Source organism: Heloderma suspectum, chromosome 3 (genome assembly GCF_057233095.1).
Source record: "Heloderma suspectum isolate Gila_16-S chromosome 3, 16-S_ref, whole genome shotgun sequence".
NCBI classification, from domain to species: Eukaryota; Metazoa; Chordata; class Lepidosauria; order Squamata; family Helodermatidae; genus Heloderma; species Heloderma suspectum.
Window position 1 is genome coordinate 38,958,270 of NC_139460.1, and position 482,702 is coordinate 39,440,971.

Consider the following 482,702-nt stretch of genomic DNA (forward strand, 5'->3'; position numbering starts at 1 on the left):
TCCATAGTTCCTCAGGCACTCTGTCTATCAGGTCTAATCCCTGCAATCTATTCCTCACCTCCACTGTATATTCATAAGGGATATGATTTAGGTCATACCTGAATGGTTTGGTGGTTTTCCCTACGTTCTTCAATTTAAGCCGAAATTTTGCAACAAGAAGCTCACGATCTGAGCCACAGTCAGCTCCAGGTCTTGTTTTGACTGACTGTATAGAGCTTCTCCATCTTTGGCTGCAAAGGACATAATCAATCTGATTTCAATAGTGACCATCTGGTGATTTCCATGTGTAGAGTCGCCTCTTGTGCTGTTGGAAAAGAGTGTTTGCTATGATCAGCGTGTTCTCCTGGCAAAACTCTATTAGCTTTTGTCCTGCTTCATTTTGTGCACCAAGGCCATGCCTGCCTGTTATCCCGGTGATTTCTTGACTTCCTACTTTAGCATTCCAATCCCCTATGATGAAGAGGACATCTTTTTTTGGTGTTAGTTCTAGAAGGTGTTGTAGGTCTTCATAGAACCGATCAACCTCAGCTTCTTCGGCCTCAGTAGTTGGGGCATAGACTTGAATTACTGTGATGTTGAATGGTTTGCCTTGGATTCGTACTGAGATCATTCTATCATTTTTGAGATTGTACCCCAGTACTGCTTTTCCCACCCTTTTGTTGACTATGAGTGCTACTCCATTTCTTCTACGGGATTCTTGCCCACAGTAGTAGATATGATGGTCACCTGAATTAAATTCGCCCATGCCTGTCCATTTTAGTTTGCTGATAAAGGACTACTAAAGGAGGATAAAGCAAGCTGAATTAATTATGTGTATCTGTCTTCACTTCGGAAGATGTAGGGCAGATACCCATATTTGAACTGCCATTTTCAGGAAGAGAGTCTGAGGAACTGAGGCAAAAGTGGCAAAAAGAGAGTTCTAGACCCATGGTCCTAAACCGGTTGGACACAGAAGAAATCTAGGCAGGATACAGGGTTTTTATAACAATGATTAAGAATCCACTTTCCCTCAATCTCCATGTTTACCTGCAAGTGTGACGTGCCATCTCCTGCCGACATTACCTGCCTTGGATTATCTATCTGTCTACTATCTTTCTTTTGGCATGCTAGTAGTAACCTTAAAAACTACTAATGGAATTATTATTTTTGTTTATGTTTAGTCATAGCAATACAATTTATTCCCAATAATGCAACAGCAATTTTTTATTTTTTTATCTTTGTGTTTTACAGTTATCATAGCAGTCAAATTTATATTCAACAGTTTTATCACAATTTTCAACTATTAGTGGAATTATTTTGTGTGTTTTAAAACCATAGCAATAAAATGTACTCTCAGCAATACTACTGCAAATTTTTATGTCCTTATTACTCACCATAAATGATCTGTAGAATAACAGAATGCCTGTAAACATATAAATGTCCTTCTTGGAAAGAGTGGGCTTTTTGTTTCTATCATGATGAAACCCAGCTTCTTTGACCGAGTGATTGGTGGGACACAAGATACCAAAGATTGAGAATCGCTGTTCTAAACCTTATTGACAATTTGCAAACAAACAAATGACAAGGTCTAGATGATATCCATCTAAGAGTTCTTAAGCAACTCAAATGTGAAATTGCTGATCTTCTAACAAAAATATGTAACATGTCCCTAAGATCAGCCTCTGTATGAGAGGACTGGAAAGTGGCCAATGTAATGCCGGTTTCTAAAAAGGGATCCAGGGGAGTCAGGAAATTATAGGCTAATCAGCTTAATGTCTGTTTTGGATGAAAATAAAACTGCCAATATGAACTTGAGCACACTCCGGGAGAGAGGGGAGGACAGGAAGGCCTGGCATGCTATGATCCTTGGGGACGAAGAGTCGGACACGACTTAACGACTGAACAACAAACAACAAAAACGGCCAATATAAAGACTTTATACAACTCTATGGTGCAACCACATTTGGCATACTGTAGACTACAGTATATAGGCCTTTGGATTGATCCACAGGCCTTTTCTTATGTTCAGTGTACAAAGCCATAAGTGTTTTGCCCAAACGTTACCAATGTTGCATAGTGAAACATGATGATGTGGGAAGTCACCATGAAAAGTTATTGGATGTATGGGAATCATTTTAAGATCTCCCACTGCAAAATTCCTGTGGGCCAGGTGTTTCAGAGCAGGGTGCAGATTGAGCAAGGTCAAGTGGCAAAGATAACATTTTTTGATCTATCTATACCATTGTTGTTGTTCAGCCGTTAAGTCATATCCGACTCTTTGTGACCCCATGGACCATAGCACGCCAGGCCTTCCTGTCCTCCGCTCTCTCCCGGAGTGTGCTCAAGTCCATATTCATTGCATCGGTGATGCTATCTAGCCATCTCATCCTCTGCCATCCCCTTCTTTTGCCTTCAATCTTTCCCAGCATCAGGGTCTTTTCCAGGGAGTTTTCTCTTCACATTAGGTGGCCAAAATATTTGAGCTTCAGCTTCAGGATCTGTCCTTCCAATGAGCAGTCAGGGTTGATTTCCTTTAGGATGGACTGATTTTGACCTCCTTGCAGTCCAGGGGACTCGTAAGCGTCTTCTCCAGCACCACAGTTCAAAAGCATTAATTCTTTGGCTCTCAGCCTTCCCTATAGCCCAGCTCTCACAGCCATACATTACTACTGGGAAAACCATAGCTTTGATGAGACGGACCTTGAATCTTTCCTTGCATATAAGTTAAATAAGCAGGGCGATAATATGCAGCCTTGTCATACTCCTTTCCCAAAATTGGTATAATTAAGAGGAAAGTTTCTCTTAACATATTTAGCAACTATTTGGTATAATGCATAGGGAAATAAACACGGGGGGGGGATTAGTTTATAAACCTTAAAAATGCAGCCCTGTTACTTTTCGAACCTTTTCAGGAAAGCTCAGATAGCACTTGGATTCTATCATCCGATCATTTTTATGCTGCTTTTCCATGGTAGACCATGCTCAAAGCAGCATACAACAACATAGGAAAAGTTTACAAAATATAGCAACATTTCGAGATAATTCACTAACAAATACAAGACATAACAAAATTATAAATTAGCCGTAAACGGCTTGGGGATGGGTTACCTGAAGGATAGTCTCCTCCCATATATACCTACCCAGACCCTAAGATTGTCTTCAGTGGTTTTTCTCTGGGAGCCCCTGCCAAAGAAAGTGGGTAGTTACTGAGAAGAGGGTGTTTCCTGTTGTGGCATCCTGGTTGTGGAATGAGTTCCCTGGCACCTACATTGTGCTTTTTTTGGTGTCAGGTGAACATTTTAAGAAAACCCCATGGAACGTAACACAAGGCTAAAAGAGATGACACCGGAAGATGAGCCCCTCAGGTTGGAAGGTGTCCAATATACTACTGGGGAAGAACAGAGGGTATTTCCAAGTAGCGCCAGAAAGAGTGAAGCGGCTGGGCCAAAGCCGAAAGGACACTCAGCTGTGGATGTGTCTGGTGGTGAAAAGAAAATCCGATGCTGTAAAGAACAATATTGTTTAGGAACCTGGAATGTCAGATCAATGAATCAAGGTAAGTTGGAGGTGGTCAAACATGAGATGGCAAGATTGAACATCGACATCTTGGGAATCAGCGAACTAAAATGGACAGGCATGGGCGAATTTAATTCAGGTGACCATCATATCTACTATTGTGGGCAAGAATCCCTTAGAAGAAATGGAGTAGCACTCATAGTCAACAAAAGGGTGGGAAAAGCAGTACTGGGGTACAATCTTAAAAACGATAGAATGATCTCAGTACGAATCCAAGGCAAACCATTCAACATTACAGTAATTCAAGTCTATGCCCCAACCACTGAGGCCGAAGAAGCTGAGGTTGATCGGTTCTATGAAGACCTACAACACCTTCTAGAACTAACACCAAAAAAAGATGTCCTCTTCATCATAGGGGATTGGAATGCTAAAGTAGGAAGTCAAGAAATCACCGGGATAACAGGCAGGCATGGCCTTGGTGCACAAAATGAAGCAGGACAAAAGCTAATAGAGTTTTGCCAGGAGAACACGCTGATCATAGCAAACACTCTTTTCCAACAGCACAAGAGGCGACTCTACACATGGAAATCACCAGATGGTCACTATTGAAATCAGATTGATTATGTCCTTTGCAGCCAAAGATGGAGAAGCTCTATACAGTCAGTCAAAACAAGACCTGGAGCTGACTGTGGCTCAGATCGTGAGCTTCTTGTTGCAAAATTTCGGCTTAAATTGAAGAACGTAGGGAAAACCACCAAACCATTCAGGTATGACCTAAATCATATCCCTTATGAATATACAGTGGAGGTGAGGAATAGATTGCAGGGATTAGACCTGATAGACAGAGTGCCTGAGGAACTATGGACAGAGGTCCATAACATTGTTCAGGAGGCAGCAACTCAATGCATCCCAAAGAAAAAGAAATGCAAGAAAGCCAAGTGGCTGTCTGATGAGGCTTTACAAGTAGCTGAAGAAAGAAGGGAAGTGAAAAGCAAGGGAGAAAGGGGAAGATATATCCAACTGAATGCAGAGTTCCAAAGAATAGCAAGGAGAGACAAGAAGGCCTTCTTAAATGAACAATGCAAAGAAATCGAGGAAAACAACAGAATGGGAAAGACTAGAGATCTCTTCAAGAAAATTGGAGATCTCAAGGGAACGTTTTGTGCAAAGAAGGGCATGATCAAGGACAAAGAAGGCAGGGACCTAACAGAAGCAGATGAGATTAAGAAGAGGTGGCAAGAATACACAGACGAACTATACAGGAAAGATCTGAATGTCCCTGATAGCCATGATAGTGCAGTCACCTGAACTTGAGCCCGACATCCTCGAGAGTGAAGTCAAGTGGGCCTTAGGAAGCATTAGTAACAACAAAGCTAGCGGAGATGACAGTATTCCAGCTGAGCTATTTAAAATCCTAAAAGATGATGCTGTTAAAGTGCTGCATTCAATATGCCAACAAATTTGGAACACTCAACAATGGCCGCAAGACTGGAAAAGGTCAGTTTACATTCCAATCCCAAAGAAGGGCAATGCCAAAGAGTGTTCAAACTACCGCACAATTGCGCTCATTTCACATGCCAGCAAGGTGATGCTCAAAATCCTACAAGCTAGGCTTCAGCAGTATGCGAACCGAGAACTACCGGAAGTACAAGCTGGGTTTCGAAGAGGCAGAGGAACTAGAGATCAAATCGCCAACGTTCACTGCATCATGGAGAAAGCAAGAGAATTCCAGAAAAATGTCTATTTCTGCTTCATTGACTACACTAAAGCCTTTGATTGTGTGGATCACAACAAACTGTGGCTAATTCTTAAAGTGATGGGAGTACCAGACCACCTTACCTGTCTCCTGAGAAACCTGTACGAGGGTCAAGAAGCAACAGTAAGAACCAGACATGGAACAACCGAGTGGTTCAAAATTGGGAAAGGAGTACAACAAGGCTGCATATTGTCACCCTGCTTATTTAACTTATATGCAGAGTACATCATGAGAAATGCCGGGTTGGATGAATCACAGGTCGGAATTAAGATTGCCGGGAGAATTATCAACAACCTCCGATATGCAGACGATACCACCTTAATGGCAGAAAGCGAAGAGGATCTCAAGAGCCTCTTGTTGAGGGTGAAAGAGGAGAGTGCAAAAGCTGGTTTGAAACTCAACATTAAAAAAACTAAGATCATGGCATGTAGCCCCATCACTTCCTGGCATATAGAAGGGGAAGAAATGAAAGCAGGGACAGATTTTACTTTCTTGGGCTCCAAGATCACCGCAGATGGTGACTGTAGCCATGAAATTAAAAGACGCTTGCTCCTTGGGAGGAAAGCTATGGCCAACCTAGACAGCATAGGAAGAAGCAGAGACATCACCTTGCTGACAAAGGTCCGTCTAATCAAAGCTATGGTTTTCCCAGTAGTAATGTATGGCTGTGAGAGCTGGACTATAAGGAAGGCTGAGTGCTGAAGAATTGATGCTTTTGAACTGTGGTGCTGGAGAAGACTCTTACGAGTCCCCTGGACTGCAAGGACGTCAAATCAGTCCATCCTAAAGGAAATCAACCCTGAGTGCTCATTGGAAGGACAGAGACTGAAGCTGAAGCTCAAATATTTTGGCCACCTAATGCGAAGAGAAAACTCCCTGGAAAAGACCCTGATGCTGGGAAAGACTGAAGGCAAAAAGAGAAGGGGACAGCAGAGGATGAGATGGCTAGATAGCATCACCGATGCAATGAATATGAACTTGAGCACGCTCCGGGAGAGAGTGCAGGACAGGAAGGACTGGCGTGCTATGGTCCATGGGGTCACGAAGAGTCGGACACGACGGAACGACTGAACAACAACGAACATTTTATTTCCCCAGGCATTTTAGTCTTTCAGTTTCTGTTGTTTTAATTCTGTATTTTAAATCTTTGCACTGCTGCTAGATTTGATTTTGATTTTATACTGCACTTTTAAACTTTTATATTGTATTTTATCCTGTTGTATGTTTTGGTTTTAATTGTTGTTCACCACCCAGAGAGTTTTGGCTATTGGGCAGTATTATTATTATTATTATTTACATTTCTATACCGCCCAGTAGCCAAAGCTCTCTGGGCTTGGATTCCTGCATTGAGCAGGGGGTTGGACTCGATGGCCTTGTAGGCCCCTTCCAACCCTACTGTTCTATGATTCTATGGCTTTGTTTACAAAGATTAAAAACATTAAAAATACAGTATACAGAGATTAAAAGCCATTTACAAAAAAACACACACCAACAGACAATATACACAAGAGAACGTATATCTTAAAACAACTTCAAACAAGCAATCTCAAGCAAGCAACCATAACCATAAGACAATCCAGGATCAATTAAAACTTATCATATGCTGCCTGGGAGAAGAGAGAGGTCTTAACCTGGCACTGAAAAGATAACAGTGTTGATCCCTTTGGAGGGCTTTGGATAGGGGCGAATTCTCCTTCCTTGTTCTCGACCTTTCAGCGGCTTTTGATACCATTGAACACGGTATCCTCCTGGACCACCTGGAGGGGTTGGGCATTGGAGACACCATATTATGGTGGCTCTGGTCCTTCGGTAGGTACAAAGGGTAGCACTGGGAGAGGATGTTTCAGACCCGTGGCCGCTCACTTGTGGGGTGCCACAGCGTTCCATCCTCTCCCCAGTGCTATTTAACATCTATGTGAAGCCGCTGGGGACTATCATCAGGAGGTTTGGGGTGCGGTGTCATCAATATGTAGATGACACGCAGCTCTACCTCTTGTTTAAATCTTCACCAAGGTTGGCCATAGAATCCCTGTCCAAATGTCTGGAGACGGTGAATGGCTGTATGGGGAGGAATAAGCTGAAGGTGAACCCTGATAAGACTGAGGTACTTTTGGTGGGAGACAAGAGGAGGTTGGGGGATTTTGACCTGGTGTTGAATGGGGTACAGTTACCCTTGAAAGACCAGATCTGCAGCCTGGGGGACACTTTATACTCCCAGCTGTCCATGGAGGCTCAGGTGTCAGCTGTGAGCCGGACAGCGCTGTACCAACTCCATCTGATACGGCAGCTGCAGCTCTACCTTCCCAACCATCTGCTCCCATCAGTATTACATGCCCTGGTCTCCTCTCGTCTAGACGACTGTAATGCACTATACGTGGGGTTACCCTTGAAGATGTTCGGAAGCTGCAGCTGGTACAGAATGCGGTGGCTCGCCTGATTAAAGGCAGCTGCTAGCATGATCACATCACTCTGGTGCTGAAGGAGTTGCACTGGTTAGCAGTTGTTTTCCGGGCCAAATTCAAGGTGTTGGTTTTGACCTTTAAAACCCTATATGGTTCCGGCCCAGCCTATCTTAAGGAGTGCCTCCAGCAACACTAGACAGGCTGCTTAACAGGATTAGCCTCAGATGGCCTTCTCCCTGTCCCATCAGCCAGGACAGCTAGGCTGGTGAGGACGAGGGAGAGGGCCTTCTCTGTGGTGGCCCCCACTCTGTGGAACTCCCTCCCTAGGGAACTCCACCATGCCCCCTCTTCAATGAGCTTCCACTACGCATTAAAAACATGGTTGTTCAGGCAGGCATTTGGGGTGGGTTAGGGTATTTTTAGAAATATGATGTTTTAAAGTAGAATTTTATTGTTTTAAAATTGTATTGCTGTACATCACCCAGAGAGGGCGGGTGACTGGCCAGATGGGCGATTAAGAAATTCAATAAATAAATAAATAAATGCCAGGCAGGCCTCATTGGGGAGATGATTCCATAATTGGGGGGCCATCACCAAGGAGGCCCTCTGCCTTGTTGCTGTCTTCCAAGCTTCCCTCAGAGTAGGCAGCCAGAGGAGGACCTTAGATGTTGAGCATAGTGTATGGGTAAATTTGTGTCAGGAGAGGTACTCCGTCAGGTATTGTGATCCCAAGCCCTGTAAGGCTTTATAGATTAAAACCAGCTCCTTGAATCAGGCTCAGAAACATACAGGCAGCCAGTGCAAGTGGGCCAGAGTTGGTCTTATATGTTCAGACCTTCTGGTCCCCATTATCAATCTGGCTGCCACATTTTGCGTGAACTGCAGTTTCTGAACCCCACGTAGACTGCATTGCAGCAATCTAACTTGGAGATTACCAGAGCATAGACAACTGAAGCTGGGTTATCCCTGTCCAGATAGGGGCGTAGCTGGGCCACAAGCCAAAGTTGGTAGAAGGTACTCTGTGCCACTGAAGCCATCTGAGCCTCAAGTGACAAAGGTAGCTCAAGGAGAACCCCCAAGCTACAAACCTACTCCTTCAGGGGGAGTGCAACCCCATCCAGAACAGGTTGAGCACTCTCCATCCGATCAGAAGAACCACCCACCAACAGCATCTCAGTCATGTCTGGATTGAGTTTCAGTTTATTAGCTCTCATCCTGCCCATTGTTGCAGCCAGGCACCAGTTTAGCACATCCCACCCAGAGCCTCACCTGAAGAAGATGAAAAGGAGAAATAGAGCTGTGTGTCATCAGTGTACTGATGACAACACACTCCAAAACTCCAGATGACCGAACTCAATGGTTTCATATAGATATTAAATAGCATGGGAGACAAAACCAACCCCTGTGGAACCCCATACTGGTGAATCCATGGGGCCAATCAATATTCCCCAAGCACCACCTTCTAGAGTTGACCAAGTAGGAGCGAAACCACTGCAATGCAGTGCCTTCCACTCCGAGCTCAGACAGCCATCCCCAAAGGATACCATGGCCAATGATATCGAAAGCCACTGAGATATCAAGGAGAATCAATAGGGTCACACTCCCCCTGTCTCTCTCCCAACATAGGTCATCATACAGGGAGACCAAGGCTGTTTCCATGACAAAACCTGGCCTGGGTTTTTTCCCCCCACTCTTCAGCTTCAGCCAGGGGACTGGCTTCTCTCTGGCAGTAACACTGTCCCAGACAGGGCCAATAAGATGGTAAATTGGCCCACCTGCCCTTGTATGATGTCCTGGTTGCCTTCCCCTGCCTGGTTCAGGCTCTGAACGGTATAGAAATGTAATAAGTAAAATCATACAAATATTAATATTAATAAATATACATCAAGATTAAACAATCCATAATAATTTATTGTTTTTCAGTCGTTAAGTCGTGTCCGACTCTTCGTGACCCCATGGACCATAGCACGCCAGGCCTTCCTGTCCTGCGCTCTCTCCTGGAGTGTGTTCAAGTTCATATTCATTGCATCGGTGATGCTACCTAGCCATCTCATCCTCTGCCATCCCCTTCTCCTTTTGCCTTCAATCTTTCCCAGCATCAGAGTCTTTTCCAGGGAGTTTTCTCTTCGCATCAGGTGGCCAAAATATTTGAGCTTCAGCTTCAGGATCTGTCCTTCCATTGAGCAGTCAGGGTTGATTTCCTTTAGGATGGACTGATTTGACCTCCTTGCAGTCCAGGGGACTTGTAAGCGTCTTCTCCAGCACCACAGTTCGAAGGCATCAATTCTTCGGCGCTCAGCCTTCCGTATAGTCCAGCTCATACTAAGGCCTAATAATAGAAATTTAAAAAAAAATTTCAAAGAGCAGCAAAAATTCATTTTATCTAAAAGTAAATGTTGTCCCATCAACAACAACTAAAGAAGTCCCCACTGTGATGGTATCCAGCCACCTTGAGCAGCTGGAGCAACCTTTCTAGCTGGAGTCGAGCCAGGACCTCATCCTCCCTGGCCAAGTAAAAATGAGCAAGACAGAGAGTAGAGACAATGTCTTTCAGGTCTCGCAGATAGATGGGATTTATCTTTTTTTTTTTGCTGCTAAATGCTGTACTAAAACCACTCAAGTCCCCACGGCATGGTCTGAAGGCACATGAGGCTGCCACCTTACTGAAACTAAGCAGGTCTGGGTCTGGTCAATACTTGAAGGGGAGGATACCTGGAAATCCCATGTAGCCACCTTGAGTTCCACAGTGGAAGAAAGGTGGGATATAAATGCAGTAATAATTTTTTTAAAGTCTTTTTCCTTCTCGTGACCACTCTTCCTGAACAGAGTTTGTAAATTAATGCACAATAGTTATCTATTGAAATTGACGAAGACAGTAGTGTTGTTTGACAGGAAATATAAAGTAGATTTTTTTCTATACCTCTCTTTCTGTATTGACTTCACAAGGTATCCATGGATCAGATGTAAGGTTCTTGTCTGAGAGAGAAGTTGCTGAAATGTTTCTTTTCTTTTTGGTACAGCTGAATTTTGTACCAAGAAGATGGAACGTCTCCTTACACTAACAATTTAGAAACTGGCTTCATTGTACTTTCTCTCTGCCTCTTGCATAGTTAATTTTATTATTGCTACAGAGAGAGTATAAATTGATATTGCTTCAAGGAAATGGAAAACATATGTACACTTGTACCTGGTCCATTTTTTAATTTTTTAATTACATTTATATCCCATCTTTTTTCCTCTTCCAAGGAACCCAAAGTGGCTTAGATGGGCCTCCTCCTCTCTGTTTTATCCTCACAACAACCCAGTGAGGTAGGAAGGTAAGGCTGACAGTCATAAACTGGCCCAAAGTCACCCAGTGAGCTTCATGGCTGAGTGGAGACTAAAACTCAGATCTCCCAAGTCCCAGTCCAGCACTCTAACCACTGCACTACATTGGCTCTCACTGGAATTTCCAATTAAAATTCAAAGAGCTGGTTTTAACCTTTAACCTTTAAAGCCTTTGGGATCCAAGTACCTTAAGGACTGTCTCCTCCTGCCTGAACCTGCCTGAGTATCATAATCGTTGGAGGCTCCTACCATCAGAGGTGAATTGCATGGTGATAGGAGACAGGTCCTTTTCAGTTGTGATGCACCATCTCTGGAACTCACTCATCAGAGAGGATGGCCTGGTAGCAACTCTGTTTTCTCTTCAGTGCCAGGTGAAAATGGTTTTATTTGTTCAGGCCTTTTAGACCAGGGGTGGCCAAACAGTTCAATGGTGACTCTTTAGCCAACAAAGCCTACTGTTCATTTTGTGGCTCTCAGCCTCCTCCTCAAGATTGTGACAGACTCAGCAGTCACTGCCCTCTGTTGCCATTTGCACTGTAGGTTCCGCTTGAGGGAAAAGGGGAAGCAGCTGGCATGCAGGGAGAAAAGAATTAATTAAAGAGGGATAGACAGCAGAGAGAAAAGAGAAAGATAACTGCCAAAGAAGCGTGGAGAGAGAAGAGACAGAAGAAGCTGCCTAAGAAGTGTGGCTGGCGTGGAAAGGGAGAGGGAGTCACTAGCTGCCAAAGACTGCTGGTGGGTGTGAACTGCATGGAGAGGAGAGAGAGCAGGCTCAGCCAAAAAGGAACAAACACAAGCCCAGGACAGAGAGAAAGAGAAGCAGCTATGAAGGCCTGGAGAAGGCCAGAGGTCAGTTACTGTTGCCCCTTTTGGGGAAACCCAGGGGTGTTGTTAGAGAGAGGCCCACCTGGACACGGGCCCTGGATCTTTTTTGAGCTGTGCCCTGGATCTTTTGAGCTGTCCTAATTGCCATTTTTTTTTTTACATTTTCCCATTGATTTGCATTAGAAAACAGAAACGGCCATAACATTTTTATTTTGTATGATACATACATGAAATTTGGAGTCCTGGTAGCCCCCATGGAGCTAATAGAACCTGCCCACTTTCAGGCAGTTGGGTTTAGTGGCTTTTGTGCTAGTCACAGGTAAAATTTTCTATTTTCAAGAAAATCTGAAAAGCAAAGAGCTAAATTTTTTGTGTGCTTCCACATAAGTGCATAGAGTTTGGGGACCTGGCAGCCCCTGTATAGATTATTGAATCTGCCAAATTTCAGACAGTCCTAGTGGCTTTTGTGCTAGCCACAGGTAAAATTTGCTATTTTCAAGAAAATCTGTCAAAGCACAGAGCTATTTTTTTGTGCTCCCACAGACATGCATGGAATTTGGGGACCTGGCAGCCCCTATGGAGCTGACTGAACTTGCCAAATTTCAGACAGTTAAGTCCAGTGGCTTTTGTGCTAGCCATGTGTAAAGTTTCCTTTTCTCAATGACTAAAACAAACAGTAAAAACCGCCAACCCACACAGGGGATTAGAGACCCTAATCAAAAGGTATTTAAGGTGACTATTAGGAGGTCACTATCCCTAATCACCCCTTCATGGATCACTGCCTTGTTGTGGCGAAGGGGCTTGCGTAACTCAGTGAAGCCATAAGCTATGCCGTGCAGGGCCACCCAAGACGGACAGGTCATGGCAGAGAGTTCTGACAGAATGTGGTCCACTGGAGAAGGAAATGGCAACCCACTCCAGTATTCTTGCCAAGAAAACCCCATGGAACCTATCACAAGGCTAAAAGATATGACGCCGGAAGATGAGCCCCTCAGGTCGGAAGTTGTCCAATATGCTACTGGGGAAGAGCAGAGGGTATTTCCAAGTAGCGCCAGAAAGAGTGAAGCGGCTGGGCCAAAGCCGAAAGGACACTCAGCTGTGGATGTGTCTGGTGGTGAAAAGAAAATCCGATGCTGTAAAGAACAATATTGTTTAGGAACCTGGAATGTCAGATCAATGAATCAAGGTAAGCTGGAGGTGGTCAAACATGAGATGGCAAGACTGAACATCGACATCTTGGGAATCAGCGAACTAAAATGGACAGGCATGGGCGAATTTAATTCAGGTGACCATCATATCTACTATTGTGGGCAAGAATCCCTTAGAAGAAATGGAGTAGCACTCATAGTCAACAAAAGGGTGGGAAAAGCAGTACTGGGGTACAATCTTAAAAATGATAGAATGATCTCAGTATGAATCCAAGGCAAACCATTCAACATCACAGTAATTCAAGTCTATGCCCCAACCACTGAGGCCGAAGAAGCTGAGGTTGATCGGTTCTATGAAGACCTACAACACCTTCTAGAACTAACACCAAAAAAAGATGTCCTCTTCATCATAGGGGATTGGAATGCTAAAGTAGGAAGTCAAGAAATCACCGGGATAACAGGCAGGCATGGCCTTGGTGTACAAAATGAAGCAGGACAAAAGCTAATAGAGTTTTGCCAAGAGAACACGCTGATCATAGCAAACACTCTTTTCCAACAGCACAAGAGGCGACTCTACACATGGACGTCACCAGATGGTCAATATCGAAATCAGATTGATTATGTCCTTTGCAGCCAAAGATGGAGAAGCTCCATACAGTCAGTAAAAACAAGACCTGGAGCTGACTGTGGCTCAGATCATGAGCTGCTTCTTCCAAATTTCGGCTTAAATGGAAGAACGTAGGGAAAACCACTAAACCATTCAGGTATGACCTAAATCATATCCCTGATGAATATACAGTGGAGGTGAGGAATAGATTTCAGGGATTAGACCTGATAGACAGAGTGCCTGAGGAACTATGGACGGAGGTCCGTAACATTGTTCAGGAGGCAGCAACTCAATGCATCCCAAAGAAAAAGAAATGCAAGAAAGCCAAGTGGCTGTCTGATGAGGCTTTACAAGTAGCTCACGAAAGAAGGGAAGCGAAAAGCAAGGGAGAAAGGGGAAGATATACCCAACTGAATGCAGAGTTCCAGAGAATAGCAAGGAGAGACAAGAAGGCCTTCTTAAATGAACAATGCAAAGAAATCGAGGAAAACAACAGAATGGGAAAGACTAGAGATCTCTTCAAGAAAATTGGAGATCTCAAGGGAACGTTTTGTGCAAAGACGGGCATGATCAAGGACAAAGAAGGCAGGGACCTAACATAAGCAGATGAGATTAAGAAGAGGTGGCAAGAATACACAGAAGAACTATACAGGAAAGATCTGAATGTCCCTGATAGCCATGATAGTGCGGTCACTGAACTTGAGCCGGACATCGTAGAGAGTGAAGTCAAGTGGGCCTTAGGAAGCATTAGTAACAACAAAGCTAGCGGAGATGACAGTATTCCAGCCGAGCTATTTAAAATCCTAAAAGATGATGCTGTTAAAGTGCTGCATTCAATATGCCAACAAATCTGGAACACTCAACAGTGGCCACAAGACTGGAAAAGGTCAGTTTACATTCCAATTCCAAAGAAGGGCAACGCCAAAGAGTGTTCAAACTACCGCACAATTGCGCTCATTTCACATGCCAGCAAGGTGATGCTCAAAATCCTACAAGCTAGGCTTCAGCAGTATGCAAACCGAGAACTACCGGAAGTACAAGCTGGGTTTCGAAGAGGCAGAGGAACTAGAGATCAAATCGCCAACATTCGCTGCATCATGGAGAAAGCAAGAGAATTCCAGAAAAATGTCTATTTCTGCTTCATTGACTACGCTAAAGCCTTTGATTGTGTGGATCACAACAAACTGTGGCTAATTCTTAAAGTGATGGGAGTACCAGACCACCTTACCTGTCTCCTGAGAAACCTGTACGAGGGTCAAGAAGCAACAGTAAGAACCAGACATGGAACAACCGATTGGTTCAAAATTGGGAAAGGAGTACGACAAGGCTGCATATTGTCACCCTGCTTATTTAACTTCTATGCAGAGTACATCATGAGAAATGCTGGGTTGGATGAATCAGAGGTCGGAATTAAGATTGCCGAGAGAATTATCAACAACCTCCGATATGCAGACGATACCACCCTAATGGCAGAAAGCGAAGAGGATCTAAAGAGCCTCTTGTTGAGGGTGAAAGAGGAGAGTGCAAAAGCTGGTTTGAAACTCAACATTAAAAAAACGAAGATCATGGCATCTGGCCCCATCACTTCCTGGCATATAGAAGGGGAAGAAATGGAAGCAGTGACAGATTTTACTTTCTTGGGCTCCAAGATCACCGCAGACGGTGACTGTAGCCATGAAATTAAAAGACGCTTGCTCCTTGGGAGGAAAGCTATGGCCAACCTAGACAGCATAGTAAGAAGCAGAGACATCACCTTGCTGACAAAGGTCCGTCTAATCAAAGCTATGGTTTTCCCAGTAGTAATGTATGGCTGTGAGAGCTGGACTATAAGGAAGGCTGAGCGCCGAAGAATTGATGCTTTCGAACTGTGGTGCTGGAGAAGACTCTTACGAGTCCCCTGGACTGCAAGGAGGTCAAATCAGTCCATCCTAAAGGAAATCAACCCAGAGTGCTCATTGGAAGGACAGATAATGAAGCTGAAGCTCCAATATTTTGGCCACCTAATGCGAAGAGAAAACTCCCTGGAAAAGACCCTGATGCTGGGAAAGACTGAAGGCAAAAGGAGAAGGGGACGGCAGAGGATGAGATGGCTAGATAGCATCACGGATGCAATGAATATGAACTTGAGCACGCTCCGGGAGAGAGCGCAGGACAGGAAGGCCTGGCGTGCTATGGTCCATGGGGTCACGAAGAGTCGGACACGACTGAACGACTGAACAACAACAACAACAACAATCCCTAATCTCTGGTGTAGGTTTTTTTTTGAGGTGCAAAAAACCTCTCTCCCCCTACTTTTCTGCTCATACATGCCCACTGTTGGGAGCTTGCTTGCAATGACATTTTGAAGAGAGAGAAGGAAGGGAAGAAAGAGCTTCATGTGAAATATTAGTATTTCACACCACCTGATTTTACTGCCCCAAAGTGGAACCTTTGGTTTCTGCTTCTGCCAAGTTTAATAGCTTCAGTACAGCAAAGGATCCAATCAGCCTCCACAAATGACTTTCTCCCGCTCCACTTTAATTTCTCTGAAATAGCTGTAGGACTCAAATTATTTCAAAAGGAGGGTTAGGGCTATGTGGCGTCATGATCGAGGAACTGCTAAGGCTTTCAGACAGGTTCTACAGTTTAAAAGAAGCTAGAAAAAGCCCTCAGCCACCTCACCTCATAAAGTTCATTTAAGTATGTGCAATCCTTACAAACCCTCCACAGCCTCCTAAATTCCTCTGAAGTGCTACTTCTCTGAAAGGAGCCACGTGGCTTAGGGAATTCTCTCTACACCCCACCCTGCATTTCCAGTCACCATTATTCTTCTTCCCTCCTCTATCCTGTTCTTTCTTTCTCTTCCTTATTCCAGCCAGAGCATATCTTGAAGAATTCTTAAAATGTGGGCAAGAGAAGTTCTGAACTGTATTTGACTTTATACAAACAGACAAGCAGGCTCGTTTTTCTCCTTCTCACTCAAGTCTTTGAGAAAAGTGGGTTCACGTGGTTGCAGAGAAACAAATCTGGGGCTGTTTTGTTTGTCAGTTGCCATTATCCAGCAATAGGAAGGGCTGTAGCTCAGTGGCAGCACACGCTTGGCATGCAGAAGGTCCCAGGTTCAATCCCCAGCATCTCCAGGTAGGGCCAGGAAAGAATCCAGCCTGAAACCCTGGAGAGCCGCTGCTGCCAGTCAGTGTCAACAGTACTGCGCTAGATGGACCCAGGGTCTGACTCAGTATACGGCAGCTTCCTACGTTCCTCTGAACAGAAAGCTTTAATAAAAATAGAAGTTTGGGGTTTGTTTGTTTTAAGTGGAGAGGAGATAAATACTGCTCATTTATACAGTCCTATGTATGCCTACTGAGAAGTCCCATGATGTTTAATGAGGCTTACCTTTGGGAAAGTGTGCATAGAATTCCAGCATGAGTTACTTTTGCAGGGAGTGTTCTGCATGTTTACTCAGAAATAAGTCCTGAGTTGTGAGCACGATATTGCAGGCTTAATACAGTGCCTACCCAATTCCATCTAATGAATTGACTACCCTTTCAGCTCGGTCATTTGTGCATTTGTGTTTTTTTCATTTTACATGAACTCTAGCTTCAGTGGTGAAGGAAAGGCACTTAGTACATGCTCAGAGTTTCTCCATAAATGAGCCCTAGTTTTGAAAACAGATTCATTGGCTGAAACCTGGTGAAGTCTTGGCACAAATTAAATTACGAGGAGGAAGATACAATGACAGCTTGTGCATAACAAGGAGGAGGTAGAGGAGAGTTGCACAAAACAAGACATCTGTTTTTATGAAGAGTTGCTGGAGGATGGTAGGATGAGGAGGGAAGGTTGCACAGAGAGGAATAGAATTGGTAGGGGGAGAATGTAAGCACTCAGTGGTGAAAGAAAAGCATTCTGCATATGCTCAGAGGCACTCTATAGTTAAGAACATAAGAAGAGCCATGCTGCATCAGACCAAGGTCCATCTAGCCCAGCATTCTGTTCACACAGTGGCCACCCAGATGCCCACAGGAAACCCACAAATAGGACATGAGTGCAATAGCACCTTCCCACCCATGTTCCTTCTGCTGCTAACACTGGTAAAATGTAAATAAATTCTAGTCATTCTAAATTTGCATGCATGTATATCCTTCAGAAACTTTGCAGGTTTCTTGCCTGGGAGACATCTCTAATGACCTGTGCATTTTCATACAAATTTACCCAAAAAACTATTGGAGAAGGGGTGAAGGGAAAGCAACTTACTCCCTACCCTGTATCTACTTTTCTGACATTGGGCAGGTATAATCCCCTTCTAGGGGGCTACTATGCCTGAAATGATCATCCAGTTCTGACCAAGAGAAAAAGTTACAGTTTTTAAAAGAATTTCCCATGGAAGTCAACAGGAAGCATAAAGACTCATTTTTCCAAACCTTGACTCAGGTTTGGTGCTGAGCTGAAATGGTACTACTACAAATTGGCCTGAGCAGAAGCAGAATGTTTTCCAAAATGCTGAATTGGGGTCTGAGTTGAAGTGGGGTGGGGTGGTCAGTGCACACTTCTTATGTATGTATGTATGTAATCTATACACACATGCAAGCAAACCACATGCACACACCACACCTACACACATATATATTAGAGGTGCGCTTAGACTCGTATATATGCAAATTTGTGTTATGGGCCTGTGCCCTGGATCTGTTAAGAACCTAGCAACACCCCTGGGGAAACCCATGGCCACCATGCAGGAGTTAGACCCAGGCTGTGGGGCTTTCCCCTCCCACCATGCTCCACAGGCCTCGCCTTGAAAGGCAGGGATTAATCTGCCCTTTCCAAGTGAGAAATTGTCTGGCAGTGCTTGTTGGTGGTCTTCACAAAGGATCTTGTGCGATAAATCTGTGCAGGACATCTCACCACCTTGCAGTGCACCTTATCTAATTTGATGCTAGCAGTTTGCTATGGCATCTAATCCTACGTGTAATTCTATCTTCTGTTCATGGAAGGGCCCTGCAAAAGTGCAACATCAAGTAATAACAAACCCAAACATGAAGAATAAAACTAAAATTTTAAGCCAGAATGAGAAAGATATTTTGCATTAACTGTTAGAAGGATGAAAACCCCGTACCTTATATGTAAAGCATCACTCAGTCACTACAAAGCAACTTGAAACACCACTATAAAACAAATGACAAAAACTTTTAATGTTAATTGACTGTTGGATCAGAATTAAGGAAAATAAGGTACCTGCATTAAAACCATGCTTAAACAGTCAAAAATTAAAAATCTATTAAGGGAGCAATCCTATCCAGATAGGTGGCCGCCTCCAAACTTGGAGGCGACTGCCTATCCGAAACAGGGCAGGAGAAGCATGGAGGGGATCGTCCCTCCGTGCTTCTCCTGCCCTGCTTTTTCAGCTAGACAGCTGATTGTGGCTGTCTAGCCGTAGGAGGACAGAGTGGGAAAGGAGGCTGCTGTAAGGATGTATCAGCCATTTCTGCCCTCCCCACCCTGGAACCCCCCCAGCCACGCCCCTTTTCGGCCGCTCCGTGCTCCTCTTGTGAGCGCGGAGGACGGGGCTGTTCTGCACTGCCTCTAAGGCAGCATGGAAGTGGGGGGAGGTTGGTTCTCCGGGAACTGACCTCAGAGCACGGGCTCTGAGGTCGGTTCCCGGATAACAACATATCCTATGGCTGTCTAGCCACTGTCTAGCGGCCATAGGATTGCTCCCCCCATAAATAAACAATGTAAACACAACTGAAGCCCATTTATGTTAATGCTATTTTATATTAATAAAAATAATGAAGGTTGTGCATGTCTTGTAGCTCTCGAACATTTGAAGGCTATGGACTGTGGATCGGAAGGTCTGAAACTGGCTAATGTTTTTTAGACGTTGGTTTGAATTGTCTATTTTTTATCTGATGTGCTTTTAAATTGTTTTCACCTGTATTGTTTTTTTATTTTATTGTAAGCCACTCCTGTAGCCTTTTTGTCATGAAGAGTAAAAAGTATCGAAATAAATAAAATATTCAATCTTTATTCACCAGCCCTTAGAAAAGTTATTTTGTCTGATTACTATTCCATACAATGCAATAACTGGGGTTCTCTATGAACATCTATTGTATTGGAGGAGAGATGGGAATTGGAATGGATAATTTAACCTAGGGTTATGAACCTAGTCAATACATGTAATTTATAAAATTATATGAACAAAGTCTCACAAGCGTTAACAGTTTTAAAAATCCTTCCTCCTTATCTAGTAATGGTTCCAGGTACAACTATACATGCGCTCTGTACTGCAACCGTCTTCATTAGGTCTGCACATAATCAAAAGGTTGTGTTTTCTGGACATCATTACCCTTTGTTCTTGGATATACTCCGAAAGGACTTTTGGGCTCAGTCTGCCCTTCCTGATGCACCAACTGGATCAATATTAGTTGCTGAACAAGTGTTACTAGAAGCCCCGACTCCTATTTATTTATTTATTTATTTATTTAAAGTGTTTTTAGCCCTCCCTTCATCCTGGGATATTGGGGTGGTATATAAGAGGCAAAAAAACAAAAGCAGTAGAGAAATCCAGCATAAGCCATAGCCCTAGATGTGTGAGGGCTTTCTGTGTGGATGGTCAGTGTGACAGAAACACACTTTGCACATGGTCAGTGTTGTCTTTTTTATTGCTAATTCACATATTCCAGAGCTGAGCTGGGGCATAGCAAGAGCATCAGCCACGACAGCAGGAAACTTCCCAAGAGTTCTCTGACAAAAGCTCTGTTCAAAATCATAGTAAACTGTTTGATCAGGGCTGTGTTTCCACCAGTGAGTTACTCCAAACTGGCTGCACGGTGAGGTCTCTGTGTTTCCTGACGATGTGGCCATTCAGCACCAGCCCTGCATTTTAACACAGAAAAACCGCTTCTTCTGAGACCGGTTATAGTCCAACTTTTCCAGCTTACTTCAGCTCCATTACTGACCTGTTTCCACAACTGCACCAGGTTCGGTATCATAGTCCTGCCCATGGGGTGTGTAGCCTGGCCCTTGTGGGTGTGTCGCCCTGAACTCCCTTTCCCTCCCTGTTTTCTGGAAGGTTCATCGCCGTTTTGGAGCAGGATGCTGAAGGACCAACTTTTAAAACATCATTGAAAATAAGCAGTAGAACACAGCCCATGACCCCAGTTTTCTCCCATTGTGCTGAATGAGGCTTGCCCTCTTAATGACCACAGAAATAACAGAGAAGCCCCTCAATTGACACAGCACATATCAAAGCCCAATTCCTTAAATGAAATTAAGTCTGAACTCGAGGCTTCGGTCCATTGCCTTAGGACGTAACTCCTTCACAGCTTCCTTATAGAGATCCTGTGCATTAAAATAGGGGGTGGTTTTGGTCTCTTTCCCACAACAAACACATTAGCGTCTCCTCAGAAGCAACTCCCATCGTGGTAGATGAGGCTTGCCAAGATTCTTCCCCGATTGAAATGGCACAATTTAAAGCCCAATTCCTTAAGTGGAATTAGAATCCACCAGGTGGATCCTGAGCCTGCTTCTGCCCCCGCCAAACAGGTATTTAAGGCGGGGCTGCCAGAGGCAGTGCCTTGGTGTCACGCCAAGTGCGACACTAAGTGCACACTTAGCGTTGCACTTGGAGTAACATGGAACAGCACCTGCAGACCCACCCACCTGCCTCTCCAAAGACACCAGCAGCCACAGCTACCAGCAGCAAATAGCAGCAGCAGAGGGCAGCAGCTTTAAAGACCAGGAAGAAAGGGGCAAATGTAGATTTTATCTGCTCCTTCTTAGCTGCTGTTCTCTTTTATCTCTTTTATCTTTTATATTCTTTTACACTGTTGTATATTTTATATCCTAACATTTTAATATGTGCCTGGGAGGACTATTAAGCAACTCAGGGGGTCGGGGAGGTGCCACTATAACTGTGGTCACAGGCAGGGGGAGGTATGGCGTTGGGGGATTAACAGGCCAGCTGAGGAGAAGAGGGGCTAGACACCTTACAGCTGTCCCTTCTTCTGGTTCTTCCCCCAACCTGATGGTTCCTGGCAGCCTTACCAGTCCGCCCTCGGGCCTGGTGGTGCTGCTGCAGAATGCCAGGTCGGCCCAAAATAAAATTTCCCTCATCCATGATTTGATTGTGGATGAGGGGGCTGACCTGGTATGTATTACTGAGACCTGGGTGGGGGAACTGGGAGGGGTCACTCTCTCCCAGTTATGCCCTCCTGGGTACTCAGTGCAGCACCAACACCGACTCGAGGGTCGGGGAGGGGGGTTGCCGTGGTCTATAGGAATTCAATCTCCCTCTCTAGGCTTCCTGCTTATTTGAGTGCAGATCTCGAGTGTTTGTACCTTATGTTGGGTACCCGGGACAGATTAGGGATTCTGTTGGTGTACTGCTCACCCTGCTGCCCATCAGACTCCCTGCCTGAGCAGACAGAGGTGGTCTTGCACTTGGTGTTGAGGACCCCTAGGATGATGGTCCTGGGGAATCTCAACTTCCATGCTGAGGCCACTGTATCTGGGACGGCTCAGGACTTCATGGCCGCCATGACAACCATGGGGCTGTCCCAACATGTCATCGGCCCAATGCATATAAAAGGACACACGCTTGATCTGGTTTTCTTGACTGGGCAGGTGGATGGTGATCTGAAAGTGGAGGAATTAACATCTGTCCCTTTGTCATGGTCAGATCACTTCCTGCTGAGGTTTAGACTCCTGGCGGCCTTTCCCCTCTGCAAGGGTGGGGGACCTATTAAAATGGTTCGCCCCCAGAGGCTAATGGATTCCGATGGATTCCAGAGGGCTCTGGGGGATTTTCCTGCTGGTATGGCTGGTGCTCCTGTCGAAGCCCAGGTCTCTCTGTGGAATGCAGAGATGACTCGGGCAGTTGACAAGATTGTGCCCAAGCGCCCTTTCCGTCTGAGCAGAGCCCGGCCAGCTCCTTGGTATACACCTGAGCTGAGGGCAATGAAGCAAGAGGGGAGACGGCTAGAACGCAGGTGGAGGAAAACTCATGCTGAGTCTGACCGAACACAGGTAAGAGCCCACTATCAAGCCTACTCTGAGGCGGTGAGGGTGGCAAAGAGACCGTTCTTTTCCACCAGCATTGCATCTTCTCAGTGTCGTCCAGTGGAGATTTTCCGAGTAGTTTGTGGCCTGTTACATTCTGGGCCAGGGAGAGAGACAGTGCAACCCTCAGCATACTGTGATAAATTTGCAAGGCACTTTGAAGATAAAGTCTCTCAGATTCGTCATGAACTGGACACCACGATTAATGCAGTTCCATTGGTAGAGGTGTTCAGAGCACCGCGTGATCTAGTTTTATTGGATGAGTTTCAGTTACTGAGGCCTGAGGATGCGGACAAGGTGCTTGGCCAAGTCCAATCGACCACTTGTGTACTTGACCCTTGCCCTTCATGGCTTATTAAATCAAACAAGGCGGGGATGTCCAGCTGGGTCCAGGAGCTTGTAAATTCCTCCTTGAGAGAGGGAGTGGTGCCTGCCGCTTTAAGAGAGGCAGTAACTAGACCACTCCTGAAAAAGCCTAACCTGGACCCAGAGGATGTTAACAATTATAGGCCAGTGGCCAACATCCCCTTCCTGGACAAGGTGTTTGAGCGGGTGGTTGTAGGACAGCTCCAGCACTGTTGAATGAAACGGATTATCTAGATCCATTTCAATCGGGCTTCAGGCCTGGTTTTGGAACGGAAACTGCCTTGGTCGCCCTGTGGGATGACCTCTGCTGGGAGAGGGACAGGGGGAGTGCGACCCTATTGATTCTCCTGGACCTCTCAGCGGCTTTCGATACCATCGACCATGGTATCCTTCTGGATAGGTTGTCTGGGTTGGGAGTTGGAGGCACTGCATTGCAGTGGTTCCGCTCCTACTTGGAGGGCCGATTCCAGAAGGTGGTGCTGAGGGATTATTGCTCTGTGCCATGGCAATTGTGCCATGGGTTCCACAGGGCTCTATTTTATCCCCCATGCTGTTTAACATCTACATGAAACCGCTGGGGGAGGTTATCCAGAGGTGTGGGCTGAGGTGCCATCAATATGCGGATGACACCCAGCTCTACCTCTCTTTCTCATCAAACCCAGGTGAGGCAAAGCTGTTCTGAATCAGGGCCTGGGCACGGTAATGGACTGGATGACGGCCAATAAACTGAAACTCAATCCAGACAAGACGGAGGTACTGTTAGTGGGTGGTTCGTCTGCCTGGCTAGGTGATAGTCAACCTGTTCTGGAGGGGGTTGCACTCCCCCTAAAGGATCAGGTTCGTAGTTTGGGGGTGCTCTTGGATCCAGAACTGTCACTTGAGGCACAGGTGAACTCAGTGGCACGGAGCACTTTTTATCATCTTAGGCTGGTATACCAACTACGCCCTTATCTGGACAGAGATAGCCTAGCTACAGTTATCCATGCTCTGATAACTTCTCATCTGGATTACTGCAATGCGTTATATGTGGGGCTGCCTTTGAAAACGGTCCGGAAACTTCAGCTGCTGCTAGGTTTTATTGTAGTTGTATTGTTATATTGTGGTTTTAATGCTCTGTAATAATAAATAAATAATTGTTTTATTGTGTGCTGTTTGGTTTTAATTTTTGTGAACCGCTCAGAGAGCTTCGGCTATTGGGAGGTATAGAAATGAATGAATGAATGAATGAATAAATAAATAAATAAGTGCAATTAAGCGACCAAGCAGGATCGCGACCAAGCGCGATCTCGACCCTCCGATGAATTGCATTAGGAAGAAAGTACTTCACAGCTTCATTATAGATATCCTGTGGGTTACAATGGGGGCTGGTTTCTGTCTTTGTGTTTACTGCTGTCTTTTCTACAACCAACCCATTACTGTCTTGTCAGAAGTAACTCCGATTGTGGACAATGAGGTCCTCTGGGTTAAAATGAGGGTTGGTTTCCCTCTTTGTGTTCTCCCCGCCCCCCTTTCCCAGCACACGCATATGTGTGTCTACTTGGAAGTAACTCCCATTGTGCTCAATGAGGCTTGCTCCTGAAATGCAGGTGCATCTGGACTTTCAGGGGAAAGGAGAAGTGGGGGGGGGAGCCTCTCTTCACAGCAAAGCAGATTCCTTTTTAAAAATCCGGTACTCCTCCATTAGCTTCTCCTTCCATTGTCCTGGAAACACGGTCAAGGGGGTGGGAACACGGATGAGGTAATCAGACCCAACCCAGACTCCACTCAGACTCCACCCAGCCATCAAGAAAATAATTCGATTAGAGCTCAGTAGAAACAGCACAGAGCTCCAGGCTACAGCAGTGATAAGCCTGGTCTTTAAGGACTGTGGAAACAGGAAAAGAAGAAGATGCGAGTGAGGAAACTTTGCAACAAAGTGCAAACAAAGTGAAGCCAATAGCATGGATACACGCCCCTGGTTAAAAAGATTCTATCATGCCATGTCCCCTATCTGGGAGGATGTAAATGATTGTAAGATATCTATAAATGGTCTGTTGTCTGGACACAGTTTTGCCCCATGAACTTAACTTTTTCCCTTGAAAAAAACAGAGATGGAGCTGTCTTATGGTTGTTGATAATTAGTTGCTGATAGACACACCCTGCTTTTAGAATCATAGAATCATAAAATAGTAGGGTTGGAAGGTGCCATTGAGTCCAACCCCCTGCTCAATGCAGGAATGCAAGTCAGAGCATCCCTGACAGATGGCTGTCCAGCCTCATCTTGAATGCCTCCAGTGTGGGAGAGCCACACTGATTTTGATCTATTCAAGATTATTTTGATTGCTATGTTTCTGTAATTTAAGACAGGGACTGTTGTTCTTGTTTATCAAATTGGGAATTAGAGTAATAGCTTTTTAGCATACTATTTTATATTTCTTTTAATATGCCTGAAATAGTTTTCCAAAATAAATCTCTTGTTTAAATATTCTCTTGGTTTAGCCTGTAGATTGTTCAGATTTCTTGCTGCCCACAAGACTATGCCTTACAATGGGAGCATGCTGTATTTTTGGATACCTGAGAACCACTTCTTCTGGGGTGTAAAGAAAGTGATGGCATTCAGAGTAAAATTTAGGATGCAATCCTATACATGTTTAGACAGAAAAAAGTCTTACAACTCCCAGCATGCCCCAGCCAGCTTAATTTGTTAATCAGACTTGTAACTAAGCCCACAAAAGTTACTAGCTTGCAAAAAAAATGTGAGTAGACTGTTGTGGGAAGCAGAGGAGGGACTAAGGCCTCTGTCCATCACCAGCATCCCACTGTATTTTTATGCAGAGGAGGGGGCTTCTCTTTTCTGGCAGCCTGTTTAGGTTCTGTGCTAGGCCCAGAAGTGGAATGGACCACAGCCAGCCCACTCAATCACCTGAATGGAATTCCTTGTTGCCTATGACGACTAGGCAAGTGCCTAAATGCAAGGCTCGATTTATGGCTTATCCCCATATGCACTTAAATAGACCTGTATTCTTGTTGTTGTTCAGTCGTTCAGTCGTGTCCGACTCTTCGTGACCCCATGGAACATAGCACGCCAGGCCTTCCCGTCCTACGCTCTCTCCCGGAGCATGCTCAAGTCCATATTCATTGCATCAGTGATGCTATCTAGCCATCTCATCCTCTGCCATCCCCTTCTCCTTTTGCCTTCAGTCTTTCCCAGCATCAGGGTCTTTTCCAGGGAGTTTTCTCTTCGCATTAGGTGGCCAAAATATTTGAGCTTCAGCTTCAGGATCTGTCCTTCCAATGAGCACTCAGGGCTGATTTCCTTTAGGATTGACTGATTTGTCCTCCTTGCAGTCCAGGGGACTCGTAAGAGTCTTCTCCAGCGCCACAGTTCGAAAGCATCAATTCTTCGGCGCTCAGCCTTCTTATAGTCCAGCTCTCACAGCCATACATTACTACTGGGAAAACCATAGCTTTGATTAGATGGACCTTTGTCAGCAAGGTGATGTCTCTGCTTCTTACTATGCTGCCTAGGTTTGCCATAGCTTTCCTCCCAAGGAGCAAGCGTCTTTTAATTTCATGGCTACAGTCACCGTCTGCGGTGATCTTGGAGCCCAAGAGAATGAAATCTGTCACTGCTTCCATTTCTTCCCCTTCTATATGGCAGGAAGTGATGGGGCCAGATGCCATGATCTTCGTTTTTTTAATGTTGAGTTTCAGACCAGCTTTTGCACTCTCCTCTTTCACCCTCAACAAGAGGCTCATTAGATCCTCTTCGCTTTGCCATTAGGGTGGTATCATCTGCGTATCTGAGGTTGTTGATAATTCTCCCGGCAATCTTAATTCCGACCTGTGATTCATCCACCTCAGCGTTTCTCATGATGTATTCTGCATATAAATTAAATAAGCAGGGTGACAATATGCAGCCTTCTCGTTCTCCTTTCCCAATTTTGAACCAATCGGTTGTTCCATGTCTGGTTCTTACTGTTGCTTCTTGACCCTCGTACAGGTTTCTCAGGAGACAGGTAAGGTGGTCTGGTACTCCCATCTCTTTAAGAATTTGCCAGAGTTTGTTGTGATCCACACAATCAAAGGCTTTAGCGTAGTCAATGAAGCAGAAATAGACGTTTTTCTGGAATTCTCTTGCTTTCTCCATGATCCAGCGAAAGTTGGCGATTTGATCTCTTGTTCCTCTGCCTCTTCGAAACCCAGCTTGTACTTCCGGTAGTTCTCAGTTCGCATACTGCTGGAGCCTAGCTTGTAGGATTGTGAGCATCACCTTGCTGGCATGTGAAATGAGCGCAATTGTGCGGTAGTTTGAACACTCTTTGGCGTTGCCCTTTTTTGGAATTGGAATGTAAACTGACCTTTTCCAGTCTTGTGGCCACTGTTGAGTGTTCCAAATTTGTGGGCATATTGAGTGCAGCACCTTAACAGCATCATCTTTTGGGATTTTAAATAGCTCAGCTGGAATACTGTCATCTCCGCTAGCTTTGTTGTTAGTAATGCTTCCTAAAGCCCACTAGAGAACCTAAAAAATGAAACTGCATTCAAATACTGAGATGTGTCGAGTGATTATGTGGCAATACAGTGTCATATGAAGTAATACAACTGTTGAAGGTAATATTGGTTTGCACAGTTCACTTATTTAAGATTAGGAAGTGAAGTGTGATGTTGTCATGGTGACCCACTTATAAGAGAGCACAAGAGAAACTAAGCTTTTGAATAATTGATAGTTTCCTAAGATTTATATGCTGTTCTCTTTTGATGTTCATGCATGCTTCAAACATTTAAAAATAATCAGGCGGCAACAAGCAAATATAGTGACTAGTTCACCAAAGCCATTTGGATTGATCTGTGTATGATGTATTTATGAATGCAGATATAATGAACATTAATGCAGCTGCTCCCAGGTTTTGGAACTCCTTGTTGAGGAACGCTAGGTTGGCCTCCTCTCTGCTGTTCTTCTGCAGGCCTTCAAGCAGGCCTTTGGCATGTAATCTGGCCCATTGGTTTATATTCTTTTATTGTTGCATTTTAATGTATTTATTTTATGATTTTTTACCAAAGTTTTGGTAAAAGTCAGTTTTTTTATTATTATCAGCAAACTTGAGCACCATTTCCTTGGCAGAAAGGTGGGATGTAAATCAAATCAATTAACAGGAAACTCCTGACTCCACCCAGATATAACTAAGCCCAGTGCCACCTAGTGACTAATCTAAGCTAGCTTTGTTGTTACTAATGCTTCCTAAGGCCCACTTGACTTCACTCTCTACGATGTCCGGCTCAAGTTCAGTGACCGCACTATCATGGCTATCAAGGACATTCAGATCTTTCCTGTATAGTTCTTCTGTGTATTCTTTCCACCCCTTCTTAATCTCATCTGCTTCTGTTAGGTCCCTGCCTTCTTTGTCCTTTATCATGCCCATCTTTGCACAAAACGTTCCCTTGAGATCTCCAATTTTCTTGAAGAGATCTCTAGTCTTTCCCATTCTGTTGTTTTCCTCGATTTCTTTGCATTGTTCATTTAAGAAGGCCTTCTTGTCTCTCCTTGCTGTTCTCTGGAACTCTGCATTCAGTTGGATATATCTTCCCCTTTCTCCCTTGCTTTTTGCTTCCCTTCTTTCCTCAGCGACTTGTAAAGCCTCCTCAGACAGCCACTTGGCTTTCTTGCATTTCTTTTTCTTTGGGATGGATTGAGTTGCTGCCTCCTGAACAATGTTACGGACCTCCGTCCATAATTCCTCAGGCACTCTGTCTATCAGGTCTAATCCCTGCAATCTATTCCTCACCTCCACTGTATATTCATCAGGGATATGATTTAGGTCATACCTGAATGGTTTAGTGGTTTTCCCTACGTTCTTCAATTTAAGCCGAAATTTTGCAAGAAGCAGCTCATGATCTGAGCCACAGTCAGCTCCAGGTCTTGTTTTTACTGACTGTATAGAGCTTCTCCATCTTTGGCTGCAAAGGACATAATCAATCTGATTTCGATATTGACCATCTGGTGATGTCCATGTGTAGAGTCGCCTCTTGTGCTGTTGGAAAAGAGTGTTTGCTATGATCAGCATGTTCTCTTGGCAAAACTCTATTAGCTTTTCTCCTGCTTCATTTTGTACACCAAGGCCATGCTTGCCTGTTATCCCGGTGATTTCTTGACTTCCTACTTTAGCATTCCAATCCCCTATGATTAAGAGGACATCTTTTTTTGGTGTTAGTTCTAGAAGGTGTTGTAGGTCTTCATAGAACCAATCAACCTCATCTTCTTCGGCCTCAGTGGTTGGGGCACAGACTTGAATTACTGTGATGTTGAATGGTTTGCCTTGGATTCGTACTGAGATCATTCTATCGTTTTTGAGATTGTACCCCAGTACTGCTTTTCCCACCCTTTTGTTGACTATGAGTGCTACTCCATTTCTTCTAAGGGATTCTTGCCTACAGTAGTAGATACAATGGTCACCTGAATTAAATTCGCCCATGCCTGTCCATTTGAGTTCACTGATTCCCAAGATGTCGATGTTCAATCTTGCCATCTCATGTTTGACCACCTCCAGCTTACCTTGATTCATTGATCTGACATTCCAGGTTCCTAAACAATATTGTTCTTTACAGCATCGGATTTTCTTTTCACCACCAGACACATCCACAGCTGAGTGTCCTTTCGGCTTTGGCCCAGCCACTTCACTCTTTCTGGCGCTACTTGGAAATACCCTCTGCTCTTCCCCAGTAGTATATTGGACACCTTCCGACCTGAGGGGCTCATCATCCGGCGTCATCTCTTTTAGCCTTGTGATACCTTCCATGGGGTTTTCTTGGCAAGAATACTGGAGTGGGTTGCCATTTCCTTCTCCAGTGGACCACATTTTGTCAGAACTCTCCGCCATGACCTGTCCGTCTTGGGTAGCCCTGCACGGCGTAGCTTATGGCTTCAGTGAGTTACGCAAGCCCCTTCGCCACAACAAGGCAGTGATCCATGAAGGGGTCATGCAGGTACAATCATGATGCGTACAATCATGCAGGGGGCAATGAGCTATGGTGGCTTACCTCCCCCTGTGTGTGCTGGTTGCATGCTGGGGGGATTTGCATGATTACCCTTGGCAGCGCAGCTTGTCATGTTGTATGAATTGGACCAGGGGGCTTGTTGCCATGGGTAACAAGCCACCCAGAATCCATGGGCTGTTGCAGGGTTCCAGGTGGCTTATTCCCCATTATAACAAGTCACCCTGGCCGGGTTCGCATGACACAACAAACTGCTCTGCTGAGGGTAATTATGCAAATCTCCCTGGCATGCAACCAGCATGCACAGGGTATGGGGGTGGGGAAAATAAGCCAAGGTGGCTTATTTCCCCTCCATGATCATGTGAACCAGGCCATTATGTTAAAGTCCATAACTTTGCACATGTTTATTTGTATGTAGATTGCATCGACAGAAGCCACATCGGTTATTGGTAGCAGTGAATATTAAGTGAAATGCCAAGCGGCTCTTGGGAGAGAACTGTAATTTGTTCTTCTCTGTGTAACATGTTCATTAGCTGCATGTGATGTTAGTTAAATACTACCATTTGGTGTGTTCTCAATATGTTCTACATGCATATGCATACTTAATGAAGTTCTACAGCTTAAAATGTGTTGAAGTTCTACAGCTTAAAATGAAACTTAAAATGTTGTGGGGGAAGGCAGGGAGACAGAGGGAGTTTCTGGTTAAATCCATACATTTGAGAATCTTCAAACATTTTAGAGTCTGGTTTTAAGCATTGGGTAGTTACTTCCTGTTGAAGCTTGTAAACCAGGGGTCCCCAACCCCCAGGCAGCAGACTGGTACCGGTCTGTGGCCTGTTAGGAACTGGGCCGTACAGCAGGAGGTGAGTAGTGGGCGAGCGTCCCTGTTCTTCAAGTAATAGGCTACGTAAATCTTTACGTAGCCTATTACTGCAAAGAACAGGGAAGCAAATGGCATAGCGGGTGGCGGCTGTCTCCTCCCTTCCGCAGGAGGATTTTGCTCCTAGCAAGGGGGGGGGGGGTAATACAAAGGGAGGTGAGCTTGCAGCAGCGCTTCTGAGAGAACACTTTTAATTAGGAGTGGGGCTCTTTTTTTTCTTGCCTGCTTTCTTTATACTTGGCCAAGGAGTAGAGCAGGAAACTCCCTTGGCCCCAACCCTGCCCTGGCACTGGGTAGAGCAGAGATGCGCTCCTGGGGAATCTACGCCCTTCCCAGCTGCCTTGCCATGAACGGGGGGGGGGGCGGGCGAGCAAGGTTCACACGGGCAGGGCGAAGGTGGAAGGCGCGGCCTTGGCGTGATTGCCTCAGCCTTTCAGGTTTCCCCTTGACGGCCAGGGCTGACTCTTCGGGTAAGCCCTGGCTGCTTTCAGCAACGTCGGTCTGGCTCCCCTCCTGCGCCCAAGCAGTTTAGTTTGGAATTGTTTATTAAATCACTCCTATATTCTGAGGGAAGTCCCTACCTATCTAGCCTAGTTTTGATTTTACAGACCAAAGTTAAATTGATTGATTTATCTTGTTCTCTGCGCCTCCAACTGTACCTCTTTTTTATCGGATACACACTTATGGTTAAGTGTGCGCTGTATCTAATACAACTGGATTATCAATAATAATAATAATAATAATAATAATAATACCTGAGCAGTAACAATTCTAAACTGGATTATCAATGATATTTATAACTCATTAGTAACAGTAGTTCTAAACTGGATTATAAGTGTTGTTGATAAATAATGAAGAATTTAAAATGTTAGTAAGTAAAGTAGTAGCGGGCGCCATTTGCGTCCCTGTTCTTTGCAGTAATAGGCTACGTAAATATTTATGTAGGCTATTACTTGAAGAACAGGGATGCAAATGGCGTTGGCTATGCCGGATGCCATTTGCGTCCGCAGTCCGGGCGCAGTGGGTGGACAGCAGCGGACAGACCCGGACTAGCTGCCGCCAGGTAGGTTCCATCCTGGGGGGATTCTGGGGGGTGGGGGGTAGTAATAATAATAGAAATAAAGTACAGAATAAATGTAATGCGCTTACATTTAACCATCCCCCCCGGTCCGTGGAAAAATTGTCTTCCACGAAACTGGCCCCTGGTGCCAAAAAGGTTGGAGACCGCTGCTATAGCATATTTGTTTTGTACATAAAAAGGAATGATTGGATTACTTGATGTTAACATTCGGAAAAAAGTGTTTAAGTATCTCTTCAGCTTGAATAACCGCTGTTGAAACAATTTGGGAAGTGGTGATTGTCAAATGTGTGCTACATTTGAATAAAATCACAGGACTAATATAGTATTCTTTTTGCTTGTTATATTCCCAAGTAAAAACTATTTATAGCAGATTTTCTGGAGAAACATAATGGTCTTTAATTTAGAAGTCTGACTTGTTTTACATTGCTCTTTGTTATTTTAGAACATGCCTTACTAAAAAGAGGCTTGAAACAAAATGTACTCGAAAGAAGTAATACACTTCATAAGCTCACACAAGAGCCATTTGTAGGCATTGTAACTGCAAAAGGGTTTGGTGATATTTACAAAGCTTGATATCTATGGAAGAAAGGTGGAGTGCAAAGCATAATCTTTGTGGTGGCTGCTATACCACTAAAAAGTGTTTTCTATATTCAAAAGGCACTGATAAAATGATATAAACCATAGAAAAATACATACATGCCCGGATACGCTAGGATACACATGCCTGTCATTCCCTTAGATTGGGGCACATGGTGAAGCAATCGGTTCATTGCAGGCTGAACTACACTCTGAAGTGAGTCAACCCACATCTCACTATGCTAAAAGGGCTGTGAAGTGTTCAGTGAAGTTAGCATAGGATCACTTAAAGAGAGCTCTTAAATTGTCTGTATGTTGCTTTACATACACAAAACATGCACATTTGTGATTTTAAAATAGCTTCTAGCTTTTATTGTGCTACAATAGCGGAACATGAGAAACTCTTCTTTCCTTTTTAAGGTAATTTATTATTTTTGTCAGCTTCTGCCTCTTATTTTAATTTCACACATATTTCATCTTCTCTGGTTTATTCCCCACCCTTTCTATTGCTAAGCAGATGAGCTATGTTGCTTAAGATGCTGTCAGACTACCATAGCCATAACCAAATCCCGCCAAATAGTGGAAGAATGACTTCTCACACAACTGAAAAGGAGCATATTATTTATGTGGATAGAGGAGATCCATGTTCAGGATCTCCTTTATTGGTTTTACTTCAACGCAGCTGTATGTGGCTTCTAGTTTGATCAAATGGTGCCTCAGGAGCACAGGTATTCTTGTTTTCACCCCACACTATTTTTCCAGTTAAAAGCACCTTTCCTTTGAATAGCTCAGTGGAGGAAAATAAACAGGTACAGATGATGTACCTGTCTCTCCCCCACCCCCCATAGCACCAGCTGGGAAATGGCATAAGGTGAAAAGGTTTAACCCACTGCACCAGTGCCCCTTCCCTAACCAAATTTACAGTCTTCTGCAGCTGCTTGGAACTAGATAAAAAGACCTTGGGGGATCCATGTATGAACTGGGTCCTGAGGATGCATAGTAGATGTTTCCAAATATCAGTGCAGGCTGGTGGCTCCTGTGTCAGTAGGGCAGTGAATGTTCTCTGAGTTTCAGTCAGAACCAGTCAGAACTCTAAAGGATCTATCCAAAGTACTGACCCCTATCCCCAAAATGGGTTCAGCACCTTATATAGCTCCTTTGGAGTTCTGACTGAAACCCAGAGTGTATCCTCTGCCCCGCTGACATAGGAGCCACCAGTCTCCATTGCCAAATATCCATTCCAAGATATGTATTCTCTTGTCAAGGGCTCCTTGGAGGCCTCTCTCAGTCTAATCCAGTAGCCAAGTCCAGACACAGACAAAGGGATTCCTTTCAAAGCTTTATTCTTCTTTTACAACTTAACAACTATACTGTTTGCAACTAGATCTGAGCAGCACAGTACCTATGCCCTAAGTTGGAACAGTTGGTCCCCGTTTGAAAGGGAATTACTGGCAGACCCCTGAACTTAAGGACTAGGGAGAGTCCCTCCCCTTTTCCCTTGGATCCTCGGGGCGCAGCCGTTGTTTGCGCGCCAACCGGGCACTGCGCCTCCTTTCCGCACCCTCCATCTGGCACCGCTCTCTGCGTCTGCGTCGCGCATCCACCAAGCCTGCTATCTGCGCTCGGTCACTCCCTGGACTGCTTTCTAAACTAGGAATGCTGGTGGGAGGAATCTCCGTCAGCTGTGGGCCCTGGGAAAGAGGCGCGCGCTCCTCTCCCAGGAGCGACTGCTCTTCCTCAGAATCAGAACTACTCTGGGACTCCATGGGCTCAGTGTCCACCCTGACATCTCTTTCTTGTGCTTAGATTTTTTTCCCCTACATGAGAGAGTATGCACTGCCCGTTCACTGCATTTTAAAATTTTACATTCTAGATTTTTTTTTTCTTGTGAATTCTAATGGATAATGTTGGACTTGAACCAGGAGAACTTGAGTTCAAATTCCCAGTCAGCCATGGTCACATAGGGAGCTCCCTTATGCTGAGTCAGGCCGTTGGTCCATCTAGTCCAGTACTGTCGACACTGACTGGTGGTGGCTCTCCAGGTTTTCAGGCAGATGGTTTTCCAGCCCTACCTGCAGACAGTGGTGATTGAACCTGGAATCAACGCTAGCTCTCAACCCTGTCTCAAAAGGTTGTCATGAAAATAAATTCCAAAGAAGTAGACTTGTCAGTTTGCACAAAAATAAAATGGTATTGCTGTATCTACCCTATCGTGATGTCCTTGGATAAAACTTAAGAACATAAGTAGAGCCATGCAGGATCAGACCAAGGATCCATCTAGTCCAGCATTCTGTTCACACAGTGGCCTTGGTAAATATTTGCAGGGGATGCCAATAAGGATGGAACTGGATTCTTTATGTTATATTAAAGGGACTGCTCTGTCTCTTCTTGTAAGAGAACTGAGTTCAACATGGAATAGATTAACATGGTTAAAAATGGAGGCCCCTGGTGATGATCTGAGGAGTACATGATCTATTAGTGCACATGCTCCGAGAGAATGTTCTGACATATTAAAACTGAATATACTCCAATAATCTCTGTGTGATTGCGCCAGATGGTAGTTTGAAGTCGAATCTAATGAAAGTGGTCTGGCTTTTGTAAGATGGCACGAGCTGTATTTAGCAATGAGCAATGGAAGAAGGTAGCAGGATTCTTGTGAAAATGGCCATCTGGTGTATTGTTTTGATGTACTGAGACTGAGAGAGAATAAAAAGAAACAGTGAAGTGGAGGTGAGTAAAAATGCTGAGTTCTAAGGAAAAGAAGAATCAAAATAGGATACTAAACGAGATTGTATATTTATTACTTTTAAAAGGATGAACATCAAGAGCTACTTGGTAAACATATCTTTTCTCCCTGTCCATTGCTCCATTCACACACCAGTTTCTGTTCTATATCTACACAAGAATTTCAAATGTAACCCAGGACATTGCAGACAGGATTTAATAATGTGAAAAATAAGACTATATGCACAGTATTTGATTACAGTTCCAAGGTCTTATGGCACTGAAGGAAAAGGTTGTGAATACGCAGGTGTCCTCAGCTCTTAGACACTTCATTGTTGTATATAATGAGTTGTTGGAAACTGTGTCAATTCAGCTATAGGTTGAAAAATAATTTCTACAGAGTTCAAAAGAAAATATATGAATATAACTGGCAAAATGTCTACAGCATTCAACATATTGCAGTCATGTGTAGCCAAGGGGTTGGCAACATGCAGTCCCTATGGCCCCCAGTGTGGCCCCTGCCACCACCCTAATTTTTTTAAGGTTTTCTTTTTTTTTTTTACAAACAAAATGGCATGCAGTATTCATACAGAGAGGCCAAACTGTCAGAATTAACCTGCAAATAAGCTAATTTTGACCAGATCGGTGCTCCACAGCAGCTCCGGGAATCATTTTCTTTTTCTTTTTTCGGCACCCACAAGGGTGTGTTAGTGACCCATGGGGGGGAGAGTCCTGGGGGTGAAAATGGCCCCTGGACCTCCCAAAGTTGCCCGCTCGGTGTAGTCTAATGGCATTTAGAGAGCAGTTAATGTATGAGAACATATGACTACATGTCATCCTGTATGGCTGAACATATAGTTCTTTGTGGTCACCATAAGCCACAACAGTACTGGTAATTAAACCATCACCAAACTGAAAGCAACAAAGAGATAAATGGCAAATCAATATCAGAACAAAAGTGATGGGAGCACAAATAGCCAAAATTTCAATAGGATGCACATTTGCACAAAACACAAGCAAATATTGTAGGGCACAACAATTGTCCAGAATGCCAGTCAATTAGCTAAAGATGGTGGAGGGCCATGACTGGATGCACATTTAGTAAGACCACTATATAACTCTAATTCACCCACCCTGAGAGTCCAGGGGCCTATCTACATCTGACTTGTTCTCCGGGGCGGGGGCGAGTCAAGGTCCCTTGTGATACATGACACAGTTGTGACTTCGCAGCCACCCGTGGTTTTCGCCCGGAAAATGCGGAGTTCCAAGGAGTTGTTTTGCTGCAATGTTTTTTGTTTGCTATGGGTTTCCCTGCACTTGTGAGCCATTTGGCCCTTCCCCAAACCGACTTCGCATTTTGCAGTGGGTGTGTTGTAGGTGTGGGTAGTGCCTGCGTCACTCTGTGATGCCCCTTTACTCCCTCCATCCCTTCGCAGCTGCTCAGTTACAGAGGCACCAAGGGGTGTTTTCATATTTAATCACACTTTCACATATATTTGCAGCTTTGTATCTTCACAACGGTTGCTTTTGGACTCAGTACCCAAGGGCTGGGGGGAGGGGTCTTAGGGGAGGAACAACATCACTCCAGCCACTGTTTTGGAGCAAAGGCTAGGCATGTAGTGTTCACACTTGTGAGTGCGAACCTTTGCGAGTCTCAGGCTGGGGAACTGACAAACTGATGGTGTGAAAATAAGGAGCACAAAACACCCAATTTTTACCTAAAAGGGGTCGGAAAGACAGCAGAACCCCTCAAATACAAAACAGCCACTGAATTGTCACACCCCCACACTCACGGGGCTGCGCGTTTCAGTATAATGGCAAAAAAAAGGGCACAGCGAGTCTGTAAGGGAAGCGCGCAACACATCATGAGTGTATCGCAGGGCATGGTGATTTGAAGCCTCATTGTTGCACAGTTGCAATGGGGTGGGGGGTCAAAGCGGTGCCATGTAGATGTGGCCCAGAAGTCACACATACCTAGACATACTAGTGCATACAATCCAGTCTCTGGCTAAGGAGTGGATGGGAATGAGGTTTGGGCAGCCTAATACCAAGTATTATCAGGGCCTCCAAATGCAAGACCATTTATTTCAATGGACATAGTTGCACAAACTGCACAGGATTTTAATCGTAATTGAAAAATGGGAAATACTTTACAGCAAACAGACCAAAAGGTGGTGCTATACCTTTGTTCAGTTCAATTGAGATCAACGACGCCTCTTTCTTTATTTAACAAAACTGAGCTGTTAACAAATGATTTAATTGTTACAATTGGAAGTAACCATGGGTATTGTACTGAAGAGCCATGCAAATTTCTTTCTTAATGAAACCTACCCCTTACCTATACACTTATTTTAAAAGGCTTCCCAGAGGAGAAGTCATGTTAATCTGTTGCAGCAAAAAAAACACCAAGAATCTTATGGCACTTTTAGGACTGACACATTTATTCTGGCATAAACTTTTGTGAACACTGACCGCTTCATCAGATGCATGACATTTTAGCCTTGAATTGGCAGATTTATATTCACATGCTATCACCCAAGGCCTGGGAGAGGGAAGTGTCATTGTCCAGATGGGTTGTAGATCACTGATGATAGATTTGAGTGGTCTTATTTGGGAACTATAGGTGACAACAGGTGGTGTTCTGTTGTTTTCTTTTCTGGGTCTGTCCTGTAGTAGATTATCCCTGGGTACCAGTTTGGCCCTGCTTATCTGTTTTCTCACTTTGTTGGGTGGGTATAGTAGTCTGAGAAATGCCTGATTTAGATCCTTAAACTTTGAGTCTGAACCCATAGACAGGAGGCCCTGATGAAGTTCCACCAGGACTTCAGTAATTTCCACCCCAGTATCAAACTGAGCTTATAACAGTCCATGCAACAGGTCCACTTTCTGGATATGACAGTGCAACGACATAATGGATATATAAGCATCACCCTATATCAGAAACATACAGACTGACACACATACCTGCATAGTCCCAGCTTTCACCCAGAACACACCACAAAAGCCACTGAACATTAGTTTCAAATTCCAGGCAATGTTCAGCCTCCGTACCTTTCAGCAGGGTAAGACCTTTTTATTTGTGCAGGCTTTTTATTATCAGAAATTCGTTGTAAGCTACTATGAACATTTTGAACTACAGGACCTGATATACATTTTAAAAGAAATATACAAAATAAATATATATATAAAATTAAATTTAGAGAGCAATGGGGGGGGGATAGGATTTTTCTGGGGGGCCTGCCGGTGGGTGTCTGGGGGGCCATAGGATTTTTTAGATTTCTTGATCTGAGGCCAGAGACAGCGGTCCATGGAGAGAACTGCACTAGCTGCCTCCACAAGATCACAAACACGAGCTCGGAGAGGTGGGAAAGGGGGGCGTGCCAGTGGGTGGGGAGGGGACTGGGAAAGCAGGGATACAAGCTATCTCCAGCCGTCCCCAGCCTCCCCCCACTCTCTCCGACACCACTGCTAGACAGGCAAAAATGCCTGTCTAGCTAAAATGCAGAGCGGGAGGCTTATGAGTACCCAGGGCATAAACAATAGGACTGCACCCTTAAAGTGTTAATCATGTCCTGCTTTCTAGCACATCCATAACACTCTGCTGCTGTTCTCACTGCCACCATTTAGCTCCCTGAAGCTTAGTACTTTATTCTTGTCTTCTGTTGCCCGTTATCTTCTTGTAGCACAATAAAGGCATTTGGGAAACCATCTCTATAATAAATTATGGGGAGGGGGAAGTTGCTGCAGTGTCTTCTTTTTCTGAGCATTCTTGCCTAATTTGTGGTATGAAAGCTTTGCACCAGGTCATGACGTCTGGTCAGTGGTGAAAGTTCCTCCCCCTCCCCACCCTTTACTCTAAGGAGAGAGATAAAACAGAAAGAACTAACGGGTATGGAAAAAGACAGCATATGCTGGGCAGTGAGCTACCTTTTCTCATCTGATCTATTAGTGTGTTCTGGGAGGAATGGATACTTCTTGACCCTTGGGATATAATTTTGGTATCTGATCAAACCAAACACAGACAGTCAAGTACCTTATCTATTATTTATATCAAATGGAAATGTGTGATGTTTGCTATTGCTAATGGCAATAGGGCTCCTGTAAAATGCCTTCATACAGCCTAATAAAACAATAATGCTACATTTGTGTCAGCTGATTTAACATCCTCCCCTTCCCTGGCCTAAAAAAAAAAAAAGAATGCCTCTGCCTTGTGATTTAGAAGGATGCTGAAGAAACATCTGGTCAACATTTTTGCATAGCACAAACTATGAAGTGTTATCAAACATCCAAACTATGTTAAGCAGCTCATGTGTAGTAATGTAACATAGGTTACCTTCTGTGTAATTATTTTTTTTTGTAACTCATGTCTTTGTTTAGAAAGGTCATAGATAAATATAGGACTGGTGAGGTGTGTGTTTGATAAAACCTAGATGAAGTTTAGCTTTGAGATGCAGCAGTTATATATTATACAATAGCGTGGATAACCTAAGTTCAAGTATACTGTTATTTTCCCTAGGTAGTACAGATGGTTCACAAATGCAAAACAATACCTTTCGTCTCCAGGAAGCAAGCAAGGTAGCATCCATATCACTGGCAATTAAGTTGTCTCTGGCTAATCTACAAAACTGTATCAACCATGTTTATGAAAAGCACATCCCACCATTAAGCTGACTAAAGAGACATTGAATTTGTTGCACAAGGCAAGGTAAGGCTTCGACCTCTTGTTATGGATCTGGCTATATTTGTCTTAAACTGGCATTGTATAATTACCTGTATTTCCATATTAAAATGCTTATTTTCACATCTGACATAGAGCAAGGTTTCTGGTTTAAACACACATACTTTATTACTCAGTATTCTTGGGATTTGTGTAAGTGTATATAAGCTTGTTATGTGCTTATAGGGACATATTCATGTGACCTGTAATTTTGCAAATGAACCTGAGGTGCTTTTAAAGGACATTATAGAGCATGATACAGCAGTCAGCTGTGCAGGGGAAGAGATGCATGTGTTACCACTCAAGTATTCATTCCACTACTACAATTAATAGACAAAGCATTGTCTGTAAAGCAAATAGCATTTGGTTTCTCATGCCTCTCTTGTGGGGCATCTCTCCCACCCCGTTCCCATTTAACATTCTGCGCTATTGAATGCTTTGTTTCTTGATGGGTCTGCTGCCCATCAGGTCACTAACAAGCTATTCTTTAAAGAGTCACTCTTGCCTCTGTACAGCTCATGGAGCTGGCAAGGGAAACCCAACTATGTAGTTTAAAACAACACAACTCATTAGTACTGTTTGGCTTCCACCATCCTGAAAGTGATGAGTTTTTCAGCCTTGCACATGTATTTGGAGCCTGTGAGGAGAAAGAGCAAGGTGAGAGACTACACACAAGTTGTTACTGCCATAGGAACAAAAGTGTTCAATGACTGGCTTCATGGAGGGAAACAGAACTGAACCCAGATCAGTAGCCATTTTGAGTAAGAGTTGCACAGTATTAAGTAAACCTGCAGTCTCGTCTGACACTGGCATTGTCAAAAGGCAATGTGGGTTTCTGTGTGTATGCCATTCCTGAATACCCATGTTCAAATGTAGTATGTTTCTGAGTGCCAGTTCCTGGGGAATGGCAGCAGGGCTTAACGGAGGATTTTGGTTGACTACTGTGGGAAAAAGGATGCTAGACTTAAGGCACAATCCTATGCATATTTAGACAGAAAAAAGGCCCACAACTCCCAGCATGCCTCAGCCAGTTGTAGGCCTTTTTTGTCTAAACTTGCGAAAGATTGCGCCCTTGATATACCTTTTGTCTAATCCAGCTCTTTTGTTCTTGTAAAGAGACTTGACATGTCAAATTTTATTTAATTGTTTATTTAAAATTATTTTTAGGCTGACTTCAAGGGTTAAACCCTCTAAAGGTGGTGTGCAAGATAAAAACCATAGAGAACAGATACCATAAAATTCAGTAACTACATATTCATTAAAAGCTCAGTAAAAACAAAGGTTACTGATAAAAAAAAGTCATCCCTCCTGAGGCAGCTTATAAAATTTATAAAACAAGGAATAGCTCTGCTGGATGACACATTGCAAATGCAATGATGGCAAAAGAGTAAAACTCCCTTGCTGCCAGCAATGCCAGAGTGAGCCTTCAAATCAGCTGCAAGCCATGTTTGGATGGATTCCCCCTGAGTGCTCTGCCACGTGTACTCTAACCATTATCCCAACCACTTTATCTCTGGGAGGTCCCCACAAAACTCCCTGCTGCTGAGGGGAAGGGCATCTAGGAACAATTTTGTCAACACATTGGGTCAGCTCCTTATTCCAGAAATCAGCTGGACTTCAACAAGGGAACCCATCATGGTGGCTGGCATGGCATCTCCCTGAGAGTGTCCTTGAAGTTCTTAGGCACTAGGAACCTCCAAGTATGGACTGCTTTAATTGGTCTCCCATTTTTCTGGAGGTCAGAGAGCTCTCTGAGAACTGCATTCACCAGGCAATGATCTGTCCATGATAAAGGAGGCCAAAAAAGAGAGGCTCCTATACAGAAATCCCCTCATTAAGCTCAGCAGAAAATGCCAAATTGAATGCATGACCAGCCTGATATACATTGAGGTAGTTCCATGCCTGTCATGGTAGCCATGAAATCCTGAACCTCACCAGACAAGGGAACTCTTTCATGAGTGTATAAATCCCTGAAGACCAAAAGAGGTGTGTATTTGGGGGGGACAGTCCCATCCAACACCAGGTCTGAGACCAGCTCTGTGAGCTTAGGCAGCAGAGTGACTGGTAAACCAAAGAATCTGCTTAACTATCCCTAGCACTCACCGCTATGTATATTCATTCTACAAAATTAGCTTGCTACCTGATGAGTGAGATGTGCATCAAATCAAGTTCTTCTCTACCACTTGAATAATTCTGCCTTGCAGCAGGAAAGTCCTTTCTAACATATTTCTATATCAGGCAAGAGTGAAAGAAATATAGGCCTATCTTCATGTCAAACTTTGTGGTTGCGCTGGCTTTTCATATATATAGTATTACATGAGAATAGTTCCTCACATGTTTATGGGATTTCTGCATGCTATGAGTTCACATCATGTGGGAACGGTCAATGAGCTGAGCACATATTTTCTGCATGCTTCAGGGCAATGAAATGTATTTACTCAGAAGAGAATCCATTATTGGTCTGGAGCCCTGGAGAAAATGGGTGTTTTAGGCAACTGCCCTTGATTCCTGTTTGTTCATTTATAGAGCAGTGTCTATATAAGGTGATTGATTGGCAGGAATGAAATAAAAGGGGGGGATCATTCGCTGAACTTGTTAATACATTTATACTATTTAAGTTTAATTGTGTATTTCTAAAGCAAGGTCACATAGCACAGAAGTTTAACATAGCTGGGGATTCTTCTATTCTTGTAGAGCTGAATGGAATTGGTTTTTAAAAATAAAATAACATAAAACATTCTTTCCATTCCTGAACAGGCTTCCTAAGAATGTAGGGATAGGAAGGATTCTTTTGTCTGCACCTGGGGAGTAAACTCTGAGACAGTTCAGAGACAGAAATATGCTGTATTTTTACTGTTAGGTTATTCAAGACTTTGTACCCAATTTTGGAACTATTAGAGTTGTAAATCTTACCCCTTGGAGTTAAATTTGGTACCATGTATACCAAATTGGTCCCCTTCATGTATCACTGCCTTGTTGTGGCGAAGGGGCTTGCGTAACTCAGTGAAGCCATAAGCTATGCCGTGCAGGGCCACCCAAGACGGACAGGTCATGGCAGAGAGTTCTGACAAAGTGTGGTCCACTGGAGAAGGAAATGGCAACCCATTCCAGTATTCTTGCCAAGAAAACCCCATGGAACATATCACAAGGCTAAAAGATATGACGCCGGAAGATAAGCCCCTCAGGTCAGAAGGTGTCCAATATATTACTGGGGAAGAGCAGAGCGAATTTCCAAGTAGCACCAGAAAGAGTGAAGCGGCTGGGCCAAAGCCAAAAGGACACTCAGCTGTGGATGTGTCTGGTGGTGAAAAGAAAATCCGATGCTGTAAAGAACAATATTGTTTAGGAACCTGGAATGTAAGATCAGTGAATCAAGGTAAGCTGGAGGTGGTCAAACGTGAGATGGCAAGATTGAACATCGACATCTTGGGAATCAGGGAACTAAAATGGACAAGCGTGGGCGAATTTAATTCAGGTGACCATCATATCTACTACTGTGGGCAAGAATCCCTTAGAAGAAATGGAGTAGCACTCATAGTCAACAAAAGGGTGGGAAAAGCAGTACTGGGGTACAGTCTTAAAAATGATAGAATGATCTCAGTACGAATCCAAGGCAAACCATTCAACATCACAGTAATTCAAGTCTATGCCCCAACCACTGATGCCGAATAAGTTTAGGTTGATCGGTTCTATGAAGACCTACAACACCTTCTAGAACTAACACCAAAAAAAGATGTCCTCTTCATCATAGGGGATTGGAATGCTAAAGTAGGACGTCAAGAAACCACCGGGATAACAGGCAAGCATGGCCTTGGTGTACAGAATGAAGCAGGACAAAGGCTAATAGAGTTTTGCCAAGAGAATACGCTGATCATAGCAAACACCCTTTTCCAACAGCACAAGAGGCGACTCTACACATGGACATCACCAGATGGTCACTATCGAAATCAGATTGATTATGTCCTTTGCAGCCAAAGATGGAGAAGCTCTATACAGTCAGTTAAAACAAGACCTGGAGCTGACTGTGGCTCAGATCATGAGCTGCTTCTTGCAAAATTTCAGCTTAAATTGAAGAACGTAGGGAAAACCACTAAACCATTCAGGTATGACCTAAATCATATCCCATATGAATATACAGTGGAGGTGAGGAATAGATTTCAGGGATTAGACCTGATAGACAGAGTGCCTGAGGAACTATGGACGGAGGTCCGTAACATTGTTCAGGAGGCAGCAACTTAATCCATCCCAAAGAAAAAGAAATGCAAGAAAGCCAAGTGGCTGTCTGATGAGGCTTTACAAGTAGCTCACGAAAGAAGGGAAGCGAAAAGCAAGGGAGAAAGGGGAAGTTATATCCAACTGAATGCAGAGTTCCAGAGAATAGCAAGGAGAGACAAGAAGGCCTTCTTAAATGAACAATGCAAAGAAATCGAGGAAAACAACAGAATGGGAAAGACTAGAGATCTCTTCAAGAAAATTGGAGATCTCAAGGGAACGTTTTGTGCAAAGACAGGCATGATAAAGGACAAAGAAGGCAGGGACCTAACAGAAGCAGATGAGATTAAGAAGAGGTGGCAAGAATACACAGAAGAACTATACAGGAAAGATCTGAATGTCCCTGATAGCCATGATAGTGCGGTCACTGAACTTGAGCTGGACATCCTCGAGAGTGAAGTCAAGTGGGCCTTAGGAAGCATTAGTAACAACAAAGCTAGCGGAGATGACAGTATTCCAGCTGAGCTATTTAAAATCCTAAAAGATGATGCTGTTAAACTGCTGCACTCAATATGCCAACAAATTTGGAACACTCAACAATGGCCACAAGACTGGAAAAGGTCAGTTTACATTCCAATTCCAAAGAAGGGCAACGCCAAAGAGTGTTCAAACTACCGTACAATTGCGCTCATTTCACAAGCCAGCAAGGTGATGCTCAAAATCCTACAAGCTAGGCTTGAGAAGTATGTGAACCGAGAACTACCGGAAGTACAAGCTGGGTTTCGAAGAGGCAGAGATCAAATCGCCAACTTTCGCTGGATCATGGAGAAAGCAAGAGAATTCCAGAAAAATGTCTATTTCTGCTTCATTGACTACGCTAAAGCCTTTGATTGTGTGGTTCACAACAAACTGTGGCAAATTCTGAAAGAGATGGGAGTACCAGACCACCTTACCTGTCCCCTGAGAAACCTGTACGAGGGTCAAGAAGCAACAGTAAGAACCAGACATGGAACAACCGAGTGGTTCAAAATTGGGAAAGGAGTACCAATATTTTGGCCACCTAATGCGAAGAGAAAACTCCCTGGAAAAGACCCTGATGCTGGGAAAGACTGAAGGCAAAAGGAGAAGGGGACGGCAGAGGATGAGATGGCTAGATAGCATCACGGATGCAATGAATATGAACTTGAGCACGCTCCGGGAGAGAGCGCAGGACAGGAAGGCCTGGCGTGCTATGGTCCATGGGGTCACGAAGAGTCGGACACGACTGAACGACTGAACAACAACAACAACGACAAGGCTGCATATTGTCACCCTGCTTATTTAACTTATATGCAGAGTACATCATGTTGGATGAATCACAGGTCGGAATTAAGATTACCAGGAGAATTATGAACAAACTCAGATACGCAGATGATACCACCCTAATGGCAGAAAGCGAAGAGGATCTAAAGAGCCTGTTGTTGAGAGTGAAAGAGGAGAGTGCAAAAGCTGGTCTGAAACTCAACATTAAAAAAACGAAGATCATGGCATCTGGCCCCATCACTTCCTGGCATATAGCAGGGGAAGAAATGGAAACAGTGACAGATTTTATTTTCTTGGGCTCCACGATCACCGCAGATGGTGACTGTAGCCATGAAATTAAAAGACGCTTGCTCCTTGGGAGGAAAGCTATGCCACACCTAGACAGCATAGGAAGAAGCAGAGACATCACCTTGCCAACAAAGGTCTGTCTAATCAAAGCTATGGTTTTCCCAGTAGTAACATATGGCTGTGGGAGCTGGACTATAAGGAAGGCTGAGTGCCGAAGAATTGATGCTTTCGAACTGTGGTGCTGGAGAAGACTCACCAGATGGTCACTATTGAAATCAGATTGATTATGTCCTTTGCAGCCAAAGATGGAGAAGCTCTATACAGTCAGTAGAAACAAGACCTGGAGCTGACTGTGGCTCAGATCATGAGCTTCTTATCGCAAAATTTCAGCTGAAATTGAAGAACGTAGGGAAAACCACTAAACCATTCAGGTATGACCTAAATCATATCCCTTATGAATATACAGTGGAGGTGACAAATAGATTTAAGGGATTAGACCTGATAGACAGAGTGCCTGGCAAATTCTGAAAGCGATGGGGGTACCACACCACCTTACCTGTCTCCTGAGAAACCTGTACGAAGGTCAAGAAGCAACAGTAAGAACTGGACATGGAACAACCAATTGGTTCAAAACTGGGAAAGGAGTACGACAAGGCTGCATATTGTCGCCCTGCTTATTTAACTTATATGCAGAGTACACCATGAGAAACGCCGGGTTGGATGAATCACAGGTCAGAACTAAGATTGCCGGGAGAATTATCAACACCCTCAGATACGCAGATGATACCACCCTAATGGCAGAAAGCAAAGAGGATCTCAAGAGCCTCTTGTTGAGGGTGAAAGAGGAGAGTGCAGAAGCTGGTTTGAAACTCAACATTAAAAAAATGAAGATCATGGCATCTGGCCCCATCACTTCCTGGCATATGGAAGGGGAAGAAATGGAAGCAGTGACAGATTTTATTTTCTTGGGCTCCAAGATCACCGCAGACGGTGACTGTAGCCATGAAATTAAAAGACGCTTGCTCCTTGGGAGGAAAGCTATGGCAAACCTAGACAGCATAGTAAGAAGCAGAGACATCACCTTGCCGACAAAGGTCCGTCTAATCAAAGCTATGGTTTTCCCAGTAGTAACGTATGGCTGTGAGAGCTGGACTATAAGGAAGGCTGAGCGCCGAAGAATTTATGCTTTCGAACTGTGGTGCTGGAGAAGACTCTTACGAGTCCCCTGGACTGCAAGGAGGTCAAATCAGTCCATCCTAAAGGAAATCAACCCTGAGTGCTCATTGGAAGGACAGATCCTGAAGCTGAAGCTCCAATATTTTGGCCACCTAATGCGAAGAGAAAACTCTCTGGAAAAGACCCTGATGCTGGGAAAGACTGAAGGCAAAAGGAGAAGGGGACGGCAGAGGATGAGATGGCTAGATAGCATCACTGATGCAATGAATATGGACTTGAGCACGCTCTGGGAGAGAGTGCAGGACAGGAAGGCCTGGCGTGCTATGGTCCATGGGGTCACGAAGAGTCGGACACGAGTGAACAACTGAACAACAACAATACCAAATTGGTACAATTATATATAAAATTATGAAAACAAATCTAAAATAAATATCATCTGACTTATGAAATATTTTTCTTGTGTTTTCACATTCAACATTTTATATCAAAGGTAACTAGGTAGCATTCAGAATGGATTTTATTAACTCTTGAAAATTGTAGTTCCACCCACTTTTAAAAGTTCACTGCCCTGGATCGGATGATACTTTCTCTCTGATCTTCTCCCTACACTTTGTAAGGCAGTGGGATTGTGCCTTCCTGCCACCTACATTAGACAGTTTGTCCTGCCATGGAGCCTATAATGTTTGAATATGGCATGCGTGTGATAAATCTCACATGCATGGGACCAAATCATGATTCCCAGATTGTACAAGATAACTCAATCATGCTTTTCAGGTCTACTTGCATATGCCCCTTTTAATCTCTCTATGTCATCTTGCTCCCCTATGAAAGGGGAGAAAGTATTATCCTATTGTGTCATACAACATGGAAAAGGCTTGCCAGGGAAAAGGTGGTTGATCTGGGTCTCCCCACCCATTGGAAGCAAGGCACAACTTCACTGCAGGACTTGATGCTGTTACTGCACTGTGGGCAGAGCAACAGGTGTGTTTTGCTTTCTCTTGAGATTTTGAACATATGAAGCTAATTTGTACTGAATCAGATCACTGGTCTATTTAGCCCAGTGTTGTCTACTGTACTGATTGGCAGTGATTCTCCAGGATCTCAGAAAGGGATCTTTCCCAGCTGAAATCGGAGGCTGGTGGCTCCGATTTCAGTGGGACTGTGAATCCTCTCTGGGTTTCAGTCAGAACTAGTCAGAACTCTAAATGAGCTGTCCAAGGTGCTGAACCCAATCTCCAAAATAAGATGTTGGGTCTTATGCCTGAAACCTGCATATAAAGTATGTGCTCTGCCACTGAGCTACAGCTCCTCCCCATTGGATACTCCCCAGCTCCGTGCTCCTTCACAACACCCCCCACTCTTAAGGTGCTTCTGACAAGTTGTTGAGCCGAACAAGCTCAAGGTCGGCTTTGTCAAGCTTGGCCTTTGTGCTGTCTGTGCTGGATCCATGGATTACCCCAGTTTCTGGGCATGTGTTGTTGTTGTCCAGCACCTGTTATCCAGGTATTATCCACCTATTCATCTGGTATCCTGTTTAAGAGGAGAAGGAAAGAGAACATGTTACAGATGCTAGATTACTATAAAAATACAATTCTTTATCACGTGCATTTTCCAGATATGGCAGAAATTATGACTATGTAGTAATGACCATATGTATCCTCACTTTGCAGAAAGGGTGGAGCTGGTAGCAACTGTGTCTTCTGCCTGCTCAAACCATTGAAGTTATTGTATAAATTACAGATCATGATAAAAACAGGCCACACCAAAGGAAAAAAATGCCATAACATAACATTTTCCATAATGTCTGTGATTTGAATATGATTTCGTGTCCCTCATATTAAGTTTGGTTTCATGTATGTACGTATGTAAAGCATTTTTATCTCACTCTTTAGCCAAAAAGATTACCATAGCAGCTTATATAGGATCAATAACAGACATTTGTACATTGCTGAAATACATATTTAAGAAAGAGTTCTTAAGAGAAAATTTTGCAAATGGTAACATATTTTTGTGGCAGTTGGGAACCTACAGTAAATTTCCTACAGGTTTGAAAACTGGCAACAAAATTGCTTTTATCTGTATTTTTGTTAGATAATCATCTATATGTGTGGCATTTTAAAGTTGGTTTGCCTTGTGAAGGTTCAAAAAATGTCTCCTTCAAACAGCCAAATTATACTTCAGTCTTGATCCTGGGAATGTAGCTTTTCTCTCCCTTTCTCCCCCTGCTTGTGTTAAGCAAATTCAGTGAGTTAACACAGACAACTGCTGTCTGTATCTGCTCTTTTTACCTGCACATTTTGGATCTGAATCTTGGCCAAACTGCTGAGCATAGAAAAGATTTGTATGTGTTATGGGCTTTTGTTAATTACACATTAGTTTTGGGGAGTATTTTTACATTACGTTTTTAAGCGATGGCCTGATCTAGAGATCCTCTTTTTGTGAATGAGCTTACACATGTATAATGGGATTTACTGTTTCTCCTCCTTGCTGTATTGCAGTTTTTAAAACACAGGCTATACTTTACAGATTACAGATTAATATCCCCATTAGTATTTCCCAACCAGGTACCCTCCAGATGTTTTAGACTTCAACTCCCATCAGCCTCAGCCAGCATGGCCAGTGGTCAGGGATGATGAGAGTTGCAGTCACAAACATCTGGAGGGTGCCAGGTTCCTGTGTAAGAGGAATGGTGGAAGTAGCATCTGTGCCAACAAGCAAGTTTTGCCCATCACAAGAATTTATCGTGGGGATCTTTGAGAAAAAACAACTGCTGACCAGAGATTTACTGTGTTTAGGAAGACTTAATGTTCATTGCATTTTTAAACATTAATAAGGAAAGGAAAATTATTTGAATAATGAAAATTAACAGCCACTTTTATATTGTATTAGTTATATTAGTTTTGCTTGCCTTGATAAACTTTCTTTTGATCTATGGAGTAACGTTACATTATTTGACCAAGTTTTATTTTCCTTTTTTTATTTACACTGCAGAGCTTTTCATAATGTTGCCATTCCAGTTTGGAGAATTATACTGCAGTATTAGGAATTTATAACTGGGTAAATCAGTAACTTACCTATCTCAATAAGATAGGTAATATTTCCACATTCTGTTTTCATAACACAGGACCCCTGCATCTAAATTGCTTTTAAAATATAACAGAAATAGTTAATATGTAATTTAGAAGAAGATCTGGCTATACAGAGGTTCTGTATGTGCTGCATATTATTTCTCTAGAATGTATTAGTTAGCAGGCAGGCTGTTGCACCAAGTAAAGCTTCTAGCCATGTGTGAGTACCAGCACTACCTTGTTAATGATGCTGTCCCCAATGTAAGAGAACAGCAGTAACTACTTTTGTCAAGGAAATTTAGGAGGGCATGGCCTATTTCTATATTCATTTTTTAAAAAAACATAAGAACATATCCCTGATTGTTCTCTCAGAAGAAGCTGAGTGAATTCCTGTTGGGATATCCTAGAGTTCTTTATGACTATGCTTCCTAAATGAATGTAGCCATATTCACTGATGTAAATAATATTATAATATAACCATGTTAGCCTTCTGTTTACAAATTCACAGGCTAAGTGTAGCACACATATAGACTAACTGTTTTAGGGCACAATCCTAAGGGGATAGGTGGCCGCCTCCGAACTTGGAGGCGACGGCCTATCCAATGCAGGGCAGGAGAAGCACAGAGGGGATCATTCCCCCTGCGCTTCTCCTGCCCTGCATTTGTGGCTAGATAGCTGATTTCGGCTGTCTAGCCATGGGAAGGCGGAGTAGGGGAGGAGGCTGCTGGACGACACATAGGATGTGTTGTACTGGCATTTCTGCCTTCCCCACCCTGGAACGCCCCCTGGAATGCCCAGTTTTGGCCACTCTGTGCTCCTCTTCCAAGCATGGAATGCGAGGCTGTTCCATGCTGCCTCGCAGGCAGCACAGGGGGGCGGGGTAAGGTCGGTTCTCCGGGAACCAAACTTGGAGCATGGGCTCTGAGGTTGGTTCCCGGAAAACCACATATCCTATGGCCATCTAGCCACTGACTAGCTGCTATAGGATTGCTCCCTTAGTTGTTCAGATATTTTAATAAATTAGCATGAGCTTTTGTGGGTTACAGCTCACTTCATCATATGCTATAAGTGGAACTGGAGGCTTTGAGTCTGAAAAGACAGTTAAACAGGTTGATCTGCAGCGAGCATTCTGTCCTTTTAAAGAGACAGTTACAAACCACAAAGTGCAGTAAGGGTGCAATCCTATGCATGTTTGGAAAGAAAAAAGTCCTACAACTCCCAGCATTGCCGAGCCAGCACCTTGTGTTTTGTAACTGTCACTTTAAAAGGATAGAGTTCTTGCTGCAGATCTACCCATTTAACTGTCTTTTCATTCTCAATGTTGTAGGACTTTTTTCTGTCTAAACATGCATAGGATTGTGGCTTGTTAACAGTCTTTATAATGTGCATAGAAACCATAGTCCCCATCGAGTCCCTGATTAACACAATCAAACCTCCTTATAATCTCTTGTTTTTCAGTCTCACATTCCAAGGGAGCCCCTGATTTCAGTTTCTTTAGAACTGTCACCCTGAGGTCCTTGATAGTACAGGGAGGTTAAAGTGTTCGCTGACAGGCTTATTGATGTTCTTATGTTTGATATCTGATTTATGCCCATTTAATCTTTGTCTTAGATATTCCTGTTTGGCCGATATAATATAAGTGGTTTTGGGGCACTTGATGCAGGAGATTAAATACATAATATTTGATGATGCACAGGTATATTTGACCTAGATGCTGTGGATAGCCCCACTGGATCGGTTTACATTATCACTGATGTTTATTAATGAGCATAGTTGGCATTGGAGATAATTTAGGAATAACACTAGAAGAGTCAGGGTAATGCATACCTTTAAAGAAGAATCCATTCTTCTGTTTCTTCATCAGTGTAGCTCATTCCCCACCCTCAACTCACTTCAGATAAAATAAAATTGAGCATGTGGAATTAACTTGGCATTGTGTGTGTGTGTGTGTGTGTTCATGACCAGATGTTTGCCACAGAAATTTTATGTAGTTTGTCTGTCTCAGTGCCACTGTGAAGATAAGTATAAATGCATGGTGACCACTGCATTTAAGCAGCTTATCATATGAAATTGCCCTTGAGTGGGTGCAATGTGAAGCCTTCTTGTGGAAGCTGTTACATGTGAAGTGGACCACAACATGAACAGTGCAAGACTTAAAGGACATTTGGGACAAGTGACATTTGTTAAACAAACTAAGTAATATGAACATGGTCCTCAGGTTCTTTATAAAGAAATAAAGCTATTTTCATATTATCTCAAAGAGCAGTTTCTTACATAATTTTCTTGAAAATTGCACATATAAATAACAGTGTATTGCTAAAATATCTGTCTCCAGTTGTTTCTCATTGCAGTAGCAGATTGTTCCAACTGCAATAGCTAGAGGTTTCTTAAGAGACGGAAAACATTTCAGTATTCTTGTATTTGATATTCAACTGAAAAAAGATGCAAACATAGGATAAAATCCAACGGAAGTCCTACTTAGACTAGACCCATTGAAATAAATATGACTTAGGTTAGTCATGACTTAAGTCCCATTCATATCAATGGCTCTACTCCAAGTAGGATTTATGTTGGATTTTACCCATAGTGTTTACAAAGATAATTGTCAGATCTGTTGAAAAAGAGCTACCAATTGAATGTTTTCTTCTCATAGTGTCCCATAGCATTCAAGATACATTATGAGAAGGGGGGGGGGGAACTATTTTCATCAAGGACTGAAATATAGTTGCTTTAGAACAAGATCTAGGCATGACTTTCTTCCTGTGGACCTTCGCTTTTGTAGGCCATGTCTGGTTCCTTTGAGCTATAGTATAGATTCTATACAGTGTCAATATTATTTATTATTATTACATTTCTATACCGCCCCATAGCTGAGGGTCTCTGGGCAGTTCAAAAAGGTTAAAAACATTAAAAATGCAATATGCAAAATTTAAAAATATAAACACACACACAGACAGTATACACAGAGACAACATATATCTAAAAACAACTTTGAGCAATAAGCCAAACCATAAAACAAATCCAGAATCAATTAAAACTCATCACATATGAAAGCATGTTTTGCTAGCTATTGATGTTCAGACTGTGCAGGTGTACCTTAATTTAATTATCCTACATCAGTTAACTAGGAATTGAATGCTTACTTGTATTCCCATTAATTGTGGGTTTTGTATTGTAACCCCTAACATTAAGGGCAGAACAACAACATTCCTCTATAAAAGTAAGCCCAGTTTTAGCACGTTAGTTTTAGGAAGTACATTTACAACGTTACCAGCTTTTCAAGCTGCAAGAAGAGGAAGGTGACTCTGAGTTATTAAATCTAGCTGCTAGCCATCAGGTGGTTGGCACCTTGCCTGACTCCTCATTTGGCCACCCAGGAGTGTCTCTAGCTCTCCTCTGATTCGCTCTTGAGACCAGGCTCAGCTGCAATCAGTTTTTTCTATAAAGATAGATGGAATGTTGCTTGACTGTATACTAGAAATGTTTGTCTGCATTCTCATGATTCAGCCCTGCTTTTTTGCTAAATGGACAGATGCTAGACTTAAAAATTTATATTGAGAATATGTGTGTGTATGTATTCAATACATATCAAATATAAAATATTAAATACAAATTATTAAATATCAGTTAAGTACACCATAACGTTATCACTTAATACATCATACAGATTAAATTTAAATAGTTCAAACCTATATTTTAAAGAGCAAATTTAGCCATATAAATGCAAACAGATTTCCAGTTGTCTAAAGCAGTTGTCCGAGATGGCCTTGTTCTTAATTTATTTGACAACGGTAGATCACTTTTTCTGGTAAGTTTTTTTCTGAAGAGAATAAGATTATCAAAAAGCCATTTCAGTTTATTAAATATTTTTCAGAGTTCTCATTTCTTAACGGAAAAAATGAATGAAAGCATACTAAACAGAGGCTGGTCCACTGACACCTGTCACTTATGGAAGAGATAGAATTGTACATTTTTTCAGCTGTGAGGATTTTGAAGCTGCTTTTTTGAATAGCAAAACGTCATTGGGATGTCAAGCACTCATCTGTAGAATTATCAAGTAGAGAAATCAACTTCAAGCACTTTAAGGGAATTATATAGGACTTTGCTATTCATTGGATAAAATTCAAGATAAGTCCTACTTAGAGTAGACTCATTGAAATGAATGGGACTTAAGTTAGTCATTAATTATGTTGGATTTTGCCAACCACAATGACAGATAATATTTGTACTTTTTATTGTATATTTTTTATTTGTATTGTTTAAACATAACATTTCAGTAAATGCTTCATGCTACTTCAGCCTTTATGGTGGTATGATAAGTTTGTAGGTAGACTTGTTGGATACTGGTGAAGCCTGATGAACAACATTACATGTTGTGAAAGTCTTTTTCCTCTTTAATTTGATGCATAACTTTCCTTAATTACTGGGATTAACACAAGCTTGTGAAACAATGCCAAGGATAACTTTAAAAGAATTGTCAGTCTCTTGTCCTGTGAGGGAGTATATCCGGAAATTAACTTCACTCCTCTGCCAATTGGAATGTAGCCAATATGGAAAATGTCAGTCAAATAATGGAATGCTTGCTAAAGAAGGATGCTACATGTGCTGACAGCTCCAAGGAACTTTGCAAGGAGTAGTTTCAGCAAGTTTAGCTTTAATCTGTTTAGATTTGTGCTACTATGTATACCAGATCCCCTGACTCCAGAGTTTGCATTGTGTTTTTTGTTGTTGTCATGGTCAGTTTATCAAATCAAGATGCACGGAATACTAAATCAAATGCTGTGCAATATTGCCAAGATGAATCAAAATAATAGCCACTTGATATAATCTGCGTACTGTTCCCCCTTCTTTTGAGGAAGAAATATTTAAATGTGTTCCAGACTTCTGAACTGATGAACAAAGCAATTATTCACATTTAGAAAGGCTGTTACCTGAAATTCTATGTTCAGAATTTTAATATTTCTCTTTAATATTGTGTCTTATTTATATATTGTTCTAAATAATAGCAAATTTACAAAACCAAAGAAAGGCGTGGGTCTCAATTCTTGAGCCAGTGAATTGTTGGGGTTAAGTATGGTAGACCAAATGTCAAACTTCTGCTCAGCTATGGGGCTTGCTAATTGGCCTTGGGAAAATCATTAAATCAAATTTAATGAAATCATGGAGGACGGGGAAAGTGCCAGATGACTGGAGGAGGGCAAATGTTGTCCCTATCTTCAAAAATGGCAAAAAGGAGGAACTTGGGAACTACAGACCAGTCAGCCTGACATCAATCCCTTGGAAAATTCTGGAGCAGATGATAAAGCAATCCATCTGTAAGCACCTTGAAAACAATGCAGTGATTACTCGAAGCCAACATGGATTTGTCAAGAACAAATCCTGCCAGACGAATCTCATTTTTTGATCAAGTAACCTCCCTTGTGGACTGTGGGAATGCTGTAGACATAATATACTTCCACTTCAGCAAAGCTTTTGACAAAGTGCCCCATGATATCCTGATGAGCAAACTAGCTAAAAGTGGGCTAGATGAAACTACTATCAGGTGGATCCACAGTTGATTACAGAATCGGACTCAAATAGAGCTTATCAATGGGATCTTCTCAAACTGGAGAGAGGTAATGAGCAGGGTACCGCAGGGCTCAGTCCTGGCTCATCAACGTGTTTATTAATAACTTGGATGAGGAGGTGCAGGGAATGCTGATCAAATTTGCAGATGACACAAAATGGGGCGGGATAGCTAATACCCTGGAAGAAAGAAACAAAATTCAAAGATATCTTGATAGGCTGGAGCGCTGGGCAGAAAACAACAGAATGAAATGTAATCAGGATAAATGCCAAGTTCTGCACCTAGGAAAAAGAAACCAAATGCACAGTTACAAGATGGGGAATACTTGGCTCATAAATACTACAAGTGAGAAGGAGCTTGGCATTGTTGTAGATCACAAGCTGAATATGAGCCAACAATGTGATGTGGCTGCAAAAAAGGCAAATGCTATTTTGGGCTGCATTAATAGAAGTATAGCTTCCAAATGACATGAAGTTCTAGTTCCCCTCTACTCAGCACTGCTTAGGCCTCATCTGGAGTACTGTGTACAGTTCTGGGTGTCACACTTTAAAAGGATGCAGGCAAACTGGAGAGGGTTCAGAGGAGAGCAACAAAGATGATCAGGGGACTGGAAACAAAGCCCTATGAAGAGAGACTGAAAGAACTGGCATGTTTAGCCTTGAGAAGAGAAGACTGAGGGGAGATATGATAGTGCTGTTCAAGTACTTGAAAGGTTGTCACAGAAAGGAAGGCCAGGATCTCTTCTTGATTATCCCAGAGTGCAGGACACGGAATAATGGGCTCAAGTTACAGGAAGCCAGATTCCAGCTGAACATCAGGAGAAACTTCCTGACTGTTAGAGTAATATGACAATGGAACCAGTTACCTGGGGAGGTAGTGGGCTCTCCCACACTGGAGGCCTTCAAGACGAGGCTGGACAGCCTTCTGTCAGGGATGCTCTGACTTGGATTCCTGCACTGAGCAGGGGGTTGGACTCGACGGTCTTATAGCCCCTTCCAACCCTACTATTCTATGATTCTATGAAATCTGAACCTTTCTCACAGGCTTATTGTGAAGATAAAATGAAGATACACAGTTTCCCCTAAATTGAGATATTATCAGGTGGATAAAATAAAATCTGTAAAACATGATTCAGTGGTTTACTTTCACTGTTAAAGCTACGGTACTATACAACGGACCTTTTTTCTTCCTCTTTTGACAGAGTTGTACTACTGTCAATAGAATTAACAGATCAATATCATGTGTGACTGAAATATAAATCAAAATGAAATCTAGACCTATCTCTGTACTCCTTGTAGCTGTAATGAACAAATCAATAGAATGGAAACACTGGGTGATATGGCCATCTGGGAAAGCCAAAGCTTGGTCTCATTTAAAGGTTTTATGGACAAGAACATGTTATTAAGTTGTGATTAGGTACTGACTAGATGCTTAATAATCATAAATAATAATAATAATAGGATTAGGCATTCTACTGTTATTTATTTATTTATTTATTAAATTTCTTAATCGCCCATCTGGCTGGTTACCAGGCCACTCTGCGCCATGTGCAACAGTACAATTTAAAACAGTAAAATTACACCTTAAACATTATTTGAAAATACCCTAACCCACCCCAAATGCCTGCCTGAATAACCAAGTTTTCAGTGCGTGGTGGAAGCTCATTAAAGAGGGGGCATGGCGGACTTCCCTAGGGAGGGAGTTCCCCAGAGTGGGGCCACCACAGAGAAGGCCCTCTCCCTCGTCCTCATCAGCCTAGCTGTCCTGGCTGATGGGACAGAGAGAACGCCATCCGAGGCTGATCTTGTTCAGTGGCCTGTCTGGTGTTGCTGGAGGTGCTCCTTGAGACTGTTGCTCTAATTAGGGATCTAACCAAACTGGAAGCTCTGTCCTGTTTCCCAGTTTGTACAGGATTAATTGGCAAATACACAGTTTTTCATAGCAGGATGGATGGTCCAGTATCTTATCAGAATAAAATAGGGAAAGAGGCCTGGGTATGGAAATACAAAGTAGAGTATGGTAAAAAGATCAGTAATAATGTTGATAAGAAATTGATAGCAAATAACCTAAAGGATTTTTAAAGAAAAGATGGGTCATCAGTGATAGCTCATTCCATGCAAAATAAGATGGATATATAACCTGACCCAGGTTAATTGTAAGACATGTGGAAAGCTATCTGCTGGCTATCTGTATGTGTATTGCGAAGCAATAAAAATCAGGAAATTCTGCTGTGTTTCTAATAACAATAGAATAAGATCCCTGAGGATCCCCTTCAAGTTCTTCTGAATTATTTATAAGTATGTGTTGAGCAGAGATGGAGAATAGTCATTAATGTATTGACAGCAACTAAGATTTCAGTTTCATCATCTTGGAAAAATTATGGTTTTATAGCATATAGGATGTGTAGTCTCAAGGGACATGTAAATCATTTTTAGAGAAGTAGAGATGGTAGATGTTTATCATGTTTTGGAATAGTAAGCTTTAAGATTATATTAGATTTTATTCACTGTTTACAAACATCTATCTATTTAACATGAATAAATACTTGGTAACTGTTACAGATCATTGATAAAATAGATTAAGGGTGCAATCCTATAGTATACATACTTACCTGGGAGTAAGTCCCATAATATAATGAGACTAAGTTCTCAGTAGACAGGCATAGGATTGCATTGTAAAATGGTGATATGTGGTTGTTGCTTCTCTGTTCTTCTTGGAAAATATTAACTTGATATGTGTTATGTATTTATCATTATGGAATGCATATTGGTTGTAAAGTTCTTTTTCAAGAATTGTTAATGTGGAAGATTTCAGCCAAACATCTAAAATGACTCCCAAAAACTGCCACAGTAGGGCATTAGGACGTGCATGGTGTTGTAAGTATATGCAGCGGTATCCAGGCACACTGGAAAGCATGGGAACTACACTTCTCATGGTTCCCAACATTTCTGAATGCTGCTGTGCATGCTTATTCCAAATCCAAGATCTGAAACCTGAAACCCTACCATGATGCTTCCTGGGAGCCCTCCCTGCCTTGATAAGATTGGCGAAGGTCCTAGGTGCAATCCAAAATGATTGGGGATGATGTCCCAGGAATTGGTTTACACCCCCTTCCCCCATTCTTATATTCTGTACCATCATTAATCCTAGGTTTTCACACTGTGGGGAAGGCCCTTCAATAGAGCTCCAGGGAGGGGGAGAATTCCCCCACCAGCCAAGGCTTGGCATTTCAGCCACCACTGCTTGAAGAAGAGGCCTTTTTTTGCCCTTACCTATGCCACAGTGCGTTGGCATTGCACACTAAGATTACTACTTCCTCTTTGGTTTGGAGAGATTCCCTGCCCCTATTTATAGGAGCTGTCAAAGCCTGCACATACACAGTTTTACTACAGACTACCTATATTCAACTATATGCACGCTCATCTGTGGTGCAGGTGCTTGGTTAGGAAAGGAAAATAAAATTTAAAAGCCACGCACCCTCAAGTTCAAATAGGTGGAAAAACATTGGGGTGGGGTGGGAAAGTCTTTGTATTATCAGTATAATTAATAATAGATAATGCTGGTGTGAATTTCTACTATAGAATAGATCCTTGTGAACTGATTTGCTGGAGAGGTTGTATGGTGCAGTTATTTGTTTTGGAAACCAAATTCTGTTCTCTTTGACAATATTGTAGCAATATTGTTGATGCAAATCTCTCCTCATGTGAGAAAGGTAATAGCACTGTTCATGACATTCATAAAACATATCCATCTATTAATTAATTAATTAATTAGATTTATATCCTGGCCTCCCACACATAGAGTCCAGGGTGGCTAAGATCATTGTGTGAAATATCTATCAGTCTCTGTGGAAATCAGTTGGCATCAGTTTTGTGCCAATAAAGACCAACGTGGACCATGAGAAATTTCAAATCGCTGTTTAAAAACAATACAGCCCAAGGCTTGACTAACTGTTTGTCCCCGAATTTAAAGCAGGGGGCATTATAATTTCACATAAATGATTATCTGGTGGTTTTTTTTTCTCCTAGATATGTATATCTAGATATGGCCAGTAGGAGATTGTCAAAGGTGCTGGTAGATTTAATGGTTGCATCATTTGGCAAGAAGCCAGTCACTGTCAAACTGAAGAATTTAGAGTGCAGCTCTAAGCATGTTTAGACAGAAAAAGTGCTACAACTCCTAGTATTCTGCAGCCAACATGGCTCACTGGGGAATGCTGGGAGTTGTAGGAAATTTTTCTGTCTAAACATGCATAGGTTTGCATCCTTAATTGCTTTGACCCTTGGCGGAAGCAATCCTATGGCTGCTAGACAGTGACTAGATGGCCATAGGAGATCTTGTTTTCTGGGAACTGACCTCGGAGCCCGCACTCCAAGGTTGGTTCCTGGAGAACTGACTTCCCCCCAGTTCTGCGCTACCTTGGAGGCAGCGTGGAAGAGCCTCATCCCCTGTGCTTGCAAGAGGAGTACAGAGCGGCTGAAAAGGGGCGTGTCTGGGGGGGTGTTCCAGGGCGGGGAGGGCGGACATGCCTGTATGACACATCCACTGTGTCATACAGCAGACTCCTTCCCCTCTCTATCCTCCTGCAGCTAGAAATAAAACAGTGGAAGGAAACGTGGAGGTTATGGAGGGTTTTCAACAAATTGTAGATTATCTGAAATCCCATTTTGTACAGCCAGTTGCTACTAATGCTTCGAAACCACATAATGCGAGTTGGTTTGGCAGGGAATGTAGGGATATGAAAAAGAACTAGTTAGGCTTACTCGAAATTGTCATACTCTTGTCTAGAGGATGCACAAACTGTTCTGGTCCATCAGGATAAACTTTTTATCAGAGATAGAATTTTTGAGGCAGAATTTTACAAAAACTTGTTCACCATCCAATGTCAAGCCTTCTCCCCATGGTTTAGCTATCTTAAGAGAGAACAATACTTATCACAGTATTTTCAAAAGCTGACCTTTTTTTGCCCTTAGAAAGGCCCTTACTGCCCTTTGGTTCCAAACAATGCTGACAGCCAACCTGGAGGGGAAGTATAAAGGGACCCCTTTAGTACAGAGGATATGTATCTGTGGTGCAGGGGAGGTGGAAGATGTGGTGCATTACTTGTTACATTGTTCCTTGTATAAAGGTATTAGGGAATATTTCTTGGGAGATCTTCTAAGAGCAAGAGCAGGTTGGCCTACTGCTGATATTACCTGTGATTTGTTGGTGGATTATCACAAAACGATGGCCGAAATTGGCTGTCTAGCTGCAAATGCAGGGCAGCTGAAGCAGGGAGGGGATGATCCCCTTCATGCTTCTCCTGCCCTGCATTGGATAGGTGGTCGCCTCCAAGTTCGGAGGTGGCTGCCTATCCCCATAGGATTGTGCCCTTAAAATACTAAATGTGTTTTAGAGCATCTTCTGTTTCTGCATTTTAGCTTCCTATTTTTATTTCTAGTCCTGGGGAAGAGAAATAGCTTAATGGTAAGAACACATGCTTTGCATGCAGAAGCTACTAGGTTCAGTCCCTGGCATCTCTAGGCCGGGCTGGGAAAGACCCCTGTCTAAAACCCTAGAGAACCTCTGTCAGTTGGTGTAAACAATATTGAGCTAACTAGACAATTTGAACTGGATTTTCAATTCTGCTTTAGAGAAAAAGTGTGGACTATAGCTTGCCAATTTGTATGTAAATTGCAAACTATGGTTTGGCCTAAATTAGAAGTCAAGGAAGAAATCTCTGCGCACAAGGGGAAGGGATGGAGGGTGGGGGAAAGGAAGGATGGAACATATATGCCTGAGACTCAAGGCCGATCTACATTGCGCCCACCATCGCAATGAATTCGGTGTCCCGTCGGGTTACACACTCTCGCATTAAAACGTGATTATTCACACTCACCCATTTTCCCCGTTGCAGTGCTTCATCGAATGCTCAAGCTCGGTTCACACTCAAGCGCTGTGCTGTTTTCCTGCTGTTTTCCTGTGCACGCTTGTCTGATCTTGGAGGCTAAGCAAGGTTGGCCCCGGTCAGTAGTTGGATGGGCGACCGCCTGGGAATCAGGCTTCATGCATTGAGCAGGGGGTTGTTGTATCCCCTCAAATGAGACTAAGTTTTACCCCCTCCTATCCCCCACTCCAGATTTTTTTTTTTTAAATTCAGGCGTTATCCTCGCAGAATCGGGGCTTCTCCGCAATTTTTTTTTTCTAATTGAGGCATGATCTTCGAAGCTTCGAAGTTGTGAAGCATGTCTTCTTGTCTTCTTCTGGCTACCAATCTCATAGCTTCCTCAGCAGCCCCTGTTTCCTCAGCAACAAGCAAAGGGCTGGATGTGCACGTGCTTGTCTGAAGCTTGTCTGAGCTTCACAACTTCGAAGCTTCGAAGATTATGCCTCAATTAGAAAAAAAAACATCACGGAGAGGATAATGCCTGAATTTTTTTTTTAAAAAAAATCCAGAGCGGGGGATAGGAGGGGGTAAAACTTAATCTCATTTGAAGGGATACAACAACCCCCTGCTCAGACCCAGGCAGTCTCCCATCCAAGCACTGACCGGGACCAACCCCGCTTAGCTTCCGAGATCAGACAAGCGCACGCACATCCAGCCCTTTGCTTGGTGCTGAGGAAATGGGGGCTGCTGAGGAACCTATGTGATCGGTAGCCGGAAGAAGACATGGGGCCGTCGAGAACTGTAATTGGACAGGAGGGAAATACAAACACCGCCGCATATGGACCGGTGGGGAGGGGACTACGACTGGATATCGTAGCAAAGGTGGAAAATCAGAGCACATTAAGGGGATATACCAGGATATTAGGGTATTGAAAGTGGGGGCACAGAAGTGGGAAATTCCGGTTCCAATTCGAGGCGGCTACTGCATAGTGTGAAAGGCGGGCGGTGAAACTTCATTGGAAGCGAAAAAAGGCGGTAAGCGTAGATCCAGCCTCAGACCCAAATACAAAAGAATAGATTGGCTGTTACATCCAAACCAGCCATGTATCTCCACTGCTGTATAGCCAAGATTTTAAGAAGTAACATTTTCTGAGGTTTTAGTTTTTTCATAATATGTTTTTTGTCATGTTCTGGTATATGATTCATGGCACATGTGTGTATTTTATCCCAGTTATGCCTACCTTGGTGGGGAACCGTGTCTAGGCTTTCTACTAGCCCATGGGAATATAGAAAAACTGTGTTTAAGCATATGCAGAGTGCCTTTCCTTTTCCAGTGAGCAAGTACACTTCCTGCTGCTTCTGCTGCTTTGCTAGCAGCCAGCTCTATGAATAATTAGGCACATCGAACTCTGTATGAATCAGGCTGTAAGTTTCACAGCACACAGTCATCTGGCCCCTGGACATTCTTAGGATGTCCAAGGTGAAAAACACAATTGCCCCGGGCGTGTTGGTGAATGGTTTGTAGAAGACTGGTAAACTTCAAACCCAAACATTCAGAAACTAGATTATTTTAAAAAATAATTTATATTCATTTAAATGATAGCCCATTCTGTCTTGACGGTCTGGGTCATGTAGCAGTATTTCAAAATCAATGTAAACAGATCAAATGAAAACTAAAAAAATATATAATCAACTCCATGGAATTTAATCCCAGACACTAATAACCAACCATGATGCTATAAAAACCCATGAAGATGTGTAAGCTGTCATTTTAGTGTGTAAAGTAATTTACATCTAAAAATTAAACATGTGAGGTGGGGAAGTGAATTTTGAGAGTGTGATATGTGTTTTTCCCCCCTCAATATTGCCTGTAAACAGGGCTGGAGATCCCTGCATGTTGAGAAATGTAGTCTGAGAGGACAGGAAGCTGGGTTGGAAGAACAGGACGTAGGAAGATAGGAGAATTGCTCAGGCAAAGCAGGGTGCCAGAGGTATGCAGCACTTGTCATACAAGTTTTAGCTGTGTAAATAAAGCTTCTTGAAACTTTGCCACCTGTGCTTCAGTTAACTGACACAGGAACTTACCTAAGGGCATCTAGAGAGTTTGTTGACTATGCAGGAAGGTCAACGAAGAAAAGACTAAAACAATGGTGAAACAGTATGGTCCTGTATGAGTTAATATGAGATTTCTGTCCATACACATTTTGTGAGCTTTTGAACAATCCAGTCTGTTAACATGAATTAAGTTTTATAATGTAGAGACTACGTGAATTCCTTGCCTTTTGCAGTACCTGCACATAAAATGCTTCTTACATTCACATGAAATTTGGTTTGAAGTATGGGAGCGGTGCAGATAAGCTTTTATATGCAAATATAAGATCTTAATTCTATTCACCATAGTGCTGTTGCAGATGAAGGAATTAAACCCCCAAATTGGAGACTAATCCAGTATTAGAAATGAGGTTTGTTGTTTTATTAGATCTATTGCCTTTTGTTTTATAAAATGTAATGTTCTCTTTTTCTGAGCTGTTATTGAAGATGCATTAACTGATGGAACCTTAATATCAACTGGCCTGTCATAGCTTAATTCTGCTGTTTCTTTATTTCTTACCGTATTTCAATACCACCTTTCTGATGCCAACTAAGGCAGTAGCTACACAGTAATTCCAACCTTAGTATTTATAGCTGTGGAAAGTGTGCAATGCAAATGGATATTAGAATAAAAACCATATAACAGCAAAAGGTGGGCATGTAATTCTAGTACACATAGGGTCTGCAGTCCTGCTCACAGTTAGGATTTAAGCAACATAACTTTGCAGCATTGTAGCCCTGGACTTCATGGATCACTAAGCTTTTTGTTTCAATGTACTTCCGTCCCAGTGTTACATGCTTGATTTCTGTTACAAACGTCTTATTCCTCTGTCTGTAAATTCACTTGTGTAGTTGTGTCAAAACAGTTAAGAGTTTTGAAGCAAACACTATTTTTCCATAGCCTCATTTCCAGCCAAACAATAGCACATAATAATTTGTAGTGTACCAAATTTACTCAGACATGCTTATTTTATAGAAAATTAGAATATTAATTTATTTAATAAAGTAGCAACATTTGCTTAGTTTGGTTTTCAGTGGATTTTTAGTGGACTGAAGCAAGAAGCACCAACAGTGAAACAGGAATTACAGTAGCCCATATAATCTATTCTTTTATTCTGTGCAATGGAAGTTGATGAGTAAACTCTCCAGTCATCCACAAGACTCTGCTAGCTTTAATGGTTTTGTTATACCTCCTCCTCTGAGCTGTTTGATGTTTGAAAGGAGGGACTTCATAGTAATTCTACACCTGTTTTGCCCACGCCTTTCCACGTACTAAACTTACCAAACAAGTGCTGGTCTAAGCATGAGAACATAAAAAATGGTTGGTGACTGTTTTCCATCGGTAGAAGAGATTTGATTGATTTGAAGCTCAGCTTCCTTCATTTTTGCACTGTCCTCTTTGTACCTTTTGTGTAGCCTTACTAACATATCTGCTACAATGGCAATTGATGACAATAATCTGCACTCTAGGACTAAGTGTAAACTGAATTCATACCGGAATGATTATAAATTGAGACGAAGTAGTCTACCATCAGAACTCCTCCTAGGAAATGACATTAAAGGAAAGTATCAAAGAAATATTAGGAATTTAGAACCTATCCACCCAAGACGCCCTAAGAAAAGACCTTCTCTCTTTCCAGGTAGGACATGTCAGCAAGTTACTGCTGCATATTCTTAACATTTTTGTTTGTGTTTGATAAAACTGTGGACTAAATTCAAGATCTTAAAAAATATCAGTCTCTTGCAAATCCAAAATTTTGTAACATAGCAGAGTATGTGGTAGTACAAATTGGGTCTGTCCCCTGTCCCTATGCAATTATTTTGAAAACGTGTACACAATTGAAAAATAATATTTTGGCTTCATATAGTATGTGTTTGGCATTTGAAGTTTTTAAAGAAAGTTGAGGCTGTTACAGTGTTTGTGGTTGAACAAGAACAGCAAGATTCTACTTTTAATTACTACAGTATATTATTTGAAATCTTACATAGGTAGGATGTGTAAGTTCTTTCTTTATCAAGTTGGTGCTTCTTACTTATCCACAAATTAACAGAAATACTTCTGAAATGCATACTTTAAATTCCTGTTCTGCACTGGAGCTAGAAAATGTTTGCTGTAAATGACTTAGTTTAACCTTCAAGTAGTTTGAATATCTTAACAAGAATTACAGTGGATTTCAATGGAAGACATAGTGAAATATGAAGTTAAATTAAAGTAATTTGGTGAAAGCAGTTTTTGATCAGTTGAACTTGTGAGATGCCTTGTTTCAGAGAGAGAGAGAGAGAGAGATTGAGAGAGACAGAGACAGAGAGGAGATGTTAATTGGGAAGTTCTACAAACATTGTGCCAAGAATCCTTTTTTTTTCCATTGTGGAGCTATTTTTTCCTGTTAATTAATCAAATATATTACTCGACCAAAAATTAAAATCAAATTAATGTACATTCCGGAATCCTATTTAAGTACATGGTTAAGTAGAATAGCTATGGCATCTTTAGTCATGATTATGAAAATAAAGCCACCATACCCAAATGTTTGAAATGGTGGCAGATGTGATCTTCACAGGACACTGAATCAGGGGCAAAAAATATTTTAAAATGCAAAATGCCTGATGAGAAACGTCAGTATTTCCTAGTAGTTTCACATTTCTGGCTCAGACTTCTGAGGCATATTCAGAGCTCATCTTCTATGTTTCCTGAAACACAGGCTCTTTTTAATACCAAGCTAAATGTATGTATGACGCACTGTTTTTAACCGTACCCTTTTCTTACCGTGCTTTAGGTCAAGTGACTTGGGTGTGACCTGTTTCTCCAAAACTTCATTACATCTGAATCAGCTTTTCTTCAGGACAGTGCTGCTGACTATATGTGATGTTATAAATGCATTTCTGCTAGGAATCATCTTATTTTGCCTGTCTGCCTTCCTTTCTTGTAGAATATATATTTATTTCCCTCCTTTTCCCCCAGCTTTATTCCTTTGTTTCCAGTATCCCTTTGATCTCTTCCTCACTGCCTATTTCTTTATCTCTATAGTCATGTTCAAGTTTTCATTTTGGGTAGGAACGTACAAGTGTGGGGCGGGGGATGTGGAATTGGGGATATGTCTGCTGGCCCAGTTCCCATATTTATGGGAACTTGTGCATAGAGCAGCCTTTCCCCAATGTGGTGCTCTCCAGCTGCTTCAGACTACAAGTCCCATCAGCCCCAGCCAACACAGGTAAGGGTTAGTGATTATGAGAATTGTAGTCCAAAATATATGGAGGGCATCAGGTTGGGAAAGCCTGGCATAGAGCCTACACATGAACACCTATAACTCCAATCTGTACCCTGAAAAAATGGAGCGCATGGTTAATGTGTATGGAAACCAACATGTGTTCAGCCCTACAAACATAGCTTGTGTGCATATAGAACTCTTGGAATGTAATATAACAAATAAATTAATAAATGTGTGGAGGTTTGTGCTGGGGCCAGCAGGCGTGACCCTGATTTGCCTCCCCATTCCTTCATTTCTACCCCAGTGAACAATTAGACAGGGTATATCAGTTTTCCAACATTTCCTGTTCACCAGGTTTTTCATTTGACATGACCAAGCCTATTAGCATTCTCTTAGCACCTGGACTGAAAACAACGGGGAGGGGGAGCAGAAATGACAATGTGAACTCCTTCCAAAATAAATGGTGTGTTTTTTTTCTTCTGTAGTCCCATAGACAGGGGGATTCACTCTTCTTCCTTCACAGAATTGCCTCCTCTGTTGGAAATATGTAACATTTGAACCATCCTTTAGCCCACCCGCCTGCCCCCAACGTAGATTATTATATAGAAGAGTTTTAGAGTAAACCTTGTGTTGCCTACAAGGAGCAACAGAAAGGATTCCACAATTTAAGGCGGCCTAGAAATAATTTTAGATAGAGCTGATTGCTGTCCTTCTTAGAATTAGGCGCACTTTCTGTAGCTTGTCCCTAATTCAAGTGGTAGCCCCAAGGTATTCTCTCAAAGCACTATGTGTGAAGCACTTCTGTTCTTCCAACCCAAGTACTATAGTATTCAGGAGGCTTATGATCTAAAATAAGCATGCTGGCTTTATGCAATATTTATTTGTGGATTAAAATGCACTAGTGTATAGCACAGAGGTACCAGATTAGACATTATTTATCATTCTCTACAACAGCCTTCCCCATCCTGGTGCCCTCCAAATGTTGGCACCAGGATATATTTCCCATCATCCTTGGCCATTTGCCATGCTTGTGGGGCTGATGGGAATTGTAGTCCAAACATCTGGATGGTTCCATGTTGGGGACAGCTGCTCTAGAACACTGCAGGTCAGTTAATTAGTGTTTTGTTTTCATACTTTATTTTAAAAGGATGTATATTTTCCTGTTGTGCCTTACAATCTGCTGTGCAGGTACTCAACTTAGGATAACTGACCTTCTCTGTTGTGGTGTGCCACCTTTGGAATTCCCAGGAAAGCTCTCCTGGCTGACTCACACCTGGCTTTTAAAGGGTTTATGAAAACCTTTCATGTTTAGGAAGTCTCTTGGCTCCCTGGTGGGTTATAGGATTTTGGCTGTTGCTGTTGGTTTGTTTGTTTCAGATAGTGACTACATTCTGTTATTTTATTGGTGATTTAATATTTTTCTCTGCATATTGTAATTATTCATTCTATATTGCAAACTTCTTCAGAAATCAATGGATTATAAATTTTAAAATAGACGAGTGACCGATCATTAAAACTTGGCCTATGTATATTTTCTTACAATGACTAGCCATCAATAGGCCCCAACATAATGTTTTTCTTGAACAGGTTCTTATAAATATGTTGAAATACCTGAGCACAAATACACATTTATTTCTAAAGCCTAGCTCTTTTTAAAGGTATTTTGGGTCAAAGGTCCAACCAGGAATTGTGTATCGGGGCCACAATTCAACACTGATCTAAGTTAGGCCAATTCTTAGGCATAGTTAGGCCAATTGAGATTGACAGCCTCAAGCACGCTTGATTTTGTGTTGGACTCTTGCCCTTCACTCTTTGCTACAGGATATGCATTCAGGTCTTATTCATTATTACTTGGAAAAGGATACATAAGATTGCAGGCCATGTTTAATATCTGCTTGGCCTTGAAATGGGTGAAAAGGATATAGAGGAGTATTCTTTATCTGTCACTATAGGTTAGGGGGTGGGCAACTTGTGGCCCTGCAGATGTTTTGGCTTACAACTCCCATCAGCCCTAGTCAACATAGACAATAGTAAGGAATGATGGGAGTTGGGCAAAACATCTGGAGGACCATAAGTTACCCACCTCTGCCATAGGTGAACAACTGTTCTAGGTGAGGTACACCAAGCCCCATCACTGCAGGCCTTTAAAGAGACCCTAAAGACCCATTTCTATACTATGACTTCCTCTTAAATAAGGATTTTATTGGGTTGCTGTATATATGATGTGGTTTTAGCCATAATTGTTTATTTGAACTTATTTTCCTATCTGGCTAACTGTTTCAGTGTTATTGCTGGTTATTATTAGTTATTAATTAAATATTATGGTGTTTTATGGTTTTAGCATGTTACAGTTGCTTATATATCGTAAATGTATATTCTGGAAGCTGCCTTGGGAAATTTCTACTCTAAAGGGCAGCTACAAATAAATATTAGCAGCTACAACCTGTAACATAAGAGCACGATAGTTGGTCTCATTTTCTCTTGATTTGAGATAACGGTTAAGGGCAGGATGCCATGTAAGGGCAGGCTGTAATATATTTCTTAACCATGGCAGCCTGCACATTGTGGGAAGTGGTGAAATATACCACTACTCTCCACAAAGTGCAGCATTCAAATAGGGGAACTTACAGCTAGGAGATGCATGTACCTCTCCTCATTGCCCAGAGATGTATAAGAGAGTATCAATTTTTCATATCTTTATGGGTGATCCTCAATAACATTTCCCCAATAATATTATGTCCACGCTTGAATATATTCCTGGAAATGGCAGGAATACACTTTTCCCTTCTGTTGGATACTACGTGTATATTAGTCCTCAGACTTTAAGCACATAGAATGAAAAATTAACCTCTGATTGATTACTGCTTCATTAGATTGGTGGGCAGTGGTGGCTGTTTTGACCTGACTGCTTTTGCCTGCATTATGAAGAGGTTTGGGCAGAGGTCACTCTGACCTCTTGAAGCCTAAAGGGTATAGCGTGGCCAAGTGCCCTGCAATGGAAACAGCTTGCATTCTATACCTGGAAACCCAACTATCAGAGGATGGCTATGAAAATAGGACAATTGTGGCTCAGTCATGCTTCAGCATGAACCCATTCATGGTGGCTGCAAAGGACAGCCTTTCATTTGATTTGAGAAGAGGTTCCAGTTCCAGGGAACTGAAGTTAGAAAGTTCAAGGTCAATCTGGAAGCAGGATCAAGCTGGAAGCAGTGTTGAAACTGAACCATATTCTCTTTTGGAAGTTCTCTTTTCCAAAGTATCAAATTTTCTTCTTTCCTATATTTTGAAGCTAGGAAATGGTGATAGGGTGTGAAAAGAGATGGCCCAAAGAGCATTCTTCATGGCTGACCCTAATAAAAACAGAGTCAGTTCTTCAAACATGAGTCACACTGCTGCCTGTTATGCAAATTATGCTCAAGGTCCAGTCATGCTTGTTGTAACTTTTTACAACCCTTATGATTCTTCACTCAGTAGGATGTTAACATGTCTCTCTCCTTGCCCATCAGTGGAGAGCCCTCTGCTAGAATTAAACTTTCTCACTCCCTTGGTGAGCCTTTGAGGTATTTGTTGTTGTTCAGTCGTTCAGTTGTGTCCGACTCTTCGTGACCCCATGGACCATAGCACGCCAGGCCTTCCTGTCCTGCGCTCTCTCCCGGAGCGTGCTCAAGTTCATATTCATTGCATCGGTGATGCTATCTAGCCATCTCATCCTCTGCCGTCCCCTTCTCCTTTTGCCTTCAGTCTTTTCCAGCATCAGGGTCTTTTCCAGAGAGTTTTCTCTTCGCATTAGGTGGCCAAAATATGGGCGGGTAAAGGTTAAATCTTAAAGATTTAGGCTTTGAGAGTCAGGGTAACAAACAGGAATGAATACAGCTTTTGTTTTGTTTTTTTTGCATTGCCCCCTACCATTATAAACCATTTAGAAGACATGAAACAACCCTAACAATTGTACAAGCATTTCCAGGCAGCTGTTTTGAAGGGGATGGATATAGTTCCTAACACATATGCATTTCCTCCAAGTAACCACATACTGGTGACTATCTCATACCTGCTTATCTTCATTGCAGTTCATACAATCAGGGCTGCATGATGAACCTACCAAAAAAGCACCTGCATTTTGAAAACGGATGTTTCCAGCACATCTATTTTAGTTCGCAATCAATTAACAGATGCACCCTAAATATTAGAAGGAAGCTATAGTAAGAAATACATTTCTAAAGCTGTATATAAGAGAGCAAAAAGAGCTTCAACTTCCCCAAAATGATTTATGCCGGCTTTGTTAATAAAAGTCCAGGAGAAGTTCACTCACATGCCAGAGCAAATGCCTGAGTGTCTTTTTTCTTATCATGCTGCTCCTTCCCCTCATGCTGCCCTATAAATGCCAGGTGTCTTTCCTATGCTCCTAAAATACAGAAAGGGAGCTTGGATAGCCAGCTGTAACTACCGCTACACCCCTTTAGCCACAGAACTAATGACAGCTTTAAGGTACAATCTATTGTCTAGGAAAATCATGAATACAGTCCTTATGGGATTTCACCACTTCAGCGAACAGGTGGGGAATTCCATGCTTGAACATTCCCTCTGATTGAAGAACCCTTGGCAGTACATGAATGCATGAGCTATCTCCAGCACGTTCAGAGGTGTGTTGCCTTTGAAGAAGGAGTTTTCATGGATAATAGTGGTTGATTGGCGTATTAGAAGTCTGATTTATCCATGTGCCTAACTTTCCTACACTTAAGAGTGGATAGTTTCTTCACCTAGTAGTTCAGGAGGTTGTTTTGGGGGAAAGCAACATGAAGACGTTGTGCCCTACAAAAACTAGGAAGATAGAAACTTGCTTCAAAGATTCTTATAGGCTTATCCATGTTCCAGCTAACCTGAGTTACTGAGATCTCAGTTGATGCAGTTCTACTGAAATCTGGGAGACTAAATGGTTTAAGTACACTCAAAGAATGTCAATTTGATTGAGGTATGAATTGGTCTGTAAGTCCCTAGACAAGATGGTTAGGCAGCACATTGATAAAATAGTTGTTCACACACAAGCTATACAATCAAATTAGAAAGGAGGGGAAGGAATTTAAAATATTCTGGTTTTGGTCCAATGTAATTTTAAAGATTACAAATATGAATAAAAAGTCTGTGCTTTTACATAAAATGCAGGCCAGGACAGGCGATGTTGTATAATGTTAGTAGGCTTTGTTGTTAACAATCTTACTTCCGGCTTAACAAGTGCTCAGTAATGTTCTTATGTAATATAATGTTGAGTAATAGTAGTATTATGTAATGGTGACCAATCTGCATTGTTGTGTTAGTCTTTGGCAAAGAAAATTTACATTAATACCTTGTGAAAATAAGTCAGTAGAGTTTAAATGATTAGCTATTTTTTCTTATCATCAATTCCTGTTTTTTTATTTTTTATTTTATTTATTTATTTATTTATTTATTTAATTAATCGCCCATCTGGCTGGTCATCCAGCCACTCTGGGCGATGTACAACAATAGAAACAGTTTAAAACAGTAAGATTCTACATTAAAAACATTAAAAACATTCTACATTAAAAACACTCACTGTCTCCAGACATTTGGACAGAGATTCTACAGCCAACCTTGGTGAACATTTGAACATATCATCCACATATTGATGACACCGCACCCCAAACCTCCTGATGATAGCCCCCAGCGGCTTCACATAGATGTTAAATAGCATCAGGGAGAGGATGGAACCCTGTGGCGCCCCAAAAGTGAGTGGCCACGGGTCCGAAACCGCCTCTCCCAGTGCTACCCTCTGGTACCTACTGGAGAGGAAGGACCAGAAACACCATAATACAGTGTCTCCAGTGCCCAAGCCCTCCAGGTGGTCCTGGAGGATACCGTGTTCAACAGTATCAAAAGCTGCTAAGAGGTCAAGGAGAACAAGGAAGGAGCATTCGCCCCTATCCAGAGTGTTCCTCATATCATCCACCAAAGCGACCAAAGCCTTTTCTGTCCCATGCCCAAGCCTGAAGCCCAACTGAAATGGATCTAGATAATTGGCTTCTTCCAAGTGTGCCTTCAACTGCATCGCCACCACCCACTCAATCGCCTTGCCCAAAAATGGCAGATTCGAGACTGGGCGAAAGTTGTTCAGAACATGGGGATCCAAGGAGGGCTTTTTAAAAAGTGGTCTTATCACTGCCTCCTTGAGAGCTGATGGCATCACTCCCTCCTCAAGGGAGGCATTTACCACCACCCTGATCCCCTCACCCAGTCTCTCTCTGCAGCTCATAATGAGCCAAGATGGGCAAGGGTCGGCCCATGGGCAATGGTCAGCCTTACAGATGAAAGCACCTCATCAGAAGGAAGAAGCTGGAACCTATCCCACAAAACTGGTTTGCCACAGACCACCTCTTGCTCACTAACTGTATCCACAGCGCATGGAATAACACTCCTAATCCGATCAATTTTATCCACAAAGTGCCTTGCCAAGGCCTCACAGGAGGCCTTAGAATGCTCCAGCAGTTCTGGAGCCACTGGACCAACCAGGCTCCGGACCACTTGGAACAGCCTCCTGGGACAGCACTCTGCAGTCGCGATAGAGGCAGCATAATATTCCTTTTTTGCTTCCTTCACCGCCACGTGATAGGCTGAAGATACAGCTCCAGCCTGTGTCTGATTGTCTTTGGAGCGAGACTTCCGCCACCAGTGCTCTAGCTGTCTCACCTCCTGTTTCAGAGCTCGCAACTGCGGATTGAACCATGGTGCGGTCTAAGTCCTGTTCAGGGGGAGAGGGCGTTTCCGAACCACCCGATCTAATGCCCCAGTGATTGCAGCATTCCAGCCACCCACCAGGGTCTTGACCGTTGGTGTGCTCCAGAGAATATGAAACACAGAAGGAACATGGAGTACAGGCAAAAGGCATTTACAATGGTGTTGCTTGAGGATACATAAACTGCGGACCACATGCATAAATGATAAGGCTGTCATTCAATTAACATAATTTCTTTGTTTTCAAATGATACACATTTATGAAGAGCCATTTTCCCTCTCATATGAAGGAAGGGATACCCCTTTTAAGATGGCACTTGCCATCCTCAGTTTTTTTAGTACTTGTATAAAAAATAATTTTATTAATGATAAAATAATTGAAATCAACTGCCCGGTTTTAATTGATTTAACTTTTCTTAGGGTGCAATACTGTGCATGTTTAGACCACCAGCATGGCTGGCTGGGGAATGCTGGAAGTTGTAGGACTTTTTTCTGTCTAAACAGGCATAGCAATTTCTGTATAAGAATAATAACATTTTTACTGCACAATTCTATAAATGTCTACTCAAAAGTAAGTTCCATTGAGTTCGGTGGGGCTTACTTCCTGGAAACTGGGTATAGGATTATAGCCTTAATTGACTAAAATAGCACCTCCAATTAAGATTAAGAACATTCTGATCAACTGAAGAGTCTCCAATTAATTGGGCAGCAGATTTTTAAGATTTTCAAATTATTTTTGATACGATACAGTTCTGGGATTTTTTTTTAATCTACTGGAAGAAAATCTGAGGGTGGAAATACATTCTGTTCTGCAGAGGTGTCTAGCATTCAGTGCTATTCCTTTGTTTTTGTTAGATAATCTTATTATGAGACGGTTGTTAGAAGTATATCTCTGATGCATTGATGCTCTGACTTGGATTGATGCTCTGACTTGGATTCCTGCATTGAGCAGGAGGTTGGACTCAATGGCCTTGTAGGCCCCTTCCATGATTCTAAGCTTTATATGTTTTATCTTATTTTTTTATTTTGTAATCAACTGCAGCTTTTCAAGAGTTATCTTTGTAGTATTATACGTTTATAAAATTTTTAAACATTCTTAATTGATTAATTGATTTACCCCTTGCAGCCCTAATAAATGAGTGATCCATGGCAGTTCAGGGAGGCTTTTGCAGTAGGTCAAAAGATCTGTAAAACATAAGAGCAGACTTATGGAGAATTTTTGAGTTGATTGCAGTTCTAATTAATTTGTAAGCAACTCTCTTAATGTAGGGTTGCACTGAATTAGAACTAGAGCTCTACCTCCTTGGAGTACACATGGTGAATTCGTACACCCTACATGGTCATGTTTGTTAGATGCAAAAGGAAAAAGAGCTTCAGATCCTGTCCTGAACGACAAATCTAGAAAACAGAAATGGAGACTCCAGTCTCCTTATTCTCAAACAAGGAAAATAGTGATATATGTTCTAGATAATACATTATAATAAGAGTGTGATTCTTTCAACTTAGGCTTTACATTTCCATTCTGAAATGTTGGATGTTGAACAAAGCACAGGGGGACAAGAGACTGCAACAATCATAGGGCCCACTATGAATGTAACTGTGCTCTCCCTTGTATTTTGATGATACAAAAAAGAAAGGTGTGTGAGCCAAATTTTTGTGCTTTTTTCCTTCTTAAACGGACATTTTTGAGTCAGCTCTGACAATTTAGTGGACAACAAGCAGAAATGCTTTCCTAGCTGCTAGCTATTGATTTCCACACTGCTACAAGAAACATCATTGGTGTACAGAATAAGAGACAGAGAGAGAAAAGCAGCATTTTCAGTGCCTTTCCCCAGTATTAATGTTGACACAGTTAGTGGCCTAGACAAGACATAGTCTGCTGTTATCATTCATCCCAATTCCACAACTTTTAGCTTCAGTTTTTAATGCCACTTGGGGGCAGCACACTAACGTGCTTCTTACAAAACAAAAGAAAAACAAAATGGTGCAACAAAACTACAGTGCCTGAATTTAAAACATTAAAAACAGGCAGGTGTGTGTGTGTGTTTTAACAAGTGTGCAGATTTTACATGATCTTTTGTTTTCTCATGTAGCTGTAGCAAGTAGTTCTGGATTATGACAGAAGTTGTGTTTCTTTTCACTGTGTCTATGGACAGGAAGTATTCTGTGCCTGTGTCAGCAAGCATTTCATTCTGTAAATTAATTCAGGTGACACTGCTGATACACATTTCAAGTGGCAATGACAGAGCACCGAGTGTTGAGGTCACATGGTTAATGCTTAGCTTGCCTTGCCTTTTTGTGTTGGGGTATTACACAAATGCTACATTTACTATATCCCAGTTGGATGCCATGAGAAGGTAACAACAACAACAATAACAGAGCTCTATTGTAAATATTTTTATGAGAGGACAGTAGAAAAAATTATGGTTCAGAGAATAAGTGGATGTACAGCTGAGGTGATATAAATTTCCCAGAAAAGTTGAAGACAAAACCCACTGCCAAATATTAAGTAGTTTACTTAAGGCTTTTTTCTTTTTTCTTTTTTTTAGCAAAAAGACACAATCCATTTTTTCATTATGCTTGCTAAGCTGCAATGGAATGAAATTTTGAAGTTTTAAACATGATAATGTATTTCACACAAAAAAATCTCATTAAAGGTAAGCAGCATTTTTATTAAAAGCATTATTCATTTTTGCAAAGAGGCATCAAGCAAGCCTCTTTTGGAGAACGTTCCATAAGCTGGGTGCCACAACTGAGAAGGCCCTTTGCCTGGTCACTACCTGCCTAACCTCAGAAGGCAGGGGCTCCCAGACAAACGCTTCTGAAGACAACCTTAACATTTGGGAAGCTTCATGTGGGAGCAGGCAGATATCGGAAGTCCCAAGCCATACAGGGCTTAAAGCACTTTGAATTGGACTCAGAAACAGCCTTGAAGTTGTTTAAAAATTGGCAGGATATGTTCAGTTTGTCAGTTCAGTCAGCAATCTAGCAGCTATGTTTGGACCAACTGAAGTTTCTTAGTAATATTCAAAGACAGCTGCACTTATAACAAACTTCAGTGATCCAGTTTAGATGTTGCCAGAGCACAATAACAGTGGCCAGGCTATCTTTGTTCAGGAGGGGTTGCAGCTGGTGCATCAGCTGTAGTTGTGAAAGTTGTTTTGGGCAGGATCCAGCGGTGGCCTTGCACGTGTGGCCAGCTCTGCTGATCCCGGTTCACAACCTGCCCCTTCCAAAACCTACTGTTTCTGCTTATTTCGGGGCTTGCCCCCTGAAGTGCTAGATCGCCACTGCAAGCGGTAGGGGCCACTTGCGGACTGGAAGTGGTGGGGCTGGCCGCGGACGGACAAGGAATGGTGGAAGTGGCCATGCATGCAAGGCCACCGTTCGATCCTGCCCTTTGTGCCACAGATACTCCTTGGGCATCCAAAGACAAGGCATGGAGCTAAAAGTACCCCCAGTTTTGGACCTGATCCTTTAGGGCAGGAGTGCTAAACCTCAGGCTATGGGTCAAATCCGGACCTTCCTCTAATGGCTCCAGCCCTTCCCCTACCCCCTCTCCTGACCACTGATCATTTAGTGGTTTCCCAGCTTTTGCCCTTTCCCCCCACATTATAAGACATCAGAATGCTTCTCCTAAAGCTTAGTTACTGGCAGTAGGAGTTTGGCCCCATCCTTTTTCCTTCAGCCCCACCTACCGCTGGAATGCAGCCCCCAAAAGCTCATCGAAAATTGAATTCAGCTCTTGGGCTGAAAGAGGTTTGACACCTGCTTTGCGGGGAGTCCAACCCCATCCAAGATAGGTTGAGAACCACCTCTAAGCTCAGATGAACGATCTACCAGCAGCAACCCCATCTTGTCTAAATGGACAAGTTTCAATTTGACACTGGAAATAGCACATTGGTGTAAACAGTACATGTAATATATTATAGATGTGCCCCATTACGTTTCTGAGATTAAGTAAGGCCATTTCACATGACTAGTTTACTGCAGCCTGGGAGCTTCCATGACCTGCAATTTAAAATGTGTAACACAAGTAATGCATCCTCCTTTGGATAAACTGAGATTTGTAAACTGCTTTTTTCAGTCAGTCTAGATTGGCTCGGTTGTCAAAATAAGACTGAATTTACAATACAGACATTTCTTGTCCCAGGATTCTCTTAGCTAATTATCTTGCAAGATACTGAACAAGATACCAAGACACTTCTCATGACGCTTGGGTAGTAGTAGTGGGTTTGACCTTAGGCAGGATGTTACACTGATATGTAAACAGAAAATTTAAATATGTGTTTTCATTTACAAATACAAATGCCAGGACTAAGAGTGGAAAACGAATCAGGCTTATATTTGAGCTGAAGGAGTAATGTTGTTAGGAATTAAGTTTTAGCTATCTGTTCCGACCACAAGAGGGAGATATGTATGCATTCCCATACAAAGATGTGTATGTGTAACATTCAAATACTTTGAGAACATGCTTAGGTTCTGTGCTCTTCTCTACAAATACTCCCAACAGCATTCTTTGGATCTTACCTACAATTGCCTATTCTGTGTGGTCACTCTTATAGCCTCAGTCCACAGCTCATTTAAACCTAAGCATTTTAAAAACAGTATCTTTAGATATGGTGAGCTGTCGGTGCAGTGAATAGCGTCAGGGTTAAACACTGCAGAGTGAAGACTCAGTGGTAGCTATAGATGCTGCTGCACAGGTAGCTATAATATATATATAAGGACCAAGCGTGGCATTGCTGGGAGCAGGCAGCCCAGCACCCTAAGACCTGGCAGTGGCTCCAGAACAAGCACTGGAGCAAACACATGGTTGTGTGATGCCTGGCTTAGCCCCATTTGATGTGCTTTTAGCTGCTGTGCTGCGAACTATTGTTTCTGCCATGCCAGCTAAAGCAGATTTATAAGATTCCAGTGTTTGGCTGTAACTCTAAACATGCTAGCCTTGGAAGTAAGTTTCATGGTCCTTATTTCCATGAATGCACACTTAAGATGCAATCGTATCCATGTTTGTTTGTTGGTTTATTACATTTCTTAATCGCCCATCTGGCCGGCCACCTGGCGATGTACAATGGTACAATCTAAAACAGTAAAATTATACATTAAAACATTATTTAAAAATACCCTAACCCACCCCAAATGCCTGCCTGAATAACCAAGTTTTCAGTGCGTGGCGGACGCTCATTAAAGAGGGGGCATGGCGGACTTCCCTAGGAAGGGAGTTCCACAGAGTGGGGCCACCACAGAGAAGGCCCTCTCTCTCGTCCTCACCAGCCTAGCTGTCCTGGCTGATGGGACAGAGAGAAGGCCATCCGAGGCTAATCTTGTTAAGTGGCCTGTCTGGTGTTGCTGTAGGCGCTCCTTAAGATAGGCTGGGCCGGAACCGCATAGGGTTTTAAAGTTCAAAACCAACACCTTGAATTTTGCCTGGACAACAACTGGTAACCAGTGCAACTCCTTCAGCACTGGAGTGATGTGATCACGCTGGCGGCTGCCTTTAATCACACGAGCTGCCGCGAGCTGCACCAGCTGCAGCTTTCGAACCGTCTTCAAGGGTAACCAAGGGTAGAGCGCATTACAGTCGTCTAGACATGAGGAGACCAGGGCATGTACTACTGATGGGAGCAGATGGTTGAGAAGGTAGGGGCGCAGCTGCCATATCAGATGGAGTTGGTACAACGCTGTCCGGTTCACGGCTGACAGCTGAGCCTCCATGGACAGCTGGGAGTCTAAAATGACCCCCAGGCTGCGGACCTGGTCTTTCAAGGGTAGCCGTACCCCATTCAACACCAGGTCAACATCCTCCAACCTACTCTTGTCTCCCACTAAAAGTACCTCGGTCTTGTTAGGGTTCAGTTTCAGCTTATTCTTCCCCATCCAGCCACTCACCGTCCCCAAACATGGCCAACAGTGGTGAAGATTTGAACGAGAGGTAGAGCTGTGTGTCATCAGCATATAGTGTCATCTGCAAAAGTTGGGAGTTGTAGGACTTTTTCTGCCTAAACATGCATAGGACTGCTCTCATTTGGGGTAAGTCCCATTGAACCCGGTGGTGGTAGGTCTGTTTCTTTCCAATCTCGGATGAAATTCTGAAGTTTTCTCTATAAATTTTTACTTTAGATGTATCCTTGATGATCAAAATCTCTTAATCTTCTGCAACATATTTCTCTGATATAAACCTGAAGGGTCATACTCACAACTGTAAAACATGTGCTATACTATGACATTTCCCTGAAAGAATTCCTTGGATATGATAACTGCATAAAAGGGCCCTTTATTATCAATAGTGAGTAAACATATAAACATAGTTTGCATGCTTGATTGTTATCTTCTCCTTATGAGGTCCTGTAAATGGTTTAAAGGTCTACCTTCATAGCTTTTACCATAATAAAACAATTTTGGCTTAGTATGAACCAGTCTATGCATAAAGAATGCTACCAGGATATAATTTCTAATGATACTGCAGTAAGCCTAGTGACATGACTAGCTAAATTCTACTAGAGCTGGAGTGTCAGGATTCCTTTTGCCCCTGCTGAACTTCAAATGCCAGATCAAACACAGACAAAAGACTTCAATCTACAACTTTTAATCAATTACTTCAATGGGTCATACAGATGCAAATTCTCAGTGACTCTGTCTACAAAGGAAATGCCTTCAGGGGGATCAAAAGATAGCTACAAAAAAAAGTTGCCCACCCTTTGAAGAAAGGCGGGCTCACTGTCCTAACTTAAGGTCGGGGGGGGGGAGATTTCCCTCTCTCTTGTGAGGCCTCTAAGCACAGCTGTTCACACTGGGCCAATCAGGCAGACCGTCTAAACTCCGCCCCGGCCATCTCTCTCGGCTCTGTGTCTGCACCTGGCGTCTAAGAATTCCGGCTCTCCAAACCCCGCCTCTCTCTGTTCGCTATCTCTCAGGGGGGAGGTGAAGAGGGGCCCTCTCCATCCAGCTGAGCCTTTGAAACCTAAGGAGTCTGCCTATCCCTGTCTGGACAAGCCTGAGAAACTTCCTCCCACATGTCTTGCGGTTCTTCTTCAGAATCTGAACTACTCTGCCACTCCCTGCGCTCAGAGGCAACCCTGACATGGAAAAAAATGCCTCTATGCTATCTCTCTGTGCTGATGCCACAATGAAGGAAAGCCCCAGAACAGCTCCAGCTTCTTTTCCAGCTGTTCTTCCCCTCCATCTGTAACCTCATGGGGGAAATGTAGCAGAAAAGTGACAGGGAGGGAAGGGGTCAAGCACACAGATCCCGTTGTTGTATTCTGAAAATTGCTCCATCCTAGAGCTGCTTTCTCTTAGAAACAGCTGTTGACATTTAAGTACCCGCATTTGCATGTAATGTGTAGTCTGGCACTTAAGCATTTACTTGGCAATATGTTCACATAGCATTTTCTTTCAGTGACTGGTGTACTTTGGGGCATTTTATAAATATATAATTAACGATGGTGGTGAACAATCTTTTTGAAATAACTTTGTTTCAGGTTAAGGCTATAATACTAATCACATTAACTTAAGAGTCCTTTCCTGATCTTCAGGTGTGAGAGGAAGGCATTACACTGTCCACGTGTGGGTGAATGAAAGGGACAGAAAGATGTGGTTGACATGATCTCCTCCATCCTGCCCACCTCCTAGAATCATAGAATTTTAGAGTAGAAAGGGATTCATCTAATCCAACCCTGTGGTCAATGCAGGATGCAACTATAGCATCCTTTCAATGCAGGATGCACCCTGACGGATGGCCATCCACCCTCTGGTTAAATACCTCCAGTGGAGAGCCCACCACCTCTGCTAGTTACTTCCCTGTTGCTTGCTACTCAGCCATGGTGACCATACGGTGGGAAGCACTGGCACTGAGTGGCTGGCAATGGAAGAGGACATGGAAAAGGGACAACCAGGCCAAGCCAAGCCACCAAGGTTCCACATCCTTTCCCTCATCCTGCTCATTGAGTTGCCAGCCTCTGCTGTTCCTCTTATGAGGTGCTTACCTCTGGCAGGTGCATCATGCGTATGCATGGACTGCAACAATGTACGCTTCAGTAGAAGGCCTGAAAGGCCTGAAGTTACTGTGCCATGGCCTAGTGCATTGCTGTGTATGCAGTGTGGTGGGAAGGAACCTCTGCACCTTGCCCTTCTCACACTGAGAATAGTCTTCTGTTCCGAGTGGTGTTACATTCCAGGAACAGTACTACAGGGTTTAGTTTCCTTTGAATGAGAGAGCACTGGAGGCTTATGGTGTCTTGGTAGTATTTTGTTTTATTTACAATATACAAGAAAAGGATGTGGAAGCAAAGAGGGCACTCCTTCAACCAGCAACAGATACCCAGAGAGCAACTCATGCAGCCTTTGCCCAGTGAAGGCTGGACTTCCAATTTAATCTAAGTACAACTAGAAACTCTCAGCTCCGTCTCAGTCCAAATTTCTGTTTCTCCAGCTGGCACACAATATCTTCCAGAGCACTGGTCTAAGACTCTTCCAGGTGGATTAGCCCTTTGGAAACATCCAAGTACATTGAAAGAACATTCCCGGGAGGGGCTGTAGCTCAGTTGTAGAGCACATGCTTTGCATGCAGAAGGTATCAGGTTCAAAACCTGGCATCTCCAGACAGAACTGGAAAAATTCCTGCCTGTAACCCAGGAGAGGTACTGCCTGTCAGTGTTGACAATACTGGGCTAGATGGACCAATGGTCTGACTCCGTATAAGGCAGGTTCCTATATGGGCAGCTGGTTGGCGGCCACTGTGTGAATGGGATGCTGTACCAGATGGACCTTTGGTCTGATCCAGCATGGCTCTTTTTATGTTCTTATGTTCTAATGTCATTGCACTGAAGTAAGTGGGACTTGAGAGATGGGGGTTAGGGATGGCAGAGAATTCCGCCATGGATCTCGGTGAGGCCGAATGCCAGTGCATTCGGCCCCCCGAAATCTGTGGCGGAACGGCCTGCCACTCCCCTGCCCCCCCGCGCATCCCCCCCGGGATGAGACTTACCTGGGGCGGATCTTCCATGCAGCGGCGGCTGCTGGTCTTCCGACCAGCTGCCGCTGCCGCCATTTGCAGACTTGTTTTTTTTTTTTTTCCAAGACGTGATAGGCTACGTAAAGATTTACATAGCCTATCATGGCTGGGTTAAAAAAAAAACGCATACGCAAATGGCGGCGGCTACGGCGGCCATTTGCGTTCCTTATTTTTGGTGTCTTAGTCTACGTAAATATTTACGTAGACTAAGATGGCGAAAATAAGGGGAACGCAAATAGCGTAGCGGGCGCTATTTGCGTCCCTTTTTGATATTTAAATATCAAAAATATTTATGTAGACTAAGATGGCCAAAAATAAGGAACGCAAATGGCTGTGGCCGTAGCCGCTGCCATTTGTGTACGCGGTTTTTTTTTTTACCCAGAGCCCTCCGCGGCCGGAAATCCGGCTGCGGACGGCTCTGGCCTGGGCCTGGCCAGCGGCTCTGTGGAGCCACCGCGGAGCACAGCCGGCCATCAAGGATTCCAGGGGGAAGGAACGGAGCGCCTCCCCCCCGTCGAGGATTCCGAGGGGAGGGATGGAACGCCTCCCCCCCCCACCATAAACATAATCCGCGGAAAGGTAAGTACATTTCGTACATCCCTAATGGGGGTACTAGACCACCTTGCCTGTTTCCTGAGAAACCTGTACGAGGGTCAAGAAGCAACAGTAAGAACCAGACATGGAACAACCGATTGGTTCAAAATTGGGAAAGGAGTACGACAAGGCTGCATATTGTCACCCTGCTTATTTAACTTATATGCAGAGTACATCATGAGAAACGCCGGGTTGGATGAATCACAGGTCGGAATTAAGATTGCCGGGAGAATTATCAACAACCACAGATACGCAGATGATACCACCCTAATGGCAGAAAGCGAAGGGGATCTAAAGAGCCTCTTGTTGAGGGTGAAAGAGGAGAGTGCAAAAGCTGGTTTGAAACGCAGCATTAAAAAAACGAAGATCATGGCATCTGGCCCCATCACTTCCTGGCATATGGAAGGGGAAGAAATGGAAGCAGTGACAGATTTTATTCTCTTGGGCTCCAAGGTCACCGCAGACGGCGACTGTAGCCATGAAATTAAAAGACGCTTGCTCCTTGGGAGGAAAGCTATGACAAACCTAGGCAGCATAGTAAGAAGCAGAGACATCACCTTGCTGACAAAGGTCCGTCTAATCAAAGCTATGGTTTTCCCAGTAGTAACGTATGGCTGTGAGAGCTGGACTATAAGGAAGGCTGAGCGCCGAAGAATTGATGCTTTCGAACTGTGGTGCTGGGGAAGACTCTTACGAGTCCCCTGGACTGCAAGGAGGTCAAATCAGTCCATCCTAAAGGAAATCAACCCTGACTGCTCATTGGAAGGATAGATCCTGAAGCTGAAGCTCAAATATTTTGGCCACCTAATGCGAAGAGAAAACTCTCTGGAAAAGACCCTGATGCTGGGAAAGACTGAAGGCAAAAAGAGAAGGGGATGGCAGAGGATGAGATGGCTAGATAGCATCACTGCTGCAATGAATATGGACTTGAGCACGCTCTGGGAGAGAGCGCAGGACAGGAAGGCCTGGCGTGCTATGGTCCATGGGGTCACGAAGAGTCGGACACGACTGAACGACTGAACAACAAGTGCGATTTTGTTGTTGTTGTTGTTCAGTCGTTAAGTCGTGTCCGACTCTTCGTGACCCCATGGACCATAGCACGCCAGGCCTTCCTGTTTTCCGCTCTCTCCCGGAGAGTGCTCAAGTTCATAAGTAGGATTTACTTCCAAGTAAATATGCTTAGAATTAGGTAGGTGTTGGTTTGCATGTTTACTACACTTTATCCCACCTTTCCTCCAAGAAGCTTAAAACAGCAAACGTGCTTCTTCTACCTTCACAACAACCCTATGAGGTATGTTAGGCTGAGAGATAGTGACTGGACCAAGGTCACCCGGTGAGCTTCATGGCTGAGTGGGGATTTGAACCTGGGTTTCCCCAGTCCTAATTTGATACTGCAACCACTGCACGTCATGCTGGCCATCCATCCATCACATTTCTATACTACCCATTAGCTGAAGCTCTCTGGGTGGTTTACAAGACAAAGCTCAAAACCATAAAATACTTTAATATAATAAAACACAACATAAAACCATAAGTTTAAAACAAATAAAACCAAAGTAGTAACCAAGATAAAAGACAGCACCAGTGCAAAGATTTAAAAATGTATTAACTTAATTTTTAAAACGAAAAGGGCTAAAAAGTCTGGGAAAATAAAAAGGTCTTCACCTAGTGCTGAAAAGACTACAGACGAGCCTCTCTGGGGACATCATTCCATGGGGTACAACCACTGAAAAGGCCCTCCCCTTAGTACCTACCTGCCTGACTCCATTCAGTGGAGGCACCCAGAGAAGGCCTCTGAGGATGATCTTAGGGTTCAGGCAGGTATATATGGAAGGAGACAATCCTTCAGGTAACCTGGCCCCAAGCTGTTTGTAAGCTAATACCAGCACTTTGAATTTGGCTCAGAAATGGACTGGCAGCCAGTGCAGATCATAAAGCACTGGAATAATATGATCATATTGGCCAGTCCCCTTGCTGCCCTATTTTGGGCCAGCTGAAGTTTCCAGAACTTTGCAAAGGCAATGCCATATATAACACATTGCAGTAGCCAAATGAGAGGTTACCAGAGCATGGAGAACTGTAGCTAGGCTATCTCTGTCCAGATAGGATCATAGTTGATGTATCAGCCTAAGCTAAAGTCACTCTTATCCAGCCATTCTTAGAGAAAGCATGCCTTACAGTACAATTCTATCTATGTTTCCTCAGAAGTAAGTCTCACTATGTTCAGTGGGTCTATTCCCAGATAAATGAACGTAGAAAGAATACTAAGCGTTCTGATGTGTACATGGAACTCTTCTCAGTATAAGGAGTGCGCCATTCATTTCAGTGGAGGAAACAAATTTCTGTGCAGTCTGTTTATGGATATGGATCTGGCCCTTCCAATGCAATTAATGGAGCAGTGTACACATGCAGAACTCTTTCTACACATGAGAACGTGCAAGGATCAGAGGTTTTATTCTTGCTTTAAACATAAAGTCATATGGTTTTTACTGCTGGTATGCTAATGTAGATATGCATGATATCATGACACTGGTTATCATGATTCTGTTTCTATAGCACTTTGTTTTTTAAAAAGTTGTTTTTACAACTAGAGAAGGGAGAGGAACAGTGAGAGAGCCACAGGTGACAATCAATGTGAGCTAATGCAGGGACATGTTCTTGTGTATGAAGGGCTTAAGTCAAAGGCTTCAAGAACAATGGGATTTTTTGAGGAGGGATTTGAAGGAAGAGAAGTGCCATCATATAGTGGTTCTTAACAATCTAGCGTAAGAGGCACCGAAGAAGAGTAAGTGAAGTGCAAATAATGGGCAGGGGTATACTGGGAAGGTGGGACAAGGTAGTTGTGCTGGATGCAGAACAGGATAGAAAAGCAGTGTAGGATTTGAGATCTTATGGTCTAAGCCAGCCTTCTCAAACCTGCTACCTTTCAGATGTGTTGAAATACAAATCCTTGGGATTGTGGGATTTCTAGTTCAACATATCTGAGGACATCAGGATGGGGAAGGCTGAAATATGGGAGAGATGAATTATTTTGGCTGAATAGTTGTCTTTCTTTTTCCCTCCCTCTGGTATCTCCAAATTGTTGAAATGTAGCTTGTCAGCTCCTTGACATAAAGGGCATCTTAATGTATTTATATGTTTACGTCTGCACAAAGCAGTACATATGCTGATGGTGCTGTATGTATAGTTTCTAATCATGGGTGCATTGATTAAATTCAATCAGTAGCAGTAAGGTATAAGTTTTTTTTGGGGGGGGGGTTGCATAACAACAGTCTAATAAATTCCAGACAGCTAGCCATGTTAATCTTGTGTTGTAGCAAAAGCAACAAAGAACCTTGTGGTACCTTAAAAACTAACACATTTATTTTGGCATAAGCTTTTATATAGTGACTGCTGGAAATCTTTCATTCATATATATATAATATATATCTTCTCTGCCTGTGGAGAACCAGTCGCATATAGGCTTACTGATCAGCCACTTCTGCATACCACTGCAAACTACCTGAAATACTGGTTAGCAGCAGTGTACCAAAAGTACAGTCCTTGCACATGGTGGCCTGTACACACCCAGCGTGCATGGACCCAACAAGCATTTAAAGGGGCCACTTCCATGCTCAAATGGTTGTGTACATTGAGCCTTACTTGTCAAAGCAAATGCCTTCAGGTACCAGGGTGCTAGTCCCCTTGATTTCAGTAGTATTTCCTGTTCTCCATCTGAAGCAGGTTGTAGATCGGGTTTTGATCAGCCAGTGAATGGAGAAGCTGCTTTAATAAGCTGCTGTTTCTCTGGCTGCTGTCTCTTTAAATCTGGTTCAAGACAAAATGGTATCAACTGCCACCGTGATTTGTCTGGGGTTGAGAGAGAAGAACCCAAACAACTAAGGCAGCTGTGAAGGGGGGGGGGGAGGGAGAGAGAGAGGAGGCTCCGTCACTGCACACCCAGCGAGCTGGATGGGTGCAGCTTTTGCTTTACCGCAGCATGATGCAGTTGTACCGAACTAGGCGTTGTTGTTGTTCTTGGGAGGAAAGCAGCTGACCAGGCAGCCGGTATAAACCAAAACACCCCCACCTTGGGGGGCGGGGGGGGGGCAAAAGCCGCTTTTGCTGGAAGAGAGGAAAGGAAAGCCCGGCTGAACCTGGGAGGGTCCCGGAGCTGCCCGCAGTGGCGGTTCGGCGGGGGTGGATCTGTTCCCTGGGCTGCTTCAGGGCGTTTTGCAGGAAGAGGTGTTTTCCTTCCGATCGCTCCTCGAGGCCGGCTCTCTGACACCCTGCAAGGAAGGAGACGGTGTTTATGCAGCCGCCGCAGCTCGAAGGAGAGCCCGGGCATCCGCCGGCGGCCGAGCAGCAGCTGCTCTGAAGCAACGCAAGACCCCAACGATGCTCTGCGGTGCAATTGGGAGAAATAATCCTCACTGAAGGATGAGCAGGGGACAAGCATCTCTTAGGGTGGCTCACTTGCTGGCGCTGAACGAGGAGGCAGCAGCCACCGCTCCGGAGCGGAAGGAGAGGCTCTGCAGAGACTTCATTTCCTCTCCTGACCCCCTCAGTTTACATCACTAACTGGTGACAGTCACATCTCGCCGGCAAAGTACCTGCCACTCGAGCTGCTCTCGGAGAAGCCTCTTCGTATGCCGCAGACATGGCCAGCCAGCAAGATTCCGGCTTCTTTGAAATCAGTATCAAATACTTACTGAAATCCTGGAGCAACAGTGAGTGAGCTTCGTTCCCTTTTTCTCTTTCTCCCTGGTATTGTACAGCGTTGATGGTAGCTAGGAGCAAATGCAACCTTGCATTTGGGCTCTGAGCTTTGTGGTTAGCAGTTGAACCAAGTGATAATCTTTTTGGGGCGGGGGTGACGTCCCATTCTGTACTGCTTTAGTAAATCAACACCTCAGGGGTTTAAATAGCATTTTTAGGTGAAAGGGCAGTAATGGGATCAGGCTTGGTTTTACTTGATTGGAATTTATAAACTAAGCTCCTTCCTGGATCAACCCCCACCCCCGCCCCCTGAATAGGAGAAGATAGTCTTCTCCAGTCTTCCCTCGTTAAATGCTTTTGCTTAATTTTGTTCAGCCTTACTTCATTTTATCATTTTTCAGGAGAACTGTTCTATAATAATGGATTAGCTGTGCCCTTAAATATTTTGTCTGTGCTGATTGGTGATACGTTGTAGGAAGAAATCGGACAAACCATGTTCTTACATTTATTTTGTTCAATAAATACAGGGAGGGAGAAATAGATAAAAGATGTATTGTCAATTCAGTACTCATTCCCCCCCCCTCCCTTTTATGGTTTTGTTGCCTCTGTCATATTTGCATAGAAGGACTCTCTGCCTTTCTTTCTAAACCAAATGAGAGAGCTTCAGAATGTAAACAAACAAGGTTGGAGCTATCCACTATTGCAGGGCTTGGTATTGTTGATGCACCATTGTCGTCTCTAGCATCTTATTCTAGTTTTTGATATGGGGGGAATTGTTATGTAATAAAGATCAGCAAATGTCAAGAATGTTCATTAATAGTGTCAAAGTTAATCAGGCCTCTAGGCTGTCAGCTCTGACTGTTAAGTAATGTGAAATTTCATTTAAGAAATCTGGCCAGCTCATGCCTCTCTTACGTCAGCAAACTCAAACATCATCAGATTCCACCAATTTCTAAAATGTACAGTCTCTCTGGAAAAATACAGCTAGGGTAGGTATGTAACACTGTACTTATTGCCCCTATGTCTCTAATTCACAGCTCTGGCATATGATGGATTAAGAGTGTACACTTAATGGTGCTAATGACCTGACTATAAATCTAAAAGCCAGCCTAGAAATATCAGTAAAGCACTCTAACATCTCGATATATCAAGGGCACATCTGTAAATACCTATAGGCATTGCACTTTGTACTCAATGTAGTCTATAAGTCTTGCCTGAAATTTTTTTTTTGTTATAAATGTTGTCAGCAATGAATAATATTACCTTAGCAGCAGTTTAGAAATTTTCCTTGATCCAAAATCACTCTTGTATTCCATACTTTTAGAATATATTAATGCACAGAATTAATAAATTAATTCCTGTTTGATTTTTGAGCTACTGTTAATTGATTTAAATGAATATACGATCCAGTATAACAGGAGAGGGAAATTAAATTGTAGGGGGATTTTGTCATGAAAAGATTGTATTTCTTTTAAAAAAACCACAATAATCTGAAGTCAAAATAGTTCTTGAACTGTTTCTAATTTTAATGAAAATTAACTGAATTTTATTGCTGTGTATTAAATTTTCAGTCATTTTTTTCATTAGAAAGATGTATACAAGTTACACAGGTTTCCTGAAAGTGAGATTATACAGAGGTATTTCTCTGTCCTATAAAAATGACCACACTGACTTGTGGTCTGTCGTCTGCTATATTACCAGATAATTTTTAATTGAGTGCATTTATGCTTATCAGAAAGACCCAGTGCAGGCAGTTTTATTTATTTAAGCTTGTTTTCTGATTTATCTGCTTGAAGTCTAAAAGGGTTGGTAGGCAAATCTCAAATCTGCTTGGTAGTTTAAAAGAAACAGAGAAGTTGCTGCAAATGTGCATAGGATTATAGATTTGTTTAAGGGTTTCATGTTGTGATCGTAGTAGGGGTGAAGTTTAATGTAATTCGTTTGACAATCTCTAAGTGAGCTTGCTTATGCTTGAGGAGCAACCTGTTTTAAAATAATGTCTACCTGAGTTTGGTGCATACCATTATTATGTTGATTGCAAAGTGAAAGGAACAAGATCAAGGTAGGCAAGTTGAAACTGACTTGGAGCAGCTTAGTGACTCCGCCCACTCACCCAAAATATCTTACTTGTGTTTACTTTGCATGCTTTTCTGTGCTTCTGGTGTGCTACAGAGAGCCCCCCATTAAATACTATAGAGATACAGGGCATGGGAAGGTCAGAGTGCAGAAGGACAAAGACTCCATGGATTTAGTCTGTGGCCTCTAGAGGGATAGCCGCAGTGTAGGTCCTTGGAAAAACATGTAAACAAAGCTTTGGCGTCCAACTTGTGATCTAAGATCCCCTCAAAATGTGATACTACTACTCAGCTGTCATTCTCACTGTCTCAGTATGGCTAGCATACAACTAATCAGTCACTTGGAACACACTGGGCAAGTCCAGATTCCGTGATAAACCCTCTTCTCTCTTCCAGGGTGGATACAAAGGGAAGACTGGAAGCTTTGATGTCTGTTTCTTAAAAAATTAACTACAGTTTAGGGTTGCATCCAAACTCTATACTATGGTTACTTTTAACAATGGCTTGTTTGAAACAAGCCAGTTTCATAAGACAAGGTGTGGTTATTCAAAAACAGAAGTGGAACTTTCTGATTTCCTCCTCATAGCCATGTCAGAGGAGAAGGGAGAATCATTGCTGCTCATTCCCAACATGATAAACCATGGTCTGAACCAGCCCATTCTAATATATGGTATGGGCTAATAATTATATTTTGTGTTAAATATCACAGTCTGCATGGATGTGCTCTCCATTAATTTCAGTGGGACTTCTACGGGAGAACTTCTGGTGCGTTGTGCATTAGAAGGGCCTGTGTCTTCTCTTGACTAATCTTTGTTAGCTAAATAGAGCTACCAGGTTCTCTTTAGAACCTGAGTGTAACGGAGCAACCGTTAGGGAGAGCTGTTGCCTTTACGACCTGCTTGTGGACTTCCTTGAACCCTTTGGCTAGCCAAAGAGACAGAACATTGAACTAGATAAACCTGTAGTCTGAGCTAGCAGGGATGTTTTTATGATCAACTATCCACAAATTAGCAATCTGTATGAAACACAATTAAAAAAGAAAACTTCTTCAGATACAGCCTTGTGTGTATATGTGTCTTTTATATAAAATGAGGTGCACTTGATTTACTTCTGCAATTTAACTAGATTATTTGGAATGCTTTGACTGTAGTGATAATACTGTTGCATAATCCTAAATAGACGATTGTGCCTTTTTTCTGTGTGTTAGGGAAATTATATTCTCCAAAGTTTATCTTTTGAAAGGGTAATGCAGGCCAGCTCTCCTGCTTTATAACATGTCAGGTTGGTATTTGCGTAAGTTTACGGCCGTGAGCTCTGGAATCTTCCACTTGATAGACATGACATATTATACTTAACTGTATCTTTCTTTGATAGATGTGTCTGAAAGTTTCCACTTTAATCTCATGTTTTTTATGGGTGGTTTGCTTGCTTGCTAGCTTGACTGGATATATGCTGTATGGGTTGTTGTTTTTTTTTAAGTAGGGATGTCTGGGCTGCAATCCTGTGTGCACTTGCCCGGGAGTTAGTCCTGTTGAACATAGTTGGACCTACTTCTAAGTAAACATGCATAGGGTTGTGCTGAAATTGCTTTCTTCCCTTATTTTCTCTTTTATGTGTAGGAGTAACTTAGCAAGTATCTAACCTGAGAAGCAGTGTTGCAGCGATCTTCACTACTTTGGGTGGAAAAAATGTCATAATAGTATGAGATGTTGGGGCCATATGGTATGAAACTATAGCCCTTCATTTAGCATTTGATGTTTTTCTAAAAGAATTGTTGATAATTTATTTATTAATTAAATTTATTAATCGCCCATCTGGCTGGTCACCCAGCCACTCTGGGCAATGTGCAATAATAGAAATAGTATAAAACAATAAAATTCTACATTTAAAACATCATATTTCTAAAAATACCCTCACCCACCCCAAATGCCTGCCTGAACAACCATGTTTTTAATGTGTGGTGGAAGCTCATTAAAGAGGGGGCATAGCGGAGCTCCCTAGGGAGGGAGTTCCACAGAGTGGGGGCCACCACAGAGAAGGCCCTCTCCCTCGTCGTCACCAGCCTAGCTGTCCTGGCTGATGGGACAGAGAGAAGGCCATCCAAGGCTGATCTTGTTAAGCGGCCTGTCTGGTGTTGCTGGACGCACTCCTTAAGATAGCCTGGGCTGGAACCATATAGGGTTGTAAAGGTCAAAACCAGCACCCTGAATTTGGCCCGGAAAACAACTGGTAACCAGTGCAACTCCTTCAGCACCGGAGTGATGTGATCTCGCTGGCGGCTGCCTTTAATCAGGCGAGCCACTGTGTTCTGTACCAGTTGCAGCTTCCAAACCGTCTTCAAGGGTAATCCCATGTAGAGTGCATTACAGTAGTCTAAACCAGAGGAGACCAGGGCATGTACTACCGATGGGAGCAGATGGTCGGGAAGGTAGGGGTACAGCCGCCATATCAGATGGAGTTGGTACAGTGCTGTCTGGCTCACAGCTGACACCTGAGCCTCCATGGACAGCTGGGAGTCTAAAATGACCCCCAGGCTGCGGACCTGGTCTTTCAAGGGTAGCCATACCCCATTCAACACTAGGTCAACATCTCCCAACCTTCTCTTGTCTCCCACCAAAAGTACCTCGGTCTTGTCAGGGTTCAGCTTCAGCTTATTCCTCCCCATACAGCCACTCAGCGTCTCCAGACATTTGGACAGGGATTCTACGGCCAACCTTGGTGAAGATTTGAATGAGAGGCAGAGCTGCGTGTCATCCGCATACTGATGACACCGCACCCCAAACCTCCTGATGATAGCCCCCAGCGGCTTCACATAGATGTTAAATAGCATTGGTGAGAGGATGGAACCCTGTGGCACCCCACACGTGAGCGGCCACAGGTCTGAAACCTCCTCTCCCAGTGCTACCCTCTGTTACCTGCCGGAAGGATTGGAACCACTGCAATATGGTGTCTCCAATGCCCAACCCCTCCAGGGGGATACCATGGTCAACGGTAGGAAAAGCCGCTGAGAGGTCGAGGAGAACAAGGAAGGAGCATTCGCCCCTATCCATAGTATTCATATACTCTGAGTATTCAATACTCAGAGTATTCAAGTGGCCACATTCACATATAATGATAAGCCTGAATTCTCTGCACTGCTGGCTTGTTGTTCCTGAGTAGGGTGCTGGTGCATACTACCTGACTACGTCCCCTTGGCTCCTCCTGCCAGTGTGAGTGGCTAAACTAACCAGAAACTAATGAGGAAGTAAAAATTTTAGCATTGAGTTGAACTAGGACTCCTGACTTGTTGCTTCTCTAAGAAGCCAGATTCTGAAGCCAGGGTTTGTTGCTGGCTTTCCATTCTTGTGTTTTTTGGGAGCAACATGCCAGGAGTCCTGGTTCTGACCTAATAGTAAGCTTTTGCTTTCTCATTAAGTGGTTATTTTAGCCACTCCTAGTGGTAGGAGGAGCAGAGTGAGAGTGATCAGGCTGTGTGTACCAGCACACTACTCATGAACAAGAAGCCAGAATTCTCTGCAATTCTGGAATATCATTATGTGTGAACATGGCAGTCTCCTCACTGAATTGCAGGCATAAAAGAACTTTTTAAAGATGTACCATCACGCTCAGCTGTCTGAAGGCCTTCTTCCTTAAATAACTCTCTTCCTTGCACCAGCAACTCACTCTCACCCCCCAAATACTGTGTGATGCTATCTGTCTCTCTTCCTTTAAGCCCCTCCTTGAAACAATTCTCTTCTGTGAAGCCTTTGACACAACAGACAAAGTCTTTCTTCCCTAGTGAAACTAAGCCTAAGTACATGTAATTAACTGCATACATATTCTTTACTTGTTTACTCTCACCTCCATTTTCCTTCGCTCCCTGTGCCATGCCCATTGATGTCACTTAATAATAAACACTGGAGAAGGAAATGGCAACCCACTCCAGTATTCTTGCCAAGAAAACCCCATGGAACGTATCACAAGGCTAAAAGATATGACGCCGGAAGATGAGCCCCTCAGGTCGGAAGGTGTCCAATATGCTACTGGGGAAGAGCAGAGGGTATTTCCAAGTAGCGCCAGAAAGAGTGAAGCGGCTGGGCCAAACCCGAAAGGATACTCAGCTGTGGATGTGTCTGGTGGTGAAAAGAAAATCGGATGCTGTAAAGAACAATATTGTTTAGGAACCTGGAATGTCAGATCAATGAATCAAGGTAAGCTGGAGGTGGTCAAACATGAGATGGCAAGATTGAACATCGACATCTTGGGAATCAGCGAACTAAAATGGACAGGCATGGGTGAATTTAATTCAGGTGACCATCGTATCTACTATTGTGGGCAAGAATCCCTTAGAAGAAATGGAGTAGCACTCATAGTCAACAAAAGGGTGGGAAAAGCAGTACTGGGGTACAATCTCAAAAACGATAGAATGATCTCAGTACGAATCCAAGGCAAACCATTCAACATCACAGTAATTCAAGTCTATGCCCCAACCACTGATGCCGAAGAAGCTGAGGTTGATCGGTTCTATGAAGACCTACAACACCTTCTAGAACGAACACCAAAAAAAGATGTCCTCTTCATCATAGGGGATTGGAATGCTAAAGTAGGAAGTCAAGAAATCACTGGGATAACAGGCAGGCATGGCCTTGGTGTACAAAACGAAGCAGGACAAAAGCTAATAGAGTTTTGCCAAGAGAACACGCTGATCATAGCAAACACTCTTTTGCAACAGCACAAGAGGCGACTCTACACATGGACATCACCAGATGGTCAATATCGAAATCAGATTGATTATGTCCTTTGCAGTCAAAGATGGAGAAGCTCCATACAGTCAGTCAAAACAAGACCTGGAGCTGACTGTGGCTCAGATCATGAGCTGCTTCTTGCAAAATTTTGGCTTAAATTGAAGAACGTAGGGAAAACCACTAAACCGTTCAGGTATGACCTAAATAATATCCCTGATGAATATACAGTGGAGGTGAGGAATAGATTTCAGGGATTAGACCTGATAGACAGAGTGCCTGAGGAACTATGGACGGAGGTCCGTAACATTGTTCAGGAGGCAGCAACTCAATGCATCCCAAAGAAAAAGAAATGCAAGAAAGCCAAGTGGCTGTCTGATGAGGCTTTACAAGTAGCTCACGAAAGAAGGGCAGCGAAAAGCAAGGGAGAAAGGGGAAGATATACCCAACTGAATGTAGAGTTCCAGAGAATAGCAAGGAGAGACAAGAAGGCCTTCTTAAATGAACAATGCAAAGAAATCGAGGAAAACAACAGAATGGGAAAGACTAGAGATCTCTTCAAGAAAATTGGAGATCTCAAGGGAACGTTTTGTGCAAAGACGGGCATGATAAAGGACAAAGAAGGCAGGGACCTAACAGAAGCAGGTGAGATTAAGAAGAGGTGGCAAGAATACACAGAAGAACTATACAGGAAAGATCTGAATGTCCCTGATAGCCATGATAGTGCGGTCATTGAACTTGAGCCGGACATCCTCGAGAGTGAAGTCAAGTGGGCCTTAGGAAGCATTAGTAACAACAAAGCTAGCGGAGATGACAGTATTCCAGCTGAGCTTTTTAAAATCCTAAAAGATGATGCTGTTAAAGTGCTGCATTCAATATGCCAACAAATCTGGAACACGCAACAGTGGCCACAAGACTGGAAAAGGTCAGTTTACATTCCAATTCCAAAGAAGGGCAACGCCAAAGAGTGTTCAAGCTACCGCACAATTGCGCTCATTTCACATGCCAGCAAGGTGATGCTCAAAATCCTACAAGCTAGGCTTCAGCAGTATGCGAACCGAGAACTACCGGAAGTACAAGCTGGGTTTAGAAGAGGCAGAGGAACTAGAGATCAAATCGCCAACATTCGCTGCATCATGGAGAAAGCAAGAGAATTCCAGAAAAACGTCTATTTCTGCTTCATTGACTACGCTAAAGCCTTTGATTATGTGGATCACAACAAACTGTGGCAAATTCTGAAAGTGATGGGAGTACCAGACCACTTTACCTTTCTCCTGAGAAACCTGTACGAGGGTCAAGAAGCAACAGTAAGAACCAGAGATGGAACAACCAATTGGTTCAAAATTGGGAAAGGAGTACGACAAGGCTGCATATTGTCACCCTGCTTATTTAACTTCTATGCAGAGTACATCATGAGAAATGCCGGGTTGGATGAATCAGAGGTCGGAATTAAGATTGCCGGGAGAATTATCAACAACCTCCGATATGCAGACGATACCACCCTAATGGCAGAAAGCGAAGAGGATCTCAAGAACCTCTTGTTGAGGGTGAAAGAGGAGAGTGCAAAAGCTGGTTTGAAACTCAACATTAAAAAAACTAAGATCATGGCATCTGGCCCTATCACTTCCTGGCATATAGAAGGGGAAGAAATGGAAGTAGTGACAGATTTTACTTTCTTAGGCTCCAAGATCACCACAGACGGTGACTGTAGCCATGAAATTAAAAGACGCTTGCTCCTTGGGAGGAAAGCTATGGCAAACCTAGACAGCATAGGAAGAAGCAGAGACATCACCTTGCCGACAAAGGTCCGTCTAATCAAAGCTATGGTTTTCCCATTAGTAATGTATGGCTGTGGGAGCTGGACTATAAGGAAGGCTGAGCGCCGAAGAATTGATTCTTTCGAACTGTGGTGCTGGAGAAGACTCTTACGAGTCCCCTGGACTGCAAGGAGGTCAAATCAGTCCATCCTAAAGGAAATCAACCCTGAGTGCTCATTGGAAGGACAGATACTGAAGCTGAAGCTCCAATATTTTGGCCACCTAATGCGAAGAGAAAACTCTCTGGAAAAGACCCTGATGCTGGGAAAGACTGAAGGCAAAAGGAGAAGGGGACGGCAGAGGATGAGATGGCTAGATAGCATCACTGATGCAATGAATATGAATTTGAGCACACTCCGGGAGAGAGCGGAGGACAGGAAGGCCTGGCGTGCTATGGTCCATGGGGTCACGAAGAGTCGGACACGACTGAACGACTGAACAACAACAACAATAATAAACAAACAACAATAATAACAAACAAGAATCTTCAATTTACAACAAACTCCATTCTCAGTAATTTGCTATTTGAAGTGTAAACTTGATAGGATAGTTAGGTGATTTGCTTAGTATTACTTACCGCTGGAGATGCCCATTAATTAAAGTGAACTGGCTTCTAAAACTACCTAACCTGATCACCTTTGGCCATAAATATAATTTAGCAGAAGGAAAGGGAGAGAGTGAGGCCCTTTCTGTTGTCCTATTTAGTCCTTTCTCCCTTGGACTTGGCATTAGTTAACCATTCTGCAGCTTTATTCCACCCTACAGTGAAGCCTGGAAGTGGGTTACAAAATATGTATATCAAATCATAAAATTAAACTAACATTCTAACATTAATTTTATACATGCAGTATAAAATACTGTAATAAACCTTTTTCAGCTTCCTCCTGACCACTAAAAACCATCCCAAACAGAAAAGTCTTGCAGAAATTCTGGAAATTTTTCAGGCCTAGCTGAATGTCCTTGGGGATTAAGCTCCAAAATTGGGCATCATTTGATGGAATAAATTAAGGACCGACTTGTAAATGCCTGCCAGGTACTTTCAGAATTATAATGCTATATGTCTTGCTTCCATTGCATCATAATACCAGGGCTGCTATATGTTGCATTAGTCATTGATCTGGTTTGCACATAAGGTGAAGGAGGACAGAAACAAACAACCCAGGAATTGAGAGAGCAAACCATTGTTCATTTGATCATCTTCCAGACAAACCATGGGTAGGGCAACAACCAATATGAGTTAACCATGGGTTAAATAATCCACGTGTTAACGTTATGTACAAACCAGGTCAATGTGTTCTTCACTGTCAAGTCCCTCAAAGTATCAACTAAACGTTGAGTATTACGGAAGAATTCAGTATCAATGAATTGAGGAGAGATTCATTGTTTTTGGCCGACATGCCAAGGGAAGTGTACAGTACTTGTACTGGTGTAACTTCCTGATTTTCTTAGCAGAAATATTAAAAAAACACACACCTTGATTCTGGAAAGTTTATTTGAATATCTGCATGAGAGGTTTGGATGGAATATGGGACACTGTAAGCTTTTATGAAACCATCATGCTTTTCATGGAGAATTACAAAATAATAACGACTCTTTTAAGGAAGGTCTTGTGTTCAGGATGGTCATCTTCTCCCAAATGGTAGGAATAGAAATCTGACAAAATAGTACTTCTAGAAAACTGACAAAATAACATTGATGATATATTAATCTTAATATATATTTTGACAGTATTCCTTGCAGTCATGAAGCTGTGATTGCTGTTGAACTGACTAATAATGGAAAGCATAAAGGAGTTTGATTATTTTTGCAATTATTTAGGGATTTGTCATGAAGCTACTAATGACTGAGGTTATTGAACTACAAAGCTACTGCAAAGTATGTTATATTGTAGAAACTCCATCTTATAATAATTAGTCTGCCAACATTACTCAAAGGAACAACCATATTTCCCTGTGAAACCCAGGTGTATGCAGCTGTCATTTTGAGCTCCTGAGAATCTATCCAGCTGTTGACAATTCCTTTGTTAAACTATTGAATAGACCCATGTATATTGAATTGACCTGTGTCTGTCTTCTTTTTCTCCACAGAGAAAAATGTAGTGTTAAGCATATTTGGTTTTAAGCTCACTTGTAGGCTGGAGATCTCTTAACAATTTTGTTCCTATGAACTTCCATTGTCATTCTTCAGCCTTAGCCTAGGATTCCAAATCTGGTCTTGCCCATATTGTAGAAATTTGGCTATGTTCACACACAATGCTAAGCCATGGTTTATGTTAACCATGGTTTGCTGCTTTAGCCATGAATTGTCTTGCAGATGGGCAAACAAATTGTGGCTGATTTTCCCTGTTTCTGGTTTGTTTCTCGTCCATGCATTTTGCTAGCATTTAGAACAGTTTCATATTCAGGCTGCTCTTGTTGGGTGTTTGCTTTAGGGTGGACAGCAGCACAAACAAAGCAGGGATGGGCCATAGTTTTGAGTTCAGCCATCATGACAAGCTGTGGTTTAAATAAGCCAGACTGCATAAGCCAACAACGAACCATGACTTCTATCTGTGGTTTGTGGCTGGTTAACAAACACTGGTTGCTTTTGAGGATGGGTTTGGATGCAACAAACTATACAATGTGCAAACCAGGTCACAGATTTCATCTCAACATTGCTACTTATAGGTTTAAAGGTATCCTTGATTAACCTTTGAAATGGGAATTTTTATTCTGATTTACTCTTGAGTGCTTTGCAAATGTGAATTAATTTGTAATATTTTTGAATTAAGGATGGCAACTTATTAAAGCTTATTTTCATTATTGCTGTGCTTTTAAGTTATGAATTGATTCTTAAATGAAATGTTACATTATTTCAGTGCAGGTGATCATTTTGAGGCTATTTAATGAAGATAGTTATATGTTAATTAAATGATGCAGAGAAATGATTTGTTCCTTTTTAATCTCATAAATCTAACACTGCAATTGTAAGTTGTTTGTAGATTGTTTTTAACAATAGCATTGACACTGTTTATCTCCTTGCTTGAGACAGTTCCATTAGAATATTCTAATATGTTTTGGTGTGTGTATTAAGAACCAATCATATGAACTAATTTTATTACAATCAGCAAAGGGTGCAATCCTAAGTGTATTTGGACAGAAAAAAAGTCCTACAACTAGGTAGCTGTGGAATGCTAGGAGTTGTAAGACTTTTTTTTATGTATAAACATGCATAGGAATGCACCACAAACTTTTCTTTCCTAATCTGGGTTAGTCGAAATACTAAAGTATCTCTGTGGCACAGTTGTGATTTATTGTTGGTGTTATTTAATAACAAGGGCGTCTAAAGCTGAGAGTCAATGCAAAAATGGTTTCTGCTAGGTATGTTATAAGATGGAATTCTCTCATGTAATATTTCTTTCACCAAACCTTCTCAAAGAAACAACCAAAAGAAATAGTTTTCAAGAAATAAAACATTTTTTTCAGTGTTTACCATCATCCAGCAGTTGATTAATCTTTCTTCAACTGCTTATTATTTGTAATGAGATTTGTAATTGGCACCAGTTAGCTTTTTTTTCCTTCTTCCTGGGACAACCCTGGAGCAATCTAACTTCCACAGAGTAGAGATTCTGTTGTAACTAATACCTTTGAAGGAGAGAAAATTACTAAACTGTAATTCATTGTCTCTGAATAATAGTTATAACAAATAATTCCACCAGTCTTTTTTTTACTACCTTTCACTCAGGTAGCAGTGGAAAGAACTGTAATTTGCTTTATATTTAGCACACTGAAAGGAAATTGGGTGTAGAGTAATGGTTGGTTGAAGGTCAGCAACTAGTCCAAGGAAAGGGAAGGTCTGTTGGTATTAGAGACCTACAGCTAAATATGTGGCTGATTGTTTCAAATTCGCATTTGAAATCTAGCAGCACATCTCCTAGGCGTTGCTGCCTGTTTGGTTGTATGATCCTCAGACTACCTGACTCCAGTGTCCTTTTTGCTGCTCTTCACAGCCTGGATCAATGCCTGAAGTAGAAGAAAAAAGAAAGTGGAATGGTTAGTCTAGTCTCAGTTATGTCCTGCCTGAATTGAAGTGGGATGGCATCCCGCCTTGCTTCAAGCACTGCCTGGATGGGAATCTACCGCTCCTTCCAACTTTAAGCTCTGTAGAAGGTTCTTCCTCAGGCTCTTTATCTTTTTGTTCCTTCCATACCTCAACTCTGCAGCCACTTCAACTCTCTTTCCCACGGTACTCCATCTATCCATCAGATCCCTACCATCTGCTGCAGTCACCCATCTAAACATGTATCACTTCTTAAGTTCTATCCCTTAGCTCCCCAGTTCTTGGCTCTTTTCCCATTCAGGTTCCCTGACCTCAGCTTTCCTGTCTCCCATATACAGGGAAATATGGCAGACTGTTTCCCTTCCTAGCAGCTGCACACAGCCTCTTCTGGCCCTGCATCCTATGTGAGATTTTCTTGAAGTCAAACTGACCTTTCATTGCAAACACACTTTCTGACTATTGCTGTATGGAAATTTATTGCACCGGTCCCAGTTGATAAACCTTTGCCCCAGGTAAAAGTGTTTTATGTAGGATGCTTACTGATGATCTAAAATATAGTGAAAGGTATACTGTATGTAATAACATTTTATATTAGGAAGAAGAACAAGATTTCATTCAAAAAGAGATGAACAATATGAGATTTCATTCAGAAGGAAATGGCCAACCATCATGGATCATTCCTTCACTATGTATAAATATAATTACAATCTGAGAACTCTTCTGCTGGCTAAAAAGCCAACAGTTATTTAAAGGCTCCTGTAGTCTATATTAACGCAGGTCCCACAGCTGCTGAGTTGACTTGAGGCCAGACCATTAACATGTTTAGAAAATGTCGTGTGGCACAATCCTATGCATGCATACTCATAAGTAAGCCCACTGAGTTCAGTTGAAGTTAGAGTTTTTCTAATGAGGCTTTTAACTCATCATTTTATGAGGCTTCTTCTTCCAGATTCTTTGTGAGATTAAGATTGGCTGTTTCACACGTGTATTTTTTTTTTCTGCCTTTCTTTATGTTTCATTACACAACCACTAGGTGGCACTGTGGTATAGTAGAATTGCGCAAATACACAAGGGTTTCATGCTGCCATTCACAGATATACCAGACATTCCTCGTTAGGAAAAAATGCTAAAATAGTTGCAAAGCATGGGAGAGGCCCTGGAGGATGACGACATTGTGTAAAGCATCTGCAAACTACCATAAGTGAGGAATCACAAGCACACAAGTAAATGCTTCAACTAGAAAGGCTCTTATTCTCAGGCAAGTATGTATAGGATTGCATCCTTATCATAAGAATAACGTTCCATAAGTGAGTTAGATGAGTCAGAAGGGCATTGGGAATATATAGGAGCTGCCTTATCAATGTTGTAAGAGCTTTGGTGTGGCCCTCATGTGAAGCCATTGTATAGTGTCAATTAAATAGAATCATAGAATAGTAGGGTTGGAAGGGGCCTATAAGACCATCGAGTCCAACCCCCTGCTCAATGCAGGAATCTAAGTCAAAGCATCTCTGACAAATGGCTGTCTAGCTTCATCTTGCATGCCTCCAGCGTGGGAGAGCCCACTACCTCCCTAAGTAGTGGTTCCATTGTTGTATTGCTCTAACCGTCAGGAAGTTTTTCCTGATGTTCAGCCGGAATCTGGCTTCCTCTCACTTGAGCCCATTATTCCGTGTCCTGCACTCTGGGATGATTGAGAAGAGATCCTGGCCTTCCTCTCTGTGCCAGCCTTTCAAGTACTTGAAGAGCACTATCTTATCTCCCCTCAGTCTTCTCTTCTCAAGGCTAAACATGCCCAGTTCTTTCAGTCTCTCCCCATAGGGGTTTGTTTCCAGCCCCCTGATCATCTTCGTTGCCCTCCTCTGAACACATCTTGTAACTGTGCATTTGTTTTTTTTTCCCTAGGTGCAGAACTTGGCATTTATCCCTATTAAATTTCATTCTGTTTTCTGCCCAGCGCTCCAGGCTATCAAGATCACTTTGAATTCAGGTTAATTAGTACTAATCTATCACAGATCAGCAAAAGGATAGAAAGTGAGAATGTGGATTTCAGAATCTATAACTGACTTAAGTTAGCTTGTAAAGATGAAAGGTCCCAAAATTCTGACAGGCAGATCAGCGCTCAGACTAACTTGAGCAACATTACTGAACTACGCTGAACTATTTCCCACCGCCCTGCTGCCTCTGCCAATTTTTATTCAACTTATATAAAAAAAAGGTTCAAAAAGGAAAAATGTATAAATACAAACATCAACCCCACCCAGTGCTTCTAAGCCTGCAGATGCCAAACATTCTCTGCACAGCTACCTCACCAGCACCACCCACTTAACCAAAAGGAGGAAAAAATAAAGGTTACTGCTGTAGCCCCAGATACTTAAAATAATATGACAATAACTACTGCCTAACAAACAAACTGATACCACAAAAAGATAAATTATGTAAAAACAAAAAACAAAAAAAGCGTAACAGCAATAAGCCTACATTGTAATTAACACATTTGTGGAATATATTTCAAGGGCACATTAATCTTCATAGGATCCAGGTGTCCAAGTAAAGAACAGAGATAAAGAATCTGCTGGCAGCATACTGAAACACTTCAAAATGTTGCTAGTGGAGAGTTCTTGAAGCATTCACTCCTCCACGGAAGACTCAGCAGTTGAGCCCAAGCCATATAATCTTCTGCAGCCACAGGAACTTGAGAACTTTTCAATCATTTCTGGTGCCGAATGCAGAAAGTTGCCAGAAAACGAATGAAATTTTGCAGATTCTTCTTCTCTCACCAGCTTTCTAGTTCTTGAAAATGCGCCAAGTTTGTCAGATGCCTCCTTAGTGTAATCTGGCAAGAGCATTATACCAGGTCTTCTTTAACTGTAAATAGAAGGAATTTTGTGATGAACAGTCGAGATCTATCAGCCACACAGGAGAAGATGGTGCCATGATACAATGAACTTCTTTGTATAAAATATTTCTATTGAGTTTTTCAAAATACAGATATTAACTTAATCAAATATATGACATCAGTGAAACCATGGTTTGCCATAAGAATGCTGCAATTAAAATCCTGATACAGTATAAGAATATGTCATCAAATTCACATTCTTACGTTTAGGGTGGAATCCTATGCAAGTTCAGGCAGAAAAAAGTCTTACAACTCCCATTTCCCAGCTAGGCATGCTGGCTAGGGAATGCTGGGAGTTGTAGGAGTTGGTTCTGTCTAAACATGCATAGGATTGCGCCTTAAGTTATTTACAAATGGGCCTTCTTCTATCCCAGAAGATCCCTCCGAAGTGACTTGTGTGTGGTAAGAGAATGAATAATATCTTTATTGCTATTTGCATAAACAGTAAATGCCTTACATATTTCATAAAAATTGTCCTCACAGTGCTCTGATCTGTTATGCTTAATCTGTTTCATTAGTTTTTTCCAGCAGCATTATATGTGCTCTTTCAATATTCAGCTGATGATCTGACAAGACTAATATTTCACATAGAAAGCTCGTTATGAAAACAATTGGGTGGCCTTGTTTACCATATTCCTGAATTCCCAGGATTTGCAAATTACGACAAGAATGGCTTTCCAAATCATTCTCTTTTGCCTGCAAAGTCTTACTAGCCTTTTGCAATTTTATTATAGCTATGTCAACATATGCACCTCCATCCTCTAGTTGAGAAATTCTTGTCTTGGCAGCTTCAATTCTGATAGAAATATTGTCAGCTGATTTTTGAAGTGTGGTGATAGACACTTTTACATCTCTAGCTGTAACCTTGAGGAGCGACATAATGTCTTCCTTAGAGTTTCACCACAGGAGGCTAAACTCCCACATCCTTACTGGGGCTTCTGCTTCTGGATTCTCTGCGGGATTAAGATCGGCTCCTTTACATGGGCAGACACATACTTTGAATTGAGGAATTTCTTTGAATAGGCAAGTTCTATATATTTCATTTTACAGCCACTAGATGGTGCTGTGGTTATAGCGGAACTGTGAAATTACACATAGCCGATATATCAGATTAATGTTCCTTATCCAATTATCTCTGATCTTTTAAAAAAGTGGGATAAAGGTTAGAAAGCACGGGAGACATTTTGGCAGTTGATGACATTGTGTAAAGAACCTGCAAACTCCTGTGAGTGATCAATCATGAGAGTGCAATAAAAACCTCATGTAGAAATGCTCTCTGCCTCCTCAGCAAATATTGCAGTGGGAGGGGAGGATGGTGGCTGAGTAGCTATAACATTTTTCTGTCTGCCCTGGGCAGCATCTGAATCAATTCAGCAACAAACTTCCCAACTAGCAAAAAAGAGAGGAGGTTACCTGTTTTCAGTTCTAATGAAAGACATTAAACAGTTATCAGGATAAAGAATAAAACAGGAGGTGCTGGAGTATTCTTCAATGCGTCTAGCTATGCTGCCATCTTGTCTAGAAGTCAAACTACACTGAATTATAATGGCAACTGCAAAGTACAAATTACAGGGTAGCTTTGCAAACATTTTGAAATGGGACCCACCTGTAAACTGTCTCAGCCTTTCTGGACCACTTATAAATAAACTCCATCTTCCAAACCCTACTTTCCACAACAGAAAATGTAAGAATATCATATCAGTAGTTAACACTGAACAAGTTTTATTCTCATTCTTTATGTTAATGTAGGTACATATAGGCAATATGCATTTGAACAAAACTGAAGTATGACAGGGAATCTGTCCCTTAAAGTGTCCACACAACAGTAATGGTGTGCTGTTCTCCATGTAAAACAAAGACATAGCCACTCAGTGTGTGATCCACCCAGGAACAGTCAGGACCCACAGTTTGAGAAACACTAGGTTACAGGTGCAGTATACATTTTTTAGCAGGTGTACTTAAATGTAGAATTATAATTATTTACTTTAGAAATAAATGCTAGCATGTTCTCATCCATTCCTGGTTTCTTTTCTCTCTTCTCCACCTCCCTTTTTTATGCAAGTGTGAGAGATCAGCAGTAAAGTGTGGCAAGCACCAAGGTTTCCTCCTAACTAAGGTTTGATAACCAGGTTGAAATCTTGGTTAAAAGGGAACCCTAATTAACCTTAAATGTGGTTGTCCATGCTGATGAAACATTTAACGGTGGTTCAAGCACACGGGGAAATTTGACCCTGAAAGGAGAGATGGGGATGGCTGGATCCCTTGGTCTACTTCACTTGAGAGAGATCATCTACCTGAAAACCCCATGTTTGCTTCTGTAAACCTCCAGGAAGGGGAGAGGTAAATAAAATAAATTGGTGTATTCTCAGTGTAAAATGAAGCATTCAGTTGCTTCACATTCCTGCCTCATATAGTTTCTTTTTCTATTTTTTGCCAAAGTACATGCAGAATGGATTGTTATCTTGTAGGAGCACCATAGAGCTGATCTCATGACACCAGGAATAATAATGCATTATGCCAACATAGCTTGTCATTGTGCCTGTTTCAAAGTGATGTTCCACTCCAAGTGTTTTCAAGTGACATGTGATGTTTATTGTTGATGAATTATACCAGTTTGTTGTTTTACTCACACAGTACTTCACATTGTCTTATCTATTTTATTTTCACGTTTATCTAGACATCACTTACAATGTACAATTTTTTAATTCTTCATTGAGATTCCTAATTGTTGAATTGCTGAAGGACACACATTTCTCTTGGAATGCTTTCCTATTTGTGGAATGAAGCTAATACTGCAGGACAGGACAAGGAAAGCCAGAAAAGTGGGGGGTGGGGGCTAGGGATGCAGACAAGTTGGGGAAGTTCCCCATCTGTCCCTAACATGCCTTGGAATGCCTCATTTTCCCCTTACCGCCAACAGAGCAGCCATGGTAGGGCAACCACAATGGCAGAGCCGCCAGTCAAGGGAAGCCCTCTGTAGTTGACCTTCCCCTCTATGAACGGAGCTCTCCCTCCACCTACAGAGAAGGGAGGTCCACAGTATCATATGACACCTGGGATACCCCCTCAGGGACCATAGGATTGCAGCCTAAGTTGATTGGCAGTTCATTCAAAATAGACAAAAGGAAATACTATTTTACACAATTCATAGCTAAATTATGGAATCCCTGACAAGGGATGTAATGATGACCATTAATTTAAGATGACATTTAAAAATATTTGGACAAATTCATAGAATTTGGCTAGATCTATCTATGTCTATGCCTCTTGTAAAACTATTTTAAATGAGTGATGCTGCTTTTAAATTTTTATATTTTTTATCATTGGTTTTATTGTATTTTTATTATGTGTGTCGCTTTGAGAGCTCTGGCTATAGGGTGACTCATAAATTGAACGAATGAATAAAAACAAAGGCACTGTGGGGATCTCCAGGTCAGAGGCAGTCCCCTCTGAATACCAGATACTGGGGGCAGACAACAATTGGGGTTAGGAGATTTAGCTGGGCAGTTTTTATGTTAAGTGCAATGTGGCATCAAAATCTTTATTCAGGTACAAAATATTTTCCTGATTTTTCTTGAATTAGAAAACGTGTCTGGTACTGATTGGCACTTACCATCAGTTCTCTAGATATGGAACCTTAATTACTTGTAATATGATTTTAAGGTGTTTTGGTTTTGAGACAGTTGATGAGATGTTGGATACGAAAAAGCTAGAAAGAATTGCTTACCTAAGAGTCAGCATTAAAAATGAAAACACGACTTTGTTGTCTAAAATCCAGAAGCAGAAAATCTCTATATTCAGTTCAAGTCATAGGAGTATTTCATTAAGTGAGAGGAAATATTCCATAATGATGTCATGTCCTAAATGTGATGAGCTCTTGCTGTCAACTATAAATAGCATATGTGATTACTTAAAGTATTACTTGTGCAAGGATTTAGAGTGCAAACATTACAGCAAAAATAAACCCAAGATTGCGTAAAACGTTTATTAATAACAATTCCTTAAGTGTTATAAATAGTAGGGTAAACTACTTGAGGTTTTCTAGTTAACACAACTTGAGCAATGAAATAGTGAAGCAGGTTTGCATTTTATAAACTCACTCGATAGGGATGAATTAACCATAAAGCTGTTGACTATAGTGTGGATTCCTACTCAAAGCTAGATTGAGGCCCTTGCTTTAGTATCTGACAGTGTGTGAAGAATATGCCACTCACCACTCAAGGGAGGATCCTTAACAATCCTGTTAAAGTTCTCTTACCCATTAAAAACAAGCAGTGGTCAAATTCTGTTGTGAATGTTTAAATGTTGGGAGTGATGAAGTATTTTGAATTATAGCATTAGCAATATACGGTAAGGAGGCCTATCTTAGAGGATGAAGTATTGTCACTGCATACTTTCCATAATTTGATGAAGGGAAAGTGTACCCCCCCTCCCCAAGTTAACAAGGTATAGTAGCTCTGTAAATGTCAGTCATTTCTGTGGGTTCATGAGATGTACTGCCAAAGAATCTGGGAAATTTTAACTTCAATGTATGCAGATCCTGATCTGTATTCTAGATGTCAGTTACACTTTCTTTTAAGTGTCACACAGCCTCTGAGAACCAGAATACTAAATCTTTTAGGATTTAAACACTCCGAGCAATATTGTAAGATCCATTTTCTGTATAGGTCAGCCATTAAGGAGATGAAAATTGGTACCAAAGTTCCAGTACTAGGTGGAAATTAAGCACACTTATGTATTTAGTGAGAAATCAGGTAGAGTAGGAGGGTATGATCCGGTCAGAAAGGTATAGGCTCCCAGAATGCATAGGGGCACTGTGTGTTCCGTGCTGCTACCAAGGCATGTAACTGGGCAAAAGCAAAGTAGTTTGTTGGCTCTGGTACAAGGACTGTGTTGGCTTCAGGTTTGTGGGGACCTTGGTCAAAATATCCTCGGAGGCCCCCTCCCAGAGTAGCCCCACCTCCTTCTCGTTGCTGTTGCTGCTGCCCACTTGCTTTCCCTGTTCCTCTGGGCCCAATCTTTACTACTGTTCAGTGTGAGAGGGTGAGGTGAGACTGCTGCTCCTTCTCCTTGCTCCTGCCACCGCTACCTTACTCTGAGAGGGCAGCTAAAAAGGAGAAGGCAGAAGATCAGGGGGCTCTGAAGACTGGCAGTGTGTTTTCTGTTGATGCCCAACAATGCTGAACCTTGATGCCAGCCCTGCAGGTCGATCAAATAGAAGAGTGAAGTGATGGTAAAAAGCAGTGCGCTCCATGCTGAATCAGATACTTTCAGACAGCAAGCCAAATTTCATATGCCCTTCCTATAGTAAATACCAAACTCTCTAGTATAGGAAAGGGTCTTGTACATCTATATGAAATAGCAACCTTTGATGTTACTAAGCAACCTTTGATGTTACTGGATGGGAGACAGCTTGCAAACCTTTTGCATACCACCTTGAGCTCAGTGGAGGCAAGGCAGTATGTAAATGTAATGAATGAATGAATGAATGAATGGTATCCAAAAGTACTTGTTTGCTTATGGGCAGACCTTCCACTTTCTTTATTGCTATTAAGGCTGAGCTGATAGCCATTTATAGGAGATGTAAAAAGGCAAAGAGTGTTCTGGTATTGAGCTGCACAAATGCATCTCAGGATTGTGTTCGATAGTTCTGAAGATAATTTATGAGAAGATATTCTTCTAATATACTTTATTTTATCAGGTTTGAAAGTATATTTTCATTCAACTTCTCCAAGTCTGAATACATGTATACAAAAATTGTTGGATTAAGCTGTGTGTGTTTTTGAAATTTTGCGTGCTATATTTATGTGTGTTATAAAGGTCCAGTAATTTCTGTAGATAACCATGTAAAGCTTTGATATAAATATTAAAAAGTAATGAAACAGCTATGTTACTACAATCACTTCTGTCAGGAGATTTCAGAATCTGGAGAGCTTATAGCAAGGGTGAGGATGCTATAGCAGATACGGACCTGATGGGAGACACTGGTCCGAGGGCGAGATTGTCACTTGGGAAACCTCCTGGGGTCTTCATACCAGCAGTGGGTATGGCCAGAGTCCATGTGCGTGTGGTCAACTCACTCTTTCTCACACCATGCATACACACACATACCATATAAGCACCGTACACAACACCCTTCCCAGTCCTCCCTTCTCAGCTGATCCATGATCTGAGAGTGGTGTCTGGCCTGGGGATGAAGCTGGTGGGCTAGATGGGATGGGCCGTATATGACAAACAGGCTGGATGTTCCCTATGCTTGGCTTATAAAGCAAGTTTTTTGGCTGAAAGACAACACCATGTTAAGTATTTTCTTAGCGTAGTTGGTTTGTTTATCTAGGAATCATTGAACTTTGATGGTTGTATGCTGAAGGCAACTAGTCCTTTCCAGAGTCAAAATTCTGTTTGTTTGATTGATCGGTCGCCAAGGCACTCAAGGCGGCTGATATTTTAAAATAGTAAAACACAAAATAAAAAAGACTAATAAAACATCAGAATTCTCTCAGGCCATTGGTGCTATCTTCAGGAGCTGATAGTATGAGCTCCCTGGCCTGGGCTTCTCCTCCTCCAGTAACAAAATAAACCATCAGGACCAGTGAATAGTTTGGAAGTGCCTGATGCTATTGTTGTTGTTTATTCGGTCAGTCGCTTCCGACTCTTGGTGACTTCATGGACCAGCCCACGCCAGAACTTCCTGTCGGCTGTCGCCACCCCTAGCTCCCCCAAGGTCGAGTTCAGCAATGCTATAGCACTGCTGAAACTTAGCAGATATAGACCTGATGGGAGACACTGGGAACCCAATGACAATAAACTCCAATAGGAGGGTTTGCAAGTCACAATAAACCAAGGTTCCACACTGGCCTTCCATCTGTGGTTAGGTTAGTTTAGTGTGATGTGTGAATCAGGACCTTTGGCTTGCCTTCAAGAACAAACCATGGGTTATTTCCCTGGCTTGCAGCGGGAGTGATGGGGCTTATCATAAATGATAAACCGAGGTTCCTCCAGAACTCTGTTTATCGTGACATGCAAACGGGGTCAACAGATCAAGTGGGACAATTTGAAAATTGAAGCCAGGGCCTTATAAGAATGAGAGCCAGTGTGGTTTAGTGTTTAGAGTGTTGGACTGGGACTTGGGAGGTCTGAGTTCTAGTCCCCACTTGACCATGAAGCTCACTGGATGACTTTGGGCCAGTCACTGACTCTTACTATGGGGAATATCATTGCTTTAACTATGCGGACCTTTGTTGTCAGTGTGATGTCTCTGCTCTTCACTATTTTATCAAGATTTGTTATTGCTCTCATCCCAAGAAGTAAACGTCTTCTGATTTCCTGGCTGCAGTCAGCGTCTGCAGTAATCTTTGCACCTAGAAATACAAAGTCTGTCACTGCCTCCACATTTTCTCCCTCTATTTGCCAGTTATCCATCAAGCTGGTTGTCATAATCTTGGTTTTTTTGAGGTTGAACTGCAACCCAGCTTTTGCACTTTCTTCTTTCACCTTCGTCAGAAGGTTCCTCAGCTCCTCCTCACTTTCAGCCATCAAAGTGGTATCATGTGTTAATGTTTCTTTCAGCGATTTTAACTCCAGCCTTGGCTTCATTAAGCCCAGCACATCGCATGATGTGTTCTGCGTACAGGTTGAATAGGTAGGGTGAGAGTATATAACCCTGCCGTACTCCTTTCCCAATCTTAAACCAGTCCGTTGTTCCGTGGTCTGTTCTTACCGTTGCTACTTGGTTGTTATGCAGATTCCTCAGGAGGCAGACAAGATGACTTGGTATCCCCATACCGCCAAGAACTTGCCGCAGTTTGTTATGATCCACACAGTCAAAGGCTTTAGAATAGTCAATAAAACAGAAAGAGACGTTTTTCTGAAACTCCCTGGCTTTCTCCATTATCCAGCGGATATTGGTGATTTGGTCTCTAGTTCCTCTGCCTTTTCTAAACCCAGCTTGTACATCTGGCAATTCTCGTTCCTCATAGAATCATAGAATAGTAGGGTTGGAAGGGGCCTACAAGGCCATCGAGTCCAACCCCCTGCTCAATGCAGGAATCCAAGTCAGAGCATTCCTGACGGATGGCTGTCCAGCCTCATCTTGAACGCCTCCAGTGTGGGAGACCTCCCTAGGTAATTGGTTCCATTGTCGTATTGCTCTAACAGTCAGGAAGTTTTTCCTGATGTTCAGCCGGAATCTGGCTTCCTGTCACTTGAGCCCATTATTCCATGTCTTGCACTCTAGGATGACCAAGAAGAGATCCTGGCCTTCCTCTCTGTGACAACCTTTCAAATACTTGAAGAGCACTATCACATCTCCCCTCAGTCTTCTTTTCTCAAAGCTAAACATGCCCAGTTCTTTCAGTCTCTCTTCATAGGGCTTTGTTTCCAGTCCCCTGATCGTCTTTGTTGCCCTCCTCTGAACCCTCTCCAGTTTGTCTGCATCCTTCTTAAAGTGTGGTGCCCAGAACTGGACACAGTACTCCAGATGAGGCCTAACCAGTGCTGAGTAGAGGGGAACTAGTACTTCCCAGGATTTGGAAGCTATACTTCTATTAATGCAGTCCAAAATAGCATTTGCCTTTTTTGCAGCCACATCACATTGTTGGCTCATATTCAGCTTGTGATTGACAACAATTCCAAGATCCTTCTCGCTTGTAGTGTTGTTGAGCCACGTATCCCCCATCTTGTAACTGTGCATTTGGTTTCTTTTTCCTAGGTGCAGAACTTGGCATTTATCTCTATTAAATGTCATTCTGTTGTTTTCTGCCCAGCGCTCCAATCTATCCTTTGAATTTTGTTTCTGTCTTCCAAAGTATTAGCTAAAAAGGTAAAGGTAAAGGTGCCCCCAACCAGTCGTGTCCGACTCTAGGGTGCGGTGCTCAGCCCCGTTTCTAAGCTGAAGAGCCAGCGATGTCCGAAGATGCTTCCGTGGTCATGTGGCCGGCATGACTGAACACCGAGGTGCACGGAATGCTGTTACCTTTCCCGCCGAGGCGGTACCTATTTATCTACTTGCAATTTCTTGCTTTCGACCTGCTAGGTTGGCAGAAGCTGGGACTGAAGACGGGAGCTCACTCCGTCACGCAGCACTCGGGTCTCGAACTGCTGACCTGCCGACCTTCCAGTCTGCAGTTCAGCGTCTTAACCACTAAGCCACCGCGGTCCCGCCCAATTTTGTGTCATCTGCAAATTTGATCAGCATTTCCTGCACCTCCTCCTCCAAGTTATTAATAAAAATATTATTAATTTTTATTAAATTCAGTTCCTGAATTCAGTTCCATGAATTGCTGGAGTCTACCTTGCAAGATCTTGAGCATTACCTTACTGGCATGTGAAATAAGTGCCACTGTTCGATAGTTTGAACATTCTTTGGTGCTTCCCTTGTTTGGTATGGGGATATAAGTTGATTTTTTCCACTCTGTTGGCCATTCTTGTGTTTTCCAAATTTGCTGGCATATGGTATGCATCACCTTGACAGCATCATCTTGCAAGATTTTAAACAGTTCAGCTGGGATACCGTCATCTCCTGCTGCCTTGTTATTAGCAATGCTTCTTAAGGCCCATTCAACCTCACTCTTCAGGATGTCTGGCTCTAGCTCACTGACCACACTGTCAAATCTATCCCTGATATTATTATCCTTCCTATACAGATCTTCCGTATATTCTTGCCACCTTTTCTTGATCTCTTCTGCTTCTGTTAGGTCCTTGCCATCTTTGTTTTTGATCATACCCATTTTTGCCTGGAATTTATCTCCGATGTTTCTAATTTTCTGGAAGACGTCTCTTGTCCTTCCAATTCTATTATCTTCTTCCGCTTCTGTGCATTGCTTGTTTAAAAATAATTCCTGATCTCTTCTGGCTAACCTCTGGAATTTTGCATTTAATTGGGCATATCTCCCCCTATCACTGTTGCCTTTTGCTTTCCTTCTTTCTTGGGCTGCTCCCAGTGTCTTAGCAGACAGCCATCTTGCCTTCTTGTTTTTCTTTTTCTTTGGGATGTTTTTTGTTACCTGAACAATGTTGCGAACTTCTGTCCATAGTTCTTCCGGGGCTCTGTCTACTAAATCTAGTCCCTTAAATCTATTCTTCACCTCCACTGCATATTCATGAGGAATATTAGTGAGCTCATATCTAACTGATCTGTGGGTTTTCCCTATTCTCTTTAGTCTGATTCTAAATTGTGCAATAAGAAGTTTGTGATCTGAACTACAGTCATCTCCAGGTCTTGTTTTTACCGACTGTATAGATGTCCGCCACCTTTGTCTACAAAGGATGCAGTCAATCTGATTTCGATGTCGGCCATCTGGTGAAGTCCATGTATAAAGTCGTCTCTTAGGTTGATGGAAGAGAGTGTTTGTTATGCACAGTGAGTTGTCCTGGCAAAATTCTATCAGCCTATGTCCCACTAAGTCCCACACAGGAAAGATCTTAATGTCCCTGATAGTCATGATAGTGCGGTCACTGAACTTGAGCCGGACATCCTCGAGAGTGAAGTCAAGTGGGCCTTAGGAAGCATTACTAACAACAAAGCTAGCGGAGATGACACTATTCCAGCTGAGCTATTTAAAATCCTAAAAGATGATGCTGTTAAAGTGCTGCACTCAATATGCCAACAAATTTGGAACACTCAACAGTGGCCACAAGACTGGAAAAGGTCAGTTTACATTCCAATTCCAAAGAAGGGCAATGCCAAAGAGTGTTCAAACTACCGCACAATTGCGCTCATTTCACATGCCAGCAAGGTGATGCTCAAAATCCTACAAGCTAGGCTTCAGCAGTATGCGAACCGAGAACTACCGGAAGTACAAGCTGGGTTTTGAAGAGGCAGAGGAACTAGAGATCAAATCGCCAACTTTCGCTGGATCATGGAGAAAGCAAGAGAATTCCAGAAAAACGTCTATTTCTGCTTCATTGACTACGCTAAAGCCTTTGATTGTGTGGATCACAACAAACTGTGGCAAATTCTGAAAGAGATGGGGGTACCAGTCCACCTTACCTGTCTCCTGAGAAACCTGTACGAGGGTCAAGAAGCAACAGTAAGAACCAGACATGGAACAACCGATTGGTTCAAAATTGGGAAAGGAGTACGACAAGGCTGCATATTGTCACCCTGCTTATTTAACTTATATGCAGAGTACATCATGAGAAACGCCGGGTTGGATGAATCACAGGTCGGAATTAAGATTGCCGGGAGAATTATCAACAACCTCAGATATGCAGATGATACCACCCTAATGGCAGAAAGCGAAGAGGATCTAAAGAGCCTCTTGTTGAGGGTGAAAGTGGAGAGTGCAAAAGCTGGTTTGAAACTCAACATTAAAAAAACGAAGATCATGGCATCTGGCCCCATCACTTCTTGGCATATGGAAGGGGAAGAAATGGAAGCAGTGACAGATTTTATTTTCTTGGGCTCCAAGATCACCGCAGACGGTGACTGTAGCCATGAAATTAAAAGACGCTTGCTCCTTGGGAGGAAAGCTATGGCAAACCTAGACAGCATAGTAAGAAGCAGAGACATCACCTTGCCGACAAAGGTCCGTCTAATCAAAGCTATGGTTTTCCCAGTAGTAACGTATGGCTGTGAGAGCTGGACTATAAGGAAGGCTGAGCGCCGAAGAATTGATGCCTTCGAACTGTGGTGCTGGAGAAGACTCTTACGAGTCCCCTGGACTGCAAGGAGGACAAATCAGTCAATCCTAAAGGAAATCAACCCTGAGTGCTCATTGGAAGGACAGATCCTGAAGCTGAAGCTCCAATATTTTGGCCACCTAATGCGAAGAGAAAACTCTCTGGAAAAGACCCTGATGCTGGGAAAGACTGAAGGCAAAAGGAGAAGGGAACGACAGAGGATGAGATGGCTAGATAGCATCACTGGTGCAATGAATATGGACTAGAGCACGCTCCGGGATAGAGCGGAGGACAGGAAGGCCTGGCGTGCTGTGGTCCATGGGGTCACGAAGAGTCGGACACGACTGAACAACAACAACATGTCCCACTTCATTTTGTTTTCCCAGACCATGCTTGCCTGTGATTCCAGGTGTTGTTCGACTACCCACCTTAGCATTCCAGTCTCCTGTAATGAAAATAACATCTCTTTTTGGCGTATTGTCCAGTAGGTGCTGCAGATCCTCATAGAACCGATCTACTTCTGCTTCTTCACCATCTGTGGTTGAGGCGTATATTTGGATCACTGTGATGTTAAATGGCTTACCCTGAATCCGAATTGAGATCATTCTGTCATTTTTTGGATTGTATCCAAGCACTGCTTTAGCCACTTTATTATTAATTATGAAGGCTACTCCATTTCTTCTGTGGTTCTCTTGTCCACAGTAGTAGAACTGGTGGTCATCTGATGTGAAGTGGCCCATTCCAGTCCATTTCAGTTCATTGACACCCAAAATGTCTATATTTAATCTTGACATCTCCCCAATAACCACATCCAATTTGCCCTGGCTCATAGATCTTACATTCCAGGTTCCTATGGTGTGTTGATCTTGAGAACGTCGGATTTGTCATTCACCACCAGCACCATCAGCCGCTAGCCGTCCTTTCGGCTTTGAGCTAGCTGCGTCGTCACATCTGGGGCTAGTTGAACTTATCCTCTGTCCCTCCCCAGTAGCATTTTGACCATCTTCCAACCTGGGAGTCCCATCTTCCGATGGTATACTAACATATCTCTGGTTGTACTGATCCATTTAGTTTTCACGGCAAGAATACTGGGTTGGGTTGCAGTTACCTTCCCCAGGGATCGTATTTAGTCTGATCCCTCTGCCATGACCTTCTCGTGTTGGGTGTCCCTTCACAGTTTAGCTCATGGCGTCATTGAGGTGTTCAAGCTCCAGCACCATGACATGGTAACGATCTCCTTTGCTGGAGCAGTAAACAATACAACCAGAATAAAACCAGAATAAAACCTAGCAGCAGTACAGGGATTTAAAATACAGATTTAAAACAGCAAAGCTAAAAGTCCAAAGAGCTAAAATGCTAAAATGCATGGGAAAATAAAAAAGGTCTTCACCTGGCACCAGAAAGAATACAATGTAGGTGCCAGGCGAACCTCACTAGGGAGCTCATTCCACAGCCAGGAAAAGGCCCTCCTCCTAATAGTCACCCGCCTCACTTCCTTTGGCAGGGGCTCACAGAGAACGGCCTCTGAAGATGATCTTAAGGTCCGGGCACATATGGGAGGAGACGATCCTTCAGATAACCTGGCCCCAAGCCATTAAGGGCTTTGAATGTTAACACCAGCACTTTGAATCGGGCCCGGAAATGGACTGGCAGCCAGTGCAGCTGGAAAAGTACTAGTGTAATATGAGCTCATTGGCCAGTCCCTGTTAACAATCTTGCTGCCTTATTTTGGACCAGCTGAAGTTTCTGGACTATTTTCAAAGGCAGCCCCACGTATAATGCATTGCAATAATCCAGATGAAAAGTTATCAGAGCATGGATAACTGTAGCTAGGCTATCTCTGTCCAGATAAGGGCGTAGTTGGTATACCAGCCTAAGCTGATAAAAAGTGCTCCGTGCCACTCAGTTCACCTGTGCCTCAAGTGACAGTTCTGGATCCAAGAGCACCCCCAAACTACGAACGTGATCCTTTAGGGGGAGTGCAGCCCCCTCCAGAACAGGTTGAATATCACCTAGCCGGGCAGACGAACCACCCACTAACAGTGCCTCCATCTTGTCTGGATTGAGTTTCAGTTTATTAGCCCTCATCCAGTCCATTACCGTGCCCAGGCCCTGATTCAGAACAGCCACTGCCTCACCTGGGTTTGATGAGAAAGAGAGGTAGAGCTGGGTGTCATCCGCATATTGATGGCACCTCAGCCCACACCTCCGGATAACCTCCCCCAGCGGTTTCATGTAGATGTTAAACAGCATAGGGGATAAAACAGATCCCTGTGGAACCCCATGTCACAATTGCCATGGCGCAGAGCAATAATCCCCCAGCATCACCTTCTGGAATCGGCCATCCAAGTAGGAGCGGAACCACTGCAGTGCAGTGCCTCCAACTCCTAACCCAGACAACCTATCCAGAAGGATACCATGGTAGATGGTATTGAAAGCCACTGAGAGGTCCAGGAGAATCAACAGGGTCGCACTCCCCATGTCCCTCTCCTGGCAGAGGTCATCCGACAGGGTGACCAAGGCAGTTTCTGTTCCAAAACCAGGCCTGAAGCCTGATTGAAATGGATCTAGATAATCCGTTTCATTCAAGAGTGCCTGGAGCTGTCCTGCAACCACCCGTTCAGGCACCTTGCCCAAGAAAGGGATGTTGGCCACTGATATTACAACATTAGTCAAATCAATAGGACAAGTTAGTTGTGACTGACTAAATCCCACTGATTTCAGCTGGATTTAATCACAACTACCTTTCTCTGGATAGAGTCCAGCAAGTTTTCATTATATGTGGATAATGATGTCATAGTTCAATGCATTTTGCCCTCCTATCCAATAAGCATGTAAGAACTGAAATATCAGATTGGGTAAATGGTTTTATCCAGCCGGGTTGGTTGTCTCTCTGGCCAGTTCTAGATCCAGAGAAGAAATAAGCAAGAAGATGCTGAGCACCTGGAATGATCCATTCTTTTCCATTGACTTTTCAGGACTCTGAGATTGAGAATACTCTGACAATAAGGTAGCATCCCCTGTCTAGTCAGTAGCGGCTATTGGTAATAATTTTTTATATAATTTTTCTAATCCTCTTAGTTTCATCATGTTGTGAATGGAATTATTAACACTGCTACTTGGTATAACGAATATACTATGCTGTAGCGCTGCAACATAAAAACAAACCCAATTAAGAGAGCAATACTGTGTCCTCTAGACAGTCTGGGAGAGATAGGATTTTTCATTTTCCCAGCTCCAAGCTTGTAGACAGCACTACAAGCTCGTAGCCAGGAAACTGTGCTCCCTCCGCTGCCCCCTTGTAGCTCACACAGAGCTATGGAGGGGTGAAAACGGTGTTCCTGGGAGCAGGGATGGGAGGAGACCATGGAAGCTGTTTTAGACAGCTTCCTATGTGGTTTCCAGGCCTGTTCCTGCCCCCTCCCCGAGGCCACACTTAGACATGCAAAAACATGCATCTAAGGCAAGTGCAGGGCAGCTGCATCACGGAGGGAATCCTCCCCTCCATGCTGCTTCTGCCCTGCATTGGATAGGCAGCCACTTCCGACTTCAGGGGAAGGTCGGAGGCACCCGTCTATCTCTATAGCATTGCGCCCTGTTAGTTACCGAAAAATGAATATTACTCTAAAACTAAACTTTCAGAAGGTGAATGTAATAATTGTTACAAAACAGTAGTGACTGAACGGGCTAAGCATACGTATATCTAGTTACTAGGAAGAATACTGTTTTCTTTCTGGGATAGGAAACACATTTTAAGCCTTCTGCCTATATGGTTGCATCATCCTCCCTTAAAAATAGATCCAGGTTCTTAACTGATATTAGTTGGCAAGATTTTCTTCACACCAGCTGTCTCCTAAGCTTCAGTTTGGTGCTTTTCTGCTATTTTTAGCCCTATAAATTTATATTTAATAAATCTAAAAGCCAATATGTTTGCTTTTCCCATAGCAATTTCTGATGTGCCCTCCCAGATTGCTAACATATCACTTGATTTTCCTTGGGATGCTGCATAGTACAGAGTGTTCTTGAATCTTCTTGCAAACTTCACTCAGAGTCACTTGTTGACTAGGATTTGTGCAAGGTATACTGAGTGTATATATAGCAATGTAAAGAATTCCATGTGTTTATACCCTGATGCCACTTGTTTGGGGGGAATGTTGCAGCTGATTAGAGTGTTGTATTTGACGTTGTTCAGTGGAACATGTTGTGATAAAGGCCACAATCCAGCAGACAGCTAGCCATGCTTAAGTCCCATTGATCTTAGACTTCAGTGCATTCATCTATGTACCTGATTGTAGCCAAACTCTGTGTTGTTTGTTAGTAAACATTTGTAATAGTGGTTCCAGGATGTTTGCTGGTCATCTGCAAAGAGCTAAGTAGATTAATTACAGTTACACTTATAAAAAGAATACCAAGAAGAAGAAAACCAGAAAAAAAGCATTGCTTTAAAAAGCTGGTATACTAAGGGTGGAGGAAAAGAACTATGAATGGAGGGAAAATAGCAACTAGCGCTATTCCACAAATGTTTGCACAGGAGGTTGAATAATATTTCACGCTGCTATGGCAGTAAGATTATTTTGCTTCTCTTTGTGCAAGAGGTTGTACAACCTCTTACGCAAGTGGAAGAACATCTTTAGATTTAGCTTGACTTTTCTTGTCCTAGCACAAGATGTAAAACAGCCCTTTTGTGAATGGAAGTTCTTCTGGATCCTTCCCCTGGCGTGTAACTACTACCTCTTTACTTTGCAACTATCCAAGGTAACACACACACACACACACACACTCTTTAAAAAAAATTGGGAGGGACAGAAGACTGTGTTGTGCACCAAGGTAGGTGTCCTTGGATGCATAGGTGCCCATAAGCACCAGGTTGAAAACTTCATAAAAGCATAAGAAGAGCAGTGCTGGATCAGGCCAAGGGTCCACCTAGTTCAGAATTGTGTTCACATAGTGGCTGACCAGCTGTCAACAGGAAACCCTCAAGCAGGACATGAGTGCAAGAGCACCCTCCTGCCCATGTTCCCCAGCAAGTGGTGTACATAGGCTTGCTGCCTTTAATACTGGAGGTAGCATATAGCCATCAGGACTAGTAGCCATCAGTAGCCTTCTCCAAGAATTTGTCTAACCGCCTTTTAAAGCCATCCAAATTGGTGGCCATCACCACGACTTGTGGTAGCGAATTCCATAGTTTGACTATGTGAGGTGTGAAGAAGTATTTTCTTTTATCTGTCCTGAATCTCCCACCAATCAGCTTCATGGGAAGACCCTGAATTCTAGTATAATGAGAGAGAGAGAAAAGTGTCTCCCTTTCAACGTTCTCTACACCATGCATAATTTGGTACTCCTCTATCATGTCTCCCCTTACTAGTCTTTTTTCTAAGCTAAACAATCCCAACTGTTGTGACCTTCCCTCATAGGAGAGTCGCACCAGCCCCTTGATTTTAGTTGCCCTTTTTTGCCCTTTTTCCAGCCCTACAATCTTTTTTTAGGTGCAGTGACCAGAACTGTACACAGTATTCTAAGTGTGGTCGCACCATAGATTTATATAAGGGTAGTATGATATTGGCAGTTTTATTCTCAATTCCTTCCCTAATTATGGCTTACACGGAGTTTGCCTTTTTTACATCAGCCAATCACTGGGTCTACATTTTCCTTGAGCTGTCCACCACAACCCCAAGATCTCTTTCTTGATTGGTCACTGCTAGCTCAGATCCCATGACGTTATACTTGAAGCTGGGATTTTTTGCCCCACGTGCATCACTTTAAACTAGCTTACATTGAACCACATTTGTCATTTAGATCCCCATTCTCCCAGTTTGGAGAGATCCTTTTTGTTTTAACCCCCCTAAATATTTTGGTGTCATTGGCAAACTTGGCCACTTCAGTGCTCACTCCTAATACCAGATCATTTATGAACAAGTTGAGAAGCATTGGTCCCACTACAGATCCTTGTGGGACCCCACTATTTACATCCCTCCATTGGAAGAATATACCATTTATTCCTGCTCTCTGCTTTCTGTTCTTTAACCAGTTACTGATCCATAAGAGGACCTGTCCTCTTATTCCAACTGTTGTGTCTGTTGGAATAACGGTTGTGTCTGTTGGAATAATAATTCCATGACTGTTAAGTTTGCTCAGGAGTCTTTGGTGAGCGACTTGGTCAAAAGCCTTTTGGAAGTCCAAGTAAACAATGTCTGCCGGATCACCCCTATCTGCATGTCTATTGACACTCTCAAAGAACTCTAAAAGGATAGTGAGACAGGACTTATCTCTGTGGAAGCCATGTTGATTCTTTTCCAGCAGGGCTTGTCCTTCTATATGCTTACTAATTTTATTTTTAATAATGCTTTCAGCAGTTTACCTGGAACAGACGTTAAGCTAACCAGCCTGTAATTTCCTGGATTCCCCTGGATCCGTTTTACAAATTTGGTGTTACATTGGCTATCTTCCAGTCCTCTGATCTTAGGGACATGCTGAGTATTTTGGATAGAAGATCAGCAATTTCATATTTGAGTTCTTTAAGAACTCTAGGATGGATACCATCCAGGCCTGGTGATTTATTTACTTTTAATTTGTCAATAAGGTTAAGAACTTCATCTTTTGACACCTCTAGGGATTTTGGAGAAATCCGCAACGGAACCAAATGAGTTCGGATTTTCATGAAAACGATCTGCGGATTCCGCAGAGGAGCAGTTTTCCCCCTCTCAGGCGGATTCCGCTGACTTGCGGACTAGTTTTCTAACTTTCCTGAATTTTGCATAGAAAAATATGCAAAATAAAAAAACCCTGCCCAAAATGTGCATTTCCCACATAGGCCAAAGCATGAAAATGTACATTTGGGGGAAATTTGTGTAAATGCGCATTTGTGCAAATTTGGAAACAGAAAAGATCCTATTCCATTGATGGGCAGACAGAAGAACAAAAGGCACCTGACAATCCATGAAAAACAGATGAAATGGGTTTTACACAATCTGTACATCCCTAGTCACCACTATTTGCCTCAGACTCCCTTCTTGAAAACATCCATTCAGGCACAGGTATCTGTCCTATTGTGGTGAAAACAGAGGAGAAGAATTCATTCAGGTTATCCTTCTTTAGTATTCCTTTAACTCCTTTGTCATCCAGTGGCCCAACTGCCTCCCTAGTTGGTTTCCTGCCTCTGAAATATTTAAAGGTTTTTTTATTGTTGGCCTTGATGTTGTTAGCAATATGTTCCACAAAATACTTTATACTCTGGTGGCTCATATGCATCTTGAATGGGCAATTTCGGCATTCTCAAGGAGCCATCTAATAATAAGGGACAACTATGGAACGTATGCATGCAGCCATATAACCGCCATCCCTGTAGCATTAAAACTACAACTTCTGAAAACTGTGGGATTTTGTTTGTTTACCACATTTTGATTAAAATTAATCACGGTGGTGCATGGTAGGCAGTTCAACCAATCCGTTACTGTTGAGATGTTGTTCTGATATATTATAAATATTTAATTACATATTATGATGTATTCTTGATCTTCTGAGAGGATGTAATGCAGATTTGTGTATTATTTTGAATACGTTAAATATTTAAAAACAGGCCAGGAGTTCAAATCTAGAAGGCTGAAATCCTTCCTCCATCCTTCAGATTGCTGTCAGGGAGGCCTTCAATCGTCTTGCTCTTTGACTCTAGCCTGCTGAGACTTGTTTGGGGAATTGTTGCTTTTGACATCTGTCTAGACAACATGGCGAGTAACCTTGTGGGAGAAGTGTGAACTCACCCTAAACTGAAGAGGAGGAAAATCTATAGAGGCTTGCATCTGCGTTGGCGTCTACCCAAGCCTCCTTATGTAGACCAACCTCACACAAAAACACCTGATGCTGAATTGCACCCAGTTAGCGAAAAACCAAACATTTGTGAATTAATCCTTTTTTCATTCATGAAATTAATGGGACCAGGAGATAATGAATCCCTTCTTTTAAAATATTTGTTTTTATTATTGCTGTTGTTTTGAATGATAGCTTGATAATTTTAGGAACATAGGAAGGTGCCTTATACTGATTCAGACCCTTGATCCATCTAGCCCAGTATGGTCAACACTGACTGGCAGCAGTTCTCCAGGGCTTCAGGCGGGATTCTTTCCTAGCCCTACCTGGAGAAGCCGGGGATCGAACCTGGGACCTTCTGCATTTTCTTTTTTTATGCCCTGCCCTTCTACTAGGAAATAGCACTCAAGGTGCTAACAACAACACAATACAACATTTAAAATAAAACATAATTAAAACTATCATAAAACAAATGGATTAAAAGCACAACAATAACAGAATAAAAACAACAGCCAACCCAACAGACCAGCTTACATTCCAAAGGCCTGCTTGAATAGAAATGCCTTTGCCTGCCAGTGGGAGGACAGCAGAGAGGGAGCCAAGCTAGCCTCCCTTGGCAGGGAGTTCCACAGCCTGGGAGTGGCTTGCCAAGTCCACTGGCACCCAGAAAAGGGCTTCCCCCAATGATCTTGAAACCGAGGCAAACTCCTATGGGAGAAGCCATATGGGGCTTTATAGGTCGTAATCAGTGCTTTGACTTGTGCCTAGAAACAGACTGGAAGCCAGTGAAGCTCTTATACCAAGGGAGCCTTTCTAATATGCTCTCTCTAACTGTCTGCCTTAAACCAGTTCTGGTCAAAAGTCTGGCCACAGCATTCTGGACTAGCTGAAGCTTCTGAGCAGTTTTCAAAGGCAGCCCCAGTGAAAATCCTGCCTCCTCTGACCAAACCATTTGACATTTTGATCAAGGCAGTTCGTAACATCTTACGCCTTTTGAAATGTTAGTAATTTTACATACGCTTTATCCCATAAACTCATGTTTATACTGTGTACTCAGAAGTAAGTCCTATGGAGTTTAATGGAACTTACTGTCAAGCAAGTGTGCAGCCTTGGAGTTATTTTAGCCCATGTACACTGTGTAATTTCCCTTGAGGATGTTTTTACACTTCTCCTGACATAGAAAAAAGGATACCATGCCAGTTTTTTCTCAAGGAATTCACACTGTTTATACTTGTGACCCAGAGTCCTAAGTTACAAAACAAAGGCTTTATCACACGTTCTGTGTTATCTCTTTATTTAGGAGAGAAATGCTGCCTTCAGCCAGGTCTGTGTGATAATGCATGTTGTTGGTATGCAAGTGTTGTTTATGCTGAACTATACAAGCAAGTCTCATGTTCTTGGAGTGCTTGAAGTAGTTTTGATAATCTGTCAGTATAGTATGTGCTTGTGGATAAATATAGACTGGCAGCCACTCCGCAAGTTGTAGGTCATCATCGTACACAGAAGCTAAAAATTACCCCTTTGGTTATGGGAAGTGTGTTCTGATCTGGAAACCTGCTCTAGCTCAATTACTGCAGGTTTTCAGCATTTAAAAACCTAAAGCCCTGGCTTTGAATCTGGGGGAAATGAAATCTCTATAGTGAAAAGACCAAACCAGGATCATGAAGCAAGCCATTTTTTCCTCAGTTTTAGAAACAAAACTATTTTAAAGATTGGAACTCTTCAGGTATTTTCAGTCTCATGGAGATTTCACTAGCTTGTTGGAGAAGATCCAGTGTGATCAGCTTAATAAAAGGACTTGGTAGGTAAAAAGAAACTCCACGTGTCTGTATTTTAGATTGTTGCACTAGCGTTTAATGCATTTCAGAACTTTAAGGACCACACTTTTATTTAATAAGAAAAAACAAACAAATCACAACCTGCTGTTGGCTGACATTTACTTTCTGGGCTGGAAAAATTGTGTGTGTAAGATTTTTGTCTTAGTTTATCTGGGTTTTGAGTTCAGGGGATATCTGTAGTTTATTATGTATCTGAAACACTGTGGAGGTGACATTATTTCTCTTTTCCATCTTTGTAATGCATGTGTAGTACATAAACTACTGTATTTCTACATTATCATAGAAAACAGCAGTATACTACAAGAGTTAAATGTATATTAGACTGGTTTCATTCCATGCCAAAGAATTTCAAGGGAGGAAACCTATTTATTAATACATCTTCCGTGTGTGTGTGGGGGGGGGATGTGTGTGTGTGTGTGGGGGGGGAATAGCTTACTGATGCAACTGCACATGAATAGGACATTTATGTTGCTATAATTCTTTTACATTTTAAATTATACTATTTTAACCTAGTTCAAGTTAATTATTTGGATGAAAGTGAAAGGCATTTGAGTCTGTCTCTTGTTATCTGCGGTGCATCTTTAGCAAAGACACACATTTAGATGATGGGAAATTGAGGGATGTGTGCCTTGAATATAAATATATTGAAATGGTGAGAGTAGTCTGCAATTTAGTAATGCCAGAGATATTTTAATATTTTTTGTCTACCTTTCAGAATGAAATTATAGGGGAATAAAATGTATTGTTACAGAATATCCGTTGAATTTTCAACAGGTTTTGTTGCCGTGACTTTAAAAAAAAAATCTTGTGGATCTAGGCAAATTTTTGAAGTTTGTAGGTCTGGAAACGTTCAAGAGAAGACAGGATGTGAATTCCTAAGATGTAATTACAGCAACAAAATAGGAATTAACACTGAAGCCTATTTTTAAATTTGTCTTGATTCTGCCTATATATATCATTCCCTCTCAGCCCTTTTTGTGCCATTTACAATGCAATCCTAAGGATTCTACTCAGAAGTAAGTCCCACTGAGTTCAGTGGGACTTACTTCCAGGTAAATGTGCATAGGATTGCAGCTTTGGTATCTGCATGAGCTCTGCTATGCCATTTCCAACAACAGTGGTTGTTAATAATAAAGTAGTTCTGACTCACCTGTCACATCCTGATGTTATCCTAGGTTGACTGAAATATGTCTGTATTCGAGAAATCTGCTTGATTTCTTTTTAATTAGGTAATAGCTGGACACCTTGGCTTTATGTTTTCATAGTGTCCTCAAGTTGCTTATGGAGCCTAGTTTGAGGTGTTCCGTGTGTGCAAATATTTCCTGGAAACAAGGTTTGACTAGGAAACTAGGTTCAACTAGCCTGTTTATCCTTTTGGTATGCTTATGCATATAAATAAAACTCCTTGTGCTGGGAAAATGTCTGATTGTCGGTGTCCCAGCTGATGTTGGAAAACATCCAGGGCTCCTAGACCGCTGTTACATAGAGTGAACTTTTTGAGAGATCTATCTGTTCTCTACAGTTGCAGGGGAGCATACTTTGTCTTTTAATGTTGGACAGCAATTATTTTTGCCAGTAGTGTGGGATAGCCTGCAGTACCCAGACGTCTTGATATCTGGAGAAATATCAGCCAGAAATATTCCATATTCAGTTGATATTGATTAGTGTGCTGATCTCAAAGAAAATCCATCAAAATGGGAAACCCCACAAAGGATGCCAAAAAGCAATGGGGTAAGCAAAAGAGATGTTTTATTCTACAAAAATGAGCAGTTCCAACAAGTGTTGGACCAAATGTAGGTCCTTCTTCAGGGAAATTCGGTGTGACCAAATTCGATACTGCTTGCTCTTCAAATTCCAGTCTTCTGTGCTATACCCTCCTATAGAGCACAGGAGAATGGAATTTGAAGAGCAAGCATTATCGAATCTGATCTCAAAGGGCATGAGATACGAATTAGGTAAAATTATATCTTTGGACCAGCAAGTTGGTTAAGGAATATGCAAGTTTTTAAATAATTTAATGGAACTTGGCTTTAAAGGAGAGATTGAACCTCTCACATTGGATAAAGAGTTTCTGCCTGGCAAGGAGCAGTCAATTTACTAGTGTTTGCTATGAAAACAATAGAACAATCTCAAAATAAATGTTGCTTAAAACATTTTTTCCTTCTATGTAATTTGCATTTGGTTTAAGGAAATAATTTTGGCACCTACCCCAGTCATCCCCTAATTAATATCAGCTATTATCAAAATCCAGTAATAAGCATATTTCAGTATGAGGGCTTTAAAAGAGAAGCAGGCATTGTTATGAGGGTTCTGTGTACTGTCCAGCATTTTCTGCTTAGATTGCATCCTAGAGTGCAGTGAGAGAATCATTCTACCCTTACATGTAAGATTGTATCTAGAGTTTCAGGCCTAGTGTGAGGTTTTCTGGACTCCTTAATCAGTAGCTTTCCCTTCCCATGAGAAATCTCATCTATGTGGGTGTTCTGAAATTACGTACTCCTTGTACCAGCCATGGTCTTCTGGGGTATGTGTGGGGGTGTCCTTCAAAATACAGCATGTGGAGAAGTTTAAGCCTCCCCTCCCCAGGTGAGAATCCTCCATCCCGCTCCTGATGTGGCAGTTATCCATGCAATTATCTGATCTGGCAACGGTTATGCATGCCTTGGTTATATCATGGTTAGACTACTGCGATACACTCTATGTCAGGCTACCTTTGAAGAGTGCCTGGAAGCTTCAGTTGGTGGAAAATGGAGCAACTAGGCAGCTAATTGGTACGTGGGATTATGATTGCATCACCCCAATACTGAAAGATCTTTACTGGTTGCCCGTTGTTTTCTGGGCTCAATTCTAGGTGTTGGTTTTAATTTTTAAAGCTCTAAACGGCTTAGGGCCTGCTTGTCTGACAGACTACCTATCTTGATATGACCCTGCTCAGTTGTTAGGATGAGCAGCAAAGGCCCTTTGGAAGACACGCAGCCTGCTTGTCAGACATGTGGAAAAGGGCCTGCTCCTGTGTTGCTCCCAAACTCTGTAACCACTCCCTTTGAAATTGTGGTTGGTCCCCACTCTCTCTGGGCAGAATCCAATGGGGCACTTATGGCTCCACTGATTTTCTTATGCCCCACCAATTCCCGTCCACAAGTGGCACTCACTACTTGCAGAACAGAGATGTAGTGCTTCCGAGGAAACTGGAAACAAGTGAAAATGCAAATTTCTGGAACAGGACAGGTTAGTGGAGCTCGCATAAGGGGGCTCCGCCGAGCTGTCCCAGCCGAGAATTGTTTCTGTTCGTTTCAGGGCTTCCTCTAGGAAGTGCTAAATCTCTGTTGTGCAAGTGGTGGGTCCTGCTCATGCGATGCAATTGGTGGGACCCACCACTTGCGCAACACAGTTTGTGGGGTGCAAGATAATCGGCAGGGGCATAAGTGCCTTGTTGGATTCTGCCATCTATACTCAAGAAGGGGGTCAAGACACATGTATTTATCTTGGCCTCTAAATTTTTAATGGCTTTTCAAGGTTGTTGGTTTTTTTTACTATGTAGTTATTTGATCATGGGTTTGTTTTTTTGAAATTTTTGTAAACCACCTTGACTGGTAGTATAGAAATATAATAAAAAGAAAAAAAAAGAAAAAATTAGCATTAGGAGAAAATCTAATCCTACATAGCCCAAGGCCTGTGGGTGAGATTATATTATATATATCAAAACAGTATATTGCATAATCTAAGTTATGTGATATTAAGGATATATTACTTCTTTATTTTTCAGCATCTCCAGTGGGTAACGGATATATCAAGCCACCAGTCCCATCAGTTTCTGGCACGCAAAGGGAAAAGGGTCCTCCAACCATGCTGCCCATCAATGTTGATCCAGACAGTAAACCTGGGGAATATGTCTTGAAAAGCTTATTTGTTAACTTTACCACCCAGGCCGAACGCAAGATCAGCATCATCATGGCAGAACCTCTGGTAAGTCAAAGAGAAATTAAAACTTCTGAATATTGACTAAAGCTAGTATAATTTATTTTTAATAGTTTTGCAAGATTTATTTCACTGCATCCAACAGAATAATGCCATCTTATAATAGTGATACCCTGGAATTCAGAATGTGGCCTGAATGCATGTAATGTATCAGCTTTGCTGAAACTAAGCAGTATCTGGTCACTGGCCAGAGGGGGACTGCCTGGGAAACCTACATACATTGCCTTGAGGTCCCCAGAGGTCAGGCGGAATATAAATATAATATATGAGAATGCAGTTCATCAAGAGGTTAATTGCATTATACTACATTATTTGACATGAGTAAAGTTGATTTAACCAACAGTTGATATTTTGCATAAATATTAGAAATATTTGGGAATTGAAGTACAGACCTCCTGAAATGCTACTTCTTTACACTGTATAAATGTGGATATATGTATGCATGTATTTAATCCTGCCTTTTGATCACAGTCCCCAAGGCAACTTATGGAATTATTTTTAAAAAAATATAATCATAATTGATCAGTAATACATCTCAGCAAAACAAAGGACACATGGATCAGTATCAACAGTAGCAGCAAAATTCAGTTAATCAAACCTGCTAAATACAATTAAGTGGGTGCCAGGATAATAGCTAAAGGGAGGAAGTTTGTCAAATTAGTCACTACTACAGAAAAGGACCTTTACCTGATAGCCACCCATCTTAACTTTAGAAAGTGGAGGCAACTAGAACAAGTCCTCCATAAGGGTCTTAAAAAGCAGGCAGGTTTATATGGGAGCAGGTGGGCAGAGAGGCATTTATATTTACTTAACCATTGTGGTTGCCATGTTAGGACTATTCTTATGTGCTTTCCTGCCTTTTCTTGCATGAGAAAAATAATGCTAACAGAAAAATATATGTAGGTGGTAGATAGTAAGGACAGATACTGAAGCTGAAGCTCCAATATTTTGGCCACCTAATGCGAAGAGAAAGCTCCCTGGAAAAGACCCTGATACTGGGAAAGATTGAAGGCAAAAGGAGAAGGGGACGACAGAGGATGAGATGGCTAGATAGCATTACCGATGCAATGAATATGGACTTGAGCACACTCCGGGAGAGAGCGGAGGACAGGAAGGCCTGGCGTGCTATGGTCCATGGGGTCACGAAGAGTCGGACACGACTGAACAACAAAAACAAACCTTCCACTGTGTAAATGTAATGTTAGTTATAACTCAGCAGCGGTTTTAAGGATATATGTGATGGAGATAAATTCAGTGGAACCTCTGTGAAGCAGCTGCATGCATGGATGAGCGAACCATGACCTGACGTGCAATTTAAAATTTCATTACTATTACAAGAAGAAAGTTTTATAACAGTGCACCATTGTAGCATTTTAGCTGTAATCGCTGCTCATGCATTCTTCACTCCTGAACCCACCTTCATGTGCCTGATTATATAGAATGAAACTTAGGTATCATCAACAAGGTATTTCATCAAGATATTTTGAGGGAGAAATGTGCAGTGAAGCCTATGCATGTTTACTTGGAAGTAAGTCCCACTAAATTCAATGGGGCCTTCTCCCTAGTAAGTGGGTTGATGGCTGGTGGAGCCTAAGGGCATAATCTTATACATGTTTAGACAGAAAAAACTCGTAGAACTCCCAGCAGTCCCCAGCCAGCATGGTTGGGGCATGCTGGGAGTTGTAGGACTTTGTTTTATATCTAAACATGCATAGGATTGCATCCTAAGAAAATAAAACTGCATGGAGAAGAGAGACCTGAAAGTTTTGTCTTCCCTGAAACACTCAAGGAAAAAGCCCCATAATTCCTTCCCAAGATTTTGCTCATCCCTTTTATTAATTTCCTCTGTTTCCAAAAGAAGGACTGTGGCTCCGTGGACAAAGAAACTCATCTATCTTGTACCGTGTATTTTTCTGTTCTTTTGAAGGCTGAAGTCCCATGGATTATTTCTGTGCCACAGCACCAGGCACAGTATGCATATGGTATAACAGAAGAGCCTGTGCCCTGTGGCATGTTCCTGAAAGAGTCCATGAACTCTGGACAAGATTTTTATGGGCCGTGGCCGATCACAAAATTCATAATGGTGTACAGCTTTTCCATTATGCCAGTGCCTTGCTGGCAGTCATGGGGTGGTCATGTGGAATGTCCAGTGTCTGCAACATGGGCATATGAGAATGCAGCCTTAGATACTAAGCTACTGAAGTGAAATACATAATTCTGTCATAATTTGTAGGCACGGTACCTGGCACAATGCAGGCTCTAACCTGACTGGGAGCCTGCAGGCACTTCTTCCATACATCCTGTTCCTTATTTAAAGAAGAGACCCTGTTTTGCTGCAACAAATACACACAAACACAGAGAGCAAGATATTTCTCAATCCTGAACATTTCATCATCTAATTTTCCCAGAGCAGTCCTATGGCTTCTGAACTGCTTATATTCAGCTGTATTTTTCCACAGAGATTTGGCTGGAGGTGTGAATGGGAAAGAAGATTCAAACTGAAGATACATAGATATGAAAGTTAGTTAATCCATCAGTGTGGATAACTGTATTTCATCCTCTATATCCCTTTCAATAAAATTATTGTAGTTTTCCTGCTATTAGATGCTATGAATAATAGTTTCTAGAGCTCAATAGTGCCTTGTGAAGAATGTAGAAAGTAGCACACTTATTACTGCTTTGGAAGTCTTTAGAAGTGTGCATGCACATTTTGCTATGATTTATAGCTGTGTACTTCTATTCCAGCTGTATTGATTCAAAACCATCGCATAAAATTTCCATTTACTTCAGTTGGAACCATAATCTTATAAACTCTGCTCAAACAATGCAGTTACGTCCAGGCACCTGATCATAAGAGGGAAGCCCCCCCATGAGACTGGGATTGCTGTTGCTGGTTGGGTTGGAAGGAACAGTCTGACTGTTCCTCAGAAGTGCCTGTATTTCTGGCCAAATGACTGGTTCTTTCACAGTGAGAAACTATTGGTATAAAAATTTAAATAGGGTTTTGTATTAGGTATGCATTTCTAAGGCACAAACTGCTTTGCTTTAAAAAGGATGATAGTTTGGACTGTGTTGATAACATTGCAATACGTATTATGAAACATAAAAAAGAAATTGCAACAAATGCTCTTAAAATACACACCTTTTAACACAACAGTCGTTTTTGAGAGAATAGGTTTTCCTGATCACTTAAATAAGTCTAGAGAAGCCTAGTGCAAGCAATTCCATCAGAAGGCATGAGTATAGGATTCCTGCAACTCTTAATTAATTGGTTTTTCCCCCACCTCTTTTTGACAATGCTAGCCATTTCAAAATTCTGTTAATTATCTAGTTCCTTGCATGAGTGAGTGTAATTGGAGCTGAGAAGGAATTTTGACTTTCATGCTGAATACCTCTGTTTAATTAATGTGTGTGTATGTATGTATGTAGGCATGTATGTATTTATTATATTTATATAGCTGCCCCACAAAACAAATTCTTTGGGCATCTCATAAAAATATTAAAATTTAAAATGCAATTAAAACATGTATTTAAGCAGAAAGGGCCAGGCTTTAAGTCATAAGTTATTTAAAAGGTCTGGGTAAATAAAAAGATCTTCATTTGGATCAGGCAAACGCTGCAAACCTCTTTGGAAAGGCTGTTGCATAACCGGGATGCCACTACCAAAAAGGCTCTCTTCCTTGTGATTACCCATCTCACTTCATTTGTTGGGGACACTTAGAGCAGAGCCTCTGAAAAAGATCTTGAGGTTCACTGAGAAGGTGGTCTTCCAGGTAACCTGGATCCCAAGCCATTTAGGGCAGCCTTCCCCAACTGGGTGCCTTCCAGATGTTTTGGAATTCAACTCCCATCAGCCCCAGCCAGCATAGCCAATAGTCAGGAATGCAGGGAATCACAGAATCATAGAATAGTAGGGTTGGAAGGGGCCAATAAGACCATCGAGTCCAACCCCCTGCTCAATGCAGAAATCTAAGTCAAAGCATCCCTGACAGATGGCTGTCCAGCCTCATCTTGAATGCCTCCAGCGTGGGAGAGCCCACTACCAGTTGTCATGCCAAATGTCTGGAGGGCACCAGATTGAGGAAGATTGGTTTAGGGCTTTAAAAGTTAAAACCAGCACTTTAAATTGGGCCTGGACATGGAATGGGAGCCAGTGCAGCTGACAAAGCACAGGCGTAATGTGGTCAAAACATCTAGTCCCAGTTAATAACCTTGTGGCCCTATTCTAGACCAACTGTGGTTTCTGAACTGTTTTTAAAGGCAGCTGCATGCACAGTGCATTGTAGTCGTCTAAAAAGGTAGGTTCTTCTTCGTGGCCTCTGTGCATCACACATATGGGCTCTGAGCCTGTGCGGAGCCTCTATTCGGGAAAATTCTATAGCTGAGGAATGCTGTTTTTGGCAGGAACCCTCCCACACCATCCCACTGCACATGTCTGAGCAGGTTCCCACCAATCTCTTCAGTTCCTTTTTGACCGCTGTTACAGCTGCCTTTTCAGGAACTTCGTCTGTCTTTGTTAGAGAGTATAGTGCTGAGGTTCTTTTTCTGTTTTTCTTGCTGTTCTCTTGTTACATGTATGTATGTATGTATATTTTTAAAAGTAGTTTGAATAATTAGTTTTTTTCTTATCAGGGTATGGCACTGAAGACCCCCTTCAGAAACTGTGTCCACTGTGACAGCAAATTGCCGCCTTCTGATGGTCATTCTTTATGCCTTATTTGCCTTGGAGAGGCTCATGTCATGGAGGCTTGCCACCATTGTCAATCATTCTCCAAACAAGCCGTAAGAATCATTCTGATAGATTAAAGGTGATTTTGTGGCAAAAGGCTCTTCAAGCAGTGGACACCCAGAAGCCTCAATCTCAATCGGGTGCTTCAGGATCTAAGGAGATGCCAATCTCTGAGTTAGCCTGTCCTCCCCAATCCTTGTCGGAGGTGGAGCAAACGGACCTGGCCGTTTGAAGCCACACCTGGCCATCACTGGCAGTGTCGGTGGCTTAAAAGATCTCCATAAAGGCCAAGTGTAGTAAGCCTGCACCGGAGACGGTACCTAAGAAAAATAGGAAAAATTAGGTTAAAAAGACTCCACCAAAAACGTCAGAGTCAGGGATCCCCCCTCCCCCCGCTCTTAAACTCACCGATTCCAACATTGCCCTCAGTACCATCTGCCCCTGTACCGTTGAACCCTCCATCTTCAGTCTCGAAAGGAGAGATTAGAGACTTCTCTCCTGTTCTGCACTGACCTGATTCCAGACCTCGGGACCAACCCTCTAAATCTCCAGAAGCACACTTTCGTGACTGAGGATTGCAGTCCTCTTGGTACGGACAAACACAATCTTCCTCCATTCCAAGGGACCTTACCTCTTGGCATTGGTCGCCCCTTCGTTATTATGAAGAGGACTACTGCAGTCGACTTTGCTCTCTCCAACGGGATTGGGATCGATGCTTCACTGGTCCATGCCTCCTCCGAGGTCCTGCAAATGCGATGACTGGAGACTCAGAAGAGATTATAATCTGTACTATGGCTGTGGGAGATACTTAGGAGCAACTTCTACATGGTACAGACCTTGTCCGTCTGCCTCAATTTCGTGTCTGCCAGATACTGATGTTTCTCAACCGCCACCTCCGGTGCCTCCATGTTCAGCTTCTTTACAAAGGGCTAGAAGCAATAAGGATCAGACTCTTGCTAGTTGCCCCTTGCCATCTCTGCCTGTACAGGAGCAAAGTGATCAAGTTAAGGCTGTCACTCAGATGGAATTATCTCATGATTCAGTGGAAGACTATCAGTCTGATTCTTCATCGTATTCCTCCATTCCACTGTCTCTTTTTGTCTCCCAATGATGTGGTAGGTGCTCGAGATAGAGCTTCCCCTTTGGAGGATATGGGCCATTTTTCAGAACAAGTTCTATGAATGGTGCAGTCCTTAGGAACAGAAGTACAACAGCCGACAGAAAAGGTTCAGGATCCAGTCTTTGATGCTGTGTACTCTGAGACATCAGTACCTGTAGTGATCCTGTTTCTGCCGACTCTTCTCCAGATGGTGAAGCAATCTGCCCCATCCTCTATGGCTCCTACTTCAAAAAGATTGGAGTCAATGGATAAGGTACAGGAAAAGGATGCTGCGTTCCTTTATTTGCATCCATGCCCCAACTCAGTAATAGTTGAATTAGTCAGGGATGGTCCCAGCGATCTCAAGCGTTGCTGGTGGATAAAGAGGGGCAGAGGCTTGACCTTATGGGATGAAGATTTTACTCATATGCAGCTTTGTTGCTAACTACCAAGCCATGATGTCCCATTATCAATTATTTTTGTGGCAGAAGATGGATGTGTACTTACCTGCTAGAGGACCAGAGGGAACTGGCCAGAGCATTTCAAGTGGAGGCAATTAGACTTCCTGCCAACAAATTAATACCACCCATCATCAAGCGGATTGCGAAGTCCATGGTGGATCAGATGCACTACAGCATCATGCATGGCTGTGGTCCACGGCTTAATGCCTGAGGTCTGTTCTAGAACTGAAGACTTACATTTTGATAGAGAAGGTTTATTTAGTTCTAAAATGGATAGCCAAATGGACTCCGTGCAGAAAGTGAGAACAACGTTCAAGAAGATGGGAATCGGACAGCCCCAAGAGCAGCAGCAATACAGGTCTTGGTGCTGGTTTAGACAACAGCCACCATATTATGAGGAAAAAACTGCAGACCGTACCTCTCGGTACCAACCACGCCAGCAACAGCAAAGAAAGCAGTACTCTGCTTCTAGGTTTCGTACACCCTGTACTAAGGCGGACATCTTCTCCAAGCGGCGTCTGTCTCTGTCTTCATTCATATCAGTTCTCATCTCCCCGTTCTACAGTTTCATGGCCATCTGTCCTTCTTCCTCCCAGCTTGGTGTGTGATAACTTCGGATCAATGGGTGTTGGCTATTGTCTGTTGCAGATACAAGATCGAATTTGACATTCTTCCCCCAATGGGACCTGTTCAGGTGACCCCACCATCAGCAGCGTTACATCTAGAAACAGAGTCTTTTCTTTGGAAAGGAGCCATCCAGTGTGTTTCTCCCAGACAAAAGAGCAGGTGTTTTTTCTCCCATTACTTCACAGTTCCAAAATGGGATGGCGGACTTCATCCCATCTTGGATCTGTGCAAGTTAAATGAGTTCATCACACCCAAGAGATTCTGTCAACAATTCTCCCCCTCCTTCGAAAGGGTGTCTGGTTCGCAGCGGTGGATCTCAAAGATGCTTATTTCCACATAGCTGTGGAGGAGACATTAGGAGGTTCCTTTGTTTCACCGTAGGACCAGATATGTTCCAGTTCCATGTGCTGCCTTTCAGCCTGGTGATGGCACTTGAGGGTGTTCACGAAATGCATGTCAGTAGTTGTGCATATCTCTGGCTCAAGGGCATCGAAGTTTACCCATTCTCGGATGACTGGCTTCTGGTCGACACTTCCAAGGAGGCATTGGATCATTCTATCATGTTTGTCTGGAATCTTCTTGACACTTCGGGACTCTGCCTCAATGAGGAAAAATTGAGCTTATCTCCTACTCTTACCATAAAATTCATAGGGGCACTCTTGGACGTCAAGACAGGTCGTGCTTAACTCCCTCGGGTCCGTGTGATCCAATTGGTAGATCTGGTGAGCACTCTGTACCAAGACAGATGTGCTTCCATGCATGTTATCCAATGTCTATTAGGGCATATGGCAGTGATGGTGTCAATAGTGGAGTGGGCACGCTTGAGAATGAGGCCCATGCAGAACTGGTTCATTTGTGTTTTCCACAACAACACCGATGCTCATCAAACCTGACTCATGATCCCAGATCACCTTGCTCAATTGCTTCACTGGTGGATGAATCCTCACAATCTCAACTGAAGCAACATTTTTCTGCAGCCCCCTCCATCTTGGGTTGTAACCACCGATGCCTCTCTTCTTGGGTGGGGAGCTCATTGTGGCCCCCTGCAAATTCAAGGTCTATGGTCGACAGTAGAGTGTCGGACTCACATAAATTTTCTGGAACTACTTACAGTGCGGAAGGTGCTACGAGCTTTCACAACTTGTCTGATAGACAGACACGTTCAAATTCTAACGGACAACACTTCCATTCTTTGGCACCCAAACAAGCAGGGAGGCACCGACTCATCCAAACTGGTGGGACTCACCCTCAAAATGTATGATTGGATTGTCCCCAGGGGTATATGCCTAACAGCGATTCACATCACAGGAACAGACAACGTTTTGGCAGATTCACTCAGTCATACATTTCGAACATCTCACGAATGGGAACTGTCTCCGGTCACCCTACACAAGCTTCTTCAAAGGTGGGGGCACCCATCAGTGGCTTTCTTTGCAAGCTCGTCGAATGTGGTATGCAAGATGTTCTGCTCAAGATCAGGGGTGGGCCGATTATCCCTGGAAGACACTTTTCTCCACTGGAGTGGGGCATTTTTCTGTCTCTTTCCCCTTTTTCCTCTCCTACTGAAGGTGATTGTGAAGATCAAAGTAGAGAGGACCAACTGATCGCACTGTGGTGGCCGAGACAGCCGTGGTTTGCGATCCTGTCAGACATGGCCAAGGGCAATTTCGTTCGTCTTCCACTCATAGGGAGTTTAATCTCAGGATTAGGGGAGGATCTGACACCTGGAGCTGACGGTGTGGAGGATTTATCAGTGGGAGTGAGAAGATCCTTACCCTCTCCACTTCAAGTATTGGATGCTGTGAGGAGGCTGGCTACCCATCATTCTTACAGTAGCAAATGGACAATTTTCCAGAAATTTGAGGAATAAGGGTTTCTCCCCGCTTTCTTGTTTGATTTCAAATGTTTTGTTATTTCTTCACCACTTATTTCAAAAGGGTCCTAAATACTCTTCGATTAGAGTTTATACGGCAGCTGTATCAGTAATGAGAGGACAGATACAGGGATTTTTGGTGTTTACATCCACTCACCAAACAATTTTTGCATGGCCTTCATGGATCACTGCCTCCCCTTCATGGATCACTGCCTTGTTGTGGCGAAGCAGCTTGTGTAACTCAGTGAAGCCATAAGCTATGCCGTGCAGGGCCATCCAAGACGGACAGGTCATGGCAGAGAGTTCTGACAAAATGTGGTCCACTGGAGAAGGAAATGGCAACCCACTCCAGTATTCTTGCCAAGAAAACCCCATGGAACGTATCACAAGGCTAAAAGAGATGACGCCGGAAGATGAGCCCCTCAGGTCAGAAGGTGTCCAATATACTACTGGGGAAGAGCAGGGGGAATTTCCAAGTAGCGCCAGAAAGAGTGAAGTGTCTGGGCCAAAGCCGAAAGGACACTCAGCTGTGGATGTGTCTGGTGGTGAAAAGAAAGTCTGATGCTGTAAAGAACAATATTGTTTAGGAACCTGGAATGTCAGATCAATGAATCAAGGTAAGCTGGAGGTGGTCAAACATGAGATGGCAAGATTGAACATCGACATCTTGGGAAGCAGCGAACTAAAATGGACAAGCATGGGCAAATTTAATTCAGGTGACCATCGTATCTACTACTGTGGGCAAGAATCCCTTAGAAGAAATGGAGTAGCACTCATAGTCAACAAAAGGGTGGGAAAAGCAGTACTGGGGTACAATCTTAAAAACGATAGAATGATCTCAGTATGAATCCAAGGCAAACCATTCAACATCACAGTAATTCAAGTCTGTGCCCCAACCGCTGATGCTGAAGAAGCTGAGGTTGATCGGTTCTATGAAGACCTACGACACCTTCTAGGACTAACACCAAAAAAAGATGTCCTCTTCATCATAGGGGATTGGAATGCTAAAGTAGGAAGTCAAGAAATCACTGGGATAACAGGCAAGCATGGTCTTGGTGTACAAAATGAAGCAGGACAAAGGCTAATAGAGTTTTGCCAAGAGAACACGCTGATCATAGCAGACACTCTTTTTCCAACAACACAAGAGGCGACTCTACACATGGACATCACCAGATGGTCACTATCGAAATCAGATTGATTATGTCCTTTGCAGCCAAAGATGGAGAAGCTCTATACAGTCAGTAGAAACAAGACCTGGAGCTGACTGTGGCTCAGATCATGAGCTTCTTATCGCAAAATTTCAGCTGAAATTGAAGAACGTAGGGAAAACCACTAAACCATTCTGGTATGACTTAAATCATATCCCTTATGAATATACAGTGGAGGTGACGAATAGATTTAAGGGATTAGACCTGATAGACAGAGTGCCTGGCAAATTCTGAAAGAGATGGGGGTACCACACCACCTTACCTGTCTCCTGAGAAACCTATACGAGGGTCAAGAAGCAACAGTAAGAACCGGACATGGAACAACCGATTGGTTCAAAACTGGGAAAGGAGTACGACAAGGCTGCATATTGTCGCCCTGCTTATTTAACTTATATGCAGAATACATCATGAGAAACGCTGAGTTGGATGAATCACAGGTCGGAATTAAGATTGCCGGGAGAATTATCAACAACCTCAGATACGCAGATGATACCACCCTAATGGCAGAAAGCGAAGAGGATCTAATGAGCCTCTTGTTGAGGGTGAAAGAGGAGAGTGCAAAAGCTGGTCTGAAACTCAACATTAAAAAAACGAAGATCATGGCATCTGGCCCCATCACTTCCTGGCATATGGAAGGGGAAGAAATGGAAGCAGTGACAGCTTTTATTTTCTTGGGCTCCAAGATCACCGCAGATGGTGACTGTAGCCATGAAATTAAAAGATGCTTGCTCCTTGGGAGGAAAGCTATGGCAAACCTAGACAGCATAGTAAGAAGCAGAGACATCACCTTGCCGACAAAGGTCCGTCTAATCAAAGCTATGGTTTTCCCAGTAGTAACGTATGGCTGTGAGAGCTGGACTATAAGGAAGGCTGAGCGCTGAAGAATTGATGCTTTCGAACTGTGGTGCTGGAGCAGACTCTTACGAGTCCCCTGGACTGCAAGGAGGTCAAATCAGTCCATCCTAAAGGAAATCAACCCTGAGTGCTCATTGGAAGGACAGATCCTGAAGCTGAAGCTCCAATATTTTGGCCACCTAATGTGAAGAGAAAACTCTCTGGAAAAGACCCTGATGCTGGGAAAGACTGAAGGCAAAAGGAGAAGGGGACAGCAGAGGATGAGATGGCTAGATAGCATCACTGATGCAATGAATATGGACTTGAGCACGCTCCAGGAGAGAGCGGAGGACAGGAAGGCCTGGCATGCTATGGTCCATGGGGTCACGAAGAGTCGGACATGACTGAACAACAACGGAATTTAGTTCCTCTTGTTAGAGGAATAGCTCCACAATGGGATCTCTCCTTGGTGCTGTGAACTTTGATGTCAAAGCCATTTGAACCCCTTGCTACTATTGACATCAATTTACTTTCCTGGAAAGTGGCTTTCCTAGTGGCCATTACTTCGTGTAGGAGAGCATGTGAATTGTGTGCCCTCTGTATTGACATTCCATTCATTGTATTTCATACCGACAAGGTTGTCCTTTGACCAGACATAACCGTTCTTGTTAAGGTGGTGTCAGACTTTCATATAAACCAATCTGTGGGCCTACCAACTTTCTTCTTTTCACCATCGTTGGAGTTGGAAAGACGCTTGCATAACCTCGATGTTCGCAGGGCTCTGGCTCTACAGAGCTCAAACTGAATATTTTCGTAAGTCACAGACATTATTCTTCTGCTATGGGGGCCCCAATAAGGGCTTATCTGCATCATCCCAAAGGCCTGCTGCTTGGATAGTTCAGACTATAAAACTGCCTTACAAGGTCAGGAGACTTTGCCTCGAATCCAGGCACATTTGTCGAGAGCCATGTCAACATCTACAGCCTTCGGCAGAGGGGTGCTGTTACAGGATCTATGCAAAGCTGCAATGTGGTATACCCCATCTACCTTTCTGAAGCATTACAAGTTAGATGTGCATGCACAATTGGACTGCACGTTTGGAAGAGCAGTATTGTCATTGGTATTATGATGACACACCTATCCACCACCGGTAAGTTGGCTTGTTAGTTGCCCATATGTGTGATGCACAGAGATCATGAAGAAGAAAGGCAGGTTGCTTACCTGTAACTGTGGTTCTTCGAGTGGTCATCTGTACACTTACACAACCCACCCACTGTCCCCTCTTCGGTGTCAGTATTGGGTGTTAGTATTGGTATTGATACTGAGGTTTTCCTCGGATCCGAGACTGTGTAGGCAGTCTCAAGGAACTGAGGATATTGGCGGGAACTCATATGTGTAAATGCACAGATGACCACTCGAAGAACCACAGTTACAGGTAAGTAGCCTGCCTTTACAAGAGCATGGTTAATTGTAGTCAAGCAATCTCCATCCAGTTATGGTCGCAACGGGCATATCAACTGAACCCTTTTTTTTTTCTAAATTATGCAGCCCAAAGGCCTTAAAAATACTATGGACATATCAAAATTGGGAATTAATGCTTTGCCTTACCTCTTTTTGTGTTAGCTACATGAGGCTAAGATTTTCATGACAGAAATTTAATAGTTTTATTAGGATATGTTTGTGCGTGAGGCTTCTAGTAAGATCCAAATCCTTGTTCCCAAAACATTTTCAGGAATTCTGATCTCATCCATTCCCTTTTCCTTCTGTCTCTTGCTGAGCCCCTTTTTTGTAGTCACTGCCATTTATAGTATTGCATAAGCATGGAAGATAGGGGTATGCTTTGCCCCCTCTGTGACTGGCATTTTGCATGACTTGTTACCCAGTTTATTTCTTGTAGCTGCCAACTGGCTGTTCTGGTTTCACTGGCTGGGATTGGGATAAGGAAGTTTCTGCTACCCTTAATTTCTAGAGAATTTTGTCGATGGACCTGCCCTAAAAGAGAGTGCCTGGCCTTTATGACTCGTAAGGGAAAAGGGTGTCCGGTTGTTTCTATATCTTAATTTTTTTTATCAGTGCTGGCAGATTCCTGTGGTTTGGGAGAGGCTGCCAAAAAGGCTTCTGAATATTGCTTTAGTCCAAAGATTCCCAGGCCAGGATGCTTGACTAGGTTTCTTTATTTATTCACAAAGCATGCACAGTACGCAGACAGTAGTTGCTGTCTACCTACACACTACCTACTAGTGTGCAGTTTCTTGAGAACACATTAATTTCTGTGGCCCAGTTATCCCATATGTGAGTGACCAAGGATTAGATGGAGATAACACTGCTTTAAATTGGTATTTTGGGGCACCTGGCCAGTGTAAATTGAACTTCATGTAAAATTTTAATCTGTGAACTTACTGTTTAAAATGGAACTTTCAATCATCTAGCTATCAATTTTAAATCAAATTATTTTTCTTTATTTTGATTAATAATACCTTATCCTAGGTATTCAAAGGCTGAATACCTTTGAATCACAGCTGTTTTCTAGCCTAACCCCAAATGTCAGCTTGCAAAACAAATCTTCTTGGTGTGGGTCATCCCCTGAGATTTAAGAACATAATGCTTAGTTATGTTTATTACCTTTATATCCTGTATTTTAATTCTTTAGTGAACATTTGAATTTAAAAGGGAATTTATATACACAAGAAGATAATACAGTACTTAATCTGACTACATTATACCACAGTACACATAGAAGAATGCTTATATACACCGTTCTGTTGAAAAGGAAATCAAATAGCTTAGGTGATGAATTTTAGATTGTTCAATTGGTGGTTTAGCATGAAGATCTTAGTTTCCACAGAACTATTTTTATGAGAAGACATGGCAGACAGAAAACTAAATACGTGCATGCTTAATTGGCATATGCAAAATCCCACTGCTAGGGCTGTTCACATGCAACAATATCCCATCAGTTTAGGAGGGACAAACTTAAACTTGCTCATGAAGAAAGGATTTATTCTTTGGTGTCATCCTCATTTACCCTGGCTAATTTCAATGAAATTGAATAACTACCCATGTGATAGAGTATGGTTGCTGAAAGGAATTTGTAATAGATAGCTCATATTCATATAATTGCTGGTGTCCTTGCTTTCTGCCATGTTTGATTCCTTTTCACTAGTTATCTCGTCCTTACAATTGGTTGCAGCTCTTACTCACCTGTGTAGCTGAAAGTTGGCTGTTGTTGGTAGCTTATTTGTATAGTGGTAATGAACTGCCATTAATCTTATGTTCAATAAGATTCATTGCAGAAACTGTCTTGTAAAATACTGATACATGGGGCTGGTTCAGACATAACCAGATCTCTTAGCGGCAATTAAAAAGATTGGGAGCTGGCACTGTCTCCTACTCCCTCCTGTGTGGATTCTCCCTTGCTTTTGGTGTTAACAGTGGTGTAGTTCAGCATGAAAGTCAGTGCAGATGTAACTGTGACTACCTTTTACCATGATCTGCAGATTAGCATGAAACCCTGATTAAGCGCTAACCATGGTTTGCATTAGTATTGGTGCTGAAAGATCCCTGCACACCATGGTTAATGCTATAAGGGGTAGGGAGGGGAGTTTATGTGGGAAAGGAAAGGACCTCATGAGCCCATAGCCCAGTTGATCTCATAACCATAGTTAAATAGTTCAGCGGGATCATACTCAAAATATTTGATTTCAAGCACAACATTACCCTGAAAATACACATGAATTTCCTTTTATACATATCCAGTGATGTCTCTACATTTAAAGGGCAGTTTTAAAAACTGTTAATGGTGGTGCTGCTAACTCTGGAGAAAACAAGTGTTCAGATGTAACACATTAAGAATTATTATCCACACAGAAGACACACAGAGAAAAACGACTATTACTTTCCTAATGATCTGCTGAATTACTGACAGAAGTGAGAAAGTGCATAACTTTTCGTTCTCATTCCATCTTTCATTTTCCGCTTAGCCTGCCAATTAGGTACTTTGGTTGTGACTACAACAAACAATTCAACATGTAACCACTCCACCTATTTTCTGGATTGCTATGTTGCTTTCTAAACCCACAGCTTAATATCCTTTTCATCTTTGTCCGGTTTTATAGCACCTAGTGTTACTTGGTTTTGCACAACAGTAATGAACACTCAAGAGACCCTGTCTGGAGGCTTACAGTCTTAAAATTCCATTTGCCGTCTTGTCCTTAAATGTACAGTGTCTTTTATGCATTCAAGCACAAAAAAATGCTTCACAGGGCTCTTTTTGGAACTATATATAAAAAAGAAGAATTTCCAGACCAGATGTAAGAAAGTGATTTGAAGATATGTTTTCATGTGTACAGGCAGTTGAAGCAAATGTTCTAGCTTATAGTTTTTCGTTGTGAGTGACATGGCAAAGGCGGGTCAGGATGAGCAGGACTGCCTTGCTATGCAGCTTTGTGTTCCCAAAGATCTGTAAGGGTGCAATCCTGTGCATGTTTAGACAGAGAAAAGGGCCTACAATTCCCCTTGCTAGCTGGGGAATGCTGGGAGTTGTAGGCCTTTTCTCTGTCTAAACATGCATAGGATTGTGTCTTAAGTATGTTTCTGCTCAGAAAGTCTTCTACTGAAAATGTGCTGGTTCATTGGGGGGTGCTTTTTTTCCTTATGGCACCCCCTTTATGGAATAGCCTCCCTTTTGCCCCCATAACTAGATTCTTCTTCCCACATAGCAAAAAAAAGTTTTAAATTCAAAGATGATTTACATTTGCACAGGTGTTTTTTTAATCATATTTTGCCATCCTTAATTTTGTATGTTTTTATTAAGTATGTTTAATTTGCATTTTTATCTGTTAATATTTTTACACCTTTTGCATGTTGCTTTGTGCAATTCTAGAAAAACGTATTTTAAGAAGGACAGTTATGCATAAAATAGCTATTCACAAAAGGAAGTTGTATTATCAGTAAATGAAAGACAAAACACAGTGACCGCATTCACTCAGATATCAGGTTAATTGCATGTCGTGAACATTCAGTTGTGGATGATCCTTCAGTGGCTCCTTTTGTGCAGAGTTCTGTATGTGCTTTAGAGCTTCCACACATACATCTAACCAGATATGTCATGGTAAAAGGGTTTATATGGCAATAACATACAGGCTGCATGTTAAAAGTTGGACAAACAAATGGGCAATGGAGTGCATTCCTAAAGACAACATTGTTTAATCTACTTCTTTAAGGAGCAAGAATCTTAATAAATATCTTCCAGGGATATATTTTATCCTTAGTAATTTCTGATATAATGTAAGTGATAATGACCATGAGAGCCTTTTCAACCCTAAAATTCTGTGTTTTAGCATTAAAAAAGAAATATACCATTGCAAATTAATTGAAAGTTATATTTTCTCCTACTTTTATGATCTTTATGTTCATGCTGATGAGAGTCTCATATACAGAAATGAGTTCAGAACATGCAAATGAGACTTTAATATAATATTTGGTTATAAAATGGGTATTGGGTATTCTTTGGTTCTTATGTAACTGTCCAGAAGGTGATGAAATACTTGAACTGAATAAGCCCCTTCTTTATTGAGTTCTGTGGCTGTAGCTCTGTATTCAGCCTACCGTTTTGTAAAACATTTGGATAACATTGCATAGAGTGCAAATCCCTGACTGAGAGAGCAAGGTTGAGTAAAACTTTATATCAGATTTTCTTCATGGTTTCTGAAAAACCTGGGCAAAAATGACCCTTTGTGGATGCCGCTTGGGTACTTTTTCTCTTAGAGCAGATGAGCCTCCCTGTAAGTGTGATCTCAATACATTTTCTGTCCCATTGATGTGGGAGGACAGAGCATGAATAACTACATTTGGAGTGGGGAAGCTGATGAAGAGGATCCTGTACACATTAAAATCAATGCAACTATAAATAAAATAATGTGTGCATTCTTTGCAAGTTCCTACAGCTGCTACCTCCAAAATCTGCCAGACATGTTAACTTTGCCCTGCACCAGGCTAGCCTGCATAGCTCCTCTTTGATTCTCTACCTCCTCCTCCTCTCGTTCCCTGTGCAGCCAGCATAGTAGTCCATCAGCCCACCTCCCAGCTCATTACCAGCCAGTTCTCTTTTGCCCAACAAGGCTTGTGCTAAGTTCCAGCCAGGCAACTCATATCATCCCCCTTCCCACTCACCACATGAAGCCAGAAAACATGCATAGGCAGGCAGGCTGCTCTTTTCTCTCTGGCCCAGTTGGGAGAATTTTTTTGCTTCGTTCCTCTGAGAGGGGGTGGGGAGGAGGGTAGAAGGACACTCTGTCATTCCCAGGAGGCCTTTTCTGCCATGACAGTTAACTGGCACAGGGATGTCTATTCAAGGAACTAGTGATGGATGGCATCCTTTTGTTTTTATCGTGGTGGACAGGCTGCCACTTGGCTAACAATTGTTTCGTTCATAGGTAATAATGAGTGATAACACTTTATCGCAGTACAATGTGACAACTGAATTGGAAAAACCATTTATGCTGTATATTTTGGGTGTGTTTTTGCACAGCATTGCACACAAAATTCACAGACTTATGCTAAGAGAACTTCCTTGGGCCATGACAATTTCACATTTTAATACTCTTGTAGAAATATCTGTCTGTGCATGTGCCACTTTGAAAGACCAAACACCAAAAGAACTGTGGACGTAAAAAGATGTGGTAGAAGGAATCCTTGATCTTTGCTCCCAGCTTCTTCTTTGAATGCATTCTCACTTTACATCCCCTACACTATCAAAAACCAAGATGAATCACCCACATTATAGATGAGTTTATTGGATTTATTGCCTGAAATGATGACTATAAAATCATCAAAAGTGAGCGTGAATGCATACATTTTTATGTAGCTTCACATAGGTAAAATGTTTCCTCAAAGAAAGTTATGCAACCTTTAGGAATTTGGATGGGTTTTTTTGCTTACCTCTGGAATGCGATTGAAATGTAAATTGGCAGTAAACTGGTAGGGATGATTTACTAGAAGAAGTCAGAAGAGGAAGGTGATAAAACCTACAAGGGCAGTATGCAACAGCTGTAATTCGTTTTCAGGCATCTGACACTTGCATTCCATTCTTTTAAAACAATTTCCCCGCTGTGTTACCACCACAGTTTCCCTGCAGCTGATGCTCAGCTTGGAGAAAGTCAGTGAGCACTTCAAGACTTCACATCAGAGACCTGAAATGTCATGGGCAGCCAGAATCTCTCCCCTTCATGACTACATTTGCAGTCAGTCTGCATTTTCAGGCATCTTCAAAACCTGGAAGCTATCTTTAGTTCTGCCCACCTGCACCTTGGCTGTGCTTCAAATTGAGTAATTGTTCCCAGTAGAAACAATTGTTCCCTGCTCTGATTAGTTCTAATTTCTGCAAAAAGCTGTTACACGCTTAGAGTTCATATATTCACCTGTGCTGGCTTGCCTGCCTACCTGCCTCTCATGTCTTAGACCAGCTTTGGCTTGGTTCTGCCCCTTCATAGAGTCAAACCTTGTTTACCTGCTTATGTCTGTGAGCCTTTTCCCATGACTTTCCCAGCATGTGGCAGCTGTGGTTTTCAGTCACATGCTGAGGCAGCTTTGTGCATGCCAAAGCCACGTGTAGAACTCAGCACAGCTTAGCTTTTTGTATCCCCCCAAAAATATAGGGTGGTGGTGTTGTGCAAAAAGCCGAGCGCACAGCAGAGCATCAGCATGTCTGCTCAGTATGTGGCAGCTACAGTATGGATTGTTTTGAAAACTGTGGCTGCCACATGTTAAGAGGGTCATGAGGACAGGCCTTCACATCTCCTCTAATGTGTTTTTGCTTGGTTGTTTACACCCTTCTGGATTTGGCTTGTGGATCCTGCCCATTTTTCTTGTATGCCAATCACTTAATTTTCAACATTTAACCCTGACTTTGATTCTGCTAATTAATTCTTTCCCTGGGCAGGTTATACAGATTTGGATTATATCCTAGCCTGTGACTCTGGTGGTCTTTGTTGCTAAGTGCTGAGTTGTTTCCTTGGCTGATGTCGGTGGCTTATCTGGACCTAGTCCTGCAAAAGGCTCTGGGTGAGCCTTTATAAATCCACGCATTACTTAGGCACACTGGCCTCACCATTAGCAGTTGTGAGCAATTTGAAATTGTCAAAGGGGCTGGCAGAAATAATTCAATGGATAGATAGCTTCCTTTTGTAAAGCAGTCTAGTAAAACAGAGCTAAGGAGTGATCAAGAGTTAAATAATTAACAGCCGTATAAGGTGAGAGAAATGAAACTGATGGGTAAGGGAGAACAAGGTATATTTAGAATAGGTTTGGAAAGATATGTAGAGTCACAGAGGTGAGCTAAAACAGGAAACCTGCCCCAGATAACAAGAGCTTCAAAGGAAAAAAAAAGTTGTGTAACAGTGCTGGGATATCAAGACACAGAGAAGGGTGATATGAGATAAACTAATCGGATAGGATTTTTTTTTAAAGTCTGTGAAACATAGTTTAAGCTGCATTCCTGTACACATTTTCCTAGGAGTAAGTCCCGTTGAACTAAATAGGACCTACTTCTGAACTGACATACATAGGAGTGTGCTGTTAAGGATTAAAAGTAGCACTAATTGTTGCTGGGAACATTTGTGTTTCTTTCCTATATTTTCAAGGTTTTTCCAATATTTGTACAAAGCTATATTTAAAAAGGAGCGGCTCAGTAGGGTTATGTTAATAAAGCAATTGTCCGTCCTTGAAAACAGATCATTTGTAATTGTTCCAACAGTGAGAGCCCGTTGTAGTATGCATATGTGCTACTAAAGCAAATGGTTTTCAGTCCTCTGGGTCTTTGTGATAAAGTCAAGTAGGTTCAGGACATCTAGCCTAGTATGGAAGATGCTGTTCTGAAGTGCCTTCTGGATACCGGGGATATTGTGAAGCGCTGTACAACAACAAAAGAGCCAGTGTAGTGTAGTGGCAAGAGTGTTGGAGTGGGAGCTGGGAGATCCAGGTTCTAGTACCCACTCGGCCATGGAAGCTCACTGGGTGACTTTGGGCCAGTCACACACTCTCAGCCCAACCTGCCTCACAGGGTTGTTGTTGTGAGGATAAAATGGAGAGGATGATGATAATGTAAGCCGCCTTGGGTTCCTTGCAAGAGGAAAAAAGGTGGGATATAAATGCAATACTAAATAAATAAACAAAAAAACTTACTCTGGAAAGGCAGGCCTTATGCCAACAACTCTATCTATGAGCAGCTCCTCTACCACAAGAAACAAATTAATGAGGCAGTTTCTCGTCATGTGGTCACCAGCCATAGTACACCCCTACTGAGTTATTTTTTAAAAATCCTGCAGACTTTTCCCTTTGCATTTACATATGAAGGAAAAGGGTGAAGTGCAAGTCTTACCTGAAAAAAATCAGAAAGAATTCCAGTGGTAAGTTGCATGGTGGTCCTCATACCTTTATTTGGGTTTTGTGAAGGAATCTGAGCACAGGCTTTCTGAATTAAGCTTACATTTTCACGATGGCACAGAGTCCTAGTCTGCAGATCAATCATTTGCAAGCTTTTGAGCTCTCTTGGACTGTTAGGATTCCAAAGGCAGAGTCCTCTACTTATTGTCAGGGTGGACACTGAGCCCATAGAACCTCAGAACAGTTCTGATTCTGAGGAGGAACAGCCATCCGTGGAGAGGAGCGCACTCATCCCTCCCAGGCCCTGCAGCTGGCAGAGATTCCTCCTGCTGGCATTCCAGACATAGATAGCGGTCCTGGGAGTGAAAGAGCGCAGGAGGAGGGCTGGCTGGATTTTCGATGCAGACGCAAAGAGCGACGAGCTATGGAGGGTGCAGAAAGGAGGCGTAGCGCCCGTCTGGCGCGCAAGCAACGGTCGCGTCCAGAGGACCCAAGGGAAAAGGGGAGGGATTCTCCCTAGCCCATAAGTTCAGGGTCTGCAAGTGATTCTCATTCAAGCAGGGACCAACTGTTTCCAACCCAGGGCATAGGTTACTCTGCTGTTCATAGGTTAGTCGCTGGTGATAGAGTTATTAAGTTGTAAAAGGAATAAAGCCTTGAAAATAATCCTTTGTCTGTGTCTGGACTTGGCTACTGGAGTAGACTGAAAGAGGCCGGCTAGGGCCCCCTGATACTTATATTTACAGAGAGGACACTGAGACACAGGTGTTAGATATTTTACGATAAACTAAATCCTTGTTAATTTAACATATATTTTTGAAATAACAACCATATATTTTGATTTGTTTACACATTGAACAAACAAATCCAAGATTCAAGCAAATAAACATAGAAGGGAACACGGACAATAAGTGGTTTCTTTCACCTGAGTTTTCACCTTCGGATAACCAGAAATCAGAGGAACATACACCTTACTGAATCCCCCCCCCCCCCAGCTTGGATCCTTCCATAGTTCCAGCAAGATGGAATGAGACCCATTACCTAGTTTGCATGTCATGCTAAACCATAATTTAGTGTTGTGTGTGTGAATTTTGGTCTCATTGCTGCCCACTGTCCCTTCCCATCTCTTCCTTTGGTTTCAGTTTTCAACTCACTGTGATTTCTCATTGACTCAGTATGCTACACCAAATTCCCAGCTTAATAGCCAGGATATGCACGAGCAACATGCACCTGGCTTTGCACCTTCCTTTGTGCAAGTGAGATAGCAAGCCAGGATTCAGCACTTAAACTGATTGGAGGTGAGAGCTTTTCCCTGTGGGGGAGGGAAGAGGAAGCTGTTGAGTGATTCAGTCCTGCTTATTTCTCCGCACTTCTGAGTCAACATGCTGCTTATGCTTACTTCTGAGTAAACATGCAGAGGCTTGGTATTTGGGATGCTCTTTGAAAGTGCTTCTAAGAGATTCAGACCTGCTTCCTTATGAATAGAAAAAAGTTCCCTACCCTGCTCGTAGCAATGGAGAAACTACATACCCTACTAGTGGTGGTGGTGGTGTGTGTGGGCACAAATGTGTGGCCCCCGAACCCCAGCAGACACTGAATGTGGCCCTCGGGGCTGGAAAGGTTGTGCACCTCTGGTTTAGTGTTAGATGCAAGTGCAGCCCTCTGGGTTGGCTGTGAGGAGATTGGAGGTTTTCTGTATGGCTCAGCATTAGATGCTAACAGAGTGAACGCAGCCCTTATCTACATATGAGAGCTGAATTGCTCAATGCTGTACTTAAGAAAAGGGATACTGCAAATTTATTTTATAAAGCTCAGGTTTGTTTGTAAGTTCATAAAAAATAATATGCACAAGCTCCATTATATCTCCACATTAATATGATGCCAAAATGCATTGTAATGGTCTGTGTCTCAGGAGTCTTAAGGAAAAATATTAGCTTTTTATTACTAAAATCACCGAGAAAGCATCCAGTAGATAAAGGCAGATGCCATTTGAGGAATGCTCCAAGTGCAAGCTGCTTTGAATAATTGTGCTTTTGTAGAACCCATTTATTTCAGTAGGGATGTTTCTAGAGGATGCTTCTCAATGAATGTTGGTTTCTTCCTGTGCTAGGCATTCAGAAGATCATGTATTGATTTAACAGATACCCAACCCCTCCTTTCTAGATTATGTTTCCGTTCAGTTATACTCTCACTTTTATAGAACTGAATTCTGCTATCCAGTTTAAGTGATAGTCTGAAGCACACATTAAACCTCATCAGATGTTGGGAGTTTTTCATCAGAATATGGAGCATATGTTATTGAGGAAACTATTAATATGTCCTGTTCTGAGCCTGTTTTCTCTTAATGAGGAATGATATAATCTAAGCCCAAAATGTAAACAACTCGCTGCATGCTGCTGTGAGAAGTAAAAGGAATGTTTTGTAAAAAAAAGGGGGGGGGGAATCTGTTGAGCAATAAATAGCAGCTTTTTGTTGTTATAAATTTTTTTTCTTGCCAAAATACTGTGGCAGAAAGAATTTTAAGAAATAATCATTGTTTAAGGACACTCTCACATTACTGTATAAGCATCCTAGGGTTTTTTTTTAAAAAAAGGCTTTTCCATTGTCTGAATTAAAAATGATTAACTAAAGCAGAAGAACATCTTACAACATTAAATAATATAATATATATATTTTATATGTTTTTGTAGGAAAAGCCGCTAAGCAAATCTCTGCAACGTGGAGAAGATCCCCAGTTTGATCAAGTAAGTTACATTTGAGACAAATGGCATTCTTTTTTGTAGCCCTTGTGTAGCCCCATAATTGGTGTTCTGCATTTGTGCAGAACACCTGTGAGCTATCGCCCGGTTGCTAATATTCCCTTTGGGGCAAGGTCTTGGAGTGGGTGGTTGTGGTTCAACTCTAGGCACTTTTCGATGAAACAGATTATCTGAATCCAATTCCATCTGGGTTCAGGCTTTGATTTGGTAATGAAAAGGCCTTTGTCACCTGGATGGATGACCTCTATCAGGACAGGGGTAGTAAAACCCTGTTGATTCTCCTTGATTTCTCATGGGCTTTTGATACCATTGAAAATGGTATCTTGCTGGACTGGCTCTGTGGTGTTGGGGGCAGGGTGATACAGTGGTTCCGTCCCTATGTGCAGGGTCAGTTTGAGAAAAGAGTAAGGATGGGGAGATTCTGCTTGGCTGTGCAGCATTTATGCTGTGGTGTCTTGAAAGGTTCCATCTTATCCTCCATGCTCTTTAACACTGATATGAAGCTGCTGGGGGAGGATATCAGATAATTTGGAGTGAAGTGTCATCGATGCATTGATAACACCCAGCTCTGCTTGTTTCTCTCATCCAAGTCACTTGAGGCTGTGTGGGCGTTGGGCTCGTATTTGGACTCAATAAAGGACTGGATGAGGGCCAATGGACAAAATTCCAAGAAGAGGGAGGCACTATGGGTGGGTGGTTCTTATGTCCATAAATAAGGTATGAAGCTGCAAGTTCTGAATAACTTTTGCCCAGTTTCGAATCTGCCATTTTGGGGCAAGGTGATTGAGCGGGTGGTGGCAATGCAGTTGAAGGCACACTTGGAAGAAGCCGATTATCTAGATCCATTTCAATCGGGCTTCAGGCCTGGGCATGGGACAGAAATGGCCTTGGTCGCCTTGGTGGATGATATGAGGAGGGCTTTGGATAGGGGCAAATGCTCCTTCCTTGTTCTCCTCAACCTCTCAGTGGCTTTTGATACCATTGACCACAGTAACCTCCTGGACCTCCTGGAGACACCGTATTACGGTGGTTCTAGTCCTTCCTCTCCAGCAGGTACCAGAGGGTAGCACTGGGAGAGGAGGTTTCAGACCCGTGGCCGCTCACTTGTGGGGTGCCACAGGGTTCCATCCTCTCCGCGATGCTATTTAACATCTATGTGAAGCCGCTGGGGGCTATCATCATGAGGTTTGGGGTGTGGTGTCATCAATATGCAGATGACACGCAACTCCACCTCTCGTTTAAATCTTCACCAAGTTTGGCTGTACGTAGAATCCCTGTCCAAATGTCTGGAGATGGTGAGTGGCTGTGTGGGGAGGAATAAGCTGAAGCTGAACCCTGACCAGACTGAGGTACTTTTGGTGGGAGACAAGAGGAGGTTGGGGGATGTTGACCTGGTGTTGAATGGGGTATGGCTACCCTTGAAAGACCAGGCCCTCAGCCTGGGGGTCATTTTAGACTCCCAGCTGTCCATGGAGGCTCAGCTGTCAGCCGTGAGCCAGGCAGCATTGTATCAACTCCATCTGATACGGCAGCTGCAGCCCTACCTTCCTGACCATCTGCTTCTATCGGTAGTACATGCCCTGGTCTCCTCTCGTCTAGACTACTGTAATGTGCTGTACATGGGGTTACCCTTGAAGATGGTTCGGAAGCTGCAGCTGGTGCAGAACGTGGTGGCTCACCTGATTAAAGGCAGCCGCCAGCGTGATCACATCACTCCAGTGCTGAAGGAGTTGCACTGGTTACCAGTTGTTTTCTGGCCAAATTCAAGGTGTTGGTTTTGAACTTTAAAACCCTATATGGTTCCAGCCCAGCCTATCTTAAGGAGCGTCTCCAGCAACACCAGACAGGCCGCTCAACAAGATCAGCCTCGGATGGCCTTCTCTCTGTCCCATCAGCCAGGACAGCTAGACTGGTGAGGACGAGGGAGAGGGCCTTCTCTGTGGTGGCCCCCACTCTGTGGAACTCCCTCCCTAGGGAACTCCGTCATGCCCCCCCTTTAATGAGCTTCTGCCACGCATTGAAAACGTGGTTGTTCAAGCAAGCATTTGGGGTGGGCTAGGGAAATTTTAGAAAATGATGTTTTAATGTGTAATTAAACATTAATTACAGTTTTAACAGTTTTTAAACTGTTTGTATTATTGTACATCGCCCAGAGTGGCCGGGTGACCAGCCAGATGGGTGATTAAGAAATTTAATAAATAAACAAACAAACAAAATGTTCTAGATGGGTTGGCACTCCTGCTGAAGGAGCAGGCATGTAATTTGGGATACTGCTTGATGCAGCTTTGTCACCGAAAACCCAGGTGGCCTTTTAGCATCCTTGGCTGATATACCAGCTGTGACTGTTCCTGGACAGGGATAGCTTGGCCATGGTAGTCCATGGTCTGGTAGCTTCCTGATGGGATTACTGTAATGTGCCATATGCGGGCTCCCCTTGAAGATAACCCTGAAGCTTCAGCTACTGCAAAATGTGGCTGCTAGGATTTTAACTGGTACAGCCAGCTGGAAACATTCTGAAGGAGCTGCACTGGCTGCCTATTCAGTTCCAAGCACCGTTCAAGGTGCTGATGCTTACCTTTAAAGGCAGTTTATAAATAATTGTAGATAGATTACCTTTAAAAGTCCTAAATGGCTTGGGACTCAAATTCCTGAAGGAGCACCTTGCCCTATATCTCAGCCTGTCCATGCCTTGAGATCATCAGGGGAAGTGCTTCTCCAAATACCCCTGGTGCATTTTGTAACAATAAGGGAGAGAAACCTCTCTGTTGTGGTGCCCCAGCGATGGAATTTCTTCCCTATAAGGTGGTGGCAGGTACTGATACTGCAGTTGTTTCATCACATGGTTCCAACTTCCCTGTTTGCACAGGCATTTTAAGCTGACTTACGTTGTTCTGATGGTTTTACTTATCTGCTGCTTCTCCTTTTTTGTGTTAGTTACATCTTACTGGTGTTATTGTATAATGTATTGTATGATTATTTATGGTCATGCTCACCATTCACCACCCTGGTATCCATGCAAATGAAGGGAGCTAGTATGGTGTAGTGGCTAGAGTGCTGGACTGGGAGCTGGGAGACCCGGGTTCTAGTCCCCACTCGGCCATGGAAGCTCACTGGGTGACTTTGGGCCAGTCACAGACTCTCAGCCCAACCCACCTCACAGGGTTGTTGTTGTGAGGATAAAATGGAGGAAGGAGGAGGATCATGTACGCTGCCTTGAGTTCCTTGCAAGAGAAAAAAAGGCGGGATATAAATGCAATAGATAAATAAATAAATAAATAAATAAGGGAAGTAGTTTTAATAAATACATTTTAATAATAAACTTTCTAGAGCTTTGGTCAAGGAGCTTGTGCTCCTGTCAAATAAAGGGATATATAAATGCCTTGAGGGCTGGGCAGTTCCTTCCATCTCATTTCTCTTCTGACCACCTTTCATTTGCTGGAGAAAGTAAGCAAGCTACCAAGTTCAGGTCCAACCCCTGTGCTGACCTTAGCCCCAGCATTTAACTCTACTTCCAAATTTGCTCATCTTTCTCCATCTGCATCAAGTCTCCAGCGCTGTACATATTTTGCCCCCTTCACCACAGGATGCTACTTATCCTGAACTTGTACCGCAACACCCAAAACCTGTTCTTTGTCTGCCAAGGACTCTATATGCATCATTCAGTACTGATTCATCTGCTGAGATTTTAGACTCCATATCAGAAGCCAAACAACAGTGTAAACTGGACACTTTCACTTTAAATGTATAGGTTTAATGATAGCCTTTTTCCAAACTGAATACAATTCTGCTTTCATTTCACCCATTATAATTTGTTCTACCAGAAATATCCCACTGTTAACAGGATGGCAGCTCTGAGAATCGCTGTACATCTCCAAAAAATCACTCCTTTACATTTGTAGGGGGATTGTTTCAGATGCACAGGCAGCACTTTAGTGCTTGCGCCAAACTGGCATTTATTAAATTCCCTCGACTCCTCTCTTTTTTTCTATTTTCCATTTTATGGTTTGAATTATTTTTAGTTCACTTCTATTTACCTCAGAGGCACAATGGCATTTAGACATAAATCTATCATTAAAGCAATGTATGAACGTAAGTTTTAGGGTCAAGCCCCAGAGGAAAGCAGATCCAGTACTAAACCTAAAATGTGTTTGGCAGCACAGAAAACTTTATCTAATTAAAAAAAAAGTTAGCATGCTGGATAGGAGGGTTCAAATTGCATAGGCAAGGCAAGATTTTTTTGAAAAAATAAAATCTATTTTTACATTGTTGAACAGTGTTAGGATTTTTTTTAATTTAAGGTTCAAATTTACTTTTAAGATGCACAGTAGTAATGATTTTTTTTTAAAAAAAACCTTGCTCAGAGCTGGGGAAAAACTGTCTCTGGTACGAGTGGAGTCAGTATTCTCACAGCAGACCTATGTTGAGTGGCCACCCCCTCTGAGGCTATGGCTTCATCTAACAACTGTGGTTCGTTTTGTCTAATGACAAATGTTTTGTCGTATAACTTATTCCTTTTTACATGGCAGACTTCCCTTAAAATCTAGAAAATAAGATGACCAATTTGACTCAGACACATAGACCTGGTTCGCACATAACAGCAGTAAATCTTGGGTTAATTAACCTATGATCGGGGGTTGCTACATGACATCCAAACCTGGACACTATAGGTTAATTATAGGTTAAGCAACCCAGTTAACCTACAGTTAGTAGTTAGGTTAATTGTGGGTTGTTTAACCTACTAATAACCTATAGTGTTCTAGTTTGGATGTCATGTAGCAATCTTTTTGAACGTTCAAAAAGGTTGTGGAATGCGCCTGGCACACAGTGCGGCAAATCGTGGCTTAACTAACTCACAATTTGCCACCATTACTTGTGAACAGCCCCATAAACTATACATTAATTTTTGTGAACTGCCCAGAGAACTTCAGCTATTGGGCAGTATAGAAAGTAAACAAACAAACAAACAAACAAATAAATAAATAAATACAAAAATGCATTTATGCATTTATGCTTGGATCCTGGGAAGTGACTTTCTCAGTGGAGGCTGCTGGTTCCAATGTCAGTGGGGGGGGGGGTAAACCCACTCTGGGTTTCAGTCTGAACCAGAACCAGTCAGAACTCTGAAGGAGCTATCTAAGGTGCTGAACCTATTTTAGTAGGATAGGTTTTAGCATCTTGGATAGCTCTTTTAGAGTTCTGGCTGGTTCTCACTGAAACCCAGAGTGGATGCACTGCCCCACTGACATTGGAGTCACCAGCCTCCACTGGACTTTCTCATCCTGTTGATTCTCCCAGCACACCCCTAAAAAACCTCTCCCAAGGGTCAGGAGATCCTCCTGAATGCTGTGGGCTGTAGTGTAAAAGCAAGAGGAAATTGTCAATAATTGAGCAGAGGCATCTTTTGTGAGTGTAGTCCTACCCTACCTTCCCATCTAGGTAGGTCTCCTGAAACTTGGGACAGGCTCTTTAGGGGGTTGCTGGGGAAGGGGGCAGGAAAACCACCTCCTTCCACAGCTCCTTCTTGGGATCCAAGTCATAGCATTTCCTTTCCTTTTAATAAGCAACCTTTCTTCCACCTGAGCACACTTCTTTTGAGAATGCTTTCACCATAGGCACCTCATCTTACAAACTAATAGTCACTTCAAGTTGAGGAAAAGGATCATCCAGTCTTATCAGTACCTGAGTAAATAGAACAAATGGCTATTTCCCTAATGAACTAAGGAACCTAACACCAGTCTAGGAAAAAGAAAACATTAGTTTTGCCTAAAGAACCATTAAAGCTCATGATGAACGGCAGAAATTAGTTCTTCTACTGTTTCTTCCTCAATTAAAAGAGAATGGAGTATCAAAATGCCACAAATGTCAGGGAACAGAGTGCTTTGTGTTCTAGAAACTTTTACAATTCTACCTAAAAATGTATAGCCCCCAAAGAACAATATTAAGGTACAAAAACAATATTAAAGGAAGTAATTCTATTTTTCTTCAATGAGCAAACATGGTTATGTCTAGATTGCAAATAAAGGATTTTGTTAGATCAAATGTCTTGGCTTTAAAAATGTAGATTTGATTATGCTAATTCCTGATTTCATATATTTACTATGAGGTATGTTCGATTAAACTCAGAGGGAATTACTTTCAACTAAGCATATTTATTATTGGACTTTCTTCATAAAGCTGCTTAGGGCACAATCCTATGCATGTTTAGGCAGAAAAAAAGTCCTACAACTCCTAGAATTCCCCAGCCAGCATGGCTGGCTGGAAAATGCTGAAAGTTGTAGGACTTTTTTTCTGTCTAAACATATATAGGATTGTGCCTTTAATAAAGCTAAATGTAATGCAACAAGCCACTCCAAAGAGAAAATAATGCAATACCATAATTTAAATTTGCACAGTAGAGTTTATTTTATTTATTTATTTTTAAATGTATATCCTTCCCTTTCTATGAAAACAATCAAACTTTTAAGCCAAAAGTGGTTTAAAAATAAAAATATAAACATAACAAATTAAAACAATAACAATAAAACTAAATAAACAACACGTGAAACAAAAGGAAAATTTAGTCCTAGGTTTACCAGCTGGGATAGTTATCTTAGTATTCTGGTACTTAAACTTTATGTACCAGTTTATATATGTTTCGGATGGAGAGTACCATCTGTTATGCCAACTCAGTATTGTAAACTACTGTTTAAACTTTTTTCCTCCATCTGCATTATGCTGTCAGATTGACTTGAATTGTGCCTTCTCAGATGTTAATCTTTTCAAGCTGTTTGGCATAAAACAAGGGTGGGCAAGTTGTGGTCCTCCAGATGCTGTTGGACTGCAACTCCCATCATCCCTAGCCACTATAGCCAATGGTGAGGGATGATGGGAGTTGAAGTCTAGTAACATCTGGAGGCTCTCAAATTCTCCACTCCTGGCATAGAATGTTTTCATTTTAGCAGAGTGTAGCAAAAATTATCAATGGGTAACATAAAATATACTTCTTCAAGAGCCAGGTTGGATATGACAGGGACAACCTTGGTGTCCTTCCCGCCGGCAGGCAAAGACTGCTTTATTTAAGAAGGCCTTTCGCCTGTAAGTGCTTGTGTTGGGTTGGGTTCTGTTTTTAATCATACATTTTCCGGTAATTGTTATGTTTTTATTGTATTTTAATATATTGTTTTAATCAATTTTAATTGATTCTGTAAGCTGCCTTGAGTGCCATTTTTTGGTAGAAAGTTGGGGTACCAATGAAATAAATAAACTATAGCTATTTATTCGTGTGTCTGTATAAAATGGTGTGTGTGTGTGTGTGTGTGTGATTTTACATCAAGGGGGGCATGTGGATGATGGGAGCTGAAAACTTCTACCCCGCTGCCTTTCATCCCTTCAGCAATTTTCTCCCAAGCAAGTTCACTTCCATGATTGGAGTAAGAGAAGGAGAAAAGTGTCTGTGATGAAAGATGGTAGAAGTGGGGATGGGCCTAGCTTCTTTTACCAATGTGCCTCTTTTACTGTGAAAATCAAATCCCCCACCTTTCATTTTATACATGAATATGGAAATACATGAACAAATAAAATGGCTGACCCTGTCATGTCTAGTTTGGACCTCATGCTACCATTGTTCACAAGATCAATCAGTTTATTGATCCAGTCAACAGACAGCACAGTATTTCACAAAGTCAAGAAAACCTGTCCATAGAGAACTCATTTCAGTAGCCATATTAAATATCTGCTGCAGTGCACACACAGAATACCCAGCTATCATGGACTTCCTTACCTTCTTAAATGTCAAGGGTTGTCCTGGAGGGACAGCAGGATGTGTGCAAAGAATGGGGAAGACCTTACACACCTGCAAGTACTATGTGCACGGGGACCCATGAGTCAAGGTGATTATATAGTTGCCTCTTATAACCACAATGATGTAACCTTTGAGGGCCAAACTAGGAGTGACAGGGGCAGCTAGGTTTATTAATTCATATTCCATTAACGTAAAGTGGGATGTGGAGTGGTTTAATTTTTACGTCAAAAGACTTTGGGTGGGCGAGGCTATCTCAACCCTCCCCTACCTTACCTTGCTACACTGTCACCTCTGACACTTTTCTCCCCACCCAGCTCTGATACCAGAAGGGAGCTGACCTGGGAGAAAAACACCTGAGTTGATGGAACACATGGAGATAAAGTGAAGGCCCTCCTCACTCTTGCACCCCTTTTCATGTGTGCAAGAGTGAGCACCATTCATTAGACCCCAGTGCCTCCCCCTGCCCAATATGAATGGTGCAAATGTGAAAGTAAACAATCATGGCTGCTGTTTTCATGTCTAGTTTGACCCCTAGGCATGCAGATGGACTTACTGATGATATTGGTGTGTAATTTAGTATGTATTGACTATTTAATAACCCACATTTTATACACACACACACACATATACATATATATATAGAGAGAGAGAGAGAGAGGGAAAGGCTGCAGGCATGCTTTAATTGATTTATTTTTACAAATTTTGCCAAAAGAAGTATAAAGAATGCATTTATATAGACTACTTTAAATCCCCTAGAGCAGAGTGTTTAAACAGCTCAGTACTTGTGCAGACCTGGTATCTTCAGGCTGTGCACTGTGCAGTTCATTTAGGATGGAAGAACATGATCATTTTGTGCAACAAGGACACATTTGTACATCTGCACACTCCCCTTCAGCAGTAACACAGAGCTAGAATTCATCTCACCACTGGCTTTGATTCCAATAAATAGAGGAGTTGACTAACCAGCTTGCTGACTAGACTTTCCTCCCTTCCTGTATTCTGAGAGCCAGTCTCTGCAAATTCCACCCTTCCTTCCTGCCTTATAAGACCCAACGACAGAAAGATTTAAAAAAAGTAAAGACACCCTGTGTAAATATACCAGAGGACATACAGCATATGTGTATTTAGTTTGCATTACTTTTGGCACACTGTTTAGTAATTCGGGAGTCAGTAGGTGGAGCGGCATGTGCTGGCCTCTTACCAGTGAATTACACATGCCATACTTAGCAACAGCCTGAGAGGCATGCAACTTCTCTGATAAAGAGTACTGCAGAAAGTCAAGAGTAAAGAAACCCATAACAGTATTTTACTGATAGAATACCACCAGAACTACACCCATAGTGACAAAGTTAGGAAAACACCTGCCACACTGATGAAAAAACATATCCTCTCTGATCCACGGTGTCACCATCGCTTCAAACCATACATGCACCTGCCATTCAATATCGTGTTCAGGTAGCATAGAACTTCACAAGAATAAATGTATGCGAAACAACTTGCTTGGCATATATGCTGTGCATCTGCAAGCTGGCAAAAGCAGCAGCAAATCAGAAACAGATGGCACATGGAGCAAGAGTCTGTAAGTGGGACACAGTCACATGGTAGGAATCAAAGCCCAGAATCCAGTGCACATGACTTGGGGGAGGGGGGCTTTTAGACTTGTATTTTTGAAACAGCAGCCAGCAGCCTTGCCTCAAATGCCCCAAGTGTGATCGGACTTTGAAAAGTAATTTGTGATATGGCATCAAGGTTTGCTTTTGAAATAACAACTCAGAACATCTCCTGGGCACGCAAAGAAGCTCTTGGTCACACCTAGGAAACTCTCAAGATTCCTGTCCAAGAAAGCCCCATTGCCAAAGAAACAGCAGATGCAAACACACAGGGAATAGAAAGAAAGCCCAAATATATTTGTGACAGGGAGAAAAACACACAGCAGGCCACACATTTCAATTGAGTTTAATTAAAGCTTTAGGTGATTGGTGGGGCCTGAGATTGAAGGAGACACTTATTTGTTTTTTGTTTTTAAAAAAGCTTCTGTATTAGTGTTTGGAAGTACATATGTTTATTTGAAATTACTCATTTGGCATTCAGTTGTTTAATCGACTAGAAAAAGCTTTATCTGATGGGCAATTCTAAAAATACATATTGCTTGCAGGTCATTCTAGTCAAGATGCAGGAAATCCATGATTTGATCTTCCCATGTTTTCTTTCCAAAGAAAAGTGGCAGAAATTAGAATTTGGGAGATTATTTAGATTGTGGATAATGGCATGGGGAAATAGTTTACACATACACACATACACACACACACACACACACACACTCCTGATCCAATTGGATGGGGGCTTGACTGCTTTGAAGGAAAAAGAAATCTCAAGAAATCTTATCACTTCTCTCCTATGTCCTATCTAGGTTGTCTCTAATTTTGCCCACAGGATAAAGTAGAAAACAATGAACAAAGAGAACATAAAATATCTGTTATTCCCCTCCATTTTTTAGACCAGGGGTCTGTTTCCACCAGTGATTTGCTCTGAGCCAGCTGCGTGTTGAGGTCGTTAGGGATAGATGATGTCGTGGCCATCCAGCAGCCACCCCAAAGCTTATCAGGGAAAAAACGGATTTCCTGAGACTGCTTAAAGTCAGATTCTTTTCCTTAAGTTGGGTTCTCCCCAGTATAATTGTTGTGTGCCCCAACCCCCACATTGACCTCGGGTATGCTAGCCCGGCCCATGGTGTGCCTTTCATTGTGAAAGGTCAAGGGGTGTTTCCTGTCTCCCGCCCCTGTGTTTCCCAGCAGAAACCAAGTAGTGTCTACTCAGAAGTAACACCCATTGTGCTCAGTGAGGCTGGTCTGCCAAATGCGCACATAGGAAGTAATTTCTTCCCCACTCTCTGTTGCAGCAATCAAGCACAGCAAGGCTTTAGGAAGCTTGGGGCTCCTTTTGAGGCTTGTCTGCCAGATTTGTTATAGAGATCCTATGGGCTGGTTTCTGTCTTTGTGTTCTCCTCCCCCCCTCTTTCCCAGCACAAGCATATGTGTGTCTACTTGGAAGTAACTCCCATTGTGCTCAGTGAAGCCTTCTCCTGAAATGCAGGTGTATCTGGACTTTCAGGGGAAAGAAGAAAGGGGGTGAGCGGGGGAAACTTCTCTTATTGGTTGAGCAGCCCCTGCCAGTCAGATGACATTCACTCCAAACCCCAACTCCATCAGGAAGTATGTTCTGTGAAGCGATTTTTACTGCTGTGGACAACCTGCTTGTGGAGCCCTGCTTGCAGCAAAGCTGATTCCTTAAAAAAAAAAAAAATCCAGTACTCCTCCATTAGCTTCTCCTTCCATTATTGTGGAAACATGGCCCTGGGGTTGGAAACTTGTGTTCTCCAGATGTTTTGGCCTACAGCTCCCTGATCCCTTACTTTTGACTATGCTGTCTAGGGCTGATGGTAGTTGTATGTCAGAACATCTGGAGTGCCACAAGTTGGCCACCTCTGGTGTAGACAAAGCCCACCTTTTCCACGAAACCTTTGAAAGAACACCTCAGTCCCCATTCCCCACTGTAACTAATGTGAAATACACAGTATGGAAATAAATTCATATTTTGCCCTTATTTATCCATCTCAGTTTCTTTCCCCTTCCTCTTTTGTCTTCCCTATATAATTTTTTGTTAGTTTTATAGACATTTCATTTCTGTCCTTCCATAAGCTCCTCGGGATAGGGACCTGCCCTTTTATACATCTGTAAAGTGCCTTGTATACTTTGTAAACATTGATGGTGCTACATTAATACAATTGATGGTGATAATAGGCACATGCTATGCTAGAAGACATTGTGTTTATTTCTTTCCATCTCAGCTCATTGCCCCTCTCAAAGAAATCACCAGGCAAGAACATAGCGAAGTGTCAGAATTAAGAGCAAATCGAACTATTGCCTAAAAGTTATGGTGGATTTTTTTTAGCTGACAGTACCTAAACCCGTTTTTATTTTTGTGCCTTTTTCCTGTAGGTAATAAGCTCAATGAGCTCCCTTTCAGAGTATTGTCTACCCTCCATCCTGCGCACTTTGTTTGACTGGTATAAAAGACAAAATGGCATAGAAGATGAATCTCATGAATACAGACCAAGAACAAGCACTAAATCCAAAAGGTATGTTCCTGGACATATTTTAATACTAGCAGCCAAGTGTTGTAGGTGCCTGTAGAAAGGAAGTTAAAGCACCTCCTCACTTTACATGTCAACAGGGCTCTGCCATGCAGCATGTAAAATGACCCACTTCAGGCAGCACTATGAGAGGAGGGTAGATGAATTGGTTTCTGAATGGCTGCAGCACTTTTTTAAAGCGTTGTCTGTCCCTCATGCACCATTTGGCCTCTTTAGTAAGCAAAATGCATTGGTCTGTCATATGTGGAATGAGGTCCCTAGAGAGGTTCACCTGGCACCTGTGTTGTACTCCTTCCGGTGCCAGGTGAAAACCTTTTTATTCTCCAAGTATTTTAGCATTTTAGCATCTTAAATCTTAGCTCTGGTGTTTTAAATCTGTATTTTAAATGTCTGCATTGCTGCTAGGTTTTATTCTGGTTGTACTGTTATATTGTGGCTTTAAGCTTTCATATTTTATATTGTTTGATGCTGTGCTTTGTGGTTTTAGTTTTTGTGAACTGCCCAGAGAGCTTTGGCTATTGGGAGATATAGAAAATAAATAAATAAATAAATAAAGTCTTTGCTGTGTTTCCTTGTGTAATAATGATGTTTCCTGAGGTTATCATGTAAAATTTAGATGTTGTGTATGCACGTCTAGAGAACATGGCCCAGTCATTTATTATCTTATGCTTTTCTTTTCCTCTTTTTGTCATCTGATGGGTTAAAGAAGCAGTGGAGAACCTCAGGCCACAGTTCCAATCTTGCCTGTCTGGAGTTCCCCAGATTGCCCCTTTCCTTGGCCCCACCCAATTTCCCCCAGCCATCAATCATGTTATGGCTTCCTGTTCTTTATGCAGCTTTCCCCCCATTCTCAGAGGTTGAAATAGCTTTCTTAAAGCATACTAACTGGTAGTAAGAGCTTTAAGATAAAATATGCTGATATGTTTGGTATTTTGGCCCTGCCCCTTTTGCCCTTGACCCCACCCGCCACTGCAATGCAGCCCTTAAGAGCTTCTCTAGCATAGCAATCAGTTCTTGGGCTGAAAGAGGATCTGCCCCTCTGTGCTAAAGTATTAGTGCTTTCTATTTTGTATCGAAGAATAAAAATAAATGAGGGGTGGAGTGCATCCAACCATACACATATAGAGATTATCTAAACTGATGGCTGTGAGTAATTTCAAGGGAGATACAGCCAGGCCAATGTGAGCTTCTTAAACTAAGGAATTAAACAAAGAAAGAGAAAATGAAAGATGTTTTATCATCTGAAACTGATGATGGTGTCAGATTTGTTCTTGGTTTGCTTACCCCAGATTTTCAGTGTGCTGCTGCCTTTTTATAATATTTCTGCTTTGGTCTTCTAAAGCCTGAGATTAAAAAGTGTTGGTTTATATTTTAGCTAGCCAACTATATAAGACAAGTTCCTTTTAATAATTTTTGTCTGATTTTACAGTGATGAACAGCAACGAGACTATTTAATGGAAAGAAGAGATCTTGCTATTGATTTTATTTTTTCTTTAGTATTAATAGAGGTTTTGAAACAGGTATGTAATTTAAAAATATGTAAATGTTACTCTTAATTCCTAAGCAGATTGGGGCACTTGTAGCCAGAAAGGGGATATAAATATAAATCTTCTAAATAAATAGTGGTGCAGAAGTGGATCTGGGCTTCCACAGAGGTTGGAGAATGCTAACCTTGAGTAGTTTGCTAATTTGTAAAATAGGAAAGGAGCCTAAGGATCTAGGCAGGGGAAGGGGCTGACATTTTAAAGACATGTCGAGGGGTGTGTGTGTGGGCATGCGTACATATAGGGTAATATCCAGTGTGACGCTACCACTAACGTAAATTACGTTGCACTAGCGTTAACAGCTACTAGTGCAACACCAGTGTCGTGACTGGCCTTGGAGACTCCTCAGATGACAAGGAAGAGGCCTTACCTGAACAGCTACCAGGAGAAGAAATCCCAGAGACATCCTCCAGTCTGATAGGGAATAGTCAGGCTCCTCTCATGTTTCACCAGAAAGCTCAGAGTCTGAGCAGGAGCATGGTCCTCCTACAATTCCCCAGGAGAGACATCAACTGAAGAGGCATGTTCAGCTGCCTCCACTCAGGTGTAGTTGCTTGCTGCAAGCCAGGTTTTCTCAGAAGGAGGACACCTGACAGGCCTTTGATAAATTACAGCTGGGGGGCGGGCTGGGTGGAGTCATGTGCATCCAGGTTTGAAAAGCTGTGCCAATACATAGAGTCTTTGCTAGAAACAACTCAGCAGTTCTAGTTCTGTTTCCTCTGCTTGTGTTCCTGGCATCACTGCTTCTACTGTCACCCTTGATTTACAACCCGGACTGTCTATGACCTTGTTTTATTGCCTGTTCCCTGGAACTCTTCAAACGCTTCTCACCTCTTGGATTCCTGACCCTTGGCATGCTTCTCGGCCATGCTTTTGTCTTGTCCTTGGCTTTTTCAACTCTACTACTCCATCCCAGCCCGTGGCGGCCTTCTGATCTGCTGTCATCTCAGAGGGGCATTGTCAGAGCAGGACAACCAGCAGCACTTATTGACACAACGGGTTCCCCCAGAAAACCCATCGTGCCAGCAAGCACTGTTGATGTTACATTAGAGATAATTTATGCTAGCACAATAACGTTAACAGTAGTGTTGCATTGGATATTGCTCATAGATGTCTCTGTTGATCATTGGGTAGTTAGCTACCTCTGATGAATCCACCAGGGAGTGAAAGTGAGCCAACTGTCTAAGATGTGCTTTGACCCCAAACCTCCACTGGAAATTTGTGTGACCATTGTTCTTTGACACCTAAGTGATGGGTGGTTTTTGTGGTACAATGTCAACTTCCCCATCTCTTCTCTGCCAGATCAGGCACAATCTCTCCTCTGCATTTTTGGAAGGAGAATGTCTAGTCATTTGAAAAAGCACCTTTCTAAACTTCTTGTTTGAGTTACTTGGGCAAAATGTTACAACTCAATTTTAAACACATTTTCTAGGATGAAAGCTTTGAAATTTTAGCAAAATATATTTTCCAAGTTTAGGACTGCAGACTAAAGCCAATCAATGAGAGTTACATTCTGTAACATATAGGTTGTGTGCTTAGTTTCCCATTTCACATCCTGGGTGCAAACACATCTTTGGAAGATAAATCTGAAATTGGGACAAGCCACACATGTGACAGACTGGAAGAGGGAGGGAGACCATCTTCCTGGAAACGCATTGAGAATCACTTTCAGCTTTTCTCTGCTTTTTCCTGAAATCAGCTTTGGTCTGTCAGTGGCACACTACACTCAAAAAACTGGACTATACCCTCCCAAACCAACAGCTTTTACAGGTCACACTGCACTCTAATCTGCCTTACTTTGGAGTGGGTTGGGTGGAGTCCTACCAGTCAAAATTAACGTCATCAACCACCTGTGAGAGGCTTGGTCCCCTCTTCCCTTGCTCAGGAACAGGAAATGTATTGTAAGGGATATCAGGCATCCAGAAAAGAGGAGCAGAACCTTCTGTCTGGAAGTTTCCCTACATCCCACCAACAAGTGTGCTTGCCAGTCTTTCTCCACAGAAACAAGAGTCCCATGCGCGCACACAGCCACGGTATATCGCCATAAGCAGTCAGTCTTTAACATATCCCAGTGCTGGATAAGAGTCTCTGTAAAGCCACCCCCCTTTCTGTGCATATTTACTCAGAAGTAAGAAATAAATCTTGCTCCCCTGCAGTCAATTTTCAACATATCCCAATGCATACAGAGCCATGATATAGCACTAAAGCGTTATAAAACCCTAAAGAGCTAAAGCATGAAAGAGCTCTTTAATGCTTTAATGCTTTAGCGATATACCATGGCTCCATATGCATTGGGATATGTTAACAACTGACTGCAGGGAGTGAGAAGGGGTATGTTAAAGATTGAAAGCAGGCTACCTAAGGTGAATGAGTGTCCCCACTACTGCAGTATTTTGAGGGGTCGCTGCAGCACTCCCGGGGATTTTCTCAATGGGAAAAGCTACTTCGATTGGAGAAATGAGAGGGAATGGGGCGGTCCCAGCCCCTTGACCCTGTCATGGCCCAGTCACAGAGGCACGCCCAGGTTTTAATGCAGAGGGAGATGGCACAGTGTGACAAAACCACGCAGGAGCTGCATTTAAGGGTGGGGGGAGCAGTAAAAAGAGTTTCAGAAACTGTGCCTTTTCCAGAGGGAAGCAACAACTTTGCTGTGGATTGATGTGGATGTCAAGTGTTGCAAACAACCTCAAAGTGCTCCCCCTCTGTACTAAATCACCCATGAAGATTGGACCAGGGAGCAATTTCTTCAAACACTATGTCATCTTTTGGGGGACAAAGGGGAGAGACTCAGTGGCTATCTATGAAAGTATCTATGCTTGCTAAATACAAGCTTATAGATTAGTAATGATATGCGGGCATGCATTTTGGTAGTTCATTTGTTTATTTTTCAGATTCAACTTCATCCTGTAATAGATGGTTTGGTACATGATGTTATTAATTTGGCTTTCAAGCACTTTAAATACAAAGAAGGGTAAGCTTCTCTCTTGTACACAATCTCAAAGGTTTAGGCCATGTTGGCATAAACTTCAGTTTAACACTTATCACACTGTAGTCTCTCTTTTTACTGTTAGAGAAGCTAAAGTTAGGATCAAGTAGGAATAGGGACTTCCCTTGAAGTAGGAATACATAGCAATGCTGCTGAAGTGTGTGTGTCTGTAAATTTTGGAAGGGAAGACTTCTTTTTAGATACATTTATGCAACACACTTAAATCAGTTTTATATCAGTTTATTGTCATGGCTTCCCCCAAAGAACCCTGGGAGTTGTAATTTGGTGAAAGTGTTGAGAATATTAACGGTACTATTCTAGTAACCCTAGAATTACTATTCCTAGAAGTCCCATTTAGATAGGCGAATGACTGCTAGCCCATTTAGGTCTGTAGTTTAGACATGCCATTTCTAGCCTGCCTGTTGTGTTTTCACAGTAGAGAAGCACAGCAGAGAACTGTGGGATATCCTCACAAGATTTTTTTAAATGTATAGAATTAAATCTTCTTTGTCTGGATATGGTGAGGAATGTACCCTGTACACTGTCTGTGTTGTGTATATTCTTGAATGGCAAGAGGACCTAATGATCTTTGGTCATGTGACCCTAAGCTTTCCTGAGCTATTTATCTGTGGCTGCTTAATGCTCCTATATATTCTTAAACATCTGACTTATCCCTTGGCAGGTACCTTGGTCCTAACACTGGAAATATGCATATTGTCGCAGATCTGTATGCTGAAGTAATAGGGGTGCTAGCGCAAGCAAAGTAAGTATTTACAATAAGCTGTGTAATCAGTCTGAAATATTTTTCATTTTTCATTCAGAAGCCTGGATCTTCAGGTAGCGGGGTGTGTGTTGGGTGTGTTTTCCCCCTGCTAGAGAAATTAAAAGAATAAATAATTCTACTCATGAGCACTTTGTTTATCAAACTGTGTCTTGGCATGGAAACCTACGGAAGCGCAGAAGGTAGCGTCTGTATGTAGTCAAGGAATTCTAAGTAAATTCAACATGGGCTTATGAAAGGTTTATTTTCTTTATTCCACTGATGCCATCAACAGAAAACCTAAAATAGGGGGACACTTTTCTGTCAAGGGCTGCATTCCCTTAGGGCTAATACGTTGGGGGGATGCATGCCAGCAGTAAGTAGGACTGGAGCCAAAGGTGCATGAAACCAGAGACAAAAGTGGGTGGGTTCATCCCTTTTTTCTCTCTGCAGCCGCCTCCTCCTTCTCTTCTCTTCTCTTCCAGCCACCCTCTTTTCTCTCTGTCTCCTCACCCAACAGACTGCTCGGGAAAGAGTAGATTGCTCTTGCCAAAGGTCTGAACTTGCAGAGGACTCCCTCTGCTTCCCTTGCTACATCCATTTTGGATGTTTTCACCATTTCCCCCCTCCTACCTTCTTTTTTGTCTCTGGGTTCTCCCACCCGCATGAAATTAGTTTGAGGGCCACATGAAATTAGGCCAAGAGCTACAGGTTGCTCACCCCGACCTAAAGGAATGAGAAGACATTTTGTAGTTGGGTAATTTGGCAAAGGTGAAGAGCATATCAAATGACCAGGGTTCTTAGAAGTGCCTGAATTTATTAAGGCCTGACGTGTTTTAGAAAACAATGTTTCCTTCCTCAGGCATTTTGGCAACCTCCAAAATTCCTTAGCAGTCTCATCTACCACTGTTTTCCGAAACATGTCAGGACATAATAAATCCAGGTACTTTTGAAGCGGGAAAAGGCACTTCTGAGAAATTTCACCCCTTGTCATTTGCTACATTCAGTGCCTTTCCATTGTAGTTTTCGCAGAACATCTATCACCAAACCCAAAAGTTAATTTTTAATGCCAAATGTGATTATTTCATTTTCCCCAAAATCAGCCATATTCAAATATTTATGGATGGAAGGGGAAATTGAAGATATACTTTTTGTGGGAAAGCAATATATGTCTATCTGATTGTCCTTGATTAGATAACTCCATAATATTTTCAGAGATAATATTGATCTTCCACAAATAATTTGCAGCTCTTCAGTTGTTTTCTCAAGTAATTTGTTTCAACACCTTCATAAAGCAGATATTCTTTTAGAATCCATGAAATGATTTTAGAATCATTTATTTTTCACATGAGGGCAGTGCCTGTCGTGTTTTTATTGATTTGTAAGTGACCCTGGGAGCCTTTCTGGCTGGCTGAAAAGCAGGGTAGAAATGCCCAAATAAATAAATAAATTCCTTGATTATGTGTTCTGCCTTAGAATGCTAAACTCTCTTGTTTTTGTTTGGCTTTTCTCTCTAGAAAATATGTAAAGTAAATTCCTCTGTTCATGTGCCACAGCCACATTGTGAGCAGATTGCCTCTGGGAGATTTGGAGCCCCCTAAATAAGGTGGTCACTCACTTGCTTCCCGGATATGGGGACACCCCACCCCACACCCCCAGCCATGCATGTATTGGTGGTTCCACTCTTCTACTTGCCGTAAATAATTTCTATCCTATCACACATAGGTATTGTATAGTTTCTAGGAGAAAAAAATGTTTTTAAATTGCAAGCTTCCGTTTTTCTAATGGTATCACAATACTGCTTTGAAAGGAGCATGATTGTAACTTTTTCATTTTTTAGATTTCCAGCTGTGAAGAAAAAATTTATGGCAGAATTAAAGGAGCTACGGCATAAAGAACAGAGCCCTTATGTGGTCCAAAGTATTATTAGTCTAATAATGGGAATGAAATTCTTCCGCATTAAGATGTATCCAGTGGAAGATTTTGAAGCTTCTCTCCAGTTTATGCAGGTAATGTAGTTCCATATCAGGTATAGGCTGTATTCTTTTAGATGGGATGATCTGAGTGCTTTGTTTTCTGTGGCATTCTAGTAATTGATTTCAGTAGTATATGCATTTTATTCACAGAGGGACCTGTGGTAAAGTGGGGAGTAGGAAATGCCTACCATGTGAGGATGAATGAGATAATTCCTTTTGTGTGGTTACCACCACACAGAGGTTTCCTCATCAGTTGCTTATATTTGTGTATTTGGCTGATTACTTTTCTTAATTATTTTGTTGGACTTAGCCTAAAATCCTGTGTACTCTTAACTAGAAGTCCCATTGAACATAGTGGGAACTGCTTGTGTATAAACATGCCTAGGGTTGCACTGTTCATTTGTTAAGTAAAATGAAGAAAAATAGTCTATTGAATATTTAACCAAACAGCAGGTTTTACACAAAAATGCAGAAATGCTTATCCTACTCATATGCAGCTTTCTTTTCTCTTTCATTTTGTTCCAGGAATGTGCCCATTATTTCCTTGAAGTTAAAGACAAAGATATCAAACATGCATTAGCGGGGCTGTTTGTTGAAATTCTTGTCCCAGTAGCTGCTGTAAGTTACTCTTGTTTTCACGAGTTTTCAACTTTGGTTAGAAATTTGAGACAGAATTTTGCGCTTACTTGAAGTCTCTTTCCAGGCTGTTAAAAATGAAGTGAATGTCCCCTGTCTGAGGAATTTTGTTGAAAGTCTCTATGATACAACGCTTGAACTCTCTTCACGAAAGAAGCACTCACTGGTTAGTAATGCTGAAGTTAAAATGCTTTGTCAGAAATATCTTTAGGCAAGTTTCTCTCAAAAGGCTCTCAGAAATGGTTCCAAAGTATTGTCTATGTATCTGACTTCATACACTCTAATTTTCTGCTTTAAAAGTAAGAGTTCATGTCTTTAGAAAGGAACCCTGCATCTGTTTTAGCTTATGCATTATCTGGCTTTGTATGTTTTGGTCAGATCTAGTCATGTTGATGGTTTCTAACTTTTAAAAATGTCATAGTTCCAATTCCATCCATCATGAGTATCCTGAGGACTGAGAGAAGGGGTGTTTGTTACTTGTCAGTACCGATTAGTAAGGCGTTTTGCAAAGATTAAGCAATGTTTTTTCACAAACAAACCAATATATGACATCCTCTCTAAACAGCAGTGCCCTCTCCCCTCTCTGTCTGCTAAATAGAATTCCACTTCTTCTTGTGAGATTAACAGTGGCATAGACGTTTATTTTGGGACGTTGTAGTAGAGCTGAAGATATAAGTCAGTTTGACGCAGGATGCCTTAAGCATTTTGCCTCTCCAACTAGATCAGAGTAATTCCATGTTGTGGACTCTGCTAAACCATTTTGAAGCCTTGGACCTTTACAAAAAGTTATCTTCCTTGCCTTATGTAAAGGAGAGAGAGTTGATGGCTTCAGCCAAGTAAGTGGCTAAAGAAAAGTAATGGAACTTTCAAATATGAGTAAATAAGGGCCAATTTTGTAAAACTTGCACTGTGTAATATTTCCATAAGCAAATAATGTTGGCTGATCCAGCAAGAAGTAAGCACTTTTAAGTCCCTTTGACTTCAGTGGGAGAGATTTAATCACAATCATAACTCTCCCACTGAAATCACTTGCAAGCTCTGACTAGATTATATCCATTGATCATAAGATCAGCAAGTGTGAATGATAGTTTAAGAAAAAATGGAAGAGTTTTTCCAAGAGTGCAACTCTGATTAGTCAGATTTCTCATTGAAAGGAGTAGGATGGGCATAAAAATCTAGAAATAAAACGTAAAAAACAGGGAAGTAAATGTGCATGGATTTATTTACTTTGAAGAAGTTATTCTGCTTCCAAGATTTCAGTTTTGAAAATATTTGGAACATTTTTGATAAAGACTGGAATGAAAGACAGTAGGAAAGGAAGGATATTGATAATGGGCAGTATCCAACTGTGTCATTACACTAGTGCAAATTATGTCACACTAGCAGAAAGTAGGTTCTGAACTATGCACAAGAGGAGAATCCAACTAAACTTACATTTGCACAAGTGTGATTGCACAAGTGTGGTTGTGCAACCCATTGTGCAAGTGGTTGCCTGTTATGCTTGCACAACCTGTTGTCCAACTGGTTGCACATTATGCTTGTGCAGTCTGTTGGGCAACTGGTGGCGCATTACCCTTGTGCAACCCATTGTGCAACCGGTTGCACAGTGAGTTGCACAAATGTGATGCATGAGCACTTGCACAGCAGAAAGGTTCATTAGAACTCCACTAATACTATTCGAGTTTGTGGAATGATACTGCACATTGGATACTGCACAATTGGTGACCAAAAGATCACAAAAAAGTAGCAATGGTGAAAGGATGAGGATTTAAGTAGATTTTTAATACATGAGCAAAGCAAACCTACCTGTTCCTATGGAAAACTCTGATGTCTGAGCCTCCGAGAAATTCAAAGCATTGCCAATGTGAGCTTGATAGGTTAAAGAGAGAGGGGAGTGGTGTTTTTTTCTTCTTCTCATTTCCATGTCCTTTTTTTAAAATAAACTATTGCCCACCCATTGCCTATATAATTGCCTGGGAGTATGTCTCATTGAACTTAGTAGGGCTTACTTCGGAGTAGACATGCATTGGATTGTGCTATAAAGTAAGTTGGCTCCTTTAGCTTCCTCTTGGCACAAAACCCTAAGATCTCTCTAGCAGCCATTTGATTGTTCCAGAGACATCACCTGATAGATTCAGTGGCCCAATTCAGAATACCTAGAGTTAACTGAACAGCACTAAAGTGTCCTTGCTTCCACTGTGAGAATTATTTATTTATTTATTAGATTTATATCTGCCTTTCCAGCAAAAATGGTGCTCAAGGTGTCTAACTATAATAAAATACAGAAAAAAACAGACCTTCAGTCAAAATATAAATGTAAATCATTTAAAAACATGATTAAAACACAACAATAAAAAGAAATAAACAGCATTCGTCCAGTTAAAACCCTCCCTTCAGCAACTGATTTGTTGCTCAGTGTACACGCCAGAAGTCTGCTGGAATAAAAGTGTATTTGCCTGCCAGTGGAAGGACAACAGAGAGGCCAGCATAGCTTCCCTTGGCAAGGGCGTTCCAGAGCTTAGAAGTAGCCCCTGAGAAGGCCCTTTCACATGTACCCACCAAAATACTTTACTAAGAGTGTTCTGGTTAATGGAACATAGATGGGGACTTTTGAGATCAAATCGCCGACGTTCGCTGGATAATGGAGAAAGCAAGAGAATTCCAGAAAAACGTCTATTTCTGCTTCATTGACTACGCTAAAGCCTTTGATTGTGTGGATCACAACAAACTGTGGCAAATTCTGAAAGAGATGGGGGTACCAGACCACCTTACCTGTCTCCTGAGAAACCTGTACGAGGGTCAAGAAGCAACAGTAAGAACCAGACATGGAACAACCGATTGGTTCAAAATTGGGAAAGGAGTATGACAAGGCTGCATATTGTCACCCTGCTTATTTAACTTATATGCAGAGTACATCATGAGAAACGCCGGGTTGGATGAATCAGAGGTCGGAATTAAGATTGCCGGGAGAATTATCAACAACCTCCGATATGCAGACAATACCACCCTAATGGCAGAAAGCGAAGAAGATCTAAAGAGCCTCTTGTTGAGGGTGAAAGACGAGAGTGCAAAAGCTGGTTTGAAACTCAACATTAAAAAAACGAAGATCATGGCATCTGGCCCCATCACTTCCTGGAATATAGAAGGGAAAGAAATGGAAGCAGTGACAGATTTTACTTTCTTGGGCTCCAAGATCACCGCAGACGGTGACTGTAGCATGAAATTAAAAGACGCTTGCTCCTCAGGAGGAAAGCTATGGCAAATCTAGACAGCATAGTAAGAAGCAGAGACATCACCTTGCCGACAAAGGTCCGTCTAATCAAAGCTATGGTTTTCCCAGTAGTAATGTATGGCTGTGAGAGCTTGACTATAAGGAAGGCTGAGCACCAAAGAATTGATGCTTTCGAACTGTGGTTCTGGAGAAGACTCTTACGAGTCCCCTGGACTGCAAGGAGGTCAAATCAGTCAATCCTAAAGGAAATCAACCCTGAGTGCTCATTGGAAGGATAGATCCTGAAGCTGAAGCTCAAATATTTTGGCCACCTAATGCGAAGAGAAAACTCTCTGGAAAAGACCCTGATACTGGGAAAGACTGAAGGCAAAAGGAGAAGGGGACGACAGAGGATGAGATGGTTAGATAGCATCACCGATGCAATGAATATGAACTTGAGCACACTCCGGGAGAGAGCGCAGGACAGGAAGGCCTGGCGTGCTATGGTCCATGGGGTCACGAAGAGTCAGACACGACTGAATGACTGAACAACAACAACATAGAATGTGGAAGCAGGAAAGCTGTCTGAATTCACACTTTGGGTAATCCAGCCATTTCCGTAGTGCCTGACATCTCTTTTAGTAACTCACTTGCCTGTGGACTTTGAGGAGAGCCAGGGCTTGCAAAAATGGACAAGTAATAGTAGGTTTGATTTTTAAACTATGTTTTTATTGAAAATAAGAACATTTTCATACCATATTTACTAAACCAGAGGAAGAACATACAAATATATAACTGAAAGATGACAGGAAAGATACAGTGTTAGAATATCATTATAATGGGACTTAACGGAGCAATCCTGTAGGCCCTAGACAGTATCTGAGGGGCCATGGGATTGCTTGAAGTTTCCTGTCCGAGGTCAGAGACAGTGCTCCAACCTCAGAAGGGGGAGTCAGAGATCCAATCCTCTCGTTGTTCCCCTTGCAGCTGGCATGGAAAGAACTGCGCCAGCTGGCCTCTGAGGTCAGGAAGTTGACCTCAGAGAGGGGGAAAAGGGGGCATTTCATTGGGTGGGGAGGGGAGGAGACTGAGAGGCTATCCTAAACCTCTGGCACCTCCTTCCCTCCCCTCCCTTCAGCAACTGATTTGTTGCTCAGTGTACATGCCAAAAGTCTGCTGGAATAAAAGTGTATTTGCCTGCCAGTGGAAGGACAACAGAGCGGCCAGCATAGCTTCCCTTGGCAAAAGCCTTCGCTAGACTGGCAAAAAAGCCCATCTAGCAAAACATGGAGGGTAGGAGGACAGGGAGGTGAAGATTGGACTGGGAGGCAAAGATCACAATGATGATGCCTTACAGTCATCATTATGGTTGATAGTTGTAAGCCTTCAAGTTTGGGGGTTTATGATCATTGAGGGCTTAGTCAATAGGACTGTGTCCTTTGTTTCCTTACACCTTATACCTGTTCATTAAAGCCAATACCATTGGCTTTAATGAATTGACAAACAAATTCATACATATATCATTTCTCTATTGTTGTAGAATCCTGACTCATCCATCACAGCTGATTCTTGAAATTCAACAAGTTTGATGTTATAGTTACTTGCCACTTATTGCAATTTTTCACCAACCAACATTTTGCTGCTGCATAGTGTTGGCTCACAGTTTGGAAGTTCTGGATAGTGTTAGACAGAAGTATTTTATTGTTCTAATGAAAATATTATTCTCCATTTATACAGCATAATCATAAACATTCATAACAGCTTCGAAGAAGAGTTCTTTGTAAATTATGATACTGAACAATGTGTTGATGTTGGCTGGTGTATATAATGTAGCACAGAAGAGAGATGGGTCTGTGCTATTGTGGATCTGGTGCTGAATTAGTTTCCTCCTTTCCCGTCATTCAAATAACTCTGGGTCATCTTTCTCTCCCATTTAGGCTTTGTATCCTCTGGTAACGTGTCTTCTTTGTGTCAGTCAGAAGCAGTTCTTTTTAAACAGATGGCATATTTTCCTCAACAACTGCCTGTCCAATCTCAAAGTTAGTATCTCTCTCTTTGTTCTGTTAGTAATGGGTTAGCTCATGGTATATGTACCATGAATCTGCTACATATTCCGTTGACATTGTCGATAGCTGCTATTTACCGATAGACATTTTTCCCTTACTAACGTTGGCCATAACTGAGAGTAAGAGTGAAAGGATAAGTGTTTCCTGGGGAGAAGGGTAGAGTCAGGTGGTTCAGTTCCCATTCCCAGGAATAGGATTGCACTTCAGCTGCAGGAGCTGATAAAAGGAAGTACTTCTTCACACAGTGCATAGTCTATGGAATTCACTACCACAAAACGTAGTGATGGCTACCAATTTGGTTGGCTTTCAAAGGGGGTGAGACAAATTTCCGAAAGAGAGGGCTATCAGTGGCTACTAGTCCTGAAGGCTATATGCTACCTCCAGTATCAGAGGCAGTATGTCTATGTACACCACATGGGTGAGAGGGTGCTGTTGCACTCATGTCCTGCTTGTGAGTTTCCCACTGACAGCTGGTTGGCCACTGTGTGTACAGAATGCTGGACTAGATGGGCCTGTGGCCTGATCCAGCATTGTTCTTCTTTTGTTCTTATGAGCAAAAGGCTTACTTGCACCACTGCAGCTTAAGCCAAACTGATAATATTTTGTTGGCAGATGCCGTTCTGAACATTATCTAAAATTACACTCCACCAAAATTCACAGGTCTATCAAGTAATTGTTTTTAGGATCCGTTATAATAAGAAAAAGACAAGCCCCTTATTGTTTAAATCACTTAAAAGTAGAAAAGACAACAATGACCTGCAACAATGAGTAGAGTGCCCCTGTACCATGTTCCAGCTCGCCAGACCCCAACAATCAGTCAGCATTCCATGGCCACTGAACATGCCCAGCCCTCATTGGGCTGTTGAGCGGGGTGCCCCCTTAGTCATAGCCCCCCCACTGCCCCTGGAATGCCAATGCTGACCCCTTGGTTTCCCAGTAGCTCTGTTTTACCTACAGTATCTGTGTTCGCTTTTAGTACGTATGATGATAGGAAATATATTGTACAGAAAAAAAAACTTTGCTGAGGGTTAGATAAGATGACTGAAGAGAAGACTTGTTTTTTTTTTCTTCTACTCATTCTCTTTTATTTCATAAATATTTGTATGTTGTTTGGATGGCTAAGCTTACCACTTTTACTAATTTAAATATGGATTTTAATGTCAAATGGATGTATGTCCAGTAAAGAAAATAATGTAAGAGCCAGTCTGAGAGCCATTTTATATTCAGCTGTTTATTACGATTGCTTCATTTGGCTTAGTGAATTCAGTTCCACCCTGCTTAGAAAGCTGGACTAGTGGCTTGTTTATATTGTCCTATTGTACATGCACAATTTGAATATATTTATTCTTGGAAAGCTTGAACAATGTTTAAATGGCATTATTTTGTTTAGGCTGAAATGTTGTGTTAACGTGTTTAGGTTTAATCTACCTAGCACTGCTGTTCCGGCACTTCCATCTGTTTCCATAAAGGCAATGCACCAGAGTGTTTGGTGTGTTACATGTGTTTCCTGGGAGAGCTGGCTAATCAAAACTCTGCCTACTGTCATCTATGCACAAAAAGTAGCAAAATACAAAGGAGACTGTCCAGCAGCCTAGCAGATCTATGCTTGAAAACCTGCAGTTAAAGTATTAAAAAGCCCTGCAAGACTTCTGTGTTGTGACCCCAGGTTAGCATAGTTGTACTCAGGCTGAAAGGACAGGTGCACAGAGGAGTCATAAAAGTCTACTCTGAGTGCTCAGAAGACCTTCCTGGCCCATTCTCACACTTTGCAATTTGTAATTCTCAAGCTCCATTCATGCTAATACCATTTATTTCCAGCTTATTGGCTGTAATCTGCCTATCCCTCACTTCATTAGCTAAGAGGCTTGCTTACTCTAGTAACGCCCCACCCTTTCCAGTTAGTGTAACTAAGGCTTAGAAATATTTATGGGATATTCCATTGTGCAGAACGGTACATGGGGGGTGGGGTAGAGAGTAATTTGGTTAAATTGTGTACTACATGGTACAGATTCCCATACCTGATTTGTTTTTAAGCAACAGTGTCATGAATGTTAGTATTGGCTTTTATAAATAGTCACACCTGCTTTTTTTTTTTTTACACTTGTGGTATAAAATATTGACATCCGAATGCCAATTTTAAAAAAGCTTGTCTTCAGCTCAATTTGCCCAGCTTGCTTTAGAAAAATGTTTGCAGCAGTTAATAGTGTGGTGTGTGAGTATTAAATTGTTTGGCTTCTGTCACACCAGGAAATTAGATTCCAAGGTCATGGCACAAACCACCTAGTTGGGTAGTATGACAAAATGCAAAAGCAATGCTTGTTTCATTGAGCCTTCAAAAACATCAATCTCTAGCGACTGAACTTTTCACAGCCAAACATGTCAGCTGCCCACCTACAAGTACAGTGAATGCAACAAAAAACAGTTTCCTGGTCTAGAGCCTGAGATACCTCCTATACTGTAAACAGAATATAAACAGAAGACAGAACCTGTTGCACGTAGTCCAATGCTACTCTGTTGAAACTGTGCCCCTTTCTAACCCTATTTGAGTTCTTACATACACACACCAAGCTAGATATCTCATTTGATGTACACATTTGACATTCATCCTCCCCCATACCCATGCACTGCTTCATACACACCCACATACACACACACACCATGCTCCATTCACCTCCTCTTTCCTACACACACACCATCTCCACACACCATTTCATCTTCTTCCAAAAGTAATTGAAGTGATGTGAAATAGCAACTTCATTTGTTTTAAATAGCCATCCTAATCACATAGAAAAAGGACTGTGGGTAGTATCCAATGTTAGTCCTAGGTAGAGTTAGACCCATTGAAACGAATGAGGCTTAAGTTAATCATGACTAACTTAAGCCCCATTCCTTTCAATGGGCCTACCCTACATAGGGCTAACAGTGGATATTATCCTGTGTCCAGTTTTAACAACAATAGAGGCATGAGGGTGAGAAGTGCAAGACCCTTCCCCATCCTGCCTCCAGCCCTTCTTCCCAAGCTCTTCTCTCCCAACTGAGGTCACTCCTGGTGTCAGAGCTCAACAGAGCTGCTGTCAAGGGCTCCTTGGAGGGCTCTTTCAGTCTAACCCAGTAGCCAAGTCCAGACACAGACAAAGGGATTCTTTTCAAAGCTTTATTCTTCTTTTACAACTTAACAGCTCCACAGGTAGCAACTAGATCTGAGCAGCAGCATCCCTATGCCCTAAGTTAGAACAGTTGGTCCCCATTTTAAAGGCAATTACTGGCAGACCCCTGAATATAAGGACTAGGGAGAATCCCTCCCCTTTTCCCTTGGATCCTCTGGGCGCAACCGTTCTTTGAGCGCCAACGGGGCGCTACGCCTCCTTTCCGTGCCCTCCATTTGGCGCCGCTCTCTGCGTCTGCGCCGCGCATCCACCCAGTCTGCTATCTGTGCTGGGTCACTCCCTGGACTGCTTTCTAATCTAGGAATGTTGGTGGGAGGAATCTCTGTCAGCTGCGGGCCCTGGGAAAAAGGGGCATGCTCCTCTCCCAGGAGCGACTGCTCTTCCTCCGAATCAGAACTACTCTGGGATTCTATGGGCTCAGTGTCCACCCTGACAGCTGAAGAGCACTTGGGGAGAGAAGGTGTGTGGAAGCTGGTCCCACTAGTGGGGGAGGACCCTGTAGTCCTCACCCATTCACTAGTTTTGCTGTTAAAATTGGATCCCCTTCTTTTTATGTTATTGGGAGGAGTTCCATGTTTCCATATACAGAGCTGCTGTTTTATTTATTTATCCATTCATTTATTTATAAAGCATTTATACTGCTTAATATACTAAAATCCCTAAGCTTTTATAAATAGTCATACCTGTAATACACTTGTGGTGTAAGATACTGACATCCGAATGCCAATAAGTGGTTCACATTAACTGCTGTAATGTTGAGCTTGACAATAAGTTTTCCACAGTGAAGGACTTGCAACCCCACTCCCCTCTTTCAGCAATCCAAACAGGTTCATGACTCATATTTTCTGAACTTTTCAGTCTTCGTAGTTTTTCTAGGCCTATTATGACTAAGACATTTTTCATGCCCCCAGCCCCCCAGCTGGAGAAACACTGAAACTCAGTTCCTCTTGGGTGGCATTTAGAACGTCTTTCCAATATATTAGAATTCAATGTTGGGGATATGTCTACCCAGCTCTTTTGGAGTCATTCAGTTTTTAGTAAATAAAGTGAACATTTGATGAGTTGGGAACTGATGTACGTGAAAGCTACTATATATTTTTGTTTTTTGTTGTTTTAGAACAAGGATCCCAAAATGGCTCGTGTTGCTCTGGAATCCCTCTACAGACTACTCTGGGTTTACATGATTAGAATTAAATGTGAAAGCAATACAACTACCCAAAGGTAAAGTTATGCTTCCAGGTTTCATTACTCTTAGAATGTTTCCCACATAGCAGTAAAAAAAATCACTAATGATTTCATGTAGAAGAGATCCTAGAGTATAATTGCTTTGTACAATTATACTACAGAAACATTTTGCTTTGGGAAGAACCAAAATACCTGTAGCCTGCCTTACCTTCTTGTTGGTGTCAAATGAAGTTGTGCTTTTAATTTGATGTTCAGAAACTTGCAGGAAAATACTGAAAACAAAATAACCAAGTGATTGAATGAACCATTCTCAGTATGAGGTGGACCTCTGAAGGATAATTGACGAAAGAGAAATGAACGCCTTCCAGCATTCCCCTTATCCCCTGACTGCAAGTGTTAATTTTGATGTAGCTGGGAGGGCCAGTTCCTCTCTCTCCTCCTCCTGATCCATATGGTATGGGTATCGTCGTAATTCATTGCTCGGGTCTGCCTCAAAACTGCTTTTCTTTTCTTCTCAGTTTAGTTTTCCTCCCTATTGCTGAGTACTAATCTTCGTAGATACAAGCATATTTCTGTGTGGGCTTACTTTTTTACATCATCCTTTAAAATAAAACTGAATTTGTGCCATTGTTCCTATGCACATTTCATACACTTTGCGAGAGGAACTAATGCCGAAGATCAGAAGCAGCACCCTCCTCAAGAACTTAGTAGAACAAATTAGCAGCATATGGTGAACGGGGAGGGTTTAATATATATGAATATCCATCTTGGATTCTGCAATCCAGACTTCAGTGCATATGTATGCAGTGATTTGATAAGCATAAGATGAACATGTGGCCCTTTTAAAAAATTACTGTGTGGATGTGTCCTTACATAGTTACTCTTAGCGAAATATGAACATAGTTTTCTTGACCTAGGGAGGCTCATGGTGTCTCATTTTAGCAAACCTTGGAATAAACCATAGGCAGAATGCCACTGTGCCTTTTAATTTGAAAAAAACTCAGTCCTTCATCAGTATTTTTTCCTCTGGGATTTCTCCAAGCTACTTTCAAAAGTTTAAACAAGATGACACAAGGATGCCTTTCTCAGAATGAACTTATGTCAATGTTTTCTTTTTGTTTTATAGCCGGCTTATAACAATCATCACAACTCTTTTTCCGAAAGGTTCCCGAGGCGTGGTACCACGAGATATGCCTCTAAACATCTTCGTGAAGATTATACAGTTTATTGCACAGGTATGAAAAACATGCACAGGTTTTAAGCAATGTGTATTTTTTTTCCTTGATAGGTTATACATTGTTTTCCTTCCACTTTCCATATATAAGCATTTATTACTTGGTCACACTGCACTCCCAGTTGAGTGTACTCTCCTCTTCATTAGGCAGTTCACATACAATTGAAATCCAGCTTGAGAAATCTGGAGAGGGAATGGGCACTTCCCCACAGAAGTACCTTTCTTAGATCACACATCCAATAACTTCTATGGCTTCCATTAACTTTTATCATAGAAATGTACAGGGGTGTAGTCAGGAAGACTGGTGGGGAAGGGCGAACACTTTCCTCTTCTCCTCCTTCACAAGTTATTAATTTCCCATGCAGGCAGTAAGGAGCTATTCATTTCTATGGAGAAAATAGAGTCTGCGCTGGAGGTGGGAAACACAGTTCAGTGGCAGGAAGTAAATAATTCCTGATGGCTATATGCTACCTCCAGTATCAGAGGCAGTATGGCTATATACGCCACTTGCTGGGCAACATGGTGAGAAGGTGCTGTTGCACTCAGGTCCTGCGAATGGGTTTCTTGTGGCCAGCTGACTGGCCGCTGTATGAACAAAATGCTGGACTAGATGGACCCTTGGTCTGATCCAGAATGGCTCTTCTTATGTTCTGATGTCATACTGATGGGCACTGATTGTTCATAAAGGGCACAACTTACCATGATCTTCTTTTGCTGAGTCCACACTAAAGTGAGTTGGAGTTCCACAAGAACATGGTTGATGATTTGCAACTCCTGTAATTTCATTGAGGCTCACAGCTGATGTGCAACAAGTTTTATTATGATTGTTTTTTCACTGTTAGGAACGTTTGGATTTTGCAATGAAAGAAATCATTTTTGACTTCCTTTGTGTTGGAAAACCAGCAAAAGCATTTAGTCTCAACCCAGAGGTATGATATCATTATACTTATGTTTGTGCATTTCATTTATAATGTGGCTTTAGTGTTTGTGCATGCGTGCACGCGCGTGTGTGTGTGAGGGGCGGGGGGAGTTAGTTGTCCAGTGCCCTTATGTTTTGCTTGGACACAAGGGTCAATTTCAATCTCTGCCATCTATACTATTGAAGATAAAATATTGGGACAGTATCCTTTTCCCTGTCTCTCCCCAGCTCAAACTCACATGGAAAAATTCCACACAACGTGACAACAACATAGAATACAAAGGAAACACTGAGCAAAGTAGAGGAGAGAGGAAGGACTAGTTGCTACCATGACTAGTTGCACCAGTATTGCAAAGCTGTATGGGCATACCCAATATTTTGTAGCAGATATCCTCCTAGTTGTTTGAGTCAATAGTTGAGTAAATATGATGATTCCATTAAATGTCTGTAAGTGATCAGTTAGCTGTGTAAGTGAAGTCATGTTCTGAGCTGAAAAGGGCTGAGATAAAGGCCTTCATAACCCCGCTCTTACAATGCAGTTAGGGTGCAATCCTATGGCTGCTAGACAGCAGGTAGGAACTTACCTCAGAGCCCGCACTCTGAGGTCGGTTCCTGGAAAACCGCCTCCCCTCCCCCATCGCCTCATAGGCAGTATGGATCATTCCCAGGCTCTGCGCTCAGAAGAGCAGCATGGAGTGGGGCAAAAGGGGGTGTTCCTCGGGGCGGGGAGCAGCAGGGAGCATGGAAGTGCCCGTATGACGCTTCCTATGCGTCGTCCGGCCTCCCTGCCTCCCACTCTGAAGTCCCGCAGGTAGACAGCTGAAATCGACTGTTTAGCTGCAAATGCAGGGTGTCCGGAGCATGGAGGAGAAGATCCTCTCCACTCTTTGCCCACCCTCATTGAATAGGTGGTCGCCTCCGAGTTCAGAGGCAGATGCCTAGCCCCATAGGATTGCTCCCTCCATGTATTACCGTGTGTCAAGGGCTCCTTGGAGGCCTCTCTCTGTCTAATCCAGTAGCCAAGTCCAGACACAGACAAAGGGATTCTTTTCAAAGCTTTATTCCTCTTTTACAACTTAATAACTCTACTGTTAGCAGCTAGATATGAGCAGCAGAGTACCTATGCCTTAAGTTGGAACAGTTGGTCCCCGTTTGAAGGAGAATCACTGGCAGACCCTGAACTTATGGGCTAGGGAGAGTCCCTCCCCTTTTCCCTTGGATCCTCTGGGCACAACCGTTGTTTGCCGCCAACCAGGCACTACGCCTTCTTTCCACGCCCTCCATTTGGCACCGCTCCCTGTGTCGGCGTCGCACGTCCAGCAAGTCTGCTTCCCGCGCTCTCTCACTCCCGGGACTGTTATCTACGATAGGAATGCCGGTGGGAGGAATCTCTGTCAGCTGTTGGCCCTGGGAAGGATGAGCGCACTTCTCTCCCAGGAACGGCTCCCCTTCCTCAGAATCAGAACTACTCTGGGATTCTATGGGCTCAGTGTCCACCCTGACACCGTGCTCTTGTCAATCCTACTTGTATTCTCATTGGAACCCCAGTCTACTTATACAACATGATCCATGCAAACGTGTAATTTATTTATTTATTTATTTCATTTCTATACCGCCCAATAGCCGAAGCTCTCTGGGCGGTTCACAAAAACTAAAACCAAACAACACACAATAAAACAATTTAAAATATATAGAACATTAAAACCACAATATAACAATACAACCACAATAAAACCTAGCAGCAGTACAGGAGTTTAAAATACAGATTTAAAACAGCAAAGATAAAAATTTAGAAAGCTAAAATGCCTGGGAAAATAAAAAGGTCTTCACCTGGCACCGAAAGGAGTACAATGTAGGCGCCAGGCGAACCTCACTAGGGAGCTCATTCCAGAGCCGGGGTGCCACAACAGAAAAAGCCCTCCTCCTAGTAGCCACCTGCCTCACTTCCTTTGGCAGGGGCTCACGGAGAAGGGCCTCTGATGATGACCTTAAGGTCCGGGCAGGCACATATGGGAGGAGGCGATCCTTCAGGTAACCTGGCCCCAAGCCGTTAAGGGCTTTGAATGTTAACACCAGCACTTTGAATCGGGCCCAGAAATGGACTGGCAGCCAGTGCAGCTGGAAAAGTACTGGCGTAATATGAGCTCGCAGGCCAGTCCCTGTTAACAATCTTGCTGCCCTATTTTGGACCAGCTGAAGTTTCCGGACCGTTTTCAAAGGCAGCCCCACGTATAACGCATTGCAGTAATCCAGACGAGAAGTAATCCAGACGAGAGCATGGATAACTGTAGCTAGGCTATCTCTGTCCAGATAAGGGCGTAGTTGGTATACCAGCCTAAGCTGATAAAAAGTGCTCCGTGCCACTGAGTTCACCTGTGCCTCAAGTGACAGTTCTGGATCCAAGAGCACCCCCAAACTACGAACCTGATCCTTTAGGGGGAGTGCAACCCCCTCCAGAACAGGTTGAATATCACCTAGCCGGGCAGACGAACCACCCACTAACAGTACCTCCATCTTGTCTGGATTGAGTTTCAGTTTATTAGCCCTCATCCAGTCCATTACCGTGCCCAGGCAGTGGTTCAGAACAGCCACTGCCTCACCTGGGTTTGATGAGAAAGAGAGGTAGAGCTGGGTGTCATCCGCATATTGATGGCACCTCAGCCCACACCTCTGGATAACCTCCCCCAGCGGTTTCATGTAGATGTTAAACAGCATGGGGGATAAAATAGAGCCCTGTGGAACCCCATGGCACAATTGCCATGGCACAGAGCAATAATCCCCCAGCACCACCTTCTGGAATCGGCCATCCAAGTAGGAGCGGAACCACTGTAGTGCAGTGCCTCCAACTCCCAACCCAGACAACCTATCCAGAAGGATACCATGGTCGATGGTATCGAAAGCCGCTGAGAGGTCCAGGAGAATCAACAGGGTCGCACTCCCCCTGTCCCTCTCCTGGCAGAGGTCATCCCACAGGGCAACCAAGGCAGTTTCCGTTCCAAAACCAGGCCTGAAGCCCGATTGAAATGGATCTAGATAATCCGTTTCATTCAACAGTGCCTGGAGCTGTCCTACAACCACCCACTCGAGCACCTTGCCCAGGAAGGGGATGTTGGCCACTGGCCTATAATTGTTAACATCCTCTGGGTCCAGGTTAGGCTTTTTCAGGAGTGGTCTAATTACTGCCTCTTTTAAAGCAGCAGGCACCACTCCCTCTCTCAAGGAGGAATTTACAACCTCCTGGACCCAGCCGGACAACCCCTCCTTGTTTGATTTAATAAGCCATGAAGGGCAAGGGTCAAGCACACAAGTGGTTGATCGGACTTGGCCAAGCACCTTGTCCGCATCCTCAGGCCTCAGTAACTGAAACTCATCCAATAAAACTGGACCAGACGGTGCTCTGAACGCCTCTACCAATGGAACTGCATTAATGGTGGTGTCCAATTCATGACGAATCTGAGCGACTTTATCCTCAAAGTGCCGCGCAAACTTGTCACAGCGTGCTACCGAGGGTTCCACCGTCTCTCTCCCTGGCCCAGAATGTAACAGGCCGCGAACCACTCAGAAAAGCTCCGCTGGACGACACTGAGAAGATGCAATGCTGGTGGAAAAGAACTGCCTCTTTGCCACCCTCACCGCCACAGAGTAGGCTCGATAGTGGGCTCTTACCTGTGTTCGGTCAGACTCAGCACGAGTTTTCCTCCACCTGCGTTCTAGCCGTCTCCCCTCTTGCTTCGTTGCCCTCAGCTCAGGTGTATACCAAGGAGCTGGCCGGGCTCTGCTCAGAGGGAGAGGGCACTTGGGTGCGATCGTGTCAACCGCCCGAGTCATCTCTGCATTCCACAGAGTGACCTGGGCTTCGACAGGAGCACCAGCCATACCAGCAGGAAAATCCCCCAGAGCCCTCTGGAATCCATCGGAATCCATTAATCTCCGAGGGCGGACCATTTTAATAGGTCCCCCACCCTTGCAGAGGGGAAAGGCCGCCAGGAGTCTAAACCTCAGCAGGAAGTGATCTGACCATGACAAAGGGACAGATGTTAATTCCTCCACCTTCAGATCACCATCCACCTGCCCAGTCGAGAAAACCAGATCAAGCGTGTGTCCTTTTATATGCGTTGGGCCGATGACATGTTGGGACAGCCCCATGGTTGTCATGGCGGCCATGAAGTCCTGAGCTGCCCCGGATATAGCGGCCTCGGCATGGAAGTTGAGATCCCCCAGGACCATCATCCTAGGGGTCCTCAACACCAAGTCCGAGAGCACCTCTGTCAGCTCAGGCAGGGAGTCCGATGGGCAGCAGGGTGGGCGGTACACCAACAGAATCCCTAATCTGTCCCGGGTACCCAACACAAGGTACAAACACTCAAGATCTGCACTCGAATGAGCAGGAAGCCTGGAGAGGGAGATTGAATTCCTATAGACCACGGCAACCCCCCCTCCCCGACCCTCAAGTCGGTGTTGGTGCTGCACCGAGTACCCAGGAGGGCACAGCTGGGAGAGAGTGACCCCTCCCAGTTCCCCCACCCAGGTCTCAGTAATACATGCCAGGTAATGGCACTACACTGATCTCCAGATATTATTGTGATAGATTCTACAGGTCAGCTACACATTAAATCAATAAATCATTGACCAATCTAAATTCATAATACAGTTTCTGTAGAATTGGAAGTCACTTAGAAAGCCCTTTTCTTGAGCAGCTTGTTAAATAATCCTGAAGTTGATTCCTTAGGAACTGAGATGCATCCACTGCATTTTGTTTGAAGAAAATTTTGTAAGATTGTAATTTGATGACACCATCATCTTTAAAAATGTGATCTATATACTAAAATTAGTATTTTGCTTTCCATCAAATTTCCAGAGAATGAATATTGGTCTGAGAGCTTTCTTAGTTATTGCAGATAGCTTGCAACAAAAAGATGGAGAACCTCCAATGCCTGTTACTGGAGCTGTGCTGCCTTCTGGGAATACATTACGAGTAAAGAAGACATACTTAAGTAAAACTCTTACAGAGGAGGAGGCTAAGATGATAGGCAAGTATCAAGTATGTCTCTACTAGGTTCATGGACTGGTGGAACCTTACATTAAGTTCAACAGCCTTACATAAAGTTCTCAAAAGTTGCTAGAGAATTCAGCTGAACATGTTCAAAGGCTAGACTGATATTGGAAAATATACTGCATATCAGGGAGATCTAAGTCACCACCTGGCCACCTGGGGTCAATTTCTAGTTACCAATGGGAACCAGGAAATGTGCAAACCTGTTAGACAGTAACATTATCCATGCGTGCAGTGCTTTTAACTGAAGATGTATTTACTATGGTTTAGTGTTTACATTTGCCACAATTTGATTCTGGCTGAATTTGCATGACATTTGTTATTTGTGTAACAGGTGCAGGAATCACCTGTACCTCTGCATATCTATTAATAATATGGTAGTCACGTTTTTAGTAATAGGCAATCGTATCACTCTTTGAGGAAAGGCTAGGAAGGATTGTAGAAGGAAGGCCTTTCAACAGCCATTTTGTAGAGTGGTCAGAGTATCAGACATGCTCTGTTTGAGCATGCCTGAAATGTAAAAGCTACCAGGGAAAGGATGGGTGATTTCTCATAACAGCTCTGCCAGGAGCTGCTCAGATGCCTGCCTGTCATATTCCGTGGGAGAGGACCAAAAAGGAGAAATCTTCTCTCTGGTCTTCCTCCCAGAGCTTTGCCTATCTGAGCCAAACAACAATGCTGATTGGCTCCTTCAAACTCCCTGCTCACAGAAGTCTTGTACAGCATCCCAGAATTTCTGTGTGGGCTCCTAGATAGCCATGTGGCCCCAGATGCACAGTGGCCTCTTCCTCCTCGTCCAGCCTCGTGCGCATTGGTGCAAAGAGGGTCCCAGGTAAAGGGACCTGGGCTTTTCATTGTACTGTGCTGGTACAGCTTCCTGAGCTTTACCGATATAGACATTATTGAAGATAAGACGCCAGACTAGCCAGATCATAAATCTGATCCAGTATGACTCCTGAGAGCTTTTTTCCCTGGAAGTTGGATCTGCAACCAACTGGGAGGGCAAGTAATCCTAAAGTTCCAGTGTCATATGTCAACTCCAAAAAGCATAAGATATAGTTGGAAACTATTAAAAAAGAATATTTTTAGTAACATTCTTCTGAACATTCTATATTCTTATGTGCAATCATCAGGCTAGAGATTCTTCGTGTTCACAATACCATAAAAATGCTTAGGGCTACATATTTACCAGTGGCCCTTAAGAAATGAACAGCATGTTGTTGAAATAAATATTTCTGTGAAATACTTCTAAATTCTGGATTTTACATTAATATTTTGTTTGTTTAATGAGCCAGTATTAATCCACTTCATGTTTTTTCCAGGCATGTCATTATATTATTCTCAAGTAAGAAAAGCTGTAGACAACATACTGCGACATCTTGATAAAGAAGTTGGACGGTGTATGATGCTCACTAACATACAGATGTTGAACAAAGAACCTGAAGATATGATCACGTAAGTGTTAAATAATTTGAAAGGGAATGTGTAAAACTTGATTAGTACATAGCTAATCTGTTTCTTTCAACCAAATTCACACAGACACACACACAGGCACACACACTGAATATAAACATGTTTGCTAAGGAGTCAGTTTAATGCCTTCGAAACCAGAGATGGGCAGTTTGTGGGCCCTCCAGGTGTTTTGGCCTACAAATCCCATCAGCCCTCACCACTGGCTATACTGGCTAGGGCTGATAGGAATTGTAGGCCAAAACATCTGGAGGGCCACAAGCTGCCCACCTCTGTTCTAAACCCTCCAATTTGGGGGCCAAACTAAATGTTACAAGACAGGCTCATATAACTGTCTTTCAACTGATGGGCTGCAAATTTTAGTGGTAGAATAGAGGGGTGTGTGGATGAGCAGAGAGCAGCTACTTAACCTTTTCTCTTCATGCTGTTTTTCTGCTCAAAATTGCTCTCTTCAGGATGGAATTTGACTTGTGAGGGGAAAAGATACTTAGGGGGCAGTAAAGATGTGTAAAGATGTAAAGGAGTGTAAAGATGGCCAGAGGGGAAAGTGTTAAGCCCTCCCCCACCCACCCACCCTGCCACTTCCTCTGCTCAAACTTGCAGTCTTCAAACCACAGGCTGTCTTTCTTTTTTTAACATTGGAACATTACCTACATCTGCCTTGTAATGTCTAGTTTGGCCCTCTGTGCCAAGGGAATCCAGATTCTTTAATCTACATTATGCAAATAATGTATACTTTCACAAGAAGCAAATCATTTTTTTTCTAGAAATAATTTGCATTTGGCTTTGCATGTATCTATAGTGCTTGTCATTTAGTGCTCTGAGACTGGAGAAAAACCTGCGAAATCAGTCATGAAACTACTGAAAGATGGTTCGCACAGGTTGAAGAATCATGAACATGCTAAGAGCCTATAGGCTAGATTGTACACTGAATCCTTGAAGAGATACATAGTGCTTTGATGTTTTAAAAAAGCAACAACAATCTTGCAGATGAGTTTAGATCCTGCTCCAGGGTTTGCTTTATCTGTGGGTGTTCTGCACTGTTCATTTTCTCGTTTCAAACAACAAGAGTTTTTTTCTGAGACAGATATGAAAATAATTCCAGCTGTTAGAAACATCTGTTGTGCTATGTAGGAAAGCTTTCGTACTACTTAACTTAAGCATTACAAAGCATTATAACAGGGTTTCTCTCTATAAGATAATTTTTTGCTTAAAGAACTCTCTTCCAAGTAAGCTGAAATCCTATCAGCAGAGTTGAATTACATATACTTTCAGCACTCTATTGCAAAAAATAACTTCCCTCATACATTACAATATGTTTTAATTATTTTTAATATAGTCTAGCCATGCTCTGTGTCTTCTGTCCTATGCTACTTAAGTCAACAGTTCCTGTAAGGCAGCCTTCCCCAACCTGGTGTCTACCAGATGTTTTGAACTACGACTCCCTGCATTCCTGACCAGTGGCTATGCTGGCTGGGGTGATGGGAGCTGAAGTTCAAAACATTCCGGGAGGCACCAGGTTGGGGAGCAGCAAGGAAAAGAGGGTATCGTCATCTGGGGATCCCTGGAGGACTTGATTTGGAATGCAGGAGGTCCAGATTTGGCCTCTGGGCCTGAGGCTCCCCACTCCTGGTCTCCAGATTCACTTCCAAACTTATTTATTAACTGTGTTTGTATGCCACCCCATTACAAAAAGCTCATTGAGTGGTGTATAGTAAATATTAATACAAGTGGTGGTCAATTGCAAGTCTCTCTCCTCCACCCCAGAATGGACATTGGCTGTTTGGAAGCTGAACAACTAACAAGAATGTGAACATCTCCAAAGATGCTTCTTCCTAGTACACATGGGCCTAGAACTGATCAAACTCTGGGCTGAGTGTAGGGCCATAGCCAGCATGCCTGGGAGGCTGAGAAAGGCAACCTCAGAATTGGTAGGGCCTGCCGCTGCTGAAACAAGAGAAGGGGCAGGTGTTATCTCTGTGGTTGATGCAATTGCAGAAAATCGCAGTAACAATGTGCTTTAAGTAACCATTTTGTCTGTCGTACTCATGCATTTGTGACATGTGGTGATTGTGCTCTGGCTGCTAAGGTAGCATGTGCTTTAGCTGCAAGTCTGTGATACTTGTTATTGTTTCTATCAATTCACAACTGTTATACTTGTGCAGCTGTTATAATCCTATGATGTTAATGGTATGATAGTCTCTTAAGATTAAAACTATGGGGTCAGTTAGACCCCACATACCTTTTGTGTAGGGTTTTGTACTTTGTATTCTAGGATATTATTGACCCTGAAGATTTATGTGCAACTATATTGTTTTACTGGACAAGGGAAGGTCTGAATAAAAACTTTTTTTTAACTTGCAAGTGGTTAAAAGCTGGAAACGGTGGAATCCATGGGCTATCTATTCCCTCCCCCCTGAACACAGATTTCTCTGTGCTTGAATCATAACCGACAGATGCCCATCCTGATGGATTTATAGGGATGGAGGGGACCAAAAGGCCTGCAAGTTGAATCCTTGGCAGCGGTGGTTGTGCCTTCAGCCAATCAGATTGACCCATGTTATCCAGACCCTAGTGTGCCATCAAAACAGACCAAAAGTGGAAAAAGTGCTTTCCAAGTAAATAGCTCCACATTATTCAAAGTGAGCCGCTATTTTGAGCATTTGGGCTTTTATTGGGCACTTTATACATTCTGCCCATTATTTAATTAATAGTCTTTAATGTCCCAAGGGAAGTGCGGAGTGGGAAACCAAGATCTTCATCTGAAAGAAATGTTGTTCATAACCATAGCTTGTTATAACTGAGACTATCTGAGGCATCTACATTATTTTTTAAAAAACTGCAGGAAAAAAAGATTACACCACTTCCTAGATCAAGTAACCTGTTGAAATTTTTTAGACATATGGAGCTATTTTATATTGAGTCAGCCCTGTAGTGTCTACTCTAATTGGCAGCTGCTCTCCAGAGTTTCCAGTAGAGGTCTTTCCCATCACCTGAATATTTAATCGGGGATTGAATTTAGGACATTGCACATGCAAATCATTTGCTCTACAACTGAGTGATGGCCTCTCCCTTTTTAGATTTTGGAAGTGTTTTTGAGATTGCTGACACTTGAATATCCCTGAATTCCACCATACTAGATAACTATCGTCCAGTCTGTAACATACCATTTTTGGGCAAGGTATTAGAGTGTGTGCTGACCTCCCAGCTCCAGGGGTTCCTGGATTAAACGGATTATCTTGATCCATTTCAATCTGGTTTCAGGCCTGGGTATGGGACAGAGACAGCTTTGGTCGCCTTGGTGGATGACCTACTCCGGGAACTGGACAGGGGGAGTGTGTCCCTGTTAGTTCTGCTGGACCTCTCAGTGGCATTGAATACCATCAACCATGGTATTCTTCTGGGACGCCTTGCTGGGATGGGACTTGGGGGTACTGTTTTACAGTGGCTCCATTCCTTCCTAGCAGGGTGAACTCAGAAGCTGGTGTTGGGGGATGCCTGTTAGACTCTGTGGCTGTTAGCTTGCGGGGTCCCTCAGGGTTCTGTTCTGTCCCCCATGCTATTTAATATCTACAGGAACCTCTAGGAGGGGTTGGCTGGAGTTTTGGAGTTCGGTGCCACCAATATGCTGATGACACCCAGCTCTACTACTCCTTTCCACCAGATTCCACAGAAAGAAGCTGTTTCTGTCCTTAACCTGTGTTTGGTATCAGTAATGGACTGGATGAGGGAGAACAAATTGAAACTTAATCCATACAAGATAGAGGTGCTCCTGGTCAGTCAAAAGGCAGATCAGGGAATAGGGATTCAGCCTGTGTTGGATGGGATTACACTCCCCCTGAAGACTCAGGTTTGCAGTTTGGGGGTGCTCCTGGATTCAGCCCTAAGCCTGGATGCTCAGGTTTCAGTAGTGGCCAGGAGTGCTTTTGCACAATTAAAACTAGTGCGCCCACTGCGCCCGTTCCTGGAGATGTCTGACCTGGCCACGGTGACACATGCCTTAGTTACATCCCGTTTGGATTACTGCAACGCGCTCTACGTGGGGCTGCCTATGAAGAGTGTTCGGAAACTGCAGTTGGTTCAAAGACTGCTGCCAGACTGATGACTGGGGCTGGTTACAGGGAGCATACAACTCCCTTGCTAAAACAGCTTCACTGGCTTCCAGTCTGTTTCTGGGCACAATTCAAAGTACTGGCTATGAAGCCTTATACGGCTCCGGGCCAGGTTATCTGAAAGACCATATCCTCCCTTATGAACCTGCCTGTGTTCTGAGATCTTCTGGGGAGGCCCTTCTCTCAGTCCCACCACGGTCACTGGCACGTTTGGTGGGAACCCGGGAGAAGGCCTTCTCGGTGGCTGCCCCACAGCTGTGGAACATCCTTCCCAGGGAGACTAGGATGGCTCCCTCCTTGATGTGTTTCCGGAGGCAGACTAAAACATTCTTGTTCCAGCAGGCCTTTGGGACATAGTTGGAACCTGGGGGTAAGCTGCTAAAGTGCTGTTTTAAAATGCTGTTTTAATATTTTAATATAATTTTAATTATATTGTTGTTTAATTTATATTTTAACTTTTGTATATTTTCATATGTTTTAATTGTATATGTTTTAATTTTTGTAAGCCTCCTTGTGTCCCAGTACTGGGAAAAAGGCGGGGTATGAATATAATAATAATAATATCCAGTGCAGCTAAAGGCCCCCTTTTCAAGGACCATGATACAGGGTTTGCTCTACCTCCTCTTTTTGACATTTTTTAGTTGAGTGAATATGTAGCAGTATCTTATTACATGGATTTCTTGATATAACCTTTATGTACATTTGATTCAGTAAGTCCACAAGATGAAAAACAATAGCTTGGAGCAGCGAGACGTATATGTGTGTGCATATATATCTAGTGATTGTTTAGTGATCGATTGCATTATTTTCCTTATTTTCAGAGGTGAAAGAAAACCAAAAATTGACCTTTTCAGGACTTGTGTCGCTGCTATTCCTCGACTCCTTCCCGATGGAATGTCTAAACTAGAGCTGATTGAATTGCTGTCAAGGTAAGTTGTGTAACATTAAAGGATTGATTGGTGGGCCTACAGTGTAGCTGTTCTCCAGTCTGTGGAACTGTTTCCTGGAGGGAACTATATAGAAGTGTTGAATTTTTGCCTTTCCATAAATCAATATGAACAGTCTCTTCAGGCTGCTGTTGGTGTGGAGAGAATGGTATTACTGTGTTCTCCAATCAGTTTTTGTTCATTTGTGCTGAGGCTTGCCTCACTTTTACATAATGTTAAAAGGTAGTTTGTTTATTTAGGGGATTCAAAGAGCTACTTAGGCTCACTTAAGCTGCTTGCAGTAGCCGGTAGAATTGTCGACTTGTTTTTCTTTGAAGGTATATATAGCCTTGAACTTTGCTCAGTTTCGAAAGCAGTTTGCCATGTGTCATGGAGGGCTGCTGTTGACAAAAATCAAATCTAAAGCCCCCTTGAGCTTACTGGTTTTATAGCTCTTTTGATCCTGGCCATATTGATCTATTTAATGCTATCAGTGTACATGATACTTCCAGAGTAACATTATGAAGAAGAAAAATGGTCCCTGCCCTGCGGAGCTTACAGTCTAGATTAAAACTGTAGAAGGAGGATACAGAAGAAGGGAAGGGAGAGAGTGGCCAGGATAGGAAGAAATGAAGCCTCTCAAATGCATTAGTTGTAGTCTTTTAACTCCATCTCAGGGTTTTGCAGCCTATGAAATGCAGCCTATGAAAAATCCATGTGTTAGGTAACTACCACTCTCTGTTGTTTATTTCTGCTTCCATCCTAAAGCTCAGGACTGCACAACTTGTGACCGCCCCCCCCCAAAGCCAAATGCAGCCTACTAGCCATGTATCTTCACCTACTAGCGCTTGGATTGAAGCCGCTGTGCTTGCTGCTTGCCTGCGACTGAAAAACAGTGATGGCAAAGAGGTGGCAGGCAAGCCCATGGCAGGCCACAATAATTGGCTGGTGGCCAGCTATTTGCCTTGGTTGTGAAGAAGGCCTGCTCAAATGCAAGCTTCAGTTGTCCCCATGTGGTGTGCTATTGCAGCTTTCCCTAACCTGGTGCCCTTCAGATCTGTTGGGCTACAACTCCCATCAAAAAACATTAGAATGGCCATTTCGGGGACATGGCTTTTTGTGGATTATGTTGTTTGTGTGAAGAACAAACTGCATTCCTACTGACCCTTCTGTTATTGACCTGCTAATTGTCTTCTCCTTATTTCAAAGATCAGAATTTCCATACAAATAGATTATTCTAGTCACAGTTCAGTGCTAAACGTCATGCATATAGTATCTGAGTCTTTTGACAGTTCTCAGAAAGTATCTGTACATAAGCAGTTAGATGAAAATCTAAGACAGCTGTCAAGTGTCAAATCAACAGGGTGCAAATTCCAAAGGACGGTTGTAGACTACACGGGCTAAAGTGCAAAGCAATAAACATTTGCTTTCTTTTTTGTATATTCCTGGTGGAATAAGCCTAGTTTGTAAACAAGATACCTATTGCTCCCATTATTGCTGTGTGGTGATTCCTGTTGCTGTTTTGTAGGGTTACTCTTCCCAAGTCATTCATTGCCTGTTAAGCCCAAATAAGTTATTTCAGGAAGATACAATTAGTACTCCTGTTAAATTTAATTTCTTAACCCTAATTTTTCCAATATCGGTCTTCACATTTTTCTTGCGACATATTGCTTAGTTCTCCCAGAAGTTGCAAGCCCGAGTGATGAATATTCTGCAGTTGCACCTCTGCAACCATACACATCCTGACAGATGTGATGCACATGGGCTCGAAAGGAGCAGGACTTGAGTTGGGGTTGTCAAGATGGATTTAGCTTCAACTAAGGGTGCAATCCTATGTGTATCTAGACAGAAAAAGTTCCTACAATTCCCAGCTTTTTCCAGTTTGCATGAGTCTTGACCCTTTGCCACCTAAAGGGATTGGGGTGGGTGGGGGATGGGGGAGAATAATTTGAACTGGGAATCAGACATTTGCATGGATCACTCTGTACACATTAAGTTTTATCATTATGGTGGAGGACAGGTATTCCTCCACCACATGAATATAGCATGCCCTTCTCAAGGAAACATAAAAACCAGATCTTATGTATCTGTTGAGATATAAACGTTAGCACAAGACAGAAATGAGCAGTGACAGACTGTGGAATGTGGAGCGAATGCTAATTACTACCTTCCCTCTCAGTTATTAGTGGCAGATCCCATGAAAAATTGCTGGTCTGAAGTATGCGGTTTGGAATTCTTAAGTGATAATGTTCATATGCTAGCAGTTTCATTGTAGTAACCGAATGACTAAAGTTAGAGTGCTACTGTCTGTATCTTTGGTTTTATTTTACAACACACTTTTGTAAGTAGGAGAAATTGAGCCACAAACTTTAATAATTATCTTCTGAATTTAAACACAACTAGATTTTTAATTCATTAATCAATGTTATTGGTTATTTTTCTTTGCAGTTTTTTTGTAAGGCACTTTGATACCTTTTTATATTAAAAGTGACTCACTGTGCAATCCTATACATGTCTGCTCAGAGGTAAGCCCCATTGTGTTCAGTGGGGCTTACTCCCAGGTAGGTGGGTATTGGATTGCAGTCTTAGACTTTATAAAATAAATTTTAAAAACCGTACTCTGTTCTGTTCTTGCAAGAGGTACTGTTGGTATGTTGATCGAGAATAAATTTATGAATGTTGTGGGTCAGATTAATACTTGGCTAGGCTGGATGTGTGCTGATCACAAATAGGTACTTTGGTAATTTCTGACATGAAAGTTATTCATAACTTTTAGTTTCACTTTATTTTTACACAGGCTTTCTATCCATATGGATGACGAACTTCGGCACATTGCTCAAAATTCACTTCAGGGCCTGTTAGTTGATTTTGTGGACTGGAGAGAGGATGTGCTTTTTGGCTTCACAAACTTCCTGCTGCGTGAAGTGAATGATGTGCATCATAGTCTCTTGGACACATCCTTAAAATTATTGTTACAATTGCTTACACAGTGGAAACTTATAATTCACACGCCCGGAAAAGCCAGCGAACAGATAAAAGGCAGGTCTTCAGAGGTAAGATTCCAAATGTACATATAACAATTCAGAATAATTAACTAACTTTCCCTGTACATTGCTGAGTTTTTTAATTCGAGATTCATTTGTTCAGTTTGCACTGTTACCTTTTAATCTTGTTAATTGTTTCTGCTATTTATTTATTTTTAACATTTTTATAATTGTTTATTGAGCATTTTAATAGCGATTTTTAATAATTTAGCAAGTAAACCACTTAGAGGTTTTATTATATCAAGTGGTATACAAGTATTATTAATTAAAAAAATAAAAAAAATCTTTAAGTCAGTTCAGCCATCACAGCTGGAACAATATTATTCTATACCCTTAGAGGCTTCGACAAAGGTGAGATTTCAGGGAGATAATGTTCTAGGTTACCTAATTGTGTACAGACCAATAGAGGTAAAGCTTTTAGGTGGGTCAGTGGCAGATATACTCTGTCTTAGTTGTGCAACAAAGTGCAAATGTCTGCTCTAAGACTAAGGATGCAATCCTATGCATGTTTAGACAGAAAAAGTCCTACAGCTCCTAGCATTTTCCAGCGGGGGTGGGGGGTGGGGGGAATCTTCACGACAATGAAATGCACAGTGGAATATTACCCAGATTTTCATGGAATTGGCTTTGGTCCATCAGGGACACACAAAGCAAGATAAGCCAAGTGTACCATACCTTTAAAATATGGCTTTCAGGGGTCACACAGCACTTGAAAGAAACATTCTTCGGGGTGGGGCCGGGGGAGTAGAACTGAACATCATCAAACTTGCAGGGGCTGCTCAACCAATGAGAGATGCTTGTTTCCTGTCCCTGTCCAGGCTCCCCCCCCCCACTATTACATTATTATGAATAGAGAGCATCTAATTTTCCCCATGTGTGCAAATTTCCCTGAAGAAGCCAAAACCCCCAGTTCTTGAGTGCAGCCTCTGAAGGCTCCCCCTGAGAGCTTCCCCCTGCCCCAATTTCACCCCATTCCAGCATTCTGCCGTGGAGTTATTGCTTCCAAGTTTACCTTTCTCCTTCTCCCTGCTCACAATGAGAAGCTCCCATAAACGCGAAAGATCATTACTGTGGTAAAGCAGAGAAGTGACTTTGCATAACAACAGAGAAGTGACTTTACATCAGAGAAAATACAGAACGTCAAAGAAGCACAACATCACACTAGCAATTTAAGAGCGCACCAGAGAAATGAAAGAGTGCTTTAGGGCGAGTTACTAAAGTTAGCCTTTAACCTTTTCACTGCAGGGGAGCTAGCTTTATTTCTTACTTCTGAGTAAACATGCACAGAAGGGGAGGATATGTTAATGATTAAAAGCAGGCTAGCTAAGGTGAATGACTGTCCCCACTATTGTGATAATATGAGGGATCACTGCTGCGCTTCCATTGGGAAGTAGCCTGGGAACAACATGGCCTACATGTGCGACAAGTGCAAGTTGATCACGTTGTTGGAAGAATAGCAAGCTGAGGCTGAAGAGGAAAGTGCTGAGGTGAGGAAAAATGAAGTAGCGGATACTCCTTGGAAAAGGGTGACAGTTAAGAGCAGAAGAACTAGAAGCCACTCTACATCAGTGGAAGCAGTGGAGCTATGGAACCGTTTCTAGGTACTTGAGGATGAGACTGGAGGACAGCCTGCAGAGGAAGAATTAGAGGGGAACCCACATGAGAGCAAGCAAGAGGCTGAAGGTCAGTCAAGCAGAGGCAATGAAACCCAGGCCTACAACAACAAGAAGAGAAGAGTAGTAGTAGTGAGAGACTTCTTGCTGCATGGGATCGAAACCCAAGTATGTCACAAAGGCCCATGGACTTGCCAGGTATGCTGTCTCCCAGGAGGACGGATCAGAGATGTGACTGAAGGGTTGCCTACACTCATAAAGCCCACTGACAGGTATCCCTTTCATCTCATCCATGTGGGAACAAATGATACCGCCAAGCAGAGCTACGAAGAAATCACGTCAGACTTCGAAGCTTTGGGAAGGAAACTCAAGAACTTTGGGGCCAGATAGTTTTCTCATCCATCCTTCCAGTAGTTAGAACAGGGACAGAAAGGGAAAGAAAAATACTCCAGGTGAATGACTGGCTACGAAGGTGGTGCTGATGTGAGAGATTTGAATTCTGGGACCATGGGCCATACTCCCTAGAAGATGGACTGTTGGCAAGGGATGGGTTGCACCTCACAAAGGCTGGGAAGAATGCGTTTGGCCACAGCATGAAGAACTTCATCAGGAAGGCTTTAAACTGAATCCTACAGGGGAGGGAGATGTAAAGTTGGGGGTAACAGTGGATGAAGGCTCATGCACCACAATGGAGAGAACAGCTCTAATAGTGCCCAATAATAGTCTTCAGAAACATGTAGGAAGAAAGCCAGACTATAAAGCACATGGTCTTTGATGTCTATATATTAATACCCAGAGTATGGGAAACAAACAGAACAAACTTGAACTCTTAATACAGGAGGTAAATTATGACTTGTTAGGTGTAACTGAAACTTGGTGGGATAACTCCCATAACTGGAATTCAGCAATTGAAGGATATAACTTGTTCAAAAAGAACAGGAGGAACAGAAAGGGAGGTGGAGTTGCACTATATGTTAAAAATACATATCTCTGCACAGTTATACAGGAGGATGAGCTTGGTAGCCCCATCAAGACCATCTGGGTTAAAATAAATGGAGCAAAGAATAAAAGGAACATGGTGGTCGGAGTCTACTACCAGCCACCCAATCAAGGAGAAGACTAGGATGAAACTTTTGAAAAGCAAATTGCCAAAGTTTCAAGGAAGCATGATGTAGTAGTAATGGGGGATTTCAATTTCCCCAATATTTGTTGGGAGACAAATTCTGCAAAACATGACTCCTCCAAGAAATTCCTGACTTGTTGTTGTGGATAACTTCCTCCTACAGAAAGTAGAGGATGGAACTAGAGGATCGGCTATCCTTGACTTGATCCTAACCAACAGAGATGACTTAGTGGATAAAGTAGCAGTTATGGGAACTCTGGGGGAAAGTGACCATGTTATACCTGAGTTCCTGGTTCTAAAAGAAGCAAAAGCCGAGTGTAGCCAAACACGTACCCTGGATTTTAGGAAAGCCAATTTTAATAAACTCAGAACAATGATAAGTAAGGTCCCATGACAAGCGACTCTAATGAGAAAAGGAGTCCAAGATGGGTGAGAGTTTTTTAAAAAGGAAGTTCTAAAGGCACAGTTACAAACAATTCCAACAAGAAAAAAGGTGGAAGACAACAGAAGACGCTAATGTGGCTTCACAAAAAGCTTAGAGATGACCTGAAAACAAAAAAGGACACATATAGGAAGTGTGGCCAAGCTACAAAGGAAGAGTACAGGTAGGTAGCACAGAATTGCAGGGGTGGCTTCAGGAAGGCTAAACCTGAGAACGAGCTGAGGTTAGTGAGGGATGCTAAAAGCAGCAAAAAGGCTTTCTTCAGATATGTGCATTGTAAAAGACAAAGGAAAGAAATTTCAACTATTAAATAAGGATGACAAAATGATAACAGATGACAAAGAAAAGGCAGCAGTGCTCAATTCCCACTTTGGCTCAGTCGTCTCCCGAAAGAGGGTCTATGACCCCCCTGGCAAAGGAGAAGTACAGGCTGAAGGGGCAGGATTGCAGCTTGAGATGGATAGGCATATGGTCAAGGAACACCTGATTACCTTGAATGAGTTCAAATCTCCAGGGCCAGATGAACTGCATCCTAGAATAATAAAGGAACTGACAGAAGAACTTTCAGAACCACTGTCTATTATCTTTGAGAAATCATGGAGGATGGGGGAAGTGCCAGATGATTGGAGGATGGCTAATGTTGTCCCTATCTTCAAAAAGGGCAAAAATGAGGAACCTGGGAACTACAGAACAGTCTGACATCAATCCCTGGGAAAATTCTGGAGCGGATTATAAAGCGATCCATCTGTAAGCACCTTGAAAACAATGCAGTGATGACTCGAAGCCAACATGGGTTTGTCAAGAACAAATCCTGCCAGACTAATGTGATCTCATTCTTTGATCAGGTAATCTCCCTTGTGGACTATGGGAATGCTGTGGCCATAATATATCTCGACTCCAACAAAGCTTTCAACAAAGTGCCCCATGATATCCTGATGAGCAAACTAGCTCAAAGTGGGCTAGATGAAACAATGATCCGGTGGATCCATAGTTGGCTACAGAATCAGACTCAAAGAGATCAATGAGATCTTCTCAAACTGGGGAGAGGTAATGAGCGGGGTACGCCAAGGCTCAGTCTTGGTCCCAGTGTTCTTCAACATGTTTATTAATGACTTGGATGAGGAGGTGCAGGGAATGCTTATCAAATTTGCAGATGACACAAAATTGGGCAGGATAGCTAATACCCTGGAAGACAGAAACAAAATTCAAAGTGAACTTGATAGGCTGGATCGCTGGGCAGAAAACAGCAGAATGACATTTAATAGGGATAAATGCCAAAGTTCTGCACCTAGGAAAAAGAAGCCAAATGCAGTTACAAGATGGGGGATACGTGGCTCAACAACACTACAAGTGAGAAGGATCTTGGCATTGTTGTGATCACAAGCTGAATATGAGCCAACAACATGATGTGGTGGCAAAAAAGGCAAATGCTCTTTTGGGCTGCAGTAATAGAAGTATAGCTTCCAGATCACGTGAAGTTCTAGTTCCCCTCTACTCAGCACTGGTTAGGCTTCATCTGGAGTACTATGTCCAGTTCTGGGCACCACACTTTAAGAAGGATGCAGACAAACTGGAGAGGGTTCAGAGGAGGGCAGTGAAGATGATCGGAGGACTGGAAACTATGAGGAGAGACTGAAAGAACTGGGCATGTTTAGCCTTGAGAAGAGAAGACTGAGGGGAGATAGGATAGTGCTCTTCAAGTACTTGAAAGGTTGTCACAGAAAGGAAGGCCAGGATCTCTTCTCGATCATCCTAGAATGCAGGACACGGAATAATGGGCTCACGTTACAGGAAGCCAGATTCCGACTGAACATCAGGAAAAAATCCCTGATTGTTAGAGGAATATGACAACGGAACCAACTACCTAGGGAGGTAGTGGGCTTTCCCATACTGGAGGCATTCAAGATGAAGCTGGACAGCAACTTGTCTGGGATGCTTTGACCTGGATTCCTGCATTGAGCAGGCGGTTCGACTCGGTGGTCTTGTAGACCTCTTCCAACCCTACTATTCTATGATTCTATGAAACAAGAGAATGGGCATCCCACCCCCCTGACCATGTCACTGCCGGGTCACAGAAGTATTCCCAGGATTTAATGTGGGGCGGGTGGGGGGACACATGGCACACTGTGGTAAAACCGTCAGAGAGTCACTTTCAGTAAAAAACAAACAAAAAAAAAAGGTGGTAAAAGAAGTTTCAGAAAATGTGGCTTCCAAAAGGGAACCAGCTGGTTGGCAGTGGATTGGTGATGACGTCATCTGTCGCAAAGGAATTCAGACTGCTCTAACTTTGCACAAAATCACTCATGAAGACAAGCCCCATCCAGCTGGGGAATGCTGACTCTTTTGTGTGTAAACGTGCATAGGATTGCACCCTTAGAGCCCCATCTGTTATGTCAACAACACAATCCACAGTCTTCACATGTTCCCTGTGCTATAAGTAGAGAAACCTGTAGTTACAGGAGCCGCTGCATGCAGCTCAAGATTGTGACATAGGTATTTGGTGCTGTATCATAAAGTATATCTAATGGGAAAAACCGTTTAGTATATAAAACCGGTTAGTATCGCTTGCTTCCTATGTATTGTTCGCTCTAATTGTCTTTACAGTATACCTTTACAATTATCAGTGGAGCAGGGAAAGGCTCCTGGGTGGGTGTTGGTGGTGGTGTGCGGGGGGAGATGTAAAGGGGAAGAGCATATGCTTGGGGTTTCTGTAACTGTTTGAATAATGTTACCTCTGGAAGGGAGAGACTTGGTGTGGGATTGGGGGGAGATGTGTGTGGGACTTGTATCTCTGTATGAGTCACTGCTCTGGCTTTGCTTCCTTCCAATTAGCTTCTTCTGTAGTTAGCTAATTCTGCCCCATCCTGGCATTGGATGTGTCTGGATAATTCAACTGATGCAGAGGCACAACAGAATTACCTGCTGTGAGAGAAAGCATCCTGCTGCGTCGCTGCATGATTCACTATTCTGACCTGGCTTCCTTCCAAGCAGCTTCTGTTGGGGTGGGTTATTCGGCCCTTCCTGTATTGGATCATAGAATCATAGAATAGTAGGGTTGGAAGGGGCCTACAAGGCCATTGAGTCCAACCCCCTGCTCAGTGTAGGAATCCAAGTCAGATTTCAGGATGTGACTGGAATGTTCATAACTCCAAGTTAAGAGATGTAACAGATGAGGTCATCTGTTGAGACTCTGACCAGGTTCAGATGGTCAGCGAGGGGAAAAGAAGCCACTGTGTCTTCTTCCCCCGCCCCTGTGCGTTCTGCTCATGCACACGCCACTTGCCTAATTACATGCGACAGGCTATCGTTTTCAAACCTTGCGTGGCGTGCAGTGAGTGTGGCTTCTAAACCACCCCACAACCCCTACAACAAGCCATGGGTTTGCGGGTGGTTTAGAAGCCACCCCCACTACACACTACGCTGGCTTCGGATGATAACCCACACCACATCATGGCTAATTAGGCAAATGGTGGGTGCGCAAGCAGCACACACAGGAACGATGGAAGAAGCCATGGTGGCTTCTTTTCCCCCGCTGATGGTGCAAACCCAACCTCCATGTGAGCCATTGCTCTTGGCTGGCCACTTTCCAGTCAGAAGCGTGCCCACAACAGTGACTCATGCGGAAACACAGTGGGTTGGAATTCTTTGACAGTGATTTATATACTCTCACGGGCCAAAGTAAACATGAAGTGAAACATTACATACATCTTTTTTAAAACTATAAATAGGAGCTTCTGGAGGGGGCTGATCAGGGTTAGGACCACAGCAAGCAAGGGTTAGGGGGTTTAACCTTTTCTTCCCATGCCTGCTGAAAATCCCCCCCGCCCCTCGGCTGCTGTTTTGCATGGAAGAGAAGCTCATATTGGTACCAACAGGAGGTTCCATTTATGGGCTAATTACAGCTTGGGGGAAGGGGAATTTAGGGGGGTTTGTTGGATCTGTGGCATGGAATGAAAAGTTTAACCTCCCCGCCCCAGCATGCCACAGTCTCCGTCTTGATATACCCCTCAACAGCTCCTTTTTACTTGTAAAAAGATACATAGAATGCCAAGCCACGTATTTAACATCACATATAGTTTGACCCTGAAAATAATCCGTCAGGGGTTTAAGAGTGACACATACCTCCAATTTCATTTTGTAAAGAAGTTTGATTTAGCTTGGGAAACCTGTTGCAGCCTTTCAGTAGGTGACAGGCATAGAAGACTAGGGGTGGTTGTATATTTTACATAGTATCCTTATTTTTGTTTCATTTTTTTGCATTTCAAATTGCACATTCTTCTTCTTCTTTCTTTATTAGAATGTTGTGAACTGTTGGAGCCTAAGGGTCAGAGCAGGATGTATGATTGAATGAATAAATACATAAATTGTATTGCAGCTGATACCAAATGGATCCAGTCATAGGACACAGGCTGAGAGAAGTTCTTATTCCAGTGTTCTACATGCTGTTGAAGGTTTTGCACTAGTGTTACTCTGCAGTTTCCAGGTTGCCACACGTAAACTGGCAGTTTTGATTCTCAGAGAGATCCGTGCCTTATTTCATGCCCTGGGACAAGCAGAGGTATGGTCTTGCCTTCCTGTATCACAAATTCAGTTTTCCTAGATAATGTGTTTTTAAAATGAAATTTTATCATGACCACCTAAGCTTATGCTTTAAAAATGAAGATCTGGCTGCAGTTCTGTACATGCTTGCTTTGTAGCAAGTCCCCATTGAAGTCAGTGGGACTTGCTTTTCAGTAAACTACCATAGATCTGGCTTTTAGATTCTTTTAATTTTTACTTTTGTTTATGATGTAGGTATGAGAATTAATGGGTTGAGGGAGGCCCAAGCTAGACAATTAAAAACAAAAGAATAATAGCTGTGGGTGAGGGGACAGATTGGGACCATTGTGTTGGGGGAACAGGAAACCATTTTCCCTACATTATTTTCCTGATAATCCTCCTCCCCAAAAGCCATTATTTGCCTCATGGATGGATATCCGGAAATCATGTTTAGTTGGGCCCTAAATCTAAAATATTGACTGAATGTTTTATGGTTAGAGTTGTGACTCCTTTGATTTGTAGTCCCTTACCTGCGTTTATCCACTATATGTTAAAAATGATAATTGTGCAACCCATCATGATGCATTCTTTTCATTTATTTCAGTGGGGTTCCTTGAATTGGTTGTTTGGTGAGTTGCATTCCAGGTGGGCAAAATGAAGCCTCCTCCTAGATTAGCATATTTTGATGGCAGTGTCAAGTTTTCAGGCTTCTTGTTAGGCAGAATAAGGCAGTATGTAACTTGAAAACTTATAATAAATATACTCTCTGCTGGAAAACGTCTTTGCTGCTTCTCTGTCGTTGGGCCCTCTGTGTTAGCATTTCTTCCAATGCAGGAATATTATAAAATTGGTTCTTGGACTGAGCTGATTTCTTCTTTTTTATCCTTGTTGCTTGACAGTATTTATTTGTACTAAGATCAAATTGTCTGATACAATTTGTCCATCTAGATGGCAAGTTATATATCAGATTGAGTGAACTGCATTTTTTGTTGCACAATAGAGAATACTAATTCTTGTTTGTCAAGGACAAAAGCATGGAGAGTCTTTTTCCTGGTTAGTAGCCCCACTTTAATTGCTAAGTGCAGAACAAAATAAGTTGTGTTCATGCCTTTGGAATGTTTTAGTAAACAGCAAGCTAGATTTTCAGGCCATCAATAGAAGATGTCTTAAGTTGTATGGAATTTTCTAATGGGTACTTCTGTTCTGCAAACATTGGTGTAAATCCAACAATTAACTTCGTGTTGAGCTATAGTTGATGTTTTAACTTGCAAGCACATGAAATAAAATAGAAGTTCTTAGAAATCACATACATGGAGATAAGTAATGGAGATAAATATTCACACATACTGGCTGGGTTCACACAACATGACAACCCACACTCAAGGTTGAGTATGGGTTGAGTGTGGGTTGTTGTTGAACTGTGGGTTGTTGTGCTGTGTGAACCCAGCTGTGCTAACAAACCATGTGGTTAGCTGTGCTAACTACGAACAACCCACAAAGAGAACCCGTAGTTGCTTGTTGGGTTGTGAACTGTGGTTTGTTCGTGGTTAACAAACCATGGTTTGCTAGCACAGCTAGGTTCTATCATGGCCCAGGACTGACATCCCTCAGAAACTGAAGCCTCCAGTGACAGTGACACTGGGGAGGCATCTGAACCAGTTCCTGGTCTTTCTGAAGTGGGGCCCACTGCCTTTTGTCCATGTAACCCCCAGGAGGTGCCACTATCTTCTGAGCACGAGGACTGGACTTCAGACTCCTCTAGTGAACAGGGAGACCTTGGGGACCAGTTCCAAACTGTCCCCCTTCTCCAATCTTCATTCCCTAGGAGAAGCCAATGCATGGAGGAAGAGGCTGCTGGTCCTTTAGTAACCAGATGCAGCACCTGAAAGGGTGGAACTTTCAGACAGACTCTGGTCCCAGACTCTGCTGGAGGAATTTGTTAGTTCTCTAACACCAGCATTGCTGACTAAGGTCCTGAAACTTAACGCTAGTTCCAGACCTAACCCAGCCATCTTGACCACGCTGACCCTCCTCACCTGAACCATTGCTCAGGCTGGATGATGGATTTCCTGATGGAGAACGACAGGTTCACACAGCACGACAATCTGCAGTTTGATGACAACCTGCACTCAATCCATACTCAACCTCGAGTGTGGGTTGTTGTGTTGCGTGACCCAGTCACTTTGTCAGATGTAAATCTCATCATAGCTATAATATTTGAAACAAATCATTTTAATTGTATTGATAGATTAATCGTTGTGCTTATTATAAGGGGAGTACTCTGACAAGATCCGGAACTTGCTGTAGCATAATTATTGGGCTGTGCTACATATGAGATGTATGCTTATGCACCTTTTAATGTTCCGACCAAATAACGGGATGGTTCTGGGTGATTTTAGTTCTGATTGCACTGAGTAGGGAAAAGATAAACCTCCTTCCCAGAATGCTGTGTTCCCGGTAAGGATCCCCCCACCCACCCACATCTCTAATTATTAATGAAAGAAAAAAGGAAGACATAGGTACAGGCAATGCATTAAGTGTAACATTTGGCCCTAATTGCTCATTTTCCTGTGGTGTCATATAGACTGAACACCTGCCTGCAAGGGTTGGGTGTGCCTGGATTCATACATAGGCGTGTTGACCATCAATGATTTAACCTTATCCACTTGAATTGATTGACTCATATATGTTGTCGCTCCTTTCAGTATGAGTTTGTTCTTCTTTTAATTTCACCTTCCAAATGCTTCTCCCCTCTAGTCCTGTGTATGTGTTTATGTATCCATCAATGTCCATTTCATGCATCTGATGAAGTAGGCTGTAGCCTGCAAAAGCTATGCCACAATGAATGGGTTAATCTTCAGTGTGCCACAGGACTCTTTTGTTGTTGAATGTAATTAATTGATGTCACCTTCACATGTACAGGATGATGATAGGCCTATGATTGATGTCATGGACCAACTAAGTTCTTCTATTCTGGACAGTTTCATTCATGTGGCTGTTTCTGATTCAGTAAGTACCTTCTTGTTATTCCTGGCTTCTTGATCAATACACATGTGCTAAAGAAACAGAAACTATGCAGTGTTCAAAAACATTCAGGAATGCAGAGACAAAAGGTATATTCAAAAATATTTTCCATTGCTTCAGGCATTGAATTTTATTACTCAGTAGAGCACAGGTAATCTCTATAATCCACTGTTGCAATTCCAGTACTTTGGCTTGTAATTGTAGCTGTATTGATATTCTCAGTTTCTAGCTGAAACTCAGGTAATAACTAGTGACATAACATAATTATCAACCCCATCCCAAGATTTCCAGGCATTCAGATTCAGATGTATTGTACATTCAGGCTGACTCATTAATTTAATGGATAGCTCCAATCCCTGCATGTATTGGACCCTCTGGAGGAATAGCACTCCTACTTAAACAGTCATTGGATCAGGATGTATTGGCAGAATCTAGGAATGGGGCATGCAGTAAATTAGCCAAGTTAATTAGGGAAGAAACAAAAGATAAGCCTTAGTCTGATTTTGATCTATGCAGAATGAAGCATTCTGCATACATGTGCTGAAAAAATAGATTGCACTGAAAGAGAAATTTCTTCATGTAAGTAAGAAGCTTGTATGTCATTGTATTTTATGGTTTTATGTTTTGTTTTACTAACCTCCCAGATAGCTTCAAGTATAGAAATGTAATAAAATAAATGAATTAGATCCTGAATGTAGGATTAGTGGTTCAGCAAAAATACACTATAAGTTGTGTGTGTTTCATTTCCCCAAAGAGAGATTTGGAAGCAGACATCAAGCCTGGATGTCTGGAAGGGCAGCTTACGAAAAAAATACAGAAATGCATACCAACCTCTGAGATAATATGATGATGGTGGTGATTTCTTTTCTTTTTTAAATCTCTTTCCACAGACAGCATTACCATTAACACATAATGTGGATTTGCAGTGGCTGGTAGAATGGAACGCAGTCCTTGTTAATAGCCATTATGATGTAAAAAGCCCTTCCCATGTCTGGATATTTGCACAGTCAGTCAAAGATCCCTGGGTTCTCTGTCTTTTCAGTTTTCTTAGACAAGAGAATTTACCAAAGCATTGTCCTACAGCTCTTAGCTATGCTTGGCCTTACGCTTTTACAAGGCTACAGCTGGTCATGCCTTTGGTTGATCCAAAGTAAGTTCTACTATTATTTCATTACAGTTTGGTTCTCAAGCTTCTGTTACATAGTTAGATCCATTCTATAGGTTGTATCCATTGGGTTGTATCCAGTATTAGTCTAACCAGTGGATCTACTCTAAGTTGGACTAACTTTGGATACAACCCCTATGATCTCAGGTTTTAATAATAAATCTGATTATCCAGGAAAATATCAGAATTATATACTTTTGATATCAAAAATTATGGTTTGTGAGACAGCGCGGTCCAGTGTAAAGTGTTGGACTTGGGATACCAGCTTTAAAATCTTGGCTCAGCTATGGCTTCCATTGGTGGTACTGGGCAAAACTCTGTGTCTCAGCTTTAGCTCTTTATCTGTAAAATGATAATTGTGATGAACTCTTTCACAGATTTGCAATGAGAATTATACAAATTAAGTTGTGTAGCACTTCTTTACATTTTACTATAGAAACAATAACACTGAAGGCTCTCTTTTTGCTGTAGCCATAGTAAAGAACATTGGAAGCTGCATTATACTGAGTCATACCATTGACCCATCTAGCTCAGTATTGCCTTCGCTGATTGGCAGTGGCTCTCCAGGGTTTCAGACAGGGATCTTTCTTAAACCTACCTGGAGATGCTGGGGATTGAATGTAGGATCTTTTGCTTGCAAAGGATTCACTGCACAACTGACGTTCAACATTTTCCCCTTAAATAACTGAATTTAATTTTTTAGCTATATTGAATTTAATCAGCCCTCATATACTATTCCTGCTTCTGTTGTTATTAAACTATTATTACTGTCATTTATTTATTTATTTATTTATTTAAACAGCTATTGTGCCTCCACTTAGAAAATTATAAAACAAAATATTAGTAACTAATGTGTGAAACCAAAAAATGATTATTTTAAATAATATTTCCAGCAGTCCTGTGAATGCAAAGAAAACCAGTACAGCAAGCAGTGGAGACCATTATGTAACTTTGTGGAGAAACTATCTTATTCTCTGCTTTGGAGTAGCAAAACCAAGTATTATGAGTCCTGGGCATCTGCGTGTTTCAACTCCAGAGATCATGGCTACCACACCTGATGGTACTGTTAGTTATGATAACAAGGTAACGCCATATTTCATTAAAATCACTTTGCCAATGTAAGCAAATATAATCATAGATATTGTGTAATTATGGCACAATAATCAACCCTCCTCTTTTGATTTATTCATTTACTTACTGTATTTTAAAACCGCCCAATAGCCACAGTTCTCTGGGCAGTGTACAATACATTAAAAACATAAAATGCAAACATTAAAACTAAAAAGTAAGAACAGGCCAGAATAAAACCAAGATAAAACCAGCAGCAAACCCCCCCCACCTTCTCAGCACATAAAAAAAAGTTCATGTCATGCAATGTCACTTGTAATGGATTTATTGGAGATTCCAAGAAGAAGCTGCAAACTATGTACAAAGTATATGCATACCTACTATTTCCATAGGAAATAGTTCTGGGAAAGTTCTAGAGATATGGGAGAGCTGGATTTGAGATCCATTGCCACTTGGAGTTGGCAACATTGGCATGGATCAGAATAGGGAACCTAATTCTCAAAAATCACATCTAGCCATCTTGGGCGCATCCTCCCTACCCACTCACCCACCCCAGAATGAGTAGCCCATAGATGAGTTGTCATACTGTGGCAGCAGGCAACTGCACAGGCCCAAAACCTCAGTGGGTCAATTAAACCTAAATGAATAAGTATTACCTAGGTCAGGGGTGGCATTTCCTTTTGATTGACAGTGATACCGATATTTCTTCTGTTACGTTCAAATCTCACATTCTGGTTAAAGTCTCTTCTAAAACGTTTAGAGGCCAATTTTGCCTTGTAGAGATTACTCTAGTATTCCCAGAGGTATTACCAACTTAGTTGTGCTACTTTGGACATGCTTTTATTCCCGTATCAAAGTCACAGAGACTCTCTGCCAAGATGCCTTTTTTGGCTAGGAGTAAAAATGGGAAGTATGTTAATCTGTTTATACACACATACCATTCATGTGACAAATGGAGATTTGTCCTGGTTGTTTCTGGTGCAACTCTAAAATGCTCCACTGCTCAGGATAGGTATATAACAAAGCCTTACACCCTTTGCAGTCTCACAGTCATCTTATGCCTCAGCAGAAAGAGGCAGGCTTTTCCTATAGCAGGTACTTCTTTTGATTCCACAACCCTCTTGTCAGGGTGGACACTGAGCCCATAGAATCCCAGAGTAGTTCTGATTCGGAGGAAGAGCAGTCACTCCTGGGAGAGGAGCGCGCCCCTTTTTCCCAGGGCCCGCAGCTGACAGAGATTCCTCCCACCAACATTCCTAGATTAGAAAGCAGTCCAGGGAGTGATCCAGCACAGATATGGGTGGATGCGCGGCGCAGACGCAGAGAGCGGCGCCAAATGGAGGGCGCGGAAAGGAGGCGTAGCGCCCGGTTGGCGCTCAAAGAATGGTTGCGCCCAGAGGATCCAAGGGAAAAGGGGAAGGATTCTCCCTAGTCCTTATATTCAGGGGTCTGCCAGTAATTGCCTTTCAAACGGGGACCAACTGTTCCAACTTAGGGCATAGGGATGCTGCTGCTCAGATCTAGTTGCTACCTGTAGAGTTGTTAAGTTGTAAAAGAAGAATAAAGCTTTGAAAAGAATCCCTTTGTCTGTGTCTGGACTTGGCTACTGGATTAGACTGAGAGAGCCCTCCAAGGAGCCCTTGACACCTCTTCAGTTTCCTGCACTAAAGTGTTTTGTTGAGCACAAACAAAACATGTCCTGTTGGGGACTTTGAAGAATGACTGGCTGGTCCTCTCACCTGGTTTGGTCTGGTCTGGTCCCTTACAGTCCTCTTTGTGGGCCAGGGTAGAACCATTTTAATTTTTGTGAACCGCCCAGAGAGCTTCGGCTATTGGGCGGTATAGAAATGAAATAAATGAATAAATAAATAAAAATCCAGCTGTCATTTCATTTGCCTCTGAGGCACATTGCAATCATGTTTTCCCACTAATTCACCTCAGGAGCAAGAAAGGGAGCAGGTACTTTTCCAGCTGCTTGACTTGTGAGCAAATTGAAACTACACCAGCCCCATTTCTTCAGATCAAATCATGCAGAATCAAGAGAGAAGTAATGAGGAGAAACCTCTGACACTCACCTCCTGTAAAATGGGGTTGGGGGGATGAGGTGTGCAACATTTTAATTGACAGTTTGTTGGGCCAAAGAACTCACGTGTGCCCTGCAGTGTTGCAGGCCCTTCCATCAGGCACCCTAGTTTTGCCACCAGCCATTGCCCAACACATGCGTACACACAATTAGACCATGTACAATTCCCAGTTGGACCATTGACAATGCCGCTTCTCAGTAGCCAAAAAATGCAAGTACAGGGAGTTTGGCGATTACTCAGGTACACATCTCATGTGATTGGGAGTCTGAGGTGGAGTCTTGCTTAGGGGATAAACATAAAGTTCCTTGATTCGCTGGTCCTGGAAAAAGAACACCCTCCCTGTTGGAACTGGAAGATTATCTTCCCTATCTGCAAAGTAAAAGTCCAGCCCGAAAGCCCGTACTGTTGTAATAGAACACGCTTCAGATTCTTCTGTGGAGGAGGGTGAGTTATCAGGGCCCAGTCGTTCAATAGGGGATGATTCACAGTCAGACACTCGGATTTTCATATCCTCAGCGTTATATTATCGAGATCCATGTGGGATTCAGGGACCAGTTTGTGATCTCATTCTTGCCAGAGGACAATGGCATCTGATAGGAGGGGTCAGCCAGAAAAACTTAGTACATGACACTGCTGAAGCAAAAGCAGGTGCAGCCCTGTAATTTGCCTTTAGACATTGCCTAAATTAATAGGCATTTAAATGCTTCTTTTATATCCATTACTATTGAACCATTTAATCCTGCCTTGTAATAGGTGTCTTTTAAATTCATCAGTAGTACCTGTAACATTAGGACAGGAAGGCCTGGCATGCTATGGTCCATGGGGTCACGAAGAGTCGGACACGACTTAACGGCTGAACAACAACAACCTGTAACATTAGTGTATGCTTTGTAGTCTGTAATTTCTCTTATGCATGTAAAGAGTACATCAGGTGGGTTTGACCACACAGTGGTCAAAGGCAAAATCACTGCTCCAATTAAGTCTTTTAACTGTCTTTCCCACCTTTGAAACTCAGTTTTGCGATTTTGCCTCACTGAAGTGGTCGTGGATTCGCATCTCTGCGTTTGTCTGACTCAGGCTTGTTTTCTCCATTTTCTCCCTAACTTTTGCACATCCATGTGTTATTGTCTGTTCTCTTTTCCTCCCTTCCCAATCTTGTTTCCTTTCAGGGAAAACAGTGAAACAAAAAACCCACCACAGCTCTGTACTAACCCCTTTTTCCATCCTAAAGTTCTGTCTCCTTTTCATTGTCAACACGAGCTAATTCTTCCCACTTTTTGTCCTTCACTTGTTCACCCCTCAGAAAAGAAATGGTATTCCCTTGTTGTCAGGAGGGACCTGAAGGCCTATATCAATCAGCAGAACCAAAACTTTTCAGCAGTCGGATTCCCTGTTTCTTTCTTCCCATCCTGCTTCCTTGGGACGGAAGGTTTCTAATGCTACTCTGAGTAGGTGGCTAAAGGCATGTATTTCTCTAGCCTATTCCTGCCTGAAGTTGTCTCCATCTACCAAATGTTTTGCCCATTATACAAGAGCAGCCACAACTTTGGCAACTTTTTTCCTCAATACTCTGCTGCATTGATTTGTAAGGCAGCTACATGGGCAAATCCTAGCACCTTTGTTAAACATTACAAGATTGACTTATCTGCCTCTGCTGAGGTGGCCTTTGGAAGGCTTGTCTTGCAACACGTCCTTCCCAGTCATTAAGCAGCTATTACTTTGTTGAATCCCGCCCTACATGGGTCAAGCTTTGGTATGTCCCACCTGAGGTACTGTTTACATGCACAAGAGAAAGGACCGTTGGTCACTTACCCGTAAAATTTCTTTGTGCATGTAAAACAGTATATTAGGGCCACACCCTAGATTCAGATTCTGTTATGGCTGTTTCTGCTGGTGGGGATTAATTTTCTTATTTTGTCAAACTTGGTTTCTTTCCAAGCCCTGTCTGCAGAGAGTGCGAAGATATCCTGTGTTTTTTGTTTGTATTTCGTTGTTCTCACTGATCCTAGTACTTCCTGAGCTTGTCATTGTAAACTGAGCTTCAGAGGCTGGAAAGGTGGTTAAGGGTGCAATCCTATGGCCGCTAGACAGCGGCTAGATGGCCATAGGATTGGTCAGCTCCCGGAGAACTGCCCTCCACGCCCTCCCCCGCCTCCTTGTAGGCAGCGTGGATTGGCCCCATACTCCATGCTTGGAAGAGCAGCACAGAGTGGGGAAAACGCATTCCTGGAGGCGGGGTGAGGAGTTCAGAAGTGCCAGTACAACACGTCCTATTTGTCATCTGGCCTCCCCACCCCGTGCTCCGAGGTCCTGCAGCTGGGCAGCCGAAATCAGCTGTCAAGCTGAGAATGCAGGGCGGCTGTAGCATGGAGGAAACATGCTACTCTGTGCTCCTCCTGCCCTGCATTGGATAGGCAGTCACCTTCAAGTTCGGAGGTGGCCTCTCGGGGGGGAGCAATCCTATGGCCGCTAGTCAGTGGCTAGATGGCCATAGGATATGTGGTTTTCCAGGAACCGACCTCAGAACCCACACTCAGAGGTCGGTTCCCGGAGAACCAACATTCCCCCCCCTTCTGTGCTGCCTCTCAGGCAGCGCAGAATGGCTCCATGCTCCGTGCTTGCAAGAGAACCATGGAGCAGCCAAAACGGGGCGTTCCGGGGGGTGTTCCAGGGCAGGGAAGGCGGAAATGCTGGTACAGCACATTCTATGTGTTGTACTTGCAGCCTCCTCCCCTGCTCTGCCTTCCTGTGGCTAGACAGCCGAAATCGGCCGTTGAACCGCAAATACAGAGCAGGAGAAATGCAGGATGATCCCCTCCGTGCTTCTCCTGCCCTGCATTGGATAGGCGGTTGCCTCCGAGTTTGGAGGCGGCCACCTATCCCCATAAGATTGCGCCCTAAAATACTTAATTGGAATGGCAATTTTGCCTTTGACCACTAGGTGGCTCATAAGACCCACCTGATGTACTGTTTTACATGCACAAAGAAATCCCTTTTACAGGCAAGTGATCAACGGTCCTTTTTTCATGTTGTTTTAATGATTATATCCATTAAAATATTTTAATGTTATTTTTAGGCTATAGGAACTCCATCTGTTGGTGTACTATTAAAACAACTTGTGCCTTTGATGAGACTTGAAAGCATAGAAATTACTGAGTCACTTGTATTGGGCTTTGGAAGAACAAATTCTCTTGTTTTCAGGTATGCAGCATGAGTTTCTCATGGTCCAGGTTTGTTTTATTGTTAGTGTAATAAAATCCTAATGGTGATGGCGTATTATCTGGGGGAGAGGGGATGAACTGGAAGGGAGCTCTAAGCTTCGTGGATAGAAATGCAAAAATATAGGTGATAAATTTTTTGAAAGGATTACTGTGTAGTGTCTTCTGATAAATCTTAGAAGAATGCATGGATAAAACTGCTTTATTGCATTATTTTTATAAGGAATAAATACTTCAGCTATTTTTTGTTCATAGACAGTTTGTACTTTTTTACATCAGTTGCATCTGAGAAAGTGGACAGTGTCCAGGAAAGCTTATGCCAGAATATGTTAGTCTCTAAGGTGACACAAGACTCTTTGTTGTTTTCACTGCAACAGTCTAACATGGGCTACCCTTCTGTATTTTGTTTTAAATCTAGGGAATTAGTGGAAGAACTTCACCCACTAATGAAAGAAGCATTAGAGAGAAGACCAGAGGTTGGTTGATGTACTTAGCCTTTATGTGGCTGGGTGACCAGCCAGATGGGCGATTAATAAATTTAATAATAAATAAATAAATAAATAAATAAATAAATAAATAAATGTGTGTAACAGGCAAAATTATATAACAGTGGGAGATTTTAAAATGGAGGAAGAACTACTGTCAGTTGAAAGTGTCATGAATTTGAGATTTGGCAAGCATTCATTCTAGTAATTGTGTATGAACGTGCCTAAAATTGCATTATTTGAATGTGAAACAGCTATTCATGATGGTTTAAGGCAGGGCCACTTTTTTGGGTGTCGTAGCTGGAATGCCCCGCTCCAGACTCCCTTGTGGGCCAGATGATGTCAGGGAGAGGGCCCCAGCCCCATGACATCAGAGCTGCTCCAGCTGGCACCTCAGTCAGGGACCTGCTTATTTCCATGCAGGGTTTTCCCAGCTGGGGAAAGCCTGGGCAGAGAGAAGCCAGCTCCCAGATCAAGGCACTGCCTGCAGGAGCGCTCCTCCAGGCACTGCTTTGGTCGGGGAGCCATATTTGCCCCACCAGGGCTTTCCCCAGCTAGGGAAAGTCTGGATGGAGCAAAGCTCATTAGGACGCCGGCTTTACACCTTCTTTGCGTTCATGATGCAGGGAACGCGGGGGAGGAACAAAGCCGTCTCGGCTGGCTGTGCTTCTCTGTTGCCTTCACCATACAATGAGGGGAAGGTGATGGAGGAGTGAAACAGACTCAAATAAATAAGTGGCTTCTTTCCTCCATCACCTTCCCTGTGCAGAGAGGGGAAGGTAAAGGAAGAGTGAAGTGATGCAGGCACGGCTCAGTTGCTCTCCCAGTCCCTCTCCCTTCTGAGGAGACAGGGCTTTGGGGAGGAAGATGGGACTCTCCTGAGGTCCAGGGGGTTGGAGGGGCCAGCCTCATGGGCCAGGTTTGGTCCACAGTCGAGAAATTACCTTGGATTAAAGTATTCAAGATTGTTGCATATGATGTGCCCCTGGTAAGTTACAATCCCTCTGCTTCACAGTTAACTAAAAAGCTCTGAAGTCCTGTTAACAGAGGTTGAAAAGTTTTCCTCCTCCTTATATGCAAGGAGGTTTACCTCGCTGTGAAGGTTTAAGAAAGAGAAGAAGTGGAGGAAACATCTCAAATGGAGCTACTGTTCACCCTGAATAAATCTGTTCGAACATATGAGCCAAAGCAGTAAACAATTTGAATGAAAGGTATTATTTCACCAAGCTGTAGAAATTAAAGGACATGACTCAGGCAGTATCCAAGCAGGCCCTTGCGTAAGCCAATTCCATTCTGCAAGTGGTGCCTGCGGCTTGCACAACGGGGATTAAGTTGTTTCTCTAGGAACTGGAAACAAGCAGAAACGCTCTTTTCTGGAATGGAGCAGGTTGCATAAGGATGCTCTGTCAACCTGTCCCAATCCAGAAATGAGCGCTTCTGCTTGTTTCAGGGCTTCCTAAAGATAGCACTAGATCCCTGTTGTGCAAGTAGTGGGTGCTGCTTGTGGAATGGAATCAGTGGTAGACCCCGCTTGCGGAATGGAATTTTACTGTATTTGTTTTATTACATTTCTATACCGCCCCATAGCCAAAAGTCTCTGGGCAGTTTACAGAAGTTAAAAACATTAAAATACAATATAAAAGGTTTGATAGCCCTTTACATAAACGCACATAGCCAATAAACACAAACAACATATAATCAGTGGTGGGCCCTGCTTGTGGAGCGGCTTACTTGGAAACTGCCCAGTGAATGAATTCCAGTAGGATTCCTCTTCTCCCAGGCATTTGGCAGTGTATGATAAGTGTTTAATCAATCCTGGAATGTATTATGATTATGATTGCCTGTTTTTGAGACTGATTGTTTGAAGTTGTTTTAGATATGTGTTTCTTTTATGTATATTGTCTGTTCATGTGTTTTTTATGTAAATGGTTTTTAATCTCTCTATATTATATTTTTAATGTTTTTAATCTTTGTAAACCACCCAGAGAGCTCCAGCTATTGGGTGGTATAGAAATGTAATAAATAACAACAATGACAACACAGCCATAGCTTTTTCAGAAGCTAAAATGAAACCCCCAAGTAATGTTTATTTTTGCCCCAAGCTTCTCCAGTGTATATATCTTTTAAGTTCTCCTTTTTCTGTATATACTGCTCTACTTGAGCAAAAAACTTTGAAACAGAGAGCAACACTGTTATAGTAAAGTATTTTGGAAAATATATCTTGGACAACAAATGCAGACATTTTTTCCTTCTTTCAAGGATCAATATTGTTTCTTGCAGGAAATTATCTGCCATCTATGCTGTTGTCTATATGTGCTAGTCAAAAAGTTCAAATTATTCAACAGGAGTCCGTGTCTCTTTAAGCATGGATTCTGAGCCCAGATTTGATTAGCTCTTATTTTTAAGACTTGTATCCGTATAATACATGTAATTAATACTGCCCTCTCTTTCTGCACCATAGAATAAGAAGCGTCGTGAGCGCCGAGATCTGCTGCGGTTACAGCTACTGCGTATTTTTGAATTACTTGCCGATGCTGGTGTGATAAGTGATAGGTAGGATATTGCTTTTCAAATGGAAGAATGCCTATGACAGTGTCCATTATGTATCTGATTACAGTAATTTCTTGGAGCACTGATAAAATAAAGTTGGCACATTTTTATACCTAACTGTTAGGTACTTCCTTTTTACATTCTTGGAAGTGATATTTTAAATGCTATTGGCCCTGGCCTGCCAAGCACAGTTCTTATTTTATCTGAATGGTTCCATAACATATTCTACTTTTCTTTGCCATAGTACGAATGGAGCCTTGGAGCGGGATACCTTAGCGCTCGGAGCATTGTTCTTAGAATATGTTGACCTGACTCGCATGTTGCTGGAAGCTGAAAATGATAAAGAAGTTGAAATTCTAAAGGACATGAGAGCTCATTTTAGTGCAATGATTGCTAACTTGATTCAGTGTGTGCCAGGTATGGAGATGTGATAATTGTGTAAATTACAGAACCACAGAGATGAAAAGCAACAGCAGTGTTTGACAAAAGCAGTGTTTAACAAAAGAGTTGTTGGGTATAGAGGAGGGGCCATTTCCATGTAGTGGCTGAGAATGCAGAAGTGTGAGAAGATGTTAAGAGATAATGTGATACAGATGAGCTTAGATAGAACAGGGAGAGCTACCAAGGAAACGAGGGGAGAATCGAAGACAAGTAATCAATGTAGAAAAGTTGGGAAGTCTACAGTTGTACAAATCCTGTTCTATCCTTCGCATTGTTCTTTATATTGCCATTATTACACATATTATGGGCATATAGTGTAAGGGCTAGGGACTTTAGAAGCCTATATGAACTATGTTCATCATCAGTGATGATTGTACGTTCAATTTGATCTATAGCCCATGTAAGTCAGAATACTTTTAAATTATTCCACCCTGTTTAAACAAATGAACCCTAAAAGCTGCTTTACATGTTACAAAATGTCTACATAGGGCACATTTTCATGTAGGAATTAAAGTAAAACCATGATGTGTTGACTGTTACATGAAACTAGTGTGCAAGTGTGCGTTTTGGTGTCGCGTATGCAGTGAAAAACCCACATAAGTAGCATTTACGATAGATGTCTGCTCACAGACTTCAAATGTAATTCTTAACCTCTGTAGGAATTTTGTAATATGAAATGGCCCTAAATTGACCTGCATCCTAGTAGCTCAGCATTCCTGGTTTGTAGCTGCAAATTGGTTATTATAGAAACTGCAAAGGAACAGTGTTCTTTCATCTCTAGAAAACTAGCTTCCGTCAAGTAAAATGCTCATTGATTTTTCTTGATTAAGCACAGGCTTAATTTAGCTATGGTTACATGCCCTGTGCACTAAAAGATTGCTTTGCAAACTGAACATATTCCATTTACTGAGACAGTATAAAATGCCCAAGTGTTGGCAATCTGCAGACTTCTTCGATGTTCACTGAAAATTTCCTTTAGATCCATCTCATTGCCTACAAGGCATTAAACCCAGCTGTGCGGAGTGTTCATGGGCTCTAGTGCATGTATACCATCTGAAACAATGAGGCAACCCTCTTTTACAAGGAATCCTCTCAACATTAGTAACGAATTTTCCATTTTTACTCATGTCACAATGCTCTCATTCCAAGTTCCTCTAAATAAAGGTTTCTATAATAATAAAGCTTAATCCAAACAAGACGGAGGTGTTCCTGGTCAGTAGTAAGGCAGATCAGGGAATAGGTATTCAACCTGTGCTGGATGGGGTTATACTTCCCCTGAAATCTCAGGCTTGCAGTTTGGGTATACTCTTGGACTCGGCCCTGAACCTGGATGCCCAGGTCTTAGCAGTGGCCAGGAGTGTGTTTGCACAGCTGAGGCTACTGCGCCACCTGTTTCCATTCCTAGAGACATCTGATCTGGCCACAGTTATACATGCCTTCATTACATCCTGTTTGGACCTCTGTAACGCACTCTGTGTGGGTATGCCTTTAAAAAGTGTTCAGAAACTTCAGCTGGTCCAGAATGCTGCAGCCAGAGGGTTGACTGGGGCCATTAGACGAACCACACGACTCCCTTGTTACAGCAGCTTCACTGGGCACCGGTCTGTTTCTGGGCAGAATTCAAAGTGCTGGTTAAGACCTATAAAGCCCTATACGGGTTGGGACCAGGCTACCCAAAAAACTGCTTTCTCCCATATGAGCCTGCCTGGTCCTTAAGTTCTTCTGGAGAGGCCCTTCTTTCAGGGCCGCCACCTTCAGACGCACGTTTGGTGGCAATGTGAGAGAGGGCCTTTTTGGAGGCAGCTCCCAGGCTGTGCAACTCAATGCCAAAGGAAGCTAGGTTCACTCCCTCTCTGCTGTCTTTCCACTGGCAGGCAAAGACCACTTTATTCAGAAGGCCTTTGGCCTGTAAGTGGGTCTGTGGGCTGGGTGCTGTTTTTATTCTGTCATTGTTATGTTTTTATTGTATTTTAATGTGTTTTATTGTTTTAATCTGTTCTAAACTGTTTTGTAAGCCACCTTAAGTGCCACTTTTTGGTAGAAAGGGGGGCTATTAATCAAATAAATTAATAAGTATAGTTGCAAAAATAGCTTTTGTTGTTTTTCGAATTCAATATTCTTAGATGATAAGATTATTTTTAGACACAGCATAGCTTTCATTTCAAGTTATTCAGAATTATGGGAGTTGCAGTCCAGCACATCTGGAGGCGCCAGGTTGAGGAAGGCTGGTCTACTTAATAATAAATACTTAACATGTATATGGTACTTTAAAGTGTACAAAGTGCCTCATGTGTATTATCTAGCTATAACCCTTACCATAACTCTGGAAGGTCAGTTAGTATTATTATCCTCCATATTGCTGATGTGCACGTTGGGAAACTAAGGCTGAGAGAGAGAGAGAGAGGCTTGCCTCAGGCCATTTAGGAAGCTAACGGCAGAGGTGAGATTCGAACTGGGAGCTTCCTGATTTGCAGCTCAGTGTCTTAGCCATTACACTATACCAGCTCTCATGGCATAGGTTCTGTGCTTGTATACACCCCAATTCAACTGTAAAATCCAGTTCTGAATGTTGGGAGGGGCACAGTCATGTTCCCCTACCATCTGTGTATTTGGAATAGGAACATAGTAGTCCACAGAAGAGGTAGCCATGAGAGAACATTTTGATTGCTTCATGTGGCTGTAGGCATGTAGGAAATGCCTGATGCAAATGGCTCATCCACTCAACTTTCTTGTTGATGATTCTGGGAGTTGCATCTTTGTTTCTGAGGGCCTAACTCAGTGTGACATAAAACATGTATTTTGAAAGGGATGCTTAACATTGCTGATTTTATGGTGAAGAAAAAGAAGCCAATTGGGTGAGGAGAAACGATCATGTAGTGAATAGCAATCTCTCCTCCTTTCCCCTGACCCTTCAACAGAGGCTGGAAAAGGATGAGGTGGCTGTTCCTCTATGCTACACTGCCCAGAGGGAGATGACAGGCGAATGACCAGGCAGAAGGGTCTGCTCATACTTTCTCTCTAGGCAGCATTGTGGGCCCAGTCGTCCTTGCTGTGGTGCCCAGAGAGGCTGAGCAACATCAAGGAGATAGGGGTAGCTGCTGCTATATTGCATAGCTTACATGCTTCCTGCCTGCCCCCAGAAGTAACAAAGCTCAGAGGAGGTGCTATTGTGGGGTGGGGTGATGGCTGGAGACTTCATGGCTGGAGAATCCCTCTCCCTTGATCTTTTTTCCAGTCTCTGCTGAAGAGGCAGGGGATAGGAGGAGAGATTGCTATTTACTATTTACTATATGATCACTTCTCATCACCCAATCAGCTTCTTTGTCTTCAAAATAAAAGCAACAGTGTTAAGCATTCTTTTTCAAATGGCGTGCTTCGTGTCACATTTAGTTAGGCCCTGAGTAGTTGTACATTTCTTGTGATCAGCTAAGAATGCATTGGAAAGATGGTGCATTCTTACAAAATGCTTTCAATGCTCACAGCCAGGAAAAGTATTTCAGGAGTCATCCTGGGGCTACAACATTTTACATCAGAATTTTGCTTGCATTTTTCTTTGGCTAAATAATTAACAAACCTAATTTTATGTTTCTTCATTCAGTTCATCATAGAAGATTTCTTTTCCCTCAGCAAAGCTTGAGGCACCACCTCTTTATCTTGTTTAGTCAATGGGCTGGACCTTTCAGTATCATGTTTACACCACTGGATCGTTACAGTGATAGAAATCATCAGATTACAAGATACCAGTATTGCGCTTTAAAGGTATGTCATGCTTCTATCCACTGTATAAGTGTTCCTATGCTAGATAAGCTATTCTTAAATTTAGAAAATGGAAAGAGGCAGAAATGATGGGCTTTATTTTATCATAAATAATTTATCTTTCTTTTTCCAAAATTACTTGCCTACAGTATTTTCTTGTACAGTTTTTGTACAAGATCGATTTTGGTACTGTTGAGGGTCGGGGGGAGGTTGGTATTCTAAACATATTTGCTTTAATGCAGCAAACATCTATTTCTGAATTCTAAATACCTATTTTGAAAACTGGTCATTAAATATTTTTCCACTGAAAAGTAATATGAGATAGTTGGCTGTATTGCAAACAGGAGACTACTGCTGCTGTGACTACTACTGAATGTTTATTCTCATACCAACAGCATGCTTGGGGCTGCTCCTTTGTCCAAATGAAATGAGTAAGTCAGAAGTGGAAGTGGGAGTCTGTTGGATTCATATGTAGTGGGGATGTGTTGGAGAGAGCCGAGTGCTGGTAAGGTGAGAGTAGATTGTTTCAGACCATAGGGGAATATAACAAGTGATGGAAATCATAAGAAATAAGAACATAAGAAGAGCCATGCTGGATCAGACCAAGGATCTATCTAGTCCAGGATTTCATTTACCCAGTGGCCAACCAGCTGCCTATGGGAAACCCACAAGTAGGACATGAGTGCAATAGCATCCAAATAAAAAGTCTTTTTTATTTAAGTGATGTGTTGGCCAGGGTTGTGCTGGGGTATTTTTAGCACAATACTTTTTTATAGTGACTAACAGCACCAGTCTATACATCACTCTTTCTATAGCCTCACTAAGCCCCTTTAACATCTCCATTGCTACATTGCTTTGTTGCATTGGGTTTAGAATCTGCAATGATCCTACAGCATTTGGTGGGCAATGCATTGAAATAAACCATAAAAATGTGTTAATCATAGTTGCATTTGTATAATGAGCCTGTTTCTTTCTGCTATTAGGCAATGTCAGCGGTACTATGCTGTGGTCCTGTATTTGACAACGTGGGGCTCTCTCCTGATGGCTATCTCTACAAATGGCTTGATAATATTTTAGCTTGTCAAGATTTACGGGTGAGTCATACAGTAACAATACACACGTTTTAAATTATTTTGAATGTGTTTGTTGAATGCAGTCCAGTTGAAGGTAGTATAGCTTCATTGTTTTGCATGACAAACAGCTGTATCTCTGCAATGGATGTACAACCAGTAACGAAGTTGCCATTATCACTACTGTTGAAGTAGTGAAAAGATCTGTATTATTTTTGTTTCAAGATACATACCTTTATATGGTTTATGAATTTAAATTTTTCCAGAGTAATAATCTATACATTCAAAAAGATTAAGGGCAATATGATCTCAGTGTGTGCTTGCCTTTGTGTTTGAAGTCTTTCCATCCCACATACCATCACCTGATTGCAGGCTCTGTGCACTGCAAATGGAAAAGCACCTCTGGCTTACTTGAAATAGCTGCTGGTAAATCAAACCAATGTTAGTGGGGGAAGGCCCACTAACTTCAGAGGAAGGCCAAAACAGGTACTGCCTTTAGGAGAAAAAAAGGCCGGTGACATGGAAAACCAGTGTTTTCCTTGCATTTCTGCCACATTTAATGTTTCTGAACCTATTTTAAAATCCTCTCACGGTAACCATTTAAGAGTAGTTTCTGTGTATATAGATAGAGCGTTTTGTACGTGCCTGGAATTAAATGTGCAAATAAGTTCACTCACTTTTCATAATGTATTCTACTTCCAAGCTTTATTTATTCTACTTCCAAGACTTGGCATAACCTTGGAATATTTTGGTGAAGGCAAGGATGCCAAGAATTGAGTGGGAAGACAGAAGGCCTGAGGGGAGGAGATAGGTAGCTAATAGGATTAGAGAGATACAAAATTGTAGATGTAGAGAAAGCTGTACCAACCACTAAAAGTGTTGGCCAATCAGTGGAAGCCTTGCCTAGACCTCTTGTTCATGTGCTTCTGTGTTTTTCGGTACAATCATGAGAGCTACAGACATTTGAAGACATGGAGAACTCCCCCTCCAAACTCTTATCTACATTGTGCTGTTCTGTGGCATAATGCCATGCAATTTAGGTTGAGCTTACTGCAAATAATTGCTATACCTTGGAACATTCACACCCACTCCGTTGCTTGAACACCCATGAAATGCAAGCATAATATCAGGGTTTGTTTTTTGCATCAGTAAAGCAGTTGTACAGCCCATCCAACCACTCACTTGCTAGGAGGAAATTTAGCTCTGACCACCCTCAGTTCAATAAACAGAAAGTCATAGAGCTGGAAAAAATACAGAAAAGGACAACTGACAGTGCAATTCCATATATGTCTACTCAAAAATAAATCCCATTGAATTAAATGGGGCTTACTCCTATTGTATTCAATGGGCCACATCTTCCCAATAAGGTATAGGTAAATAAATTGGGGGTGGTGAGGAGGTTAGGTTTAGGGCAAAGATGACTAAGGAGGTACTTGAACTAGTTTTATAAAATACTACTAGTATGGCAAGAATGGGTAGAGAGATCTTGCAGTCCCTCATACAGTACATACCTTCAACCAATTGAATTGGCAGTAGGTTCAGACCATAAAATGTTTTCCCCCACAGTACATAAATAGCTTTATGGAGTTCATTTTCACAATGAAATAATGTGGTGAAGACCATTAGCTTGGAAGGTTTCAAAAAAGGATTAGACAAATTCATGGAGAATAAGGCAACAATCCTATATAAACGTGCCTGGAAGTAAGTCCCATTGAACTCAGTGGGATGTACTTTTGAGTAGACATGCATAGTGGCTATTAGTCATAATAGCTAAAAATAGTGTCCAAGACCATTCATTCATTCATACATACATACATACATACATTTGTTGTTGTTGTTCAGTCGTTCAGTCGTGTCTGACTCTTCGTGACCCCATGGACCATAGCATGCCAGGCCTTCCTGTCCCCCGCTCTCTCCCGGAGTGTGCTCAAGTTCATCTCCATTGCATCGGTGATGCTATCTAGCCATCTCATCCTCTGCCGTCCCCTTCTCCTTTTGCCTTCAATCTTTCCCAGCATCAGGGTCTTTTCCAGGGAGTTTTCTCTTCGCATTAGGTGGCCAAAATATTTGAGCTTCAGCTTCAGGATCTGTCCTTCCAATGAGCAGTCAGGGTTGATTTCCTTTAGGATGGACTGATTTGACCTCCTTGCAGTCCAGGGGACTCGTAAGAGTCTTCTCCAGCACCACAGTTCGAAAGCATCAATTCTTTGGCGCTCAGCCTTCCTTATAGTCCAGCTCTCACAGCCATATATTACTATTGGGAAAACCATAGCTTTGATTATACGAACCTTTGTCGGCAAGGTGATGTCTCTGCTTCTTACTATGCTGTCTAGGTGTGCCATAGCTTTCCTCCCAAGGAGCAAGCATCTTCTAATTTCATGGCTACAGTCACCGTCTGCGGTGATCTTGAAGCCCAAGAAAGTAAAATCTGTCACTGCTTCCATTTCTTCTCCTTCCATATGCCAGGAAGTGATGGGGCCAGATGCCATGATCTTCATTTTTTTAATGTTGAGTTTCAAACCAGCTTTTGCACTCTCCACTTTCACCCTCAACAAGAGGCTCTTTAGATCCTCTTCGCTTTTTGCCATTCGGGTGGTATCGTCTGCGTATCTGAGGTTGTTGATAATTCTCCCAGCAATCTTAATTCTGACCTATGATTCATCCAACCCGGCGTTTCTCATGATGTACTCTGCATATAAGTTAAATAAGCAGGGCGACAATATGCAGCCTTGTCGTACTCCTTTCCCAATTTTGAACCAATCGGTTGTTCCATGTCTGGTTCTTACTGTTGCTTCTCGACCCTTGTACAGGTTTCTCAGGAGACAGGTAAGGTGGTCTGGTACTCCCATCTCTTTCAGAATTTGCCAGAGTTTGTTGTGATCCACACAATCAAAGGCTTTAGCGTAGTCAATGAAGCAGAAACAGACGTTTTTCTGGAATTCTCGTTCTTTCTCCATGATGCAGCGAATGTTGGCGATTTGATCTCTAGTTCCTCTGCCTCTTCGGAACCCAGCTTGTACTTCCGGTAGTTCTCGGTTCACATGCTGCTGGAGCCTAGCTTGTAGGATTTTGAGCATAACCTTGCTGGCATGTGAAATGAGCACAATTGTGCGGTAGTTTGAACACTCTTTGGCATTGCCCTTCTTTGGAATTGGAATGTAAACTGACCTTTTCCAGTCTTGTGGCCACTGTTGAGTGTTCCAAATTTGTTGGCATATTGAGTGCAGCACTTTAACAGCATCATCTTTTAGGATTCATCTTCCGGTGTCATATCTTTTAGCCTTGTGATACGTTCCATGGAGTTTTCTTGGCAAGAATACTGGAGTGGGTTGCCATTTCCTTCTCCAGTGGACCACATTTTGTCAGAACTCTCCACCATGACCTGTCCGCCTTGGGTGGCCCTGCACGGCATAGCTTATGGCTTCACTGAATTACACAAGCCCCTTCGCCACAACAAGGCAATGATCCATGAAGGGGACATACATACATACATATATACATATTGTCAAGAATGAATCTGAGCATGTGGAGATAGCTAGCAGCTCAGATTAAGAATGGGAACAGCCAGAACAGGGGGAGGCTCCCGCCCTAGGGTGCTCAGATACAGCAAGGCCTTTTTCCCAAGAACTTGGCACACAGATGGCTCAGCCTGAAGGCCATCCCCCTTTCCTCTCCATGAGAATCCAGATCTCAGGAGAGGAGGAGAGTGAGGGTCATGACTTGAGGGATGCTAGGGTCCGTCGCAGAGCGAAGCGGGAAAAGTTAGAGGCAGAGCTCAGATGCTCCACAAGGTTGGCTGTGTGTGAAAGCCTACATAGGAGGGAGCAACTGTAAGGGAGGGGCATCCTCCCTAAGCTAGTCTGGCCAGGAAGTTCTTGTTCAAACTGCCGGCAACTTCTCTAACTTCCACTTTGGCTTCTCTATTGGTATTCTTAATTGTGTGGAATAGCCGTTTCCTTTGTAGCCTAAGAGTTTCCTAGAATTTGTGTTTGTAAAGAACCTGGTCATTAACTAATAAAGTAGTGAGCCTGAAGCCTGGTATCTTGGAGTGTGTTGATTGTGAAGGGGGAGGACGAAGGAATGTGACACATATCATAATGGCAGAATAGTTCTGATTACCAGATGCTGGGTAAAGCTACAAGGAATAGCTATTGCCTTAATGTCGCTTGTGAGCACCCAAAGGCATGTGGCTGGCCACTGCTTAAAACAGGATGCTGCTCTTGATGGGCTTTGGTCTGATTCAGCCAGGCAGTTCTTATATTTATGCTCTTAATTAATGATAGAAATATTATATGTGTTATTTCAAGACACTATGCCATTCTCTGTGTACTCAGGTTCATCAGCTTGGCTATGAAGTTGTCGTCTTGCTGCTGGAATTAAATCCTGACCAAATAAACCTCTTCAACTGGGCTATAGACCGGTGTTATACTGGATCATACCAACTTGCTTCAGGATGCTTCAAAGCCATTGCAACTGTGTGTGGAAGCAGGTATCAATAATTCTTAAAGTAGGAAATGCTGGGAAGTTGGAGTCTGAAAAAGGATCTGTGTAATAAAAACAGAGATATTTTAAATAACCCTAGAGCCGGATAGGAATAGACTTAAGTTCTATAGAATTTGATGGAAACATTAAAAGAATCAGTTATAATCTCAAGCATATTTGGTATTGGTTAGTATAGCTTCTGGATATCCACACTCTGGAGATGATAGAACAGAGGTGAGTAACTGGAAATGAATAAACATATTTTTAAGCAGAAGCTCTAAAGCTAGGTAATATACTTTTCCACTTACCCTTGAAAATAGACACCTCTATAACTTGGTGCCATACTGGAGAAAAGAACTGGGACCGGGTATGACATGTTTGACTACATATACTGACTACATATACTTTCTTTGCAAAAATGCTTGTATTCTATGAATATCACCACCATGGGGGGTAGGGGGGGAAATATGTTGAGCTGCCTGGAGAATAAAAAATAAAGAAATGACAGTCAAAGCAGTGTACCAAAGAGAAGCAGTGTAAGTAGAATTTCACATTGAACTAACTACCAAATTTTCGATTGCAAGTCACAATCTAGTTCTGGCCAATTGCCTCAGGTGAAAAGAGCTAGTGATCTGGGATCTCCAAGTAACTGTGGGTTGTGGAGTTTTCAAGATGACTTTTCTCTCATGCTCTGTTGACTTTCTACAATAGCATCTGAATCCATCATATAATGGTTCTCTAAGCAATGTAGATCCCCATGGAAAAGGAAAAACATGGGCACATGTTCAGATATCACTTGATAAGTGCTTATTGCATTCATCAATTTCTCCCTCCAAGAGTTCCAGATAGATGTTTATGTGCACTGTGTAAGTTCCAGAGGGGTAATAAACGCTTCCCCTTCACTTCACTCTAATGCACTCCAGGAGCCATCCAACTTTTTTATAAATGTCTCACTCACCATGGAAGTAGCTTCACAATCTGTCATCCATATGAAGCCAACCATATGCAAAAAGGACAAGGAAGTTCCTGGGTTCTTCCTTGGATGGAGAAATAACACTAACAGAACAACTCGAATAATCTGCAGTAGGGTTTCATTTAGGGTGCAATCCTATGCATATTTAGAAAGAAAAAGGTCATTGACTCCCAGGAGTTGCTGGGAGTTGTAGGACTTTTTTTCTGTCAAAGCATGCAAAGGATTGCACACTTAGGGTACAATGCTATTGAGATAGACGTCAGCTTCCAAACTCAGAGGCTGATGCCTATCCAGTGCAGGTTGGGCAGAGCACAGAGGGGATCCTCTCCTCTGTGCTCTGCCCGCCCTGCATTCTTGGCTAGGTGCGTCATTTTGTACGTCTAGCCGGGGCTGTGGAGAAGGAGTGGGAATGGGCCTGGAGACCCCATGGGAAGCAACATAAAGGGGCTTATGTGGCCTCCTCCCCTCCCCACCCCTGAGAATGCTCCCTTTTCGCCCCCTCCGCACTCCATTTTACAAGCATGGAGAGGCAGCCACCGCGGTTCTCCCTGAACAAGCTGTGAGGGGGAGGGGCAGGGAGCGCAGTTTCCCGTCTTCAAGCTTGGAACACTGTCTACAAGCTCGGAGCCAGTAAACCAAAAAATCCAATGGCCCTCTAGGCAGAGTCTAGTGGCCATAGGACTGCTCTCTTAGTCGTGGTTTCCTTTGTTCCAGAGCACCCTAATATGAACTGACTGGCTCCTAGTCTCGGGCCTCGTATGGAACATTTCTCTAGTGATTTCTCTTCAGATGTAAAAAACAACGAACTCTGGAATTCCACTAATCACAAGAAATAACCAAATGCTAAATACTGTAGTAATACAGGAAATGAAACGAACACACTTCCCTGTATTTATTTTCAACAATATCCTCAGGGGTTTCCCCCTCCTATGCAGTAACATTCTTTGCATTTCTGCCTGTTTTACATCACCTTGATTACACTGAGAAAATCTCTAAATTGGGTGCCTGCAGTTAGGTATCTGATCCAACATTTATTTGTTGAAATAAATATCCTGATTGCTTTAATTTTGACAGCAGCAGAAGGCAGGTGACTATGTGTATTCTGAGATTCTAATGCAAGTGCAGAAAAAAAAACACAAAATGTGGTATTGGGTGGTTAGTTGTATAATAATTTAGGCTCAGGGTGTAAACTATTTGCATTTGTAAGTAACTTTAAAGTATGTATAGTTGGGAATTAGCTATCTTTCAGAGCTGCCTTTTGAGAAAGATTTATCATTTTTGTATTTCAGGGTATAAAATTGAATGTGTACTAATGACATTTGGTATAGTTCATTGTCTTATTTGACAGATTGATTTATTGATTATTCTGTGTTGCCATGAGTATGTGTGTGGGTGTTTGTTGAAAAGCAGTTGAGAATTTTTTTTTATATAAAGAAACTCTATGGAATAATCACATTTATTTGTTCTTTCAGGAATTACCCGTTTGATATTGTGACACTTCTAAATCTAGTCTTGTTTAAAGCATCTGACACCAATAGAGAGATATATGAAATTTCTATGCAACTCATGCAGGCATGTATGAAATAAATCCTTTAAAACCATATGGTAAAGCAAAAAAACTGTATAGTTTCCCTTGCTCTTACCAATGTATTACCTGTTTGTTTTCGTACTTGACAGTCTAGTATGCAGATATCGCAAGAATCCTTTGTAACAAACTGTAATGCTATAGAACTGGAGCCTACGAGGAGAGGGCGAGGGAGCAAGGGAGGGTTCTGTCTACAAGCTGACTGTTTATTTTCAACAATATCCTTAGGATACCAGCTGTTGGGCTATGCTGGAGATGTTTGTAAGAACACAGGGTTTGGGGACATGCAGCTCTGCATGGTGTACATAGGAGTCATGGCTCCTATAAAGTGATCAGGGGTGGACAGAGTGGAAGGAAAAGATGGAGCAAGAGATCAAAGGAGGGAGGGAGGGAAAGCCACAAGGGGCCATTTTCTGAGGGCAAAGCTTCACCTGATGGGACTGATACTGTCACAGTGGGAGGAGGAAGAGAAACAGATGAGACGTAATTCCAATACATAGGCCATGGGGTGATTTTTGCCCCTGCTACAAATGCAAAAAAAAAAAACAACCCTAAGCACTCTCTGCCAGATAAAGAAGTTATGGCAAAATCTGTAGATAATTTTGTGACATTCAACTCCTTTAAAATATGAATATGATAAAAACCTGTTCTACCACTTCCATTTTTCATCTTTCCTTTAGATTTTGGAGGCTAAGCTTTTTGTTTATTCAAAGAAAGTAGCTGAGCAAAGACCTGGCAGTATTCTTTATGGGACTCATGGTCCATTGCCACCACTTTACAGCGTATCGCTAGCTCATCTGTCATATGAACTGGCAAGAATGTATCCTGAGCTCACACTTCCATTGTTTTCAGGTACAAGTTTCTACTCATATTTTTTTTGCCAAAGGTAATTTGCTGAAGAGGTGGCTTATAATCCCCTTGTGGAACCCCAAACAAGGTCTGCATCAGTGAAAGTCCAGATCTCGGGGAGGCATTTTATCTTCTCATCTTTTTTCCCTGCTTTGTGCTAAGAGCAGTAAAGTTTTGGCTCTTCATTTCCTGTACTGTTTGTACAATAATTATTTGTGAGGCATTGGTTTAACTTTCTTATTTTATGTAGTTCTAAACTTTCTACAGATTTGAAACTTTGGGTAAATTTGACCAAGCCTGTAATTTTTTTCCTTAATGTTTTTGCTGTTAAATTTTTATGTTGCTTTTCTTTGTCATTTCACTGTATATATCATTTCATTGTGCTGTACATTAGGAGGATACATTTGAATGCAAAGCAGAATTTTAAAATGTTGTTTCCAAACTCTATATTCATTCCTTGGATTTACTGGAATGTTAGTCTTGTTGCCTTTCAATCAATGATGTTAATTTCAAATGATTTTAACATTAAAGATGCAATCCTATGCATGTTTAGACAGAAAAAGTCCTACAACTCCCAGCATTCCCCAACCACCACAGCCCCCAAAATTGTATTTAAAAACACACACACCAAAATGGCATCCAGAGCAGCCATTTTGATCCTTTTTATCCCTTTAGTGCTCCATAGGTACTATGGAGCACCAAAAGGGTCAAATTAGCTTGAAAACAAGTTAACTTTGATCCTTTGGCTACTTTGTAGCCACTCTGGAAGCCATTTCTTATTTTTTTCAGCACCACGAGGGCAGGTTCTAGGGGGTGAAAATGGCTCCTGGATCTCCCAAAGTTGCTCACCCTTGAGACAGAGAAACAGAACCTGAGTAGTCAGTCAGTTGCTGGAAATAACACATGTACAATGTAATTCTACCCATATAAACAGAAGTTTTGCTTTTAATAAGTATCAAAAACGTCTGAAATCAGCTTTCTTGAGGCTTTTTAAGAAAAACATTTGATAGGGCTTGTGGTTGTACTAAATGTTTCGTAGTCTAGCTTCTAAATCTAGGATCCCATGAGTCTTGTTTTGTTTTGTTTTTAGAAGTAAGTCAGCGATTCCCAACAACTCATCCAAATGGGCGCCAAATCATGCTTACCTACTTGCTACCATGGCTTCATAACCTTGAACTTGTAGACAGCAGGCTTCTTCTCCCAGGTTCGAGTCCTAGCACCCCAGAGGACGAAGTAAAGGACAAAGAAGGGGAAACAGCTGTCATTTGCGGACTGAAAGGAAACGGCTGGGGCTCTCCTGAAGCCACATCACTGGTGCTTAATAATCTGATGTATATGACTGCTAAGGTAAGCAAGTAAATACTCATATATGTATTAAATATTAATTCCAGGGCTTTGTTTTATGAACAGTACATTTTAAATATTTTTATCCCACCCTTCCTCCAAGGAGTTCAAGGTTGCTTACATAGTCCTCCCTGCTCTCTTTTATCCTCACAACAGCCATATGAGTGACTGGCCCAGGGCCTCTCAGTGGACTTCCTGGCTAAGCAGGAATTTTAGTGTGGATCTACCTGGTCTAAGTCCAGCACAATATATCCACTTTACCACACTGGCTGTCTCAATATTTTTCTACAGTTTTTACACAAACTAATATTTAACCTGATCTGTTAGATCAAGGGTGGGCAACTTGTTGCCGTCCAGATATTTTGGCCTGCAACTCCCATCAGCTGTAGGTAGCATAGTCCCAGGTTTACTCCCCAGCATCTTCAGGTATTGCTGGGATGCCCCTCATCTGAAACTCTGGAGAGCCACTGCTAGTCAGTATAGACCACAGGTGGGCAACATGTGGCCCTCCAAAAATTTTGGCCTGCACCTCCCATCAGCCCTCGGTAGCATAGCCAATGGTGAGAGATAATGGGAGTTATAGGCGAAAACATCTGAAGGGCCACAGCTTGTCCACTCCTGTGTTAGAGATTCTATCTCTAGTGTTCACTAGATACTGGAAATCATTGGATCAAGGTACATGGTCCTGTCAATTAACGTACGTTGCTTGATATCAAGCAACAGCCACCACAACAAAAAATAGTCCTTTAAAAAAATGATTGCTTGTGAGTATTTTGCCCATTTTAGCAAAAACCTTACTGTACTTTTATCAAGTTCAGTGTTTTATGTGTCCATGCAGTATGGAGATGAAGTTCCTGGACCTGAAATGGAGAATGTCTGGAATGCTTTAGCCAACAATGAAAAATGGAGCAACAACCTGAGAATAACATTGCAGTTTCTAATAAGCTTATGTGGGGTTAGCAGTGATACCATCCTTTTACCTTATGTAAGTGATTATTAAAAACTCTTTGGATTATTCTTATTGAGCCAAACCATATGTACAAGATACACTTCTACTAGAAATAATCATATGCAGTTATTGAACTAAAGTTGTTCAGTTGGTAGAGTAAATTAGCCTCTATACTATGGATAAATAGGAGAATAAATATCAAATATATTTGTGGAAATCATAGAAAGATCATCACTTTGTCCTACTTATAATAAACTCAAATATGAAACAACTGTTGTCTTCTCAACTATTATGCAGTTATGACTCCTGTGTCTATATATCCCATAGATAAATATGTTTATATCCATCTCCCCCTTCTGTATGCCTCCCTCTTTGTGGGCCATCCCTTAATTGTAGACAGATGTTAGGGCCCATTAGATAAGTGGATAAGTGTGACATGTATATTATTATTATTGTTGTTGTTGTTGTTGTTGTTATTATATTTATACCCCACCTTTTTCCCAGTACTGGGACACAAGGCGGCTTACAAACATTAAAACCTATACAATTATATCTTACATCATTATAGCTTCAGAATTATCTGTGTGTCTATTATATTGACGATGCACATTGTTAAATTGCATTTTGTAGAGGCTAAATACTACTTTTTCTTCAGATCAAAAAAGTTGCCATCTATTTGTGTCGGAACAATACTATTCAAACAATGGAAGAACTTCTCTTTGAGCTGCAGCAGACCGATCCAGTAAATCCCATAGTTCAGCACTGTGACAATCCACCCTTCTATCGCTTTACTGCCAGCAATAAGGCCTCAGCTGCTGCTTCTGGTAAGAATTCAACACTTTTACCTTTTATATTTTTAATTGTAAAAAATTCTATGCATGAAGGAACTATGGAAATTTCTTCAAAACAATGTTCTATGTATTACATTAAATTTATCTCTAGCTCTTTCCTCGTTGCTTCTCAAACTCTTATATCTCATCAAGACATAAATATACAGTGTTGGATCCAGACTTAGTCATATTTAGAGTAGACCCATTGAAATCAATGGGACTTAAGTTAATCATGACTGCAAGGCAAGTGAGTATTCTTCATATCTGTAGATTTACTGCACGTGCGCACAGTCTTCTACCTGCTGTAAGATTTGGCAGCTCTAAAAATAAATGGCAAGTTTCTGGCCCCCTGTGGGTCTTTTATGATGCTTATACCAATGATCCAATCCAAAACCTTGCTGCACTAGCAAACAAATGCTTCAGATCAGGTATATTGACATGGTATAATGCCAGCATTTGCCAACATTGTTTCAGAGTTTCAGAAAGCTCAATCAGTAATATATTATTACTGTAATATATTGAATGGGATGCAAAACTAGTTTTGTGGTTCAAAAAAGCCTGGAAAAATGCTATGCACATGTATTCAAACTGTAAACAAGAAAGTGACCTGAAATCTTAGACTTTCTCAAAACCATTCATTGTCTGAGCCTCTAGAGGCAGAGAGGAGAGCAACCCATAAACATTACCCATTGACCTGGTTCATAAAACATGACAAGTCAGAGTACGGGTTGAGTATGGGTTGTCGCTGAATCGTGGGTTGTTGTTTTGTGTGAACCCAGCTGTGCTAACAAACCATGCTTTCTTAACCACAAACAACCTGCAGTTCATAACCCAACAACAAACCATTGGTTCTCTTCATGGGTTGTTCATGGTTAACAAACCATGGTTCGTGTTGTGTGAACCCAGTTGTGTTGTGTGAACCCAGCCATTGTCTTTGTGTTTGCTTAGTCTTAACCACATCTGTGTAGTAGATATAAAGTGGCCTACCTCAGCCAGATGCCTTCAGGATGGGCTCTAAGCCAAAAAAATAAAAATAAATAAGTAAAACAAGTGGGAAACTGCAAGGGTTATGGGATGAAGGAAAGAGTGGGGGGAAGCAAAGGCTCTTTATTCCCCCTTCTTTTCACCACAACAGATTGATTATTCACTGATGGATTGGGCTCAAAGAAAACGTCCTCTGAGCCTAATTTTTCCACCTGACCATAACTTTGGAGGTCAAAGATAGTTTCAGTCCTTTGTTCATCCCAAATCCTTGGTTAGATGGAAGGAATTGGTGGTCAAAGATGCAGCAACAACCTCTCCAGAGTCCTCTCGCTGAGAAACTCCAGTGAACAGGTGAGTGAGAGGACCCTGGGGAGATTTATTCCACTGCAGTGGGTGTCTCCAAGTTGTCCTTCCTGGTCACTTGAGGGAACCAGTGGATCTAAGGACCCTGTTGAGGCTGGCTGAACCCCCTGCTTACCTCTAAAACAATTGTGGGGCAGGAGGTGGGGCTCAGAGGAAGCTTTCTCTAAGCCTTATCTTGCACTCCAACAGCCCATTCATTGCAGGTAGGTGGGAGGGAGGACAAAGAAATAAAATTGCAGTATATGTTTTTCTTTGTACACAGATAGCAATGTAATACATAAAGTGACTCTGAGAGGCTGAGGATTATTTTGTGAGGCTGGCTGATTCCTGTGAAAAATGATAATTTCTGTCATTGCATCAGGTTGTCCAGTGCTAGGGAATCCTTTTTCTTGGTTTGAATTAAAAATGTTTCATAATGACTTTGGGTAAGTACTTAGTTTTTTTTAAAAAATATTGGTTTTTACATGTACAGGAACCACATCAAGCAGTAACACCGTAGTAGCTGGCCAGGATAGTTTCCCTGACATTGAAGAGAACAGAACTGTGAAAGAAACAGATGAAAGGTTTGTAATCTAGTCTCGCTTTCTTAAACATTAACTCCCTGGATCGGAAACGCTAGATCCCCTGCAATTGAGTAATTTACAGTACATCTGTTAATGTCCATTAGGCAAGTGCAACCATCTGCAGGTCAGTCTTATCTAAATACCATTCTCTCTAATACCAAACTTGGACAGTCTGCTGTCTATCAGTACGGGCCACCCAAAACCAAGGAGGACTTTCCACATACATGGAAATATATTAGTTAATAATTAAAAGAAAAGAGTTTTTTTTTAAAACAGCCCAACAAAGACCTATGCTTAGTAGCTTCCAGAACCTATGGAGTGTTGCATTGGAAACGTTATAAATGAACAGGTCATTTTCTCTCCATCTGTGTTTTCTCCTCTGAAATGGGAACTTCAGCTCAATATCACATCGGCATGAAAAAGAAAAAAAAGAAAATGGGGTGGGGAGGGGAATTGTCCTGCTTGAGCACATAATACCTTATTATGTCCTAGAAGGGAGTGAGAATTAGGGTCAGGGGAATGCGAGGGAGAAAAGGACATGTTTACCCTTTCCCATGTACAGGAACTTCCACGCCTCCACTGTATAGTAATAATGTGCTCAGGTTTGGGGCTGGGGCACATGTTTTGCATATAAAAGGTGCCCAGTTCATTCCTTGGCAAGACTTCTGTCTGAAACCCTGGCGGGCTCCTTCCAGTTCTGTCTTGGATTCCTGCACTGAGCAGGGGGTTGGACTCGATGGTCTTGTAGGCCCGTTCCAACCCTACTATTCTATGATTCTATGAATCTACTGTAGACAATAAAGAAATAAACAAATGGTTGGATCCAGATTTAGGCACATGCCACTGGGCTGGTGGAAACAGACAACTCCATTCCCTCTTCACTTTAGTGGTAGGCGGCAGTATTGCAACCAAAACTCTCCCCATGACCTGCGTTCGATCCCAGCAGAAGCCGGGTCTCTGGTAGCCGGCTCAGGTTGACTCAGCCTTCCATCCTTCCGAGGTCGGTAAAATGAGTACCCAGCTTGCTGGGGGAAAGGTAGTCACGACTGGGGAAGGCAATGGCAAACCACCCCGCTATAGCCTACCATGAAAACGCCAGCGAGAGTGGCGTCCCTCTAGGGGTCAGCAATGACTTGGTGCTTGCACAGGAGGAACCTTTCCTGTCCTTCATAGAAAGTAGCATGGAAACGTTATCAATAAACAGGTCATATACATTTTCTCTCTGTCTTGTTTTTCTCCTCTGAAATGGGAACTTCAGCTCAGTATTATACCTAAATACAATATTTCAGTTTAGTCAGATCATCGTCTCTTATCATTTCTCCATAACATATACCTGCTTAGCAATGGACACCACAGAAATGAGACACTAGCCTAATCACCTAAATAGAATGCATAGATTGACCTAGATAGAGTTCTCCACAGAAGAGACTTCATAAACAACTGGGGAAGAGACTTCATAATCTTCTGGGCAACATTCTTTGTTCCTTTTTCTTACAAAGACATGTAGAGCAGAATTGTTTAAGTGGGATTTTTCAAAAGTATGGTACAAACATTTGGAACAACATTTATCTTTCTCTGATCCATATTTTGCTTGCCTATTTCTTGCGTTGTGAATAAATAAATTATGTGTATAAAGCCTATCAACCTCTTGGCACTAAACATTGCTGGAGTTAATTTAGGAGTGCAAAAGCAGGAGCAAACTGACATATTACATTGCTTCTCTTTTTGATCTTGCTAGGGAAGACTGATCAGAAGATTATGCAACAGTTTTTCAAAATTATTTGATAATGTGTGCCGTATCAGAGATAGCAAAATGCTGCAGTGGTACAGTTCTTCAAAAATAATTGCATACACCTGAAGTTATGGAATTTTCCATAGCATTACTTTGTCATTTTTACAACCCAGTCCTATGCATGTATAGTCAAAGTAAATCCTACAGAGTTCACTGAGACTCACTCACAAGTAAGTATGTATCCAGGCTTAGATTGTAGTGATAAAAGTTTGCAGAGCAACAACATTATATACACATGCATGCATTAAATAGATCAGATTAAAAGATTAGGATAAGGTAATTGTATTTAAAAGAATCTGTGAGTCTCAGAATAATTTAATACGATGTTTCTTATTAGAACCAATTGTGTGGGTGGAATTATGAATTCAAACCGATTGATTTCAATGAGATTAAGCATGCTTAACCTTTTTTCACAGTGTGGTCCATGACTTTTGTAGTCACTAATCAGTAGGAATCGGATTATCAAAATTGGGTCCTATGCATGATGAGCTCCATTAAAATCAGTTTTTTTAAATTAGATTTCTGCAGCTTGCTCAAAAGCAGCGGTCACCGAATCCATCACACATTTGTCCCCTCAAGACAACTCTGGGCCAATTTTGGATGTTGACAATCACTTTAATATTGTAAGGCGTAGGCCGAAGTTTTGAGTGGGTATGCCTGCTACCATGCTTAAGAAGCAGCAGGTGGACCCAAGGAACCCCAGAGTCTGAGCTGGCCTCCTGATTTTGCTGGAGTGTTACCACTCAAATACCTAAAAAATTATCCATTGTTCAGAGACGTTTGGTTGTGTGCGTCGCCTATGAAGAATCTGTGGAATATTTAACCCAGAAACAAACTGAGCCCAGAACGTTTCCTTTTGTTTTTTTCAAAACTTACAAAGCATTTCCTTTTGTTTTTTTCTAAGGTTCAGCAATGTGATCAGAGCACATAATCGACTGGAATCAAGATACAGCAATAGTTCTGGAGGATCTTATGATGATGACAAAAGTATGACTTGACATTTGCTTACATTAAGTTTTGTGAGTAATGATGAGAAATAATGATATCCAGTCATAATAGGCATGAGCTGGTCAAAGTTAAGTATTTTGAAGTCCCATTAATTTCAATTTAAAAATTACATGTGTGCTAAAATCTCTCCCATTGAAATCCATGGGACTTAAAAGTACTTAAATTTGGCTGGATTGTGCCCAGAGTCTGTAACTGCTCTTGGTTAGTTGAAGCTTCATGATCTGGGTCCTTTGTTGCTAAAAATACTAAAGGGAATTGTGTTTCAGATGGTAACCTACAGTCTTACTACTTGTGCATATGTGCATTATTTACTACTTGTGCATATCTGCATTATTTACTACTTGTGCTATATGCAAACATAGGGTCTATATCAATTTAGCATAATCACTTTATTTGTATATCTCTTTCTGTGTACATTGCAATAAAAGTGCTTCACAAAACAACAAACAAAAATATAAATGTATCGGCAATACATAGCTCTCATCTCTCCACTTAAAAGGCAAATGGCATGTGTAATACAATATGTGTAATACAATACGAAAGACTTGTATTGTCTATATTGACACTGCTGGAGTGGGAACACCAGATTCCCAAAGAGAGCACAGCAGCGGATAACAGCAAGCATGGCTTGGACATCAGAGGAGCAGGTGAAGTATTCAACTGACATCTGACTCCCTGCTCCTCAGTAGTACCATGCCATTACCAGCACAGAGGGAAAACAGAGCCTGCAGCCCCATCTTGGTCAGTGATAGAGCCTATCCCTGGGAGACCATTTAAGGAGAAGAGCAAGTAGACATCCTTCTCCCATTCCCTCTTCTGTTCCTTCCCCCAACCAAAGGATTCCTGGTTGCCTTACCAGCATGCCCTCTGGTCTGTTGGTGCTGATGCTGAATGCATCAAAATAAAATATCCAAAATAAAATATCTCTCTCATCTGTGATTTAATTGTGGATGACGGTGCTGGGCTGGTATGCATAACTGAGACATGGGTGGGTGAAAAGGGAGGAGTTAATTCCAGCTGTTCCCTCTTGGGTACTTGATACAACACCGATGTAGACTGGAGGGCAGGGGGAGGGGGCACTGTAGTCTATAGGGATTCTATTTCCTTCTCCAGCCCTGCTGTCCATTTGAGTACTAATCTTGAGTGTTTCTATTTCGTGTTGGGCACTCTGGACAGATTAGGGATACTGCTAGTGTACCCCTCACCCACCAGTGCCCATCAGTCTTGCTGACAGAGGTGGTATTGGAGTTGTAGTTGAGAACTCCAGGGATGTCCTGGGAGACCTCAGAATACATGCCAAGTTCTTTGTTTCTGGGTTGGTTCAGGTTTTCATGGTCACCATGTCAACAATAGGGCTGTCTTCACTAGCTGCCAGTCCATTTCTGTGCCCAATTCAAAGTGCTGGTTTTAACCTTTAAAGCCTTAAATGGCTTGGGGCCAGATTACCTAAAAGAGCATCTCCTCCCATATTTATCAATCTGGACCCTAAGGTCATCATCTGAGGCCCTTCTCCAGGTGTCATCGCCAAATGTGACGAGGCAAGGAGCTACAAGAGAGAGGACCTTTTTAACGGTGTGCCTTCTTTGTGGAATGCCCTCCCTAAAGTGATTTGCCTGGTGCCTAAGTTATGGTTTTGGCAGCACCAGCTGAAGGCTTAAAAAAATTCCAAGGCATTTTAGGAACTGTTCTAGACTGCTGTTTTATCCTTACTGCTTGTTTTATTTTTGATTTTATTACATGTTGCATTATTTTTTCCCTGCTGTTGGTTTTATCCTGCTTTTATCTTGTGCTGTTTTATTGCCAGTGTTTAATTGTGATCTTGTATTTTATGTTTTTAATTCATCTGTACACTACCGAGAGAACATCGGTTACTGGGTGTTTTAAAAATGTAATAAATAAACAAATAAAATGTTGCTGTGCAGATGATCCTATTTCTCCATACACAAGCTGGCTGTTGAATATTGTGGAGATGAAACAGCCGCGACCTTTGCCAATGCCATTTAATGGCGGGTGCTGGGCACCACTTGTTGACTACCTCCCAGAAACTATTACACCACGGGGACCACTCCATAGGTAAGCTGAATGTTAAAATGACTGTCCTCCAAAATGGTTTGTCCCAACCATTTTCTCGTTGTATTTTGTATTTGTCCAGACCTAAAAATGACATGTTCTGTATATTTTAAGGAATTGGGCAATACTGTTTTACCATTATTTCATTACTTTATTGAGAAAATCTTGCATTTTTGGTAATTTTTATAATGTTAACTAGCTTGTATTGCATGGTATTGCAGATGCTGGTGCCAGAGAACTGAATGAAAGTTGGGCTCCTTTCACAAGATTGGTTATTGCATGGACTTTCACTATATTAGAAATCATATCAACCCAGTTTAAAGGGCATGTAGTATTTCACTTCTCCCAACACAAAACAAATTGACACTTTAATATTATGTGCAGGAAATTAATTTGTGCGAAGCTGCTCTAAGATTTAGGCGAAAGATGAAGAACATGACTGGAAAAGCAGCATTTGTACTCCCATCCACCACTCCCACCCCCAGTCTATTGCACTATTATTCCTGCCAGTTTCTGTGCGCTTTTCCTGTATTGGAATTATCTTCTTATATAATCTACGCTGACAGGCATAATTCCATTTTGATTATAATGCTAAATGTAGACGTCGTGACTTGTTATCCCATTAATGACATTTTTAAGAGCAGAAAGCTTCTGACTTTGTGTCATAACATTCCCCCATGTTAGAGCTGATGTGGGTAGGGCAGAGGTTTTACATTGCTGGTTTTCAAGTTAGGGTAGGCCTACAACAAATGGTTGTTCTTAATAGGCTTTATCAGATCAGTCAGGTGCAGTTCTGTGTTTCTTTCACTTTTGTCCCTTCCCCTGTCCATTCTGTCCTGTACTTTGGGAATATTTTAAAAGAAAAAATCGCTATACTTTGAAAATAAGATGTACAGTTTATGAGCTGGTCAGAGGGCTGCCTTTCAAATTTTAAGATTTTTTTCCCCACAGGTAACAGCCACGCCAAGTACCTAGAATGTCCAGCTGCCAGTGTGCAGATTTTCCAAATTGTCTGTGGATGCCCTGGGGAGCTGATGTGCCATCCTCCCAGGGGTATAGGTAAAGTTATGGCTTCCTCAGAGGCCTGTGGGGGCAGCCATCTTTTTTTATGTACAAGTCCCTGTGAGAAAAGGACATCATCACTCCCAGGGCACTTGCAGCTAGGGATGGACGAAGTTGTCAGTTTCAGTTTCTCATTTTTCTTAAGTTTGGTTCATCTTGAACTTTGAGAATTTCTCCAGTCTTAAGCTTGGCTCATTCTACACTTTGAGTTTTTGAAAAAAATTGTATGAACATTTATAAGCATTTTCCTGCACATTTCTCCGAAGACATGCGTTTCTGTGTGAATTTTTGCCGAATATACACATTTTTTGCAAGTAATTTTCCTAATATAATGCATTTTAACATTATTTCCCCTAATATATGCATTTTTGATTGGAAAACTCCATTGCGAAATTCAGAGAAGTTTGTATTTCGAAGGATAACTGAGTTTAGGTTTGCATAGTGTTTTGAAACTATGAAATTAAAAATGTTAAAAATGTTTTAACTCTTTTAACCTGCTATTTTATTCTTTTACTGTGTTGTTCACCACTCTGAAATCTTCTGATATGGAGCAGTATATAAATATTGTACATAAATAAATAAATAAATAAATAAATAAATAAGGTAAGCTCACATCAAACAAATTTCTCTCCCATCCCTACTTGCTGCCACATTTGGAACTCCTGCGCACCAGCCACTGGCCTTTCTAACCATTTGGAGTGGCTGTTAAACTGTGAAAAAAGACTTTTAACATGAAGGGTGGTTTTTGGATCACGTGATAGAAAAGTCTGGAAAACTGCAGACTGAGCTACAAAACTATGTTCCGTTCCCCACAGTGATTTGGGAGGTGCGAAGCAAATGAATTCCTGAAGGTTTCCAAACCATGTATGCCAGGGTACCATAAATGTGGGGGCACATGAGACATTTGCAGAGGAGAACCAGTACTCATCTTTTCCTGCACCTGCTAATTCTCCACTGCAAATACCTCTAGCAGGCCATCTAGCTAGGCTTGCATCTTGATATGAGCCTAGCTAGGGGAAAATGGATTAAAAACAGTTGCAGAGAGGCATTTGCAGCGAAGAATCCCAGCAGGCAGGCAAAAGGGTAAACGTTACCGTCCTGCCTGGTGATTCTGCCCCACCAGCTATTGCATTCAAGGCATTTATCTTGCCATGCATGAGTGGCTCTGTCTTCAGTATTATTTGATCTATACAATTATTTTTAGATAAATACTTGTGCCAGGGAGTTACTGACTTTAATTAGGCAAGATTAGGTTTTGTACTACCGAGCATTCTATCCGAAACAGAGTTTTGTGACATTTTGAAAGATGTATTTCAGAGTCACCTTGCAAACGGTAATGAGCTAGTGTGTTATGTTTTAAAATATATATTTCTGTTTGTCTCTACTACTTCACTTCTTCAATAGCAAAACAGTGGGTTAAATCCAGTGTTGCACAAATGGACTTCTGCTGACACAACAGGACTTTTTCTTCCCCTCTGCCCTGTGCCCCTCCCCCCCATGCTGGAGGGTTCCCTAATTCTCTGGAGCAGATTTGGGGTGAACAGGGAGCTGCACAGGGAAGGGGAATCCATTCCGCTGACAGATGCTGTTGTGCCAGGGAAATATACACCCACTGTATACTATTGTTCAGTGCATTTCCTTGCATCATTTTTTAAAATCCTCCATAGTTTAGAAGTTACCATGTTGTGCATAAGCTACTCTTGATACTATCTGATCAGCTTTTGTGTGATTGCTGCTGTTTTTTTTCCACATTCTTCTTGCATTTGTTGAATTGATTCATCTTACTTCCACTGTTAGGTGCAATATTGCTGTCATCTTCATGACTGAGATGATAGTAGATCACAGCGTAAGAGAAGACTGGGCCCTCCACCTCCCTTTGTTATTGCATGCTCTCTTCTTAGGTAAGTAATATTAAGCTAGAATTAAAGTTGAAACTGAATTCCTAACACAGATGGAACTTTGTATTACTCAATCTTCTTCCATTTGCAGGCTTCTGTTTCAGTATTCTTGGTTCCATCTATTGCTAAAGCTATTTTCTCTGTACACCCATTCCATTCTTGTAATCTTCCCCTTTTGTGCTATATGAACAGAAACGGTTAAGAGTAACACAGTAGAGTCAAAACAACAATTACACAGGTTTGTTCCTACTGATTTGGATATTCATTCATCAGGTAAGTACAAGTATGCGGTTGTAAAATTTTGAACAAACTGTAGTTGCTAATGGTTAGAAGTTAATATTTCAAATAGTATTACTAAATATTATCACTAAGCACAGCATGGTCATAAACAATGATGGGTGGTCTTCCAAGGGAGATTCATGCGTGGATCTCCTTGCTAGAGCAGAACCCCGATCGAAGCGGAGAAGGGGAGTACTGAAGTGGAGGATGAAATTGACAAGTTCGTTGACAAGTAGGGAACATGGCTCTGCTGGGCTGAAGGAAGTAGCCTGTGGAGAGAATGAGACTGACAAGGATATTTACAAGGAGAATACATAGTGGGCAGGTGGACTTGTGAAAGAAAAAACATTACAGGTTTTTTTTAAAGCATTATAACCCAATTTGTGCAAATTTAAAGACCTGATTTATTTTTTAAAAACCAAAACACAGTCACATTTGCACAAATTGAGACCCAAAAAATAATTTAAAAAACACATGATCTCATTTGTTCACAGACTTGAAAAAAGCACTATCCCATTTGCACAAATCATGAGACCTGAAAAAAGTGTATCTATTAATGTGGCTTTAATTTTTGTGAACCTCCCAGACAGCTTCGGCTATTGGGCGGTATAGAAATGTAATTAATTAATTAATTAATTAATATTCTTAATTTGATAATCATTCATAAATTATTAAACCCATCTGTTCATAGGCGATTAGGAAATAGAACTCCAAAACTAATAATTATTCAAAGTGAAATTAAATATATTGCTGGGAGCAGATGATCAAACATTTTCAGACCAACACCAGGCTTTTCACTTTATCTTTGGCTGAGTTTCTTTTTTTTTTTAACTGTTAAAGAATTAACTCACTCTGAATATTGTCATGATCTATGTGGTAGGTCTCCATTAAGACCTTATAATTTGGAGTACAGGATATTTTTGAGACATACTGATGGGTTTAAACTGGCCACTAGGCCAAACAACAATATACTTGCTTGTGTATTCATTTGTGTGTGTGTTTTGTTATTAACTCACAAACATGATTTTGTCTCTAAAATTGCATACTATCGCTCAGTTGCATACCCAAAAACATACACAGCCCAAGTTACCTTTCAGTAGGAAGCAACTTGATAGGAGAAACCTCTTTATTTTCTTTCTTTCTCTCTCTTTTCTCTCTCTCTCATACACACACACACTCACACATGCACTCAAGCTGCAGCAGCTGATGCCTCCCTCAAAAAAAATTGAAAAGGGCATCTCAGCTAAATCATGGCATCTGCTTATGCTCTAGTCCAGGGTTGGCAGCCTCAGGCCTGGGGGCCAAATCCAGCCCTCCTGGGGTCCCAATCAGGAGGAGACCTCTGGAGTGGAACAGATAGTTGTGACCCCTTCCTCTGGCCCTACCCCCTTTTCCCGTCCACCAATCATTTGTTGGTTTCTTGGCTTTTGTGCAGTTTTTCCCCCATTCTGAAAAGTTGACTTGCCTCTTTTCAGGCTTAGTTACTGGCAATAAGAGCTTTAAGCTACAATATGGTGATTTTTTTTTTTTGTATTTTTGACCCCATCGCTTTTGCCTTTTGCGCTGCCCCCCTTGGCCCTTTCCACTGCTGGAATGTGGCCTCTGTGGGCTCCTCCAAAATTGAATTCGGCCATCAGGAAAGCAGTTCTCCACCCCTGGATTCAAAAGAAATGAATCTTTTCTAGATTCATTTGGAGTTCAAGAGGCATCTAAGAAGATTTGTGGTGTTAGACTATTTATTTAAAAACAAGCACACACCATAATTTGAATGCACATGGTAACTATGGCACCATTTCCGGTGGAAATGGACATTCTGGGTTGGATCCAAAGAACTGTGAGTGAAAGGAAAATAGCTACTAGCTCTGCTGTGCCAGCGCTTGCTCAAGATGTTGCCCAGGACTTCATGCAGTGGTGTGATCATAGGTATATTCTGTAGCAATTCTCATGCTTCTGTACGTATGAGAGCTTGCACACATTCATGCTAAGCAGAAGAACGTTGTTGGTCAGTTTCACATTATCATCCTACATCCGAGTGTGAGGTATAAAACCACTGTCCTATGAGTGGAAGGTGCTTTCTGCATGCAAAAGGACACTTATAGATCCAACCCAACCTTTTCATCCACAGGTGATGTTTAGTCAAGGTTGTGAAGGAAAGTTGTAGGCAAGCTGAGGAAATGCATGGTCTAAAGGTCTTCCAGTTCACAGCTTTATGGAGATTTTGCTATTTAGTTAAGAAGCGCAGCCTCTTTCTTACAAATGTCTCTACACTCACACAAACGTTCAACTTGACTCTACCAGACATTCATGAATTTAGCCAATATCATAGTGGAAGGGAAACCATATTCTTTGTTACACATACCTCTCTTCCAAAACAGAAGTAGAAGAACAGGAGAAAGAAATGAGAGAGATTGCTGTAAGTCTGCTTTTCATGCTCCTCTCATTTGTTTCCTTGCTTCCCAAAAAGGAAGGTGGATGGAAAGCTATTTTTAAAGGGTATCTATTCTAGAAGGTTCTCACTAGGGTGTCAGCTGATTAAAGAAATGTCACAGTGTAACCCTATTTATGTTTATTCTGAAGTAAGCCTCCTTGTATTCATTGGGACCTGCTCCATAAGAAGTTGATTAATTATATATGTTTTAGCTGATTAATTGATTAAACAATATTTCTGAAGCTAGAAGCATACTTTGTTTTTAGATGATGCGCTCATGTGCTATATTAGGTATTGTCTTAGCAGAGGCATTCTTCCTATGTGAGAGCAGAAGGAGCACTTCTTTAAATGGTGCTTGCTACCATTTTTTATAAGTAAAATTTATATATAATCCACTGCCCAACTAATTAGGAACACTTATAGTCAATTAAAGGGTTTACTCTAACCGATTAATGGTGCAGTCCTAGATTTCATTAGTACTAAATTCATAATACAAGCTACATTAAGAAGAAGCAAACCCTAACTTGTATTTGTTTTCATACTAATGACATGCACTTCTCTGAACTGTTTGCTATTTCTGTAATGTTAACTTGTTTATACTTCACATTCAGTGACTGCTGTTAATTGCATTCCCCTAGGTCTTGACCATTACAGACCTGAAGTCTTTGAGCACAGTAAAAAGCTGTTGCTCCATCTTTTGATTGCGCTATCGTGCAACAGCAATTTTCAAGCCATTGCTTCAGTGCTTCTTCAGACCAGAGAGATGAATGAAACCAAGACCCTCACAGTGCAGTCTGCTTATCTGCCTGAATACTTCTATACAGGTAATGAAGTGCAATTGTTAGGGTTGTTTTGACTTGTCCCTTATCATCCCTCTTATAATTCATTTGATTCTGTGGTCCTCTTTCTGTTCTTGCAGTGCATATGTATATAGAGCAGCAGAAGAAGAACGGACAAATCAAAACGGTTCATGTATCAGAATTCTGGCTGGCCGAGGCTGCTGCTCCAACCCTTGCAGCCATGTGTCCAGCTGGATTTTCGTATGCACAGCAGCCGAGGGCTGGGGATCGGGGAGGGGGAGTGGCTGTTATCTACTGAGAGTCCTTGGTCTTCACCAGACCCCCTCTCCGGGAGACCAAGGTTGCTGAGTGCATGTACTGGAGGTTGGGCCCGAAGGGCAGTCTGGGGATTCTGCTTGTGTACCGTCCACCCCGCTGCACGACTGACTCCCTGGCCGAGGTGCTTGAGGTGGTCTCTGATGTGCGTGTACAGTCCCCTAACTTACTGGTGTTGGGGGACTTCAACGTACATTCGGAGGCCATCCTCATAGGAGCACCTTGGGACTTCATGGAAACCATGGCCTCCTGGGAGCTGCACCATATTCTAACTGGGCCCACCCATGTAGCCGGTCATGCACTAGACCTTGTGTTTGTTTCTGGAGAAGTGGGGAGTGATCTGGAAGTCGGGGGTATATCCACCACCCCCTTGCCATGGTCAAATCACTATCTGGTGACATTGGACTTCTCGGTTCCACAACCCCTCCGCAGGGGTGGAGGACCCATTAAAATGGTCCGCCCCAGGCATCTTATGGATCCAAATGGATTCCTGAACGCGCTTGGGGATTCTCTGGGGCATGCCAACGGCCACTTGGTCGAGACCCTGGTGGGTGGCTGGAATGCCGCAATCACTGGGGCATTAGATCGGGTGGCTCTGAAACGCCCTCTCCCCCTGAACAGGGCTCGGACTGCACCATGGTTCAATCCGCGGTTACGAGCTCTGAAGCAGGAGGTGAGATGGCTAGAGCGCCGGTGGTGGAAGTCTCGCTCCAAAGACGATCAGACACGGGCTAGAGCTGTATCTTCAGCCTATCACGTGGCGGTGAAGGCAGCAAAAAAGGAATATTATGCTGCCTCCATCGCATCTGCAGAGTGCTGTCCCAGGAGGCTGTTCCAAGTGGTCCGGAGCCTGGTCGGTCCTGTGGCTCCGGAGCCACTGGAGCATTCTAAGGCCTCCTGTGAGGCCTTGGCAAGGCACTTTGCAGATAAAATTGATCAGATTAGGTGTGTTACTCTGCACGCTGTGGATACAGTTAGTGAGCAAGAGGCGGCCTGTGGCAAACCGGTTTTGTGAGATCGGTTCCAGCTTCTTCCTCCTGATGAAGTGGACAAGGTGCTTTCATCGGTACGGCCGACCACCTGCTTACTTGATCCTTGCCCATCTTGGCTCATTATGAGCTGCAGAGAGAGACTGGGTGAGGGGATCAAGGCGGTGGTGAATGCCTCCCTTGAGGAGGGAGTGGTGCCATCAACCCTCAAGGAGGCAGTGATAAGACCGCTCTTAAAGAAGCCCTCCTTGGATCCTCAAGTTTTGAACAACTTTCGCCCAGTCTCAAATCTGCCATTTTTGGGCAAGGTGATTGAGCGGGTGGTGGCGGTGCAGTTGAAGGCACACTTGGAAGAAACTGATTATCTAGACCCATTTCAGTCAGGCTTCAGGCCTGGGCATGGGACAGAAACGGCCTTGGTCGCCTTGGTAGATGATATGAGGAGGGCTCTGGATAGGGGTGAATGCTCCTTCCTTGTTCTCCTTGACCTCTCAGCGGCTTTCGATACCGTTGACCACAGTATCCTCCTGGACCGCCTGGAGGGGTTGGGCATTGGGGACACCGTATTGCGGTGGTTCCAGTCCTTCCTCTCCGGCAAGTACCAGAGGGTAGCACTGGGAGAGGAGGTTTCGGACCCATGGCCACTTGTGGGGTGCCACAGGGTTCCATCCTCTCCCCGATGCTATTTAACATCTATGTGAAGCCGCTGGGGGCTATCATCAGGAGGTTTGGGGTGCAGTGTCATCAATATGCGGATGACACGCAGCTCTACCTCTCGTTTAAATCTTCACCAAGGTTGGCCGTAGAATCCCTGTCCAAATGTCTGGAGACGGTGAGTGGCTGGATGGGGAGGAATAGGCTGAAGCTGAACCCTGACAAGACTGAGGTACTTCTGGTGGGAGACAAGAGGAGGCTGGGGGATGTTGACCTGGTGTTGAATGGGGTACGGCTACCCTTGAAAGACCAGGTCTGCAGCCTGGGGGTCATTTTGGACTCCCAGCTGTCCATGGAGGCTCAGGTGTCAGCTGTGAGCCGGACAGCACTGTATCAACTCCATCTGATACGGCGGCTGCGCCCCTTCCTTCCCGACCATCTGCTCCCATCGGTAGTACATGCCCTGGTCTCCTCTCGTTTAGACTACTGTAATGCGCTCTACGTGGGGTTACCCTTGAAGATGGTTCGGAAACTGCAGCTGGTACAGAACGCGGCGGCTTGCCTGATTAAAGGCAGCCGCCGGCGAGATCACATCACTCCAGTGCTGAAGGAGTTGCACTGGTTACCTGTTGTTTTCCGGGCCAAATTCAAGGTGTTGGTTTTGACCTTTAAAACCCTATATGGTTCCGGCCCAGCCTATCTTAAGGAGCGCCTCCAGCAGCACCAGACAGGCCGCTTAACAAGATCAGCCTCGGATGGCCTTCTCTCTGTCCCATCAGCCAGGACAGCTAGACTGGTGGGGACGAGGGAGAGGGCCTTTTCTGTGGTGGCCCCCACTCTGTGGAACTCCCTCCCTAGGGAACTCCGTCATGCCCCCTCTTTAATGAGCTTCCGTCGTGCATTAAAAACGTTGTTGTTCAGGCAGGCATTTGGGGTGGGTTAGGGTATTTTAGAAAATGTTTTTATTGTAGAATTTTATTGTTTTAAACTGTTTTTATTGTATGTTGTACATCGCCCAGAGTGGCTGGGTGACCAGCCAGATGAGCGATTAATAAATTTAATAATAAATAAAAAAAATGTATCATAGACTCCTTCCTTAGCACGCTTTGAGTAGATTACTGAGAGATACTAGGTCCCAATAGAGTAGCTTTTGGAGTAGATTACCAACAGATGTTCCTGATAGATAGATAGATAGATAGATAGATAGATAGATAGATAGATAGGAGGCCTCTGTCTATCCTGTGCCCTGTCACAAGGAGCCAGGCAGGAGAGGAGGAACAATGGTGGTAATTTTGCCTTCCATTCCTCTTCAAAATTAAAACAAATTCATCTAGCTGGGCTTCTCAACCTATCTAGCTCTTTTACCAGCAGTGGGCAGGGATGACGATGGAGAGGTTGTAGGATCCTGTGGATCCTGGCCTCTTCCTTCCCCTCCCTGCCCACCAAAACACCTCCTCTTTGATGGTCAATGTTGCAAACTAGGAAGAGCCGCTGGAAGGTGTTTTCTGTGGCAGCTGTGAGGTGGCAGGGGAGGAGGAAAGGATGTGATGTCGAATTCTCCCTACCGAGGTTGTAGAAGTGTCTTTGGCCTTAGGAGGGGGATTCCAACATATCTTATGATCTCTGGGATGCTCTCCCAGGGACCATAGGATTGCAGTGTTAGACAGAAACCTGAACGTACTGCGTATCAGAACCAACATTCTTCAACCCAGTAAGCTAAATTCCACACATTCACTACAAGAACAATAAATTATGTTATTTAATTACCTGAAGGTAAAAATGATTTCACGTACATAATTTGGGTGCTTATCTGACCTTACTGAATTCCCCTGTTACTAGTTACAGCCAAGGTTCTTTTACCTAAAATAGCTGAAGTCACACTGAAGAAAACAGGTAGATAAATATCTCAACACGCAATGTGAAATAACAGGCTCATGCCACATTTCACTGTGTGCATGTGTGAATAAATATGTATTAGCCTGCTGTAGGCGACATTTATTGGCATAAGAAAGGAAAACGTGATAATGTTTTGGCTGTAAACTGTTACTTTAAAAATGCCTCTGAAAATGTGATAACATATTAAATCTACTTTTAATGTATTTTATTGTACTTCCTTGTATTTCTATTGTGTTTTATAATGTTGTAAACCGCCATGAATAGTGCATAGGCACGGTGCAATTTTTATATGAATAAATAAATAATACCTCTTGAATCCAAAGGAACAGAACTTTGTGAACTCTAAAAAGAGCAGAAATTTAATTTCAGGCTCCTCACCTTTGCTACTGCATTGCTTTGGTGCATAGCCAGAACAAATGAAGATAGATGGCTTTCATGATTTTTATCAGAAACCTCTCAAAAGGAATGTAGGTAGTAACAGTAAATAAAACTTGCAGAATGCAGGACAATTTGTCAAATAGCCTCACTTTGTTATTTCATTTTTTTATACAGTTGCCTACTGTCATGCTTCTAATGCCCCTTATACAGTCAGACCTCTTTTTAGACCAGAGCCACAGTGACATTTTAGGGCGCAATCCCATGCATGTTTAGACAGAAAAAAGTCGTACATCTCCCAGCATTCCCCAGCTGGCACTGGGGAGTTGTAGGGACTTGTAGGACTTTTTTCTGTCTAAACATGCATAGGATTGCACCTGTAGAGATTTTGTTTAGACAAAAATGCACTGTGGAATAAAAACTAGGACACTGGGCCAGTTCATATACTCTCACTGGTCTAGTAAGCCTTTGCATGGTTGAGGGACAGGTGTGTCTCCCTTTCCTCTACTGTGCAGATAGCACCATGTATGATGGAAGCAATCCAAATGGATGGTTCATCATGCAGGCACTCTGTTTGCGTAATCTACTTCCTCCCCTTTTTTTAGGTGGAAGAATACTGGAAATTAGATGTATTTGTGGAGTGCCTGCAGCACATGTGACATTATAAAATATGGTAGGGAGAAAGAGAAGAGGCCTCTCTGCTCCAGCATGTGAAGAACCTTGCTGGTTCAGTGACTATATGAACAGGGCCATTGAGTCCACATTGCATGCAAAAGGTTCCAGGTTCCGTCCTTGGCAAACTCCTGCACTGCTGCTAATCAGTGTAGACAACACTGAGCTAGATGGACATAGGTCTGACTTCCTATGTTCTCCTGTTTACTTATCTCATGTTGATCCTGTGTCTTGGAGTGCTTCCAGTTGAGGCTTTTAATGCACAGTTGCTCTTCCTCATTCATGAGGTTTTACAGGGTGTCTAGACGATGACGTCATTCACTTGTAACTCTCCCATTTTTCCCCACTAGTTATTCTGTCTTCTTTCTTACCAGAAACAAATCTATTAAGGAAGAAAAGATGGAGCAGCTGCACAATGCCTTTTGATAGTTAGAGCTAGGAGCCCTCTGTCTGGAAACACCCCTGATGTGAAAGAGACTTTACTTACAGGCCAGGCATAATTTTGTGGAACTACAGTGCAAGGGTGGAAGATATAAAATGTTAAAAGCAGTAGTCGGCAACTAGAATGGTTTTCTAGTTGCCGACTACTGCTTTTGGCTATGGAAGGAGCCAAATCTAGCACTGATATTGGACTAGTGGCCTGTGCCCCTCCAGGCTTTCCCTTTTGGTGTGTGTGTCTCCAGTCCACAAATTCCTCCTATTCTTCTGAATATCCACCCACATAAACGTCACCTAGGCACCTTTATCTGCCATGACATGTCATGCATGAGTTAGAAACGCTCTTCCCTCTACCTGTTTTCCTACACTAAACTGAATCATATTCATAGAGATGCTGAGCATATGAGATTTAAGCCTGTATTTTTTGCTCACCTTGTTCAGACCTGGGAATACTTTAAATAACTTAGTGGGGCTTTGGCCCTGGTTTACTCTAGAAGCAGTATCTATTCTATCTCCTGCTTCAGTTTACAGAGCAAACAGAGCAGTTTACACCAGGGCATACATTACGGAACAAAGAATGTTGTCTGGGGATGAATCCACCAAGTTCTGCTCCTGTACAACCACAGTTCTTTCAGTGTGGCTTGCTGAAGAATCTCGCATGAGCCTTGCTTAAATGAATCGTTAAAAATGTGTAAATTGATATATTTTTCTAGGCCTGGGGTGTAGAACCTCAGGTCCAGGGGCAAATCCAGCCCTCCTGGGGTCCCAATCCAACCTTTCTCCCAGATGGTCATGCCCTCCCAGATGGCCACTCTGTCTTTCCCTGGTCCCACCCCCTTTACCGCAACCACCAATTGTTTGGTGGCTTCCTTACTTTGTGCAGCTTTTTTCTCCATTCTAAATGATTGAAATGCCTCTCCTAAGACTTAGTTACGAGCAGTAAGCTTTAAACTGCAATGTGCTATATTTTTTGTATTTTGGCCCCACCCCCTTTGCCTTTGCCCCCACCATTTTACCTCCAGCCTCATCCATGAGTAGAATATGGCCCCCCGATAGCTTATCCGAAATGGAATTCAACCCTCGGGATAAGAGGTTTAACATCCCTGTTGTAGACCCACTTCTGTTAGTATAAGAGCATGCATCTTTTCAAACAACAATAGCTGTCTTTTCACTATACTATAACTCTTCCAGACTACAGATTTGATTGTGCAGCCCCTTCTGTTTTTACGCTGTCTATTCCATGGGGGTTCGTGGCCGCTACCTACTTCAAAGACATATTTGCCCTATGCTATGACCTCAGTGGTGCATTCCATATTTATCTTTTTCTCAACTGCTCCTAGGTGGCTTTGACTTTCTGAGGGAGTATCAGTCGTCTCCTGTGCCAGACTCTGGGCTTAGCTCTAGCTCTACCTCCTCCAGTATCAGCCTTGGAGGGAGCAGTGGAAACCTCCCACAGATTACCCAGGAGATAGAAGACATCAACCCAGCTGTGGAGACAGATGAAAAGGCAAACAAGCTGATTGAATTTCTAACCACCAGGTAATCAAGACAGAACAAAGCAGCTTTCCCCAACCTTGTGCCCTCCTGATGCCTTCTACTACAACTCCAATAATCCTCCAGCCACCATAGTCCAGCACATCTGGAGGGCAACAGGCTGGGGAAGACTGGAATAAACATACTGTGAATTGCACTCTTAGAGCATTGCTGCATACCTTTGAAAGAATTTATCTGTTTTGTAATTACTTGGAAGGATATGTTTCCCATTATAGGTCTCTGGTGAGCCATGAATTCATAATATATTTCCCAATCCTTTTCTGATCTTTGTAGGTATCCTGTGAAAAATATTAAAACCTCTCATAAAGGGGTAGTAATATTGTATTCAAGCCAGAGCCTGAGAAGAGCAGACTTTCATAATAATAAAATATGCACCATGTTTGCCTGGGATGGGAATGAGTCATGTTCTAATGAATTACTAAAGCTGGCAGGTCTGTGGTGCTTCATTCTCCTTTCTGTGAAAAAATGCAACAGAGCTAAAATCCGCACACTTTCAGCCCTGGCTCTGACATGCTTCTCAGTACATAGGGTCTGAAGGAGTGGTGGTGCTTAGAAATTAGCCTTCTCAAGATTTGGAAAAACTCCATGTCCTAAAGCCCACCACTCTTTCAGTCCTGATGTACTGGGTGTGTTCACACATAACACTAAGCTATGGTTTATGTTAACTATGATTTCTTGCTTTAGCCATGAACTGTCTTGCAGATAAGCAAACATACTGTGACTTGTTCCCCCTATTTCAGATTTGTTTCTCTCCCACCCATTTTGCCAACCTTCAGAGTAGTTTCGTTTTCCTCCATTTCAGGGCAGACAGCAGTGAAGAAGCTCAGGGATAAACTATTCTGGGTTCAGACGTCACAGCAAGCCATGGTTTAAAGAAGCCAGACATAAGCCAGCAACAAACTATAGCTTCTCTTTATGCTTTCAACCATGGTTAACAAACCATGGTTGTTTGCAGGGATAGGTTCGGACATGACAACAAGCCAGATTTCAAAAAAATATACCATGGCTAAGCATTATAGGTGGACCAGGCCACTGTGGAGCATGTCAGGATAACAAAGAGGATAAGGGAAGGAGGAGGAGAACCTCCTCCCTGCTCTCTGCTGCTGCTACCACCACTGCTGCCACTCACCGCTTACAGATAAGTAAAGATGGGTGGAGAGCGTGGGTGGAGAGTGTGCTTTGGGAGCTGGCAAGGAGGGGGGATCTTCATTTCCTGAGTCAACTATTTGTTCCCAAATTTTGGAAACAAAATGGGTCTGTTTTCCATGTCACTCTGAGGAGAGCCTGGAGGAATTTGTGCATCTCTGTTCTGCACAGCCTGGTATAAGCATTGAGCTTACAGTGAACAAGGAGAGCTCATAAGCACAATGCAGAAGCAGGAGCCAGTAGCACAGTTTCAGGCTGGGATCTGTAGAAGGGAGATGTATTCATTGGGGGAGGGGGTGGGATTATATGTGCTGCTGGATGTGTGCTGCTTTTGTTTCAGCAGTTCATACTGTAGCAGACCAGTGTGTGTTGTATTTGTCTTTTTAAAGGTGTTTCCTACTTTGTCCAGGGTGAGCAGGGAAGTGAGTGCTGTCAGGTTGTCCAACTTGTTAAATAAGGAGAAACCCTAGCGGGAAGGTCCCTATTCATAAGTGATAGGTTGTTAGTAAAGTCATACATGGCATTTAATACCTAGCAAGAATTTAATCAGAAACAGTTATCCACCATTTTAAAGTGATTATGATTCATCAGTTGTAGTAATCCACCTGCTGGTGTTTCTTTGGAACCAGGAAAATAAGAACAACTTATTTTTAAAGAAAGAAGTGAGAATTAGAAAACTGAGAACACGAAAAATGTTCATTCACATTCTGTTTGCCCTCCTTGTTACCTACTAAACTTGAGGTCTTGGCTTGCTATAGATGCATCCTCAGTTTGCTGCAATACCTCTATGCAACTGCATAGGGATAGAGTCAGAGACATAGGGCAGAACTAAGCTTTACAAGAAATATGGGCAACTGCCAAAAATGATAGCCCTGTGCTGAGATTCCTCTCCTCCATACATTTTTACCCTGGGGCTGGCAGTAGCCATAATTTTGAACAGGGGTGGGGAAATTCACAGCATAATGATGACCGGATATAAGGACAATATTTTATTTATTTAGAAGCATATACCCCACATTTACATCATGCAGGTGCCTTAAAACAGGAAAGGAGAAGGAGCACACAACACAAGGCTGCTGTTTTTGGTGGCAAGCCTGTTTCTTGAAACATTTAGTCCAATCCTTAGAAGTAATACTTACCACAGTAGCTCGAGGATTGAGGTTCGTGCTCTTTGTAGTAACAATAATATATACTGTTTTTTTCCACAAAAGACTCTGGGACTAATTTATATTTGCCTTGTACTAGGAGTAAGCCAGGGAGATGCTGTTCACAAAGAGCATCCTCTCTTTGGTGATTTTGCCAGGGACCTATTAAAAGGAAGCAAAAGTAGATAGTGGCGGCCGGTGACTCCAGTTCCAGAGGGGCAGTGATTCCATTTTGGGTTTTAATTCCAACCGACCAAAGCTCTACAGGTGCTATCCAAGGTCCTGAACCCATTTTGGGGGTGAGGTTCAGCACCTCGGATAGCACCTATAGAGCTTTGGCTGGTTGTAACTAAAAACAGAACGGAATCACCGCCCCGGGGGAACTGGAGCCACCAAATTGTGCAGGGACAAAAACCACCCTGTCAGGAATGAAGGGAGTGGTGGTAGGAATTACCCAGACAGCAGTGGCAAGGGCACAGGAGGTAGAGCTGCTGCAGTGCAACAGGTTAGAAAATGCTGACCTGCTTTACTTGACAAACAGGGCTGATAATAGCAAGATTGGGCAATGAAACTGCTACAGTGTGATAAGAGTGTTAGCCACAGGGATGCATCCCCCTTCCTTCTAGCTCCTGCATTTTGTGGCAGCCCAGATAGTGTTTGTGCCCGCACCCTGAAATACCCATTTAGCATGAAAGCAGTGGAGTGCAGGAAGGATTGCCCTTACTTTCATTTGGCTTGTTTTTAGTGGCATCATCATTAGCCAAATCTAATTAACTTTCCGGGCCTTGTGGCATCATTGTGCTCACTGTCAGATATCTGATTGTTTTATAGGGGTGGAATAAAATATGTTACTGAAATAAATGCATGTTTTCCTGTAAATAGGAATGAATAAACTTGTATCCAAATCTTCCTCCTTAATTTGGGAATAGGATGGTGTCGGGACAGTTCAGTTGCATTTTACTGTTAAAACTAGTTACTTAGTTTCAGTACTAAAAAGAAATATGTGTGCATTTTCTTCTTTTAAGGGCATTTGGTCCACTTTGGTGCCATGAAGATATTACTCCTAAGAACCAGAATACAAAGAGTGCAGAGCAACTTACCAATTTCTTGCGTCATGTTGTGTCTGTCTTTAAAGATTCAAAGTCAGGTATTGAATACGTTTCTTTTATGGTGACCTTCAGTGAAGGATCCAACATTCAGAAATTCTCTTTTATTGGACGGTGCCTAGTGTTTTCTCTCAGAGCAGTTGTTCATGACCGCTAATAAAAAAGAAATAAATCTCTGTATCTATATTTCTGTTTAAGCTCTCATTTTAGATAATTTCTCGTCATAAAGTAAGAACATAGAAAGTTCATTTTTACCACATCAGACCACTGATTCAACTAGCTCAGTATTGTCTATACCAGTGGTGGGCAACTTGTGGCCCTCCAGATGTTTTGGCCTATTACCCCCATTATCCCCCACCATTGGCTATGCTACCTAGGGCTGATGGGAGTTGCAGGCCAAAATTTTTGGAGGGCCACACGTTGCCCACCTGTGGTCCATACTGACTGGCAGTGGCTCTCCAGAGTTTCAGATGAGGGGCATCCCAGCAATACCTGAAGATGCTGGGGAGTAAACCTGGGACCTTCTGCATGCAAAGCATGTGCAATGAGCTATGGCTTTTCCCCTACGGTGCTTTAGAAATGTTTTAAAATGGTTCTGATAAATATTATCATCTTAGTCATATCATTCTAGGTGTCAGGAACCTTATGCATGCCCCCTTCCCATGATTAGTAATAGAATAAGAGAGCTTCTACTAGCAGCTTTCTTTATACTGTTGGAGAAGAAGAATCCTACTTGGAATGGGAGAATCGCTATCCAACTGAGCTTATGAGCCTGGCCCTCTCTTTCTGGCTGACCTTAGTATAACAAAGAACTCCTCTTCTACAGATAGGACTGTTTACCAGTTGCCAATCAATCCCAGTCTTCCCATTACCACTAGCAACATAGTCTTTTTTTATAACAGTTGTAAATTAAAATTTGCAACATTTCACATTAAAGTCTGTTTATGTACATTTTAAGTACTAAGCCTAACGTTTTTCTCTGATTAGGTTTTCATTTGGAGCAGCATCTTAGTGAAATTGCTTTGCAAACGGCCCTTTCCAGTTCCTCAAGACATTATGCTGGCCGCTCTTTCCAGATATTTCGGGCCCTAAAACAGCCTCTTTCTGCACATGCATTGTCAGATCTCCTTTCAAGATTAGTAGAAGTTATAGGAGAACATGGAGAGGAGATTCAGGTACAGATATAATATCTTGTGTGTATAGGAAGCTTGTTGTTGTTGTTCAGTCATTCAGTCGTGTCCGACTCTTCGTGACCCCATGGACCATAGCACGCCAGGCCTTCCTGTCCTGCGCTCTCTCCCGGAGTGTGCTCAAGTCCATGTATAGGAAGCTACCTTATACCATTTGTCCATCTAGCTCAATTTTGTCTACACTGACTGACAGTGGCTCTCTAATGTTTCAGACAAGTCTTTTCCAGCCCTACCTGGGAGTTGCCAGAGATTGAACCTGGGATCTTTTGCATACAAAGCATGTGCTCTACCACTGAGCTACAGGCCTTCCCTATTCCCCACAGTGCTTAGGAATTAAACTCGCTTGATAAACACAATGTAAACCTGATAGAGACATTAGAAGTGCATTCTTATCACTCATATATTTGCTTCTTGCAGAAATTCTGTAAGAGCCCTGATTAAACATTGTTATAATGAGTGCAGAAGAAAATGTTGCATTTTGATTTGTTTTAATTATGGCATTGCTATAAAAAAATACTTAACAGTAGTGTTATTACTTTATTCATGCTGTTACAATTGCACTGTAACAGTCCCTTCTGGTTACAGTACATGGAGTATAGTTTCTCAGGCTTGGGGCAAGACTAGACAAGGTTTTCATTGTGCATGAGCTGTCAGGAAAGGCATAACCTTAGATTGTCCTCTCAGCCAGACTGTTGGTAAAGTGATGCATTTCTCCATATGATCTGATAGCAGTTACTAATACCGTTGAGTCTGAGAGCGAATTGCACATGTGTATAACGCTAAAAACCTCCAGCCAACATTGCCTTTTCTGTTCTGTTCAGCTCACTAATTGGAAAACATAGAGCTAAGCAAGCAAAAAGGGAGCAAAAATTAAAAAAAATGAATAACTACAATGGATACCACCCTTCCGAAATTAGAGATAATGAAAAGCACTCTTGCAGAGAGAAGCAGGACAGATTCTAAGTCATACATGTTACCTGATACCTCTTGCTGTGTGAAACTTGTCTAGTCTTGCTCAAAGTCTGAGAAGATATGTGCTGTATAATGTAAGCAAAGGGCAGACAACTCTAAAAATAGCAGATGAGATTCAATGCAAAGTGAGTACGCATTGTGAGTGCACACTGGAGACAAAAAAAAATCCCTACTATGACTACCCAGGAAAGAAATCTTGAGGTTGTGGTAGAAAACTAATTGAAAATGTCAATTAGTGCTTGTGCTGCTGCAGTGAAATTGGTAAACTCTCTGTTAGGAATTATTAGAAATATTAAGTATAAATTTGTAGGTGGTATAACGTTATATAAATCTATAGTTTCATATTTAGAATGGCCATCACCTTCACACTTTGTCTCTGAGCCTCCAGAATGCAGGTAGACTTACATTCTTAAAACTAAGAAAGATAATTATAACAAACAAAAGTAAGTCAAATTCCAAAGTGATATAAAAACAGACCTGAAATTCATCCTTTGCTGGGGAGAGAGATAGTTACTGTGGATATACTGGGCAGAATCCAACAAGGCGCTTACCTCAGCCAATTCCGTTGCACAAGTGCCCCCCGCTGCTTGCGCAATGGCAATTTAGTGCTTCTGGGACAACCTGAAACAAGTAGAAGCAGTTATTTCTGGAAGGAGGCAGGTCAGCAGTGCTCACATAAGGGAGCTCCACCAACCTGCCTCCTTCCAGAAATGAGCATTTACGCTTGTTTCGGGGCTTCCCCTAGCAAGTGGTAAATCTCCCTTGCCTAAGCAGTTTCCCGCTTGCACAACAGAATCAGCGGTACCCACTGCTTGCAGAAGGGAATTCGCAAGGCAGAAGGTAATCAGCGGGGGCAGAAGCTCCCCGTTGGATTCTCCCTACTGTCTATGTGCTCCTCACTAAGACTTGGGGTTCAATATATTAGTTTGATATTCCACTTTTAAAAATATAGGCACCTTTGACATCCATTAGGAACAAGAATAGAGAGTACCTACTTAGTTCACATAGCTTCACCATGCACTGTTTAAAGCTGAGGAACATGAGCTCTCTACTAGTAAATGGCTATTTTCCCTTGGTTTTGTAAAAGGTTATTTGTCACCATTTTGCATGCTACAGTGAATCTACTACATGTGAATAGAGCAGTAGACAGCAAAATTTCAGCTTCTGCTCATGGCAAGCCATTCAGACAACCTAATAACCAATTGCAGGGTTTTCGAAACAGCCAAAATAATGTAATCATATGCATTGACCTTTAGTTTCTGCCATTCACACAGAATTTGAATTAGTGGACTAGAATTCATTCCATTGATATATTTACATATTAGTTAAGCTTTCTGTTTAACAGAATACCCAGTGGGCTAACCATTTGTCATAAGTGTCATGTCTCTTTCACAGTTAATTCCAAAAGTCATATAATTTGATTAACAACATTAACCATGCAGTCTTACACATTTCTATTCAGAAGTAAGTCCCGTTGAGTTCAGTAGGGCTTACTCCCAGATACACGTGTACAGGATTGCAGCCTTAATGAGAAATACTAACATTAGACATCAGACATGATGGTTAATATTACTGACAATGGCTGACTATTTACACTTAAATAACCATCTTTCTGTTTTTGACAGGGCTATGTTATGGAAGCACTTCTTACCTTAGAGGCTACTGTGGATTATCTGTACGACTGCCTGAAGAACAGTGATCTCTTAACAGTTTTGTCTCGGTAAGAGTTTTTTTCTCTTAGCTATAACATACCTTTCAGGAAAACATCTCTCAGCTAATTAACACAGAATTCTATGTAAGCTGCACAAGAAGAGTGGGACATAAGTAATTGCAGTCAAACCTCATTTATAAAATAAGCTGTACAAAAGTAATCTAAATTAGCAGCATAGTCAGCTCTTTTTATACGAGGAACAATGTAATGAATAGATCTATAATAATGTAGATTGTAAGGGAAAATTATAGGACAACAAGGAAATTCTTCAAGCAACACAGAGCTGAAAAATCTATCTGAAGTACAAAAATGTAAGGTATAGGGTAGAGACATTGCAAAACCACTACCAACCTTTTGTAAATTATTTGCCCAGCTCAAAGCCAGCACCACAGGACTATGAAAGACACACAGTTCTTGCAGAACAATCCATCAGAAGTCAGCACAAGAAATTTGGAACTATTGTTAATGTCTTTCTACTTCAAGTCTATAAACAGTATTTAAGATCAAGTAGCACTAGGTACTCATTAATTACGTGTACTGTTTACTTCACCCTCTTGTACATTTTTTTCCTCCACTATGATGAGGATGTCCAGTAATCTTTTTGTCCATTTCGGGAGTTCTTTCATCGTGACCTCAGCTATGTCTCCCAATTGCAACTGTGTTATTTGCTTTCCCCCATAGGAGTCAATAGCTTCCTTGAATTCTAAAAGAGAAAGCAATGAAATTATAATTGCTGTTTTAATTTTTCCTCAAAGAAGTTAGTGGTGCTTAAGGAACTAAAATAAAGCATTTGCTCGCAGTGACACAGTTAAGGACAAGGCAAAATCTCCTCCAATGTCACAGGAAGTGGGGGGAAAGTACCCTCCCACCTCACTTGTGTCCCTCAAAGCAGTAGATTGAAAGTACTGACTTCTGTGGAAGAGTATAAAACCGCTGCTCGTGGGAAGGCAGCCATCTCCTTTCTTCCCAGCAGTGCTGACCCGTGTGTCAGGGTTAGGGAGCAACTTTGCCTCCATTCTTATTGTGTCTCAATCACAGCAATTTTACTAGTTTATTCACAAGAGCGGAGTCATGGAAATCATGTTTAAATGGCCCAGTAAGGAAATTATTCTGCCAGTGAAACACAGCTGTGTCTAGTTTTGACTCAGTGTCATAATGCCAGAGTTGGGTTGCACATATATCTGTGCTGACAAGTCTTTGACATGGTGCTTTCATTAGCAATCTTCTCTTTCCAGTGATGAGTCTTAAAACATGGGTGGAGGAAGGTGGGATAAAAGGTCCAGTTCATTTGTTCTTCTTTGTGGTCTCTGTGCATCACACATACGGGCTCTGCACCTGCATGGAGCCTTGATTCGGGAAACTTCTATAGCTAAGGAATTTGGGCAGGAACCCTTCCCCCACCATCTGTCCTGCCCTAGAGCAAGTCTTGCTGTTTACAAGCACACACAGGGAGCGAGGCAACAGAGTAGTCAAGTTGGCAAGCAAAGGGTCAAGCACACAGGTTTCAGCCCAAGGAGGTTTAAGCTAAGGCAGGAGTGGTCAAAATCCAGGCAGAGGTCAGAACACAGGCAGGCAGTCACGCAACAAGGATCAGGCGGCAGCAGGAGTAGTCAAGATAAGAAGCCAGAGGTCAAATACGGTATATCAGCCAGGTACATTACACAGTCCAGAAGCAGGGTCATTGAGCAGTCCAGAAGGTCAGGAAACAGAGCATCAGACAGGACATGATTCAGGAGGCAAGATATATGGCAGGAGCCCTGCTAGCCTGTCGCTGAGGCGACGACACTCCCAGAGATCAAGGGGTGGCTCAGCCTCTGCCTCAGAGGCAGGATCCCTCTCTCCTGACAAGGATGGCCCTGTAGCCACTTCCCCCAAGGGTTCAGGCTCCTGTGGGTCTGGTAGCAGTCCCTGGGCTGAGGTATCCTGGGCTTCTGGGGCCTCTAGCTCCTCCTCTGAGGAGGACTGGCATGACACCATCCCACTGCACATATTCCAGCAGGTTCCTGCTCAATCCCTCAGTTCTTCGTCAACCGCCATTGTGGTAGTATTCGATTGAAGGGACTTCTCGTTAGGCTTTGCTGAGGAGAAATTTATCTCAATTTTTCCAGCTTTCTCTCTCTTCTTTCTCTTTTTTCCTGTCTTTAACAGTTTTTCATTTTTGGCTAAGTTTTATTTTGGTCTTTGCGATCTTTGATCGTGTGGCGCCTTCAGGTGTATGGCCATTAAGGCCTGTTTTTGGAAGTGTGTCCGTTGTGGGGGAAAGTTACCTCCCACAGATGGTCACTCCCTGTGCCTTCTCTGTCTGGGTGAAGGTCATATCGTGGAGGCCTGCCACCACTGCATGTCATTTAATAAGCAGGCGAGAAAAAAACCACGCTGATAGACTTAAGGCGATTCTTCGGGAAAAGGCGTTGAAGGCAGAGGACGCCCCCCAAAAGTCCATGGCGTCGGGGTCAGATTAGCCTGCAAGTCTGCCTAAGGCCGCAGATAAGATTCCTCAAAAAGAGGTTTTAGAGAAGCCAGTGATTCTGTTTTTCCAGTCAGCTCTGGCTCTAGCCATAGGCCGTTGTGATCCTCCAACCCCAGGCTGCTCCTTGGCAGTTTCTTTTGCTAAGAAATTGTCAAAAAAGGTGAGGTCTTCTCATCCTTCCAAAGTGCAGAAGAAAAAGAAGGGGAAGGAGTCAAAAAAGGTTGCCTCCTGGCTGGAATAGGTATCCGGCTGCCAGCAGCACCTCCGATGTTGGATTTGCCGATTCCAATGGTTTCTGCGCCTTCGGTATCGACCTCAGTACTGCCGGCAGTAGCATCTATGATGGAGGGGGAACTTAAGAGACTCGACACTGACTCGGGATAGAGGGTCCAATGCATGCTCGTCACGGTGAATTCTCCCCACAATTGGGCTACTCTGCCTATTCCCGCAGGGGTGAAGGGGCACCAGTGTTTCTACAGCCACGATACAGGGAGAGGTCTCGATATCCCCACTCTGATTGGGAGAGAGGGTCAGACTGGTCCTGTCCTCCAGGTCATTGTGGTGATTGGGACCACTGGAATTACTACTGACCTCAACTATATCCTTATGGACATTATGTTTATCTGGGTGCTTACCGACACCGCCGAGAAGTTTACCTATTGGCTTTCCTCTCTTGCTCACCAGTTGCAGAGACTTTTATGCCACCACTGCCTCTTCCACCAGTTTAAGGGCACCTTCTCCTGTGTTGCCGATGCCTGTTCCACAGTGTTCCTTACTTCCTCCTCAGCAGTCGGCTCTGGAGTCTTTCAATAAGCAGAGATTGGATGGGTGCAGTGCTCCTTCTCTGCTTCCACAGACTGAGTCCCCAAAGCCTGATGACCAAGATGTTCAGAGGGGTTCTTCCTGCTCCCCGAGGGAGGATTACCAGTCTGGCTCAGCTTCGATTTCGTCCATTGCATTATCTCTCTCATCGCCCGATAATACTGTGGGCTTTCAGGATCCATCCTCACCATCAGAGGATATGGGTCATTTCACTGAACAGGTTTCTAGGGTGGCCCAATCACACAGCCTCAAGACTCAACAACCTGTGGAGAGAATTAAGGATCCCGTGTTCGATGTTCTCCATACCAACTCAAATACTCCAGTCGCCATTCCATTTCTTCTGACTTTATTGCAGACAGTGCAACTGTCTTGGAAGGCCCTGTCTTCCATGTCTCTGACCTCTAAATGCCTGGAGGCTATGTATAGAATCCAGGAGAAGGATGTGAGATTTTTATTCACCCATCCTCCACCCAGCTCAGTTATTGTGGAGTCGTTGCAAGGCAGATCTCATCAACTGCATTCCTCTCCAGTCAACAAGGAAGGCAGGAGATTGGATTTGAGGGGTAGGCATATATACTTCTCTGCTCCCCTTGGATTATGGGTTACAAATTATCAGGCAGCTATGGCTCATTACCAACTTTTTCTTTGGGAGAAGGTTGGTTCCCTGTGCGACTACCTTCCAGATGATCAACGTGAATTGGCATGGGTCTTTCAACTGGAGGACAAAAAGGTAGCGAGGCAACAAATTAACACTGCCAGGCACCAAGCTGATTGTGATGCCAAAGCTGTGGTGGGAACCACTGTGCTTCACAGACATGCCTGGTTAAGATTGACGGGTCTTGCACAGGAGGCGCATTCTCGAATCAAAGACCTCCCATTTGACGGTGAGGATTCATTTAATTCCAAGACCGACGCGGCCATGGACGCTATTCAGAAGGCTAAGACCACGGCAAGGAAGATGGGTGTCTTGCAGGCTCAACCACCTTTTAGGCAACACCATTGGTACCGTCATTCAACTTTCCACCAGTCTAGACTTCATTCAGACCAGCTATTGCAGCAGCAACAAGGCTCCCAATGGAAGCGCAACTTGCGTCGACATCATGATTCTAGTCTTCCCATAGGAGGCCAGAGTATACGAAGAAAAAATGTTTTTGACTGTTCCCTTCTGCTGCTCCCGGATCACTCTCCTATCTTCAGCTCCTGTCTCACAGTCTTTTTTCCAGCATGGCAGAGAATAACGACAGACTCTTTAGTGCTCACTATTATTCATCGAAGTTACAGAATCGAGTTTGTGATGCCCTCCCTTCTCGGGCATCACAGCCACATCCTCATCTCCATTACTTCTGGAGGAGGTAGACAAGCTTCTTGAGAAGGGGGCAGTCAAACCGGTCCCTCCATTGGAGTTGCACGAGGGCTTCTATTCCTGCTATTTTGGGGTGCCCAGAAAGGATGGTGGGCTTCGCCCAGTTCTGGATCTCAGAGTGGTCAATGTGTTCATCCAGAAAGTTCAGAATGATCACATTGGCTTTGATCCTACCCTTGCTGCAGAGAGGAGATTGGTTCGCAACCATCGATCTGAAAGATGTGTATTTTCATATCGCAGTAGAGGAGTTCAGCCAACGCTTTCTCCAGTTTACAGTTGATGGTCTTGCATACCAATTCGAGGTCCTGCCTTTCGGGCTCGCTACAGCTCCACAGCTCTTCACGAAACACATGGCCATGGTGTGCGCCCATCTCAGACTTCAGGGGGGTCCAGATTTAGCCTTACAATGATGACTGGCTCCTCGTTGCTCAGTCGAAGAGCCGCCGACAGAAAGCCGTTCTTCTCATGTTGGATCTGTTGAGAGACCTCAGCTTGTGTGTGAACACAGAGAAGTCGGTTCTGGTGCCATCCCAAGTTGTCCAGTTCATTGGAACTTTTATAGATTTACTGGAGGGGCGGGCGTTCCTTCCTCGGGATCAGGCATGAGTGTTAGCGCAGCTTGCGATGGACGTTCCAGCTTGCCATACTGTACAGGCTCACACAGTACAGAAGCTACTTGGGTTCCTGGCAGCTACAGCAGCAGTGGTCCCGTATGCCCACATCTGCATGAGGACATTGCAGAACTGGTTCATCATGATACAGATCTTCAAGTGGTGCATCGCCCGGGCCATCAACTTTACTGTGATTCATATCGCGGGCGAGAACAACACCTTAGCCGACCATCTAAGTCGCGCCTCCCCAGTGTCCCACAATTGGGAACTCAGTCTGAGCATCCACAATTGCTTGTTTCATCATTGCCATCGTCCTGCACTGGACTTTTTCCCATCCAAGAAGAATGCAGTGTGCTGCAGGTTCTGCAGCCAAGCGGGCAAAGGTGCACAGTCTCTCAGAGAAGCTTTCGCACAGGATTGGGGCAGATGCTTCCTCTACATGTTTCCACCATTTCCTCTCCTCAACTGGGTAGTAGCGAAGGTGAAGGATGGATTGAAGGGCATCCTGATTGCACTGTGGTGGCCCAAGCAGCCTTGGTTTGCCAAACGTCTGCGTCAGTCCAGAGGAGACTATCTTCGGCTTCTGTCAACACCAACCCTGTTGTCCAGGGACGGGGGCAAAGGGAGGCATCCAGATCTACCTACCTTACATCTCAGAGCATGAAGGATCCGACAGTAGATCGAACAAACTTACCTGCTTCGCTTTGGTCTGTTCTTGAGGCAGCAAGGAAGCCCACTACCAGGAAATCTTATGCTAGTAAGTGGGCATGTTTTACACTTTTTGCTAGGGACAATGGATTCAACCCGGTCCATTGTTCTTTACAGGACACTCTAAAATTTTTGTCACTTCATGAGCAAGGACTTAAATGTTCTTCTCTTTGGGTCTATGTAGCGGCCATGTCAGCTTCCTGTCCCAGTGCTGAGGGATCCTCAGTTTTCTCACATACGCTCATCCATCAGTTTTTTAGAGGAATTAAAAATCTGGCCCCTCCAATGAAACCTCTGGTACCAGCATGGAGCATATCTGTGGTTCTGCATGTGCTAACCAAAAAAACTTTGAGCATTCATTCAGTCCCTGTGTGTAGCCACTGAGTGACTGCTGCTAATCTGCCCCTTGCTTTTATGTGAGGCTTTCCCTGGCCTAAAAGCCTCACTTCCTTATGTGGCAGCTGTGCAGGCAGCAAAAGACCTCACAATGGAAGTCCAGTTATTACACTGGTATCTCCCAAATCTAGTTGAAGATTTGTCCAGCATCTAGGGACAGAATTATTTTCTGCTCCAAGACAGCTTTCTCAGCAAAATTTCCCTACTTACATCCTTTGTGTAGTGATGCCCTCTGACCATACCCAAGCCTGCCCAAGGGATACTTCTGTAAGTCCTGATCTGCACCCATCGATCAACAGCCCACATGGTTGGATTAGAATATCTCTGCCAATTACCCCTGATGGTGTCACATTCTGTTTGCCTCTAATTCACCTATATTTTCTTTTTCAGTTATCTATTTTTGAAGTATAAGCTGTGTATATTTTGTAGAATGGGCTTTCCAAAATTACTTTTAATACAAGTAATGGCATCACCTTGGTCCAGTAACTCAAGTGAACACGTGAGTTTTTTTATTTGCACACATGGGAACATATGAACAGAAATAAATGCTATGGAATTCATTGCTGGGAAGTGCTTTGCATTCGTAGTGGGATTGCACCAGTGACGGAGTCTCTAATGTTGAAATGAATGTGGTAGATCCTGTTCACCTGGAGCTTCATGCATTGAGTCCAATATGTAGGAAATATCTAGGAAGGGATAATATTCTACACGCATGCACGCACACACTTACTTCCTGGTGTTTTTGTTCCTTATTACAGCTGCAATTAAATCCTTCTTGGTTTATTTATTTATTTTCCCCTTAGGTCATCATCGCCAGACTTAACATCAAGTTCAAAACTGACCGCAAACCGGAAGAGTACGGGACAGCTGAATGTGAATCCAGGAGCTGCAAGTGGCAATACAGCTACCGCTGAGCGCAGCAGGCACCAGCGGAGCTTTTCAGTGCCAAAAAAGTTTGGCGATGTGGACAGATCCTCTGATCCCCCTCGCAGTGCCACACTGGACAGAATACAGGCTTGCACGCAGCAAGGCCTCTCCTCCAAAACTAGGAGCACCTCCTCTTTAAAAGACAGCCTCATGGATCCTAACAATATTAACAACCCAGCAAACCTGTTGGCTACCATCTTCTGGGTCTCTGTGGCTTTGATGGAATCCGATTTTGAGTTTGAATATCTAATGGCACTAAGGTTGCTGAATAAGCTACTTGTTCATTTGCCACTGGATAAAGCAGAAAACAGAGAAAAATTAGAAAAGCTACAAGGACAGCTGAAATGGACAGATTTCTCAGGACTGCAGCAACTACTGCTTAAAGGTTTCACCTCCCTTACCACCACAGACCTTACACTACAGCTGTTCAGTTTGTTGACTCCGGTGTCACGAGTATCCATGGTGGATTCTTCCCAAGCTATAGGTATAGCCAATATATGTTTAGTTTATGTATGTATTTCTTCTTTTTCTTTTTATATAAAAATATAGTACACAACTTTATTTCTCGATATATAATACTAACATCTATCTTCAGAATATGATGTTAGTTAGGTTGTGTAGATATAGTACACTAATGCTGATTTCCAACTCTGGCTAATATGCTCAACTACATGTTATAAGAGATACAGGACTACTGTCAAAGCAGCATCTCCATGTCTCATCCTTCCCTTCTCTCCCCTCCCTTCATGGTGAATTATAAGGAAAGAAAAAGCATGACAGGAATATAGGAAGCGACCTTATTGGTCCATCTAGGCCAGTACTGGCAGCTCTGACTGGCAGCAGCTCTCCAGGGTTTCAGGCAGGATTCTTTCTTAGCCCTACCTGGAGATGCCAGAGGTTGAACCTGGGGGCTTCTGCATGCAAGACATGTGCCTTCCCGCTGAGCTACAGCCCTCCCCTCTCATTCCAACTTTCCCTACCCTTTCTATACAACAGAGCGTGAAGTGGGCATTAATGTAACATTAGCTGAAGTGTAGGCAGGGAAACTAGAAGCACAGTGTCATCACATCACACATTCCTGCTGTAAAGACATACCTTCTTTTCAAATCTAGTTTCATACCTGCATGAAACATCTAGATTCTGGCAACTTTTAGAACCTGGCATAGGCAACTGTCAACTGTGTCACAGGGGCAGAGTTAGGGACATGCCCAAGCACCAGAGGAGTGCAATATAACTTTGTTTCACATTTGATTCTTGCAGCTACCTTGCAAGACTGAAAGATAGTGCTGCTGAAGGCCAGCTAGTAAGCTCCAACATTCTGTCTGCTACACAGCCCCACACAATACCTATTAAAATAAATGGAGGTTACAAATCATCATTCCTTGATTGGTTCCTCCTTCCTAAATTGGTTCCTAAATGTATGCATTTAAGCATGCAGAGAGCTCCCTTCTGCTAGAAGTTTGCCAGATGGCAAAGTGAAACTAGATAGCATCTCTTTTGCATTGCGGAAAACTTAAGTATATGAAGTTGTGGGACTGGAAGTCTAACGAGCATCTATTATAAGGAATATGTATATGGTCTTGACAGTAATTGTTATGTTTTGCATATAGAAATAAAAGTTGATCCTGAAAATATGCACAGGTAGCATTTCTTTACTGTCATAGGGATTATAAAAGAGAATAATATGTTAAAATAATACCACGTTGCATGTGGTTGGCATGTTGTTGTGTAAATGCAACATGTTTTTAATGTAGGCAATATATGCCTTTATTATGACAGCGTACAATATGTTTTCAAGTCTATAATGTTCATGACTTCCCAAATTTCTGCTTTTTTTGATGCTAGGGTTCCCGTTGAATGTTTTATGCCTCCTGCCTCATTTAATTCAGCACTTTGATGGCCCAAATCAGTTATGTAAGGATATAGCAGAGAGGATTGCTCAGGTACCATCTTTGTTTAGTACTACATGCATCTTATTAAATCCCAGGAGTACTTTTATTTTGTTCTTAACATAGTTTGATATCCATGTGTTGTTAGGTCTGTCTAGAAGAAAAGAACCCCAAGCTGTCAAATCTTGCACATGTCATGACTCTTTATAAGACACACAGCTACACAAGAGATTGTGCAACCTGGGTAAATGTTGTTTGCCGTTACCTTCATGAAGCATTTGCTGACATTACTCTGAACATGGTTACCTATTTAGCTGAGGTACGTTTTTACTAGTAACGTCCTTTTGTATCTTCTCTGACAGATGTTCTGGAGGCTTAAGGGCAACATTATGTTTATTTGTTTATTTATGAAATGTATACCACCCAACTGACAAATGTCCTGTGGATAACTTGCTGTGTTATCCATGTGTAGCTAATTAGGTGCAGGCTCATAGGTTAATTTTTGATGGTTACAACTGATGCAAAATAAGTTATCTATAAACACCTTATTTGTGCTCCTTAATTCAGTAGATGAGGTATCTGCATGTAGCTAAGTGCATTAAGATTCCCACCTATGATTTTTAGAGTTACAACCCCAAACTCTAAACATTTGGCCACTGTAACAGCAACATTAGTGCTTTTTTATTTAAGAAGTTATGAGTTCGTTTGTTTAATTTTTCTCACAGCTACTGGAAAAGGGACTTCCCAGCATGCAGCAGTCACTTTTGCAGATAATCTATAGTCTTCTTAGTTATATGGATCTCTCCGGCATTCCTGTAAAACAGTTTAACATGGAAGTGTTGAAGACCATTGAAAAATATGTGCAGGTAAGTATTGTATTTACCTCATACACCTTGTACAAAAAACAGTGTGCATTCACTCATGCATTCACTCGAGAACTCTAGTTTTATTTATTCATTTGAGGTATTTTTATGCCGCTCCTCAGCCAAAAAGGCTTCCAGAGTGACTTACATGTAATCAATTCAACAAGACAGTCCTGCCTCAGGGTTACAATCTAAAAAGACATGACACTCAAGGAAAATGGAATGGGGAGGGAAAAGGGAAAAAATAAATTCTTTCAGCAAGGCTGATGGAGTGGCCCTGCTCTCCCTCAGCTCAGCCTGTTGGAATGCCTGCTGGTGGTGGCAGATGAAGGAGGAGGAGCCTTCATGAGGGAGGCCTTTCTGCAGGGCTGGTGGAATGGCCCTGCTCTCCCTCAGCTCAGCCTGTTGGAATGCCTGCTGGTGGTGGCAGATGAAGGAGGAGGAGCCTTCATGAGGGAGGCCTTTCTGCAGGGCTGGTGGAATGGCCCTGCTCTCCCTCAGCTCAGCCTGTTGGAATGCCTGCTGGTGGTGGCAGATGAAGGAGGAGGAGCCTTCATGAGGGAGGCCTTTCTGCAGGGCTGGTGGAATGGCCCTGCTCTCCCTCAGCTCAGCCTGTTGGAATGCCTGCTGGTGGTGGCAGATGAAGGAGGAGGAGCCTTCATGAGGGAGGCCTTTCTGCAGGGCTGGTGGAATGGCCCTGCTCTCCCTCAGCTCAGCCTGTTGGAATGCCTGCTGGTGGTGGCAGATGAAGGAGGAGGAGCCTTCATGAGGGAGGCCGTTCTGCAGGGCTGGTGGAATGGCCCTGCTCTCCTTCTCATCTCCCTCCATACAGTCTGCTGAAATGACTGCTGGTGTTGACAGTGTTGCCTCTCACTTCTGATTTAGCAGCAAACCATTGTGTTGCCCTTACAACTGAAATTGGCAAACTGTGATTTGTTACTAAATCAGAAGTGAGAGGGGAAATAGATGAGGGTAGGGGAGGAAACGTGGGAGCATAGGGCTTGTTCATATATCTCCAAACCATGTTTTTGTGTTATATCTGAATCAGCCCACTATTGTCAGCTGGTACTGCATGTGCCAGAAGTGATCACTGTCTAATTAGGGCTGAATGTATGCTGTGGCAATCAGTGCCAAATTCTACAGTCAGAATGAGTTGCAGAATTCAAACGTATTTGCATGCAGTTACTTAATATGATGTATTCTGCTTCCCAGATTTACATTTCCGGGGGGGGGGGTTTCTGCAAGGAGTGGCTGGCAGACATAAATAATATGAGTGGAAAGGGGAGCAGAGAATGTTAGCCACAGGGGTGGGCAACACACGGACTGCATGCGGCCCCCATGGCCATTTTTGTAAACCCAACTTGCCCTGCCACCTCACCAACAAAATTCAGCATCATCATGACAGCAAGGAAAAAAAGCCTCTTTAAAAAGGAAAGTGAACGTTTTGCTGCCAAATTTTGAATTTTTCAAAGTAACAATGAACAGTAACAAATTTAAGTACACCACATGTGGGTCAATTTCTTTACAGTCTTTCTGATCACTCAGGACCCCTATTGGATACAAGCAAGATTACCTGATAAAGTTATCACTCATCATCCTAATAGATCACACCATAGAGTTCCATGTGGAGGAGGAAGTTGTCGTGTCTTATTTTCAGTATTAGTGAATTAAATAAATGGATACCATATTCCATAAAAAGTGTCAATTTCTACTTGGCTTCTTTGAACCCAAAGATGCTTAGTGATTTTCTCCATTTGTGCAATGTCCCAATAGCTCTGCTTTAAAAAGGGGACTATTTTAACGCAAAATAGCCCTTTTTGCTGCTGCCACTGCAGTGCAGCCCCTACTGGGGTGGGGGACAGTGTAGACCCCTGATCCTGGACATTGCTTACCCTGGCACTAAGGCCATCACTGTTTGCTCCGTACTCTGTATTATACAAAAAAAGTTAAATAAGATGCAAAGATAGAACTGGATTCGTAGGCGGTGTTCTTGATCTTCTTAATAGATTTTATTTCCACTTATATATAACATGATGTCTTCTTTGTGAATATTTGTTTCAGAGCATCCACTGGCGAGAAGCCCTGAATATACTAAAGTTGGTAGTTTCACGCTCGGCAAGCCTGGTTTTACCCTCCTACCAGCACAGTGAACTTTCAAAGCTGGAAATACATCGTGTATGGAACAGTGCTTCTAAAGAACTGCCTGGGAAAACTTTAGAATTCCATTTTGATATTTCTGAGGTACTATAATTTTTTTTTATGACAGTAAACATGTATGTCCAGTGCATGTCCCCATGAAAGCTAAAGCAAACAGTAAACCAGTATATTGCCTTAAAATAAATAGGACAATATTCAATGGGGCTGCTGCAGTCCCATCTCTGGAACTTTGTTTCGCCAATTTTCTCAGTGCACAACATCCAGTTCGTGCTCCTGATTATTAGAGTGCAATGCCTGCACTTTCTCTTACACATGTGCTTCATTGCAGCCTGATTGTTTGTGTGAGCTTTTGAGTTGCTATACAATTAATAGGTGCATGTTTTCTTCTTTAATTTCTAATTTGTTGTGTACATGGCAGGCAGCAGACCAAATTTACTCTATGGCTGCCTCCACGCTCTTTCCTTATTACTTCCATATCTCTCAGGGTTGGAAAGGTCTCCCCAGGAGTGGGTCTCCCCACCCTGAGTTCTTGTGCAGCCCCCCAGAGGTTAGGTCCAATCCTGGTCAGCAACCTCCTCAAATGTAGATACTTCCCCTTCAGGTGTTAGAAGAAGCAAAGTACTTTCTCTTTTACATTTCTGTCCAACTCCCCTTTCATCTAGCTTGGGAGTCTCTCCCTTCACTCCTTTTTTCTTCTTTCTAAAAATTGCTCCTCTTGTGAAACAGATTAGATCTGTTGGATGTCGGTAGCTATTGATTAAAATCCAAAGTGCTATAGGTCCTTTGCTCCAGTGCACATTCAAAGCTCCCAATAAGGAAAAGCTTCTTGTCTCTCTCTGTTGTCAGGGTCAACAGCTTAACAGGGAATGTGTTGATGGAATTCTCCCCTGATTGGGAAATAAATCCAGAAGCCCTTGCTTGCTTGGAGCTTTGGTGTGCACATCGTAGATTCCAAGTGATCAACTCAGTTGTTTCAGTCATGAGTCAAAATAAAAGATTACCTTAAAAAGAAATAATTTCCCATAATGTCCCGTATTTTCTACCTTCATTTGTTACAGGTACAATTAGGGATGTTGTAGAAATCTGCAACAGAACCAAATGAGTTCAGATTTTCATGAATCCGACCAGCGGATTCCACTTTGGACCGGCTTTTGCCCTGCTGGGCAGATTCCGCAGACTTGCAGACCAGTTTTCTAACTTTCTCAAATTTTGTACAAATTTTGGTGTAGAAAAATACGAAAATTAAAAAAACAACCAAAAATGTGTGTTCCCCCCATAAGCTAAAGTGTGAAGTTGCACATTTTGGGGTATTTGCACATTTTTGCATGAGCGAATTTGCACAAATGCAAATTTGCATAAATTCGGAAATAAAAAAATCCGCTGATGGGCAGACAACAGAACAAAAGGCACCTGACAATCTGCAAAACACAGATGGAATGGATTTTACACAATCCGTACATCCCTAGGTACAATACATGAGAGTTCTTGCTAGTGGCTATGGCACTGTAAGTCAGCAAATGAACATCTAGGAAGTACGATCAAGCCCCCAAATAATAACAATATCAGGAAACATGGCTTTTGGAAAAGCCACATTCTCTTACCATCTAAGACACGTGATATTAAACACAGATCCATATATGACAATGATGATAGCATTTTCAACATTGCCTTTCTGAAACCATGTCTATTGTGAGATGTCCATAAATGCAAAGACACTGCTGCCTTTGGTGGAAGTGATAAATTATGTATTTTGGAAAATTGAAGCAAGTAAATGAATGATATAGAAATGGTATATTAATTTTTCACCCAACATATGGAGTATTAGCTCCCTCTGTCTCTCTTTGGTATAGTGAGAATATGAGCTGTTAATTCACATCTCAGCCTCAAATTTACTTGGTGGCTTTTGGGAAGCCACTGCCTTCCTGCTTAATCTAAGAGATACTACTGATATGCATTACAGGGTTCTTGCAAGGATTATTGAGAAAATGTGTGTAAAGCCCTTTACAGTGCCAAATATCCTGTTTTCTTTTAAGACTCCAATTATTGGGAGACGATATGATGAGTTACAGAGTTCTTCAGGCCGGGATGGAAAGCCCAGAATAATGCCTGTCACTCGTAGTACATCTTCAACATCTTCTGGGTCTAATTCCAATGTCCTTGTTCCTGTTAGCTGGAAGAGACCTCAGTATTCTCAGGTAAAATTCCTACCCAGCTGCTTGAATGGACAGGGATATCCTGGCTTCAGTTATCTATGCTCTGGTAACCTCCAAGTTAGATTACTGCAATGCACCCTACGTAGAGCTGCCTTTGAAGATGGTTCAGAAGCTGCAGCTCATGCAATATGTGGCAGCCAGATTGATAACAGGAACAAGAAGGTCTGAACATATAACCGATTCTGGCTCACTTGCACTGGCTGCCTGTATGTTTCTGAGCCCGATTCAAGGTGCTGGTTTTGACCTATAAAGCCTTACATGGCTTGGGACCGCAAACTGATGGAGTGCCTCTCCAGGCACGAGCCTACCCGTACATTACATTCAGCATCTAAGCCCCTCCTCTGGATGTCTCATCCGTGGGAGGCTTGGAAGGTGGCAACAAGGGAAAGAGCGATCTCAGTTGTGCCCCCCCCCCACCATTTTGGAATGATCTCCCCAACAAGGCCTGCTTGGCACCAACATTGTTATCTTTTCAGTGCCTGGTAAAGACCTTCCTCTTCCCTCAGGCGTTTGGCAGCATATGATTGAGGTTTTAATCAGGTCTTGTGTTTTTCTTATTGTTGATTGTTTAAAAATTGTTTTAGATACGTGTGTGTGTGTGCTGTTTGTTTATGTGTTTGTATGTAAATGGCTTTTATAATGTATTTTTAAGGTTTTAATCTTTGTAAACCTCCCAGAGAGTTCTGGCTATTGGGTGGTATAGAAATGTAATGAATGAAATGAATGAATGAAAATTTAGTGTTTAAGAATAATTACTAAAAACATATAACTCTGGGCTGTTCCTTTATATGCATCAGTGTTCAAATTACAGGATGTCCAGAGCAGACCCAACCCCATTACCCTCTGTATCAGCCCATGTAGCTACTGTTTTTTCGAAGATATTGGGGATGGGGGCATGATTTGGCTAAAATTGGGAGGAGTCAGGAATGGAGCTTGAGGATTTCATTAAGCACCCCCCCCGCTACCTTTTCTACCGTTATTCAGCACGAATACTTATGACATTACTTCAAAATCTCTTACCTTTCTTTTTTAAAGAAAAGAACAAAAGAAAAATTGGTGCATGTTCTTACTCTTTGTGGTCAAGAAGTTGGCCTGAGCAAAAACCCTTCGGTAAGTCTCATATTTCTTCTTACAGTGCTTATGCATAATTAATTTAAATGCCCAGTTGTAAATGTTATCTTCCATTAGTCTGGCATGGTCTGACTCTTCCATAATTAGCAATCCTTAATATTACTCAGCCAAATGCAAGCAGAAGAAGCAGCACGGAAAACATCGTGTCTATCCATCAACCCATCTGCTCCCCTTATTGGGGGATTACAATAAAATGCGGTTCTGTAGCTAATTCCTTCCAGAATTACTTAACTGTTTATTTAGGCATTATGGCTATCTCTCAGAATAGCTTAGCAATTTAAGAATTTAAAGTCCATTATGTCTCTTTGAGGTATATGTGGACAGAATGTGACAAAAAGGGTAGGTTTCCACAAAAGGTCTTGGGGAAGCAATAGCAGCATCTCATTCCCAAGGGTGACAGCTCTTTTGCTGTCATGGAGAGTGAAAGTCTTGGGGAAGGAGGGTGTCACTCCAAGGAAGAGGGAAATGGTCTTTTAGAAGGGACCCATTCCGTGAGGACAAATAGATATCTCCTTGAATTGAGGATATGCCTCCAGGAGATGAGGGGCTCCTAGTAGTAGGTGAATTGATAATTAAAAACATAGAAAGATGGGTTTGTGATGGATGTGTAGACTGCATGGTGACTTGCTTGCCTGGCATGAATGTAACAGATGTTATGCCTCCTCTAGATAGGCTGATAGTGCTGGACAGAGGTCAGCAGTCGTGATGTGCATTGGCACCAATAACATGGGGAAATAAAGTCATGGTATCCTGGAAACAAACTTTAGGTTGCTAAGTAGAGAGGTGAAATTCTGGATCTCCAAAGTAACATTCTTTTAAATGCTGCCTGTTCCATGCACAGAACCAGCTAGACAGGGAAAGCTGGGGGTCTCGGTGAATGAGACCTGCAGTGCATGAGACAGTGGTATCAAGAGGAGGAATTTTGATTTGTTAGGATCTGGGGAACATTTTAGGACAGGACGAGTCTCTACAAAAGAGATGGACTCCACTTGAACTAAAATGGAACCAGACTGGTGGTGGTTAATATCAATAAAGTGGCAGAGCAGCTTTTAAATTTAACTGTCAGGGAAAGCTGACAGGAGGTCCAGGTTGGGATGAATAATCTTAGGGGACAAAGTTGAAAATGTTTCCAATGGTCCAAATGAACTATGCAATGAGCATGCAGTGGGACAGGATAGCCAATCAAAGGCCAAAGGACCATAGGGAGAAACACACAGGACTATGTTTGGTGAGGGACATCATGCACAGATTTTTATATGCTAATGTTAGACACCTCCAAGCCAAGATGGAAGAGTTGGAATACTTGGTTTTAAAGAAGAATGTATATATAGTGGGCACAACAGGAATCCGGTGGAATGGAGAGAACCAATGAGGTATGGTTATCTTTGGGACAGTGTCACTTTGTATGTCAAAGATGGTGTAGAGTCAAACAAACTAGACATCTCAAAAGGGACAGACTCGTCCACAGAATCACTGTGGGTTGCAAACCAGACCCCAAAAGTATATACTATCACCTCCCTGACCAAAATACTCAGGGTGATCTTGAAATCAAGAGTGAAATCAGAGAGGTATCCAAAGGAGAAAATGTTGTTGACTTCATTTACCCTCACATAGACTGGGTAAATACATGTTCTGATCAGAACAAAGGTGTAAAATGTCTAGAAACCCAAAACAACGGTACTGAAACAATTGGTCATAAAACCAACCAGACTCCCGAGGGGGGGGGGGGACTCTTAACAAGATTGTCATCGTCATCATCATCTAGATTTCTAGCACACTTTTCAGAGTAAAATCCTCACAAAGTAGACTTGCTCTTAAGTAATGCTCAGGACCTCTTGTGAGATATGTTGTTGAACAGATTGGAAACATTGACCAGAGTGCTATCAAATTCAACAAATATGTAAGCAGACAATCCCCAAGGAAGTCCAGCACACTCACATTTGACTTGAAAAGAAGAAACTTCTAAAAAACGAGAGGACTAGTGAAAAGTATGTTGAAAGGGAAAGTCAAGAGAGTACAATGATCTCTCCAGAATGCTTGAAAGTTATTCCAAACCACAATAATAGAAGTTCAAGTAAAATGTATACCACAAATTAGGAAAGATACCACCAATCCAAGAAGACATCAGCATGATTAACTAACAGTGTCAAATAAACTATTAGAGCAGGGATAGGCAACCTTATAGGCCTGTAGGCAAATTTTGAAATTTGAGAAACTCTCCTGGGTACAACCATAAAATGGCTGCCATGGGTGGGCATGGCTACTTACAAAGGTCAAGTAACCTGCCATGGGAAATTAAGATGGCAGCAACAAGAGGCTCTTGCTTCACTTTGAAGCAATCCCAGCGGCCAGTAGGAAAATATAAAAAGATTTGGCCTCCATACCTGAGGACTAGAAACCAGCCAGTGTAACACCAATTTTTAAGGGATGATGCATGAAATTAGAGGCCAGTTAGCTTAACATGTATTCCAGATAAATCATGGAAAAAAGCATTGAAGATAAATTTTTCAAGCATATAGAAGTCATGCTGAAGAAGAATCAATATGGCTTCTTCAAAGGTAAGTCCTGGCAGCCACTACAAATGGCAAAGAACTGGTATGATATAATCACATCAGCCAGTCCTAATTAGCAGTCTAACCACCCTACTTTGAACTAACTGAAGTTTCCAGACCACTTTCAAAGGCAGCCCTACATACTGTATAATGCATTGCAATAATCTAAATGGGAGGTTACCGGAGCATGAATAACTATGGTAAAGCTCTGTCAGGATAGAGTCATAGTTGGTATATTGGCCTAAGCTGATAAAAGGTGCTCCAAGCCACTGAGGCCACTTGTGCCTCTAGTGACAATGATGGATCTAACAGGATCCCTGCACTTTGAACCAGCTCCTTTAAGCGGAGTGCAGTCTCCTCCAGAACAGGCTGAGCACCACTTAACCGGACAGATCACCCACAAGTGTCTCTGTCTTGTCTGGATGGAGGCTCAGTTTATTGATCCTCATCCAGTCCTTCCTTCCTTCCTTCCTTCCTTCCTTCCTTCCTTCCTTCCTTCCTTTATTACATTTTTATACTGCCCAATAGCCAAGGCTCTCTGGGCAGTTCACAATTAAAACCATAAAATACAACTTTTGATCATCCCGGATCATCCCAGAGTGCAGGACACGGAATAATGGGCTCAAGTTACAGGAAACCAGATGCCGGATGAACATCAGGAAAAGCTTCCTCACTGTTAGAGCAATACAACAATGGAACCAATTACCTAGGGAGGTGGTGGGCTCTCCCACACTGGAGGCACTCAAGATGAGGCTGGACAGCCACCTGTCAGGGATGCTTTGGCTTGGATACCTGCACTGAGCAGGGGGTTGGACTCGTTGGGCTTGTAGGCCCCTTCCAACCCTACTATTCTATGATTCTATGAACTTGAAAGCAGTGGTTCAAATCCCCAGCTGCCTCACCTGTATTAGATGAAAAGGAGAGGTAGAGCTGGGTGTCGTCCACATTAAGTTTAATAAAATTGTAAGTTTGAGGAAGCTAAGCATCCCAGAGTTATCTGAGTAATAAAAAATAACGGTGAAATTAAGTGTAATGTGCAATTGGGGAAAAACTACTATAGACCAACTTTTGTTCAACATTAGTCTGTTTCTTAAGACTGTGTGGACAGAATCTACCAAGGAACTGTAAAATAAACTCACTCACACACACACACACACACAGAGTTGAATCCAGTGTTAGTCCCACTTAGAGCAGACCCATTGAAATTAATGGGACTTAACCAAAGTCCCATTCATTTCAGTGGGTCTCCTCTAAGTGGGACTAACATTCAACTCAATTTATCTGCATGTTTTTACTTGAAACAATTTGGGGGGCAAAGAGTTGATTCAAACCATTTGGAGGGCAAAGAGTTGATTTATCTCCTTGTCTGCCCTTTCTGCAGTTGCATTTTGTTCCCATAAATGCATATAAACACTAAGGCAGCATCAATCTGCACCCCATTAGGAGGTAGCTTGGACGTGTTCCTGCAGCTCAGAGTTGAGTCTTTGTACAAGTTTAATCTGAAGGCACCTGTCCAACATAAATAATAAAAAAGAACCTTCTAAAAATACCCACTGAAGGAATTAGGTGTGTACTGAAAATACAGCCTTCTGAATAGTCCATTAGACTTTTGCTAACAGAAAGAGCCACAGAGGAACAAGTTTTTAAAAGAAAATCCGTTTTGTTTTTTTAGGTAATTTTTTCTTCATGTGGAGATTTGGATCTAGTTGAGCACCAGACAAGCCTGGTGGCTTCAGAGGATGGAGCACGTGAGCAAGAGAACATGGACGACTCAAACAGCGAGCAGCAGTTCAGAGTCTTTAGGGACTTCGATTTCCTAGATGTGGAGCTGGAGGACGGGGAGGTACAGTACATTCTCTCTGAAAGAACTTTGCTCTTACCTCAAATTGAACCACATTTTAACCCTTCCCAACAGTAAATAATGTTCTTTTTATATTTTAAGAAAAAGCTTAACTAACGAACTTTACACTTTATTTTGAATGAACCTTTTGGGGTTGCGGGGGACATGTTTAAACAGCATTAGTTCAGCAGCATAACTCTTGGCAGGCTACCCTTACACTGAACATTAAAAAAACAACAACATGTTTTTTTGTTACTCAAGGAGCCCTTTAATTTTTAGAGAAACCTTATGGAAGGCTAGAGCTGAACATTCTAACGAATGACACAAATACGTTTTCTAGAAATTAAAGTGAAATGTAATAGTTTTAAAGATTCAGTTGTCTTAAATGCCCAGTCATTAAGAAAATACAGATTTTGAACTTAATGAACATGTTACACAACAAAACTATCCATTAATTTCATCAGTGACCTTCCAAAAAGCTAAACTTAGACCCGAGTGTGTTTGTGCGCGTATGTGATGTTTGTGTAGCATCAACACTTTGAAATCACCAGAGCACTGCTCTGCTTGTGCGTGTTAGCAATTTCATCAGCTCTTGTAGGATAAAAACAGAAGCCCAAGGGCCTGGAATCAGGTCTTGGCAGGTAAAAGCCTGTCTGTTCATCTTCAGCTGGAGTTTCTGCAAGGGAATATTATCCAGTTTACATCATATACTTGAAGGGCAAAGGACTTCCTGTTTTTGTTTCATTTTGTTTCTTTCTTTTTTAAGCATTTTACTGATAATGTCTATCTCCTCCCTCTGGGAAGAATTATTTCTGTTTGACTGGAAAAAGGGTCAGCATTAGGTTCTGGAGGGTACTGGATAGTGCCCCAACAGTGTTGTGCCCCACCTTCTTCTACACAGAAAAAAAGGGCACCAGATGAGTAGGAAGGGGAAAGAGGGCCAGAAAGTCAAGAGGAGCAATTTTTAACAGGCATTCCCTTACCCATGAGGGTACTTCTGTGCCACACATTGCTGGAGAGACCACCCCCCTTCTCTTCCTCCCATCCAAAAGATAAATTCCATTTAGCACAGCCTTCCCCAACTTAATGCCTTCCAGATGTGTTGGACTACAACTCCCATCATCTCCCAGCCAGCCATGGGGAAGGCTGTTCTAGTGTGTCTCAGGCTAAGCTGGGTGATCTGTTGTATGGAGGGATGGCGAGAGAGAAAGCACATGGTAGGTGCGACAACCTGCTATTTCTCGGGTCTTCCAAAAAATGACCCTCTTGCCAAGGAACACAGTGGTATTCCTTGGCAAGAACAAGAGAGTGTTTGACTACAAAGGGTGAAAAGGTGGAAGCAGCACCTGGTAGCTAGCTGCTTGGCATCCTTTGTGGGGCTATTGACTGGTGTAGTTACATCAACCACTTCCTGGTTGGTTTGGTTGTGAGCGATAACACAGTGACAGCCAGAATTAAATATTTGGGAATGATGTCAGCTGTTTTTAGACATTTCAAATGTAGATCAGTAAACAAAATGCAGTGACAGTAGAGACAAAATGTGGAGACAAGAGTACAGGCTCTGCCTTTGAGTTATCCCGCTTCAGGTTGTAGTGATAACTGTGCTGACTTAGAAGTAAATTCCATTGAAACTGAAAGAACTTACTGCCCTATAATGCATTTTGGTTTGGGCATTTTAAAGAAGAAATGTTTGGTGGAGTAGATCGCATTCCCAAGTACTCTGAAATGCATCTGACAATGTGGTTTCTGGTCCATGAAAGCCACAGAACATTTAATTGTTATTTACAAGTAATACATTATTTGATATGTAGCACTTATAATGTGAACAACAGTTTACAATAACTGTTATATTCTCCCTCATGTGGTAGGGCCTAACTCTGTGGTAGAGTATATGCTTGTCCAGAGTTAATCCCTTGAATCTCAGTTAAAGGATCTCAGGTGGCAGGGATGAGGAAGGCCTCTGCCTTAGGCTTAGAACAGTAGTAGGCTACATGGATAATCATCTGTGTCAGTGTGAGGCAGCTTTTAATATACCCTTATATGTTTGAGGACAAGAGATGTCAACTTGCCTGAGGGATACTACTCTTCTCCTTGATGTGCTAGCTTTCCATGTGCAGGTAGTTGTTGTTGTTTTTTAATAGGGGAAGATTATAAACTGCTGTTCCTGTGGAACAGTTGGAGAAGGACTCTACCACATGATTTTGCTCAACGTGTAGAACTCCTTATGGATTCCAGTATTACTTCTAGTATCAGAGGCAATATGATGCCTATGTACACCAGCCCCTGGGGAAAACATGTGGGACGGTGCTGTTGCACTCATGTCCTGCTTATGGACTTCCCTAGGCAGCTCGTTGGCCACTGTGGGAAAAGAATGATGGATTAGAAAGGTCTCATCCAACACGGCTCGTCTTTTGTCTTTATGACTATACCTTAATTGGTTGGCAGTTGACCTAAGGATAAAACTCTGAGTGTGCATTTCAATGAGTATAGCCAATCTTGGGGCCCAGCTAGGATACCAAAATGGATGCAAGGGCTTCAGCAGGATAAGCGGATGAAGCGCAATGGTAACAAAACCAAAGTACTATCCAGCAGCTCAAGAAGCAAAGGAATAGCAAGTGTTAGAAAGGGATCAAGGCAGTTCCGGAAGGCTGTCCTATATGTTTAATCACTCCAGCCCAATAATTGGATTGAGCTAATAAAAGATTCTGTAAAAAGCAGATAGGTCTCGTCAAAGGAGCATTGATACATGGTACTTACTTAAAGTGGCTGTAAGTATACTGGAGAAACAAAAGTAACTTTTTCTGAAGTGTGTTTTTGTTAAAAATATTCAGAAAATGGTTGCCACCGAGCTAATATTAAATAGCCTAGCTTGCTTTAATATGAACTTACTATTAAAGTTGCAGAGTGACTTTTATTTTGGCTAAACTCAGTTCAGTGTATGAGAATACTATCTTAGATTAGCAGATATAAAATAAATGCTCAAATTGGCAGAGGATCACTTTTTCATGTAGAGTAAGTATTAAATCTATTTTCAGTGCAACCCTATGCATGTTTACTCAAAAGTATGGTCAATGGGATTTACTCTTTGGTAAGTATGCATAGGATTCAAGCCTTAAGGATAGTTCTTGCTTTGTTACTTGACAAGACTTACAGTCCTTCTTAGTCTCTTTTCCAGAAGCCAATAATCTTTAGTTTAATTTAATTTAGCATGCCAAAGGTCTATTGCTGAAACTGAACTGCCTGCAGAATAGTGTTTTAAATGGATTCTGGATTGATGTATGAGACTATTGGCAAACATTAGCAACTACAAATGAGTTATACAGATGAACAGATTACACTAATATAATACATTGCACCACATAAAATTACTAAAGGGATGCACCATCCCTGTTAAAGCTTACAGGGATGCTGCATCGCCCAGCAGTGAAACAACTCCATGAAATTACGGTGTTTCTGTGTAATGTTACTGTGCAGCTGTAATATTGCTGATCTCCTAACCCTGGTTAAGAGTTTGGGAATGGGCTGCAGTTCCCTCTTAATCAGTGTTTATAAATCGTCCTCTGGTTTTGTCTGCATTTGTCCCTTATATGCAGCAGGTAAACATGGAGCCGTGTTCACTACTACAGACAAAGGAACAAGGGGGACAAAATAAGCAGCTGTCTCCTGTTTTACTGATACATTTTGGTGCAGTTCTCCAGGTTGCAACCTGGCAGCTCAGTTTATATTAAGGCATTTCTTCCTGTACTTTGCCCTAAAGAACAGAAAGCTGTTGTTTTTAATGTCATGATTTCATGTGAATGTTTTTATGGCATAATGCGTTGTATGGCCTTATGGCATAAGGATGATCAAAATAACAACAACAACAACAGTAATATAATTTTGTCTTAAAAATAGCTAATATTCTCTAGCCACCAGCGTGTGAGGAATTGTAATAGATTCCCTCATTCCGCAGGAAATAGAACAATAATACTTTTACCTTCACTTTGATAGTTAAACCTCAGGACTAAGTCAACTATGAAAGAATCCTCCCAAATGAGTGTAACCACCACAGATTTTACATGGGAGGTTACTTGTTTGAAACTCTAGGAATCTCATGGCCTGTGTTCAAAACTTTTATGTCAGAGAAAATAAGCTAGCTCCAAGCTGGGGTGATACAAGATTTCAAGATACAAAGCCTTCAGAATTGAGTTGTATAATGGAAAAACACATTCATTTTTAACAATAGCAACATTATCGGCAGTGCTGTAATGTGTTTCCTGTTATTGAGTCAAACATCTTTGTCCTGAAATGCCTTCACAATTAACTTTTTATACAAATAAAAATATAGGAACAACTTCTGGCCTGAGAGAAGAGGCAATAATGTCTTACAGTGCAGTCCTGTACATGTTTCCTTGGAAGTAAGCCCCATTGAGTTCAGTGGGGTTTACTCTCAGGTAAGTGGGTATAGGATTGCAGTCTCCATCGCTTAATTTAAACCTGTAATTAGATTTGGTAGATCTTGTCTTCCTATATATCTAAATGAATTAAACAGTGTCAGGAAGTTTAGGCTAAACCAGTTGTTTACTATTTTGTTTTTCAGCTTAATATTATATGGAGATTAATTGCTGTTTAGATTGTTCACAGGTTCACTAGATGAAGTGATGTAGTATTTTAATTAGGTTATGAAAGCCAATATTGTGGTATTTTAAGCTTTTGTAAAATTAAGGGTAGGAATAAATGGGTCGGTTTAGTTGCAGTAAGTTAGATTGTAGGGCAAATGAGTATAAGAGTATGTTTAAACTAAGTATGTTTACAAATACTTTTCTTTATTTGTTTCCTATTTGTTATATCTGCTATTCAGGAACTTCAGGTAAGATAATGCTATTTGAACTCACACATGCTAGTAGATATAATGTATTGTTTGTAGCCTGTGATATATTCTGCTCTTTCAGTGTGTGTGTGTGTGTGTTTACATGTATGAAGAGGTTTCCACCTCATGCTACGCTTTAGAAATGTTTGATAATTCTAAAGGCAAACCACTGGTCTTTACAACCACTGGTTTGTCTTTAGGAGCTGGTTTAAATGTTATGTCTACTGTAGTACCCAGAGTGGGATTCACAGATCTCGTTCTTGGTGAAATCCATGAAATGCAGAAATCATGTAGCTTACAAGTCCACATATGAGTCATATGTGCATTATAAGAAAAAGTGAAGGGGAGTCGCCCATTCATCTACTTTCCCCACTTGTTTGCAATCTGTGAATCCCGACTAGGTCTCAAGTCATAAACCAGTGTGGGTTTTTTTTTTTAATGTACTGGGTATTTGTGTGTGTGTGTGTGTGTGTGTATGATACATAATGTATATGTGGCTTGTCACTAGAATGCTTGTTCAATATGTGAATGCTACTATCTGATGGTGCCTAACATAGCCATTATGCAAGAATCAGGCAATATGTAATCTGAATTAAAAGTGTGGTGTGTTTTTTTTCCACAAATAGCCTGAAAAGAGAGAGAGAGAGAGAGAGAGAGAGAGAGAGAGGTTGGTGTAAAGCAGCACAACACCAAAACAACAAGGAGGCTCTGGATCCACGGTGGATGCCGTCAGTCTTAATGGAAACTAAATAAGAAAGATAGAAAGACTTAACAACAGAGTATTAAACAAAAAATATTTAAGCTAATGTTTCAGCTTCCACCTTCATCAGTAGCTCTGCTGTTAAAAATCAGAGCTACTGATGAGGGTGGAAGCCAAAACGTTTAGCTTAAATATATATATATTTTTAATACTCTGTTGTTAGTCTTTCTATCTTTCTCATATATTATGTTTTATTTATATATATATATATTTAATATTAAAATATTAAAAACATAATATATGAGAAAGATAGAAAGACTAATAGCAGAGTATTAAAAAAATATATTTAAGCTAAACGTTTTGACTTCCACCCATATGTTGTTGTTCAGTCGTTAAGTCATGTCCGACTCTTTGTGACCTCATGGACCATAGCACGCCAGGCCTTCCTGTCCTCTGCTCTCTCCCGGATCGTGCTCAAGTTCACATTCATTGCATCGGTGATGCTATCTAGCCATCACATCCTCTGCCGTCCCCTTCTCCTTTTGCCTTCAATCTTTCCCAGCATCAGGGTCTTTTCCAGTGAGTTTTCTCTTTGCATTAGGTGGCCAAAATATTTGAGCTTCAGTTTCAGTATCTGTCCTTCCAATGAGCAGTCAGGGTATAGGCTATTCATGAAAAAACACTATTTTTAGTTCAGATTACATATATCCTGATTCCTGCATGATGGCCATGTTAGGCACCATGAGGCAGTAGCATTCACATGTTGAACAAGCATTCTACTGATGTGCGACAGCACCTCCGGGGTCCTTAAATCTTTCATGGTATTGTTTAAGAGATACTACCAGACTAAATTCTATGCCAATACCTGAAGTTTAAGAGGAATGGCAAAGGGGTGGAAGAAAGGAGCAGCTAGCACTGTATTTCATCCTCTGCCCTTATTTGGCAAAGAGTAGTGGAAGAGATTTGGGCGAGGCAAAGACTTATAATAATAAGCTGCATATAGACTGACATCATAACTTTTTTCCAGTTGTAATTAGTGCTGAAACAAACATTTAAAATTCAGGGAATTCGAAACTGCCAAATAAAAAAATGTGATGAACGATCTTAAAATCCTGCAAAAACCTGCTTCCTGATAGTGACACACCTTGTCAACACCACAATAAACCACCAGTTCACTTGTGCAAATAATCATTTACATGAGTGGTTTACTGATGCTAGACTGTGGCTGCACCTCTGTGAACTGAAAAATCACAAGTTGCCATTTTCGCAGCTCACCAAAGAGGAGCCATGATGCTGTACAAGTTTGTCACTCCAGGGTTACACTGCTCACGGTTCACATGAGCAGTTATTTGTGCAAGTGCGATTATGGAAACGGTCAGTTTTGCATGGTAAAACACAGAGTTCTCCCCTCAAAAGTTGTCCGGGGAGTTGGAGTTGTGCCAGAAGTCAAATTCATGTCAGAAATCTATAGTCAGATTTGTTTACTGTTTTTCTCTAATCTTCATTTGGTGTTGTGCACTTGTTTCAGCACTATCTGCAATGATCTTAGATGGTGTTTATTTGTAACTGCAAAGAAAGTCCTAAAAATACCCATGCCTCCCAGAATCAAGCATATCAATCATAATATTAATGACTGAAGCTGCAGTCCTAAACATATGTACTGGGGGTAATCCCGCTGAATAAAGTGGGACTTACTTCTGAGTAAACAAGTATAGGATTTCATTGCACAATCTCAGCTAGATATAAGATGTATCAATAGAGCATGACTTAAAAAAAACTAATTTCAAAAATAAACTGGTGGTCCATTATAAAAATGATTTTTTTTACCTTAGAAAATAACTTCTAATCTATAAAATAAAAATAGGGTTAAAGCTAAGGGCTCTGCTGATTTGGTACCTTGCATTGTGCATGCTAAACAGAAAGTGTGTTCAGATCAATCTTAACTCTGCTCCTGTATTCATATATGTAGTACAGAAAATCTGAAATATTTTGTTTGTGGTGTGCTATTATGCTCTTATCTTAAATGTAATGCTTAAAATAGCAACTAGAAGAAACCCCTTTTTCAGCAGTTTAAATAACTCCTGATAATTTCAAATAGATGAAAATCCTGCCCAATAGATGGTGTCTTTTACTTTTAAATGGGATGTGGTGGGGGTGGGGGAGTCTTTAAAATGCACCTCCACTGTAAGCCATATGGAGGTAAATAGAATGTGCCTGGTACAGCATTTTGAAGATCAAAGTTTGGGATGCAGGGATTTTTTTGGAGAGTCCTTGTTAACCACATTGTTGTCAGCTCTGCTTAGGAACTGCTATAGCTTCATTTTCCTCTGTTGTTGGTGTTTTAAAAAAATCTTTTTATATACTGGTAATTTATATGAAAATATTTTCTCCTAAAGGTATACCTTTCTTTAAATTATTACCAACTTACAAAATGTTGCTAAATAAAACTTTCATGGGGGAAAATTAGTAGCGTAGTGGCAGAGAAAATATGCCAATGCTGTGATTTCAGGGTGAAAGCATGGACAATTTCAACTGGGGAGTACGCAGGCGTTCTCTTGATAGTCTGGACAAGTGTGATATGCAACTTCTGGAAGAAAGCCAGCTTTCAGGAAGTACACCCAGCCTAAACAAAATAAACCATGAAGACTCTGATGAGTCATCGGAGGAGGAAGACCTAACAACGAGCCAGATTCTGGAGCAATCAGATCTAGTAAGTAGTAAAATATAGGCTGCTAGAAAGTATGTGACATTAAACATTTAGATCCTGGTGTCCTATATTCATACTGATGTCAGATGACCTTATGTAGGTAAGTACATTCTTAACTACTTTCTCTTTTCATGGTTTGCACTCATAAAAGATTTAGGCCAGTTCTAAATGCAGGAAATATCAGATCTGATGCGGTGCTTTATTTTGCAAGTTGTTATATGTCATGTTCAATTCCTGGCCTATGTGAACTCTTTTGACACGTGATTATGAAAACAAAGCTTCTGTTTTCAGTAAAACTTCACAAAGGAAGCAGGGGGAAATAACTTCTGGAATATTAAAGTAGATTTTCTTTTAAGACCCATACAGAAACCTTATGAAATTAATAATAGAATTATAAGCTTAAACTTTTCAGTGATCACCAGTGGAGAATACAACATTATTTTCAAGAATATTTAGACTATCCATAGGACAATGATTTCATATGTTGGATACAATCCATGTAAAGTTCTCCTATGTACACTCCGCTGAATATGAATGGGAGTGATGCAAGAGCACTATTTGTGCATCTCCTGTTCGTTTGGGCGGCTTGCACAGGAGAACCTCCTAGTGGGTTGTGCCCTTAGTCTAAGAGCTTCTCTACCAGAAGCAAAAAACCTGCATCCTTGCTGGGGCTTTCTGCTTTTGGTTTCTTTGGGGGATTACAATGGGCTGCTTTACATGGCGGACATGTGGTTTGAATCGAAGGGTGTCCTTCTTCAGCAAGTTCTACATGTTTCTGTGTGTTTCAGTTTGCAGCCACTAGATGGCGCTGTCATTATAGCACATTATAGCGCTACACCAGCATTTCACACAGCCAATAGATCAGAATAATGTCCCTTTTCACGTTATCTCCAATCTTTTTGAGCAGAATAAATGGGGGAAAGTACAGGAGACGTCCTGGAGGTTGCCAGTGTCGTGTAAAGGACCCGCTAATTTCTGTGAGTGACCAATCACGAATGTGCAATAAATTGCTTGTGTAGAGAAGCTCTAAGTCTCATTCCTCTTTTAACAGATCATGACACTTTCTCCTTCTGAGGACACAAACCATATCGACTCACTTCCCACACCATGTGAAGCAGCTTCAGCAGCTCCACCTCCTTTCAGTTCAAGAACTTCTAGTTTTAATGCTTCTTTGCCTGAAATGAATAATCTCCAGGTGTCTGAAGGTTCAAAGGTGAATTAATTATATTCAACCATTTTTATTTAAGAGAGGGAGGGGGATTGGCTTTCCATTTTTCCTTCTTCTGTTAAAAGATATGATTTTAGGGTTTCAAAGAAAAATGCACACTTTAATATACTATGTCCAGCCATAATTAGTGCCAAGCTAAATGTACCAGTTTCTCAAGTAACAGTGCCTGGGAAATGCCAGCCTCATTCTTCCTCCAACTTTAATAAGGCAGTAGAAAAATCACCCTGTGGGTGTAAGCATAAATTCCATTTTCCCCCTAAATGTGGGAGCTCTATTATGCAGCTGCCTGCACTGGACTCAGTTCTTGCCTGTTTGGTCTACTCTCAGAGTGCTGATTACAGTAATACATTGAGTTTGGTAAATTAAAAAATGTAAATGCTGTTCTGTATAGCTGCCTGAAATGAAGCTTGCCTTGGACACAATTATCAAAGGTTGGTAAAAGCTTAGTAGCAATACCATATATTTATTTCTGATTTTTTTTTATTTTGGGGGAATGCTTCCATTTCAAAAATACTAACAGAGTTCTACAATTCAAACCAGGGGCAGGCAGAACCCTTTTTTCTGAAACACCTGAACCATCAAATAAGGGCTTCACATGGGACATGTTGACAGCTATGCCACTACAGTGTCAAAAAACATAATGTTTCCTGTTGCAAGGCACGTCATGCTGGCCAGGGAATTAGAGAAAAATGCTACAGAGAAAATGGGTGGTGCTGCTTTGGATAAAAATAATCACTGAACAAGAAATGTTATATAGCAGTAATAACAGCAGAAATTGTCTGAAGGAACTAGTTAGAGCTGGGTTGTCTTATGTATAGCCAAGTTTGATTTTTATTTTCATTTAAGAGAGTACAGAAAGGAACTTTGCTCTAAATTGCTGTTTTGCATTGGGGCCGGTCAGCAATATTTAGTCAGGATCCAACAGGCCATGTGGGTGAGCTCCATGCATACAGTGGAGCTTCCTGAATTTCTTTCTGAAAGTAGTCCTTGCCTGTCATCTAACAAGCCACCTCTGAAACGCGAAGGAAATTCAAAAGTATCTTACAACTCCAACTCAACAAGCTGAGGTTGGGAAAAAGAACCTAATGAACCTCTGGTGCATGTATAGAAGCCCTTGTATACCCGCTGTCAGAATCCACCTGAAACCAGATCCCAATTCTGGGGGATCTGGGGTGGAGATCCCACTGGGGTGGAGGAGGTGCTGGACTCCACAGTGATTCTCACTAAAGTGAGGAACCTCAAGGAACCCACAGCCCCCAAGAATGAGCCAAAACTTGCCATCCCCAGCAACATCCCATCCAAGGAATCAGGAGACCCATGCCCTCTAATTGGACCTCTACCCTTATTCTAGATCCCCTCACCTTGTTGCCTACAGCCTCTAGGAGCAAAGGGAACAATGGGCCAGGCTGGATGCTCAGAACTGGCAATGAAGCATCTGTGTCTGGCTGATCGTGGTCTTCCTTCCTATCGCTCTACACAGGAGGAGGGAACATTTTTTGCCCTAGATTGGGACCCAGTTGAGAACAAGGAAGGGGCAGAGCAGTATAAAACCCTCATCCCTGACTTCTCTGCTAGTGCAACAGCTCCCTTGCAGAGACCGTTTCTGTCTCCAGCAATGATGCTGTCAACAATCAGGAAGTTCCTGTTAACGGACTGTTCAAGGTTCCTGCCAACCCAAAGTCTGGTATAGATTTTTCAGCCCTAATGCACATCCAAAATTCAGGTAAACCTTAGTTTATCATGGTTCCATACACACACACACACACACACACACAAACACACTGTACTATGATGATTGATGGTGCATCTTACAAGCTCTCTTGCCTGAGAGACAGTGAATGGAACACACATTCTTCAGTGAATTCCTAGAGCCACCAGATGCAAATAGAGACTAACATCTTTGATAACGCAGAGACAGGGGAATCCTACTGTATGCATATTGATCATGAGCCACACCAATAGGGTTCAAGTGATGTAGTTTTAGGAGACCAGGGAGCAGGGATTAATGAATCTGTCTGTTCTGCTTTCTGTCATGCTTGCATTTTTTCAAGCAGAAGTTCATTCCATCCTGTTTCCACGCCAGGTTCCCAAGGGGTAGCCATGTTAGTCTGCTGCAGCAAAAACATTGCAGACCACAAAAGCTTATGCCATAATGCATTGGTTAGCCTTTAAGGTGCTGTAAGACTCTTTTGTTTTTTCACACCAATTTGTGAAAAAAATATAAGTCTGCATGATAATTTGTACACAATTTCGTACACAATTTTCCCTAATACATGCATTTTTAAGCACTTTCTGCTAGTATATTGCTTTTTAATGCTATTTCCCCTAATGTACACACTTTTGTATGATTTTTATCAGAGCAATTTGGCAAAAATCGAAAGATAGTTGCATTCTGTTATTAGTTTGGGAAGTGCGAACCAAGTCAGTTCATTGTTAAATGTGAATCCATTCACACTTTTACCAGGGAGTGGGCCTTCCATAACAAATATAAACTGGTCTCAGTTAAGAGTGTCCTGAGCAAGATAATCTGGATTGATTGCTCACCCAACAGGAGTGGGAGGGGGATTTTAGTCTGAGGACTATTCTCATGTAGGGATGTACAGACTGTATAAAATCTGCTCCATCTGTTTCGCAGATTGTCAGGCGCCTTTCATTCCATTGTCTGCCCACAGATGGATGAGAATATTTGTTTTCATCGTGTGGAAAAATATGCAGATAATTACATAAATATTTACATAAATATTTACATAATTTACCTCAGTACATAACATTTAGTGTATTGTCCCCCATTCCATTCAGTGGTTCCTCAGCAGAAACTTACGTATTTTTCTACGGATTTATATGCGTAAATTTTGGGAAAGTAAACAAATAATCCGAAAGTCCACGCACTTCACACAGCCTGAGGGGGTGCTCCACAGTAGATTCTTAGAAATCTGAGCTCATTTTAATCCATCTCGAATTTCTCCAGCATCCCTATTCTCATGTTCTCTCTCACTCCCATGTCGGAAGGAAGATATCATCTGAACAGGGCCTCTGTGGAAATGAGTTAAGTAACATGACATTTAACCTGTCCCACCTGTTGGGCACAAGGTGTAAAAAAGAGAGGAAGTGAGGGAGAAGCCTTGATATAAAGTGAGTGAGCCTCCCTTACTTCAGAACTTCCAGAATGTTCTAAACTGTAATATGTGTAACCATAATCCTATGTGTGTGACTTCACAGAGTACTGTTCAAAGAGCAACAGTTTCATGTAAGCTATTGCTACCTACCTAAATAAAATATAAACATAAGTTCAGGAAGTTCTGTTGATTAACTTCATTTAACAAACTATGCTTTCATGCAAAGACTGCCCTTGAATACATTCTGAGTTGATCCTACTGCAGTTCTTCTAGGCACTATAAATATGCAAGTTGACTTTGGCATTCCAGAAGGTCCTGCTAAAGTTCTCATAAATTTCAGCTCTTGGAGGTCTGTTACCAGGGGTTTCACTGGAGAAAGCAAGCTGAAGAAGTAGGTTTCTTTAAACACAGGTATACTAGGGGAATATGCTATCAATATATACATGTCTTAATAGGGTCTTGTGACTTAAGGACAATGTATATGCCTCTTCTTGGTGGATCATACCGTCTGAAGGACCAGGTTTGTAGCTTTGGCATTCTTCTGGTCTCTGCTTCACTGCTGGACTTACAAGTGGCAACAGTGGCCAAGAATGCTTTTTTCCCCAGATTTTCCTGGTAAACCAATTGTGACTCTTTCTCTCTGATGGAGAATTTCCAATGACCATCAGTGCTTTAGTAATCTTCCTTTTAGATTATTGTAACATACTCTATGTAAGGCTGTCCTTAAAAGTGCATCTGAATGTCAGAATATAAATTACACCTAGTTTGTGCTGCTCTGTTATTACTTGTTATTACTTGTGCTTGTTATTGCTTTTAAAGCACTGCACAGCCTGGATCCTGCATATTTTAGGGACCACCTTCTCCCTTGAGTCCCCCAGCCCACAAATTCATTTGGGAAGGCCCTGCCTTGGGATTCCTCTTTTACACAGGTTAGGTTGGTGGAGACCAGGAGCAAGTCTTTTTTTGATTCCACCAACTCTCTGGAACTCCCTGCCCAGAAGGGATCACTTGGGGTGCAAACCTATGTATATTTAGACAGAAAAAGTTGTAGGAGTTTTTTTTCTGTCTAAACATGCATAGGATTGCACCCTCAGCCATTTGGTTGTATTCTTTCCGCCATCTTATGAAAAGATGGCTTTCTGAACAGGCAGTTTCTGGGATTCATAGAGTAAAGTAGTAGATATTGACTATTACATTTTACTTCCAGTTTGTTTCGAAATGTTCATTTTATGCTGATGTATTTGTTGTTGGTTGACTTTATTACTTATACAACCCTCTGAGTATATTGTAATGTTAAAAGTGTTTTGTAAATAAATACATAGTATAAACAAGCCTATCTCATAATCGTTAGCTGTATTTTATGGCCACAGTGCATCTCTGTTGTTCAGTCGTTCAGTTGTGTCCGACTCTTTGGGATGCCATGGACCATAGCACGCCAGGCCTTCCTGTCCTGCGCTCTCTCCCGGAGCGTGCTCAAGTCCATATGAATTGCATCAGTGATGCTATCTAGCCATCTCATCCTCTGCCGTCCCCTTCTCCTTTTGCCTTCAATCTTTCCCAGCATCAGGGTCTTTTCCAGGGAGTTTTCTCTTCGCATTAGGTGGCCAAAATATTTGAGCTTCAGCTTCAGGATCTGTCCTTCCAATGAGCAGTCAGGGTTGATTTCCTTTAGGATTGACTGATTTGATCTCCTTGCAGTCGAGGGAATTCGTCGTAAGAGCCTTCTCCAGCACCACATCTCTGTTACTTTAAAAATATTGTTGAATGTGTCCGTTTTATTGTTAAAGGTGTTATGTAGCTAAAATGGTAACCAATTCAATCTCTCTAGATTGAAGGCGGCCAAGAAGAAGAAGATACCTCAGTACAGGAGGATGATCTCTCTGGCTCTACCAATGAACTTCCAGCAGCTTTTGAATACAGTGATAGTTTTAGCCTAGATATGACAGAAACAGAAGAAAAAGGCGACAGACTGCTGGATCAATATGTACTTGCCAGGTATATATTTATTTATTTGATATTAAAACTTATAATATGGTTTCCTTTATAAACACGCTTGAAAAGGCTTGCAAAAAGTTAATAAAATACATAAAACACAGTAAAACAATTCAAATTAGTAAAATCAAATTTATAAAATAAAACCAAGAGCAGAATAAAATAATTCAGCATAAAAAGAGAGGGACATTGGATAGAAAACTCTCAGCATGAACAAAAGCTTCAGTCACATGACAGTCCTGAGTTTCAAGGTGGGGTCAAGTCAGATCCTCAGATCTTTATATTGTAACCCAGCCTTCCGCAATCTGGCACCCTCCAGATGTGCTGGCCATGCTGCCTGGGGATTATGGGGGTTGTAGTCCAGCACATCCAGAGGGTGCCCAGTTAGGGAAGGGTGCTCTAACCTCATTAAGTTTCTATATGTATGACCACAAGCCAACACATTGTCTCACTATCCTTATTGTAGAAGTCTGTGGTTTACTGTCTTTCAGTTTCGGTGATGGTGACAGGAATGTTTCACCTCCCCCTTCCCCCTTCTTTTCTGCTATCCTGGCGGCATTTCAACCAGCTGCGTGTGATGATGCAGAAGAAGCTTGGCGTAGCCATATCAACCAGCTCATGTGTGACTCTGACGGCTCCTGTGCAGTATATACTTTTCATGTGTTCTCTTCCCTGTTTAAGGTAAGAAAATAGTTCTAGGAATCCCACATTATCAATAATTTGGTGAAATCCAAACAATCTTTACAGGCATCATTACATGCAGACCCTGATTATGTTCTCTGGCTCATCAGCTTTTATCAGGGGCCGGACTGGGGGCTGGGGAGTCCTAAACCCTAACTTTCCAGATCATACTCCAACATCAAGCAGACCTATATTTGGGGATGATGATGATTGCAGTGGGTTTGGTGTCAGATAGTAGCCCAATCAAGCATGTCCCCTGGGGCCAAAGAGGGAGTAATCTATTACACTGGGCTACAGGGTTCAGGACAAAAGGGATGATGGCCCCCTTCCCAGAGTCCCTCTCTTATTCCTCATTCTTTTAACCTCTAAGTATGCCCTTCTTTCTTTACATAGAGCCCCCCGCCCCTTCCCTGTACCTGCCTCAAGGAGCCTATTCCTAGAACCTAGATGCTTCTGGTGTTCCATTCACTGCAAGGATTGTAAAATGAGCTGCAACTTTGACATGATTCCTGCCATTTCAGCTCACAGACTCCTCCTCCTGGTCCTCTCTAGTGTAGTTTTTTAATTACTTTGTTTAGTAGAAGAGAGAGATTAAAAAAAAACCCTGCTTCGTGATGGAGCAAACACTATCTCTTCTGTCAGCACTGGCACACCCTGACAACAGTGCTTTGATATCCAACAGAATAAATTCCCATAACTGTTTTCAAGATGACAGAGTAAGGATATGACCAAATATTTCCAGTGAACAGAAGCCCTAAATTCATAGTATAATTGCTTCAGTGCCTTAGGTGGCTCGAACAGTCCTTTTAAAAAGTAATTCTGTAATTTACAGCAAAAAACTGTTCAGAGAAATCTCTCTTCTCAGTGTTATATGGGTTAGAAAATCAAGGAGGGTCTTGGTGTGCAATAGTTTACAGCTGCAGCTTGGTATGCTGGAACTCTCTCAAGCAGCAGAGGCACACTTGCCAAGCAATTCTGTCCAGAGCGGGAAACCAAACACACAGAAGCCTCTCTCATGATTTCCTCTCCTGTAAACTGGGCATCAGAACACTCATTACATTGTTTGATAGGCCACTTGACATTGGGTACTAGCAAAACAATGCCTAGAATGGGCAGAGAAATCTCATCTTGGTTGTTGCTGGTGACAAAACAGAATGAGCCAATGCCATGCAGGTTCAGTCTAACAAGAAAGAGGAGAGAAATACAAACAATCTTAGCAAGCAGAACGAGCTGAATAGCTTGCAGAAACTTAATAGTTTATAGTCAAACCATAATGGGATTTAATATCCTTAAGCAAACATGGGATGTATTTATTTCCCCTCTACTGTATATAGAAAGAACAAAAGCAGTAATTTTGTATACGAAATTAAAAAAAGTGCATTAACTTCAATAGCAAAAGTAATGGGCATAATTTCGTTTTACAGAATATTCAGAAAAGATTCTGCTTTCTAACTTGCGATGCTGCTAGCTACCTAGGAGACAATCTGCGAGGAATAGGCTCAAAGTTTGTGAGCTCGTCACAGATGCTGACATCATGTTCTGAATGCCCTACCCTTTTTGTAGATGCTGAAACTGTGAGTATATGTGCATGACTAATCACACTGAAGTGCCATACCTAGAAAAATGTTAGAGTGACGACATTTTATAAGTTGATCATACCTTTTCTTGATAGACTTGTAAACTCTTCTGAAAATATGTACTGAGATGTAAACCTTATGTATTTGTTGTATTTTAAAGCTCTAGCCTTTCGTAGTTGCATTTAATGTTTTGGATGAATATAGATAGGGAGCAAAGGTTGTATACACATAGGGCTCTGTGTATTCTGCACTAGCACAAACCCCCCACAGAACTGAGTTATGGTTTCAGAACACTGCATCCTGACAATCTCAGTTTTCATTAACTGAAATAAAGCCAAACAAGGCCCTGGTCTTCATAGTTTTGAAGACAGGCTTTAAACTGTGTGGGTAATATTTGGTGAAATCTCCAAAGCCTATGGGAAGGTTTGTAGCTTATCCATTGTTCATGGAAGGGACTCTAGTTATACATAGCTGCTTGCCCCACCCCATGATAAGCAGAAGCAGAATAAATTAGGCACAATAGTGGCAAGAGTGTTGGACTAGGAGCTGGGAGATCCGGGTTCTAGTCCCCACTCGGCCATGGAAGCTCACTGGGTGACTTTGGGCCAGTCACACACTCTCAGCCCAACCCACCTCACAGGGTTGTTGTTGTGAGGATAAAATGGAGAGGAGGAGGATAATGTAAGCCACCTTGGGTTCCTTGCAAGAGGAAAAAAGGCAGGGTATAAATGCAATCAATCAATCAATCAATCAATCAATCAATAAATAAATAAATAAATTGGAACAATTTACACACAAAATTAAGCCTATTTGTCTCAGTTGTTTGTGATCATGGTATAGAGCACTTAACATGGTCTCTTATGCATAACCATACAGTTGTTGTTGTTGTTCAGTCGTTCAGTCGTGTCCGACTCTTCGTGACCCCATGGACCATAGCACGCCAGGCCTTCCTGTCCTGCGCTCTCTCCCGGAGCGTGCTCAAGTTCATATTCATTGCATCCGTGATGCTATCTAGCCATCTCATCCTCTGCCGTCCCCTTCTCCTTTTGCCTTCAGTCTTTCCCAGCATCAGGGTCTTTTCCAGAGAGTTTTCTCGTCGCATTAGGTGGCCAAAATATTGGAGCTTCAGCTTCATTATCTGTCCTTCCAATGAGCACTCAGGGTTGATTTCCTTTAGGATGGACTGATTTGACCTCCTTGCAGTCCAGGGCACTCGTAAGAGTCTTCTCCAGCACCACAGTTCGAAAGCATCAATTCTTCGGCACTCAGCCTTCCTTATAGTCCAGCTCTCACAGCCATACATTACTACTGGGAAAACCATAGCTTTGATTAGACGGACCTTTGTCGGCAAGGTGATGTCCCTGCTTCTTACTATGCTGTCTAGGTTGGCCATAGCTTTCCTCCCAAGGAGCAAGCGTCTTTTAATTTCATGGCTACAGTCACCGTCTGCGGTGATCTTGGAGCCCAAGAAAGTAAAATCTGTCACTGCTTCCATTTCTTCCCCTTCTATATGCCAGGAAGTGATGGGGCCAGATGCCATGATCTTCGTTTTTTTAATGCTGAGTTTCAAACCAGCTTTTGCACTCTCCTCTTTCACCCTCAACAAGAGGCTCTTTAGATCCTCTTCGCTTTCTGCCATTAGGGTGGTATCGTCTGCACATCGGAGGATGTTGATAATTCTCCCAGCAATCTTAATTCCGACCTCTGATTCATCCAACCCGGCATTTCTCATGATGTACTCTGCATATAAGTTAAATAAGCAGGGTGACAATATGCAGCCTTGTCGTACTCCTTTCCCAATTTTGAACCAATCGGTTGTTCCATCTCTGGTTCTTACTGTTGCTTCTTGACCCTCGTACAGGTTTCTCAGGAGACAGGTAAGGTGGTCTGGTACTCCCATCACTTTAAGAATTTGCCACAGTTTGTTGTGATCCACACAATCAAAGGCTTTAGCGTAGTCAATGAAGCAGAAATAGACGTTTTTCTGGAATTCTCTTGCTTTCTCCATGATGCAGCGAATGTTGGCGATTTGATCTCTAGTTCCTCTGCCTCTTTGAAACCCAGCTTGTACTTCCGGTAGTTCTCGGTTCGCATACTGCTGAAGCCTAGCTTGTAGGATTTTGAGCATCACCTTGCTGGCATGTGAAATGAGCGCAATTGTGCGGTAGTTTGAACACTCTTTGGCGTTGCCCTTCTTTGGAATTGGAATGTAAACTGACCTTTTCCAGTCTTGTGGCCACTGTTGAGTGTTCCAGATTTGTTGGCATATTGAATGCAGCACTTTAGCAGCATCATCTTTTAGGATTTTAAATAGCTCGGCTGGAATACTGTCATCTCCGCTAGCTTTGTTGTTACTAATGCTTCCTAAGGCCCACTTGACTTCACTCTCTAGGATGTCCGGCTCAAGTTCAGTGACCGCACTATCATGGCTATCAGGGACATTCAGATCTTTCCTGTATAGTTCTTCTGTGTATTCTTGCCACCTCTTCTTAATGTCATCTGCTTCTGTTAGGTCCCTGCCTTCTTTGTCCTTTATCATGCCCGTCTTTGCACGAAACGTTCCCTTGAGATCTCCAATTTTCTTGAAGAGATCTCTAGTCTTTCCCATTCTGTTGTTTTCCTCGATTTCTTTGCATTGTTCATTTAAGAAGGCCTTCTTGTCTCTCCTTGCTATTCTCTGGAACTCTGCATTCAGTTGGGTATATCTTCCCCTTTCTCCCTTGCTTTTCGCTTCCCTTCTTTCCTCAGCTACTTGTAAAGCCTCATCAGACAGCCACTTTGCTTTCTTGCATTTCTTTTTCTTTGGGATGGATTTCGTTGCTGCCTCCTGAACAATGTTACGGACCTCCGTCCATAGTTCCTCAGGCACTCTGTCTATCAGGTCTAATCCCTGAAATCTATTCCTCACCTCCACTGTATATTCATCAGGGATATGATTTAGGTCATACCTGAACAGTTTAGTGGTTTTCCCGACATTCTTCAATTTAAGCCGAAATTTTGCAAGAAGCAGCTCATGATCTGAGCCACAGTCAGCTCCAGGTCTTGTTTTTACTGACTGTATGGAGCTTCTCCATCTTTGGCTGCAAAGGACATAATCAATCTGATTTCGATATTGACCATCTGGTGATGTCCATGTGTAGAGTCGCCTCTTGTGCTGTTGGAAAAGAGTGTTTGCTATGATCAGCGTGTTCTCTTGGCAAAACTCTATTAGCTTTTGTCCTGCTTCATTTTGTACACCAAGGCCATGCCTGCCTGTTATCCCGGTGATTTCTTGACTTCCTACTTTAGCATTCCAATCCCCTATGATGAAGAGGACATCTTTTTTTGGTGTTAGTTCTAGAAGGTGTTGTAGGTCTTCATAGAACCGATCAACCTCAGCTTCTTCGGCCTCAGTGGTTGGGGCATAGACTTGAATTACTGTGATGTTGAATGGTTTGCCATACAGTACCTTCAACAAAATAGTAAGGAAAAGTTGAAAGTATATTGTCTATTTCTACTAAAGGCTCATAACTGAGTTTGGGGGTGGGTGGGCAGAATCCTGTGTGGGGCTTCAACTGATAGGGAGAGAGGCTTCTTCACATAACACAGCTCTCAGACTTCGCCCTGTCTCCCCCTAACCTTTAATGGTCTAATCCCATTTTCCTGCGACTCCCATGAAAAGGTAGCTTATGAGGCCAAAGGCAACTGTGAAATTATTATTTTTTATTTATTTATTTATTTAATTTATTAATCGCCCATCTGGCTGTTCACCCAGCCACTCTGGGTGATGTACAAGTATATAATAGAATAATTTAAAATAATAAAATTCTACAGTAAAAACATCATTTTCTAAAAAAAAATCATCCACTAGGAGCCTGTTCAGGCATAACTTGGTGTATATGTGGCACTCTTGTCAGCAGCTGAACTCCATGCCATTGCCTGGGTCTCCTAAATATTGGTTCCAGTTCAGCACATAGGTTGCTCAACCTGAGAAATAAATGATATTGGGATTTATTATCATAGTATGTACTTACACAGCCAGTCATTGAAACTAAAAATACAGCAGCTGCACCCTGGATTCTGTTCCTTGGTCATGCTAGATGGTAGGCAGTTGGGAACTGGGTGTGATTGACAGACTACTTGTGAAACATACTTCAAAGAACAGTTTGCCGGCATTGTCTCTTTGCATAAAGTGTTCAATGAAGAGACGGCCAGAGAAGCGGTAGCTAGGCAACAGCCACGTGATTCTCCCCGGTCTTCACTACTGAGTTCACTGAGTTCACTTACATAAATCCTATTTATGTCTACTTGGAAATAAGCCCCCCTGAGTTCACTGGGGCTGACTTCCGGGTAAGCAGGTATAAGATTGCAGCCTTAGCCACTTAGCAACCACTGATGCATCCATTTGGACATCATAGGCCACAGCAGTGGTTGTTGTGTTGAGGGGCAAGAGAGAGGCACAAGAACAGCAGTGTCCTTCGTTGGCTCTCCTATGACACACAGACTCCCAATGTGGCAGAGGGTACAAAGGGGGAAATGGAACCTTTTTGACCTTTTATTTGAGCCATACCACTTACTTGTCTAACTTAAATTATATTTGCCTAGGATAGGCTTAAAGAGGTGCTCATCGATCTTTACTCAGCTTGTGTAAAAGTATACGTTATGGACTTAAGCATTAACTTCAGTTCCATTATACTAACTTCGGTTTGCACTGAGGTGGTAAATCTGTGTCTGAGCTGTGCCACTTCAGACTGTAGGTGGGGGCTCACTTGACTGAATGCACTTTCATACAAAACTGTTTTCTGCACATAGAAAACTAGCATGTCAGGAAGAAAGCTGAGCTAGAAAAGTTTTCTGTGATACCCGGTTTTCTATATGGAAGTAATCATTTTGTATGAAGAAGGATTCATTCATGTGAGCCCCACATGAATGCCTAGACATAGCCAGTGTCCCAGTTTGTGGCTCCCTACCTCTTGACTGCTTTCAGTGTTCTAAACAACCCAGAAACACTCCATAACCCATAGTTTGTTCTTGGGTTGTAACTCTGGGTTGTTTCTCCCTCAGCAACCTAGAGTTCAAGGTTTGGACATCACGGAGAACAACCCAGGGTCAGAGCATCCCTGAGTTGTTTAGTGCACCAGAAGTGTGTGTGTGGGGGGAAGTGAGCAGCTGGGAGCGAGCATGCTTGCTCAGTCCTGCAGGTTCCTGCCCAACCCACGGTTAACAAACCGTGGGTTGTTTCATCATATGAACTGGGTCAATAGCACCAGTCCAGAGACTAACTCTGGTGGGATTGTTCCTTTTGATTTTGATATTCAGTGAGACAATGTCATTAGAGCATTCTTTCAAGGATGTAATGTTCTTCACTATGGTGTCTTTAATGTTTTCAGCTTCTCTCTTGTGGACTTCTTGAGAAATTGAAATTCAGTGTCTTAGAACTGCAAGAATATTTGGACACATATAACAACAGGAAAGAAGCAACACTTTCCGTAAGAAGGTTTTCTTTGTTTTATTTTTTTTCTGTATTAATTTGTTAGTCTTTTAGGTGCCACAAGACACTTTCTTTGTGTTTGTTGCAACAGATTAACACAGCTACCCTCTGGAAATTGTATATTCTTTGTTTTCGGAAGACATATCTCATGGGATGAAAAATAAAAAATAAACTTAGGCTGCAATCCTAAACACATTTATTAGGGAGTAGGTGTCATTGAACTCAGTAGGGCTTGCTTCTGAGTAAATTTGCTTAGGATTGCATTGTATTAATGTAGAAAAATTTCAGTAAGTGATGGTTTATTGTTTAATAAACCATTACTGTTTTCATTCACCATTCAGAACATGCAAATGTTCCTGAAAATAAATAAATAAATTTAAATTCATTTTAACAAAATCCAGGTCTGTCTCTCGAAAATATGATTTTAAAAATTTAACATATTTTCTGTCCATCAGCCTGAAACTTCAAAGCACTTTGCTGCTCATGGTGCTGATATCTTTTTCTTTCACTTTCCAAAAAATAGTGGCTGGCAAACTGCAAGGCAACATTTGCTGGGGGTTCCAGAGATGGTGTTATCACCTGTCAGCCAGGAGACTCAGAGGAAAAGGTAATAAAGGACTGGATTTATTCTGTTGTTTCTACAGTTAACTACAATTCTGCATTATTTCTTGACCACAAGAAAGGCTTTTGTGTCTTATGTTTTTTTTCAGACCCTAAGTACAATCTAATTTCATAGCAACCATAAAGCTTAATATAAATAGGTGCTACATTCCACACACCCTTCACCCCCGATTATTCTCTGTCATATCCAGCTGAGCATGTTCAAGTGAAGTCTGTACTTCATAGGCCTTTGGGGGCCCTGGACAAAGGTGCTATTCCTTTGCTCCTTCACCTTCCCCATCCCCTGCCAGCATATACCCCTAACACTCTTAGAGTTGCCCATAATGGGAAAAGGAACACCACTACCCCCTTTTCTGTCTCCATTATCACCATCTTCTCTCCAGAATGCCTCAATCTGATCAGGAAGCAGGCATGTGCTAGAGAAAGCATTTAAAGGATTCCCTAACCTCTACCTAGAATCTTCTTTTTCAACTTCCAAATGACTAAGAATGAATATGGAAGCATGTTCTGTACTAACAAGTCAGCTGTGTGCTTTCCCTCAAGTTCTCCCTCCATCTAAAAAGCTGTTGTGATACCTGTGCAACTTAGAAGCCTATCACCAAGCCATTTAAGGAGCAATCCTATGTCCCCTAGACATAGGATTTTATGCATTCTGGGCTCTGCAAGACAGGGCTCGGAGCCAGGAAAACGTGTTCCCGCCCCCTCACCCTCCTAGCCGGCATGGAGAGAACCACGCCGGCTGCCTCTCCGTGCTCAATAAATGGAGCATGGAGACAAGGGAAAGGAGACGTTCCTGGAGGCAGGGAGGAGAAGAGGCCGGGGCAGCTGGCTTATGCTTTTTCCTATTGCTGCCCCAGCCTCCTTTCCTCCCACTCCCTGAAGCCTCTGCTAGACAGGTGAAATTGCCCATCTTGCTAAAATGCAGCACGGAAGGCGCAAGGCGCCTCCTTTGCAGCATAGGATACTCATAAGCCACTGAGTTTGGGGGCTTATGAGTACCCAGGGGGCAACCCATAGGATTTCATGGTGTTAAAGGTCAGCACCAGCACCTTGAATTGGGTTCAGATGCGAATAGGCAGCCAGTGCAGTTCATTTAGAATTGGTGTGAATGTGATTCCATCTGACTGTACCAGTTACAGTCCTGGCTGCTGTATTCTGCACTAGCTGAAGCTTCCACCCTATGTACAACGCATTGCAGTAATCTAAACAAGTGGTTACCAGAGGATGAACCACTGTGGCCAGACTGTTCCTACCCAGGAGAGGTTCTAGCTGGGAAACCAGACAAAGCTGATAAAAGGCACTCCTGGCCATCGAGGTCACCTGGGCCTTAAGTGTCAAGATTGGATCAAGGAGTACCCCCAAGCTACGCACCTGCTCTTTCAGGGAGAGTGCAGCCCCATCTAAAACAGGCTGAATAACCAATTTCTGAACCATCTACCCACAGGGCCTCCATCTTGTCAGGATACAACTTCAGTTTATTGGCCCTCATCCAGCCTATTACTGAATCCAGATGCTGATTCAGCACCTGACTCAGATGACATGGAGGAATAGAGCTGAGTGTCATCAGCATATTGCTGACACAACTTCGGATCTCTACAAGACCTCACCCAGCAGCTTCATATAGATGCTAAATGAGATGGAACCCTGTGGACCTCACAGTGCAATTGCAATGGGATGGATCAGAAATCCCCAAATATCACTTTCTGAAACTGACCCTGCAGATAGGAGTGAAATTACCAGTTTGCTGTTCCTCCCACATCCAACCTGCAGAGCCGGTCTAGAAAAGTACTATGGCCAATGGCATCAAATGCTGATGAGAGGTCAAGGAGAATCAACAGGGTCACATTCCCCCTGTCTCTCTCCCAATAGAGGTTATCCATCAGGGGGACAGGCCATTTCAGTGCCCAGCCTATGCCTGAAGCTGGATTGAAATGGGTCTAGGATAGTTAACAGCAGGACTCTTCCACAGCACAGTTTCTCCAAATGTTCTTCCTGTTGGCATATACTATTTCCAATGTGTGACCCATGGCTTCACAGTCACAATCTAATCCAGGGCTGTGTCCCTCCAGATGTTGTTGGACTCCAATTCCCATCAGCCTCAGTCAGCCTGGCCAATGCTGATGGATGATAGGAACTCGAGTTCAACCAGATCTGGAGAGCCACAAGTTCCCCAGCCCCTACAGTACTCCGAAACACACTTAGTAACAAGTAAGTCTCACTGAATTGTTAGTCAGTGTTTTATTTTTAGGAAGACAGTTGCCGGGATCAAGTCTATCTGGAAGTCCTTCCCATTAAGCACTGCTATTTGGAGACTCTCTGTAGTTACTCCATGGTGAAGGAAATGCACTCTTTGCTTGCCCAAAGGTACTTTCAGCTATTCATACTTCATAAATTCCAGGGGTAATCTGGCAAGCAACAGATGCCAGGCCCAAGCCTGCCACACATTAAGCCCTGATGCAAGTGTACTGTCACTTCTAGCCTGTTAGTGTGAATCCAGTACAGACTAATGCAGTAGCAATTACTGTGAGTGGGCAAAGCAGAACCGTTTTCTTAGCCAAATGGCCTGGGGCTGCATTCTGTTCCAGCTCCTCTGAAAAGATAGAAGCAGGTGGAAATATTAACAAATGTAGCAGCATATGAGAACATCAGTAACTGAGACATATGACTGCTTCTTTTCATGGTCTAGAAGTTAAAAATGGTGTGATACAATGTCAGCATGTAGTATTGCAAAATTAGATTCCCCCCCCCTTGTAATGTGTTTTGGGTTGAGGTCATTTTGGTTTTTTATTTGGGGTTAGTTTGGGGGGGGGGTTATGCAATGTTCTGTTTTAGTTAAATTTGTCTTTGTCTTTCTTTGTCTGTTCATTATCGTCCTTCCCAGCTAACTTCTTCGTTTTACTGTTCTCTTGGTTTTTGCACCTCTAAATTTTTTTCTTGTTTGTCTTGCTTTCTCGTATCATCTGTTTTCTCCTTTTGCATGGGTTCTCCTCCCTCTGGTTTTGGCCATATGCATAATACAGGAACAAGGGAAAGTTAGCACAAGCAGCTTGGAGGTCTTTGCACCAAACATTAGATCTTTTATTCTGCATTTTTACTTTGTTCACCTTGTACGGAAGCCACATTTAGCAATATTGCTAGCTACCCCTTTCCCCCCTTTTTTGTATAATGGGGAAGGGACCTGTGGCCCTCCAGATGTTGTTAGACCCCAAAGCCTATCAGTCCCAGCCAGGATGGTAAATAGTTGGGGCTCGTGGGAATTGTGGCCCAACAACATCTGGTGTGCCATCTGGTGTTCCCCCACCCCTGGTATAAAGTGAAAAGTATTGAGGAGACTATTGCAGTTCTACAACGGAGAAAATAATATATTAAAAACTGGTGTTTCTGTTTCTTGCACTGTCTGAAAGAGAAAAAGTGGTACATTAGCTGATTATAGAGTGATTTTGATTTCTCTAATAGCTTACTATTTTATAAATGCCTTGATGTCACTAATGTTGATCCAAAGACCCATGCATTTCAAGGACCTGGGTGTACATATCTGCCGAACAGATGGTTGATGCAGTAGCCTTGACCACTGCATTATTGTATCTGGGGGGCTGGATTCATACACCTCCAAACTGGTGGTTGGTGTTGGTAAAACTGACCCTGCATCTGTCTGTTTGATGCATACACATGTGGACTCAGTTCAACAGCAATCACCATACCTGCAGCCCTGGGAGGATTTTTTACCCGTGTACAACATCCTTTATTTTATTGCATTATTTTATTTATTGCTGATAAATAAATAAAAGCTGAAGCTCTCTGGTTGGTTTATAGAAGTTAAAACATTAAATACAGTATAAAAAGTTTAAAGGCCATTTACAAAAAAGCACATAAAAGCACATAGACAATATACACAAACAACATTGAACTAAAAACAACATTGAACTATCAGTCATAACTAAAGACACATCCAGGACCGATTAAAACTCATCACGTGCTGCCAAATGCCTGGGAAAAGAGAAAGATCTTAAACTGGCACCGAAAAGATAATAATGTTGGCACCAGGAAGACCTCATCAGGGAGCTCGTTCCACAGATGGGGAACCACCACTGAGAAGGCCCTCTCCCTCGTTGCTGCCTTGCAAGCTTGCCTTGAAGGAGGCACTCGGAGGAGGGCCTTAGATGCTGAACGTAATGTATGGGTAGGTTTGTTTCAGGAGAGACGTGCCATCAGGTATTGTGGTCCCAAGCCATATAGGGCTTTATAGGTTAAAACCAGCACCTTGAATGGAGCTCAGAAGCATACAGGCAGCTAGTGCAGGCGGGCCAGAGTCGGTCTTATATGTTTGGACCTTCTGGTCCCTGTTAGCAATCTGGCCGCTGCATTTTGCACGAGCTATAGCTTCTGAACTGTCTTCAAAGGCAGCCCCACATAGAGTGCATTGCAGTAATCTAACTTGGAGGTTACCAGAGCATAGACAACTGAAGCCAGGTTATCCTTGTCCAGATAGGGGCTTAGCTGGGCCACCAACCGAAGTTGGTAGAAGGTATTGAGGATCTAACTCAATAAGAAATTCCATTCACGGAAGCTTCCTTCCACACAAATCATTCTTGCTATATCAAGGGTGTTTATTTAACACATTTGTATCCCACCCTATAGCATTAAGATCTCAGGGTGGCATAAGATAAAATCAATGTAAACTGTACAAAACAGTAAATAATATAAACAGCTAAAACATATTAAACCATTAAACAAACGAATGCCAATTAAAATCTATATGGCTTCCCCTGATCATTACATGAAAGGTTTTATATCACTTAGACTCATAAATAAAAGGTTTCACTTGTAAGCAGGAGTATGAAATTGTGACTGGACTGACTCAAGGCCAGTAATGAAGTTACTACATTATTTTTGTATCAGCAGTAGTTGCCAGTATGTGTTCTTTGATCCTTAAGAAAAAGTTTATTAAAGCCGCAGTCCAAAAGTGAACTCAGCAGGACTTATTTTTGAGTAGGCACGTGTTGAATTGGTGCTGTTTGTGGTCTCTTGTCCTGTCCTGGAATGCCTTAAGCCTTGTATTCCCTTTGCCACTGAACATTTGCAACAACCAGGGTTCCTGTGGAACCATTCAACCCACCACATGAACTTTCAAGCCTTTTCTCATGTCAAGGGGCAATAGGTTTTAATCCACAGGGTAATCAAGGAAACTTTCCAGTGCTATATTTATGTTTCCTCAGGACATTCACCCTTTCCAGAAAGCATTAAATTACTCATTGCTGTTGACTAATTTTAAAAAAGTAAATTCAGTGGCTAATTATTGAATGCTTTTATAGTCAGTCAAATTTTAAATACTCAATACCACAGCATATGTAAAAAGGTTGAGTTGTATGCACAGAATGTAAACAAGCTCTAATAAACAGAGAATTGTCAGTGCAATTCTGCATTTGATAGTAGCTTGTCTCATCTCTTTGTGTTTAACTTCATATTTACTAGCACAGTGCCTGATTGTATCAGCTGCATGACATTTGGGAATATAAAGCTTTATGTGCAGCAACTAAAGTAATGAAATCCCTGTGCAAATAACTTCATAGCCAACTAAATACCTCTAAATAGTGTTCAGTAGGACTTCATGCATTTGTAACCATAAAGAAACCCACATCCTAATTCATCAGAAGCAGCTTGTAATTCATGGTTAGAAATTAGATTGGCCACTGAGCCAGTCTAGGGGTGTTTCCAGATGGAATGTTCCTAGCACAAACAGTTTGAAGGTAGATGCTATTGCATCTTTTTCTCCTTAATGGATTTACTCCTGTAAGAAAAAAAAGACAGAAGGAGTGGAGGGAAAACAGGAGGGTTGTGAGTGGGAGATCACAGAATAAAATTCTGTGAATGAGGCAGGGTGATGGCGCCATAAAAGCCTAATCTGGAAGCACCCTTTCACTGAGCTCTGATGACGGGTCACTTACTTCCCCATCTTCTGCACAATACAGCACCCCTCAAAATACAGTCTAATACACTTTAGATTCCGGCTTAGAACCTGGATATAAGACACACAAAGGAAGGGGAGTGGGAGAAAAAGGGAAAGAAGAGGGAGACCACCCGTTTGACAATGCCAGAACAAAGGAGTGAGTTTTAAACAGGCATTTATATCCAGTTGGGACCAAGCTGACCTTCCTTTGCTGGTGTTCTTACTTGAATAGAAATGGGGCAGCTACCTGATAGACTTTCCTGCTCTGCCCAGTGGCAGAGGCCAGAGTGTTGCCTTCACTTCTGCAGTCCCAAGGCAACTGGCACTTAGAGCGGAAGTCTTTCTAGCGAGAATGTGGGAAGCATGGCTCCCTGCACCAGCAGCTCCTTTTCTGTCTGATGACAGCAGGGGCCAGGCTGGCCTTCCTTTGGCGTGGAGTTTGTTGGGGCGCGGTGCTGTTGGTATCACTATCAGATGGAACTAGTGGTTCCCACAGAAGCCATCTGCTTTCTTGCCTTCTACAATATCTTGAAATGTTATTGCAGCCATTGTAGGGGGCAAGAAAGAAAGCTGCTTTTGGAGCCAGGTGGTGGTGATAGTCGTGGGTAGAAGGAAAGGACCAGTGAGTAATTCTCCATAGTGCCCTATAATTAGGGTTGCCAGGTCCAGACTCCGAGAAGATTCCTGCATCTTTAAGACTTGCACAGAAAGAAAAGTTCTGGCTTTTACTGTGATGGGAAAAGCTGCATCTGGTGAAATTCTCACATCTGTGAAACTACAACATGCTGGGGCCCTCATGGAGGTCTCGACCTGACCATGCCACCGGTAATAACTTAACTGAACTAGGAAGTGACTCACTTCCCCTTGCCGTGTTCTTCTTCAAGACACAGGGGTCTCATCCTTTTCTGTCCCCACCACTACCTCTGCCAGCCAACTCATTCCCCCTTTTTCTTTTTCTCTCTCATCCTGGTTTACTACACACACACACACACACACACACTGACGCACCCTGGGTCTCCACCCATACTCACAAGTATTCTCTTTCACATCACCACCCATCCTTTCTCTCTCTAACCCCACCTTCCAAAACCACTCCATATACCCATCACACACACACACACACACACACACAGAATTTCCTTCTCCTACTCTCCTATGCAAAAAACCACTCTCACTCTCTTTCAGGATCCTTGCAAATCCCCTGTCCTCTCTCTGGCTCACTCCTGCTCTCCCTAACCCCTTTCCTGATGGCTTCCCTGACCCTTTCTGATGGCTTATTAGTGCTCTCCAACCCCTTGCTGCTCTCTTCAGTCCCTCTCTCTAGCTTACCAGACAGCAGTGATGGCAGTCCCTTTTTCTTTCCCCCCTTCTTTTTCTTGGTGGCTAGGTGCACTGTAGAGGGAAGCATTGGCCTACAGCTGCTCACCATCTTCATTTCCTAAGAATGTCTCTGAGCCCCACGTGTGGCCCATAGGCATTCATGGGAAATGAAGACAGCAGCAGATGCAGGCCGTTACTTTGCTTCCAATAAGGAAATCTGTTAATTTGGGCCCAGTATTCAATACTGCCCATCTATGTGTGGGGCCCATCTGCACATGTATGCCCACATCATTCCACACACAGCCAGACTCAGTAATTCCATTGCACAAGTGGTCCCCAGCACTTGCACAATGGCAATTTAGCACTTCTGGGGGCACGCCCCCCAATTAGCAAAAATGCTCATTTCTGGAATGGGCAAGTCAGCGGAGATCCCTTAGGTGTGTAGCCAGTCACCACTGGATACTGCCCTTTCTAAAAAAAAACACAAAAAGAAACCAGGAGGTGTAGGATGCTTTGGCAGGCACCAGGGAGGGTGTCCAGGTGTGCATTGGTGCCCATGAGCGTGAGCACTATGTCGCCTACCCCTTCAAGCATTATAGTGACCCTCTGATTCAAGAAAATGTGTTTTGCGTTTCTCCAAATGCATTAACTATAAAACAAAGACAGTCTGCTTAGGATTTAGTGCCCACTAATAAAAGAAAAACAGTTTATATTCACATACTTCTATTCACATACTTCAGTTTAACAAGGTTGTATATCAGGCTTGGAGAGTTAATTAGGTAAAGCGGAAGAACAGGTGTTTGGAGCTACATTTTTTTTAGTTAGGTTACATGGTGTAAGCCAATTGTGAAATTGAAAACATGAAATACAAGGATGGCAAGGTGACACCGTTGGTGAGAATATATATATATGCTTTCAAGCTATTACCAACCTCTTCTTCACCTTCTTCTGATCTAGTGAGAGTGATTCCAGAGCAGAAACAAGTCATGGTTCCCACATATTTCCTAGCAGCTTTGGAAATGGATGCTGCCGGTGGTGTGTGGAATCCCCAGACACCACCAAATAGATGAGGAGCGCTGCTATCTTTCAGCTGATCAACTGTTGGAGAACAGTTTAGTCCAGGACTGGCTCCCTTACCTTTTCTAGTAATAGCTGATTGGTGTTGTCAGAGCTCAAGGAGAGGCTGTGTTTCAGTGGTTCATTGAACCTCGGACCTTCTACCAATCTCTGGCATCTCCAGGTAGGGCTTGAAAAATTCCAGCCTGAAACCCTGGAGAGCCGCTGCCAGTCAGTGTCGACAATACTGGGCTAGATGGACCAATGGCCTGACTCAGGATAAGGCAGCTCCCTGTGCTCCTAGCATCCCTTTGCCAGGAGGAAAGGGGCGTTCTCCTGTGTTGCACTTTCTGCCCCTTCACAAGAATATCTCTGGTCCAGGGCCATAGAGTTCAAACGGGATTGTAGTATGTGATCTCCTACCACTAGCACACCTGCTTTTTCACCTTTATTTCTGTTAGTGATTTGGATGCCATGGGTAATTTGTAATCTCATGGCTAACCTTTAAGGGAGTAATCCTACAAAAATAGATTCATTTTAAGAACATATAACTGTACATTTATAAGGTGTAATAAGCTTCTAATTTTAGAGTAGCTCAGATTGGCTTTCAAAAATAGCTTTGTTCAAAACCCTAGATGCAGTGATTATTTTAGAACCATGATTATTAAAACCTTTGTTTAAGCTTCTGGTGCCGTGCATGTTGTGCAGTTGATACATTCTGAATCACTTAGCAAGTAAAGACCAGCCATGCTAATACTGCTGACAGGACTAGTAAAGATGGCTGTGCTTTTCCAGTTGCATGCATTACACTGACACTATACTTTCTTTCCTTTCCTTTTTCCTGTGCCATGCTTGCTGTGTAGCAAATGGAATCTCTTGCAGTAAGTTAAACGTTCTTTCATATTATTTGTCCATTAAAATATGGACTAATGCACCTTGGTTCACTGTTTTAACTCTTAGCATGTCCCCCCCCCCTTTTTTTTTCTTTTTCTTTTCTTATTGATGCAATATATGAGTATGGTAATAAATGTTTGAATTACATTTTATTTCACAGTTCCCTGAAGAGTTTGAATGTAGCTTACTGTATTTATACGTTCTGACCTTGTCACATACAATTTGGAATTGTTATATAAAGGTTATTTGAGCATGAGTCAGCCTTGTTTAACAGTCAAAACACTTATCTTGTGAAGAGAGAGAGCTAAAGTAATGGTTGTATTAAAATAAATAATTTCTGTACTGGCTCCACTTTTTATTCTGGACACTGCAATTTCATCATGGTACTGCAGTATGAAGAAATGGATTCCAAGTTAGAGTATGAGACCTGCACAACTGAAGGGTAAACTATTTACACTACATTAAATGTGTAGTGTGCAGATGAACTTCAATTTCTTTTTTATTTTCAAGTATGCATGCGGGACCTTGTTCCAAAGTTGGACCACCAGATGCAGGTAGGGGAGTTCTAAAACTCCCCCCCCCATTCCTCCCCTCATGCACAGGGGCTAAAAGAAGAGAAACCTCCCCTACCAGCATGCTGTGGTCCCAGTCGGATCAGGGGGCCCATGCACATACCTGAAGATAAGAAAAGAAAGTGAAGCTCAACTTCATGCTACATATTTAGGGTGTAGGTTAGCCCTGAGGAATCCCTTTTCTCTCCTTCCCTGTTCCTCATCAACCCTTAGCTGGGTGCTTATGCGCTGCAGAGAACTATACAAGATTCCAATATGTAAGCTCCAGCTGGCCCGTTCCTTCCCAAGGATAGATGCATGTGCACCAATTACAAATTCAATACATGGATATACCATCTTGGTGTGAGAGAAGAATTTCCATTGCTTTCAAGTGACTACACAGAATGCTCCTTCATAATGGACTGTGTCCACTTCACTCTACAGAACAAGGTTGCCATGACACTGAATTGTTGAGGTTCAGAACTATGGTGATAAGCACTCATTCACAAAAGCTATAGGAGGTCATTTTTAAAGGTTTTTAAGTTAGCCAGTTATTGACCTGGTTTGGATGACACAACAGCCCACCATGAGTTAATTAACTCTTGGGGTGCTGTGAAGTGTGCTGTCCACTGTTATGAATATGCATACCCTGGCCAGGGGTTCCTTATCGCATTGTCTGTACCCAGGCAGAGGGTGTTATTTGTGGGTTAAACAACGCTTGCATAACCCACAGTCTATTTTAGGGTTATGCAAGGGTTGTTTAGGGTTATGCGATAGGCTGTTGTGTGCAATGGCCCATTGTGTAGATGCCTGACCCATGTCATAAATGCAGTTAAGAAGTAAACTGTAGTTAAAAAAAAAGGAACTGGGATAGGTGTATTGGCTCTATAAAGTACATTTATTTTGATTTTATTTGAGAAATTTTAAGACATAGTCCCCATAGAAAAGGCAATACATTTCCATGAGTTCAGTCCATACTACTACTTTTTTTTTGGGGGGGGGGACATAAGCTGCTCAAATGGGAGGGGAGGAATTCTATGGAAACACCTACAAATTGAGGGCCTCCAAATCCATTGTTAAAATAATGACATTTAACACTGGTTGTGTTCAAAGGACAGTGTGACGGGAACAAGCTGCAGTGAACCTGCACCCCTCTTCTGGCACTGTTACAAGGAGAATATTGGAAGCTTTCACTTCCATTCTAGATTAACCAGTGCTTACTGTTACATCTGACTCAGAAACTATAGTTAATCTTAACCATGGTTTGTTGAAACAAGCCAACTTAACTTATGGTTTGAAGTTGGCTTGTTTTGAACAAACCATAGATAAAATTAAACATAATTATTTGGGTTTGGATGAAACAACAACACTGCAATTTATAAAAATGGAAGCAAAAGCTTCCAAACCCCTCCTCATGGCTGACCGAACACAGGAGGCAGGCAACGTGCTCACTACTGCTCATTCAATGGTTTATTGTGCTATCCAAATGCAGCCTTTGCGATCACTTGGAACAAATGCACAACCCTTCTGCTCCTTATATTTCATGTTGCCACATAAAACTGATGCAAATTGTATTTGGATAAAATGTGTGGAATTTAAAGTTTATTGTAGCAATATTAGGCTAATAAAGCTGAAACCATAAAAAGAGAAATGTGTATCCATAGAACATAATAATACTCAGCATTTGTAAGGGATTTTTGAGCATTTAAAACATTTCACATCTTGCAATTCTTACAGCAGAGATGGGGAATCTGCAGCCTGAGGGCTGAGGCCCTCATCCAGCCTACTAGGTTCCCTGCCTTATCTCTCATCAGAAATTAAACAGTGTCCCTGTTTCTTCACCCATGCTGCATTTAGGCTTTTTAAAAGCCTCCATTGGTGTCATTGGATGCATTTTTGGATGAAAAGCATTGATGGGGAGGGAAGGGCTAACCCTCCCCAACACTACAAACCCCACCTTGAAAAATCAACCTTCTCCTGAAGCAATCCAGCTTTTAAAACATTTCCATTGGTACCAGTGGAGGCTTTTAAAAAGCTGGACTGCAGCCAGAGAAGGGTAATGTGTGTGTATGAGTGTATGGGTGTGTGAATGGGGCCTGGGCAATCACAGTGTGGCCCTGCCCACTGCTGGCATGAGACCCCCAGAACCAATTCACCCCTGCCTTACAACCATCCTACAAATAGATTAGTATTATTATCCTCGGATTGCGGGGGGGGGGGGGGGGGGGCTGAAGCTGAGAAGAAATGGTTTGCCCTAATATCACCTAATGACTTCATGGCAGAGGTGAAATTGATACCAGGGCCTTCCTGATTCATGGATTCCTCTCTTAATCGCTCTGTTACACCAACAGCAGCTGACATAATGATGACATAATGATGACATACACTTATCATAATGTCCTCAAGTTCCATAGTTATAGGGACTATTTGGCCTTATTTTAGCATTGTTTTGTAACCTCAGTTCTCTGTTTCTGTCCCGAAAGCACTTTATGGGGAAAATAATAATATCCAGGCTGTTGCTTTTTAATAATAACTTCCCCTTCTACAATTTATTTCTTTAGCAATTGGAACTGTGCCAGAGATTATATAAGCTGCACTTCCAGTTGTTGTTGCTTTTTCAGTCGTACTGTAAACTCATCGGCCAAGTGCACGAAGTTAGTACAATGCCAGAGGTATGTAGCAAAAAAACACAAGCCTTTTGCTGAAATAATTGCTTTGCTTTCTTTTGTGCTGTTTATTTCTTTCAGCAATTTATCTTGTCTTAAATGTGGGCCACTTATTTAAGGTCAGGAATGATATCTTCAGAAATGTTTAGAGCATTCCTTTGGATTAGTGAAAATGTGATACGATTGCAAAAAGAGAAAGTGTTTTATTTATTTTCTTACATTGATATGCTGCTTTTCCTCTATGGGGCTCAAGGCAGTTTACAAATGGGGCTCCCCAACCCCACTCATTTATCCTCACAATTCTGTTGTTGGTTGAGAGAGAGGCTACCCCATGATTATGCAGTCTGCATAATGGCTGAGTGGGGGTTTGAACCTGGGTCTTTCCAGTCCTAGTCCAATACTCCAGCCGCAGTATTTCAGCAAGGTGCATGGTGGTATATAATAAGATGATCTTGAAGGGGGCTTGCTGTATGTTCAGAAAAAGCATGCTTCACCCTAGTGAAAGAACTGTGCAAGCTCCAACCCAGCACCAAGAGCATGATATATAGCCCTCCATGCTATGGAAATCCTGGTTTCAAAGGAGTATCTGTATTGAAGATTCCTGAAATGGCAGGGCTGTACTTTGAGGAACAGGATAGCTGTGGTCTTTGTCCTTTTGGGGTGGGGTGAGCACTTCTGTGCTATTTTTGTTCAGGGTGGGACAGCACACAGCCACCCAGAAAATAAAACAAAATAGCGGGTGGGCGAGGGTAGGTGGAGTAACACTGCTCTTTCCTACTTTAAAATAAAGGGTGAATAGTGCTCCAACACTGGAGTTGCAAGCTGTGGGAGAATGCAGCTGCCAAATAAATTTTGGGCACTAATATTATCAGACAATATACAATAGGAGCTCTATGACATTCATGCAGCCACTTTCCACAAAACTGTGATCCAGAAGGGAAGGCATATCAAATGGAAATGCATTGGACTAAAAATTCATCATGCAGAAACACCATTAAGCATATGTATACTGGCACACTTGCAGACAGGTAGGACTTCCCTCAAAGGTAGATATGGGGAAAAAACAAGATCCCCATAGCTTGACAGAGCTTCTCTTGCTATAGCTGGCAATGATAATTCATAAATGGACACAAATAGTCTGAACTGCAGCCTGTAGGTAGAAATTTCTCACTCTATAAAATGTAAAAGACACGTAAGAGAGTATTGCTTTCAACATTAGACTCTCAATTTTCAGATGAACTGACCTATTCTCCATATGCCTGTTAGCATTGACACTGGTTGTTTGGTTTTGGCATTTATTATTATATAGTGCTTGTCCTCTATGCTATTATCATGTTGACTTGTTTCAAGAGCACAAAAATTCATCCTAAAAAGGAAAAATAATTACAATTAATTGTAGCATAATAAGCTTTGAATGTTGTATTAATTCATATAGAATCAAGTGCCTTTGTTCTTAGTAGGAGAGCAAAGCAGGATTTATTACTGAGTAAGCACTTTCAGGCTGTAGGTAGTCCTTTTCTAAACTTTGCTCCTCTAGAAAATGAGATGGAACTTAGTTACTACTGTGGTGGCATCACATGTTCATTATGACACATCTTTAAGCGAAAGTTTAAGATCAGGATTCTGATCTTAAACTGCAAAAGTTTAAGATCAGAATTCTGTAGTAAATACATAGGCCAATCAAAAAACCAGTTAAGCAGAAGCTGCTGGGTTGCAATTAATAATTCATTTACTCCAGTTACGAGTTGCATATACACAGGAGTACAATCCAGTATGGGTTAAGGGTTTAAATCCCATTCAGACTAGTGGAATTGAAGTGCCCTGTTAAATTATTGAGACCTGTTGATTTCAATGGGACTTCATCATGATTAACTATTGTTGGATTTACCCCAGAATATTTGAAGAGGTTAACAGGGTAAATGGGATGTTTCTTTTTATCCATATCCTATCACGTTCCAAAAAGTAGCTACAAAAATATAAAGATTAATATGTCCTTTGAACTGTAAATATGTTAAGCAGAAAGGTGAAAAATACATTTTATGTGTACTCTACCATGAATGTAATATACAGTAATCTTTTAATAGAGTGAAATTATATCCAGTGTGAGTGGCAAAACTTTTCAATCCTATGTATAATGTTAATTGTACCATGTATAGTATGATGAACTTGATCCTCTAAAAATAGAATGCCAAAACAACTATTTTCCTCCCACCATGGGACATTACATTTTTAAGCACAGTGCAGTAAAATCGATGTGGACTCAGTGCATGTGTTCCTCCCCAGCCCAACACTTCCAGTAAAAGTTTCAAAATCAGATCTGTGAAGATCAAGGGGGCAAACGTGTATTTCAGTACATGCTCACAAATGGTGTTCCACATGCATCTTGCAACTATTCATTTGAATAAAAAAATGAAACACCCAGTTGATAGAAATGAACTTGTCACTGGCCTTTAATCATGTAGTTTTTACACTTCTAATGTCAAGAAGGGAAAAATTGTACATTGATGAATATAATTCTATTTTCCTCCACAGCTACTGAATATGTCACGAGAGCTGAGTGAGTTAAAGAAGAACCTTAAGGAAGCTAGTGCTGCCATTGCAATGGAACCATTGATTATAGAATGTGGTGCCTCTGAACCCATGTTCATTTCTACAGAAGTAGCCATTCAGTCCATGCTAGAGTGTCTGAAAAACAACGAGCTTGGGAAAGCTCTACACCAAATAAGGGAATGCAGGTAACATTTGACTAGGTGATTGAGATGACATCTTCCCTGTTCTTTGAAAAGGCCATAAGTTTGAAAACTTGTATGAAGAATTGCTCATGAACTCAAACAGGTGGCTGCATATTAAAGGAGTTCAGCTAGGTTTAGCAATTTAAAGTCAGAGATAACGCCAAGGTGTAATTTTCACTCCCTCACCCTCTAGAATATTTCTGTCTACCCCAGAAACTGATGTCTCCAGATTCAGTAAGAAGGTATTTATAATGGGTTTAGGACACAATCTACTAATAACTTATATTGTACCCCATTGAAGTGAAAAAGTGTAATGAAGCAATGCCTCAGTACATCACACATTAAATTTATTTGGGGCTTGAATGGGAGAAGCTCCTAGGGGTGTGTGTGTGTGTGTGTGTGTGTGTGTGTGTGTGACGTTACTGCCTGAGGTTCCTTTTCCCCAGCCTCCTCCTCCTCAGAAACTGAAAACCAAACCCCTTCAGAACACCTGCTTTCACTTTGGGACAACTGTACCCACTATCCGACAAATTTCAGCCCTTTTATCCTCTCTGGGTTCCAGAGAAATTCAGTATGTTCAATTGCTTTCTCAACCCACTAGAGAAGTAACCAGGAAATAGATATAATAAAGGTAGCGTAAAATCAAACATGTGGGAATTTGGATTTTTAAAATCAAACAAATAAAAATATATTTAACACAATAAGAGTTATATTATTATTCATTAATACCTGGTCCAAACTTCCCTACCTAATCTACCTGTTCTAAAATCCTATACACAAACCCCACTAACTAGATGTTGCTTCCACAATCCCAATGGCCCTATCTGACTGTCAACTCATCCGTTACAAAACCTTAGAATCCTCACAAAGCAGTGACTAGCAAGCTTTGACAGAAACTGCAAGAAGTTCCCAGGAATGGTTTCTCCTTGAGTCCCACAAGTATGTTTTGGGCTAAAGGGAAAAGTGCCATCTCCTGCCTGCAGTTATAGTAGATCGTTGAGCTAAATCTTTTCCCATCCCTTAGGTTTTCATTTATTACCATTATTTGTTGTTGCTTAACATTTACTAAAATTCTGTTTTTTAGTTCTTAAGTATATGTGAGCCTATGATGCTGCTCCGTCTTCTTTCTTTTTGGCTGCTTAACCAGAAGTAGGGGTTGTACAGTTTTTAGCTTAGGGAGTCTACATTCAGAGAGGCTGAGAATTCCTATTATAAGGCGCTGCATAAACAATGGAGCCGCTGCCCTTACGCAGTTGACATAGCATTAACGTAAGTGACCTCTAGCGCAACACCAATAGTTTAAAGCTGGCACAACTGGTTTCCCTGGAAACACCATTGCACTAGAAGTCACTTACAGTAGCATTACATCAATTGTGTAAGCACAGCAGCTCCTTGGATACTGTTCTTGCCACCTCTGGTGCTCCCCCCCGCCCTAATTTGTTATTCTCTTTGTAGTTGCTTCTACAGTACAGTTTATTCAGGAATAAGGGTGAATGCACAAGTTTCTCTACTATGCAGTTGTGTTTTTGTATGAACAGTGACTCTCATACATATAGGCACAAGTTATGGAGTAATTTTCTTTTATCTCATGTTTATATCCTGGTACACAGCCACACAAGGCTGATTTTTCAGTGACACAGTATCCACACGAAAGTTATCAGAAATGACCCTTATGCAGCTGAAGGGGGGTGAGGGGGGGAGATTTAACTTGGATATAACTTGGAACCGATTATTTGTATAACACTCAGTCCATTAAATCAACAATGGCTTGCTTACACTCTTGTTTCACTTGCAGGAGTTTATGGCCCAATGACATTTTTGGAAGCAGTTCCGATGATGAGGTCCAGACCCTACTGAATATTTACTTCCGGCACCAGACACTGGGGCAGTCCGGCACTTATGCACTGGTAGGCTCCAACCAAAGCCTGACGGAAATCTGTACTAAACTGATGGAGCTGAACATAGAGATCCGGGACATGATCCGGAGGGCTCAAAGCTACCGAGTCATCAATACTTTTCTTCCAGACTCCAATGTTTCTGGCACAAGTCTCTGACAAAAGTCTTGTGCCCTCTTTCTTATTCAAGTTGGGATTGATTCCATGTTGGGCTGAGGTGGCTCAGTGCCTCCTCAGCCTTAGAAAGACTTGGTCAAGTTGTAGTAAGTCTTGATACCTTTACAACATTTTCCAAGAGGAGTTGGGCAGAGTTTTCAATGTGTAGCAATACTGTAAGGACAAAGGTAACATAGACTCCTTTGTTTTGAGCTGCACGCACAAAATGCATTTCACTGGGCAACTGCAATTCACTACTGAAGAAGTGACTTCCATACATACCAAAGACTACTACACTGAACAAGACTTCCTTTCTAGAAAAGTAATGTTAGGTTGGCAAAAGTGCAATCTTTCCTTCACTTGAGGATTTTTGTTTTTTAATCTTGTACATTGTTTCCTTTGACCAAGTTTAAAAAAAAATAGGCAGAATGAAGCTAGAGGACACTGAAAGACTGTCAGTTCAAAAGCTGAGGGCCTGTGTGTATGAAAGAGGTTGTAAAGGACTATGGATTAATGTACACTGTAATTTAAATAGGATTACTGTATCTTTTGAGGAACCCCCCCAAGCTGCTATGAAGTACATTTCCTGATGTTGCTAGGCTACTGTCTTGGAAGGTACTACATCCTGTTGCAAAGGGTCTGTTATTAAGACCAAAGTACCTATGAATGGACAAGGAAGATTTTTTTTTTTAAAAAAAGATTTTGGCTGCTTTTTATTAGAGGGTTGCTTTTATGAATATATTTATATTAAGGATGGCTGGTCTGGCATAACTTGCCATTTTGTAGGAAAACATCACATTGCCGATTTAAGTTGTTTTGAGCTGCCTAGCATGTATTTGGATTTTAACAGTGAAAATACTAAGTACAATTCATTTTCCATTTCTTAAAGAGTTTTCTTTGTAACGTATGTAAGTTTTTCCTTGATTTTTTTTCTTGCACTTACTGCTGTCAAATGTTAAATGAGTGCATGAAAATCTTTTGCACATTTGAGACACTTATTCCAGCACAGTCTGTGTCATTCGCTCTGTAAATACACGTAAAGGTTTTTGTGAAGTACCTTTTTGGTTGATATTTTGATCAGAACAGGATCATCTAACTAAAATATAAAAGTCATTATAATATATATACCTATATACAAACATGACTGTCTATGTACTGATTGATCTGGAATGAAGTTTGCCAGCAGCTATACAATTCTTTGAGGGCTTTTTGAAACCAGAATTTTTTTCAATTTGGCATTCAGCCCTCCTTACATGCTTACTGCACATCATGACATTAACAACCACAAATGCTGTTTTGTAAATTGGTTTGATTAAAGCAACTCCAAAGGTAATAATAATGAAGGTAGGATCTACGCTGAAGCCCCTTTTGTTTGAGGCACTGCTATGCTGGCATTTTTTTTCAAATGCAACTGCTGCTCTGTGGGCATATTAATGACTATACTGCAGTATCCGCTGTGTTCATAACATGATCAAGCACTACAGACCATCATGTGGTAGAGTAGTTGAGACCTTTTGAATTCTTCCTACTTCTCCCATGTGTTATCATTTGTGTTTCTAGCACAAGCTGCAGTTCTGAGCAAAGTAGGTCTTGTCATATCTGTGTGCGCACCTGTACAGGAATGCAGGTTTAAAAAGAAATGGTATGGTTATTCACAGATGTGCAATTGTATAGGTGCACAGTGAAAAATAGCCTCCCAGAAAATAAATTTCTGCCTGTAAATCCCTTTGTCCCTACCTAGAGTCAATTCAGAGCTAGGCTTGGGTTGCTAGCAATGCTGAACTCAGGAACCTCTTCTTTTAGAACTGATTTCATAGGCCCCAATCCTGCTGGGCATTGTGTTTGTGTTTTCTTTTATTTTTTCACCCACCAGAGATACAGCAGCTCCAACCCCACTTGTGGGCAGGCTCCGTCTCTCTGCCCAGGCAGCCAGAGGGATCCCTGTAATCAAAATCCATGCAAAGAAATGGAGATGGGGCAGGAGGAGGAGAAAGATGGAGGCAGAAGAGCCCTCAGTCTGCTAGGGTAGGAGAGAAGGAGCTGTGCACCCAGTGCAAGTGGCAGCAGAAGCACACCTCACCTGCCTGGGAAAAGGGAAGGATTTGGGACTTGCGAGCAAGATCAGCCAATGCTAGGGAAAAGATAGAAAAAAAAAAACCCTAATTGCAAATGGGGTCAGGGTATTCTGGCAAAGGGAGGTATTCTGCACATGCTCTCGGTAGCACCACTAAGGATACATGAGAAATTCGTCTCAGTTCGTTTATCATCAGGATTTACCCAGTTCTCACCTTCCAGATTGAACACGAACCCATGATCGAAGTCCACACAGTTCCAAGCTTGCAATGTATTTCACAGGACACCCCCCCATGTATTTGACAGCATGCACACATTTGAAAAATGCACACAAATACACCATAATCAATGGAAGAATGCATACGTTATAAAGATGTGCACAACTGATATGTACATCTGAGAAGATACGCACAAAAAACCAGAACTTGCAATCTGATACAGACTTGAGTCAGAACAAGCTTAGAGATGGAATTCAGAGAACTTTGGCCCACTCGAGTTTTGTTGGTTTGTACATCCCTAAGCACCACACCCATACAGGCTAAGGTACCCATCCAGTTTAAATTTGCCCTCTGCCCTGAAATTCACTCACAGCACAATCCTAAGCATGCTGACTCAGAGGGCAGCTCCCTGCACTTCAATGGGACATACTCCCCAGTAGCTGTCTTTAAGGACTGCTGCCTCAGGCAGGTCAAAGGAGGTGATGTTGCAAAACAGACTGTACAGCTTTAATGCCGCTTCCACTAGTAAGTTATAATACTGCTCAACTCAAACACACACAACTTGGTTGCACAACCACAAAAGAACCACCATAAAGAGCGGGGGTGGGGGGAGGACATCATAAATGTGGTTTGGGGAGTGTGTCGTGCTACATTAGTGAGCCAAACATTACAGTACTGGGATAAAACACAACTCTTTAAACAAAAGGTAAGAAAGGTACCTAGTTGGAATTGTAATGGGAAGAAATCAAGTTGCAAGAAATATAATTCACATACCTTTTTGATTACATGCAAAATGTAAGTGTACTTATTCTGCAATACTTTGAGCATACGTGTTCCCGAACTGTGAAACCATTACTGCTAGTTGCTGCTATATTTATTATAGAAGCATGTTAGGGAAAGTTTCATTTATAAAATACAACTCTGGGCCTTCCACCAGTCTCTGGAAATTTAAAAAACATGATCATGATTTAGAGCTTAGCTTTGCCTGAAAGTAACTGAAATATAGATTTGTTTGAAGAAAATCAAATCAGAGCTCTGTAAATATTAATAAAGATATAACATCAGCAAACCTAACAGTATGTGTGACTGTGAAGCTGAAGTTGATGTTAATCTTCACCATTAGCCTAATGTATCAGTTCCAGTACAACACATCTCGGCTCTAACACCTTGCTTAATTTCCTATGCTGAAATTTCTACCCACTTCTTTGCACAGCTATTCCAGAACTGTCATTATGTATTCAACTGTATCCATTATACAATGCCAACTTCCAAGACTGCCAGTCATGTGTGTCATTTTCTCCCTTACGTTTTCCTTTTAGTGGTTGCTACCAATACATTTACTTGCTCTGTAATTTGAACAACACTGGGTACAAGATGGCAACTTCATTTATTAAAATGACCCATTCTTTAGTCAACCTTACTTGGTAAACTGCAACAAGAGAAGGGAATAAGGAAATTCATTTTATTTTGTATGTTACTCCAGGAGAGAAAGAAACTGAACTTTTTCCACATAAGTTTACAAGGCAGCCTGAGGCTATGCAAATAGATATCAATGCAAGGCTTTTAATCTGACAACTGCTTGAGCTCAAGTATTTGCTCTAGTTTCAGCAAGAGGGCCACACATTAGGATTATTGTGCTTTTATTCAGTTTAATGATTAGTACCATCACCATTGTAGAGATCTAGTACAAGGAGGTACTGATTTATTGTCTTTTCCTTCAGTGATTATGGATTGATTTTACTCATCTCTTTAGAAGGTGATAATGGCATACAACAGGTAGCTTACCCTCTGACTAGTTAGATGTACATCATATCAGACATGAAATCCCTCTAAGCGTCCCATCCCTTCTGTTTATTTTACCCCAGTATTAGCTATCTCATTTACTGTGGACGCTCTCCATATCACCATAGGGAGTATTACAGTGTAATTAGAATTCAACTTTTATTATAAGGTAAATGGATATGTTACAAATAATATTTCCTAGCCTTACAAAAATCCTTAATCCGTTATCCGATGCCAGGTCAGAAGCCTAAAGTCAAAGCCATGTTATGAAACAAGTAACAAAGTGCATAGTGCCAAATGCAAGAACAGCACACATTAGAAATAAATCAGGACAGATTAGACAATGTATTTGAAGCTATAGGTGTTGTCACAAGACAGTCTTTTGCCTTTGCAGCGGCCACACAGCTCTTGTCGGTGGGGCCTCTTGAGGTCAATGTGTCTTTTCTTCTGGGGGCAAGAGCAACGAGTCTTTGAACAGATCTTGGGATAAAATACTTCAATTAGTGAACAGAGATTAAAGCCTCTTCCTAAAAGTGGGTTATTCTGTTGTGATTATACCTTATTTATATAGTCCTCTCACTAGAGAAGAACTTTACAGTATTCTACTTCCATAACTGTTACTTAAGTCAAAAGTTAATCCTATTTTACAAATGGGTGACATAACAAATGGTGCTGGCAAGCAGAAGAAGATTCAACATGCATCTTCCAAATTCAGCCCTGTATCTACTGGGCCATTTTGGCTCAGTGCTCCTGCCACAGTTGCATGCTCTACCTATTTTGAGGAGAGCCAAAACACTGCTAGACCCTACACTTTTATAACAGAACAATTGATGGAGCAGGTCTTAAGGCACAAAAACATCCCATGATTTTACGGTTCACACCTGTGGCCAGTTTGGTCACCTATTTTTTTTAGAAACAGGAAATTCAGCCCTAGAAATACCCCTGTTCTCATATATACAAGGAATATTGCTAGATCTATCTATGAGATGCTCATAACACAACTGGTAATGCTACAAGTATCTAAAAGACATTTATCTACATTCATTACAACTGCTGCTTCAGGCTTAGAACAGCAGCAATGCGAGTCAATTTGCTTTGGGGGATAAAGAGTTGTATTGCGCATTTGTGGAATTCCTTAGTTTATAGTTGCCCCCCACAGCCAACCTTAGTACTATAACAGCAAAGGATGTGAAATAGAAGTTCCAAGTTACCTATTACCTCAACACCAAAATTTTGGTGTTTAGAGGGAGCATACGGCCGCTAGTCAGCGGCTAGACATCCATAGGATATCTTGTTTTCTGGGAACCGACCTCTGAGCATGGGCTCAGAGGTCAGTTCCTGGAGAACTGACCTTCCCCCACTTCTGCACTGCCTCTCACAAGAGGAGCATGGAGCAACCAAAATGGGGCATTCCTGGGGGGCATTCCGGGGCAGGGAGGGCGGAAATGCCTGTACAACGCATCCAATGTGTCATACAGCAGCCTCCTCCCCCGCTCTGCCCTCCCACAGCTAAACAGCCACAATTGGCTGTCTAGCCAAAAATGCAGGGCAGGAGAAGCGCAGAGGGAACAATCCCTTCCATGCGTCTCCTGCCCTGCACTGGATAGGCGGTCACCTCCGAGTTCGGAGACAGACGCCTATCTGCATAGGATTGCACCCTAACCTGCTTAATACATCTTAGGTGAAGTGTTACTTACATGGCACTGAATTGATTCCACTTTATAAGGATTAAAGCTCTTCTGGCATTTGCGACAGAGCTGTTTAAAGTAAACCTAAAAAAAAATGAAGGTTGTTACCATTAGCAGAGATCGCAGAACCCCTGAGAATGGAAATTTACAGTAAGTACAGATTTTCTTGTCTCACATGAGAATTTCCTATAGATGTGTCCATTACTCATTAGAAAACTAAATTTACAGCTCAATCCAGACCAGAAATATGTGTACCTAACAGGCAATTAAGGGTTTCATTGATTCAGCTCATAAGACTACTATTTGTTAAAGCTTCAGTACTGACAAGCCTAATGATACAGGCAGCATGTTAAGATTTCCCATTAATGTCATAAGTGCAATTTGTCTTTTAGTCAAAAGAAACATAGCACTATTCTATGTCTCAAAATACAACTTTGAAGAAATATTCCAATACTGGCATTTGTTAGTGGACAAGAAAACTGTTTTGCACCCTCTCCCCTATTTGACACTAAAAATTTTGTTACTGAAAATCACAATAATACTTGAGACAGGTAATTGTTTTAAGAGTGGACGGTTGTATGACAAAAGCATCACTACCTGGTATTACACACCCTAGTACTGTTATCATCTGGTCAAAAGGGCAAGTCTTATGGAATCTTAAGGACTAACATTTATTGTAGCCTAAACCTCAATGTTAATCTTCAAAAATCTTATGCTCCAATAAATTTATCAGCTGTAGCAACAACAACATTGTGTGGTACCTCAAAGACAAAAACACAACTATCCCTCTGGAAACCAGCCATAAAACATTTTGCAGATTTGAGAAACACTTCAATTGTTAACAATCTATTCACCATGTCCAGCCCAATCATATTTCAACTCTTTAATATTCCAAAAGCTTACCCCCTTCAAGCAAATTATCTACTTTTATGTTAAACATACCTTATTTGTTCCAGAAATGCACCATACATAAGCACTCTCCCATCTGGTCTTGCAATCATTGCAATGGAAATAGCCATATTTCTGTTCTAGGAACTGCAACAAAAAGTAGTTTATTAGCATAATAAATACTGAATTCACTTTTAACGTGGCCTGAAGAAAGAGTATTGGTAATACTGAGGCCAGTTCTATTACCATTTGCTAGCTTATTTTAAGCCATGGTAACATACTGATCCATCAAATTAGGATGTAGATGTGTGTTGGAAAGCTAAGTCAACTGCTTTGGCACCTCTGCTTTCAATATGAATGGAGACAGACACCACATACTGGAAACAAACCCCTGAAGTGGGCCTGGTCAGTGAAATCAATAGAGTTCCATGTGCAATTTTAAGTTGCACCATGACAAGTGAGCACATGTGCTTCCAACCCCCTTAGTGGTAAGACAGGATGCAAGCTGCTCTTAATGTTATTTACTCCTGGATAGCTAACTGTCACTACTTTCCCTTTAAAACCACCTAGGTCTGAGCTGGAAAGAGATCCAGACTTGCAGTGTTTACAGCGATGGGGGCAGGGAGAGAGCGAGAGCGCGCACTTCCCACCTTGCTTATAGGCAGCCAGAATTTGATCTGTTAATTCCCAGGACCAGTCCTTCAAAGCTTTAAAAGGTGGGCAAAATGGCGAAGCACAATAGGTATGTAAAAAAACAATCAATTTTGGAATTTCAGTTGAAAGAACAATTATTTAGATCAGCATAAGGAAGCAAAATATGTAGCTGACTTAGAAAGTAAACACTTACTTTACTTTCTAAGTAAAGTATCAGCTGAATTGATATCAGATATCTCCTTTCACTCATGCCCATGACATAAGTCATCCCTGGCTGATCATAGGAGGCATTCCAGAGAGAATGTTCTAGAGAATGTTCTTTAAAGTAGTGAGAGGGATGGAAAAGGGGGGGGGGGTCAGCCTCCATAAAAAAGAAAAGTGTGCAAGTTTGCCAGGCAAGTGGAATCCTAGGAAGAGACAGCTAAATGCTTCCCACGTTGCAGATGTTTATTGGATGACTTTCTCTCACGGAGATAGGAAGCTTTTACGCACGGAAGGAACTTCTTAAGGGAGAGATTGGCTTCATTACAGTCAAATTTAGCATTCACTTACCTCATTGTTTCAGATGCAAGAAATAGGCATCTTTTTATAAGATACTGCAGAAGGTTTTTCTATGAAGTATTTTTTCTATAAAGTATGAACAGCAAAGACCTTAATACTCAGAAGCAAATACAAAAGTTCTACACTAGAAGCCTGCCTAGAATCCTTATACTAATTTTTTGCCAGTACAGACAATTCTCAACCACGTGGATTACTGCCATCCTAAAAGAATAATTTCTGCTAGGATGCACGAGCAGAAAATCATAAGCGTTAAGACCTAAAAATAGCCAGAAAGCCACCACACGCAGATTGAAATCTTACTCACATTTAGCCAGGAGCGACGCTTGTTGAATTCAGTGATATCTACTTCTGAGTAAATATGCATAGGGTATGGCTGTAAAAGCCTTGTTTCCACAGCCATCAATGTTTCTCACATGCAAGATATGTGAGACCTTTCCATACTGGGATAGATGCCAGTAACTTAGGACAGGTTAATCTCGAAGAGTGGCCACTAAGTTCTTCACCATCACCCCACGTGTGTGCATATTTACTACATAATAGCTCTAAAGTAGGGATGGGGAAGCATATTGGGTCTGGGGGATTGGACTGCCTCCTGCCATAGATGACTGCATGCTGGACAATACCAGGAGCAGAGACCCATCCCCTCATGTCATTGGGTCCCAACCTTGGGACAGTGCCTTGAAGCACCACCTGAGTGTGAAGCGGCATTGCTCCTTCTTTGCCTTTCCTGCTATCTATCCCTCCTCCTTTTGAGGGGGCTGGGCTTCAGGGAGGAAGCTCACTTGGCTCTACAGGCCAGATGGGCCAGCCTGGTGGGCTACGTTTGGCTCGCAGATTGTCGGTTCCCCATCTCTACTGTAAGGAGTCTAACATGCAAGGCACAGGAGTCATGCTTACATTATACAATAACCCTACTGACAGATAATACCTAAATATACTCAGAAAATCCAAGTTCAGTGGGACTTCTTCCTAATATGCATACTGACAAATTTGAGACTATATACTATTTACTAGCATGTATATCAGAGCTTTTCTTATTCCCACACACAGCATCCCTTCTCCACCCCATTCTGTGCATTGTTGTTGTTCAGTCGTTAAGTCGTGTCCAACTCTTTGTGACCCCATGAACCATAGCACACCAGGCCTTCCTGTCCTCCGCTCTCTCCCAGAGTGTGCTCAAGTCCATATTCATTGCATCGGTGATGCTATCTAGCTATCTCATCCTCTGCCGTCCCCTTCTCCTTTTGCCTTTAATCATTCCCAGCATCAGGGTCTTTTCCAGGAAGTTTTCTCATTAGATGGCCAAAATATTTGAGCTTCAGCTTCAGGATCTGTCCTTCCAATGAGCACTCAGGGTTGATTTCCTTTAGGATGGACTGATTTGACCTCCTTGTAGTCCAGGGGACTCGTAAGAGTCTTCTCCAGCACCACAGTTCGAACGCATCAATTCTTCGGCGCTCAGCCTTCCTTAGAGTCCAGCTCTCACAGCCATACATTACTACTGGGAAAACCATAGCTTTGATTATGTGGACCTTTGTCGGCAAGGTGATGTCTCTGCTTCTTACTATGCTGTCTAGGTGTGCCATAGGTTTCCTCCCAAGGAGCAAGCGTCTTTTAATTTCATGGCTACAGTCACCGTCTGCGGTGATCTTGGAGCCCAAGAAAGTAAAATCTGTCACTGCTTCCATTTCTTCCCCTTCTATATGCCAGGAAGTGATGGGGCCAGGTGCCATGATCTTCATTTTTTTGATGTTGAGTTTCAAACCAGCTTTTGCACTCTCCTCTTTCACCCTCAACAAGAGGCTCTCTAGATCCTCTTCGCTTTCTGCCATTAGGGTGGTATCGTCTGCATATCTGAGGTTGATAATTCTCCCAGCAATCTTAATTCCGACCTGTGATTCATCCAACCCGGCATTTCTCATGATGTACTCTGCATATAAGTTAAATAAGCAGGGCGACAATATGCAGCCTTGTCGTACTCCTTTCCCAATTTTGAACCAATCGGTTGTTCCATGTCTGGTTCTTACTGTTGCTTCTTGACCCTTGTATAGGTTTCTCAGGAGACAGGTTCTTCAATTTAAGCCGAAATTTTTTATTTATTTCATTTATTTATTTCATTTCTATACCGCCCAATAGCCGAAGCTCCGAAATTTTGCGATAAGAAGCTCATGATCTGAGCCACAGTCAGCTCCAGGTCTTGTTTTTACTGACTGAATAGAGCTTCTCCATCTTTGGCTGCAAAGGACATAATCAATCTGATTTCGATATTGACCGTCTGGTGATGTCCATGTGTACAGTCGCTTCTTGTGCTGTTGGAAAAGCGTGTTTGCTATGATCAGCGTGTTCTCTTGGCAAAACTCTATTAGCCTTTGTCCTGCTTCATTTTGTACACCAAGGCCATGCTTGCCTGTTATCCCGGTGATTTCTTGACTTCCTACTTTAGCATTCCAATCCCCTATGATGAAAAGGACATCTTTTTTTGGTGTTCGTTCTAGAAGGTGTTGTAGGTCTTCATAGAACTGATCAACCTCAGCTTCTTCGGCATCAGTGGTTGGGGCATAGACTTGAATTATTGTGATGTTGAATGGTTTGCCTTGGATTCGTACCACGATCATTCTGTCGTTTTTGAGATTGTACCCCAGTACTGCTTTTCCCACCCTTTTGTTGACTATGAGTGCTACTCCATTTCTTCTAAGGGATTCTTGCCAGCTGTAGTAGATATAATGGTCACCTGAATTAAATTCGCCCATGCCTGTCCATTTTAGTTCGCTGATTCCCAAGATGTCGATGTTCAATCTTGCCATCTCATGTTTGACCACCTCCAGCTTACCTTGATTCCTTGATCTTACATTCCAGGTTCCTAAACAATATTGTTCTTTACAGCATCGGACTTTCTTTTCATCACCAGACACATCCACAGCTGAGTGTCCTTTCGGCTTTGGCCCACTCTTTCACTTCACTCTTTCTGGTGCTACTTGGAAATTCCCTCCGCTCTTCCCCAGTAGTATATTGGACACCTTCCGACCTGGGGGTCTCATCTTCCGGCGTCATATGTTTTAGCCTTGTGATACGTTCCATGAGGTTTTCTTGGCAAGAATACTGGAGTGGGTTGCCATTTCCTTCTCCAGTGGACCACATTTTGTCAGAACTCTCCACCATGACCTGTCCATCTTGGGTGGCCCTGCACAGCATAGCTTATGGCTTCACTGAGTTATGCAAGCCCCTTCGCCACAACAAGGCAGTGATCCATGAAGGGGCCTGTGCATCACACACACCTCTTTAGCACACACCACCAAATCCAGTGTCCCTACCCTTCCTCAAGGACTTAGGATATCAGTGAACACTCATGCACCTTGATAATGTAAGACATTATCCTTCATTTTTTTAAACTGCAGAACCTGTTTGAAAGCCTTAGCAGTTCCTCCATCATGACGCCACATAGTCCTAACCCTCCCTTTTGGATTATTTGAGTTCTACAGCTATTTCGGAGAAATTAAAGTGGAGTGGGTGAGACAGAAGTTTGTGGAGGCTAATTGGATCATTTGCTGTACTGAAGCTACTGACCTTCTGCAGAAGCCAAAGGTTCCAGTTTGGAAAAGTAAAATCAGATGCTGTGCAAAATACAAGTACAAATGGAGCTCTTTCTTCCCTTCCTTCTCCCTCTTCAAAATTTCATTGCAGGCAAGCTCACAACAGTGGGCATGGAAGAGCAGAAAATAAAAGTTGGGGGAGAGAAGTTTTTTGCACCTCAAAAAAACCCTACATCAGAGGTTAGGGATAGCGACCTCCGAGTAGTCACCTTAAACACCTCCTGATTAGGATCTCTAATCCCCTGGGTGACTTGACAGTTTTTACTTTGTGTTTTAGACTTTGAGAAAAGGAAAAGCATGGCTAGCGCAAAAGCCATTGGACCTGTCTGAAATTTGGTAGGTTCAGTCAGCTCCATAGGGCCTGCTAGGTCCCCAAATTCCATGAATTTATGTGGAAGTACAAAAAAATTATAGCTCTTTACTTTGACAGATTTTCCTGGAAAAAGCAAATTTTACCTGTGGCTAGCACAAAAGCCACTAGACCTAACTGTCTGAACCTTGGCAGGCTCAGTCATCTCTATGGGGGCTGGCAGGACCCAAAATTCCATGCATGTATGTGGAAGCACAAAAGAAATATAGCTCTTTGCTTTGACTGATTTTCTTGAAAATAGCGAATTGTACATGTGACTAGCACAAAACCCACTGGACCTAACTGTGTGAAATTAGCAGATTCAATCAGTTCCATGGGGACTACCAAGCCTCCGAATTTCATGTATTTATCATACAAACTAAAAAAGATATGGCCATTTTTGTTTTCCAATGCAAGTCAATGGGAAAATGTAAAAAAAAAAAAAGGCCATTAGGACAACTCAAAAAAGATCCAGGGCGTGCCTTCTCCTAACAACACCCTTGCTTTGCATACAGAAGGTTCTAGGTTCAGTCCCTATTATCACCAGTTAAGGAGATGGGATAACAGTTCCAAGCTTACCCCTTTTTTGGTCTCACCCAGTTGCCTTCTGGGAAATGAGTGTTCTGTGACCATGAGCCACGTGAGCACAGCTGATAGTCATGCCCAGATGGCAGCCATTTTATGAATGGGCAAGACCCCCCCAACCATTTTTTGAGAGTGCCCACAACAGTCTTCCAAAATCCAAATGTGGCCAACAACCCAAAGAAGTTTGGGCCCCCCAGAATCTAGCTTCATAAATTGTATGCAGGGAGTAGCTTTCCTTCAAGTAAGCACGGGGTTGCCGCAGTGGAGCAGGGAAGGTGGGGGAGCTGGTTGGGGTCAGCCAGCTTACGTGGGGCCATCTATGGACAACCGTCGTGACCAAAACGACGTGGGGAAGAGATAACCCTAGATCTAGCTCTCAAGGCGAATGCCATCCATGGGAATTTCTCCGCTCACACCCCTATTTTTAAGGCGGTCTTCCCGCCTTTTTCCGCGGGGCCTCACGCCAGAGCGCCCCTGCCGGACAGCCAGGCCCGCAACGCCGGCGTAGAAGCTGAGCGAGCCGGGTCTGTCGGCGGCTGCGGGAAGCTACTATTCGGCATACCTCACCTGGAAAGTGGTTTTTTTGTCCTCTTCGGCGTCGCCGCCTTGCTTAGCCACTTCGCCCTCCCCGCCCCGCAGCTGGGCGGACTCTTCGGCTCTGCTCTCCGAATTCCCCTCCTCAGCCGCTGCCTCCTCAGCCCCCTTCCCTGTCTCCAGTGACGGACCCTTCTCCTCAGGCTCCTTAGGGGGCTGCTGTGAAGCTGGCGCTTCGTCTTGCTCCTTCGGTTCTACGACCACTTCGGGCAAGGTGAAAAGGCGGCGGCCTAGAATAGGCGAATAAACGCCCGGCAGCGGCGGCTCCCGGCTGAGGCGACCGGAGGGGCTCTGCGGTCGGACGGCCTGGAGAGGGCGGGAGCCAAGCGAACACTGCACGGCAGCATCCACCCGCGGGTTCACCTGGATGCCCACCTCCTTGGTGTTGGCTTTGCGGAGCCGCGGGGTGAGGCCTGGGCTGACGTGCGACAGCAGCGCCTTCAGGTGGGCTCGCTTGTAGGAGTCTAAGTAGTCCGGCGAGGACACGGGCGGAGCCGAAGAGGGGGCGGACAAGCCCCCTCTGTAAGGGTTGGGGGCACTGCTGCTCTTGCTTTGCTTCCAGCTTGGCTGTTTCTGCTTGGAGGGCGGCCTGGGGGCCACGTTGTGGCTGGGGGTGAAGGTGCTCCCGTAGCCTTGGTAAACGCTGTAGGGCGGGTAGACAAAGCGCTCCATGGTCAGGAAGGGCGCTTGATTTCAACCTACCTCCTCTGCCCGCTCTAGCTTTTATCCCTCAGGGAAGTAGCGTCTAATTGGTGCTCATTACTATCGGCGAGGGGTAATAATCGCCCTCCTCGATTAATTAATTAAATCGACTTGGCCTTCTGACTACATCGCCAGTGAAATATGACTGGAGTTTATAAGCCAAAAGTAGCGGGGTTCAAAGCAGCAAAGGTAACACACACAAACGCTACTTAACGTTTGCAAACTATAATCTATTCATGCTGGAGGGTGTCCCTTAAAAGTCTGCTTGGAATTAAGTTGATTACAGACTGTGAGGTCAGACAATGATTCAGTAAATTTATTGAAATCAATGGGTATTGCCTTCCAGAAAGTTAAAAACTTGCCTAAATGTTTGTGAGACTCAAAACATTTACTTCAGAGTGGTCCATTTGGCTTCAGCTGTTTGATAAATCTCAGTTATTCAGTTTTATACCCAGTAAACATCTAGGTGACTTCACACTGTTTCACTAGAGTATTATTTGCACAGTTGACGTGAGGCATAAGGTCCTATACTTAAATCCTACAAACCATCTGCCCACAGTTAAGAAATCAATATTTGCCTAAAGAATCCATGTGATTTTAGCTTGCATGTAGATAGATATCCTTTCCCAACCTCTGAGAAAGAAAATGTGGGTCTATTCCTCAATACTAGGAAATAAGTCCAATTTTCAATGCAACTTACATACAAGTAAGTGTACTCCGACAGTCATCTTTGCAGATCTTCAATTAGTTCACAATGTATGCCAACATTTAGATTGAGACAAACCTTAGGTCAATTCACACATCACTTAATTACTCAACACTTGATGTCTCACAGCTGAGCATATTAGCGACCCATTGGAAAGTATTGTGGTCGTGATGTGACAGAATATGAACCCTCTGTTTGAGGGTGTTTTTTAAAAAATCTGTGTGGTTCATTGGGGACAAGGCCATATGTCTCCATGGCAATTGTCAGGAATCACTGTCTGTGCAGTCTACATGGGGGGCTGAACATAATGAATGTGTAAAATTCTTATACCACATTGTATACTTTCTCAGATACTATTTACTGCCATTCCAGTTTAGCACTAAGGCTAAAAATGGTCAACATGGCTACTTTTTCTTTTTGAAGAAAGTTGAATAATTAAAAATGTGGGTTGTAATGAGATGCTGAGTTGTTCTCCCATGCTTATTATTCTAGAATTTGAAACAGGACACCCACTGAAGATGAATGGCAGTTTTCAGACAGTGCAGCCTGCAAACCTATAGCCTCTTATGTGGAAGTAAGCCCTATTGAACTCAATGGGACTTACTTTTGAGTAGACAGGAATAAGTGCACTGTAACTTATGTAACCTTAAGATGTGGTGCTAACCAATAACTTAGATGGCATTTTAAAAGTATTAGACAAATTCATAGAGGATAGATTTATCAGATTGGTCATAGTAGCTAACTGCAACCTATATGTTTAAATCAATACACCTCTGAGTACCAGGTGCTTGGGGGGAAAGCTACAGGTGATGCCATACACTTCTTGTGAACTACCAAAGGCATCTGACTTGCACTTGGTGGAAGCAGAAACCTGATGGCCTTATGTAAAAATTTTATCGACTTTTATTGAGGTGAGGCTCCCTGATGAAATAATTTAGGTAGTGACCAATATGTTTGTGGACCTTTTGTTGGCCAAGTGTCTTTTGCTTCTTGGGGGGTCATAACTTGAACTGACCAGCTTTTTTATATTGATTTTAAAATATTATAATGCCAAATTAATACAGCAATATACATTCCAATAATTGAAATACATTCTGCATTACATAAACAGAGTACATCCAGTCATATTTTTTTGAAAATGCAGGTTCCAAAAATTAATTAATATATTCCACCTTAAAATACATTTCCCAATGTTAGCTGTGCTTTCCATGCCTTCTTTAAACCATACTAAATGTGTAAGCTTTACCACGTATAATGTGGTACCATACTGTGTTTAGGCAGTCTTTAATTTGTGGGCCTTTGACATTTTTTACATTTTTATGCTAGCTAAATCAGAACTGTGATAATTAGATTGCCAACCAACTCATGGTTGGGAACAATGCAATGGCGTATAATTGCTTAGGAACATAGGAAGCTGCCTTATACTGAGTCAGACCATTGGTCCATCTAGCTGTTTATTGTCAACACTGTCAGCACTTCTCCAGGATTTCACACGAGTATTTCCAGCCCTACCTGGAGATGCCAGGAATTGCACCTGGCACCTTCTACATGTAAAACCATCTGCTCTACCACTGAGCTATGGCCTCTCCCTTGACATAGTCCAGATCCATCTTCAACTGGTTCTTTGGGAGCCCCCACCAAAGGAAGTGAGGTCAGTGGCTACTAAGAAGAGGGCCTTTTTGGTTGTGGTATCCCAGTTGTGAAATTAGCTCCCAGAGAGGCTTGTCTGGCACATACATTATGCTGTTTTTGGCACCGGGTGAAGACCTTTTCTCCCAGGCATTTTAGTTTTTTTCAGTTTGTTGTTTTAAACCTATTACTATATTTTAAATCTTCTGTAGACCTGTAGATCTTCAGACTCAACCACAGCATGCTTGATGTCAGAAAAACCCCTTAGGAATAAGGAGAGGATTAATTGGTAGTCAGGATCCCACAGAGATGATGCAGGGATGTAGCTCAGCCTCTATTTATTAGAGGTAGCCAGTAGATTTCCCCACTTGTGGGCCTTAAGCCCGCTTGGATATCTCAAGATACCTGAGAATCTGAATGGCTTGGAAACATGCAGAGCATGTACTGCCGCCTCCCATGGGAGGAGCCCATGTCCTGTCCTGCTTCCCCACCAAGAACTATCTGTGTCGAATCAACTCTCATCAGCCAATGTGTAACCCCAGAAAAGGACTTAGACACCTGATGCTTCCAATTCAACCTGCCTACACCTTTAACATTTTTTTCTGGTTTTTATTCTGTGTTCACCTTGTGCTTTGGGAATCATAGTACATACTATTCTTGCACACCTAACACCATCATGCCAGACATGCCAGCAACCACCACAAAGGATACCCTTGGAGGTCTCTCTGGACTTGGGGAAGCACTCTTGCCATTAAGGACTTACAGCAACTGGTTGTGATCAGCAGAAGATGACTAGCTTGGCACCACTGACCAGAAACAAGGCGAGGATGGGTTTGTTCCATTCTCTGTTTTTGGACACTTTCCTGACCTGAATCTCTAGACCTGTCATCCACCCCAGAAAGGACTTGCATGCTATAATTTATATTACTGTTGCCCACCAAAATCTCTTAGGCATGCAACCACCTTTCCAATGAACAATGTACACTGCTTCACTGCCTATGGCTTAACTTATAATATCAAAGATATTCCAAGAAAAATATTAGAAATATTAATCCATTATCTGGAAAAGATTGGTGTCCTGACCAGAAGAAAGGTAGAATATTCAGTCCAGACAAACTCCAAATTTCCAGGAACTAAGGCACAACTTTAATACAATTTTGTACAAAGGAGGCTTGATATGGTTACGTATAACTGAGAAAGTGTGGAGTAATGGTTAAAGTGTTGGACTGGTACTTGGGAGAGCTGGGTTCTAGTCGCCATTTGGCCATGCTGTTCACTGGATAACTTTGGGCCAGTCACTGACTCAGCTTAAGCTACCTCACAGGGTTGTGAGGATAAAGTGGAGAGAAGGACCGTGTGTATAAGCCACCTTGGGTTCCTTGCAAGAGGAAAAAGGCAGGATATAAATATAGCAATTAATTAATTAACTGAATACAGAGAACAATTCCTCATTTTCTATCATATCATGATTAGTCCTGTGATGATTGATTCAAGTAAGTATGAGTGTTGATAATTTCCTTTGAGGAAGAGTCATACTCAGGGCAAGGAATGCTTCTGGGTATTAAAGCCAATGGAGAATGTGTCTGAGTGGAATCTTCTAGGAGCCAGCTCCTTATACACTTCAAAATGGAGTCCGAGGTCCAAAAATGGAACACGAGAGATAAGCCAATGTGTGTAAGCCATACACTAGTGAGCAGCCTTCCAAATGTGTTGGACTACAACTCCCATCATCATTGGCTATTCGGGCTGGAGCTGATGGGAGTTGTATCCAAAACATCTAGAGGGAACCGTGTAAAGCAGTGAGACATACCTGGGGCAGTACTAGTAGGTTTACAGCTCAATCCTATACATGTTTCTCAGAAGGAAGACACAGAGTTTCATTTGGGTTTATTCCCAGGTAAATGGATATATGATCACAGTCTTTCCTTTAGATGAGAGAGAGAGAGCACCTGAAAAACTACACAATGTTGAAATAAAGGGGTGGGGTCAATGAATTATGCACTTTTTCATAAAGAAAAAAATACAGGATCAAACTCCTCTTGTTCTTTGACAGTTCCTATAACACCCCACACAAGAGAACAAAAAATAAGTTAACAAAGTTCCGTGGACTTGAGGCTTCATCCAGAAAAAAAAATGTCAACATGAAGAAAGGTCATGTCTCTCTTCCTCTGAAGTTGAAGGATGCTGCCTTGTATCTGGATGAATTTAGTAGAATTCTAGGGTTGGAGGATTATTTGTGGTGGATGTTGCCTCTGCTTCAGAGTCAGAACGGGGAAAAATTGGGTTACAATCAAGTTGAAAGAAGTTTCTGCATCTTGATGGATTCAGTCAAAAAGCTGCTTACTGAAACGTTCTGAAGATCTTGGGTTGTGTCCAATGTTAGCCTAACTTATGCCCCATTCATTTCAGTGAGCCTACTCTAAGTAGGACTAACGGTAGTTATAAGCCCTGGTCCTTAGGGGCACAACGCTCAGTTGTGAAAGGGCTCCACGCAAACACCCTTAGGCAACGGTACTTTTGCGACGCTGACAAAAACCATCCTCTAGTGAGGGCTAGCCCTCTCCTCGCTCTTAGAACTACATGTCCCATGATTCATGCGGGCAACGAGGATGGGCCCCCTCAGACAGCCACTCCTCTCCGCGTCCCGGACGATCGCCCAGTCTGACAGGAAGTGGTGGTGAGGGGCTGATGCATCCGTGCCCCTTCCCTCCGCCCCTACACTGGTATCCCCTGGCAGAGTCGGCTTGATTCCCGCCCGTGGCGCTGCGCTTCGGTAGGAATGTCCCTGGGACGGCTGGGGAGAGGAGGAGGAGACGCCGCGCCATTTTCACCACTGCGCATGCGTTGGCGAGATTTGGCGCCAGAGTGTGTATTTTGAGGAGGAGGCGCCGTTGCTGAGGCGAGACGGAGGCTGGTCAGTGCGGGGGCATCGTTTCGCTCGCTTTGGGGGACGGGTTGGTGGCGGTGGTAGCAAATTAACCTCCTTCACCCACAGTTCTTTCTTCGTTGCTTTCCGTAGCCGTCTGTCCGCTGGCTTCCGGTGGGCGTTTTATTTTCTATCTAACTTTCCTCACTATTCCCCCCTCCCCCGAAAAGCGCTAGCCGAGGGGAGACGATATGGTGAAGTAAAACCCTCTGGACCAGGCTTCCCCAACCTGGCCCCTCCGGGCGTGTTGGGCTGCAACTCCCAGCATCTCCCAGGCAGCCATGCTTTTGTTGTTGTTGTTGTTGTTGTTCAGTCGTATCCGACTTCGTGACCCCCTGGACCATAGCACGCCAGGCCCTCTTGTCCTGAGCTCTCTCCCGGAGCGTGCTCAAGTCCATATTCATTGCATCGGTGATGCTATCTCGCCATCTCATCCTCTGCCGTCCCCTTCTCCTTTTGCCTTCAATCTTTCCCAGCATCAGGTCTTTTCCAGTGACTTTTCTCTTCGCATTAGGTGGCCAAAATATTTGAGCTTCAGCTTCAGGATCTGTCCTTCCAATGAGACGATATCTCCAGGGCATGCTGGGAGTTGTAGTCCAAAAACTGCTGGAGGGCCAGGGGAAGGCTGATCACGAGGGTTTTACTCCACGAAGTGGGATGGAGGGCCACTGCAAAACCGTCCCCCCAAACCCTTCTGGATCAATCTTCCCTCAGGTTGGGGTTTATGGGAGTTGTGGTTCAACACATCTGGAGAGCACCAGTTTGGGGAAGGCTGCCCTAGATATACGTAGGGGGTTACATTTACTTGCTGCTGAAGGTAAATATATTCTGCATGGACTGTTGAGCAGCACCAGTTTTGGTCACGACACAATTCTAAACATGTTTACTCAAGAGTCAAACAACAGGCTCCTTGCAAGGAAGGGCAGGATATAAATGAATGAATGAATGAATTCACACTTACATTGGATCCTCATTGACAATCTGCCAGTTTTCCCACTTTCAAAAGACTTTTAGATCTCTTTCACGGTCTGCTGGCATCCTTAAATTTGGCTGTCTCACTGCTCATCCATGACTGGATAATTTATGAATGAGTTAACTAGTTACAATACATTTTGGTGGGAACACTGCTTCCTTCCGTTATGAAAATTGTTTGCTTATAGCAGGGAGAAATGTGGCTCTCCAGATGTTGTTGGATTCCAGCCACAGCCAGCTTGGCCAGTGATTGAGACTATGGGAGTCATTGTCCAACAACATCAAGGGCCACAGGTCCCCCACCCCTGGTTTGTAGCTAATGGGTTGTCTCAAATCTTAGTCCTAGTTAGAGTAGACCAATTGAAATGAATGGGACTTGAGTTAAACTCATTAGATACACCCATTCTGTCCTTCCTGTATTTTTTTTTCCATCGGAGGAGCCTCAGCAGGATCCTAGCTCAGCAAGAATCTGCTGTATGTTTAATAACCTCAGCTTTAATAATGCTGCCTACCAGTTTACCTGCTAATTAATGTAACCCTTTGTCACTCACTGTAATATATCTTTTTCAGATGGCTTCTGTGAAAGCAATGTGGACATGTTAAGGTTACAATTCCCCTTCTACCCAAAATACACAGAAACAGTTTATTGTTCCTGTAATAATGTAACTCATAACTTTCAAGCAATTTGTTTCAAACATATATTCTTACTGAGCAAGAATCAGCGTGGCTTCCGCAAAGGGAAGCTTTGCCTAATCATTATTTTAGAATTCTTTGTGCCAACAAATATATAGACAGACATTATAGACTTGGACTTTACGTATGACAGCCCCACAAATGTCCTCTGATATAAAGACAGAAAGCAAAATGATTCCTACAATATTGTAAAATGGACAGTTCTGAGACAACACATCAATTGAAATTAAAAGTGCTTAACTGTAGCTGGATAAGATTGTGTGCAAGCATTTTTTTTTTACTGATGTGAAGGGGTTATGGTAGCTGCTGCTGATGCAGTAGCCCTAACCCATCAGTTGTGCTGGTGTTTCATACTTCATCAGTTCAATTTATAAGGGGGACTTTACCTTGATCAGACCAAAGGCCCATCCAGCATTCTGTTTCCCACAGGGGCCAACACAATGCTTCTGGGAAGCCCACAATCAGGGTGTGAAGACAACATGACTATTGCTCCCTGACTATCGCTCCCCAGCTAATGATATTTAGAGACATACTGCCTATGAATCTGGAGGTTCTGTAAAGTCAACTTGACTAATAGCCAGTTTATTCATTTATTTTATTTGTACCCCACCATTGTACCAAGAAAATGGCACTCAAGGTGGCTTGTAATCATAGACAGATAAAACTTTATTAAAACAATACTAAAACACATACATTAAAACTACAACAGGATAAAAACACCCAATCTTGTAGACCTACTTATACACCAAATGCCTGTTTGAATAAAAACTGTTTAATAGATCTATCAATTAATCTTGTTTTAGTCATCTAAGGTAGTGCCATAAATTCTATAAATCAGTTAACAGTTATGCAAAGTAGTACTTCTTATTGTCTGCTGTGAATCTCTTGCCAATCAATCGCATTGGATGACTCTAATATAAGAAGAAAAATTTCCCTCTACCCACTTTCTCCACACCATGCATTCACCAGCAATCATGGTAATTGCTCTGGCTGAAAGGACAGTTTTACCATTTTTTGCACAAAGTGACTTGTAAGTAAGTTCTCTTGAAGCTGTGGAGCACAAAGTTTGTAGTTCAGTTCTCACCTCAGCCATTGGGTTTGCATGACACAAGAGTGGTTAATAAGCCATGGTGGCCACCCCTGCAAGTGCTGGCTGATTTCCCTAATTACCCTTGCCAGACACAGATTGCTGTGATGTCTGAATCCAGTGAGGATGAGTGGCTGGGGTGGTTGACAGACCACCCAGAACCCATGGTCTATTGTAGGGTTAACAAATCACCCCAGCCACCTACCCTCACCAGGTTCAGATGTCATGACAACTGGTGCTTGGCGAGAGTAATTTGGGAATTCAGCCGGCATGGGTAGGGGTGGTTAACAATATACTGAGGATTATTAACCACCCTTCCAGGTTTGGAAGGTGCAAACCTGAACTTAGGCAAGAAACTATTCTCTCGGTATCAGTCCACAAATCAGCAAAATGGGGGTAATACTAGCCGATTTTACAAAACTGTTGTAAGGATTATTGAGGTAGTATGTGAATGTTTTAAAAGGTTTTAACCATTTCCAAATTAGTGTATCTGCTACGCAGATATTAATCTATGACGGAAGTTTCAATTTTTCAAGAAGTTTCTGTGAAAGTATATTTCATTTAAGAACCTTAACTGTTTATATCAAATTCATTATTTGAGATACATGTTGTATCATAGAACAGTATTCCCTAACCTGGTGCCCTCCAGATGTTTTGAACTACAACTCCCAGCATTCCTGACCATTGCCCATGCTGGCTCAGACTGATGGAAAGTGAAGTCGAAAACATCTGGAGGATACCAGATTGAGGAAGCCTGATATAGACAATGGTTTGGATCCAGCAAAAGTCTCCCATGGGTGGAAGGGCTTTTTCAGCAGGAGGCTTTTAATCGCGCAGAGTTTTCTGCTGGTTGAACAGGGGAGGTGGCGATCTTTCCAGATTTCCCCCTTCTCCTGCAGTTCCCCATGGCCACTGAAAATCTGTTCTGGAGAGTTGGGGGCCTTCTGAAACAGAAGGGAGTGTGGTTCTGGGGGCTGGAGAGGGACAAGGAATCAGTAAAAATTGCCCTTTCTGTCAGTGGGAGCATTATGAGCAAGAACTCCAGTTGTGGATGTTCCCACTAGCAGAATAAAAACTTGATCCAACCATGTCACTGATATTTCTTGACTGTATAGCTGAAGTTTGAGTGTGCAGTATAAATAAATATTGTTTGGTCATGGTTTAGGTTCCTGTTGAATAAACCAATATTAAAGCATAGTTCCCTGTTTCAGATGTAAGATGGAAACTGTAGCTTAAGCAGACCAGAATCAAAGCTGGTGTGCAAAGAGAGGGGAAAAAGCAACAAGGGATTGTGCAGCCCCAGTGCTTGTGCTTGGCTTAATAAACTGTGGTTCATTAAACCAGGAATGTTATGTCCAAACCAGGCCACTGATTGATGTTCAGATCTTCATTTAACCAGTCTGCTTTGTGCAACTCAATCCTTGTTTTTGGGGGTCACAATAATTCTCTATATTGTAGAACTGTTTCAGTCAAAAAGTTAAACCATACATAAATACATAAAGCTACTCACACCTGGGATTTGTTGCACCTGGGATGTTCCCTCCTCTGGAGTAATTGCACAGGGTTTTGATGGTGCATCAGGTGCCTCCTGACTAGGGGAAGCTCTGTATCACATTTGGTCCTGATCCTGCAAACTTCCAGTCCTTTAGAGCCACCACCCCTTTGTCAGGGTGATGCTGGAATTGCTGAATTAAGCCCCTGTACTTCACACCTCTCCCGTCTCATTGGGATATTGTGGAAGGTTAAAACAGGCTGCTGCGATGTTGTCAATGGGTGAAACAGCACTACTGCTCTGGTGGGAGGACTGCAGGGGGCGGGGGATGACTCAGATTATGCACAGTAGCTTAATAAGCTATTCACAGTAGCTTATTAGCCTGGTTATATGGTGGGGCATCATGGACTATTTAAAAAATAAGCTACTGCGAGTCGCTCATTAAGCCACCGTAGCTTAAAGTGATATCTGGATGCAGCCAATGCCAAAGTAATTGAGAAATAGAGTTTGTACCAAATATGATGGTGTAAGATACAATGAGAACATTGTAATATTATTTTGCAGGTTTACATAACAGTGCTGGCAATGCTATGGCTAAGAAAAAGGTTGACACATGTGGGGACAAGCCATCATTCTTTGAAATATTCAAATCACGATGCAGTGAAACAGGTAGCACTTAAATTTATAGAACTCAGACATTTATCCAAAATATGCTGCTGTGAGTAATCCTGTTCAATAAATTGTGGGTTTGAGTAGAGCTATTTTTCAACTGTTTCATTACTTTACTGTGTTACTAAGGTCCATTTTATTACTACACAATATCACTTGTTCTAGATTTTCTGGTATTTGTGTTACCATATGCATGGATGATAGAAACTGACGTAAGAGACATGCCAACCTAGCAGTTCGAAAGCAAGAAATTGCAAGTAGATAAATAGGTACCGCTTCGGCGGGAAAGGTAACAGCGTTCCGTGCACCTCGGTGTTCAGTCATGCCGGCCACATGACCACGGAAGCGTCTTCGGACAGCGCTGGCTCTTTGGCTTAGAAACGGGGATGAGCACCGCACCCTAGAGTCGGACACGACTGGTTGGGGACACCTTTACCTTTACCTTTTTACTAATATGAAGCTAATACCTTAGGGTAGGCACCTGCAAAGCACCATGTACATGGATACCACTATATGAATAAATAATAATAATAATAATAATAATAATAATAATAAATCAAACTTATCAGAGTATATAGTGTGGGCCAAAATGTCAAGTGATATTAAATGTATCTGCATGTGGGCAGGTTTTTAAAATTCAGGTTTAATCAGTGGGGTGGGGAGAGGGATGGTGCTGATAATTAATCTGATCAGAGCAGGTGTGGAGGGTGAATTTAACCCTTACTTTCCTTGCTGTAGTCCAGAGGGAACTCATCTGAACCTAGTATTTGCTTGGAGGTGGGGGTCAGATATCCTGGTGTCAGTATATGATACTTGGAGTTGTCATTAATATTTTTTAGTACAATTCAGTTGAGGGTTGAAGAGCAGAAACATTGTTCCTGTTGCAAATAATGGGTTGTATCGAACAGCTGACCAAGTGGATGGTTGCTCACACAACTGATTTCCCCTCCCCTCTTACCCCCCGCAGGCCTGCCGAAAGCCTCTTCAAATGGTCGAGGGACCACTTGAACAGTGTGAGCTGTATCATGGGTGACTGCAGTGGGAGAGGGGAATTGCCTCAGTTTGGGCAGACACACCTTGCTTTAGTGGAGGATGTAGGGTGTGTGTGTACACATTATGAAGGAACTGTCTTTTGGTCTAGGTTAAAATGAAGAGGCATTGGAGTATCAATGAAGGACATTTATACAATTTACACTCTGGTCAGCAACTGGTTTACTCTGATTTTTATTTTGGATTTATTATGATTTAAACATTTAAAGGTTTATTGTATCTTATGGTTTTAATTTTTATTAATCACCCAGGGCGCTTTGGCTATTGGGCAGTATAGAAGCGTAATAAATACAAGTTGCATGTTAATTTTTAAGCCCTTCTCTTCTCAAATGGTAGCTGAGCTAACTAGTGGACTACTTCCGCAGCAATTTTCCAAATTTCCTGCCTGCCATCTCTCTGTGTTGGCTACTTTCTGTTGGCATAATTTTGAGCATTGCTTATGAAAACCCAAAATGTGGCACTGTATCGCTGGCAAATCTGAGTTTGAGGAGATTTCTTTCTTCAGAAAGAAGAAGTCGTTCTGCAAAACTTTGGGGTTGAGAATTGATTATATCATGCTGTCTCAGGATGTACCTTCTCTGCTCAGCTACATGTGAGACTGACGAATTCAAGATTATGGTATATGATGTATTATACATTATGTGGAGGGTATTGTCATCCCTTAGTGATATTTTCTTAATGTATCATGGTGTCCTGAATAATGTATTGCTTTTCTTAGACTTAGGGCCAATAAGTCTCAACTGGTTTGAAGAACTCAGTTCAGAAGCTCCACCTTATGACTTTAAAAGACCAGAAAACCCTGAACATAACACTAGATGTCTGGATCAAAGTATATTTAAAACACCAAAGGGGAAGCTGTCTACAAGTAGCCCATCAGCATCAACTCCAATGATTTTTAAAGAACGAAATAAAACTATACCATTATTTGCTTCTCCCACAGAAGAACTGGGCCCAAGCAACACAGAAACAGGTGAAAAGCTTTACATGTATGATTTAGAAGTTTAAAGGGGGATGTATCGCAATAATATGATCAGAAAATTTCTTACGCAAAAAGCAGATAGTATGAAGTTACAAGTGGGACATTCAGCAAAAAGTTACAGTGTAGAGTTCCCATGTTCAGGGTTCTAGCCAACCAGCCGTGCCATCTTCCGGGATACAACATTCCATTCCCCTTATCCCTGCTTTACTGTCTTCCCCACTACACACACACACACACCAGTCAGCTGTGCTCAAGAGGGAGGTATCAGTAGATTCAAGGAAATCCTGATGTTTGCAGAAGTACAAACATTATTTAGAGAGAACCCTAAGAAGGAATCCTCCATCAACCCAGTGAGGTTTGAGCATGCTCAGTGGCCATAATATGCTGACTGACTTGAGTTTGGGGGATGGAAAATGGGGGAGAGGGAATGGAATGGAGAGGCTGGAATTCTGAAGAGGGAGTACTCCAAGCTGCAACTTTTTGTTACATGTCCTGCCTGTTAAGAGCCATGCTGGATCAGACCAAGGTCCATCTAGTCCAGCATTCTGTTCACACAGTGGCCAACCAGCTGCCCGTGGGTAACCCACAAGCAGGATATGAGGGTAACAATACCTTCCCACCCATGTTCCCCAGCAATTGGTATACATAGGCATACTGCCTCTTATACTGGAAGTAGCATATAGCCATCAGGACTAGTAGCCATTGATAGCTTTCTCCTCCAGAAGTTTGTCCAATTCCTCTTTAAAGTCAAATTGGTGCCCATCACTACATCTTGTAGTAGTGAATTCCATAATTTAACTATGTGCTGTGTGAAGAAATGCTTCCTTTTATCTGTCCTGAAGCTCCCACCAACCAACTTCATGGGATGATGCCGGGTTGCAGTATATGAGAGAGGGAGAAAAATGTCTCCCTATCCACTTGTTCCACACCATTCATAATTTTGTATACCTCTATCATGTGTCCCCTTACTCACCTCTTTTCTAAGCTGAATAGTCCCAGTTTTAGATTCAAAGATTCATAGAATAGTAGGGTTGGAAGGGGCCTACAAGGCCATCAAGTCCAACCCCCTGCTCAATGCAGGAATCCAAGTCAGAGCATCCCTGACAAATGGCTGTCCAGCCTCGTCTTGAAGGCCTCCAGTGTGGGAGAGCCCACCACCTCCCCAGGTAATGGGTTCCATTGTCGTATTGCTCTTACAGTCAGGAAGTTTTCCTGATGTTCAGCCGGAATCTGGCTTCCTGTAACTTGAGCCCATTATTCCGTGTCCTGCACTCTGGGATGATCAAGAAGAGATCCTGGCCTTCTTCTCTGTGACAACCTTTCAAGTACTTGAAGAGCGCTATCATATCTCCCCTCAGTCTTCTCTTCTCAAGGCTAAACATGCCCAGTTCTTTCAGTCTCTCTTCATAGGGCTTTCCTTCCAGTCCCCTGATCATCTTTGTTGCCCTCCTCTGAACCCTCTCCAGTTTGTCTGCATCTTTCTTAAAGTGTGGTGCCCAGAACTGGACACAGTACTCCAGATGAGGCCTAACCAGTTGTGAGTAGAGGGGAACTAGTACTTCCCGGGATTTGGAAGTGATGCTTCTATGAATGCAGCCCAAAATAGCATTTGCCTTTTTTGCAGCCACATCACACTGTTGGCTCATGTTCAGCTTGTGATTGACAACGATTCCAAGATCCTTCTCACTTGTAGTGTGGTTGAGCCATGTATCCCCCATCTTGTAACTGTGCATTTGGTTTCTTTTTCCTAGGTGCAGAACTTGGCATTTGTCCCTATTAAATGTCATTCTGTTGTTTTCTGCCGAGCGCTCCAGTCTATCCAGATCACTTTGAATTTTGTTTCTGTCTTCCAAAGTATTAGCTATCCCTCCCAATTTTGTGTCATCTGCAAATTTGATCAGCATTCCCTGCACCTCCTCCTCCAAGTCATTAATAAAAATGTTGAAGAGCACCGGGCCCAGGACTGAGCCCTGCGGTACCCCACTCGTTAACCTCTCCCCAGTTTGAGAAGGTCCCATTGATAAGCACTCTTTGAGTCCGATTCTGTAGCCAACTGTGGATCCACCGGACCGTTGTTTCATCTAGCCCACTTGGAGCTAGTTTGCTCATCAGGATATCATGGGGCACTTTGTCGAAAGCTTTGCTGAAGTCGAGGTATATGATGTCTACAGCATTCCCACGGTCTACAAGGGAGGTTACTTGATAAAAAAATGAGATCAGATTTGTCTGGCAGGACTTGTTTTTGACAAATCCATGTTGGCTTCGAGTAATCACTGCATTGTTGTCAAGGTGCTTCCAGATGGATTGCTTTATGATCTGCTCCAGAATTTTCCCAGGGATTGATGTCAGACTGACTGGTCTGTAGTTCCCAGGTTCCTCCTTTTTACCCTTTTTGAAGATAGGGACAACGTTAGCCCTCCTCCAGTCATCTGGCACTTCCCCCGTCCTCCATGATTTCTCAAAGAGAATAGACAGCGGTTCTGAGAGTTCTTCTGCCAGTTCCTTTATGACTCTAGGATGCAGTTCATCTGGCCCTGGAGATTTGAACTCATTCAAAGTAATGAGGTGTTCCTTGACCATATGCCTGTCGATCTCAAGCTGCAATCCTGCCCCTTCAGCCTGTACTTGGCCTTTGCCAGGGGGGTCATAGACCCTCTTTTGGGAGAAGACTGAGCCAAAGTAGGAATTGAGCACCTCTGCCTTTTCTTTGTCATCTGTTATTGTTTTGCCATCCTTATTTAATAGCTGAACCACCATTTCTTTCCTCTGCCTTTTACTATGCACGTAGCTGAAGAAAGCCTTTTTGTTGTTTTTAACATCCCTTGCTAACCTCAGCTCATTCTCAGCTTTAGCCTTCCTGACGCCATCCCTGCAATTCTGTGCTATCTGCCTGTACTCTTCCTTTGTTACTTGGCCTTCTTTCCACTTCCTATATGTGTCCTTTTTTGTTTTCAGGTCATCCCTAAGCTTTTTGTGAAGCCACATTGGCTTCTTCTGTTGTCTTCCACCTTTTCTTCTTGTTGGAATTGCTTGTGATTGTGCCTTGAGAATTTCCTTTTTTAAAAGCTCCCACCCATCTTGGACTCCTTTTCTCGCTAGCATCGCTTGCCATGGGACCTTACTGATCATTGTTCTGAGTTTAATCAAATCAGCTTTCCTAAAATCCAGGGTATGCGTTTGACTACACTCGGCTTTTGCTTCCCTTAGAACCAAGAACTCGAGTACAACATGGTCGCTTTCCCCCAGAGTTCCTGTAACTGCTACTTTATCCACTAAATCATCTCTGTTGGTTAGGATCAAGTCAAGGATAGCCGATCCTCTAGTTCCTTCCTCTACTTTCTGTAGGAGGAAGTTATCCGCCACACAAGTCAGGAATTTCCTGGAGGGGCCATGTTTTGCCGAATTTGTCTCCCAACAAATATCGGGGAAATTGAAGTCCCCCATTACTACTACATCATGCTTCCTTAAAACATTGGCAATTTGCTTTTCAAAAGTTTCATCCTTGTCTTCTCCTTGATTGGGTAGCCGGTAGTAGACTCCGACCACCAGGTTCCTTTTATTCTTTGCTCCATTTATTTCAACCCAGATGCTCTCGATGGGGCTACAGGAGGAAGCTCCTCCTCCTGTATTTCTGTGCAGAGATATGTATTTTTCACATACAGTGCAACCCCACCTCCCTTTCTGTTCCTCCTGTTCTTTTTGAACAAGTTATATCCTTCAATTGCTGTATTCCAGTCATGAGAGTCATCCCACCAAGTCTCAGTTATACCTATCAGGTCATAATTTCCCTCTTGTATTAAGAGTTCAGGTTTGTTCTGTTTGTTTCCCATACTCTGGGCATTAGTATATAGACATCGAAGACCATGTGCTTCATAGTCTGGCTTTCTTCCTACATGTGTCTGAAGACTATTATTGGGCGCTATCAGCGCTGTTCTCTCCATTGCAGTGCATGCGCCTTTGTCCATTGTTACCCCCAACATTACATCTCCCTTCCCCGTAGGATTCAGTTTAAAGCCCTCCTGATGAAGTTCTTCATGCTGTGGCCAAACACATTCTTCCCAGCCTTTGTGAGGTGCAACCCATCCCTAGCCAACAGCCCATCTTCCAGGAAGTATAGCCCGTGGTCCCAGAATCCAAATCTCTCTCGTCGGCACCACCTTTGTAGCCAGTCATTCACCCGGAGTATTCTTCGTTCCCTTTCTATCCCTCTTCTAACTACTGGAAGGATGGATGAGAAAACTATCTGGGCCCCAAAGTTCTTGAGTTTCCTTCCCAAAGCTTCAAAGTCTGACGTGATCTCTTCGTAGCTCCGCTTGGCGGTATCATTTGTTCCCACATGGATGAGAAGAAAGGGATACCTGTCAGTGGGCTTTATGAGTGCAGGCAACCTTTCAGTCACGTCTCTAATCTGTCCTCCCGGGAGACAACATACCTGGCGAGTCCACGGGTCTTCGCGACATACTTGGGTCTCGATCCCACGCAGCAAGGAGTCTCCCACTACTACCACTCTTTTCTTCTTCTTCTTGTAGGCCTGGGTTTCATCGCCTCTGTTTGACTGACCTTTAGCCTCTTGCTCACTCTCATGCAGGTTCCCCTGTGATTCTTCCTCTGCAGTTGTTGTAACCATTCCTTGTAGGGGAGTTGCTCCAGCCCCTTGATCATTATAGTTTCCCTTTTCTGCACTTTTTCCAACTCTATGTATCCTTTATAGGTGCAGTGACCAGAACTGTACATATTATCCCAAGTGTGATCTCTCCATAGATTTGTATAAGGGTAGTATGATACTGGCAGTTTTATTTTCCATTTCTTCTCTAATTATACCTAACATGGACTTTTCCTTTTTCACAGCAGCTGCACTCTGAATCGACATTTTCATTGAACTTTCCACCACTACCCCAAGATCTCTTTCTTTGTCAGTCACCGCTAGCTGAGATCCCATCAGCATATACGTGAAGTTGTGTTGTGCTTCTAATGCCATTTAAGTTTTAAAGAACCAAATTCCTTAGCCCTGAAGACTTTGTTGAGGCCACTACAGAATAAGACAGTACAAGATCTCAGTTTAACTGCCTTTAGGATTGCAAAAAAAGTTATTTTTTTACATTGGTATGGCTGGTGCTCCTGTCAAAGCCCAGGTCGCTCTGTGGAATGCAGAGATGACTCGGGCAGTTGACACGATCGTGTCAAGCACCCTCTCCCTCTGAGCAGAGCCCGGCCAGCTCCTTGGTATACACCTGAGCTGAGGGCAATGAAGCAAGAGGGGAGACGGCTAGAACGCAGGTGGAGGAAAACTCGTGCTGAGTCTGACCGAACACAGGTAAGAGCTCACTATCAAGTCTACTCTGTGGCGGTGAGGGTGGAAAAGAGACAGTTCTTTTCCACCAGCATTGCGTCTTCTCAGTGTCGTCCAGCGGAGCTTTTCCGAGTGGTTCACAGCCTGTTACATTCTGGGCCAGGGGGAGAGATGGTGGAACCCTCGGTCGCACGCTGTGACGAGTTTGCACGGCACTTTGAGGATAAAGTCGCTCAGATTCGTCATGAATTGGACACCACCCTTAATGCAGTTCCATTGGTAGAGGCGTTCAGAGCACCGTCTGGTCCAGTTTTATTGGATGAGTTTCAGTTACTGAGGCCTGAGGATGCGGACAAGGTGCTTGGCCAAGTCCAATCGACCACTTGTGTGCTTGACCCTTGCCCTTCATGGCTTATTAAATCAAACAAGGAGGGGATGTCTGGCTGGGTCCAGGAGGTTGTAAATTCCTCCTTGAGAGAGGGAGTGGTGCCTGCTGCTTTAAAAGAGGCGGTAATTAGACCACTCCTGAAAAAGCCTAACCTGGACCCAGAGGATGTTAACAATTATAGGCCAGTGGCCAACATCCCCTTCCTGGGAAAGGTGCTTGAGTGGGTGGTTGTAGGACAGCTCCAGGCACTGTTGCATGAAACGGATTATCTAGATCCATTTCAGTCGGGCTTCAGGCCTGGTTTTGGAATGGAAACCGCCTTGGTCGCCCTGTGGGATGACCTCTGCCGGGAGAGGGACAGGGGGAGTGCGACCCTATTGATTCTCCTGGACCTCTCAGCGGCTTTCGATACCATCGACCATGGTATCCTTCTGGATAGGTTGTCTGGGTTAGGAGTTGGAGGCACTGCACTACAGTGGTTCCGCTCCTATTTGGATGGCGGATTCCAGAAGGTGGTGCTGGGGGATTATTGCTCTGTGCCATGGCAATTGTGCCATGGGGTTCCACAGGGCTCTATTTTATCCCCCATGCTGTTTAACATCTACATGAAACCGCTGGGGGAGGTTATCCGGAGGTGTGGGCTGAGGTGCCATCAATATGCAGATGACACCCAGCTCTACCTCTCTTAATCATCAAACCCAGGTGAGGCAGTGGCTGTTCTGAATCAGGGCCTGGGCACGGTAACAGACTGGATGAGGGCCAATAAAGTGAAACTCAATCCAGACAAGATGGAGGTACTGTTAGTGGGTGGTTCGTCTGCCTGGCCAGGTGATATTCAACCTGTTTTGGAGGGGGTTGCACTAGCCCTAAAGGATCACGTTTGTATTCTGGGGGTGCTCTTGGATCCAGAACTGTCACTTGAGGCACAGGTGAACTCAGTGGCACGGAGCACTTTTTATCAGCTTAGGCTGGTATACCAACTACGCCCTTATCTGGACAGAGATAGCCTAGCTACAGTTATCTATGCTCTGATAACTTCTCGTCTGGATTACTGCAATGCGTTATACGTGGGGCTGCCTTTGAAAACGGTCCGGAAACTTCAGCTGGTCCAAAATAGGGCAGCAAGATTGTTAACAGGGACTGGCCTGCGAGCTCATATTATGCCAGTACTTTTCCAGCTGCACTAGCTGCCAGTCCATTTCCAGGCCCGATTCAAAGTGCTGGTGTTAACATTCAAAGCCCTTAACAGCTTGGGGCCAGGTTACCTGAAGGATCGCCTCCTCCCATATGTGCCTGCCCGGACCTTAAGATCATCGTCAGCGGCCCTTCTCCGTGCGCCCCTGCCAAAGGAAGTGAGGCGGGTGGCTACTAGGAGGAGGGCTTTTTCTGCTGTGGCACCCCGGCTGTGGAATGAGCTCCCTAGTGAGGTTCGCCTGGCACCTACATTGTATTCTTTTCGGCGCCAGGTGAAGATCTTTTTATTTTCCCAGGCATTTTAGCTTTCTAAATTTTTATCTTTGCTGTTTTAAATCTGTATTTTAAACTCCTGCACTGCTGCTAGGTTTTATTGTGGTTGTATTGTTATATTGTGGTTTTAATGTTCTATATATTTTAAATTGTTTTATTATGTGTTGTTTGGTTTTAATTTTTGTGAACCGCCCAGAGAGCTTCGGCTAGTGGGCGGTATAGAAATGAAATGAAATGAATAAATAAATAAATAAATAAATTTTAACCTATTTTATTTATTGCAGACAAAACTTATAGTGAAGCCCCTAGGATAAGGATTCAAGTGGATCAATCAAATGAAGTAGTGAGTCCTTCACCTTCCTTTCTCCTTGCAAGGTACATTATAACTGCATATTTAAATGTTCCCTCACTGGGATCTTAAGTCTGTATTGGTTGCAACAGTGCAAACAATCAATTCCACCATTCTAGCTAAAGCTGCATCCTGTGCCTGGCCAGCATGCAGACCCATGACAGAAAACTGAGATGACACTTCTGTCTGTAAGATCAAGCCATCAGCTGTGACCCCATGCTAGCAGGAGTTGTTGCATACCTGATGCCATGTTCTACAATGACAGTGCCTACATGCAAATTGTTATGCTTACGTCCACTAAAGGGTTTGCTTTTTCCTTTTGTGATTTGCTCACCACTGGAGAAATAAACTTAATATCTATCTCTCTAGGAATCTTAACTGAAAAATAATGCTTAAGTAACAAGGTTGTGTATTTACTCTCATATGCTGTTTTCTAACATGATATAGCCCATATGGCTATACTATCGCGGAATTCATGTGGCTGTGAGCATGTGTGGCATCTTGGAATAGATGTGATTTTTGACATGGAGATGTTTTCAAAAAGCACTTCCCCCTTCCTCACCCCACCCCCCACTATGAGAGGCCTGTACGATGTCAAAAACACTATATTTGTACTAGCCTTGAGCCCCTTCCATTCAACGCGGCAAGGAGATATACATTGTACACAATTGGAAACCTTTTTTATTAATCATTAATAAAGTCAGCGATTGCTACTTCAGAACTGAAAGAAGGTTAATGCAATGAATGTCACAGTGGTGGCAGCATCTTTTTTTCTTTTGTTTAAATCCAGCCTCTTTAACAAAAATATTTTTACTTCCTTCCTCGTCTGTTGCTATACCATTTTAGAAATTTAAATGTTGCTGGTCAATATGATTTCTGATAACTGAGGATAGTTCTGAGGGTATATAACTTTTGATGGTCTGTATATCTGAAAGTCTTCCATTTTCTAATATTCTGTGAAGATACCATTGTTCGTTCATTCATTCGTTTTTATTTAGTAATGGACCATAGGCAATTCACAAATATAAAACAACTAAAATTAGAGCAGATAGAACATGAGGTCAAAATCTAAAATGGGTAAAACACATTCACAGTACATTTTTTAAAATTAATTTAGAATATACTGCTTCTACATTTAAATGGATAATTATGATCTGAAAATTAAGACAACTAAAAGACCATTAAAACAAGATATCCCCCAAACAGTCAACTGCTTAATCAGAGATAAATTTTTCACAAATTTTCGATGCTGCCAAAGCAAAGAGAGACCTTGTGAGTTACAGTGGGATATATATCAGATAGAAAATCTTCTCTGGAACAGTGTTGCAGTACAAATAAGATAAAATAGAACCCAGAAATGTAGACCTTGGTTCAGAAGGGCAGGACAGCAAATAATGTGGCAGATCTTCGATCTCTGGGGCATCACAAATACATAAACATTGGGCCCAAGGAATTTGAAAATAACTGCCATCAGTCATAGCTGTTGGCATAGTTTGAAAACAAAGAGCTGTAAAAGCTTGCCTAAGTTTTGGGAAAGTAAGCTTTTTCAAATAGGCAGCTCTTTGGTGGTCATTTTTGTAGAGCCTATACCAGTTTGAAAATTTTGAGTTATTAATGGGCTGTCTTTCCCGAAAACACCGTGACGTCTCTTTTGAATTCAGAGTAGAAAATACATCAACTGAGGTGAAATAGGATCGTAGTAAATTATAATATCTTGAGCTCCAGAATTTACAGTTTAACAGTTGTTCATAGCATAATTTAGGGAAAACCTGGACAGAAGTTTCTTTTAAAATTCTCTAGTAATTAATCAAGGCACAGTGGATACAAGCTCTGATGGAGGGAAGACCAACCTCTGTCAGAACCAAGGCAGCGGGAGTGCCAGGAGGCAAAATTAAAAGTTTTTTAAGGGCGCAATCCTATGGCTGCTAGTCAGCAGCTAGACAGCCATAGGATAGGTTGGTTCCCAAAGAACCAGCCTCTGCCCTCTCCTGCGCTGCCTCATAGGCAGCGCGGATTGACCCCAGGCTCGGAAGAGCATCATGGAGCAGGAGAAATGGGGTGTTCCCAGGGGTGGGGAAGTTGAAGTGCTGGTATGACACATCCTATGTATTGTCCGGCCGCCTCTCCCCGTACTCTGAGGTCCTGCAGCTAGACAGCCAAAATCACTGTCGAGCCACAAAAGCAGGGCAGCAGGAGCAGGGAGGAGATCTGCTCCTCACCACTCCTCCTGCCCTGCACTGGATAGGTGGTCGCCCCCGGGCTCAGAGGCAACTGTCGATCCGCATAGGATTGCTCCCTAAGAAATCTATTTTGAAGGGCCTCCAATTTGACCGGTAGAGAATCATCCCAACCCCAAACTGCAGCCTCATAATAAAATTTGGGCAATTACCTTACTCTGAAAAATTTTCAGAGCTGGATCAACTAAACCGCCTGCTGCAGTATGATAAAATTTAAGTATGGCTCCAATAGTTCTTAAGGCCGTTACTTTAATTGCTTCTACATGAGCTTTCCAGGAAAGATTTTCTGTAAAACGAATGCCAAAATATTTAAATTCCCGGCACTGATCAACCTGATGGCTATCAATGGACCATTGGAAGTGGGAATGTCTCTTTCCGAATGCCATCATCTTTGTTTTGGCACAGTTAATATTTAACCTTTCTTTAGTACAATATTTACTGAGCTTAGACAGTAACCTACTTAAACCTATACGAGTGAGTGATAATAAAAATCATGTAATCAGCATATAGAAGAATAGAAACTTTTTTTGCCCCAGTTGCAGGAAGAAAACATTCTGGCCTAGATAATTCTAAAACTAGATCATTCAAATATAAATTAAAAAGTAGTGGAGCTAAAAGACACCCTTGTTTAACTCCTCCATTGGTGGGTATGGGTTCAGTTAATGAACGAGAAATCCCCACTCTTACTCTGGTGGTTGTGTTGGAACTGCTCTCTATCAGTTCAGTCGAAAGCTGCAGCTAAGTCAACAAAGGCAACGTGAAGTTGTTTAGTAGGTCCTGCAATGCCTTGCTGAGCTAAAAAATAAAGAGTCAAGCAATGATCAATAGTAAAACTGGCCTGTTCAGAATAGATAATACAATTAGAAGACTCCCAATCCTCCAGCTTGTTTAATAAAATTTTACAATATAGCTTAGAGTCAATGTCCAAAAGACTTATTGGTCAATAATTGTTAGGATCTTGCTTATCACCCTTCTTGTATATTGGGATGACAATACTCTGTTTCCATCCAACTGGGAATATACCTGCACTGTTAATTTGCAGTTAATTTGCACAAGAGTGGGTCTATGTGAAGATACCATTGTGTCTGCATGATATTTATTAAGGAGGTTTTTCATTTAATCTTTTCAATAACAATTTTTTCTTTTTTTATATTTCAGTCCAGCTGTTTTAAGAGAAACATGTGGAACACCACAGAATAACAAATGTGGTATATATTCTTGTCTATCTTTGTTTACAGTATTGAAAGTAGTTTTGTTCACTACTTTGAAAAAAGTGTTCTCTTAAGTATCTTAAATAGTATATGCTCACTCTAAGGCTAATAATTTATTATCTCACTTGATATTTTCCAGTGCTAAGTGGAAGTTTGCTATGTACCCCCAAGCTTTTTGAGGTACTTGTTTTTTCTAAGTTATTTTAGTTATGGGAATAAAATTATTTTAGATTTTTTGTAAATAATAATAATATGTTTGATATATCTTAGGCACAGACACCAAAATGCATTTCTGAGAGCTTAGGAGCAGAAGTGGATCCTGATATGTCTTGGTCGAGTTCATTAGCAACACCCCCTACATTTTCTCCAACAGTCATAATAGGTAATGATATTAACACAATTATGTCCAAATAGAAATACTATGCTCTTTCATTCTCAGTCTGAACTAAAGAGTGGATACAAGACAGAGGGCCTTTTCAGCAGTCCCCCCCCCCCACTCCCCCAGTTGTGGAATACTCTCCCTAGGTGTCAATTTTAACATCTTTCCAGCACCAGACAAAGGCTTTTTTTATTCTTCCAGGCCATTTAACATAATTTTGATATATTTTAGTATCTTTAAAGATTATTTTAAGTAACTTTTAAATATTGAGCACGCTCCGGGAGAGAGTGCAGGACAGGAAGGCCTGGCGTGCTATGGTCCATGGGGTCACGAAGAGTTGGACACGACTGAACAACAACAATTAATATTTGTCTCTATATTTAATATTTTTAACATTTATAAGGTTTGTTTTAGCTCTGTGTCAGGGATGGGGAACTACTTTTGAGTAGAAGGCCAGATGACTCTCCGTCAGCTGAATGATGTTGGTGGGCAGGGGACATGCCACTTGATATCATTCATTCATTTATTATATTTCTGTACCGTCCCATAGCCAAAGCACTCTGATTGGTTCACAAAATTTAAAAACAATTAAAATACATTATATAAAGTATAAAAAACCATTCACGTAATGACATAAAACAGGTAGTACACAGAACAACATGTATCTAAAACAATTTAAAACAATCAGCCAGAGACAATCCAGGGCCTGATCAAAAAGCTTGTTATATGCTGCCAAATGCCTGAGAGAAGAGCACAGTTTTAACCTTGCCCTGAGAAGATGACAATGTTGGCACCAGGCAGGCTGATGTCATTTGTTCCCTGGTCAAAGCGCTGGCTAGATCTCCTTCGGCTGCGGATCCAGCTTTGTTGTGTGGAGTCTTTCCCCATACAAGAAAGGCCTGTACACGGCAAAGGTGCCCTGGCCAAACCACTGGGTGGATAATGCACCTGGCACCTCAGCTGGGGAAGCTTTGCCTGCCCCACACCTCCCACTGCAGAGCAGGTGAAGCTGAGCTAGCTCAATCTCCTTTGCCCCTCAGTCCCCTTCGCTCCTGGCCCTCCCAACTTGGAAGGGGAGCAGTGTGCAGGGGACTGGAGATAACAGCAGGGATTTCTCTCTGTGCCTTTTACCCAAGCCCCTGGTAGCTTCCAGGGGCTGGGCTTCGGGAAGGGCCCACAGATGGAGCCCAGAATCTCTGTGGGCCAGATGTGGAACCTCCAGAGGCTCCCCATCCCTGCTTTTTGTGATTAGGTGACTTTGTTGTTAGTATTATGCTTTACTCACCACACTGGTTCTGGATTATCATGTGAAATTTGATTGAATTATTTGTGTTTTAATTTGTTTTAAATTTAACTATTGTATATCACCTATAGAGTGGGATCAGGAACTGTGTCCCCTCCAGATGTTGTTGGACTGCAGCTCCCATCATACCTCACCATTGACTATGCTGGTTAGGGCTGATGGGAGTTTCTGTGCAGCAACATCTGGAAGGCAACATGTTCTACACCCTGATTTAGAAGATAAGGTAACTAACAAATATAAATGGGGCTGGATTCAGGTTTAGCCATACTTAGAGTAAACCCGTTGTAATCCTTGGGACTTAAGTTAGTCGTAACTAAGTTAAGTCCTATGGATTTCAGGGCTCTAAGTATGACTAAGTATGGATCCAACGCATTATAAATAAATAATGTTTTAAGTATCTCCTACTGATATCAAATGCTCTACTGGGGAGCTGAGGTTTGTATTCAGTGTTAGTCTAATGTAAGTCCCATTCATTTCAATGGGTCTGCTCTAACATCAGATACAAGACATAAGAAGAGCCATGCTGGATCAGACTAAGGGTACATCTAGTCTAGCATTCTGTTCACACAATGGCCAACCCTCTGCCGACCAGGGTTGGACATGGGTGCAACATGCAGGACATGAGTGCAAGAGCACCTTCCTGCCCATGTTCCCCAGCAACTGGTGTATGTAAGCCTGTGGTACTGGAGGTAGCACACAGCCAAATTTATGGTTTTACATTAAGATTTATGTGTTGCAACATCATTACAAATTATTTACTTTACAATTTTGAAATTTCAGATAGAGGAAATGATTCCAGAGCTTCTGGAACAAAGCAGCATAATGAAAGACTTGAATCGGTGAGTAGCTTTAAGTTAAGAACATGCCAAAGTAGTCAAATTTTTAAATTAGCTTGATACTCTCAGCTAATGTGTAATTTGTATAAGGTAATTTACCTCTTTTTGGTTCTCAGATCATGCGTAGCCTTTTCGCCAAATATGGTAGAAGTCTCAAGAAGAATAGCATGAATGTGCAAACTACATCACGAATTGAGGATGTATGTGCAGAAACTCCCAGAAAAATTCACAGTGAGCATTTACTAGCCATCTGTTACTTCTAGCTATTTATTTGTTCTTTAGTAGCAATTTATATTTTATTATTTGAATAATAAACCATATTTCCCTTCTGGAATATGTCCAGCTGCATAACCATATCATATATACCCTGTTGTAGTCCTTGGTAATAAACAAGTGTATGACATGTCATTCATTTTAAACTAAATAAAAGGTTCAGCAAATCTTAATATGAATACTTACATATACCTGTCAGACATCAGGCATATGCATCAAAAAATATGCAAAATATCAAAAAGAATATAAGACAAGAACAAAAAACAATGTAATTTAATCAGTCTTCTAATAAGTAATGAAATAAAAAGTATATTCACAGAATTTCAAGTGCATCCGTATCTGTCAGTATGTATATCTAAACTATCTGAACTGGAATGTTTTTAGTTCTGCAAACTCTATTTACATGAGTTAAAAAGCACTTATTGAACCCAAATATTGCTACTGAAAAGTGAAAATTATTTTTTTTAATACTAATCTCTATAAACAACAAAACATAATCTGTTTAGATTGCAAACCTGGCAGGCAAAGTGGAAGGAACAACGAAGTTGTTTTCTATTCCTGTTCCTGCTTTTTAACATTTTAAGTTAGAGAAAAACACTAGTTACAACTGCACTAGCTGACCTACCTCTCAGTGGGAGGGGAATGAAGAGGGTCGTGGTTACTACAGACCCACAACCTCTCCTTCCTCCACACCCATCAACCCACCCCCTTTCCTCCCTCCTGACTCTCTTCTGAGGTCGCTCTTGCAAACTTAGAAGAGAAATCACCTCAGTGCTTTCCACGACAGCTGCAAGGAGTGAGGGGGTAGGAAATCCATGCTTTGCTATCCCCCATCATTAACTTTTGTTATCAGTTAATGCTTCAGATATTTGGCTGTTATCTGACAATATTTGACTGGTCAAGAAATGAAGGCCGGTATCCAAAAACCTGCTTAGGCTCACACAAAGGGCTAGTACAGCCCAGTGAAATTTTGTTGTTTTTTGTTTGTTTTTTGAAAAGCTAACCTCCTCCCCACATATTATATTACAAACTGATTTTCAGATTCCCCTCAACGTCAAAATTGGTTTGTCATGCAGCATTGCAGGTTACTGCTTAAGAAAAACAAGTCTAAAACCCCCTTGGGCCCAGGAACAGTTTCATATTCCTCTGAATCTTGGTGTGTATATTGGTATGTTTTAGACTAGTCAAATGCCAACCCTATTTAGAATGACTCATCTGATACATAGAATACATCGTGTAAATGAAATGTTGAATTAATGTCCTTTATAGAATATTGTTTCTGATGGTTTTTAATTATTTGCAGATTTTGAAAGATTATTAGATGGATCCTTTGGTAAGAACATACTTCCCAGTAAATTAGTTGGAAACCAAAAGCGACTAAATGCTCCAAAGGATGAAGAAATGCTTGATGGAATAGATAGTGATTTTTCTGTAAGCCTTGCCAGTGGCAAAGCTTTTCTGTGTGTTAGTAATGTGAAAAATGGATTACAAGAAAATTATGAAGTGATTAAGGATTCTAAAGAGGGTCATATAGCAAAATATAAAAGAGAGCTAAATTCCTCCATATGTTATCTGCAGACAATTATAATTCCAAGTAACAGAATACAAAAGCATTCTGACAATCGGAATGGCATACACAGAGAGAAGGAAATGCCATTGCCTTCATTTTCTCCATGGTCTCAGCTAGACTTGTCTGGTCTTGAAATAACACAGCTTGAAAAAGAGTCCTCAGAATATACTGACTCATCTTCTACCTTACACGTCAAGAAAAGTTCTGAAGACAGAGTACCATCTATTGTCAAAGCGTCTGCTAGTACTAAAACATTAGAGGCATGTATACAGAATACATCAAGTCTAATCAAAGATCACAAATTACTGGATGTCAGTTCTCCAGAAAAATTGCCAGTTCCTGAAACCCCTCCAGTGCCTGTTGCAATTATTAGCAAAAAGGGTCCAACGTTAGTGAATGATTGTGAGGCTGAGCAGACTTCTTTTGTAACTATTTCAGGCAGCAGATCCTCCTTAATAGAAAAGACAACTTTAACAGAATTCTCAGAAGTCCATAGCAGTTGTCATAATTATGCAAGAGAAAATTGTAAAACTTCCTTTGGCCCTCTTCTAGGTAGGATGCCAACTCCAGCTGGTAGTGATGACAGAGGACTCACAAGGTCAGGCTTGAAAACCATAAGCTCACTTTCCAGTTTGAAAAGGCGACCCAAAAAGTTTATTTATACAGTAAATAATAGTCCAGTTTACCAGGAAGAAAGAACTACGCAGAGAGATGAATCTCCTTGTCTTATGCTGAATTACGCAGATTTAAAATCTTGTATCTCTGAAGTTTCTGTAACAGCCATCAGGAATGAAGGTACAAAGTTTATATTTCTTTGCACATTAGTTTTTAAAATTCAAATCCTAGAACACTTACTTCTCTGTACTTACCATGTCTTTGCTGTGAACTAGACACACTTGCTGTATGGAAAACACTATTTTCCTGGCAACAGAGTACCACAAGAGTTGGAATATTTATTTTAAAATACCAAAGAAAAAACTCACACCATGTTTAACTATGTAAAAAAAATTAGTAAAGCACTCTAGTAGCAGAAGCATTTGAGACATAAACCCAAATTATTAGCTGAATTTCTTTAAATGAGTTTAGTACACTAGAGTAATCCCAAAAGAAGCCAGTGACCTAATTTGCGCATAATTGTGGGTTTTGCCATGCACAAGCAGGGGTGAGCAACTGTGCTGCTTCACACATGCTCCTACTTTTTTTTAATCAACAACCTATGTTCGACTGGGTCATAGGTGGTTGCGTGTGATGTGCGAACCAGGAGTGCTGGGTTGTTTAGGGGCTAAACAACCCAGTGGTTAACCTATGGTTTATTGTTGAGTTAACCATTGGATTGTTTATCCCATAAACAACCCAGCACTTTGGGTTCATATGTCACACTCAGCAACCTACAACCCAGCTGATTGTAGGTTGTTGATTTAAAGCAGAAGTGTGGCTACTCTCTCCCATTCATGCACAGCAAATAGCGGGTAAATTACGAGTAAACCAGGTCAGTGAGAGAGGATATGTTTAATAATGCTGTCCTTCCAACTAACATCACTGTTATGTCATAATTCCTTGCAGGGCAAACTGAAGAACTTTCAAACACTAATAAGCACACTGTTGAAGAGAAACAACAAGCGGGGTCTGGGTTTTCAAACTGTACTCTTACAACCATTTTCCATAAAACTCCATGCAATGAAAAGTCACGCACAGAAAGTTATTTGACCTATCAGTCATCAATACCTCTACAGACAGACAGCAAAAGAGAAACAGTTATGCTTCCCAGTCATATAGTTGCTAATCCAGTAACAGAGTCATGCAAAAACAAGTTCCATATAATTAATCACACTTTAGATAGAGAGAACTGTGGGACATGTGAAAGTCTCACACATCTCAGTTCATTGCAAGAAGCAGTTTTTGAAGAACCTACATTGGCAATGCCAACATCAAAAGTTGGAAACAATTGCGCAGCCTTGGAATTAGCTTCACAACATCCTTTGGCAGGTGGCACTCCAGTGGCTGAACTTGGGTTTCAGTCAAAGAAAACACTACAACCTACGACAGATGAATCTTCTAAGCTTATAGTATCTGAGAAAACATTAGACATGAGACAGCCTCTACCATTAGACTTAAAAGAAAATACAAATGATAACAAGCAAAGAGGGTTAGGGGTTGGAAATCATAGTAAAACCCAAAGCTTTGGTGGCTTCAAAACTGCTTCCAATAAACAAATAGCACTGTCTGATAATGACATTAGAAAAAGCAAATTGCTGTTCAAAGACATAGAAAATCAATTTCTTGAAGGTTTTCCCAGTGAAGGAATGAAAAATATTTCAAATCAAAATGCACAGGAAAACACCGGGTTTTCTTTAGTTGGGAGAAATGAATTGAATGAAAACTCATCTAATTTTTCACATGTTTCTGATTCACTGATGAACCTTATTCAGTTCAATGATACCCAAAGCATTTTTCCTGAATGTGCCAATACGTCTTTTCAGAATGTGCTTAAAAATCAACAACCTGAAGGAAAACAAAATTTAACAGCAAGTCAAGAAGCTGAAGTTACTGAACTTTCTAATATCCTGGAAGAAACTGGTAGTCAGTTTGAATTTACGCAGTTTAAAAAACATAGGACTGTGATGTGCAATAGTACTTGTGACGTGTCTGGAAGCTTTGATAATGATGATGTAAATTCTGAAGTGTGGAAAGACATTGATTTTGAGGAAACCTTTGGAAACAAGGTTCCAAGAGGCAATAATCTGTCTCCTAATAAACATATAGGCACAACTGAGGAATGTAAAACAACTGAGGAATATAAAATACAGACACAAAGCAGTAAAGAGATTACATCAACGAATTCATCAAGCAGAGAACAGAACAAAAATGTCCCCAATATTTCAGCACCCTTGCAGTTCAAACGGGGGGACTGTAGTTCAGCTGGAGGCAAAGAGATGAACATTCCTGGTGAGATCATAAACAAAGTTGAAAAATTAGTCAGTGATCTGAATGGAGTGGATGAAATGCTTATCCCTCAGAAAACAAACCTTCAAAGTGATTGTTCAAACAGTTGTAATAATAACTGGAATAATCACAACTATATGAAAGAAATATGTGATTGGCATCAAATGGCCAAAAAGGTAGATGCTGAATATATGATGAAAAATAATACAAAAGATACAATTACAAACATTACAAATGAGTCAAAAATTGCAAGGTATAATGTAGGCAATGTTATCCAGATTACTAGTACTACAGAAGTTAACCTAAAAATTGTTAAAAGATATTCTGTTCAGATGACAGGAAATGAACTATCATCCACTGAAAATAATCACAACATATTAGTTGCACATCACTTTGTAAACTGCGGAGAAACTAAGTGTAATTATAATTTGCAGGAAACTTTGTCTGATCTAACATGTTTAGCTGAAGCTGCTAAAACTGAAACAATGACTTTGAATAATGCAGATGACAAAGAAAATTCAAATCAGAAAGAGGAAAATGTAAATAATGCAGAAAGTGGCAATTTACTACAGAATTTTCACACTGTTGCTGATGAGAACATATTACCAGTAAAGAATAAAATGTTTCCTACGTTAGGTGGCTCTTGTGTCGAAGAAGAGCCAACTTCCAATGGGGAAACAGGTGCTAGAAGCAAAAAAGGAGCTATTACTCCTGTAAAAAAGAGTACTGACTTAAGTCAAAATGAAACTTTATTTGGCACCAACCATCAGAAAATCCCTGAAGTCAGAAAAGAAAAGCAGACCAGTGCTTTTCATACAGCTAGTGGTAAGCAAATTACAGTCACTGATGAATCTTTAGCTAAAGCAAGGCATCTTCTTTCAGAAGAAACTATTTTCCCAGAAAAGGATGATGTCAGACTTACCTTTCAGACTTCGATAGAAGAGAAAAGGAATGAGAAGACTACCAAAGGAAGAGAAGAATTTGGAAAAGTAACTGAAAAACATGGGGAAGTTCTAAATTCTGACGGTTATTTTGAAGATCCTCTGGATCTGTTTTCAAACACTTTTAAACAGACTGAGAACTTTGAAACTGTTAAAGGACTCTCCTTGGAGATGACTGCATCTGAATCAAATAATGTTCTGGCACATGCATCAAACAAAAATGATATTTCAAAAACTGTATTTTTTTATTCTGATACTGATCAGTATTTGTATGTTGAAGAGTCCAATATTCGTGCAAAACAAAATCTTCAGCACGTGTCACCTAGAAATACAAGTAATGTATTAATTACTAAGAATAATAAAAACCTTGATTCTTTGGATCTGACTTGCAATACCACTTCAAAAGCTAGTTACTCTGATTTAAAGAGTGGGCATTCTGCGTTGCACCATTCACATGATGCATGCAATGAAAGAATTTCCATCCCAAAGGATTTCGCTTGTGTTACTGAAGAAGCATCATCATCAAAAAAATTTAATGGTGAAAACAGTGTTAGCATTTTTAAAGAAACTTCTAAAAATGAAAGTTGTATGTCACAGTTATGCGAGTTAAAACTGTGGGATACAATGGATACCAACACCTTACAAAAATATTCAGCTAGTGAAGCAGCAGCCTCAGCCTCAACCTCAAAACTACTGAAAGCTAGACCAGTTACATTCCATACAGCAAGTGGTGACACTGTTGAGGTTTCTCAGGAAGCATTAAAAAAGGTCAGACAGTTGCTTGATAAAGACAGCTGTAAATCTATAAAACAGAACATGGCATGTCAATCCGAAACAAGTAAACATAGCATCTCAGAAAGTTGTTCTGATGTCTTGGGCAATGGAGAGTGTGTTACTACTTCCAATTACTTGAGTGCTGAAACAATTCCAATGGGAACTTCAATTGGACTCTATTTTCCTAGTGCCAAAGAGTACTGTGATGATGAGCAAGCACTAGAGTGTACTGGATCCATGTCCTTGAACACTCTGCCTGAGTCAAGTTGTCAGACTTCATGTTTTCAAATGAATGATAAGGGTTCTGATAAATGGACCTCTAACAAGCTGAACTGCATCAAGTCAGACCTTTGTACAGATTACTGTGGGCTTTTTAACACAGCAAGTGGCAAACCTGTACAGTTATCTGAAGAGTCATTAAAGAAAGCAAGACTACTGTTTTCTGAAATCGAAAATGAATCAGCAGGTCATCAGAGCCATGTATCAGATTGTGATTACAGTTATGATGAAGTATATTCTCTCAGGAACAAAGCAATTCCTATGGAAAACAAAGTACTCCCAACCCAAGGGAAAAGATTTCCAAATACTGCTGTGAATTCAAATATTCCTTGTGGCTTTAGCACAGCAAGTGGAAAACAGGTTCAAATCTCTCAAAAGGCCTTCCAGAGCGTTATGGGGCTCTTAAAAGAATTTGATGATGTCAGTACTAATGGTTTCTCTGTTGATCAACAGAGTTTGGGGCAAGGTCATATTTCACCCATAAAAGCTCCTGCTACAGAAACTAAAGTCGATGCTGAAGTTAGTTCCACCTCTAAACTTCAGGAGAATGCACTTTATTTGACTGCAAGGAATCTTAATGAAAAAAAGACTTCTAAAAATCTATTGAGCATTAAAATACCTACACACATGTCTTGTATTGAGAAGTACAAGCAACTAGGAGAATTGGAAAAAAGCTTTACACGTTCAGAAGGAAGTGAGCCTTTGGAGACAACCCGGCCCTGCCCAAGCAGAATGGAAACAAAATATGCAACAAAATTTGATACTGTAACAAAAGGAGATCTGGATTCTCATGTTTACGTCCGAACTCCAGAAAATTACTTGGAAATAGAAGCTTCAGAAAGTGCCAAAGCATTCATGAAAGATGATGATCTCATTGATAAAGAAGTACAGAAAAATAAAGAATCCATCTTGAGTTATGAGAGAACAAATAATTTCCTGTCATATTCAAGAATTGGAAAAAGGCATATAGAAGAAGAAAATATGTTTGGTAGGTCTCTCATTTTTTTTAACCTTGATCTTGTGCATTTATATGGGAGCACTGCCATTGACCTCAGTTTAATTTACTACAAAGTTATTGCTCTTAGGGTGGAGCAAGATGTTATCTCAGAAAATACATGGCCTCAACCTCATATTTGCTAAGATAATGGGAATGTGGTGTTGAGGCACTTGTAGGGAGGATTGGTGCAAGGAAGGAGCACTTAACCGCTCACACACTTGACAGTTCTCTTCAGAGATGCCCTACCCCATGGCTGTTTGCTCATTAGCTATATTCACTACCAGTTTTGGATCCTGTCTGGTGTTGAAGGGGACATTCCCCCCACCCAAAAAGAATCAGCAGGTGCAGGACTGCTAAACACCCCCATTTTATTTTCTGATTTTCCCCTACAAATGGTCCCCAAACCTTGCATAAGCATTATGAGGGAAGCATGGAGTTGGGAAAGGGATCTGTTGCTCCATTAGGGTTGCCATCTTTGTACATATTTCACTGTTGAAGATTAAATGTGAAATGTTCTTTCCTTTCTCCATGATTTGAAAAAAAGTCAATCTAAATGTTTTATTTCATAAGTACTCTGAAAATTAATACTTCACATACATTTGTCAAACCAGAACGCCTGCATCCCAGTAAATTAGGGCTAATGTCTTCATTAAAATCATGACATAGTACCCATTGAATGAAATTTTGGTAATGACTCCCAAACCACTAGGATAATTTTGTGGATTAACATAGCAAGGGCATTTCAAAAACATTTACTTGCTAAAATATTCTAGAGGCATTGCCTGAGAGACTGGATGGCTCACTTGATCAATGTTCTTGCCATTACAGCTTTTTATGTTGTCTTCACAGTAATTACCTAATGCTCCTACACTTGCAGATGTAATATCAGAATGCCCCTTGGTATGTAAAACATTTCCTATCTTTTGACTTTGAAATCGAACCAAAACATTAGTGTAAGGTAAGCCTGATGTTTTCAGATGAAAGCCCTCCTCTCCTAGATGAAGAGAACTCATGTTAGAAGAGTCAGACCTTGAAAGTGTTGTAGTGCCATCTCACCCTAGCTCCTTAAATCCATCTTTTTATAATATCAACAGTTATAGACATTGAGCAGAATCCGATGTTAAACATGCATTTTCAAAATGCTCTATGATGTTTGCTTTCCAGGAGAACCTCCCATTAAAAGAAAATTGCTGCCTGAATTTGATCAATCAGAAAGGTCAAACAGATCATCTTTGAATGCCTCAAAAAGTACTCCAGATGGTAATTTTTATTTGTTTAGGTTTACATCGTTGTTCAAAAGTGCCATACTTGTAGTTTCACTTTTGTAATTTAAACATGTTAATATATAATGAAACTTGCGCAATGTCTATGGGAACACCCTATTTTGCACATTGTCCTTATCCTCGTGAAGCTATATGTCTTAGGTATGTAGAACTGTAATGATGGTTGGAATTTATATTCTACATACATACATACATTAATTAATTAATTACATTTCTATACCACCCAGTAGCCAAAGCTCTCTGGGCGGTTTACAAAGATTAAAACGTTTAAAAATACAATATACAGATTTTAAAAGCCAATTCCATAAAAAAGGGGTCAAGGAGAATCAACAAGGTCACACTCCCCCATCTCTCTCCCGAGATAGGTCATTATACAGGGCAACTAAGGCTGTTTCCATGCCAAAACCCGGCCTGAACCCCAACTGAAATGGATCTAGATAATCGGTCTCATCCAACAGTGTCTGGAACTGGTTGGCAACCACCCGCTCAATAACCTTGCCCAGGAAAGGAACACTTGCCACTGGCCTAAAATTACTAAGATTTTCCGAGTCCAGGGAGGGTTTTTTCAGGAATGGTCTCACTACCGCCTCTTGGAGGTGGCCCAGGGACCACTCCCTCTTGCAAGGAGGCATTAATCACCTCCCTGGCCCAGCCAGCTGTTCCTTCCTTGCCAGATTTTATAAGCCAAGAGGGGCAAGGATCCAGTACAGAAGTGGTTGCACAAACCTGTCCAGGTACCTTGCCAACATCCTCAAGCTGCACCAACTGAAACTCATCCAGAAGAACAGGACAAGGCTGTGCTCTGGATACCTCACCAGATTCACCTGCTATAACACTGGAGTCTTAAGTCCCGGCAGATACAAGAGATCTTATCCTAGAAGTGCCTAGCAAATGCATTACAGCAGGCTTCAGAGGGGTCTGCAGTGTCCTTGGGGCTGGCATTTAATAGCCCCCGGATGGCACTGAACAGCTCTGCTGGGCGGCAGACAGAAGATTGAATAGAGGCAGCAAGATGATGGTTTTTTGCTGCCCTCACTGCCCCTAAATATACTTTACTATAGGCACATACCAGCATTCAGTTGCATCCACTAGGAGTTCTTCTCCATCTGTACTCAAGCCATCTCCTATTTTGTTTCATCGCCCTCAGCTCTGGGGTATACCACGGAGCAGTACGAGCTCTACTCGGGAGAGGGCACTCAGGAGCAATCATGTCAACCGCCGGGGTCATTTCAGTATTCCAAAGATCAACCAGGGTTCAACAGGAGAGCCTGCCATATCAGCCAGAAACCTCCCCAGAGTCCTCTGGAAACCATCCAGATCCATTAGCCTCCAGGGGCGGACCATTTTAATAGGTCCCCACCCTGGCAGAGAGGAAAAGCTGCTGTAAGTCTAAACCTCAGCAGGTAATGATCTGACCACGACAAGGGGACTGATGCAGAGTCCCCCACCTTCAGACCACCATCTCCATGTCCATTTGAGAAAACCAAGTCTAGAGTATGCCCTGCTACATGCATCGGGCCAGTGACGTGTTGGGACAGTCTCATGGTCGTCATGGGGGCCGTGAAATTCTGAGCCGCCCCAGACAAGGTGTCCTCAGAGTGAACGTTGACATCCCCCAGAACCAACAGTCTGGGGTATTGCAACAGTGCACCTGAGTCCACCTCCATCAGCTCAGATAGGGAGTCTGTTGAGCAGCAGGGTGGGCGGTACACCAACAGAGTCCCCAGTCTGTCCCACTGGCCCAACCCAAGCTGCAAACACTCCAGACCAGTAGTCACATGGACAGGGAGCCTGCAGAGGGAGATGGAACTCCTTTAGACCACAGCAACCATCCCTCCCCATCCTTCATGTCTTCCCTGATGCTGAACCAAATACCCCGGTGGGCAGAGCTGGGAGAGACTAACTCCTCCCTGCTCGCCTACCCAGGTCTCAGTTATGCGTGCCAGATTGGCCACCTCATCCATTTCAACTAATCAAAGTGCTTCATATACATTATCTCAACAATAAGAAAGCAGTTTATAGTAGGAGTTTGCAAGATCACTGCTACATATGTGCTACTGTGGCTTCTTATGGGCAGGCAACAAATCAGTGATTTATTTATTTATTTTTAAATGGTATGGGGTAGAATTAATAGGGCAGAAACAGCTACTGTACCATTTGACTTATATAGCACAAATTTTTTGTAAGTGGAAGGTGTGGGGCGGGGTTTCCTCCATTTTTCATTATGCTGGCTCCAGGTTTGTGTAGCTGAGGGACCCAAAAAGGCCCAATTTCAGGGCCTTCTGCCTGCTACTATTGGTGGGAGAGCTGCTGTCAGAGGCTTTCTGCCTGCCCTGGTACAATGAGAATCTTTGCCACAGTGGAGCACACCAGCAGTGGAGCTTCTCTCTGCAAGAAGAAATTGCCATGAAGCCACCTCTGCAACATCTTACTCCCCTCCAGCCATCAACATGGTGTTTCTGTAGTGCAGTTCTGTAAAACTAAACTGATAAAACATTTCATGGGACATCCAATTTTTTAAACTTAAAAGTAAATTAATTGATTTGTAGATGTATCTCTGTCAAAATCTACGTTATCCTTTTAAACATCATATAAGTTACTTGATGTACAAACTGTTTTTCTTTAGGTATAATGAATGACAGAAAAAAGTTTACCTACAATATCCCTTTAAAGCCAGTAATCTGTGGCCCTTTTAGGTAAGTATAGACTATCTAGATACCTCTTTAGCTGTGTGTACATAGCGTGACATCTTTTCTCCAAACACGAGTTCCATATGGTTTAACTGTAACTATTTTTGAAATTCATCTAAGGTTCAAAAACAGCCTATCTAGTAACATACAAAGCTGTGGGCGTGTGGAGAGAAACCTCAGATTCCTTACTTGAACACTGAACTCTCTGGATCATGAACAAATACATTTTTTTAAGTGATTCAGCATGCCTCTCATGATTTGGCTTTAGCTACAGGATCGTATTCACTTTATATAACTTGGGATGCAATCCTATCGAGATAGGAGGCTGACACCTATCCAGTGCAGGTCAGCTGGAACACAGAGGGGACCGTCTCCTCCACACTTCGCCCACTCTGTATTTATGGCTAGACACGTGGTTTTGTGCATTGGGGGTTGGGGGGGGGGGGCAGAAACCTGATAGGAAGCTGTCTAGAGCAGCTTCCTCTGTCTTGTCCCCACCCCCAGGAGACAATGGCAGAGCAAAAAGAACCATGCCGGCTATGAGGGGGAGGGGTTAGGTTTCCAGAAATCAACAAATCCTATGGCCCTCTAGGCAGTGCCTAGTGGCCATAAGATTGCTGTCTTGATTGCTTATAAGCTACCCAGAGCATGTGATGAAGCTGGATATAAATGCAGATATAAATAATTGGGGGGGAAAGTGTAGTGAGAAGAGCCAAATGTCTTTGGTGTAGGTTTTCCTTTTATTTGTCCATATTACAAATTGCATATTACAACATTAGTCTGGGAACTACCAGATCTATTAATGTAATTAAAGACATTCAGCAAAATGAAATAGAGGTATGGTACTTGTAACTGTCAAGTTTGCTTAATATGTGAATGCCAGGCCAAAGTACCGCAAAATAAAAGAACTTACTTTTGTTAGAGTCTGCTCATTTAGATCCTTATCAAAATATTTTAATCTGTTCAGTTCTACAAAAGAACGGCAAGAATTCCTGAATCCAAATCTTACTACTCCTGATCAAGATCTAAAACAGTCTAAATCTGACAGATTTCAGCAACGTATTTTAAAGCAGTCTTCAAGCGGATTAGATTTATTTACTCAATTTAGTAAAACCTCCATTGATGAAAGCAAGAAGACAGAAAATTACTTTAGAGCAAAGCAACCTGTCAAAGTCTTTGTGCCACCTTTCAAAACAAAATCAAGTTCTTCTGAGGATGAAATAGGTAACAGCAAAGAACCTTTCTTACTGGGCAACAAAGGTATTAATAGAATAGAAGAGCTTAACCCTGAAAGGTTTCATGAAAGCACCATTAAACCAGAAAAGGATAATTCCACACAAATATCAGCTGTGGATTCAGAATGTGAAGCTACAAATTCAGGTATGTTGAATGTATACTTCTGGCATTTGAGTGGGCAAATGTTTGTGAACATTTGTTTATTTATTGTGAGCATTTATTGACAAATGGTTTCTGTAAAGATGATCTCAGTGGTGAGTATAGTTCCACATATTTGGATCTGCATGTGTTAGACCCTAGAACATGAGTCTCTCCTTCCCCTATCTAATTTTATCTAACTAATTTTTCTAACTAATTAGTTAGATAAAATCTAACTAATTTTCTAACTAATTAGTTAGATAAAATCTAACTAATTTTTCTAACATCAAGCACCTCAATCAAAAGGCAGTTTCTTTTTTGCTGCTGTGGAATAAAGAGCTATTGCTAGAACCTGGTCATCTCCACTGATGTTTGTGCAACCCTGCCATGGCTGTGGATGCCATGAAGGAAGCTTATGTTGTTAGAATTACATTGCATGGTACCTGACTGGGCCTCTATTCGGGAAAGGGCTTTGGCTCAGGGGAAGGGCCGTGGCTCAGTGGTAGAGCACATACTTTGCATGCAGAAGGTCGTAGGTTCGATTCCTGGCATCTCCAGGTAAGGCAGAAAAAACTGCCTTGAAGCCCTGGAGAGCTGCTGCCAGTCAATGTTGACAATACTGGGCTGGATGGACCATTCGTCCAACTCAGTATAAGGCAGTTTTCTTTGTACCTGATAAAAGCTAATCTTCCACATGTAGGACTATAGAGGGGCTATGAATGGAGAATTCACAGATGGTTATGTCTGTAAAACTCTGACACTCATTTAAAATGTTATTCATTTTTATTTGAAGTTTTATACTACTGATGCAAATGCTGGAGGTGATTTACAAGAAGCAGTGCAATATTCATTGCTGCAGTAACACAAAGATTGTTCCATTAGTTCAAAATTCAGCCTTAGTCCCTCATGGAAAACTACTCGCATGAATTTTAAATAACTTTTACCCACTATTTAAATTGATAAATTCTATGCATATGGCATAGTTGCAGAAGCAGCTCCAATATATTACAAATAAAATTTCTCTGTGTACATTCAACCCACGGATATGATATGCTGATGTGGAGAATGTTAGAAGATTGTGTCATTAGGCTGCTACCTTAGTATTCTGTATTCAGTAATAGCAACACTGATTTTGGTGGCTGTAATGCAAAAGTAAGGAAAAGCATATCAATAATTAAAGGTAAAGGTAAAGGTGTCCCCAACCAGTCGTGTCCGACTCTAGGGTGCGGTGCTCATCCCCGTTTCTAAGCCGAAGAGCCAGCGCTGTCCGAAGACGCTTCCGTGGTCATGTGGCCGGCATGACTGAACACCGAGGTGCACGGAACGCTGTTACCTTTCCCGCCGAGGCGGTACCTATTTATCTACTTGCAATGTCTTGCTTTCGAACTGCTAGGTTGGCAGGAGCTGGGACTGAAGACGGGAGCTCACTCCATCACGCGGCACTCGGGTCTCGAACTGCTGACCTGCCGACCTTCCGGTCTGCAGTTCAGCGTCTTAACCACTAAGCCACCACGGCCCCTATATCAATAATTATCACTCAATAAATATTTATTAGATATTATATTGGGTGCTCTTGTAATAAAAATATCTTAAGACTTTTAAGACTTTATTTGGATTGAAATTTAGACATGGTAGTGTCTAAAATGCAATAATATTCTTAAGAACATAAGAAGAGCCCTGCTGGATCAGATCCAATGCCTAACCAGTCCAGCAGTCTGTTCCCACAGTGGCCAACTAGATGCCTGTGGAAAGCCCACAAGCAGGACATGAGTGCAAAAGCACTCTCCAGCTCATGCTCCCCAGCAACTGGTATACATAGGCATCCTGTGTGTGCCTGGAATTTAATTTAAATAATGTTTATTAGGATTTGATAAGTATTTTTCTTAACAGATTTAGCAAAAACAGTAGCAAATTTTCACTATGCCAGAAATCTACAAGAAATGAGAATTATGAAGAAACAAAAGCAAAGAATTCGTCCACAGCCTGGCAGCTTATATCTTGTGAAAATGTCTTCTGCTCCTTGCAGAATTCCTCTGAAAGTTGCAGTGCAAGATAAATTGCCTCGTTATTACTTCAGTGAACAGGTACGTACACTGTATGGCCCGTTTGGACAATCTTGTCTCACATTATTTGCCTACACACAGACTGTGTTTGCATGTCACAATAAGCCATGGTGGTTTTTAAACTACTCACAGTAGCTTATAAATCATCATGTCTTATCATGTCATTTGTGAGCGGTTTTCCCCTGCCAGGGTGGCTTATTAAACCAAAATAAGCCACTCTGATAAGCCATGGCCTGCAGTGAGGTTTATTTAAACCTTTGTGGCTTATTGTGTCATGTGGTGCTCCAGAGTGGCTTAAAGAGGAGTTTAAAGATCGCCTACAAAGTCGCTTGGGAAGAGCGATCAAAACTGCTGCCACCGCTCTGCTCCAGGCGGCAGATCTCCGTTTCTGAGATCTGCCTAGCAGCCAGGTACAGATAGCCAATGACAAAAGCTTGAAACCCCCCTGAAACACTGAAATAGCAGTACTGTGCTACTGCAGCATAGTGCAAAGTAAAAACAAGGAGCTGCTTTGTATAGCGCCAGTCACCCTATATCCCAAGTGCACAACCGCAAAATAGCGCTACAGCGACATAGTGAACAGTTAAAAGAACGAGCTGCTCTTTATAGTGCCAATCGCACTATCTCCAAGTGCGCAACTGCTAAATAGTGAATGGGTGAAACACTGCTACTGCAAAATCGCTCTACTGCAACACAGTGCACAGTGGAAAAAGAAGCCTCTGTCAAAAGCATGGTACTGCTGGTGGGGGAAACTAAAGGCATGGGGGAGGAAGGGATGCAGGGTTTTGATAGTGTATTGGGTGCCTCCCAGCTAGGGGTAGCTGTGTATGAAGATTTGTCCCGATCCTGCAAACTTCCAAAGGTTTATAGAGGCCATCCCCTTTTAGGTGCTCCTAGGGTTTTTGCTCCTTTGGGTAGCTCAGAGATAGTAACTGCGATGTGTGGGCAGGGAGTGGTATCTAGTGCAAAGGAAGCTGGGATACCATCCCAACCGAGCAGGAGGACTGTAGAGGGAGGATGGGTGAGCCAGGGACAGTAAGCTACACACAGTAGCTCATTTGTCTGATCATATGGGGGATGCAGCTTATAAGGTACAGTGAGTATGTTATAAACCACCACGGCTTAAAGTGATGTGCGATTCCACACACACGCAGCCTCTTTGTGAGTCAAGCAATCCAACCAGGAAGGTGTGATCACAGTTTCCTGTTCCATCCATACTGGGAAACTATGGTTACCAGCTTCAGAACAAGCCAGCCTACTACATCTACTAAACCATAGTTTGAAGTTTAGGAGGCTGCTTGTTGCGAAGCTAGTAAGAATGGGCGAGTTCGCACAATTGAGTAAGCCGTTGTGACTTAAATTAGCCACGGTGGCTTGTTTAAATCGGCAGTGCATGCTGGGCACCATTAGCCTAATTACCCACCCAGGCATAGCTTGTCATGCTGCCTGAACCATGGCTTGTTTGAGGGGTAAACAACTCTCAATCCAACAACAGGCCATCAGTTTTTTGCAGGTTACTTCCCCCTCAAAGAAGCTGTGCTGCCTGGGTTCATACAACACAACAAGCCATGCCCAGGCACGTAATCAAGGAAATGGCCACAGTGGCTTGTTTTGGTCATGCAAAACTTGTCAGTATTTTGGTAGGCATGTATTTATGAACTTCTGCTTTGAAAGGAAAGATGACAACATTTATATTTTAGTAGTTGTACAAAATGACTAAAACAAAACAGGACAGATTTAATGACACAATGAGACAAAATTATTTCTTTTCACTGATTTCTGTGGTTTCTTGTCAAGCTAGTATCAAAGGCTCTTCACGGTAGCCAGATTACTGGATGCTGTGCCTGGTGCTGAAATTATTATTGTTGATTACATTCTAATGCATAGGGATAATTTGCATGCACAGTGTGCATGCAGCATAACTGGTTATTCTAAAAAAGAAGCAAAAGCTTCAGAACTCCTCCCAGTCATGCTGGAGGAAGATAGGGTAGGTGGGAGTACACAAGCCCAATACTTGCTGCAACTTGTTCTGGTAACAATAAACCATGGTTTGTTATTTGGTCCAAAGAAAGCCCTGATCTGACCATCAAGATACCTTGATCTAGGATCCCTAGAGCTTGAGCAGACATTATAACGTTCATGGCTGCCTGATTTCAAGGGGCTCTTTCTACAAAACCTTGAATTCTTCCATGAAAGCCCGATCGTGGAAGAAGATGTCAAATGTGTGACTGTACATCTAATTTGTTAGAATACAAATAGCACATAGTTTGAGACCTGATTACTGTGTATCACCTTTCTTACTGGACTTTAAGGGGGCTTAAAAGTTACAATTCTAATATTCAGTCTTCAAAGAATTGTTAATAGAGCGCTTTCCATAAAGAACCCAAATCTTTGGAACTTTGTTGCCCTTGACTTCATAATCTTGAATTCCTAACCTTCAAGAAATACAGTTAATCATTTCTAAGAAATGTGTATTGATGTTCAGGTAACTGACATGTTTAATAACACTAAAGTATTCAACCTGTCTCTTACCCTTTCAGTTGTATGCATTTGGCATTTCCAGGCAGTGCATAAAAATTAACAGCAGAAATGCAGAAGATTTTCAATTTATCATCCAGGATTTTTTCAGTAGAGAGTATTTTCTAGAAAGACATGGAATACAATTGGCTGATGGAGGATATCTTATTCCTAGCGATGAGGGAAGGGCAGGAAAAGAAGAATTCTACAGGTACCTGTTGGGGATTTGCATGTTTATTGTATGCAACTTGTTATTAAATGTTATAGTTATGAACTATGAGTGAATGTTTTAATGTTGCAGTACAGAACTTTTTCAATTTTGCGATGCAAAGTAAATTCAAAGAAACTGTTTCTATTTAATACATGAGAAATTCCAAAGTGGTGTACTCTATAAACCTCTCTGGGAAACTATAATTAATAGGAACAGGACATTGCAGATAATTAAACGAGGTAGAATTGTATTAAACCTATAAAAAACTAGCCATATGCTTTTTTGGAAAAGTTATCTTTAATACCCTTCAAAAGCTCCTTAATCGCTACTTCACTTGAAAACTCTGTGATTGATTGATTGATTGATTGATTGATAGATAGATAAAGAATTTTAGTACAGCCAGTTACAATTTATTGCTACAAGTTACTCTTACTGTAAGAAGAGTCATTAGTGCTGTGTGTTGATATTCATGCTAGAGATGCTTTAAAATTATTATAATTATTTTGCTGCTATCTTCGTAAGTAATTTCTAATCCAAACATAAATAGAAGGCCACGATTCAGCACTTTTAAGTCCAATTCATTTTAATGGAGAAGGGTTATGAAGGAAATTAAAAAGGTTTAACTTTGGCTGAATTGGTGCAGGCGTAAGGTTTCTGGTTGTTTAACAGTGGTTTGGAGCTATCTGTGGCTAGAAGAAATGTTGAGACAAATAACACAAGCATGGTGAGATCCAAAAATAAAAGGGGAAAACATTTGAAGATGAACACAGGAGGCATTCCTGAGTTCCTAACCATGGTTAGGATCTCAGGAATGCCAAGTTCGTTATGGATCAGGCTTTTGAGGAGACCTATTAAAAATAATCACCAAACAGGTATTTAAAAAGTGTAGTTCTTATGGTAGTTACCATTTTGACGGTAGTAGTTTTGTATGTTGGTAACTTTAAAGGCTTGTTTTCTAATAACTTGATGGATATTCTGATAATTTTGCACAGGGCTTTGTGTGACACACCTGCTGTTGATCCAAAATTAATTTCTAAAGCCTGGGTGTACAACCACTATAGGTGGATCATATGGAAACTGGCAGCAATGGAAGTTGCATTTCCAGAGGAATTTGCCAATAAATGTTTGACACCAGAAAGGGTACTACTTCAACTGAAGTACAGGTATAATACAGCTTAAGATTTGGAATGTGACTCTTCTACATTGTTAAGTCTATGACTCTTGACATACACAAAATTTTAATTTTTTTTTAGTTTAAAAATTATTTCTACAGTTACATATATCTCTTTGTTGTTGTTGTTCAGTCGTTCGGTCGTGTCCGACTCTTCGTTACCCCACGGACAATAGCACGCCAGGCCTTCCTGTCCTGCGCTCTCTCCCAGAGTGTGCTATCTAGCCATCTCATCCTCTGCCGTCCCCTTCTCCTTTTGCCTTCAATCTTTCCCACCAGCATCAGGGCCTTTTCCAGGGACTTTTCGCATTAGGTGGCCAAAATATTTGAGCTTCAGCTTCAGTCTCTGTCCTTCCAATGAGCAGTCAGGGTTGATTTCCTTTAGGATGGACAGATTTGACCTCCTTGCAGTCCAGGGGACTTGTAAGAGTCTTCTCCAGCACCACAGTTCGAAAGCATCAATTCTTCGGTGCTCAGCCTTCCTTATAGTCCAGCTCTGACAGCCATACATTACTGCTGGGAAAACCATAGCTTTGATTATATGAACCTTTGTCGGCAAGGTGATGTCTCTGCTTCCTACTGTGCTGTCTAGGTGTGCCATAGCTTTCCTCCCAAGGAGCAAGCGTCTTTTAATTTCATGGCTACAGTCACCATCTGCGGTGATCTTGGAGCCCAAGAAAGTAAAATCTGTCACTGTTTCCATTTCTTCCCCTTCTATATGGCAGGAAGTGATGGGGCCAAATGCCATGATCTTCGTTTCTTTAACGTTGAGTTTCAAACCAGCTTCTGCACTCTCTACTTTCACCCTCAACAAGAGGCTCTTTAAATCCTCTTCACTTTCTGCCATTAGGGTGGTATCATCTGCGTATCTGAGGTTGTTGATAATTCTCCCGGCAATCTTAATTCCGACCTGTGATTCAACATACATCTCTGCTATCACAATAAAATGTAGTTTTGTTCCTTAAAAGTGAGCACTATTATTTTAGCAGGAAACTGCCTCTTAGAAATGTTTTTCTCCCACATCTAATTTGAAGCCATTGTATTTTTTTCTTTTGAAAGATATGACGTGGAGGTTGACAAAAGTCATCGGTCAGCCATCAAAAGGATAACAGAGAGAGATGATATTGCTGCTAAAACAATCATACTGTGCATCTCTAAAATCATATCATTAAATGCAAATATGTCTCAAATCTGTGGTAATAAAGCCACTGCTGAGGAAGGCAAAAAAGAAGTGGCAGTTGTTGAAGTTACAGATGGCTGGTATGCAATTAAGGCTGTCTTGGACCCTCCTCTTCAATCACTGTTGAATAGACAGAGGCTGACTGTAGGCCAGAAGATAGTTGTACATGGGGCAGAACTTGTGGGTTCTCAGGATGCAACCACTCCATTGGAAGCACCAGAATCCCTTATGCTAAAGGTAAAATTAAAAACACTTTTAATTAAGTAATTATATTTCAAGCTGCTACTATTTCTTTGTATATTGCTTTAGGAATAGATGGTGGATTACAGGGGAAAATGCATTCTACATTGGTTCCAATTCCCTACCCCTTCCTTGTTGTATTTGTCTTACAGATTGTAAGTCTATGGGCTAGAACCTTTTGTTTTTTAAAAATTTTGTACAGCACATATGTCTGCCAGTACTTGAACTTCTTATTGAGGATCCCCTGATAAGCTTCCACAAACTCCAAGTACAGACTGAAAGTGTGTGTAGGCTATCTATTAAACTTCATAAATTGTAAAGTTCATTTGCTTGCAGAGTTTAACCAAAACTATACATAAGAATCTACAGAACCACTGGGCCACTTTGTAGCAACTACGTTTGCAGACATTTAATAATGTTGTTTTAGATTTCAGCTAACAGTACTCGACGTGCTCGATGGTATGCCAAATTAGGATATTATCATGATCCCCGGCCATTCTCTTTGCCTTTGTCATCACTCCTTAGTGATGGTGGGACTGTTGGTTGCATTGATGTCATTATTCAAAGAGTTTATCCCACACAGGTAGAGTACTTTAATATAAAATGATTACTTTCAGTCATTTCAACTAATTTTCTTGTGATACAAAACTAAAACTAAGTAGGCGGCTACTAATTTTCAGTGAATATTTATTGCAGTGGATGGAAAAAATATCAACAGGGTCCTATGTGTTTCGTAACTGTCGAGCAGAAGAAAGAGAAGCTGCAAAACATGCTGAGAACCGCCAAAAAACCTTAGAAGCATTGCTTGCAAAAATACAAGCTGAATTTGAAAAGAATGAGGGTAAAATATCAACACTGTTTAACTATTTTTTGACCACTGACCATAATGTCTGTTATGGTTTGGAGACATATTTTAATTTATACAATAATACACTCTGGTTTGTGGATCCAGAGGTGGCCTTCTGCATATGCAGATGTCTTCTGTTCATGGCAGTATGTGTTGCACTTCACACTAACGCATTGCATAAGAAAAGCGGAACTAAATTGAAAAATTGATTTGCTTTACAACATCTTGCAAAAGCATGAAAACTGCTATAGAATTTACCTGTTCTATCACTGTGCAAAATTTACACAGGTGATTACAGAACAACACTAGCAGCTGTTTTCCTTATGGTCACAGTTCTTTGTATCTAATCTTATAAACACAACTGAATTTCTTTGATATACCCTTTGAGGCTTTGGTAGATTTGTATATTTTCTTCTTAGTGGAAATTCCTCAAAGATTTTTAAGACAATCTTAAATAGTAATTTTATACCCATTCCTGTAATATGCCTAGACATATTCTAAATTGGCAATTTTCATTGTATTTTTATTATCTTTTCTTGACTTGTCATCTCATTAATGCCACTAATAGCAGCTATCCAGCAGTGGGTACCAATGTGTGATTGGAAATCAAGTGGTTTAGAAACACCTGTAAGTGGCAGAGAACACGCTAAGTTTGTTGTAGTTCAGTCGTGTCCGACTCTTCGTGACTCCATGGACCATAGCACGCCAGGCCTTCCTGTCCTGCGCTCTCTCCCGGAGCATGCTCAAGTCCATATTCATTGCATCAGTGATGCTATCTAGCCATCTCATCCTCTGCCATCCCCTTCTCCTTTTGCCTTCAGTCTTTGCCAGCATCAGGCTCTTTTCCAGAGAGTTTTCTCTTCGCATTAGGTGGCCAAAATATTTGAGCTTCAGCTTCAGTATCTGTCCTTCCAATGAGCACTCAGGGTTGATTTCCTTTAGGATGGACTGATTTGACCTCTTTGCAGTCCAGGGGACTTGTAAGAGTCTTCTCCAGCACCACAGTTCGAAAGCATTGATTCTTCGGCGCTCAGCTTTCCTTATAGTCCAGCTCTCACAGCCATACATTGCTACTGGGAAAACCATAGCTTTGATTAGACGGACCTTTGTCGGCAAGGTGATGTCTCTGCTTCTTACTATGCTGTCTAGGTTTGCCATAGCTTTCCTCCCAAGGAGCAAGCGTCTTTTAATTTCATGGCTACAGTCACCGTCTGCGGTGATCTTGGAGCCCAAGAAAATAAAATCTGTCACTGCTTCCATTTCTTCCCCTTCTATATGCCAGGAAGTGATGAGGCCAGATGCCATGATTTTAGTTTTTTTAATGCTGAATTTCAAACCAGCTTTTGCAGTCTCCATTTTCACCCTCAACAAGAGGCTCTTTAGATCCTCTTCGCTTTCTGCCATTAGGGTGGTATCATCTGCGTATCTGAATTTGTTGATAATTCTCCCAGCAATCTTAATTCCGACCTGTGATTCATCCAACCTGGCGTTTCTCATGATGTACTCTGCATATAAATTAAATAAGCAGGGCGACAATATACAGCCTTGTCGTACTCCTTTCCCAATTTTGAACCAATCGGTTGTTCCATGTCCAGTTCTTACTGTTGCTTCTTGACCCTTGTACAGGTTTCTCAGGAGACAGGTAAGGTGGTCTGGTATTCCCATCTCTTTAAGAATTTGCCACAGTTTGTTGTGATCCACACAATCAAAGGCTTTAGCGTAGTCAATGAAGCAGAAATAGACGTTTTTCTGGAATTCTCTTGCTTTCTCCATGATCCAGCGAATGTTGCCGATTTGTTCTCTAGTTCCTCTGCCTCTTCGAAACTCAGCTTGTACTTCCGGTAGTTCTCGGTTCACATACTGCTGAAGCCTAGCTTGTAGGATTTTGAGCATAATCTTGCTGGCATGTGAAATGAGCGCAATTGTACGGTAGTTTGAACACTCTTTGGCATTGCTCTTCTTTGGAATTGGAATGTAAACTGACCTTTTCCAGTCTTGTGGCCACTGTTGAGTGTTCCAAATTCGTTGGCATATTGAGTGCAGCACTTGAACAGCATCATCTTTTAGGAACTTAAATAGCTCATCTGGAATACTGTCATCTCCGCTAGCTTTGTTGTTAGTAATGCTTCCTAAGGCCCACTTGACTTCACTCTCTAGGATGTCTGGCTCAAGTTCCGTGACTGCACTATCATGGCTATCAGGGACATTCAGATCTTTCCTGTATAGTTCTTCTGTGTATTCTTGCCACCTCTTCATAATGTCATCTGCTTCTGTTAGGTCCCTGCGTTCTTTGTCCTTGATCATGCCCGTCTTGGCACAAAACGTTCCCTTGAGAGCTCCGATTTTCTTGAAGAGATCGCTAGTCTTTCCCATTCTATTCTTTTCCTCGATTTCTTTGCATTGTTCATTTAAGAAGGTCTTCTTGTCTCTCCTTGCTATTCTCTGGAACTCTGCATTCAGTTGGATATATCTTCCCCTTTCTCCCTTGCTTTTCACTTCCCTTCTTTCCTCAGCTACTTGTAAAGCCTCATCAGACAGCCACTTTGCTTTCTTGCATTTCTTTTTCCTTGGGATGGATTGAGTTGCTGCCTCCTGAACAGTGTTACGGACCTCCGTCCATAGTTCCTCAGGCACTCTGTCTATCAGGTCTAATCCCTGAAATCTATTCCTCACCTCCACTGTATATTCATAAGGGATATGATTTAGGTCATACCTGAGTGGTTTAGTGGTTTTCCCTACGTTCTTCAATTTCAGCTGAAATTTTGCGGTAAGAAGCTCATGATCTGAGCCACAGTCAGCTCCAGGTCTTGTTTGTACTGACTGTATAGAGCTTCTCCATCTTTGGCTGCAAAGGACATAATCTGATTTTGATATTGACCATCTGGTGATGTCCATGTGTAGAGTCGCCTCTTGTGCTGTTGGAAAAGCGTGTTTGCTATGATCAGCGTGTTCTCTTGGCAAAACTCAATTAGCCTTTGTCCTGCTTCATTTTGTACACCAAGGCCATGCCTTAACACACTAAGTTAGAGAATACTTAATAGCAATCAGTCCTAATATGCTCAGTAAGCAGTGAGCAGTAGATCCTGCATATGATAAAATATATGAGGCAACATCAGGAGGGATACAGTTACTTCCAATGAAAGGCAGGTCCACTGAAACACAGTACCTATGTTCCTCCAACTTGTATCATGTTCTGTTCACATTAGGGATGTCAGAGAATTTCGCCACGAATCTCGGGGAGGCCGAATGCCAGCGCATTCGGCCTCCCGAAATCGGTGGCGAAACGGTCTGCCGCAGGATGGGACTTACCTTGGGCGAATCTTCCTGGCAGCAGGGGCTCCGGTGGCGGTTCGGTGGCGGCCGGTCTTCCGACCAGCTGCCACCGCCGCCATTTCCAGTTAAAAAAAAAAAAAATACATGATAGGCTACGTAAATCTTTACGTAGCCTATCACGGCTAGATTTTTTAAAAATACCGTGATAGGCTACGTAAATGTTTACGTAGCCTATCACGGCTGATTTAAAAGAAAAAGAACAACGCGCGTATGCAAATGGCGGCGCCCATGGGTTTTTGCGTTCCTTATTTTGACACGTCTTAGTCTACGTAAACATTTACGTAGACTAAGATGGCGAAAATAAGGGGAACGCAAAAAGCGTAGCGTCTACGCTATTTGCGTTCCCCTTATTTTCGCTGTCTTAGTCTACATATTGACTAAGACGGCGAAAATAAGGGGAACGCAAATAGCGTAGACGCTACGCTTTTTGCGTTCCCCTTATTTTCGCCATCTTAGTCAATGTAAATGTTTACGTAGACTAAGACGTGTCAAAATAAGGAACGCAAAAACCCATGGGCGCCGCCATTTGCATACGCGCGTTGTTTTTTTTCTTTTAAATCAGCCGTGATAGGCTACGTAAACATTTACGTAGCCTATCACGGCTGACTGCAGGGACGCAAACAGCGGCGGCTACAGCTGCCGCCATTTGCGGACCCGGCCAGCCAGGATTCGGGGGGGGGAGGGACGGAGCGCCTCCCCCCCCGGCCAGAATTTCGGGGGGGAGGGACGGAGCGCCTCCCCCCCACCGCCAGTCAATTTCGTTAAAAGGTAAGTGACTTTCGTACATCCCTAGTTCACATACAAACCAAGTTTCCAACATACAGGACTCAGTTCATGAGTGCTCTCGTCTATGGCCACAATAGTGTTACTATTGCAGTCTGTGCCTCACATGGTGCTGCCACCGAAGATTTAAAACTTCAATGTGGAATGTGCTAATCAGCATCCCAATAGGAATGAGTTACAAAAGGTGCATACCACAAAGTGGTTGGACACAAGGGAGAGAAGCTGAGGTCCCTGTTTTCAGGGGTGGGCTACTTTGGTTGGGCTGGGGTGGAGGAGAAGTTAATGATGGGAACTAGATGGGTGAGATACCATTGTCTGTCTTGTGCCCTGCTGCTGCATCAGCCAGCCTCCTCTCCCAACCAACAGGGGCACCTTGGGGGTGGAAGCCCACCTGAGTGGATTTCAGAGACAAAAGGGAGGGCCTTCCCAAACCTGACCAGTTGCTTTCCAACCTAGGGGGTAAGGGGTGTCCCCAGCCAGTCGTGTCCGACTCTAGGGTGCGGTGCTCATCCCCGTTTCTAAGCCGAAGAGCCAGCGCTGTCCGAAGACGCTTCCGTCTACCCACCCAATTTACCCACCCAACCTACCCACCCAATTTTCACTGCGTTAACATATGGTATTAAGACATTCTTCACACTGCTATGGACCCAGGATTAGCCATGAGTTGATGGGGCTGAGAAGGAATTTTACCCAGGATCATGATAGACTGCCTTTGATCTTTGGGTATTTGCCTTCCTCACAGCCTTCATCATCCCCTAATAGTAAATTCAAGTTATTCCCCACAGGAAATTCTGCTTTTGTAACAATTCCAGCTATATACTTCACTGGTGGTGGTGGTGGTGGTATTAGACAGGATACTTATTCACTAGATGACTGGGGAGGGTTAGACTCCTACTCCCTCATTCAGAAAGGCCCCCTCAGAGCTATGGGGCATGGGTTACACCAACCCAGGTTCTTACCCCATGGCCACACTTCCAGATGCACAAGCGACAGTTGCAGGAGCAGTGCCAAGTTGTCAGCAGCTATTGCTGTCTACCTTCTGGCATTGCCCCAGCAGGCAGGCTGGCTCAGGCATTTCTGGCAACATCTGGGTCAGCCAGAACAAGATGCTGGCTGACCCATGACCCTTGCCTTTCCACGCTGCAGCTGCATCCAATAAAGTTGTAACCTGTTCTTGTATCCACTTCCAGAGTGGATAAAAATCAATGATTTTTAAAAAATTAATTGGATTTTTAAAAATTTAATCTTAAAAAAAAAATCATATTCCAGTTCTGGAATTGTTACTAGGCTTATCTGGGCTGGATTTTGAGTGTGGAATTGTTTCATTATCGTTTTAATTAAATCTAATTTTACTCTATTTTAATGTAGTCTTTAGTCCTCTTTATAGTTGTTATCTGGAGTGGGTTATAAATTTAAGCAAACTTCTTACAAATAGATGAAGGCAAAAGAGTACTGCGATCCCGTGCATTAACAAGGCAGCAGATTCGCTCTTTGCAAGATGGTGCAGAGCTTTATGAAGCAATTCTTAAAGCTGCTGATCCAGCTTACATGGAGGTAAGGATGTGTTTCAAGTCCTAGAATTATTTATACTCTTATATCAACATAATGGCATCCCTCACTATCTTTAAACCATGTCTTCTAGAGCCAAAAATGAAATGAATTTAGGACAAGTTGGGGTGGATGTATGTGTGTGGAGAGAATTAGAAAATAAATACCATCTATATGAATGCCAGTTTCTGGATTACTTCTCTTGCCCATGTGTCCTCCTGGAGTTTGATAAGGTAGAAGGATGAGAGTGAAGTGTTTAGTAGAATTTGAAATTAAATTTAAGATAGGCTAGTTTCTGGTGAAGGAATATTGTTAATTTATTTTCCTACAAAGTAGGAAAATAAGAGCCAGTTCATACAAGAACCTGGGTTTGTAGAGCTCGTGAACGGAGCTATTGGCAAGATGCAAGTCGGACATTCACACTAGAAACAAACAAACAAACAAAATAAGAATCATTGTGATGCTGCTTTTATTTCTTTGAATGTTTGAACCAATTCGTAACAATTCAGTTAGTGGCCATGACAGAAATTTCATTTGAATTTTTGTAGACATGACTTGATATAATAACGCCAGTACTTGATTTAGAGTTTTAGGTTCTGAAGCTGATACATGACAAGGTTTAAAAACTAAAAAACAAAAAGCTCCTTGTTTTAAAAACCCAACATATTTTTATGAAACTGGAACTTATAATAGGCTTTTTTTCTATATCTATTGATGAAGATATGATCAAATGTTACCATTGTGATTGCAGAGCTATTTCAGTGAGGAGCAACTAAAAGCTTTGAATAATCATAGACAGATGGTAAATGATAAAAAACAAGCACAGATAGAAGCAGAGTTCAGGAAGGCAGTGGAATCTGCTGAACAGGAGGAACACAGTTCCTGCAGGAGGGATGTATCCACTTTAATCAAACTACGAATTGTGGATTACAGAAAAGAAGAAAAAGTAAAAGGTTAGTAAGATTAGAATCCTAATCCTCTCTGAGTGGTACACAGGTACTAGAAAGGCAGGACAATAAATCTGTTTAGGTTTTTATTTGATATTTATTTTGTAACACCATCTATGTACGTTGTAAGCGATGCTATGCAAAGAGTAGATATGACAAATCCCTACCCCAAGGGGCTTACAAACTAAAACAGACACAGAAACTCAGAAGAAGGGGAAAGTGAAGGCATGAGTAAGCAGAGGAAGAATATGTGATTAAATGTCATATCTCTTGATTATCTGAATTAATTTTATGTCCCCCATGGAACTCTTTGTACCTGTTTCACTAGGGGGTAGTATCCAGTGCTGCCTCTGTGCCAGTGGGACCCACCGCCAGCACAACAGGAAGCTAGCGCTTCCTAGAGCAATCCTGGAAACAAGCCAAAATGGTCATTTCTGGAATAGAAAAGGTCAGCGGACCTCACAGAAGGGAACTCTGCTGACTTGTCCTGTTCGGAAATGAGCATTTTGGCTCATTTCTAGGATTGCTCTAGGAAGCGCTAGCTTCCTGTTTAGCCAGCAGTGGGTTTGGCTGGCACAAGATAATCAGCAGAGGTGTCCCGGCAGCATTGGTTATTGCCTATGTAAATACTAACATTAAAAAAATCAAAATAAGCCTCAGTGTTCTTGGCTAGCCCAGATGTAAATGATTCTGTACTTCATATGCTTCCTGAAGGATGGCCTATGTTGAAGGCTAATATATTAATTTTACGTTTTAGAAATTATATTAAACATCTGGCGGCCATCATCAGATGTCTGTAACATTTTAAAGGAAGGAGGTCGGTATAGAATCTTCCAGTTAGGTGCATCTCAGTCCAAAAGCAAGTCTGAGGCTACCAATATACAGCTTACAGCTACCAAGAAAACTCAGTATCTGCAGCTACCAGTAAGTATTATGACCTGTAAATGTGAATTAAGCTAAAAGTGTAAGTAACCTTTACAGTGTCATTGTTCAAAATTCTATTAGGTCTCTCAAGAGATCCTATCACAAGTTTACCAGTCAAGGGAATCTCTGAGGTTCAGCAACCTGTTGGGACCCTCTTTCCGACCGGCCTGTTCTGAAGTGGATTTAGTGGGATATATAATTTCTCTTAGGAGAGGAACAGGTATGTTGCAAGCAGTGCTCAGTTGTATTGTCTGTTTAAACAGATCATGTATATGTTCTCAGTCTAAATCTTTATTAGGCTAGAGAAAAACCAAATATGTTTTTAAGTATGTTTTATATTTTTAAAATTTTATAGAAATCAGATTTTTAAAATTAATTTTTTATACTTCCGCTATTGTGTATCTTTTAAAAATTAGCTGGTTCCCAATTACATTTAATTCTAATATAAGATGTTAGAGCCTATACTTCTAATCCCAACATGAAACCATGGATTTTTTTTTATATTTAGAAAAGGAACCAGAGGAAAATATTTGAATTTCAATGTAAAGCATTATAAATGACACAATAGCTCATGTATTATATTTATTATTGTGGACTTCTCAGGGACTAGCAAGTCTTCATATGATCTATGAGGTACCAAGCTGTGTCTCAACAGAACCATCCAGTGGCCACACTTGAATGAACTAGTACTTCTGAATTGGGGGTATGTGGCCTGAGTACTCCCAGCAGCTGAGTGGGCAGGAAGCTTCAGTCTGTTTCCCGCCTCCCAGCTGAGCAGAGCAGAGCAAGCTGCTCCAGCTGGTCCAGGGACTACAGAAGCAAGCAAGCTCCCAGAGAGCGAGCAACCAGAGTGAGTGGACAGGGGGAGCAAACAGGAGTTGGCCAGGGGAGGTCAAGGGGGAGGCCCCTAACATTTTTTTTCTCTTTTTTAACAAACATTTTTTTCATTTATTTGTCTTGTTACACACACTTCCACACCAGTGGGACTCTGCTTTTAACCTCTACTGAGTGGAGGAGCAGGCACAGGCTAGTCTAGAACAATCACAACACTAGACACAAAAAGGGAAAAGAGGCTATGGAAGGACAAGACTCTCCAGTGGTGGTGACCTGCAAGGTGTGTGCAATGTTTGTTTTCTTGCCTGAGAACAACATGGCCTACACCTGCAACAAGTGCAAGTTGATCACGCTGCTGGAAGAAAAAGTAAATGGACTCGAGCGGCAACTGTCGACCCTCTGGGGAATAAGAGAACACAAAGAGTTCTTGGACAAAATGGGAGAACTACAGCAGCAAAAGGAAGACCAGAAGCTTGAGGAGCAACAGCAAGATGAGGCAGAAGTGGGAAATGCTGAGGTGAAGAAAAATGGAGTATACTCCTTGGAAAAGGGTGACAGTTAAGAGAAGAAGAACTAGACACCACTCTGCACCAGTGGAGCTGTGGAACTAATTCCAGGTACTTGCGGATGAGACTGGAGGACAGCCTGCAGAGGAAGAATCACAGGGGAACCTAAATGAGAGTGAGCAAGAGGCTGAAGGTCAGTCAAACAGAGGCGATGAAACTCAGGCCTACAACAACAAGAAGAGAAGTGTGGTAGTAGTGGGAGACTCCTTGCTGCGTGGGATCGAGACCCAAGTATGTCGCGAAGACCCGTGGACTTGCTAGGTATGTTGTCTCCCGGGAGGATGGATTAGAGATGTGACTGAAAGGTTGCCTGCACTCATAAAGCCCACTGACAGGTATCCCTTTCTTCTCATCCATGTGGGAACAAATGATACTGCCAAGCGGAGCTATGAAGAAATCACGTCAGGCTTTGAAGCTTTGGGAAGGAAACTCAAGAACTTTGGAGCCCAGATAGTTTTCTCATCCATCCTTCCAGTAGTTAGAAGAGGGATAGAAAGGGAACGAAAAATACTCCGGGTGAATGACTGGCTACAAAGGTGGTGCTGACGAGAGAGATTTGGATTCTGGGACCACGGGCTATACTTCCTGGAAGATGGGCTGTTGGCAAGGGACGAGCTGCACCTCACAAAGGATGGGAAGAATGTGTTTGGCCACAGCATGAAGAACTTCATCAGGAGGGCTTTAAACTGAATCCTACGGGGAAGGGAGATGCAAAGTTGGGGGTAACAATGGACAAAGGCGCATGCACCACAACGGAGAGAACAGCTCTAATAGCTCCCAATAATAGTCTTCAGACACATGTAGGAAAAAAGCCAGACTATAAAGCACATGGTCTTCGATGTCTATATACTAATGCCCAGAATATGGGAAACAAACAGAACGAACTTGAACTCCTAATACAAGAGGGAAATTATGACTTGATAGGTATAACTGAGACTTGGTGGGATGACTCTTATGACTGGAATACAGCAATTGAAGAATATAACTTGTTCAAAAAGAACAGGAGGAACAGAAAGGGAGGTGGGGTTGCACTGTATGTGAAAAATACGTATCACTGCACAGAAATACAGGAGGAGGAGCTTGGTAGCCCCATCGAGAGCATCTGGGTTAAAATAAATGGCACAAAGAATAAAAGGAACCTGATGGTCAGAGTCTACTACCGACCACCCAATCAAGGAGAAGACGAGGATGAAACTTTTGAAAAGCAAATTGCCAATGTTTTAAGGAAGCATGATGTAGTAGTAATGGGGGACTTCAATTTCCCTGATATTTGTTGGGAGACAAATTCTGCAAAACATGGCCCCTCCAGGAAATTCCTGACTTGTGTGGCGGATAACTTCCTCCTACAGAAAGTAGAGGAAGGAACTAGAGGATCGGCTGTCCTTGACTTGATCCTAACCAACAGAGATGACTTAGCGGATAAAGTGGCAGTTACAGGAACTCTGGGGGAAAGCGACCATGTTGTACTTGAGTTCTTGGTTCTAAGGGAAGCAGAACGTGAGTGTAGTCAAATGCGTACCCTGGATTTTAGGAAAGCTGATTTTAATAAACTCGGAACAATGATCAGTAAGGTCCCATGGCAAGCGACTCTAATGAGAAAAGGAGTCCAAGATGGGTGGGAGCTTTTAAAAAAGGAAATTCTCAAGGCACAGTCACAAACAATTCCAGCAGGAAGAAAAGGTGGAAGACAATAGAAGAAGCCAGTGTGGCTTCACAAAAAGCTTAGGGATGACCTGAAAACAAAAAAGGACACATATAGGAAGTGGAAAGAAGGCCAAGTAACAAAGGAAGAGTACAGGTAGGTAGCACAGAATTGCAGGGATGGCGTCAGGAAGGCTAAAGCTGAGAACCAGCTGAGGTTAGTGAGGGATGCTAAAAGCAACAAAAAGGCTTTCTTCAGCTACGTGCATAGTAAAAGGCAGAGGAAAGAAATGGTGGTTCAGCTATTAAATAAGGATGGCAAAATGATAACAGATGACAAAGAAAAGGCAGAGGTGCTCAGTTCCTACTTTGGCTCAGTCTTCTCCCAAAAGAGGGTCTATGATGCCCCTGGCAAAGGCGGAGTACAGGCCGAAGGGGCGGGATTGCAGCTTGAGATCGATAGGCATATGGTCAAGGAACACATAATTACTTTGAATGAGTTTAAATCTCCAGGGCCAGATGAACTGCATCCTAGAGTAATAAAGGAACTGGCAGAAGAACTCTCAGAACCGCTGTCTATTGTCTTTGAAAAATCATGGAGGACGGGTGAAGTGCCAGATGACTGGAGGAGGGCTAATGTCCCTATCTTCAAAAAGGGTAAAAAGGAGGAACTTGGGAACTACAGACCAGTCAGTCTGACATCAATCCCTGGGAAAATTCTGGAGCAGATGATAAAGCAATCCATCTGGAAGCACCTTGAAAACAATGCAGTGATTACTCGAAGCCAACATGGATTTGTCAAGAACAAATCCTGCCAGATGAATCCGATCTCATTTTTTGGATCAAGTAACCTCCCTTGTGGACCGTGGGAATGCTGTAGACATCATATACCTCGACTTCAGCAAAGCTTTCAACAAAGTGCTCCATGATATCCTGATGAGCAAACTAGCTCCAAGTGGGCTAGATGAAACAACAATGTGGTGGATCCACAGTTGGCTACAGAATCGGACTCAAAGAGTACTGATCAATGAGACCTTCTCAAACTGGGGAGAGGTAACGAGCGGGGTACCGCAGGGCTCAGTCCTGGGCCCAGTGCTCTTCAACATTTTTATGAATGACTTGGAGGAGGAGGTGCAGGGAATGCTGATCAGATTTGCAGATGACACAAAATTGGGCGGGATAGCTAATACTTTGGAAGACAGAAACAAAATTCAAAGTGATCAGGATAGACTGGAGCGCTGGGCAGAAAACAACAGAATGACATTTAATAGGGATAAATGCCAAGTTCTGCACCTAAGAAAAAGAAACCAAATGCACAGTTATAAGATGGGGGATACATGGCTCAACAACACTACAAGCAAGAAGGATCTTGGAATTGTTGTCGATCACAAGCTGAATATGAGCCAACAATGTGATGTGGCTGCAAAAAAGGCAAATGCTATTCTGGGCTGCAGTAATAGAAGTATAGCTTCCAAATCCGGGGAAGTACTAGTTCCCCTCTATTCAGCACTGGTTAGGCCTCATCTGGAGTACTGTGTCCAGTTCTGGGCACCTCACTTTAAGAAGGATGCAGACAAAATGGAGAAGGTTCAGAGGGCAACAAAGACGATCAGGGGACTGGAAACAAAGCCCTATGAAGAGAGACTGAAAGAACTGAGCATGTGTAGCCTTGAGAAGAGAAGACTGAGGGGAGATAGGATAGCGCTCTTCAAGTACTTGAAAGGTTGTCACAGAGAAGAAGGCCAGCATCTCTTCTCGATCATCCCAGAGTGCAGGTCATGGAATAATGGGCTCAAGTGACAGGAAGCCAGATTCCGGCTGAACATCAGGAAAAAACGTCCTGACTGTTAGAGCAATACGACAGTGGAACCAATTACCTAGGGAGGTAGTGGGCTCTCCCACACTGGAGGCATTCAAGACGAGGCTGGACAGCCACCTGTCAAGGATGCTCTGACTTGGATTCCTGCATTGAGCTGGGGGTTGGACTCGATGGCCTTGTAGGCCCCTTCCAATTCTATGATTCTGTTTTATCTGCTATGTATTCAGTTCTCAAATTCTGAATATGTATTCCTTTGGTAACCAAATAAGTATATTTACACTTAATCTCATGGGGAAACACTGGTCAGTCCAGTAACTACCAGCCATTTCTGAAAAGTTCAAGGTACTTAACATCTTCCAAATAAGTAATCTTGCTTAGTGTTCCTGCACTTTTACCGAAACAGCAAAACAGAAATCTATAATTGACTTTTTTGGTCAACGTGGGTATAATTCTATAGTGCAAAAGCCACGTGAGCTGTATGAACAATGGCTTTGGGTTACGTTCCTAACTAGTATAAAGGCTCAATTTAGTTGAAAAGCAGTATGTTTTAATTATTGAAACAAAAAAATTATTTTTTGCCCTGAAAGGTGGTGCTGAAATAGTGGTAGTAGTAATAATAGTAGTAATAATGCAACTCAAATCTCTTACTATTTGAAAATCTGTATTGTTAAGGTCTGATGCCAATGGGGAGAACAGTAGGACAATCTTTCCCAACCTGGTACTCTCCAGATGTCTTGGACTAAAACTCCCATAATTTATTTGTAACCAGCCTTTCTACCAAGAAAATGACACTCAAAGCGACTTATAATCATAGATAAATGATCATGTTGTGAAGATGGGTGTTGTCCAGCACATGTAGAAAGCCCCAGGTTGGGGAAGACTGCAGTAGGAGATAATTGTTCTATATGTTTGTCCCTGACTTTAATTATAGCCATATGCATTTCATTTATTTATTATTAAACTAGTCCCACCTGATTTTCTCTGCCAAATTCATGCTATGAACAGAATACGTATATTAATTGATTTTTTTCTGTGGAATTAGAAGATGAAAATTTAAAAAATCTTGGTAGTATTTTCATTTGTACTTAGGCAATTCTTCCCATGCAGGAGTGTTTTACCATTTTTCTAGTTTTATTTACTTTAAGTTGAAGATCATTGTTTTTGTTCTTGTATGAATTAGCAGTACAAACATTTATTGAACATTAAAGATTTCTTTAGAAAGAGTCATGTGGCACCTTAAATAAAGGGTGGGATCCAAGTTGGTTTCCTCTGACAGAAAGGCCCAGTTTTCATTATTACCCCTCCTCCTTCCCCCTCCACCCTCTCCAATCTGCCAGACAGCTCCCCCACCCCTTTAAAACAGATGAAAAGCATAGAATTCCACCCTAACAAATTTAATATGGCACAAGCTTTCATGGACTAGAGTCCACTTCATCTAGGTGAACACTAAGCAATCCTTTGATTGTAGTTGGGAGGAAAAAAACATAAATTTCTATGGCAATACATTGTGTCTCATTTTATTTTATGTTTTGTTTTTATTTTGAATTTTTAATAAGTTTCAAAGTTTAAATGTTAAGGTTTAACTTAAAAAGTGAAGTTGAAATTTACGTTTCATTTTTTATATAGGTTTCTCTACGCTGGTGTACTTGTCAGATAAAAATCATAATACAATAGCAGTACAGATCTGTACAGATCTTAAGCAGCTTGCTCTTGAAGACATAATTATTCCTTCTACGTTGATCTCTGCAACCAATCTTCAGTGGCGACCTGAATTCAGATCAGACATTCCCACCTTATTTGCTGGAGATCTTTCTACATTCTCCTCAAATCCAAAGGAAAACCATCTCCAAGGAATATTTAATGAAATGAGAAATACTATAGAGGTAAAATCATTATTTTCTAGTGGAGTAGTTAAGGATGTTGTTCTTGTCTATCCAATGGACTCAGGCGATGTAAAATATTTTATTAAAATACTGTCTTATGTAGATGTTATCATAGACAAGAAAGCTGCCTTTGAGGCCAAGGGCCCTCCGGAGACAGCTTGCACAATAAAATCCCATGCAGTATAAGCCCATACAATGATAAAAAGCAAAAATTAACAAGTATTCATGAGAGATGGTTCTCTAGGTGCCCTTATCAAAAGGACTTTGCTGTGGGAAGTCTCTAGGTAGCTTGGAAAACTATTGTAATGGGCTACTGGCAACCTGTCCCCATCCAGAAATAGGATGCCTTCTGCAGTCTACAAATAATTTAACAAAAGCAGTTATTTGTAAAACACATTACACTTCACTGTGTATTTCTTTAATAAATATACACCCTTCAATAAAAAATATTTCTAGAGCAGGAGTAACTGTAGTTTCCACAGGGATAAATGATTAGGAGTTTTTGTCCATATAAGCTCTCCTGGCTTTCCCAAGATATTCATGTGGAGAAATGTATGAACTTGCTGATCACAGATACAAGCTCTAGTCATGTGTTATTATTATTATTATTGCATTTATATCCCGCCTTTTTTCCTCTTGCAAGGAACCCAAGGCGGCTTACATTATCCTCCTCCATTTTTTCCTCACAACAACCCTGTGAGGTAGGTTGGGCTGAGAGTGTGTGACTGGCCCAAAGTCACCCAGTGAGCTTCCATGGCTGAGTGGGGACTAGAACCCGGATCTCCCAGCTCCCAGTCCAACACTCTTGCCACTACACCACACTGGCTCTCTTACCTGGACATTCTAGGTATGGAGGACCTGCACGATTCGATGTTCTGGTCACAGAGCAAACATACACACATTCAGCTGCTCATGCAGAGGCACAATGTTCAGACAAATGTGTGGAATTACTGGGCAGTATCCAACGGTAGTCCTACCGAGACTAGGCCCATTCACTTCAATGGGTTTTATGTAGGAGTACCATTGGATACTGCCCACTGTGATTTGGGGGCTTGCCATCATGGGCATTGCTTGCAACTATATAATCCAAAGGGTCACATTTTTTCCAGGCAAGCATGGAGGAGGGGAAAAAGTGTATAAAAGGCTATTAATATGTATCTTAACTAATTCAAACTTGCTGATCCAGTTACCAAACCATTATTACAGCTAATGAGTGAAATGGAATTGGAGAATTCAGCAACACTTGTGTACTCACATGTTAATGGTTCAACCTCCCACGCTGAACCAGAAGCCCACACATGAGGTACTTTGGCATCATAAACAAACACATTTCAACCATTTCTCTGCATTTTACAGTAAACTCACACCTCCAAATGTCAATGCCCCATCTGCCTCACCCACCCATGCCCCATCTGCATACACACAGCCGTAGGTCTCCTTCCTGTCCCATCCAATCTATCTCATGGCCCATTTTTTATCTTTGTAGTAGAGCATGCTAGAGAGGAATATTCCCACAATGTTGGTCCTTGCTAAATGCACCTTTAGACAGCGACTGAGCGAGCGCTTTGTCTGAATGTGTTTCTCAATGTGAATATGGGATGAGATTTTAAAAAGTTGAATGAACTGGGATAGGTAATCTATAACATACTGGGTTGGATCTAGGATCTGCCTTCTTTGGACAAGAAGGGCTCAGGTCATGGATGGTGACCCTGCCTAAGTTCCTGTGCCATAGCTCACCCTATTCAGCAGAATCCCCCAACCCTCTGTGTAGCATTTTCAGAGGGCCAGAGGGGCTCCTTTGGGGAGGATGGTGCAGGGATGTTTGCTTCAGCCACCCCACTCGCACACATCTAAATCTGAATCCAACACTGTATGTATTAATTTAATTTATTGAATACCACAAAAAATAAATAATATTATATTTAATGCTCTTAAACAAAAGCAGGATTTTAAAAAAATAAAACTATTTTTGTGCTGTAGAATGATTGCTGCTTTGGCAAAGATGCGCAATGCAAACTAATGAACATGCTTCAAACAGATGGCTCACAAGTGTTTAACTTGCCTAAAGAATGTGGCCTGGATCCCTTTTCTTCTCCTTGGAAAGCTGGTACAAGAAATAAACAGTCAGTAAGTTTATTAACAGTATACTTCTACACATATTTACTCAGAAGTCCTTCTAGGATCAATAGTGTCCTTAGGATTTCAACCAAAATGTCTTATGGTGATAATTATACCAATATAACCAGTTTAAATATCTGATAGAAATTTTTATTGGGATAGTTAAGAAATAAGCACACAAGCCTCAAGAGTAATGTAATATTTAGTTCCAGTGTTTTTCATGGATAGAAATAATGGAGGGAATGTAAACCTAATTAGTTTTTCCCCTTTTTAAAATTAGATTGCAGCTCCTAGCAGTGAACGGAGGCATCAGAGCCCTTTGATGCTTGGGAAGCTAAATTCAAAGTCACCAGTTTCTCTAGGCTCAGAAAAAACACCAGAATTACAAGAAACTCCTAAAAACTGTAAGAAGAGAAAAGCGATGGACCTGCTCTGTCAAGTACCTTCCCCTCCACCAGTTAAGCCAATCTGTACATTTATCTCTCCGTCTTTGAAAAGGGCATTTCAACCACCTCGAAGCTCTGGTACCCAGCACAAGCAACTACTAAAAAGAACAGAATGTAAGGTTAAAAAACCTTCCCTGAAAAGGTTAAACGAGACTGCCTTTCCTCTTGAAAATAATTTTGTTGCTGATGAGGAACTTGCAATGATAAATACACAAGCCCTCTTACGTAATTTTTCAGAAGAGAGAGAGGTTACTTCTATGGATGAAACTGAGTATGAGGTATGCAGTGATTCACCCAACCAGCTTTTACTAAGGAATCATTCTTTGCAGTCTGCTGTTAGAAAAAATATATCGCAGGACAGTACTGAGGGAACTGAAACTCCTGCAAAGGAGACAAATAGTTCATTAGCTGTGTGCAGGAAGTTGCAAAGGCAAAGGAAACGAAAATAGTAATTAATGCCCTATACATTTATTGGATGTGTTAATATTTAAATGTCCTTTTACACTTTGAACATTGTAAATGTCTGTATAGACTTAATAATCTATTGCACATATTTCATCTCAAAATAAAAATTAAAGAAAGGATGTATCCTCTGTGATAAACAGCTTAAGAGATCCCAAAAAGAATGGCTGTAAATTTTACAAATTCCTGAGAAGTTATGGAGATGTATATTTTACACAAGTATATTCAAAGGTCTGGTACCAGTTCAGCAATAACACTAATTTTAACAAAGTTATTGGTTTCATTTATTATCTCAAGCATCAGAATATTTATTTTAAAAAGTATGGTTTCCATCGAAAACATCTTTTTAATAGCTTGAACCATGAGTGGGAAGAAGCTCATGGAAGAGGACCACCCCACTACATTTACCACCCCACTACATTTACCACCCCACTACATATGCCTCCCAAAGCCTCTACAGAGGGTCAGGGTACCTCCTGAACAGTGTAGGATGGGAAGCAAGTGGAGGAGGGGGCACTTGGCCAAAATCAGGCAGACATTCCTATAGGTTCTGTTTCAGCAACTTTGATTGCTGTTTGTAAAAAGAAAAAATGCAGCAAAAAATGTTCTTCCCTAAGACAAGGCTTAAACAAAAACTCCCTTATCAATTAATATTTGCAAATGGAGACAACATGGCACCTGATCTGTAGTATGTTCCATAAGTACTAATCGTTTTAAGGATCTTGTTTTTCATCCCAAATTTTCATGGGAAAATAAACACTTAATATGCAGAGAAGCTGAGTACTGGAACAGCCTCATGTTTTATGTTTCCTGCAATAGCCTCTTGTCAAGAAATCTAGTGGAAAAAAGAAGGAAAGGTATCCCTGAAAACCCACTCTAAACATACATAAATTCATTGTCAAACATTATATTGAACAACGGCCAGGTATGAGCACAATGCAGGGACCGTGGTGGCTTAGTGGTTAAGACGCTGAACTGCAGACCGGAAGGTTGGCAGGACAGCAGTTTGAGACCTGAGTGCCACGTGACGGAGCGAGCGCCCGTCTTCAGTCCCAGCCCCTGCCAACCTAGCAGTTCGAAACCAAGAAATTGCAAGTACATAAATAGGTACCACTTCGGCGGGAAAGGTAACAGCGTTCCATGCACCTCAGTGTTCAGTCACGCCGGCCACATGACCACGGAAGCGTCTTTGGACAGCGCGAGCTCTTCGGCTTAGAAATAGAGATGAGCACCACCCCCTAGAGTCGGACACGACTGGCTGGGGACACCTTTACCTTTATGAGCACAATGACCACAATCCAGCACAAACATATACTCACTCATAGTCATATCAAACCGAAGGAGCAGAGGTATGCATCATCACACTGGATTGCAGACAAAATTTTAAAAGTTAACTACAGTGAGTTGGATTGAGATTTAGGTGTGGGCAATAGAAGATGCCTCCACCCTATTTTTCAGCATCTCACCCTTCCACTACAGTTTACTTTAATCAGCAGGGTTCCCTGGGGTCTCCATGTAGCATGACGGGGGGGGGGGGGTTGTTGTAAGAGCTGCCATAGATGTGAAGAGGTGGGGAAGTCTGCTTCTGCCAACCCAGATGCATGCATCTAAATTTAGATCCAACCCATACATTTTTGCTGCTTCTCAAAACACCGCACGATAGTATCAACTAAAACACTGCCTTTAATAAGCATATAGTCACTTCTCTTCATTGCCTTCTTTTAGGCTCCAACCCTGCTGACTGCAATGCTATTGAGCCTTGTGCAACTGGAGGTTGGGCTGTAATACCCACAATTCAGAAAAATACACCCAGCATGACTTCTTACTTTTTCAAACAGCCCTCCCACCATATGACACCACTTTATAAGCTGAGGAATGTGTACAGTGTATAAGATAAGAGCGTTGATGATAATGCAAATTGTATGTCTTGCCAATTAGGGATGTACAAAACACTTACCTGGTTTTGTCCAGGGATATCTGCGGTGGGGGAGCGGCGCTCCATCCCTCCCCCCGAAATCCTCGACGGGGGGGAGGCGATCCGTTCCTCCCCCCCAGAATCCTGCCTGGCCAGCTCTGCTTCCAGCCGCTGGAATGCAAATGGCGTCCTGAGTAGGGGACGCCATTTGTGTCCCTATGGTAACCCATGATAGGCTACGTAAATATTAATGTAGCCTATGACGGCTAAAGCGGGAACACAAATGGCATAGGGGACGCCATTTGCGTCCCTGCTTTAGCCGTCATAGGCTACGTAAATATTTACGTAGCCTATCATGGGCTACCATAGGGACACAAGTGGCGTCCTCTACTCAGGACGCCATTTGCGTTCCCGTTTTATCCGTCATAGGCTACGTAAATATTTATGTAGCCTATGATGGCTAAAGCGGGAACACAAATGGCATAGGGGACGCCATTTGCGTCCCTGCTTTAGCCGTCATAGGCTACGTAAATATTTACGTAGCCTATCATGGGCTACCATAGGGACACAAATGGCATCCCCTACTCAGGACGCCATTTGCGTCCGCAGCAGCCCAGCAGCGGCCAGAGCCATCACCACCAGAGCTGCAGCCGGAGCTGCAGCCAGGTAGACTCCGTTTCGCAGGGCTTTCGCGGGGTGGTGGGGCGGGTTGCTCTGTTCCGCCACGGATTCCGGGGGGCCGAATTCACTGGAATTCGGCCCCCTTGGGATCCATGGCAGAATTCTCTAACATCCCTATTGCCAATACATTGCAGCTCCTGGATGTGCTTAATGAAGGTCTTTGAATTATATGCTTACAGCCTCAAGCTATGCAGTTACGGCTCTCTGAAGCCCACTGATCTTGGTTTTGCCTAGATTTTATTTCATGCCTGTATGATTCCAAAAGTCTAGTATAAAGTTCAAAAGATTCAGTCAATATAATTTGATTCCCTTTTGCTTTTGCACATTAATTACAAATGGTTCAAGAAAAACAGAAGATTTCAGCTTGTATTAAATTCTTAAAATACATAAGGCTAAAAACATCAAAAATGTACAAGCCCTACTTTTGCAATGAATTAAATATTCTACTCTTGTCTACAGGAATGCAGGTAGATTGGTTCATTTTGTTAAATTAAAAGAAAACCAGCAATTTTAGATATCTGAACTTATAGCATTGTAGGATAGATGGACGGATATTGTATTACTCATAACTCTGCCCTACTTTTAATTTTCTTTATTGATTTAAATAGAAATTTCTAGCCTAGAAGAGCTACAGGGGTGGGGACTATACACAGGATTACACTATTAGCCTGGCTCCATTCCCCTATTTTTACATTGTAAAATGAATAGGTGTGCCAATATTTAGGGAAGGAAATCTCTAATATGGCATACAATCCTAAGGCCTTGTAAACAGAACCTGATACCACCACTGGTAAGAAAATAATATTAATGGAAACCAGAAGATCAAGGTTTCAATCCTTTATGCACTTATGTGTGAGAAAGTTCCATTGTACTCAGTGAGACTTACTTCCACGTAGATGTGCACAGGCTTGCACTATTAGACTTCTAGCTATCACTGTTGCACTATATTTGTTGGCACAGTAATGGTGATTTATCTGAGATAACAGATCTCTTCCATGCATGCTTCTTACCAGGAGTTAATTCCAAACTCTCTACAGCACCACTGGTAACATATGGATACTATTCCCTTGCATATGAGCACCTTGACTTATGGAAATACGTTCTAATGTACCAGAGTCGTTGAACTGCTAATAATTACTATGGTGCTTTTTCATGTACATTCCTAAAAGGATCCATCTTGTCAAAAACAATTGGGAGTATAAGGACTGGCAAAAACAAAGCTGCAGAAATAAACTAAAAATGGGAAAAAACAGTGGTATGATTATGGAATTAATAGTGTAAGTACAGATAATTGCTCATAGGTCTGCAAGTATAGGTTGGTTTAGATGGATATTATGTTTCTTTTTCTGTTTCAAAAAATAATATATGGACATTTTATACCTAAATCTAGTTCAGTAGAAAAATACAAATATTTAAAGTACAAAATTGCTACAAATATATATTAAAAATCTTATACAACTTGATAAAAATATTCCTAAAAGACCCTGTGGAAATCACTTCTCCTATTAAAAGACCTTTCATTGGTAGAGTTACTATTAGTTCTTCTGTTAGGGAATGTTGAATTCTGATGGGAATAACCTCCAGTGTCGCAGACCCCATTGGACCTACTGGAATATCTGGGTGGTTCTTCAGAATGAAGCACAGAATGGAAGGTAACATCATGCTCATACTGTTCTTTCATACGCTGAATTTTATCTCGTGGAACACCATGGCTATTCCGTCTATATAAATGTAAAAAATGTGTAAATGTATAAATACACCCAGCCCTCTGATCGATTCATGCAATACATTTTTCTCTGGGCAAGTAGTTCCAACTTTCCTTAGGTACGTGCTTACGTGGACCAATGATCACAGAACTGGACAATCCCAGATATGGAAAGCAAGAGTTCCCATACCTGCAATAATGTGAATTGCTTCATCCATCGTCATGACAACCCTGTTCAGAAATGTGTTCCTGCAAATGGGAATTGGTGTTGTGTGAGCTGGACCTAACGGGCTAAGGGGGACTCACTCCCCCTAATAATGAACTCAGGTGCTGAGTGCCAACGGCTGTGTAGCCAAACCAGCAGGGAGGTATCAGCATGATCAGGGGAACCTTAAGGTTTGCAGAAGTACAAAATACTTGGGAAAATAAAAACTAAAGGGCAACCCTACTCCTACCGCAACAAGCCGATAAAGACAGCATGCTTAGTGGCCATGGAATGCCACTCAGTGTGTTGCTGGACTTCTCGGAACAGGAAAACTGTTGGGGTCAGGATATACTGCAACATTTTCTTGCAGATCCCACTTGTATTCTTGTAGTGGTGATTGTGTGTTGTGTGAGCATTTGGCACATAACTAGGGAAACCAAAGGCGTACCTTTAGTTTATAATGCTTTGGTTCCACAGCATGGGCTTACAGAAAAATCCTCTTTCTTAGCTTTAGGAGGTTGGGGAAATATGAATACCACACTTTGCATTTGAAAACATGCTAACACTCAGTGACAACCACCTTCAGTCATTCCTTGGGTCAATCTTATTTCTAATGTTATATTAACTATTGCTCTTTGTTTAATTTGTGTAGGTTGGATCCAGATTTAGTCATACTTCGAGTAGGCCCACTGAAATCAATGGGACTTAATTTAATCATAACTAACTTGAATCCCATTTATTTCAGTGGGTCTGCTCTAAGTATAACTACATTTGGCTCCAACCCTGTGTGTTTAAATAACTTGAAATACTGGAAACTTAAAATTTGATAAAAATTGACACATTTTAAAATATTGAAAAACTGTATGTTTAAATAAGTCTGCGTGGCAGAATACTTTTGATCATGTCCCATCCTCCAATTAACTGTTTTGCTTTACCTTTTATATGAAGGAATACAGTCATCTGCCTTCATTACATCGTTTCAAGGTTGCAATTCTATACTCCATGAGTATAATCCTATTAATTTTAATGGCACTGAGACCAGGGAAACCCAGTTGCAGATTGGGTTGGATCCAGATTTAGGTGTGTGCAACTGGGCTAGCGAAAGCAGTCATCCGCAAGGCAACCTGTCCACCCCTACCAAAATGCTACATAAGGAGTCTGAGGGTCCTGCTGAATGAGGTGGGTTGTGGTGTGGGGGAAAGGGGGAATCTCCCAAAATTGGGCAGAGGCAACCTCCGTGAGTGGCTGCCCTAGCAAGGAGTGAGTGAGAAGGGAACAGGGAAGTCTGCTGCCACCAGCCAAAGTTGCATAGGCCTAAATTTGGATCTTCTAACCCAATGGCTGTAATTCTGTAAAAATACAGCCCCAGTTCCACCCACCCTGATTCAAACACCCCCCATCACCCTTGACTAATTATAGAAAAAAAATGTACCTGGTTAGTTCCTGAACATTGAATTTCCAATGTGTATTTGGCTCTCGAAATATCACTTCGTAGCTGTTTTCAAGTGCCTGATGTGAAACAAGTTGTCATGGAGTTACAACAGAAAACTATCTTTGTGTTCACCATATTGTGTTATATTTCCCATATTACTTTTCACCACCACTACCACCACCACAGGAAAATAGCTCAACTCACTTAGCTGCAAACATGTAGACCTCTGGCCTACATAATCAAGCCATATCCATTCACTACCATGAAATCCAACAGCTGGAAAAGAGAGATGTTACATTACCCACAATTTCTGGAAGCCTAAAATAATTTTTACAGTATATTAATTTGGTATGAATTCAGAGAATAAAGTATGTCTTTCAGTTCCAATCCTATGTTGCCAGTTGGCCACTTCTATATTTTCCAAGGAATGGACAATATTAACATGAGGATCAAACCCTAGTAAGACCGTAGCACAAAATAATATGGCCACACTATCAGTACTATATAACTGATGTGGCATTCAGTAAATCTCAAAATGATTTTGTGCAGCCAGTGGCTTGCATTAGTACTCCATCTTTAATTTTAAAAGATTTTGAATAATCAAAATTGTGGAGGTAAATTGGAAGAAATGATGACAAAGATTTCCAGTGCTGTCACTGAGTCTGAATGAAGTTGTTCACTTCTGACAAAGTGGCTAAAAATGTTCCTTCTCAAGAAAAGCAGCAAAGACTGTTAGATGTGCAGCTTTCTGTAAACTGTGCTCAAGACAGCAGGTTATGTGCTAGGTATATTGAAATAGTTGCCCTGTTAATAATGTAGAAGCTGCCAAAGCAAAAGGGGAGAAAGGGAAATTAGCAGACTGATCTATTAATTCCAGAGCCAGATTCATCAGTGAGTTTTCAATCACTTATGGGGGCAGGCATCACATCTCGTTATGAGTGACAAGCACTATCTAACCAGGAGCCCATGACTGTTGCAAAACCACCTCCAACCACCTGCAATGAGTACTATATTCAAACAAATTTCCACCAATTGCAGTTTGAGTGCTAAATTCCCAGTAATGATAGTGCAACCTGGAGGGAAGACACCAGTATTCCCTGCAACAAAAGAGTTAATGAGAACATGCTCATTTCAGAAAATAAGAATTATGTGTATTTAGGCAAAGAGTCCTTTAAAGAAGGTGGCACCAACCCCCCAACCCAACTGCATACCCTTGGCCTGCATAAGGTCCCTGGCACCTCCAGTCAAAAGGGTCTTGGGTAGCAGGGCCAAGAAAGCTCTGTATTTTGGAGAGTGCTGCTAGTCCTACTGTGTCATATGAACCAAAGGTCTCAGTATAAGGCATTTTCATATGTGAAAACAGAAAACCAATCATGCATGGCCTGTGCCGGTTGTGGGGTAGACACTGTGGCTATGTGGAATGTTAGCACATTGCCAGGAATGTACTATGCAATGCATTCAAAGACTGCAGATACATTCCCTTAGGACAGGGATATGAACTTCTGGCCTATGGGTCTACTCCAGCCCACACAGCCTCGGTATTTGACTTCAAAGCGCCCCCTGCCCCAGAGGAATCCCTGCTATTATTTCCCATCTCAGGTTGGAGAGAACAGCAGGGATGCCAGCAAGTGGTGGGAGACTTGGCTGGCGCTGGGGTGAGCAGTCACTCTTCCCAGCACCAGCCAAGTGGCCTCACCTTGGGTCAATGTGCACCACACGGAGCCAGGAACTTGCCCAGCACCCAGCCTGCTTCTCCCAGCACTGACTAAGTCTTTCTCTGTGCCTCTCCCAGCACAGAGAAAGGCAAAATGGCTGAGTGGGGGTGGGGAATGATGTCGGTGGCCATGCCCATCTGGCCTGGAGGGGGAAATTCATCCTCCATATGCACACAAAATATAGTTCTGTGCCTCTGCCTTAGAACTATAAGTGGTTCCTGAGAATCAGAATTATTCAGTGTCCTAGCCTTTCAAAGAAAACAGAATAGCTAAATACAAAAAGCAAAAGTAGTCATGCTGGCCAGGAGCAAAATTTCAAAAGCCATATTATTGTAGTAACTTTTTTAGACCAACCAAAAGATCACCAAAAATATGCAAGGTTTTGAGATCTCCAGATCTCTTCATCAGGTAAAATTTGCCTGATTTGGATCTCAAAAGCTTGCACATTTTTTGTGATCTTTTAGTTGGCATAATAATGAGAATACCTAAATATAACCCAACAAAAAGGGAGCTTTGAATAGGGTAGAACACAAAATGTTCTAGGGCTTGGACAAAATTAAATTTCTGCAAAAGAAAAATTATGGATGTTAAGGAATCTTCTAACTTTTCTGCCTAACTCAATAGCTAAGGATAGCATTAAACGTTCACCTCTTGAACCCATGGCTGAACGTTAAGAATGACAACAGGTCATAGTTTTCCCTACCATTGTCACATATGGCTTCATTTCCCAAGCGTGGATGTTGGTATTATCAATAATAACTGGGGATTTCCCATTCTTCATTGCTTTACGTGCTGTAATATAATAATGTAAATGTTTTAAAAGACCAGACAGTCAGCTGAACCTTATACAGCTCTCCTAAATCAATTATCTTGGGATCCAATATGTCTCAAACAAGTATGTTGTGAATGTAGTGAGCGAGTGCCTTTAAAGAGACAGAGTTTATTCTTACCATGTTTTTGCTTCATTTTATTTTCAGTTTTTTATTTTCCATTCATGTTAATGCCAGACATGGAGTAATAGTAATTTCAAACAGGGAATGGAAAGGGAAAAAAAAATTGATCCTGGATAAAAGATTTCAGGCTGTTGTATAACCAAAAAATCTGGGAAAGATAGAATAGTAGGGTTGGAAGGGGCCTATAAGACCATCGAGTCCAACCTCCTGCTCAATGCAGGAATCTAAGTCAAAGCATCCCTGAAAGATGGCTGTCCAGCTTCATCTTGAATGTGTCCAGTGTGGGACAGCCCACTACCTCCCTAGGGAATTGGTTCCACTGTCGTATTGCTCTAACAGGAAGTTTTTCCTGATGTTCAGCTGGAATCTGGCTTCCTGTCACTTGAGCCCATCATTCCGTTTCCTGCACTCTGGGATGATCAAGAAGAGATGCTGGCCTTCCTCTCTGAGACAACCTTTCAAGTACTTGAAGAGCGCTATCATATCTCCCCTCAGTATTCTCTTCTCAAGGCTAAACATGCCCAGTTCCTTCAGTCTCTCCTCATAGGGCTTTGTTTCCAGTGTTCTGATCATCTTTGTTGCCCTCCTCTGAATCCTCTCCAGTTTGTCTGCATCCTTCTTAAAGCGTGGCGCCGGGAACTGGACACAGTATTCAAGATGAGGCCTAACCAGTGCTGAGTAGCGGGGAACTAGTACTTCACATGATTTGGAAGCTATACTTCTATTAATGCAGCACGAAATGGCATTTGCCTTTTTTGCAGCCACATCACATTGCTGGCTCATATTCAACTTGTGATCTACAACAATTCCAAGATCCTTCTCGCTTGTAGTATTGTTGAGCCAAGTATCGCCCATCTTGTAACTGTGCATTTGGTTTCTTTTTCCTAGGTGCAGAACTTGGCATTTATCCCTATTCAATGTCATTCTGTTGTTTTCTGCCCAGCAATCCAGGCTATTAAGATCACTTTGAATTCTGTTTCTGTCTTCCAGGGTATTAGCTATCCCGCCCAATTTTGCGTCATCTGCAAATCTGATCAGATGTAGGTGGCCATGCTAACAAGGAATGATGGGAGTTGCAGTCCATGACATCTGGAGGGCACCAGGTTGGGAAGGCTGTTCTAAGCTATGGAAGCCTTCTCTTTGGTGTTGCTTCGACTTAGAATGCCTGAGGGAGATATGACTGGCGCTTTGTTTTCTGTTTGGTGCCAAATTAATCATTTCCAGTTGCCCCGGCATTTTAAACTTCACAATGCAACATTTAAAGCTCAGTCCAGATTGTTTTTATATCAACAGCTTTCTATTTTTTGCTGGCTGAATTGTTTTTATGCCTCTTGTGGTTGTAATTTTATTGTTATTATATTGTATTTGTTGTTATAATTTTATGTACACGGTCTTGTTGATGAAAGAGTGGTTTAGAATTGGTTAAAATAAATGTGCTGCATCATAGGTGGGGCATCATATATACATTTCAAAACATGGCTTCAACAAAAATGTGGACTTTCTCACACAGAACATTTGAAAACAATTGTCTTCATGCAAGGTTCTTTTCTTTACATAGAAATCTATGGGCAAACCCACACAATGGCCTAGTTTGGATGTACATATTTTGGCTTACTCTGCTCACACACTCTATCTTCACGCCATTCCTACCATCCTTCCTTCTCAGCTTGCCACAATTAATTCAGGAAGTCTTCAGTTAGCCATAATTATCAATTACATCTGAACCAGTAAACTATGGTTACCAGTTTCAGAACAAACCAAGATCATAAACCACAGTTTCAAGTTGGTTATTCTAGTCCTGGTAACTGGTTCAGTAGTGGTCAGAAACTATTCTGGACTGAAAACATCCTGGATTGTGGCATGCCAAGAAGGAAACGATAAGGATCCGCACAAGGATGAAGTGCACAGGGGAGGGGGGAGGGGGCACTCAGACACAGTACACAAGGCCAAAGTGCACATTAAGCTGAAATATGCACTTCTGAACTGGGCCACATGATTACAATTTGGTAAGCCTGCTAGGGTCTAAATAAAATTATTCTCTGGACAGATATGGAGCCTAGGTTACCAGCTGGCCATTTCTGTTATAGATTTTCCAGGGAATAGACAACATTAATCCCAAATTAATTTGCATGTTAGAGAAGGGGGATTCTGAGGGATTCTTCTCCTATTCCTGCCTTTCTAAGAAGAACTTTGAAGCTTTCAGTCGGGTTAGCAGAGCAAATCAGGTTTCCCATGGCCATGCCAAAAGTGTTAAAAGGCATTGGGAAGAAAACACATGGGGATGATACGGAGTTAGAAATATAATGTGGAAAGGAGTTGTGGTTTGTTCAATGGCAGTGAGCATGCTTATTATTAGTATGAAATATTTATCTTAAAGGCATACATCTGTCTTCTAGGTTTCTAATAGAAGCAGCAATGTAAACTGATTAGAGAATACAAATTGTGCAAGTCATTGTTACATTAGGCATATTTATAATGCTAGGTTCTATCTTTCATGCACATACCAAAGGACCATACTTTAGCCCATAGATAATAAGCATATCAGAGTTTTCTCTGTAGGATTAGAGTTACTATTAACTGCTGTGTTTTAACCAACTTTGAAAGCCACTTTGATAAAGTGAGTAGTGCAGAAGCAACAGACATTAATTTATAATGAAGGCCTGAGATTATAGGTGAAGAGTAGATAGAAGGCGAAACCTAGTATCCAATGCTATGACATATTGTACTTGCCTCTTCTCTGGTTCCACTGGTGTGCGTCTTCCAGAGAATCAGGATTAAAAACATAGATACCATCCTCTGTAAAGAAGTAGTCATCAGTGCTAAAAATGGCTGCACTGGGAAATTCATGTTTCAGTTGCCTGAGGGACAAAAAAGTTGCAAGGAAAAGCCAGAATTGAGCATGGATCAAGAAGAAATGAGGTTTTTCATTTACCAGCTACCCCATGCATTTTAATTAGGGCCCAAATGATCCCAGTGCACTTTAAGTGAAATTTTCAAATTAACAAAAAACACAGTTGGAGGTGGAGCTGTGCCCATCACAGAACAATCAACCCCATTAATGTAAAAGAATATATATGAAGTGGCAGAAGTTGGAGAGAAAAATTTACGCATTTTATACCCCTTTGGGATCAGTTATTTCTGTGGTGTTTGATCAACAGTTGCCATTTCACTTGATATTGCAACCACTGAGTGATGAATATGAAGTGATTAATATAAATGCACATATTGTAGAGAGAAATGTGACTTTATTTATTTATCTATTTCTATACCGCCCAATAGCCGAAGCTCTCTTCCAGTGCCCTATCTGGAATTTTGCTCCGCATCCACCATGAGCATGTGTGCTTGCATCTTCTGATGTTAACATGGGAAAAGCCCTAAATAGATGGTTAGGTAAGAGCTTAGTAGTTGGCAAAGACAGAGGGCTTTAAGAATATGGACTGTTTTTAGCAGGATAATATTCATAACAGTGAATATTACTAGACACAGTGACAATTACTAGAATTTTAGTTATTTCCCATATGGTATATATTATGCGGACAAACGTTACCATTTTCTGAGCTAACTTGAAAAGAGGAATTTTCTAAGTAATCAAACAACCTCTAGGAAACTGAAGTCTCTCCCGCTCATATAATTTTATCATAAGAGTTTTGCCCACTAATGGAAAAAGATATGCAGCATGTTCTGCCATATTAATTTCAGGAACCATGAACAATTTCCTTAAAAAAAACCTCTGTGTGAACAGGTACATGAGCTTCTTCTTATCCTTGCTGGGCATTTGTTCCTGCTTCTGTTGCTATGTTTTGTCAAAAAGTAACTCCTCAGTAAAAAGTGACCATATTTCAGCACAGAGCACCATGGAAGTCATTCTTACGTTTTCTAAAGGAAGAGCCAGATGTAAGTAGGTGCCCCCAAGTTAGTTGATGTCATTGGACTTAAGCATGCTTAACTGAATGGGGCCCACTGGCTTTAGTGGGGTTAAGAAAGCAATCCTATCAGGATAGGCAGCTGCTTCTGAACTTGGAGGTGACTACCTATCCAATGCAGGATGGGCAGAGCACGGAGGGGATCCTCTCCTCCATGCTCTGGCCACCCTGCATTTACAGCTATCTAGCCACGGGACTTTGGAGTGGGGTGGGGGAGGTCCGATGACACATGGGAAGCATCCTACCAGCACTTCTGCACTCCCTGCTCCTGGGAATGCCCCCTTTTGCCCTGCTCCATGCTGCCCATCTGAGGGGACGATCCATGCCACCTACGCAGGGAGGCAGTTTTCTGGAAAACAAACTCAGAGCGCGGGCTCTGAGGTTGGTTCCTGGAAACCGAAAAGCTGTCTAGCTGCCATAGGATTGTGCCCTAAGTCATCTTAAACTGAGTATTCTGGTTTTATTGGTTTGCATGTCACTCTGTTGATGGTCCCTATATGTGCATTTTTTGTTTCCAGATCTGGAGCAGAAGGATGCAGAAAGCTGACTTCTTGGACTACTCCAACTGTAGAGGATAATCATAATGATGTCACTCTGCTACCACAAAACTTCTACCACTTGCAGAAACTCTGTGTTCATCCTTGCACAAGTGTAAGATCCACTACTTTGATTCCACATCATTATGCTAGATGTTGCTTACACTAATTGTTCCACTAGTACTTTTGCAACCACTAGCACAGGGGTGGGCAACTATGGGGGCCATTTCTCTTCCTGCCCTTTGCAGGCCACACTCCGCAGGGTGCCACGCATTCCATGGGGCACCATGGAAAAAACTGGTGGTTTGCCACTACAGTGCACTAAAAGGGTCAACTTTTAGCTTGAGAAGTAACAGAACATCACCTCTTGTAGTTCTCCTGCTATCATTACATTGGACACAACTCTGAGGATTCATACCGCATGCCTCCTGACATGGATCATTGATCACCTCAGCTCTGGCTGAGATGAAAGATAAAAAAATTTGGGGTGCTAAAGTATGACTTACATATTAATATTTGTCACAATGTGTATTCACATTGCATAAGACACACATATTTATTTTATTACAACATTATTTCTGAGTTGCCTTTTGGCCCAAAAAGAGCCCTCTTACCATTTAAAACATTAAAAATAATTAAGGGAGAATCCTATGGCCGCTAGTCAGCGGCTAGATGGCCTTAGGATATGTGGTTTTCTGGGAACCAACCTCAGAGCCCACGGTCTGAGGTCGGTTCCTGAGAACTGACCTTCCTCTCCTCGGAAGAGGAGCACGGAGCGGCCAAAATAGGGCGTTCCGGGGGTACGTTCTAGGGCGGAGAAGGTGGAAATGCCAGTATGACACATCCTATGTGTAGTCCACCAGCTTCCTCCTCTGCTCTGCCTTCCTGCGGCTAGACAGCTGACATCAGCTGTCTAGCCGCAAATGCAGGGCAGGAGAAGTACGGCGGGAACAATCCGCTCCACATTTCTCCTGCCCTGCATTGGACAGGCGGTCACCTCCGAGTTCGGAGATATTATCAATAAATGCCATGCCATCTATTTCTGCCTTAAAGTTTCCTCTTGACAAACAGCAGTAACGGAGAACAGAATGTGTCAGACTTCTCATGGGAGAGGTTTGCTGAAAAAGGTGAAACTACAACAATGGAAGCTAGATGTTTGGAGATGGTATCACCAGCAATCTCTGTCTCAATGCACTAAAAATTACCTCCCCAAAGCGTGTTAGGAACAGTGATCTGGAAAAAGGGCCAAGCAGCCAAACTTTCATTTTGCAGTTTGTGGAGCAGTTGCTTTGGGTTTTCAATGAGTATAGAGAGATGCTAGCAAACCAAGATAAATGGTCAAGCCAGAAGTCATTACCTTCATGATCATTCATCTCTAAGCTCCCACTCTTATATATACTACTATAAGCTTTGTGCAACAGTACTAAATACATGACTCTTCATTTTTCCATTACCTGTTCTCCACTGTGGATTCCAACTATTTGTCACACGAATGCTGGTTGATAACACATACAAGCTATACAATCCAGTGATTCTGAGGCGGGATGAGTAACTGGCTAATCAGCGATCCAGATCTGGCCCTCCAATATATATACACTATTGATCATCTACCCAGTCACGATATAAGGGTAAGTACTTGCACATATAGGAAAACATACAGGCGCTGGACCTCAGTAGCAATGTCGTTATGACTTTTCAGACCTTCACAGAATATTCCTGCCAGGTTGAATAATGGAGTCCTGTACCACTAATTCACATTCAGTGTCCAATCAAGCACACTGGAAGCCTATTCTCATTTCAAAAGCTTTGTGCTCCCATAAAGTGAACTGAATAGTCAGTGATGAAGTTTTAAGAAAAAGCAGCCAACTATGCCAAAATCTGCCTAGTAACCTTTCTACTCTTGTTCCTTCTCACAATAATGTCTGGAATGTGTTCATCATCATCATCATCATCCAGCTAAATATCATGAAGCATACTAAGATGTTAACACAGATTAAAATGCTTGGGCAAATAAAAAATGGCTTACCTGCTGCTGAAGATTGCAACGTAGGTGTCAGGCACATCTGGCTACGGAAGGCATTCCAAAACTGGAGCACCACTGCTGAAAAAGCCATCACCAGTGACAGAACCTAAAAAGCACTTATCCTTATGTGCATACAAGTGTATACAGAGGTGGAGGGGGTCATCTTTCTAACACTTATTCAATGAGTAGAGGCAGTAAAGAGCAGTTCAGCCAATCCCCATGTTCCAGACAGAATGGATCTTTAACCTGTGTTGATTTCTAGGTAACTGTAGAACCAGTGAGCCTGTGAAGTCTGCTTGGCCTGCCTTTTCATGTTGATGCAGCACTGTCTTGGAAGAAAACACCTTCTTTTTCCAATGTGCTTGATTGTACACTAAATTATAGTGTATTGTATTCTTTTAAATACTTGTATTTTATATTTTTAACTGTTGTATGGTATTTTAGTTTTTTAACTGTTTGTAATCTGCCTAGAGAGCATTAGTTATTGGACATATTAGAAATGTACTAATAAATAAATAAAAAGATGCCAATCAATGATACAGGACGCCATTAGGCAGACATGCCTGTGTAGCTGCAACTACATTATCCACTAAAGTATGCCAACACCAGGCATCCTAAACCATACCTGCAAAGAAAACCACCATTAATGACTTTCTAAATCTGCAGTACACATTACATTTGAGCCTTGTTCTTTAAAAAACCAATAAGCTTTGCGCAGTGTTTTGGCTCATAATATTATTATTTACATTTCTGTACCACCTACACTCTGGGAGAGAGCGCAGGACAGGAAGGCCTGGCGTGCTATGGTCCATGGGGTCACGAAGAGTCGGACACGACTGAACGACTGAACAAAACAACAACCACCCAATACCCAATGCTCTATGGGCAGTTTAGAAAAGATTAAGACCTTTAAAATGCAATATAAAACTTAAGATAAACCATTACATACAAAACAAAAAATTAAAAACATTCAACAATGGAAATCTCAGGACCCATTAAAACCGTATCATATGCTGTCAAATGTCTGGGAGTAGAGTAAAGTCTTAACCTGATGCCAAAAGGATGACAATGTTGGTGCCAGGCGGACCTCATGGGGGAGAGAGTTCCATAATCGGAAGTGTTCCATTTATGTTCAGTCTGACAGCACTGTGGTTACTGTTGCCAAGCACCCTGACAACACCAACGTTTGATAGCAAAACATGGGCACTACATAGGATCAAATAAAGTGTTTCTTGGTTCCAAGGCACAATCCTTGTCTTGTCCCTAGTTTATATTTATCCAACCAATTCAAGGGTGACTGAAGCTACACTTCAGTACTGTGGCAAATATCGGGACCCATATTGCCCAGCCTGACCTATTTAAGCAGTTCAGAGATTCCATGATCAAATGCATCAAAGTATATTCTGCATTAGGATTTCATTATTTTATTCTAGCACCCAATCCCACACAACTGGGCCTCTTAGGCAGAGAGTAAAGTGTTTTTCCACATACAGTCCCATGAGACTCTTGTTGTGATACTTAACATTCTGGGAAATATCTGGGCCAGGATATAGAGTTGTGAATAGCTGACAATGGGGGTTCAAGTGTTAAAACCGGACAGTGTAAATCAAGGTCACAACAGTATTAGGTCATGAGCAGAAACAGCCATAAACTAGGAATGTTATCAACCCAGGAAGGAATGCTTGAAAAGGGAAACGTTGTGTCCCCCAGGCTAAAACACAAATATAACTATTTTGAGGCAACTGATTCATTTGTCACTGACATCAATGGCATGTTACGATGATCACGCATATTGTCTCACAGACATATTTTTGTAGCTAGAAATCTGGTCTTGAGACCAGGAGATAAATATTTTTAGAGTAGATTTAGTAATGTGTTGATATTTCCATTGTAGTAAGAGGTAACACAACATCAGAATGTACGTAAGCAGATGAACATGTGCAAAAATGCTTAACATGTATAAAAGGCAGTCCGGTGGTCACAGATTTCAGTTCTCCATGGGAGAACTCCATTTCTCTGCTTGATCTGAGATGACTGGTAAGATCCTTTATTGACTCTGATGTTTTTATCTTTATAGGCCTTATTTCTAGGCCTTCTGTTGATGTTATTTTATGTTATTGTAATCTTTGTACCAGCATTGTATGCTTAGTGTTTATTCTGTACTAGGGATCTACTTGAAATAAGTAAAAGACAGAAAAGACAAAAGCTTGGTCTTGGAGTTGTTACTGAACTAAAACTGTGTGTTTAATACCAGAAGTCAGTGAAAACTTACATTTCCTAGTGACACCTTGTACTGGAGAAAATTGACTGGGAGTGGTTACCCGGTGGTCTAGGGCCCCCTAAATACCAGAATTCCATCTCACAGAATCCCTGGGCTAGGACAGATTTGTCACAATTCTACATGCAAAACATTATATAGCCACAGGTTACTTCTATGTATATGACTGCAAAGGAGAGAGAGAGAGAGAGAGCACGCACTGCAAGGAGCCTGGAGATTCTGTGAGTGAAACTACCCATTACACTACTAGTGTAGCATGTAGCTGAGGCTTGTCTTTTGCTTTACTCTAGTGTAACTGGGCACAGTTCTAATTCAGATTGAGACCAGCGCAATTAAACCTTCTTCCCCACCCATTTTTTTTACTAGAATTAAACCCACTAGGGGTGGGTTTAAAAGGAAGAAATAGATAGAAAAATTCTCCATTGGAACTGCAGCATCAAGGGTAGTTGAAGCTACAAAGTACTGAAAAACATTCTCCAGTTTTGCTGCCTTCCTGCATTATCTATTTTAATTATGTGTTCTGGAAGAAAAAAGGTACATGAAGACAAAGCAGCACAGCAACTTCTAAAGTGACCTTGGGACCAAATCATATTAAATACACAAATGAATCAAGTTTTAAGAGTAACTCATAAATCCTATTCCTTCTGCTACAAGCAATCACAGGTTTCTTTTCACAAAAAGCAATGGAGAATCATGTAACAGCTTCCACACTGAAAGATCACTGTGAGCGGTGGGTGGGGAAGCACCCTCCATAGCCTCATAGGTTAAGCATAATGAAAATTTTGATTAAAAGAACATCTGTGCCCCATGTCTGTTTGTTGTTCAGTCATTAAGTCGTGTCCGACTCTTCGTGACCCCATGGACCATAGCACACCAGGCCTTCCTGTCCTCCGCTCTCTCCCAGAGGAGGCAAATTATTCACTGCATCCCAGCCAGATTGCAGCCTGTTCGCCTTGTCCCACTGAGTTGAACTGCACACTATTGCAAAACATTCTCCAATTTTGCTGCTAGACTACTCTGTGCTCCTAAATAGTTTCTTATGAGCTGTTATGAAAAAATGTCAGCAGACTATCTCTGAGCTACAAGATTTCATAGCAAGTACAAAATGAAGTAACCTGCATAGAGTCGTTCCACCATGCATGCTAGCAACATACAGAACAATCCTATTGTTCTGCTTAGGGATGGTGGAGAATTCTGCCTTGGATTTCAGTGAGGCCTCATGCACTGGCATTCAGCCCCCCGAAATCTGTGGCGGAACGGCCTGCCACAGATTTCAGTGAGGCCAAATGTACTGGCATTCGGCCCCCAGAAATCCGTGGTGGAATGGCCTGCCACCCCCCGCCCCCCAGCGGATTCCCCCCAGGACGAAGCTTACCTGGGGCGGATGTTCCGGACGGCGGTGGCTGCAGCAGTGGCGGCTGGTCTTTCGACCAGCTGCTGCGGCCACCATTTGCATCCTGGTCTTTGCCGTGATAGGCTACATAAGTATTTACGTAGCCTATCACAGCAAGCCAAGCAAAAAAAAAAACGGCGCACGCAAATGGCAGCGGCTACGGCGGCCGCCATTTGCGTTCCCTATTTTTCGCCATTTTAGCCTACGTAAATATTTACGTAAGCTATTATGGCGAAAAAAAGGGGAACGCAAATAGCGCTGACTACGCTATTTGCGTTCCCCTTTTTTTTGCCGTAATAGCCTATGTAAATATTTACGTAGGCTAAAACGGCAAAAATAGGGAACGCAAATGGTGGCTGCTCTAGCCGCTACGGCGGCCGTCATTTGCGTCTGCACCAGCCAGTCTGCGGCTGGAACTCCAGCTGCACATGGCCCTGGCCGGCTGCTCTGTGAAACCACCGCGGAGCGGAGCCGGCTGGGCAGGATTCCGGGGAGGAGGACCGGATCGCCTCCCCCCCGTCGAGGATTCCAGGGGGAGGGACGGAGCACCTCCCCCCCCACCGCAAATCAATCCGCTAACAGGTAAGTGACTTTTGTACATCCCTAGTGCTACACCAGGTAACTACTACATCAAAGCCAATACTAAAAGTAAAAAGCACAATAGATACAGAACCAAAAGTTCTTGCAGAAATACCAACACTTGTACAGTGTCTCTGGAAACTCTGCTACCATCCAGTAATCACAATGTTACTCACTGACCATGCCACCAGCTCAACATCCAAATAACCCCATGTTATTAGTACACACTTCCTTTCCACACTGAATGCACAACCAGGAAGCCAAAAGAACTATGCAATGCAATCTTATGCATTTCTACTCAGACACCCCACTGAGTTCAATGGGATATACTCCCAAGTAAGTGTATAGAATTGCAGTCTCATGCTCCTTCCCCTGGATAAGACATGATGGCACTACAGCAGACTTCCCAATTTGGTGCCCTCCAGTTTTTTTGGAATACAAGTCCCAGGATTCTTGACCATTAGCCATGCTGGCAGTGACTGATGGGAGTTGAAGTCCAGAACATCTGGAGGGCACCACATTGGGGAAGCCGGCACTACAGATAGGGAAGCCTGCATGGAGAGTCCACAGACTCCTTGGAAGATGAACTCATGCCATGGAAATAATGCACACACACATACGCGCACACATACAATATCCGTAACACCAGCATACCGCATATTTGTACTGCTGACCCTCTGAGAACCAGTGTTTTGCAGAGAAGACAGTCTTATGTAGTAAGACCAGCACTGGTGGTCAGAAACTGGTGGTCAGGACTTGCCATCATTAGTGCTCCCAGCTCTTCCCTTTTACTGCTGCCAGCTTCCTCTAGAGGAGAGATGTGGGAGCCAACTGTTAGACATCAAGCCTGGTGAGATCTTGCCACCAGCTAAACTGTATTTAGCCAGGCTGCTGTGGTCCCTTAGAGGGCAGTAAGACCAGCATTAGTAGTGTGGATTGTTTGTTCTTTTTGGTCTGTTAATTTAGATTTTGCTTAGCACTTGAATTTATTTTACATTTAAACTGCACTGAAATTTAATACTGAGTTTCTTTTACATTTTTGAATCATCTGATATCTGAACTTTTTACTGATGTTTTGTAACAAATTGTCCTTTCAAATATTATCTTTTGATAAGTTAGACCAGGTTTGCATGTAACGAGAAGCCATGGGGGAATTTCCCTGTGGGCTTCTTGTTGCGGCACCCATTTTGAATATTCAGGGTGTGGCAGGGGCATGTCATAGCTTGTTATGTGCGAACCTGGTGAGGGTGGGTTGTTGGGGTGGATGACAAGCCACCCACAACCCTAAAACAGCCCATGGGTTCTGGGTTGCTTGTTAACCACCCCAACAACCCACCCTCACTGGGTTTGCACATAACAAGAAGCGACAGCATGCCCCAAATATTCAAAATGGCAGCCACTGCCACAACGAGAAGCCCCATGAGGAAATCCACCCACAATGTTGTGATCCACTTTGTGGAGTTTACTGTAGAAAAGCAGCAATACAAATATAATTAAATAAATAAAGGATAAGGAAGAATGGTAACTATAACGGCAAGTTCAAAGAAAACAACACCGTGAGTTGCCCAGTAGCTTATTAGGAAATGTCAACATAATGGGAAACAGATTCGGGTTCAAGTCTCACTCTGGAGAGATGCACTTGCAACTTCCATAAGGCAAAGCCCAACTTTTAGGACTGTGGCTGGCAACTATAATTGTGGATGGGAAAAGGAGAATTGCAGCAGGACTGTAATCTGTGTCTCCCAGTTCACAGTGCAACATCCTAATCAGACAGCCACAGGAGCAGACAGAAGAAAGAGCCATCATGGGGTCTTTGTGGTCTCCCAGAGACCAAACTTATGACATGCTCCCCACAAGTCCTCTTGATCCCACCAAAGCCCCATATGGACTTCAGTGCTTAGGTACAATCATTGCGTGCAGAAGTGCCTCATACAGAGGTAAACAGGGCACAGCTGTCTGTGCATGCTGGGGCTTCTATGTGTGGAAGGGGAGGGTTAATTTGATCCACTCCAACAGAAGGAAATACTGTATACACCATGGGTGGGCAACCTGTGGCCCTCCAGATGTTTTGCCCTACAACTTCCATTAGCCCTAGCTAGCAGAGCCAATGGTGAGGGATGATGGAAGTTGTAGGCCAAAACATCTGAAGAGACCCAAGTTGCCCACTCTTGCTGTAAGCACTTGTTCTCTTACCTTAAATGTGATCATGTATAGTAAAGATATTTATCAGTTGATTTCACAGGGCTCAGTATTTGGCATATGTGAGGGTGGAACTACATATTCCATTTGTTCTGTGTGTCTGCAAAACCTAATTGCTTCTTCTCCAAGTTAAGCATCATTTCCAGTGAAGAGATGGGCAGGAAGAAAGTGCTTAACTCTTCCCCTTCAGTAGTGCCATCAGGACAGAAAGTCTGGGCAGAAATCCAAGGCCGTACTCATCAGAATGAGCAGGAAAGCCCCCAAATGCAGCAAGGCTGGCTTATCACATTTTGAAGTATGTGAAATAATATACGTTACCATCTAAAGAACACACACCTCCCCAAGAGGCCATTATGTCCAGAGTCTAAAATTATCCGACTGCGTTGATGCTTTCTTTACCCATCACTTTTCAGCCAACATGTTTTCAATATGATTAAGTGCTTATGATGAACTACGCACATGTTATGAGAGTGGGGTGAGATTTTGTACAGAACCTCTTCCTAAAACCAGTCACATGAAGAAAAGAAAAAAAAGAGCCTGTGCTCATGACAAACCATTTGCGTGATTGGTTTGCTGCAAGCATATTTTCAGAGCCAATAAAAATTTAAAATAAACTGTCTCCAAGCAGGTACAGGATTCATAACTGGTTAGGCCTCATCTGGAGTACTGTGTCCAGTTCTGGGCACCACACTTTAAGAAGGATGCAGACAAACTGGAGAGGGTTCAGAGGAGGGCAACAAAGATGATCAGGGGACTGGAAACAAAGCCCTATGAAGAGAGACTCAAAGAACTGGGCATGTTTAGCCTTGAGAAGAGAAGACTGAGGGGAGATATGATAGCACTCCTCAAGTACTTGAAAGGTTGTCACAGAGAAGAAGGCCAGGATCTCTTCTTGATCATCCCAGAGTGCAGGACACGGAATAATGGGCTCAAGTGACAGGAAGCCAGATTCCGGCTGAACTTCAGGAAAAACTTCCTGACTGTAAGAGCAATATGACAATGGAACCGATTACCTGGGGAGGTGGTGGGCTCTCCCACACTGGAGGCCTTCAAGACGAGGCTGGACAGCCATTTGTCAGGGATGCTCTGACTTGGATTCCTGCATTGAGCAGGGGGTTGGACTCGATGGCCTTGTAGGCCCCTTCCAACCCTACTACTATTCTATGATTAATAGGAACTGAAACTGATCTGTGTGCTTGTTGGAAATGAAACTGTATGCTTTTTAAAAGCAGCAGCAGAACAAGATCAGTGCTCAGAAACAAAAAATGGTAGCCATATCACAATTATATTTTAGTCCAGCTCAATTGACATGAAAGGATGCACAAGTTGCCAAACTTGCTTCAGGTACTGGTGTCCTATTTCATATTGTAGGATCTGAGGCTGCAATATGATTTGAAGTTTCAAAACTTCAAATGATTTGAAGTTTCTTTAACTTAAACTGGCTTAAAGAATGAGTAAATAGGTTCTACTACTTTACAGGTTTCTGGTGCTCAGCCCACCCACATCTCTGAATTAAAGATATGGGGCACCAAGAAGAAGAGAACACAGCAGGTAAGAGTTTTGCTTCCTCAAATTGGAGCCATTCTTTCCAGATCCATCCTGACAGAATGACGAGTGAGGGTGAAATAGAGAACCATTAAAAGCAAACAGAGTGTTTGTGCTTTCACTGCAATGCTTTCTGCTCCCAGCCCAAGTATCCTAGTTGAGGTATCCAAGTATCCTAGCTGACAGGGCAGAACCAAGCCAAACTGAAGCCCCATAACGATAGAGACATTCTTGATGTCTCATGCCCAAAGAACAGGAAACAACAAGAAGACACACATTTATTAGTCCCATCATGTTTAAATTTTATGTTTTATGTTGGCAGTAACAGAAATGAAATGGAGGACTGAGAACAAATGAAAGAATAAAACCACTGTCGCAGATTAGAAAATTGATTAGCTTCTGGACAGGGGCAACTGTGAAGCCATCCCAACCCACCACTCTCCAAATTATGTTCTTGCTTTCCTGATCTACTTTGAAGTCCTCTTTTAACCACCTACCATTAACAGCACCAACTTCTTCCAGCAGTGCTCCTGTTCCTTGACAGCTAAGCGACAGCTAAAAATTCAACAGATTCAGCTTTTACCCCGATATAGTGATACAGTGATATGGAAATACATCTATTTAATAATTACCAACTAAAGGCACAGCAGCCCTGCTAGAAAAAGAAACGACACCCTCGCCCCCCTCTTATGGTCCCTTTCCACTAATTTGACGCAGGGCCTCACGGAGAACCTATTCTGAATGTCAGGACTTAATCCTAGGACACGCAAATCAATAAAGATCCTCTGAACATGTCCAGAGTTCCACTCTCCGCACGACTGAGCAAACGATCAGCCCCTACGTTTCTCCCTCTGGGGTAAAACATCCAGGCTACCCAAGCTCGATTTCCTCACAGCCCCATCTCCTACTGAAAGAACCAGCACCGAAGAAGGTCTCCTATAAAAGGAGTCACTACCGCCTAGCGTACCTGGCCAGAGTACTTTTCCCGGAACCGGGCAGCCCTCGGAGCAAGTAGAGGCTTTTGCTGAAGCGGCGCCTGCGCGGGGGGCGCCTGGGTTGGACACGGGCCTGCTGGAGGCTCAGGCCTCCGAAAGCGCGGACCAGACCGTCCTCCATAACGGAGCCGCCGCCGCCGCCGCCGCCCGCAGTGAGCCACAGAGTGTTTACACTGCTCTCGCCTCGTGACTGGGGCGGGCGGAGGCGGCTTCCTCCGCCCCCCAAAGCCGGTAGCAGCCTGCAGGGGCAAAGGGGAGATAGTCTCGTTCTCCTCCTTCGTGCAGAAGTGCTCTGAGGAAGCCGCTGCCGGGGCGCAGTGAGGAAGGGCGGAGCGGGCCGCGGTGCACCTGAGGCTGGGTTCAGTCAGCCCCGGAAAATGCGGTGCCGGAAAGGCGGATATATTTGCATGGCCTAGCAGGAGGCCCCGCTGGGCCGCCTTCTGTTTTCCCTCCGCCTTCGATTATGCAAAATGCCCCAGAGGCCTCCGCAAGGCCGTGCTCCCTTCCGCGCCGTGGGTGTTCAGTTACACTGGGTGTAGTGGGGCTTACTCCCATGTATGTGGGAAGAGGGCTGTAATCTTAAGCGCCTTCCCCTGCAGCATGGACCTCCCTAGATCGGCGGCTGGCAAGGGACATATTTCCTGCAGCCCGCTTCCCCTAAGGGGCAGGAAGAGTAACTCTCCTGAAGGCCAGGGCCTATTCACATCACTTCTATCCTGAGCGGGTGTTTTCGCTTTCCTCAGTACTGATGTGCGCTGCCCGCACAGGCTGGTGCAATTGTTAATGTGACCTGGTAGCCAATGCTTAACTCAGCTGTGAGGTTTTGCCACTAACAATCCACTCCTACCCGTTTAACTCAAAACTGTGCCCCATCTAGTTCAGCAGGACATGCTCCCAAGTACGTATAGGATTGCAGCCCAAGCCAAGCTGACATTAAAGTCCTTGGTCATACATGAAGGAGAACGCCAAAAGAACCACTTTAGAACCAGGCATTAATGGACATGGGAAAGCTTGAGAGAAAAGCGCTAGCTAGTTTCATGAAGTTGACCCTAGTCTAGAAAAAAGCAGTCAGGCTATTAAGTGCTGAACAATATCCCATTTATGTAGGGAAACTACTTGCATATTTGTAAAGTCTGTCTTCCCTTGGACAACTATTGACATCCCTCAGTAAATTAACTTAGAAAGGCTAGGATGATTGTGGTATTGCCAATTAATGTTGTAAAAAATCACGCTGCTTGTTTTGCAAACATTTCAGTTTCCGTTGAAGTATCACAACCAAACTTTGCATATCATTGCCTTTGACCCAACTGTTTACATTTTTCTCTCTGTACCCCATGTCAGCTGAGGATAACACTGGGCCGGTAGCCTAGGGGGGCCTGCCCCCCTAAATTTTCTCCGCCCCCCCTTTTTTTTTTTTACAAACGATTAAAAACAGTTTACAATTTTATCCTTAAAAAGCCTGCAAACCAGATGAACAGCCCCCCTGCTTGTTTGATGCTTCTCCATAACTTTTTGGCTGGCTACAGGCCTGGATAACACTTCATGCATTTGATGAAGTACACTCTGGTCCACAGAAGCTTATTCCACAATAAATTCGTTAATCTTTAAAGACGCTGTTGGTTTTGCTGCAACTGATTAACACAGCTACCCCTCTGAAAGTTGACATCTTCTATGACTCAGTTGGGGGAGGGAGGTGATTTTGACTGGGAAAATGACTAACACAGAAGTGTTAAGAATTCATATCCCTTCTGTTCAAAATTGTACCTATGTGGTATGTAATTTACCCATAAGGCAGCAATCCTATGCACTGTAAGCTTCACTGAACAAAGTGGGAGTCACTGCCTACTAAATATACAACAGATAAGGTTGCAAAGTTCTGTTTGTGCATGCACATAGTTTTCTTGTTTCTTTCCTTGTTGCGGGAGTCTTTTTAGCAGATAAATTCCATCTCGAAGCAACAATCACAAAACATTCTTCAAAGTTTAATTTTATTTCATAACAAAATTCAAAGGCTACATGGATGAAAAGCAGCAGCGTAAGTAGGTCATGGATTCAACAACCTTTATAGTTTGACTTTCCCCTCATTCTTGTCGTTTGCATTTACTGTAGCTGGCTGTTAACTAGAGTCCATCCATAGCGAAGCCAAAATTGAGCAAATTCTGTAATACAGAAGAAAACAAATCTAGTGAACTGTCAGACCAAAATGTTAAGCCTTTTGATGCCAATTAAAGCTTTGTAAGTGTGACATGCACTCAGAATATAATATGCACATGCATAACTACAATGTTTGAAATTAGCTAGGATGGCCACTCTGCTTTTTGTGGGCCTTTTGAATGGCTCTTTTGGTTGGGAGAGAATGCTTTTGGTTTGCCAACTGGCAAGCATTGCTTCTCTACACAGATTTTTTTCCCTTCTGAACATTGTATATTATTATTGCATTATTATTATTTATATAGTACTACTGGTGTGCATAGTGCTTTACAAAGTGTAAGATCACTGCCCCAAGGACCTTACAATCTAAAATTCAACTTAAGAAAAAGGGAGGGAAATGGAGGCAGGATAAACAGGAAAGCCATGTGACATATGTGCTTAGGTTTAGTTACAGGCTAAGTACAGCATAGGGAGTTATGCCAAAAGCTTCATGGAAAAGAAGGGTTCAAAGGGAGAATCTGAAGAGAAGTAACATCATACAGGTGTTCCAGGCAGCAGTTCCAAACATAAAGGGCAGCAAGAGGAAAAGGGTGAAGTCTTTTGTGGGAGCAGGAGACCTTCTGATGGACGGGCAAAGGTCATGGGCATGGATGAATTGGGATATACAAGAGGAAAGATAGTGGGAGGCAAGGCCATGGAGGGCTTTAAAGGTAAGGACAATGAACCTGTGCAGGATCTGAGAGAAGCCAGGAAGCCCGTGGAGGGAGTTAAGGGGCATTATGAGATCAGAACAATGAGAGGTGAATGATTCTGGCAGCAGAATGCCACACAGATGCAAGGGGACCAGGGTGAGACAAGGAAAACCCAGAGGGCAGAAGATTATAGTAGGTGAGAGATGACCAGGGCATGAACAAGAATTTCTGCTGAGGGCACAGATAGGAAGGACAGTGTGTTACAGTGAAGGACAGTAAAGTTGTAAAGGGAGAAGTGACATGACTTGACTACAGACTGAATATGGGGAACAAAGGAGAGAGAGGACTCGGGCTATGTGCTTGTTCAACAGGGTGGTAAGATGCCAGAGAATTTTCACTTGGACTATATATCATTACGCCACCATAAGCAACTATGGCTTCTCAAAATGTGTGGTGTTTTGTTACTGCCAGCTATCACCACAGCCCATATTTTAAAATTAACATTAATCTGCTCAAGTGTAGTAAAACTCACTTTTCATTCTTCTTATAGTATTCTATAGATCTACAGCTGGACCAGCAAATCTAAGCATATTTGCCATATTCATGTTCAATAATTGTAGGAAAAAGGGATAGAAGCCTTGTGCTCTCTCTTTTAACAATATGTTGTAATGTGCAAAGCAGCTCCCAGATAAATCAAGCAACTGCTAAAAGTTAGGTACCATCAATAATATCAAATCCGTTTTAATGTGGACAAGCATGGATGGCGACATGTAAGTAAAGTAAATAGTAAAGCATTTTCCCTGCCAATTCTCATACCAATCCAAATTTTCTTTCTCAAGAGCTTGAGAAGGGTGGGAGAGAGAAGAATAGATGCAGCTATATATCCAGTCTATGGAGACTTATATGCAGAAATGTTCAACCAGACTAGAGTTAACCAGACTATCATAACATAGGGAGGAAATAGATTCCATGTTTAGCATTGTTACCTTTCTGCACAAAACGTTGATACTTATTTTTTAGACAAAAATTCAGGATAGGCCACCACTGTTGCTTGGATAAGGTATCTGAAAACAATTTATCAAAGCAATGATGTTTCTTCCATTTGCATTTGTGGGTTTACTTCAGAAGATTCTTGTCTCTCTTGACCATCTTTATTTGAATCATCTAGAGCAGCTGCACCAGCTACAAAGAAAGAGACAACATAAGCAACCTACAGTAGGGTCTTACATGGCCTTGCTTATGTGTTGGTCAGGGTCCTCCTCCTCAAGGAGTAGGGCAGTATTTCTGGTTCCCAGCTCCCATCATTAGCCTATTATTGCATACAATCCTGGCTGATTACATATTGCTGCAATATCTTCCCTTTATTCCTACACAGTAGAGACCCTCATCCAGCTTTCCAGGACAGCTCCATGTGTCCCTGTGCTCCCTACTCTGCCAAAGATAAATAACATCTAAGCCTGGGTTGGGGTTAGTTACATTGTGGTTATCTAGCCTAATACAGCAAAAGCTCAGCCTATGCGATAATGCCGTCAGTGATGGGATCTGTGGGGCAAAGCATTTTTAGAAAGGTACGGTTGATCCATATCTCAAGTTTGATGGGTCTTTTGCTATAAATATACAATTGTAGCAGTTTACTCACAAGTCGCCCCATTGACCTTAATAAATCTTAGCTGTGCACCTGGGCTGTGGGACATCTCTCCTGAAGATTTGCTGCCTTTCATATAGTGTGTGTGTGTATTCACATACACATAATGCAAACACACAACCTCCACCTGCAATATGCAGCTGCTAGCCAGAAGAGAAATATATTTACACTATGTTCCTGTACTATAATCAACAGATGAAGGATAGGCCTATAGTGATGCCTCATGTGAGCAGGATATCCGAACATTGCTACTAACAACTTTCAATAGATAATTTATCTGCTACCTAGAAATAAATGATTGTTGTCTGGAGGTGAGAATAAATGGAATTTTTCAAGATTAACAGAACAAACCAGGAGATTTTTCAGTTTTATACTCCACATCAAAAGAGCAGTCAAAGTAAAATGCTCTCCTTATATTCCAGTCATCTCACTAGAAACAAAATCTAGGCAAATATCTGAACATATAAAGACTCCAAAAATACATGAAGAACATTTTGCAGTTGGTGATAATTAAGTACTCTTTGAAATTATTATTTTTGCTCCATTAGGAAGTAAGAAATTGTACTCACCAAGCAAGGAACTGTCTTCTTTCAATATATTATTTCTCTGTTTCTTCTAAAATAAAATTAAAGGTGAATTTTTTATGTATATCCTCTGTTTCTTTCAGCCACACAAAAATATAACTCTCTTTTTTCTAGAAGAAGATAGCCTTCCCGACAGAAGGAACTAGTAGTGCATATTTCTTCACTACTTATATCAATTTTGTCCAATGGCTGTGGAGCAACTATCATGTTTTAAATTATTAAGGACAATCTGTGTGGCAAGGCAAATAGAGAACTAACATTCATACCTCCACAGATGTCTTCCACTGTAAATAGATCTCCTTTGATGTTGCCCAATCGAGGGGAACTACATAATCGTCTGGTAGTAAAGTGTCTACAAAAAAAGATTTTCCACAAAGTGGTTATTTTACTGACTCACTGTGAAGAACACATGATTCTGACAACAATCTATACTTTAAATTTAGTAAGTGTGACAATCATTTGATTGCAGCTAGAAGTAGCCTGAGGAGTATGCTGGTAATTTAACTGTAAACACTAGAATTAGCACCAAACCTGAACATGCAATATAAAACAGATATTCTAGGTTCACACATGCATATGTGTCACTTTGATTTCTCATAATTTGGTAACTCATACTTGGTGACTGGCTCCCAAATGTACACACTGACTCCATTAAAAAAAATATATTTGAGAGGTTATATTGGGAAATCTGAAAATATTAAGCTAGAACATTAATAGTTCATTCACACGTGCATTTATCACTTGATGTCATAATAATTAATGTATGAACATACCATTATGGATAACAGAAACGTTTGGAGTATCTGCATATATGGAAATGTACTATACAGGGCAGAAAAGGGGTAGGTGTTGCAGTAAAGTTGCTATCTAAACAGAATCTATATGGGCAAAATCTGTTATTGCATTTGAACATATGGAACTGTCTTAGACCAATGCACACCCTTGGTCCATTTAGCAGCAACTTTCCAAGATGCAGAGGTCGTTCTGAGCACCTGCTTCCTGATATACTTTTTGGGTAGAGATGCCAGGGACTGAACCTGGGACCTTCTGCATTCAATGCCTGAATTAGTCCTTTCATTTTTTATACAAAATACAATTAGCATACTAAATTCAACAGCAATGGCTACTAGTTTAGACGGTTTTAATCAAAGACAAAATCATAAGAGGATAGATTTGTCAAAAGCTAGTAGCCATGATAACTGGATGGAATCTTCATGTCTAGAGGCAATATACCTCCCAAGTTCCTGGGAAAGGCAGTTTGTGAGATTCACAATGACATCTGGGTGACTCTTGGACTAGATGGGCTTTTGGTCTGATCCAGCAAGCAGCTCTTCTGGTACGGATGGGGCAAAAGTTACTGTTGATATTGCACTGTTGGTTTGCTGCAGATAGCCTCATCTCAGACGGGAGGAGCAGCAAAACAAACATGCCCCCATGCAGTTGTCTGAACAGGCTCCTACTACCAAATCCATCTTAATTTGGAGCTGAGCTCCTGCTTTGCTCTGGAGCACTAAACTCAGCAGCAGGCAATAAAATGGTGGCTGTCTGCTGACAGGTCTGGTGCTCTGGAGCATATTGGGAAATCACTTCCTACTTCAAATGCTGCCGCTGCTGCCAGGACTAGGTAAGCTGTACTCATTGAGCAGGGGATAGTGCAAGTAACCAAGGGAGGCAGCTAAGTGGCAGCACCAGGCAGGGCCTGGGCTCAGGGCTCCTTGCCCATTGCCACTCCCCACCCCACCCCGCAATGAACTGCAGCTTCCCGTGTTCTGGCAGTGGCAACGTTTTAAAGCAGGAATGGGCTTGTGACCCTCCAGACGTTTTGGCCTACAACCCCCATGATCCTTCACCACTGGCTATGCTGGCTAGGGCTAATGGGGGTTGTAGGCCAAAACATCTGGAGGGCCACAAGTTGCCCACCCCATCTTTTTGAAATATAAGTTGAGCCATTTTAAATGGCTAAAGTGCAATGCCTGATGTGACGTCACATTCCGCATTGCATTTGTGGAGATTAGAAATAGCAGTTGCCTGCCACCATTGCTACCAGAACCAGGTATATTGTGCTAGTTGAGCAGGGGGAAGCAGTGGTGGCAGACACAGATGCACAAACAATGTGGGGTGGGGTGGATTGGCTAACTGGGGGTAGTGGTCTGTGCTCGCCCGCCTTGCGTGATAGCATGGCTTGGGCCAGTCCTGATGTTTTCCATGCCATTAGAGGGAGAAACACTAACAGATTAAGATTGTGCTTAAGATTGTGTGTGTATACACACGCATAGTTTGATTTATCTGAAGTATCCTGTGAAGTAAATACTGAAAACAGTAGCTAGATCTGCTGGGTGATAAATATTTTGTCTCAGATTAACATTCCATCTGATAGTAGGGAGTGGTAAATGCTTCCAAAGGTATAAAGAGACTGGGGATAACTGAATCCTTTATTGTGCTGAGGTTTAAAACAGAATTTTGTAAGCATAACTAAGGTGGCTTAGAGTATATGGGAAGTGGGGGGCCTAGGAAATTTGTAACTGCATTCAGCTATGAAGCAAAGTGAGCAGAGCAGACCTGCTGCAATAAATTAGTATATTTTCGGGTCTTCTTGATGTTTGATATATGAATCAAATATACAAGAACACAATATAATTTTTCTTGCTGCAATATACACTGACATTTTACTTCTATTTAAGAGCAAAATATAGGAAAACAGAGTAGATAAAGCATAAATACTGTAGCGGAATATATGGCTTATTACAATGGCTCCAAACTTGGTTTTGCAGTGCTTACGCCTGTCATATGCCGGATGACTAAGACTGCCTGATGCAGGGGTGGAGAAACTTTTTCAGCCCAAGGGCTGAATTCCATTTGCGTTCCAGAGGTGGGTGGACCGGAAGGCAAAGGCAAAAGGAGTGGGGCCAAAAATATAAAACATACCAGCATATTGTTGCTTAAAGCTCTTACTGCCGGTAACGAAGGCATTTCAACCTTTTAGAAGAGGGAAAAATTGCACAAAAGGTAGGAAACCACCAAATGATCAGTGGTTGGAGGAGAGTGGGGCCAGTGGAAGGGAGCGGGGCCATCTCGGAAATCTTGGGGGCTGGATTGGGACCCAAGGCGGGCTGAATTTGGCCCCCACGCTTGAGGTTCTCCAACACTGGCTGTGTGACTTTGTAGCAGGCAACAACCTCACACAATGGGGTGGCCCTTTTGTGGTCCTTAATTAGCTATTTCTAGCACATGAAGGGCCCCAACTAAGAGGTTTATTGCCAATAACTATCTGGCAGAAAAAAATGTCTCAGAAGACTCCTACTGCATGTTGCACACCAACCTTACTAAACAGTTTAAACGGAATTTTTATAATTAACAAAGTACCTGTAAAGAAATAATGTAATACTTAAAAATGCCAAGCTTTCAAGCTTAGCTAGTGGTCTCAAAACTTTTGAGGCTGTGACATTGCTGAAGCTAACTAGGTATGGAACTGGTAAGCTCTGTGGAAGGGAGACCACATATAAGACAGTAAAGTAAGTCTAAAATATTTTAAATTTCAAGCTGTCAGTGAAACCTAAAGATTAAATCAACAACAAGCTTTCATTCTGTTTAGTCTATATTTTGCAAAAGTATATTCTGACTTAATTCTCACTCCAGATTAGCTAGAGGGACTTTATATTCATTGGACATAAACACAATTATTCAAAAACATGCAGTAAGTTTCTATCAGGAAATTGTACCAAGTATTTATCTTTTCTTTTCTTTTTTTTTAAAAAGGGGGTAGTAATTACCCAATGGAACTCCTGGGGAGCCAAAAAGTTCAACTAGTTGAATTGCAAATCCTTGTGATAAAGGAAGCCCCAAAAAATTAGGTTTAGTACTTAAAGGATCTTTATCATCTTTGATCTGGGAATACTTTTTCTGCTCAGTCTCATTAATTTGCTGTATATTTTCTAAGTTTTCAGCAGCGGAGTCTGTAAGGCATTCAGTGATTTCTTTAACTGAACACAAAATATCTGGCTGAGTAATCGAAGAATCTGGAGGTATTTTCTTCTTGTTTTCCTGTATGTTAACTAACGCAGTTTGATCAAAACCAACAATTTGCTGTTCACTAGATATGGAAGGTTTACAAGAAGCAGAAGTGTGTATCTGAATTGGAGCTGGAGCTACTTCCGTGGAAAATTCCATCAATTGAGATTCTTCTGCAAATTGATTGGAATCTTTACGTAACAGAAGTTCTACATCAGGATGGGAAGGTTTTACTACTACATCATAACTAGAAGGTGCTGGACATTCACAGCAACCAAGGCTTTGCTTGTTCTTTTTTGTAATCTCTTCATTTGAAATTTCCTCTTGTTCTGTCAATACATCTACGTCATTTAGGACTTTCTCATCCTTTCTAACAGGGATCTGCCTGGGTAAGTCAAAGTTTGGGGCCAGCTTGAATATCCTTTTGCACCTTCCTTGTTTTCTTGTTGAAGCTAATGGGCTTATATCACTTGAAACATGGGCTTTAGTTCCAGATCCTGTGGGAAACTGACCTTTTACAATACACCGCATGTTATGGATGTTCTCACTCAGTAGTGATGGCAAAGCACAATCGGTTAGACCATTATTTTCATGTAACACTTCTGGATCTCCTTCTCTCATTAATTCTTTATTAGATTTATCATCAGTTAATTCTGCTGTTCTCTCTGAAAAGACCTGCTTAGGCCTCCTCACCTTCTTTGGTCTTTGCTCATACATGATCTTAAGTGTATCCTCCGGCCAAGTCAAACAGGATTCACTTTTACCTGAGTTAGTGAGCGGCTGTTTGTCAGTTGAGTCAAAAGAAAAGAAAGCCCAAGTATTTTTCTCATTATGTTCTGATGCCCCATGCTGATGAGGAACTGTTACTTCCCCATAACTTAACAGTTCATTTTCTAAGCCCAATTCAAGCATGACGTCAGCAGATGCATCTTTGTCTTCCACACTAGTCAGGACAGTACTATTTTCTGTACCGCTGTGGTCCAATTTTAGAGAAGTTTGATCAGTACATTCCGAAATGTTGTTCTTGCTTTCTACAATTCTTTTTGGCAAATGATCACAGAATATTTGTTCAGGTATGTTTTCATTTGGAACATATGGCAAACTCATGAGAAGCTGACTGCTAACTCCTGCAAGAACATCTGTTTTCAGTGAATTGCCTAAAGTCACTGGATCCACCATATTGGAAACAAAGAAACTTCTTTTTTGCAACCCAGGAAGTTTTAGATCATTATCATTAGCAGAGCCATCCTCACAAACTTCTTTAGGCATGTTTGGGTGCCCAGTCTCAAATGCTGATTTTTCATTGTCTTCTGAATCTTCCTGTCCACTCTCTGACGAGTCCTCATCACTTGGAGTTAACTGTCCACCTGACTTCTTTTCCATTCCTTTAATAGTGGCACCTTTCAATTTTCTGTTCCTCTTTCGTTTCCTCTTCTGTTTCATCTTGTGCAATCTATGCTTCTTCTTTACAACTGATTCCCTAAACGGAATAAAGAACTAAATATGAACACATTATTAGGAATGATCTTAATAAAGCATAAATTACAAAGTTAACAGTCTAGCAGTCTACAATCTATTTACTTTGGAATAGTCCATTGAAGATGATTATGGAATCAGCGAACCATGGGCATGCTGAGTAAATGTTTATCACAGTTCTACAACCCTTTTAAATATGCAGCGGTTCCATTTCTTTAAGAAAAAACTCTTGCATTTATAGCCAAACACATAAACACCTAGAGTGTGATATGATATACTGACAACTAAGCAAGCTAAACATTATAGAACAGAATGTTGTGATGGCATGAAAGGTATGTCGTTCACCAACACAAGGGTTTGTTATCAGTGTACCAAGACGACACCGTTAAAAATAACAATGACAGAGTACTCCTAATTAGAAAAGAAAAAACGGTGCAAGAGGGCGCATTTGAGCTCTTTGAAAACATAAAAGAAGGCTGGCCAAAATATTAGCTATTGTGGCATTCAAGACTGTTTTTCTAGTCAGTTATTAGCACAAAAGACAGGGCCCTGTCTCTCTAGAAACAGGGCCTTTTCAGGCATAGCCCCATCTTGATGGAACTACAATGGGATGTGTGTTTGGCTCTTCTTTGATGGCATATAAATGGTCATTAGACATGGCTGTTCCCATCTGCTTTTAATTGAATAATGATGCTGATCTATATTTCTTTCTTTTTTTTAAACTGCCACTGCTATTTTTATTTTATTTACAATGCGGTCCTGTACATGTCTACCTAGAAGTAAGTTCCACGGAGTTCAGTGGGGCTTACACCTGGACAAGTGTGTTTATAGTTACAGCCTTATTGTATTGTCTCAGTTGTAAGGCATTGCTGGTCTGAAGTGAAATTGTTATGCTGATTTTAGTTATATTTATATTTACAACTTTTTATTTTGTATGAAATGTTTTAAGACTTTTTTTTGTACTGAAAGGCAGTTTAAATAAATTATTATAGGGAAAAACTCAAGTTTACATCAAATGACAATGGTTGACAGCATTTTTCCTCTTGTATTAAAAACATTATATAGAATATATGGGGAAGGACCATAGCTCAGTGTCAGAACACATGCTTTACATGAGGAAGGTCCCAAGTTCAATTCTAAGTATCTCCAGTTAAAAAATGGATCAGGCAGCAGGTGATGTGAAATGTCCCTGCATTCTGAGATTCTGGAAAACTGCTATCAGAGAAGACAATATTAGGCTAGATGGGAAAATATTCTGGTCTGGTAACTTCCTTTTTTTGGTCAAATTTGTGACAAAGGCTGCAATCCTAAGAGAGCGATCCTATGGCCCCTAGACAGCGTATGGGAAGCCTTAGGATAATTTGGGTTCCTGGATCCAAGCTTGGAATCAGCACTCTGACCTCAGACCCAGGAGTCCAAGCTCCCCTCCCCCTCCTCCTCACAGTCGGTGTGGAGAGAACTGCGCCAGCTGTCTCTCCAAAGTCACAAAAGCGACCTCGGAGGGAAAGTGAAGGGGGCATTCCCATGGACCGGAAGGGGAGGGGACTAGGGAGGCCGGCTTATGAGGAATCCTCTGGCCTCCCAGCAAACTTCCCTCCTCCTCCCCGACACCTTAGTTACAGGGGAGGAAACCTCAGTGTTCCTCCTGCTCTGCGCTGGATTGCCATAAGACTCCGAGTTTGGAGGCTTATGGCCATCTCCATAGGATTACACCTTACTATAATAATCAATTGAGCTCAATGGTTCTTCTTAGTTAACATGTTTAGAACTGCCTATTCAAGAACATTTTTATGTGGACTTTTTGCCCCTTAATAGGAATGGATGAGAAATTTGCAGTTCCAATTTTTATATGAACTTACCCAGTTCATACTCGTAAACCTCTACACAAACTGGAACCCATGTGTGCACTGAAATACTTGTCAGAATTTTATGATGCAATTCACAAAACTAAAAAAATAACCACTGGCCATTCTTACTAGGGCTGATGGAAGTTGAAGTGCAAAACATTTGGAGAGCACCAGGTTGGTGAAGGCTGCATTAAGGGGAGGTACGCACAAAATGGCAATTTATTAGGGTAAAATCACTTGTAAAAAATCCACACACTATGAAAAGTGCGTACAAAAATGTTATATTAGAAGAAATGCACACAAAAAGTGTAAGAATACTCGTGGACTTTTTTGAGGTGAATTTGCACACAGATGCAGAATGGGCTGAAACAAACGTACAGCTGGGAAAATAAGAAGCAGAGCAAAACCAAAATGGACAGATTCACCCATCTCTACCCCTTAACAACTTCTAAAACAGACTCACAATTAGGATGGAGGTTCTCCCAGACTTTCAAAGCATGCTTTATTCTTGGAGGGAAATTCAAATTTTATAATAACCATTTTGATACTGAAATAGTTGTTAGTTTAGATTAGTTAACATGGAGCATAGTGTTTTCTCTGGCTGTACATGGTATCAGCGATCTTCTCCAGGCACATCACATCAAGGACTTTTTGAAATTGCTGTAACCTCACATTACCTTAATTATCCCCCAATCATTTCTGAATATTCCCTAAATGAAGAATGACATAATAAGTAACAAAAAGTAAGCCATATTGGTCCATAAGAAAAAATCCAAAATCCAGAGTCAGGCATTACCTTTATTAGGACAAATCAAATATGCACAAAATAGTGGGAACGCTTTCAAGATCCCTAGATATTTTCATCAGGCAAGGTCTTACAAAAAGCAAGTGGGGAGGGGGTAGCGGAGGGGAAATGGCTGACTTGATGTTGAACTCCTGAATTCTGCATGGTCAGACTCTTAAGATGGAGTGGATGAAGAGGGCAGGCTTAAATGAATTAGGCTCTACCAGGTGTCATGCAGGTTTCAGGTTACAACTAGAATTATTAGGACAAACATATAATGGATGAATCTTCCATTTTTGAAAACATAAAACCCAGTAGTTACTCAAATTTGTTTCCAGCCTCAAGCAAAACACACCCAAATTTAATATCCAGCTTTACTAATTTTCCTCTTTTTGTTCTCTGCTTACCAAATAACCTGTGTCACCTAAGACTGGAAACAAATCATTCCAAACAAAAAAGCACACTGTACCATACAGAGACCTGGATTGGATGACATGACAACCCACCATGGCTAATCAGCCATGGTGGGTTGTCAAGTTCTGGAAATGCGGTTTCCGCAGGGTGGCTTATTTTTCACGAACAAGCACTCTGAGAAGCCATGACTTGTTATGGGGTCGCTCATATCCATAGTGGCTTCTTGTGATGTCAGAACCCGGCAGGGCAACTTCATTGAGGGTTGTCAGGAACAATTAGAGAGCCGCCTGGCAAGAGTGGCAAAAAGCCCTGCCACTCTTCGTGATCTCACTAGTGCCACTGCCATCCTCCCTCATCCCTTCTCAGTGTCCTCTGCCCCATGCTCCTAAAAATCAGGACACCCAAGTGTCCTGAACGCATTCGCAATTTTTTTTTAACCTGCACAATTTTCCTGTTTTACTGCTTTTTCTCGAAATTATCGCCATTTTCTCCGTTTTACTACTTTGCCATAAGATTTGTGCTATTTTGCCAATAATTTTACCACTCTGCCTTGAAATTTGCGCAATTTTCCCATCCACTTTATTGCTTTACTTACCATAGGATGTGTGCAATTTCCCCTTTAGTTTTATTGCTCTGCCTTGACATTTCTGCAATTTTCCCCTCCATTTTACTGCTTTACTATGAGATTTGCTCAATTTTCCCCTTAGTTTTACTGCTCTGCCTTGAAATCTGCACAATTTTCTCCAGCATTTTACTGCTGAGTCATGATATTTGCATATGTTTAGCGATTTTGCTCACTTCTCTGTAACCTATATATAAATGCGACAGCTAACAATGGAGACCAGTGGAGGGAAGCAACAAGCGGGAAGGGGGTGAGGAGCCAAAAGCAGCTGGTAGCAACAGGAGAAGAAGCTTTAGGGGCAGGTGTTCTTACTTCAGCAGAAGGCAAAACAGCCTTTAAAAAAAGGTGTTTGCTAGCAAGAGAAGCTCCAAAATAGAGGATGAAATTGACAAGGACAGTGCCAAAGGGGGATGTCAGTATGCTTGGCTAAATAGCAGACAGGTGGTCTTGAGCTCTTGCTCAAGACCACAAGACCTCAAAAAAATAAGATTTTCTAAAAGGTTGCGAAAGTATTACTGCATTCACAAGGGCTCAAAAAATTAATTTGATTTGGTGATCTGATGTGGGGGCAGGGCACTTCCTTCAGGAGCAAGCAACCGCAGCAGAACAATTGCAGAAAGAGTGCTGTTGTAGGGACCAAGGAAATGAGGAGTTCTGCCACAAAGGCACCTGAGATACTGAGAAGCCATCGAGGGGACTGAGGACAGAAACAAGCCACAGCAAGCCACAGAGCGCCTATCGTGTTTTCGGTTAGCAAGTGAGAAACCAGCCCATGGTGGCATATTCTCTGGGTGGTTTAGCATGACATGCAAACCCGCCCGGAGTGGAGAAAGGCAGTATTAACTTCTACTAAGGACATCCTATATGTTAGTTTGCAATCCTGAACAAATTTATTATGGAGTAAAACCCATTGAACGCAGTCAAAGTTACTTCTGAATGAACATGCACGGGACTGTTAATCAGTGTATATATTATTTACAAACAACTTATTTTTTGCCTTGATTTACTGTATCCCAGTGTGTGTGCTGAAATCTTCAAACTTTCTTATGTTAAAGGTCCACTTGTCCTTTTTAATCAGCATTAATAGGCAGAAGTGATGGAATATCTTGGTCTAAGCATTGTGAAAGAGTAATAGGGTTCAGATTTCCTGACGTTACGATGAACAAGTGTAAGAACAGTCATGATATATATAATTTACCTGTGCACTAATGCCACATACACAAGACCTTTATCTTCCACTCTAATTTGGAGTCACCAAGTTCCATACCAGCAATAACTTACCATTTCACCTATAAGCACATATGCAAGGATGAAAACAATGCTAGATTGATCCTACTTTCTTAGAATTAAGACCCAAGACTCAGGAGTGGTTGAGTTCTTTAAAAAACAAAAAGCTAGCCAGTCACCAAGGACATGATCCAGCCAAAGCTAAGCACTTTAAACTCCCATTAATTCAACTGGAAATCATGCTTGTTCTTTGGCAGGACTGTGCCCAAACTGTATTGTATAATCACGTTTTACTAATGATTGTTGAATATAACCACATGGTTAAAGCACGTTAAGCTAAAAGTAATCTGCACTGAAGTGATCTTGAGAAGGTGCCTCACATTCCTCAAAGGCATGATACTTTGGTGTCATCTGACATTCCTTTCCATGCCTCAGAAATGCTAGGACAAATTTCAGAACTTCCAATCGCTTCTGAAGGCCTCTGCCCCTGTTATGTGAAGTATTATATATCCCAACACAATTAAGCCAGTTACATGGTTGACATGACACAGTAAACCACCATGGGTGAATTCATTCACGGGGGCTCTGTGCTGTGCGCCAGCCGCCATTTTGTATATGCAAGCTGCGCTGGAAATTGATAAAAGCAATGCTTGACCCTACAATCAAAAGGTATTTATGAAAAGTGAACTGATCTCCCTACAACTGAGCCTTAGAATAACTAGTCCAAATGAAAGTGTTTAAAAACTGATATGCATTCTTTTAATGACCCCATATATTCCATATCTTACATATTATATGAAAGACAGCAGCTCATTTCTATCAATCAATAGGATCGTCTCCTCACATTTATACCTGCCTGAACCCTACAAACATCCTCAGCAGTCCTTCTCCAGGAGCCCCCACCAAAGAAAATGAGGTCAGTGGGTACTAAGAAGAGGGCCTTTTCTGTTGTGGCACCCTGTTGTGGAAAGAGCTTCCCAGAGAGGCTTGCCTGGTGCCTACGTTGTACTCTTTCTGGTGGCAGGTGAAGAACTTGTTTTCCCAGGCATTTTAGTTGTTACAATAGTTTAAATCTTTGCATTGCTGCTAGGTATTATCTTGGTTTACCTTTTATTCTATACTGTAGTTTTAAACTTTTATATTGTATCTTGTGTTGTATTTTATGGTTTTAATTGTTGTGAACTGCCCAGAGAGCTTTGGCTACTGGGCAATATAGAAATAAAACAAACAGACAAATAAGAAATTGTAGAGTGCCAGACTGTATTTATTTCCTCTCACCCACTCCTTTATAATGATATAAACTGTGTCTTGTGTCAGTAATTTTGAAGCATTAAAAATGCATCCAGTGCCCAAAGGCTTAAGGGCACAACATATTAAATTCAAACTAATGCTAGTTGTGGAATGCTGGGAGTTAGAGGACTTTTTTCTGTCTAAACATACATAGGATTGCACCCTAAAGCACATTAAAATAGAAGATTAAAGCCATAAGGTTCCAACACAGCAGATGGAAGGTCAGAGGTCATTTGAGACCTTCAGAGGTCTCAAATTATTTTTATTAATGGCCTTTGAATTTTGATTTATATTGATAGCTTGGGGGTTCTCAATCCTACTTGGCTGCTAGATTTGCAAGTGGCAGCTGTTGGAAGGAGCGTCATTGCCCAGCTTTGGCTAGTGCACCGTGTCCATTCTTAGAGAAAGGGTATTTGGCTATGGTGGTACATGCCTTAGTTACCACTTGTTTGGATAACACATTCTATGTGGTGGCTGCCCTTGAAAAGTGTTTGGAGACTGCAACTAGTGAAAAATACTGCTACAGATGTTCTGAATGGGACTAGCCCTCTGGGGCATGCAACTGCTTTGTTCCTTTTGTTGCACTAGCTACTGATCCAATGTTTCCAAGCTAAATTTGACCCTTTTGGTACTCTATAGCAGCGATTTAAAACATTTGGGGGGAGGAATGGGGGCAGCGGCCAGTGGACCACATGTTCCCCACCCCTGTCTTAGGAGATCTGTCTGGCCACCCCTTTTGTTGTTTTTATCACCTCCTTAAGGCATATTTATTTACCAAACCAGTGTGGTGTAGTGGCTAGAGTGTTGGACTGGGAGCCGGGAGATCTGGGTTCTAGTCCCCACTTGGCCATGTAAGCTCACTGGGTGACTTCGGGCCAGTCACAGACTCTCAGCCCAACCTACCTCACAGGGTTGTTGTTGTGAGGATAAAATGGAGAGGAGGAGGATTATGTACTTGAGTTCCTTAAGGAGGAAAAAAAGTGGGATATAAATGAAATACATATTTATTCTGGCAGGCATTTAATTTATCTGGTTAATTTGATTTAGTATTTTATCTGTCACTTTGACTTTTTAATGTCCTGTTCTGAGAGCTTTGAAATTGTTTGATTTATGTTCTTAGCTGCTTTAGATATCTTTTAGATGGAAAGGCAGGACAATTTGCTTAATAAACTAAAATAAGGTCTAATATTAAAATGTGTTATTAGTTATGATAAATCTTTCTTTTGAACGGAATTAAACATTAACCCCTCACTTTGTTTAGCTAAATGACTCAAGTAACACCGTAGTTCTCCACCAGCCATTATTTATACCCACAGTCTACCTCCTTCATGCATCAGGATTGTAAAGTTATGTGGCCTTGCCAATTCCCTTTCTCCCACAAGATACAGTATTTGATCCTCTCTCACTGCCACTCCATCTTTAATAAGTCCAATCTGCAAAGTGCAGCCCGCTCCCCGAATTCTTCCCACACAAGCAATGTCTTCTTTGTTTTCCCTTTTGGCAGCAACATAAAGGAAATATTAAACCAAGGAAGTGTTTATCCATGACTAGGAACCAATGATGCTCCTTGACTACTACAAGGAGGAAACGCAAATTCATTCTTGATCAATCATGCCTATTTTTGACAGGAAGATCCACCCACATGACATTTCACAACTGCATCATACTGATGAATGGGAGGAGCTACAACCAAAGCCACAAAGCCCTCTACCTATTTCACTCACCAGTGGTGAAATACTTACAACAAGTGAAGTGTTTTACCACTGCTGTTGCTGTACATACCCAAAATACTAGTGCAGGAATTAAAGGGCATGCGTACACATTGTTAGATATTAACATATTAAAGTTATTAGACTTGATATTCATAGCAGTTTCTCCTACTGATAAACATTTGTTGCAGACAAATTAAGCAGCAAAATATCATTCAAAACATTAGATTTAATAAAATTTCTATTAAAAAAAACAATTACATGTACATTTCATAATACACATTAAAATAGGCCACACATAAGTCAGCAGACAATAAAATTAAATATCCAAATTTTATTCCTCACTTTTGAATCTGAATTATAGCAGGCTTTCAACCCTTTTTCCTCTGTTTACCTTTAAAAAAAGAAAAACATAAAACAGAAAGCCATGCTAGCACAAACCTTCAATAATCAAAATTAAACGAAAAAGAAAATACCTAAACAAAAGTGCATCTTAGTAGATAATATTGCTAGCTATTAAGAAATATTTGGGTCAAACACAAGACACTCAGGGCACAAGACCCCATAACTAAGATTCAAGTAATTATCCTTAATTGCCCTGATCCAGTGAACACCCTCCCTATATTGTAGGCTCCTGCATGTGTAAGAACCACCAAATCCTCATTTGCAACTCTACACTGATCTTCCCTGCACTGGACAAAGCAGGTTGGATCCAGAGATCCATCTTCTGTACAGGCATGTAATTACTGGAGGCTGCTGCACAAAGGCAAAAATACAAATAAAGCAATTTACACTGATGGGGCAACTAGCTCATAGACCACATGTCAACACTGGACAGGGTAGGTGAGAGTGAACCTTTCCATCAAGGTTTGCATAGTTGTGAATAAATAACCACATCTGATATCTAACCATCAGTGTGGTACTTGTCACAAAGAATGCCTTCTGTCTGAGTATTTCTGGATCAAGGCTGCTATCTTTAACGCTGTTTCCTTTCCCAAATATAATCATTGAGCACTATGGCATGTTATGCAGTAGATACTAGTTTTTGTGTCAGTTGACTTACAAAAAAATAGGACTGTTCTAAGAGAATATTTTATTTTGAGGTGTTCCCCCCCCCCCAAAGACATACTGCAATATTGAAAACCCCTGTGCTCAAGTGGCATAGTGCTTCCACTTAGGCATAAAAGGAGAAGCAAAATTCCTTTGGAGAGTGGCCCACCATGTTTTATACCAGGGGTAGGCAACCTGGTGCACTCCAGATGTTTTGCACTACAACTCCTATAATCCCTGAACATTAGCCATGCTGGCTGGGGCTAATAGGAGCTGTAGTCCACAACACCTGGAGGGCAACAGTTGCCTACCCATGTCTTATACAGTTTCTCCAGAGGACCCCCTTAACCTTTTTAAAGGGTGCACGAGATTCCGCTTGAAGAAGGAACTTAAAAGGTCCTGCATGCAAACAGAGTAAACTTGGATCCCAGTCGTAGAACTTATATTTTAACTTTGTTAACAAAATTTAAAGGAGGTATGCAGAATCCTCAGCCCACCAGGTTCCCAACTCCTAAGTTTTCTCCAGGGGGTGGGTCATGGCCTTGAAGCAGAACCTCTTGGGCTTCCCCCCTTGAGGCAATCCTCACTGTTGTCTCCAATCTAAGATCAGAGATAACACTGGATATGCAGGTGGCTGGGACTCAGCGGCACTGGGAAGTGCAGCTGCTCTTCCTGGCACCACACAAAGCCATGAACTCAGCCAGCACCATGAAGAGGAGCTGCTCTTCCTGGAAGCGCAGCACAAAGTTGGGGACACTGGCATGGAGAAAGGCTAAAATGCTCAGGGGTGGAGTGATATCAGTGGGTTTGGGCATGGCCACACCCACTGTCATCCAACCCACAGAGGGCTTGGGGGGAGGCAATCTAGCCCCCCAGCCAAATACTGTCCTGCACTGTTTAGCTATGGGCCCTCATTTTTTTCCACCTCAGTAATAGCCTGTTGATGCTATCTTTTCACTGAACCAAGGCTCACACATCTATGAGGTCTTGGCAAGTTTGGAACAATACAGCAGGAATGTATCCTTAGTAAGCACACGTAAATTAGTGGGGCTGAGCACAAGAGCAGAATGACAAGGAGTATACAACCAGTCCATTGTATAATTCCATATGATCTTCAGCCTCTTTCTACCCTGAACCTTGACTCATTTTGCAACACCCTTGTTGTGTTCTTCAAATGGGGCAGATGTTAATATATGTACTTTACTAACTATATAGTTATCGTTGCTGTGCTCTTCAACAGCCATCTATTTCTAGTGGAGCTTGGCATAGAAATTTATGATATAACAAATCTTTGCTCTCCTTATACATGATCACTAAATCATAGTATATGCTACAAGAGTTAACATGCCAAACAACCTACATGTTGGGTAAATTAAAAAACACACACATTAGAAATACATATGAAACCCAGATATTTAAGGATTGTATGAATACAAAACAAAAGCAGAAAGGTATCATCTCCCATAATGAAGAGCAGTAAAGAGGTGAAGAAAGATACTGAGCCATTAAGTAGTATGCAGGGCTGCTATAGTTTAAAGGGCCAAGACAGGCACTTGCAATAACAATACTAAAATGGGAAAGGGCTTCCTGAAAAAAAAAATTACAAAACTGAAACAAGCTGTTTTATTTTCTCTTGTGATCTACAGCTGCTAAAAGATTTGACAAAAACAGTGTCACCAGAATAAACACAAAAAATAGTGTTCAGAATGTAAAGTCAGCCTTCTCAAACAGCACCTAATGCAAATATATTTCTTTAAACTGGTATTTTATGTTAGAATTATTTTCCATTTAAAACAGTGGACAGATAAGGTTGTTTTTAAAAAAAGAGTTATTAAGTATTCCCCAACAGTTGCGTGTTAACCCAGAAGAGAAGATCCCTAATGGACCACATTGGTATTTTTAATATTTTCATTGAAGTAAAAACAATAATGCTCAAAGTCAAGACACTTATTGTATTACACTGACATTGGATTGCTGAAACAATGGTGTGGGAGCACACAACTGGAGACAAGAAAAGAGGCAAACATCCAGTAGAATTTCACTACATGGTTAAAAAAAAAACCAAATTAGCACAAAAGCCCTATCTATGTCAGCTCAGCCTCAACCATCTGATTAACTGGCTATTCCCTGTATCACAATTCTAAAGTAACATAATGTGGTTTTAATTAATTGATGTCACTGTCCACATATATGTATACAGTTCCAGCTTTTCCAACATATTTAAGACTTATTGCTTCTTTCATAACAAAACTGTACAACCAGACAAAAAAAGCAAGCTTTCCAATAACACAGTAGCGTGAACTTGGAAAATGACAATATAAAACTTCATATTAAAAGTTCAAGAACAAGTGAGTTTATGAGGATTCCACATAAAACTACATGCTGCATGCTGATATAGTGAAGTTCAGATTTTAACTGCGGAGTCTTAACTGCCACTTTTGCAGCTCATGTTTGTACAGACAAACCTCAAAGATCAGGAAATGGAAAGGTAAGAACTTGGCTTAATGTCAATTCATAAGCTAACTACTAAGTGAGATAACTGGTATTACAACTGGAACAACTGTTAAAAGCAGTGAAAAGAAATAGTTCAAATGTAACACCTATATTAAAAGTTATTCTTCTGGTTACCTGCACTTATTAAAAATTCATTATGTTCTGTTTAGAGTTCAAAGGAACTGCTCAGCAGTTTCTAATTTAAGCAAAAACTCTGTTAAACCGCAACAAAAAACCACATGGTGTATCCACGTTATCAAAGGGTTTAATTAAAACCAAGATTAGTACAAATATAAAATTTTAAAATATTTAACATCCATTTTTATTAAATATTTATATTTTTATAAACAGTCTCCAAGAGGTAATTATCTACATTGACTATTTAAACCTTAAAAGAAAGTTATTGAATAGTCTGACAACAATTCAACACAGAGTTAAGCAGGCTTAAACCCACTGATTTCAATAGACTTAAATCTACTAACACAGTGCCAAACTGCACCCTATTTTTTAAAAGAGAGAATTGGCCTTAGTTAAGTATACCCTGAGTTATTCAATAGACTACTATCGGCTACTTGATACACTGAAAGTATTCCAAGAGTCTGAATAGCCTCCCCACCTCTGTCTTCTTTGCGGAGGTGGTGTTTGTGAAGTTTTGTGAAAAGGCAGTACCGAATTCATGACAATCGGTATTGACATTTGATATTCATATCTTTCCAGCATTTGAACAATCTTCTCACGACTGACCCCATGTTCATTCCTCCTACAAAAACAAGAAATTAAGTTAACGTCTGATCAACTTATAGAATCTCTCAAAATACTTTCAGATTGTACCCTTCAAGAAATGTAGCAGGACCAAGCTAGTTCTCATATCCTTTTGCCCATAGGTGAAAAAGCAGCAGGTAGCAAGCAATTCGGAGCAGAAGGGGTTAAGCACTAGCTCCTCTCTCCTGCCATTTCTTTCTTCAAACTTGCAGTCTCCCTGTAGTAGTTTTTCATTAAAAAGCAAAACAAAAACTAACCACCTCCAGCAGACTGGTGCAATCCAGACCAAGCAAATGGAAGCAGAAAACAGGAAGTATATGTGGGAGTAGTAGAAGAGGCCAAGAGGGGCTGAATTTGTGGTACCCCAGAACAGTAGATCATTGAACCAATCAGAGGGAAGGCAACCTCAGACTTAATCCTTACTGGTGCCCAGAACTAAGTGTAAGATGTGTTATCAAACCAACTGGAAACACGGACCTCAGTACTATCAAATATAATGTATATGCAAGTGGGAAATTGTCAAGAACGTCCAACGCGGTCACATTTGACTTCAAAAGAGGAAAGCTAGTATACTGAAGTTCCGACATATTTAAATGACAAAATACTAAAAAAAAGTCAGAAGGTTTAAATCCTATAGAAGGTTTAAATCCTGTAGAAGCTAGTTTGTATTTCTAGACAGTAGAAGAACACCGAACAACTGTTTCCACTTGCTGCAGTCTTCAAAGATTATAAACACTGGCTTGGATCCAATGGAGTGACAGCGTAAGCAAAAGGCACATCTCTTCGCAAAAGGGTAAGTCCCTAATTTATATTAATTCCCCCTCCTGCAGACACCCCCCCATGTCACATCCCACACGCCTCAGGAGTGGTTTTTCGAGAGCTGCAGAAAAAAAGAAGGCAGGAACACTCCTTCCTGTGAGAAAAACTATGCTCACAGTTTGTGGGATCCAAACTATGAAATGCACATCCAGTAACTTTTTCAGTGGCAACTTCAAAATTATTTTCAAAAAGCTTTTTCAGTTCTGTTCAGTTCTACCAAGCATCAGGAATCGGAAAGAACTTAAAAGGAAAAAGGAGGGTGCAACTGACATCTGTGCAGAGCCCAATTCTCAATGAGACAGGCTACATCAGCTGCCAGAAGGATAGCTTGTGTTCTAGTCTACAAAATCTGGCATCAAGCTTAATGTTGGAGTAGGGAGAAAAAGATAAACAGATATAGGGAATTATTCAAAAGGGGCATATTCAAATGGAACCAACCAAACAGAAGTATTTCTTTTCAAACAAGGAAATAAAACATAGATCTTACTTTTCTAATTCTTCAGGGTCAAACTTCCACCATGTGTCTGGTTCATGGAATTCCACTCGGTAGCCTTTTTCTAGAGCCTAAGCAAACAAATAGTATGGTTGTAAAAAGAATAGCATCACAGTCACTTTTCTGATTAAGGCTGCAAGCTGAAATCCAGTGGGACTTACTTCTGAGTAGATATGTATAGGATTGCATTGTAAGTTAAGTAGACTGAACGCCAGGTTATTTTCTAGTACAAATGTTTAAGATTCATTAAGTTTATACAGATCAACTTAAGATGAAGACAACACAAAATGTAGCTTATGACAAAAACATAATAATCCATTTGCACAGAAATTAGCTTTGTCCATTAAGAAAGATGCGACTTTATTTACCGCTTCTACATAAGGCTTCATTTCCCAGGCTTGTGTATTAGTGTTGTCTATTATAATTGGGGATCTTCCTTGGTCCATTGCTTGTTTTGCTGCAATAAAGATTATATTAATAACTCAATTATACCAACAGCAATAATAATTATTTGCTTCAAGTAATAAGGGTAGATAAATGAAAGTCTTCTTTATAAAGTTATCCTAAACGTCTCTGTGGCGTTCAATACCATCAACCATGGTAGCCTTCTCAACTGCCTGGCAGGCATGGGCCTTGGGGGCACTGTATGGCAATGGTTCTGGTCCTTCCTGTTGGGTCATGTCCAGAAGGTGGTGTTGGGAGACTGCTGTTCAGCACAGCAGCCATTGGCCTATGATGTCCCACAGGGCTCTGTCTTATCCCCTATGTTATTTAACATTTACATGAAACTGCTGGGAGAGATCATTCAGAGCTTTGGAGTGAGATGCCATCAATATGCTGATGACACTCTATTTCTCTTTTGTTACCTGACTCCAAGGAAGTGGTCAATTCCCTTGAACATTGCCCAAGTTCAATAATGAGTTGGAAGGGGGTGAACAAGCTGAGATTAAATCCAGACAAGACAGAGGTAGTTTGTCAGTAGAAAGCCTGGCTTGGGTATCAGAATTCAACCTGCTCTGGATAGGGTCCCACTCCTCCTGAATGATCAGGTTCGTAGCTTGAGGTGCTCCTAGATCCTATGCTGTCCCTGAATCTTCAGGTGGCAGAAGTGGCAAGGTACACATCTGCACAATTACATTTACCACACTGTGGCAACTAGGCTGCTAAATGTTGCATGATATAGTGATCCCATCACCTCAATACTAAAAGATCTGCATGGGTTGTCAATTTTTCCCATACTCAACTGAAGGTATCGGTTTTAAACTTTAAAGCTCTAAAGAGTTTAGGGCCTGGATAGCTAAGGAACCCCCTGTCTTGGTATGATCCTGCTTGGTTATTCAGATCAGCAGGGGAGGCCCTTTTGAAGTCATCCTCACTTGCAGAAGCCAGCTTGTCAGGCACATAGGAAAGGGCTTTCTCTTGTGTTGCTCCCAAGCTCTGAAATGCACTCCCTTTGAAGTTGTTACTGGTTCTCACTCTCCCTGCATTCAGGAAAGGAGTCAAGGCATATCATTCGAATTTGGCTTTAAAATTGTTCTTATGGTTTTTAAGTTGCTTTTAGTGTTTCGCTATGTTTTTATTTGATTGTTTTATCTTCTGAGTTTTTTGTAAACAGAAGCCTTATTTGGCTTCAGAAAGGTGGTATAGAAATACCATCCATCCATAAATAAATAACAATAAAAATGCTAATCATACAACAAACTCCTTTTAGCCAGATCTCAATTTCATTAGATGCAAAGTGTTTCTATAGCCTTAATTGTGTCTCTATAATACCAACATCCTTTCCCATCGACGTCGATAGTTGCCCAAAACTGGTATTAGTACATAGATAGTCAGGCAATTCCAGATAAAGTGACTTATGTGAGGGTCTATGGGGTATTAGTAAAGTGGCTTCTGCAAGACAAAATGGCAAACCTGTACACCAGATTATGAATTTACATAATATTAGTGTTTATAGGCTTGGGCAAGGTTCCTGTGACTTTCATAGTTGTGCAGAAAAAATAATTTCCGCAAATATAACTTCTCCCACCAGTGTAGAAACATAAGAAAATATGGAGGAAACATGTTCAAAATTCTTCCCCTTACACAACTATCAAAGGCAAAGGAGATCTTTCCTGTATTGCATCTGACAACCATAGACTTGTCGGGCCTTAAGAAACTAAGACCGAAAGAGATTTGTCCACTGTATATGGGAATAAGCCATTGATTCATTGCATGTGTCGATGGATCTTCTGCCAGAAACTCTTGTATGACTACATTCATACTTTTAAGTGTATATTTTCATTGTAATAGCATTTGACATGAACAGGTCTAACATAGTCACACCTCTCTTCTGGTTCCAGTCATGAGCAGCACCAAGCTGACAAACATTATATGACCAATATCCATTGTTCTGACGAAAGTAATCATCGGTGCTGAATACAATGCCATCACGACTCTGACCAAGCAGAATACTGTTAAAGGAAAAAGCAAGACTATTACAAGATAGCGAAATCTTGTTTCAGGAAAGCAAAAAATCTTATGCTGAAAAATTTATCTATAATTTATTTCAGAGATATTTTTGGCTACCACTCTAAGGTTACCACAAATCCTAAACCTCATTTTTCTCTCACTACTTTTCATACTTTTCCCTGAACCACAGGGCATTCATATGGGAATTTTTTAAAAGATTCATTGCTAAAGACTCACCTATTCACTTCTACGTAAGATGCTCTACATCTTATGTAGAAGATGTAGTATTCACTTCTATATAAGATATATAAGATACCTTGTTAATGCTGGTCATACACTACTGCTTCCTGGCCTGCCCCATTCATCTTTCTATCTATAATAAATGTACAGAAAGTATCCCTGAGAACATTAGTCATGAATTTCCACAGTTGCCAAACCAACTGAAGTGTCATACTTGATTTTTTGAGCTGAAGCATTGCAGGATCAATCAGTCACTTAGTACCCCTTTTTCTAACTATGAGCATTTTAAAATACAGCCCTAAAGACAAGAAGGGAACACCCAATGCGCCTACCAATTAACGTCTTAGATTTCTGTATATATTAAACTGCTATTTCATTCTGGTTAACTCTGTTCTAAACTCATGGCTCAAATTTTTAATACTTCAGAAGAATATAGCAACATATTCTAAAATCCTCAGTTTCAAATATTACAATATTGGTTATATTTTTAATGTTTTGGTTTTGTTATGTAATTCATAATAAAACAATAACCAAAAAAATACTTCAGAAGAATAATGGACACTCAGAGATACCCACAATGGTATAATACAAAGCATCTGTAACAGAGCAACAAATCAAGCCTGTCTCTTGCTTCCTGGAGTCCTTCAAGATGAGGCTTTTATCACACCATTGTCTTGCTTCATTCACAAAATTCTATGGGGGATCCAGACACAGATGTCTTCCACTCACAGCCCACCTGTGTTTTCGCACCACTTCTTCTGTCTTTTCTCTTATCGCAGAAAATACATTAAGTAAGGAAGTCAGAATAGATGCACAATGCCTTTGGATTGGCTGTGCTAGAACCCCTCTGTCTAAAAGCACTCCCAGTCTAACATTCCAAGAATCTAACTTGCTTTCTCATGCTCTAGCTACATAATTGGTATTCCAACAAAAGCAGAACTATACGTTTTGGCCTGTTTCTCAAAATCCTAAGACAGGGTAGTAACAGGACACATATCTTCTGCCTCAGGCATAGAGGGTGTTCAGACGATCACAGGGGTAAAAGAAGCCATTGTGGCTTCTCCCCTCACCCCCACAATTTGCATGATTACCCACCCTGCAGCACAGGTTGCCATGTTGCACGAACCCACTGCACAGCATGGCAGGGGTGGCTTCATACCCACCCTACTGCACCTTGTGGGTTGTAGGGTGGGTATGAAGCCAGCCCCGTGTTGTCATTTGGATGACAGCATGGGTAATTATGCAAATTACGGTCATGCACACAGCATGTGCGGGGTGGGGGGAGAAGCCATGATAGCTTCTTTTACCCCCGTAATAGTCCAAACCCAGACATAGACTTGCACAGGAATTTGCATAAGAACAGATTTGTTACTATATTAATCCAAATTATTCCCAAAATGTGTTACTGAATATTGCCTGTCACAAAACAAAAATAATAATTAAACCGTGGTCCAACCATCACTGTCCATATGATTCACAGGTATATTTGTGTAGTAGTAGCATTTTTGTGCAATTCACAATCAAGTTCTATGGACCAAGGCCATTTGTTCCCGAGAAGAAACTAAAAGTTCTGATATACTAGATATTGTGTGAATGATCTATAGAAGTAAGCCAGAAGTAGTAATTGTGAAGCTACATAATCAACTGTAATCATATACTACATGTAAAATAGTCTTACGTTTTACAACTGGCTAAGTTAAAGCGACAATTTGTCTTGTAATAAAGTCAGAAACCTAATTCAGGAAAGTAGTTCTAACAGCAAGCAACTGGTACTTGGTTAATTACCTGGAAACCCCACAATAACTAAAGTGGACTGTAGTCCATGAAAGCTTATGCCACAATAAATTTACGCATCTTTAAGGTGCCACAGCACTTTGTTGCATAGAGCCTTGTTACTTTCAAGTTTTTTTCACTTGTAAATACATGTAAGCAAACAAGAACTCTTTACGGTCCCTAATTTGTTCATCCTTACGCTGAACAATCAGTATTCTCATTTTATAGTTGGGGGAAACTATAGACAAGAGCGTTCAAGGCCAACTAGTCCATACCTAAGTTTTGAACCCAGGGCACCAAAGATCTCAAAACCTCTGATCCTCAGTTAAAAATAAGATATTAATGGTTTTTATTTTTTTAGTATCACCATTCTTTAAAATCAACTTGGACTACTGTTGGGAGATTTCAAAATCTAGGAAAACCATACTTTAAACATGCAAGTAATGCTGTGATCAGCAACTTTATAAAAGCAAAATGTGAAAAGTCTTGTGTAACTTGGCACTGTTCTCAATAAAACTTTATTATATATTGAACTCTAAACAGAAGAGCCTACAACATAAAATATTCTAATGTTTTATTCATAAAATGAAGTCAGCAAATACTTACTGAGACAATGTTGTCTTCCCTGAGCCTGGAAGACCTCTTAAAATTAGGAGTAGCTTTTGTGACTCACGTAACTTGTCCTCAGGAAACTGCTGAGAAACTATGTTCAAACCTTCAGTCTGGTATGATTGAACGGCTTTCCGATTTAATGGTCGGGTTTCACAGAAACCATTAACCACATGTCCATCAGGCACATTATATCCATTTCTGGTGGTCTGCATAGTACCAAAATTATTAGCATATCCACTATCTTGAACAGATATTGAACTACTCATGTTAATATGGGTATTTTTAAATGGTCCCACATTTGAGCGTTGGAAAATATCTGATTGAAGTGATAAGGAATTAGGCTCCTGAAAATTAAAATGAGTGGTAAACTGAGGTGGGAGTGGCCTGTAAGGTATTACAAATGGATGTGTGTGTTGCCAACTAGGTCTAAATTGAGACATAGAATTGTTGCAGAATCTAGAACCTTCTTGTCTGTTACATAATTGTTCAGCTTTCCATAAATCTCTTTCATTGTCACAACATTGTCGAATGCCACTTCTGTGACCTACTAAGTCATTGTAGGGATATTGTTCACTGCCTGTTATATGACCACCTGATTCATTAAAAAATGGATGACCATCACCACCATTAGGTGATGTTCTATAGGGCCATTCCTGAGAGTTTACACAAACTATTTGATTCCATTTATTACATTCCACAGGTTGCCTGTGCGAGTTTGTTTCTGTCCCCTGTAAGGCACCATCCAAACAATTTTCACTACTTTCAAGCTGATAAATCTCACTATAAAACTGGGACAATTCATCTTCTAATTTTGGTACATCACAGGAGAGAGCCTGTTTTGGTGCTATTTCTTTCTTAGAACTTTTTCCAAGTGTTGCATTTGACACTTTGGGACATTTGCTGTCAATATACTTTTGCCTTTGATCATGTAGAGTATTGGCTTTACTTTTATAAATGGGTCCAATAAATGCTTTGCTTGTGCTATACAGTTCAGTCTCTCCTTCAATCTTGTTTACTGAATCTGAAGGCTCTGATGACATTGTTTTTTTACAGGGGAAAATAAATGGGTCTGGGACTTCTGCAGTTCCTTTTTTCTTTTGTACCTCATCATGATCATCGGATAGGGATAATGGAATAAACCCACTATGGGTTTTTTTAATATGTATTTCCTCATGAAGTCTTTGTAATCCATCATACGATTTACCATAAGGCTCTTCTGTTGATTTCATCCTTTTAGAACAAGGCTCAGTTACTGATGCATCCTGACTTTCAAGGTTTCTTGGCTTACATTCAGCATGAAGCATCTTAAAACAATAAAATAATATGTTTACCACATGATACCAGTTACTCTTGTCCAAGTTTACAGCATGATACAATTTACTCTTAATTATTTCATGAGTAAGGCTGCAATCCTATGCACACTTACCAGAAAGTAAACCTCATTGCATTCAGTGGAACTGAGTAAACATGTGTAGAATCACATTGCAAAATTAATCAGATATTATGAAAAATCTGTTTTTCAGTTTACAAAAATGTCTTAGCATCAAGTTGTCCTTGCCTTTTAGTGGTAGTACTAACTATTCGCTATAGATACTAATTTTAAAATTATCATTCTAGAAATATAGTGAGGGAAAACATGACATAGCTGTATAAAATTATGTATGGTGTGGAGAAAGTGGATAGGGAGACATTTTTCTCCCTCTCTCATAATACTAGAACCCGGGTTCATCCCACGAGGCTGCTTGGTGAGACACTGGACTCAATGGCCTTGTAGGCCCCTTCCAACCCTACTACTATACTATTCTATGACATCCAGGGCAGATAAAAGGAGGCATTTTTTTCCACACAGCACTTAGTTAAACTATGGAATTCACTTCCAGAATATGGATAGCTCTAAGGGGATTGGACAAATTCATGGAGGATAAGACTACTGATGGCTACCTTCAGTATCAGAGGTATGCCTATGTACACCAGTTGCTGAAAAACATGAGTGGGAGGTTGCTATTGCACTCATGTCTTTCTTGTGGATTTCCCACAGGCAGCTGGTTGGCCCCCGTGTGAACAGAATACTGGACTACATGGACCCTTGGTTTGATCCAGCATGGCTCTTATGTTCTTACATTGTAAAATTAGTCAGATATTATGAAAGAGGGCTCACAGTAAACACGTTTTTCAGTTAACAAAAATTTCTTAACATCACGTTGCCCTTGCATTTTAGTGACACTACAGTCCGTTAGCTATAGATATTAACTTTACATTTTATCATGACAGAACTAAAAGAGCAATAAATTATCATCATTAACAATCTGAATCCGGCTAACAAAGCAGTGGCTCCGCCTGGCCCCAAGAGCATAATACCCAACAGCCATGTTGTTATTGTGGGGTGGGGTTAAAGACACCCTTACCCACACACCCTCCCGCGGGATAAGAATAAGACACTGAGTCACTACGCGATTTTAAGCCATGGCCTTCTCTAAGGGACATCCGCCCGCCACCTACCGACGTTGCGAGGCGGGCGTTGTGAGGTCAACCGCTCCAGCCTTCTCTCCACATGCTGCTGGTGTGTACGTTACCTATCCCTCAGCGAGGCTTTTCCTCGCATTTACATGTCTCTCAGGGGTCCCACCAACCCAACTGAAAACAGGTATCGCTCCTGAACCTCCGCAGCCTCCTTCCCCGACGGGTGGGCAGCGCAGGAAGAGCACAGCCCGAAGGAAGCGCTCATAGGTATGCCATAACAATATCCCTCACGCAGCCCCACCAGCCGCTCTCCCCCACCCCGCAGACGGCGCAACGCGGCCGCTCTCCCGCCCGCACCTCCGCTTTTAGCATCGCCACCCCAAGCCAACCTTCTTATCTAACAGACCAACCTCAAGAGAAAGGCGCCACGCGCTGCCCAAGCCCCCCTGCGATCAAATGGGCACCGCCATACTCCCCAGTTGAAGCAAAGGAAAATCCAACAACCCGCAAACCTCCGCTTTCCAAAATGGTGGCCTCTACGCACGTCGCGCATGCGCGAAAGCCGCGCGTGGCGTGTGGGGCTTGCGGTCCTCACGGCCAGCAACGACGAACTACGCCTCCCGAACTCCCTAGCGGGCTAACTTGACGCTGCGGATGGGGAAAGGTCGGAAGTAGAAATCTGCTGGAGGACGGACGGAGCATTTAGAAAAACAGCTGGTCGACGAGTGGTGGAAAGTGGTTCTCGGCGGGCTTATTTCAGTACCACTGGAATATGTGAAATAATAACAATGAACAACAAAGGGTCTTTTGGCATGGTAAAGACTGAGAAATTTATTAAGACATAAATCTATTAGCCTTTAAGATGCCACGAAACTATTTGTTGTTTGTTTGTTTACTGCTGCAACAGACTAACACGATCACCCTTCTGAAAATAATAAAAGGAGAGAACCTCTTCAGTTTTATTAAGCAACTGGGGGGGGGGGGCATTTTTTATCCTGATGGATCACAAGTCACGTGTAAAATAAGACTCTTTAAGGGCGCAGTGCTATGCATGTTTAGACAGAGAAAAGGCCTACAACTCCCAGCATCCCCCAGCGAGGCACTACATGCTGGCTGGGGCATGCAGTGAGTTGTAGGCCTTTTCTCTGTCTAAACATGCATAGCATTGCGCCCTTAAAGACTGGAATCCTATACCGTGTATAAACAATTATATGGGAGTTGAGTCCCACTGAACTTTGAGAACTTCTGAGTAGTATAGGATTGTTGTTTTTGCTGCAGCCAACGTAACACGGAAATTGCTCTTTTTTTAATGTTACGGAGGTCGCAAGCTAAGGCTGTAATCCTATGCATTCTTACCTGGGACTTCCAATATGTACGGGACTGTTTCATTGTGTTCCCAAGAGTACCAGTGTTCGAGCTCAAGGTTGCCAATCCCACCCCACCCCCTAACATGGCTTCTATGCCTTCAAATTAACAGTTACACAACAGCAGATTTTCAGCAGTTGAACATTTCCTTACTATTGAATCTCCATGCCTGGAAAAGGTTCCATTGTCGAGTATCAAGGCTAGGCTAACACATGGTAGAAAAGGCCAATCAAGTTATTTTGGCACTTGGGGCAGAAAAATCCCGCAAGTGCCTCTTCCCCTCCCTGATAGTAAATATAGAATAACAACAAATTACATAATTAACAATTTGCTGCCCTTTCATGTCACCCAAAATCAGCTGTCTGAGGTGGACACCTCTCTGTGTGCTTAGGCCAGCCCTGTGTTTGCCTCTCATGTACCTGTAAAGGTATAACAGCCTTCCAGGGAAAAAAAGGCTCAAATCTGCCTGGAAATCATGTGACATAATGTGTGAAGATTTTTGTTACTTGTGGAAAGGCACTGTGGTGGAAGAGAAGGTTGATAGATAAAAGGAATTGTTGTAGCCATTTAAGGTGCAACGAGGGTGCAATCCTATGGCTGCTAAACAGCGGCTAGACAGCCATAGGACTGGTCGGAGAACCACCTCCCCTGCTGCCTCATAGGCAGCGAGGATCATCCCTGCCCTCTGTGCTTGTAAGAGCAACACAGAGCAGGGCAAAAAGGGGTGTTCCCAGGGGCAGGGTGGGGAGTGTGGAAGTGCTGGTATGACACTTCCTATATGTCTGCCAGCCTCCCCACCCTGCGCTCTGATGTCCCACGGCTAGACAGCCGAAATCAGCCTTCTAGCCACAAATGCAGGGCGGCTGAAGCGCAGAGGAGACGATCCCCTCCACGCTCCTCCTGCCATGCATTGGATAGGCAGTTGCCTCCAAGTTCAGAGGCAGCCGCCTATCCCCATAGGATTGCTCCCTGAGTCTACATTCCTAAACCCCACTGAACTCAGCGGGGCTCACTTCTGTGTACCATAGGTTTGTGCTGTAACTCTTTTATTAAGAGAGAAAAAGGGATGCCAAAAGAAGTAATATTGTCTAGTTGCTCATTATCATGAAGTACAAAAGAAATACGAAACTATTTTATACTAACATTTTTGTTTTAATGTTTATAATCCATATAATTATGCTGGCTTTTCAAGGTTAAGGGCAAAAATGGGGGCTGAAGTTCTAGAGCACAATAATTAAATGTTATGATTTGATTATTTCTCTCTCAGGAAAAAGATTCTCAAGTAACGGACATGTAAATTCTAGAAAGGTAGATTGAGTTGTTTAATACTTTTAGAAGAATCCTACTGATGTTTACCCAAAGTAACTGTATTTAGGATTGCAGGCTTTGTTTCCTAATTTGTGCTTGTGCCTTTCCATTTCAGTAATTAGACATGGAATCCCTCAAGAGCTGTATGTTATTACAATTGTTTTCTGTCTGAGATGTCTTTCATTTTGGGAGTTCCTAAATGCTCATTTAACTGATTAAAGGAGCTTCAATAATGCCCTGGCCTAATGCCATTTTCCCTCAGTGAGAATAATAAAATACATTCCACAAATGATATGGCTACAGCTGCTAAAAGTATGGTTCCTTATTGCATGATACATCTGAAGAATTCTCTAGGTCATGGGAGATAACTCAACATTTAACTTCAAATAAGAGAAGCTCCTTTAGAAATATCCATACAGTAAGGTACTGCTACTACTTATTTATATGTTTCTACCTCATCCCATATCAATGGATCTCAGAGCAGGATACAATCAATAAAAACAATTTGACAACAACAAAAATAAAAAATACACAATCCAGTATAATATTTAACATATATACTGAGTATATAATTTCAGTAGAGTGGCAAATGAATGAGACCCCAAAGCTGAGGGAAGGATCCTGATTATTTTTTTTCATTAGAAAAAAAAAATTACTATTGTTAGTTGTGATTTTATTATTTTTATGTTACTTATCAGCTGCCTTAGTAGGATTTGTATCCTGAAAGGTGGCATATAAATAATTGTAATAAATATATAAATAAGGTGCTACAGAACTCTTTTTTTTTTTTGCTGCAAAATACATATAAAATACATATAAAGGATGTACAACCCACAAACAACCAAGGAAGAGAATCTATGATTTATTGTGTTCACAGGTTATGAACTGTGGATTGTTTGTGGTTAACAACCCATAATTAAATGGAAGTGCAGGGTTCACATGTAACAACAACCCACGATTCAGCAACAACTCATATTCAACCTGTACTCTGGATTGTTACATGCGAACCAGGTCACTAAATGCCATACTGTCAGGGTGGACACTGAGCCCATAGAATCCCAGAGTAGTTCTGATTCTGAGGAATAGGAGTCGCTCCTGGGAGAGGAGCGCGCTCCTCTTTCCCAGGGCCAACAGCTGACGGAGATTCCCCCCACCAGCATTCCTAGCTTAGATAGCAGTCCTGGGAGTGACAGAGCGCAGGAAGCAGACTTGATGGACGCGCAACGCCGACGCAGAGAGCGGCGCCAAATGGAGGGCGCAGAAAGGAGTCGTAGTGCCCGGTTGGCGCGCAAACAACGGCTGCGCCCAGAGGATCCAAGGGAAAAGGGGAGGGACTCTCCCTAGTCCTTAAGTTCAGGGGTCTGCCAGTAATTCCCTTTCAAACGGGGACCAACTGTTCCAACGTAGGGCATAGGTACTCTGCTGCTCATATCTAGTTGCTAACAGTAAAGTTGTTAAGTTGTAAAAGAGGAATAAAGCTTTGAAAAGAATCAATTTGTCTGTGTCTGGACTTGGCTACTAGATTAGACTGAGAGAGGCCTCCAAGGAGCCCTTGACACATACAACGTTTATACAATTAATTAGGGATGTTTATGTATTCCTCCTCTGCCACATTCCACCATATTTTGACTTAATATTTATTTATTTATTTATTTATTTAATTAAATTTCTTAATCGCCCATCTGGCCGGTCACCAGTACACAACAGTACAATTTAAAACAGTAAAATTACACATGAAAACATCGTCTAAAAATACCCTAACCCACCCCAAATGCCTGCCTCAACAACCAAGTTTTCAATGCGTGGCAGAAGCTCATTAAAGAGGGCGTATGGCGGACTTCCCTAGGGAGGGAGTTCCACAGAGGCCCCCCACCACAGAGAAGGCTCTCTCCCTCATCCTCACCAGCCTAGCTGTCCTGGCTGATGGGACAGAGAGAAGGCCATCCAAGGCTGATCTTTTTGAGCAGTCTGTCTGGTGTTGCTGGAGGTGCTCCTTGAGATAGGTTGGACCGGAACCGTATAGGGTTTTAAAGGTCAAAACCACACCTTGAATTTGGCCTGGAAAAAAACCTGGCAGCCAGTGCAACTCCTTCAGCACCATAGTGATGTGATTATGCCAGCAGCTGCCTTTAATAAGGCAAGCTGCCGCATTCTGCACCAGCTGCAGCTTCCGAACCAGGGCATGTACTACTGATGGGAGCAAATGGTCGGGAAGGTAGGGCTGCAACCGCCGTATCAGATGGGGTTGGTACAGGGCTGTCCAGCTCACAGCTGACACCTGAGCCTCCATGGACAACTGGGAATCTAAAATGACCCCCAGGCTGTGGACCTGGTCTTTCAAGGGTAGCCATATCCCATTCAACACCAGGTCAACATCCCCCAACCTACTCTTGTCTCCCACCAAAAGTACCTCGGTCTTGTCAGGGTTCAGCTTCAGCTTATTCCTCCCCATCCAGCCACTCATGGTCTCCAGACATTTGGACAGGGATTCTACAGCCAATACTGGTGAAGATTTGAACAAGAGGTAGAGCTGCATGTCATCCACATATAGATGACACCGCACCCCAAACCTCCTGATGTTAGCCTCCAGCAGCTTCACACAGATGTTAAATAGAATCTGGGAGAGGATGGAACCCTGTAGCACCCCACAAGTGAGCGGCCACAGGTCCAAAACCTCCTCTCCCAGTGCTACCCTCTGGTACCTGCCAGAGAGGAAGGACCCAAACCACCATAATACAATGTCTCCAATGCCCAACCTCTCCAGGCGGTCCAGGAGGATACTGTGGTCAACAGTATCAAAAGCCACCGAGAGGTTGAGGAGAACAAGGAAGGAGCATTCACCCCTATCCAAAGCCCTCCTCATATCATCCACCAAGGCGACCAAAGCCATTTCTGTTCCATGCCCAGGCCTGAAGCCCGATTATCTAGATCCATTTCAATCAGCTTCTTCCAATATCCACCATAAAGTATTTCCACTTTGCTGGAAATACATGAGCAGAACTGTGACAGAATCTGTGGCACTTCTGGGGTTGTATATTTAGAATACAAAGTTCAAAGATTTTGCTTGTTGTTTTTAAGTAAGCACCCCACAAATCCTACAAGCTAGGCTTCAGCAGTATGTGAACCAAGAACTACTGGAAGTACAAGCTGGGTTTCAAAGAGGCAGAGGAACTAGAGATCAAATCGCCAACATTCGCTGGATCATGGAGAAAGCAAGAGAATTCCAGAAAAATGTCTATTTCTGCTTCATTGACTACGCTAAAGCCTTTGATTGTGTGGATCACAACAAGCGCTGTGGCAAATTCTGAAAGAGATGGGAGTACCAGACCACCTTACCTGTCTCCTGAGAAACCTGTACGAGGGTCAAGAAGCAACAGTAAGAACTGGACATGGAACAACCGATTGGTTCAAAATTGGGAAAGGAGAATGAGAAGGCTGCATATTGTCACCCTGCTTATTTAACTTATATACAGAGTACATCATGAGAAACGCCTGGTTGGATGAATCACAGGTTGGAATTAAGACTGCCGGGAGAATTATCAACAACCTCAGATACGCAGACGATACCACCCTAATGGCAGAAAGCAAAGAGGATCTAAAGAGCCTCTTGTTGAGGGTGAAAGTGGAGAGTGCAAAAGCTGGTTTGAAACTCAACATTAAAAAAACGAAGATCATGGCATCTGGCCCCATCACTTCCTGGCATATAGAAGGGGAAGAAATGGAAGCAGTGACAGATTTTACTTTCTTGGGCTCCAAGATCACCACAGATGGTGACTGTAGCCATGAAATTAAAAGACACATGCTCCTTGGGAGGAAAGCTATGGCACACCTAGACAGCAGAGTAAGAAGCAGAGACATTACCTTGCCGACAAAGGTCCATCTAATCAAAGCTATGGTTTTCCCAGTAGTAATGTATGGCTGTGAGAGCTGGACCATAAGGAAGGCCGAACTCCAAAGAACTGATGCCTTCGAACTGTGGTGCTGGAGAAGACTCTTACAAGTCCCCTGGACTGCAAGGAGGTCAGATCAGTCAATCCTAAAGGAAATCAACCCTGACTGCTCATTGGAAGGGCAGACACTGAAGCTGAAACTCAAATATTTTGGCCACCTAATGTGAAGAGAAAACTCTCTGGAAAATACCCTGATGCTGGGAAAGATTGAAGGCCAAAGGAGAAGGGGACGGCAGAGGATGAGATGGCTAGATAGCATCACAAATGCAATGAATATGGACTTGAGCACACTCCAGGAGAGAGCGGAGGACAGGAAGGCCTGGCGTGCTATGGTCCATGGGGTCACGAAGAGTCGGACACAACTTAACGACTGAACAACAACAACCCACCCCACCCTACCCTACCCTGATCTGAGTTTTTCTTTTGTTTAAAAAACAAGACAGTAAGATAAATATTTTTAAAATATCAAAATTCTGGGAAGCAGCATTCAATACAGTGTAGTTGTGGGGTGAGGGCAATTTTAAACTGCACTGTTGTGTTTTAAATGGCTCCCAGAAGCAGCAATCTCCACCACTAAAGAGCTCATTTCCCCCTTTCCCCCTGCTCTACAATTGTGCAATACTGGCAAATTAACATCCCCTCCTCAAAGGATAAACAAGCTAGAACTCTCAGGCTGCAATCCTATACTCACTTAACTGGGAGTAACTGAACATGGAGAGGGCTGTCTTTAGGGGTTTCAAGCTTCCGGGAACTTGTGAGACTCGGGGCAGTGTTGTGCACATGTAGTCAAAGACATCTGATCAGGACTGGTATTGCCATAAGACAATACCATGCCTCCTTATTCCACATAGACTCCTAAAAACAGCCCAAAGTGTGTCATAATCAGAGCAGGCATACCCCAAAATCTGCCTGTAATATAAATAGCTCAAACATCTTTATTTGCAAATTTAGCTCTATGTAAATGTAGCTTTTATTAATTATTTGGTATGTGTTTCATATGTTTATAGTACATCTAAAATAAACTTCAAATTTAATTATATATACAGTCAGGGCCAGACTGTATATATAATTCAAGGGGTGTGACAAAAGTGGGGAACTAACCATTCAGGAAGTACAGCCAGTGGAATACACACACACCCATCGTTGGTGGCTCATAAGTAATGGAACAAAGAGGAACCCTTTCACAACATCTAGCCAGGGCAAGAATGCTCTTGAGGAGGTAGGCATGTCATTGTCAACATCTACAGTCCAGAGATGGCTTTATGAATGTAAATACAGAGGCTTCACAACACGGTGCAAACCACTGGCAATGCTCAAGAACAGACAGGCCAGATTAGGCTTTGCCAGCAAATACCTAAAAAAGCCTGCCCAGTTCTGGAATAAGATTCTTTGGACTGATGAAACCAAGATTAACTTGTACCAGTTAAGAGAAAAGTATGGAGAAGGAAAGGAACAGCTCATGATCCAAAGCAGTAAAGGCCTGGCAAAGCATCTCGAGGGAGGAAACTCAGCATTTGATCCTGTCCATGGGTTCCAGACTTCAGGTAGTCATTGACTGCCATGGATTTTCATCCCAGTATTAAAGGTGATCCTTAAGTTTGAAATGATGTTGGTTTGTTCCATTACTTATGAGCCACCAATGATGGGTGTGTGTGTATGCCACTGACTGTACTTCCTGAATTGTTGGTGCCCCACTTTTGTCAAATCCATTGAATTACAGCTGAAAGTCCTGACTTCGCTCCCATCTGGGTGTGTTTCCTTTGAACTTCAGTGTGGTGGTGTACAGAGGCCAACTGCCAAAACAGTTATTCTTGTTCCAATATTTCTGGCCCTGACTGTATTTCTGTGTATAGTTTCATCTGATATCTATGCACAGTTTTGCACATCTGCATTTTCCAGTTTTCTTGCTTGTCAGTCTAGTTACCACAACAAGGCAGCTACCTATCTTCAAAACATTTCTATAAAGTAAACTTAAAGGTGTTCTTTCTTTTGTAGAAGCCATGCAATCTGGAATTTTTCAACTGCCCCATCTGCTGGAAGTGACATGCAACTATGTTTCTCTGGTCATTATGACAATTCTAACCTGTAGCTGGTCAGAGGTATTACAGACAGAGGGTTTAAGATACATATTTTAATAGTTTTTACCTGTAATGAAGATACTGTTAGGTAGGTGACATGGTGTGCATGATACAGCTCTCCAAAACAAAACAAATTACCATCAGTAGCCAATTTATTTATTAGATTTGTTATTAATTATTAGATTAGTTAAATCTAATATAGATTTAACTTCTTAAAATTGTATGTAAGTGTGTGTGTGTGTGTGTATACACACACACACACACATATACACATACATACATATTTTAAAATGTGAAACATTTCAGTATAAAACACCAGCTTCAGTCACAAATAAGAGTATGCTACTATACTATTTATAAGCTGAGCCAGAACCAATCAGGAACAGGCCAAACCTCAATGAGGGAACATGGATTAACAATCAGCACCTATATTCAACAGCGAATCAAGCTGCATTAATAAACATCATGGCTTGTTTCAACTTTCTTTACACTGATATCCAATCATGGCTTGTTTCATCTCATCCTTTACATTGATATCGGATATCAGTGTAAAGGAGGAGATGAAACAAGCCATGAACTTTATTAATATGGCTTGATTGTTTATTAATGCAGCTTAATTTTATTTAAACAGCTGCCTTCCTTCCAAGTATCAAGAGGAAATCATCCCAATCTAGAGTTCTATGAACACTCCAATATGCATATGGAAGTTATGTACACGTAGCTTCACGATTTATTCAATTGTGGAGGCATATATTAAACTACCTGTTCCATTTAAAGAATGTTTCTAAATGAGGCTCTTTAACCCACTGTTTCACTGCAGAATTAAGACTGGAGCTTTACATGAAGTTATTTTCCTTTCTTGCCTTTCCATACTTTCCACTGCATAATCCCTAGGTGGTGCTGTGGTATAGTGGAATAACACAACTACACTGGTGAGGACCAGCACTTTGTTTCACTTTTGCAAAAAATACTGGATTTTCCCTGTTCCAAAAAACCATGCAAAATTGCTTTTAAAAACTGGAAGCAAAACTGGATGTTGGTGATGTTGCCTGAAGCACCCATAAATAACCGTGAGTAAGGAATGACGAGCACACAATAGAAGCTTCATCTAGAAAAGCTCTAGAAAATCCCATAGTGAATGGCAAAGCCCTTGGCAAACAGAGGGGTTTGCTCTCTTATGCTGTTTGGGAACATGTTGTGTCCCTCTCTTTGCCTTTCTCATGCAATCTCTGGTCTTTCCAGCCAAATTCAATATGCTAACCACTACATCGTCCTTTGCCAGCTCACTATCCTATGACTGTCAACGAAAACTAATACATTAGGTATTATGGTATGTACTGCTGTTCTTTGGTGTGTGGGTGTGTATACACACACACACACACACACACACAAGCACTAGAGAGAGCGATCAACACAGCTGCCATTTTGGACAGTCTTTGGGGTCATGGGGCAGTAACCAGTAGGGCTCTTCTGTGCATGGCCAGCACCGCCAGTTCTGGTCCACTCATTTTGGGCTTGCTCCCTGAAGCACTACATCACTGCCACAAGTGGTAGGGGCCCATAGCTATGAGGGTCATATGAGGACTGTTATGATGAGCATCTGCACTTCAAATTTTACCACTATACCACTGCCTAGGACTTCAGAGATCCAGGTTCAAATCCCCACTCAGCCATGAAGGTCCCTGGATGACCTTGGACCAGTCACCATCTCTCAGCCTAACCTACCTCACAGGATTTCTGTAAGGATACAGTGGTGGTGATGGGGAGATGCTACTTTGAGCTCGCTGGAGTAAAGGTGGGATAGAAATATACTAAGTACATAAATAAGCATGCACATAATCGAACCCTTAGAAAACTCTGTTAATAAAACAAAAGAAAATTAGTTTTGTTGAAAAACAAGAGAAAGAGAATCGACATGTCCCTTTTACAATAGAAGTGAGTTAATTTCTTTTTTAAACAACAACACCAAGATCTAAAACTGAATGGTTGTTACTTATTGAGACAGCCTGATTAATGTTCTTCTGTAGAAGCACATTCCTATCAGTTGTAAAGAGCTTTCTGTTAGTGAGCAGCTGGAAGGTGGAGTGAACAATATTCATGTCTTAGCCAAAATTGATTTAGAGGTTAATGTTTCACAGACTAGTATGGGTACCTGTTTGCTAACCCAAATAACTTAAGTTAGCTGCATATTATAAATAGTATCAGAACTGCTGTAGCAGAAACATTATGTGCTTGTTACATGCTTTCTGGCTGCTTGCCGATCTCTATATTTAATCTCATTAGCTTTAATGTGACTGCTCAAGAGGAAGCATCTAAGGCTCATAGTCTTTAAGGATGAAATCCTATGCACATTTACTGGGTAATGTTCCACTAGACTCAGTAGAACTTACTTCTGAGTAAACATGCTTAGTAAACACTGAACATTTATTCTTGCAATCAAACATAATGCAACAATAGCTTGGAAAAGATGCCACAACTTTCCTCAGTCAACTCGGATCTCATCTTACAGATCTTGTATGCCGCCACCCAACTTCAGCTGTGCTATTTTATGGCTGCCATCCTTATTTGGAAGTAAGTTTTGCCTAAATCTTGCTTCCAAGCAAATGTGTTTAGGGTCAGGGTGTAAATTAGAATAAAATGCTTACTCTTGTAAGTAACTAGAATAAATTATATCTGCACAATCAAACAACCCATGGTTAACAAAGTGTGAAGGAGTTAGCGAGTGGGCGGGCTCCTGACTGCTCGCCTGCTTCAGTTAACAACCCAGGAACACCCCATTCCTTGGTTGTTTCATGATGTGTGAATCCAGAAACTGGGTTGTTCAGGGGTTAAACAACCCACCTCCCAACCCCAGTATTTTTGGTGGCTGGTCTACGGTCCCCTCTAGCCTGAAGGTGCTGTTGATCAATGCTCGATCTGCTGAAGGGAAAAGTTGCATCATTTCTGACCTTATAGTTGAAGAGCATGCCAAGGTTAACATCTTCCAAATATGTCCACCAGGCTTTCTTGTGCAGCACCAAGCTGGATTAGAGGGACAAGGAGTGGGGATAGCCTTGGTCTATAGGGATTCCATCACCCTAGTCAGGTACCACATCCAACAGTCAGCCAATTTTGAGTGTCTGTACCTGGTGTTGGGCACTTAAGACAGGACTGGGATTCTGTTGGTGTACTGCCCACCCTGCTGCCTAATAGCCTCCCTGCCTGAACTGACTAAGGTGGTCTCGAGTGTAGTATTGAGGAGCCCAAGGCTTGTGGTACGGAGGACTTTAATATTTATGCTGAGGCTACCTTGTTAGGAGTGGCTCAGGAATTCATGGCTGCCACGCCAACCATGGGCCTGTCTCAGATATCTGGCCCAACACATGTGGCAGGGCACACTTTGGATCTGGTTTTCTGTACTGGATATGTACAGAGAAAAATGACCTGTGGGTGGGGGAGCCAGTAGTGACTCAATTGGCATGAACAGTTCATTATCTGATCAGTTTTTGACCTTCAGGCTACCTGTAACCTCTGCAAAGGTGGGGGACTACATTTGATGGTCCACCCCTTAGAAGCTGATGAATCTGGATGAATTTCTGAGGTCTCCCAGTGATTTTCTGGCGGGCTGAGCTGGCAATCCTGCTGAGGATCTGGTCTCTGCTTGGAATGAGGGGATGATCCAGGCTATTGATGATTGTTCCCAAATGTCCTCAACACTGCTGTAGAACCATGTCAGGTCCTTGGTATTCTGAGGAGCTGAGGGCAATGAAATGACTGTGTCGATGATTAAAGTGCAAATGGCAGAAGACCCATAATGAATATGATTGAACGTAGGCTAGAATCCATTTGTGATCTTATTCTGTGGCAGTGATGGTGGTGAAGAAATCTTACTTCTCCACTACCTTTGCATCTGCTCAGTGTTGTCCAGTGGAGCTTTTTTGGGTGGTTAAAGGTCTCTTGGGTATAGGCTCTAGAATACAACAGCTTGAACCATCAAAGGCCTCATGTAAGCAATGTGCTGGACATTTTGCAGATAAAGTTGCTCAAATCTGTGTCGACTTGGATGTAATTGTTTTGACAGAATCTGAGATGGACGAGGCCAGTGCACCACGTAGTTATGTTATGGATACCTTTCAGCATGTACAACCTGAGGACACGGACAAACTGCTTGGAGGACTGGGTCTAACTACATGCTCTTTAGATCCTTTTCCATCCTGGTTTGTGAAATCTGCCAGAGCTGGGTTGAGTATCTGGACCGTTGGGATGGAAAATGCCTCCTTAAGAAGCTCCCTGCAGATTTGAAGGAAGCAGTGGTGAGGCCCTTATCGAAGAAACCAAATTTAGAATGTATGATTTTGGATAGCCACTGCCCAGTCTCAAATTTACCATTCTTGGGCAAGCTGCTGGAATGGGTAGTGGCCTCACAACTCCAAGGAGTGCTGGATGATACTGATTGTTTAGATCCATTCATATGAGGTTATGGGATGGATATCAGGTCATCAACCAGCCTTGGTCACCCTGCTTGATGACTTATGCTGGGGACTGGATGAAGAAGGATGCAACCCTATTGGTTCTTCTGGAGCTCTCAGCACCTTTCAGTACCATCAACCATGGAACCCTTCTGGGTCAACTATGTGGGTTGGGCTTAGGAGGAATAGTGTTAAAGTGGTTCCAGTCCTTCCTGGATGAGTGGTCTCAGGGGTGGTGCTGGGGGACTTCTGCTCCATCCCATGGCCATTGGTCTGTGGGGTGTGCAGGGTTCCATCCTGTCCTCCATGTTTTAACATCTACATGAAACCCCTGGGGAAGTTATCAGGACGTTTGGGCTGAAGTGTCATCGGTATGCAGGTGATATTCAGCTCTACCTCTTGTTTCCATGTACACACCCCAGGAGGGCTGTAGAACTCTTGAATCAGTGTCTGGAGGCTGTTTTGGGGTGGATAAGGGGGAACAAGCTGAGACATAAACCAGACAAGATGGAGGTACTTGGGTTGGGAAACCAACTACTCTGAATGGAGGTTTACAACTGGTCTTAGATGGGATTGCACTCCCCTTAAAAGACCAAGTGCATAGTCTGGGAGTCCTCCTGGACTCTGTGGTAATTGGGAAGCTCAGGTGGCTGCTGTGTCCAAGAGTGTGTATTACCTATTTAGGCTGGTATGCCAGCTGTGGCCCTATCAGAAGAGAACAGACCTTCCCTGGGTTATCTGTGCTCTAGTGACATCCAGGCTGGGTTACTGTACATGGGGCTTCTTTTGAAGATGGTCTGGAAACTTCAGCTGGTACAGAACGTGGCTGCCTGAGTATCGATGGGTGTGAGGCGGTCAGATCATTTAACGCCTATACTGTGCCAGCAGCACTGGTTACCAGTATGTTTCTGAGCCCAATTTAAAGTGCTAATTTTGACTTTTACAGTCTTAAACAGTTTGGGACTTGAAGGACTGCTTTAATCCATATTAGCCTGCCTGCACTTTGGGATCAGCAAGACAGGCCTGTTTCATTTGCCCACTTTTGAGGGCAATTGTGTAGGCAAGTACATGAGAGGGCCTTTTCTACAGTGGCCCCACACCTCTGGAATAAATTGCCATTAGGGTATGTCAGGCTCCATCATTGCAGACTTTTAGGAAGGCCCTGAAGACCTACTTGTTTATGCTGGCCGCCTCAGAGTATGTTTTACTGGATTGCTCTGCTCTAGCTGCAGTTATGCTGTATGTTCTTAGTAATGCTTTATTACCAGTGCCTGTTGTTTTATGAATGTTTACTGCCTTATTATTGTATCGGGTTTTGTTTTTTAATTATATAAATTTTAACGTTGTAAGCTGCCTTGGGAGGGCTTCTGCCCTGAAAGGCAACCTGGAAATATTAACATTAATGATGATGATGATTTGTTGTTGGGTTAACTCTGGGTTGTTTAACAACTCAGAGTTTCCAGGGTTTCACCTCACAAAACAATCTGGGAACAGGGTGGTCCTGTGTTGTTAATTGAAAGCAGAAGTGACAAGCAGGTGGGAGGGAGTACGCTCACTCACTTCCGTGCCCCTTCCGCCAATTCCTGGGTTAAACAACTCAGGAATTGGCCATGACATGTGAATCAGGTCTAAGAGTACACCTGTAATACTTTTAATTTACAGTAAGGTTAAGCTATGTACTTTCATCCCAAAGAAATGTGGCTGTATATTTTGTACCTGTATTTTTAATTAACTGATATGCCCCTAATAACATTTATGGGGGGGGGGACCTCCCTCTGTTTCATATGTTTCTCATTTGCTTAATTGAATAGCCAGATGCAAGTGACTAGGACTCCTCTATCTACACAATTTATGGTTACACAGAAGACAGAGAATTTTGGAAGGTACAGCTTTTTGCTTGTCACGCAAGGGTGACACATGTTGCACCTCTTCTACATGTATCTTACCGCTCTAGGAGCTTTCTTTCCTGCATCTAATTATCCTTATTTTGATCCTGCAATTTGTAAAACAAGAGGAATAATTAGAAACTAGCAACATGTTTCAATCTGGTGTGAAAATTCTGGAAGTTGCATTGCATTAAAAAAAAATACTAATCCCTTTGTTTTTCAGCATATAGTTACCACCATTTATTCTGCCTTTTCCCCACCTTCTCCTTCTTTAAAAGCCTAGTGTGCAGTAAAAAACAGACAACTCACACAGAGTTCAGAAGGCTTCAGCATTCAACTTTGCCTAGGATTGGATTGCTATCCACTGAGCTTTCCCATCTTCAACAAACTGGTATGCAACAACGTTATTTTGATGTAGCTATATGTGTTTGCATTAGCACAATAAACCTTTCTTTATTCTCCTTTTTTCTGATTTCCTCTCATTAATTCCTGACAAGTAAACCTTGTCAGGAATTAATGACTGGGCTTGTTGATGTATTTTGCTGTGGCATCAGAGATCCTAAGCTCTCTTCTCTCTTGTACTTAAATCTCTTTAAGTACAAATCTCTGCTAAGAGATTTAACAGAATGGGAAAAAATTGTAATTAGGAGATAAGGGTATAATAACCCAAATACATGAAATTCTGATAAAGCAGGAGATAAGGGGGAATGTAACAATAAAGCAGATAGGGGAAAGAGATATTGATGAGGCGATAGAGGAAGACAATTGGAAACAACTTCTAGATAGATTTCCCTTTCAAGCAATAGCCACCAAAATAAAAGGTGGATTAAAGTGCTTCAGAAGTGGTATTTGACACCAGTTAAGTTAGCAAAAATGAATAAGAATCTATCATCTCTGCGTTGGAGAGGATGTGGAATTAACAGTACTCAAATACATATGTGGTGGGAATGTAGGAGGGTTAGAAAATTCTGGGACAACGTATTTCAAGAATAGAAAGAATTACTGATCAAGAGAATGGTAAAACACCAAAATTAGCTTTACTGAATATGTTTGTGAAAGAAAATAGAGAGATTAGAGAAAAAAATATTAATTGGTTTGTTGTTGACAGCCACAAGGCAATTAATTGGAAGTAATTGGAAGACAGCCTGGATGCTGTCAATATACCTTTGTGGAAAAAGAAAATCTGGGACATAGCAATAAATGAAAAGTTGACACAGAAGCTAAGAGTGCACAGAGGAAAAGGGACACCTTCAAGAAGGACTGGCAAAAATATATAGACTTTATGAAAAAAGATTTGAATAGAACAACCTTGGTAGAAGCTTACAGAAATTTGTGGGACTCATGAAAAGAAAAAGATAGTAAAGGAATGACACAGGATGAATTAATATATTACCCTGGAATAGAAATAGAAAATAAAGGAGGGGAGAAGAATAATTCCAAAACTGTTTGAGCTGGGGGAGGGATTGGGGAGGGATTTTGAATCAATAATAATGTGTTTTTGTAACATTCAGAGAACCTAAGCTACCCATGATATGCAGCAGCTAGATTGCTGACTGGAACATGGTATAAAAATCATATAATACCACTTTTAAAGGGATTGCACTGGCTGCCAATATGCTTCCACTCAGAATTCAAGGTTTTGGTGATGACATTTAAACCCCTCAATGGCTTGGGACCTTGATATTTGAGGGAGCACTTCTCCCTATATATGCCTGCCTGAGGACAGAGATCTGTTGGAGGGGCCTCCAAGTGTGAGACATACACCGTGGTGGGACTTGGGAGAGGGCCTTCTCTGCTGTGGCACCCCAGTTGTGGAGTGCCCTCCCCTTGGAGGCCCAACTGGTACAGACACTGGTCTCATTTCGGTGCCAAGTAAAAACATGGCTTTTTACCAAAGTCTTTGAGGGCTAAATGCATTCCCTAAAGTAACACATTGTTTTACCTGTTTTATTGTTTTAGATTTTAATTGGTATTAGCTTGTCCATGGTTTAATATGTTTTTAGCTGTTTAAATTATTTATTGTTTTATACTGTTTAAATTGATTTTATCTGTATGCCACCCTGAGATCTTAATGATATAGGGTGGGATACACATGTTAAATAAATAAATAAATAAATAAAATATGACCAGCCCAGACTGCTAGTTTCTATCCATGCATTTCTGTCACATTAATCCTGCTGGTTACAGTGGTGTGAATTAGCTGAAAACGTATCATTGCATGCTATAAAAGTGTAACAAACGTTTCTTTACAAGGGATAAGACTTACATGGATTCCTAGCTAGTCATGCACTCTAGGCCACTCCAATTAACATATTGGAGGGTTAATATATGATCCTTCTGTAGGAGATAAACAAATCTGTGAAATTCATCCCCTCACCCAACGAGTCCTGCCGTCTTATATGGTTTTAGATTCAGACTCACAGAGCCCCTGTAATTTTACCACATGAGGCTTTTCCAGTCATACTGTTACAGTGATAGGAAAAGCCACCCTTGGTGAATGTTTTCTTCTGAGGGCTCCTAAGATATAGGAGCCCTTTCAGGCTGGGACCCGACAACCAAAGCTCATTTGGCTTCCTTGCATATAGTTCTTCAGCTTCGCATCCTATGGCTGCTAGTCAGCAGCTAGATGGCCATAGGATAGGTTGGTTCCTGATAACCAACCTGGAAGCCCGCACTCCGAGGTCCCGGAGAACCAACCCCCACCCCTTCCCTCGTAGGCAGTGCTGATCAGCCCTGCGCTCGTAAGAGTAGCGTGGAGCGGTGAATACAGAGTGTTCCCAGGGCCAGGCTGGGCTGGGCAGGTCGGAAATGCCTGTATGACACATCCTATGTCTCATCTGGCCTCTTCGGTCACGTGGCTAGAGAGCTAAAATTGGCTGTCTAGCCACAAAAGCAGGGCAGGGGGAGCAAGGAGGAGATATGCTCCTCACCACTCCTCCCACCCTGCAACTGGATAGGTGGTTGCCCCCGGGGTCGGAGGCGACTGTCGATCCACATAGGATTGCTCCCTCCAGCTCCTTAAGCCCTATGTGACCTTTTGCCCCAGCCCCACTTTTTTTTCTTTCTTCAACTTCTTCTTTGTTGCCAAGGATTCCTGGTTTTCAGTCCATTGCTTATTGTGCCCTACTTCGTTTAGGGTGAAATCCCATGCCTGGCTAGCTGGGGAATGCTGGGAGTTGTAGGACTTTTTTGGTCCAAGCAGGAATAGACTGTGCCCTTAAACACCCTGGCTCTCATATCTGCCCAGCATTCCTGCCTCTCTCTCCTCCCCTCCCCCACTTCCTGCCAACAGTATATGAGATAGAGAACCTGAGGTCTGGGTTTGTAGACGAGACAGAAGGATGAGTAGGACTAAGAAGACCAGGAGTTCAGAAAATAAGATGAAACGGGTTTTGTGGGAAAATCTTACTTACTATATACAGTCAGGGCCAGAAATATTGGAAGAAGGATAACAGCTTTGGCAGTTGGCCTCTGTACACCACCACATTGAAGTTGAAAGGAAACACACCCAGATGGGAGCGAAGTCAGGACTTTCAGCTGTAATTCAAGGGGTGTGACAAAAGTGGGGCACTAACCATTCAGGAAGGACAGCCAGTGGCATGCACACACACCCATCGTTGGTTGCTCATAAGTAATGGAACGAATGGCTGAGAAGCAGCTGCATGGCCAGGTGCGGCCTGTTTCCTGGGTACCCCATGACCAATCAAGCAGACAAAAGGCCTGGAGGTGGTTCTGAGTGTTACATTTGCATTTAGTAGCTGTTCACTGGAACTCCCAACATAAGGTCCAAAAGAGGTGTCCATGCGAGTGAAGGAGGCCATCATTAGGCTGAGGAAACAAAATAAACCCATCAGAGAGACAGCAAAAACAGTGGGAGTGGCCAATACAACAGTTGAGAACATCCCGGAAAAGAAGGAATTAACTGGCAAGCTCAGCAACAGCAAAAGGCCTGGAAGACCACGGAAGACAACTAAAGTGGATGACCGCAGAATTCTGCTCATGGTGAAGAGGAACCCTTTCACAACATCTAGCCAGGTCAAGAATGCTCTTGAGGAGATAGGCATGTCATTGTCAACATCCACAGTCAAGAGACGGCTTTATGAATGTAAATACAGAGACCTCACAACAAGGTGGAAACCACTGGTAACACTCTAGAACAGAAAGGCCAGATTAGGCTTTGCCAGCAAACACCTAAAAAAGCCTGCCCAGTTCTAGGGGTGTACGAAACCCCGCTTATCTGGCTCCGCCGGGTTCCGCAGGTGGGGGAGGTGATCTGTTCCTCCCCCTGGAATCCTTGACGGGGGGGGGGAGGCAATCTGTTCCTCCCCCCCAGGAATCCTGCCCAGCTGGCTCCGCTCCATGGCCAGCCGGGCCAACCCGCAGCGGGGCCTCCAGCCACTGCCGGGCTGCTGCGGATGCAAATGGCGTCCTGTGTAGGGGACGCCATTTGCGTCCCTACGCCGGCCCGTGATAGGCTATGAAAATACTTACGTAGCCTATCACAGCTAATGCAGGGACGCCATTTGTGTCCCTGTGGAGGCTGTGATAGTCTACGTAAATATTTACGTAGCCTATCACGGTGAAAATGGGAACGCACATGGCGGCCGCAGTAGCCGCCGCCATTTGCGTTCCCTTTTTTTGCCGTGATAGGCTACATAAATATTTACGTAGACTATCACAGCCTCCACAGGGACACAAATGGCATCCCTGCGTTAGCCGTGATAGGCTACGTAAGTATTTACGTAGCCTATCACGGCCATTCGAAAGATGCAAATGGCCGCCATTCGAGGAGCACCGGAACAGCTGACAAAGGTAGGCTCCATTCCGGGCCCATTTTGTGGGGGGCCAGGGGGCTTTGTTCCGCCATGGATTTCGGGGGGCTGAATGTGCTGGCATTCGGCCTCACCGAGATCCGTGGCGGAATTCTCCGCCATGCCTACCCAGTTCTGTAATAAGATTCTTTGGACTGATGAGACCAAGATTAACTTGTACCAGAATGATGGGAAGAGAAAAGTATGGAGAAGGAAAGGAACAGCTTATGATCCAAAGCATACCACAACATCTGTCAAACATGGTGGAGGCAGTGTTATGGCATGGGCATGTATGGCTGCCAATGGAACCGGGTCACTGGTGTTTATTGATGACCTGACTACTGATAAAAGCAGCAGGATGAATTCTGAAGTGTATAGGGCTATACTTTCTGCTCAGATTCAGCCGAATGCTGCCAAACTGATAGGATGCTGCTTCATATTGCAGATTGATAATGACCCAAAACGTACAGCAAAAGCTACCCAAGCATTTCTCAAGGCAAAGAAGTGGGATGTTCTTCAATGGCCAAATCAGTCACCTGATCTCAACCCAACAGAGGATGCTTTTCACTTACTGAAGACAAGACTGAAGGCAGAAAGACCCACAAACAAGCAGCAGCTGAAGGCAGCTGCAGTAAAGGCCTGGAAAAGCATCTTGAGGGAGGAAACGCAGCATTTGGTCATGTCCATGGGTTCCAGACTTCAGGCAGTCATTGACTGCAAAGGATTTTCATCCCAGTATTAAAGGCGATCCTTAAGTTTGAAATGATGTTGGTTTGTTCCATTACTTATGAGCCACCAACGATGGGTGTGTGTGTATGCCACTGGCTGTACTTCCTGAATGGTTAGTGTCCCACTTTTGTCAAATCCCTTGAACTACAGCTGAAAGTCCTGACTTCACTCCCATCTGGGTGTGTTTCCTTTCAACTACAATGTGGTGGTGTACAGAGGCCAACTGCCAAAACAGTTATCCTTGTTCCAATATTTCTGGCCCTGACTGTATGTTGTTTCCTTCCACCAATTTGCCTTTGTGTTTCTTATCCCTCAGTTTCTCTGTATCTTGGGACTTCCTCCTATTCAGTTTTCTAGACTTCCAATATGCACCACTACTATTTCTGTTTCTAGGTCTTGTGTGTGGTTTTAGTCTCAGCCAAATTAACAAGTTTCCCTTCCATAGCAGAAGCTGGACCACAAACAGTCTATTGCTGACAGTTTAATTCCACTTAACAGTTGGAATGTCCTTAAACATTCTATGACATCATGGCAACTCAGTCAGTTGCCACAAGATGCTTCACAACAAAATCCTGCATCATTTTAATGCATAGATGTATGCCTTTAATCAGGAATGGGGAACTTCTGGGGTTCCCCATCTGGCCTGCAAACATTTTTTTTGCTATTTTCTCTGATCACTTATCAGGGATAACAGGGTATTTAGAAGTAGTTAACCTGTAAATAACATGCAAATAAGATTTTGAGGTGTAAATTTTGCAGACAGGAGACCTGCTGCACAGAACTGAAGTGTACATTTTGTAGGCATGAGACCTGCTTACTTGCGAGTAGACATGCATAGACTTGATATTTGCAATGCTGTTTGAAAGTGCTGCTGACTGATTCAGTTCTGCTTACTTCTGAATAGACATGCAGAAGCCTTGTTCTCCTTACTTCTAAGTAGGCTTAAAATGGAAATAATCACATTTGGCCTTTGGCCCCAGGACATTTCCCACCCATTTTGCAATTTGGCCCTAGGACTGAAAAAGGTTCTCTACTCCTGCTTTCCATCATGTACCACAGTTACAATGATGAAATATACTCAGCAATTGTATAATACCATACAATGTACTTTTAAGAAGGATTAAGCAGGATAAGCTCAAAGATTCAATGTAGTGCTGACAGGTGACCTAAATATGCTAATGGAAAAAGTACTATTTTAAAAAACTATAATGCTAGTTTCTTCCATAGAAGAAGCTGAGAATGTGTGTGTTGCACTGCAGAGTGCTCTGTGTTCAGGTGTCCAGCCACTCCTTTCCATTCTCTGTCCCTGGCACTGGTTTTCTGTCTTGCCCCTGCCAACAGTCAATCAACATTCTGTGTCCACTGAGCATGCTCATTCATCATTGGGCTGTGCTGGAGTCTTCCCCTTGAGGGTTTCCCCCTAAAGATTCTTTAGTCTTCTTGAAACTTCAGGGTTTCCCTCAGTCTGTCTTGTGTGTCTGTGTGGCACTCACATAATGGTGCATAGGACAGTAGTCTGAGGTTGCAATCTTATGCACTCTTACCTGGGAGTAAAACCCATTTAACTCAATGGACTTTACCCCCAAATGTTAACTTGGATGTTTATTTTGATGTTTACTTCAAAATAAACATCCTACAATTAAGCAGCATCACTGCCTTGTTGTGGCGAAGGGGCTTGCATAACTCAGTGAAGACATAAGCTATGCCGTGCGGGGCCACCCAAGACAGACAGGTCATGGCGGAGAGTTCTGACAAAATGTGGTCCACTGGAGAAGGAAATGGCAACCCACTCCAGTATTCTTGCCAAGAAAACCTCATGGAACATATCACAAGGCTAAAAGATATGACGCCGGAAGATGAGCCCCTCAGGTCGGAAGGTGTCCAATATACTACTGGGGAAGAGCAGAGGGTATTTCCAAGTAGCGCCAGAAAGAGTGAAGTGGCTGGGCCAAAGCCAAAAGGACACTCAGCTGTGGATGTGTCTGGTGGTGAAAAGAAAATCCGATGCTATAAAGAACAATATTGTTTAGGAACCTGGAATGTAAGATCAATGAATCAAGGTAAGCTGGAGGTGGTCAAACATGAGATGGCAAGATTGAACATCAACATCTTGGGAATCAGCGAACTAAAATGGACAGGCATGGGCGAATTTAATTCAGGTGATCATTATATCTACTACTGTGGGCAAGAATCCCTTAGAAGAAATGGAGTAGCACTCATAGTCAACAGAAGGGTGGGGAAAGCAGTACTGGGGTACAATCTCAAAAACGATAGAATGATCTCAGTACGAATCCAAGGCAAACCATTCAGCATCACAGTAATTCAAGTCTATGCCCCAACCACTGAGGCCGAAGAAGCTGAGGTTGATCGGTTCTATGAAGACCTACAACACCTTCTAGAACTAACACCAAAAAAAGATGTCCTTTTCATCATAGGGGATTGGAATGCTAAAGTAGGAAGTCAAGAAATCACCGGGATAACAGGCAAGCATGGCCTTGGTGTACAAAATGAAGCAGGACAAAGGCTAATAGAGTTTTGCCAAGAGAACACGCTGAGCACAAGAGGCGACTCTACACATGGACATCACCAGATGGTCAGTAACGAAATCAGATTGATTATGTACTTTGTAGCCACAGATGGAGAAGCTCTATACAGTCAGTAGAAACAAGACCTGGAGCTGACTGTGGCTCAGATCATGAGCTTCTTGTTGCAAAATTTCAGTTTATATTGAAGAACGTAGGGAAAACCACTAAATCATTCAGGTATGACCTAAATCATATCCCTTATGAATATACAGTGGAGGTGAGGAATAGATTTCAGGGGTTAGACCTGGTAGACGGTGTGCCTGAGGAACTATGGACGGAGGTCCGTAACACTGTTCAGGAGGCAGCAACTCAATCCATCCCAAAGAGAAAGAAATGCAAGAAAGCCAAGTGGCTGTCTGATGAGGCTTTACAAGTCGCTGAGGAAAGAAGGGAAGCGAAAAGCAAGGGAGAAAGGGGAAGATATACCCTACTGAATGCAAAGTTCCAGAGAACAGCAAGGAGAGACAAGGCCTTCTTAAATGAACAATGCAAAGAAATCGAGAAAAACAACAGAATGGGAAAGACTAGAGATCTTTTCAAGAAAATCGGAGATCTCAAGGGAACATTTTGTGCCAAGACGGGCATGATAAAGGACAAAGAAGGCAGGGACCTAACAGAAGCAGATGAGATTCAGAAGAGGTGGAAAGAATACACAGAAGAACTATACAGGAAAGATCTTAATGTCCCTGATAGCCATTATAGTGCGGTCACTGAACTTGAGCCAGACATCCTAGAGAGTGAAGTCAAATGGGCCTTAGGAAGCATTACTAACAACAAAGCTAGCAGAGATGACAGTATTCCAGCTGAGGTATTTAAAATCCTAAAAGATGATGCTGTTAAAGTGCTGCACTCAATATGCCAACAAATTTGGAACACTCAACAGTGGCCACAAGACTGGAAAAGGTCAGTTTACATTCCAATTCCAAAGAAGGGCAATGCCAAAGAGTGTTCAAACTACCATATAATTGCGCTTATTTCACATGCCAGCAAGGTGATGCTCAAAATCCTACAAGCTAGGCTCCAGCAGCATGTGAACCGAGAACTACCGGAAGTACAAGCTGGGTTTTGAAGAGGCAGAGGAACTAGAGATCAAATCGCCAACATTCGCTGCATCATGGAGAAAGCAAGAGAATTCCAGAAAAACATCTATTTCTGCTTCATTGACTACGCTAAAGCCTTTGATTGTGTGGATCACAACAAACTCTGGCAAATTCTGCAAGAGATGGGTGTACCAGACCACCTTACCTGTCTCCTGAGAAACCTGTACGAGGGTCAAGAAGCAACAGTAAGAATCAGACATGGAACAACCGATTGGTTCCAAATTGGGAAAGAAGTACGACAAGGCTGCATATTGTCGCCCTGCTTATTTAACATATATGCAGAGTACATAATGAGAAACGCCGGGTTGGATGAATCACAGGTCAGAATTAAGATTGCTGGGAGAATTATCAACAACCTCAGATACGCAGACGATACCACCCTAATGGCAGAAAGCGAAGAGGATCTAGAGAGCCTCTTGTTGAGGGTGAAAGTGGAGAGTGCAAAAGCTGGTTTGAAACTCACCGCAGACGGTGACTGTAGCCATGAAATTAAAAGACGCTTGCTCCTTGGGAGGAAAGCTATGGCAAACCTAGACAGCATAGTAAGAAGCAGAGACATCAACTTGCCGACAAAGGTCCGTCTAATCAAAGCTATGGTTTTCCCAGTAGTAATGTATGGCTGTGAGAGCTGGACTATAAGGAAGGCTGAGCGCCAAAGAATTGATGCTTTCGAACTGTGATGCTGGAGAAGACTCTTATGAGTCCCCTGGACTGCAAGGAGGTCAAATCAGTCCATCCTAGAGGAAATCAACCCTGACTGCTCATTGGAAGGACAGATACTGAAACTGAAGCTGAAATATTTTGGCCACCTAATGCGAAGAGAAAACTCACTGGAAAAGACCCTTATGCTGGGAAAGATTGAAGGCAAAAGGAGAAGGGGATGGCAGAGGATGAGATGGCTAGATAGCAGCACCAATGCAATGAATATGAACTTGAGCACGCTCCGGGAGAGAGCAGAGGACAGGAAGGCCTGGCATGCTATGGTCCATGGGGTCCCAAAGAGTCGGACACGACTTAACAACTGAACAACAACAAATTTAAAATTACTTGCAATGGGAGAGACTTAGCTCCAAAACTGTTAACAGTTTTTTCTTTTTAAACTCTGTAGTTACATCTTCCTGTGCAGTTTAGCTGTATTTAAGTATAAAACTGATTCAAGTATTCCAATACGCATGTTTATGTAATCAGAACTCTGTTGTCCATATAAGAGAGACCATATAAGAGAGACTCAGCAGACTTGGGATAACTGAGGTTTGCAAGTACTTAAAAATCTTTAGGAAAAAAGCTCTGGGGGGGGAGATACCCCCTCAACAACCCCCAAATAACTCAATAGCATGGGATTTTGGGAGACTGAGAGGGAAAAACCTGACAACTGGGAAGGTCATGAATGGAATGGTGTGGGTGGAAAAGGAAGACGAGACAGCGGGACTGTTCACACAAAATGCTAATCCACACTCAGTGACTGAGTGTGGGTTGTTGTTCAGCTGTGGGTTGTTTGCTGATCTGTGGGTTAGCATGTTGTCTGACCCCAGGACATTTTCTGGGGGTTGGCTTGTTAACCATGCAGTGTGGCTTGTTAACCACCCAACAACAAACCATGAGTTCTCAAGGTGGCTTGTTCAAGAAAAATAAGTCATGCTGCATGGTTTACAAGCCACCCTGGGGGAAATGTCCTTGGTTCAGACAACATGCTAACCCACAGTTCAACAAAGAACCCATGGCTCAGCAACAACCCACACTCAACCACTGAGTGTGGGTTAGTGTGTAGCGTGAACCAAGTTACAGAGATATATTTTTAAAATATATATATAAATATATCTCTTTTAAAAAGTCTAAAAACATCCATCACATTAAACGGGTTTGCACAACACTAGGGTGGTTAATAAGCCATGGTGGCTTGTTAACCCCCCCCCCCCATGCCAGTTGCATTCCACAG

General features: G+C 42.2%; 5 protein-coding genes across 21 annotated transcripts; 2 read left to right on the forward strand and 3 right to left on the reverse strand.

Annotated features, from left to right (window-relative positions):
* The first annotated feature begins 64,919 nt into the window (after positions 1-64,919).
* On the forward strand, positions 64,920-326,186 carry FRY (FRY microtubule binding protein). Its single transcript, XM_084842986.1, has 61 exons — positions 64,920-65,121; positions 128,319-128,518; positions 151,433-151,486; positions 163,280-163,419; positions 164,864-164,954; positions 167,870-167,949; positions 168,647-168,727; positions 170,565-170,733; positions 171,226-171,318; positions 171,404-171,502; positions 176,485-176,586; positions 180,898-181,001; positions 182,092-182,200; positions 183,042-183,128; positions 187,977-188,148; positions 189,494-189,626; positions 194,575-194,682; positions 197,477-197,732; positions 205,277-205,459; positions 208,363-208,449; positions 209,355-209,614; positions 210,523-210,712; positions 215,858-215,982; positions 216,418-216,475; positions 218,946-219,037; positions 219,279-219,451; positions 223,074-223,234; positions 224,215-224,325; positions 228,636-228,790; positions 231,229-231,328; positions 232,022-232,193; positions 233,281-233,537; positions 234,373-234,519; positions 235,139-235,307; positions 237,133-237,223; positions 239,920-240,002; positions 241,946-242,096; positions 244,953-245,056; positions 248,399-248,584; positions 255,240-255,438; positions 258,770-258,891; positions 259,838-260,025; positions 262,638-262,732; positions 269,897-270,504; positions 271,866-271,963; positions 272,058-272,228; positions 272,635-272,775; positions 274,834-275,013; positions 276,963-277,124; positions 278,178-278,252; positions 282,498-282,668; positions 290,724-290,924; positions 291,973-292,134; positions 297,094-297,260; positions 297,749-297,938; positions 299,363-299,512; positions 304,885-304,983; positions 305,509-305,592; positions 317,936-318,046; positions 320,573-320,775; positions 322,568-326,186. The coding sequence occupies exons 1-61, from the start codon at positions 64,920-64,922 to the stop codon at positions 322,824-322,826; spliced, it is 9,171 nt and encodes a 3,056-aa protein (XP_084699112.1). The 3' UTR covers positions 322,827-326,186.
* Positions 325,157-337,659, reverse strand: ZAR1L (zygote arrest 1 like). The gene is made up of 4 exons (XM_084843000.1): positions 335,779-337,659; positions 329,527-329,619; positions 328,594-328,668; positions 325,157-327,376 (listed from the first exon to the last, which is right to left on the reverse strand). Exons 1-4 carry the CDS (start codon positions 336,475-336,477, stop codon positions 327,233-327,235), a joined length of 1,011 nt encoding a protein of 336 aa, XP_084699126.1. The 5' UTR covers positions 336,478-337,659; the 3' UTR covers positions 325,157-327,232.
* Positions 337,660-341,500: 3,841 nt separating this feature from the next.
* On the forward strand, positions 341,501-400,946 carry BRCA2 (BRCA2 DNA repair associated). 7 transcript variants are annotated; one of them, XM_084842980.1, is made up of 27 exons: positions 341,501-341,756; positions 346,577-346,681; positions 348,450-348,701; positions 356,140-356,230; positions 359,600-359,649; positions 359,792-359,832; positions 359,923-360,034; positions 362,115-362,173; positions 362,287-362,401; positions 363,747-364,808; positions 365,577-369,938; positions 371,112-371,207; positions 373,857-373,926; positions 374,888-375,300; positions 377,185-377,378; positions 379,898-380,085; positions 381,078-381,248; positions 382,316-382,673; positions 383,104-383,259; positions 383,373-383,517; positions 389,075-389,193; positions 389,939-390,140; positions 390,892-391,058; positions 391,140-391,278; positions 397,545-397,801; positions 399,782-399,928; positions 400,200-400,946. In XM_084842980.1, the coding sequence occupies exons 2-27, from the start codon at positions 346,603-346,605 to the stop codon at positions 400,812-400,814; spliced, it is 9,660 nt and encodes a 3,219-aa protein (XP_084699106.1). In that variant the 5' UTR covers positions 341,501-341,756; positions 346,577-346,602; the 3' UTR covers positions 400,815-400,946. The 7 variants fall into 7 exon arrangements, 6 of the variants coding, with proteins under 6 accessions (XP_084699106.1, XP_084699110.1, XP_084699111.1 ...); XM_084842984.1 differs by having other exon boundaries at positions 364,566-364,808; XM_084842985.1 differs by having other exon boundaries at positions 341,501-341,615; positions 364,566-364,808.
* Positions 356,868-425,058, reverse strand: N4BP2L1 (NEDD4 binding protein 2 like 1). Of its 11 annotated transcripts, none has more exons than XM_084842993.1 (7): positions 424,877-425,058; positions 412,164-412,291; positions 409,184-409,272; positions 406,766-406,842; positions 405,032-405,144; positions 386,237-386,438; positions 379,884-379,999 (listed from the first exon to the last, which is right to left on the reverse strand). In XM_084842993.1, exons 1-7 carry the CDS (start codon positions 425,023-425,025, stop codon positions 379,960-379,962), a joined length of 798 nt encoding a protein of 265 aa, XP_084699119.1. In that variant the 5' UTR covers positions 425,026-425,058; the 3' UTR covers positions 379,884-379,959. The 11 variants fall into 11 exon arrangements, with proteins under 11 accessions (XP_084699121.1, XP_084699124.1, XP_084699119.1 ...); XM_084842992.1 differs by lacking the exon at positions 379,884-379,999 and adding an exon at positions 381,343-382,667; XM_084842995.1 differs by lacking the exons at positions 379,884-379,999; positions 386,237-386,438 and adding an exon at positions 356,868-359,236.
* Positions 425,059-426,875: 1,817 nt separating this feature from the next.
* On the reverse strand, positions 426,876-457,059 carry LOC146349582 (uncharacterized). Its single transcript, XM_084842987.1, has 11 exons — positions 456,917-457,059; positions 454,041-455,350; positions 451,296-451,423; positions 449,339-449,427; positions 448,965-449,041; positions 447,513-447,656; positions 433,747-435,464; positions 430,243-430,328; positions 429,962-430,007; positions 428,734-428,929; positions 426,876-427,063 (listed from the first exon to the last, which is right to left on the reverse strand). Exons 2-10 carry the CDS (start codon positions 455,348-455,350, stop codon positions 428,826-428,828), a joined length of 3,702 nt encoding a protein of 1,233 aa, XP_084699113.1. The 5' UTR covers positions 456,917-457,059; the 3' UTR covers positions 426,876-427,063; positions 428,734-428,825.
* Positions 457,060-482,702: the final 25,643 nt, after the last annotated feature.

Bases quoted from the DNA above. Each gene is read 5' to 3' on its own strand.
- FRY (XM_084842986.1), top strand. From the start codon at position 64,920: ATGGCAATTGATGACAATAATCTGCACTCTAGGACTAAGTGTAAACTG. The intron at 65,122-128,318 runs GTAGGACATGTC...TTTATTTTTCAG, and splicing joins AAGACCTTCTCTCTTTCCAG to CATCTCCAGTGGGTAACGGA. The intron at 168,728-170,564 runs GTAAGTATTTAC...TTCATTTTTTAG, and splicing joins GGGGTGCTAGCGCAAGCAAA to ATTTCCAGCTGTGAAGAAAA.
- ZAR1L (XM_084843000.1), bottom strand. From the start codon at position 336,477: ATGGAGCGCTTTGTCTACCCGCCCTACAGCGTTTACCAAGGCTACGGG. The intron at 328,669-329,526 runs GTATGTTTAACA...ATTTTTTTTTAG, and splicing joins GCATTTCTGGAACAAATAAG to GTTTACTTTAAACAGCTCTG. The intron at 327,377-328,593 runs GTAAGTAACACT...TTTTATCCCAAG, and splicing joins TGGAATCAATTCAGTGCCAT to ATCTGTTCAAAGACTCGTTG.
- BRCA2 (XM_084842979.1), top strand. From the start codon at position 348,299: ATGTACCTTCTCTGCTCAGCTACATGTGAGACTGACGAATTCAAGATT. The intron at 389,194-389,938 runs GTAAGGATGTGT...TTGTGATTGCAG, and splicing joins CTGATCCAGCTTACATGGAG to AGCTATTTCAGTGAGGAGCA. The intron at 391,059-391,139 runs GTAAGTATTATG...AAATTCTATTAG, and splicing joins CTCAGTATCTGCAGCTACCA to GTCTCTCAAGAGATCCTATC.
- N4BP2L1 (XM_084842988.1), bottom strand. From the start codon at position 425,025: ATGGAGGACGGTCTGGTCCGCGCTTTCGGAGGCCTGAGCCTCCAGCAG. The intron at 405,145-406,765 runs GTACATTTTTTT...ACATTTATATAG, and splicing joins AATGTTCAGGAACTAACCAG to ACGGAATAGCCATGGTGTTC. The intron at 386,439-405,031 runs GTAGGTCCAATG...CTTTTCCAACAG, and splicing joins AGAACCACCCAGATATTCCA to CACAAGAGGCGACTCTACAC.
- LOC146349582 (XM_084842987.1), bottom strand. From the start codon at position 455,350: ATGCTTCATGCTGAATGTAAGCCAAGAAACCTTGAAAGTCAGGATGCA. The intron at 449,042-449,338 runs GTAAATAAAGTC...TTGTTTGCTTAG, and splicing joins TGAAGCCTTATGTAGAAGCG to GCTCTAGAAAAAGGCTACCG. The intron at 435,465-447,512 runs GTGGGGAGGCTA...TATTCCGTTTAG, and splicing joins CCTCCGCAAAGAAGACAGAG to GGAATCAGTTGTAAAGAAGA.